The sequence below is a fragment of the Onychostruthus taczanowskii genome, unplaced genomic scaffold (assembly GCF_017590055.1).
Source record: "Onychostruthus taczanowskii isolate IOZ18803 unplaced genomic scaffold, ASM1759005v1 scaffold1, whole genome shotgun sequence".
NCBI lineage: Eukaryota > Metazoa > Chordata > Aves > Passeriformes > Passeridae > Onychostruthus > Onychostruthus taczanowskii.
Window position 1 is genome coordinate 26,593,180 of NW_024496525.1, and position 451,064 is coordinate 27,044,243.

Genomic DNA, 451,064 nt, shown 5'->3' on the forward strand with positions numbered 1-451,064 from the left:
TTATTCTGTCAGGAGTTATTGTTGTCTGATTTCAGACAAAGACCTATCAAAGACCCAAGTTTCATGGTCAACAGTACAGCTGGCCAGCAGGACTCGAGCTATGATGAGCTTTTAAATTAGTTTCTGCCTTTTTGAAGTGCTTGTCCCAAAAGCTTCTTTACTTTTCACTGTTATTTATTGCAAAAAGGCACTTCAGATGGTGTGAATTAGAATAGCTCTGGAGAGACTTAGGCTCAAAAACTCTTGTCTCATGCCTTCATGGCCTCCATGAAATCAACAGCAAAGCTCAAATGTATTTTAGTGAGAGAAGGAGCAAGCCTAACACTTCCCTCACTGTGGAACAGGAAAGTAATCTGAAAGAACTCTAAGTTTTGCTTACTGAAGTAAATTTGACATGAACTACTGAATAAGCAGAGTCCTATGACTAAAGGCATCCTGAAATGTGATAAGGGAGACAGAAGAGAACTTACTGTTTTTCAAAAGAGCACACTGGAACTACACAAGCAGAAAATGTATTGGTTGATAATGGACACGCTTTTTGGCAGGAATATCTCATGAGTCTACAAGGTCGTTTATGTTCTGCGATAGTTGCTTCATAATGAAGAGGGGGAAGAAAAGAGTAATTAGATCCCCGTGCTTCAGGAAGGCAACAGATCCCTCTTTACTGGCAGATTTCAGATTCTTTTATCCTCTTGTGAGTGCCTAATATCCTCACATTTCTTTTATGTTAAGATTCTTCTCATCCTTTCCATGTTTTTTCTTACAGGGCAATGCACACAGAACTTTTATCTGCTTTTGTCTGGGCTAAGCAACTTGATTTCATTTTTTGTACTACTGACAGCTGTGCGTGACACTCCATGGTTTCGGAGTGCATGGAAAATGAGGACTCCATCCCACAGATTATCTGTGACACTCTCAAGAATTAAAGTAAACACTGTTTTGCTTTGCTATTTCAAACAAAGGAAGAAATAGCAGCTGGTTTTGACTGGCTGAAACAGAAGAGGTTTTTCACTATGTAATGGAATTTAAACACAAATGTTGCAGGCTGTGGTACAAAAGGGGCAGAGGAAATGGAGTCTGCCCCTTCCCCTGGGAAGCATGCACAGCCTCATGTGCACACATGTGCCCCAGAAGAGTTTCCCACAGCAACAGTGCAAATTAGAGCTGTAAACTAGGAACTCAGCTGCATCCGAGGTCAGCACATGGGGCCTTCAGAGGGTCCTATCAGACAAGTCCTCCAAACAAAAATACTTCAAAAATCAGATCATCTCTTATTCTGCAGATCACAGTCCACTCCCAGCTGCTCTCATCTGGCAGCCTTTTACTGAGCAATGCCCAGCACTCTGGGATTGCACCTCTCTGGAAGGGATCTGGGCTGCCAGGCAGTGGCCCCAGCACACAGACCTCAGGGACTTCCCTGCTGGAGAACCTGCCCAGCTTCTCTCCCTGCTGCCTGCCTGCCAGGCTCCTCATGGGTGACATCTCACATGGAGGGGTTGAAACCAGAAGTGATCCTTTTTCTGCCAGCTGCTCACTCCTTGAGCAGAGAGCGAGCAGCATGGCATGCATGTCTGGCTGTGATTTCTGTTAGATTTTAGAGACGTTTTAGGTGCCAGAAGGTCAGTTCTGGCTTTCTTCTCTCTCCAACATAAAAAAAATCTGCACAAATGCGAGAGCTGTCTGTGCTCTAACACAACTGGTGTGGTTTTTTATGGAACCCAAGTTTTTCCTCAATATAGGCAAAGAAATCCAGGGCAATGTGACATCCAGACAGCAATAACGTGACACCTGCATTCATGGTAGCTACCTTGAGTTACCAGCTTGATCCAGTACAGCTCTCCAGGATGCTGACTTCCATTTTCCAAGGCTGGGAAGAAAGTGGTACCAAAGAAAACACATTTCTCTTCCTGCTCATCACAAATCTTTTCCTCTCAACCGTGTTTTTGTCAAGATAGATTAAACCCTTTTTTTTGCTGTCCTGGAGGAATCACCCAGCCATGCACACATCAGCCATTCCCCTCCTGCATGGCTCATCTGCCAGCCCACAGGGTCATGCACTCTGCCTTGTGAGGTGAGCACAGGACAGCAGTACCAAACACACCACGAAATACTGCTGCACTGTGTCTGTTTTTTTCTAATTGCTGCATTTAGCTCTTCCCACAGCAAAACCAAGGTGATTGACTAGTGGTTAAATTGCTGTAAAAATAACTCAGACAAGGTGTGGCTTTTGTCAAGGACAAATACAAACCATTTGTCACTGTCTGAAAGGGCACTGCACACAAGAGCAGGAATAGCTCTTCTCAAAATCTGGCCCCAGGAAGACAGCTGTGGCCAAGATTGCTCATTCTGGGATGTAACCTCATGTATTGGGACTGCTCTGAAGCAAAAGGAGATAGCCAGATTCCCCAGCTGCCCTTCCAGCACAGCAGGCAGGCTCTAGCAGTGGTTAACTACTTTGATACAGAAATTTATCCTCACTCTCCATCAGACCTTTCCCTCTGGCTTTCCTGAAGCTTTGCCAGGTGCCCCCAGGAGAGGACTGTGCTGCTGGCAGGCAGCTGTGTTGCCCAGCTCTGTCCAAGGTGGCTGGAGACAGCCCAGGAGGCAGACACAGCCTGTGGGTGCCTGTGGCAATGGGCATGGCCAGAAGCTGATTTTGGTTGGTTTCTGCCTTCAGTACCACACTGTCAGGGGGTTTTGGAGGGAAAATGGGTGTAACTGCTGGTTATAAGGATCTCTGGGTAGGGGTTAGTTCTGCCAAACATCTGATGGAGATCATTCTCACAGGTTCTCTGCCAGCCTGCCTGCACACAGGGCTGGGGACAGCCTCTGGCTCCTCTGCAGGGGATTGGGCATTCCCCTGTGCCAGGAGCACTTTTTCCTTCCCTGCTGCCATAACTAGAGTTGGAGAGCCAAGCACAGCAAGAGAGTGACAACGTGGAAGAAGATCAGTTTGGAATTTCTTACCATAAGGAACGTGACCCTTGATTGGAGGTGTTATTAAAAAGTATCTCCAGATGTGATTATTAGCAGAAGGCACTTGGCTTTTATGGTCAGTGCTGAGGAAACACGCTGAGGTGTGGGCAGCAGATCCCTGGCATGGCTGTGCCCCTCCAGGCTGATGGCTGTGCCAGACTGGATCCTCACTGCCTGAGATGCTGCCTTGCTGCCTCCTCTGCCCTTGGAAACACAGCATGGCTTCAGGGGTTGTGAATTTCATGAGTTCTGGCTGCAGAGCTCTGCTTCTCTCCTCTTTGCAGATCAGCTCCTGGAGGTCTCACCTCAGCTGTACAGGATGGATGGGAGCAGCATTCCCCAGCAGCAGCAGGATGCAGCTCCCATGCCCAGTGGGTCCCATGGCTGCGCCTGGGACTGTGCCTTTACTCCAGCCCTGCTTCTCATGGGTCTCCTGCAAGTCAGGTACTCACAGCTGGCCATGGAAAACATCAAGTTTCCCCCAGTTCCTCTCCACTTATTTAAAGCCACATTCCCATAATGTGAAACTGCCATTGCACTGTGAAATGAAGGAAAGACAAGGGGAGTTCTGGCAGTGACTTCCTGGGGAGAGTGGGATTTGCCCCTGGTTCCCCCTGTGACCAGAAGACACCCATGACCCAGCTGGAAGCAGAAAAGGAATCCCAGCCCCGTCTGGTGCCTGCACAAAGGGCGTGTTGTGTCCTCAGGCTGTCACCTGTGTGCCGCCCTCCCACTGGGGCAGCCCTGTGCTCAGAGCCATGCATTGCCCTTTCCTTCATGCCCACCCCTGCTCCCACTCCTTGCCAGGTCCCTCCTCTTCCTCCTGGAATAGCATTTTCATCTGCAGCTCACCCTGCTTTCCTCTTCTCATTTTTTAGAAAATTGCCACTTCATTTGTCATTTACATTTTTTTGTTTTCTGTACATAAATTATATTATTCTTTGCTTTTAATCTTACTGCTGCATCTTTCCTTTATTTCCATTTTCTCATTTAGCCTTGGAGATTTGGTTTTTGAATGATTTTTGGTTTTTGTTGAATTTGGTTTTAGTTTTCTGGGACCAAATTGCCACCCCGTGTAAATTAAGCAACAATGCCAAAGCAATCAGTCACATTTCTCACCATCATCTCATTTTTTGAACAGTAGTAAGAAGGGCTGAGGCAGAGAGGAGCCTACACTGGTTTTATTTACTAACCTCTTGCCTAGAGTCTGCATTCACCAAGACAAGCTTGGCACTACAAATTTTGCTGATCATGGGTATCATTATATATATATATTTATATATACATGCAGGCATGAAAAAAAAGCCTGTTGCAGAGACATAATTGCACTGATCAAAGCACATTTCTGCCAATGTCTTAGTTCTCCCCTGGAAAAACTGAATTGCTGAAAAGATACAGTTCTGCTGGTGTGTACCAAGCCCTGTCACTGAATGTTTTGCCAGTATTGGATAAAAAAAAAAAGAAACTCAGCATTGTGGGCACTCTGCAAAGTATTTTATCTGCTATAGATGAGAAGGTGTGAGTAAATCATCATTTACTTCATCCCTAGAGAGCTGTGAGGGCCCAGCTGAAGCAGTAAAGCAGCAGTGTTAGCAGTATTTGGCTCACTCGGTCCCAGGCAAGCACAGCTGTGACTCCTGCAGAGGCTGGAGGCTCACTGCTGATGCTCAGCTCTTCCCAGCCCTTGCTCAGTTCAGTCCCCACAGTGACCACATGAGTCAGGCAAGGCGAGTGCGTTTGCCATCCTTTGAAGAAGAAGGAAAATAAAGTGGTTGTGTTTGTCTTCTCCACTTCTGCACTGGCTCAGAAGAAAGATATTTGAGGGCCTGATGCGTTAGGAGGAAGAAGTTGATGCTGGTTCCTCCAAGCACCAGGGGCTGCAGGCTTGATGCAGCACGTTCCACTGATTTCAGACTGATTGCAGGAAAGCTTCTCCTCCAGAGCCTTCCTCCTTCTCTTGCCTTCTTCTCACTTCTCTCTGCTCCAGCAGAGCCCCCTAATTACTGCGTGGAGGAGAACATTTTCCTCCCTCTGCCAGAAATCTCAATCAGATGTCTACAGAAAACAATTTTTAGAAGTTTGCAGCATTTCCTTCTTCTGCACAGTATCACTTTATGAAGAAACACGCGACCTGGTGCAGAACGAAAACCCTTCTGTGAGTACCAGCATGACCTGCAGAGTAAACACAAACCCTGCCAGCTGCCATGGACCAAACTCATTCCTGCTGCAGCTTCAGTGACATCCTTGGAATTACTCAGGGAGGAAATTTGATGCTTACAGCCACACAACCCAATGGCTGTTATGAGGATGTGTTACTAATTACAATTACCGAATGTTAACAGCACTACAGAAATATTGAGAGTGCCCTATATATAAAAATATTTTTGTAGCAGCTAAAGTCGTAAATGAATGGGCTAATTTCAATTTAAAATCAGAAGCCAAGGGTCTGTAAGCCTGCCAAGAGGCCTCTTGTGGTCTAACACAAATGAAGTAGGGGCTGCTGGCACTTGGAAAATAACAGATGAAGAAGAAAGGTAATTGCTAGTCCTGACCTGTCAGAGCTGCTCCTTTGTGCACCAAGTCCAACTTCCCCTTACACTTCCAAGTTATCTGCAGCAAATTTTCTTCCAAACTAAACAAAATCAGAGGCTTTTAGGAACTTAGAAATGTCTGCTTAATTTCAGTGTCGATAAGCCCCTGCTCCAACTCATTCTTAATGTATCAAAATTAAATGTTTTAAACATATTTATCTAGTTGCTATGGCTTTGCCTGGTGTGTCAGACACTTTATCCATCAAATATGACAATTGAATAATATTTTTACTTTTAGATATGGATCACAGATCCTTCTCATCGTACTATTCCCTTCCCCCCTTTCCTGAGTTTTGAACTCACTGGAAAATCTGTTCCATAATACGGTGGGTAAATGAATTACAGTCACAGATGGCCTCTGGAGATTTCATACATGCTGCAATTCATTTATTCAGGAATGGAGGAAAAAAGAGACCCTTGTCTTATGAGGGTATTATCAAAGACAGCAGATCAGACACTGTAATGCTGCCTTGCACTCTGGATTTGACCCATTTCCTAAGCTTTTATGACTCGGCATTTACTGTTCCTGGATTAGAAAATGTTTAAAATGAACGTCAAAATGATAAGGAAATGATGAAATAATAAAATGCAAGGAACTGTGGCCGTTAGAATTTATTTTTACAGTCCTGAGTGAAACCATTGTATGCTGTTGTAGAGAGATGCTCAAGAACGGCAATCTTCAGCCCTGGCAATAGTATTTCAGCTAAAAGAACTTAATGCACAGATGACTGTTGAGAATTAGTCAAACCTTGCAGTGGACCTTGAGATCCTCATAAGGAAAATGCTAGAAGAATAAGAAATATGATATAGAAGCCAGTATATTATGTTACTGCCTGGGTGTCTTGTTCATTGTAAGTCATAAAGCCTATTTGCAGGCAAGCATTAGGGTCAGGCCCCAAGACTCACTTCTGCCTCTGAAATCAGGCCAACAATTATGGGAGAAAGGGATGGGGTGGTTGATGCATCAGCCATCGGGGACAAATTAATCCTGCAATAAATACAAAGAATTTTCCTCAAGAGTGGATCAGACAAACTCATTTCTGTTTGGGCAATGATATAAAAATACTACTATGTGGACAAATGTAGCATGGTGATGTAACCAGCTGCACTGACACACTGCCACTCCATTGCAGGGTCAGGCTGCAACCGGCTGGAAGAAGGGACCATTTACTTTTTTTTCATATTTACTCTGTTCTCGTGAGACCCCACCTGGAATGCTGTGTCCAGGACTGTGTTCTGGAGTGGGCCCAGAGGAGGGGCACAAAGATGGTCTGAGGGCTGGAGCACCTCTCCCATGAAGACAGGCTGACAGAGTTGGGGCTGTTCAGCTGGAGAAGAGAAGGCTCCAGGGAGACCCTTTGACACTTTAAGTACCTAAAGGGGGCTTATGAAAAATAGGGACTTTTTACATGGAGAGATAGCAGTAGAATGAAAGGTAATATTTTTAAACTGAATGAAGGTAGTTTAGATAGAAAGAAAATCTTCACTCTGAGGGTAGTAAGGCATAGGAACAGGTTTCCCAGAGAAGCTGTGTATGCCCCATCCCTGAAAGTATTTAAGGCCAGGCCAGATGGGGTTTTGAGCAGCCTGGTCTAGTGGAAGGTGTGTCTGCTCATGGCAGGAGCGGGGGTTGGATTGAGATGGTCTGTAAAACTCCCTTTCAACCCAAACCATCCTATCATTCCAGGAGAATTTAGCTCTTTCTGGGGGCCATTTCACACTTTCATCTCACCCTGCAATTAGGCCTCACAGCTGACACAGCCCACTGGGTGCTCTAATGAAGATATTTGTCCAAACGCCAGACAAACCAGCCAACACGGCCACTCGAGTGGAACAGCATCGGCCAAGAGGCCTCGCTCTGTGCCTGACAATGCTTTGGGTTGGAAAGAAACCTCTCAAAACCTTCTTCCAGCATGTCCACAGGCCTGAGGGGAGACTGCACATCCCCCTGGAGGACTCCTGACCCCCTCCCCACCTCTGCCCTGGGGATGAAGGGTCCTGTGTAGAGCTGGGTCACCTACATCCATCCCTCTGGGCAGAGACAGCACCTGCTGCTGGAGATGCAGAGTGCCCACAGGAATGCCTTCACCCATCCCCTTCAGTGGGAGTTTAGGGATCCAGGGGGTTAAAATGTCAGATGAATCCTCCCAGGGCTGCCATCCCCCTCCTTGTAAAGAAGCAGCAATTTCACAGACTCCTTGTCCTGAGGTTTAATGGATGGCTCTGGCTGCAGTGCTTGGGGACCCTCTGACAGGGCGCTGTGAAAGGGCAAAGGGGGACTAATAGCTGCTGTGTTTTCCAGCAGCCCCAGCCAGAGATAGCTCTGCATATAGCTGACAAGCAGTCAACGTCTGCTCCCTGTCTCTGTTTGCACTTCATCGAGTTATCTCCTTGCAAGCAAAGAAATCCCAGCTGATTGAACAGCACATTCATCATCTGGATTTCCCCCATATCTTTTCCTGTATCAATGGTGCCATAAAAAGCCCACCAGAAAAGTCGACGGAAATCTGCTCTATCTTCCATTAAAAGCTTTTGCAGAGATCTGAAGTAAAGAAAAAAATCAAAACAAACCCAAAACTTTTTTTCCTCCCTGAAATGTCAATCAACGAACATTAAACAAAAAGATTAGTTCTGCTCTTATTTGTTTGTAAAACAAAAAGCATGAAATATTTAGCAGTATTGTAATGAAAAGCAGATGGGAATAATGCTGCCTTTCAAGGCCGCTGGTAACCACCTCCTTTTCATGCCGTGGCAGCAGCAGGACGAGGCAGGCAGCCCATTAGGACAATTTATGAACTGGACTTCCACAGAGGGAGTTCTAGCAAGAGGTCCACTGCTCGTACAGAGCAACCCTGATAACATCTGTTAGGGTTATTCATTGAAGAGGATTATATTACAATCCCTCTTAATACTACAAGTGCTACAGTAAAACTGGATGAGCCTTCAGTTTCATTTGCTCCAGCAATATGTGTTTATCAGAGCGTTTTTCTGAAGTTGGAAACCTGGGCTGCATTCATGGTATGTCACAGAATTAAGTTTAGAAAGCTTGAAATATTAGCCTAGAAAAAAAACCTCAGTTCCTGCTTTTAATCTCTCATGGCTGTAGTGCTCAGCTTCTATGTGCAGCATCAACACACCATCAGCCTTTTTCCATAGAAAGCCACTCCCCATTAACTCTCCAGGGCTGAGATTGATTTTATTTAAATAGTTCTCACTCGCTAACCTTGCTCCATCCTTTATTTAAGACTTTGCTAATGATGTATTTTTTCCCCCTTAATTTACCTAAGCATATAATGAACGCTCACATCCGAAATGACCTCATTATACCAGCAAGGACTTTGTGTGGATACGATTTAGTGCACAGACATAAGGCAGAGAACTCTCTAAATGGAGAGGTTTTAAACATTCTGTAAAATCCCTGTTGACTACAAGCCAGATTCTTATTGCTGTAAATTGACTTAGTTCCAACAGCTTCAATGAAGCTACACTGATATACTCCACTTGAGGGTTTTACCCTATTATTCTTATTTATTGAACTTACCACCTTTTGCTGCTACAACCTAAACTTCCATCCTCTAGCAGCAGGGTTGCTATCTAAAACAGGTGTTTCTGCAGTAATATATGACTTCAGAGATTTATAACTACCTGGAGTATTTCATTGTCCTCTAAAAGTGTTTATAATAATTCTTGTTGACTGTCCCAGCTCCTACCAATCAGCTGTAATGTTGTTTGCAGGCTGAACCTGATCAACAAAATATTAATTCCCCATACAAGCATGAGCTGTTTTATTTGTTCACAGGCACTTTTCCTCCCTGTTGGACAAAGGCCTTTCCTGGTCTCTGTACAGTGTCTGGGACAAAATGAAGCCCCAAGTTCTTTTTGCTGGTTCCAGAAGAAGAGGCCCAATATACACAAAGCAGGCTACTTTCTGGCTCCGCAAAAAAACAAGCTACAAGATGAAAAAATGCATTGCAAAGGAAAAGCAAAAACTGTAAAACCAGAAATGTCTTTCATGCACCACTTGTAGCCCTAATGGGAATGTGATTGTCCCACAATGACACTCTGCTCTTCCTACAGCTCTGGCCTTGTTTTACCCTGCTCTCTCCTACAGGAATTTGGGCTGCTGCTCCAACCTTGACCCAGCTGTGACCAGCTAAGTATCTGCATTTGTACTTTTGGGGGCTTAGCAGGAGACAGCTCATAGGAAGGCAAAAGATCACATGGTTCAAATGCCTGAGAGAAGTCAAAGACCTGCATAAAGCCCCATGTGTTAATAAAAGCAACAGGGAACCTAACCCACAGGCTCACCGAAAAATTGTAGTGGTTTTCTACTCGTCCAGAAATAACTGCCTGTGGAGCCCTTTGATATCAGGGATACTGGCAGACTTCTTCTCATAAAGACTAAGGAAAGAAACCAGCAATTACCTAGATGCTAATGAGAGTTGTGCCTCCATACACACACGCTGCAGTGATTGCTCTTCAGAGAGATCAGCAGTGCTTTCACTAGCAAACTGTTGGCTCACTACATGTGATTGGTGTTAACTTCAAACCCAAGGTTCACAAAAAACTCCCCTTTGTCTTACCAGGTCTGGGATTGAGGAGAAACCCACAGAGAGTGTCAGGGGCAAATGCCATAAGAAATCACACTGAATCAGAATATGATTTAGCAAATTCAAATTTTCTTCAGGCCCAGTAGAATTCTATTTAAATAACTTACAGAAAAGCTGACATTTTCTGTTAAATCTCAAAGGACTAGAATGAAGTAGCTACATTTAGCACAGTCATCTTCCAGTGATACCTGAGCAGAGAGGCAGGAAGCAGCAAATTTTTTCCTTGCTTCACTTGTTCTGGTTTTTTCTAGGTCAGCCCAAATACTCTGATGGTATGAAAAAAGCACAGCAAAAATGTGTAGCCACCACCCAAAATAACCAAAAAGTCCTTAAAAAGAAATGCACATGTGTTTATTTACTGCGCTATAATTGCAACATCAAATACAACCATCTTTTCATTTCAAAAAAGGACACATGCAATAAAATACTCTGATTTTATAATCCAATTCAACACAGTTCATTGGTAACACTGAAGCGTCACAGAACAGGCAGGGGCTTGGGATGATGAATTTCCAGTCTCTTGATCCTACTTGCAAACAGCAAAGTCACATCATATTTTATTTGTCATCAAGGGATAAACTTTTGGAATAATGTGGCTGGATCACAGAAGGTTCCAGCTGCCCCTTAACTCCCCTATGAGTCTTGAAGAATCAGATTTTTTTTTACTTGGGAAATATGAAGCTTTGACAAGGATGAGGAATAGACAGTATTTTCCAAGCAGAGAGCAGAAATCCTTCCATGTTATACCACAGCTGAGGTACAAAACAAGGGCCTCTGCTTCACAGGTGCAAAGAAGCCAAGGCTGTGAGTTACTTTAACTATTGCTCTGAAGAGTGAAATCAGGCCATTTTCTGCAATATTTCACTGCAGCTTTCTATTATGTTCATCTGCTCATGGGGCTTAAATCAATTTAATCTGGCATTTCAGCTATGGAATAAATCCACAATACACAGGAGGAGTCCACAGCTCAGAAAAGAACATAAGAAGTTGCCCTGGAATACTCAAATCATAGCCTCTTAACTACTTAAAAGGGCCTGTTCTTCATTAGAAAAGGTCCTTATTCTATCATAGCTATTCGCACACCACAGGCTCTTCTTTTTCATATTTCTCATGAAGTTTCATGGGACTAATTTTCAAATAAGGTTTTAAACAGTGTAAAAAAACTACAGACTCAGGGCCCAAAATGGTACTTCTAGCAGAAACTCTCCTGACTTTCATCTGGGACTCTGAGGCAGTGTGACATAACGCTGTCCAGCCTTTCAAAACCATGACCTGATTTCTTTTTGTACATCTTGCGTGGCATAACACTCAGGATGACTTAGCTCCAACAATTTACATAAAACATAAAGTCAGTCTTTTGATGCAGCTGCATTTTTACAGAATTTCACAGAGTCAGTATACAGAAGCTTACAGCTTTTTGAGCTAATTCTAGCAAACAGGAGGATTTATCTATGAAAACAAAGAGTTCCAAAAGTACATGGAAATCTGTAGAGCAAAATATATATCTCTTTATAGTTTCCCAACACAAGCAATAGGCAGTTTAGAAAAATATGATTGTTACAGTCTTTCTGAACCAGAAAAGAAAGGATTTAAAAAATAAGTTCAGCTTTTCACAAAGCCATATTTTTAATAAGAAAATAGAGTGGTCCACATTTCCCTGAATAAGCCTGAAAGGTTAAAGAAAGGTCCAAGCAAAGCAAGGAGATGGATTTGGACTTGATATCAGCTGTGATAACATGCACATGTCCAGAGACAGCTGCTTGGCTCCAGTATTGTTTACCTTAGAAATGAGCCTAATTTATCACAATTTTATTCAAAAATCATAAATAACATGACAAAAGTGGAACTGGTCCCCGCAAGGCAAATAATTATATTCATACAAGCAAAAAGTGACATCAATCCAGTTAGTTTCTTGTGACAGTTAAAAGGTATTTTGTACCCAACTGTTACATTGTACAGCACATGTATAAACACAGATTATTATAGCAGACGTTGCTATCAGCTACTATACATAAACTAGAAGAGATGTTCATGCTGTAATTGCCTCTAAGGTTTTTGTTCTACTTGAATATTAACATTTACAAAAGCTGAAGTGGAGACCTGAATTCAAGCCAGGATTTCAACATGCAAAATGACAGGGTTCACAGGAAGGTTTCGGATCCTCCCCATTACTGACATTTGGAAGTGGATAGGAGCTCTGAAGAATTTTAAAACCATTCATAATATGAGTTTCTCTTGTGAACAGCGTTTGGTTTTCCCTGTGCCTACAGGCAGGTAATCTAACATGGGACATGCTGCTGAAATTTAGATTTTTCACATCAATAAACCTCCTGTTACAGAGAATTCACATTTTAGTTTCAGGTCACTTCTAAAAGAAGGCAGCAAAATGCACCTCACTATTTGCTGATTTTTAAATTAAAAGCGGAGAACAGTTTGATTGCAGAAACTTTGCTCCAGGCTGTTCTTAGTAACTATTTAATTTATCAGTTAGAACTTATTAATTCTGTTCAATGTGAGAGGAAATCCCTTCATTTTGTCATAATTTTTGTGCAATATATGGGATATTTACTCACCCTATATGGGAGTTTTAGCACATTTCTTTAAACTTTCTTCTAGCTTGAAACTAAACAAAAGCACAAATCTCATGGAAGCAAGATTGATGAAGTGTTGGTGAAGGGATCCAAAACTGTTTAAAATCCAGGCTTATGAATTAAATTGGGCCAAGACAGCCCACTGCTCTGAAGAGTGAGGACCTCTGCAGGAGCACTGGACATGGGTTATATTGCCAGTAAACAACAGGGCAGCTTCTGGGTCTCCTACCACTTTTCAGTGTAAATGGAGAGTTATGTCTCACGAAAGGCATTGACAGAAAAATGCAACACCTGCATTATTGCTTGTGTAATTGCTTCACAGTGGTCCAGTGCAGTCAAGTAAACAAATGAGAAGAAGGTATGCTGCTGAAAGGGAAGCTCTGAGGCTGGGCAGGTGGAGCGTGCCCTCCTGGAATCACCCCATAAACTCAGTTAACACAAATTAAAAGGGAAAAAAAGTTGAAAGAGTCACACTGATCACAGGGAAAACATCTACTGAGGCAAAAATTACCATCAGGGTCTTGGGGCAAGACAAAGGTGTGTCTTTTGCCTTCCAGTCAAGCCCATGTACAAAATGGAGGCTGGAGTTTGAGGACAGACACGCACACAGCACATGCCAACACCTTCAGGAGCAGCCAGTGTTCAAGCAATGCCTCCCAGGTTAAATTCTTACAGGGTTTAATCTGGGAATGTGATGGAAAAATCATCTTGGGTGCTTTTCACCCTAAAGACTGAAAGCTTATTAAATGTCATCAAAGCTCATTACAACACGTACATCTAAACTCTTCCAGCTTCCCTTTAAGACATGGTTTCTCTTAAAAGCTGCACTTAAAAGTTACATTGAAGTGGAATGTCACCTTTCTTTAAGTAGAGCAATAATTACGCTCCTCATTACACATATATATATATATATATATCAATATATATCATGGCAATGGAAAGTACTGTACTGAGGCATTCATTCATATCTGTAGTGAAACAAAGGCTGTGGTGTTCAGTGCTTATTAGACTTGACAAAAGAAATCATTTGATTTAGGTGGGAATCACTTCAGGAGAAAGAACAGCTCCTACCCCTGAGTTCCAGCGGGAGGCCTCCCAGCAAAGTGCTGCTGAGGGCGGTGGCACTGCTCTCCAAACTCACCTCTCCCTTTTAACACACAGCTTTTCATGGAGCAAAAAGCAGCTAAAATAAATGGCTTGTTCTAGGGCTTGATAAATGAGTTGCGAGATCAGTTTGTTAAAAGCGATCATTTTCGTTTTCTTTCTTTTTTTTTTTCCTCCCAGGTCAGAAAAAGGGGTCCTGGCTTATTTGGAGTGTATAACAATGACAGTGGAACACCCCTGGTAGCTCAAGGGCACAGACCCTGGCTGAGCAGCACCTGGGAGCTCTTGCCCCAGCAGTGACAACGCGAGGGTAAAAGAGCTGCAGCTGAACCACCAGCCCCCGGTGCTGACTGAGAGGCAATTTTCTGCACACAGAAATTGGGTTACACATCAAAACCTGCTTAGAGAGGAGAAGAGAAAAAGGCTCTGGGCAGGCTGTGAGCAATGCTAATAGTGAGGCTTTCATTATTAATAATAGTTTATTAAGTGACACCCTCACACTCCTGTCTGCAGATGTGACTATTCAGGGCAGTCCCTGAGCCAAAACTGAAGGCAGATGTGAGCAGGACATGGCCAGGAAGAAAGGACTTGGAAGAAATGGCTGGCCAGGACTGGAGTCCCCCCAGATAGTGATGAAGGCTGGTTTGACACAGGGGACAGCAGAAACAGAGCATCTGCAGGAGGAACTGCAATGGGGGAAGAAATGACTGGATTTAAACTTACTGAAACTGGATCAGATTTTTTGCTCTAGGTATTGAGGAAGAACAGCCACTAGAAACACTTAAGGTGATAGGAATGACCTAGGCTGTGGAAGAACTGCAACAGGAAAAGAAAAATAAAACACTGGGATAATTTACTTGGAAAGAAAGCAAAACAAAATCTCCTCTGCTCTCAAGGAAAGACAAAACACGGCCTGGAAAGGGTAGTGCTGGTCTTTCTGCTTCCTTGGATTTAACACAAAGTGGCCAAAAGAAGGAAAATCAAACCATCCCTGCTCCCCAAACAAAAGGTTTCTGATCCAAAACCAGTTCAGGGCAATACCTTTATCACACAACTTGGAATAATGTGGAACTTGCTGGTGTAAATGGTTCTGAAGCCAGAAAGCCACCAGCATTCAGTAAGGCACTGAATAGGCTTGCCCCTAAAATCCAGAAGACTAAAGACAACCTGACATTTACTTGAAGAGGAACAGAAAAAGTCCCACCTCAGTTCCACAATGCTTTTTTGCCTCCTGAGGATTGAGCAGAGACCATCATGACTAGCTTTCCATCTATAATAGCATTTCCTGTATCTTTTCCTGGAGCATCAGCACCCACCACCTACCATTAACCTGTCACTGAGGGGTTTTAATTTAGCAGTTTCTTCTGTATTTAATGAAGAGAAAAAACACTTCCAGGGCTCAAATCTCAGTTCAAGTGAATAACCCTGAGGGGAGCCTCCTTCCACAGTCAGGAACATGAAACTGAACTGTGCTGCCAGCTGCTGTCCAAATTCTGTCTGGCAGAGCAGGATGGCAAAGCGCTTGTGCCTGTGTCATTAGTCCTGAACTGCTCTCATTGTGCCACATTTTTATGAGCTCCTCTTGCATGGAGGTATCAGGCTGCCCTTGGAAGAACTAATGTTCCTGCTGCTTCCACTGGGATGCTGCACCTCGAGCTGCGCAGTTTCACCTCACCCACACTTTACTAGGAGGAGGGTTCCTATCTCACAGGTACAATGAGGTAAAATCTGGCATTTGCTGAAGCAGGTTAGGGAACAGAAATGTCCTTTAGGCTACAGTTTGAACTGGTATATTCCTGATATATATTCCTTTTTTTTTCCAGATCTACTGGTAACTCTCTGGCAGACATATATTCATATTTTAAATTGGATAGAAAAGAGATAGTAAAAAACCCAACTGTGTGACAGATTATTCCCTTCTACTTTGTTTTCGGGGTTTTTCTGGTTTTTTTTGGTTTTTTTTTTTGTTTTTTTTTTTGGTTTTTTTTTTTGTTTTTTTTTTTGGTTTTTTTTTTTTTTTTTTGGTTTTTGTTTGTTTGTTTGGGTTGTTTTTTAATTCAAGAATCTTTGTTTTGTTTTATCATTTAACAAGAGTAACATGATCTCACAATTCTTAAATGGACATGTAAAAAAAAAAAAAAGCTTAATGCCTAAAACATCCTGCAGTTACCCAACACCTACAACTAACCTGTTATATCCAGCATAACCAATATATATATTTTTTTAAATATGGCAAAAGTAATAATATTGATTTCTCAATGAATCATGTTGTCTTCACCAGAAATATTATCTTTAGTATTTTAATAAACTGGTTTCTGAGAGCTGCTAACCTCTGACAGATAAATTAATGCAATAAACTTGCAATGGCTCAGAGCAGGTCAGTGGTCTGGGAGCTGCTAAGAACATCCCCAACAGCCCCCAGTGATTCTGGCAGAAGCTGGTGTAGGTTCTCTGGACAAATGTGTTTTCAGCTGCACCCTAGCAAATGATACTGTCCATGGGGTTGTCAACTCTCCAAAAGCAGCTCTTACATCCAGCTGAGTACATAACCTATGACTTGAAAGACATCTATGATGCCTGGCAAAGACATGTTCATTGCGGGTTTTACAGCAGCATTTCTTGAAAGGCAAACTATTTTTCCATTTTCCTCTGGTGAACAATTTTGTTTCAGTCTGTAATATTCAGTTTGTAATATTCAGTTATTCCAAAAGGCTTTGTTTGGTCTGGGAATCTCTGTCACACAGCAGTTTTGGTTGGTTTTTTCCCTAAAGAAAAGAGGACAATGTACTCTCTTGTGTCGACACAAGTTAAAAGAATTATTGTACATGAACTCGCTCTTCAAATCTCTTTAGTGCTAATGAGATGTGTATGCACACACATCAAAGTAAAACATTCCCTATTTAATAAAGAAAAGTAGATCAGATGTAGCAAACTTCTGAGGTCTAGAGCAACTAAAAAGAAAATACTATTTCTTCTGATGTGCAGAGATCACCATCTGTCTGTCTAGGAATGGCCAATTTTTGGAGACATTTCTTCTCTCCAAGGTCTACAAATACTCCAGCAAAAGGGATTAAGGAGAAGCATTAAGCTATTCTAAAAGCTGTCCAAATTATTCAGTAATCTCTAGGTGGTTTTATTAGTTAGGATAGTAGCTTTATTTACAGCCTCAAATATTTGAGTCTTCTAAGTCTCTTGGTCAGCACAAATAAAGTAACACTGGGTAGAAATCATGACTGCTCTGGAGATCAAGTGCTAGCAGAGGAATACAACATTTTAAATGTATGTGCTTAGAACTGAAGATGTTTTTTCTACCAGTATTTCTGGTGAGGGCATACATAAATAATATTTAATACCATTTAAATTGCTGGCTGGAATCAGAGAAAGAGCTGTTAATAGACATGGGGCACAATAGCAATTTTCTACCTCAGTACCTGGAAAATGCCTCTACCTTGCTGCCATGGAAAATTCTCTGGAAAGCATCAAGCTTCAAAATCAATTACAGTTTACAAATGAGGCTTGCTTTCCCGCCAAAGGTTGGGTTTGGAGTGTGCCTTTGGGTAATGCCTTACTGTAATGCATGGGCAATGGAGTGCAGGATTTTGCCTTCAGCACTGCAGGGTCATTAGCGTGGCCAAGCAGCCCCTGGGTCCAACAGTGCAGGCAGGAGCTGGGACAGAGCTCTGTGAACAGGCTGGGTGTCTGCAGGGAGTGCAGGCCAGGTGTGCACAAACCCTCACAATCTCAAACATGCTCCATCTGTTTCAGAGGGTTTTAGCACCCTTGGACTGTGGCTGCATCTGCTTTGGGGCAAAATAGTGAAAGTCCTCAGCTGCAGACACATCCAGGGTTCTGTGCATCCCATGTTTTGGCAAGGGGAGGCTTAAGGCAGTGGCCCCAGTCTGAACCTGAGCTATAACACATCTCAGTTACATCTGGATGTCAGAGATGTATGAGCTGGGGATTTTATAGGCACAAAAGTGAGCATACAACCACCAAATCATCTGTGAGCAAAGATGAGGAACTCTGCTCAAGATTTTAAGGACTGGTTTGGAAACCAGTCCTTAAAAACTAAATCCTTTGGATTTAGTTTGTATTTTGAGGAATCTGATCTTTGTACAGTTTCCTGGAAGCTGGACTCATTATTCCAATTACTAACTTGATTAATATTTACACACACTTCCAGGAATCAGTATTGCAAACTTTTCAGAAAAAAAAAAAACAAAAAAACAAACAACAAACCACAAGAGAATAAAAAAGACAGTAAATTTTGCATTTACATCTCAAGCTTACTTTTGTGATTTTCTTCTTCCTTTCTTTGCCAGAAAAATCTCACACCTGCCTTGGACAGGTGAGGTAAATGACATTATGGAAGACTTAAATTGTTTTCAGTGATATGAACATTAAAGTCCTGTGCTTTGGATAGTTTTCATTTCAAAGAAGTAGAAATATTCATCACTTCTGTGAGATATTCAGATTATTTAAGTTAATGAGAATGGATTGACTGAGATTTAAAGCAAAACTTTCCAAGATTACAGACAGGGGACTTACAGAAAAAACTGATTGCAAACCCAGAAGCAAAAGTGTGTTTCTAATTTAGTTGTTTGGTTCTTTTTTTTTAAACCTGCCACCACACTGAAACATCAAGGTGATGATGCAGTTGTTCTTGTAAGATCTTCTGTGCAGAATTTTTTTCTCCCTGTTACACACTCCCATGGTGTCAAGTGCATTTGTGAACCCATACAAATCACCCAGATCAGAAAGGTTCGGCAGAAAGAAATCTGATGTGAGATTTTGTGCTTTCATAGAAAAAAACTTTTCTATCTCCCTACTGATTTCCATTTGCAGCTTTATTATTCTTCATTATTTTTACTTTCTCACTGGTATTTTACTTTCATTACCTGGATCAGCTCAGCAAAACCCAGAGAACTGCAATGTAGCTAGATCATAGAAAGGTGTGTGCACACCTACACACATCCACTACCACACAGAGCAGGTTTTGTTACTACCCCTCTTCCCCCACACTTCTTTTCTAAAGGAAGATTTAATTTGACATGGAGATGTGTGTGATGATTAACTCCCTGCTGGGCAGCCACAGGGGTTTCTTCCCCCAGGGCTGGCAGCAATTTTTACAGGAATGTGCAAGGCACTTGCACAGCTAATCAGGAGGGGAGGAGGTATGCCCTCTGCCACCAGAAAGAATGGCTGCAAGGAAGGAATTAATATGCCCCCTTCTCTGACAAATTACAGCTCCCCTCCATGTGGCTCCTCCATGAAAGAAATCACAGGCCTTCCTTCACTTCCTGAAGTGAATGTCTTATTGCTCAGCACACATGGACCCTCCTCACCTTCCTGCTTCCAGTCCCTTCTGCCTGCTCTGAGAGCTCTTCTGCTACCTCCTGACAGCCAGGTTTTTAACCCACGTCAGGCCAGCTCCTGTTTCACGCTCCCCTTGCTCTTTGAGTGGTACCTTCACCATCCCTGCTGTCTCTCCTTTAATTTCCACTCTATACATTTCTAGCAAACTTCTGGCATTTTAATCCAACACTAGCAAACCCAGTAGTCAGAAACATTAGGAACACAGTGACAGTCCTGGTGGTGGAAGAGTCTCCTCAAAACACTGGTAGAAGCCCTGTTACTCACCCCATTTTACACCTTGAAAACTGAAGAAAAGCCATTTAATATGTAATATTACCAACAGTGTAGAAGGGGAGCCAAAAGGATTCTGAGATTTTTTTCCTCCATAGAACCTGTGCTTTTGTGCTTAATTGTGATTCCTTTTCCAAGGCTTTACAAATTGATGGACACCTTTCCTCTCTATGTTTAGCTGCTCCTCTTTCACACTGCCTGCTCTCCAAATCCTGTGCCTAAACTGAGCTCCATGCTGTTATGCCTCCTGATTCTACACAAGTTTGCTTCTTGAACAGAACTTTGATGATTTTGTTACATAAGTGCCTTCTTCCATCAGTCAGCTACAATATTATTTTAGACCTTATGATATATATATGTACATACACTCCATACTGATACACAGAAGAGAAATTCCTTCTGCAACATAGCCAGGAGAGGGAAAGTAACTGTTTCTTCTGTTAATTCTTTTTTCATAATTACTACTGTAGCTAAAACCATGAGACAATAAGGGATAGCACTCAGAAATTGCATACATTTTTTGAAATTACCTTTTCTCTCAGGGGTCAATTAGGTAAAACACCACTAAGAATGGCTTCATCACTCTGAAGTGAGAACAGCTCTTTTACATTACATCATGTATAATGTACCTTCAAAAATTTGATAAATCAGACATAGGGTTAAGTAAATAAATGACAAGTTGTCATAATTTTAGAGTTTAGATTACATAGAAATCTATGCTTGACTGTCTTTGATACAATCAGTTTACACAATTTCAATAAACCATTAATACAAAAGAATCCTAGGTAGGAATCTTCTTTCCAGGGTGGTATTATTAAAGTACTTCCAACTTTTGCTTTACTGACACTGAGCCAGGCTGCATCCCACTGTTCAGGCTTTATAATCCGTTACCAAATGCCTCTTTATAAAGTAAAAAATCCAACAAACCAAACCACAAAACCCCACAAACACAAAAATCTAACAAAAAACCTACTCTTTTTATAGACAAGATTGGTGATACAAGGTTTTGTTCAGTGCTCACAAATTTGTTCAGAAAATTATGACCTGATTTTAAAAGTTCTCCTGCTAGAGAGATGCTAAAAAAATAGATTTTTTTTTTCTAGCTTTATTCCCACTGTATTCCACCTCTCCTGATTCAGGTGGGCTGGAGAATACAGTAATTGGAGAAGAAATCTTGTAAAAAATAAGAACAAGAGGAGGTCCACTCCCACTCCTACTGAAGTCAGTAGAAACATTTCTATGAGCTTCTGCAATCCCTGTATCCAGATACTGAAAAATCAGCTCAAGATTTCAAAGAGAATAGTCCAAATCTTCCTTGGGCTGAATGTCAACCACCCTATTCAAACATGATTCTGCTGTGCCTGCTCTCCAGTTTACACCCTGGTGCATGACCACATGTTCTCATACTTGTGCTGACTTCAGTTGTAAACCAGAATCTGATGTTAAAAATCACCCAGAAAATCCCACAACACCATCCTTCAGTATTCCTTGCTGAAAGATGGCAGAAACATTGCAGAACTGTCTTTAAACAGTGGATGAGTGGATGGTGGTTGTTAGTTTGACCACAGATATGTGTTTATATATATATATATATATATATGTACATACATACACATACACAATATCTATATACATATTATAAATACAATAATAAAAAATTGTAAAAATATTAATTTTGCTCAAATACCTGATTAAAGTGGATTAATCTTATGTTGCATTACGTGATCTATCCCGTTGGCATGGCTGTGTTAGCAGGCCTAACATCTACTAGTTATCTGCAGTTAAAAGCACAGAGTCTGCCCTTCGGCCATCACCTCGTGCCGCGCCAAGGAGTTATGTCGGGGGTGGGCCCTCGTATCTCAGCATCAGCTTGAAGGAGCGAGCGAAGTTGTTGGCCAGCGTGCAGCTGTGGGTCTCCTCTGCCAGGGGCAGCAGGAATGCCAGGAGCAGGAGCAGCAGCAGGAGCAGTTGCAGGGGGAGCGCTGCGCGGCACACACGGTGCAGGTACGAGCACACGCCTCCAGAGCGCTGCTGGAAAACACAAACCAAAGAGCAGCTCAGAAAAAGACATTGCTGGGCAGGTCTACTTCAGATACATCAAACAGCCAGGGAGAAGGTCAGAACAGCCCCTGTTGTCCTTGGCCTAGGATCCAGCCTGGGTGCTGGGCACACTGAAGGTGACTGAAGTTAAATTACGCCTTTTAGGAGATTATCTCAATATTTTCAAGAATTCCCTGCTGGAAACTGTTGTTTTCTAGAAGGAAAACACTTCTGACTTTCTAGAAGAAAATTATTCCTTTTCCAAAGTGGTGGTCACACATGTTCATACCCAAGGTGACAACTGGTCCCCTCACAGCCACCATACAGCACAGGTCTGGGTTTGCTGCTCTCCATCAGCAAAAGGAGAGTGCTGGTGCCTGGAAGAGAGGAACAGCTTCTCTCTGTCAGCACAAAGGAACTTCATTTGCAGCTCATCCATCTAGTCATGGCCCTGCAGGACCATGCACTGGCTTTGGGCTCTATAAGACTGGAGGTCAGAAAAAAGGCCCCAGAGTGCAGCCTGCCTCAGTATATCTTACCAGGCTCAGCTTAAAACTTTGTGATGTGATGCAAAGGAATGAGAGAAACACAACACTGATAGTGAAGGAGACATTAAAGCCACACCTATTTCTGTGCAGCCCTGGGGGACACAAAGGAGTCCTCTTCCACCTTTCTCTATACTGGTGCAAACCTAGAGTAGGTCAGTTAACCTCATAAGTTTGATCTAGTTTAGCATGACCAGGAGAGAATATATCTATGGCTACAGAATTCAGAAAAGATTAATTAAGAAGGGAGATTTCCACTGGCAAGATTCCTGAGTAACTCCTGCCAATGAGCTGAACTGTGTGAGTTTCCAAAAAAAAAAAAAAATCAACTCTCTTGAAAAGAAATCTGATAAAAAGGGCTCAATAACCCACTTATTTCATCAAGCAAAGATTTATACAATGAACATAAATACAGTTCTTAATCAGCTACATTAGGTGCCAGCCTACATCATAAATGTCAGTACAGAACATCCCCAGAAGTGGGGCCCACGTTTTCCACAAAAGGAAATTAATTTATTGTGTTCAAGTCACAGGCAATGTCAGTCCTGCAGCAAAATTAGGGCTTCTGCTCACTATGGGACTTTTAACAGGCAATGTCTTTGTCCCACTATAGCACTGTTGCCTTTTTCCTAACCTGGAAATGAAACTTGAGATAATTTTGGTAAGAAGGTAATATAATGAATATAAACTATCCATGGGAAACATCAGCAGAAAAGATATGGAGGAGATTGATGGTAGAAGAAAGTAATTATGCCTTCTGCTATTTTTAATGATCTCTTCCACTGCTTTCTAAATTACTCAGTCCCTTGTAACTCCATATAAATGCTTACAGAATTAATTACAAAGGTAAATATACAGCTGCAGTTACACATCATGAGACAGTCGTGCTGCAAAATCCTTCTGTTGTAGTTGGTTTGCTTCCTTTATATTGAATGGCTGATAAGATTTAATTATTGTGTCAGGCAGATGTAGAGGCAGCAGAGCAACAGCTGCTTGCTCTATCATTTCTGGCCCACAGTACCTGGCTTGTAATTTGTTCTCTAAGTCCAAGGAAAACTCAGGTCCCTGGACACTGGAACTGTCAGTGGACAAAGTCTACATGCCATGGTGTGAGTGGGACTGAGTTTGAGCACCACTGGGCAAGTTCCCTGGGTACAGTGATTATTTACCCATGAAATCAAAGCTTCACCAACCTGGGTGCCTTGCAGGTGTCACCTGCTCCTACTGTGACCTGTTCTCAAAGTACAAGGCATACATAGCTTGTAATGAGACTTTCCCTTCTCTAGTCTAGACCTGAAATCCTCTCTCTCCGTGGATATCATCTGGCTATGGGCTGAACAAAGCCTGGAGGGTCTCTGTGTTTACAGACAATGCTGAATCTATTATGCACAAGAGCAGAAGCCACAGGTTGGAGCTCTCTGGGCTTGTCTCTGTAATGCCATGAATCAGCCACTTCTTGGTGTGTTCAGTGTAAACCAGCACACTGTCATCCACAGTTCTGTTTCCACTGACAAAGATTTCTCATTCTTAATTCTTCATTGCATCCATAATATGCAGCAATATGACAAATGCATTATGGATGAGAATGAGAAATTAAGATTTCTCATTCTTAATTCTTCATTGCATCCATAATATGCAGCAATATGACAAATGCATTTATCGGAGTGCCCTATCTATAAGGAAAAAGACCCTTGCCAGGTTCCAGAATCCATGAGCAAGTTTGTTTGTAGATATTAACAGCTGTAGTTCTGTCAGTGGAAGATCCAATCTGAGTTAATTCTGCATTGGGGCCATTCAAACCATGCTCTTTGTTGAACCACTAAGGCACAGTAAGTCTTAATGCTGATGTTGTTACAGGGAAGGATCCTGAGAGTGACTGTTCAATAGTTCATTCCAACTGCAATCCTCAAAAATGTTCTCAAATTGGGACTTAGAAATCCACCTCTCATGGGCACAGTTGTGAGGACCACCAGTCTTCCTAGCAACACCTAAAACTTCTGTTTTACTGCTGTCAATCCTTTAGAATTGGTTTTGAAAGCTACTTCAATCTGAAACCATTCTTTCATTGCCAGGCCAGCTGCAACATGTCTCTTCCCTGTTACATCTTTCTGCCTGTGAGCTGGTGGGAAATGTGTTTCCAGTTGTGCCTTGTCTCTGCTCCTGCCACAGCGCAGGCAGCAGGTATCTTATGGTCACTCAGGCCTGTCACTGGTTTCCTGTGATGACCACACTGCCAGTTAGCCACTGTTTTTCCTACTCTGATTCTTCTACCAATCCAGGATTTGACTCAGAGGAGTTCACTGACTCTGCCTTGATTTCTATAGCAAAGACTATTAATAACTCAAATAACATTTCAATCTCATCCCATTTCTCAAAGTGACTTGCTTTTAGATACACTGGAAGGAGCTGTGAAATAGTATTGCTTTTCACAGCTCATCCTCCAGGAAGAATTAATGCAAAATGGATTTATTAACAAGCTCTCATTTGCTCTCCTTTGAGCTTTCTGCAGAGGAGGATACTCAGGTTAACCACAGCAGATCCTAGCATTAGAAAAATCTGTGGAGACAGTTACTTTGGAGAAGGAGAAATATTTTCTCTTTATCTGCTGCTTCTCTCCCACCTGCTTGCTGGGTTTATAGGTATTTGTGTTCAATGAACTTTTGTCTTCGATGCCCAGCTTCTCTGTTTTGTTTGATCACACAGCAAGGTCAGAATGTTGTATTTTAGACTCCATTTGTTGTCATGGGAATGACTCAGCTATAGCAAACATGGTATTATGATGCCTCTGCAGGACTGAAAATGAGGCCCACAGGAGCTGTGAGGGTTTGGTGTTTTCAGCAAATTTGCAATGATAAACCCTTAATAAATGAGGGCCTCAACCTGCACACACTGAAATCCACAGGAGATTTATCATTTATTTCAGTGTCTGCAGTGGGATTATGCACAGGAACAACTAAATAAAGTCAGGATCAGGAACAACTTGTCTGTGGAGGTCAGCAGGTATCTTACAAATGGATTCATTAGTTATATGCCCAAGTTGTTGTGACATGAAACCTACATTAGTTCCATTGCTTTGTGCTTGCTGGAACAATTGCTGATTTTTTTTTGTGTGTTTTTTTGTGTTTTTGGTGGGGTTTTTTTGTTTCTTTTGTGGGTTTTTTTGGTGGTTTTTTTTTTTCTTTGTTTTTTTGTGTAACTATGAGAGGTGTTAAAGGATAAAAAAAATTGAAGGGGACACAGTAAATTTTAATAGGAAAGATGATACATTTGGAAAACACATGGAAAATTTGAGGCACTGACTGCCTTTCTGAGTAGGAAAAAAATAGCGCTTCAATTTTACTAAGTCAAGATATTTTTTTAGATCTGTGATGTGAAAAAGAGATGCTTTCAGGATGTAGTGACCTGAGACCATGGCCCCAATAGGAAATTGAGGAGGCCAAGGTACAAACCTCTGCTCTGCTCAAAGTGATCAGGGTCCTGGAGTCAGGACACTCTTCCAACCCTTTAGTACATCACTCAGGGTTAGAAAAGGACAGCCTAACACAGTTCCACCTTTGCAAGAGACAGTTTTAATATATCATTTCCATATGAGATGGAAGGTTGACAATGAGAAAGATGAGAAGGGTGGAACCACAACCCTTGCTACACAGTGGAATTTCCCTTTCCCAATCACTCCAGCTACTGGCATCAGTACAGCTACCACCCAGCACCCACAGTGCCTGCAGTGCATGTGTCAGATATAGGCTCCACTAAATATTCTGAAATCAAATCTTCCTCTGAGAAAAACTGGCAAAGCTCCAGTGAAGTCAACAGAATTTTAATTTCCACCATCTTAGAATAACAGTTGGAGTACCTGGGTATTGAGCCAAAGTGTCAGAGATATTTTTGAAACACACATGGAAAAGGAATAGGCTGGCATTTAAAAGGAAAATATACTTTTAAAGTTCACCAGCAGGAATAAATGTCCTCCCCCTTCTCCCTCAAAATACCAGGACAAGCAAGGACTGTCAAGGAGTGGACGGCTGTGTTTTGTGTAATGCTAAATGCATGCTTGTTCCAAATGAACTGCACTGGCTGTGAAAATTCACATTTGTACTTGATTCATGTTGGAGCATTTGAATGACAAGCATGGGTTTGGATGGAGGAGTCCTCAGCAGTTCAATCTGTTTGCAGTTAATAACTCCTGACCAAACGCACCGTGGAAAATCACTTGGATGGGAAACAGCAGAAAAGCACTTCAGAACTTGCTACAGAATATTCCTGTGTAAGTTGCTGAAGTGTTTTACTAAAAATCAGTGCCCCCCTGGTTTGCTATTGACCACATTCCAGGATATAAGAAAACACACAGTTAATCTAGCTATTTGAGAGAGCAGAGCAATATAGCATCTCATACCAGCCTCATTAGCAGGGTTTTGCTGCTGCTTGTATGTCACCAGCGTGCCTGACAAAAATCATACCTGCACCACTGAGTCAGTCATCCAGCAGAGAAAAAATATTTAGTCTGGATTTATTCCTCTTACCTCAGAGTATTTCCTGAGAAATGCACTGCTGCCTGAAAACTCCTGCTCTACTTAGGGATGAAGAGACCAGTGCCTTAGTGTCCTACAGACACGACACACAGACACCAGCAGCTATTCCACTTTGTGCCAGGGCTGTACCCAGCCCAAGTATCCTCTATTCTACAGCAGTTGGCACAGATGCATAGGTAGTAAGGCAAGCATAAATAATTTCTCCTTAACATTCTCAGCCTCCAGCTACTTTCAGTTCAGGCAGTTTCCTCAGCCTGATAGGGCTCGTTTTCTTCCAGATACTTGTCCAGTTTCCCCTTAAACCTACACAAACTATACAGTGTCCTCCTCAATGTTCTTTAGCAGGGAGTTCCAGCTGGCATGAAGAACACATCCTTTGTGTTAGCTTTGAACCTGGCTCCTAATTAATTCTACAACAAGAGATGGAGAGTCAACCATCACCTACACTCTCAGCACAATTCACAATGATGTGAAACCCTAAATTAAATGCCTATGCAGGATGAATGCAGGCCTACCTCCACAGTGGGAAGGTCACAACATATTTGGCTTAAACCACAGCAACAGGGACAGAGGAAGAACTTAACAGGAAGAATAGCTAGGCCTTAGAAAGGATCAGCTGCACAGGTAAGGATTCTACCACTTCATTATTCCTCTGAGAATAACCAGAGCTGCCAGGAAGGCTGAAACAACATTCCTTTCATCCTGGAGAGGAGTATGCCTGGACAGGAGTATTAAGCACCTCCACTTGTTTTGGTGAAGCAGCTGTCTTATCAGTGGCATTGTGCCTCTGAGAGACCCGTGCTTCTGCCACTTGAGATCCCACTGGGTACTTCCTCAGCTCTCACGCACAGAGGCAGGTTATTGACAACAAGAAGAGATCAGTTCCAGGGGGATCACAGGCTGCTCTCTCAAACCAAAGCAAAATTGTTTTTTTTACCTCAGTGTGAGATCATTTGGAACTGGGCTTCTCATCAGTTCTCAGCTCAGAGCCATGAATGTCCCCCTCCAAGATAAACAACACATTGCAAATCACAGCTGGCCTTCTCAAGAAGGAAATAATTTAGGGGAGTTGGATACTACTGTCACCACAGAACTGAGCATCCAAAGTGCTCCTGGGCAAAGCACAATCCCATAAATCACATCAGGAACGAAGATCAGCCTCTGTTGATTAGAGGTTATGTGGCCTCTGCAAAAGGACAGTGAGACCCTGAGTTCACAGCTGAATTTTCCTAAAAGCAAACACTGCCCAGGGTAGGAAACCGGCAGTGAGGAATAACTGGGGGGGGGGGGGGGGGGGGGGGGGGGCCCCCTAAACCAGCAGTGAGGAATAACTGGGAGGGGGGGGGGAGGGCTGGGACCCCATTGATCCCTGTGCATTCTCCTTTGCATAAATAGCTACCAGAACGAACCAGAATGCTGAGGAGAGGTTAACTGCAGCCATACAAGCAATTTCAGCTCTGACATTTTCCATCTTCAGGCTGCTTGACTTTGCAGCCTTAATGTTCCTTTCAATTCTGAAGTGCATAAGCGTATGCTTGAAAATAGGTAAGCATAGAGGCAAATTAAAGACTGTTTTCTTCCTTAGGGCAGATTCTGGAGTACCTCACCATGGCTAGGGCATAATCTAGAATCTTCCAGGGAGGCTTCATTTAAAAGAAACAGAAAACAAGCCAGCAGTTCGTATCTGAGGTTTCAGCAGCCACACATGGTGGGTATTTCAGAATTTCTGCTGCAAAGTCACTTAGAACTAAGCACTGTGCCATATGCTACTGTGACACAAATGGATTTATAAAGGTTAGCTTCTATGTGCATATACAGCACGACATGTTTCCAGGAGGAGCATATCACAGGACAAGAGCTACAGCCTGATCTGTTAAAGTAGCACTGATTTCTAGAATTCTCCAGACCTAAGCAAGCAGACAAAGACCTTAGTCTTCTACATTCAGGAAGGCAGGCAAGTGAAACAACTCTTCCCAATTTCCAACTTCCACTCATCCTTGCAAGTTGAAATAAACTAACTAAAATAAGCATAGAAAGAATAAAAACTGAAAGAAAGGCAAATGTTCTGGAACTTGTAGAAGAAGTTACTGATATCAAAATTTGTTTTATCATGTCAACAATGTATGTTTACAGCTGTTTTGCTGGAAACTTCTCTCAAGTGACTTCTCTCAAGTCAAGATCAAACTTTTCTTAAACTTTGGCAGTCACTATACATAATTTAAATATATTTACATTTTATTTAAATACTTTAAAATGTGATGGCTTACTTTTAAATAAATAATAGGTATAAAAATTAGAGGTAATGACTAGGAGAGTTTTTCTTACAGTGCCTTTTACAGTTGTGTTAAAAACCTGTTTTTTCAGGTGTATAATGAAAATTGGTTGCATTTTGCTAATGCTCAACAAATTTTTTTCTCTCTCTCTTAACGTTTCAGTTAGGACATAAAATTATATCTGCTGAGAAAATTATTCTAAGCTATCTCCTTGGTGAAAATCTGCATATACTGCAGCTAAAGGACACATCTCTTCACATGAAGCAGAGAGCACCAACCACCTGCCTAACGAATACCACAGGAGCATGAAAAGAAGGGAAGAACCAGGTGTCCTGGGAAGCAGAATGGCACCTCCTTGCCAAGCACTGCACAGGCAGAGAGCATTGGCAAGGCACAGGTGTGGCAGGTCCAGATAAACAGCAAACCAAGAGCCCCAGACAGCTAACATTTGGGAACACTGTAATGTAAATTGGAAAATGACATGAAACCTACAGAAATAAGAGCACAGAGGCAGGGAGACTCCCAGGTGCAGTAATGTGAAGGGAAGCTTGTGAGCCTGCTGGAAAAGAAAGGGGATGCTGCTGCCTGGCTCAGCATACTTAACACTGAGTCTGAGTTAGGAATGGGCAGTCAAGATTTTTCTGGAGACGGGTTTTTTTGGTTTTTTTTTACTAAGTTTCCTTTCTGAGCAAACATCACTGTAGGGAGAAAATAAGTCTATCCGCTAATTTTTAATGCTAAGATGTCCTTCATCCTGTGTTTGGGTCATGGTATAATTCCCAAAACAGGTAAGCACAGGCTTACAGGCAGAGTGATGAAAAAAAATAATGGAGAGATATTATCTTTACCTATAAAAGAGGTATTGAAAAGTGAGGAAAAGATACCTTTTAATAAGCCTTTTTCATTTTACTAAGACTGTAATTGTACAGAAGATTTCAAGTAGGTAACACCTAGCAGGACCTGAGGAAAACACTTTCAGTAGAGAGGCACAGCTACCACGGGCACTAACACAGAATGCTGTGCTTTTCTGCCACGAGGAACTCCCATCATATCTGCACTTGGGCAGAGCAGACCAGGTACTGTTTTCTTCCTGGCAAGCTGTGGCAGCTCTTGCTTTGCAGTTTCCTGAATGACTGCATTAATTTGATTGGCTCCAGATCAATGGTGTCTCTAAACAAGATTAAATTACATGTTCCTTCTGCCTGTATGTTACAGGAGATTACTCTTAGCAGAATCTCAAAGGAAGCAATTAGCTGACCACTGATGTAATGAATTCTAATTATTTTGTTTGTACAAACAATAAAGCCACATCATTTGTTTAGCAAGGAAGTAATTACTCCGAGAACTTGAGAAAATAAATCAAACAGCGCTACCTAGGCCTGTAAATAATGAGCCTTCAACTTCCTCTTTATGCTAAGAATGCTCATGGAATATTTTCAGGTAGCTGGGAGCCAGCCTTTGAAAGTAACATTTATCATAGTTATTATTGAGCACTTGCTTGATTATGTTCTTGAGTGTGCTAGGTACCCTGCAGAAATATCCATCTGCAATGGCTGTCACTGGCACCTGCTAAAAATTCACTGCAGCCAGTGCAATTTCCTGCAACTGCTTTTTGTTAATCAACAAGAAGTCTCTCACATCACAATCATTAGGCTGTTCTGCTCCTAAGGGCACCAGTGGCAGGGGCATGTCCTCAGCAATGGATGAATGATCAGGAAAAAAAGCATATTATTATAGATGGAGCAGGCTCTATTCTGCCCAGCATTTGACCATGTAGGCTAGAAATGGAATAAAATCAGAAGGCAGTCAAATGAGAATGGTTGCAGCTGGGTCTTCCCCTTCTCCAAGTTGATCTGCTGCTGCTGCAAAAGATCCACAGCTCAAACAGGAGAGACAAGCAGAGTCACTGGGGACCTCGTGCAGCAAAAAAATCAGAGATCAGTCCAAAAATACCTCAACTTCTGCCACTTCTGCTGATTTTGTGTGACTCAGGAGCATGAGGGAGCTGACAAATTAGAGATAACCTGATCCTATTTTATGGAAACTCGCCGATTGTTGCAAGCACAATGATGCAGCCATGTGCACTTCCTGCAGATACTAAATCCTGAGATCAGCCATTCTCTTCAAGGTACTTGGCTTCCTTTACCATAGCTTTGAAAAGACATTCATGCATACAAATATATTTTGCTTAATCTTTCTTTTGTTTCTAGCCACATTTTAGGTGTTAAATTTGAATTTAAAGTAAACTGCATAGCCTAGAATTCTGCAGTTGGCCTGATTTTCCTCTTTTCTTAGGCCAAACAGAGATACACCCAAAAGGGATCAACATTATTTTCTGGCTCTCTTAAGTGGTGCTCAAAAATCTTATGGCAACACTGTCTCACATCCTGATAAAAACTGAATGAAAAAAAAAAAAAACCAGAAAAAAAAACTTCCAGCACTTGGATTCTTGTTGTAGTGTTACTGTTTAAACAGAGAATAAAAGCCCTGAGGTCAGCGAAATCTCACTGAAGTGAGCAGGGTATAAGTTACAGCAACATCTGTACTGGCTGAAGGGAAACTGCAAATCACTTGTTAGTGCAATGGGAGCCATTTCCCTCATGCTTATGAGGTATTTCAGTCCTTTCCACCCTGAGCTGTTTCTCTTTGTGTTCAGTAGCTATTAAAAACTCACAGAGTGAGGGTTTTTTGTGCTCTTACTGTAGGCCTAATTGACAAATGTTTGCTGCCTGCTATTATGTTAAGCCAGTATCTTTGAAATTAACTGAAGGCTTTAGTCTAATTTGGAGAATTTAAGGGTAAATAAATACCATGTACCCCAAGGCAGGCGAGGCAGATGAATTAAAAATGGCATCTAACTGTACTGGAGACATGCTTATGCCTAAAGCTTTTGTTTTGTTTTCCCTACAAACAATTTGACCCAACCAAACAACATGAAATCAGAGAATTCCCTGGTCAGTCTTCTGGAATATCCCTGTGAGCTTCTTCTGGGGAAAAGAAGCACTACTAAATGTTTGGCTGCCTCTCCACCAAGTATTAAAATGTCATACTGTTTCTCCACCCTGAAAAATTCTGGTGACCTTACTGGCTGAAATAATTAATGCTGAGCCAGACAAGCAAGAACAGAAAGTCTTTGGGGGTCTTCAGCAAGGCTGAACTGCAGCCAAAACTATTGAGGAAGGCGTGAAAACTGCCTTAAAACCGGTCAGTGCTTTGCTGGGTAAAAATATTGGAGCTGCTACTCCACATTTGAGAATAAGAGGAATATCTCATCAGAATGAGGAAAGTCTTGATTTCTGGCCATGCTTGAAGTGCACTGTGCTGCACCTGTTAAATATTGGCGTCTTCTACAGAGGTGTTGCACCAGGAGAAATCAAGGGTTTGATTTACCTTAAAATGACTGCGTGATTGTGATCCTGCAAGACATTACTAATTCAATCTCCTTTGTGTTGGGCAAATAAAGCCTTATTCTATTCCTTCTAAACACAAATGGAAAGTGAGATGACAGTACAAAGCAGAACAGCTTCCATAAATAAAGAAAATTGTGACAGAAAAATTTGCTGACTTTATGAAAATGGGATCAGAAGTGCTGCTTGGTTTAATAAGAAACTGGCAGTATTTTGTTTTGTTTTAGCTTCTCCTTATCATCTCCTGTACTGCCTCTATTTTTTATGTCATCACTTCAAAAAGAAAATCCATCACAGGAGGAATTCTGCAGCTTAGAATAAGGATTTAGTCTAATAGCATTAGACAAATCTCTTGACTTTCTCTGACTTTCTGCATTAGAAAAAAGGTGGGCTGGTGATTCAAACCATTTTTTTCAGAAGTGTCTAAAGAATTAGAAGTCCCATTTTCAAAACTATTTTAGGCTGTTAACCACTAAATCCTTTAGAGAGGTTTGGCTCTTCCTTAGTCTCTTTTGAAAAATGAATTAAATTCATATAGCATGTAGATGTATAAAAACTGAGTTTCCCTCCTCTCCCAGCATTTGGATATTTAGCTTCTAGACATATAGTAAGCCTAGTTCAAGAGTAAAAGCTCTGGAATATTTTTCAATTTAAAAATCTGGAGAAAATCATCAAATTCTTTAAGAGTGGCTCTTAATAAGCAAATTGATTTCAGAAATCTTGAGAAAAGTTTAAAATCATTTTCTGCAAAACTGTTTTAGCTTAATAATAGGAAACTGTCTTGCCTTTCTGAATCTGTCTGGTTCCTCCAAAGATCCAGCACTCTGTTTGAAAGAAAGAAAGAAAAAAAAAAAAAAAAAAGAAACATGAAGTTAAGATCCCAGAGGAGCCTGTAAATGAGTATTCACCCACAGGGGATGTTTCTTTCAAATTCATGGTCACCTGGACAGAGTGAACCAGCAGGAGATTTTTTAATGGGCTTTTTAACAACATTAGGCAGAAAGATGACATGTTTTTAGGTTCTTGACTACTTGAATCAGATAAGCAGCTCTCCCAGCAATAGCTTTGACTTTACTGACACCTATTGACGATGTCAATGCTTACAGAAGGTTTTGGTTAACAAAGCATGAGTTATTACAATCAATGGCAAACACAAAAATATGCTCTTTATTAATAAAAGTCATGATTGCCTTCCATGCATTTTAAAGGATTCATGTTCTAAAAAATCTTTGGATTTCAAGAAAAGGTTTCTCAAGGCAGAAAATTTTAAAATGCCTCCAATTTTAGCTGTTCAAGTTCAGATACCTTTGAAAGCACTCGTATACAGAAAGTACCAAATGCAAACCTGTAAATTCTAATCCTTTGATTACAGTATCTTGAAGCTGCTCAGATAATGTGAGTAGTTAAGCTAGAAAAATATTAAGTAATAATTATATATGTTTATGATATGAACATGGCAGTATCTTTAGCATGCCCTGGAATATCTTATATATGATGATGAATTCTGTCACTTTTAGCATGTCTTATATATAACAACTTGGTAACTTCTTTAATAATTTGGTTTTTGCATTAAAATGCCTCCTCTTTATTTCATTCCAAATCATTAACCTATAAGGACATTTTCAAAAGGGACTAGGTCCTTCTGCACAGTTACTTTGAATCAGTTCAGTCAGTGACTATTCTGTCTCACAGCAGGAGACACAAATAATGAACAGTGAATATATTCTTACTGCAGGAACTGTCAAAAAAAAATTCTGTGGAGAATGTTGTGTTGAGAAAGGGCAAAAAATAGAAATCCATGTGCCCAGAACCAGGCACACACCCAGAGTATTCACACACACAAACACCTTTCAGATCCCAGCTGCATGCCTCTTTGCCATTTACTATTCTGGTTTGAAACTTCCATCTCAAGAAATATTTTGAGCATACCACACAAAGAGAAAATGCACCCAACTCTTAAATAAGCAGATTACACACAAATACTGCTGAAGTAAGACTAGCAATGTGAAGGAACCTAAAGAGCAACGGCAGAGCTCAGCAGCTGTGGACTGTGTGCTGTCACCTACCGCTGAGCTCAGGGCCTCTCTCAGCTTGGATTTGTGGAGCATCCATCGGTAGCGCAGGTCTTCCAGGTCTTCAGAACTCCCCACGACAGGATGAAGATGAAGGAGGTCCTCAAAGAGATGCTGACCATGAGGCACACGAGACTGCAGCTCCTAAAGGCAAAGACAAGGCTCAGCAGCAATTCAGGATTCAGGAAGACCCCACTTTTTAAATCAGCATTTGAAAAAACGGTGGTTTACCACACACATTTATTTTTGTTGTTGCTTTTTTGGCCTAAAATTACATGAAACTCACCTGCAGGACTCCTGTAGCCTTGGACATTCCTGTGTTTAGTTTCTAACAATCCAACAAATCTAACAAATTGCCATGGCATTTGGCTATACTCCACAGGAAGACTGAGACCAAACACTGATTTGACACTGACTTTAATCAGCTTCTTTTAATGAACACCTTTGGCATACCACACTGGAAATGTCCAGCCCAACAGCTAAATGCCAGCTGCTCCTTTCCCTTCTACTCTGGTTCTGGCAGACCTTTCCTTGTAGAAAGGATGTAAATTGTCTTAAATTCATGAGCTTCATCTATTCTAGAGTCTCATAAAGCAGCGAGCATAGTGCTTGAATTTTTTGTCTATTTGTTCTTAAGGATTTTTGGGGATTTTTTGAGGGCTGGTGGGTTTTTGGCTGATAGATGGAGTGGTTTTGGGTTTTGTTTTTGTTGTTGTTTGGATTTTTTTAATTCTGGAAGAATTGACACTTACTGCAGTATTTTTCTCTATTCACCCCCTGAAAACTAACCTCAAGTTTACTCTGGTGTGCCTTAATTTCCTCTGCAGAAGATGGAGTCCCAGCAAGAATTTTGGTCAGTTCAGTGTTTTCTCCTCGTAACCACTCTTCAAAGTCATCTAGGAGCTTCAAGTGGCTGCTTGTAGTTTGCCCTTCTCCCATCTTCTCCTGGCATAGAGAACAACAGGAACAAAAAAGCCCTTATTGTTATGTCAGACGTTTCCTCTGAAGGCCTGACTGTGAAACCTTAACCTCCAACTTTGTGACCCACATATCAGATGAAGGCAATGAAACTGTTCCTGTGAAGCTGACATGAAGGCAGACACAGAGTCCCCATCTCACCTGCTCATGGCTGGGATCGACATCAAAAAGATGGAAAGCAGGTCTGGACATCCATCTGCTGTCCACAAATGCTCTTTTCTTCTTCTTGTCAGCCACTGGTCTATTTAACTGCCACTTTTTGAGGAGGCTTGAAAACACAAAACCAGTTATCAGTGCACTGAACATCCACATTTTGACTGGGGCTATGAGAGACAGCTCTGGGGAAACAGCACTATTGTTGTTATTATTATATCATTATTAATACTAATAACACTATTACTATTGAGGTTGTTCCTAACCAGAGTGTCTCACAGCTGCACCAGGACACTAGTTCTAACATTTCCAAGTGTTTTGTTTTCTTTTATTTAGGGGACTAAAAATAATACCTTGGCAATATACCTTTCTTTCTGATTACAGAAGGCAGTACAATCAAGCCTTCCTCAATTTTGTAGTTTAATTTTTGTACCTATTCTGCCAGCATATATGAATACAATCATACATGCAGCACACCATTAAATATTAATACAGACTAGCAAATACAAGCAGCATTTCGGCACTACACAGTGGAGGCAAAATATATTAAGTCTTCATTTCCCAGCTAAAGAGAAGATTTTTAGCTGTGCTTATACTTCTGCATGTTTGCAAAAGGCACAAATCCCATTGCAGATACACCCTCCTTGGAGGCATCTCAAAGAAGAACAGGAAGATGAGACAGAGCAGCACAAGTCACCCAGTCTATGCCAAATTTCCTCTGACACAGACAGGCAGTACAAGAGTGAGCCAGGCATAAGACACTGCCTACTCCGACACGAGGTAAAGGAAGATTCACAGACATTGTGGTTAACTGAGTCTTTGAAAGGTTTTCTTAAAAGTAATGATTTTCAGTTTACAAAAAATTCAATAAAATCCCATCTTGTTTCTAGCATTATGGTATGGCTGTTCACTTTCACAGCACAGATCATAAAGCCTCAAGTGTGTCTGTTCTTACTGCAGTAAAAAGAACCCCACTGAAGGGACATAAGGAAGATCTGCATGAGCACTTACCCAGTTGCCATCTCCTTCAGTGATTTCCACGACTCCTTCAGCTGATCCAGCTCTCCCTGGACATGGGCAGTCTCCTCTGGAGAAGAATTCTCCATGACCAACTGGCCATGAGCTTCCACAAGGTGCAGCTGGATCTCCTTATCTGGAAACTCAGCCAGCAATCTCTGAAATGCAGAGCCCTGACAATTACCCCTAGATATCCTGGGTAAAGTAGAGGCTGTATCAGACTGAAGGCCATGTTCAGTCCAGCACTATGCTGGTTTTGTTGGTACTAGCTAGAACATATCTAGGGGGAAAAAAAATGCTGTGGATGCTTCCAAAGAGCCAACATAGGTCAAAGAGCTGATGGGAGAATTTTGAGGGTGCAAGATGCCAATGCACCTCCTTCTGTAGCCTTCCCATGAAAGATTTTGGTCTCCCATATGAAGGCAACAGCTGCCAGCTAAAGTATCCTTCTAGAGTGAATTTAGCATGTAAAGTACTGCTACACATGGAAAAGCTGGCAGCTTTGGAACAGCTCAGTTCAACAAGCAGAAGGCCAGCTAAAATGGCAGGAATGTTTAATATATTGATGAGTACACACAGGCAAAGGCAGGAATTGTTCAGAGATCACCCTGACAGGAACAGACCACCCATCCTTGGATAATAATTTATCCAACTCAACACTGCTTTCTCATTTTCCCTGCTCTTGTCTGTTACGTGGCCCCACATCCCACAACACAGGGCAAAGCAGAGAGGCAACAGCAGCCAACAGTTATTGCAGGAGAAACACACATCATTACTCTCCTCAAGCAGGAAATCCTCACTACAAACCCCCACTCTTAATGTCTGAATGCTGCAAAGTGAATAATTAACATCTTAAAGTAAGACGCTTTTCTCACCTCCAGGTCTTCCAGCCTGCCCTCGATGTTCTGCTCTCCATCAGCACCCTGGCAGGAGTCAATCTTCTCCCTGGTTACTGAGATCCACTGCTGGAGGTCAGACAGTTTGTCATTATATGCCCAGTGCTTCTGAACGTGGTCTTCACTCTGCTGTATCATCATCTACAAATGATAAAAATATGTCAGCAACCAAAGACAGACCAAAAGCACTTTCTTTACTGGCTCTAACACTATGATGGGCACAGAACCTCACAGGCAAAAAGGAAAAAAACAGCTGTTAATGAGAGACAAAAAACATATCCTTTTAGCATCAGTGGTGGAAACTCCAAGCTCCTGCAGGCCTGAATTCAACCACACGGGGGGGTGTTAAGAACTAGAATAGCTCCCTTCCTTCTCAGCTGAAAGGGAATAGAGAATTTACATGTCTGGGGTTTTTGTACCCCAGTCAATATCAAATACATCTTACACTCCCTGAGTCGGAAATGACTGTACAGACTTGTCTGGCAAAAGTTCAGTCCAGTGATAAATGGGATGATTGAAATTGAAACTAGAATTCCATAGTGCATATTCAGGTAACACTTTAACACACATAATTTTACAGTGAACTGCATAGCTAAGGTAACTTCATGAGCTCTTCTTCTGAGCATCTTCTGAGGTTGCTCTGGAGGTCACTTTATAGGTATGTTTGCAAGCTACAAAATGCCTCAGCACAAAGCAAGTATTTATGCAATCGCAGCACTTTTCTCTCATTAACTTTTAGATCACAAAGCCATAAAAACCCCAAACACTTTTGTACAAACCCCCTCTCCCATAATCTGTGAACTGCAAGCAACACCATGATAATATGAGTTCTTTTGGTCAGGAATCTCATGCCCACTCCAGAAACAGTTTATACAGACACAAAATCTGTGTGGATGGCATCCTATCCCCAAGGGAAATCACATTAGAGATAATCAGAGAATCCTGGAAAAGTTATCAAAGTCTTACGAATTCAGTGCTTTCTTTCCCGTGAAAGTATCTGTAACTCAAAGTATGTAATGTCATATGCTCAAAGATGTTTTAAAATATTTTTAAATAGAGGCAACTGACAATTCCCCAGGCAACTAAAAACTTCCTCATGTTACCTCCAGTGATCTCTTCAGGGCTTGAAAGTCAGATGAAAGTTGGTTCATTTCATGCCTGTGTGTGGTATTTGACTGAACAAGCTTGTCTACCTCCTCCATGTGAATTGCAAGCTCTGCCAGGTCATCTTGGATCATCTGCAGAGGAAAAGACCGATTCCATGTGCGTAGTGTGCTAGGCACGGCATGGACTTTCAAAAACATACACCAAAGGTAGCTTCATTTGACAGTGTGAGGCCAAAAAAACCCAATAAAAACCACTGTCATTAAGAAAATGAACTGTTTCGATGCCTAGGAGTAAATGTTTCTGAAAAAAATAGTTGGATGTCCTTTACATGTTACTGGGAGCTAGCAAAGAAGATAAGTTGCTGAGAAGTGCCAAAGGAGCCATAGGATAGCCAGCAAAGAACTGTGGTGACAACACCCCTGTGGTCACCAAGGATGAAGTGCCACAGTACAGGTGTACAGCTCACCATGGCAGTCATGTTCCCTCTCCCTTCTCCTCCTGCTCCTCTCTCCCCTCTCCCAGGTATGTAATCACACTGTATGCCTTGAACAGGCTCTACTGCATGTTGGACCCTTTGCTGAGCCAGTTCAAAACACTAACCAAAACATTATCATCTTTTCCCATTATTTTTTTTTCTTATCTTGGATAGCTGGATCAGCCATGGAGTAAATCCAGCATGTGTCACAGCTGAGTGACAAGGTAAAGAGCAGAAAGAAGAGGATACAGAAGGAAGTGGAACAGTGGAAACTCTTTTGAGGAAGTTAACCTGAACCAATCTATCTTGTGCAGTTTTACTGCCAGTGGGAAGTGTCAGGATACACTTTCTTTAGCAATTAAACTAGCCCAAGAAGGCATACCACCAACAGCTTACAGCTGCTTCTTCCTTCCCTCAAGCTCAGTTTGCCAGTGCTTCATCTGCACTGCTTTAATTTCATTCACTCATGCTATAAACTGGACCAAATGAAATCATCTAACACACAATCGAGGGGAAAGGTACTGAATTCCCAATGCTAGGAAAATATGAACAAACAGGAACCACAGTCAGCTGAGGATAACATGGCCAAGCAATACTGCAATGTACCTGGAGTCTCTGGAGTTGTGTCTTTTTACCCAACAGGTCAGGCCGTGGTTCCTTCTCCAGATCTAATTTGGCTTTGATGGCAGATAATTTCTTCTGCAATGGTGCAAAACCGGCATCAAAGTTCTTATGCTGCAATATCAAATTCTAGATGGAGAAATAAGAAAACAAGTCCAGCATTTAACATATATACCTTGGCATTATGCTTTGTCAATAACTGCTTCATATTCAGGACAAACACTGAGCTACACTACGCAACAGACCACAAATTTATTTGAATATTTGATTAACCTAGAAAAAGGGATTAGTACTAAATTATAAATTTATATGTATAAAACTGGTTTCGTAAAGACTCCATCTTTGTCTTTATCACAGGCAAAGACAGTATATGGGTTTTGTAGTTCACCTGAAGTTTGCTCTTGCTTTGCAGCAGACTTTTGTGTAGAATTTCTCTCTCCTTTGAAGCTTCAGCTACTTCTTGAAGGAAAGACTCTGCTTTTTCCTCACCAAGGACATTGTTTAGCATATCTTTCTTTACCTGTAATGTCATCAACTTCTCTTTGAACTGGGAGCTTTCAGCTAGAGCAGCCTGAAGGAGAAAAGTTCTTCCAGTGAGATCATACCAAAAAAAAAAAATCATATAACCATATTATTGTCACACAAGTTACACAACCAAAGCAGTACGACAAAGTCAGGTAAAAACAGCATGCTGGGCCAACAAGGGGTAACAGAAGGTACCTCAACAGTGCCCAGTTAAAGGAAAAATCTTCCTGATAATGTTAGAGGCACCAGGGCTGCATCCATTTTGTGAACAGAAAGAGAGGTAAGCTGTACTATGGAAAGAGTTGTCTGTGCAGAGGAGAGGCCTAAACAACCAACAGAAAGGACAGCTTGAATGCTCATCCTGAGGATAAATTCCAACCCTGTTCACAGACACATTTATTCTGGAGATCACAGGGATGACAAAGTAACAAACACACCTTGCTGGGAACACGTGCTAATTGTGCATTTTAATCCCACATCCATATCATCAGATAATTCTTTAACAGAGTCCACAAACTTCCCATCCAGGGAGATCTGGGCTAATGCAAAACAATATTTTCATCGTTGTTAAAGATACCTAGCACTTTCTGCGGCCTACTCAGCTGACAACTCCAAATGGAAGGCAGAAAATAAGACAATGTGCTACAGCTGGAGCCAAGGAAAGAGCTCCATCCCTGCTGTGGGGTTTCCTGCCACACTGGCAGGACCTTCCAGCTGCTGCTGCCTGGCAGCTGTACGCAGCCTTGGTCAAACCCACATTTCTGAACTTAGCAACAGCTCTGCTACCTCAATGTGAGCCAGCTCTGGCGCAGGAGTCTCCAGGAGCATCTGGACCGATGGCTTCCACTGCTCAAAACTTTGCAGGGGATCTTGGATGAGTCTCCACATCTCGGTTTCTGTATCAGTGCTCATTTTAGAAGTCTTGCTTCTAACACTGTAAGGATAAAGTGACAACCAAGAGAAGGATTATGAAGAAATCCAAGCCCAAACATTCTATTCTTCAAGGCATGAATTAACACAATACTGGGGTGTAAGCCATACACAACACAAAAGCCTCAGTCTGTTTTACTGCCTGAGCCTGCTGCTGCTTGCCAGCAGCTGCTCTGTCAGTCAGAGACATCTGACAAAACTTTATTTAGATGTCGCAGGACACATTTGTCTTCTGTGCAACTGTGTATCAGGAGCTACTTTGCTTTTCTCGTAGCCAGCAGTCTTCCCTTGTATGTGAACTTTCTTGGCTGCTGTCACCAGTGTGATTTAACAAATCATATTATCAGAGCAGTCTCACTGACTCACGGGAGGAACAAATCAAGAGTGTCTAGAATGTAACCGCAGTTGCCTGTAAAAAATGGTTTTGTTTCTTAAAAAAATTACATTAAAAAGTCTTTGACAACCTCATGTTAACAAAAAAAAATGAAAAATACATTTTTATTTCAAATACAATTATTTTAAATTTTGCAGAACCACTTGAATTTATATTAGTACATAGAGGTGATTCTGATAAAAAAAGCTTTGTATTTATGTAGATGTATCCACATATACACACCGCTCTATTATTGGAATACTATAAATCAGCAAACCTTCAATGAATACCCAGGCTTCTCTTAAAAAGAACACAGCCCAAACACAGCCAAGTGACAAGGCCCAGCAGTGACACACCCCATGCAGCTGCCTCCTGTTTTTCTCAGCTTGCCTGACCTCCCAGTTTGCAGAATCCTGCATGATTTGCCAAAATGCAGCCCAAACTTTATGCTCACAGGGGAACAGTATCTTGCAAACTCACAAGACAAGCAGGTGAGAGCAATGCCAGTCAGGATCAATGCTGCCTTTCCATACAAACAGAAACAACACTCTTACCTGTGTCACTGGGCCATGACGGGGCTAAACAAAGGCAAGTTTGCAGAGGCCAAAAGCTCTGCAAATAGAAAGTTCTGACTTTCCACGTCCTCGGCCATTTGCTCTGCTGCCCCTGCCAGGCTCAGTGGGAAGCTGCCAGACTTCCCAAAGCAGCTTTGGAGAGAAGCTGGCAAAGAAGCAGCTGCCATTTTCTACTCAGAGGCAAAATGCCTGCCTTCTTTGCTCCTCTTTCAGCTTTGTTTAGTTGCTAGTTTTTAAACTGAAATCCTTTCCCACAATGACCTATAACCCTTCCAGCAGGACAGCATACTGTGCACAGAGGGAAATAAGCTGGGATACAGGAAAAGAACTGACCTTCTTTTTTCCCTTAAAAAATGATCCTTTCTTCTAGTTTGCAAAATTTGCTGCAGCTTCTTTACTTCCTGATTCCAGGCAGCCTGGAAACGGAAACACTGAAGTCTGGGAGAGGCTAAACTTTCAGAGTTTCCAACCCAAGGCAAGTTGAAAACAGGAACATGCATATAAGCTGCCAGGAGAAGGGGAATAAACTCTGCCAAATAATTGCTAAGGCTGGTGAGTCACCGCAACAAACTCAACAAGGGAGGGCCATAATTCTTCTGAACCGTTTACTACCACAGCTCCTGTCCTGATTTTCTAGTTGCTAGCATGAAAGGCAAGAAAAATACATAAATTATTATTATAAAATGCTAATTAGATCAAATTATCTGCCAACAATCTAATTTTCTTCAAACCATACACAACATTAATGATGTAAGATCATTGCTTGAAAATGACCAGGAGCCTCCAGCTCCTAGCAAATGGCTAAAATTACAGCTTGACTGAAACACGGAGGCGGATGTAACTATCAAAAGCTTTTTTTTTCTGCCCATCACTTACAATTAACTTTTTTCTTAGGCCCCTGACAATCCCTGAGAGAAGATTCCCCCCACCTGCCCCCCATAATCAGACTTCCCAGTACCTTTGATACTGCTGTATTGCAGAGACAACACTGTCAATGTGTGGCTGCACATCTTGGGAAAACCGTAGCAGTTCCTTAAGCTGAGCCTTCAGCCTCTCAATCTTTGACTCTTCTGCAGCCAGAGCTGCTCTTGTTGCCTTAATTATAAAAATAATGAACAGATCGTACCTTATGTAGTGTCTTATATGAAATAAGAAGTAAGGCTGTGTCTCAGGGTATGCACAAATCCCCTTTCAGTGGCTTTTTTCCTGGTTATAAGGAATATGGTCTTTGCTAAGACACAAAACATTCTCAGCAACAGTTTTTTTTCCAGCAGGCTCTCTCTCCTCCCCTCACACTGCCCAGCCTCTGCATCTGATCTGCAGGGTTCACTGTTTGAACAGAGTGAATCCCAAGCAGGCCTGGTTTCAGTTCACTGATTGTAGTGCATAACACGAGCTGCATTTTTTGAGCAGTCTAAAAAACATCTGTTTGCCTGAACAGATCTTTCTCAGAGACTCTCATACGGAGAATGTTAATTCTAGGGTGACTCAGGGAAACAACAACTAAAACCCATGCAAATGTAGCTGGATTGAACCAGTCTAAATTTTTTTGATCCTTTTTGCATATACTTCTCCCAGTTAGTCCTGCATAGTTCTAGAAATACAAACAGCAGTGAAAGGCATTTTGAGAGCAGATAATAAATGCAAAGCTGGCCCTCGAGAGAAAATGAGCAGTAAAGATCCTTATCTACTTAACGTGTGACAATTTTTTTGCACTTATTTTTGCAGCAGATTGGTTTTGGTGTAAATATTGGATTGTTACAATCTTAGGACTCCTTAGTACTGATGATGTGTCTGCTAGTAAAGGAAGAGAGGTACCTATCTTACAGAGATGATGGATATGACATAGCAATGGTCTTACCAAATACCTCAGAAATATGTGTACTTGTGTCAGTGTATATATATATATTCAGTGAGGCATTAATTTCCTGCTTCTTTTTAAGTGGAGCAAATTGTGCTGCTTGCTCTGTGTTGTGCTCTTTTTGCATGTGATTCCTTTGAACTCTAGGCACAAACTGCAGCACATCCTCCAACGCTGCTCCTTCTGTGCAGTGTAAGATGAAGGCTGGGGCAGTTGACTCCACTGTTGGCAGTCACATTTTCCTCAGTGTGTTTCACACACACTCATTCTCTTTCCTTATCATCTCTAACCAATGGGACAGGCATCTGTTGGATGTGACTATGCATGTTCATTCTACAGCTCCACTTCCTCCTCCACACAAAGGATAACAACTTACATTGCATTTTTTCCACAGAGTTAGAAACTCATCTTCAGTCTTTTCCCCTTCCCCAGGGTCCAGGTCATTTTCTAGTCTCTGTAGATCTTTCCTCAGCTGCTGGATGTCTGCTTCTAATTGTTTGGCTTGGGACTCATAGGCACTTTCAGACTGTTGGATCTTGAGCAATCTCTCCTCCTCCTGACTACTCAGCAGTTTCAACTTCTCCAAGGCTTTTCTTAGCTCTTCGAGTTCATCCTTCAGTCTTGCAGATCCAAGTGGAGAGGTATTCTGAATCACCTCTGCACACTGATTTTCAAGGTGCTTCCATTTCTTTCCACCACTCCTAATGTCTTTGGCAATTTCCTGCAAAAAGAAGTAAATAAAGATTGTCTACAGGAATAGAAAGCTGGGGGAAAAGATGAAAACAGTAGGAAAAAAGATCACCTCTCCTGGTTGTATGAATTTTGGTTTTCACTTCTTATTTCAAAATATGTCTTTTTTTCAAGTGACCAGGCTTAGTAATCTGACTGCCTTCTGAGTAATATTAATTGCCATTGATTCTGAAAATATTGGTTTTTTTTAATGCTTATAACTTGAAATCCCCAACAAAGAGAACAGGAGCTGCAGGTATTAGACATATATTAGTAGTTGGATCTCAGAGATTTTAAGCTAAGCATTAAAAGCATTGGCACCAAAATAAAGGATACTGTTCTCAAAACTGGTATGTTCCTTACCAGCTCTAAACTCTCAAAACCTGTGAACCTTCAGGGTCTACTTGGATCAGGTTTACCAAATCTGATTTATTTAAACAAGATTCTCGAAGAATCACATAACTGTTGGAGCTCAGGCTTTAAGAAAAACAAACCAGACCAGTTTGTGACTCATACTGGAAGAACCACACATACAAACAGTTTCAGGACCTCGTACAACTCATCTGCCCTAGCCCATGCTAAAATCACCATCTATTTTGTATGTGTAATTCTTTTCTCAAGGACACCCTTGTATGGTTTGAGCAACACATATGGGCATGAAAAACACACAATCCTAGCTCCTTGTTAGAGCTATATTGTTTTAGGACCTTCAGTGCCTTTAGCTTGTCCTCTGCTGAAGACTTGGTTGCTTCTCCAGTGCAGCAGTTTAATCTCTCTGCGACACCACTCAGCCACGATTGAAACTGGCTGACACTGGCGCTGTACTGCTCATGTTCCTTGGTGATCGTTTCAAGCAGTTTCACTCTGTTCTGTAACGAGAGACATCAGAAGTGGTGAGGACTGTGCTTATCTGGCTCTTTTTCCTCTACATTGTAACCCAGAACTTACAAACAAGACTCCCTTTTCGGGAGCCCTGATAACACTAGGCCTCCACAGGAATTCAAAGTTTACCTCGAGAAACAGAACACGAAAGTACACAAAGGCTTGCTCCTGTCTGGATTTTGCTGCAGGCTCTCAATGTCTAAGTCTCCAAGAACACAAGCTGCAGAACACAAAGACCCTGTAAGCTGAATTTCTGGCTTTCTGAGCCTTCCTACCTTCTCATTAGAAAAAGAAAAGAGACAGAAGTTTGTTTCTGGTTTCACTTTGAAGACAAGCAGTTACATTGCTCTTGTGGGTTAAAAATAAAAATGAGCACATCTTCCTTATCTCTCAAAATGAAAATAAAAGAATGCAGTAGAGGCATGAAAATTGTTTTAAATACTTCATCATTTAAACAGACTGCATTGAAAGTTATCATCACCTTCAATTGTGTAGTCCATGCACTTTTGTACTTACTTAGCAGGTCACAAACTATTCTGTGGTGATATCACAGGCTCTGGAAACAAATTCAAGCCAATGGAAAGCAGGTTTCATTTTTCAAGTTACTGCCTGAGCACCCTATAACCAACAATCCCTGAATTTACAAGGGCCTGCACACCATGAGCTGCTGCCTGCTGATCCAGTCTGGCACTCCTCACAAGCGTTTGCTCAGACTGGCCTTGTTTGCCAGCCCAAGTTCAGGCCTTTTTGATTTTGACACAAATCACCTGCTCTGTTGTTTCACTAGTGTAATATTCAACATAACTATTATCTTCTGCAAAATCAGACTGATTTTTCCTTGCCCTTCTCCAGTTGGCATGGAGAGCAATGGAGGTACACTGTGGTTACATTAGATTAAAAAAAAAAAACCAAAAAACAACCACTCCTTGTGCAATCCATTTAGTGCTTGCAGCATGCTTGAAAGCACCCTCTGCTCTCACAGACAATGGGCCAAGTTTCATTTTGTGTAATGCAGGACACAGCACTGGCCTCTGAGCAGGGCAAGCAGGCTGACAGCTGCAATGGTGGGCACAGCTGAAAAGTCCCTTTTGCATTTGCCTTGTTCTTGTGAGGCTCTGGAGAGGTCCTTGTTGCGGCGTGATACCATGGCTTGCCTCAGTTACCCCGTCCTTCCCCAGGTGTCAATCACTCCTTTCCCCACCCTGACTCCTGCTGGGCACTGTCTATCAACCCAGAAATTCCAGAGGAGCAGCGAGTGATTGGGCAGATTCAAAAGATGCCCCCCGCCCTTGGAAAGGCATTAGGGCATCCAGGTGTCCTTTTCCCTGAGGCCTCCTCCCCCTGTACCTGTGCCGGTGGTCCCTGTGTTCCCTCCCCTCTCCCTCTCCCCCGGGTTAAAAGGACAGGCACACCACACGCTGGGGGTGTCCTTGTAGAGCTGTTGTACATTCAGGGGCCATGCAGCCCAGAATAAAAACTCTGGATTAAACCCTACATCGGGACCAACTCTTTCCTCCACCATCGCCTTAAAAGGTTTCTCCAGCACAGGGAGGCCTGAGGCGAGACCCTCTTCTACCAACAAGCTCCAGCCGTAAGCACTGGAGCTCAGGCATGCCTGGGCTTGTCCCCACATGCCCAGCTGTGACCCACAGGTAGCCAAATAGCATCTCTGGGGAGAAAAGACCACAGGTGCTGCTATTTGGTTCAGCAGCAGGGGCCAGACGAGACAAGGCACGTCCCATTCAGTGATATTGGTAAAATCCAGTAGGTGCCCACACCTGCCAACGTGCCTGAGGTGGCAGTGAGCCATCTCCATTCTGTCTCCTGTTCTCCAGCCAGGCCAACAGGATCCCCTTGTGCTGGGGGTGACGGTCCCTCTGGGACTTTGCCCTTCACCTTTGGGACAGGTAAGCCCATGGTGCACTACAAAGCCATCACCCTGCAAGTGGAACACCACCAGCCTGTTTTTCACACTGCCACTTCAGTCTCTGCTGACTTTTGCAAATCCTGAGTGATGCCCCTCAAGTTAGCTGACTTGCTGTGGGAAAAAAGAGGAACAGCTAAGGGACAGTTGTTTCCCATGGAGGATGAAATGCTGCCTATTATTAGAGCATGATCTTTAACAGCACCAGCCATACACAGGTTTGGATGAAACCAAAGGGTAGAATTATGACAGTATATTTCTGTGCCCAGGATGTATCCAGCAGAACACCTCACTTGCTAAATGCCCATGTGTAAATTCTCAAATCTGCAGAGGCTAAACAATTCATGCTTCGACCTCAGGTCAAGGATCTGAAGAAGACAACCATATGGAGGTGTAAAAGGGCCACACACCAAAGTGACGCAATTCAGGCTAAGCTTATTGACTCCAGGAATTAGATTATTTTACTGGCAGAAGCTCCAAAAGGCATAATTATAGCAGTGTAAAAGGGTCACACACCAAAGTGACCCAATTCAGGCTAAGCTTTTTGACTCCAGGGAATTAGATTATTTTACTGGCAGAAGCTCCAAAAGGCATAAATCAGAATAACAAAGCAGAGATGTTATTAAGCTCAAAAATCTTAGGCTGATATACAGGAGGTTCAAAAGGAAGTCAAAACAACCTACCCTTGACCAGATAAAATAAAGGAATAAGCAGGTTGGGTGAACAGCTGGTCTGTGAGGTCAAGGAATAGATGCCATGGATCTGGACAGACTGTGCTAGCTGTCAGACAAAAAGCTTAAAAAGAGTTGGCTGAGCCCTCCCCCCCACAAAAGGTTAAGCAGGAAAACTTTCCAATGATGAAAAATAAGGAATCACCTGCTCCTGTTAGGTTAGCTGTTTGGGGAGCAGCACAGTGTGAAACTCAACATCCACATTCACTAGGCTGAAGTGAGGAGACATGAAGCAAGGACATGGCCCTGCAAAGAGTAAGAGCACAGACAGGAAAGGAATGGGTTTGCCAAGGGCTGCAGGGAAAGGAACGTGTCTGGGCAGCATATGCCCAGCCCTGGCTACTCAAGGAAGGAGGACAGAGGCTTAGGAAGCCCCCTCCCCTTAGCTGCCTTCACAGTCAGGGAAGGCAAATAAGCCTCCTCTGGAAGGCAATCTAGAGCACATAAAGGAAGTTCCTACTTTAAATCCCACTGCAGAGTCTCAAGGAGAGTACAGAAAGCTCCTATAGCCCTTCCTGGTGCTTTTAGTCTTACCCTTGGGGTACCTTAGAAAACTATTCTAAGTATCTAGGTTTCAGTTAACAGAGACAACCTGGACTGAAATTAATCTGATGTGTTCAGAAGTATTTAATATATTTCCTAAATATCAACTTCCCATACATCATAACTTTTCTTACCATCTTGAATCATCATTTATGCTGAAACATACAACCATTTACCTCTGCATATTTTTAATTTCCTAGGCAAGGGAAAGCATGTAGGAAATGGCTGCCACATCTAAAAATATTCCTATCAATGTAATTAAAATATATGCTTTTAAATTTTGGGAATGTTAAAGACACATGTTAGCACTAAGAAAAAAAAACCCCAAAAAAACCTCCCACCATTTGCTCATACCAAAGAAGCAATATCACAGGCAAACCATTTAAGAAACACTGTCCAAGAGCCTGCATTCTGACAGAGCTGGACAACTGCACAGGGTCTAAAAATGCCCTTCAAACACCAGTGTAATCTACAAACACCAGCGAGCCTCCTGTGCTCAGGCATTCAGCTGGCATCTGCAAGTCACATTTAGTCTGGCTTCTCATCATGTGAGGGGCCAGAGCAATCCCCTTACAACTGCTGTGTCTCTTTCATTCATTCATTCATTCATTCATTCATTCATTCATTCATTCATTCCTCCTGCCCACTGGAAGAGGTGGCAGGGTTTCCCTAACAAATGTTATACTTTCCAATGCAATTCCCAAGGTGCCTGTCACCTTGGCATTAGATAATAAACTCCTCATTTACTTCAGTTGCAAAATCCAAGGCTTTCCAACTCCTTTCTTTGTTCCATACCTCCTGAAAGAGGGATTTCTTAGCTGGATTCTCTTACTCCATCGTTCTATGAAATGTGGTATTTATAACCAATGCCAAAGAAAAGCTTTTTCTAGCGTCTCAGTTGGCTGGAAACATAAAGACATATTTACTAACTAGTATGAGCCACTTCCTGATCTCATTTTCACCAGCACATATCCAAGTTGGTTAGAGAAATCACACCATGTAAAATCAGTCTCAGAGAGGTCACATTCTGGGTTTGAGTATTCAAATTACTTGTCTAAAAGAACAGCTTTATTAAAATAACTAATGACCATCTCCGGCTTCAAAACCAAAAACAGTTTTGGTGAGGAGGGAGTGAATGATAATTTTAAATGGCAGTCTAGATAGGCAACACCTGAATTCTCAGAAACCTTCTTATTTGTATATCCAGATGCCTTATAATCAAGGGATCTACCTTTAAAAACAAATAATCAGTATTGAGGCCCAAGTCTGCTGGTGGCTTCTCTCTGGCAGCTGCAGCTACAGAATTTCAAAACATACTCTAGATTTTGGAGAGACATTAGCAGTAGCTGTATATTTATGGCTAGAAAAGTACCTGAACTACGTGCTCACAAAAGATGCCAGCTTAGGGGTTTTTTTGTCACTTTTGGGGCTCGGGGTATTTTACTTCAAAAGATAAAATGTATCTATGGGGTAAGCAGGGCAATAGAACAAGCATCCCAATGTTGTTGTTCTTCCAGTGTGAGCTGAAGTTAACTTGGTACAACAGCATCCAGGGAGGGAAAGCATCCATCACTGTCAGGCTCCAGTTCTGGACTGAAGTGTAGGTGTGAGAATTAATAGAAGGCAGCATTATAACAGAGGCAGACAGAGCAGAACCAATGTAATGAAAATTATTTCTATTTGCACCAGGTACTTCCAGCCTATGAAATTCTGGAAGTCACCATGAGCAAAAACTAGGTTTTAATTTCTATGTTTAGTATAGATGTATCTATATATATATTTAAAGTATCCCTTTGAGTATTTCTATTGATTTGATTAGTAAGAAATTGAATTCTTCTGCCCATCCACAGATGTCTGCCCCTCAGCCATACCACATGGTCTAATCCTGTCTTTATTTGAGTTTTAGAAGTGAAAAGTACAAGCATTTTCTAAAACCTTTATGCAAAAACAGGGTGAAAGGAAATCACTGGTATTAAAAGATGAAGCAGGATGTCTTACACCAGCCTATTTAACAACTGTTCAAGCTGGAAGATTAGTATTGGGCAAGAATTAGTATCTGTGTGCATGAAAATCTTTCAGATAGTGGAAGTGGCCACAGAGCAAAGTGTTGGGCCAGAGCTGACTCCCACCTCTGTGTTTCCCAGTTCTGCAGGCAGGGAGGGCAGCTCTGGGTCTCAGATAACCCTACTTCCTCCAGCAAGGCTGTGTCCATGCAATATTCCCTGGCTCCTGGCATGGGTACTCTGCATCTGGTTATACATGAACCACTAATGTGATGAAAGATGAGGAACAATTCAAACTTTATACAGAGATGATCTAAAGCAATATTCACTAGGTCACAGCAAGCACCCTGCAGTTACTTTACAGCAACACACTATAAAGCACCACGTAAGAGCATCCCAATTAACATCACCCCAGGACAACAGCTCATCTTGGGACTTGACAATTGTTTCAAACAGTCCATTGACTGAAAGAACAGGGGTCCTCAGCTCTGCTTCCTTTTGCAGCCCTGCCAGGTAGGCCCCATCACTCAAGTAGCAAACAACACCGTAGATGGGAGGAATTTGAACACTTCCCACTCTTCATAAGTGTACCTGAGCTTCTTGTCTGATTCCTTCATATTCCACCCTCATTTTCTTCTGAGCATCTTCATCAACACTGGGGTCACCTATCCTGCTGAACAACGAAGCAGCTTCCTCCAGCAGCCTTTCCAGAAGGACTGACTGATTTAGGACATCATTCTGCAAAACCTGAGCATGGCTCAGCTGCCACTGCTTCTCCTTTAAGCCAAGCTGCAACTCAATGTCAGGCTCCAAGGTCACCCTCATGTTGTGGATCCATGTGTAAAACTCATTCTGGGCTTTCAGGTACTCGCTCCAGTGCAGCCAGACCCACTCAATGCGGCTGTTGGGGAGAGCAAGAGAGAGCACTTAGATGAAATGATGATGGGAGCAGTGGAGACCAACAATGCCAAAAGGCCTTCAAAGCAGTGCACAAGGTTCTCAGCAGTTTTAACTTGCTCTGACTTTGCAGGGTTTGGGCTCACTTCCCAGGTTCTCTCTGCTTTGGGGAGCAAATATTCTGTATAAGGTTCTGACCAAACTCATCATTGCAGACCATGGGGTGGATGGACCAGGTTGTGAAGGCAGAGCACTGAGGTCTCACTGATCCTCTCTTCCCACACAGTCCCCAAAATGCTCATGGGATTGGGATTAGCAGGGAATTGCTATCTACAATCCAGGGAGCAGAGAGAAGCAGGAAACACTTGATGAAAGCACTGGAGGAAACAGCTGCCTCAACACAGCCAAGAGTGCGTTTGTCTTACCTGTGACAATGAGTAATGTATATGGCTGTCTCTTCCCACAAGGCTTTAATGTCTTTCAGTTTAGAGAGCACCTCATGCTTCTTATCCTCACTGATGCTGCGAAGAGCAGCATCTGCCTTCACAAGAATCAAGTCCATTTTCAAGCTGCCTTCTGGTTCCAGGGCACGTATTTTCTATGAGAAAAACAAATGATACTGAAAGCATGGAAAGAAAACAAGCATCATTGATGAAATGTAAACTTTGTTTTTACCCAGGAATCATGAACTCATAGAATCATTTAGGTTGGAAAAGACCCTCACAATCATTCAGCCCAGTTGTTAACATGACTACCATGGGATGGAAATGTCTCTCTACAGAACAGACAATTAACCCTTCCCACCTAACTCCCTGCTGCAGTTTCTCCTGAAAGGAAAATATGTTTTTTCAGACATGTTTATTCTTAAACATCCTAAAGGACTGAGTTTAACTGAAAACCACACAGCAGTTGAAAAACGTTTAAGTTGGCTACAAAAAACAGACCATCCTCTATGAAATGCCTGTGGCTGTGTTTCCATTGCTGCTATAAGGTTACAGCACTGTGTTGCCCCAGGCCAGCTGCTCTTCCCACCCTGCCAAAGCACAAGGAGGCAACCTCCACAGGCTACACTGCAGCCTCTCCATTTTAAGCTATACTATAAGAAATCATGAAGCATATTAAAAAGGCTTCCTAGTGCAAACAAAAGTTGGCTTAGAAAAGAAGCCAAGAGAAATTAACTAGTGGAATTTTCTGCCTGCTACCAAATTTTGCTTCAACCCTAAATTGCTAAGTTATGAGTTGGTGAAAATGTGTATCTTACACAAATAGGAATGCCAGGAACTGAAAGTGGAGTCATCTAATTTTAAGTATCCAGAGATGGAAAAATCAGCACAAGTTCTGTACAATTTAACAGATTAATTATCCCCCAATTCAGATGTCAGCTTTCAACATTACTTTATCCAAGTTTCTGATACTATCAAATTAGTTTTTCTTGCTGGTCTTCCATAAACTCCTGGCAAACTGCAGACTTTCCAGTTTGAAGAAAAAGGCTGCTACAATGAAAACACCAAAATTTTAAAAATCAGCGATTACTTTTGGTAAAGTTAGGCCTATGGGATTTGATCATGTCAGTTATTGCAAAGGTGAGACAAGTAAAAGGTCTTTGGATCTCCAGTCCCACATTCTCTTAAAAGCAAAGCCTGTTCTTTTGGCATGTAGGCAGCACACCTGCCTGCGATGTATCAACAGATGTTTGGAGAAATTATTTACTAAGAAAGGTATGATTAATAGAATCCAGAGAAGCAGAGCAGGGCAAAGCAAGAAAATACAAGCCACAGATATCATCTAACAGGTGAAGTGTAAGAGTAAAGCTGTATTCTAAGCCTGTTATTTTTCCAGCAATTAGAAGCAAACAAACAGCTGGAGGGAAAGCAGTGGCTGTACAGTCAATTTTCTTTTTCAAATCTGTTTTTTACATTATTTGTCTCATTGGCTGACATTTTTATTAACAAATTAACAGAAAATAAACCACAGGAAGGAAGCATGAAAAAAAAACCCTGGCAAGCCAGGTGCAAAAAAAGAACTGAAAACTAAACAGTGGATTTGAACACAGCCAATAGGTGAAGCAGTGAGCACATCATGAGGATATCTGAGCTGGAGACAGAAGCCAGGCCCAGAAAGGAGGTACACACAGGAAGAAAGAACTTGTTAATCTTTAGGGTGATTAATCTCCAAAGTCTGAGTTGAAAGAATTTCTTAACATTACTTTTTGCATGTTACAGATCTCCTCTAAAGCCCACAGAAGTAAACAGGCTTCAGCAGCTCAGGCCATATCACATCACCACAAATCTCTAGACCTTATAAGTTATCTCTGCCTTGAATGTTCCCCCTTTGCCAAACTACCACTCTTCTACTCGAGTTCCTGTGCCTCTTGTGTGTTTCTTGAGACTGTACACATCATAGTTTCCCAGACAAAAGAAAAGGTGAAAATAATTTAAGGTCAGAAAAATTAAACTATAGATCAAGATAAAATGCTTCATGTTTTTATGACTGACATGCAAATCTAGCCATCATCCATCACTCCATGAATAGTCTTTATATTATGCCACAGGCAAGATCCATCCTCCAATAAACCACAGTTAAGGAAAAAGGCTGAAGACATTACTGTGAACTACCTCATCATCCATGTAAGCCTGCAGTGTTTTTTGTTAAACTTCAGGAGAGGCAGACCAAATATAAGTAGACACACAAAAGGAGAGACTTTGGGGTAAGTAACAATGGGAAAGATCTTGCCATTTAAATTAAAGAACAGATTACTCGGAATTACAGGTAATAAAAGTATAAAAATAGTTTAAATGTTAGTCATGGAAAGATCACCACTCCCTCCAATGGCACAAATGGGACAAACAGGAGTGTTTCCTTCTCTGAGATTACAAGACCTAGATAACATCTAATGAAACTGAAGTTAATGAATGTGAAGTCACTGTAAGAGAGCAGGCACAATCTGCAACAGGATCTCACTGAGAAGAGTTATAAAACAGATTAAGTAAAACCAGGAAAAAAGAAGAGAACTTTTACCTTTTCATGGAACAGATCATAAAGGGGATCTGTAAACCCTGTTATCATCAGGGTTATGGAACAGGACAAAGGAATTACTTTAAAACAGCCCATTGCCAGGATACTGCAATCTGTTTCTATCAGTGCCAGAGTCCTGGAGGGGGTGGAACACTAACATGATCTGATTCTTTTATACTATATGCTGGTTGTCTGCAAATTACTATGGTAATTGCAAGCAGCAACCAAATTGTTCCAGGCTTGAGGAGAGTGTAAACATTTTAACCTGCCAATCCTGCTGCTAGTGTTCCAAATCCATCTGAAAAGCATGGAAGCCTGTGATAGCAAATTGCCATCCTCTTTTTCTACATCTGTAAACAATTTGCAAATAGAAAATTTAAAATAATACTGATGTGAACCCATCCACACAGGCCCAATGCTCCAACAAGCAGGGGCAGATGAGTTTCCTGATGGAAGAGTCCTGAGCTCACAGCAATAACTGCTGTGACAATGGCAGCACTGAGAGCCACCTCTGAATTCCATCGCTCTTCCCTTACCTCAGTCTCTTTTAGTCTGGCTTCTAGGGCAGATCGAGGTCCTTTGGTGTTGTCATTGATCCTCAGTCTCTCTTGGATGGCCTTCATCCAAGCTTCTGCATTCTCCACGCTGCTGTCAAATTCCTCCTGGAGCTGCTGAGTCATCGCATTTGAAGAAGCTGAAAGGAGAGGAAACAGGGAGGTAAGCAGGTTTGGGGTAAGACCTGAGCAGGAATGAAAGGCAATCCAAAGGAGAAAGGGAGAAAAGCTAATGATGTTGTGGCTTTCCTTTTTGAACAATAATAGCAAAAACTGCAGCAGTATCGTAGGTCAGTTGAGCACAGAGAACATATTCACTCTGCAGCTTTCCCAAATGAAAATACACCAGGAAACAAAAAGAAGGTGGAGAACTGTGGGAGGTTCCTTTACAGTAAACAGACTTAATTCAAAGCTTTTAAATGAGATTAATTTGATGTTTGTGTGTATTCCAGATTAGCTACACTAAAGACAAACACTTGCTGTTTCTTCCCAGAGTCATGTCAGTGTAAAACTCTCCCAATGCCCTTCCAGGCTCATGTACTGAGCACCTGACACCAGACTAACGAAGTACTTTGGCACTTAGAGGTGCACTTAGAGGCACTTTGCTTAACTTAGAGGTGCACAAACTGCTGTTGTAGAGGTGTTAAAGCTGCTGAGAACAGGATCAGGTGCTTAGACACTCAGTTAACTTCTTGCGCTGAGACCATGCAGAGGTTACCTGAATGCACATGCAGTGAGTCTGGGATACACAGGCAATGGGAGCTGGTCAGCAATTTCCAAGACAAACCACAAACAAGACCTCACAGGGGATTATCAACCCTGATGGATGTCTTCTTTTGCCATCTCTTTTACTCCATACCAGGCTCCAAGCTTTTAATTTTGCTCTCCCTCTCTCCTGTTGCCCATTCCCAGTCAGCAGGAATGTATGATGCTTGGTTGCTCTGTTGATGTCTCTGTTTAGAGCACAAGCTCTCCACTGCCCAGACAGCCTCCTTTGTGCTGTACAATAGAGCAGAGCCATCCTAGGCTCACCCCTAGGACTGCTGGACTAAACTCCACTAATAAGGATGAGCTGTAGTCAGCTCCACTGAAGTGAACAGAACGAGAGCCAATGCCATTCAATGGGTTTGGATCGCATCCTGCGACGACTGCCAGCCAAGCAGCCAGTGTCTTGTGGAAAATAAAATATTCTTCCTCTTTGTTGTTCATCACTGAAAGATTTTTTCAGCACAAAGTTTGAGACTTAATTACTGAACCCAAGTTTGCTGTTCAAAATCCAGTTCCACAGAGTCCCTCAGTTTCCATGAAACAATTCATGTGGAAGGAAGTGCTCAGTGTGAGAGGCAGAGCATGGCTCCTGGTGAAGCTGGACCAATGGTGGTTTGCAACCACCATAGCTCTCAGCAGCTCAGTCTTTACAAGGAAGAGCCATGCTTCTGCTCACAAGCAGAAAGCTCCCCACCATCCTGCCAGTGTTCCTCTCCATGAGGTAAAATGATTCATGCAATATTAGAGGTCCCTTCCCTGCAGCACCCAGTCAGTTTTCTTCCACATCAAACCAGAGAAAACAAAATGTCAGCATTCACAACAGTCTGAACTGTTGCTTCCCAGCTGTCAGCAGGCTTTCTACTCAACAGGTCCCAGGACAGAACAAAAGAACTGCAGAGCAGCACTGCACCACCCATGGGGACAGCTGGAGCAGAGGACGGGGTCAGACCTCAGAGAGAGCAGACCAGCAGAGTTGCATTTGCGTGAAAGAGGGAATTCCTCCCTAAGTGAGACCTGTCAGACAGCACAGAATCTAAGGCTGTAGCTCTCAGAACCTGAGAGTAGCTTTAGAGAGAGTGACCTCAGCTTGAATGTTCTTAAAAATAAAACAGGATGTACTGGATTTAGCGAGGGTGGTGTGGCATGGGGCAGCTACTCCCTCTCTCAAATATAAAAAACATGACAGGATATATAATTAAAACTAAAATCATTGACTTACAACAGTAGTAAAGAGGAAGCCAGCTAATGGAGTAATGTTATTTTCAGTGGATTGCTAGATAGCTGTGTCCTTCTCCAACTACGACTGGTTCAGAACTGACATTTCTGAACTACAATAATAGAGCTCTTGGAAAAGAGCACACATCTCATTGCAGTTGAAAAACCAACTCATTTTGACATTAACATTTCTCACTATATCTGGCAGTTGTAGAGGGACTGTACCCTAAAACTCCCCTTGTTACATACATACACACATTTCTAGGCAAACAGTTTCTGAATGTTCAAGTATGAACTGTGGTGGTTCCAAATTATGCTAATGTGAAACAAAAAACTCACAGTGCATTTACTGGATGGACCCTGATGAGAAGTGGCATTCATTTCCTAGGAGAGGTTTCTATTCCTGGCAACATTCATATCATATTTAAAATTGGCTTCAGTACTCCACTCATGGAGTAGCCAATACAGAACATACAGTTATCCTAGTCCTGCTTTTTACAAAAAGTTGAGGGCAATCTTACATGGTTAAGAAGCAGTGGAAAACCTACTGTCATCCAACAGGAAGAAAACCACACTCACACTCTGCCCTCATGCTGCTGCTCTCTGAGCACAAGGAATTTTCTGTCAAAACCTCACAGTAACACAGCCTTCCCCAGCCCACACACAGTCAATCCACGTAAGCAGTCAGCACAGGAAACCACAAAAAAGTTATTTCAATATGAAGAACACCAGCTTGCAAAGGAAGAGAAACACTTTGCTACTCCAGCTATAGACAATAAAACATCATTGACTGATTTTGACCAAGCAATTCCTTATCTAGTACCACGAAGATGATTAAATTTACCATGGACTCAATGCCCAGGTGGATTTCACAGTAGTTAGAACCTGCAATATCTGACATGGATTTGGGCTGCCTTTTGAGACCCCCTGTCCTCCCTCTGTGCAGGGCAGCCAGATGCTGGCTGAAGCAATCAGCTACAGCACCTGACTTTTGTTCTGGAACCCATCCCAAGCACTAACAACATGGTTTATACCTGCAAGGTAAAAGTATGACTTTTCTGACTTACTCTCTACTTGGGAGAAAGAATAACTGCTGTCTATTTGAGATATGGCAAGATCTGTAACTCCTCTGCAAATTCTTCTAAAGTTGGGACTAATGATTAGTGGACAAAAGTTAACCATTCAACAGCATTCACCCCATTTCTGTTGCATCATTGGAACCAGAAGGTTGAGCAATACTTCTGGAGATTAAATTAAGCAATATTTCTGGACCCTGATCAGCACAAAAAGGACAAAGGAGACATAGTGGTTCTGGAACAGATCTAAGCAGTGGAGCTGGGCAAAGCCAACATTCACACACCAACCTGTAACAGCAGCAGACCATTAGGGACACCTGTACAGTGGTGCAACAGCCTCTGTCCCAGGCTCAGTCTCTGTGCCATGGAAAGGCTTCCCTTAATCACCGGTGAGATCCTCTGAGCAATTTGTACAGAATTGTTTTTCTCACAATTATTTTCAAACGCATCCAGCTGTTCAAAACTGCTTTCCATTTAATGCCACTTGAATCAGTGTATTAATTCATACTGTGGAAAGCAGATTCACACTGTAGAAATCACTTGGCATCTCCATACATGTTACTAAACGAGGGAAAAAACTATGTGTAAGAAATTCTGGCATAGATAATGAGATGCTGAGAAAAACCAAATTTTATTTGTCCAGATGCAGTAACAGTTTCTTGGCAGAGGTAATGAAGAAGTGTATTTCAGAGTGTTAAACAGAACTGACCCAGGACAGCTCCTGCAGTATATCCACAGGTTACAAAAAGCACATTTTAGGAACAGTAAAATGTAAGGCAGATTACCTGCAGAAACTAATAGTTGAACTTCTCCCACAACATGACTCTTCCTGCTTTCCCTGAATCACCCCTGTGAGCCCCAGAACACCGCTTGGCAGTGTCTGGGTAGGCACACATGTTTCAGTGCCACAGAGGGACGATGCCTCAGCCCTTGCCCAGCTCTGCCAGACCCACTGCACACCCCCAGCACAACCAGGGCTTGCTCTGGTTTGTCTGAGGCTCAGTTACATGCACGGGATATCTGCACCTTTGGAAGAGGGAAAGGTGAACACCTGACCCAGCCCACCCTTGTCTCAAGCCAGCATCACTCCTCTCCAAGCACAAAACCATTTAGCAAGGAGGGAAGTCAGAGTACTGCAGCCTACCACCTCTTCCCAAAATCCTGGAGAAGGAAGGGGCAGCTGGAAGGATGCTGGGGGGCACACGTGCTGTACCCCCAGCTCACCCTCAGACTGAACATCACAGCATGAATTAATGAGATCCAAACAACAGCAAGCTGGGTTTTGCTTTTAAAATCTGCTCCAGTTGTGCTGGGCTGGGCTGAAGAGATGCAGAGGCAGCTTTGTTTCAGCTGTGGTCTTGGAACCATCTTGCTGAAGGAGCAGATAAATGAATTAGCTGACTGCCCTGCATCATATCTCTGGGAGCCATGGACATCTCTGGGTTTGCACTGCAGACCCCGACACAGACACAGGCAGAGGTCACCCCTCACGAGACCCACGTGGCACTCGCTGGGCCAAACTCCTCCAAGCAGCTCTCCCTTAAGTACAGCCACTGCAGGAGCCTTGCTAGTGCATCTGGGAACTCTTCTGGGACACTGCAAGATTTACTTATTTAATATTTGTAATACACTACTGAGAGCTTTTAAAATTATTTTGCAAGTGCAGTGTTTTTTTCTTAGGATTGTCCTATTATTCTGCAATGTTTCCTAATGTACTATTTTCTCTCTGCCAGTCATACTGGGGGTTCAGGTTTGGTTTTTTTTTTTTTTTTTTTTTTTTTTGTTTTTAAATTTGTATCTCTTAAAACATTTCTTACAACCACTCCCATTTTACACATTCTTTTAAACCCTACATTTATAGAACACAGGCTTTAAAATTGTTTCAATATGTCTTGGATTCTTATATTCATGTACTATTTGACTAGTTTCCAGAACCCAGTTCTTACAAAAATAAAAGTACAAAAATGCTCCAGGAAAATTCAAACCACTTACCATTAGGGAGACTATTTTCCAATTATTGAAATACTTCAAACTTTTCATAACCCCTTTCATTTGGTTCTGGGATTGAATGTGGAAAAAAAAAGATTTAAAAAAGCCCACTCAACTGTATCAAATTTTAGACAAATGCATGAGTGTGGAAGCAATTTTGGTTCTGGGAATTGTATCTGGGATAATTTAGTAACTTTTCAGCTTCCCTAGATACTATAAAGAGAGCTCTGAGGAGGCACAGAGCTGGGAGCTCTGTCTGCTTCAGACTGGAGCAGAGGTCAGGAGCTGGCACAGAGCACTGACCCTGGCCTTTCCAAAGCTGAATGTTCTTGGTCTACTCCAGGAGGAGCTACTGTGAATTTTGGATCCAGCCAGCCTTACCAGCCTTGCTGAAGGCCTCCAGGACAGCAGCTGCACCCATGCAGAGCCCAGCTAACCTGCCTGAGGATGTAAAGAAGCTCTCAAGGTTTCAAATAAAAGGTGTAGTTCTTTCCAGCATAATCTTTCAGAGGCTCAAAACATAATCCTATCACTTTGGCCATCTTCCAACACAGCCCTCTCCTGTGACACTGAATGTTTATGACAGTCAGCAATTGTTTGTCCTAATTAACAAGCTAGACTATGAATAGGGCTTTTTTGGAATAAACACATCTATATCCTCATTACAAGCATCCCCTTCAACAACAAGGAATGCAACACTGAGTACATACAGCACCCATCCCTATCATAGCCTCTTCCCCTCCCTTACAAAACAATCCACAGGAAACCTATGGCTAATGCAAGGCATCCTGCCACAACATGGTCACACCTGACAAATACTCTCTTTGTTACCAAAAACTGAAAAGCAGAGACATGTTCTGACAGGCTAACTGAAAAAAAAGTCTGATTTTTTTTCAGCCATTTGTTTAAAACTAATTTCAGACTTTGGTGAGAGCCAGTACAAGTGGGATATCTTTTTGTTTCCTAAGACTGCTGGGGAAAATACATAACTGCAAGGTCTAAAAACCTATTTCCTTAAAAAAGGGATTGAAATTTAAAAATAGTTTTCTACCTGAATGGAATTGTAGCATACAAGTAAGGCAGAATTGGGTCCTGGGGCCATCTTTCCTTCTAGGGAATGATAATCAATAGATCTGATCACAGCATTTTTATTTTTTACTTCAATCTTCAAGTCATTTGGAAGTAAAAATAGTAAGTGAGGACTCTTAATTACATGTCTTTCCCCATTCCATATATTCCACACACAAATTTCTGCATTTCCAGGTCACTCTAGGAGACAGGTTGGTCTATCATGATTCCATTAGATAAGTAAAATGCAGGGTTTAGTTCTGGTCTACAGCTCTTTTCTTTTTTTTTGCCATTAAGCATTAAGGAGACAGAGTATGTGCATCGTGCATTAGACAGCTGTCTGGTTTAGATTTTGCTTTTCTATCCCTACATTATTGAGGTATAAACAATATTTGGAGCATTTATTTGGTCAGCCCTCCTGAAAGTAAGACTATCCTATCCCTTTTACAGATAACAACTTGGGTTCAAAGACACTTTGTTTCTTGCCTCTGAGCAATAAGGAAATACTTGAAAGGACAAGAACAAAGTCAAAGATTCTGTTAATAAATGCTGCAGAGGGTGTTTTTCAGCCTCTTCTAATCTGTACCACTTCAAGTGTCTCTGCTGAGAAGCAGACATCTTTTTAGTGACTTTAAACTTAATGACAAGAGCCTTCATTTTCCTAGTTACCATTCACAGACACTAGTCTGGGAAATCACAGGTTTAACACCTCTGCTCTACAACTTCAGGAAAGATTCTTCAGGTCCAGGGAATCTGATGGGGCAATTACCCAAAAGATATCTGTGGGTTTCCCAGCAATCTACATCTTGAGCAGCTGGGGACAAGTTCTCAAGTAGGTTTGGTTTCAACTTTTGTCAACTCCCTAAGTTTACCATCAGTCAGCCAACAAAAAAGCCCTGCGAGCCAACAGCATTAGTTTCACAGTCTCTTGAGAATAGAATTTACGTAATTAATTATCTCTCACTTGTCCTCCATGGGACTGTATGATCCCTCAGTACTGGGCGCCAGTCACAGCACTGATACACTGATAATAAACCCCTCTGGTACCTGCCCCTTGGCTAGAGATCAGTGAACAATTCAGAGTGAATAATGTATCTGATAAATCATTCCTCTTCTGCTGATCAAATTATTGTGTACAGACAACCTCATTTTCCCAGAGGTGTGGTTATCCCTATTTGCCAAATATTCTTTGCAAATAAGTTTTTCTCTGCAGACTATTCCCAGGTAACTCTTCCTGGCAATCCTTCTTCCCCCAGCTGTGCTGCTTAGCTTTGATTTGGCATCACAACCCTAATGAGAAATTGCCCATCTTTCCTGGCTAGCTGGGAACAGCTCTCCTTGTTTGAGTGCAGTTTGTCACATGGCAGCTCCCAAGGGCCAGTGGCACAATCGGGGCTCCAGAGTGTTAAACCACGGACAAGGAGTGAGCTGTCACAGCACCCCGGGTGAGCAGAAGTGCCCTACAGTTAAAGGGATAATACCTTGTCCCAAAGAGATTACAGAGGACAAGTTGGAAGGGGTTTGGCAATGAAAGCAAGGCATCAGTGTGTACTTAGGGACACGGAGTGATGGAGGGAAGAAATGCTGTCAGAGCCTTCAGCTGCATTGCCACTGCTCTGTGCAAGCTGCAGTGCTTCCCACATCCCAAGCCCTCCACCCACCCCTCGGAAGCAGAGATACTCAGAAAGAGACCCTCAAGCCCAGCTTGTGGCATCAGCATGGGCTGGATCTCACTCCAGGAAAGGGGATTCACTGCACTGACCCACAGGCTGTGGTGGGACACCCTGGGGTAGGAGCCCTGCGATTCCACAGCGAGTCAGTGCGATAGAGGGGCACTTCCAGGCAAGGAACCATACCAGAGGTGGGATAATTCCCCCTCTTCAGGAATCCTGTGTTCTGAAGCGGCCCACAGCTGTAATATGAGCTACAGAATGTCAATGTGTCTGAAAGTTTGTATTCTTTCCTATTCCACATCACTGTTTCCACATTTGGATCTGGGGTTTTTTTTAAACATGCAGTTTTTTCCCCCTACAAGATCAGTGTTAAAATCTTTTTTGACTATCATTTGACTATTTCACCTCTGAGTGTGTAACTTGGAGCACTAAGCACATGGCTTTTAAACTCATAAATCTTTAGAGTCAAGTATATACCTGAAATATTTCTTAGAAACAAAGTCTCTTGCAAGTACTTTGCAAGTATGCTCTAAGGGCACAGGTCTTTTGTCCCATTTAGAACAGCAGAAGGACTGACTCTCCAAAACAAGATTTCTCAGATACATCTTTCAAAACTTTATCAGTTCAGTTATGCTAATGATATATTTATATACTAAAAGTGAGACTTATGGAATTGAAAAAAAAAAGTAGCAAGTAGGACAATACTAATTTTAGATACTGAAGCTGTTGATTAAGAATTATTTTCCTGGGATCAAAGCATATGGTTATGGAAAAATTAGCAGATTTTAATTTGCATGGAACAGGAAAAATCTGCTTATATAAAGAAAGAGAAAAATTACTCCTGAAAGAAATGAACACTTGAAGTGCTGTCAAGAACATACAGGAGGCTATACTCAAACAGTAAATAACTATACCTAAACAGTCAGCACTCTGTGCATAATTAAAAGTAGTATTTGCATTAATCTGATAATGTCAGGTTTATATTGCAAAACAGCACTGGTTTGTGTTCAGAGAAACCCACAGGCAAACAAGGCCTGCCTGCGTCCCAAACAAAACACACTGTTGGAACCGTCAGCAACCTCATCCCCAAGCTCAGAAACAAAGCATACCACTGCAAAATGCTGGTTATAAATTAATTTTGAGCGCTTGAGAACATTTTTGGAATTGAATTAAACGGGCTGCGTTCTCGTGACTCATTTTTGCCCGAACGGTTGCAGTTTCCAGGTCTTTGCCTCCCTCGCACAGTGAGACTCTGCCCGCCCGGCTCAGCTCTGGCTCGGGCTGGGACCGGCTCCCGCCCGCATCGCTCCGGACCGCACGGCGGGGAGAAGAACACTGCCGTGTCAGCAGTCCTTTAGGCCTGATCGGGACCCAAGTCCTGGAGTCTATAAACCCAGAGGGGATCTGAACCGCCTCCTGCTGAGATTCATCCAGCCTCAAGCGGGGCAAGCAGGACCCAGCAGTGAGCCGCGTGTGCCGGCAGCCGTCCGCAGCCAGCAGGACCCGGGTTAAAGCTGTGATCGCCGGTAGTGACCGCGCTGAGCAAAGCCAGGGCTGCTGCTGCTCACTCGCGTCCTTCACTAGCAACTGCCTTTTAGAAATAGAGCGCAACGAGAGACCAAAGCTCTTTCTTCCCCTGCAAACTCTGAAGAGATGAGGCAGCTCGGCTCCATTCGGACCCCAAGGGGGCCTCAGGGCGTGCTGCTTCTCGGCAAGTTTGAAAATTCCACGCTAAATATCACGGGACATATCCCTGGGGCTGCCAGGGAGCTAACACAGAGATACATTTAGAGCAACAGGGGCCCATATCAGCCAAGGGCTGGTACACACACAGGCAGATATGGCACTACCTCTTCTCAAATACTTGAAAAAAGGAAAAGGTATAAAGCTATAGATTTGTTTAACCGAAGTGATATGGAATTCTTCTACGAGGAGTAACAGACATCATGGCACAAACTCAACTTTGGTCTAAAAGAAATAAAAATATCTCCCCACTAGTCTCCAAAGCTATCTTCTAAAGATAACACAAACACCTGCTGTATTTTAAAGGCATTTCACATCACTGACATTTTTCTCCACTATTTCTCTTTCAATTTACAGATCAGGGCTCAGCAGGTGCCTTGCAAAAGGTTGATTCATAAACAGGAGAAGGCAGATATCATCTTCCTGAAGGAAAATATGTCCAGCTCTGATGAGGACAAGAGCAGATCCTCCAATGACCTTTGTTTGGGTTCAATGAGCACAACACAAGCAACAGTATTTGTGCAAACTATGCTCCCTAGTTAGAAAATAAATCTGAATTTCTTTAGTCCCCTTTTTTTGCATACCCTCAGGTATGCAACATTTCAACAGTTATATATGTGACCTTAAACCCAAACTTCATGGAAGGGATCTCAGTAGTCCCAGCTGGGCAAACATTTTGGGGCTGTAAAAGCTGATATCATGTCTTGAGTGCCAGCCACACTCCCAGCTCCCAACAGTCTCTGTTAACTTCACCGACTGTCCCTTATCTCCAACCCTTCTGCTGCACACACTGTAGGGATATTTTGGCTTCCTTTCTCCTGCCTTACATCAGGGAGCTCCCCATTCTGGCCTGCTGCTCACAAAACAATTTATCAGGCCTTATTTCATTGCACTGGGCCCTCCCCCCTGGGCCCCCACCCTGTCCCCCAGCACGCCGCGGTGCTGGCAGCAGGCAGGAGGGGAGGCGTGGGCTTGCTCTGGAGAAAAGCGCGCCAACGGGCTGATCTTGGCGCCCTTCACCAGCCGGCTGCTGCCAGAACCCTCTGTCGTGGCACTCCTGCAGCAGGACACTGACTTCTATTTCCCCATTCACTAGAATGCAAATCTGTGAAATTTCAAGACATTTGATATCTTTAACACTTCCATATCTGGGAAATGTAATGCAAAGTGGAAAATGAGTGCAAAAGCTATTAGGAGCCAAAAGACACACTGCCTGTCACAACCAGCTCACTACATTATGAAATAAAAGTAACCTTGTAAAAACCTTACCAAAATCCTGGGAAATCTGGCAAAAAGGGTAGGTAAAAGTCTGTGGTGATTCCATCAAAGTTTTCTGATGGCTTCTCAGCATGGCAACCACAATCCAGCCTGGCCTCCACTAGGTGTTAGAACAGCAATTCGGCACCGTTGGCAGCACGAGCAAGTCTGGCACGAAGAGAAACCAGTGGTTTCCTCCTTACTAGTGCAGGAGGAAGCACAGGACTTCCTCTCTGCCTCCTCCCGTGCTGCGGGAGTGAAAGAGGAGATGGCAATCCAAAGATATACCAGTGCAGAAAAAAAAAATAAAAAAAGAGAAAGAAAAGAAACCCAGAGCAGGGCATGCTGCCACTGTTTAAAACGTAGGTGAGATTTAAATAGCAATAATCCCCAGAAACTATCTGGTTCAGGTCATCAACTAACAAGCTGGTTAATTCCTGTAAGGATTAATGCTTGAAATTATTATGCCTGACAGATGTTTGCTGAATGGGAATTGAATACACAGGATGAAGACCAGCAAGAAGTAAAAGTGCCAGACAGGTACGTCAGAGCTGAGATTTTACAAATCATTAACTCATGCTCTAACATAATAATAATTTTCCTTATCTTTTTTACTCTCAAGGTCCCTAGCAGGAAATTCCCTTAACAGACTGACACACTAATCTAGATTCTGCTCTCAGTTACAATCACGCAAGACAAAAAGGAGGTTAGCTGATATTTTCAGGAAATACCTCTGCTGCGCAATTCAGCTGAATGGAATAAACTTCACAGTCCTGTCCCTCATGACAGAGAACATGATGAATTCTCCTCTCCTAATTCCCCAAAACTGTTGGAAAATATAAAGCAGCATTCTCCCTTGATTAATTAAGATCCTGCTGGGTACTCCTGCTTTTAGGCATTCAGTAAAACCCACTAGTTTGGTCTATCTAGCCCACTACCATGTGCATCATCCTGATGGTGTAGGTCTAATACACTCCAGGACCACAACAGGTGCCACTTACTCAAGCTGGTGTAAATCCAAAGCAGGTCCACAAGGCCAACAATCTCTCAACCTTTTTAGTTGCTGTATGCCATACTTTATACTACACTGAGCAGCATTTCTAGAATTACAGCTAATATGCAGGAGAGGTGGAGAAACCTGTGAAAGCAAAACATGGGGGGGGAAAGTTAGTTTGAATTCTACCTCCAAATTAGAAGCTACAGATAAAAACAGGGATAAAACTGTGAGCCTCTCCAGCCATTTTGGAATCAGGCAGCACAAGGGAAGAGCATGGGGAAAAACTGAAGAGAGGAACAAAGATGGATGAAAACCTAGGTGGATGAACAACAGTGGAATAGAAAATGTTTATCAAGCTAATCTGTGAAGTTGCTAATACAGAGAATTAACTGAAGACCTCAGTAGCCTCAGAGAGGCTGTGACCCCCATGTGCAGCGGTGACCTCAGCTCAGCCAACCATCCAGAATTTCAGTAAAAAAACCTCAAGGGACAGAAGAGGAGGAACATCTTAAGAATTAGCAGTGCTGATTGTACCTCTAGAGAGGGAACTGATATATCAGCCATTTTCCAACTGTCTTGTTAGCCTTTTGCTAACATGAATAATCCCTAGAATTATATGAATATCTCAAAACACCTCAGGATAAGAACATCTCAAAACACATGCAGACTAAACTATATGATGCCTAGGAGATGTAAACTAGAGATTGGTCCACTTATCTGAAAGTCAAATCATGGCTGTTTTAGAATTATGTTGTTTGAATGGAGGGTTTTAAATGCCTATAAGTGAACCCCTTTATCACTTTCCCCTTGCTCTCTCTCTCTTGTGGTATATCCACAGTCACTGCAAATTTGCCATAGTCCTGACAACAAAAAAATTAATTAATATTTTTTAAAAAGCACTGGAACTAATAGTACTGAAGAAGCAGCACATACATGGCCGACATCAGCTATGCACAGCAGCTTCTAAAACAAGGTAAGAATCAGCCTCTTTGGATGACCAATCTAGAAGGCAAAGGAGCTCCCCTGGTGAGTACAGACAGCCACAAGCTAGAGACAGCAATGACAGAACCAATGAAAAATGCAGCATTCCCACAAAACTTTCTGTAAGTTAGTATCACAACATATTTAAAATATATAAATAACACATTACCACTTCACTAGAATTCCTTTTATTTTTCCATATTTTTAAACGAAACCAGGTTCAGCAAAATATTCCAAATATCCTCACAACATCTGACCTGCCATCTCTTTTTTCTCATATAAAGAAGTCAATTTTCAGTTTCAGAGTGGGATGAAACTTTTCCCACTCTTCTGGCCAGCTATCATTTCTGTTATGGTAGCAGAAAGCATTTGAATGGCCCCTTCTTTGGGCTGACATGTCCAAGTTCAAACAGGGATTCAGTTACATCTGTAGCTGTGGTAACATCTGCTGTAGCTGTAACTCTTGTAACACATCTGTTGGATGATCTCAGATTACCAGGCAGCCCGTGGGCACTGAGAAGGAAACATTTCTGCAAACCCAGAGCAGCCCACGGAGTTAAATGACTACACTGCCCCACTGCTTAATCTACTGTAAGTGATACTCAGGGCAGGGTGGCCTCATTGCCCGCTAACAGTCTGCATCTTTAAGCAGGCAGTGATGTATTTGTCCTCTAACTGCTCAGGAGACAGACATGGTTTCCCCAGATGGGTTGCAAGGGTTATAAATTATAGTGTTGTCTGAGCTCTGACAAAGAGCTATGAAACTCCTCAGATAGGAAACAGAGCAGCAGTGTAAAAATCTTTCTTCAACCATAGCAACTGTGTTATATATTCTTACTACTCTGCAGAACATATTTCTAACTATGTTTTTGTTGTGAATTAGAATAGCATTGGTACAAAGGGACTGTCAGTGCAAGTGCTTCTCACCGAAGAATCTGGTCTGGAATTGCTGTGAAAGGACTTTTCAGAAAAGAAACACTCACATCAAGCAATCAGGTTGTCCAAACTGCTGGGCTCTGAGGTACTGCCAGGGATAGCACAGACAGGTGTCAAGCTCTTGATCTCTCTTTCTGGTTTTACACAGTTTCACTCTGTGTAAACAATGAATTGTTATGAAGAACCTAATCATTATGCACAGCCTAATAATTCAGGTGTCCCACCTGGCAAGCTGAGCGTCTTAAAGGTCTAGCTTAGGTCATCATTATGCTCTGCTCCATTCAGCAAGGAAAAACAAACAAACAAATGAAAAAAGTATTTTGATTTACCAGTTAGCATTAAAAGAAACAAACAAACAAAAAAATTCAATCCACACTCCAAACCAAGCTCTGAAAAATGTCAAATCTGATCTGAGCAGGACTAAAAGAACCAAGAAGTAGGTTAGCTGCTGATGCAGTTGCTTAACTGAGAAAAACATCTATTTGCAAATCCCCAAACTAAGGTGTAACCTGCTAGTAGCAATAACAGCACTTCACAAAATACCAGTGATAGCTGACACAGGAAGGGCACTATAGGAAACAATAACCTGCAGAGCACTGAAGCACATCCAAGTAGATTCCTCAGCACTGACTAACTACAATAACTAACTAACGATTCAATAATAAAAGGACTTAAAAAAAAAAAAAAGGTGACTGTGACATTTTAAGTATTGGGATTAAACATGCCGACATAATTACTTATAAAAGTGGTTTTAATAAACACCTTCAGGTCTTTCATCAGCCAGCAAATACTACTTCACTCTGCAGACCAGAATGACAGTTCCAGCCCTCCTCCATCATGAGGTATTCACAGAATCATGGAACGGCTGAGCTTGGAAGGGACCATTGGAGCTCATCTAACCCAACCTCCCCGTTCAGTCTGGGTCACCTAGTAAAGAATGTTACTATGGATTGTGTCCAGATGGCTTTTGAGTCTCTATAAGTCTCTTTTGAGTCTCACAATATGCAATAGCTTGACAAGTAAAGACCTGAGGGGAGAAAAAAAGTAACACTGAAGGCAAAAATACCCTTAGGGTTGCTGGTAGCTCCATCCCAAACAGGAATTTCTCTTGTAGAAAAAAAACCAAACAGAACCAAACCAAACAACCAAAAGAACACCTCCCAAAACAAACAAACAAAAAAAAACAACAACAAAAAACCCAAACAAACCAAAAAACCCTAAACAAACAAAAAAAACCCTAACCGAAAGACACTTGAAATATTCTCCTTTTTGTCAGGCTGCAGACATTTTCTGTAGATTGGCATTTCACACCAGCAGCTCAACTAATGGAGTCAGAAGGTTTATAATCTGAGAAGACAAGAGAAAATCCCAGGCTCTGGTAAAGCCAAGGGCAATACTGTCACAGAGCCAAGATTTCTACCCTGACTCCTGTGGACTTAAAAGACAAGGCAACAAGTAAATTTTTCCTTGGGTGCTCTCTTAATCTGGAGATCTAAATGAATGCGCGTCTGCGGTGTTTATTACTGAGCCAGTGTTATTAGCCAGTGTTAAAGTCTTGTACTTCACACAAAGCCTGTGCTTAACCTGCTGCACCTATAGACCAATTCTGCTGACTTACATAAGAAACATCACCTACATTTGCCAGCTGCTGTCATCTGCCATTCATGTAACCAAAGATTTAAGTGCTCATGCAAAGACTCTTGCACTAAGAAAAATCAGTCATCTAAGCTAAAGGAAATGCACAGCCTGGGGAAGAACTGACAGCTTCAGAACTGACAGAAATTATTTCTTTTATTTAGTCACAGAAACTTTAAGGCAGGAGGATATTTTCTCACATGACCCAGTCTCTGCATGTAACTGATTTGAAAATGCAGTGGGTACATCAGTGCTTGTATACTTTCCATCTTCATCTTCCCTGAACTCCTTCAGGCTGCACTGACGATGGGGCACAGAGCCTGGATAAAGACCAGCTGTTACATCTCTCAAACTACTCCTCAGTCAGAACCAACACATGTTCTTATTATACAATTGCCTCATTATAATGGCAGGAAAATAACAAAGCATGTAATGCTTTAAATCACATATCACTTCTATGTGAGATGGAGATAAAACACAGCCAAAAGTAACCCCTACACTTTTTTCACAGTTTGATTTATTATTGTTGTTGTGTCAGTCCAGATGAGTGAGTAGGCGAGTCAGTGTGTGAGATAATCTTTTAGGGTGAAATCTCCAGTGTTGGTTTTTAAATAAAACAGTACCCAGATGCACTGTGGGTGGTTTACTCTGTCACACCTGTGACACCCTCCCACCTGGTACCTACCACACAGCTGCCACACACATCAAGAGTACCCTGTGGGATAAGATGTTAGTGTCCCATTTCACAGATGAAGACATTTATCTTTCAAGTGCAGCCTTTGACAGACCCAGGAACACACAAAGCATCCAACATCACTGGTCCCATTTTAAACCTCTGACTGTATATGTTCCTTCAAGATCACAGAGCAAACTTGTGGCAGGCAAAGCCGCATTAAGGGAGGTTTAGACGGGATGTTAGGAAGCACTTCCTGCCTAACAGGGTGGTCAAACATTGCAATAGGACTCCTAGAGAGGAGGTCAATGCCCCAAGCCTGTCAGGGTTTGAGGCATTCAGTGCCCTTAATAATGTGCTTTAACTTCTGCTCAGCCTCGAAGTGGTCAGGCAGTTGCACCAGGTGATTGTTGTAGGTACTTTTTATTATTATAATAATAATCAACCACAAGGGGAGCAGCAGGTAGCCTTATGTAAAGTGTGTCTAGGATTCCCTGGTGACAGGCACTAGATCTACTACATGTAACAGTAAGTTCCCCAGCACAAGCTGTCCCACGTGGGGCTCTCATTTAGTTTGTGCTCCCAGGTATTACTGTCATGTTTCTCAAAAGGCTTTCTGCATAGCACAACTGTAACAGCAGGTATTTCACCTTTCAATGCCACTAAATAAACATGAATCAAGAGCAAAACAAACAAGCCACAGCTTGATACCTGAATTCTAATCAAATTACAATCTTCTGGTTCTCCTGGTTTCCTGCTATCTCTTAATTTCTTCCAGTATGTTTTTTTTTATCCACCTGTTCAGTGATATCCCAAGGCTGAGACTGCCCTGTAATTCTCAGCCTGTTATAATCAAAGCATTCCCTTGAAATTCCTAGATATGAAGGACTTCATAGGAAGTCCATGTATTTTGTTTAAATGTAACCTAGAAAAGAAGCTTGTAACAGCAGAGACATTAAAAGTCAGTTCTGTCCAAGGAAAAAAAATGTTTCCACGCCCCATTGAAACCAATGCACTTTCCTTGAAATAAAATTAAGCTGTGTGCACAGACAGAGACATCAAAGATTGCTTATTAACCTGATATGGGGTGCCAGTGAGAACCACCACCCCTGTTAGACCTACAATTCTTTCCTCAGCATTGAGGTAGGGCCACTGCAGATACCTACCTGAAGTTAAATACCCCAGAGCTCTGCTCTCCGGGTAGTATTTCTGTAATTCAGGCAGTACCATCCTGTGATGCAATTTATTAGCAATACAGGAACATATGATAAGCAGCAGCTCAAGCTACTTTAAGTCTACAAATCACTGAATCCACAGCAATGTTGAGCATGTTGCTGAATCATCAGTCCTTGTGGAAGGCAAGGACTGACTTGGAGCTCCAGCTCTGCAGAAGGTCTGTAAGGAGCAATCCTTATGAAAGGATCTCCACTTTCAGTTTAAAAGACTCCATTTCCTTAATACTTCAACTGCTATGCCCTTAACAAACACTGGAAAACAAACAAGAAGAGTAAACTTTCAAACTAAAGAACAAGACTGTGTTTAAGTTGATGCTGACAACACTGCAGCTAGTTATGGAAATATTATAAGAAAAGTCTGCATATGCCAATATCAGCCTCAGGCAATAAAACTGTATTTCAGACCAAAATGTAAGCAAAATTTAAGGCTGTGACATTTGGGCCCTATAACTAATCATTATCATGCTGTTTTGAACTTTAAACACTGCATTTGATGGCAACTGATGACACAATGGCACTTTTCAGTTTTTCTCGTGTCATTTCAGACTACTTTAACCAATATTAACTGAAGACACTAAATTCATATCACTCAGTTGTTTGCAGAGCAGACTTGCATGATCAAAAGGGACCTTGACCACCTGTTTTGCATGTTTTAATTTCATGGAATTGCAGCCTGAAGAAGCTGAGACGTTACTGACCATCAGTAAGCATTAAAATATATTTTCCTTCAAGAGTAAGACTGCAGTTACTGCAGTCCAAAGACAGTAAGAAGGCTTTTTCAGCCAGACTCAAAGAGGTATTAAAGGACCTGGTATTTATTCCTGTGGATCTCAGGTGCCTGATACCTTTGTCTTCATATAGAAAATGTGCCAAGCAAAAAAGTCCCTTGCCAGTTACACCCTCTGTTAACATTCCCGGAGCTCAAACATTTTTCCTGCTACAATGTGTTCTTTTCATTTCACATGCCTGAATTAGCAGGATTCACACTTGGCCCACAATCCTTACATGGAGATACATAATCCAGTTATAAGGGGTCCATTCTAAGGACACTATTGAACCTGTCTGTGGTAGAACATGTTTGAGAGGACAGGTCAAAGCTGTGCCACAAAACCCCATCTGCAGCTGACAAGGACTAACAGTTAAAAACCCCAAATCAAAACAGAAATCCAGTATCTTGTCATTGCTACCAATGATCTGGGATTTGTCCTGCCAGAATACATCATTTTTAGTCAGGATGAATGGTCACTGCTTTTGCTTGGTTTTATGGGAATTATGCTTATATGATGGCAGTCTTCAAACTGTTGGCCAATTTTGTCAAAATAAAATCAATCTAAAGACACTACCTGAGATCATAGCCCTTCTGTACTAGTGCAAATGTGTGCCTAGCAAAACAAAGACATGAGTTGTGCCCTGGAGATGCAAGGATATAAAAACAAAGCACTCTGTGACCAGGCCAGTACAGGAAATCGACCTACAGAGCTGTGTTCCTTGGTTGATTAAAAGCATACACTGAATTGTACCAAGACTTTCTGTTCCCATGTTCAAAATGCAATGTATCATATCAGTGTTACTGGTATTCTTTGAAGTTTTAAGGGAGATGCAAGTTCAGGGGCATTTACTCAGAAAATCCTTCTCCCTTTCTCTTTACAGCCTCATTTGCACCAAACATATTATTCCCAAATGGAGGCTGTCAAATATGAATGTATCACTCAGCCACTGATCTAAAAACTTGGGAAAACTAGCAAGTGTCTGATTTTGACTTGCTTTTCCCTGTTGGCCTGTTTCTACAAAATTTGCAGGAGCTTAATTACCTTGGAGCTGTTCTCCTTATGTCATACTTGGCTGAAACTGGGAAACGGCAAAAAAAAATATTACATAAGGGACACACACCAAGACCCATGTGTATACATATATAATGTGAGGGCAAAAACCCTTGTTTCCAACAGATGCCAGTTATCTTTCTGAAGCTGCAATGCAGGTGTGGAGTATCCCCTCAGGCAGTGGAATTGCACTCCAAAGTCATGTGCATGCAAGTACAGCCACATTCTGAAGCCAAGCATCCACAAGTGTGTACAACAGTTTTGAGGATGATTTGTAAGCCACAGATAAGTGGAAGAGCACAAAAACATGGCTTATTCCCAAAGAAAAGCCGATGAGATTAGGGCACAAAGGCCACACAGAGGACATGTGCCAGGAAGGTACAAGTCCTGGCCAAGGTGAGAGGGAAAGGAGGAGCAGTGAAGTATAGCTGAAGGGAACAACTGGAAGTATCAGAAAAAATACAACAAGAGAGGCAAGCACCACAATACCACACCCTGAATAGCAGCTAATTCTGTCTTCCTTGGGAATTTGAGGGGACTCCGGACGTGATGATTCACAAACAACATGGAAACAGCACTGGGTGTAGGGGAAAGCTGCTTTTATAGAGGGACCATCGGCATTGTCAGACTCCATTTCCTGACAACGAGTTTGCAGGGAACAATGTTGCTGTGACTCACCAAAAGATGTTTGTTTCTTGTGGAACAAAGAGTGGCCACAAGACCGATTGCAATAAGTTACATTTCCTTGAGATCCAACTGGCTCACACATTGGGCAGCCACAGACACTGTGCCAAACTGATGTTTGGCATTTCAACAGATTTGAGACCCTTCCAGGAAAAGAAGAAAAACACTTGAAGGCAACCAATCAGCTTTTAAAGTTTTGTGACATTTTTAAAATTCTTTCCCCAGAAAACAAGCACTGTGTACAAAGATTTTCAGATGACATGCACCATGCCAAGGGCTAAAAAGTAACATCTAAAACTAGCAGCAAGGAAGTGGCAAGAGTAGCATAGTGATTTTATTTTTCATTAATGATTCAAGACAGCCAGGCTTAGATTTCAGGCAAAGGGGAAGACAGGAATCCTTGCTCTGATAAACTGACAAAATAAAGCAGGGTCTTGCAACCATAATTTTCACAATTAGTCATCATATACATGCATAATTCCTGCAGTTTTCAGTCTGTTAACCTACTTGAGTATTGAATAAAATTTTCCTGGACAAAGATCTAAACCCATACAAGGCCAAGCCAATAAGGACGTGTGAATAAAAGCGGTGGCAGAGAACAGTGTATGAGAAACCAAAGCCTTAGCATACCTTCGAGTGTGGGGGACCTTTACATACAGAAGTTACACAGAATGATAGTTGCTCTTATAATAGAAAAACTGGGAAACTTTCTGTTGAGGAAGAAAATGTGAGACAAGGTCAGATGCTCTTAAGGGGAATCAGAGCCAAGCTAGGATGTATCAATAGGTTTGAAGAGGAGAGAAGTGGGAAGGGAGAAGAGGAACAAGGACCTTGCAAACCGCAGTAGAGTCCTGGCAGTGGGGACCTACAGATGAAGAAATGCGACAGTAACGCTGAGCAACTGGCTTTGGCAACAGCCTGACATCTGTCTGAAGAAGAAAAGTTGCAGAATGCACGTAAGTGCTGAACCAGACTGGCATTCGTTCGCAGATGCGATTTTCTGAAAGAAGCTAAATAAAAGGCTTTGCCCGTTTAGCGTATATTACTTAGGGAGACATGCTGCAGTTACTGCAGCTACGATATTTCGTGTATCAGGAGCAGACAGGGAGCTCTCGTAGCACCCACGGAGCTGTCCTGGCAAGGACAAGCGCTGCCGGCGCTCCCGCTCCGCGGCCCCGGCGGTGCCCGCTGCCCCCGTTACACGGGCGGCCGGCCCGGGGGCCGAGCGGGACCGGGCTGTCCCGGTGCGCCGAGCAACAGGAGGCGGGTCTGGAGCCGGGCGGGCTGACAGCGAGCCCCGCCGAGCCCGCCCGTCCCGTGCCGTGCCGCGCTCCCGCCCGGCGGCACGGCACGGCACGGCACGGCACGGCACGGCACGGCACGGCACGGCACGGCACGGCACGGCACGGCACGGCACGGCACGGTACGGTACGGCAAGGCACAGCACGGCAAGGCACGGGACAGGACGGTGCAGTCCCAGGCGCCGCCGCCTCGTCGCTTCTCCCTCCCGCAGCCCCCCAGCACCGGCAGCAGGCCCCGAGCAGCGCAGCAGGGCCCGTCCCACTCACCGCCGCGGCACCGCCGCCGCCGCTTCCCCCGCGGGCAGCCCCGGGCCGCGCTGCCGCTCCCCGCCGCGCTGCGGCCGCTCGGGCGCTCGCTCAGCCTCAGATGCAAGGCGGTGTTATGTAAGCCGGGCCGGCCCGCCCTGCGAGCGCCGCCGGCCGCGGAGCCCCCGCCGGGGACAGCGGGGCCGGGCTGTCCTTGCGCGGCGGCAGCGCGGCCGTGGGCGCCAGGTGAGCCCCGCACTCTGCTGTTTTTAGCGGAGTAAAATGCAGCAGAGGAGGAGAAGCTGAATCTCTCACAGTGTCGTGTTCTGGGGACTCGGAGCTCTGGGAGTCACCCAACACTTGGCGACCCGGGCTATCCTTGCATGTGCCGGTAGCTCCGGCGATCCGTGCCAACAAGTGGGGAAGTCTCTTAACGTTGCTTTTGCTTGGCCAGCAAGCAAGCAGGCAGGCAGCCTGCGTCTCAGCAGTTACATGAATACATGAAACAACCCCAGCTCACCACTGGCAGTGCCAACAGGAATTCATTTGGATGCATAAAATGGTATTTTGGGGAAAAAAATCAACAAAAAACTTAGGAAACAAAACCTCTTTCCATTGTAGTACTGATTCAGGCACAAAGTCTACTGCGTGTGCTCGATTATGCAAAAAAAATCAGAAGGAGCAGCAGTGGAGGTGCATTGCCAGCCACAGCATCGATTCTGTAGCCCAGCGAGAGAAGCCAGAGTCATTAACATCTTGTACTCCATCAGCAGCATCAGAAAGTTGTAATCATATGAGAGCCTGTGTGCTGAGCCACTGGGAGGGAAGCCGGAAAGAATGAACAGCTTCTTCATATTTGAACAATAATATAATGTAAACAAACTGAATGAGCCTGTGAAAAGCTTGTATTTCATAAAGCACTAAACCATCCTCTTTGGCAGGGGTTATATTGCTGCCCTCTGCTGCTGGGAAGTTGGGCGGTTCATCTGTCTAACAAGAAGAAAAACGGGCTATTTGCGATAAAAATCTCTGATTACACATAACAGTTCTGTGGCCAAGAGCCTCGAGATACCTCGTTGAAAAGTGAAGGGTGAGCTCCTCAGTTCTGCGAGAGGCAGGGAATGACAGCTCTCTAAGGCCGGGTGGGATGGCTGCTTCATCAGCAATGTTCTCTGGGCTTTCATGGGCTCACTTCTGCCTGCAGCCAGTGAGGTGATCTGCCATCCATGTGCCAACACACTCTTAACTGGAATCACTCTGTACATATATTGCTCCCAAAAAAAAAAAAAAAAAAAAAAAAAAAAAAAAAAAAAAAGCGCATCAGGAATTCCTGTCCCTCACCAACAGTGGAAAAGATCACAGGAAATTTTGTCAGAACTTCATGGTAAGGATTGCACTTTTACAGCTGGTTCTGACCTTGAAGCTTCAACTGCCCACAGTGTATACTGTAGTGGTACAATTTGGGGTGACTATGACCTTTTAAATGTCACTGAGAGGCCACTGAATGCTGCAATCTCCTTGTGTTACTGGGCAAACCTTTCAACTAACTTGGAAAATACTTCATTCGCTAGTTTGGCTTTAACAGACTATTTACTTGGAGAAACTTCATAAAGACAATGTATAAAATTGAATCTATGCCTATGCAACTGCCCTTGCCCATGGTAATTCAGAGCTGACTATCTCTCAATGACCTTTGGAACAGCGTGAGGAAATGTATACAATCCAAAAGGGTTACACTCCAAAGGAATGTGTCTAGAATAGGTAGATGACAGAGAATATAAATTCTTACTTGTGAATTTGCCTTAAGAAAGAGGGTTCAGTTATCATGGTAAGTAGATACTGTTAATGGCAGCGATTAATTCCTCAGGAAACCACCCCTTAGGAAGTTACTTGGCATACCTAGGGCTTTTAAACCCCTTGTATTCAGAAAGCTTGCTGGTGGGGGACAATACATGACTGTATCTAAAAGTTGCTTGAATTAAGCTCCTTTTCTGCATTTCCCCATGTGGAGGTTTTCATGGCTCTGATTCTATTGCCTCAAACAGCTTGTACATGCTGAGTTAGAAAAATCCCTACACACAGGCAAACAGCAGGCATTAAGTAAAGGAGCATTCAGTGCATTACTCAAACAATAAAAAGCTGTCCACAAACCACACCTAAATGACAAAGGAGACGTTAGAATGACTGCAAGCAGTGTGGAATGGTGGAGGGGCTTCTGAAAATGAAAGAACAGCAGCCCTAGCTCTCTTTCTTTGGAAGAAAGGGATATATTTTTAGAAGCAGTTAGCCTGGCCTATAAACCAAACCACAAGTATTTAGTCAGTGAATATATAGCATTTTCAGGCATTTCCTGTGATGAGCAGAATGCCCAAGAGACTGGGTGGAAAGCAGCAAATACTACAAAAGTGTTGGCATGGTGTACTACACAGGATGGCCTGCATGATGTCTGTAGGGTATCAGAGAACCACTTACAATGCTGCAGGGTAGCTGCTCTCTCTTATTAGTGTAACACACCCATTGATTCATGCTCATAACTGATGACAAACTACTATTACAAGATATTAGGATGTTTTCCTTTATGTTTACTTGGGTACAGCAATATACTCAAATAATGAGTCACATGGCAGTCAGGGTGGGAGGGACAGCATTTGTTGGCAAGAGTAACATTTCTGTGCAGCATAGCAGCGACGTGTGAGAGGTTTCAATATTGGAGCTTCTCAGCATTTTTTGTGTGTTGTGTTATAGCTACAAGACATTTCACATTGCTTGACAGAAAGCTTTTGTGGATGGTGGGGAGAGTTGCTACACAAGAACTCTCTCCTCAGTTAGTGAGGAATCAAGAACTCCAAATGCTGATGACAAAGTAACATATCCTCAGGAGCACTAGGCCAAGGACCACGCTGGCAAACCAGACTAACTTCCTGTCTTTTATTCACCCAGAGACCACATGGACTTAAACTCAGCATTTCATATTCTCCCTGCTGCATATGCTGGACTCCACCTTTTGTCTCACTTGACTCTCACACCTGAGCACAGACTACCTCCACAGGAAAGTGCAACTTTGTGATACTGGATCAGTCCTGACACCCTGTCACTTTCAGAGATCAGCCAATATTCTGTTGCATTAAATTTGACAGAAAAATAACACCTTTTTCATCCCAGCTGACCTCAGATATCAAGAGGGGCTGGGGAAAGCTGGGCTAATTCTGAGTGAGAGCAAATTCAACACTAAGGAACAGAAATGCAGGGCAAATGGGCCACTGTAATTCCAATTATGTTCAATAAGAATTAAAACATTTTCAAATTCACAAATGATGTGATACTCTCAAAGTCTGGTCACATCCAATGAACTCTCAATGCTGGCCTAGAAGTCCAGTCCTGATCAACTACTATCACAGCCAGATGCAGCACACCATAGTTTACTGAGCAACACAGGCAGGGTCATAATGGAAGAGAAGGCTCCAGGGAGAACTTACAGCACCTTCCAGTACCCAAAGGGGGCCTCTTCAATGTGCTTTGAAAGTGTGAAGGAAGCAGCAGCAAAATGGAAGGCTGGAGGTTTAGGAAGATGCAGTGCTAACTTTTGTAATTAACAGCAATGCCCCCATTGGAACACGGCGAATGAGCCAAGGGAAGCCAAGACTCCACGAAAATCAGGATTTGAAAGCAAATCGCCTGCATCCAATTTGACTGGATTAGGTTTTCTTCCTTACTACTCTCCACATTTTTTTTTTAATTATAGAAGCTGCCAACAACTAGTTTAAGAAAATATTCTCTGAAGTCCCCTGAAGAGAGAACAAAGATAACTTTTGATACAGTTGACATTACATAATTAAAGTCACTCCTTGCTTCCCTTCCCACCACAAATACAGTTTTGTTACATCAATTTCTCTGAGACTCAGTAGTCTGGAGCTACACTTTCACCAATATTAGTCTCCCTTTTTCTAGATATGATAGGTTTGTAGAACAATTTGTTGTATGCCAGTGTTTAAAGGACTGTCAATCTAGAAAGTCTTTAATTTCCTCCTTCCATGGCACACAGACCTTAAATCATTGACCACAGTAGTCAAGCATGAAACTAAAACAGAGCACAGATCTACTTACTCTGATTGTCTCAAACTAAAGTACTGTGAGAGAAAGCAGCTGTGAGGGTACACTTTTGTCTCCTCCCGTCTCCCAGGACTAGCAAGGATGGAAAAGTAGTATGTGAAAAAAGAGCAAGAGGGCTACTGATAAGAAAGGGAGTGCAAGGATGATTCAGAGTGATCTGAGCATCACTGTGATAAAGAAAGTGATTGTTCTGAAACTCAGAGCTTTTTCTCAGGCTGAAAATGCTTTTGTTTGTCTGTTTAAAATGAAGTCAAGCTGATTATAAAGCAGGCCTTTATTCAAGCCCAAGAACTGCTACAATTAAATGACACACAACCTTCAGGGCCAAGTTCTTTATCCTGCAAGTTGCTAACTATGTCGAGGCTGGGGAGCAATCTCAAGCTGCCATGGATCTTAGGCTATTTTTAGGAAGAAGGCTACCATGAACTTCAGAGGAAACATTTAAAGTATTTCAGGATGGAAACTTCAATCACTGAATTGCAAGAAATTAACTTAAAGGGAAGCATTAGAAAGCATGCAATTGTTTTCAAGGAAATTTAGGAAAGATGCATATGCTTGCATTTGTGGAGAAGCTGCTTGTTCTGTGAAAGAACTGCTTGCCCTCTAAAGCACATAGTTAATAACTGTCCTCCCAAAACCCCTGCTTGTGTGATGCAGTTATAAAACCACTGCATGTGCGCAGTGAGAGTAATGAAAATCACGGTATCTATATGCAGCATTCGGAAGCACTCTTTGAAAAGTCAGATTTTCAAAATATACATATTCATACTTCAAAAACAGAGAATAAAAACATTTTAGAACATCAAAAAAATCCCCCAAACCTCCCTCATGTATATTGTTATTTCTGGTTTTACAAGTTTGGGGTTTTTTTTCATTAACTGCAACAATCTAAAAATTCAAGTTTCTGGGCTCCCCTTTTAGAATTTCCATTTTCACCTCCCACAAGAGATACTTTGACTCTGTTCGTCTTTGAGTCCACAGATTACAAATGCAAGTACACCCAACCCACCCACTCCTCCTCTCCCATTTTAAGTTTCTGCTACATGTTTGTAGCAGGGTCTGATTTTCTTCACATCACATAAAAACTCCGCAGACCAAGTGATAAAATATAGTCCTACTGTACTCATGGACACTTTTAACACACACACGACATCAGTGTCTGTGGTCAGCAGGCAGGGTTTTAAAGCACAGCAAGCTCAAAGCAGCTGTTGATTTCACAAACACACATTCCTAGAAAAAATGAAAGAATAAAGGCTGTGCAGAGAAAGAAAATCTTTATTGAAATATTGTAGTACCAAGCTTAAAAACTCATAAGATCTACAAAAAACCCTTATCATTAAGATTCTTCATACAAATTCCTTCTACTTTACAAATACAGTGATGTGTGCAAAACTCTTGAACTTTTACTTGAGGAAATCATTCACACAGATGCAAACTCACAGTGATAACATGCTTGGTACTATCTGTCTTATGCCACAGAGAAGATCAAATGGCCAGTGCTACTTATTAAAGTTGAGTTTTTATAGCAAGATGCATTTCTCAAAATTACACAGCAAAATGCTGTAATTAAATATAAATATATGAGGTAGGGTTATACAGAAGTGCTGACCAAGAAAGGATGTAACCACTGAGGCACCAAGCTGTGGTCAGTGTGTAACTCCGGGCTCACCCAGATGGAAGCTGCCAGGGCCCCCTCGTGGTCACGACGCGCACGATAATCGCACATGCTCTTGTGCCTCACTGCACCTGCACATTTTTAAAATCAACGGAGCCAATGAAAGCGCCCCTGTCACCACTGCTGTGACAGAGCATGCTGGCAAACCTTAACTGGGGCACAAGAATCCTTCTTACAGGCAATGAGTGCCCTGGGGTTTTCCCAGCCTTACTAAAAGCCAAGACACTTCCAGCACTTTGAGTAAATGACAGTTGTACAAATTATCACAGTAGAGACCAAGACCCTCTGTGACACTGGACAAAAGAGCACACAGGAAGCAAAGAACAGGACATGCACATAGTTCCAGTCCCACTCCCCAGCTGCAGGTACACTTTGGGGTGATTGGGAGTGGGGCTGCAGCTGAGCCTCATCCCAATGGACACAGCTGTGAGAAGCAGGTGAACAGCACTGACAGCAATGAGCCGCGGAGCGCCAGGGGCACTGAACGACCACCAAAGGGAGCAGAGGGCACACAGGGGCAGTCATGGACACGAGGAGTATGAAAGGTTGGGCTAAAGAACACGACGAGACACTTGCAGCCTTCTGAAGTGATACAGTGTTACTCTGCACGGGCAGATGCCTGAAGCCTTCAAAAGTGGCGTTACTCTGTATGGATTGAAGCTTTATGACATTGTATGATGATACTCTGCTGTGGCACGTGCTGCAACACCTACCATTCTATGGCTCAGGACTTGATACCTTAATGGTGTCTTTCTATTTAGCAGATCAGTTTTTTTCTTGAGCTTGCCCAATCTTTTTCTAAGGCCCATCAAAGACTTTAGCACTCCTAATTCCTGGATGAAAAGAGGCCAGAGGTGTTCTCATTACAGGCAGTATTTCTTAGTTCTGCATGGAAATATACATATAAAATTATGCTTCCTCTGTAACACTGAAAGACTCAAGAACCACTACCATCTGCAAATCAGAAACAAGGATCCAACAGATTTTCATGCCAGAACTGTTGCAAGCAGCTTGTTTATCCCAGGGAATAAATCTGCTCCTCTAATACAGGGGTCATACTACCTGTCCTTGCTTCAAGACAGTGTCACAACTCACAAAGCTCAGTGCAAAGAGGCACACAGTGATATCAGTGTCACTAAGAAGTAAATGAAGTCTAAAGAGTGCCTCATTTAAAGGTCCACATTCAGGCCTGACTATGACCTTCCATTCCATTTGTTAAATGTGGGGCTCAGACATTTCTCCTTGGATGATTACCATGACCCCTCTCTGCCAAAGACATCTTTACATAGTTTAAATCAAAGAACTGCCTTAGGTCACATTTATCCCCATCACTCAAATTGATACAGGTCACTTAGTAAATATTCTTCACTGATCTCATTTATGAAATGGAATGTTGTATTTTAAGGCTAACACACTCTCTTAGGAATATGCCATAAAGCCATGGATATTTGTTAGTTAATCCATGAATATAATTTAATTCAGTTCAGAAACAAGCTTGCTTATAGATTTCCAGGTTAGACACAAAACAGGAAGTTAGGTACAGTTCAGATTCCAAAATGTCAATTTCCCTGTAAAACCCCCACAGCATTTCTATGTTTCTGCTGTTTGCTGCACAACTTTTTAAAACTAGCACATTTCCAAAATAACCAGGAACATTTCACAGATGTGTTTTCAGTGTTGATCATTTAGGCAGCCCAGAATTTTAAGAACATTTTAAGTGTTTATAATCCTCTCAAAACTGAGGATATGTTGGTGCTGCCTGAGGTTAGCATGATAGTACACTGAGATTATTTACCTGCCATGCAAAACAGGTGGAGTTCAAGCTACCCCACTTAAAAACTTCAATAAACAAAAAAAACCCCCACGTAAATAGAACTGAATTGTCAGGGCACAACAAGGGACTTTATTTTCAGTCACTATCACAACTCAGAATGACACAGATATCAGACTTGAACATAAGGACATGTACTGTTCTGATAAGCTGAAATTAAACTTTTCTTTCTCACTAGCTAACTTAACCCTCCCCTTTTTAAAAAGAAATAAAAACCTTTTAAAAAGAAATAAAATCTTTTTTGCTGAAAGTATCATTCTTGCATGTCTACCTTCTTGTACACCATGTGAGAACAAACCACAAACTTATAAATCATAACTCTGTTCTGCAGCAGAATGCCTGAAGTTAACCCGTTTATGACCGACTATGAGCATTTAAGCCCTATTAAGTTTGAATACTGGTGCTTTTATCAGTGTTTTCAAAATGAGGTGATAAGTCTTCTAACAGGAGCATCAGCAAAATGTCAGGAGTCTTATGGCAATCCCATTAATATTTCTTCTGAACAGATGATTTAAATCATTATCTGGAAAACACAAGAAGTTTCACTTAGACTAATAGAAGATGGAACCTGGTGACATAATTATCTGTTTCTAGAGTGTACATGGACAAATTGTTTCAAGTCTTATCAGTAGGTAAAAGTGTTTATCCTCTGAGTGCTGCATATTGCATAATCCAAAAGTATTTGACCACACTAAATATTTTATTAAAAAGCATTCTGTTAAGCTTAATATCTCATAGGCCAATCTCATAAAACTACAATAACTACAAATTCAGTACTTCTATTCAACCTAGTACACAAGACTTCTGAGAAGCCCTCCAGCATTTTATAGCAGTTTTTTCAGTGTTCAGCAAACGTTACTCTATTTGCTAAACAATATCAAACTGCAAAATTGCTCTTACTGTTGACAGATCAATAATGACACGGGAAAAGTCATTATCTCCGTGGCAACAGAGTGGCAGCTGTGGGAGGAACATAGCGCGTGCCGCTGCTGCGCTCCGACAGCCATGCCTCGGCTTCCTCCCGTGCTGCTCTCTCTGCAAGCCTGGTATGCCCAGGGTACCACCAGCCAAGGGCACCTCTTAGACCACAGAGGATTAAATACAGCGCTGCTGGCGTGATTGCTGAAAGAAAACATGCTTTCATATATTCATGAATATGGTGTGTTACACTTGAGGCTGATGTCTTTATGGTACTTACTTCTAATGAACCATCCGTTTGTAGGAATAGCTAGGACAAAATTCAGCAAGGCCAATACCACACTATTCTGTTCGTAGCCCAATATTTTGTTGAAAGAAATCACTTAGAAATCACAATAAAAAGATATCTTTCTTGTCAATCAATTTTTATTTAATTCCACTTTGACTCCCCAAAATCTAGAAGTGGCAGGAGTCTTTATACCTCATTAAAATGACAAAAGAGACCCTTTGGGATATTAAATTTAATACTTGTCATGTCTTGGTATATTGAAACAGTCCAACAAATAGGACAACACACTTTTGCTCTGCATAAGTTACTGCAGTTCCATCTAGCACAAACGGAACATTTTTTTTCATACTTCACAACCTTCACCATGTTAATCACAACATATTAACCACAGAAAGCCAAAACTCCTCTGTGTCTTGATCACCATGGCTGAGCCTGGCGTGTGATGTTTTGCTTTCAGCAACTCACCAAACTCACAAAATACATGGTGCTCATCAGTAACACAAGATATGAACTTTGCCTTCAGATGAAACATGGAAAGTATTTCCTCATAAACACATCTACTTTTAAATACTGCAGCAACACTGTATTCATAACCTATTCACATGGGATGACAAAGGGCAAGTTTGCAACAATTCCCTTTGCAATCTGTTCTTAATAAATTTAAATAAAAGGCAACAGAAGCGATCCTGAGGGTGGCTTCAAAAAAATCAAAACGAAGTTGTCACTCAAGCATCAGATGGATTCCACAAAAAACAAGAATTAGGCAAGCACTCTTCTGAATGCTGAAAACAAGCTGGTCTGTAAAACTCTCACAAGAACAGAACCGGATGGTAAAATTTCTTTTCCTTGCAAATATAAACATGAGAAATGGTCATTAATATACCAAAAGTCCAGATGCTACAGCTGCAATATAAATTACCACTCAAAATACACTGTGACTTGTTATTTGTGAGAGACTGTATTTTAGTACAGAGGAAAACTCATCAACATTTTGTTCTACTTACAGGATAGGCCCTGCTGCTTTAGGAGACCGCCACGCTGTGCGCCAAGTTCTTGGAAAGCATACGGCATCTGCCCGGGAGAGCGAGCAAAGCTGGCTGCACGGGCGGCCGTCTGCAGGACACGTTCCAAACGCAGTTCTTCTCTGGATAACACTAGGCAGTTCTGCCCTTGCTGCAGCCCCGACTGAACCATCCTTCTGCGCAGGCAGCCAGCCCAATCTTGTTCCCATTTTTCCATCCCGCTGCCACCCCTGCCACGTGCTCGGGAGAAAAGGCCAAGCTGTACAAAACTACTCGGGTCTCCACCATCAGCACCAAGCCCGAAAAGCACCGCTACTTTCTCAGGGACAAACCGCCCGCTCTATCCCATCAAAAATCATCCGAACTCGGACAAATGAACGCAGTCAAATCGGTGCCCGGACACAGCCAAAGCCAGGAAAGATGCAAGAGTTTGCATCTCCACATGCAGGAGTTTGCCGGCTGCCCACATACAGCCTCCGCCGCCTACGAGGACAGAAGGTGCCGACTGAACGGCGCCGCTCGCCCGAGAGCGGCTTCCCCGCTCTCACTGGCGCACCTGGCCCGCTTCAGCCCCGCGGCTTCACCCCGCCCCGCACAGCCGGCGGCATGCAGCGCAGCCCGGCTCCACCAGCCCCTTCTGCAGCCAGCTGCCTTCACCCTCAGGCAGCCCCGGCCCGAGGGAGCCCCGCCACCGCCTGCACCACCCAAGGGCCGGCGGGGCAAAACCCAGACCCCGCCCGAGGGCCGGCGGCGCGGGCACGGCCCGGGGGTCTTCGAGGGCCTGCAGGCCCGAAGGGGGAGGCTGAGCACAGCAGCGGCCGCCCAGCAACGCCTCCCTGCCGTGCTGCTTGGCGCTCCCCGCGGACACGACGGGGGGTGCGGGAGGAAGCGCGGCCCGTCCATCCCGCGGGAGGAGGAGCGCGGCCCGTCCATCCCGCGGGAGGAGAAGCGCGGCCCGTCCATCCCGGGGAGAGGAAGCGCGGCCCGTCCATCCCGGGCATGGCGCAGGGCCCGGGCGCGCGGACCGGCAGCATCCCCCGCGTGCGGCCGCTACCCGGAAACGGAAGAAGGCTCACGCCGATCGCCCCCCGAGCATCCCGAGCAAAGCCCCGCCCCGGGTCAGTCTGATCAATCGCGTCCAGGGAGGGGCGGGAATAATCGATCCACGTTGGATTGACAGGTCTCTCTCCCAATGCAGCCGCAGCCGCTCTGTTCCCTCCACTAGGAAAGCGGAGCCATCTCTGGGTTGCTGGGCGGGACAAGTTTCGCTGTATTTCAGCGCTATTGGCTGTACAAGCTGATTGGCGGCTGCCTGCGCCTATGCGGAGGAAGCTCGCCGGCGGCCCGTCGCGCCGTGCGCCAATGGGCGGGCGGTGCGGGCGCGGTGCGGCGGTGCCGGAGCGATGAGAGCGGCGGTGCGGGCGGCGTGGCGGATCGGAACCGCCACCGCTCTGCGGGGCCGGGCCGGGCGCCCGCTCAGCCAGGCGGCCGGGGACGGCGGTGCGGCCGAGGGCGGTGGCGGCTCGGGGTCGCGGGAGGCGGTGGAGCGGCTGGTGCGAGAGCACCCGGTGGTGGTGTTCATGAAGGGCAGCCCGGCGCAGCCGCTCTGCGGCTTCAGCAACGCCGTGGTGCAGATCCTGCGGCTGCACGGCGTGGAGGATTACCGCGCCCACGACGTGCTGCAGGATCCCGACCTCCGCCAAGGTCAGCGCCCGGGTCACCTCTGGGTGCCGCCTCCCCGGGGCCTGGTGGGGGACAGAGCCGGGCCGGTTCCCGTGTGGGAAGGGCCCTCGGGAGCTGCCGGAGGGCGAGCTTGTCTTCACGCCCCGACCTCGGGCACTGTGGGAGCGGGCCCTGCCCGCTTGTCCCAGCTGTAACTTGCCTCTTCTGGCTTTGTTGGGTGGGCTGCGTTGGGCTCTGTTATTTTTTAACGAGGCTGGATGGGGGGAGAAGGGCAGCGGAGCTGGGGAAGGGTCTGGGGCTCGTGTCCTGTGAGGAGCGGCTGAGGGAGTTCGGCGGTGTTTGACCTGGAGGAGTGCCGTGGTGCGTGGGACCAGCGGCCTTATTACTCTCCACAACTGCACGTACGGAGGTTGTAGCCAGGTGGGGATCGGCCTCTTCTCCCAGGCAACAAGCGGCAGGACAAGAGAACAGCTGTAAGTTGTGCCAGAGGAGCTTTAGGTTGGATACTAGGAGGAATTTCTTCACAGAAAGGATGATCAGGCATTGGGATGGGCTGCCCAGGGAGGTGTTGGAGTCACCGTCCCTGGAGGTGTTTAAGGAAAGATTGGTCTTGGCACATAGCTAAATGGTCCAGTTGACAAGATGGTGTTCAGTCATGGGTTGCACTCGATGATCTCAGAGGTCTTTTCTAACCTAATTAATTCTGTGGTTCTGTTTGGGTGTTAGTAGAACTGCAAGTGTATCACAGAGATGTGCCATTGAGGTTGCTGTTTTGTGACCCTCGTAGTGTTCGGGAGGTCTCAGTTATCAGCAGAGCGCAGTTGTGTGTGCAGGGTGATGATTGGAGATCGGGCTCTTTGTGCCATGCTGCCTTGCCTGGGTCACAGATAGAGAGCTGCATTAAAGACCCCTGAAATACTTCATTATCAGGTTTTGTCTTCCCTGTGAAGAGTATGGTGAAATTTCACGTATGGTTTGGACTTGCATTACTTGATTCCCAGCTGGTACTGCCTGCTGGGATTCCCTTGACAATGTACAAATTTATGCTAATCATTTGCACAAGAAATACTTAGTAATAGTTTCACCATTACTGCACAAGTGGTAGTAGCTATTCTGTATAAGGGTTTTTTGCCAGTTGTGGAAAGCTTGAAATCTGTTCTGGTAATGCTTTTCATATTTCCCTCTTCAGTGAACATAGCTGATGGTTGAGGTTTTATGTGGTTATTAGAGAAAGTTTTAAAACAAAATAATACCTGCAAGTAATGTGTGTGGCATTAACAGTTCTTGCCCATAATACACTAAAATGTGCTGTAAAGCCATGTGCTGGCATGTGTCAGGTGACTTTGTTCTCCTTTGTATTTGATGTCATCTGACTAACTCAGTTTTTTATTAGCTCTTAGCTAAAAGGCTGATTTTTCCAGTCCTTGTTTACTTTTCAATTCACAGCTATAATAGTTGGTATGGTATAAAATCTTAGATACTGGAATTTCTGTGTAATGACATCTTTTGTTAACGAAGGTTCATTTTGTTCAAGTAGATCTTCCTCTGCCTTTGCAAGTGAACAAATCATGGTAATTTTCTAAACTTTGTTTACATATCTGAATTTATTAGTTATACAGTTTGCTAGTACAACTCTTATCTCTTCCCACAATTCATAAACTAAAAAGGAGGAAACAAAACCCTGAAATCTAACCATCAGCATTTCACTTTTGGTTGAGGGGGCTTTTGTGAGCCTCTGAATGGGCAGTGCCTTTATAAGTTATAGTCCCTGAGCACTTGGCCATGTGAATAGATAGTATTTTCTTTCTGTGTAACTTAAATTTTTCCTCCATATGAACTCAGGCTTGTGCTAGGCAATGAGAGAGGTTATTGCCCTCCTGGCTACTAGAGCTTTTAACTGAAATTAGTGTCTTGATCAAACCCTCCAGTGTCTAAGCTACATAGAATGCAGTTACGGAGTGTACCTTTGCACAATATCCTGCTGGTTCTCAGGTGCTTAAAGGAGTTGTTCTGGTCCTTTCCATGCACCAGCTTTGGCACCTGTCCAACTGTGCAGAGGGCCAGCTCATCTTATTAACTGGATCACTGGGCCTGCAAGTTGAAGCAGCAGTTTGTGCAGTGAGCTGAGTGCCACAGCCAGCATGAAGAGCAGAGCTTTGAAGAGCTGGAGAATGACACAGCCATAGCAGAATTCTTGTACTGCTTCAACTGTATTAACTACTGCACCTTAAAAAGCCAGGATGTGCCTGCTTCTGTGAGTGGCAGTCTCTGACAGAGGAGAGGACAGGGCTGCTCAAAGTTGTCTAAGTTGCCAAGTGTATTTCAGCAGTGACTGCCTGAAGGCCAGGATCTGGCCTCGAGTGCCAAACATTTAGATATGCAGCATGTGAGCCTTTCCTAGGCTCTCTCTGTAAACCTAATCTGCTCTGCATGCATGGGAGCTGGTGAGGGGGTGTGGAACCTTTAGCTGTGGAAGTATCAAGTACATCAGCAAAAGACTGATCTGCAAGGAGATCACTGTATGAGAGCTGGCCACCAGCTTTATGTTCACCTGAACCTAACTTCAGTGTTTGAATGGATGTGTGCTTATACATTTGTAGTAGGTGCAGGCTGTTGGAGAAAGGGTGATTCAGGCATCTGGATTGCTTGTTGGTTTCTTGCCTGTATTTATTGAAACACCTTATTTTTAGCTAGTTATAGCTAAACTATATAGCTTAGCTATAGCTAAACTATAGCTAAACTAAATTTCAATTGGTGAAACACACTGTGCTAAAATATGGCACGCTGTTAAGCTAGAACAACTGCCCTGCTTGCCTCTTTACCTTAAAACTCAGATCTGTGAAACTAAAGTTATTGGTGCTTCATGCACTCTATCTGAACTTGAGCTGAAGATACACTTCCCTGACACAAATCCTTCCTTAGCAAAGCTGGTCTAAGAGACCTTGGCACTCTCTTGAGCTCCATGGCAATTCAGGTTTCTCTAAGTTGGCTCTCAGCTGATGGACAGTGTTAGACTGGTTCCAGTCACTGAGTCAGAGAAGTTTGGGATTACGTACTAGAAAATTAGTGTTTAAACAGTTGGGGTAGTTCACCCTCAGATTATTTTCATTGCTGTCTCTGCATTATCTGCTGCCAGCAGGTATTCTTGATCCTTTCTCCCACCCTTGTAAAGCCTGTGCTAATGGTACTCAGGCTTTGGAGTAGGCTGCACAGGGAAGTGCTGGAATCTCCATCCCTGGAAGTGTTTCAAAGGCATGTGGATATGACACTTGAGGGTATGGTTTACTGGTAAATGATGGTGCTGAATTAACAGTTGGTTTTGATGATCTTAGAGGTCTTTTCCAGCCTTAATGATTCCGTGATATCCATGAAAACATGTTGTTTTTCTGGAGCAATTATGGTAGGAATGAGTGTTGCTTGATTCAGTTCTTTGAAACGGCCCATCTTTCATTAGTGCTAGTGCTGCCAAGAGAGGCTGAGAATTGGAGCTGGGAGAGGGGTGGGAGTGTGCTGGGTACCCGTTTCAGTAGCTCTCTGCACCGATCCTGCTTTCACAGTTACATTAAATGTGTTACCAGAGCTGTCAGACCCAACCCCTGACCTGTGGAGTGTGTTTTTCCAAGGTAAACGGTGGTCCAGGGCAGGAGCTGCAGCTTCTGAAGGAGCAAGGAGCCAGTCTGCAGAGAGGGGGATGGAGATCCCTTGGGATGTCCAAAAGAATCATCACAGACGTGCAGCCCGGGCTAACTTGCTGTAACCCGGGCTAACAAGCAGTGTCAGTAGCTGCTGCCCTGGGGTGAGGCTTGGGGCCCAGTGGAGGGAGGGTTCACTTTGTGACCTGGGAGAGCCCCAGCACTGAGGCATTTAAAGCAGCTTGTCCAGCACGTGGAATGCAGCACACAGAGCAAATGGGCTTCATGGTATACTTATTTTTATCTGAAGCTGGATAGGTCCTTGAGAGCACTATCAGTGCTTGTATGTGTGTGCAGTTGGGTCCTTGGAGAAAATATTTCTGTGAAAGAATTATTGGTGTAAATATTACCTTGGAATGCTCATTAGCAGAAGGTTCATTATGCAGAGCCCTTGGTCCTTAATTCGTGTTTAGCATTGCAGTATCTTAGGCAAAATAAACCCTATTTCATATCTGCAGTGGCTCTTTGACCATCCTAAGGGTCAATTGTGTTCCATGATTATGACACGCCTAAGGGCCATCCTTAGGCGTGTCATAATCATGGAACACAATTTTTTATAGAAACTTTGATGGTTTAAACGATATTTAGGGCAGTTTAAGCAGTTTTGAGTACTCAGAGGCCAAAGAGCATTTAAGAAAAATATTCCTAAGTGCAAGTTGTCATCAAAGCTTAAAAGTTCTGCAAACTAAGGAAGAAATTACAAGTGGTGATGATGGTTATGGGTTCCATTTGGCCTTGACTTATATGCTAAACTTCCTGTTTTGGGCTTACAAAACATTGGTTGTCCATGCACAAAATCTGAAGTCAGAATAAAATGTCTTATGTGACGTATGTAGTGATTTGGAACACTTAGTCACAACGATCTTTTTTTCTAGGTTGCTATTATTTTAGTGGATTTTTTTAAAGCATGTTGTATTCTGCTAAGGAGAATTAATTATTAGCTATATTGCATCTTTTATACATTAAAGTAACAATCCCACTGTATATTTTCTCACTTATACATATTTATTAAAAAAAAAAGTGGTTCAAGTTCCAATAAAGCAAGCATAATTTCCTTACATGTTTTTTTTTTTACCTTGAGTATTTTGGATTTTGCCTTTTTAGTCTCTAAAGACTAAAATGTTTTCTTAGGGAAAAACAAGTTCTCTTGTGCTATCAGCTACTCAGGTCTAATATTTGTTTGTGGTGGGCTGGCTTCCAAGGTGAGTGGGTTCTTATGCTCTGAAAAGATGCCTCTGTAGGCTTAAGTTTGCTGTATGGGCTTTCATGCCTTTGGTGAAAGGAACAACTGAAAAATTCCAGGCACTGCATGTTGAAAATACATTAAAATGTTGAATTCAAAACTTGTCATCTAATCAAATGCTTGTGGTTGTGTTATAAAAATAGGCAGCAGTAGGTTGTAGCTATTTCCTCTGCTACAGAAATAATGGCTTTGTGTGAAGGGTCATTTAAAAAGTGGCAAATTAGATACAAAGATTCTTGTGTAATTTCTTGTGATGTCTAAGTGCAAGCTGGTTTCAGTGTGTATCGGCTGATCAGTTTGTATTTTTGGGTGGTCTTACATTTGCTTTCTGTAAAGTATAGTTGTAAACTTTAGTTCTGTACTTCATAATTGTGTCTTGAGCTGTATTTTGTTAAATGAGCACTTCTGAAAAGACTTCAGCCTTTGTGCCCCTCCCATGTGCTGTAAGGTCTGGCATTGAAAGATAAAGCAATTTGAAATTCATAAGACCTCTACAGGGGCAAATGTATCTTACAGTTGAAATTGCAGGAATAAGTGTAACTGTATGAGTTCAGTAAGAGTATAAAATATTTTAAAGTCACTCTGGGAAATATAAAAGAAAGTAAACAATTTTCAATATTTTTCAATACTTCTCATTTCTGTAATTGATGGAAAGAGTCACGTTTTCTTGTTGGGAGTAAAAAGAGGTGTGGTGTTTTTCCAGTTCCTGCTTGAAGTCAGCATAGGAGCTGACCCCATATCTTTTAACCCACATCTTTGAGTTGGGGTGAGAAACAAACTCAACTTAAGCAGTTGTTTTTTTTCTGATAGTGCTCCTGTTACGTAGATACCTTTTTGCCTTTATGGAAAAGAAATTGGAATGTCAGTGGTAGAGTCAGGTGGAAGCAATGGATTCCTTTTAAAATACCATTATATTAGGAGAGGAGGGGAAACGTCTAATCCTTTTTTTTTTTTTTTTTTTTTCTTATTCAGGAATAAAAAACTACTCCAACTGGCCTACCATCCCACAAGTGTACCTCAATGGTGAATTTGTTGGTGGCTGTGATATACTCCTCCAGATGCATCAGAATGGAGATCTTGTAGAAGAGCTGAAGAAACTAGGAATCCGTTCAGCACTTCTGGATGCAGAAAAAGACCAAGAGAAAAAGTAAAATGAGCAAAAAAAAAAATGCTGTGACAGGAATAAAGCAAATCTTTGATAAGAACTTGTTGCCCATAAAGCCTTACATACTTTATGTCGAGGAAAGCATCTGTTTGAACTGACACTAAGTGAATGTCCCTTAGCTCATGATAAATGTAGTGATCTTGGTATTTTGATGTATGGATATCGTGATAATTTGAGTATAACCACTGCACTGTAAAGCAAACATTTGTGAAAATTTTTATTTTAAAAAAGTTCACTTCTAAAAGCACTCTTTTTCATTGAGGTGGGAGTAAACCAAAAGAACTAATAGTATTTGTATGGGTTTTACATGTGTGATTCTCTGTTGTTTGATACATGAACCTATACAAACAGCATTTGCATTCCCTTGCTTCTCTTGAAAAAGCATTAAGTAATAGTGCATCTGTTTTTCTGTCTGGTGATAAGATTTCCTGAGAGCCTGTAAAACCTGTGTAATCACATACAATATATGAGAAAAACAGTTTTCCAACAATATAGGAGAAAAAAGATTATGTGAGAGTGCATGATATATACTTTTATTCCAAAGGGTAAAAATAAACAGAACTTGTACAAATACATGTATAGTGGTCATTATTATTTTGTAACTTTCTGATGGCTTTTTAAACTGCTAAGAATTGTGCCTAAATATTTTATAAAACCTTTTCTACCTCTTGCAAAACAGCTTTTCCCCATGCTTATATACTTTGTGTATGGGAGTTCTGTGTCAGTGGTAAAATGTGGGAATTATTTAAGGCTTCAGTATTCTAGCTTGAAATAATACAGGAGAATACTTCAGTTATTACTGTAATCTTGTATTATTTGCTTGTTATATTTTTTCTATTTGTTGTGTTTCCAAGTGTTTTCTCCTGACTGATGTGCTCAGGAGAATATAGTCTTCAAGCAGGGAATTTACAGATTAAATGTTCATGTGGGTGAGTGCAGCAGAAAGGTTACTGAATGGATCAATATTTTTTTGTGGAAAGTCTCTGAAGTGTTCAGTACCTACCTAACCACATTTCTCTAAATTAAAACAAATTATATTAACCAGTGTAGCTTCAGCTCTCTAGCAATACTGCTAAGATTAAAAGCTAACCAAGCTATTTTTAAATGCAGTGTAATTAATATAAACCAGTCTGCATGTGAATTAGGCAAATGTTGGAAATAAACTGTGTTTTATGTTGATTGTCTGCAGTAGTTGCTCTTTATTTTAAATGTCTAATGAAACTGATGCTACTTTTGATTTGAAGCCTAAGATGTTTTCCTCTGCATGGGATATAAAATGTGTTCTGGAGAAAGAAGAAATTATAAATGGTCAGTAAAAGACGAGAACAGGACTGGAACCTGTAGACGGTAGAGATTTGATGCAAGTTCTGGTTCTAAATCTCTCCTGCCCACTTGAGCTACCAGTGGTGAAACTATACTAGAACATTCTGCCCAGGATTTGCCAAACTGGTAGCAGGAAGCTCACTGTATAGTTGTAATGCAGTCAGGGTCAGCAGGATCAGATACAGTGTATGTGTTTTGTGTATTCACTGTACCACAGCAGGTCTGTGGAGGTCTCTGTGTGGCCACTGTGTAGGAGGAGGTTCCACTTGGGGCAGTCACTCGTGGCTGTAAGGCACGGAGGTGTGAGCACAGGATTTTTTCTGTTCATGTGCCACATCTCATCATGCAAAGCTGAAGGTATCGATGAAGGTTTGTTCTGAGCATTTGAATTCAGGTTAAATGAATTATGGCTAATCACAAGTAGTTCTTGCCATTCTGAATGTAAAAGAATGTTTTAAAAAAGAAGTAAATTTCAAAAGTCTTTGTTATTTGTGTTGACCTATTGAAATGAATGTACCCAGTAAACAAAAAGGTAATGAAGAAAATTTAATTATTTTCTGCTTCAATAGTTAACTCTTAGTCTGACTACTAAATAAATCTATAAAAAAAAAAGAGTCCCCCAAATTGTCTGTTTCACAGCTCTCTAGTTTTCTGCACAAGCTGAATATTTTTTAGTAATATCTGCCAGCAATTTAACATAAAGGGAACTTCAGCATTGTTAGGTAGTCTTTATTCTCTATGCAGCAAATTTTTTCTCCCAGCATGAGTTCCTGCTTTTAAAAACCATGAAAGTTTTTCTACTTTCTTCCCCTCTTCAGGTTTTAATTACTTGATTAAGCCTTTGCATAACATACATAGTAGTGTTTATAGTCAATCTCTGTGTGACTGGAACATGTTATTGAGCAAGTGACAGCAACAGTGGTTCCATGAAGTGTGTGTGACAAAGCCACAGTGGGGAATGAAATTGGGACTTCTGCCTGCCTTCCTGTGCAAACCGTGCATTTCCAGCCAGTGTGTGCATGAGCAATTGTTCTACATTTATAAAAATGATCATGTTAAACCAGCTGCAGTAAAAATAATTACCATCTTCTTAAATTGTAAACTTCAGATGCTCACAAAGAGCTTTACTTTGTTGTTGACTATTTTCCCCAAGAAACTAGTTCTAGGGGATCATTTTAGAAGATGGGCAGTATTGTGCACTCTGCTCATCATCTTCTGCTGTCCCTCAAACTAGAGGCAAAAGGGCAAATAAACTTCCAATCTCAAAGGGATGCTACAGAGAAACTAATTTTTTTGGGGAAAAAACCCATGCCTCTCTTGAGGAGAGATTTGCACCTGCTTTTCTCCTGCTCTTAGGCAGTGGGACAAGGCAACTGATTATACCTGAGTATGGGGTGACTACCAGTGAGTATGCTGAGCTCCTACTGGGGACCTGGTGCTAGCTGGAAGGATCAATGAGGAATCCTTGGTCAGGAGGATGTGACAGGTTCTGTGGAAGAAAGGGTGACTTTTCTCCCCAGGAGAAGCAGCTTATCACAGGAGGTAAGGGAGGGGATGGGGAAGCTGCTGCAGCTGCTTGCTCATCCTGGATTCCTCTGCCGTGGAGTGAAGACTGAAGAGGTAACAGTGGTCAAGGAGAGTGCCTTGGGCAGGCCAACTGAAGTTGCTGAGGACAGCCAAGAGCAAAACCAGGGACCTGCCATTGCCATCTTTGGTGAAGAGAGAGGCAAAACTGCCTGGTCTCGAGCTGGGTCTGCTGTGGTAAGGATAGGGCAGGTGGCAGGGCTGTGCAGGAGCATTGCCACCTGCAGGACTTCTGTGGATCAAGGTTGGGTGCGTGGAGCTGCCAGTCCCATTCCTGCTCTTTGTGTTCTTGTGTGTTGTGCCATGCAGGAATTCTGGCTGCCTGCTTCTCTGGTGGGATGCTGCTGGATCCATCTTGGTTGGATTGCCCTGCTGAGAGCTTACAGTGAGATACTTGTGAATGCATATAAACTTATGGAGGATTGTTACTCTATTATAGGGTTGCAGTATGAGCGTTTGCCAAACTGGGAACCATTACTGTAATTATTTACATTTTATTCTGAGGATGCCCTTGGTGTTGTTACTGTGCTAAAAGGCTGCACTGAGTGGACCAATTTATCCACCAGATCATACATTAAGACAATCTTTTCTATTTGCTAGCATTTCATACCTCTTTGATATGAAACAAGGTGCTTTGGTTTAAGGAAATGAGATTGTTCATATTCCAAAGCTGATCTACATTGCCATCTTATTGTCAAAGGTTTTGTACCTTCTTGGTGATTTCTCACGGGCAGCTTCTCACAGTACTGACTCCTTCTTGTCAGCACAGCCAACAAAACTCCATCTAACTTCTCAACCAGCCAACCTACTCTTTTACAATACCCATCCTAATTGGATCTAGCTGTGGCCTATTAAGGGCAGGCCTGTTCCTAATTCTTGATAATAAGGAGTTACAGCTGTAACTCCTTAGGGATGAGATTACCTTCATCACTATCTCTATTTTCCTACATTCCACCCGTTCAGAGATCTACTGTCTTAAACCTTCACCAAAGCAGGGTATAAGTTTCTTTGCTCTTCTTGAGCTGTCCTGGTAAGGAGCAGAAGAAAGCAGGTTGCAAACACTTGCTTTTGTGCTGCTAATTTTGTGTTGGGAGCATTAAAATCAATTACCACAAAAGTTGTTTTCCTGAGAAAACAGCTGTTAACAGCTCGGCATATTAATGGGTTACACAGCAAGTGGATTTCTCAGCCCTAATGACTTGCCTTAATTTTGCTACCAAATGTTTGGACAAGGTTATTATTCTTCATTGCTTGTCTGCTCTGAAAAAATAAATTTATACCATCTAAATGCCCTGAAATACTTAAGTTGCTTTATTTTAGGTCTGACATGTAGGCTTATTTTCATGTTGTCACTGAGTTCTCTGGTTCACTTTAAAAAGTAGGCTAGAAATCTTTGGCAGGAGTTTTCTGGGAGTCTGTCAATACTAACAAAGTGCATGGAAAACAACCAAGCTTGAGAACATGAAATCGAAGAATTGTAGCAAAGAAAATCTCTCCTGAGCTGTCACCAAGAATCCCAGTAAGACCCTGGCAGTGCCTGCCTCTAAGGGCAATAATAAAAAGCAGAGCTCGTAGCCTGATCAATAAATCCCTGTCTAATCTGATTTGCATGTTCCTTCTGCAGAAACCAGATCTTCTTACACAGGTTTGTTCAATATCCATATTACAGGACTGTGGAAGAAAAAAACACTCATTAGTTACAAGATACATGTCACCTGTAAGTTAAGGAATCTGTGAGCAAAGGTGGAAAGACAATAAGGAAAGGTAAAGAGAGTGGAAAGGGTTTGGATTGCTAATGGTGCTGGGTGGTAGGTCAAGCTTGCTTTTGGGCTGAAAGAGTTGACATGAACACACTGCTCTGTAAAGGGCGGTGGTTCATTATCCAGTTTTGGATTTTCCTTTGGGATGCTGCTTGTTTCATTTAATAGCTCTGTTAAAACAGTGCTGTCTCTGGTGTGACCTGATCATGGCCTCACTGATTTAACTACTTGAGGCCTTTCCTGGAATCTCCCAGGGAAAGTAAGTTTTAGTAACACAGAAGATAGGACTAAAATGGCTAAGTGGATTCAGGTTTTATTTTCAACAATTTTTTTCCAATCGTCCAAATTCTTGTTGTGCCTTGTTTTTCTGGAAGTAAAGGAGTAGGCCAGGAGCAAAGGGTTTCAGTTAGAAGGACCATGGCACTCCATAAAATCCATGGTAGTCATAGGGTGTAACTGAGATGAATGCACAGTGCTGTATGTAATCAACAAGCATTTGTATCTTCCCAGTTTTGAGGATCTCATCTTAATTGGACCATAGAAATGCTGGCAGAAGAGCAGGCTGCTGGCTTATACTCCCCTTTCAAGAAGAAACAAACCCCTTTAAGGTGCAGGGGGTGATGGTTTATAATTACCTAAGAAGAATCCAAAGGACAAGTTCAACATGAATTTTGAAACAACTTTGCCACTAAAAGATGTTAATTTAGCAAAAACAGGGAATTTTTTTTTCTTTTCATTGTTGCAACAGTTTTATACAAAAAGCCATGAGACTGTTCCTGCACAGGTGCAGGCATGTATGTCTGTATTTATAGTTACATATTGTCCCTCCTAACTTAAAACTTGCATGAGGGACCTACTTAGAATTTTTAAAGGTGAGCTTCTGTAAAATTTTGCCAGGCATTTAACAGTAAATTAAGTTAAAACGGGCTTTAGATGTGTATTGAATTAAAAAAAAAGCATTGACTTAAACTTTTTTGGCTTACATAAGCACAGCCTTCAAAATCTGAAAGATTTTATGTACAATTTAGCCTCAAAACAGTGAAACAAATCTTCACTTTGCAGGCTAAAGGGAATTAAAATACAAAAGTAATTTGTTGCTTGTATGATAATAGCTATAGAGAGAATAAAGTTTTGAGGTATTTAGTCTCAAACCTATGATCTAGTGGGTGAAAACCACATGCTTTTACAGGGTGTAGCTCAACAAGCATTTCAAATACACTACAAGGAGTACCTTTGAAATACTACTTGTCAGACAGGATTTCCCCATTGAATGGTAATACTATGAAATCTATAGTTTCTGTTCTTTTCACTTGTCTAAACTCTAAACAGCTCTTCAAGTAGATTTTTAATGATTTCTTTTTTTTTTTTTTTTTTTTTTTTTTTTTTTTTTTTTTTTTTTTCTGGAAGAAAATATAGGCATTCTCTGAGAGGCAGCACTTTTTGATTACTTCAAAGACGATGTGCTCCATGAAGACTGGATACGTATTTAAACCATCACAGCTCAAGAAAAGAGCAGATTTAGGGCTGGTATTCAAGAATGTTTTGACTGCTGATTAGAAAAAATATATACAGATTCTAGTATTCTTCAGTATTTCATTTATTTACTCATCCGTGATACTTCACGAGAGACAAGCAATAGTATGTGATAGGAAACAATTGCAAAAATATTGATAGCGCCTGAAAGGAAAGCAAATAAAGGACACACGTAGATGGCAGAGGAAAGCTGCGGAGGGTCTTCCCGGGGAGATGCTCCGGGGCGAGCTGCCGGCGGCCGGGCGAGCGGCGGGGCCACCCAGGAGATGGTGCTGTTGGACCGTGGAAGCGGCACAGCCCTGACCCAGAAGCATCTTTCAATGCGGTCCTCCCTGTTTTCCATCTGTGTTGCATTTTACTCTTTGGGGTTTTCTTTTGGGAGAAAAAGGCGTCGGTGTTAAGCAGGCGCGTAGCGCGATGCCGCCCCGCGCCAGCCAGCCCTGCGCCCTCGCTGGAGATGACGGCAGTGCTTGAGGACGATGTTTTCCGCCGGGACCGCGCGGCTGGCGAGATGGTAACGCCGAGGCGGGGAGCAGCTTCACAGCTCACTGCCCTCCCCGGAGCCACCGCCTGAGCAGCGCTGTGCCCCGGCCGGGCGCCCTCGGCCCCGCTGCCTCGCCTGGGGAGCAGCACGCCCGCTCCGGGGGCTCCTCGGGGACCCGCCGGCTTCCCTGCCGGCTTCCCTGCGCCATCCTCGGGCAGCCCGTCCCGCACACGTGCCGTGCCAAGGTAAGCGGCAGGGCGAGGGGCAGCCCCGGCACCCCGGGCCCAGCCCGGCGCACGAGGCACCGGGCACCTGTGGGGCCTGTGGGCGCCCGGGCTGCGGGCGGCTCTGGGGGGAAGATCGGAGGTGGCAAAGGGGAATCTGGGGCTCTTTCCGTCCGGAGTATCTCAGCAGAGCAGGAGGTCAGAGGGTTGCAGTGATATTTTCTGTCAATTTACTGTTTTATTAGCATCCTCTCTCATCTCGTTTGGTTCAGAGGCTTCAAACCTGGCCAGAAAAGATCGGCAGGAGCTGGAACAGGTTAGTGGATGCTCTGGGAGTAGCTGTAGCAACGTGAAGGCACCAGACTGGGTACTTAAGGAATATTTAATGGAAGGGAACATCAAGGGCCTTTCCCCTAGTTGCAGGAGTGCTTCTGTCTCTGAGGATGTCTGCATGTGTAACCAGGCAGTGACCAGGGTTTTAGATGAGATATAAATCTAATTCCCCACTTCTCCAGCCTGAGGTCTTTTTTACCTGAATGGGTATAACTGAAATAAGATCTTTCTACGTGAAGGCAGAGATGCCAAAAGCAAACCTCCTGCAGGCACCTGGGTGGGTTACACGGCCTCCCTAATTGCAGCCACCATGTGAGTGAACCATTTTGAGTTTGTGGCACCCATTTCTCTGTGGCTGAAGTGAGCATGGCCAGTGGTGGAGGTGAAGTGGCTGGTGAGGAAGGAGCCATCAGACAGAGGATGGCCTAAGCTCCTTTGGAGTAGAACCACTGGGGAGACCAGTGGTAGAATGACTTGAGGATTATGTCTGTGGTGCTGCATTTTAGTCCTCTCTTTCTAAATCATTAACAGCAATTCAATAGCCAGTGCTAGGATTCTATTTTTTTTTCCTTAACAATGAATGATTCAAAGCTCAGCTGACATTTTGTGGGGGCTTTTGCTACATGAGTAATACTTTGGCATGAGCTGGGTAGGGAAGAAATCTGCTGTCCAGCCATGTTTAGGTGTGTCAGCAGAAGGAAACCGGAAGAAAATACTAAAGAACAACAATTCAGGAAGGAGTTTAACCAGCCCAAAGCAAGCCTGTTCAAATTCCTTTGCTCTTCATGTGAACTTGAGGTACAGTTCAGCTCACTCTGCCAAACTGTCAAGTTTTCAGGCAGGAGCTGGATGTGCTTTGGATGTGAGGAGTGAGTGCTCTGAGCAGGATATGGCTCTGGGCTCAGCCACAACTTTAACATCATCCCTAACATCTCTGTCTCAAAAAGATAAGCTCTTCCTACATACTGAAGAGGAGTCTCAGCAGGCACCAGACACTAAGTTACACACTTTGTTTTAGGGACCATTTTGCACTGAGCTCACGGATGAAATGAAGTGCTTAGGATCAGCACACTGACTCAAACCTAGGAGACCTCTCTGCTCTGAGACCCCAAACCACCAAACTATAGTGCCAGGCCTCCTTTTGCCCCAGAAGCTCTGCAGCTCTTTCTGAGCCAGGAACCCTGTCCCAACAAGTGGAATGGTGTGCCCTCTTCCCCCGTAGTTCCCTGCCAGGTAGCTGAGTGCTTCATTAGAGATGGGCAATGATGGCTTGACCTCCCTGCCAGGCAGCCTTTCCATGTCTGGAAGAAAATACTCTTATCATTGCACTGTTCCAGACAGGCAGTTTCCAACACCATGTCGCTTCTGATATGGATTACACACCCCAGGTTTGCCAGATGCTATCCAATTACTGCCTTCAGAAAGTGTTAAAAAAGGGGTAGGTGCCTGTTTTTCCAGTTTGGGCCAGAGCCATAAGTCAGTATGAAATTTCAGATCAAAATGCCACCTTATAAAGTGCCTACATCCTATATCCTGATTTTTGGTTCTTAATCAGTATGCAGAAAGGAATTCAAGACAAGATTGCATCTGTAGCTGCTAGCAGACATATTAATGTAATACAGTCCTGCAGCTTAGTGGGAAATAAGTACAAAAAATGTTTGAAATTTCAGAGCATCTGGGTTTTGGTTGTGTTGAGAGGATTTGTCACAAAAGCTCCTGAGGGAAGAGTAGAGGAAGATGCCATGAATTCCACTTAAGAACAATAATAGAGTCTGGAGGGCATGCATGTTGCCAAAAACAGTAATACTGGGCAAACAAAGAGGAAATCAGTACAACTGAGTGTCAGGGAACCCTTCCAAATCTGAAAATCGAACCTTAGCTTTCCAATACATTTGTTTATTAATTAGTGTAAAGACTAGATGAAAGGGAAATAAAAAGGAAGTATGGTGCCCTGCAAAATACTAGAGTTATAGAATAAGTGTGCTTCAGGTGTGTCAGTCAGAAGAGTTAGAATAATTAACTGCTAGTTCAGAAACTGGATCACTGAAAATTAAAGGCAGAAATTAAAGAAGATAAGGACATTGCTGAGAATCTAAGTGATTTGTTTGCAGTGCTCTTCAGCACAGAGAATATCAGATTGATACCTACTGGGACTTGCTCCTTTCTGGTAATCAAGATGTGTCAGAAGGAAAAGCTGGAACAAATCGATAATTTAAAAAGCAGCAAATCATCAGCTCCAGATGGTATATTGAAAAGTTTTGAAGGAGCTTAGTATGAAATAGCTGATCTGCAGCAAAAATATGCCTTCCTTAATTAAAAACAACTATTTTGCCGGAGAAGTGGAAGGTAACAGTTGTACCCAGAGTTGAAAACAGGATTGAGATAATTTGAGAAAGCACACTCTCTATACCCAGATATACACTTCTGTTTTATAAGCTGGTTGAAGAGAGAATATAAAGTAGGGAAAAAAAAAAAGAAAAAGAAAAAGGATAGTCTCTAAAGAGGAAAGTTTCTGCAGGAAAGAGTCATGCCTCATCATGAATCTGTTTTAACTCCAACAGGGACGCGCTCAAATAAGGCAAATAAGAAGGAACCACTGTGATTTAGATAAACCTTAAAGGACCTTTGGCCTAGGCAGGATACTGTGAAACAAAGAGAGGGGATCTTGCTGCAAATCTCTTATCTGATGAGACTGTGCTGGGCTGCATGTCCAAAGGAGCCCTGACCACCCATGACATCTCCATGCTGCATCAGGCCTGTGACTTGTTCCTGCTCTGTAAGAGTGTTATCCCACCCATGTGATGCCAAATCCTGCTCCCAGCTGTCCTGGGAGGTGAGAAACCAATGAAGGGATGAGTGACCCGTTTCCAGCCTCTGAGAAAGCTGAGCAGAGGTTGTTTCTGCGTGTCTGTCAGGCCCACGGGCCTGAAAAGGTGAACACTGGTGAGAAAGGTTACACACTGCTTTTAAATTTTAAGTCCTACAGAGGATGGAGAGGTTGCTGCGGGGAACTGCAGGAGGCAGAAGCTAGGAGCTGAGGAGCATCAGTGGCAGCTGTGGTGGGAGGCTCTTCCTTCCTTGGTGCATAGCACCAAGGTAGCCTCTTTGTGGTGAAGGCATTCATGGGGAAAGAAAAATATGAACAAAAACATTTAAGATCCTCCTAATTGTTAGGTAAAGGCAGAGGCTGGCTGGCTGAATGCTTTTTACTACTGTCACTCCCTAGAGGCAGGTCTAGTACTATTTTTAAAAAATTAAAGAAGGAATTTGGTTATAGCAAAACAGAAAATCAATACGACAAAGCATCTAATTTCAGAAGAAGAAATAAGAGAGAATGTATTAATTTTCCCTTCCAGTGCTGTGTGTGAATTAATTAGATACAATATCAATGTCAACATTGTTTAACAACAACCCTGTATGTTTATAGAGAATACTCTGGATGCACTGAGAGGAAAATCCATACCTTTCCCCTTAGAGGGAATCCATAAGAATCCATACCTTTACCCTTAAAAGCATAGTTTGTTCCTATCTTAATTTTATGCAAATTGGGACCATTTGTGGACTCCTTATTGTGTTCTTTGTTCCTACATCCTGCTTCAAAGGTATTTCCCTGCTTCTGTTCTGTCAGTGGAGTTGACAAACTGACCATGTCACCATGAAAAAGATCTCAGTAGGATTTTGTGCAATAGCTTAAAAAACCCAAACAACCAACCACCAAATCTTTAACAAGTATTTAATGTTCAGAACCTTTGTTAATACAAATGTGCAATTTTCATCAACTTCAACCAGAGGTTCTTTGCTCTTTTAGGCAGACAACAGAACTACTACATCCTTCTTTCTCATCTGTTTTTGCCTGTCAGTCCTTCTCTCTTTCTTCTGATCTTTTCTATTTATTCTTCCCTCAGTCCTAGGGTCTTCCCTTCCTTGCCTTGCTCTCACAGGTGTGTGAGCCTGCTTTGTCTCATCTTCTTCTATACCTGCTCCTGCCTCCTCACAGCCTTGTCAGCTCACAGCTGTACCAGCTCTGGTGCCCAGCCAGAGTCAATTATGCCAGCAGAACTAATTAGAAGGCACAAGATGCTGTGCCTCATTCTTGAGATTTGTACAGCTGACCATTGCAGAGTGCTCTGATGATTAGGAAATACTGATTTATAGTAACAAAAATTATAACAACAAAAAAATCAAGGGTTTCTGGGCTTCTGGAATAACCCTGCTGTTTTTCTCTTTGGTCTGTTCTGTGCAATTATTTTTGTATTAATAACCTCTAGTACACAGCACTTCTAGGATGTCTCTGGGTTTGGTGGGGAACAGCATCAGCCAAGAAAAGCCTGGAGAAGTGCTGTATTTATGGATAATAAACTAGGCTGTAGATTTTAGAAAGGTTGTGTTTTGCCTTTTCCTTTAAATTTTCTTATGCAGTCACATAAGGGAGGAAATGATGGTGCAGAGGTGCCCAGGACACTTTTAAATTAGCTAATTTAGATGCAAAGTCAGTTTTGCCACGGCAGCATGGAGCAGAGCAGCATGGCTGATTCACTCAGTTCCCCAACAGTCCCGAGGGTCCCACTGCTCAGCTTTTTCAATGCTCTTTTCTGCAAGAAAAGTCTCCCCTCTCTGATGCCATGGGATGCTGTGGCTCATGGCATCACACAGTAATTCAGCTGCTTGATGTGACAGTTTGCTGATATACAGGCTTGTGGGCTTTTCCAGATGCAAGATCCACAGTAGAGTTGAATGGCTAACGCTTCAGGGTCAGTAGGTTTGGGTCCTTTATTTCCATTTATGAAAACACCCATAACAGTCAAAGCTCAAGAGAACTGAGACCCTACAAAAAACCTGAGCCACTTGCACATCAATGCCATCAGCAAATGCTTCTTTGAGCTGGTTTTCATGTCTGAGACTTAGACCAACATGTAGTGATCTTGTTATTTCTACATCAGCAGAATAGCAGACAGCTCTGACATTTCTTCCCTTACCCAAAACTACTTTGGACTAGATAAAACAATAAGATCTCAGTGATGGTTGCCCAGAGCAGTTCTCAGAACCGCTTTATTCATCATTAAGGCAAAGAAAATTGTCCTCAGTCACAGGACTATGGAGTAGGAAATAGAGATTATAGATACAGTCTTGGGGAAAAGTTTTGTATTAATTATTGTTAATGTCTTGTGAACTCCTCTAAAATGTCCAAGTTGTAACTGTTCATCTGGGTTCCACTTAGCAGAAAAATACCTACATATTTTCTGATCATCCTACCAGCATAAGGCAAATTGTAACTATACAGTTTGTGGTTACTTTTTATTAACCCCAACCCCTTCCCACAAGGCTAAAGGATCTTCAGTCTGGTGGGCAAGTTGTTTTTAATTTTTTACCCAAAAAAAAGCTGTAATAGGAGAGTTCAAATCTCATGTTGAGGAGAATTTACTATATAGTTTTCTGTTTGGAGAAGCCAAAGTTAAAAGAAAATTAAATCAAATTTTTCTCAGAAGAGTGATACCATTTTGTCTGGTCAGCTATTGTGAGTTTGTTTTGCTGAACTGCTGAGTTCAGCTGGAACTTTAGGTGCTTGGTCTCTTTGAAAATCAGGCCTGGGGCTTCCAAATCCAGGCAAAGGGCCATGGTGGTTTATATAGTAACTGGCACAGAGGATGAAATACAGCCTCTCTCTTTCAAAGGGATCTTCTCACTTCAAGGTCTTCAGGAACTATGAGTACTGAGCCCTGGCTGTTTAAAGTCCTTTCTGCTTTGAGGTATTCCACCAGGGAGTGCAGTCTCCAAGGTCAGCATAAAATGATGCAGTCCCAAACAGGATACTGCATCTGAGCCCCCTCTAGATTATTATTTGACACATATTTTTTCTTGTGGAGATCATAAAGAGTGTACGATGAAGTCCTACAACATATTTTCTAAAGAGTACTGGGAACTGGTATCCTGAGAATATGACAGGGACCTCTCATAGATAAACCTTGAAGTTTATTAGGTAACTAAATCCATGATTCACTGTAGTGTAGTGGGGTTAATACTTCATTCTGTTCACTGTCTTGCTTTGATTGGAATTTCAAGTGCTAAATCTAATCTGACCACTGTAATTTTTAACTCCTGGTTTTTATATGTCTGCTTCTAGTTGACTATGCTGTGTTGCCATCTTGCTTTTTTTTTGATTTGAATGTGTCCATTTAGATCTTCTGGAAACAAGTTTTCTCTATTCTGGCATGCAGAACTTTCCCAGCAAGTCCCAGAGATTGATTCTGGGAGACTTACTTGGCATTGAGATCACATACTGGAGGATGGTGGTATTGAACTATAATTGGTTTCTCAGAGTTGATTTTCTCCTCTTATTAGTTCACAGAGCAGATGAGTGATTCACTCACTTAACTCTAGATTGGTTCATGAGATTGAAGAGCCTGTCCTTGCACTCATATTTTAAACATCTCCTGCCATTTCTTTATAAACAGCCAGTTGAATGATACTGAATCTGAACCCAAAGTATTTCTTTTCTTTACCACATTGAAGCACAACTCAGAGCATCCAAAGTCTGGTGTAGCTGTTAAGAAAATACTCTGCTCCAAACATGCAGCTTTTGTTGATATGCCCCACTGGAGCTCTGCAAATGTGCATTACCTTTATTGCCATGATAACACAAGTCCATATGCTTTCTGATGAAATTCAAAGAGGCATTTACATTTCTCTTCTGCTTGTAATTAGGGCAGAGCAGACAGGAGGAGACCCTGACCTTTTATATCAGTTTGTACAGGGGCTGTGGTCATGATGCCAGAGCAGGAATTGTGAGACTCTTTAAGCTTTGTTAATGACTTTGCTGGAGATGCTTCCTCCAGGGCTCAGGTTCTGCTCCCCTTATATCAATGACTTAACCTAATTTTTTTAAACAATGAGCTAACATTAATTAACCCACAGAGCAGGGTTTGTCCTCGAGACTGTTTCTGCAGTGCCAGTGACAAGTGACCAGAGGCACTAGGGTTTGCTTGTGCTGTGTGTCCTCCTTGGGAAAATGGGGAGCAAGTGGTGGGATGCACATGCTGAGAAGCACTTTGCTGTGGTGCTGCTGTGTCCCAACCAGTGTGTAACACCTGGGTAGGTTTTAACAGGAGTTAGGCAAACACTGACATCTGCATGGAGTTGTCTACATGTGAAATGGCTGTCTGTGCTTGATTTGTAGTCAATGGTGGTCTGTCAGTCCTGCCAGAGTGGCCCAAAGAGATGTTCAAGCATCAGGGATTCCATTCAATTGCTTAAACATGTCTGGTGTCATTTGAGATGCCTTGGAATAAGTGGGATATCCCCAGAGAGCTGAAGATTTAGCACAGGACTTTTGCTGTCCTGGAAGCTGCAGGCCACACCAGACACCTGCACACAGTGAGGTAGGCTGCTTGAGGGTAGGCTGAAATGCTCTCCAGGGTGTGCTCACTGTATCAGCAAACTCTGCCGGAGATTGCAACCTGCACTCAGCACTTACATGTAGACACCTGGATGGAAGCACCTTCACCTCCAGCTGCACCCAGTCCCTTATGGCTGAAGATACAGGTCTGGCTCCCAGAGACATTTACAGTTAAATATGCAGGTAAGCAGCTCCAGAGGGCAAGGTATTCAGCCTATTTTAATGGCTACTATAGGAGCAAAAGAAGTGCCTTCTGAAAATGCCTTTCATCAAACTGGCTGCAGAGGGACGCTAGGCATGCAGCTGTTTAACTTTCAGGTTAAGAAAGTGAAAAGCACCCCACCTTTAGATGAGATGTAATCCTTTTAACTCCACTGACCCAGAACAGTTTTCTCCAGTTACCTGCAGGAAAGGCCATATGGGAGACACAGTAATGATATCCTGAACCGCAGGAGCATCTTGAATATTTCTGAACTTGGCAAAATGATGTTGACTTAGAGATAGTTGAGCTGGAACTGAGCCATGCACAAGCTAAAAACTTACTGTTTTTTCCTTTTTCTAGATAACATTTTGCACCTTTGCAGCCCAAAAGACCTGTGGAAATGAACATATTTTCTCACTCTATTTCCCTGTGCAATTTGAGTCTTCACCACCTGAGTGGTGTTTTCTTACCCCTTTCTCATATTTTCATTCTTTTTGAAAGATGAAAAGACCACAGTTTCACTTGGGTTGTTCTGGGAGGCATACAAACCATGATGGCTGCTGTGGGATTGATTGGAGAAGTTTAGTGTGGGAGTAATGACATTTTCAAATTAAGGCTGGCTGACCCAGATGCTCTTTATAGAGGTATCTCATTTAAAAGCTTAAGTGAATTATTTGGCCAAAGTTTTAAAAGGAGATGTGAGGGGAAAAACTGGGACAACTAAAAAAGTGCAGCAACAGTGAAAGTCTGAGAAGTGCAAAAGGCTGTGAACAAATCCACAATTCATCGCCCTGGGGACATTTGAAAGTGGAAGTAATTGTAGAAAAGTAAAAGGTAAGTCTTCAATAGATGTTGACTAAGTTAATTCCAGTGGGATTAATTTTACTTACATCAAGAATCCAACTCCTAACCAGTGTGGGTTGATGGGTCTGGTGAGAAGGTAATAGTGTCAACTTGCTATATCATTACACAATATTATTTTGTCTCTATGATTGTCCAAAATCTCATACTTTTTGTCTCTTTTGATTAATTTAGCTTTTTGTCTGTATCTAGGTGGTGTGAATGACTGAAATTTTGAACAGAGTCCTCTTATTTATTCTTGATTTCCATATGGAAAAATACACATTTATATATCAAGTAGAGTCCACAGAGGTATTGGGATGAGCAGATCTTGGCAGTGAACAGTTTCCTCAGGATCACTATTCTGTGCTTAGATCCTTGCAGAGGGGCTTGTGTATTTGTTTGGACTTCTAAGGAGATCAAGCAACAAAAGGACACTGACAATTTGTGTGTGTTTCATGTGATGCCTTGTGGATAAAGATCCTAATTGACCTTGTAATGAAGAGAGGGTCAAAACAGTTGTGATGCCAGGAACAGTTCCAGGGTGCTGCAGTTCAGCATGGGCAGGGGATTTGCACAGGAGACCTGTGGCAAAAGCAGGAACAGAATTGAGATCCCTGGGTCTCATCTCTCCACAAAGACAAGGTTCCCTAGGCAGTCACCTACACACTCCAGGTTTCCCTTCCCACACGCTGGCTGTAGCAGTCAGGAGTGCTGCATAAAGCTATTTTTTCCATGTGCAAACAAACTGCAATGCCATCACTACTCGATCAGCTGGGTTTAGGGCACCACTGCAGCATGAGCCCAGAAGGGAACTCCACTCCACTGGGGCCAGCCAATTGCTGCACTCATGTTCGTTTGAGGAATCCTCTCCTGCTGGATGCCATGTGCTCTTGGGAGAGGCTCTGGCACCCTGTGGTCAGCCATACCTAATGAAGGACCCAGGACTGTGTTCCCTGTCTCTCATTGCCATGACCTGGAGCTTGGAACAGAGCAGAGATTATTTTGCTGGATGAATTGTATGCAGTGTTCTTTGGGGAAACACCTGGGAGGGTATCCCATCCTAGAGAAGCTGCAGTAGGCAAGTGCCCAGAGGAAGGTGACAGGGATACTTTTGGCATCCTGAAGTGGGAGATAACTTAAACAGGTTTTGCAACATAATTGAAAGTGTGATACTTCAAGTGAATTCCTCCATCTGTGTGCCTCCCTCAGCTCAGCTCTCTGTACTTTCTTTTTTCGAACCAGCACCAATATCTCTTACTTGCAAATTTTCATAGGCAAAATTTGATTAAAATGACCGTAAATTAAGGACCTCTGCCTTCACATCCAATTCTACTGCTTCTTGTGATTGTTTGAGTTTATTTTTACCCTCCCTTTGCTCCTCCAGATGCTGTCACAGCTTTAATAAGTCAGTACCAAACTTAGGCAACCTCACCAGTCAGTCATCCTGCCTCAGGGCAGCAGGTGCCTCAGCAGGTGTCATTTGCTGGAAGGAGAGATTTCACTTGGGTTAGGCTGATGGGAAGAACAGCTGATGTTGGCAGTGGGACTAGAGGAAAATGGTCCCATGCATATTGGGGTTGGCTAATGCTGTCAGCAGAAAATGTCCATCTTTTGGAATTCATCCTATAAGTGAACCCACCTTCACTATTAGTTTGGATCATGACAGGAAAAGAAACTCCTATATAGAAGACACTTCTTGTCCTTAGCTTATGTAAGTCAGAGCTATGGCTTCTGGGCTCTCACTGAATGCTTCCTTTTCTCTGTACTTTTCCAGCTCATTTGATTCAGTTTTGAATTGTGGGTTGTTGGAGGTTTTTTAAAGTTTTTTTTGTTTTTTTTTTTGTTTTTTTTTTTTTTTTTTTTAAGATATATTAATTACACAAATGCTTGGTGGAGAGCAATGTTCATGTCAAAAGATTTAAGCCTTGGGTTTAATTTGGATGAATGCTGGAAATTTAGCTCTGAACCAGTGACAGTCTTTGAATATATACATAATAATATCCACCTGAGATTCTGGTCCAAAGCAGGAGCAAGACTTTTATTCTGTTCAGGTTCCTCATCTCTGCTTATCACTATAGCAAATTAGGCCTTTTCAGGTAAGCAACAAGTGGTATGACTAACAACCTTGTAGTGCTTATTCTTTCTTCCCAGCAGTTTCAGTGAGAACAGCCAAGGCCTGGCCATTCCAGCCAAGGATTAAAAAAAAAAAAAAAAAGATATTTTTGAGGACTCATGCAAATTTTAATACAAATTATTTTTGTTTGGGAGTTTGTCTGCTCTTGGCTGACCCAGATTAACCAAGTAGAGGGAGCAAGTTCAGGATTCTTCCCATTCCCCAAAACCACAGGATGAGTGAGAGTCTAGACTAGTATTGAACAACAGAAGTCAGTGTCTGGGAACAAAGTGATCAAATAAGATAAACTGAAGTTATAAATCAGCTGAAGGCATGACAATAACATAGGAATAACACTTTAGTTGTGATAAAATTGTAGAAGTTAAAAGGTTTATGCATTTAGAAATTACGAATTTATGTTTTCTTGCTGTCTTGAATAGGATTTAGAAATGACATTGGACAGGTAAGTGAAACCTGGATTTAGGATTTTGTGTATGATAAAATTAGGTAACTCAGCAGGGATTTTTTCTGACTAATTGGTAGGACTGTAGGTAGAAATGTCTGTGGTATTGTGTGCTGTGTAAGCAAGCATGTCTGCTTACTGCACACGCTCTTCCCCAAAATCGTGTTCTGATACATGTTTGCTGATTCCTGTTCCAACACAGATAAAGTCATGCTGCAATCTCTTGGTAACAGGAGGTCTGGGTGAACTTGGGAATTCTCACCTTATGGTAGAGTTGGAAATATAACCAAAGCAGGGCATTTTTTGCTAGTTGAAGGATTCTGTTTCCAGTGAAAAGAAAGACAAGACAGACACAATGTCACCTTGGTGACTCCATCACACTTGGTCTGAGCACAGGGCTGTAGGTGTCCAGCTGTGCCGTAGTCTGCAGAAACTCTACTTTCACCTCCTAAAGGTGAGCAGAATGGGGAGCTTCTTTTCTTAACCACTCATGATTGAGTACTGTTAGTATTTAATACTTGTATTGAATCTCAGATAATTGCTAAAGTGCTGAACTGCTGTCTCAACTTATCCGCACGCAATTAATAATATTGATCACCCTACACTGACCTTGAGAGTTAATAACTGTTTTTTCCCTTAGTTTCCATTGATGAATGGTGTTTTCTACATGCCAAATTATAATTTTGTCAAGGTGTCAGATCACAGGGTCTGATCCTGCAGACACTGAAATGCAAATAGTGCTTTCTGCAATGTTTTTTTCTTTAGGACCAATAAGAATATTTATGTCTAGGCTGAGAAAAATAAGTACTTTTTTATTTTTACAGGATTTTGCCTGGGGGAAGCCTATACAAATGTTTGTGTAATAGCCGAATTACTCAAATCCTTGTAGGATACCTGCACAAAGATATGAGGCTCCAAAAGTCAGGCCTTATTTTCTCCATCAAATAATTGAGTGGTTCTTTTCTTCATCTAATGATAAAGTATTTCTGTTTTTTCCAAAAAATCCTTTCCGAACGTAAACACCCTGGTTACGACACAGAGAAATAATTGAGGCAATTTATTTGTCTCATCTCATTTGGAGAGACCCTTAGAAGTCTTTTTGCTCTAGGTAATCTGAACAACATCTTTTTCCTGATTACCTTGAACAGACTGAAGAATTTATTTATGGTTATCTTTTACTAATAAGCTCCCCTACTTGCCTAATTCTCATCTTACTAGTATGATCTGATAATGAGTCAACAGTACTGCTCCTGTTTTGTATGACAGTTTTTCTTAGGCTCCTCCTGCGCTATATGTCTTTTTGCTTGTGCTTGGACCTCTGCTGAGGTCCTAACAGAGGGATCAGAACAACTGCAGGCCTGGAAACAGAGAATGTAGCAAAAAAGGTTCTGCTAAAATCTCTGAAATATTTTTATTCCCTGCTGCAGAGAAAATCAAACAGATCTGCAATGTGTGAAGTGGCACTCCCAACCCAAAGCTTGGCAACACTGAGGAAAGCTTTGCAGTACTGTATGATCCGAGAGATATGTAGGGAGGGATTTTGGGGAAAGAAATCTGCCTCCACATCAGTTTTCTCACAGCAGCACCAACACTCATTGGTGGAGCAGTATGAGGGAATGGTGTGTGATAATCTCACTGCTACTTCTGCAGAGCAAATGGAGCACATTGTCCCAGAACAGCCACCACTCAGCACTTCAGCACTGATTTACCTTCCCCACAGTCACATATAACTGCCCCCTTCCTTTGGACAACTGGCATCATCTGAAGACACCTTACCTTTGTAAGAAGCATCTTGACAAACTCTTCTAACACTGCCTCTTCCCTACATTTGTACTCATTCACCTCTCCCCTCACATACATCCTCAGCTGAAGCAGATTATTGCAAAATCCATTTAAAAAACACAGCAGTTTTATACTGAAAGATATCTAGAGGGCAGCAAATCCAGAGGGAAATCTCATCCTTCAGTGCAAACAAAACTTCCTATTTTATCTAATTCCTGAAAAATCAAACACAGAGTTACATAAAGTTTTTTTTTTCTTCTCTTCACAAAGCAGCAAGAATAATAAGGTATCTCTATAAGGTTGAGATATAATCATACCTGGGAGCAAATTTTTAATTTGATTAAAGCTTTCAGTACTGGGCAAAGCCTCTAAGTTCAGGCATGAGTTATGAAGAAACTGCTTGGCCATCCATAATCCCTTCTGAAAGCAAGTGTATTTTTAGAGTACTGCTGTGTGACGTGGCGTTATTAGTGTTAACTATGCTTGTGGTGAAGCATATATTTGATTTGGTATTATGATTGTGTTATTGATTGCAATTTCGTTCTCCTTCATGTTTGGTTCAAATTGTAGTTGGCCAAACAGCAGCTGGGTTCCATTTAACTGGAATGGAATGGCAATGGAAATCAAGGCTTCTGTGACATCTTGCTTTATTGCATACAGCCTTCTTCAGCACAATTTGACACCCTTTGAGAAGTGTTTCTGCAATTACCATTCCTAAATTTCATCACCAACTGTTGATGTGTACAGTAATAGGGATGATGGAAACCCCTGTCTCTTGTCCCTAACGTCTTATGTTTAGCACTTGAGGTTTGGAACTTGGACATCAAGAAGTTACCAGAGTGCTTAAAAAAAAGGAGACAGTTGAAAAATAGCCATGCTAATTGTTTGAGGTTTTAATCAATTTTTGAAACTTTTCACCTTAATTGTATATTAAAAATTGGCATCTGCATGTTGAAAGATGCAAGTAGAGGCAAATTAGTCCAGCTTTTTGTGGCTGCTGTCAGTAACCACAGGGAAAACCACAGGTTCCTTTGAGCACATTTGGGAGTAACAGTGTCTAAATGTCAGAAGGGCCATCTCCCATTCCCTACTTTCTGAAGTTGCACAATGGGGTTAATGAACTGACCTCAGTTGGTCTGATGTTTACTTTTACATTTACTGGTGAAAACTGTGGTATGGAAATGGGTGATTCTTGTGGTCAAGGGGCAACATATTTGCATTGAAATAGGATAGGATGTATACAGGAGAGAGGAAGATTGGGACTGTGGATGGCTTCTTTTTACTGGAGACTATGCCTGAAATTAGAAGGATTTATGTAGTACCTGATAGCATTTATGGCAAAGGCCATACAAGAACACAGGCAATTTCCTGCTAATTGCTTTTCTTATGATGTACAACCCCCCTTTCCTGTCTCATACGTGTGGTGATTTTGCACAGCTAGTATTACATTAGCATTGAAATATCAGGGAATTTTTGTCACTAGAATAACCAGTCCTTACTGACTATCCAGAAGGCATCACCTTCCTTACTATCTCTGCTATCTCTGAACACCTCCGTGTTTACTCAGCAGGAAGGGAAGGTTCCCTTTCTTCCTTCATCTTCACTAGAGTGTTCCTTTTGGCTGGGGTAATAACGTGACCACGGGGTGGTTTTCTCAAGCAGCTCATGTTGTGAGGTGCTGGTTCGCAATGATGCACTGCCAGAGCCAGCTGACCTGCTGCTGTTAAGGGTCATAGAATGGGAAGGGTGAGAAGGGAGCTTAAAGGTCATCCAACTCCAACCCCTCTGCCATGGGGGATCCTGCTGGCCTTCATTTAATAGCAACATATTACTGCCTTTGTTTGTTTGTTTGGTATGGTGTGTACCCTGCCCTATGAGTAGTGGCTGTATCTGAGCCATGAGAGGTTAAACTCTTTTGGACTCCTTTGGTTGCTCAGAAAACTCTCATTGCTCTGGGCTTCATAGATGAAATATAAACACCATTTACATCTACTTAAAATCTGAATTGAACTTGAAATTTCTGTTCAGTCCAGTGGTGAATGTAGCTACTGTTAAATTGCTCCATTAAGTATAAAGCAAAGCTGTGTTTTACTTTTGTAAAATGCTTCTAAGCACTGGTAATGTTCCTTTTTATTGTGTTCCTTTGACTTTATAGAAAACTGAAAACTTTGTCCCAATTAAAAAAAAAAAAAAAAAGAAAAAAAAAAAGGATCAAAATACCCATGGAAGAAACACAAAAGTTCAAAACAGAGAGAGGAAAGGAGGGGCATTACCAGGAAGAATTAAGAGAAGCGACACTGGAGCAACTTGCTCTTTTGCCTTATCCTTTCCAAAGGAGAAAGGTGATCAAAGAGCTTGGTCGAAGAGCCCCACTAAGTAGATTACCTCAACTACTTGTAGAAAAGACTACCAATGCAATCCAGAAAGGCAATTACTTTTTTTTTTTTCCTTCATTCAGATAGAATTTTTCAGCTTCTAACATGGAGTTAATTGCCTCTTTTTTTTCCTCCTTTTTTCTTGTAATGGTCCTTTGCATAGGTTTAGTCATCCTTGAGGGCAGCTGCTCCAAGTATACAGCAATTGCCAGATGATTACCTCTTTAATGTTTTCATTGAGTACTTTGCTGGTTAACCTCCTTAACTGGAGAGCTGCTTATTGTTATTTATGTCTTGTCAGCATAGAGGTTCATTAAGCATCGGTAAATGACATGTTTTCATATCTGCTGACAGTAGAAATGCAATATGATCAATTGCAAATTGACTTCAGTGCAGCAATAGAGTGCATTTAACACACATCAGTGGATCATTTGTACAAGCAGAGCTCGAATTTTTATGGCTGTTTATGTCTCTCTAATACCCAAGTATAAATTCTCCCAAGCCAAGTGATTCTTAGTAAAACCAAATGCAAAACTGTGTCCAACAAGTGACCATGTATCCAGGCTGGATCTCAGCACAGGAAGTTTTTGGATGGCAGGAAGCTGAAAGTGGTGGAACAGCCCTGACTGCCTCAGCTATGCCAGGAGGCACAGATGGGCTGGGACATCTCTTGAGAGCCTTCCCTCCCCTGCCTCAGGCTGCTCCAGGAGCAGCTCCCCAGTGCTTTCCCTTTGCTTGCTGGCTTGTACTGGGTCCTGTCCACACCCCAGGGAAGGTCTGGAGATGGCTTTGTGTCTGTGTGATGCCTAAAAGCTGAGCTGATGGCACCTCTGTGTCCAGGTCCTGTGGGGCAGGGGGTGTCAGTGATGGGGATCAAGAGCTCCCAGTCTCCCAGGTGCCAGTGGCCTTTCAGTGCTCTGCCGCTCACACTCCTGGCAAGGGGGCCATGCTCATGGCAGGCTGGTTCCAAACTGCTGCTTTCTGGTGTTGCTGCAGCAGCAGCTCCTGAGGAAGCTGCTCTGGCTCTTAGTGGCTCAAGCCCATTGTTAAACTGAGCCTTGGGGCTGGAGGGCAGGGCCCTGAAATCTGTCCTGCTGCACAGGGTGGTGGAGCATCCACTGCAAAAGCACTGGCAGGCACTGGGGATCTCCTGGGCTTCCGAGGCCTGGGGTAGTGACCTTCCTTATCAGTGCTTGGATCTCCTCTCCAGGATGAGCTATGACCCCGTGCCAAAGGCAACTAAAAAACCAGTGACTGTAACCCTCCAGGTTGTCTTCTGCCCAAAACTGTCCATTCATTTACATTTGGTGCTTGTCCCTCACTGGAGTATGGGCTCTCTGTCTTGTTTCCTTCTGACCAAAATTTCTAGGAACTATTGATATTTCTGTAGTTCTGAGACTGTTCCTGCCTGTACTAGTGTGCTTGAATCGGAGTATGTCATCTTCACAGACATCTCTGAATTTTTATACCTCTATCTTCAGAAATTTGTCTCAATGGCAGAGGTGAAATTTTCAACTCTGCAGATCCAGGCAGATTATGCAGTGAAGATTTGCATTCAGAGCTAGGAAAAGCATATAGTTATCTTTATTTAAAAAAACAACAACAGCAAAAACAAACAAAACACCAAAAAATAAAAATAAAAAACAAAAAACCCAAAACAACAAAACAACCCAAACCAACCAACCAACCAACCAACCAAAAAACAACAATAACCCAAAAAACCCCACCAACCTCCCCCCACCCCCAACAACAAAACAACTCCATAACCCTAGAAGGAAAAAAAAAAAAAAAAGCTTTTTGAGAAAGGGTTTTCATTACAAAGCATCATCTGGTTTCAATTTAACAGAACACTGTAAAATAAAAGAAAACCATGAATACAGGCAGCAGCCTTGGGAGCATTCAGTGCTGATTTACTATGCCAGGACATATCTCCTGTAGAGTTAGATTATTATTTTTCTCTACTGTTCTGTCACACATTGTTTCATGTCTGAGATTCTTCACTAGTAAATGAGCAAAGGCAGAAAGGATTTACTCACATTAGATCCATTATTTTGTGTACTGGGGAAAAAAAAGGCTTGAGTTGAAATCTCTTTGGAAAGAAAGTAAATTCTTACATTGCTTTAATTGGGGAGCTTTGGCAATTTATAATGTATACATAAGTCAAAACATTTTGACATTCATCTGGAGTATCTGATGCTCAGCTTATGCTTTTCTTCTGTTGGAATATTTGCAATATGCTCATGGTTTTATATGCTACAATAACTTTCTTGTTTTGTCTTATGAAAATGAAATTAAACTTCTGATTGTCTTTTCTGTACAGAAAAGATAGGAGCTTCTGATCTAATCTGTTTGATTAGTGACCGTCCTGAAGAAAACTGTCACCTTCCTTGTTATACTTATTCTCACTAAATATCCACAACCATATTTGCTCATGTGCAGCTGAAGTACTGCTTGTGTTTGCTCCCTGTTGATTGGAACATGTGAAACAGCCTTGTTTTAGCACTATGAATAACAGAATGCTGAATTAATATTATGGCCTCCTTAAAAAATTGCTTTGATGTAAGATTCCAATATCCTTATTTTGTTACAGAGCCATAATACTTGTTTAGCATTCTGTTATTCATGTGCTGAGATGATATTGATGATATTATTAGGAGTCCAGTTATGGAGTTCATGCTGGGGTAGAGTCAGACAAATTAAAGCAAATTTCAGTCCAAGTTTAAGACTATAAGCTGGAGCAGATGGCAGAGTTGGTTATTTCAGTCTTTGTTATCAACATGCTGATTGTCCCTGCACCTTTTTCCTGACTTTGTTGGTTTTTATCACAGTGCAAGGCCAGATCCTGCCCTGGGAAATCTGCAGTGTACTAGCAGCACAGGCTGCTGTGTCTTAATAAGGTGTGTTTAAAAAAAAGAAAAAAAAGAGCACCTATTGGTGACAAAATATGAATTTTTGTTTAAGGAAAGCAATGATATATATACTTGACAAGGGATAGAAAGGTGAAGGAAAATGGGCTAAGAGAGGTTTCAGTGTCTAAGCACATTGTAGTGATTCCACTAAAATCTTGATAATTTAACCAAATTCTGCTTGTGCACACAGTAAATATGAACAACAATTGAAAGGAAAGAAGAAAGAAAGAACAACTGCTCTGTGTGTCTTCAGATACCACATACATTCTTTATAAAATTCATGTGGAGCCATAGTATATAAAATATGGTATGCACTAAGCCAGTAATAACCAAACAATTTGATATCATGTGAAGTTTTACCATTTCTCTTTCATTTCTCAAAATAAATAACATGGTTTTATTTCAAGAACATTGAGCTATTATTTATAGAGAACTATAACTCTGGATGCTGATGCCCACTAACAACACAATGCAGGAAAACAAGATCCCAGAGCTCTTCAAAATGATCTCTTAAAATCTGCTGGAGACATGTTGGGGTCAGGCTTTCTTAGAGGCACTGCAGACTCCATTTCTGCCATCTCTGGCTATCCAAATGGCAGTGCTAGGCTGTAAGACATAGAAATGCTTTTCCTCCAGATTGCCTCAAGATCCCAGGTGCTGTGCAGACAGAGGACATCCTCTGACATCCTCTGCAGAGACCATCATGTCCAGCAAAGGGGTGGGGGCAGAGATGTGTCACTGCCCAGCTTCTGTGTGTGTTCAGACACTGCTGTCCATCCCAGAGCTACAGCCAGAACCACTGGCCCAGCCAGGGGTGCAGGAGGACATGGGGCTGGAGCCAAGCAGAAGGCTGTGTCCTGCTCTGCATAGCTCCTCTGGTTTTGATAGACAGGGATCTGAGTATTAATGTTGCAAAGATGAGGACGAAAATTGACCAGCCGTACCAAAAGGACCAGTATTTCATTAAGGAGGATAGATTTATTGACTGTCTAGACCGAAGCTAGTTTTGTATTCACACTTTAAAACTTTTAATTAAGGTTTACACTTACATTGTCTAGCCATTCCCAGGTTAGTTTTATGAAAACATTAACCTTGACATTTTGACAACTTTTTTCCTTTCATTTAATCTCTCATTTAAAATTGTTTTCATTGTATGTGGTTTAGTGATTCCCTTGGTCTGCTTACACAACCAAGCCCTTTGAAGAGTGACAGCTCAGCGTGCCCAGTGGCAGCTCCCAGCACAGCATTTAATTCTCAGCTCAGCTCAGCAGTGGAGCTCTGCCTCTGTGGCACTGCAGCAGCATCACACTGGGTTTTGCAGGCAGAGAAGTGAAGTTTGCCTCCACACCTGCAGACTGCACCTGTGAAAACCACTCTGTGGTGCCTTCACAGCTTGTGGGACCAGGGGCTGGCAGAGGGTGTGGGGCTCTCCCTCACCTTTGTGCCTTGGCAAGAACTCCTGCTGTTCTTTCTGCCATCACATACACACACACACACACAAGTCCTGTACCTCCCAGGGCGCTCTGTTTCTCCAGAAGATGCTTCAGCTGCTGCAGGAGAGGCCCTAAGCATTTCCCAGTAGCTTCTGTCCTATGCTGGGATTAAGCAGTACAGCATGCAAAGATGCCTGACAGTGCCACATGTTGATTTGGAAAGTTCAGTATTGCTGTATCAGGAAATGCCCCAAATAATCTAAGAACTTACTGCAAGTCAAACCTTTCTGCCCCAGCTCTCTGAAGATATTTAGGCAGAAATGTATGCAAACTGTGTATGTTTACAGTGATGCAGGGAGATGCTGTGAAAGTCCTACAGGAATGTTTCCATGCTCACACCAATAAATAAACCCTTAAATTTTGCTGGTGTATTTCTTCTCAGCTGCTTTTCTCTGCAAAGCTGCTGTGGTTATTAACATATTGGAGCTCACAGGGAATGAGGCAAGACATTTGGGTGTTAATGGCAGCACTTTGATAGACAAGTAGAGAGGGAGGGAAGTTGTCTCTCCCCAGGGAGAGAGGAGAACACATCAACTCTTATGAAAGGAATAACCTTCACCTCTGCATCCCTGCATATCTTTCTTTAAGACTGCATTGTGTTGGGAAAATTCCATTCTAATCCCACTGACTGCATGTGAGAAACTGGTCTTTCAATTTTACTGGAAAAAAGGAAAATGAAGGGTTTTGTTGTTTGAAACAACAGAGAAAAACTGGTAAGATGGCGTAATTCAGACTGAGCTCCTATGGAAGGAAGGATATGTTGCTGAAAGAAATTGCCAGAGAACAGAAATGCCTGCAGAAAAGCAGGAATGTAAATAGTGTGGTTGTGCCCAACCTTTCCTGTAAAAGATTCCTGCATGTCCTCCAGGGAGGACAGGTATCAGAAGCAAGTCAATTTGTCCAGCATTTTGACTGGATAAATTGAGTGCACTCTGGTTGCAGTAGGAGTTCAAGATGAGAGTATTGAGTTGCTTGCTCTTACCAAAGTGACTTTCTAACTCGAGCATGGATCAGAAACTAAACGTTTTACAAAGTAGGACTGCCCAAAATGTGAGAGATTCTGCCTCATGTAAGGCCAAGGGGAAAAGAAGGCTGGGGCTGCATTTTTAATACTGTTTGGGAAGCCAGGTTCCCAAGACAGGCAATGCACATCCTTGTGAGCACGAGGGAACAGTGAGGAGAGTGCGTGACCCCGTGTCACCGTTTCCCTGCTGGAAATGGTGACAACATGTTTATAGTAGGAACACAGTCCCTGCTCCCAGGGTGGGGAGAGGCAACAGGGACCTGAGGAACCAAACAAACACCACTTGTACTCCTCAACAGCAAATACATCTCCCTGTTTGCATGAAGTGAGCATGTGAGGATTAACTGGAAAAGGATAAATGTGGGATTTTGGTATTGGAATTAGGGTTTAGAGAAATCTGATGCAGCAAGTAGTGTATAGGGCTTGACATAAAATAGACCTGGTAATGAAACTGATAGGGGAAACACCCTTGGGAATCCTGGAATAGATCTTCTCATTGATCTGTTCTGCCACTGAGAAAGAAAAATGCAGGTCTACAGATGGACAAGCACTATGTGAGGAAAAAAAAATTAGATTACACTCAGGTGATAATCCCAAATCAAAGGAGTTCAGAAGAAAGAGAAGTGTCTAAGCCTTTCGGTTTGTAACTGAACTTTACAATCATGGATGTTATTCCCTGAGGACATGACTGTATTGATAATTTCAAAAATTAAATTTAAAAGGAAAAAAAAAAACCAACCCAGGGGAACATATACACTGAGTTATCAATAAATTGTTTTCTTTGCCATGCAAAAGAAGGAAAAGACTGCCCCAAAACTTTTTGATTAATTCTGTAGCATCCTAATGTAGTGCTCTGTGTCAGAAATGTAAATATTTTTTTAATCACTCCGAAGGAATGAAATAGGAGGAAAATATTTTTTAAATCACTCTAAAGATGAATCAGTGGTACTGATTTCCACTAACAATTTCTTTATTATTTATTAACAGTTTATTAATATTTGAAAAAGCTAATCTGTTTTCTCACAATAGTTTTCTTTACTAACTTCACCTACATTGGATTGCAAAATTTGACCCAACAAACCACCTTTTCAACACATTTGACCCTCACTGATAAGAACATTGATTTTGTTTTAGGGAACCTGGCCTTCCATTTAAGTCTACAGTATCTGATTCCCTTCTCTGACACAAACCTTATGTATCAGTTTGGGGCCCTCATTTTTTGGGTCTCGTTTTCCTTTTTATAAAATATGACTTTTGGGAAGAGAGTTTCCCAGCTTAATCCTCATAATAGCTGGGATTCTTCTTCTAGTTTACAAGATGGATGTGATTGTTTTCATACAATATCTAAATATCTCTATTAAATTAAACAGTTCTTTGTCTCTCATGGCAGTTAGCTCTTGGATGCTGTACAGACTGCAATTTTCTCCTCTTTCAGCCTGTGTTTTACTGGCAAGACAAGATTTCCAGCCTCCTGTCATGAGAAAATTCTCCTCTGATCCCCTCCATAAGCCCCTCCATGCCTCTCTTTTGATGTGAGCTCTTGTGGGCAGTATTCAGATGGGATTTCTCTCTGTTTTGTATAAGAAGTTCCAGTAAGAAATTTTGCAAAAAAAAAAAAAAAAAAAAAAAAAAAAAAAAAAAAAAAAATTCTGAGCCTGTTCATTTTATAAAAATACACAGGACATGGACATGTACTTGTGGTATTCCAACACCATGTCTGTCAGTCTGTCCTTTACTCCCAACACACAAGGAGGGTCCAGCTGAACAGCTGGACCCTCCTTGTGTGTTGGGAGTAAAGGAGCACAGCCTTTCTTGGGGCACAGCCTAAGTAAAATAAAAAAATCAAACAATATGGAAAAAAAACCCAAAAAACCACCAACCAAAACAAATACCAAAACCAAACCAAAAGTGTGTGTGAGTTGCTGTGTAGCTATTATTTAATAAGAGTGTTAAGCATGAAAACGCTTGCAACCATTCTGCGGTTTGAGCATGGGACACCTTTTTTGCGTTGCTCTCCCCTCTGTCCTTGTCCCCCTGTGCATGTTCTGCTCCCCTGTAGCTGCTGCCTGCAGGAACACACTCAGTAGAGGCAAAGCTGGCCTGCCCTAGGGCTGGAGGGGCAGCCCTTCATGATGAAGCCTCCTGGCAGTGACAAGGGCCAACAGAGGAAAGCAGGTGGCTGCAGGCGAGGAGGGGCAGGGAGAAGGTGCAGCTGGTGTGAAGTGCTGCCCTTCTGCAGGCCCAGCTGTGCTGGGTTGCCTTGGCTGTGCGACTCTGCTCTGTGTCAGGGGACACTGAGGGGTGCACTCAATGCAGTTAGCAGGGAAGAATTTGATAGTTCTGGTCTGGAGCAAACTCCAGTCCCTAAGAGACGGGCGTGACCCACCTTGCTGCTGGTGTGATGTGGGGCTGGGATAAAGGGAAAATGTTAGGGACAGAAGTTATCAGATGGGGGCTTCACAGATGGCTGATACTCCTGGGATTTAACTGAGGATATGCAAAATGCAACAGCTGTGAGCAACTGCACTCAGTCTTTGTGCAAAACTGTTTCACTAAAAGACACTGCCTAGTGATTGCTGCTCTGATTTACTTTTTTTCTAAAGTTTATTTTGCACTTACAGTTTGTGAACTGATCTGGCTTAGACTTGAGGATGCTAGCAGTATGTCTCCAGACTGAAGCATTTTGTTGTGTCACTCCTTGTTTCTAGTGCCAAGATCACAGTCAGAAGGGAGTCACCCATGAAGATTTGTTCATGCAGCTAAGCTAACTTTCATGGATAAAGTTCAAAAAGAAAAGGTCAGTTATACATATGTAACTTTGTTTATGTTTAGTTTTCTGAATTATGAGGAGGGGTCTTTGTGAAATAATACAAAAAGAATTTTTGTTTGCTTTTTGTTATTTATGGAAAATACTGTGTAGAAATAAGGCTTTTCCTGAAGTTGTCTAGAAACAAGCTGGATCCAAACACACTTAAACTTGAAAAGAAAGTGAGATGAATGAGGTCAGGTTCTGGCATATAAGCCTTTTGGCTTCCTCCTAACTTTAGAGGTGCACAAAACTTCTTTTTTTTTTTGGGAAAATTTAAAGCAGAGCTCCAAGTTGGCTGCTGGAAGTTTTAGTCTTTTAACATGCCTTTGTGCATCTCATTTCTGTTAGAACTCTCCTCTTTTTTTTTTTTTTTTTTTTTTTTTTTTTTTTTTTTTTTTTTCCTAATTTAAGCAGTGGGTCTCCCTGGCTGGCTTCAGGACTTTGCAGGATCTTGACCTAATAATTTGCTAATGCCTGTGAATATCTTCATTTTTCAGAGGAGCTTGTTGGGTTGGAATTTTGCTTCTTGGAGAGGAAGGCTCAGGTGCATACCAAAAGGTTTCTGCCTTGTGACTGTTTCAGACTCACTGTAGTCTTTCCTTGATATAACTATCTCACAAAAGCAATATTAAGAATATGTGTGGCTTGAATTCTTGCATTTTTTAATATCAAAAATGAATGCATTTTACTTGTCCCTTTTGGTCTGATCCAAAATGTTCCCATGGGGATTAGATCAGGCCTGGTGGTGCTTTAGGACAAACCATGTTCTGACCCATAAAGTTAATGGAATTAACCTGGGAAAGGTTTTAGTCTGCATTAAAGTCTCTGGTTTAAAAATACTTATTTTTAGTAGGGAGGAAATTGGAGTTGCCTGTTTTTTGGGAGTGCTTTATTACTGTTACCCTCATTCCTAATCAGATTGCTCTTCAGTACTTAGCTGCATCTTTGTGCTCACATTAAATAAACACAAAACCCCACTTGGAAACACAGAATAACATTTTGCTTTTTGGATCCTACTCTAGATGAAGTTCCTGGGTACCTTGCACTCCCAGGTATCTAGTGCCAGCAACACTGTACCACAAGATGAATGTACTTGACCCCAGGTAGAATAAAACTGCACTTTGTCCTTGAATATGAAAATTACTCCTCTGTGGCAGGAGCTTATATAAAATATGTTTCTTGGTTCTCTATTCATGCCATCAACTCTTTCTTCTTCTACTAACAGAATAAAGAATAAAGGTCATAAAAAATGGATACTAAACTGCAGTTGTGAATACAAACACGAACTTTATTTGTGTGACTGCCTCTTTTGCACAAACCTCCACCCACAAAGTCAAAATTGAGGGCAAAATGTCTCAGAAAAGAGCAACTATCTTAAGTCTTGGCCCATTGTTTGTTTTTGTTTTTTTTTTCCAGGCCAAGCAATTTTTTGCTACTGAATTATTTACTGAGAAGGAGAATCAACTTTATTCATCAGAGGAGCATTAGAATCCAACAGGACTGTGAATACATATTTAAAATGTTTACTAGTGTGTTTGAGGATATTCATTTAAAGCCTTTAGAGATTAGGTTGTTCATTACAACTTCAAATGAGGTTTACCCTAACTGCTTTTTTTAACTTTCCAGATGCCTATCTTGGCTTTTTGTTCTGCCCTGTGTGCTGGCTTTTTGTTTTGTGCTGAAGGTATCAGAAGCAAGATGTTATCTGAGATATGAGATTACCTTATGCAGATATGTGTGTGGTATTTTAGGCTTGAATTTATCCATGTTGGATGATGGAGGGCAGGGGGAATTCCACTGAATTCCACTGAGGGGGGAAGAAATTCTAATTCTCCTTCTATTTAAGGCTACAGTGTCATGGTTGCAATGGCTTTGGAATATTATCCTACTATGTTTGAGAAGCATATAATAGCACTACACTGGATGTCTTACTCATTAAATCACTCTCGTAGATATTCTGCTCCTGGTGCAATCAGAGATAAACAGTGCTAATGCTTCCTCACAGCTATTAGCATTTCAAAATGTTACACTTCAAACAGTTCCTTCACATTTCCTCAAGATTTTCAGAGTCTTCTTTTGGATTACTTCTCAGAATGGAACACAATGAAATATATATTAAGCTTTCTGAAGAAGCTCTGGAGGCAGGATTTATTAATAGTGAAAATTCATTACTGATGCTGTTCTCAACTAATAAGAGGTTTTATGCCTCTGTATGTTGTATTTTTGCTTTTAAAAGATGACATAGCTTGCAACAGCTTACTATCAAAAACCTTTCTCTGGCTCCTGAACTGGCAGAAGACTGAATCCTCTGTGTTTAGGGTAAACAGCAAAATCTCCTGACCTGTGCCTATAAACTCAGCTCTGTTTCTATCAGCTAAGGCAAAACAATTTATGTAGACTGCTGTTCATATATTTCTCTCAAGGCTGCTTCTGATTGTCCAGATGTGACTTCTCTTTTTATGGTTTGCATCTTAATACCAACACTTCACAGAAGTATCTCCATCCCCTCTGCCTATGCCTCTGCCATTTAGTTCCCTATGTCCTAGTACAGCAGTCCATGATCCAGCACTTCCAGTGGTGCATGATGTGACTGAGATTAGGGGCATTACAATTTTGCTGGGGTGGAAATAGATGGGTTTTGTTATTGCTGTGATGGAGTGGAGAGCTTCTCTTCCAGGAAAACTAGATCCCTTTCTGAACAGCTTACCTTAATTTTACATTCTTACCACACATTTGAAGCACCTGTGGCTAAAGGGACACTTTTAGAGATTAAGTGGTGCAAAGCTTACCCTTCCTGGTGGTCGGAAACTCTGAAGTGTCATTTTAAGGACTCCAGATTGTGGGGCTCAGGGCTCACCATGATGTGGTAGGGATTAAGGCATTTGTGTGAAACATTCTCTGTATAAAAGGATAACAGTCCTCAGACACATTGATGTTAAATCCTTTGTTTTACATTGGCAATCCTAAGTATATAATTGCATTTCAGTACAAATTGCTTGTTGCCTTTAAATACAGTAAGTAAATCCCACATAAAACTCACTGTTCTGAATGCAAAGCATTTTAAGTCAGTGTTTCTAAAACAGCAACTCCCAGTGCTCCATCAGCAGTGTGATCTGGGCAGGCTTCACCTTCCTATGACCTGCAGAGAAATGAGAGAGTGGGCAGAGATCTGATCTTTCTTAAATCCACCTGTCTCAGCTAGAAGACAAAAAACCAGCATAATGTGTAATAATATTACAGGGGTATAAGCCAAAGCCTGCTCTTCCCTTCTGATTTCTCTTCCCACAAGTAACATTAGTTGTCTTCTTGCCCCCAAATTGCCTTCAAAATACACTTTCTTCTAGTGAGAGGCACAAAACCCTTTTAGAAAGCAATGCCAGCAAACCATATGCTGCCTGGTTTTCATTAAAGATACATTCTGATGAAACCCCTCACCTTAAACCAAACTTTTTCTGTCTTGGGTGGACTGGAAGCCTGTACTCAGTGATTGCAGTTGGTAAAACACAGCCCACTGTGACGTGATCAGAGTTCTAGCACATACAACCACCACAACCCCCTGTCTAGTTTGTGATGAGAAACTACTTGCTGAAAGGAAATGTTCTGTTGTGCCCCAAAACGAATGATGGGTTATTGGCAAACCTATAGAAAATTTCTTTGAGAAAGACCTTGTTAGAGTAGCTGAACTGGCAGTATGAGAGTGAGGTTTGTTATCTATATGGACTACTTTTATTCCATGTCCTTGTTCTGTCTTGATGTTTGCTAGTTTGCTACCTGTCTAATATTAAATTATTTTATCTGAGAACAATAGGGTTAGTTGGAATGCAGAGGTCTCTGTGCTCCTCCTCTGCTGTGGAGAGGGGATAAGACATCTCTCAGTAATTATCATTGAAATTGCAAAAGACCAAAGCCTTTACCTCTCATTAATGTCCAGATCTGTTTTGACTTATTTTTCTCACTTTGTCTAGATTTAATTAGAATTTTAAAGAAAACGCAGCTTTATGGCTGCAGTAATCATCCAGGAATAATTTCTGAACCTCGCTATGAGTTTTGCTGCTCCTCATTGAGGAGTACTGCCGCAGTAAGCCTCCTCTTCCTTGGGCAATTATCCCTCGGAATGTTTTCTCGCCGAGTGTGAGCAGCAGCCGGGAGAGAGCCGCGCTGAGAGCACAGCGAGGAGAAATGCCCCGCTTCGGAGCGGCCGAGCAGCGGCGGCGCAGATCGCGGGCTGCGGCGGCGCTGCCTGCCCAGCGGGGCCGGGGCGCTCCGGGAGCGGGAGCCCGCCGGAGACCAGTTATTACCATACAAATGAGATAAGGTCTTAGATAATACAGGCTGCAAGGAAAACCGAGCTGCACTGCTCGTGGCTGGAAATTTTAAGTGTACCCTTCTACCTCAAATTTTAAAGCGTTTTTTTGAACAGTATTTTTTTTTTTTTAATTTTATTCCACCCATTAGCAGAATCTGTGAAATGACATAAAGAGCCCTTATGTTATCCAGTTGTGACTACTTTGGACCTGGAACTTTTCTGGTGCCTTTCCTTTCTCCTCTGCTGGTTATTATGAAACCTGTATGCAGAGGTAATAAAATTGTTTTGAGGAGAATATGAATGTGAATCCCTTTGAACAAAAAAATCTAGTGCAGTCATGTTATTCCTTTTTCTGTAAGAAAAAGTAAAAGAAAATATCTCTGGCTGAGTCCATCTCTGTCCCGGCTTGGTCTGGCCATGCCTGAGGTTGGGTGGCTCATTTTAGAAGATACTTTTGGCTCTGGGTTAATATCTTTGTTTTCTGTTCCCAGGCATCTGACTGCATTGTGGAGTAACTAAGTAAAAAGTGATATTCTGCTACATTAATCTCTGTGTTAACCTTTTCCCTCCTGAGTAGGGCATAAAATCCCAAGGAAAGAAGGAAATACTTTCATGTGTCTCACCAAGGTATGGTACAATCTTAAGAATCCCTTTTAGTAGTCAAAAGTGTTTTTTTCAATTGGCAATCATCAAACAGCCTTTGTTGCAAGGGAGAAACAGCTGGAGAGATGGCCAAGCAAACAGCACCAAATGTCTCCTTTGTTGTGGGGACCAAATTTACAAGGTCAGGCCTTGCACACTTAGTTTGGATAAAATCCAGGTTTTCATAGAAGTCTGGGATGATCATTGTGTTCTTACACCCAGGAAATGTGTCTGGAGCAGGGCACAGGGCTTGTGCTGGATGACTTGGTGGATGCTCAACCAGTGAGCCAAAGGATACTCGCCAGCAGCCCTCAGGAGTGAAGTCTTTGTCTCTGCTAAGCAATGTGACCCTGACAGGTACATAGTACATCCAAAGGGACACAGTCTTCCACCTTCTGTCTCTGCCAGACTAAGCATATTCTGGCTAAAAGCAGGCACAGGAAGGTTTTACTGCTCACCAGGCCTGTGATCCTGCTGCTGGAGGCAACTCCCATTCCTCTTGCCAGAGTGTCTTTGCTTGGAAGTTAATTATTGAAAATGTTTCCTCCCATTCGTGGGAGGAAATTTCTACAATTGTGGGTTTGTTCCCGAACCTGTGTCCTTGGGTGATTTGAAGGCTTCTCATTTCTAGCCTTAAGACATTAATGGGTAGTTTATAACCCTTTGACTAAATCAGGTAGATGACACAAAATCATAGCTACAAAAATGCTTTATGCTATTAACATAAGAAATATCTATGCATTGAATAAATGTATGTTGAAACTAAATACCATTTTAAGCTCAGTCTGAATGCCAGTCCATCTTGAGATATAATGTAAAACTTTTCCAGAAGATTGCCTGAACTGAGTCTTTCTTTAAATACCATCCTTCTTGATTTCTAATGCTACAGGTTCAAAATTGCTGCTTGCTCTTGCTATCCAATTTCACAACATCACTTCAGTCTGATGCCTTTCCTGCACCTCGGGGATTGCTAGGGGACTTTTTTACTTGTTTTGGTGACTTTGCAGAACAGCTAGAGAAATAACAAGCCCAAAGAAAAAAGGCAATTCTACTGTTTGGCCACCTAAGGTATTACAAAGTTTAATACAAATAGATCTATAAACTTGAAGAAGCAATGTTTGAAACAGAGTTGAGATGTTTCAAAGAAAACTGGCTCCATGTGAAGCATAAGGAATGTGTTCCTTTGGAACACAGTGTGGCTTGAAACATACAGCTCTCCCAACATCTGAATCATCCTGTGGATGTGATGATGTCCAGAGGATATTGAAACATAGACGGGAAGAAGAAAAGTCAAACAATAAAGGCAGAATGAAAGAAAAATGAGCACTAAGATTAATATTTCAGCAGTCTATTTAAAACCATGTTATTAAAGTGCTTGAGGCATTAAATTTGCTGGCGTGACTGCTAGTGTGGGAAATAATTTTATTTTAAACATTGTGCAGTCTTGGAGAACTTGCAGAAGTTTTCAACCAAAGCAATGCATTATGTATCTGAATTGGGCAGAAAAAAGTGTAAATCCTACATATAATAAAAATTGATGGAAACATAAAAATGCCTGGAGTTTAAAAATAAATTATGAAGAGCATTCAAGGAGATTAAATCATGTAAGGAATGAACAGTGGATACAAAGCAAACTTTACAAAAAAAGAACAACTGGGAATTTCATCACAAGATTGCTCAAAGATGTTTAGGATACACTTTTCCCACTGGCTAAAGTCAATCCACAAAGTAAAAGCTAAATCACCTACTTGCAGTAAACCAGAAACAGGGCCAATGTCTGGGTAATTCCAGTCCTCACTGCTACTGATAAACAGCAAGGTACATGTTGTGGCTCCCAAAGAGGACTGTGAGTGCTGATGTCCTCCGCACCAGACTGCCTGCTGTGGCAGGGAAGGGCCTGCTGGAGGGCTGAGCTACAGTCTGCCCCACAGCCCAGCTGAAACAGATTTCCCACTTTTCTCATTCCTCATGCGAGGACATAGGAGTGGCAATTATTAAAATGCATGCTGATCCACCTTTTTCAAAACGCTTATTTATAGTACAGTGAGGGTGGGAGCAGAGATCTGATGTATTCATCAAATATGGGAAATAAAAGGTGTTAGAAACACCCTCCTGCAGGTGCTACAAACTGGTTCTTAGTGCTGAACAAAAAGGAGTTTATCTCCATCTTCTTTAAGGTTTGGTATTTGGGAACAGTATGATATCACTTATCTAGGCTCCTTTAGATGTTGTGTGATTAAGTATAGTCCATTATGGTTTATTATGTGACTCCGCAGCAGAAACCCTTCATTCCTTCTCTTTTCCCTCCCTCCTTCTCTTTCCCCAAACTGCCAAGGGAAGCTGTTGCCTGGGTTCTGTGTGTCTGGGCAAGCTTTCTCAAGAAGAGCTGGAAACAGAGTCATAGTCTCAGTTGTGATGTGCTGTAATGAGGTGTTTTCAGGTTTTCCAATTGCCACTTCTGTTCCTTTGCTGGCCAGATGGCCCATTTGAAACCATCTCATCCGAGTTATAGCTCCTTGCTGTCAGCACTTGCTTTCTGCCTGAACTTCCAAAATACAGCCCTACAGTGATATCCAACCTTTAATTTCTGAATACAGTATAGTTATATTCACCTTGCAGTTTGTTCTCTGATGCAGGATTTTTTTTTACAGTGTCTGAGTCTTTTTTGAGCCTTCCTTAAGGAATTCTTCAAAGCATTTTTCTGATCTTTAAAAAGTTTTAAAATTTCTTTCTTTTTCAGGGAACCTTGTTTCACAACTTTCTTAAGATCTGATTGTGGTACAAAACATTAGCAGTCATAACCACTGTGGTACCGAAATCTTTGTAGCCTAATTAAAAGTAAGCTCAAACTGGAGACAGTTTGGGTTGAACACCCTGTGTTCACTTCATTAATGAGTGCCCAAGGTGTCACTCTGAAAAGGACTTCCTTCAGGGCCATGGTGGACTAGGTTGTCCCTTGTTTGATCAGCTCACGTAAAGCCAAAGGGGGTTGCAATCATGATGGGTTTGTTTCTGGCTGGGGCAGCTCTCCTCCCTGATCCCCACTGTCTCCTCTGCCTCAGCCACGGGGGAGCTCCGTCCCTCCCCACGTGCCTGGGTCTCCTCTTGGGAGGAGATGCAGTGATTGCAAGGAGAGGTGACACTATTTCCTCACTTAAGGGTAGGGCATTGAGATGGCATGAACCTGGAGACCAGGATAGTAGGGTAAACCCATCTCATGCTGAAGCTATGGCTTAAGTTCAATAATCAATATTTTCCATGTGCTAATGTCTTTTGTTAGAATAGAACATGCAAATACATTGGTATTTGGATTACACAGGTGCCTAATTGTGGAAACCCAGTCAGTTTGTTCCACTTTGTTCTCTTTGAGATTTTATTTCCTCGCATGAAATGAAATTCTTCATTTCATGCAAGGAAAGGAAATCTTGCGATTTCAATGAGTATTGATTTGTCAAGGTTTGGTCCATTTCACTGCAAAAAAAGAACACCCCACTGCCCAAAGATTGCTCCCTCCACACTTTTCTGCTGAGCACTACCCATGTGCTGGGCACCTCAGCAAAAAGCTGCTTTTACTGCTCTACTTAGGGTTAGGCTTGAAAACGCCACAAAGCCCAGAGCTCCAGGGACACTACAACTACAAAAGGCACACCAAAGGGAAAACGGCACTGCCCCAACATTGCTCCTTACACATCTTTCTGCTTGGCACCACCCATGTGTTTGGCACCTCAGCAAAAGGCTGCAATGTTCTTAGATCTCCCTTTCATGTCTTTGGTCACCATTTTTGTCTAACTTGTGCTATTTGCTTTAACGATCCAAAGACTTGGGACAATGTGTATGTCTGAGACACACCAGCATGTGGCTTTTGACTATTCCTCTGATATACTGTTACCTGCAGAAATTGAAGCAAGGGTTATGACTTCTGAGAACTGTAGAGTGTGAGAGGTTAAAGGTAATCTTGGCACTTGCAAAGAAATCTACATTGCAGTTTAAACTGAGCCAAGAATCACCATTTGCCAGCCCTTATGCAACCTCTGTTTTCACCTGGAAAGCTCCAGATCTAAAAATATCAGAGAGGAGAATGTCAGTGTGGGATTACACAGTGACTTTAATGTTAAAAATATATCCAGGGTGATTTTGAGCATTTCTGAAAATGCCTGACATGTACCATCTTAAATGCCTGTTTACCCTTTTGCAAGTTGGAATTTCTCCTGTGGTAGATCGTTGGGCTGAATACCCAGGAGCCTGGGTTAAAGCTTAAACAGGAAAGACATCAAACAATGAAAATGCCAAAGCAGGTTTGCTGTGTGGAAAGTTGTTATCTCCACATGTATGGGTTGTAAGGTTTTACAGTAGTAGATGGTCCATCTCAAATGCTTATCAATATGTGGTTTTGGTCCACATACATAAAAGCCCATGGGTTTAGTATTTGGAACCCACATCTCTAACCCTACCCTGGGAGGTTTGTTTTGTGACATGGAATATTTTCTGTGCTATCTATGTTCACTTCAATGTTTCAGGGCAGAACATCATCCAGGATACTTTTTCCCTAGGTTATGAATTTTTTTGCCTTCAGGTGTTTATAATTTATAAAAGGAGGTTTGAGGAGAACTTGTGAAAAAACGGCAAATGTTTTGCCAGAGATTGCAGGGCTAGACTGTTCCAAGTCCCAGACACAATTTGTTACAGGGAACAAGTACACATCATGTGTGTTTACAGTAGAATTAAATCTAAAATAAATGCACTGAAATTAGATAACATAAAAGTAATGAAAAGGTCTTCATTCCCAAAATTCTACAAATATATCTGATGTTTATATTGTGGTTATGTATTTTAGCAAATGAGAAAAAGCTTGTGGAATATTTGGATCATGAAAGAGTAAAAAATACTAGGTAGCTATAACTTTATGTATCAATAAATACTTACGATTTTAGAAGGCCTGGAGAGCTATTGTTGATTATGAAAACATCAGTTGCTGTCCAGAAGGACAATACTGGAAACACTGATTCAGTGAAATGTGCAACATAAACCCCTCAGAGTAATAAACAATGTAATAAAAACTGCCAGTGCCATAATTGTTTAAAAGGTGCCTTCAAACCCGAAGCTGTGACCATATAGTTAGAATAATGACTGAAGATGTGAGAAATTTATGCTGGTTCTTCTCCTTGCCTGTGGATTTTCCATGTGACCAATTGTCTGTCTCTGTGAATGCTGGCTCAGAGTTCCTGCTGAACTGCTGCTTCCTGAGTTTACCATCTGTCAACCAAGTATGTGCAGGCTTTTTATTTCACACTTGCACTAGGTTAATAGTATCAGCTTCAATTAAAAAAGATCAGACATTATGTGTTTTTTATTTTGCCTGTGTGACAAATGCATGCAGCTTCACTGGCAAACAGGACTTTGTGAAGCACTGACAGCTTGACTGGGTCCCAAAATGGGGATAATATTCCTTTCTCTCTTTGAAGATAGTAGCCACATTACACTGGAGACAAGTGTTGTTGGGTGGTTCTGGATAAAGGTTTATTTTCCTACTGAAGTGGTACTTAGTCATGCGAGATATTTTCTACTTGAGTTCAGAGTGCCATTAGTCACTTGTCCGTGCAGTTCACTGGGTTTGTGCCTGTGGCCGCGGCTCCCTGACCGGAGGCAAAGCGCGCCGTGGCGGCAGCAGGCAGAGCTCCCCCTCAGCTCTGCCTTTGCAGGGTGTTCCACTGAACGTCCAGCCCTGGCTCTCTGCTGGTTCTGCTGCACATGAGACAGTTGTTAGAAAGTTATTGAAGAGGAATTACTGTGAAGGGGAGACTCAGGATTAAATTTCAGGTGTACCTGCAGGTGCTGCTGGGGAAAAATATTGCCACTGACAGAGATGTAGCTGGGTTTGGTCACAGGAAAAAGCATCCCAGCAACTCAAATGGCCTCTTCTCTTAACTTGTCACAGCTTATTCATTGACTGGCAAAGATGTTTTAAAACATTTGGTATATTCTTTCTCCAGCTGTGGATGATACCTAAAAAAAAAATTGAAATTCTGTTTGTCTCAGCATTTTCCCCAAAGAGTTATTGCCATTAAAATTTCCATGGTATTTGCAATAACTAAAAATAACATAGGTGTTCACTTATATATATTATAAATTAATTTGTGGCCAGTGAGAATCAGCTTAGCAGGTTCTGTTGTGCAAGAATAATAATATGAACAGAAGTTTTTAATTTCTACTTCAGGACCTTGTGGATGTAGATAAAGGCTGTGTTGATTCTTTGACTTTTTTTGTGTATTTCTGACTCATTGTCATTTCAAGCTGTCTGACAGAAATGCAAATCTTGGAACCTGTTAAACATAAGCAGTAGCAAACTGGATTTCCATCAAAATAAACAGTCTAATGACTTACTGATAATCTCTGCTGAGACAGACATGACAGTGGTAAGAAGGCTTCCACCAGTTGTACAAGCATCCCATGAGAGGGAGAAAGCTTAGGCAAAGGTACTGACCTCAGCAACAACAGATTTATTAGGCTCTTGTCATATCATATATGAGAATGAAATAGCAGGTTGCTTTAGGTTTGCCTAGTAGGAGGATGCTTTTTGAGAGCTCGTTCACGAGACACCTTCCAGCTCCTTACTGTGATGTGAGAGTTTTGCTGGTGATCTTCACTGCAGAGGCTGGATTTGTCACTCCCGCCCTCCATTTGGACAGCATGCTGTATGCTGTCTTCTTTTCACATGTGTGGAGGAAAGGTATGAAAGCAACCAGTACAAGGTCTCAGAGCCCTGTTCCAACCTGGTGATTCAGGCTAAAAGCAAGTGCAATATTCCCTCTGTCAGGTCCCCCCATGGAACAGGAGCCTGTGTGGGAGATGGTCTAAGGGATGTGACGGAGAAGGGGCAAGGGAAGAGACAGGGAGTGGAAATGTTCACTTTAAGTATGCTGTTTTATTGTGCTTGGGAAGCAGCTCTGCCTGGCTGAAAGCAGTGAGCTGCAGAGTGAGGGGCTGTGAACATGTGAAGTCCAGACAAGCTGAGCTCACGTGTGTGAGGTCAGTTGTTATTTAAACATGCAGCAGTAGTGGTCTTTATCAGGACAAAATAGTTAGAACCTGAAGGAAGCTGGAGACAGAAGGTTTTCTGCAGAGATCTTGTGTTGTGAAGGCCCTTCAGGAATTTCCTCCATACTTTAGGGTTGTACTGCCTGTGCAAGGACAGAGGCTGCTGGTGAACCAGGAATGGCTCCTGGGGCTGCAGAGGCTCCTCTCACCACACTGGTCGCCATCCACTTCAAGCATCTCCACACTGCAAGACTCAGCAACCTAAAATGATGAGTACAGTGTTATTTTAAGAGGTGTTATGAAATGAAAAATTGAATTAAGTTGGTGGATCTCTTAACTATTGGGATGAAAGGGTTGTGAAATTAATATTATAGTTTGAGAAGGAAATATTGTATGTCATTCTGCTTATCTACACTGCTAGTGTTACTTTTTTAAAAATAGTGATTGGAGAGTTAATTACTTGTCTTTTTAAAGTTTCTGGGGATCTCTGGATAGAGGCTTCAGCCAGTGTTTTAGAATCAAACAGACTTCTGATTTACCTTCAGACAGATCTCAGTGGAAGGACTAGATGTGGCTGAATAAGAGGAATGTAAACAGAGAAACACATATGAATTTGTAGGGCATTTTGCTGCAAGCAAGTTTTTGTTGATGGTGATGTGATTAAAAAGAAGCAATCCTACTTAATTTTGTAAACTAAGAAAAAGAACAGCCAGTAGGGAACTTTATTGTGTTTTGCTGGACATTTCCCTTTCCCTTGAACATTGAAACCAAGAACCCCCCCAACCATTTACAGGTGAGTTTCACTGTCCTTCAGGAAACCCAGCTTTGTGAGCCAAGAAAAAGTGCTCTAATGTTGCTTGTGGTCTCTTTAGCTGGTTACAAATTTCAGCAGGGAGTTAGTGTGGCAGTGGGTCAGCCTGCAGGAAACAGGTCAGGGATGCTCAGTGCTCTGTCTGCAGGACCCTGTTTCAGAGAGAAGTGCACAGAAAGCAAGAGGGATGAGAAGCCTTGCTGGGGACCACTCTGTCACTGGTCCATGCTTGCAGGGTGATGTGTGTGCTTTGGGTGAAATTGGTACTGGGAGAAGCAGGAGGCATCTTCATTCATCCACCTACCAGTGAAGTAAGAGTGGAGCTCTGAAAATGCAGCACACACATATGCAATCTCCTTCATCCCTGCTTGAAGATTACAGATTTATTTTTTAGGAAGAGTCTGTCAAGTTTAAGTACTGTTGTGAATGCAAACACAGGCGCTAATTTAGGATCTTGAATACCGTCTTTAAACGGCAGCAAATTGCCGTAACATTTACTGCACAAACAACAGGGGAGATACAGTAAGATTCAAACATCAGCCTTTAGTCCAGAACACTCCATGTCTTCTTCCAAAACACTTGTAAGGTGTAAAGAACTGGAGAAAGGGGAAGCATCAGTCTTGACCCAATACCCTTTTCTGAAGTTCCACTATTGTCGAAGGCTTTCACAGAAATGAATCATTGCCTCCTTGAGGCTCTTCCACTCCAGTGAACTTGTAGTATTAGGCCTGATATGATGGAAAGGTCCAGGCAATTGGCACTGAGCCAGGGCAGTTCCTCACAAAAGCTGTCATGATCCTGTCTGCTGTCATGGGACACCACTTATTTTCTTTGGATACACTTTTGGGCACGATGAAATGTAAGCAGGTATAGCTTTAGAAGGTTTAAGTTTAAAACTGATTTAAAAACCTACTTTCACTTGTTCTCTTGTAGCCTAATATACTGTTTTTTCCATAAGACAAGCTCTGGGCAAAAACTATCTATGATTGTGACTCAAAATTTGGGGACTAAACAATTACTTCAGTAAAGATTTCAATGTGGCATTTGACACACCACAAATTGCCTGGCATATATAATCCTATTAACTGAAGTGGAGGGATGAGATTCTTTTATGCTTAGAATCAACAAACACTGCACACTAAACACTGCTTATCTCATACACTAAATAGGCACCGAGAACTGAGGCTGGTGGTTGGCTTCCTGACTCACCAGAGCAAATACAGATAATACCACATGTTCTGAAAATACCAGAATGAAATCATGCTGGTTGCTTTTTCCAAAATATCTCTAAAACCTGTTTGTTTGTTTTTCCTTGCATAACTTCTGGCTTGTTTGCTTTTACTTAATTCTCATTAAATTTTCTAAATGATGCTTGTATTCCCAATCCTCTGTTCTGTTTATGCTGGGTATTAAATTGTGCACCTTTAAGGCTGGTTCAGAGAGCGAAGGGGGCAGAAGAAGCGCGCAGTTTGTTTGCAGAAGCTGCACTCCTGCACATTCCTGCTCCCAGACTGTGTTGTCTGCAGCACAGACAGTGGGAGAGAGCTCTCCTCTGCTTTTAGTTAGTTTTTAGTTAGCTGAGGCCAGAAGTTTTTTGGAGTTGTTCAGCTGTTATTTGGTTTGGGCACACCAGGACTATTGTCTGGGGGCTCTCTGAGCTGCTCTGAGGAGGACAGACCCACGGACAGGATGCTCTCACTCTCCAGTCCCCAGAATCTGCCATCTCTTCAGAACAATGGGAGGTCTCATTGTTTAATATTACTAATTTTTTCATGTTTGGGAGTCCTTTGCATGTTAAATAAACAGTTTTCTCCACTTCTCTCAAAGGAGATTTTTCTCCTGGACAGGTGGAGGAAAGGGCCACTGAATTTTGCACTTTAAGGAGTCATCCTTTTGGAAGTTCCCTCCCAAATTTGTCCCAAACCAGGACAATGTTGCAGTACTAGCAACCTTATGTCACTTGCTAAATTCATGCCAAAACTACTTTCATGATTTTCATCTCTTAAGTGAAATGGAGGACCTGCTTAGGGATGAGCTCTGACATGATACTGAAAATAATATTTCTGTAAAAAAATGATGTAGTAAACAAACACCAACACATTTACAACATCAAGCTCACAGGATGTGAGGAATAACAACTGAGAGCATCCTTTGCAATCTTTTCTCAGTGCCACTGTGCACATTTGCTGTGATGCAGTCTTCAATTAATTTTATGTTCACATAGTCCTTTTCTCAAAACATGGTAATATGCATTTAATAAGGATTTTCATGCATAATCTCATAGGGATTTCAAAGTGATAATTTTTTAAACTGCATGTTTATCTTCCATTTTGTCTAAGGACATAACTGGTACCAGTGCAAAGCTGTCTACATCTGGATAGGCCCTAGAAGGAGATGGCATCTCTCTCCCTCAGTTATTGCTTCTGATCTCATCTCACTTTTGTACCAGTGAGATGCTTTTTTTTTTTTGCAATTGTTCCCTGCCTTCATAAAATTTCTTGTCTTGCTGTTTTATAATTGATATTTTCATGTTTCAGAAATTGAAATGAGCCACTGGACTAATTTTTGTCAATGTGCTCCTGTGAAGAGCAAACACTTGTTCAAGTCAATCAGCTAGTGTTGCCTGTTCTACTTTAAGAGAACTCTGAACCCAATAAATCAAAGCAATAAATAAATACTGTAAATAATTTAGGTGATACACATGGTTTTTATATTAGCGGCAAATTGTACCTACATCACTAGGAAATATATTGAGAACCATAAAACCTTAATTCAGTCTGGAAGGGACCTCCAGAGGTCATCCACTCCAATACAACCCTCACTTCAAAAGAGGTCTGACTAGATAAGGCTGTCCAGAGTTATGTCCAATCACCATCCTGAGTGCAGTGAAGCCTAGAGATTGCCTCAGAACATCTGGGGCATCCCAGATTTGCTGCAGTGTTACCAGTGACTGTTTGCTTTAATGGCGTGAAACAGGATGCCTGGATGAACTTCTGAATAGATAGAGGAATAAAACTCAGTTAAATGTAAGAAAAACTACAATGCAGTTTGTTCTTGGCAAAAAAGGCAAGAATAAATGCTGAAGAAATTAAAATCGTGAGGATGCAAAACAAGGGGGTGTTGATAGATGCTCTGAGTTCTCAAGTGCTGAGCTGGCAGAATGTGAAAGTTAACTCCCTAGGTTACAAATTTTTGCCAAGGAATTTCAAATCCTTCCTGGGAAACTTGCCTTTAAGCTGCTGTGAGCTGTGGGCATTTATTCTGGAGAGAACCCACAGTGTTTCTAATGCGTTTTGTTGCATGTGGTGTGCATCTGCCGTGGTGTGATGTAATGTAACATGGCATGTGGTGTTATAAATAGAATGATGAGATCTTGCAAAAACCTGCCTGGCAGGCAAACTCCCTGTCTTTGCTTTTGAAAGGCTTCCTGAGCTCTCCACTACGCCTCCCTCTCTTGTTAAGTACCTTCCAGCCCAGCACCCTCCTGCTCGGGTTCCTGGGGAGAAGTTGGGCTGGAATGGGTTTTTCTCCCAAATTCCTTTTGCTTCTCAGCAACACAGCAAAGACTTCATGGAGGCAGTGTCTTGCTGCTCTCATTTGCTGTCTCTCCTTTCATCTGTGTCTATGCATTTCTAATTTGCTCGGTGCTATGGGCAAGATGCTAATTTTAGCAACCTTGTGTAATTACTCTGAAGTTGCTGGGGTTAATGCATGTGTTCAGTATAGCTCCAACCAGAATCTGGCCTTATGTTGTCTTAATATTTTTAGCTTTTATTTTTTTCCTCCCTGCTGCCAGTAAATTAAATCTCTGTGGCTTTAGTAGTAACACTAATGCTAGAATAATATTCAGACATGATTTAAAATAGGCCAGGGAGTGAGAGTTACCAACAGGACAACATGGGAGCAATTCCCTGATCTTTCTGGCAGGGATGCTGGTCTGCAATTTTATGGTGCCCAGCTTGCTCTCTGGAAGAGTGATGTGTTACTATATTTACACCAATCTGTTAAGAATATTGCTTTACCAGCATTTATTTCTAGAATTGTTTGGGTTTCCAGGCAGGCTTCTCCTCTGACTGCCTAAGCAAGAACAGTTTGTTTTTGCAGCATCTTGTATAAGAGCTGAAGGTCGTATCAGTTGCCTGATAATAGTCATTAGTATAAAGCCTCAGCTGCAAAACTGAACTTATCAGTACACCCTCTTCTTATATGTTTTGTGTTCCAGTGTGTGTGACAAAATACACAGAAAGGGATTCAAATATATTTTTCACTAGTATTTTTTAGGTCTTTTTTCTTCACTTTTTGTATAGACTGAAATGATATTTCTGAAACTCTGTTGATAGAAACATTAGATATTAGGAATTTATTTTTTTTTTCACAGAAAGGATTGTCAAGCATGAGACAGGCAGCCCATGGAAGTGGTGGAGTCACCCTTCCTGGAAGTGTTCAAAAGTATGGATTTGTCACTTGAGCCATGGTTTAATTGTGATTATGGTGGTGACACTGGGTTGGCAGTTGGGCTTGGTGCTCTTAAAGGTCTTTTCCAATGCTAATGATTTATATTCACGCATATAAATACTTTGACATGGTGTGATTTCCTGTTGCAAAGCTTGTTGCTTCTGTTGAGTAAAATCCAAAGATATTGTGATACCACCTCCTGAAGTCTTAAATGGTTTTGAGACGTCAGTTGTCAAGTCCGTACATGAAGACAGCAGTTTGGTGGCATTCACTCTCCTTTGACTGAGCCACATTGGAGAAGTGTGCATGCAGAAATGACTGAGATACTTCACAAGGGAGATGTTGCATCAGACTTGGTGTATTTCCTGAAGGGTGAGGAGAAGCAGTCAAATGTAGCAGATAAATAATTGGTTTTTTAATAATTTCCCATTGATTGTCTGTCCATACATAAGAAAACATAAACCAGGGAAAATGTTAGCACATGAATGCTGCATCGAGTTGAAACTCATTGTGTTTGGCTCAGTAGTCTAGGCAAAAACAAAACAGAATCAGCCTAAAGCATGATAGCTCTTGTTAAATTTCACAACTCATGAAATGTTTGAAATGCTATAGTGTTACAAATTAAAAGCATCTTTATATGCATGATTGGAGGCATTATCAGGAGATAGTTTTTTAGTAAAGGCTCTCTTCTCTTCTCTTCTCTTCTCTTCTCTTCTCTTCTCTTCTCTTCTCTTCTCTTCTCTTCTCTTCTCTTCTCTTCTCTTCTCTTCTCTTCTCTTCTCTTCTCTTCCCTTCCCTTCCCTTCCCTTCCCTTCCCTTCCCTTCCCACTTAATCTATCCAGCTATGCTGAAACATCCTTTCTTAAACCTTGTCTTGGGTGGTATCACCCCCAAGACATCTTGCATCTTGCATCCCCAATTGCATCTGGAGTGTTATTTGCTTTCTAGTTACTTTGAGGGCTGTTCTTTTCATCCAAATTTATTCTCCTACAGCTCCAAAGATTTATTTCTATCTGCAGTACAAAAAAGAAATCAGACTAAGCAATGCAAGAAAATGTTGCTTCCCTTTTCATCACAGAATATTTTTCTTCTAGATCTAAATGTGCACTGCTCATCAGAAACAAATGGATCTTGTGTTGGCTGCAATCCAAAGCATGTACAGTAATTTCTGGACTTTTGCAATTTTTTAATTGATAGACACGAATTGAGATAACTGCAGGGTCCTTTGATACTACTTAAGGAGCAGAACAAAATGCTCCAGTACAGTAGAATGGACTTGAAACACATTTGGTCTCAAATTTCCCTCATTTGAAATGAAAATACATGATAAAAAACAGAACTACTGAAAGAAAATGCGATTGCTTATAAAACCTGTGAAATCTCTTTTAGTCAGCGTGGTATCTTGTCTTTAATTGCTGACGGATAAGCATGAAGGGTGGGCTAAATGAGCTAACTGGATGCTGTGGGATTTTTTGAATCCTCAATGTTTATTTAAATTGCATTTTATGTGTGTAACTGTACTGAAGCTGGGATTCAGCAGTGTGACAGAATCTGAAATCAGGCATTGCTTTAATAACCTCCTGGTCTTAAGGGATACTTTCTCAAGTAATTTGAATAAGTTTTGTGAAATTGCTCAAGGCTTATTTTTGTTAAATGCCTTGTAACAGGGCATACAGATCAGCAGAAACTCTTAATAGAAAGGAGAGGAAAATTTAGTGTCCCCTTAAATCTTCTTCTCTCCTTGGACAGAATGTGCTGGCAGAAGGTGTCTAAAATATCTTCAGGTGTCTCCAGGTCTTCACTCTATGGTTGTGTTTGAGGGTCCCAGAATAAGGGAAGAGATGAGAATCTTGACTCCATGTTTCAGAAGGCTGATTTATTATATTATGATATTATATTATATTAAAATGCTTTACTAAAACTATACTAAAAGACTAGAGAGAAAGGATCCTTCAGAAGGCCAGAAAGGAACAGAAGGGAATGGAATGAGTAACAAAAGCTCATGACTCTGAGAGTCCACACAGCTGGACCATGATTGGTCATTAAGTAGAACAGCTCACATGGACCAGTCACAGATGCACCTGTTGGTAAACAATGTCCAGACCACATTCCACAGCCATCAGATAGATAGTTATTGTTTACATTTCTTTTCTGAGGCTTCTCAGCTAGAATAGGAGAAAAATCCTAGCAAAGGATTTTCATAAAAATATCATGGTGACATTCACTCTACCGCCTCTTAACTGCACAAGAAACTGGTACTGGAAGGAAAAGAAGAAGCATTTCTGGTGCAATGCTTTTATATCAGCTGGTGCCATGCTTTTTTATCAGACAACTATCTAGTGAAATACCGTTTAAAACAAATTGTAATGGAACAGCTTTTGAACCTTTAAAAACAAAACAATTAAACAACAAAAAATAAAAACCAATACCCACCACACAAACTTTTCTAGTGCATTCATAGATTTGTTCTTCCATGACACCCATGAGGGATTCTCTTTTACTGAAAACCTAAGATTAGGAGCTTAACAACACGAGATTTTTTTTTCTGGCATAGAGCAAGCTGTTCCTTGTGCTACATTAGCCAACACTCAACAATGTCTGGCTGCAGCACGAGCCCTCCTTTCCTGCAGTGAAGTGTCTCAGTAACCCTTTCCTAAAGTGCTGAAGAACTGTGGATGAATATAGGGAAGAAATTAAATCAAAACCAAATGGTGTGGCTGTGTTTTCAGACTCTTCAATGCATTTTTTCTGCAGGAAAAACATCTACATAGTCAAGAAAAGTCAACAAGGAAACTTGAGAACACTGATATGTAGCAGCTATTTTACAGCTTTGCCTCTGAGCTGCTGTGATAGTGAAAAGTCCTGATCTGCAAATAAATGCATTATGCAATGTGGGGTAGTAGACCACAAGGCAAGAAATACTTTGTGCTTTGGTCAACATAGTGACAACAACAGTGGTGAGTGCTGCAGGGACTCAGTATAACCACGTTTCAGTGACACTTTCTGAGATGGAAATCCTGCCTGCCTGCCTGTGTCTGTGCTTGTTTGACTATGTAGTCTTCGGCTGTGGCTTTTTTCTTTCTTTATTATTAAAACTTTAAAAAAGAAAGCAAAGGGGGAAAAATACTTATGTGATCATGCAGTGAAAGTTAAGGACATGTAGCTGTCCTCACTGCATCAAAGGTGGCAAGCATCCTTAAAGTAAGTGCTGAAACAAAAGGTTTTCCATTTCCATTATAACACAGAGCACATTGCACTTGTGCAATGAAATTTATTCCTCATGAAGCTTCTTGAGAACTGCGCTCTGGAGTTTGTGTGCAACTCTTTCACAGTTGTCTTTGAGCTTAACAGTCTCCCAGAGCAGCTGAATAAGTGCCCAGTAGACTTTCCTTTGCCCAAATATACCTTAAATATTGGATAAGCTGAGATATGAGCTTATGCATTTTTCTGTCTGTAAGCAGCAAGATGAACTGAAGGGGAGTCTGCCTCTGCTCCAACCTGTTCTGTACTTGCCAAGCTTTTCCCTTGTGGAAGTCAGTCTCCAAATATCTTTGCACAACTTCTGTAACCAGAGAAGCTATGTGCAAAATAACCTTAAAGTCAGAATTATCTCAAGATTATTGTGTGCAATTGAATAAAACATAAATTGCTTTCTATTTTTAATACTCAATTGAATTTCTAAAGGTTGTTGCTAGATGAGAAGTTGGTTTATTATCCTACAGATTCCTGATGGAAATAATTAGCTTCTCTCACCGCCAAGACTCAATCCAATAAGCTATTCTTGAGAGCTATCCTGCCAAGGATACATGTTTAAAAGCATTCTCTCTGTGAGTAATTGTTTTCCTTGTTATCTGAGAGAGAGAAACAGATTTACATAGCAGAAACAATTGCTGTCTGCTAAAATTGCCGCTTTCACAAAAGTCAATTACTTTTCCCCCCTGTTTTCTACCTAAGAGTTCAATTTTGATATGGAAACTATCCTGCATTACAGTGATATGGGGTCAAACTTATCAGAATGTGTTTTCTGGTCATTCATCATTCTGCTGTGAGGGTCTTGACTTCCTGCAGTCCTTCTCAGTCAGAACATGAGCTGCCTACTTATTTTCTTAGGCTTTGGGTTGGTTTTATTGTGGTTTTGTTCAGCTTTGGGGTTTTAGGTTTGTTTAAGTTAAAGTCCTAACACCAATTTTGGATGAAAGATCTTTAATCTTCCATGCTTTCCATTTTTGAATAAGTTCTCATGTGTCTGGAAATTCTCCTTAGGGCTGGTTATTCTGGGATGTTGTGGTACTGGAGGAAGGAGGCTGATCCTCTGGATGATAATGCCTGCTTCTGTTTTTTAAATGGACCAATTCTTGTGCTCATTAGCAGTAGTGTTGGGACTTTGGTCACTGTGGTCTCCTCAACTCCTTTGCTGTTTTTAGCTATGGAAGAATGAAAACAGATCTCTGCTTCCGAGTGAATATCATACATGTTTTGTTCAAAAAGAGATCATATTAACATTAGGCTAAATGCACAGTTTCTTTTGTATGCCTGAGCCCCTAAGATATATAAGGCCTTTGTCTTGGTCTGCACAGATGCTGGCTTTGAATAGAGCGGTTAATGCCCATCCACTGTTTGGAATTACAAACCCAAGGACAGTAGAAGCTCAAAGGGTTTCTTAACAAAAAATCAGAATATCTGGCATTGGGAGGGACCCACAAGAATCATGGAAGCCCAACCCCCTGGCCCTTCAAGAGACCCACAAGGAATCACACCATATGCCTGAGAGTGCTGTCCAAGCACTTCTTGAACTCTGTCAGGCTGGTGCTGTGACCACTGCCCTGGGGAGCCTGTTCAGTGCCTAGCCATCCTCTGGGTGAAAAACCTTTTCCTGATATCCAACCTAAACTGCTCCTGACACAACTTCAGGCCATTTCCTCAGTCCTGCCTGTCACTGGGCACCACAGAGAGGAGATCAGTGTCTGCCCCTCCTCTTCCCCTCACAGGAGAATGTAACTGCAGCGGGGTCTCCCTCAGTCTCCCCCAGGCTGAACAGACCAAGTGACCTCAGCCCCTCCTCACCCGGCTTCCCCTCCAGGCCCTTCACCATCCTTGTGGCCTCCTTTGGACACTCTCTGACAGCTGAATGTCTTTCTCATATTGTGGAACCCAAAACTGCCGCCAGGATTTGAGGTGAGGCTACCGCGGTGCAGAGCAGAGCTGGACAATCTCCTCCCTTACTGGCTGGTGATGCTGGGCCTGCAGCATCCCAGGACACAGTTCTTCATCTATTGTGCATGAGTATGACTCCAAACACAAACAAGTTTCCAGGCTTCACTCACAAGAGACCAAGGAGACCAGGAAAAACAGTAGAGAAGAAGTACACCATTTCATTTATATTCTTAAACTCTAGATGAACCCATCTTGACAATCTCAGCAGAGGAAAAATGAAAAATTAACTTCAAGGATGGGGGTAGGTAGGTGAAGCAAGAGATAAAGTTGTTAAAATAGCTTTATTAAGAACAAGTTAGCCTATTAGGGAAGCCTTCTGCTTCTCTACTTCTAGCTATGTGCTGTTGACAGATGCAATCCTTAAAAAATAAAGAAGACACATAAGCCCATAAATGTAAGTGCCAGATAATGATTTGCAGTTTTTGTGGTCATCTTTTCTGTTCTCAGTAAATATTTTTCTCCTGAAATGTTTGTCATGGCAGTTAATAATTTAAAGTTATTATATAGCTAAGGGCTTCTCTCAAGGCTGATGTTACATTAGGCAATGCAGAAATACAGAACAGACAATGATCTCTACTGAGTTTATTCTCTGAAAAGCCGACACAGACTAATAAAAACAGGCACCAAATAGAAAAATGGTACAAATGGATTTCTGTTTGAAGCATAGCCTGTGCCAGAAAAAGAATAAAGTGTTCTCAAGTATTTATTTCCTTGTTCAATAATCGCGAAGGGAATAACCTTCATACGTGCAACAGCCAGGGGTTTTCTTCTAGCTATAACTCAAGTGAAAATGGCAGGGATCTTTTCCATACCTAAACCACTTCATTTAAGTGTATGTTAAGTGTAGTTAAATGCTGTCTTGCATTCCCACTTAGAAATAGTAGCTAGAGACCTAACTTCTTTTAAAAAGAATATCCTAGAATATCTATGCTCAAGAAGTGGCGTTCAGAGGTCCTAAGTTTGCTCTGCTGATTGAAGGGGGGGATACAGCGCTGACTGCAGTACAAAGGGGAATGACCAAAAAGGCTGGATACATTGGGACAAATTATTACAAAACCAATTATTGACTTAATTTACCACAAATTAAGCAGCACATGTGGACATTAGTGGAATTAATCTGGCAAGGCAGAATCCAGTTGGTCTATTAATTTTTTTTACTTTAATATACATGCTGCATCTGCAAAGACAATGATGAGTCTAACTGAATTTCAGTGGCTGAAGAGAAGTGTTTGCAATCTCAATGCAAATATGAAGTTTATAGTTGTATAAAAGAACCTTCTGAAGGAGCATGTAGTAGAAAAGGTCCAGTAACACTGATGCAGCTTGTTTTGAATGCAACAGGGGAAAAATTCCAGCTTCAGCTGTACAAAGTAGGCAGATTCCAACCCACCAATACTTAATATGGGGTGAGTGGAAATTGAGCTCACTTTTGAATAAATGCAAGTACAGTCAGTATAGCAGAGAGTTTGATGGATCTGTTCTGATGGGATGTGTGTTAATAATAACTGAGCTATATTGGTAAGCTGTATGCTTCTTGTTCAGGCGTGGGCAGAATATTTTTGGTGCCCATTAGAGCCCACTGAGTTAACTTGTGACATGGAGTCCAGTGAAGCATGTGGCATTTGAAGTCTAGGAAATTCTGCGAAAATTTTGTCTAAGAAAGGTTCTTCTAGTGTTCAGTGGAAATATTAAATGATATTCTGGCCAGGCTCTGAGGCATGATGCAATATAATTGGGCAAAAAAATTCCTGGTGTGTCCACAGAATCTCCCACTCCACAAACCTTTGAATCCCATGCTTGCGCTTTCCTGGCTGCAAAATATTTTCTTTGATCCATCATGTGTTCTCATAGAAACTTTCCAGGTAAAACCAAGCAGCCAGTATCCAGCTGACTCAAGTAAGGAAGGATAGAAGCTGCCAGTGTATAGCTGGGAAACTCTCACCTGCAAAGTAGAAACATGGACTTGCAAATTGAGCTCGAGAGCCTTTTTGTCTTCTCCCTGTTCTTACTAAACTACTAAGTTCTAAGGTGTGTGTTGGCCTTGTTCTTGCTCATCTGTTGTGTCCTGTAATAAGATCTACACCTTCTTTTTGAAGACGTACCAGCTAAATAGGTAGGCAAATTCATAGAAAAATCTTTTATTTTTATTTAGTGAGTTAACATTGAATTGCAAAGATAAATCATAACTTATGATCATAACTTCTTCTAGTCACATTAATAAAGGGCTATATTCACTAGTTTGGGGTATGTCAGTGGATGTAGATTGTCCAGGATGCTTTACCTGTGTGTGGTAGGTAACTTCCCTATTACATGGAGTATTCATATATATTGTGAACAAGCAAGACCCTGACAGATACTACATCCTCATTGAACTGTTCTGTGTTATTATACCTTTCTGTATGCTAATCAGTGCACTGAGGTTGGTCTGGGATCTGGGATCTGACAAGAACAAGGTGACTCTTTATCCTTGTAACAGTTTTCTCATCTCCAGCAGAACTCTGCTTCTAACTTTTGTCTTCATGTCCCTCTGAGATTTGCTTAGCAATCAAGTCTCACATCCAGATTTTTTTCATAATTCTTTCTATTTGTTGATGTTCTCTGAGGGCTTTTGTAGAGGAAATGTGGAAATATTTTAGATTTATTTCTAGATAATATTCTAGATATTTGTTTTATACTCCACCTTTCATAAGGATCTATGGTTACTCAGAGGCCTGTTGTTAGTAAGCATGTTGTTATAGCTTGTCTTACACTCCTGAATTTTTCATGAAGTGCAAATTTAACATCCAAATCCTTTTTGTAAGAAGAGACCCAGTGAGTCAAATAAATCTAGTCACCTGTTGAATACAACCAGCTCTTGAGATGACTACCTTGCTGGTGCTGAGCTTGTCATAGCACAAATATACATGGTTAGATTGATACGGTATGTCTGAAACTGCTTTTCTTCTAAAGAATATTGCTCTGGGGTTTTTATGCATGTCTAATCTCATCGGGTCCAGGGGATACGCAAGTATCTCAGCTATTATGCCAGTTATGACAATATATGTTGATTTCTAGTAGAAGTGGAGTATCAAGTTTGAATATATCCAGTGTGGGGGAGGGTTCCAACTTAAATCTATGTTTCAGTGTCCTTCCAAGAATAAAATTCTTTGGAAAAAAATGCCATAAATTTTCTCCTACCTGGAAATGTTGTAGATTAATAGTTTTTTTCCCAAGCATTTTAGTGACTACCAATACATGAATCCTGAGAGATTTAGAGATTGGATAATTATTCATGTTTAGTCCTATCAAGTAATGCATGTGACTTGTAAACCTTTAAATTTAAAATTTTATACCGTCCTTGTCCAGGAAGGAATTTTTTTGATTACTGTTGTATTTTATAAATTGTAAAGGGAAAGCACAGATAGTGTAACTCTTGCTCAGGGTCACAGATGAAGCAACTGCAAGAACTTGAAGTTCTAATTTTTCATTTCTGTGTGCACAGTATGAAGAGATCAACATCAAACAAGCTTTGCATTTGGTTATTTTTTCTTTCAGAACCTTATCCAAGCCCCTCTTTCTTATCTCCTGGTAATTTTTTTTCTCATAGATAAGGGGAATTTGTTCTCAGTGTATAGTTCTTTCCTGCTAATAGGGTATAGATAAGATACTGTCTCTGATATTGCTCCTCCTTTCATGTCCTACACTTTCTTCCACACTGACAAGTCAGAACACACATCAGTTAAATAGGACTTCCATCTCTTGCCTGTTTACCTCTCTGATCAGACTTTGATGGAGAGGTCATTAGAAAATGAGTTCACAGTCTTCACATGTATCTGTACTCTTCCTGACCTATGAATCTAAGACATCTCTGAAATACTTATCTGGCTTCAGTGAGAAATCTTGTGTAGATATCGTTCTTTTAGTTTATCCTGATTGAAACTTTAAAAAAGTCTAGAAAATATGTGGGATAAGCTATGTAATGTTCTCATACAATAAGAACATTTATATGTGAAGGAAAGAGTATTAAAAATAAAAAAAAATTGGTGACAAATTCACGCATTTTGAGATGCATTGTATGCGCTGTATTGACAGTATACTCCAGTAAGTTTGCTCTTATAGACTAGGATAAGTTCAAGAGGCAGAATGCTTGATGTTTACACTGACACTTTTTTTTAAAAGAAATCTTTATGCTACTCTGGATGAGCGGGATTTAGCTGGATTGCTAAAGGTGTTTTTCTAAGGTGAGAATGTCAGCTGATGAAATTGGAATAGGCTAGTTTTCCAAATGTGATGCCTACTGTGAATTTTCCCAGGGTACTAAGAGGAGTTTAATTTACATATATGGTGTGGTGGCAGGTTCAGCTTTTATGTGAGAGAGTAGTGATATTGGCCTCAGGGAACTTGTAAAATGCTGAAGTTGGAACAGGAATTTCAGAGATACTTTCCTCATGATTTGGTACTTTCCCTGCGTTCCATCATGACCATTTGCCAAACCTGAGTGCTGGAGTGCTCCCTGCCAGGCAGCACAATGGTGCATCTGTTAATCCATCAGCTGAAACCTGGTGATGGTCAGGCATGGAGTAATGAATCATGGTGAAAGCCAGACGTGTACACAAACATGAAAAAAAAAAAAAAACCCTGAAAAGTTTTAAAATAATAATTTGATTGATTGCAGTTTAAGTTGTAAAGCTGTAAATGCTTTTGAAGGGAATTAAAGAAATTGGGAAGGGGAAACATATCAAATTGCTAGTATGAAGAATGATGATGTTGATACCTTGCTGAGCTTCCAAGCATACCCTGAGGGAACTGGATGTTTACAGGATTCTGAGCAAGCTCTTTCATCTAGATGATTATGTACAAACACACAACCCCCCGCCCCCCCCCCAAAAAAAATAATCAACACAAGTATCTTCCCTGAGTCAAAACTCCTCAGCACTTGCTGAGCAGCACAGATGGAGAAGTTTCCAGGGGGACTTGAACTGATAAGCCTAAAGGGTAGAGGACAGAAGAGGGAAAGTCTTAAGTGCTTGAGAAATTCAATGCAATATTTTTCTTTTGATTGAAGGTGAGTAAATATTCCTACCTCAGTTTTCCTAAAAAATTCTGCTCATTTTACCCTGTTTCTTTTGTCTGCTTTGGTGAATTTTTCACTATATTCAGATGTGTGTATTACAAGCTACTACTTAGCTGCTCACCCAAAACTTTCTGCAGAGTCCATGGAAACAGACCCTTACCTGTTCTGCTTCCCATTCCTGCCCTCAGGAGGGATATGCTGTGTTCTAGCACTACCTGTTTCCTATCCTTGTCTGTTGAGGGAGTCCACATGTCTGTCATCCCTGTCCCACTCAGATTTTCAGCCTTTATTTGGACAGTCTTTTATTTGGATTCGGCTTAGTAATTTGGCCCAGTTAAAGTAATCCTTTTAAGAAGGTGTTTGTCTGTGTATTAAAACAATGTCATAGGCTAAAGCTATGCCACATTTCCTTTAATTCCTCTTCATTTCCATGTCTATTCTAGGTATAGATTCCTATTTTTGCTATCCAGATGTCATAAAGACCTTGTGGGATGTTAATAAATAGCTCTAATAGCCAGGCACAAACTTGCTTTTTGTGCTTAGCTTTAAAGTCACAGTTGGAGGCATGACAAACAGTGATGTGTCATATTGCCAATTTTTCAGATCAAATACCTTCACTTTTTAGGCAAAAGGCTGCATATTGAATGCCTACAGGATCTTTGCCAGTGTTAGAAGTGACCCTGAGCAGCTGGTGAAAGAGATTTCAGCAGAAGCTTTGCTCAACCTTTGCAGCTCTGGGCTGGAGATGCTCAGTCCAGATGGAATCTGCAAGCCATTCAGCTGCCAAACTCAAATAAGCCTTTAGTGGTCATGTGTAAAACAGGATTTTCTCTGTTCTGAGATTGTGTAAACTTTGGCATATTTTCCTGGAAACAGGAAATTTCAATACCCTTCCAAAACCAAACCAAGCTCCTTCTTAAAAGTGGGAAGCTTTATTTTGAATTTTTTTTAGAGAGCAAAAGTTATGACTGTGTTGCCATGAAAAAATTGGAGGTTTTGGTTGATTTATTTTGTTGATTTTTGGTGTTTTGTTTTGTTGGGGCTTTTTATGGACAATAAAAAAGTCATACGAATTTGTTGGGACTTTTCCAAAATTCACCCTGAGGCAGATGTCCAGCAGGAAATTTCCATGGCCCAAATAGACTCACAAGGCAGGTTCCCCAAAAGGGCATTAGGGATATAGGCAGCACAACAAGCACTGTTTATACTATAGTGATATTGTCTCTGGAGGTGCATGGATCATCTACTACTAAGTTTTCCTAGAGAACCATGAGAGCCATGCTTGAGTTTCATTCTGCAAGATGCAGGTTCACCTCCAGGAAACAGGGCTTTGAGGACTCTCTGCTGTATACCCAGCCATCACTCCGTGCCAGCATGCCCTGTGTAAATACAAGGCTCTCCTGCTGGCATCTCACAAACCAGACCTGATCTTTTAAAAATGTACAAGTTGTAAATGCAGACACACAGGAACACCCCTAAAAGAATGATCTTTAGCAGATTTTGAGGCAGCTGGTGTTTATAAATGTTTTATGTATCTCTGTGCACTGACACAGACTAGACCTTTGCGTGCCACCTGGAGCTGAATGGGAAAGCTGCTCGTGTGATGCAGTCTTGTTGCCATCCTGGGTGAGACGGATGGGCATCCCCGTGCCATGCTGGCAGTCTGGATTGCACCCACGGGTGTGCAGGGCTCAGCAAGGAGCTGCCCTGGGCTTGCAATGGGAGCTGGGCAGCCAGAGGATAAACCTGAGTTTGCTGCTGAGCTTCTTTCTCTTTGTGCATGTATGGGAATGTGACTTTGGATCCAGGGTTCCCCTGCAGACAGCTGGGCCAGTGTGTGAGGATCTGAGTGCTCCTAACAGGGTTCTGGAAATAGGAGGAAACCCTTTTGTTAGGCTGGAGCAAAGTCTTCCCATTGGGATATTGCTTCGAGGACAAGATCTGATCATGCAGTGCAGAATTCCATGTAGTCAAACCCTGAGGTTTCTCAGGGTCTGTTTAAGAGCGTGTGCTTACAAATAAGGAATAGGGAGACATTGTCTCTAGGGCTTGTCTCTTACCCCTTCTCTTCCATAAAACACATTTCTTGAAGCAAAATATATGCATTATAAATGTCTTCTGGCTGTGTTGCTATGCTTTTTTTATCTTTTTCTTCTTTGTGTACAGTTGTACCAGTTTCCTGCACTCAGGGGACAATGATGTGCCTGAAAATTATTTGACTGCTCAGGAGAGACAGTCAGACTGTCTGGTGGGGAAATGATGACAGTGTCTAGAAGGAAGGGTATGTTTTTCTATCTATTCAATTACCAAATCTATTTTTTAGGAGAAATAGGAAGTAAAAGCTTAAGCCATGATCTGCCTTCATGATCACTAAGTGCAAATCCAAGCACTATGTTCACTCTTGGGCATGGGCTGGCCCTGCTGCAGGCAGCTGCTGTGAGCTGACTTACAAACTCTGGGCATTTCTGGTGGTGCTGGCTGTGTCCAGGAGCCCCGCTCCTGCAGTACCCAAGCCTGTGCTGATCACAGATCTGGGGTGTCCAATCTCAGTGTATCAAGGGTCTCCCTTGGCAGTCAGCATAGAGACTTGGTGTGGCTAGTGCTTACTGATTTTGAGAGAAGTGCTCCAAAATAATTGATTTTTCACCCACTCAGTGATTACTTTCAAATTTTGTCAGAATTATTTTATTGATTCAGTTTTGTTTTTTGTATTTTTTTTCTTTTCTTTAGAAAATCAGTCTTTATCTACCATCTATTTGATTGCTGTCAGGGTGGCATTGGCACCTGAATGTAAACAATCTCACATGTCCCAGAGGCAGTTTTGTGGTATATGTCACCCCACTAAACAGTCTACAACAAGACTAGAAATTTTAAAAAGGCAATTGTAACTCGAAGCAAATATCAGCCTAATTATTTGTGATAACTTCTGTCATGTATTTAAGGCAAGCCCCTAGAATAAGACATTCTTTCCCCTCATACTGTTCTTTTGATATTCTTGACTCCTGTGGTAGAATCAATGCATTGAAATCCCACAAAAAACATGGAAAGAAACATGAACTTAACATTTCATTCTATCACTAAGGTTCTCTTGTAGATTGTTCTCAATGTTCTGAAGACATTTTCCTTTAGGCTGATAACACCTAAAAATAGTTCAGGTTTTATAGTAAGTCTCCCCTCTATGGGTTTATATCCATTGCCTCACTGGAGCTTCAGTCTGAAATGGTAGGGTTTTGAAAGCTTTTTATGATGTAAAGGAGGCTGTGCAGTTTTATTGCCACTACGCAGCGAAGCATGATTCCATCAGAGCCTTTTATCAGGAGTTTACAAGTGCAGCGTTACAAATGAGTTCGCTGGCAGGGAGCTGACCCCTCACTGTGGAAGGCAGAGACTGGTTGTATAATTCAAAACATCAATGTCTGGCCTTCTGGGATTTCCACCTGAAAAAAGACTTTGTATGAAAGGGCTCGAGGCAGATAAGGGTGGTACATGCAGAGTGGCAAGCCCTGCCCGGTGAGCAAAGCTCAGTCAGCACTCACTTCATCAGAGCCAGCAGACCTCAACACCACGCTCAGAGGTTTTGCCTCAATAAGCTGTGATTTCCAGTCATCACAGAGCACTTGGCATGCAGGGGTGGGAAATCCTGGGCATCCAGGGTCTGCCTGTGCTGGTAAGCCGTGCTCAAACACAGGACTGGGTAGCTCAGCGGGGCACCATGAGGCTGTGGTGATCAGACCTCTGCTGGCTCAGGAACCTCTGCTGTAGCTCCCCTGGCACTGCTGTCACCCTGCCTGCTTCAGCAGACCCTCTTCCTTAGAGGGTGTTAGTGTGATGGTGCCAAGTCCTGCACAGGATGAACTGATTTTTCAATTCACTAGGAGTTGTGTGAAAGTGTATGTGTGTGTATGAGTGTGTGTGTGTGTGTGTGTGTGTGTGTGTGTGTGTGTATGAGGTGGATGGAACATTTTAATTTGAATGGGAACATGGGAAAAGGGGTTTTAGCATGTTCAAAATGGAAAGACATGCTGAAATGAGCAGTAGCTGTAGCAAGGAAGTTTGAACATGTCAAAATAAACTGTGCTGAGTTTTGAAATTTGTGTAATTTATTTTTATGGAGTTTAAGGAGACAACTTGAAATTAAAGGTTTTATGGATGTGACTAAATTTGTGCTTTTGGTGGGGAAAATATGGACATGAAAAATATCATCCAGTTCTGTTTGGAAATGTAAAAAGAAGGAAAAATATAGGCATGACAAAAGACTGTCATTACAAACAAATGTCGTTCTGGTACATGATACACATATAAGAAGAGGAAAAATTAAGACCAGGAAGCCTGAGTGAAAAACAGTAGTGGCAGGTGTGGGCTAACTGCTAACACTGGAAAATTCAGGCCCAGGGAAACAGTTATTCTATTTTTTCTTTTTTGCCCACTTTGTACTGATGTAAAGGATTACAATTAACTGAAAATTGCAAATCAGACCCTCAAGGGTAGAAGAGCCAACATATCTGTTTATAAGGCAAATATGAGTAATGTACAAGGATATGGAGGATAAATGGTTTATTCCAGAGAAAGTCTTCTAATGCCCTCACAAAGCTGCTTTCTTTGTTTCAAGGTTTTGTCTAAAGAATTCAAACTGAATGAAAATCTCAGCCAGGAATTAGCTAGTGGCTCCCATGTGTCTTCCTGTGTGCTTGGAACCAGCACACAGCGCTGTGGAGGAAGTGGAGGAAGCTTTGCTGTGCCCCCACAGTGTGTGGCTTTTGGGCTCCAGTGCAGCAGCCAGACACTGAGAGCATCAGAGTTCGATCTGCTGCTGCTTTCTCATTAATAATGACCATGTGGATCTGCAGAAAATACAGTAGCATCAAGTGATAATTTCTTTCCAACATGAAGCTGGAACATTCTAACATCCTTGTTCATTCTAACACCAATTTTCTTGTGTAAGTAACTTACCATCTTATATATTTTTTTTCCTCAAAATCTACCCTGAGCCAGTGTCTTTCTTGAGCTTTTAAAGGCAGTATGGGCATCCTAGAAGAGCAGAAATAAAATGGTTTGACAGGGCCACATGAATGTTAAAGAACATAAGGCTTGGTTAAAAATTTTTATTAATTTTTAAAATCTTCTAATGACATCTTTTTAAAACTTTCAGAGATATCTGGGCCCAATGTATTTGTGTGTCTCTACATTTCTATGAGTTGAACAGTATGTGTGAAGCTAGCCTGCATGTGGCATACCACTGACTGAATAGAAATTTCTGTATAATTCTCCTTGTGCATGAGGCAGTGATTTCTCATTTCATACATCACTAAAAACTTGCTGCTGCAAATCTGTGAAAACAGATAACCATATCCTGTTTTTAATCGTCAGTAACACCTAGAATTTACAAAGTTCCTTCCCAAATCAGGCTGTATAAGGAGCAAAGTGTTTCTAGACTTTGTATTCCTGATGGGAACAGTTTAGGATATAACCAAGGTTTTTCGTCAAACCAGCTTTCTTCACATTGTTGTTTACAGACAGACAACAGCCCAAAAAGCCTCTGTGGCAGTTCCACATTCAACAGGGATCCTGGGTTGGGAATTCAACGAGGAATTTTTTTTTTTGTGATTTGCATAAACTAGATCCTCATTAGCAACCCCTGAGATTTACAGAATCTAATCTTGCAGAAAGCAAAAGCAGCTTTCATTCACCATCCATTTTAGCCACAGCACCTGTGGCCAGCACTGGTTGTCTGCTCCTTCCCCAGCTCCCGGAGCCTTGAGTTGCTTTACACCATTATAGTTGCACTGATGTGCATGTGTCTGCCCCAGCCCTGGCACATGTTACTGGCAGGGGCATTTGGCAGATTTTCTGTTCCTTGCAGTAACTGTCTGTTACACGCCTTTTGGTGTTGCCAGGTAAACTGTCCCTGGGCAGGGATTTTGTCTGTTTCTTGAGAAAGGTCCCCAAGATATTTCACTGTTCACTATTTTGCCACTATGTGGGTCAGAAGCAATCTGGTCTTCTAGATGATCTCAGTTTTGAATGAAGTTTTATTTTTGCACAGTGAAAATGTTTGGTTTTGTGTTGATATTTTCAATATTTTTGAGTTAAATGATCAGTCCTAATACTACATTCTTTCAGTTGAGTTCCTCTCTATCAGACTGTCCTCTGCCATTAATTGCAACCAAGGCCTTAATTAATTTTTTTCTAGGTTTCTCTGACTTGTGTGTCTACTGGTCCTGTGACAGTGCAGTTTCATAATTCCCCTGGGGCAGTGACATTTTACAAAACACGGTATTATAGCCAGGCATTTTTTGGAAGCATCCTTTAACTATTTCTCCCTCCTCTGGCAATAGCTTCTACTCTGTGTTCTAGTTCTGAATGAATTTGCCATGCTGGTTTGACTCATTTGAGCTGTCCTATGAAACATTAGCTTGTTTCTCTCCTAACAATCCCATTCTGCATTGGTCACTTCATCTCATACTAACCAAGATTTCAATTGAGGTATTTCTGGCTTATGATAAACAGGGATTAGGGGAGGAGTCAGAAGTGGTTGATTCATGCTCTATGATGTCCAGCTGGCCTCTTCTGGGACAAGTTTAGCAGGAATGCTGGTTGCTGTCTGCCTACTGTGCAGGGAGATCCTTCACCTCGAGGCGTGGAGAAGCCCACTGGCATCCTCTTGCACGGGTCAGCCTTGCAGGTCCCTCAGGCAGGAGCAGGACAGGGGATGCAGCACCTTCCAATCAGAGCCAGTAAATACAATTATGCCCTAAGGACTGCACTACTTTGCTTTTGTGTTTGTTCCTGGGATGTTTTGACTGCTTTGGAGAACTAATATAACTTCTGTTTACTCAGCTGTACATAATTCTGTACTATGCTTTTTCCTTACTCTATGTGGGAGTGCATTGATATTTTTGTCCCAGCTGTACAATCATGAGATTAAATGATAGCTTGATCTTGGAGCTTTTTGCATTTCGAAGGGTCATATAAAAATCCTTAAGAAAAAAGTAGTAGTGCTGTATTTAGTTTCCAAATGAATCTCAACTAATGAAAATGGGTGTTTTAAAACTTTTTTTTTTGCATAACAGTGACAGCACTTCAACTGTTTTTTAAGTGCATTTGAAATTTAAAGTCCAAATTTTTCTCTTACCTCATGAAAATGCATGCTAGGAATCCTTAATCCAATATTTTTAAAAGACTTATTCTTAATTTAAAAGGGCAGACGCCACACCAGGGAGATGTGCAAACAGGAGTCTGCAGAATTACACATTTTTCTAGTGCTCGCATTGATTATGTCATTTCAGATGAGGTATCTTGTGCTTCAGTTCTCCCCATCTATGATCAGAGTTAATATTTACTTTATTAAGAAACCTTGATTTAACTTCAGAATCTCATATCCCTATTATGTTATTGCTTATTATAAATCAAGTAAATGCACTTAAAAGGACTCATATGCATGCAAAAGATTACAAAAGTGCTGCTCACATGGTCCAAATGAAACACATTAGCAATATATATACTTTTCCCAGTAGTGAGGCAGAATGTGGAGGCATTTGCAGGATCAGTACTTTATAATAGAAAAGCACACAGCTTTATATTCTGCCAGGAAAGTTTTCACTCTGCTGTACCTGACATGGCTCAGAAAGACACCGCACACTTTGAAAGTCTGTTGAATGGCTAAAGAGAATGGTAACAAGAGAACACATTATTATTATTTGGAAAACAGCCATCAGCTCACATGATGCCTTGCAATTAGCAAAAAAAGACAAACTTCTGCCCTTGAGAGAATGTGAGATGGGACATCAGTTCACAGTGAGGAGAGATGGCTTCTCTTTGGAAATGGGCAGAGGACTGCCTCACAACTGGAAAGAGCTTTAAAGATTTCAGAAGGCTTTATATATGAGGGATAAAAAAAATGGAATGGGTTTTGATGATGAGATACAATGAGATATTTAAGTTCCTTCTAATTTTGACTACCTTCTAATGTAGGGCAGTGAAGTAGGTGGCTGAATACATCAGAATCTCCATTTCTAGAGAATTTTAGCTACAAGGTAAACAAACTTCTGTTTGTTTTAATATAATTGATAGTTTATATCCCATCCTAGTGCATGCTTAGCTATGTCTGGAGGCCTTTGCCTGCCACTTTTCTATGATTTTATGAAATGTGAATGCCCACTTTGTGCATTCTTCTTTAGGCTATAATTGCCTCTGATTTGGTGAAGACGTTGTGCTGTCTCACACTGCCAGATACAATGTTTTTTATACTTACTAATTTGTATACTTACTAAAATTTTAGTTTACTTAGTGGAGTGTTAAACACAGTATCTGACCACAAAAAAACCACCTCATTTCAGTAAAATTAAGGATATTTTGCTTTAAATACGGAACATAGGGCTGATTTAGTGAAGTTTCATGGTTTTATACCACAAAAAAACCAAAAAAACAAAACCAAAAAACCAATCATTGTGTGTGATGTATTTGCCATGTGAGTGATAGATGCAAGGAGAACACAAACTCTACCCTGGCACAAGCTACTCTTTACTGTCAAAACTTGTTCTATCACAAAGGAGAATTTTCTGTGCAGCAACAGACACAGAAGAATTTCCTTTACACCTGTTGGCAAGTAAAAACATTGCTTGCATCAGCTGCATTCCTGCCTCCCCAGAGATTCAACCATTCACCATTTCACCCATCTGCCATCTCCACTGAACTTCATTAGAGAAAACATGAAGTTTGTTTTTAAGTAAATTACAAGAACACAGTAAAGCAACAAGAAAATAAATCCTTCTGTTTGACTCTGCCCTGGGTACAAATTTCCATCCTAAGACGGTTTCTGCACATAAAGCACCACATTACAATCATTACTCTGACTCTGCCTATCTCCAAGCACCAATTTTGAGAGTTGTTCAACAAATCTTTATTTTGTTTTTATTGTGGCCCCGCTGCATCAAGGAACAGAACTGGGATAATTTAACCCTCTGCTTATTATACACATGAGTCTATTGGAGGGCTCAGTTCAGGCTGATTTGCTGACTTGTGCTGCATGGTGTTAATTGATGGTTTCATCTTTCATTCCTTGCCTTAGCTTTTGTCCTCTTAGGATGTTGGAAAACTAATATTTTTTAAAATGCATTTTCCTAATAATAATGTCACTTTGGGTCTCATGACTTATTTCAGGACTCATTTGGCATTATATTTAGATAAGAACTCCTGCAGAATACTGAGAGGTCATTTTGGAAGAAGCTGCCATAAACAATTGTGATGAGAAAACTGACGTTAATGTGAATTAGCTAAATAAAGTGACTGGAGACAATATTTCCATGAAGCTGTGATTATTTTTTTTTTTTTTTGTCACAGCTATGCTGTTTGCTATTTAAAAGTATTATCTTGTATATTATTACCCAATTGCTTCCATTTGACTACAGATTCTTTCTATTCATATCCTGCTTTATGCTAGGGAAAGACTAAAGCTTCTCTTCCTTACAAATGAGGGTAAAATAGTTGTTTTTATAGATTTGACTAAATCTAACCAATAGTTAGATTTTAGTTCTACAAAATTTACCTCTTGATGCTTTTGTGGGGTGTTCTTTGCTTTCTAAGGAAGTTTTTTTCAGAGTGCATGTCTGTATCTAAGGTTCCATATATTCTGAAATATTCCTGGGTATTCTGGAATGAGACAGGTATGTAGAAAAGCAAATATTCTTAGTTCATTGTTTTTAATAAAGAACAGAAAAAAATGTTCAAGTTCTGTTCACAATGATTGTTAATTTCTTACTTTAGAAGTTTGTCTGAACCATGCAATTAACTGTAGAAGTTGTTGCAGTGTAAATGTATTGAGTGATGGCTATTCTAGAGCAGCTCCCCTGTAAAGGATCTTCCTGTCTTCAGGTAGGAGAGATTCTGCAATAGCTGCTGGTTGTTCCCCTTTATTCTCCCTTAATCTGGATTAATTGTCTCTTATACATGAGTCAAAAATGCAGTTTGTGTATTCAGGCTGAATTGTCCTAGTTTCATTGACTTCAGTGCCAGCTTATGACAACTCAGAAACTTTGAAATATTTCTTCATAGTCTTTAATGTAAGCCAAAACCCTCAGTTGGATAGCTGAGGTCTTCACATGTCTGACTTCTGCAATGTAACTCAGAAACCATGTTTTACAGGTGCTGCTACACTCCTTATGGGTTGAAGCAGAACCCCCAAAGGGGAGTTCTGAGATGGCTTTTGCTATGACCTAGAAAGCTAAATCTTAATGTTGTGTTTTGGACTTTCTCCCAAAACTGCTCTGAGAACAAACTACTTTGGTAATTCTATAATGCAATAGCCCTGAACTAATGAAAGAGGAAAGAGGAATAATCCTGTACCTTTGTGTTCTCTGTCCAGCTGTCAGCTACTTGCTACAGAGAACTCCTGGACTCATTTTTTTTGGCCTTTATGCATTGTGAGCATCTCACAATAGACACATAAAATGTTCAAAGGTGTTTGGTCATGGGAAACCATTTTACATTCAACTCTGACACAAAATAGACACAAAGATACATAATACAGTTATGCAAAGACTCATATACCTTCACTTTTTGTTATGACTTCATTCTGATGAAACATCTTCCCCCCTCTCTCTTTGCCTTCTCCTTGCCCCTGAAATTCAAGCTCAAAAATGTTTCTTTCATAGAATCATAGAATGGTTTGGGTTGGAAGGGACTGTAAAAATAATTTCATTCAGATCTCCTGCCATGCACAGGGACACATTCCACTAGACCGGGTTACTCTGAGCCTCATGCAGTCTGGCCTTGAAAAATTGCAGGGATGGGGCATCCACAATTTCTCAGGGCAACCTGTTCCAGACAGGCTGTTCAGCACCCTCACTGTAAATAATTCCTTCCTAATAGCCAGTCTAAATCTAAATCTAAGCTCTTTCATCATAAAGCTATTCCCCATTGTCCTACCGCTGCTTGCCCTTGCAAGGCCAAGGATTTGGCTTTCCCATTACAAGAGAAGGGGAAAAAAAATTCACCTTATCAAACTGTAAATGTCCCAAATCCTGAATAAAGGACAAAAGATTGTGTTATATATTGGAGAAACATAGCTTCACATACTGGCTGGTTAATGCATGAAGGTGTATGGGGCTTAAGTCAGACTCACCATTATTGACAAGAGCACCAAAGACAGCCTGATTTCAAAACTGACATCTTGATTTAAAGTCAACTTAAGCATGCTTAAAGCCCTTTCTTGATAGTGCTGCCAGGAGGGAGGCAAATCCTGGAGCTATTCTAAATGTCACCCTTGTATACTTGGGTTGTTTCAGCTGACAAAAACTTGATGGCCACTTGGAAAATTGACATGATAGAAAACACAGAAAAGGATACAACCGCAGCTCAATTAAAGCCACCAAATCTTTCCTGACATGATTGCTGTCTTTCTTTGTACTAAAAAGAAGTGGGGGAACAAAAAAAAAAAAAAAAAAAAAAAAAACCCGGCTGTCCTGGCTTTTGTGTTTACAAAACTGTGGGTTCATCTGTAACACTGGAAATAATCCAAGAAGGCATGGCAGCAGGGCTTTTGTGTTCTCAAAACCAAGTTATCCATTAGAAACTTCCAGACTACTTCTCTGCCTGTCCTCCTGCCTGCCTTGTTCCTTTTCCCCTTCTAAATTGCTAAGTTTTTGTCATCTCTCAACTGTCATTGTGTGGAGGTCATTTTAGTGTTGTTTTTTTCATTCTCTTTCCTGTGTTCCCTTCAATTTAGGAAGTTCCTCTGGTACAATTTGTACCTCTCAATTACTTTCAGTCAGAATTAAACACACGGCTTTGTACCTCTAATTTGTCTAGCACAAACACCTCACTCACTTGTCAGAGGGGATTCACTCCTTTGTTAGCTGCATTTATAAAACCAGACTTGACTCATGCTGGAAGGTTTTGCTGGTCCTTTACCCTTCAGCGGGAAATGACATGAAGTCCTGTTTGAATCATTTTCTCTTGAACCACAGGGTTATGCTTATATGTGCATGCTGGAAAACTAGAGTGGTTTCAAATCCTCATCAACAGAAAATTTAAAATTCTGTAAAAGTAAGGCAGAGCGTGTGTCTAAGAATGCTTCTCCCAGTGCTCCCCACTCCCTCCTACACTGGTCTGATCCTTGCTGAGGGGTTGGGTCTGTTCTTAGATTCCACTGCTCCCAAAGCCCCTCTGAGACATGAAGTAAGACAAACTGCAGGAAAATTAACTATAAACCAAAATTATATTTAACTTACAAATGTAATTTTCAGGGAAAACTACAAACATAGTTTCAGGGAAAATCTGAAACTTGCTATAGAAATATTGGAGGAAAATGCCACCACACTAAAGTTAAAGCTTTTGTACCTCTATAATTCCAGAAATGGAAATATTTTTACTGTCCTGTTATGTACTCTCTTGACCACCATCTGATTTTTTCCGCTCTAATACTTATGATGTATTAGTCTGGTTTAGACTTAAGCAGTTAACAGCTTTCATGTCCCTCTTTCCTTGTACAACTACCTGCAGAGTAATGTAAGAAACAGTATTTTGAAGAACTTTTCCTAGATGATCCTAACAACTCAAAAGGCCTTTACTGGGGAGGATCCCTCCAGCTGCATCCTTCTTGTTGCAAGTGGGCAGCTCCCTAACCCCTGGTTAGTTTTATGTAACTCTAGGGTAAATATTATCCCGTGGTGTAAATTCAGTAGTTCAGGTCCTATAATATATGCACATAGTAAATCACTGTTCCTGGAAAGTTGAATTTTTTTTCACTCACTCAATATTCCTGTAGCATACAGAAGATGTAAGATGACCCAGTAAGTGGAACAATGACAGTGCAAAAAGCTAAAGGCAACCACCAGTTCTTATTACTGTTGTGCTAGTTTCTGTGGTAGGATTCTTTCCAAAATGCTTAGTGGGACATGTTAATTCTAGAATGAAATGAATCCCTTATATAGCCCCTTGGTGTGCTTTGTCTTGGGGAAACAAAAAGCAGCATCATCTCCTTGTTTTCCAAAGCCCTTGGAACAAGTCTGACTAGAATACAATGAGTAAGCTTTTGAGCTGACTTAGACTCTCACAATGTTAACATATTCTTGTTTTTATGCAATCTGATACTAGTATGATCATAACCTGTGATTGCTCCATGCATTGCTGGAAGAGGCCTTTCAACCTCTCTGAATTCCTTAGCAGATTGACAGGGTATGGCCAATAGTTACTTTCTACTTCTGCAGAAATTAAACACCAAAATATTCAGAAAGTCACACATAGTTTCAGGTCTGTTTGATCATCTGAAGGTGAATTGGTGGTAGTACTGCAGATGTCCCTTTTAAGCCACACCCTACAGTTTTCCTGAAATATAGTCTTACACAGAGTCATCACTGGAAAAAAAATATGTCACCAATGTCCATTGCCCGTATAAAGTCACAAAATGAGATGTACTGAGATAACCTTGGCAAGAGAACCAAGATGGAAAAGGGGATCTCTTTATCTCAGCAACAGGAATGTTCCTTTGTATCCCCAGCTACGATGGCTGCAGAGACCTAGACCATGCAAGCTGAATATTAAGCCAAGAAACTTGAAAAAAGATCTTTTCTGTTGAAGCAGTTTTCAGATTCAGCCATGTCTATTGGGGAATTGAAAGCTATTGCACTCTGCTTGGCCATCCAGCACAGATTGAGTTAGGCTGTTTCAGGCACTTCAAATAAATCTGTCCATGAAAGTAAGCCATTGCCACAGAGAGCTAGTTATCTCTGCCATTTATCAATTAGACTAAATAGTCTTCTGGCAAGCTCAGGGACCTGTAATACAAGGATGTGGTTCAAGTTATTTGTAACTGAACTGGAGTATTCCTCAACTTCCCTACTTGCATCAAGGGGTGTTTGGGAATTAGTTTCTGAGAGGGTAGGAATAGGGAAAGCTCTTTTGGCTGTCAGAAAAATAGGTATAGGGGGCACACCTAAAAAATGGCTTAAAAACTGGTGTCAATCAGTCTTCAAATGTATTTGCTAGAGTGTGTTAATGCAAATTCACAATTGCAAAAGATGAAGTGCATGCTGATGAAAGACCTTGCAAAGAGTTTATTTTAAAGAGGTAGATGTGTTCCTGTAAGCTATACAAATAAAAATTTATATTTATAGTCTGTAAAGGATTAACAATCATAGTAAAAAGCACATAAAAGAATAATGGAACCTTTTGTAGCAATGATGAGCAAGCTTTGGGGGAAGACCTGGTCATCCTCCATGTAGCCCATCTTCTGCACTTATGGTCTGCTGTCCCCATTGTGTTGTACCTTCCTATGAATTACTGCTTCACCAGGAATCTTGCAGTGTACAGAAATACTGTACAATATATACTCTTCTTATTTACTATATGATGGTTCTAAGATTTTTTGATGGCCTGACTCAAATTTTGCAAAACTGTGAGTCCAGTCGTGTACAAAAGTAACATTTATGACAGTTTAGTTACCAAGAACCACATTTATGGCTGTGAACATGGTCCGCAATATTTTCTCTGCATATGTGATTTAACATGCCAATTACTTTAGCATGAAGAATAAAAAAATAATCATTTGTTCAGCTTAATTCCTGACTTCATTAGCATTATGGTATAGACTAATTTATCCTATCCAGTCTCACTGAATCCTCTGATAATATGGTTGTGCCACTTCCTCATTGTCTTGCCACAGAGCAATAGATGGAGCTAGATCATTTAGTATTGTAAAGTAACTTACAAAGAGTCTTACCTGTGGGATCAAACCCTATTAGTTATTTGTTCCAAATAATTTTTGAGATCATTTTGAGAGGCAGCCTTCTCTCAGTACAATGAGCTGCATAAGCTGTCTTCTGTATTCTTTCTTAAAGTCTAGGAAGACTAGTGGGGCATTAAAAAATCAGAGGGCAGTGAAAAGCAGTGAAGACACTGCTTTTCTTCCCCATGGAAGCCAGGAAAGTCCTTCTAGTCAATGTTAGCGATAGAAGATGATTAATTCGAAAGTCTTTCATCTCTCAGTCAAGAAGATTCTTTCATTGTTTCCTGTCTTCCACTTCTTCAGTGCTACCACTAAAATCCCCCACGGCAGGGTTGTCTCTTCAAATAAGAATCAACCAGTAAAATCTCCTTTTCCAAATGAAATGGGATTAAGCATGAAAGTTTTCAGTAAGAACACTGTTACTGACAGTCTCTCATACTACAACTGCTGCTTCATTCTGGTTTGCCATGAAATGGAAACCTGGTGGCTTCAATGTCCTTATGGCTGGACCGATGCATGGCACTTTCATTCTGCTCCTACCACAGACTGCTGCTTTTTTGAGAATGTAATTTCAAACACACGACCTATCTGGTCTCCCACGTGTTGTAGAGGATGGTAAATATTTGAGACCATAGTGCAGTGTAGGTAAGTTGTGAACCTACAAGTGATCAGCTCTGGACACAACTAGTTTTAAGTGCACTAGTGAGGTGCCTTGGGTGTGGCACCCATAGCCACTCTTCTTTTGGCCAGGCAGGGTATGGACAGGATAAAGTCATCTTTACTTGCAGTGCAAGGGGAGGCAGATCCTTATCCCTGCAGTACTTAGTACTTGCAGTGCAGAACCATCTGTGAAAAATGGAAAGGTACGTCCCCATGTCTTTCAGACATGCAGGATCTCTAAAGTGCCTAGAAACTCCTGCTGATTTACAAAAGAACAAATGAGATGGATTGCAAACTTAAATGAAATAGAATCCAAAAAGTTAAACACCATCTTGTTTTCATGTTTTTTCACCTCTCCACACCTCTCCACCCCTGAAAAAGCCAATCCATTTTTATGCATATAAATGTGGTGCACATTTCAAAGGTAAGCATCAGTGTTAGATCCTAGAGCTATTTATTTCCAAACCCCTTAGCCATTCAATTGAAATGTCCAATTACTCTAACTTACAGTGCACCTTAATAACCTTCATAATGAAGAAGAATTAAAGTAATAATGCATCAATTACACAATTTATTAAGTTAAAGTGAAAGAGCATCGATTATGCTGACATATAACCAGTGACACCATTAAAGCAACAATGTTAAATAGCTGGTGTTTTTTAACAGGGTTATCTCAGGCCACTCAGAAGTTGATGGTCATTAATTGTCTTGTAAGTGTAATTTAAGACTTCCTTCCTGAAAGAAAAAGATTTCCAAGGGCCTGGAAAGAGTTGCTAAGGTAGATCATGCTGGTGGAGCCTGCCTCTGTGTCTTCTTGCCTGGGAAGTCAAGTTCATGATGCTAAACCTGGCTTTTGTGAATGTCCATGGATGTAAATTCAGGCTCCGTCTCAGAGTCTGAGACTGTCTTTTCTCCTTGGGTAACTGCAGTTTGTCTTTTATCGCTGATTTGCCATCTATTTCTGTGCAAATACAAATTGATAATGCTAACTCAAGTTTTTTTTCAGAGATTTTCTGTGAACTAGAATCTCAACTTTTTAAATCCAGCCTTGCTTTTACTTTCTTAATCCCTTAAATGCAGGCAAGAAAATGTATGCTTAATTATGGATTTTAGTCCTCTGCTGTTGTTCTAAAGTGCTACTATTTCTGTTGCCCATTCACATATGACTTTGGTGAATTACATGCTACTAAAACGTTGCCTTGTTTGTTACATTTATAGTTTCTACACTTTTACCCAAAACCTCATGATAATGAATATCTTTTTGCTAATCACTGTTCTTGAATGAAAATTCAAGCATCTCAATGTTCTTACATTAAAGACCATGACTTCAGTATGTAGAGTTTGAGGGGAAAAAGAAAAGAAAATATTTTAGGGGGATTTAGAAAAAAACCCCAAAAGCTAAACAAATCCAGGAGGCAAGTAAGAAAACTCAGAACTTTTTGGCAATATTCTAATTTATTTTGAGCCTGGTCCATGAAATTTGAGCGGATTGTATTGGTAATGCCTCTTACACAACTATTTTCATTTGCACAATTTGAGCTGAAACACAGCTTGAGTATTATATGCAATGGTCTATGTGGAATAAATTATTCTGACAGGGCCTTCATAGACTCTAAAAGTAATGACAGAAATGACTCTGTGTTGCCATTACTTGATGATTTACCCCATATCAGCTGAACTACAGAATCCACCACAGTCCTCACCGTGACCTGATGGAGTCAGAAGATATGTGGTGGGTTAAGGTGATGTGATGATTTGATTTGCAATTAATGTGCACATAAGATCACATGCATAGTCAGAGACCAGCTTGTGTGACAAGCAGTATGCAATTAATCCTTCACAATGCATTTTATTTGCATCTGAGGCAGATGAGAATCACTCAGATGGGCAGTTACCAAGGTTAGCTGATGCATTAAGTGGTTAGGAAGTGGTAAGGTGATTACTTGTGGCCACTGCCCTTAATTTCAAGCAGTAAAATATATCACCGTTGATCCTCTGCAACCCTGATCAGCAAGGGCAGTGGTTTCTTTCTATACCAAAATAAACTTGCACATATTAAAAATTTGGTTGTGATGCAGAGAGTTAAGACATCAAGCAGTATCCTGCTCAGTCATTTCTTTTGTTATTGATGCTCTTATGAACTTTTGATGAGATTTCAAGGAAAAGAGAAGATTACTTTCAAGGACTGCCTTAAAAGTCAATTCAGAAATATGAAACAAATTGTCAGCAGCCTTTGGAAATGTTATGTGGAACTCAGCTCTCATCTTCTTCTCATCTCTAAAAGCATGAGGTAAGTTAGGTGTTTCCCAAGATAATAAATATCTCTTAATTCTCATATACTTGAGCTTGGCAACAGCATGGAAAATACCTGAAAGTCAGTTCAGGAAACAGGACTTAAAACCACAACGTATGCTTTGAAATGCAACAGCAAGCACAAAGTCACTCCAAGCCTCAGCAAAGTGTAGTAAACCTGATGACTCTGGTTTTCTTGTACAGCACTTTTGGAGCTAATTTGAAGCTGTGCATTCCCAATGCAACCAAGGGCTACAAGAACTTAGCCAGCGTATTTTAAATGAGGCCTTTCCAACTGGGATAGTCCCTGTGTTGCATTGAACTGCAATGCATTTGCATCATTAGCTTGGAGAGAGATCAGACAACCAACATAATAAATATAATAATTTTAAAAAACCCATCAAATTCTTGCTACTGATCTGATCACACTATCCCACTGGGGTCATTCCCTATTACTTTAGTTTGCTTAATATGAGTTAGATCAGTATGTGTCCCAAGAACAAAATGGTGTCAGCTCTGGAAATCTTTTTGTCTAGTCTTTTTCTGGTAATTTTCCTCTAGCTGTGCAAACAGTTGAACATAAAGACAGAGTTGATTTTTTTTTTTTTGCTTTGTTTGCCCCTGCATGTGGTCTTTCACACGCAAAGTATTTGACACTGTCCCTCATTATGTCCTTGTCTCTAACACATGGATTTGGTGGAAGGACCACTCAGTAGCTAAAGAACTGGCTGGATGGTCACACACAAAGAGCTGTGGTCAGTGGGTCATTGTCCACATGAAGACCAGTGATGAGTGGTGTCCCTCAGGGGCTGCTGCTGGGGACACTGCTATTCAACATCGTTGTTGGTGACATGGACAGTGGGATCAAGTGCACCCTCAGCAAATGTGCTGACAACACCAGGCTGTGTGGTGCAGCTGACACAGAAGTAAAGCTGGGACTGCTTGCACAGGGAGGTTTTGGATGCCCCAATCCTGGTGGTATTCAAGGCCAGGTTGGATAAATCCTTGAACAACCTGCTCTAGTGGAAGGTCTGCCTGCCCATGGCAGGGGAGGTTGGGTCTAGATGATCTTTAAGGTCCTTTCCAACCCATAACATTCTATGTATCTATATCAAATCTGGATCAAGAGTTTGTGGGAGACACTATGATTAGACACTAATCATAACCATCCCTTTCCAAGAATTGTCATACTACAAGAATAGAAGGTAACCAATGGTAACTAGAAAATTACCATTTATCAGAAAAAAAAAAAGTCCTAAAAAATACCTTCTCATAAAGACCTATTAAGAGCCACTACAAAAGCACAAGGTCTGAAGCTTCTGTGTGGAAGAACAGCTTTTATAAGTGTGCCATGTGTTCAGTGTGGGGAGAAGAATTTTCCCGTGATACAGAGAGGAATGGACATCTGCTGTGCAGTGGGTCTGTGGTCGCTGTTGTGAGACTTGAAGAATGAGTTAATGAAGACAGCTTTCAGAAATCATGGGAGAACTGAGCCTCTGTTTTTTTCTGAGCACTGTGCAAGCATAATGCACAGTCTGCATCCCCCTGCTGTTCCCAGTAATATACACACACACTTCAAAATATCTTTTCACAAGCGTATTTGACAGCTAGAGAGGAGGTGTTGGGTGTGAATGGCACCTGATGCTGTTTGTTCATTATGAATAGCTGCAGTTCCTTCCACAGCAGTTTTCTTTTTGTTCCTTGTTGTTCCAAAATTTCTTCCTTTTTTGAGGAAAGATGGAAAGAAGTGTGTTGGAGGTAATTTTTCTGCAGTTCCTCAGATATTCTGAGGAGTGTCACAGTGTGCCAGAGGCATGTTCCTGTAATTTTAAGACCAAAGTGTATGTTGCCTGCCCTTGGAGGTGGCAGAAAAGTACAGGGGATTCAAAGCCTGGTGGGAAATGACTGAATGACTCTTTAGGATGGAGGGACCCCAGCTGGGCACAGTTTTGCTCCTCCTGCCTGAAGCAACCAGACCCTGGAGTGAAACAATCTCCAAATTATGCTCCAGTTTTGTTGTGGATGGAGGTAGCTGGTTCACATAAAAATAAAGTCCTGGAGTAAATTAATATTATTGCAGCAAGATGATTAGGCAGAGACTTGGGACTGAAGACTGACCTTTTTTATTTGAGAAAGTAGATGCTGTTTAGCAGCATTTATCTACCCCTGTCTAACTTTCCAGCAGTAAGAACTAAGATAAAATGTAAAATACAAGGAGTTATATCAGCTAATAATTTAATGACCAATAACTGGAAATTATATTAGGCTGCATGAAAAAGATCTCCAAATATGAATGTTTTGTGAATGTTCTGATTATTTGGACATAGGATTGTATGAATGATATTTTAAATTGTTTTTTGCTTTTGTTGATCTAACATTGCAACACAATTTGCTTAGTAGATTCTTTGTACTTGCATACTTAGGTATTTTTTTTGGCTTTACATTCCGAGAGATGTAAAACAAAAACCATTGACTCTTGCTTCAACCTGATCTCCACAAATCTCAAAGGAGACTTTATGAATGATTGGTTCTGGTGTCCAGATGCATTAGTAAGAGTAAGATGTCAAATTTAGCATGTCACTGCTACTTCAGCATGTCAGTTTTACTATCACTCTATCTGTTTGCCAGATGCATTCAAAAATGCAGTTACATCTTTATTACTATGAAGTACAAGAAAATTTATCTCTGAAATAAGCCAGTGGGGCTTATTTATTTTCACAACCATCCTCCATTAAAAAGAGTAATCCAAAATAAACACTTTTTCTAGTGAGCAAAATGTTGTTCTGTGTTCTGCAGATATCACATAGTGCATATTTTTCATGAATAGAGCCCTTAGCTTTAGGGCATGTGGTGCCATTTCACTGTTAGGGATGAAAACTGGCATTCTGGTGTCTCAGCCAGTAGTGGAGATGGAAAACCCTAAAGTAAGGGGGATACATGTCAGGGCATAGCACGCTGTATCATCTTTCGTTTTCTAGCAGGGGATAGTGCACATGAACAGCAGCAATTCTGAGTAGGGAAGTCACCTTAAAAGACCCCTCCCCACAATCAGTGACCTTAAGGTTGATTTCTCCTTGGCATTACTTGCAGGAGAAGCAGGAGAAGTGCAGGAAAGGGGAGTGTGAAGAATATGGCTGTAAAAGATGAAGAGCATCAAAAAGAGAGACAAGTGAAAACAAAATGGGAACAAGATCTGGGAGGTGGCTTCTCTGTTAAGCTAAACAAATCTGGGGGCTTTAACAGCCACAAGTTTGTGAGGCTGTAGTTCTGCCCCTGACAGCAAGAGATTGCTCCACATCACTGATGTAAAGAGATACTAGAATAATGTTTATTTAATTGCACAGCCTCAGTAGGTAAGCAGTTTTTGGCTGAGGTAATTTATGCAGAGTGGAATCCCAGTCCTCTATTAATGCAGGTCCTGGTCTCTGTTCCTATGGTTACAGTTGCAAAGAACAGCCCTCTGCTTTTAAGTTGTTTGTAAATATATAAAACTGTCATCTTGGGAACAGAAATTTCCAGAGCTTGGTACCTTTCCTGAGGTAATACTTTCCTTTAAGGACTGTTTTAAAAGCGAGGTAGAGAAAGACAATTCTGCTGTTTAGAAAGAAATGGAGGAAAGTATGATTTTCTTACTAGGTGAGAAGGCTCGTGCAGAGCCCTGGTGCAGACCACCAGGAGGGTGTAACAGGGTGTAATAGGAGGCTTGCTCATTTGCTGAGTACTCAGTATGTCTCCTTTTCCCAGAAGTATTTCTCAGTCATAATCCTCTGGGCCCACTCTTGCTTTCTGTTATTCCCATCCATTTCAAAATGAGATGCCATGGTCTATCTGTGCTGTTCCCTTCCATCCAAGGGATGGTATAGAAACCTGCTTTGTACAGAAGTCTGAAAAATGTTGTTCTCAGATTTTGGTAGAAAAGGAATGGTAAAATGTACACATTAATAGAATCAGTGACAAAGTGATGAAAGGCTCAGTGAACTTCTAGCATGGTCCTACAGTGTTTTAAGAACTACACTTTTTTTTTCTCAAAATAATTACTGTCCTTTAATTTAGATTAATAGGCTTTCCTGTCCTATAACTTTTTCTAAATCAAATTTGTTTCCAAAAGAAAATCTAATTCTTTTGAAAGCCCTTTTCTGAATGTTGACTTAGATGTCAGTCACTGAATTTCTAGCTCTTGGATTAGGCAATTTGCGAACAAGAACATGAGCTGAAACAATATTTTCTCTCTAAACTGAATTTGAGTAGAAAATAGAAAATACAAGCACACTAAGGCAACTCAGTAGTGGGTTCTATGGGGAAAACTTCTGATGGATAAATATATCTTGATCTGCCTCTCCTAGTGTCAGAGGTTATCTCTGCATTGAATCACAGTAATATATTGTCCTGACATGCTCTTTTGTATAGATACCCTGGTTTCATCTAAATAAAACTGGACTTTTATATTGTATTGAGGTAGTTATATTTCTGGAAAATTAGACAAATTATGATAAGGCTTATCTACTGTTACTTTCTTTTCAAATCTAAAGCAGGAATGTAGAAGCTAAATGAAATTTGTCATTAGTAAAACCAGACCTTCTATCTCTCTCTTGACAAAGGTTGTATAGGATATTTATAAATGCTGTAACTTTCTAATTTTTAAATTTAATGCACACACATATATATGCATGATTCCTGCTTAGATGTTTACTGAGTAGTTTCTGTGTTTATAATATATAACTTAATATGAAATGGTATGTAGAAGAATTTATTTGAACTCAGACAAAAAGATCAAAGAAGTCTCAGTCAAAACAAGAAATGGGGGAAGAATCAAGAAAGGGTGCAGAAAAGCTGAGCAGTGGAGGTAGGGGAAAGAGGAAAGGACGAACAATGATCCAAAAGGTGTAATACTTTACAAAGAATGTTAAGATAACTGCCTAAGTGTCAACCCACATTTAAACCATATATTTTTGGAACTTATCATCTGGAGTCCTGCTCTCCCTCAGTAATTCCAGAGGCTTTGAGGAACATCTAAAATTTTAGCTGCATAGAGAGATCACAGGTTCTATGACTGACCCTATCAGAAATCTGTCAGCATAGGTGAGCAGGAGCTTTTGATCCTTACCTGTACAGTTGAGCTCTCTGATGATTCTGCATGTCAGTGCATGGTAAGTGAAGAATGTAATCTGGGATCTTCAACTCTGCTCTGCTTTGTAAAGAAAAGACTGGAGCTCAGTAATTAAAGAAAAAGCCTTCCTAAGAAAAACTTTTTGTTAAATGCACTGAAAAGAATTACAAAGTATTTTAGTGCATGTGGCATTTGCAGCTCAGTTCAGAGAAATTATAAGAGATTCATCCTGGCTGCCAGAGAGACTTTGGGACTCTGATGATGTTTCTTATCTTCCAAGTTTCTTTTTCCATTTTTCATCATCAAATGGGAAAACAAAACCCAACATTTTTTCTTGTCCTTTTCCTGTTTTATTATATATTTTGGAAACTCTTTACATGATGTTCTCTTGTACCAATATCTGTATACAACACATAGCGTGCTATGACTATCACTTATGCACATCTGGAAGTACTTTCCATGAATATAGATTCAGTACTAAGTTCAATAATAGAAAATTGCTATTGCTGACAAATGTCCCCTACACTTGACTTCTGTTTTCTAAAAACTTTCCAAGTTTATTGTAAATAAACTCCAATGAAAACAAACTGAATGATTATAGTCTGGATTCCCTTCAGAGTGGTTTCTGGCATGTAGGAAATAAATTATAGCGTATTCAAAAAACCAGCTGCTTCCATTTGGGTAGAATATGTTATGATTTAATAAAGAAAACCATCTGCTCCTGAGTAAAATCCTAATTAAACAAAATATGACTCAAAACAAAATTAGCAATAAAGCAGTTAATATTTTACAAATGTTGCCTGCAATGTATAGCAGCTAGTGTGTTAAAAGCTTCCTTAAATATGTCTGGCTTTCATAATATTTTAAGAGACTTAGAGAACATGCTTGCTATGTCTGTGGTTGGTACCACCACATCTCCATGGTAGAATTTAGATTTCATAGCACAAGCTAAAGCGTTGTGTTGAGAACTAATATGTCCATCATGTTCTAATTCTTTTTTTAGTTTGTTTTTTTTTTTCCTTTTTGCTTCTTAGCATCACATTTAATGAATTATTCTGAGCAAAAGCTTCTGAAAAAAAGCTGAGGACAAATGGAACAGCCTGCTTGAACACATAATTTCTGTGCCAAAGTCAGATTTTTGAATGGAAACCTCCTCATATAGCTTGTCAGACCTGATTATGCAACTGTGCAAAAGGATACAGAAAGCTGGTTAAAGGAATCTTAAAAGTGGAGTTGAGATCAGTGTAATATATGGACCCCCATTCTCTGAGGAAACAAATGTCATATTTCACACAGCCTAGATGCTGATGCTTAAACTACAGGCAAGCTTAGAGAAATAACTGGTCCTGTGTGGTTAATATCTTTTAAGGGAAAAGTACTTATTTTCTGGTCAAATGTGAAGAATGTGGACCCAGGACTACAGCTGAGGACATGTGCAACCCCAGCTGTATTGTTGGGGTGGGCTGAACTTTGGTTGGATTTTTGTGCCATGGCTTTAACCTCTGGAAGCATGACACATGATGGGAAACAAAGGAAAAGTGAAGTGATAGAACAGGCAGGCAACACTTATGTGCTCTGACTCACTGAGATATAAGCGGTCCTTGTGCATTGCTCAGTGAAAACAAAAACCATTGTAAACAGCACTACTGTGCATAAGCACTACTCCATCCATCCTGTTCATGGCATATTGCCTCCTTTCACATGTATGACCCTATTTTTATTTAAGTGCTTTCAAGAACTAGTAAAAGATATAAGGAAAACCAGAAACTACAGCTTGCTTGACATGGATATAAAATTTAATGACTCTGAGAACTCTCTCTGTCTCTTTTTTAAGCTGAAGTAACTGTCTGGGTCAAACAAAGATGAAGAAGTTATTATATTATTACATGAGTGAAATTAGGTAGTCTGTTCACAAATCAGCTCCTTGCCTTTTTTTTCAAAGTGAATGTAGCTACACTAAAAACATGAAACTCACACTTCCCCTGCTGTTTCCCAGTGTCTGTTGAATGGAAGAGAGATTTTTCTTTGAAATTCAGAGCACTGTTGAAGGGTTTTATCTTGCTCTGATCTGTACAGCTCTGACTTGCTGTGGCATAGCTATCTGTACATGGTGAACCCACCCTGGCACAGCCTCAGGCTGACACACACCAACTGCAGGAGTGGGGCTCCCATCAGCTACCAGCCAAGACTGGGTGTGATAAGGGATCAGGACACACACCCCACACATCTGTCTTTATTATCAAAAGTATTTCATCTATGACTCAAACCAAAAGGAATTTAAAATGTTGTTGCTGTTGTTGTTGTTCCTTGCTAATCTCCAGAAACTCTTCTGGTGTTTTTCCCTAGGCAAGAAATCAGCTTCTTTAGTTTAGTCCTTGAATAAAATGTTCCAGCTGTACTGAACTGGGCTACACTGTGGAGGAATGTTTTTCAAGTCAGACAAAAGCTGTTGTCTTTTCCCCTTATACTCTTCAAATTAAACTTCAGAGAACACTGTGGGTTCTCTCATTTCACACCTAGAATATACAGCAGCAGGTCTTTAAGGTAAAATCCTCTGAAAGAAAAATGGAATAATTTTCTCTTGAGGATGCTATTCTGCTGTCTTTAGGATGAGCAGCAGTTGCAACAAATCTAAAAATTCCTCAGTAACTCAACTAGAGTGGCCCCAATGGATAGACCCCCATCCTCTGTGGTCTGCAGGAATCTGTTCAGCTCTGTGTGGAAATTTTACACTACTTTTATTAGGCATTAAACTGCAGTGCAGAGTTAGCCACATCATGTTTTCCATATAGGTGCTGAATGGAAGCAGCTGCATGTGGGAGAAGAAGTTTTGAGGGCCAGAGACAAAGTTCTGAGATGGTTATGCATGTTGCCTCTTTTCCATTAATGATTGTGTTCTTTTATTGCTTCTACTCAAATTACTTGTTCTGGTGCTGCAGACAACCAAAAGTCCTGTGGGAATATTTATTTTTCCTTTTTTTCTCATCTTCTTTCTCCTTTAAAGTACTCAGAATTAGCATTGTAAATCACTAACTGGATGTAGCCAATACAGCAGCACTCTTCATTTGTGCAATTTAAAGCCCCTGGCTACACCAATGCTAATCTTAGCCTTGAGATCATCTAGTTCCACCCCCCTGCCATGGACATGGACACCTTCCACTAGACCAGGTTGCTCCAAGCCCCATCCAAACTGGCCTTGAACACTTCCAGGAATGGCGCAGCCCCAGCTGCTCTGGTCAGCCTGTGCCAGTGTCTCACCACCCTCACAGAAATGAGTTTCCTCCTATCTGAGCTAAACCTGCCCCTTTCTGGAAGCCATTAGACTTGCTCTGACAGGTCGATGTCTGTGTCAGGCTCCCAGACCTGGATGTAGCACTCCAGGTGGGGTCTTCTTTTAATGCAGTGCAGAATATGCTTGATTTTTCTGGGGAGAAGGAGAAGGTTGTTGGGTCACACTGAGCTATTCAGCCAGCATTCCTTCCCTCTCCTGATGTATTAGATACCTGTCAGTAACTGGCAATGCAGAAGGTGTCTCTCTAGACCTGGCTGTGATTAACTCCACAATAAGGCAGATTGCAGCTTTTGTCTCAATGACAGTGAAAATGAAAGGCAAACCTTACAAACCTATTTGTGTCATGTGGGTACGACAAGGACATACCTGCCATGAGTTAGCAATGATTTTTGACACATACCTACAGATATGTTTATCTAGGAAAACATAAAAGCAAAATGTAGATAGCTATGTTTATCCTGTTCTTGCAGCTGTAGCTTCTGACCTTTTTCCATGACATTCCTAAGCACCTCTACTCCTTTCCTTGGGAATCTCACCATTTACTTGCTCGTATAGTCTTCATTACTGATTTTAGCTCAGTCTTGGCATCTCTGGATAAACTCCTTTGTAATAATTGCCCCATGTTAATATAGAGAAACTGGGTTCATTTCAGATATCACTTTGCAGAAGTGCAGTATGTGGCTGCCTTTTATTTTGAGATTTTCGACTTCATTATGAGAACAGCGTCTTTCTACCCTCCTGTCACAAAGGTCTGACTGAGCAGCTGACTGTCACTCTGTTCTCCTGTCTCCTGGGGAGTTTCAGCACCCAAGGTATTTTTATATGAAGGGGTTCAGATACATCCACAGTAGAGGGGCAGAAGTATGGGAGCACCTGATTTGAACAGACAAGGACCTTTTTTCAGCCTCAGTGCATAGGCCAATGCCCAACAAGCCATCAGGGCATCCTCCTTGACAGGAAGTACCACTGGAGCTTCAGAGACTGCTCAGGGTTGCACCTGCCTCCTTCCAGTGCCTGAAAACACTGCCAGGAAGGATCTGCTGCCTCTCCACCAGACCCCAGGGCATTTGTCCTCAGGTCCAGTTTGAATCTGGACAGGAACCTCATGAATGCCTTCATCCTGGCTCTTTCTTCTCAGAAGAGGTGCTGGGACCATACCTGTGGGGGAGGCCACTGCCTGGTCCCTGTCTCCTCACTGTCTGTCCTGCCAGGCCTCCCTCCTGGTCTGCCTTCCCTCTACTTCCCCCTGCACCTGCCTCCCTCCTTTCTCTGTGTGAATGGCCACCATATTGTACTGGCCAGCTGCAGGCATCTGGTGGCCAAACTTTGCTACAGGAACATCTAGTAGGTCTCTGCATGGAGGGGATAGGGTTTGGATAAGGACACACCTGGAGGACAGTTATAGTTGTGTCCTCACAGCTTGGTGTTGACAAATGCAATTTTATATCCTCTTTCTCAGGCATTGTGGAGGACTTTATATCTTGAGGAGTGTTTCAGTTTCTCAGCCAGCAGGCTGAAGGCTCTGCACCATGGTGAGACCTCTCCCTAGAGTCACATTGAGCTGCTCTGTGGTGGTACTGAGTCACACAAGAACGGGTCAAAATGATGTTTCCCTTGCTGCAGTCATGGGCTTTTTTGTGTTAGCAGTGCAATGGAACAAAAGCAGAACTCCCAATTTGGACAGCCTGCATGGGCATGATAGGAGAGCCAAGCAGTGTCCTAGGCAGAGCACTGACTGGGACCTGATGCTGTCCCGATTGGAGCTCAGCTTGTGCAGCTGGTTCTGGGGCTGGTTCCAGGGGGAATGGTGTGAGGATTCAGGGTGGGTGCTGATATTGGATGGGAGCAAAAACTCGGGCAGGTCTTCGATTCCGGGGAAGAGAAGTAGCAGTGCTAACAAGGGCACAAGATGCTAGCACATGTGGTGGGAACTTGGGGCAGCAGTCAGGGCTATCTGTGAAAGGCATTATGAGAATTTTAAACTGGATGCTTTAAGCATTTCTTCTTCCACTGTCATTCCCCATAATAGCATTTCACTGAGGGTGTGCTCTGCTTTCAGTGGGACTACTGACAGGTATTGCTTCTGGCAAAACTTAACCCTCACAGTTGAGTTTTTGCATCACGAATTTCTGCACTTGAACTTGTACAGACTAGTGATTATTCCAGGAATTAAACTGTTGTGGTTACATACTTCTGCTATGAAGATTATTTTAAAATAACAGGATTTTAAATTGTATCTAGTAGTATCTTTCAGCATGCTTCTTTGGAAGGAGATAGCTGTATATGTGTATGCCTTCTCTTCTTTGCAATTGATGAAAAGCTTTTTGAGGTTTGAAAACCAGTCTAACTTTAAGATCCTTTTTTTGCAGTGCAAAATATGAGGAAATGTATATTTATTGGTCAATATCTTACCTGCCTTCTGCTGGACTGTGCTTGATAATTTCTGCCTCATGTCAGTAGAAAAAGCTTGTAATTATAGTGTCAGTTTGCCTTTGAAAGCAGGCCTGGCTTCAGCACTAAAGACAGAAAGAGTGTGCACATATCACTCCTGGCATTTTCTCAGAGGTATTACTGCCTTGCTAGCTCACCTATCAAGCATGGTGAATTGTGTTTCTACCCATTGATTACTAGCTTTCCTGGGCAACTGAAAGCGTTGCTAGCTATTACCTGACATGATGTAAAATCAGTTGAATACTTTGGCAGGTACATTGTGTTAAGAAACCGTATTTTTAAAATGTCCTTACGAGGATTTTATTTATGTCAGTTTGCTTTTATCTTATCCTTGTACTGGCAATATATGTATTTTAGTATGTATGTATGCATCAATGTGTCTACACCAACCTTTTTCCATGTTGTTATGATATGCTGTTTTGAACAGAGCATTCATAAATTATAATGGAAAGGGTTGATTAAGAGAGTGATTTTATTTATCATAGTCACAAATCTTTAAAATCCACAGGGAAGGCTTCTCAGCCAATGACATTATAATTTTTAATGCCTTTCCTGACCAAGTTTTGGAAATCACACCTTGTCCCCGAATACCCTGAGGATTACATATCCCCTTGTCAAAACCAGCAAGGTTATTATTCACTCATATAGTGCCAGTAATGTTCAGGGGCTGTAATCATCTTGTAGTGATCCATGTTATTAGATTTCAGTGGTCTGACAACGATTTATCAAATGCCACTTACTACATCAAGAAGGGCGAGCAAATAAACCTGTCCTGTCCTGTCAGCCTCAGCACCAGCACACACGCTTGCTTCACCTGAGGCGTGAAATCCACCAGGGCTATTTCTGATACATCTCGCCTTTAAATAAAAACAGGTATTTCTGGAGAAAGTAATTGGTGTGCCCGTTCAGCCGTGCACGGGACACCTGTGCAGGCAGGCCAGAAATGCCCTTCTCCGGCGGCACCGGGGGCGCGGTGCCCGCGGAGTGTCGCGGACCGCGGCCCTCGCCGGCCCGGCCCGCCCGCGGGGCTCGGCCGGGCCGCGGGGAGCGGAGTAGCCGAGGGCCGGCTGCCCTCTCTTGGCCACCTTCACAACGGCAGCCGAAACCGGGGCTGGAAATAGCGGCTGGCACTGAGGCGACCTGACCGCTTCAGAAGCTTCGCGTCGTGTGTCCGGATTTAGAGCAATGTTTATTTCAGTGCAGGCCCAGGAGCTGAAGGCGCTGATGTAAACCTCTGTGCCTCTCTAGCCTGGGTGACACAAGTGACTCCTTGGTCTCTGCTAGTCCATGCCAGCAACCGAGCCAAGGAACACGGCACTGCTCCTTGGGCACTGATAACAGCTACAGATGAGCATCAGGGCTCCTCAGCCTGATCCCACCTGGACTTTCCTCTTTAGCTCTGTCATTTGTCACAGCAGTCTTTTGCCATGGAATTTACATTTTGATGAAACACCACAGCTGTCATTATTTCAGCAGGGTTGCCTTTGAGTGGCAGCTGTGGGGTTAAGGCACACATGTGCCTGCATGGTAATATTAGAACTTTAGTGATGCTTGGTGGGAATGCCATCAAATTTCTAAGGTTATTCACTTCACCAGCATCAAACCTACCAGTTCAGGAAGTATGGTAGATCAATCTTCTAAAAAAGCTTGTTCTGACACTAAATAGTGGTTTCTCTGTGTGTAAAATAGAACCAGGACCAGGAGTCGGACTTGGATGATCCATGTGAGTCCCTTCCACCTCAAAATATTCTGTGATTCTGAAAATAAATGATCATTGAAACAGTATTTAACATATGAATAAAAATAGCATGGTTAAGTGAAAAAAACCATTTGATCAACCTTTTAACAGTCAGATAAGAATGCCTGTTAACTAATAAACTGAGAGTTTAGTGAAAGAGACTTCATCTACATAGAGTCCTTGTCATCCTACTAAAAGAGAGCATTCTACAAAGGGTCTAAATGATATTTATGTGCTTGATAGAAAAATTTAATAATAATCTTTTACTTATGCTGAAGACCAAGCAAGCTACTGTTTGTAATGTAGCTCAGGTGGTTTATCCCTGCTGAGGATCTAGTCCCATCTTTTTTGGTTTTTTGTTTGTTTTTTTGTTTTTTTGTTTTTTTTTTTTTTTGTGCTAGATTTCTCAGCAATTTACTTATAAGAAAAAGGGAACATGGAATATAGCAAAACTGGGTCTATGTGCTGAAATTGCATCCTGATGCTGTTCTAGTCAAGTTCTGGGTGTAAGACAAGTAGCAAACACCATGCCAGGAGTTGAATGTATGCACTCTATTTTCAGCTCTCTTGCTATGGAACTTTAAATATCTCACTTAACCTCTTAACTCATGGAATTGTTATCTGAATATTGATAACTATCATAAGCATGTCTTTGCATCTGTGAATAAGCTGCCATTTATGAAGCCCCCTTAAATGCCTAGTGGAAAGACACTTTTTGAAGGCTTGTTGCTGGTTTGTTGTGTGACATTGATATAGACAGAGCAGCTGCCATTACAAGACAGACAGCCCTTACTGCTGGGACGATGCTGGCACTGGCATGGGTACAACCCATGTTAAATCTGTCTATTTGATGCTCAGAGTTTGGAATAGAGGTAAGCACTTTGTGTCTTTTGAAGAGCTGTGTGAATTTCCATAGAATCACAGAGCAGAATGGTTCAGAACAAGCTTCAAGGCCATATACATACAGAATGTGTATGGATGTAGAGAGGAGAAACACGGGCCTACAGTGATAAAAGAGAAGTTCACAGATTAAATATCTGAAGCGTCCACTGAAGAGTAGACAGCCATGAATCAGAATCAGCTGCAATGTGACGCTGTTAATGTGAGAACTCTTGATATTCTTTGAGCTGCAACAGGCATTTAGATCTTGTTGCAACCAAATTTTGTTCCTCCTAATTAAAACCAGAATGCATTCAATACTCTAGTGCAAAATGCTCATATAAATTACTTGCATTCTTCTACTTGAGTTGACAAGTCAAAACAACCCCACAGGAGAAGGGACTGCAATATGCTCTGACAGCCTATGCACAGTGCTCATTGATAAGACAAACATTTCCTGAGATGCATAATAAAAAACTGATCTTAAAAACCTTAATAGGCAGGACAGAGTGTGCAGGCTGCCTGCTCGAGCTACCTATTCATCTTGCATGGAGCTTATAAACAGTGGGTGACATGGTGCTATATTTTCATGTAGTTTTATTATTAGTTAACAAAGCCAGGAACAATATTTGAATAGCAATTCTGTGTTTGGAAAGGTAGGCACTTTTAAGGCACATAGAGCTGACACGCCCCAAGGCTATACCTCATTAGTTTGCTTATGTTACCTAGCTATATATCTCTGGGAATAGAATAAGTGCTTTACATACAAATAAAAAAAGTGGGCGGAGGAGGAAAGAGGGCTGAATTATTCACTTTTCTGCCCTGCAGCTTGTGAAATCATGCATGCTATGGCAAAGTGAATGTAAAATACCCTAAGCAAGGTTTGAAGCTGGTGTAAGTTAGTACAGACCTGTTGAAGTTGACAAATATCATGTGCAGCTACTGTGAACACTTAGACCTGCATTATATTCACTGCTGTGAATGACTGTAAGGAATCAGGTCTGAGGTCCCAGGTCTTGTTTATACATACTAAATACGCATAGGAAATCAGGGGGGGAATGATCTGAAAGCAAAATATTATTTTGAGTTTTACACGTTTCTAGACATGTGAGCAGGTAACTGGACTCCACCTAGGCAGATAGATGTCAGCTGGCTACTCTTGAAGGGTAGGAAAAATAGATGTCAGAGAAGAATTCCTGTTCCAAGAAAATAATTGACTCCTTTTTTGTTTTTTTTTTTTTTGATATTTCATAAGCAATCTAAATTGGGAATAAAACTCTTAGTCAATGTGACAGTGGCATGGGTTAGTACACAAAACAAATGCCAGGAAAATATATAAAAAACCAAAAGCAGTTACTGAGTTAATTAATTGCTCAGTACTGGTAAAGCAATGTAACCATTTATTAAAATAGACAAGGTTTTATGTGCAAGTCATAGCTGAATTGCCTGCTAATTAATAAAGAGCTAATACTCATTTAGATAATAGTCTTGTCAATAATTGTGGACAAAAGGAAGAAAAATTTTATTAACTGGAAAAAAATGGAATTGATGACTTCTGGATATTGAAATCTGAAAAAAAATTAATGAGCTTGAGAGATATTGACACTAAATGGTACCAGACACTTCCTGTTGAGTGACTATGTTCTGTTAGACACCTGCCAGGACACTTTTCTCTCATCACTCATCATTCTGATTGGCTAGGGTTTTATTGTGTATTTGATAATGTACTTGAGGGAATATTTAAATATACTGTGTGGGAGTAAAGAGCACGGAATAAAAATTTGATTGTAATAATTTCTTTGTTTACCTACTGATAGAAATTCCAAACTTCATAGTGTGTATAAAGATTGCAATTTTGAAAAATCTATAGGCATCTTATTTCCAAAACTCATTGGAGGGATGGTCCAAGCCACAAATGGGTGTTTGGGCTACATCCACAAAAGGTTTTCCATCTCACAGGACATACCTGATGAAGTGAAGGGCTTGCAGATTGTGGCTTTCCTGGGGGGTCATGACAATCCAAAATGAAATACAGAAAGAGGAGCTCCTAGTAGTAATAGTAAGTGCAGGGACATTCTGAAAACTATCCTTTCAGTGGTGATGGCACCATCCTAGTATGTTTCATACACTCATGAGCCAGGACATTGCTTTGGTCTTTCAATAAATCTTGATTCTTTCCATTTACATGACCATGAGTGCTGTCCTTGTCATGACCACCTTAAGGGATTATTTAGAGGTTGTGACTGGTTTGGAAAGTGAGATTTGCCCTTCTCAGCCTTCGAAAAATTTATTTTTCAGATTTATGCCTTACAGGCCAAATACCTGGGCTTTGCAAGAAGTAGATCTCTGTTCTTCAGGTCAAACAGGCAAATTGCACAACATGAGCCAGATGTCACCTTGATTGCAGGCATCAAAAAGAAAACTTCATAGTTCTTTTTCTGACACACTCCTGTCATCTCCTCTGGCAAAGATTTTACTTTCCTCTACACCAGACAAGTTTGTGTGCTTTTCTGTAGACCCTAGGGGTAAGCCTTGGCATATCTAATCTTAGAGATCTCTAGTGTACACTTCAGCTTCTGAGTGAATCATTGAGATTTCCTTTATAGGCAGTAAGGAACAGGACTATCTGAACAAAGTCTTATTGTATTGTAAAGCAGATGTGCAAAATAGGTTGGATGAGTCCTGCCTAAAAATACATATTTCTTTCCTCTAGAGAGCTTCAGGTAACTAGCTGAAGATACACTTCTAGAGAGAAGCCGGCATATCAGTGACATCCATATAAGATAAATCCGGATCTCTCTAGATTTCAAGGTCTCCCACGTCTAAAAGTCATTGAAGGAGGTAATAGAAGGTGAGAAATAGACACTGCTTCCTGTCTTCTTCTACTTCTCTGTGTCAGACTTCTTTAAAATTTACAGAAATTATACTCAACTATTATCAGTTGTCCCATGGTGATAACCAGAAAATGAGTTATATTTTGTTACTGACCTTTTTGTAAGGATCAGTCTGGAAGCCTGCCTGTCTTCTCTTTTGCTTTTCTAAAAGGGCCCAATGAAGAGAATGAATCATTCTAAGTCAGTTGGAGTTAGATCAGCTTTTTGGGAAGATTTTCAGGTATTTTTCCTAGTCCCCTTTTCTGAAGTTAATTCTCATATTGTTTGTGTTTGAAACAGATTCTCCCCTTGTAAATGCTGAGCGTAGTATAATCACAGAGAAACTGATATTCCCGTAATTCTTTCTTTTTTTCCTTCTCCACATCCACTGTTCATCTGCATTCTGAATGTTCTGGGTTTTGGGACTTGTTCCTTGGACCTAGTGAACTCACAGTTAATTGACCTTGAAGTTGATCAGTGAGATGTGACCAGTTAATTTGACTCTAAAGCATATTTGAGCTGGCAGTTTTATTTTTCAGCATTCTTAATGGAAAAATGCAATGATACGTTGCAAGATGCTGGATGTCTTGGAAACCCATAACATTTACAAAATAAGCATCGAATATAAAGAAGTAAACTAGTTGACAAGTTGTGTCAAAGAGGAAGCTTTGAGCTGATCAAGCTTCGCTTCAAATGCTGGAAGATGCTGACTGTGTCATCCAAAAGTTATGAATGTGTGTGCTGATAGAGGGATTTCAGCCCTGCATGCCTATTGCTACCGAGCTTTAGGCTGCTTTTCTTCAGGTCTAGGCCAATTTTCAAGAAACAGAAACTGTTCTGTATCCAGGTAGTTCTGCCAAAAACCCCTCAAACAAAACCAACATAAGTCTTGTGCCTAATTCAATCTTTACAATTTGGACTTTTTGAAAAATGAGTATGTACATCACAATTTTCATTTTCAAGTCCTTTCCGATGAAAACGCATGTCATCACCTGTCAACCATCTCCATGTAACAAAATACATTATTATGGAGATCTATAGATAGCAATCTGTAGATATATCATGGATAGCCTGTTGGTGGGAAGTCATTATTTGTCAAGCTGATTCTAATAAACACTCATTTACTTGGGTTTTGTTTGTGGTGCTCAAGCTGAGAAATGCAATTTAGTGGGATTGTTTATTTTGCAACTTAATGCTAAATCAGGAGGGAGAGGCCTTTCTTGGCAAGGATTTCAAACACTTCTGAATCCAGAGATTAAGTCTGCTTGTCTCTGACTGTACTTAATGATTTTTGATTACTAGTGCTGATAAATATAAGGGCTTAACTAATAGCCACAGAGTGAGGATAAAGGTGATAATTTGCTCAAGGGGCTTAACAGTGACATCTTGAAAAGAGAATCCTTGGAATGAATTCAGCCATATACTCATGTTAGGGTCATCTATTGCTATTTACTATAATTTCAAAACCCCACCTCTTTAAATCACAGAATCATCAGTGTTGAAAGAGACCTTCAAAACTATCTTGCCCAACAGTTGACTCAGCACCACCGTAGCGACCCCTGAACAATATCCCCAAGTGCCACATCCAGATGCTTCTTTGAAAATTTCCAGAGACAGACTCCACCACTTCCCTGGGCAACTAATTTCAGTGCCTGAGCCTTTCTCAGAAAAAAAAATAAAATCTAGTATCTAATGTGAACCTCCCCTAAGCACAATTTAAGTCTGCTTCTTCTTGTCCCTTCACTTGATATGTGTCAGAAGAGACTGACCCCCACCTTGGTACAATGTCTTTTCAGGTGGTTGTAGAGAGAATATGAAGTTCCCCCTGAGCCTCCTCTTCTCCAGGCTAAACACCCCCATCTCCCTCAGCTGCTCCTCCTAGGATTTATGTTCTGGACGCTTCTCCAGCTCTGTTGCCCTCAATGCTCTGTTGCCCTCAATGCTCCAGCCCCTCAATGTCTGGGCCTTTCTTGTCATGAGAGGAACAGAACTGAACACAGGGTTTGAGGTGTGGCCTCACCAGTGCTGACAGTCATGGGGACAATCACTGTCCTGGTCCTGCTGGCCACACTACTGCTGACACAGGCCAGGATGCCATTGGCCTTCTTGGCCACCTGGGCACTGCTGGCTCATGTTCAGCTGCTGTCAGATGGCACCCCCAGGTCCTTTTCCACCAGGCATCTTTCCAGCCATTCTTCCCCCTGTAGAGCAGCAGGGAGTTGTTGTTACCAAATATTTTAATAAGTTTTTTTCTTAAACAGCATAGAGGATCTATGGAAACACTGTTGTTCGTATTTATGTAAAGACATCCAAGACACTGCTAGGGGGAATATATTATCCAAAGATGGGAAGAATTGAATTGGTGATGATGTATTTTTTATTGTAGAGATTATCAGACAAGATTATCAGGTTTACTAAGACTATGGGGACACAGTCCAAGCTCATGAATTGTCCATTGGATTAGAAATCCTAATATTCAGGTCTATTTTGTTTTCCTATATTTGACCACATTTATGTTAAATGTGGAAGTTCTTTCAGTCTTGTTAGCTATTTTTATAGAGCACATGCAATAAAGTCTAGTAAAACTAATGGCCCCATAAAGTCTGTGACCAAACATTCTGAAATTTTCTTTGATTTAGGGACATGAACAAACACCAAACTTACAACAAATATTAGTGCAATTCTCTCACAGTTTATTCAGTGTGAGAGCAAAACTTTACTAAGTGCTTGAGATTCACTTGCTCTCTGTCTCAGCCTTTGTCTCTTATCAGGTTCATCAAAGCTTTCAGGAGATACAGAAGCTTTTTGATGAAAAGCAGATTAGGACTGCAGGATGATACTGAATTTTGATTTTTTTTTTTTTTTTTTTTTTTTAGTGTGATTGTAGACAGTTTAAAGTAGAGCATCTAGACAGGAAAAAGAATATTTCTTTTCATTTCCCCAAGCTCTTAAAAGCATCTGGTAGCTGATGAACCTTTCATTCTACTGGGGAAGTAGAAGTCCAGCGTTAAACTGGAAATGTCATGCGAGTGTCAAGTTTGTTCTCTTCTGAGGTGTCTCACAGCTTTTGCCTACGGTCTGGCCTAGCCGTTTGCATGAGATTGTGATGGCTCTGAAAGACATTAGTGTTTTTATTTTTAGTGTTATCAAGAAACTTTCCCTCCCTTTCACTGCTAATTTAAAAATAAAGACAAAAAAACTAGCCAAGCAATTCTCTCTGCTCCTAAATCACCTTGATGTTTGTTGTTCCAAACAGGCTTATTTTTCAGCTTTACCTGGCTGTTTGGTAGGCTGGTAAAGAGATGAAGGATGTTTAAAAAATTACTTCTGCAGAGTGAGATTCAAGGAGAAAACACTGAAAATTTCTTTTAGGCTATTTAGGCCTCTTGGATTACTGAACTTCTTTCTTTTCAGCACAGGTATTTGGACAGCTCTTTCTTAGAGGCCATTTGACAACAGTTTAGGGATGTCTCTGCCAGGGTCACCTCACTCCATTCTCACATTTGTTCTAGCAGCTTCACCATCCCCCTGCCTCCTACTGCAGCTCGAATCTCCATGTAGACTCCCCATATCTGCCTGTCTCTCACCTTTATCCCTTCAGGTTTGTTCAACAAAGTTCCTCCCTGCTATTTCACTCCTGGCTCTTCCTCTTTTATCTTCTGGTTGTCCAAATCTCTAGACAGTGAATCACAGAGTCCTAAAGGGGAAGTGAAATGCAAAAATAGGGTGCCTGGTTAGTTGATGCTTTTGGGAATGGCTCCAGCCCCATCAGAGACTGTTTCTGTGCATGGAGAATAGGCAGGAGTTGGGTGCTTCCTGTCAGTCCTGTACATTTGATCCACGTCTGAAACCAGAACCTGGCTGGCACTCAACCTCTTCTCTGTCCTCCTCCTCTTCTTGCTGCCAAATGCAGTGTTTTTCTTTCTTGAAAGCTACTGATCATCCTCCTTCAGTCCAATGGCCTTCAGGAAAACAGTGAATTTCAGGCATGTGGTCTGAGAAACTCCTTCATTTTCTCTTCACTTTCTGCACTGACTGCAGGAGGGCAACAAAACCACTGCACTTTTTCAAACAAGACACTTAGCTGGCAGTGCCTTTTAGAGAAAGATGCCTAAAGCATAATAAACAGGCTGAAATTATAAATCCATTGCTGTCACAGAGCTTACAAGTTCTTAGTTTACTTGCCTGTGCATAGCTGGTTGTTTTCTTTCTGCATATCAGCATGTAATTAAAATATTCATATGCAGATTGCAGCCCTTTTAGGGCTGAATACTGCTAGATGCTGAGCAAAATGTGAATAGTGCTGAGAGATTTCAGCTGCCAAGGAAGAGAGAGGACGCTCAAAGTAGTCTGAGTTGGCCAGCATCTGGCAGAATGCCTTAACATTGATTTGTTCTTATGTTAGGATAAAACTGGCAAGGAACAGGAAAGCAGTTTAGGGCTCAATTAACAAACAGCCTTTAAAAAATGTATTTCACTTTCTGCCTTAGGTTTTGCCTTAGGGCTAGCCCTGTTCACAGAGCTAAGACTAAAAGAGAAAAACTGCTTCTATACATAATATCCTGTAAACAGTTATCCCCTCTATAATAAGGATAATTCAAAACATCTCAAAGTCACAGACACTCTGGTATGGGAATCAATCAGGCTGGTATTAGATCAAATTATTCAGTATAGCTACAGCCAATTATTCAGAATTGCTACAATTGATTTGGAAAAGGTTTGTTCATTTGTTTGTTTGTTTGCTTGTTTGTTTTAAGTTTTCATAGTGTTTGAACTGGAAAAAATAAAACAGTATATTTTGAATTTGGGCATAAAGTAGGCTGGGCTAGAGAAGTTATATGGCACAAGGAGGCTGTTGCTTTATCCTGGTCATGGAGAATATTGTGGTGGAAAAAGTAAAGTTGGGACGATGCTGTTGGGACATATTATATTAGATAAATATATTAATTACAGCAGTGGCTACTTGTTTCCTGTTACACTTCACAAAGGTGCAGAGGGTCTATGCTGTAACTGGGGGTAGTTTTGATTAAGTCACTTGTGTGTTCTTACAAAGGCTTATGTTATGGCAAAGAAGAATGGTTTTTTGGAGAAGTGTTTTTGGAAAAGCATTGGAAGTCATCTCTGCAAAATAACTGTGACTGGGGTCATGGTACTGTGATCCTCCTTCCAGGAGCTACTGCCTGGAGAGAAGATGTTCCACTGCTGCTCTCCCTAGCTGCAAATCATGTAGGAGACTGGAGATTTGAAATTCTTCAATGCATTACAATCCTTTTACTCCTTTAATGGGGTCAACAGCCATATCATCCTTGGCTGAAATTTCTGAGGTTTTGCAGGGGTTTTGTGCAAAAATTAAAAGCTAAATAAATAAAATGGCAAAACAAAAATCCATCTACTCTTTCTCATTAAGTTTATTTTTGATTATCTGACTTTCTAAAACCTTTTTGCCTCTCCTTCCATTCAAGGCAAATTAAGGTGGTATCAAGAGAGAATAATTCCTTTAGAGCAAAGCGGTTCACTGTTAGTCTATATTCTGTTTGTCTATACAGTTTCTCTAAATTGCTATGGCAGTACTGATAAAGAGATCTATTTCATCCTTCAATGTATTTGTTTTTCATTCTGGAGAGTAGAGTGTGTCCGATCACACATTTCCTTTGTTCGCTTTAGAGAAAGGTGCAGAGTAATATTTCTAAATTAAGCTGATTCAAGATTTATTAGTGCTGTAAAAAACCTGATTTTGCTGCCCAAAAGATTGAGCTTGGGCTGGCTTATTTCTGGAGAAGAAAGAGATAGCAGAAAGGATATGGGAGAAGATGTTGCACAGTGAGATAATGAGCTTTGGAGAGCCAGGCTTGCTGGTTTTGCTTCTGCAGGAGGAACAGGATGCAGGGCCGACCTTTGGGAAGGAGGCACACCACCTCTTTTCTTTAGCAAGAGAAGCCACAAGAAACAGCCCTCAGGGGTTTATACAGACACCATAATTCTGAGCAACTCAGCCAGCTGGCCTCAAAGAAACACAACAATATCATTGCATTCCCTCTTTCTTAATGGGAGCTTCTGTGCTGAACTTACACGAAAACCACAGCATGGGATGTAGGCAGAGGAGTGGCAGATGCTGCCCTGCTGTTCTGTGTTCACTGTGTTCAAATCTGTAACAAGGAGATGATCCAAGGGTGATGGTAAGAGAAAAAAAAAAACATTAAACTAGCCTATGACAAAATAACATATTGGAATGTTTGGGTTTGGTTTTTTTTTTTTTTTTTTGGTGTGTTTTGTTTTAATTTCATATCAGCTGCAAAAGTTGAGGCTTGAAAATAAAGATGATATGCTATTTTTGTAAGTCTAATGAATCCCTTTGAAAGTTAATTTATAATAGAGTTAATTTATAAGCTTGTAAATGACATGCCTTTTTCATGAAAAGTTGAATAATGGCCATAAACAGGTAGAGGATCTCCTAATTGTATCCAAGTGATAATAACTGATATATGTATATAAAATACTTTAATAAATAACATGAGTAACTAATTCTTAAAACAAACTTCTTTTGCAATCAGACAGTGCTTTTTTATATTCATTTTTGCTAGGGAATTGAAACTACTGGTTTTATCTACATTGTGTAAATTCAGTTTTGCAATGGAGGTTTAATTTTATTTTTGAAGGCATCTGATATGAAAAAATACCAGAGTATTTAAAATTTCCCCTTGAAAAGCCATTCAGATTTTAAAGAGCAGTCACTATTAAATATTACACTTGGTTAAAGATGGATAGTTGTTTTTCAACTTTGCTGAGATTGGATTTTTCCCTGCAGTCCAGAAAACTTGAGTTCTTTGTCTTCTGTGAGGATGAAGTCCTTTATTTCTTACTGTGATATATTTTGATGTGGCACCTGCAGCTGTTCTTGGAAGTCTTGGAAGACTTACTCACAATGTAGTTTTAAACACAGATCAAATAACAGGGGTATTGTCTAATTTTTTTTCTCTCAGATCTGTTTCATTGTTTATTCCTATCATTTCATATCTTAAGACGATAGAGCATTATATTGTTTACCAGTTTGTTTGTGTGGTACCTGGTAGACCTGAATTCAAGTAGAATCCCTCAGTATTATATTCATCAAAATTATCCATTCATGTTGCATCAGCAGGAACAAATCTTCTGAACAACTTTCAAGCACTCCTGTTTCTTGCAGCCCTTTCAGTCATAGACTGACTACCTTATATTTTGTTAATCAGTTAAAGGTGTTGTATATCTTTATCTGTAATGCCTTTTTCAGGTCTGCCTGTACAACCCATTCCTTTAATTTATCTTCTTTTATTTCTGCCTTTCTATTCTGCTCTGCATATCTATTATCCCTTCTCAAATAAATAGTTCACAACTTTTTTGTGGTATATTCCACAGAGTCCCAGCTGACAGTTTGTGTTTGGCATAAACGAGTGGACCTTGTGCAATTGGAAAAAATCCCAGCGGGGTTTAGGTGGAGTTTCTTGTGGTATAGATAAAGACCAAACTGGTTTGTTAAGTGTGTAAAGTCCCCAAAATTCAGTGCAGAATAAGGAAAGGAGTGGATGAAAAGGAAATCTTCTTGGTATTTTGAAACTTCCAGCTAGTTATTTGGTACCTTGATATTTTCAAATACTGTCTAATTTATAAACCAAAACTGCAAAGATGCTTGCAAATGAGTGAGGCTCATAAAGAAAAGAATCATTATACATTTCAGCTCCTCAGGAAATTATGTCTGCTGAGTGTATGGGTAAGGATGAACTCACAGATAGAAAGCAGAGTTTGTAATCATAACCTGTGATTCTTTTCTACCTGTACCCCAAATTGCTTGTAATCCACTTAATTTCTCTCTTTCTCAGTGGCTATAGCAATACAACCTTGAAAATGAAATTATAAAACACAATTTTGTTTCTCCTGAAAAACAGTGTAGCATCCATTTGTTAAGAATCAGTTTAGACTGAAAGTACTTTTTTTCCTCTTCCTTTCTTTTTCTCCTTCCCGTAACAAAATATTGGCACTCCTGACCCTTATTCCATCTTCCTCCTGTTCTAGTTACTTGTCAGTATATAAATTCTTCGGTATGGCAATAGTTCATGCACTATCTTCAGTTTCTCTGCAATTCTGTCCTGTCATTTAAATCCAGTCCTGTGTTCCTAATGTCAAACTAGTTTTGTTCAATATGACCAGCAAGGTAGCATGTATTTCCATGTTGAGTCCCACTGCCAGTTCTGGAGGTATCTCTCATTAATCAAGAATCACTTTGTCATAGTGCAGCTAAAGTTGTCACCAAACTTTAAGTACAAAGTTTGAATAATAATGACTCTTTTGTTAAATGGAGTTAACAGAGCTGAATAGCTTCCCTGATGGTTTATTATATTAGGCTTTCAGAACATTGACTGATTTCTTTTTATTACCATGAAAGCTTTTGTCTTATGAAAATTACTTGGGACCACAGGTCAATGTTTTTCATGTCACATCTCTATAAAAAGTACATTGCTTTATTATACTTTGTATTCTCCACTGCAACCTGTATGTCACTTAAATTTATTTGTCATGATACTACCGCCAGGCTGCCATTAAATTGTTAAAGTATATTCAGGAAATGTTGTTGCAGTAACCTTTAGAGTAAGACATATGGAAATGGACTATATCTGTTAATTAACATTTCAAACTGCAAACCTTCCAAAGTATAAGGCCTGGTATGAATCACTACACATGAGCAGAATACTTAGAGGGGTGATGATCATGTTTTTCCTGAGACAACAGATCCTTCAAGTTCAAATTGCCTGTCTGTCTATTTAAACTAGGAGACTAAACTGTTAAAGAACAAAAATGAAGTCTAGAGAAAGATCAAAATATGTCTCTCTTCTGTCCATCCACAGCAGTACCAAAAATAAAATGCCCTGTGATTCTTTTCTGTCTCGACAACGTTTAAAAATTGCAGCTCACAGAAGGAAAACAGAGAGCATAAAGGATGCATAAGAAAGGAGAGAACCCATGGGAGAAGCTCCTGAGGTGTGTCAGGTTAAGCTGAACCAGGGATCCCAAGTCTTGGATACAACTCTCTCCCCACTGGAGAAGGCACTGACAGAGATGTTGCTCTCTCTGAGCTAACATGCTGTGATGCTTCCAGGGCATGTCCTGGGAATAAAAAATTGGACTGCATGCAGATAAACTGAAGCTGGGGAGGATTGAGCTTTCCTGTTCCAGACACTGTGATCTCTTACAAGATTGCTATGTTAAGGGATATTTAGAGCATTAATTGTTCATACTTCAGGGCTGGTCAGAATTCCTGAAGCTGGAGTTCTTAATGCTGACCCTATAGTAATGTAAGTACCTGAAGGTGACATAATCTAGCACTGTTGAAGAAAGAGGATCACTGCTTTTCTGCTTGATAAAATTTTGTCTACATTGGTTCCCTGACAGGGTTTGGTGTGGGGTTGCATAAATCCCTGTGGCAGCATAAAGTAGCACAGGAACATGCTGGTTTTTTGAAGGTGGCAAAGACATGGAGCTGTGTGCACCAAAACAGGTTTGGAGTTACAGTGGGAGCAGTAATCCCAACAGGCAGGTGCTGACAAGATGGAGCAGGGATAAAAGTAGAGTGAGGTTGAAGCAGGACGTGGTTGTAGACCATGCAAGTATGCTTGGGTGAAAACATACATGAGTAAGTGTGATATGTGTGAAAAACAAAATGATAGACAGTGAAAGGAAATCCACAGGCTAGAGAAGACAGAATTGTTTGCTCTGAAAGGAATGATGTTGTCCATCACATCTGGCAGAAACCCCCAGTTTTGCCAGGTTTGAGCTACCTGACCCCACTGCACATAAATCAAGAGCTACACAACAATCTGAGACTAAAAATTGAAAGGTGTCAATTGAATACAAGTTTTCTTTCCTGTGGACATTAAGGTAACTGGAGGAAATTGAAAATTTGTGGTGAACTCAGACAAAAGACTGATGGCTAAATCAATTTTTTATTGTTCTTTCCCAAGCATTAGATTTCATAGATGGCACTGTGAATTCTGTTAGGTACATGTGGCTAGGCTGTGTGGCATGTGAGTATGCTCACAGCATTTCTCCAAGTATTAGCTTGTTTTTGTTCTTTTGGGTTATTGCCTGGCAAAAACAGTATAAAACAGGTTGCAGAAACTGTATAATCAGGCTTAAAATATTTAGAGAAAGCAGCTATGGAATTAAATATTTGAGAGGAAATACTATTACAAAAGCAGAAATATAGGATGCCAGTATAATTATTGTTTCCATTGTTCCATTGTTCACTGTTGTCTCACTAGGTGAAAACCAAAACAGAGGCTTTGGAAAGAACTGCAGTGTATCTTTCATACAGGTTGCTTCTCACTACAGTGTATTCAGCATCCAAAATGACACTTCTGGAAAGATCCTTCCTACTTAATCTGCTGCTTTCATTAGAGTTATTCTTTTTCATTACTGCTTATAAGCTTAGGGCTAACCAGGAAGTCTCATAATATCTTGCTTTTCTGAATGCAGTTTCTCTATGAAACAAATGTGGATGATGACATTTTTCTTGAATTTTCTTGAAATTTGTTTAAGTATTTGAAGTTTTCACTTGGCTTGGATGAAATAAAACCCAGTGTAATACAGACATAGAAAAAGAGAAATTGCTTTAAGGAATATTCCAATGCAGTTCACTAACCATTAAGTATTGTTCTACTTTTCTGAGCTTAAATCTCTACTGACATGAATCTTTTATGTCCTGCAGTGCAAGCTGTACTACTTGGATAACTAATACAGTTAAAGCAGTGGTTTCATTAGACCTGAGAAAGTTTGGAATTGGTTGTGATTGTTGAGCAACTGAATCCCCACTTTGTGGCAGTGGAAATTTTTTATATTTTAATAAACAAATATTCCTGAATGTGTTCCTGAACTTGATTTTAGCCATTACTGGTTTAAAAAAAAAAAAAAAAAAAGTAATTTGAAATGTGTTTTTGAGATGGCAGTTTGAAGGTATATTTTCTGTGTAGTAGTACACGTTGGTTCCTCTTTTTATCTGTGACATTTAATTTGAGTTTATTAGCATGGAAATTAGAATGAATGATGTTAAATAAGATGAACAGACAATGACAGAAGAATAAAGGGGAGCTGTGACAGTCACCATGGCCAAATGTTTTCTACATATATATAATACTGTGCCAAATTCAGCAACTCTTTAGGGAAATGATGTATACTGACATATGACATGGTTTACCTGGAGTAGGACAAACCAAAACTGTTGAACATGTTATTTATTTAAAAAACATACTTTGGCCTATCCTAAAACAAATCACATTTTTCCCCAAAATGGGTCCAAAATATATGCATTTATTTTGCTTAGAACTCCAAGTTGATACTTTGATGAACTTCATGAGGTTTCTGCTGTCCTACTTCCTGAGTTTATTATGGTCCCTATGTATTGGGTTGTGGCTTGGTATCTGTTGTAGCCATCATTCCCCTACAATGAACATATGTTAGCCTTGTTTCTACCCATTAGGGCCCCCTCTGACTGCTGCAGTTTCTCACAAGTGATAGGCAGGAACCTCAGAGTCATGTTGGACACCTCTGTGGGCAGCCAAAGGAGCCCCTTACACCGAGTGTGTCCCTTCTGCAGGCAGTTCTGAACTACTGCTCCCCTGCTGACGTTTGCCCCTCTGCTTTGCAGAAACACAAAGGTCCAGGAGCAGTTTTTGCCTGTGAAGACAAAGGCAAAAAAGGCATTTAACCTTTTCATTGATAGTTTTTCTCTTCCCTTCAGCACACCTATTTTTTCACTGGTCATCCTTTTACAGGCTCATGGACTTTAAAATACTTCTTTGTGAAATCTTTGAGCATCAGATGATTTTGTCCTTCCTGATTTTGTCGCAAAATATTAAGTTGTAATTGTTTTGCTCCCTTTTCTTGCTTAAATTCCTTGTACATTCACATTTTGAATTTTAGGCATTATCAGTGACATCAGGCTTCCTAAGCCAGCAAACACTTTTCTTTTTATTTGTTTTTGAGTTCATGGTGTTTTGTCTGTTGAAAATATCCTCTAAATAACATATTGTGTAGTATTTTTTTCTCATAAATGGATAGATTGGAAAAGAGGAAACAGTCTGAAAAAGAAAATTGCAGTATAAACAATATGTTTGACAAAGTAATAATAAAATGCAAAAATTCTTAACAGAAATTGTAGGGCTACAGTCTTTAGCAAAAAATATTTTACTGCTGTTGATAAACTGAAGTGTTTTTTCTTGGTCACTTTGTTTGTTTTTAATCTCTTCTCTCCCCACTGTCCATAGGGAATGAATACTGTGTACCCAGACAGCAATAAACCTTCAGCTGCTGACCACTGACAAAAATCTATAGACCACCAGTGTGGGAAACCTCAGCTTTAAACTCTAAATGATTCAACATTTCTGTAAGTCAGACACATTCTGCTATTATATAATGAAATAATTTTATATCCATGTTCATTGTAATGCTAAGAGCTTCAGGTAGTGTATGAACTGTTTACTCTTGCAAATTGTCTCTCTAATAATTAGGTGATAAAATTGAAAGTGCTTGTGAACTCTAGATATGTCCTTAAAATGTGCAGGAAAAGCTATGTGCTGTTTGCAGGCTGTTAAAGAAATCTTTGCTACATTTTGTAATGCTTACATGGTTTGGGTTGGGTTCAGCTTAACTTCAGCTTAAAACATTACCAAACAACTAAGGCACTATTATATTGATATTTGAGGCAAGGCTTGTGTGTTGTTGTTTAATAATGCAAATGACATGTAGAAAGCACAGAGCTGACGCTCAGAGAAGGGTTTCTTTTCCCCTAACCAAAGTTGAGTATTTCAGGCAAAGACAAATATTGGTACTTAAATTTTTACTTCTGCTGTTGCTCTGTCCTTTTACTTTACAACGAGAGACACTGGAAATGCAAAAGTATTACAAGGGGGGACAATTTTGACTAATATAGGTTGAAGTGTTTTATGAATGGAAACTGAAACACAGGCTGTAGAGAAATCACTTAAGTCACTGCTGAGATGCATTCATCTCTGGTAATGCATAAAAGTTAATTAACAGTGCAGTGAACTAGAGGCAATTCAGAGAGAAACATTATTAGATGAGGATGTACAAAGAAAGTGAAATGTCTTTCAGTTTACTGGCTAAGGATAGATGAATATCTACTAATGTCTGTAAGTGACCTTGACAGCAAGGAGGAACAGTCTGGTTGGATATGTTCCTTGGGGTTTTCCCTCTGTGGGAGTGATAGGATAAAAGAACAGGTGATCAGGTTGTGATGTGAAAGACACACACACACAGGCCTTTTCCATCCTAATGTCTGGCAGCTATTGAGGTTGCACCCATATAGCCCCTATATGCAAGAAACTTTTACTCATTGAGCACACTCATACATGGCCACCTAGAGTAAATTGCATTTTTCTGTTGTATATATAGCAACTGAAAGTGGAGAGCAGCATAAGGCACTAAGGAGTGGATACTGAATTCCAAACTTGGATAGATTTGAAGGCAAGGAAGAGCAAAGCCATTGCTTTGTGTATTTAAAGCTAAACTAGAAACTACAGCTTAAAGTATTTTGAGAACAGTTCTGCTCTCACAAGGAGGTGAACTTAAAACTCTAAATCAGTATTTTTAGACTGTACTTCTTGTTATGGGATGATAGAGTTTCCTATTGCCAGCCCTCACATGAGTTATGAACCTCAAACATCTATTTGCATGGACTTTCCTTTTTTTTTTTTTCTGGTCACTCCTTTGTTGGGACAATTGTGCACAGAACACTTGGTGGAAAATATGTGATTAAACTATGTCTGCTCCTGAAAGCTGAATTTTCCTACCCTTAGTTTTCTTACCATTTTCTAGATAGATTTGGGATATGGAGTTTGTGAATAGTACCAGGTTATTACTGATGTGATCAAGGACAACTAGAATTCAAGAGAAACCTCAAATTTTTCTTGATTGCATGTCTTCTGCTGTTGCTTTCTTTTCTCCTAGATTTTTCAGGATTTTCCATTGCTGTAGGTTCTCCATGCATATTATACAAGTTCCTACATCACTGTCAGAATTATGGGACTTTAAAATTTTAGCCCTATTTCTTCTATTCAAATGGTAAAATGAAATGGATTTATCTGCATCTTTATCCAGGTTAAGAATAATTAATATTTTTAAAAAATTATTTCCATTTCATCCATGATCAGTTAACATCCAGAATCTCTCTTTCTCTATTGATATCCAGAATGAAGGTTTACAAGTACTGAATTCTTTTTTGAATATAGCAAAGTTGTAAAGCTATGAGCTTGCTCCTTGCTTGTTTGAGCTGAACCCTTGCTGTTTGCCTCATTGGCTAACCAGGCATTCAGAGAGTTCCCATACAACTTGTTGATGTTTTCATGAGTGACTGAGCTCTGCAGATGAAGGTCCAGGAGAATTCCTGGGAAAGTGAACTCTGTAGCAACTGGAAGCAAAGCTGTGGGAGCTGGATCTTTCCACTTACCCATTTTTCTAGACTCTGTGAGCTGGCAGTCAGTTGGCAAAAGGAGACAGAAATATATTCTTGAAAATATTTCTATTCAAATGAGTAAAAGGCTAGAGTAAAAATAAAACAAGAGTGAGAGACAGGAAGATAGCATGAAAATAGCAATTTGAGTTATTGTCACAAGGGAGCATTACACATGGTATCACATAATGCATGAGTTAATCATCACAACATTCTTTGGAAATGAAGCAGAAAAGTACAGAACATGACAAGAATTATATCCAAATGCAATAAAATCTTATTTGAAAGTTGTTTACATTTTGAAAAGTAGATCAGTAAATTATGGGTAGATGAAACTGGTTTGTGAAAATTTCAGGAAGTTGGCAGAATTCATCCATACAGTGAAATTAATCTTAGGCTGATATATTTTCCTTCATAAGGCTGATTGCAGCAGGCTCCCCCTCCCTGGAGACTGAGTTCTGTGCAGCATTCCTTAAGAAAGCAATGCTGGCAAACCAGGCTGAGACAGAGTGAGTGAACTTAGGTGTCTTTCCACCTTACATGGCTGTGATTTGGAGAAGTGGCAGGGCACAGTGGCTGCACTATTACCTGGACTGCAACAGTGTGACAGGTTATCACCAACCTGTGACACTCAAAATAGACCCCCCCACCAATATTCCCCATTGTTTCTGATAAGAATGCCTTCACTTTGCCAAGGCTGGCAGTTGCACTTAGCAGAAAGGGACCAAGTGGGGCTCCCCATGGGACTTCCATGCTGGTGCTAATCTGGAAGTAACCAGGAAAGAGAGAAAAATGAGGAAAGAAAAGATCAGTAATGGAAATTATTTGAGGAAGAAAATAATGAAAGCAACAGAGGCAAACCAATTAAAACAAAACAAAAGGACAGGAAAGCTAAATTCACTCCCTGGGCCAGATGCATCCCTGGAACCTCAGCAATGCAGCCCTGACCATAATGGATATCCTGGTGGAGTTAAGGCATTCCCTGAAACATGACTTTTGCCATGATGCATGATGACATCTTCTAAAAAGCGATTGTGTGATGTGTGCTCTCCAGCCTTCCCTGAAAAACTGGGACCTTCCAGTTGATATGGGTCATGATGTGGTTATGGGACTTAAGTGCTAAACCTTACATATACCCCTGAAATTAATTTGACTGCTGTGTACCAAAGTCTAATTTATTTCCTTATCATCTTCCAACCATTAAATTGCTAGAGCTGAGTTGTGTAAATGCTTTAAAGAAAGGCGGCTTCTATTCACTAAGGAATATTGCAGAAAATATGCCTTCTGAGCATAGTTATATAACGCCCACTTATTTTAATTAGACTTTAGCTCTCAAAGTCCCACTTTACCTAAGTGGCATGATCACTGAAACACAGTAGAGATCTGTGATAGGAAATGCAATCTATCTGCTCCTTTCAGCAGTGACTTCTCCTTTAATATTATGTCTCTCAGGCATGTGAGCCCCAAGCAGCTACTTGCAGTGCTGTCTATTACTAGTGCTTACTCAGAATGGGTCTTGTTCTCCAGCAGAAGTGCAAGAAATGTCTATGTAAGCATTGCATAGCTTTAATTTTCCTACAGAAGAGTGGTCCTCAGGGAGGAGAGTCAAATAAACAGCAGCCTAAACTGTACTCCAGGTAGCTGAGCACCAGGAACAGGACCAAACCAAATTACTCACAAAGTGATGCTGATGTTAGTCTTTTCTCAGGAAGATATGCCAAGCAGAGACAAGCTGTTTTGTTTTTGGTTTTTGTTTTTTGTTTTTTTTTTAATAAGTAAATTCCAACTAATTAAAGGTTTCCCTTCCTTCCATCCTTGCTTGAAATTTTTGCTGCAATAAAGTCTTTGGCAAGCATGAAAAAGATATTGTGATTACATCCATTAACTCCTCAAACACTGCAGCAAACTGTCTCTTCTTCCTATGTTTTTTTGTGATGTGTTCTATTGCAGAACATGGAGACCTGTTTGGCCAGGCACTGAATGAATACTATTTCATTGTACAAACCCAAAAAGAAAGCCAAATTGTATATTTGCCATTTCCTAAAAGGATAATTTGTGTATATAGGGGGCAACAATCCCTTTCTGGTTTTTGGCTCAGTATTCTTGTGCTTCTAACTGAGCAGATGAAACAATTTGTTTCCATGTAATCATGGCAAGTCTACAGGAAATTCCTGATAATTGTGCTATGCTTTGTTATGATGATGAATTACTGCACATGTTTCTGCCATACCCATTAGTCTTACTTTGCAGTCTTCACCCTGCATGTGCTCTGAGATAAATTGGACATTGAGACTAAAAGGCAGCATCATCGTGAACCAGATTGTTTTAAGGTCAACTTTTTTATCTTACTTTCTGACATCAGCTGCTCTTCCAAATCTGAAAATGGGAGACATCACTTTTTTTTTTCTCTCACTGTCTGATTTAGAGATGGAATACTTTATAGAAATGCCATCCCTTAATAAAAAAAAGCAGGAACTAATTCCAAGAATAAGTACCTTACAAAACCAAACAAAAAAATCCAATCCTACGTGTAGATAAAACAGTCTTGTAGCAAAACGGACGTGTGGGCTTTGCCTGGAGGGAAGAGATATAGCTGATAAAAATTCAATAGTGTATAGATTGGTAGGGGAATTTGAATAAACCTATTTAGGAAAAGAGAATAAGCAAGGCAATAATCAAATGATAGAACACATAGTGAGCATTTGCAGCAGTTTGTTTTACTGAGTGGATTGTTTACTTCTCAGAGCAGTCACTGCAGTCAAGCAGGGAAAGAAATGCAGTCAAGCATCTGCTACATGTCTTCTTTCTCTCAGTGGACACTACAGTTTTTGCCAGACACGACACATACACACAAGAGGCACATTGGGAAGAAGCTCAAAGAACTTGCTCAGTCATCTGGCAATATCTAGTCTAAAAGAATAGCTAACCACCAAATGGATAACTTATATCAGTTTACTTGTGTAAACTGCACCCATAATCACATTTATTATGGTCAATTCCTACAAAAATGCTGCAGTGGAAAAGTTAAAAGGAGACTGAATGCACAGATCCCATGAGTAATAATATTATCTGAACTTTTTTTAAGGAAATTGCTCAGGGAACTGATATTTACAGAACATTAAGCTGTTGGAAAAACTACTAATTTTTGTTTAGATTCTCTTAATAAAAGGCAACTTCTCTTTTGTCAAAAATGGACTGCCAAAAGGTGAATATGTGTTTCTGTATAGATATGCTCTCTCAGTGCTTCATGAGTCTTTTGTTGCCTGATGTTCCAATGTACCAAATTCGTGGTGATCTTGCAGTGAGGGGGTCAGCACCAAAGTGTCTGAGTACACCTAAATACACAAAGGTTGGTATCTGATGCCCTCTCTGCCCAAGATTCTGCAGCACAGGCCAGTTCCAGCTTGGCTCACAGCCCAGTTTGCCATCTACTGAGCCTGCATGAATAAACTGAGAGGTGTGAATTTTTAGTTCATACGTTATCCTGTAATAATGTGTCTAAATGCATTGTGAACCTGAGGTGACATAAAACGTGGAGTTAACTTATGATCTAAATCTGATCATATAGCTATGCCTTAAAATGACCCTTAAGCCCAAAATCACTCTTGTGTAACCCTTGTGAAAGTGATCGCTGGTGATTTCTGCTTGACTGGTTCTGAAGACAGAGTATGCAAGGCATCCTTGTATTCCTGAGGAACACATATGAATGAGCTTGTGCTGTGCTGTCCTCCTGTTAGCCTGTTGAATATGAGGGAAACCATAATAAACTGCTTCTTTTGAATGCTACGTATCCTGTGACAGTGCCATGACCTTTGCAGATAAAGCTGTTCAGATTCCTAAATTCCAGAGATTCAACTGACAACCAAGATACCTAAATTTGTTATGCCTACCTGCAGGAGTCTGTTTGTGGCCTAGAGGCTTGCTTCAGTCACTCTCACACAGGAGCTGCTGGCATTTCAGATGCCCTGAAGTATGCAAGGCACCTTGACAGCTCTGCAAGATGCATTGCCAACAGGACAGGAAGCATGGTTGTGCTGTCCATCTCAAATGTCACTGGCTCTTTCTGTGTGGGCAATGGATTGAGCCCTCAGTACCAAAGCCATTGTTAGAGTCAGTAAAGATCAAGGCTGGAGCCACTGGGGGTGAGCAAGTGATTCAGCTCAGCAGCTGCTGGTTCCCTTGGTTGGGGTGAACTCAGTTGTGCTCTACATTGCATTGGCTGGATTTCTGCTGACTGCAGCAGGCAGATGAACAACTGATGAATGCGTGCATGCCTGGATGTAGATAACTGTGTTTGAATAGCCTAAACACAAAAATTGTTTAAATGGTCAAGAATTAACTTTTGAAATTTGAAAGGGTAGTGGCAGAAGTTTATTTTCCCTATGGAAGTCTATCAGGGGAAACAGTTATTTACGTGGTACACAAAAATTAACACATAAGACAGACCAGCTAACAAATGATCTGTCAGACTGGTTCCCAAAGAAAAGCAGAGCCTCTTGCTTTGTGTTTTTTAAATGTTAGAAGACTCACTAATGATCGGTGGAATGTTTGCAGGAGGTGAACTGGAGCTAGACACATCATCACAGTTTTTGGCTGCTCTGATCCCAACAGCTTTGTGGGGCAAGATTTCCCATTCCTCATTAGTGAAGAGCTAAAAGGGAAAAGGTGGGCTATTTCTTTCAGTAGTCCATTTTTCAGAGAGTGAAAGCTGAGCTTTATGTGCTGTTTCTCTGCTACAGGGCTGGCCTTGTTGTACTGAAGACAGAGGTGCAGTAGCGTTCACATGTGCAAAATTTAATTACTCTGATTTATCAAGCAATTATTTTTCCTACTAGTTTTATTTAACTGTGGGAGATCTCATGCTTTCTTTGAGCATAATGAGTGCATTTGCTTCAGGAGGCAATTTGCCATTCACAGATGAATTCTCTTTAACAGTGACTTTGCCTTTATTCTTCATTTTAAAATGAAAATTACATTCTCAATTTGTTAGTAAATTTGAGTAGTAAATTTCTTAGTATATGGAAACAGTGAATTCTTTATTGCATGATGACAGAACTTCTGCAGGAAAGCAATTCTCATCCAAAGCTTCCTTCTAAAATTGATAAGCTGTGCTGATGGAAGATGGAAATTTTGAGTTTGAACCACCAGGCTGGGGAAGGTCTCATATTCAGAGTTTCTATTTCCTGCATAAGAGCACTTAACTTCTAATCTATAACATAAATTATAATCACCACTTCCATTTTTCAGCCATTTAAGTGAATTAAGAAGTGTTCTGTTTCCAAAGTACTTGGTGTAAGTGCCAGCATCCAGGACATGGTTTGAGTCTCTAATTGTCAGGCTTGCACAAGCTTTAGCTCAGAGTTTCAATGAGGGGACACCATGCCACACTACTACCTCTGGTTAGCATAGAGCTTGCTGTGTTTACTTGTGATTCTCATTCCCATTTAGAAGCATCTATCTGTCCTTTGCATCATGAGAAGGATTTGTTTCCACCATCCGTGTCTGTGGTTTCTGCTGAGCGATCAGATAAATCAAAGGAGGTGAAACTTAATCTGAAAATATGGGCTTAACAGAGAAGTGGGTTAGTTAGGTTCTGCTTCTGCTGTCCTGGGTATAAAGGTAAACCTTCTTTGTGAGCCTTTAAAAAGAACCATTACTGAAAAACTCTAATTCACAGAAGGATTGGGTTTATATCAAAGATGTGACTTGCGTGTGACACAACTCCAGATTTCAGTGGAGAGGGCCTAGAATCAGACAGCAGCCCTCACTGAACTGTGGTAGCTGACTCCTCCTGGTTTTGCCTCCATTCCCTGTCCTTCTTTGCACACTGAACACATTCCAGTATTTTGTCTACTTTTCTTTTAAGCATATTCCATTGAAAACTTACCTTTTTCTCATTTAAAATTTCATATTATCCATTCTAAACTATTGTGCTAAATTGGTCTTTATAATTCCCAATTCATATGGAGCATCTAATCATGTTCTCCATTTTACCAAACCACCTTCTATGTTTTTGTATCGCTGCTTATCACATACATAGAGGGTGGCATCTCACAAAGTCTGTAACTTTCACCAGATTCATTTCCCACACTCGTAACAGCAGAAAACAACCTAATTTTCATTAGAAAAGCAATCCAGTTGGAACAAAAACAATTAGGATACATCAGAAAAAAAAAGCCATGTAGACCATGACAGGAGAGAAAAGGCTCTTCACATTGATTTTTCTTCTTTTCATTCTTGAATGCTTCAGAGTTTTCACTTGATTCATGGTGATAAGATGCACTTAATGTAGTTGCAATCTAGAAATCACAGGATCTCACAGCATCACAAGAGCTGAAGCTGGAAGGGGTCTCTGGAGACTGTGCAGTCCAAACCAGTGCTCAAACCAGGGTCAATTACAGCACATTGCCCAGGGCTGAAGACTCTATAACATCTCTGGGCAATGTGTTGCGGTACTCAATAGTATTCAGTTAATCTATTCATAACATCTAGATAGTAAGGCTAGCAGAAAACATTAGAAGCATGTAATTTAATCTCCTTCAGAAAAAGAATAAGGAAAGACCTTGTCAGTCATTTCTGCATAAGACCACATATACTAAGTGTTGCAAGACAGTGTATTTCATAGGAAGGACTTGTATGTTCAAATGCAACTAGAAGTAACTGAGACTCTACAACATCCATTGGTGATTTGTTCAAGTAGTTATTTGCCTCTGCAAAAACAGATAGAAAAGCAACTAAAAGGCACCAAAAAAAAAAAAAAAAAAAAAAAAAAAAAAAAAGGAAAAGACCCAGGATGGCAACTCCCTTAACATGAAGCTGTGTCATTTATGCCTAAGCCTTTTTTGATAGGTGTTTTTCTATCTTTTCCTAAGTAAACTCCAGTGATGGAGACTGAGCTGCTTTGTGAATAACTTTGATTGTCCGAAAGTTTTTCCAAGACCTGGCTTTGAATTTTCCTTGTTGGTATATACATGACAAACTTCTTGTTTATCTGTAGAGTCATGGAGAATGGCTTAGTCTCTTCCTTACAACTACTTTTTTCACGTCTGAAAACTGTTAAAGTTCCTTTCAAATGTCTCTCATTTAGATTATATGACCCATTCAAACCTTCTTGAAAAATATTTTATTGAATTCTGTCATTCATTCCTCTCTCTTAACTCCTTTCAGATGACCTAGACTATTGTCGAGGAGCAGTGCTTGTAACTGAAAACCTACTCCAGTGGATGCTGCACCAGCTCTTACAGCCAGCCTTTCATTTAGGCAGTATGTTTGCTTTTGGCAATGTTATTGGCACATGCTCTGATCCATTTTAATCCTCAGATCTTTTACAGCAGAGCAGATCTGTCATTCTCTATCCTCTATTTGTGTAGTGTAATCTAAATGCATAACTTTTTTTCTTTTCCCTCTAATATGAATCCTGGTTTTTCAGGAATGTTCTTAAACCTTTTAAGATTACTTGGAGTTTTATTCCTCAATCTTTCAGTTCTTGAAACTTCTTCAATTTCGGTAGGGTCTCTGTATACAACAATTATATTATATTCATAATGTTATATAAGTGATTTTTGAAAATATATCATATTCTGCAATATTTTAATATACTTTAATTTTGAATAGAATATCTCAAAATAGTTATTGATTCAACTTCCAGCTCTGAAAGTCATTAAGTTGCATATTTGTTGAAACCAGCCTACCACATTCTTACCATACTTTTTTCATGTTCTTCCTTGACACCTGCTAGTGGCTTCTGTCAGAGAAAGGATACTCAAATCAATGACATTTAATTTTGACTTCTACAATCAGAGCATCATTTACAATGGAAAAGACTCCTGAGATTATTAAATCCAGTCATCAGCCTAGCACTGCTAAGCCCTCCCCTAAACCATCTCCGTAAGTGCCAGTCTTTGTCTTTTAAATGCTTCCCAGAATGGTGATTACACCACTTCCCTTGGCAGCCTGTCCAGTGCTTTACCACCATTTCAGTGAAGAAGCTTTTCCTAATACCCAATCTAAACCTTCCCTGCTGCAGCTTCAGGACATTTCCTCTTGTCCTGTTGCTTGTTGCTTGGGAGAAGAGACCAGTCCCCACCTGGCTACAGCCTCCTTTCAGCTGATTGTAGAGAGAGACAAGACCCCCCCCTGAGCCTCCTTTTCTTCAGACTAAACAGCTTCAGCCTCTTCTCACAAGACTTGTGCTCCAGAGCCTTCTCCAGCTCTGCTGACCTTCTCTGGATGTGCTCCAGCCCCTCAATGTCTCTCTTGTCATGATGGGCCCAGAACTGAACACAGGATTGATTTAAGGTGTGGCCTCACCAGTGCTGAGTGTGGAGGGACAATCCCTGTCCTGGTCCTGCTGGCCACACTATTGCTGACACAGGCCAGGATGCCATTGGCCTTCTTGGCCACCTGGGCACAGCTGGCTCATGTTCAGCTGCTGTTGACCAGCACCCCCAGGTCCTTTTGCACCAGGCAGCTTTCCAGCCACTCTGTCCTCAGCCTGTGGCACTGCTGGGGTTGTTGTGACCCCAGTGCAGAACTGGCACTTGGTCTTGTTGAGTCTCACACCACTGGCCTTGACCCATGGATCCAGCCCGTCCAGGTCCCTCTCCAGAACCTTCCCACCTTTCTGCAGAACAGCACTCTCACCCAACTTCGTGTTACCTTGTGACCAACAACGCCTCTTGTGACCGGTTATTTTTGTCTTATTTATTTTTCATTGTTACACCTCAGCAAGTCTGATCTCATACAAAAAATTAGATTAATTTACTATGATTTGATATTGAAAGGTCCGTGCAGGCAGTCATGACTTTTCTGTCTTTTAGGTGTTTGTGAATTGTGTGTTTGACTCTTAATTTCAAGATTTTTCTAAAAGTGAAAGTAGGCTGAGTTGTTTTCTTTCCTCTAGCCTGTCTTTTTTTTTTTTTTTTTTTTTTTTCTTTTTTTTTTTTTTTTAATTAGATGTAGGAGTGGTTTTTTTAAATTTTGTGGAGCCTAATTTATTTTTGACTGGTTTTCAAAACATAATGATTTGTCATCCATGGGACAAAAGGCAGGCTTAAGGAAAATACCAATGGAGAATTTCCACTGAGCCTATCTTGGAACTTCTCATTTAACTATTTTCCAATCTGTTGTTCTGGTTTTATTACTCATCTCTATCTCTGCAGCTCATTTTCTTAGCTGTAAGATCAGAATTGACATTTTTACTGAAGAGAGAAGCAAAGATGACATTAACACTGTGACCTTCTCAAGATTCCTGTTGAGGAACAGATCAGCATTTTTCTTAATATTCTAATACTAATAAATTTTCTCCTGTTTTACTTTGTCACAAGTTATCTTTTGCCTTTCTTTTTATTCCTAGACTGTTGACACTCTAGTTCAGGATACTTTGTACAAGTATACTATGAATTGTCCTTTTTTTATTCCTTTTTGTTTTAACAGTACTACCAGCTCTCTCCAGTTCCTACTTCCCTTTGTACTGACATTATGTAAAAATCTAGCACTTCCACCCCCAAGTGTTTATTGCAGTCTGCTGTCCTGAGCTCCATGATTTATGATGTTTGTGTTCTCCCTCCTAACCATCTGAGGCTTGTTAATTCTGTCATCTATTTCGTGGTCACTCTGACAGGTTACTTTGCATCTGCACAATCTCAACCTGTTCTTCCAGGCTGGCTAGAAACACAGTCAGGGGCCTTTTCCTTTAACTGCTTTCTTTAGCTTTTGTAGAAACAGATAAGACTGTTATATCACCAAAGATTTTGTTACCAATATGTTCCTGCTTCCCTGTTTTCCCAGTAGTCTGGATGGTGGAAGAGTCCACCCCAAATCTGACCTGTGCTCTTCATATTTTTGCTGGTTGCCCAGAAAATGCATCATCCACCTTATCTTTGTGACCACAACATGACAATTTGCTTTCACCTTCAACATTTTAGCAGGTCTTTATTCCTACATCACCTGGGATCCAGAATAATATCAGTTATCCTTGATACACAGAGAACATGTCCTTTGTTTTATTTTTCAGTGAGAGCCTAACAAGATATATAGACTTATGTCTGCTAAATAATTAAATTAGTAAGTATGGAAGCATTCAAAGTCTGGTACCTTCTCAGTCAAATAATCTGTTGGTATAAATCCCATAACTTCAATATTGTTTCTTAATAAGAAAATGACCTCTATTTTCCCCTTGAAAATGAACAAAAATTACATGTATGTTCTTAAAATCTAAAGTTCAGTTTTGATTTTAATTTAGGAAATCACAAAACATTTGAACAAATTTTCTGAACCATATAATTATTACTTTAAATATTATATTCAGGGCAGTTCATAGACCAGAAGTAGTATTATTGCAGAGAAAAATAAACAAGATTATGAAAGCAAAGACAAAAAAACCTCACTTTGAGAAAACTCAAAGACAAAGAAACTTACTTTTCAGATCTTGTGGATACTACATTTGCATTATAAGTCAATGAGGATTGCCCTTTTATATGATTAATTCAGATTTTAATAAGTAAATTTTTCTGCAAAACTGCAGTCAATTTTTCATCGTTAATGTAGAAGTTAAAAAAATGTTCTTTTTCAAGATGAATGGAGAAAAAGATGTAATATTATTGACTTTCTTAAACCTATCTCATATGATGGATTTATGAAATGAAAATAATATAGAAATTCCTTAGACTGTGACAGGAAATACAAATCAAGTGAATGGAAAGGCAGTTGCACTGAAATAAAGACATTTCAGAAGATAATGGGTTCACTACAAAAGGGTCTTCTGTTAAGTACTTCCTATAATTCTGTTTTCAGTGGAGTACCTGACAAGAGACAGGCAAAAATGCATATGGATATATCATGGTTTTGTTCACTGGTAGCTGAAGATGTATTAGGGCTGTAGGCAAAGAAAATGCAGTGAGGGTTGGAAGGATGGAAAATTCCTTGTCCAACCTGAAGTGCTGTTTCCTGGTTAGTACAGAACTAAAAGAAACTAAGAAAAACCTCCAGAACTGACTTAGAATGCTTTAGTTCTGATTTAACTCGTTTAGCTAAAGGGGAAAGATTATCAGCCACAGTGATTGAGGCATAATACCTACAAAGATCAATCTGTTGTGTCTTCTGGGTCTCAAATGTCATCAGGAAAGGTCTAATAAGTTGTGCAAAGGTGTGTTTAGTTCTATATTGCCTTTACACCGTTTCAAAAAAATTTTCTGGAAAAGAAAGCGTGGTGCCAGGCAGGAGGTTTCATGGCTTAAGGTGATCTGTTGACTGGAAGTCTGGGAAACACATGGAAAGCATGGCCTAGGAATCAGCCACATCTTACCATGGCTTTGAAAGAGACTTTCACACTCATTGCTGGTGGCCAGGCTTGTGGGTTTGCACAGCATCAGGGGTTTGTGCAAATTATAGATGAAGATTAATTTTTAAAATTCAATGAGCTGATGTCAAAAATGTTTCCCAAGGAATACAAGAGATTCCTTCTTTAGTGGTGGCAAGAGGCTTGAACACACAATTACTCGTGTTCCCTTGTATTCGTCCATGTGGGAATTGCTAATTGCTAAATGTTTCTTCTTGCCGTTAGAAAAGAAAAGAAAAAAAGAAAAAACCCCTTTGTTTTCTTGTAAAAGCTTTCCCTGCCACCACTTTTTTTTTCCTTCTCTTTTTTTTTAAATAAAATTTGGGGCTATAAAAGGAAGGAAAAGGGATGGGCAAAGAATTCTGGCAATACGTTTTTTAGAACTGGGTTTTTTTACTCTTCTCCTCTGAGATAGAAGTTCCCAACACCAAAGAATGAATAATAGGTGAAATTTCTCAAAGGTTATAAACCTGGAGCAAAATTCCCAATGCCTGCAAATTTCTAATGCCTTCCCAGAAAGACAGAAATATATGTCAAATAGGCATTCAGCTTTTTATGTGGAAGTAATTGTTTCATACTATTTAAAACCTATCCTAACATGAGAAAAATGGTAAGTCTCACTTGAACACATGAATTTGATCTCAAAACACATGTTCACAGAGCAGCAGATACCAAAAACTAAAAACATCTTCAAAGTCCATTTTAGAGAACTTGAATAAAGCCCTTCTCTAGGTTAGATCCTCATCACTGTTCTTTATAACTACAGTACGTCTTATGCCTCACGTGCTCTGGAAATCCAATTCAGAAATTACATAATTTGCTACAAGAGTAATGAGTGACTGCCTTAAGGGGTCATCTCCCATTCTGCTACTTCACAATAAATCTGAATGAAATCCTATTTCAATGAAAGTAGTCACTAGAGGGAAATAGAACAGAATTTAATCTCTAAATTTTAATGCTGAAACAGGAAAACTAAAAGTTACCATTCTAAAAGTGCTTTTGGTGCATCTGCCCTACTTTACAATAATTTAGAAGTTGATATATTTCCCCAAATTGAGAAATTATAATTTTTCCTTGTTTTTTTTTTCCTAACCTAAACCTAAAAAGACCTTTATAATCACTTTTGAGAGCATGCGAAATACCAGACTAGAGGAAAAAATATTTATTGCCTATAACTTTCCTCCAGCATACGCCAACAAAACTGCTAAGATGAAATTTTTGTTGCCTTAATCCTTGTAACATACCCTTTTGGTGGAAAACCATACATACGTACAGCTTTACAAACAGTTTTTAAAGCTACAGGATCCATTTCTGAGCAGAAAAAAAACAGATAATGGGGATACTGGAGCATACTTTCACCCCAGGACACTGGGCAAGGCATCTCTGCTGTGTGTTGAATTGGGCTATGCAAAAACTGGGCTCTAAAATTGTTAGATTGAGAGAGGGGATTTTTTTTTTTTTTTTTTTTTTTTTTTGCTACAGGAAAAATAGCAATTTTTTTGATATAGGAAATCCATATCAGCATTTTTAACTCTTCTTTCTTCTGCTCTACTAGGTATTCTCTTATGATTTATTAAAAGGTATAGAACATGTATTCAGTTAAAACTGTAGAGGAATCAAGTTCTGTAACAATGAAATATTGTACAAAAAGATAGAGAAATATTTATGCAGAATCTTGTGGAATTTTTATGTGTTTGCTGCATATAAGTTAGCCCTATATCTTCACAAGGGAGAGACAAGAATAAATAAGTTCTTTGGGAAGAAAATTTGAAGTTTTAAATAACTAGCTGATGGACAAAGCTGCAATTAACAAAAGAGATAAAATAAAAAGCAGAAAAACTATCTATTTTCTTTGGCTTGATTATGAATACCACTCTTCTTCCTGATATTTATGCAGTTGAAAGTGTAAGGTCTATGAGATGAAGAGCATTCTCAGAAACGGGCATATTAGACGAAACATTTCTGTACATTCTGTATGAGTGAGGATTCTCTCCTTGTTCTGGATTTCATCACAAAATATTTGAAAATCCACTAAACAATAATTTAATAAGGAAATTTTGCATAACAATACAAATGAGGAAACAATTTTCTTCATTTTGATCAGCTTGATACAGTTTAAATCAGAACTTTAACTCTTAATAATGATCACCCATGTAATGTTGTTGTACTTTATGAGAACTGGTTGGGAAAAGTTCATACAGTAGATGTTTAGAAAGCAAAATACATTGTCAGAGATGAAATAAATTACAGGACTAAGTATTTGTTCATAGTATGTGTTCATACCTGTTAAATTATTCCTCACTCTATTAAACAAAATACATTTTTGTGAAAATATTCCTAGCTGGTTCTCTTCATCCTCATGAGTTTGTGTATAATACATTAAATTACAAAAGAAAACAAGAGAAAACAGTATTAGAAGACCATTAAAGCTGTGAAGAAATAAAAGAACCCCAAACTTGGATACAGAAGATTATTGAAAGAATGTGTATACATCCTGAGTGTTCCACTTCCCGATAACATCAACGAGCACTGTTGAGCATGCAACTCACTGTGTATCATATTAGGGCTGCAATTACAGGCTGATATTTTCTATTAAATGGCACCTTCCTCATAGATTATCAATCCTCTAAAATAGGATTATTATCCCATGACCCTTCCAGTTCCTCCTTCCTCCCCACACCCCAGCTTCACTTGCACATATTAGAAACTATGCATATATTAGAATCCCATATATTTAATGTATTAAATATATGGGATTTCAAAATCCCATGGGCAAACATTTTTCCATTTCCTGTAATTTATCTGTGAAAATACTACCCGGTCTTCATTTTCTGCTGAGTTTCACATATATTTTTAAGATCCTAAGAAGATGCTATGTTGAGGGAGTAGTATATGCAAATGACATTCAAAACTGCTACACCCGTGGCTGTATTAAGATTGTATATGCAAGTATAATGCTGTTACTGACTGACTTTGAGGATTTTAATCTTCCATTTTAAGACTATTTGGTGGCAGCTGTTTGATAAAATAAGTACTTTATATATCATTTGAAAAACTTAGTTGAGAATAATATGATTATCTAAAACTAACTGCAGAAAAAATATATGCTGTTAGGAGGAAATAAGCCTAAGCAGACGAGAAGAACTTTACAGGCTGTCTTCATAGGAGATAATTTTTCTTCACAGAGTATAAATATATTTTTCATCCAGTATTGGGTGTTATAATACAGAGGAAAACTCACAAAATAAAGTATGGGTATTATGTTTTTACAAAAAGGTATAGCCTTTAAACATACATCCTCTAGAACAAAGTCATTCAACATTTATGGAACTGTTTGTGGTTTCCAATGGGTGTGGAAACCTGTGGAAACAACACGTGTCTACAAAACAAAATCTGTTAAAAGTGATTTAGTATGACACTCCTTGTGCACCCAGACAGCCAACCCCCCTTCACTGGGTGTAAACCTCACCCTGCTCAGGCTGCTAGAACAGAGCCAGCAGAGATCCAGGGCATCCTCACGAGGGTCACTGCCCAGGGGCTGCTCTTGGAGAGAAGCAGAAAATGTTCAGCTGGGAAATTACTGACAGATAATGTTCAGCTGGGAAATTACTGTGGGAGGGCAAGCCTGGATTATGCTCTCTGGTGTCTTTGCTGAGTTGAGTTTTTCCAAAACCTTCAACCATAATATTCACAGAATCTTAGTCCTAATTTTTCCTGTAAATTTCAGGCTCGTAATGGCATTAAAAGCTAATTCAGGGATTCTGCTTACATTTTCAAGCAGCGGAAAATATCTAGCCTTTGACCATTGTCCTTCTCTAACTAGTTCAGCTTTATGGTAAACAACTAAAAACATATTGTCCATTAGATCTGCTATTCTAAAATAAAAGAAACAAGTCTTCTTTCCATATGCTAAGAATTCCCAATCAGCTTCTAACAAGACATCTTATAAAAGAAGGTTTTTTTCCAATATATGTAGGCGAAAAATGAATAAAAATAATCAGAAATTACTAATTTGTGAAGTTAGATACAGACTTAAGGAAAATGCTGTGTTAGCAAAAGAAAATTCTTCAGCATAAAATGGCAATAGAAAAGCTTGAACTTTTATGGTTCTTTTGAAACCAGTTGCTAAAATATTTTGTGAAATTTAACTATTTAGGAGTATTTAGAATTCAAAACAACTCTTGTGTAAAATGTTCATGTTACTGAAGGCTGCCCAAGAACAGGAGCTTAAGATGGAGTGTGGGGAAAAATACATTACTCAACTGAAATTGTAGAAATTATTGTATGTAGTTAGGAGGCAATTTCCTGAGTTGGATTTTGTCCAAGGTTCTGCATTTGTCACCCAAAGCTTATGGGAAAGACCACACGATCTTTCATGAGCACAAGTAACCATGACCTTTGCTTTAATGCCTCAGGACATCAGATTCAGAATAGCTGCTCCTGACAAAGAGCTGGTACAGTACAGATATGGGTAACAGTACTATTTATTCCTTGCTTAAGTCCCTGATTTTGTTGTTCTTGGGTAAATATAAGAGATAATAAAAAATATAATGACTATTAAAAAAAATCTGATCACTAGAGACAAGTAGTGGTACTTTTTGGTGAAGATTATGAGTTTGCAGACTTAAAACCTCCTATTTTGTAATGCATATGGTACTAGCATTTCTATAACTGAAAATTTGCTTCCTGACTTCATAAAATGGTAGGGCTCTTCAAAATTCAGAATGGCAAATGTGCAAAGCACTGTGCCTGAACCCAGTGTTATCTGATTCCAAAGATGAGGATAAAAGTACAAACCAAAGACCAAACAACAGAATAATCTCTAGGAAAAAAGAAAGACCAAAACAAATCAGTGGCTGTCTGTGGGCTGAAAAGCAAAACCTTTCTTATGGGTAGAACTCTTTGACTCTAGACATTGTTTTCCATCTGTGGATTCCAAGGCATTTTATTAATGATAATGAAAACATCACAGTGTCTTTTTGTGGGAAGTAAATGTTGGGTCTTTTTTGCATATGGGTAATGATGATACTGGCCCTCATCTTCCAATACTGCTCTTGACTGCTCCCTTCAAAAGCTGCAAGTTGAAATGGAGTTGTGATGATAGAAAAAATAACTAGGTTTTTGGACTGAAATCCTTTGAACCTTTCCAGATTATTTTTCATAGGACTGTCACAGGAGTGTGCTTACACTGTGAGATTGCTCATTGTGTCTAGTTAAGCCATGTTAATTAGAAATAGGACTACAGACTCATTGTGCTATTATAGTCCTCTTTACATGTAGCTCGATTGATATTTTATGGCTCTGTCGAGTTAATGAGTCACATGGGATGCAAACATTCTTTTTGTTCAAAGTTAAAAAATATCACTGCACATACTCTTTGAAGTGCTCTGGAGAAAGAACTGGTCACAGGTGCTCTATAATGCAAACGTATGAATGGATGACTGGGCTGAATCTTCCATATATGATCTTTACCACCTTAAAAATCTTCCTCATGCAATGCGTGAATCAAGACAGAAACTGATATATCTGTGGTTCATTTATTTTTTGTTTTATGAACTTTACAGTCTAGCATGCAGTGAGAATGATTGTAATACGTTCATAATAAGCACTGTCTTTTCCTGAAGGAATGCAAACAAAGAAAAAAATTGAGAAGAAATAAAAAAGTCTTTCCCCTCTGTTCAAGAGGTGCAAAAGTAAAAATCTTCTCTTACAGCTAAGCTTGGGAGCAAGTTGTGTACTCCTGATAAGCAAGTGAAACTTTCTCAGAGTCAAACATTCACTAGATGACCTCCTGAGGTTCCTTCCCTATAAGCTTATATTTGTAAAATATAACAGTCCCACACTTGTTGCCATTACATCCATGGTGGTGATCCCTTTGGGATTCTAGTTGGGCATCTCTTACACTCACTGAATGAGTAGCACCTCTTGGAAAACAATAGATGTTATTAAAAATGAAGCAGGGAAAAATATAAACTGGTGTTTGGTTTGTTGAGTCAAAAGAACTTAAAAGCTACCACTCTCAATTTTTGCTTACTTTTGAGCTGGAAATTGCCATTCTGGTCAGATGAGACAGCGTAACCATCAGTAAGATCATAGCTAATACTTATCAGTGCAGTGCAGAACTACATAGCTTAAACAGCTCCTCTGGCAGCGTGTTAGTGGTGATTTTTAATTTGAAAATGGCACTGAAAGGGTGAAGCACTATTTTCTGAAATTGCTTCAGCTCAGATTTCAAGAACTTGACCCAGTCCTTGGTAAGAAAGTAATTTGGTTCTAGGTATCCAGATCCCAGGCAACTCTATGGCATGTAGCAAAAATAGAACTGAAAGAATTGCCCTCAGTAAGAAATCTGAATAAAATCTTAGTGCAGAAAGACAGGCTTTAAAAAGATGAGCATTCAAATTAAAATAATTCTCACTTCCCCCCACCCTGCCCTCCAGGCCCCCCCNCCCCCCCCAATTTTTGCCAGGGATTGGGGGGGAAGATAATTCAAATTCAGAAGAGAATTTGACCCAGGCAGTTAACTCCATGACATGATCAAGTTGCACTTTGGGGTATCTTCTGCCTTCTTACCTGAATTCAGGATCCCAGGCTGTTTGCTTCACACCTTTCTCCTTTTAATACGAGTTTCAATGCTGTCATACATTTGCCTCCTCAACCTATGCCTCTAACTCTCTTCCCACAGATCGTTTTTCCCTGACATGTTTAGCCCTGCCCTTAGCCTTTCCACTACTAGTTTTATCCTTGATTTGGCCTTCAATTATCCTCTTTCTGTTTCACCTCCATTTTGTAATTTATCTTTTGTTTTTAGGGTTCTGAGCGCTGATCAAGCAGTTTAGACCTATTTTTTTTCAAGAGCTAATGGACCTGGCTCACTTCAGAGTGGACCCTATAGAGTTACTGAAAGTCTGAGGAAAAAATGGCATTATATCAATGTATCATGGCAGCTTATTATAGTATTCCCCCATTCATCACATGCATGATATCTGAAAGGAATGTGTTGTAACCTTCTCTTAAAGCACCTGAAAGACCAGAATAAATTTCCTTTGATAAAGGGTTTCTGTTTCTGAGCCATGAAGAAAATTCTGCCTCTTTCTCAAGCTTGGCACTTTCTCATATTTGAGCACTTACACTGAGCACAGGGCAATAAATAAAAAGCTAAAAATTTTGTCAGTTTAGATTCATGTTGACACATGTTTTGGCATGATATGGATATGTTTAAATACAGGTTCTACACTTACAGGGAACACCAGATAGCCCAGTGGCAGCCTGTTCAGCTCTGCAGTATTAGAACTGATTTCATATCTGACGTAAAAGAACTGTTTTAGCTTAATCAAAATTAAAAACAATTCTCCAATTTCTTGCTGCTGCAGCTACAAGTAGAAGTGATCACAGATTTTTATTTTAAAATTTGGCTGAATTTATGGCATAATTTTGAGGTGTAGACTCAGCTTCCTCAATCTCATGTACTGGGACTTGTTCTTTAAGCAAAAATAAATTTATTCCAGATATGAATATGGATATGCACAGAGTGCATCAGTATTTATGTTTCTGGCTAGAAATAAAAGTAATGTTATTGTTAAAGACACCAATTTCCACCTCTGTTTATCTGTGTGTTTCTTGTTTATTGCTCTTTCTCGCAAGGCTTTGCACCCTGGACAGTGCTAACTTTTAGTAGTTATGTTTTTTAGTATTCTTTTTGGTCTTGGGACTGTTTCACCATTTGATTATATTTCACCAAGAAAATCATGCTAAGCCAAGGATATACTATTTAATGAAAACAACTTGCCAAGATACAGAGAAACAATTGCTTTGATGAGGATTCTCTGAGCAGGATACAAAGAAAAAGAATATTTGGAGGTCTTTGGTGCTTGGGGAGATGCATGTATTTCATAACATTAATTGATCCCAGTCTGTCCAAGGCTGGAATAATATGTAAGAAAATCTAGACAACACAATACAGCATTATATTATGCTTGTTAGGATGCTGGCTCTTTGAGGAGCTTGTATACACTTACTCAGTTCCTTCTGACCTTCATAAAACACTAAAGATGCTTAGAGTCCTTCCTGGGACAGTCAGGCTCTCCCAGGATGAGAGGGGAATACCCATAAGTCCTCTGCAAGGGTAGTGTCACCTTCCTATGCAAAAACAACCCTTGGAACAAATTCAATTTTTTACAGTCGGTAGCTGAAATGCCATGTCTTATGGAAAACTATAGATCTTCCAGTGTTATTAATATCCTACCTTTGGGACATACACACATTGACCTCTATTCCCAAAATGTATCTTTGAGTGCTGGAAGTATTTTGTACAGAATATAAGGCAAATATTTTTGCACAAAGATTATTGTATCTGATGGAAGAGGGATAATTCAGACATTCAAAATAATTTCCAGAGGCAGGTGCACTTTGTAGTGTCAAAACATTGAAGTTCTTGATGCTTAACAAGATAGTGACAAATTTCATGGCCATTGACCTCTGTTTCTGGAAGAAGCTACTGATATCTTGTACCTGTCTTTCTAATTTTTTTCTTCTCCTATTGCCCACTATTAAAATGCACCAGTCTTTCAAAGGTTCATTCAACATCAGACCTCTTCAATGATTTCTCAGGCTGGTAACCCAAAATAGGAACCCTGGGCATGCTAAAAATACACAATGCATTGCAAGCATATTTAGAAGTCAAATGTGAGTTGAAAAGAGGAGGTGCATTGAGATTTCTGCCATATAACAGCAGGGATTTGATTGCAGTGGCAGTGCTGGAGTAGCCCCTCGTCTGCAGTTCAGTGTATGTTGGTGTGCACAAAGCACTGCCTGCTGCACCTGTGGCAGCTTCTCTGTGGGTAGAAGTGCAATTTTCTTGCATGTGCTGTGTTAGATGATGCAATTCCTGCTTTACTGCCTTTTCACCTCAGGGGTGCTGCATGTGGTGCTCTGGAAAGCAGCCCTGTGCCAGTGGGAAGGCTCAGACACCCAGCCAAATTGCAAAGCTGACAAGAGGAGGGAAACTTTCTTAGGGACACAGCAGGGTCTGAATGGTGTTGGTACAACTCAAGATGTCACTGAAAGTTGCTGGGCTGGGCCGTGGGCTGGGATTTTCTCTTCAATGCTCAAAAAACTCTGTTCTCACCTTCCTATCTGTGGCTCTTCCAGAGTCACAGGGCTTGCTGTGCATCCAGAAAGAGTATGTGCCTTCCACCTGGGCATCAGATACAGAAAGAGAGTCTAATGCTCAGGGACATAAGAGCAAATGCTTCCCCTATAGGATCAGCCCCCAAAGCTCCCTCAAATGGAAGATACTTTTTCATTAATATGTAAGCCTAGAATACTCAGATTGCAGCAAAATGCAGAATTGTGACTATGGAAAAAAAAGAAATACACAAAATAAGTGCTACAGCATTTTGAGGCAAAGCCCTGAGCTATCAGTGATTTGTTCTGTGCTAAGGATGTGGTATTTGCTGTATCTGGCATGTGCAGTTCCTCAGAGCTTAAATATGAAACAGGGCTCTGTTTCTCTTCCTCCATATTTTCAGTGTATAACACAGATGCACTTTGACTCCAACCTCTCTAACAACAAGGTGCAATGGAAAGAGGAGATAATTGGTTTTTTTCAAAAAATGATTTTTTCACTGATTGGAAAGGGCTAGATCAAGCTCTCCTAAGGGGAAAAAATGACCCAAAGTATAGCTGGGTTAATAACTAGAAAGCTTTAAAGTCAAGAACACTGTGTTCTGCAAGATTTGGTGGCACTGCAGGTGGGTAGTATGTGTGGAAAGTATGAAAGGTGACAGCTGGACAGTAAATTCATAAAGCTGAGGAGTTTCTTTGTTTTCTGCTTGAATAGCATTTGCCTCAGTGGCATTTTGGTCTGTGACTGGGCTCATCATACAAATAAATGGACTGTTTTCTTTTTGGCCCTGAAGGGAACAGACATGTGTTTGTGCTGCATATATTATCTGAGCAGATTCAGACCCAGCATCACACTGTCACATCCAGGACAACTTCAGGTCAGAGCAGGGTTTCAACCAGCTCCTTCCAAGTTGTTTTTGGTGATTTTGTGATCTAGCTGTGTTTTGATGCCCAGGGACAAAGGAGCCAGCTGGCAGAGGTCCTCATCCACAGCCTCTCAAAATCTGTTTTAATGGGCTTCAGGGAGATTTGAATTAAGGTTTTTAGGCTGAAGTTCCCATCACTTAGTGCCAGTAATTGGGTCAGTTACTCCAAAGTGTTCAGTACTTATGATTCTTGTTCTTCATATTCGTGTTTTCCAGAGAGCCCAAAGACCTGTTACATTTAAGCTACTGGAAGACCAGTTGCAAATGTGCTGTTTGCATCTAGGGGATGCAGTGCTCTTAATTGTTCATCCTCCACATATGCTCCAGAAAATATTGATAATGATGAAATGTTCTGTGGTACTGATAAATGCTGCTTTCACAATAGGTCTGATACATTTCTCAGGAGAGTGGAAACAATTAGAGAAGTTATGCATACTGAATTTTCTTTCCTCCTTCCTACTTGTTTGCTGTTAGTAAACAGAAAGCTACCATTTTCCTTTGCACTCTGGCATGCTAGAAATTAATGGAATAAATGCACATGCTGTTTTACTTTGCCAGAGACTGGCTTATACAACAGATTTTTACTCTGTAAGACAGATTTTGCTGTATTTGTGCTTTTTTCAACTCCCCCTGAGGAGTATTAACTCAAAGCGATCACAAGACACCCATCCTTGCCTGCTGCTTCTTGAACTGCTGTATCCTCTTTGCTTCTTGCTTTTCTATTTGAAGCTTTTTTTATTCTTTTTTTTCTTGATGAGGGAACAGCAGCAACCAAAAAACATAAAGGGTGTCTTCTTTCCTAAAATAATAACTATTTGATGTGAGAAAACAAACCCACAGAACACTTCTGTTCACACAGGATTTACTTTCAACAACTGTGTTCTCTCTACCCAAATGAAGATAGGTCGAGTGCTCTGTGAAGTACAGTACTGGAAAAGGAAGACGTGCACACGCTTGGAAAATGCTGAGCTGCTTGTGAAGCTGGAGACACTGCATGTTTATGACTTGGTTTTCTAAGCAATCTCTAGAGCTTGAGCAGATTACAGTGATATTTTAACAAGGCTGCTGGCATCCATCACCAGCTTTCACTCACTGAGAAAGCTAAAAGATGGAAGAATGTAATTATTTCCGCAAAAGCTAAGTGCTAGTGGCTGATTGTCATGAGAACTTTGATGCTTTAAACTTCTTCATCCTCTGAAGGCAAACAGGTAAGACTCACAGGCTTCTCTTACAAGGCTCGTTTTGGTGAGGGAGCAGGGGCTTGCAGGGGACCGGAGTCGAAGGGAAACGTGTTTAATATGAAGGAAAGCTGTTTGTCTCTGGATTTTAAACAAGCAGTATAGCACATTGTCATTTTCTGTCTGTCGGGTTACAAATCCGTTACCTAACAATAGCTATTATTCCTTTCCATAGCCAAGATATGATTCTCACTCCAAATTAATCCCTAACTTTTATATATTTAATACTATTAAAAGAGAATGTGTATATCAACCATCTGTGCATACTGAAATATCAATTTCTAAATCTCTTTCAGTTGTCCTGTAATTACTTCCAGATTTATTATTGTGGTTAAAATAATGTTATTTCATATGATAAATGAAATAATATGCATAGGATTATACTTTCTAAAGATGATTTTTGTTGAACAGTTTCTCCCTGAAAGCAGGATTTCCTGATCTGAGATCTTTGGGCAGCTTACTTCTCTGCATTATTGTAGAAATACTGTGGTAAACAAGGGGTTTCCTATCTTGCAAGTGGGAATCTAACAGCATCAAAAATAGATATTTCTTTCCCATTCACCCTTGAAAGAACACTTATTCTCTTTGAGTAATGGCATTGCTGTGCCTCTAGAGGTGAGGCTTCCTATCTGAAGACTTTTAACATAAAAGCCCTTATTACCATTTACGGAAAGAAAAAAGACTCTTTGACCATAAATAGGTTTTGTCTTAATTAAGTTATTTTTTGTCCTCTGAGAACATTTGCTACGTTATGTATTGATAGTATTGAGGGGCAAAAATTTTACACTATTCTCTAAGATTTTTGTTTATAAGAATGACTATCAGAGAAGGAAGAATTTTGAGTTAAAAATAAATATTTATACTTCTTGTTTGCTTGTATTAAAATATGGTTGTTTACAGAAAGAATTCATTTAAGCTCCATTTCCAATCTGGCTATGATAATTGAAACAAATCCTGCTGGCAGACACAATTATAAATAAACTTCTAAGAATAATTAGAAGTGTAATTAAGAGAAGACTGAGTTATTATCACTTTCTCCTCCATACAATAATTCTGCATAAAAACATGAGAAATGGCTCTCATTAAAATCTCACAGCTGAGAAATCCACAGAAGGGAATGAGACATTAAAACAAAGCATTCAAGATGTGCAAATACTGTGATTAATTAATTAAACAGAGACCAGCTCCAAGGAAAAGTCTGAAAGCAATTGGGATATTTAAGAAACAGATATATCATAAAGAGTTAACATGTTCAGGTTGGTTTCAATTTGTCTTGTTTTGCTGATTTTTTGGTTGCTTTTTTTTTTTTTTTTTTTTTTTTTTTTTTTTTTTTTTTTTTTAAAGAGGATGTAGTTCAGAGTACCTTGTGGATCTGTATTTTTGTGTTTTGCTGGTATCATTTAACTCTGTGGATTCCTTCTGAATGCCAGGACCTTATTCATCACTAAAGCCTTTAAAATACAAATCAATGGAGTGACTATTTAGGAAGGACTTAAAAGAGAGTATTGCTGATGGAGATTTTTTCCACACCAGTTAAAGGGCATTCTCTGTTAAACTTGAGAAACTTTCTGAGCTGTTCCAAGTGATTTTCATCAGAAGGATGCTTACAAAGGCACCTCTGGTAATGGTGAAAAAAAACCAAACCATCTGCTGAGTCTTCTATGAAGCAAAGAATGAACAGGCATTTGAGAGTTTTTACCAGTCAGAATGCTGGTATTCTGGAGATCAGCTGTATTCAGAATAGAAATGCCAGCAGCTGCTTAAATCTGGCTTCTGTCACATTCCTCAAGGTACATTTATTCAAATACTGTGCAGTATCTTGACAACACCCATACTGTATACTTTGGAGTACTGAATAACGTTCAGGACTACTTTGGCTGCTATGCAACATTAATTCTAGCAGCATCCTCTGTAGCAATTAAGAGGTTTAGGTGTGAATCATATAAATATTCAGGTTATGTTACTTTTCTTAATGCTTGGAAGTTAACCCAGGAAAGGAAACCTCTACCTCTTTTGCTGAAGGGGGAAAAAAACAAAACCAAACAAACAATAAAGTAAAAAAATGAAATGGAAAAAAAATAGAGGGGAGAGAAATTTTTGTTCTATGGCATTAAATAGTAATGTCATGTAATACACACCCAAAAGCTTAACAGAACTGTAGTAAGACTAATTTAGCCCATGTCTGTCTAATCCTTCATTAGCATACTATTATTTTTTGTGCCCAGTGGGTATATTGCCTGTTGAGAAATAATGTGAATATTTATTAAGCAGTAATAACTGTTGCTGCTTGAGAGCTTTTTTTTGCCACGTGTGAACATGCTTATCTAGAGAAGAATTTCAGGCAGATGATCACCCCTGGGATTCAATGAATTCATGCGTTGCATGCCCTATCTTACTACACCACTCCACAGCAAGATTTCTGTTTTTCTAATGAGATTCCACTTTGAGCACAGACACTGCAAACACATCATCACCTCTCAGAACACAGTGCTTGTCTTCTGGAGTGCTTCAGTGTAAGCACAGAACTAGTCCATTTCAGCAGCTTTAGGGGGGCAAGGCTGCCTCTGTTTGGTGCAACAGGCTAAGCAGTTTCTGGGTGGGACTGGAGTAGTCTCCTGAGAACACAGCTCAGTCATCTTCCCATAGAAATCAGGGAGCGTCTTTCTACCTGTTTCAGAGGATAAGGATAAAACTCTCTATTTTGACATCTAGTTTGTGTTCAATATCAATGATTTCCCCCCAAAAATACAACTGCCACTGCATATTGCATGTACAAAATGGAAGTCTAGCTCAAGATATCACTTTTTTAATGGGTTGAAATCACTCATTTGTATTTCATTTGTATGAAATTAAGAAGTTAATTAAGAAGTTAATTTCAAAGCAGGTTTTCTTTTTCTAAAGAAACAAAGATGCTTAGTGTATATATTTTCTGCAATGAAAATAGTTGTGCTACTAGCCAGGTAGTCACATTTTTTGTGCATACATTTTTGATACAGCAGTATTGAATGTTATTTTTAGAGCTAGGGTGATGTAAGGAAGCAGTGCTACATTACTGGTACATAACAAATTTAAACTGAAGATAACTCTGCATGAACAAAAATTAGTACTGCAATCGATTAGACTTGCTACCCTGATGGAAATTAAGGGTGATTTCATTGAAATCAGTGAATGTAAGAGGTTTACTTTTCCTTAAATGAAATACAAGTCAGATCTACTAATATTTATTTCAGACTAGCTTATGAAAGTATGAACAAACCAAACAATTATCAAACACAAGCTGTAACCTTTTATCATTTCTTTAGTCAGTTGGCAGTTAAGTTGTAGTAAAGCAGCATTTATTTAAAAAGGAAGAGAATAACAAATGATAAATGTTTTTCATTTTACTGGCTTTACTTATAATTTACTTACCACATACCATTTTCTTAGTGTTGTAAGTTTTTGACAGCTATGGTATCCTAGTCTGATTTGCATTGACGGAAAACAGAAAAGAAAGAGACCCATACAGAATGTGGAAAATAATTATCACACTAATAATATAATTAAAATATATTAAATAAATTAAATTTAAATAAAAAATTAAATTTAAAATAGCATTTAGGAATGCTAAATATTCTACAGATAGATGGAACTATGTGTACATCCTCTGTCATGCTTTGGATATTTTTTTTTTAATAAAGGTCTATTTCATATGGTTAGATTTTTCAATTAATTGCTGATGACCTGGAAATACACTCACTGAAGCTCAGACTCTCTTGCATGTATTATGGCATTTAAACTAAAAAGGCAAGAAATCAATTCAGTTGTTTGTGCTGTAATTGACTGAATAGCAAATGTGACACAGGATCTTGAAAGGTCAAAATGAGAAACATGCCCAGAACACTTATTTGTAAATAATTTTCACCAGTTTTTAATCAAAATTTCATTAATAATTGAATTATACTTTTATTTCATATGTTAAATAATCTTCATTATCTGGGCACATCTTTGTGTTTCTGTTAAAGTTACTGTATCTTTTACATACAATACTGCATTTAAAAATCTAATTCACTTCTCAAATCACAGATTCTGGAAAGATGTGGCTTGCAAGGAATAAAATGATGGTCTTCATAGTATTAAGCTATGGTTGTGAGGAAGACAAGCTGTTTCACCTGCTTTCAGTGTCTGGACCATGGCGTGGCAGGCAGCTGGCTCAGCTGGGGAGGAGGTTTCCCGTGTCACTTGGTGGCCTCTGCACTGTGCTGTGGAAGGCACCTGCTGCTGACAGGCACTGCAGAAGCATCCTGAGCGCACAAAGAGCAAGGCTGGTGCACCTCTGCTTCCAGCTCTCTGGTCTTCCCTGCTCCTGGCTTGCAGGGAGAATTCCCCAGAGATTTTTCTGCTTCAAATTCTTAAATGTCTGACAGTCTGTGGCCCCATCTCCTGAGTCTCCATGGCTCTCTGCTGTGATTCAGGGCAGAGGAGAGTAATTGCCCAGCAGAGTAAGGAGCCCATCCACCCTGGGTGCCCTCTGTCCCTCCACACAGGCATCTGCTCACTCAGAGAAAGGCACTGTTTCCCTGGCCTCAGCCACCATGTCGTGCTTGCTGCAGCACTCACTTGCCTTTTTTAAATGCCACCTTTCCACTTGGCCCTTACCTACACTCTGGACTAGAACATATTGACAGAAGTGTCTTTTTTCTTCCCATTTGTCTCCCTGGGGACTTTCTCTCACTATCAGGTCCTGGCAATAGAGTCTAAGATCAGAAATGGGCTCTGCCCAACCAGTGCCATGGCTTGTTTCACCTCCCTGTTACTTTGGTGCCCAAGGTGCTGCAGTAGGGATCCTGTCTGGATCAAGGGCTTTACCATGGAGAGTGCTGCCAGGTTTGGATGGGACACCAGCTGTACCATTCCCTCAGGGAATGAGGGCTGACTCGGTCCTAGCTTGCGCTGGTTCTTAGGCTCACAGGACACCTATTTTCTCAAAGAGGATAATGCTACTATTGAAAGGATATAAAGGTGAAAAGAGAAAAGACGCATAAAAAATGGAATAGGAATAGAACATATGCATTAGTCAGCCTTTTCAATGAATAATAAAAAGCATTTTTATGAGATTAAATTCAAGTCTTGTGTAAGTGAAAGAGGGATACTGTACTTGCTTTCTGTAAGATACTGAATTTTATCTAACCAGCATTGCATTCTGTAAGAAAAAAACACTTAAAAGTTGCAGAAATGTTGACATCTTCAAACCTACCTCTCCTAAATTGTTTTTAATAATCTGATAGTTCCTTCTTACACACTAGTTTGCTTTCATTTTGAAATCACCTGTTGTTGACTTGCTTTCTTTCTATGGTTGTTTTGTTTTATTGTTTTGCCCTTCAAACTGCCCTTCCCTAAAACTTCTAGAGATATTTTCGCCACTACAAAGAACTTCAACACTGTTTGGTATTCTGCCTTGTAAAAATAAAGTACAAAGCAAAGCACATTAAAATATTAATACTTTGTTGTCACACTTTTTAAAGATTGCACTGTTGGGGATAAAAACAGGCACCAGCATGAATGTAAAGGAGTAATAGTGGAAAGATAAAACAACAACAACTTATCATGCTGAAAGAAATCTTTCTTTACTATGTGTTTGCTGAAATCCATTAATATAGACTCAATAATTCCTTTGCAAGAATTTGTGAAATCTCTCCACCTCTCTTTGTTCCCTTAGTCTAAATGTTCCCATATTTCTCTGGATGTGATACTTGGGGGATAAAGAATTCCCAGTATATGTTCATATCAATAAACATATTGGATGAACTGAATATATTCTGTAATCTGCTTCATACAGCAGCTCTGCTAACAGGATCTCATGGTTTCCTGAGCTCTGAAGATATGTGAAGCATCTGTCTTTGCTAAGAAAATGAGGCTAAACTGTAGATCTTTTTTTATAAAGCATGAAAGCAGTGTGGTGCAGCTAAGCTACTGTCAGAAAAGTAACTCTCTTCCTTAAAATAACCTGTCCCTTTTCACAAAGACCTGGTGTTTGCCACTTAGATAGGGCTTACTAGATACAGGTTGGAGTTTTTCAAGGGGAGAATTAGATAATTCTGCTCTGTGACTGCAAGCTAAGGTAGTTCTCAGGGCCTTGCCCTTTAACTTATCCTATCACTATAACTGAATAAAGAGCTGACCTAGCTCAGATCTTTGACAGTAATCGTGTGTGAGCAGTTTGGCCAAGATCTAGTGTTGTACTTTCTGCCAGGTCACAGAGAGAGAAACCTTGAGGTCTTTTCATTTCTTGCATCTTACCTGTGCAACAGCAAGACAGCTTAGTCAGTGCTGAACAAATGCCATGATCTGACTAAGGATTTATACACCACAAGGGAAATGTCCTCTTTCAGACACTGTGATGTTCTGGGGAGTTCTTTCACTCTAGAGCCACAGAAGTCAGTGGAAGCCCTGCCACAAATTTCAGGGTCCATTCCCTTGTCATCAACCTTGCAGAAATCCTCTGTGTTTCTCCTACTGGGCCATCAGTAAAGGCACTCAGGAGAAACCCCTTTGAGCCAGCTTCAGTTACTCAGTTATCCCATCTCTTTTGTGGACCAAAACTAAATGGCCTCTTTGCTGCTTTGCTCTTCCATGGAACTTAAATGTATCAGTTAAAGCAATTATAAGGTTTTGTCAGAGGCATCCCTTTTGTACCAAAAACAGTGTCAAAGATACCTAGGCAATTCCTCTGTGTGGTGGTTCTGGTTTAGAGTGCACCCTTTCAGCCAGACAAATACCTGCTCTGTCTGAAGTTCAACATGATAAAGAGGTCAGGAATAAGCAATAATTACTGTTACTGCAGGGACAGAGCTTAAGTGGCTATGTGTTCAAGTAGAAACTCACATAAGATCGGAGCAAATGACATGAAGCTGTGTCAGAGGAGGTTTAGATTGGATATTAGGAAGAAGTTCTTCACCCAGAGGGTGACTGGGCACTGGAACAGGATCCCCAGAAGACTGGTCATAGCATCAGCCTGACAGAGTTCAAGAAGCATTTGGACAAGGTTCTCAGGCACATGGTAGGATTCTTTTCAGGGCCAGGAGTTGGACTTTGATGATCCCTGTGTGTCCCTTCCTATTCAGGATATTCTATGTTTCTGTGATAACCGTGGGACTTTGTTGTCATTTTAACATCTTGCAGATGATTTTTGCTTTTCAGAAGGTGGCTGCACTACCCTGATTCCCCTACCTGTCGACACAGCTGGTTGGGTTTCTCGTGGCCACCAGCCCCGCTGGCCCAGGCACCCCAAGCAGGGTGGCAGAGGGGGATTGCTGTCACTGTGAGGTCAGGCTGTTCTCCTGAGTCCTGCCAGTGCAGCACAGGCTGGGGGAGCATCCCAGCTCCTCCCTGCTGCCCTGCTGAGGGCTTCTTCCTTGCAAACCTTCCCTGCAGGGCAGCTAAGGACATCCGGATAGGGTGACAGATTCCGGGAGGAGGAGAGGAGAGGCGGGGGAGACCATCCCCTCTCTGCTGCTGCTGCTGCTGCTGCTGGAGCTGTGCTGGAACCGGAGCCGTCGATGTGGCTCCCCAGAGTTAGTTGCTCGGCAACCAGAATCAATTAATATGCTTTGCAGAAAGTGCAGGGAAAGCCCGAGCTGCTGTCAGTGAGCAGGCAGGAGGCTGACGGTGACTCAGGATCCCACTCCTGCCTGACACCCACTTGGTCCCACCCCATCTTCTCCAAACACTCCTTTAGCCACCGTTCTTTTCCCCTTTCTCCTTCCCTAGGGTATTTAATGTGTACGTCCCCAAATTCTTCAGGCAAAGTACCTCATTGTTCAAGAAGCCTCCTGCTTCAAGGCTTTTGCTTTTAGAGTCTGATTTGTATTTTTTGGTTATTTTCAGATTTTCTTCAACACTTTTCTAGAAATTCTAATATTCGTGTTCTTTGGGAAGGGGAAGGGATAGCTGGTTTTTGTCAGATGGTTTTAAAGATGCCTGAGGATGAAAAGGGTTTTTTGGTAGTATACAGTTGAGGAACAGCAATGAAAATGCATCATTGTAAATTGGGAAAGTTTTTGCTTCTTCCTTTGTTACAAATGATCAGCACTGCATATATGAGACCAAAGAGGTAGTATTGATTGTTGTGAAACACCTAGATAATAGAGTAAATGAGGGGGTATTGTGGGATTTTTATATCTTCTCCTTTTCAGTGTAGTAATTTCAGGGCTTTGGTAAGGTATTATTTTCTTTCTTTTTTTCTTTCTTTCTTTCTTTGATTTTCTTTGGAGTCCCTCTGATGACACCGCGAATCTGGGAATGAAGAACTTCTTGGAGCTGATTGGAAATGGCATTGCGGAGCTGAAACTTAACTGGAGGAAATACATCTCCTGAAGAAGAAAATATAATGCACTGTAAGGATCTGTCTTCTGGTGAAAAATTCAAGCCTAGAGAAAACTTGTCCGCTTTGTTAGGAAGAATGGGTTGGACAATTTTCTTCAGTTCCAAAGGATATCTGAATGCCATGCTGAGCTTAATCTCTGCAGCATGCTCTGTGCTTCTCATCTCTTCCTGATGCATTGCATGGTAAGGCCTTTTTCCTTTCTTTTAATAATAACTATCTGATGAGGTGAGAGGTATAAAAAAATAGCAATAGTGAAATTAAAATTGAAAAAAAATGTACAAACATAACAAAAGAATGTCTGCTTCCGTGGTTGTTTTCAGGAGCAAGAGTCCTGATTACTGCAGCAGCTTTGTAAGATCGTTTCTGTCTTTCTCCCTTGCTTTGTGACAGTGTGTATGCGTGTGTGTGCTTGTGCACACCTGTGCTGTCATTTGCACTTGGACTGGAACATCTGCAGCTGCACTGTTCGTGTTTCCATGCTTAAGAGGATGTTTAGGAATTCGCTTTGACATTTCTCTCTTTTTCCCTCCCTCCCTCCCTCCCTCCCTCCATTCCCCTCCTCCTGCCTCCTCCTTCTCTTGCTCTGTCTGTTTCTCTGGGGTTATGGTTCTATACCTTCCCTGCACCTCAGTCGTGCACTGACCACTAGAAGGCAAAAATGGGAGGAAAAGGAAATCGTATATCAATGCAAGAATGAGTAATATTATTTTAGTAAATGAAAGCTACAGAAAGGTTTTGAATGTCTGCGGTACTGGCAGGTACAAAAGATTTATTCTATTTTGTTTCCATGGGAAACAACTACCAGACTTGCAGACTTGGATGCTGTGTTTTAGAAGCAGTGGGAGACAGATCCTCTTACACATGTCAGAAAGCTGAAAATGTGAATTATTATCCAGGTCATAAAATAAACAAATCCCGTATGGGATGTTCTCACATCAAGTAACTTTTTCTGTGTATTAGAGGAGTGCAGAGAATTATTAGAAATACCTTCAGTGGGCATTGCAAGATTTTTTTTGTTAATAGCTGTAATGTGGTTTTGTCTTCCTGGATGAAGGGTGCTAAGGGAGTACAAAGAGATATAACTACCTGACTTACAAATACTTACGGTCATTGTCAAGAAATTGCCTAGGAGATCAGGAATTGCACATAAACTGGGATGGAAGAGCAGATTTCTTTTCCAGGAAGACTGGTTTATTTGGGTCTCTGTTTTAGAAATTACGGTAGAGCTAAAAGATGATATAGCGGTAATGTGAAACATATGCATTTTCTTATGCATCCTGGTTGATCACTGAGTTTGGAAAGTTGAGTGGTTCTTGAGTAAACTGTGGTAAGGGCCTGCCTCCACTCTGAGGGCAACCCCTTGGAAATCTGACTACTTTTGATGGAGCCGGAAAAAGATCAGGAGTAGGTTTGTGTGGCAGCTGTCAAGGACTGTGCAGCTGGCTATGGAGAGGACAGGTTCCTGGCAGCAGGTTTTCAGGATGGGAAGGGTAAATAAAGCCAAATCACAAAAGCCAGGCCACAGCAGGACTCATGAACAAGAATCAGAGCTTAAATACGATTCAAAAGAAGTAATTTTGTCGTAGTTTCCAATAAATCTTCTCCTTGTATGATGGAGGACTCCATAAGGCAATTTTTAAAGAAAGAATGGTAATGCAACTTCTTCAAATCACTGCAGCAGGAGGAAGCACAGATGAAAAAACACATTGTAGTGTGACAATATTTCAACAGGGTTCAGAGGAATCAGCCTTGACTTTAGGAGTAAAGGTTCAAATCACATATACTTGTGCATTGAAGCAGAAATTTTGTGTATTTTGCTATCTAAAATGTGTGACTAGTGTAAGAACCAATAAGCAAAACTAAAGAAGAACACAACCCACAAATGTCATCTTCACTGTCAGAAAGAAGCTCTTACTTGCAGAACTCATCCCCTCAACTCTCTATGTGAACAAGGACTGCATCCTAAATTCAAGTTGCCCATTGCAAACCTCTCTTCACATCAGAAGTTCTATGTCAACCAGGGGAACAACTTGAATGAATATAATTGTATAACCCCAGCTGGAAGCTAAACACTGCAGGACTGCTTGCTCACTCCCTGCTGGTGGGACAGGAAAGAGAACCAGAAAAGTACAAGTGAGAAAACCCATGGGTGAGACAAAGACTGTTTAGTAGGTAAAGCAAAGGCCACACACACTCAAGCAAAGCAAAACAAGGAATTCCTTCACCACTTCCCATGGTTCAGTCATCTCTGGGAGTCCCAGGCTCCATTGTGTGTAATGGCAACTTGGGAAGACAAATGCCATAAATTTGAACATTCCTTCTCCCCTTTTCCTTTGTCTTTCCCCTGTTTTATATGCTGCTTTATGTGTTTTATGACACCATATAGTACAGAATATCCCTTAGGTCAGTTGGGGCCATGTGTGCCTGCTGTGTTCCCTCCCAATTCCTTGTGCAGCCCCAGCCCAGTCTCTGGTGGGGTGAGATGAGAGGCACCAAAGGCCTCGGCACTGTGGAAGCTCAGCAAGAGATAAAACATCTCTATATTGTGAGTATGCTTCTAGCACCAAACATAGCCTCATACTAATTACTAGAAAGACAATCAAGTCTCTTCCAGCTAAACCCAGCATATTATTCCTTATTCTACACCACTTACATCAAGCTCAGCTACCACACTATCCAATACATCCTCATTAACCAACCCCCCTTCCCATTTTTATATATAACATGCAGATATCACTGCCTTAGTCTATGCACCACCCTTGTAAAATATCCAGAAATGTCCACAAAATCTCTATTAATAGAGTTTGTTTAGTCCATGACTTGGGGCTCCATCTCTTACGGTGGTCACTCAGAATGGGAGAGGTCAAAACTAGCACAGTGAGTAAGAACTACTCATGTGGATAAATTGTAAAAGGTTTTGTAAGACCAGGCTCTTTGATTGTCATGGCAACAGATTTATTAGGCTTCAGGCATAATTTGGATTTTCCCTCTAAACAAAATCATTTTTCTTTTTACCTATGCAAATCTTTTGCCTTGTAATTAGAGCAAGAAAAATAGGTTAATTACATTCTTAAAGATCCTGCAGCTGTAGAGATACATTGTTAGAGAAAAATTATCAGAGTATGCAAAAATTTACCTTTATTAGTGGCCTCCAAAATGAACTAAAGTGTATTCTTATTGGAAACATTCATTGCCTTATTATTTTTCTGACAATATTAACATTGCTACTGGGTATTGTCAATTCTTCCAGGAACCCATCCTGGGTTCATTTGAAACATCACTGATATTACAACATACTCTCTGTTATTAGGTTCAAGGATACTTACCCTGCTTTTTACTGCATTAAATATGTTCATTTTTTAGTTAATACATGATGTTTAGCTCTTTAGTTGATCCAGGAACATTTATCTTTCTTTACAGTGTAGAAACACAATATGAAATCATAATTATAGTAAACTTCCTAAAGAATATCGATATATATTGAAATAGGAAGGATAAAATCATCTGGGTTTCATTTCTCTGTGCAATTTTGCATGCTTATAAATGTCTATATTATTAGGATATATATTGCATAACAAGCAATATTTAATTAATTATCATTTGTAAAGAACAGTTCCGTTTTGCATAGGACTTTTACTCCACAAGGTTATGCATTATGGTAGAAAGAAAAATATTTTAAAAACAAGCATAGCAGCTTAATATGTACCCAGTACACTAATGCAGTAATGGGTTCATTTGTTTATTTTATCCTTGTAATATACATCGTGATAATAGTGGGCTCTTTTCTAAAGAGTGTGTATTTTGAGAGAGGAAGGTTTACATCATACAGGGTGCTCATTTTCTTTAGCATACATTACTGCCCATGATTTGCTGTGACGTAAGACACTTCAGTGGCATTTTAAATCATTTTAGAACTTGTACAACAGCTGCATTTGGCTTTCTCTGTCAATTCTAAAGCAAGTACAATTAGTAATTTCCTTTTAAGTTGTTTAAAGGTTCGATGCTGAGAACACCTGTATTTCATTTCAGTCTGTTGGAATATTTCTTTAGATAAATAGTATGAATTAAAGCTTGAACCATCTGCATTGTCAGGGAAGTTATACTGAGCAGTGGAAATATTTTCCACACCTGCAGCAACTATTTCCAGTCAAGAAAAATGTGGCGCATAAGCAGTCCCTCTGTTCCTGAATGTCTTGAACTGTCTTGATTCAAGATCCAGCAGAAACCTGATTTTTGAAAGGCCTGCAAAAAACCCATAACAAATTCCAAATGAAACTTGAAGTTTTGTCGTTTAAGTGTAAATGTCCATAGAAAGAATATTTTTTGGTCAAGTAATTTCTATAGATCAGCATCTGTGTTTTACATAAACCAGAATCAAAAATTGAATTTTTTTTAAAAATGAGAAGTTCTAAAAATCAATATGTTGGGAAATACTGATATCAAAATGACACAAGATTCTTTTTTTTTTTTTTTTAAACAGGAAAGTGTTCTGTTGTGATTTTTTTTCACTAGATCTTTTATATTGTCTCTCACAAGTCATTCCTTTAACTAGAAGCTTTCTGAAGGGTCATCTTTAGCACTACATATTGCCTAGCCCCATATTACTGACACTGAGCAGCAGTTCTCACCAGGCCTATGGTAGAACATCATCTCTGATGGCGATTCCCTCCTTTAATTCTTCTTGTGTCTTCAACAAAAAGCAGGCCTCTATATTTCTGTGTTTTACAGATATCAGAAGTAGTGCTTTTTATTACAAAAGCCTTCAAGAGGCCTTCAAAAGGCATGCAGGAAAAGTAGAATTAATCTAGTATTAATATCCTTATTAAATAGATAAGGAAGGGAGCAACAAAGAAACTGCCCAAAGCAATACTGGCAAGGGAAGAGTTCGGAATTGAACCCAAATGTCCTTATTCTCAGTTCATCACTGTCCCTGCAAGGTTGATCTTCATTTTGTTCATTTCTTTGCTTAATGGCTTATATTTGGACTTTTAAGTTAATACTAGCTGAAGTATCAAATGTGAAAGGGAATTACTGATGCATACTTCCTTTCCAGTCTGACACAGTTGTCCTAAAAATTCTTTTTTCTCTCCTGAGCCATTCTGTTTGAATGTAACCATTAATTATGTAATTGCTTTGCTACACAGGGGAAGTAGATCCTATATTAAACAGAAAGTTGCTAAATATAAATATCCTAAACCTGCCATACAGGTTCTGGGGGATGTACATGTGTACCTGTTTATGCTGTTAGGGTTTAGGGACAGCTGTGGAGCTATGCAATGGTTTTGAAGGTTTTTGGTAAATTAAGCAAATTTCAACACAGAAAAAAAAACCAGTTAAAAAGACTGATGTCTAGAATCCACACAGGTCATTATGAATCCAGCACTTGTGGGAAAAAGATGTGAAAGAAAGAATGTGATACCTAAGAGTGATTATTATTATTATTATTATTATTATTATTATTAACCCTGTATGCCTCCTCTGGTCAAGGTAATCTTTCAGTTTTGTATCCTCTTTATGAGAAATGAAAAGATGGTTTGCATGGAAAGTACTTAGTTGCTAAAATTGCATCTCAAGTTGGGGGAGAAATAATCTGACTTGTCATCTTAATACAATCTCAGAAAAATTTTCTACATGTCAAGAAGGAAAAATAGCTTTTTGCAAATATGCCAGAGTTTTGGAATGAGTTCTGCAGAAGAATATCCCAGAAATCGGCCTCACATCAGTCTATTTGTGCAGCTCCAGGTGTTAAATGCCTCCGGATGCTGACAAGTACAGGACTTGCCCTATTACCAAGTGACATATTAATGTAGAAGAATATGAAAGTCTGATTAAAAACAGTACTTTACTGGAAATCTCATCTCACTTTGTTTTTATTCCTGCAAAACCTTAAGAAGAGAACGTAAAATGGACCTTACTGCACCAAGTATAATCTTTTATTTTTTCTGACATAAACTTTTTACAGGCTTATCATGGAACAATGTTGGAAAGGAATGCTTTTGTCAATACATACTCCACTGTAGTAAGGAATTACATAACTTGCTTCAAAATAATATTCTCCAGTGCACAGACCTCAGCAGCCAGGAGGATCACTTGCACTCTAATTTCATCTACAGTGATGGTGCAGAGGGTCATCTTCAGCCTACCTCAGCCTTCCGTACTAAACTAGACTTAATATTACCTGTAAATATCATAAAAGAAGATCTGAAAGTCTTTTCTAGCTAAGGTGGCAAATTTTGCCATGGAACCTAGGATATTAGAGTACATTGAGGTATTTAAGTTCAAGCACATGCAGGTGCTTAAGAACTTAACATATCACATAGACTGTACTTATTTTTTAAGACAGAGGTAGTAAGGTATTCAAATACCTTTGAGGATCTGACCATGGGGTTTATAATATTTGTTTATTTTCCACAACATTAAGAGTCAGGAAAGTAAATCTAATTATTGTAGTTGGGTAATTACTGACACTTGACAGGTGAAGTGGTTTTTATTTGGCTGAGAAATATTGGAGAACAACTGAAGTCCATCAACATAAATAATGGAAAATAAATAATGAATTTCATTCATTGTAAGAGCCTCAGAGGATATTAATGCAATCCATATTCTTAACTTCTGAATTCTGTAAATTTGTGATTTATCATTTTATGTATATGGCTTTAGATACTGAAAAGCAAGACTCTCTCCTCCACGTGAAACAGTGATACATTTGATGACAAAAATTAGGACTTTATTTTGACACATCCCAAAACTTCGCAATACTGTATGCAAAGTGAGATTTTACTGAACTATTTTAAGAATACCAGAAATTTTCCTTTAAGACAATCCTAATATTTGAAAACAAAACATATAACTTTTTAAATGGTAAATCTTATGACAAGGCTGTCTAAGACCTGTGTGTTGAAATTCCTTTCTTTACCTTGCATCTAAAAAAACATTGGGTAAAAGGTTTTATGTACAGCTGTTCACAGTAAATGAACATATAAAAGTATAACTTTTCACTGAATACAGAAGCACTGCAAAATACTTAGCAGAGGAAGGAGGATTTCAGAAAGGCTTTTAAAAAATTCTTGAAAGTGGCTCTTAATGATGACCACAATGGGCCTTAGGATAGTATTGTTTCTGTGCTGCTGAACACAGTACTTGTTCTCTGTATGTATTAATGAAAGCTAGAAAACAAACCTTTCTGTAAGGAAGATTTTCAGTCATGTCATAACCATTTGGTTTGGGGTCCTGTGACCTCATTCCATAGCAAATGGAAAGTTGCACCAAAATGCTCTGAAGCCTGGCACAGGTGGATGAGTTCTGAAAACACTGCTGTGGAAATGTATGGCAATCTACACTCTACCTGCTCCTCTGGTGCCATTCTGAGGTGTTGTTGGCTCAGCATAAAGGTAACCATTGCATCTTTGACATTATTAATGTCAGCATGTTTTAATGTCTCATTTCACTGGGACCACCCTGACTGAGTAACGTGATGTACCTCATTGCATGGTTTTAGTACATGAGCACTTCAGAGGGGATTGAGGAAGGGCTGGCCATTCCTAATTGTTATGCCACAAATTCTGCCTCTCTCCATGTGCTTTCAAAAGGAATTTTAAGGGATCACTGTTGTCTTTCAGTTTAGTTGATGGCCCCACCCTGAAAACCATGCAATGGATGTTTAATGCTGAAGGGTCCCAAGTATCTGCTCCATTCCTCACTGAATTTTAGTAAGCTAGTAAAAGATGACAAATCACATCTACAGTGTTTCAAAAGGGGAGATAGATCAAAAGCATCACTAAAAAAACCTAAATAACCATAAGCAGACAATGTGTAATGGTGCAGAGAGAATCCTACAATGGTTTTGCTGAATCTATCTCTAAATCCATTTCTGACCTCTCATCTGGCTTTAATGTCAGGAACACTCATGTTCCTTACCTCACAAACTCTTCCAACATACAGTACCTCACATGGAGGTGCAGCATCTCCCTACAGAAGTCAAGTTGCATGTGAAAAGAGAAGCAGCCTTTCTGAATCCCTCCAGGTTAAGCATGTGAATAGCACAGTGTGAATATGATGCAAACAGACAGGATCAATAAGCAATTTCTTTCATAAAACAGAGACCTTCAGTTAAAATCAGTTAAAAATTTTTGCCAAGTTACAGCACATGAATTACTGTATATCTAAAGAATCTGGCATCCTCTTCTCCTTGCCCACGTCTCTAGCAGATGCTTGTACAGATTCATCTTCCCTTGTTGTTTTTTGTGTTTATCCCAGTCCATGTGGACATACATGGTTAAATCCCATGACAGTGCATCTGGGTACATCCATGCATTGCACATGGATACAAACCAGGATTCTCACCCCTTCAGTGCATACGTGCACATGTCCCTCCTGTGAGGGGTCACACCTGTGGGATCTCACCAGGGACCTGATCTCCCAGTCCCCTGTGGCTTACAGACAGCTCCCCAGCCCTCAGTAATACTGTTAAAACCAGATTTCTCATCTGCATAGATGATGTGTGCACAAATCACATCTCTCATGTAATTAAAAAGCCAGCCAGCATGGCCTCATGGGCCATGGCCATGTGCCACTTTGTCTCTAGGTCTATGTGCTCTGTCAGTATGATCTTGTGGGCTATACCCATCACAGACCCTTCCTGCTCCTCAATGCAAAGCCCAAGCTCTGTGCTCAGATTTCAGTTTTCACTCATATGATGACTGCTACTCTGTTATAAAACGATCCCATTGAGATGAGCTGAGATGCTTTGGGTAGCTGTTTGGGTAGGGAAATCACAACCAGGTAGGACTCTTCCACTTCAGCTGCTTGCTTTGCTTTAGGCTTTGGGTGTGAAACACAGTACTTTGAACATGAACATGCCTGTGTCCTCAGTGCTGGGGTGAGAGCTGCCATCCTAGTTGTGATTGTCACAGCTGCTGTGAATTGAACAGGAGCCAGGATAAAGCACTTAAGAAAAGTCCCACAGTCCCAGTTCCCACAAACACAAGAGGTTGGGCCAAAGCTGCTATCTGCTTCACACTTCTTTTTCTCCTGGTCTGGAGGTATAAAGTCCCATCCTCTTTGCTTTTACAAGATGTAAAGATGCTGATCCTCCTGGAAATCAGGTTACCATCACTGTGGGAGGCAGCTTCCAGATCTGTTTGTCAGGACTACTGAACCTTGCTTGTGTGTCCCAAGGTGAGGATTAATCTGTTAATGTTTGTAAAAAGCTATGTAAATGATCTGTATCATGCTGACAGGTCAAGTACTGCATTGCTCACTGGCTGCTCTTCCTGACAGCTTAAGATACATGCCAAACAAAGCCTACTCTTTCAGACCATGTTCGCTGATGTAGTTTGACTGGCTTAACCCTCTCAGGATTTGGACTTAATGCTGCTAGCCTACTGATTGGGTGATAAAGCACAAGTATGCAAAGCTGGTGCTTTTCACATAACCTAGAATTCAATATAGACATTGATTTATGCTCGCACAGGACCACGGGCTCAAAGAACACCTCTTGGATCTGTTACAGTACATGTGCAGTTCAGGTCCTGAAGGACAGTGGAAAGCAGTGAGCCAAGCAGGACTCAGAGCTGTCCTTGGCTGTGGGCAGGAGGCAGCAGCAGAAGCTGCTTTTGTGAGCCACTAGCAGGATTTGGCCCTGCTGCACCTGCAGGAGCTGCAGAAACTCAGAACATCTTCAAGGCTCAGCAAAAGCTCACCTGAGAATGTGAATCCTACCAAGAGGAGGGTGTGCTTGAAATTTGGGAACCTTTTTGTTTTGTGCTTATCATATAGATTGCAGCTAATATCAGTTATTGAGATCAGGGTCTGACAGGGGTAAATATTGAAGAAATGATAAGCGAAACAGCCTCTTCTAGAGAATTAAATTCTAAGTGAATGCAATTCCCATAACTAATGCTGCAAGCACACAGAATGCCAAAGAGATAGTAACTAATTTCACTGTCTGCTTGACTACCTACTTGGTCCCAGTTATTAGAATTACATGTGGAACTTTATGTTGATTTTTGGTATTAATGATTAATACTTTCATTATCTTTAAAGCCTTTTGCAGAGAGGATCACTTGCAAAAGAGGGTTTTTACAGATGTCTCTCTCTGGGTCTAACTGTACTTTTCCTTAACTACCTAAGCTAGAAGGCTGTGCTGCAGCAAGATGCAGGGGCTGTTCTCATTAGAAGCTGTTACTAAACAAGATTAGGATTGACAAAAGATTGGGACTTTCTGTGAAACTTCATGGTTGCATGGTCTTCTTTGAGGTTACTGGAAGTGATAACTTATATTTGGCTCATTTTCAGGGACTAACACAGGGCTGTAGAGTCAATATGTACTCTAGCAATTTGGGTGACTAGGTTACTACAAAGTATATTTTTTTTTTCTCCCACTGTTGCTCATCTGGGAAACTTTTGATTTCAAAGCCTAATCCAGTACCTGATGGTCAGTGAGAATTGTGCCACTGATTTCTTCCACAGCTGGATCAAATCACTAACTTGTTTCATCTTCACCACTGGTGCAAGTTGCTGTGGTAGGAAATACAAATCTACCTTGGCTTTGCACTTTGTTTCTTTATCTGGAACTTACTTTCCATTCCTTTCCTCTTCCTATATTTATCTGCCATATACTTGGTGCTTCAGCAAATGGTCAGGGCATATCTCTGTGTCTCTGCACAATGCCTTTGCACACACACATCTCCACTGGTATGTGAATTGCTGCTCCACAGCTGGGTATCTCCACGATTTAGCACACCTCTTGTTTTGTTTCTCTCAAGCAGCCTGTTTGTCAGCTGCAAAACTCCATGAGAATAATTGATAATGAAAGGAACTGATTTCTTCTTTCTCCTTGTAAAATGATAGCACAACTCCATTTTAGGTCTTTGCTTACACTTGCACTAAGCAATGTGTATCAATGTACCCAGCTGGCATTGATCTAGCTGGATCAAGTAACAGGCAGGGGAGAGGTGGTAGGGCATGGGCTTCAGAGTGCACCTCAAGGGGATAGCAGGACTGTGGCTGTGGTTTCAGGTAGCTGTTCCTCATGGGTGTCCAGGCCTTTTATTTTCTAGGAGACTTCTGTTCCCACCTGGCTAGGTGGCAGTCACCTTGGGCACAGTTGTGTGTGCAGCAGTCCCGTCACTGTAGCAGAGAATTAGCTGATGTCAATTATAAATGACTGCAAGCTGGAAAATTTGGAACAGGATGAATTTATAAGCCTTGTTTGGGAAGTTTTAAATATCTTGTTTACTGTGCTGTTAAAAAAAAAAAAGGTAAAATATTAAAAAACAATGAAGACCAATCATCTTCCCTTGATGTGATGCCTAGTGATATTCTAGTGTTTACAGTTTTGACAGCAAAATGACACAAGAAAAAAAATCAAAATTAGCATTTACAAGAAATCAGGAATGAGAAAACAGAAGGAAGACAGCAGAGATTTGTGCTAACAGAGGGATTATGGCTTTCAAGAAAGGGCAATGTGCCATCTATATAGCACAGTCATTTTTGTAAATCCCTGTTTTCCTTCTTGGCAATTACCACCTGGCAACAGTGAGGAAGAGGCAGCCCATACACTGCTTTGACAAGATGGAAATCATGTTCTTTAATAAAATGTTTAGTAGCTCTGCACAGCATTGTCTCAGCAGCGTATGACTGGGGAGAGAGTGCTAATATGAAAGGAGGGCAAAGACTCAGTTTCTCAGAGCCAGAATTGTTCATGCTGACCAGCTTCCCAACTGCAAAGGGTGTCCCTGTGTTCATGAAGGCACACTTAGAACCCCAGAGGCCCTGACTCCTCAGTCCCCACCTGGTGCTCTGGCCACTAAAACATCCTTCCTGTGACAGGGAACAGCATCCACCAAAACTGTAATTGCAAGTGCGATGTAGAAGAGTTTGTTCTTAACTGGTTGGGCAGTGTACAGAAGGTGGCACGTGTTGGTTAAGCATGGTGTACGTGCAGTACAGAATACCCATGAGAAAGCTATTCTGTTCTTAAATATTAGCAAATATCTGCATGTGGTGAAGTGCTGTGGATTTGTAAGTCATGCACATTTTTTCCTCAGTAATGTTTACTTTAGCCCCAGGGACAATGCAGAGAGTAGTTGTGACCAGAATGGATGACTTCATAAGAGGAGGGAACTCACCCAGCCTCACTGACAGATTTTTATGAAGGGTTTCCCAAAGCCAGCCTGCAGCAGTGCATCACTACAGATATGCTTCTGACATTTGTAGTTCAAGAAGCAGCGGTACTAAAAGTAAAACACTGACAGTGGTTTCCATTAAAAGCCTGATTCCTGGATTATTTCTGGGGGTTTCAGTGTAGCTATGAGCTGTATGACCCTAAGCTTTCTCTTGGAAGGACTCGACCAGCCTGCATCTGTCTTCCTTTCCACCCCTGCCAAACAGTGCTGCAAGCTCCAGAGAAGCAAGGGCTAGAGAAAGGAACCAGAATTTGGGAGCAACTGTAAGAAAGAGACACATGAACTCAAGAAAAAAGACTCAGGAGTCCTTTGAATGTTTACTTTCAGAAATAAGCAAAAAAAATTCTCCTGACAAAACATTAGCTTCCAAAAAAATTGACAAAGTTAATTTATTATCCATAAAATAGATTATCCTTTTGGAAAATTACCTGGAGTCTTTCTTATCCATGCAGAAGAGATATTGCCCAATATTCCTCTGGCTTCTGCCATAGGTCCTAGTTTGATTACAGGCATGAAATGTAGGTAAGTGTAATTATGATACAGGCAGATTTATGTGTCCCCAGGCAGGTTTTAAAATAACAACAAGAGTATAAATATTGGATGCATGGAAAGGAAATGTCCATTATTAAAATCAGTCCACAAGCTGGTACTGTGAAAAGCTTTCTTCTTCAATACTGCTGTCAGCCCCGCTGAGATTTTAAATTGGAGTTTGTCTAGTGTAACTCTCACTTTCTATTTAAAAAGCAAAGCCAGAAACATTAAACTTTTGTCTCAGGTTTTTAAAGTATAGGAAAGCTAATATAATTGCTGCATTAATGTAGAGTTATGAGATTTTAGGCTTCCCAGTTTTTGGCAAAGAAGAGTTGTGTCTCTTGATTCATGGAATAAGATATTTCCCAGTATAAATTTGCCCTATTCTTTCTCTTCAGAAAAAAATCTGCATCCCTTCCACTCCTCTGGACCATTTGGCATGGCTGTGTGGTTTGTAACTGCCTGTGCTTCACTCCAGGGCTGGCTGCACTTCAGTCACCAGTCACTGTGCTGAGTTTCTCTGTGAATTATGGGATTGTGTGCCTGACATCTGGAGTTCTAAGGAATTGAGAAGTAGAGTTCAAATCTCAGAAAGGCTAATAGAGATGCAGAGCCAGGTCTGTGGTCTGGCTGAGGCAATGCCCATGCCAAACTCAACAGAACAAGTCACTGGGTGAAAAGAACTCTCTCCCTTTGGACCCATGGCATGCACAACATGGCTTCTGGCGTCAGCTTAAAAGAGAGTGGTTTAGAGGGTGACATCCCTGCGAGGAGCACAAGGGTTGGATATGCCACCTGTGTCAGTGAAGTTTGGCTGGACTGACAGGGCAAGGAAATTAGGACTTAGCTTGAGTTCTTAAGCTAGACAGGTCTGTGTGAAAGCAATTAACCAGCTGGGAATTCTTTGGAGAAAAATTACTTCAAACAAAGATAAATCTTTGGTAGGTTGTTTTTGTCAGGAGGAAATAGAGAGGATTTTGTTTAAGCATGTTTTTATGAGCTGTGTTAATTTATTTTCATTCGTCATTGGTATTAATCAACACTGGATTGACAACACAATGTCATTATTAAGGTTTTATTAATAATCTTTAGCAAAGTAGTTAGCATATTAACAAAAAGAAACCTGCACATTTTATTTGGTGGTTTTTTGTGCCCCTCCTTGGAGTCTCTAGAGCCACAGATCAATTGCTAGTGTTTAGTGACCTTCTGCCCAAGAGAGTAGGGCCTGTGGGTGGCTCTTTTTCTATGGCTGACACTTGTACAGTGCACAATCTAAGATGACACTGACCCTTTCAGCCTTATAGAAAAAATATTCTCAGCACAATGGATTGTTCTTGAATGTTTTCTGCAGTGTACTGTTTTACATGCCCAAAACTTTTTTTCATCTTGAGTGTATGTCCAACATTTCCTCTCTGCTCTCTTTGTTGCATGGGTTTGATTGTAGCCAACAGCAAAGGTCAAAAGACATTTTACTGTTTCTATTTCTATGTTTCTGTTAAGCTGAATTAAATTGTTGGTGCTGCAAAGTGACTTCTTAAAAAGCTTATGCTGCAACTCTTCAACCAGCATAAACTGAAGATGAGCTGCAGCAGTTTAAACCACAGGGTGTAGAGACAAAATGTGGTCCAAAGAAAAGGGTGCTGATCTGGAAACCATGAAAAAAGGTTTGGTTCTCTGGAGCAGTGGGCAGCTTCATGAACTTAGATAAAATTTTTCTTCTTCCTCTAGCTCAGGTTTTCTGAATGGGTGGTAGAGTGACAGTGTATTTTTAAAACACTTTGCACATTCAATTTTTCAGTCATGTAGTCTTTTTTCTTTCACATCTAACATTCATCAGTATGACTGCCTGATTAATCAACATTACAGATAGGTCTTAAAATCATAATATATGGAAATGCTATGGTATCCTGGAATAGGCTAATTGTGTTTACCAGTGTATGTGAGTATTCATTAGAAGGTGACATTTCTCTGTTCAGCTTTGGAGCAGCACTGACTTTTGTCCAACAAGCAGCCTTCCATTTCTTTCCTACATAGTGAAGAAAATCCAAACATTCTCTTAGACTATGAATTATTTTGATCAGCATTTCCAGGTTAACCTGAATTAATGTTCAGTTCAGCCTTCAAAAAGCCTTCGGAGAAGTTTGGCCGAAGTGGTTGGGTTTTTAAATCTTAGATTTTTTTCTATTTGTTAGAATTTCTTCAAATGTCATGAACTGAAAAGATCTGACTATCTCTGCTATGATTAGTGTTCACTTCCCAGCTGTGTTTCCTGAGGAAAAGTCTTTTTTCTCATCAGAGCCTGAAGAACAGGACTACCATTTTCCATGGGTTTTAGATGGTCTGTGACCATAAGCTTTTTGTTCCACTAGTATGGTCAGTTCTCCAAATCAGCTCATCCCAGCACTCTTTGATGCTGCCTTAGAGCATGATAGGGAAAGAAATGGATCAAAATCTCCCTAGAGGATCACCTGGCTTTAAAAACACAGGTAAAGCCAAATGGATACTTCACAAATGTGAGCAAAGTATATTAATGGAGAAAGCATCAATCCTATGTGCATGGTATGACAGCAGCTAGAATAAAACCCAAGTCTGTGTGAACATACAGAACATCTTGGGCAACAATTCATAACACATAAACACTCTTTTGAAAACAAAGTTTAAAGAAACATTATCCAATGTACTGTTTCCAGGCAATTTGCTATTTATTTACTTGTCACACTGGTTCAGTGGGACTCAATGCTCTCCCTGTGTGTTATAAGGCTTCTGGGACCTACACACAATCATTTCCAACGACCAGTTTTGCATAATTCAGATACTATGAATATTTTATTTATTGTTAGCAGCCTCTTTATTGCAAGCAATATTTTTAATTAATCCATTATATGTTAAAAAAAAAAAAAAAAAATAAAACAACTAAAAAACCAAAACACAACCAGGATTAAACTTGGCTCTCTGTTCTGGGGTCATAAATCCAGATTAGATTTCCTTTTAGCAGAAATTTTACTCGAGGTTTTGTGAATGAAGTTTGACTTGGTGTCCATTGAAAAAAAAGTGGCAAAATACACATTCTTTTCCTGAAATTTTTGTGAAGAATCACCAATATGCTAGTGAATCCTCTAATACAAAAAGTCAGTGAAATTTGTGGCTATGTTCTTGGTCTTACATTTTATATGGTCACTGTTTTAAATTACTAGCACTACATTAGAGTATGTCAAGATGCATCATATAAACAGATACAATTTACCATGACCTTGAGGCAACATGATGTGTATGTTGCATTACATTAGCTATCCTTATATAGTACAGTGCCCACTGCAGACAGAGATTTGGGTTGTTAGCGTTGCATTACATTAGCTATCAAAGTATGTTCCTTATATAGTACAGTGCCCACTGCAGACAGAGATTTGGGTTGTTAGGCATTCTGTACAGTTGGGAGACATATGCAAATAATCTCTCCAGATCTGTGGCCACATAAGTTGTATCTTTTTAAAGAGAATAAGAACAAGTGATAAGAAAAAAGAAAAGAATCCAAGAGGCTGTGCTCCATAGGCAAGGTGAAATCTTTTGGTACCCCATGGAAACCTCTGCACCTCAGGAAGAACATAACCATGAGGGCGACCAAGGAGGGGAACAGGTTGCACAGAGGGGTTGTGGAGTGTCCATCTTTGATTTTGAAAAACTCCCTGGACATGGTCCTGGCCAACTGGCTGTAGGTGATCCTGCCTGACCAGGCGTTGGACCAGGTGATCTGCAGAGGTCCCTTCCAACCTCAGCCTGTGATACCCACAACAGCAAACACTTGCTATAGCAATGTGCCAGTGCACAGGGGTTAGGAAAACCAGCTCTTCCCATGCTATTTTCTTCACTGCCTGTCCCCATGGCCTTGCCAGAGCATTTTGTGAGTTAATTGTGACCTTTTCCCTCCCAAATCCCAGTTCTCTGCTCTGCCATGGAGCTCTACTGCAAGACCTGAAGATGTGTCACCTTGCCCTTGTGTCTTCCTAAATGTGTTCCTCCTGGCACAACCAGCTTGTTTTCCCAGGAGCAGGGGACCTGCACAACTCAAGCCACCATCTCTCTTCCATGCCATGCTCACTCAGAGCACGAGCCAGAGGGGCAGCTGCTCCCATGGATCAAGGCCCTGACTCTCCCAGCTGTGCCAGGTTTGTGAAAATCGACCTTCAGCAACCCACTTCAACCTTCTGTTCTTCCTCCCTCCCTTTCTTATACTTCATACTGTTGTAATTTTGCAAGCTGCTTGGGCTAGGTATCATTCTCACTATCTGTGTCTGGTTTCTAGCCCAGACGTCAGCAGGGGTTGCTGCATGCTGCTGCAATATAAATGACTAATGATGATGATAAAAGGTGTGGGAGTTGGTTGCCTGGAGTGTTACCCTACTTTGACAACTTTGGTTTAGAAACCAGCTTCTTCCTCAAATTATCTGCTATTTTATCTTATTACATCTAATAATTTACAAGTAGCAAGGGATTTTTGGCTGCCTCCATTTTGGAGTGCTCATCCCAGGGCTTTGAAAGAGGCTTTAACATTTTCAGAGTTTGGATGGTGTGGCTGTGACAGTGCCAATAGACTTCAGAGTTGCAGGGTATTGGAACCTTTAAAACTCAGCTGCGAATGCATCCTAAAAGAGGCATTCAATAGGGAAGTGCTCTATTTTTAAATTTGGACTGATACAGGTAATAATTACACACAAAACAGTATGTGAAAAGAACATTATCAAGGTTGCACAGCTCAGCACTTGAAGCTAAGAAATGCTGTAAGCACAATTGTCTCTACTCCATTAATTTTCCACCTTGCACAGGTGCATCAGTCACAGACTATTTTTGCGCAGGATCCGAGTTTCACTTGGTGCCCATAATAAATGACTCAGTTTGTGAGCTCAATACTTGATTTTCTTTTCCAGGCATAGTTCAGACTCTGCTGTGAAGGCTAAATTATTTCCCACTGGGGCATTCCAGGGTGTTCCACCGTGCGGGTCCTTGCCACGTGCGAACACTGACTAATTTCCATTTATAGCATCTTAATAGCAATTCTCAGTATCATTGCTCCCTGGTACAGCTGATAACCTAGGGCTAAAAAAGAGCAAGATTACAAGTATCCATAACTGTGGATGTCTAATGTAAATTTTTCAGAGGACCTGGCAGCACATCCTGCAGCTCCTATTACCTTGCCCTACACTGCTGGCCAGCAGTTGCCACTTTCAAGTATTCCAGCCCCCAGGAACACAGACCAGGGGAACAGGTTTGAAAAGGACTGTGTGAGCAACTTGTCCTGTTCCTCAGAGCAGCATCTCAGACCTACAGACAAAAGACTGCTGTTCTTTTTCTCAGATTCTCCTGACACCTCTAAATTATGACATTTAAAAAAAAAAAGAAATTGAAACATTCTACAAGAAAAAGCTTTCTTTTTCTTCTCTTCTGTGGCAAATATGTGGTGCTCTGAATGAAGCTGTAATTCAGTGCATTCTAAAGCCTACCTGATAATGCATGAACAGATGGAGGCTGAATTCTTTCTGGATCACCTTTAATCGTGGCATTTTTGGGTGGACTTTGTAAATTAATGACAAAAACCCAAAGAATTGATTTTTAAAAGCAAAATGAAAACCTTCTGCTGTTCAGATTTTCTTATGGAAAACTATCAATGTCATTTCAACCTATTGGAGTGCTGCAAGGATGCACTGGGCTAGGAGAGTAATTAAATGGGAAAAGAAATTACAAGATAAGTAATTTCCTTTACAAAACCCATCACTTAAAAATAAACATATTGAAAAACCTTCTTCAGCACTTACATCAAACCATCTCAGTCACAGCAAAGTTGAAAATACAGTCCTTGCTTCAAAGTGAAGATATTTGAGTATTTCACAGAAAGAGTTGTCAGGTTTTTATATGGATTAAAAAATTGGTTTACAAGTATCATTCCTATAAACAGCAAAGTTAGGTGATTTTTTTTCCAAAGAAATATTTTTCCTGAGGGAAATGGCTGGTAAGTATAATTTCAAACCAAACAGTTATAATTTTAAAATTATAAAAAAACCCTGAAGATAGTTCTCCTAAATCAGAAAGTGTCAGTTGGTTAGATTTATTTGTAGTGTCCCTCAAAGTACCTATAATTAGTAATTAATTTTGGAATAAAGATATAGATGGAAGTAACAGTGGAGATTTTAGGCTTTATAGATTGTTGTTGTACCTACACACTAAAAGACCTTTCCTAGAGAAACTCTACTTCTATATCCCTCAGGCTCCTGAATGCTCTTCTGGTGCACATTTGCTTAGTAAGGAGGGGTCACATCTGAGTTAAAGGTACTTTGATCCATTACAGGCCAAATTATCTTCTGGCCTTGGCTGAACTTGGAGATAATATATAGCAACAAATTAATATAAATTTATGTCACTTTTCCTTCTCTTAATATTTCTTAAATGTCTTTGAAGCAGCTCAGTTTCCATTCCAACATGCAGTGGTGAGGGCAGATCTTCAAATTGCTTATGACAGAGGTTATGTGCCTTCTGGCAGATAACGGAGACCTGTCTTTCTCTGAGACTTGGATATTGCATTTTTTCCTTGTACAGGGCTCCAGTGTATTTTTGCTCCTAAAAGAGAAGCCTGGAGATGCCCTTGAAATAGAAAAATAGTGACATTATAGTGATACTTTAGCATCTCATTCTTTCACAAAGCTTTCCCAGCTAATACTACATTTATCTGGGAAAAAATTTGCAAATTTGAGGAGTTGTACAGATTTATTTGTTGGTTTATTTATTTATTTTGTTTATTTATTTCTTATATCTGAATTTTTCAGCATTGAAATGTGCTCATGATAGATTTTTATTGCTCTGCTTTTTTAACCTCAGGAAAGATGGAAGAGAGAGCTCTGGCTTCAAACTTCAAATCTTTATCATAATTTCTGTTGTGTGGTAGGGAGAAGTGTTAGTTTCTTTTTTTCTTTTTTTTTTTTTTTCTTTTTTTCTTTTTTTCTTTTTTTTTTCTTTTTTTCTTTTTTTCTTTTTTTCTTTTTTCTTTTTTCTTTTTTTTTTCTTTTTTTTTCTTTTTTTCTTTTTTTTTCTTTTTTTTTCTTTTTTTCTTTTTTTCTTTTTTTCTTTTTTTCTTTTTTTCTTTTCTTTTTTTCTTTTTTTCTTTTTTCTTTTTTTCTTTTTCTTTATCTTTGAATGAAAAGTGTCCTTTCTGCCAACCTTGATATGTGTGAATGACAAAATCTTTGGAGTAAGCACAGTACAGCTTCAGCTCACAGGCTGGACATTAATACCTGAAGCCCAGAAAGGTTTTGCCATCTGCTGCTTAAAACTTGTTCATATTAACAGAAAAAACAGAGAGGAAGGCAAGAAAAATAACCAAAAGCAGGGAATAGCCTCTGTACGAGGACACCACCAGACAGACTGGGATTTGTCAGTCTTGAAAAAAGATGGCTACAAGCATATGGGAAGAGACTTACAACATTCTAGGTGGCCTGAAGAATAAAAGCCAATTACTCATTTTGTCCCAAATTGCCTAATGAGGAGTGAAAAATAAATTCAAATAATAAGTGGATACTTTTTCAGAAGTCCCTTAATTATCTTTTGACATCATTGCTAGAGGACACTGTAGTGACAAGTTCACTGAAGGTTGCAAAATACCAAAACAGAAAGAAAACAATATTGGGTACCAAAGTCAAAGAATAAGATGCTACTAAAAATAGCTGCATCCATGCACTAATTTAACTACTGACTACTCCTGGGATAAAGTTGTTCCTTGCTTTTCATTTATTCAACCAATTTTTCCATTTATTTTCACCGCTTTTCAGGTTGAACCAGAAAATTGGTAACCTCTGGACTTGTTAAATTTGGACTTTTAATCGTAAATGCTTCCTCCAGTTGTGTTTTATGTAGACTGTTAATTTTGATCTGTAACAATTCATTCTTCATAGTGAATCTCATACCAAAAGGGAAAGGACTGTGGGTTAAAGGGTAATTTGCTCTCCCTTTGGTCAGATTTGTTTCTTCCACAATCCAGGAAACTGGGACTTGTGAAGCCTTAGGAACCCTGACGTGGGAAGCCTTGCTGTAGGTGGAGGAACCAAAGGCTGTCAGTGAGTCTGGGGATGGCACTGCCTGCACAGTACTAACAGCCTGGTGCTGTTAGGACATTATTCTGCTATGAATTATAGCTTTGTTTCTAACATAAGGATATTTGTATGGAAAATATTTGATTTCTTAACAATAGAGCTTAGGTATATGAGTATATCATGGCTGTGAGTAGTCCCAGAGACATAAACGAGGAGAAGGAAAACTGGCTGCAAGTCCTTTTGCTCCCCTGAGTTCCAAGCTGCCTGGGGGACAAAAACTGCTGCCAGAACAAACTGGATCAGACCCAAGGTGAAGAGCAGGATGAGCCCTGTAATACATTACTTATTTAAATTCTGCCCTCTCAGAGTAACCTCTTTGCTGCTGAGTGCTTCCCTTTATTCTGGAGGGGGTCTCACATTGCTGAGACCTTTGGAAATGTCCTGTAGTGCTATAAATAGCAAGTATTTCCCACTGAGTAAAACCTGCAGCATAGCAGCAGTCTGATGTGGGTTTATTTTCCTGCTTGAGGACTACATAAGTGCTTGTGTCCTCTCTCTGCTGAGACATCCCTTCCCTTTAGGCACTGCTCTCTCTGCTCACTGCTGGGGAGTGTTATTGAACCTGGCTCACATTCCTGTGCCTTCTGATCTTCTTTTTTCTAATGAAAGACCTCCCCATGGGCACCTTTCCTAATTTTCCCTCTCCCTTCTCTTATGGCAGGTCTTTGCTTCTCTTGAGTATACTGACTTCTACTGTTTATTAATTTCTGCTCATTCCATTTTGATTCCTCTGTTATTCATATATTCTGTGCAGTGCCTGTGCACACTGCTGTGTCTGGATGAGCTTTTAGTCAAGCTTCTTATAACCTCAGAGCTTTTCTTGGCTTCATCTTGCACTTACATCATGTCTAGTTCCCTGAAATCCAATTCTAAGAAGAAAAGCAAATGTGGTTCCCTGCACCTACCAGTGCTTCTCTGAGGATCTTGACTGATAGCTGTGTTACTGGAGTTTAGGAGAAGACTGTCCAGCAAAAACAGCACAAGGATCAAGTGCAGATACAAAGTCGTCACAGAAGTGAGAATGTGACAATGTAATCCCTAGAAAAAGAACAGCAAACAAGCACAAATGTGTGTGCCAAGCGTGCCTTCCTCCCGTACATCACAAGCAGCAGCACTTAATGCCCTGCTCAGCATCTCGCTTGGGGGCTGTCCAGGATTTAAGCCAAGCACCCAAGTTCCCAAGTTTGCCCTTGGAAGAAAAAGAGGTTTTAAGTACTTACTAGGAGGAAAGGAACAAAACTGCATTTGGCTGTGATGTTCAAGTGAGGTTAAATCCTCGAGGAGCCTCTCCTCCCTGTTTGGTAATTCAAGCACTTGTTTGTGAGATAAGGGAAGGTGTCAGCTCCAGCAGCATCTGCACTCACACTCTGCTGTGTATGATTTCTGTGCCCTCTTCAGTTTGCTAATCAAAACAAGTTTCCGCTGTGTGTTTCTTATCCCCAGAGGGTGGAACTATCCTCAGAAAATTAAAGCTCTCTTATCTCTTAATGTGTCATCACAACTAATAGCCTGGGGACTGTAAACAAGTTTAAATATCAAAACAATTTGGCTGGTGATTGTCTGTGATTATGGATTAAGAATACAAAATTTGTGCTCACTGATATTCAAGGTAGATTTAAAATAAGGAGCCATATCCTCAGCTGATGTAAATGGAGGTGGCTGAGCTGAGCTGGGGGAGGAAGACTGCTTTGTACCAGCTGAGCATCTGACCCTGGGAGGTTTTCAGAAGTTCCCATTCTTGTTTTTCAGGGTGCCAGATAATACATGACAGCACGGGGCTGATCAGGAGGAGCACTGAGGGCCTCCGGGAGAGCCTGGATGATCCTCCCCTTCTCTGAGTTCCCAGGAGCTCAGATTCTGCTTGCTGAGCCCTCCACTTGCAGCCTCTTTGGGGAGCTCATAAATAATGACTTAGAGGAGAAATGATTCAATATTACAAAACTTTTTCAAGATCAAGTCAAGGTGCCAGCACATTCAAAAACTGTCAGATATGTCAGGTCAGGTGCTATGTGAGGGATGTGCTTTGTACCTTTGATGTGACAAACATACTGCAGTAAATTCTCAAACATGCACTTGCTACTGCCTTTTCCAAAGCCCTGTCATCAAGCCATCACCTTTAAATCAGTCATGCTCAGTGAAGAGATGCAAAAAGGTTTTTTTTCTAGAAATGCTTTTCCTGGTTCATTGGATTGTTTTCAATGGCAATGATGTGCAGAATGTTTCCCAGATTTGGGGAGATGGCAGTGGGTGTATTTCATAGCACAGCTGGATATAAAACTTTTCATGTTAGTGTGTTCCTCTTTTGGAACTAATATTTTGTTCCAAAAGAGGGGAAACAAAATATTTGTGAGGCCCCACTTTTGTTATGGACCATTTTCTGCTGCAGGTTGAATAACCCATTCTTCAAAGAATCCCACAGATGAAAAACTGAGGCAGAGAGAGAATAAGTGGATTTCCTGTAGATGTAAGGAATGAAGTCAGCAGAAGTGCAAGGAGATGAGTAGTGCAAGGAGTGTCCTAATCACTGAACTGTCCTTGTCTCCCATGTACACTACAGAATACACAGAATATTTATCTTTTAATGGATAGCTTTTTGGAATACGTATCTGTAAAAGGCTGATGTTGGGTTAATGATGAATCTTACAGAATGAAGTAGGAAAGACATTAATTTTGATGTGGCAGGAAAGTGCTTTCCTAATGAGGTAGTAATTAAATAAGAAGGATAGTTATTAAAAGAAATGGTAAATTTAGTGTTCTCCAGCCCTCCTATCTGAGCAGTTCTAGCTGTGGTTCTGGGTAAGAAAAAGGAATGTTTCTGTCAAGCATGAAGTACCACCAGAAAAATATAAAAGGGAAAATGTGTCATAAGAATCATTATTTAAAAATATTAAATAATGTCAAATAAATGAAATCCATTTCTAGAAGAGAATAATAAAGACTGAGAAAAGGTACCCAGAAAGCTAGATGACTTTTCTATTTTCTTAATTGGGGTAATTATACTAAAACTGACATCAAGTATTTCCCCAGTAGCAAAAAACACCCACAAACCTCAGCCAGCAAAAATGCTGCTCTGAGCATGAGGCCTGTGAAGGTTAAAGGCTTGAGTCTGCCATTAGGAGAGTGCTGCTCTTCTCCCAAGGTCAGTCCTTACATATGGAGAAGTAATTTTCATTCTGGGCTCCTCATTGTACAAAGTCAACGCTTACCTTGATTTCAACAGTGCTATATTTGGCAAAGTACTAATATAATTGTGTTTGGTCCCAGTCATGTCCTGTTTGAATGTTAAACTCCTCTTAAGACCAAGCCATTGTGTGCTGCCTCTTGTAGCTTAGGCAATGTACAAAATAGAGAGCAGTGCAGACCCTCTGGAGCAATCCCTCCAGGGAAACCTGTGCTGCCAGTGTCCACACTGTGTGTTTTCTGGGTGTTTTACTTCCCACCAGCTTTTGTCTAGATCCCTACTGCCACTGGCTAAAAGCACTTTTTTGGGTGTAGTTTCATCCAAAAAGATGCAGTTTATGCAGTCTCAGACTTCACCATAGTGTGATCCAAATACAGCACGTAGCACATAGAGACAACCTCCAAAAAATCACACTGTGCATCAGCCCCTCTGTAAACTCTCAGCTGCTGATGCCCCCTTGTTGTTCATCATGTTCCAGCCACCAGCTTCTCTGTGGACATTTTGTTGCCTCACACTGAGGACTTCTCCCTCAGTTAAGGCCTCTTAGTGGGACAGAAATAACCTGGCAGTCTGTTTCATGTCACCTGAACTGAAACCACCCACTATCTCCTTGCTAATAAGTACAACTTGCAAAGAGGAAAAATGTGATTGTACAGCCTCAGATCAGAGATCGTGCAGCCCAAGGACCTCTACCTTTCTCATTAGCCAGTAATGGTGCCTGGGAGATACTTTAATAATAAGGCAAAGATGTGGTGGTACTTCCCCAAAATAATTTCTTAGCCTACAAAAAATTCACAGCTCAAGGATTTGCTAAGCCAGAGGCTTTGTCATTATATCTAATAGCCTTTGATATGTCTCCTTAGTTTGTGAATTATTTAGCTACTTTTTAGATTGATGTTAATTTTAGGATCTAGCGTTCTGCAGGAGAGAATTTGATATTGACTTCGTGCTGCACAGTTTATTAAGAAAAGAATGGGAATGTTAATAGCAGGAGATCAGACTCTGTCTGAGCCCCCATGCTGCCTCTGTTCACATTAATCTTGGAGTCAGGATTTCCTAGTGCTTGCGGTGCAGGGTCACTGTTCCAAAGTTAGGAGTGCCAGTGGCTGCAGAGCCAAGCTGTCCCTTGAGCTGGGGCTCTGCACCACCCTCTGTGGGTTTTTTGGTGTGAATGGGAAACTGCCCAAAGCATGGGATGCAGAGTCAAATTGTACCTTCTCTGGCTTTTTTCAAGCCAGAAAGGCTTGACCCACAAGATGCTTGGGTATGATCATATTTCTGTGGGAACCAGTGTGCTGAATCAAGAGTGTCCAGCTATTGTGGGAACCAGCCAGAAAGAACTTCACTCTCCCCTCAACTCCTTCCATTCTAGGCCTGGGATTTTATCAGACTTTATTTGTAATCCTACTTGATTTCTCAAATAAACAGTGAAATGCAAACGATTGGCCAGAGGGAAAACCTTCCAGTTACTGAAAGGGAAAAAAGAACACAATATCCAAATGACTCATGGCTCTGTGGGTGACGGAGCATGTCACAGCCTGGGATGTGGGTTTGTGGTCCGAGGTCACACGGAGTGGATGCACTTAGGTTGTGATGTTGGTGTAAATGGCTTTGGTAGGAACTCTCCTGTGACTTACCAGAGACAAGTTGATTGTTAAGATACCACTGACTGCTCGGTGGCAATTAGCAAGATAGGAAGGACATACACCAGGTGCAGCCAAACCTCTGGACACTGGCTGGGGGAAATACAACACAACCCTTCTGCTGCTGGAAGAGGTAGATCCTGAAGGAAGAGCTGGAGATGGCTGTGGCTGAAGGAAGTCTGGGGACACAGTTTCTGAGGGCTGGAGCCATATCCCTGTGAGGAACCTGGTGCTGTGAAGTTTTGCTTTCCTGGGGCGGGTTATCCAAAGACCTTCTGGGTGATCATGCTCTGATGTTTGATGCTCTGATTGTTGATGCCCTTCTCCTTGGTGCCCCTTGCTCCCACTGACTGCTGTCTGCTGTGGGTACTCTCAGGTTAGTAAGAAGGTACTCCCTTCTTATTTTTTCCTCTGATTCACTGGTTACAACAAGACAAAACCTGTAAATGCTAATGCAAGTGTAAGTACAAAGGTCTCTGCAGAGCCCGACTTCTGCCCTACTTGCCACTAATCCCTTGTACCTGCTGGGAATCAATCACTTCTAAGAAGTTGCCAGCAGTTACTCTCTGTCCTATATATGAACAACTTGCAGATGTGATAAAAATACTGGATCCTCAGTTCTTCCTCTCAGTCTCTCCACTGCAGGATTTCCTTACCTCTCCTAGTCCTTTCCATCCTTTTAGTGCTCTGGGTGCTGCTCTGTGGCTGTGCAGTGCAGGAGCAGCTCAGAGGAGCTGCAGGTCAGGAGTTCCCTCTGATGATTCCTGATGGATGGCAGGTGCCCACAGAGTGGTGGGCAGTTTTTGGGGAGCACTCACCCCCCTGAATGTATGCACTGCCTGCGAGGTACTGGTTTTGCTCTGTGAGTGGAGGGAGGAATGAGGGTCCACTAAAGGGCCACATCAAATCCCTCTTTTAGGCAGGAGCTGTTGGTAAACAATTTTTTTTTTCTACATCCTACCGCTGTTTTCTACTGCAGAGATACGATGGGATATGGTTTGTAGCTTGGAAGACAGCAGCAGGGCTTTGCCTGAACACAGATCTTGGCAGATCAGTTGGCATTGGGAGACCAGCCAACCTTTTTCAGTTTTCTGGGACACTCCGGTTTGCCCATGTGATTAAAATTTGATGTGTTAAATAAAAACAGATAAGAATTTCTCCATTTCTAATTTGAACAATCAGATAGTGGGAAGACCAAGGAAGCTTCTTTGTTTGTGGCTTCAGCTGTGCTGGGAGTCAGGGCTCATCCCACATTTGAGGAATGTTCTTTTTTTAGTCTGGGGCTGTTGCTTGGGAAATGGCTGTATTCTCCCTGCAGGCAGATCGATACATTTCAGCTCACTGCACTGCAAGTAACTTTTCATCATACATTAAGAACAAGGAAAATAAAAGCCAAGATGGATGTTATTTTGGTTTTGCTTTTATTTTGAATTATTTATTAAGAAGTCACTGCTGTCTTCCTTCTCATCGGGAGACAAAATGCCTTTCTCTAATGATTTTTTCCTAGTAAAAAAAGAAGCAAGGTCTTCCCAGTTTTATTTCCCTCACTTGCTTCTTGGAACTGAAGTGTAAATATGGGGTCTCCACTGCATGGCAAGATGATCTCCTGTGGTCCCAGTGCAGGCAAAGTCCCCACTGATGCTGGAGGAGTCACACCTCATGGTACATTTCTGATCAGTTTTATAATGTTATAGCAGCTGCTATGGGTGCTAGGAGTGATTGCGATTGCTGGCACATAAGCAGAGGGTTATAAGTAAACCACAGAATAACTGAACTATAATTTTAATTATTTACTGAACAGCTAATAGAAATACTAATTGTGTTATGGAGCAAAAATTCTGCCATTGGCTCTACTATTAATGTGAGTTTCTATACTCCAATTAATAATCCATTTTGATGTTTTTATTCCTAAATCTAGGTTATTCTGAAGGGGAGGATAAAGAAACTGGCCACCAAGATGGTAATCACTAGTGGAAATGAAGAAGATAAAGGCAGTCAAGAAAAGGAAAGCAAAGAAGAAACCATCTTGGCAATGCTTGGAATTATTGGAACAATTCTGAATCTCATTGTGATCATTTTTGTGTATATTTATACAACGTTGTAAACTAGAAGGCATGCATATAGACCAGATAAAACGGCCATTAAGAGTGACAACAAACATTGCTGACTATTGACAAGTTCTTTAATCAGAATTGACTCTGTATTATATTAACACATCATAAAAGCACTGCCTGAAGGCAGCGAAGACTGAAGCACAATTAATTTAACAAGACTTTTTCACACAGTAATAAGCTTAACTCTTCTCTCCTGCCCTCTCCCTTTCGGTTTGGTTTTCAGTTTGGAGGAGAATGACTGCAGTTATGTAAGTTGTAGCTTTGAAGAAATCCACCAGAGATATGTTGTTTTAACACAATTTAAAAAAAAAAAAAAGGAAAAGAAAATAAAAGAAAGGGGAAAAAAAAGAAAAGAAAGAAACTGTAAATTATATATAATTAGAAATGTATGCTGTATACCTGCAAAGATTGAACTCAAAGATAGCTTCATAGCACAGATCACGTGTCTGTTAGGTCAAATGGTTTTTTTCTCTTGGTTTTTGCTTTTACTTACATTGAATCTGACAAGCTTTTTATTTAGAATGAACATATGGTGCAATCATGAAAAAAACAATTCTGTTGAGCAAGGTCTGCCTAAACCTGATAAAATGTTGGGAGAAATACAATACATGGTTATTTTTCCTTTCTCATTTGCTTAACATCTGTGTCTGTTCATACCAATGTTTATAAATATATATTTTTAATAAATGTGCTATATTTTTAGCATGAACCAAATATTTGGAGACACTTGTATTCATGCAGCTAAATTTTGTTTGATTAAGTGCCCCTTTTGACAATGGATGTTATTTTCCTCGGCAATTATACAGCAGTCTTCTTTGCAGCCCTCTCACTGAGGTCTGAAGCAAGCTCACATCATGCTCACATGCATGACTTGAAGTTGGAATGTCAGCTGAAAAGCATTGCTGCTTAATATGGGAAATAGCAAAACATTGTAAGGTGACCTTTGGAGACTGGTTGCAGAAAGAAGGCTCTATTTATAGTTAAAAAAAGAAAAAGCCAATGAAAGGAACACTGAGGCATCTCACAAAATATTGCAAAATTCATAGAATTTATGGCTTTCAGTATCTGGTCACGCTCTCTAAGTACTTGTGCTGAGAGAAGTGAGTAGAGGTTTATACAGTTGAAAAGAGAAATTTATAGAGCCTATAGTGAGGGGCTGAAGTGAAATCCAGATTGTAAATACAGAGTGTATTTTAAATGTGAGGATCATTAACTCTTTACGCTTCTCTGATGTGCTTTAACTGAGTTGGTGCAGTGAAATTCTCTGACTTGTGTTTTTGACAGGAATGTACAATGATGATGATCACCATTTTTCTTCAGAGTTCAGTACCTATAAATATACAAAGCATTAAAAATATGAGACTTCAATTCTGCCTCAAGCTGCCTAAGTACATTGCCTACTAACTCTGATATATCCTCTTAAAAAACAGGTCAATTAATTGTTTACTGACTTGTGGCTTGGATTGTATCCTCAGATGCACAAGAAGGATTGGTATTGAAGTAAGCTAGAGCTTTGAAAATTTTGACCTTAGAATCTTATTAATTTTAGTGATCAGACCTGTCCCTCTGGAATCAATAATGAGTTTTTCACCATTTTCCAGTGTCTAGGAATGATCTTAAAAATACAGAATTTCAGTGCAGGATATAAAAGAAAGGCTGGAAAATCCTGAGGGGTACCTCTTATAAACAGAGGTGTTTAGTCTCTTATGGTATCATGCAGTCAATAACAAAACCATTAAGAGTACAAAAAAGGTCAGTAAATAAATTACAATGAAATCCAATATGAAGACTGAAGGAAAACAAAGCAAAAATAATCTCATGTTAATGCAAACATGACAGGGTGAGAGAGGTGAGAAAATGAGCAGAGATTTGAAGTAGAAAACAGCACAGAAAGCCAGTGCCATGCATGCCAGCATGGCTGAGGAAACATTTGTGTTTGCACAGTGCTGGTAGAGCTGCAGATCTCAGAGAGGACAAGAAATAGTAGTGGGGCAGGACAGTGTAGCTCAGTGAAGGTGATCTTGCTTTTTAATTTATAGCTATTTATTGATAATTCTAAGGAATCAGCAAACTCTACTTTTTGATCATCCTGATGGCTAAAATATATTCCTCCACTAGGCATATTTTCTTCTGTTTAAACTACTGCTGCTCACAGCCTGTGGCTTTGAGCACCTGCACCTGCTGCAGGCACCAGCCTGACTTCAGCCAGCCCCTTGCCTGCCAGAATCTTCTCTGCAGATATTTCTCTTGGACTTCTCCTTTTCCAGCAAACACCACAGCAATCTGCCCAAGGCTCATGCTCATCTTCTAGAGGGACATCTTCTGAGTCAAAAGTCTCATGCCAGATAGTTCTTTGCCTCCCTCTGCCTCAAATGGTAATATCTCTTCTTGAGGGCATGAAGATGCTTAATGAATGAAATTTCATGAGGGTTTCTACTATTTTACAAATTAAAGCTGTGCACTGGAAAACAGCACCGAATCATCCACCGAATCACAGCAGGAGCTTTTGCTGCTCATCCCAGTTGCACTTATTCAGACATGGGCCAGCACCTTCAGCTAGTCAGGTATGGCAAATAGCCCAAAGAGGCTGAAATGGTCACCAAGGGCCTAAGGATTCAGTTTTCTCTGCTGTGCTTTGCCTGTTGGTCCTGATGGAGGCAGTGTGTCCAGCTGCACTATCACCTCACACCAGCAGCAGCTGGGTGCAGTGTGCTCTGCCACAGGACTTCTATTCCTCTGAAAGAGGAAGAAAGGTTTATCCCATTCCATAAAAAGTTTAACATTTAATATTTTAATTTTACAGGTTTCTGTTCACAGATAGTTCTAGAAATATCCCGAGGCAATTTCTTCTTAAGTAGATTCATTAAGTATTCATTTAAATAAAAATGAAGAGTTTCCTTTGAGGGCAATTTCTTTACCTTTTATTTGGTATTCATGAACACTGATAGGGGAAAAGTATGTTTTCAGGAATGACAGTGGAAGAGGAATATTTTATACAAGGATCTGAAGGTGTGCCTACCCCGGCAGCTGTGGGTAGGCCTATTCTTGGCTCAGTGACAGCTGGAGCCAAATTACCCTCATGCTTTTTTTATGTGAGCAGTTTTCAGCATGCACCTATAAGAAATATTCGACTAGGTAATACATATGTCATGGATACCTTATAGTCAGTAACTGCTCTATAAACAGTTGAATAAAACTTCTCATTACAAGAGTTGAATGGTAAATCTGCTTTGGCAAGGAAAAATCCAAGTCTCATTTTTGGCTTGACTTGTATGTAATGCAAGCAGTTTCCAAAGTAAATTTTTAAAAATGAAGTATTAGTCCATTAGTGACAGGAACTTTCATCTTTGCATTTGAGTAGAATGAAATTAATATCCAATATCATAATAAGATATTAAAGCATCACCTTTTGCTTCAGGCAACTAAGAATATGATTACATATCCTATGTAGTTTGATGGTCTGTGTCATGGGAATGAAAAATATTTTCATGAGGTGACAGAAAGATGACACTGTCCCCATTGTTGTCTGTTGTGTTGGCTGGTGGATACAGAAGACTTTCAAGAAGGGAGAAGATAAAACTATTTATTATGCACACAGCAGGATTGGGAGAAAAAAACAGACAGGTTACTGCCCTCCAATCTGGTTCCTACACCTGCATTGAAAACTCAACATCTCAGGAACCACATCTTTATACAGAAATGTATCATCCTGTGTGTTGGCTCTCAGGGCAGTCCTGTATTTCAGTTATGTACCTTCTGCTCCTTCCACCTGCACTCTGCAGCAGCGTGTGTCTCATTGTGCCTGAGGAGAGTTTGAGCATAAACCCAGCCTGGCAGCCTCTGGAAGCAGTTGTTTTGTTTTACTGTGGTGTAGCAATCTACTTTGGCCCTGAGTTTTATTATTTTAAGGGCAATCAATCATCATCATCATCATCATCATGTTACTGTCTGACAATCTAGGGGATACTTCACTCTGTGAATTCCCAGACAAATCCCACCCCTGGCCTACAGGTAAAATTTTGATTCAGTAGACACCAAAATACAAAAGAAAGCTTCAATTACATCACAACCAAACTTCAAGCATTGCTGAAGTCCATGTATCTTGTACTTCCATTTATCTATACACTGGAGCTCACCCCAAATGCCCCAAGATCTCATCTGTGTCAAGAGGTCTCGTCTCTTCTGAGTTGGAATTACCATTTCTGTGTGAATTATGGCATATGCAGAGAACTTGGCCCATAGAAGGAAAGGATAAAAATTAACTGAATTAGAACTCCAGGGAGGCAGCACTGCAGAATTTACTAATTAGTTTGAGGTCTAGCTGGAGTACTTTGTTTCTGGATAGTCAATATTGTGGAGAAAAAAATATTGTTCCTTGGAAAGTTTCTGGAAGAAATATGACTAATTGAAAGAAAGAACCTCAATGAAAATTTTTCAGCAGCAGTCCTCCAAAGAAAACACTGACCAGGACTCTGAGTGTCTTGCCTCCCAGGAGAACTGTTTGGCAGCCCAAGAACAGAGTGCACATAAATGTAAGCACCTCTTGTTTACCGAGAGTCTTTGTCTTCTGTGGAACAGAATGCACAGATTTACAAAGATTTACAAATTTATGAAATAGCGCATAATGCAACATGAACGACAAAAAAACTGTTTACCTTTATTTCCTGCAGATGCGCTGCAGACACCCTGCAGAACCTGCACTGCTTCTGTGCCTGGCTGTGTGCTTTGGAGGCTCATCCCAGAAGATTTTAGAAACTCAGTGTAGCTTTCTTTCCCCACCACTGATCCAAGAGAAACAAAACCTGTTCAGTGTGGAAACCTCCCCACCAGACTGAAATCCCACCTGCTTCCCTATGCATTTTTCTGCATATGAACCATCTGGTGTCCAATAAGACTTTCCTTGTCTCAGGCATTAGGTTTGCTTATTTCACCTGGGGGCTCAGACTGTGAAAGGCAATTTGTAGAGCTGAAAGCACCCAACTGTTTCCAATGATCCAGCCTTACATAATGGAGCTGTCACCTGGAGAGTGCATTCAGTGCATGGCACACCACACACCACCCTCCTTGTGTGCTCTCACACTGACACAGCCTCTGTGACACCCAGGGGTTAAAAAAGTGTGCAAGAAAAAGTGTTCTGTGCAAAAGCCTGAATCCCAAGTCTATCTCTGTAGAGTGAAAGGCCATCCTGCCTCGTTGATAGAAAGGCACTTTGCTATGCCCACTGGGACCCCTTCTTCTGCAACCAGTCCCAGTTCAGCTGAAGGTGACCCATGCACCACCTTGAGCCTCTTGTGGCAGCTGCAGAACTTTCTTCCCCTGAGGGAAATAAACAGCTCTGGACTTTTCTAATCTCCTAGAATAGGAAACCATGCCACTATTGCAGGGCAGAAACAGCAGCAGGAGCATCCATTTCTGGCTGACTATGACAAGACTGCCTGCCCAGGGCACTGATGGGAACCCTTTTCCCACCCTGGCAAATGCAAGTTAATTTTCTGGACTCCAGGTTCTTCTCCACAGACTCAGTCACCATTCAGACTGAGGCAGACTTCTTTTATGATGCTGAGACTTTGTTAAGCTCAAATGGCTCCTGAGGCCAAGTCTTCAGGAACATATTAAATGTCATTATGCTTTAATTTGGCCTTGATATCATGAAGCTGTCACCATAACAAGCCTTGGGTGTTGTCAGTCTCTGCCATCAAGGTGTTAAGGGACAAACATTAGCAAGGAGCACCATGTGGGAGCCATGGGCAGCCACAGGTAATGCACTGTGGCTGCTGTCCCCAACACTTCCCTTCTTGAGGAGCAGTGGTATTATGGTGGATTGATACTGGTGGTGGCTAAATGTAATAAAATGTTTGTGCAGAAGGGCGTGATTTCTCACCTTTATTTCCTGCAAACTTGATGGGAAAGTCTTTATACATAATTCTGGCTTTGTCAATTGAAAATATGGATTAAAATTTACTATATATGTTTTCAAATTTTAATGTGCTGCTTCTTTTTCCCGCCCTACCAAAGAATTCAATTTTAGTTTTGCAGATGCTATTCTTGATTCTGTAATAATGATGGCTAATGCAAAAGCATTGGTACTGGATGCAAAAGAAAGGAATGAAGATTATATTGTCAGTGTTATGTTATTCCATTCTTGTGAGGAGGAAAAGCTAGTCAGTGTGTTTTTTTGCATCCAGTGCACATAGTTAGCAGTATTTTTATAATTTAATACCATTATTTCTGGAATTCTGTGGGACAAAGTTCCATCATTTAGAGCAGTGCATACTCAAACAAATGTCAGCAAACTGAGAAGTATTTGAAATGTTTGCATTAGCTAAAAGAAAACCATGTCAGACATACACATTTTGAGCAGATTCAAATTCAAAGTGAAACCACACAACTATCATTCTTATACCCCTGCTGACATTGTATAAGACACACCAGGACATAATTTAGAAGCTCACTCTGCTGAGACTATTAATGTACATAACTCAGATTAAGGGGCTAAATTCCTTTACAGTTAATATGCATATGAATATGTATTTGCAGGTTTGGGGCATTAGTTGATATTTAGTTGACAAATCAGCTATAGCAAAGATACAGCTAATCAGACAGGGAAAAATAAGAAATTGCCTGTACAATGAGCTATTTCTCTTTGTCTCATTGACCTTATTTTTAGCTGATATTTTTCAGACTGTGTGATTGATGAGAATGATGCTAAAGCCAGCCTAACCAATGAAAGAATAAACACCATAGAGGAATATGAAATCTACATTTTCCATCAGAAACTAAGCATTTCCCTAAATGGCTTTAAAAACATCTCAGTGCTGAATGTTTTACATTTTCCTTTCTGTTTCACCATCAGCCAACACACTATTTCTATTTGATTGTATAATAATATTTATGTACAGTTTCACTGAGCTGTGCAAACACCAGCAAATGGATTTTGCATCCTTTGTTGCTTTTTAAGTTTTATAAGCCTCTTTCCAGTACATACCCGTCTCCTGTTTTAAAGATCACAAGGAGAAATAGATCACATCCAAAAGTACTATTCAATTATTCAAACCTCACTACAAGCTTAGATTGAAAGTATATGACCATTTACACAAAACAGGGGTGTTATTTCTTGAGACTGTTCATATGGCCCAAGAGACCCTGATATAATGCTTTATACAATATTAGATTTTTTTAGTTTTAGAAAAAAAAAAAGAGTCCAGCTGTGAAACTCCTTGAAACAGTGCATTGTAGTGTATTTGCAATTTACAGAGCAAGGCAAAAAATCTGATGAGCACAGACAGTGCTCAGCTCCTGGCTGACCTTCTCCCATGGGGCAGCAGCCCTTGGTGTACCCTGAAAGACGAGTGTTCAGTGCCCTCTACACTTGGTGAAAGGCAATAATAGTCAAGTCATTAACATCCCAAAATTTGAAATATCACCATTTTCTGTCTGGTTTCATTGGTCTAGAGAAAAAAAACCCAAAACACTACCAAACAGTAGGCTAACACAAAACAGAAAAGCAGCCAGTGATTTCTTAAGGTGCTCCTGAATGTCTCTCCTCAGAATACATCTTTTTAGAGAAGTGGCTCTCAGGAGCTGTGAAGGGCCCTTGGCAGCACCTGGTGCCATCCACATCCCCAGAATTCACCAGTGCTTTGACTCAAGTGGCCTGAAAAGACATCTTCCAAAATGGGAATACGCCAATTCCCCAGAGGATGTGTGATGCTGCAAACCCTTACTCCACATTTTCCTGCATGCGCACTTTCCACAAGAATAGAATAGAATAGAATAGAAAAGACTAGAATAGAATACTTTGGTTGGAAGGAACCTACAGCAACCATTTGGACTGTCCAAAAGCTAGAGCACATTACTAAGGGCACTGTCCAAATGCCTCTTAAATACTTAGAGGTTTGGGACATCAACCACCTCTCTAGGAATTCTACTGCAGACCTATTCCAGATCACATTCTTGGTAAAGAAATGTTTCCTAATGCCATCTCTGGATCTCCCCTGATGCAATTTTGGACACTATTCCCAGACCATATATCACTGGATCCCAGGGAGAAATGCTTAGTACCTTCCTCTCTAATTTCCCTCCACAGGAAGCTGCAGAGAACAATTAGATCCTTCCTCAGCTTCCTCTTCTAGAAACTAGACAATCACAAAGCCTTTATCCAGTCCTAATAGGAGCTGCCTCACTTCTTTTCTTTGAAAAGGGAGCAGTTTTCTGCATCTGTATTCCTCAGACTCCTGCCACCTCCATGTGACAGGGTGAGTGGGAGGACCACAAACGAAGGCTGCGTATCCAGCTGAGAATCTTCTTCTCTAAAATTTGACTCTGTTTGGCTTAAAATTCTCAGATTGTTTAAGGATTATTTTGAAGTGTAGCTCAGCTTTTAAGAGTCACTTATATGAGTCTTACTTGAGTTGTGAGCACTCACATAACATGGTGGTGTATGAATTCCAGTAATGGCATCCACTCTTTTCATGCACAGTGCCTGGAGTGCTCGCAAATTCTTATGGAATTGCTGGGATATTATCATCATATCAGTAACTAAATGACATACAAAACTAAAAATCATAATAGAATCATAGAATGGTTTGGGTTGTAAGGAAATTTCATTCCAACTCCCCCTGCCATGGGCAGGGGACACTTTTAACTAGACCAGGTTGCTCAGAGCCCTATCCAGCTTGGCCTTGAGCCCTTACAGGAATGGATCATCCACAGCTTCTCTGGGCAACCTGTTGCAGTTCTTCACTGCTCTCACAGTAAAAAAGTCCTTCCTATCTGATCTAAAACTTGCCCCTTTTCAGTTTTCAGTGGAGGCACTTAGCTCCCCAGTCCCCGCCCTGCTGTCCATCCACTCCAGAGGTGTGGGAAGGGAGGTTGCCATTGAAGATTGGGGGGGAAAAGTTGTTAAGTACCTCAGCCTTCTCCTCATCTGTTACCAGATTTCCAGCATTGCTTATCAGGGGAATGACACCTTGTTTGGCTTTCATTAGTAGAGGTCAATAATTTGAATTGATTCAAACATTGTAGCTTGTCTGAAAACAAAGGGTCCTTACAAAATTTGTGGCAAAAGTAGAATGATGTCATGAAACCTGAGGAGGATAAAGATCTCATGTTATTAAAATACAATTAATACCAGCTGAAACCCACTTTTAGTTCTGAGACATCTCTACCATTGTCAAACGAGCTCAAAAATTTTGTATGAGTTTTTGTCATTTTGCAGAATAAAGTAAAATGTCTGAAAACAGTGATCCTTGTGCTCCAATTCCACTGCCTACAAACTAAATAAAGAAATCAATGCAGAGTGTTCCTCCATTAGTCCATGCTTGGTTTCCAGAAGGATGTACTGAAGTGTGGCTTAACAGTAAAACAGAATCTGACTGGTACTTTCCAATATCCTTTCAGATCAATAAGTTTTTATTTATACTCTTGTCCCCTGTGCAGAGGATGGATACTCTTCTTTCAACCAGATGGTTTCCTCCTTCTGTGTGTCTTTTTACTCATCAAGTCCTGGGTGATAATATTGCTGATGTGTCATTGCTGAGAAGTAGTTTTAACAAATTAAATAGCTCAATTGTAAAAATGAAACATATTCATTTGTATCAATCAATTCAAGCTTCACAGACCAAAATGTATAGAATCCTATAAGAAATAAGTGCTTTTTAGAAGCCATAATTTTCAGAGAAGTGGCTGAAACAGAAGGATATACAGCATATATCCAAAGTCTCTTTGAAAACTACGTTGAAAATGATAACTTTATTATGTAAAAGTTAAATATTTTTGTTCAATTCAGTGTCTTTTCTTTGGTTAGATCATTTTCATTACATTCGCATGCACACAGGGTGGTGTTTCCCAGCTGTCAGTCCAGCCTTTGCTGAAGTTACATGACTGGAGCTGAAGGCAGAATCTAGCTCCAGGTCTGAATCCAGCAGAGCATTTATATTCATAATTCTGTCCAAGAAAGTGCATGGTCCTGTTGGCTTTTTCAGCTGCCCATAAGCTGGAAAGTAAGGATGTGCTAAAGTGCTTCACTGGAGCAGGGCAGTGTCCTGCAGCCGCACTGAAACACTCAGTCCATTTTGCTTTTTAGGGAGGTTATTACTGCTTGAAAGAGGTATTTCTTTGAAATAGAAGGGAACAAATGTCCCAGAGCACTCATTCATTTCCCTCTCAGTCATTTTTCTCCTTTCTGCAACTCCCTTCTTGTTTCCTGGCTCATAACATCAGCCTTGTCCATTCCTTACAAAACATCATAGTGAAACAGTCTTGCTTAAATGGCTAGCTCTCTCTGCTTTATGTGCTTCAGATTTAAATGGAGACCCTCTTCCTTGCCCAAGGCTCTATTTTATCTTCTGATCCCATTTCAACCACCAATGTCACCAGCTGTGCTGAGCATCATCATTTCCCACAGCCAGAACAGCTGTGAGCTCTTCCTGTTGCATACCTGCCATGCTTTGCCTGTTCTACCAGCTCTGCTCCTTCCCTCATTTAAAGCTTGCCAGAAATACATCACCACCACACTGTGATAATACAGCTACCCCTCAGCAGAACTTTTCTGGCTGGGAGCAAAAAAGGCTGGTGAGTGAGACCAGCACCAGGGCAGCTGCAGAGAGGACTCTGCAGGGGGGTATAAGCGACCAGAACTTCTTGGACTGAAGTGCAAACATCAGAGCCTGTGGTGAAGCATTTTGAGCCATAAAAGAAGATCATTATACAGGAATCTGTGACTGAATGCTGCAGTAAGTGCTGCATTGCAAAGGCATCTAAAATTCCTTCCTTACACACTTTGGTTAATAGAGAAAGAGCTGAGGGGTGGAGATGTTAGAGTCTCTTGTAATGAGACCTCTGAGGTTTTTGATAAGGCTGCTTAGAAAAAAAAAATCAGTTTATTGTCTGGTACAATCCTATTCTTCCTGCAGTGCTAGTCTTACAGAACTAGTGATGGTGATCAAGCTGATTTCATGCTCACAAGGTCACAGCTAATCTAACTGAACCTTTGCAGCAGTCTGTAACAAAGCTGAGGTCCTAAAAATCTGCCTGTTTGTGATTCTGTATGTCTTTTGAGCTTTTTCTGCTCCAGGGATTGGAAAAGCCTGGAAGACACAGGCAGATCTGTGGTTGTTGTTGAGATCTCATGTGCTCCATTCCAGGAGATGTGGCTGTGCTGGTGGTGAAGATCAGGCTGTCCATGAAGGCAGCGTGGTTGTGAGAGCAAACACACCCTCCTCAAGATGACTAAGAGCAAGCCTCAAGGAAACGTGGGAAACAAAGCAGGGAAGCATGAATCATCCGTGGAATGTCAGTTTGCATGTGTCCTTCTGCAGAATGTAATTATTTTTATACATATTTAATTAATTTTTCTTCATGTTTCCTCTGATATTTTTTGTCATTCTCCTTGCTGGGTATATCGACACACTCTTCACTGTCAATGACTGCTGTGGCAGAGGGAAACCCTTGAAGTGAGCGTGGCTGCCCCCAAAAGCAGTCTGAGCTGGAGACAACAGCCTGAAGGTACTCTGTGATGAAAATTACCTGTTCTGTCCTACACCTGTGTCTGAGGCCAAAGCTCATGTCAGGGCAGAGGCAGAGATGTTTCAGCTTTGGGACGGGCTGTGCTGGCCCTGGCCCTCCCTGGCTGCAGAGAGACAGAAACCTGTCACAGGAGCACCAGGGCAGCTGGGGAAGGAAGGGCAGCCACATTTGGGGCAGAACTGAGACGCTGAGGAAGCCCCTGTGCTGAGGTAGCAAGGAGTGCTTGGGAAAAGAAAACAAGGTGGATAGAACAAGCTTCTACCAAGGGCAAGCACAGGGAAGTGATCTCAGAGGAGGAGAGCTGGGATTGGGATGTGCCAGATGAAGAAGGAGCAATGGCAAGTTCTCTGCTCCTCCCTGTTCCTTCTCTCCACAGGGATAAACCTGAGGCAAAGGTTTAGGCTAGGAAGAAAGAAAAGTGTTTTGTCCAAAAAGAAAAATACAGTAGATTTACCCTTGCCATGAGGAGAAAGGCTGTATCTTAGGGCATTGGACATTTGTTGATTTTATGGGGCTTTTCTTATTCCTTTACCCATGAGAAAAAGGGCTTTGACTTTTTTGGGGAAGTTGTTAAAGCTGCTTCCTGAAGATTTGATTTGCTCATGCAAGGTGAAAGCAGCCCATGACTGTCTGTGTCACAGAGCCTAGGACAAGAAGGAGAGAGGAAATCTTCCTGTAAACATCAGTGCTTCTTTTACCCATTAATTATTGCTGTTACATATGAGTTTAACTCATGAAAATCTTTAGCTTTTCCCTATTTATATAACTACGTGCCTTTGGAATGCCCTGTGCCAGCTGCCCTCTGGGCATGGGTGGCAAATGGGGGGAAATCTGCTCTGCCAGGCTGGGATGCCACTGAAGCAAAGGCATGAGGGTATCTCTGGCCAAGGTGTGAACCCCCTTATCTCATCTAGACAATACCCAGTGCTGTAAAACCCAGATAACATCTGACAAAACTGGGCAAATTAAGGAGTGCCTTCTGTCAAAGGCATAAAAAGTTTTTGAGAATGCTCCTGCTCTCAGGAGTAAAACTGAAATAACCCTGTTCAGCACAGTAGAGTCTCTCAAGGAATGAAGCTATTTTAAGCAGAATGAAAATCCTGTCTGCCACTTGTTTCTGGCATTTTCCCAGCATGTTTTCTGAGCACAGGATGCTCACTGCTGGCCACGTCCCCTTGTCCTCTCTCTCTACCATCTCATTGATATTATTTTAAGATTTGCATTGCCTTTTTCAACCCTTTTTTGCTGGCTAGTTTAGCCTTTCATTTATAAGAGATGTGAAATTTTGCCATCCTCTTGAGTGTTTTTAATTTTTGTGTGTGTTTAGCCTATGTGCTTTGAAACATAAATTTTTCTTATATATTTTCTTCTTTTGCAGTATTTGGAAATTAAATTTTGATACTGTGCCTTTAAAGAAAGGCATGATGCTTTTATTTCCATTCTTTATGGCTACCTCATAACATGGGTTTGACCCTTTCTGTGCAAAATCCTTGCCAACTTTTTTGCTTTTTCTAGCCTTTTGGAAGCCATAAATAACACTTCTGCATTCTTGCATATTTTCTAAGAGTGAAAATGCATTGGAAAATTTCTTCTGTCCTGTATTAGTCAGGAGATGCAAGGAACAATTCTGTAATTTACTTCAGTATCCCTATACTTACAGCTAGGGATGTGAGTTGGGGGTGCTGCATCAGTGCTGACAGATATGTTCATACTCTTCACAGTAACTTCTGCTGCTCCATGTGTGAGAAATAATGGTGTGCTTTCTTCTCATCTCTTTGTATTTACAGAGTATCACAGGTAATGACTTCACCTTTCCTGGAATAAGCCAACAAGCCTTTGGCAGCCCAAGTGCTGCATGAAAAGATCCCTACTCTCACTCTACATGAAAATTAATCAGGAGTTTCATAACTGCAGGGCCCAGACAAGAAAAACTGGAAATGGCAAAACTAAAATACATTTCTTTTGTCTATATTCACAAGAGAAATGATCAATTTAGTAACAGGAAATCTTCCTGAATTGCCATATATGTTAAGATGCATCTGTGCTTTTCAGCAGGTACTTCTTATCTTTGTCCAAAAAAAGGAAAGATTTCCTGTGTGTAACAGTGTGGTTCGGAGTTTCCACTTCAGAAAGAAATTGTACAATGCAGCAACTATACAATTGTACAATGCACTGTGTACAATTCAGTAGAGACTGAACATTCTTATAGAGCTATGTTTGAGATATAGCTGAAACAGCATGAAGAAGGAAAAGTTAAATCTTTGCAATTTCCCATAAAGATGACTAAAAGCTAGAAGCCACAATCTAAAGCTCATCAATATTTTTAATTGAAACTTTTGAAGAGCATTTTGCATTTGGCTCCATCTTCCATAAATTTAACACAATGGGCAGAAAGTATTTCACATTTCCCAGATCATACTTGACTGTGGAGGAAGCCCACACTGTACAGTGAGTGTATGTTTGAGAAAAGATTTGATTGGTCCTCAAGACTTAGATTGATTTAGCAGTGATTCTTCTGATACAGATGAAGCACATCAGTGGTGTCCTGGAGGGGAATGTTGAGCACTGGTGACACATAAGGTGTTTGAAAATCTTGGATGAGCCTTCGAGACGTGCTGCAGTTCCTGGGATATTGCTCCCTATTGCAATGACACTGATGGCTCCTCCTGAACAGGAGAATATTTGTCAAATTGTAGGTTTAGTCCAAAGGAGAGTTTCCCATTCATTGTGACTCCTGCCTTCACAGCTGGTCAAGATGCCTCCTCTGTGGATATATGGGGAGACACAGGCTGTCCAATGGCTGGCACAGATTCTGCAGTCCAAAAACCAGGGTAATGCTCTGTGTGGTGCATCAAGAGTATTCAAAACTGAACATTACTATTGAGATGGTCCTTTCCCTCTGTTTTGGTTTGAGAGTCTGGGTCTTTTCTGTGAGATATGAAGCCCCGCTCTCCTTAGGCTTGTGTTCCCCTCCCAGCTGTGGAGGAACCCAGCATTCAAGCAGGATCTGTCCCTGCAGAGCTGCTTGTGCAGTAAGTTGCCAGCTAGCTGTAATGTGTGCTCCCCCATGGCTTGAAATATTGTCAGAGGGAGAATCCGTGGAGGATTGCTTGTCATCTGATTGTATTATTTTTCAACCACACAGGCAATAAATATTTAAAGTCTGGTTGTAGGCGACGTAACAACTCTGTAAATACACGCTTCTGAATACAGAAGTAAGAGGCTGATCTTTTCTTTTAAGAGGAAACAAATACATCTCTCTTTGGCATAAAGTGTCCTCCTCCCCATTCTGTAGGGAAGAATATGTTGAGGCAATTTTTCTGCTATCAATGAAGGTGAAAACTAAAGGCAGAAAAGTACTGCTGCATATTTATTGCTACCTCCTGGCGATCCTCTGTTCTTTTCCATTTGTCAGATCGAAGTATTAGATCAAAGCCCAGAAAAGAAAGGCAAAGAGGGAGAGAGGGAACCGAGAGAAATGAGCAGCTTCACTCTTTCTCCTGCTGTATTCTCTCTCTCTACCTGTCCCCACCCTGTTTATTTTCCTGACAGAGAAGCTGTGAACACTAATAGAGATAGGAAGCAGTATGGGAGTTCCTGTGACGTTTTCTGCCTTCTCTGCAGCACCACATGAACTTCCACTATTCCAAGTAATTTGGTTTCACAGGAGTACTTGCAGTTATTTTTTGTAAACTGAAATTAAGTATTGGCATGAGCCTGAAGATGCTGAACCCATATCAGCACCAGTGGAAAAGGGCAGCTGTGGCCAGAGAGGTGAGAAACACCCGTGGATGTGACTCAAAAGTGAGTGCATGATCCTTGTCCTTGGACGTTGACCACAGACTTGGTGGAGTGTGGAAATAAATCCAGGCCTGTTTTGATGTCCTTTGTTATGATTAAATTAGGGGTTTTTGCCTTTAGAATAGTTTTGAAAGGGAAAAAACGTACTCTGGCATTGACTGAAGGGAGATCTAGGGTCTCAGCTGATTTAAGCTGAGCAGCAGAGTTATGGTAGGGGGGAACTAGCTGAATCTGCACATGGCCCTTTATAGCATTTCCATTTTTTCTGTTTCCAAAAGAGCTTCCTTTATTTTTAGAGGGGATTTTATGAAGTGCTTCTGCAATTGAGAAGTAACTTGGTGATTTGACTCATGTGGTTTGTTTCTCCTCTGTGAGGCATAGTTAGTAAAGTTTGTTGAATGTATAAATGATTAGCTAAATGTGATGGTGTGCGAAGAATCTTACACTCCTGCTGTTTCTGAAATCCATTTAATGAACAAATTCCTTAGTGGTCATCTCAGAACAAACCATTATCAAACAACTCTTACCTACTAAGAGAAATTTCTTTCTCAAAAAGCCTAGCTTAGGCATAGTAGAATATTTATTACACGGCTGGCAGTATTCTTCTGCCTGAGGGATGGACTGCAATTACAGCATGGTAAATATTTCATTAGAACAAAGCAAAACTGCATGGGAAGTAGCCTTCCCTTTATTTAAAACATTTATTAAAATACAACGTTAGAATCTACATGGGAATAATTCTTTCTACCTAATCTACCAACTAAGCTACAATTTTAGGAGAGACATTTTGTTATTACAAAACCTTGCATATTAGAGCAATCTATCTTCTCCTCTGAGAAAGATGGACATCTTAGCACAGATTAAACTTACTGTACACTGGTGTTCCTTATGCCATTCTGGCTTGTTCAAAGAAGGAAGAAAGAGCAGGTGCAGAGATTTCAGTGGCCTTACAAAATAATTTCTCTTCAATGACAATGTAAATGTAGTTTAAGTACAAGACCTAAACATAAATGAGTGTTGAATTCTGTGCACAAGAGTGGGAAGTGGTCACTCAATAGTGCATAGTGATGCATGTGCAGTTTTGAAGAGTAGTGTTCTACTTTAAATACTTCCTGAGATCCACTTGTTTTAAAATCGTTCACCTCTCCAGACAGTGAAAAAAGAGACAATGACAATTTTTGAGGGCTCATCCAAGTGCAGCAATTCTCTTAGTGAATTGAAAAGTCATCTGAGAGCACGTATGAGGAATGAGGCCTTACTGAACAGTAATCTGGCTATAACTCCTTTTCATCTTTCTGCTAGAGCACCAGATTATACAACACTGTCCTGGGCAACCCAAAGTGTTATTGTATTCCATATCTACCTGTGCCCAAAAATATTGCTGTTTCTCTAAGATGTGGCAGCTGGACACAGAACCACAGAGGTCAGCGTGCCACCTCCTTTTGAGGTCAGGGTCTCTCAGGGAGAATTCTCTTCCCCTTTCCCTTTCTTTCTTGAGGGGAAGCTGGGACAGAGCAAGGCTGAAGGCTGCTTTTGTTCTCTCTGAGCTCCTTGCCAGCTTGCAAGAAACTACATTTTGCAGTGCTAGACTTCTTCAAGGCAAATTTCACAACACCTGTCTACAGCAGGGTGTGCAGCCAGAGCCATAGGGCTGGGAGGTGCTGATTCCAGTGCTTGGGAACACCACTTGTGGCTACACAGCAATGGATGGCCCAGAAACTGCAGTGCTGACACCAGCCAGGTGCAGCCAGCCAGCAGGAGGCAGAGAAATTGACTCTGAAGGTCTGATGAGTTCTCTGGCTCCGGAACTTCCCTGCCACCAGAGCCTTTCAGCCGTCTCTGTCCATGAAGCTGCCACCGCTGGAGAGATGGAGTGGGCATTGCCTGGGACATGCAGCAACCTTGTATCCACTTATTATTTAATGCTATTTTTCTTGTTACTCTTTTTCTTTTTTTTTTTTTTTTTTTTTTTTTTTTTTTTTTTTTAGTGAACAGCTTCTTTTTCGCTTCTCTCTACTTGCATTTTTGCATTTGTCTTTATAGATGCAAAGGGAGGGGTTAAAACTAAAAAGGGAAGTAAGTAATTTTGGAGTGTCTGCCCACTTGAATTGTCTTAAACCAAGACAATGTTTAGGCAATACTCCACTTTATCTGCTAGAAGTCTATGACAAGGCTCCAAGTCTATAGCCTGGTGCTACACTGGTCCTTCTTGCTTCTTCAAAGGCTAAGAAATTAAAAGTAAAAGATCAACTCACTGTACCAGTCACAGGCAGCCTCAAACCTCAGCTCAAGTTTTGCTCATGATCTTTTCTCTAGTCTCCTAAAAAGTTGCAAAACCACTTGACTGTGCTGCAGAATGTGCAAAATTATTTCTCATGGATCAGCATTACACTCATAGCATGACTTTCCATCTGTCCCAGCTGCTGCCTCTGCTGTGGTCCAGCGACAGGGAACTCCAACTTGTCTCTTGGCAAAATGCTGTGGGAGCTGGTTATAAGTTGTTGTGAGCTGTAAAAATGCAGCATTACTTTACTAGAGAAGAGTCAACCAAGATTTCTGGCTCACATTCGCTAGTCCAGAGAATTTTATTGTCTTATTGGTGTGTTTTGTCCTAACACCCTGAGCTCCATAGTGACTTCTCCAACTACACTGAAAGCTGACACACTGCAAAAGTTAATGGCCAGTGAAAACTGTCTCTAGAGAGCCCTTACCATACTTGATGTTAGAAGCATCCAGATGCTGAAAAGCTGTGTCCCCTTGTTTAAAGCCAAGGCTGTTTCTCACCCAGAGAAAGGGATCAAGCAGTAAATCTGCTCCGGGCCATAAAATCACCATTCATTGCCTATGGCATAAGCTAGCTCCCAAAATGCAGCATCAGCTCCAGAAACTAAAATGAGTTTAGGTTCAATGCTGGTTTCTTTTGGGTGGCCTCCAGACTCTGAGGTGCAAGTGCAAAGCATTCTAGTGAGACTCACAAGAAAATGCAAGTGGAGCACAAGTGAATCTCCAAAGCTGCACCCCCAGGGCTGGCCTGCCATGCAGTGCAAGACAGAAGTCCTGAGCAAACAGAAGCTTAAGCCAGCACATTTTCAGAGGACAGGGCAACTGAGCCACAGGAGCCCACAGAGGTGCTGCTGACTCTTCCCAGCCTGATGGGCTGGGAGTGAGGAGAGGCCATACTCTGCTTCCCAGGGCCTCCTCCTCCAGGGCTGGCAGATACAGGATTATTTCAGAGCTTTTGAAATATCTCTGAGCTACTTAAACTTAGACACTTAAAGATATTTTTCCCTTTTTCCTTTTTTTTTTTCTTTTATTCCTTCTGTCAGAGATGAAAATGAGTTGCTCAGAAACAAGGAGTCTGAATCTACAGAGCTGGCCATTGGGATGCTAGGCAGTGCCTGAGCATGGAAGTTTGAAGATTTCTTGTGATAAAAGCAGCTGAAGTAACACACTAAATGGGTTTTGGGTGCCTAATTTCTTGGAAACCTAATCCTTGCACTCTCCCTTTGTGGGTCACAGGATTAATGCAGCACCCACACAGACATGCTGTCCTTCAGAAAGATAGTGAGGCACTCTGTGCCTGCCTTTATATTCGGCATTAATACATGGAGCACTCCACATGCAAATAACTATGCCAGGATTTCTGTACAGTCCTATACCAGAAGACAAACTGTCCAGCTCCATCCTGATAATTCTGCTTTCCTTCACTAAGAAGTCAGAGCAATAAAATCTCACAGAAATGCACTAAAGCACACTTATTTTGTATAAGCACACTTATATTGTATTCAAAAGCAACAATGGTTAAGTACAAATATGTAATCTTCAACAATGCTCAGCAAAAAAACTGAAAAGGATTTATAGTATTAAGTTAGCAAAACTGAGTAATGGGAAAAAAAGTACGGGTACCTTCTGCCTCCTGTGAGGTTTATGAGGATGTGCCAAAATGAAGGTGGGTGTTTAGAGCTGTACTCCTCCCAGAGAGTGCTCTCTTGGTGGAGGTATTGAATGAAATATTCCAGCAACATTCCTTCAGTTTTTTTCCTCATATGGATAGATTAGATAGATAGATGGATAGATAGACAGATAGATAGATAGATAGATAGATAGATAGATAGATAGATAGACAGACTGATATGCTTTATGTCTTGGTGTGATGCCCTTCACTCACAAGAAAGGAGCTACCATATACTGTATCAATATAAAGTCATGAGTTAATGTTCAATGGTAAATGTGACAGTGATTTAACAAGATTTGTTGGCAAGGTATCCTTGCTTAGTTACTGCATAGAGGACAGGGTCAGATAGAACTGTCAGGAAGACCCTCCCACGGAATCATGAGATTCAGAATAGACTGTCCTGCTTTCTGAGCCCTTCTCAGAGAGCAGTTTAGGCACAGCTGGGTCCACTCCTAGTCCCAGACTTGTTCAACAGTTTAGGTTGAAAGGATTATACATGCACAGTGAATCCTTTTGACTGCTTAGCTAAGAAGTCAAACTTCAGCATGCTGTAACCACTTAGTGAGGATCTGCTGTGGGATGGGATCTCTCAACCTGGAGGAGTAACCTTGAGAGGTGTCCGTGCTCAGGGAGAGATCCTGGCATGCAGCCCGCAGCTGTATAGGAGAGCTCCACGTGCCCTGGGCTGTCTGCTATTTATAGGGAAAGATGAGTGACTTATGGTCATATTTGCATACCAGCAAGACGTCTGGGTCACCATTCCAGACAGCCCTTGGCTACCATGTTGCCATCCACCCCCAAAGTCCAGAGGAAGGTGGAGGGAGCCATCACATCCTCCACTAGTGGTTATTGCTTCAAAGGCATGGGGGAAAGCACACCTCACAGGATGTGAAGAATCCCAAAGATCCACAACACAAACAGTTTGCAGTTATAGTAAATATTTTAAACAGTTATTGAAGGCATGAATATGTTGCTATCAAGTGACAAGGTTCTTCTAAGTCCTATAAACTGAAACCTTTCCTGCAAAACAAAGATTGGGAACAGCCATCTTCTGGAAAGGTGCCTTGTTTTGCCTTTTTGATCATGAATTCTACATCTCTGTGCTTGTCTGGATTTTGTTAGAACAATTTTTACATCCAAACTCATATGTACATCATCTGTCATCCAATTATTGGAGGTTATTCAAAGGTTATGTTTGAAGTACTCACTGGAGATATAAAGCAAGTGTTTCATTCATTGATAGTGCTTGCTGAACAAAGGCTTGGAAATTCTAATGGAACCACCAGAACAGATTTGACCTTCTACACCATGGGAAGAGTGTTGTGAAGTCAGTGTGACTTTGACAGAAACAGCAGGTAGTTGTGCTCACACCTTCTGAAGTATGAGGGACACGTTTGCATAACTGACTGAAGGTGCTTTTCATGTGACTGACAGGTTGACAGCTATTAATTAATATTTGCTTGGGGTTCTGAGCCTGCACCAAGCTATTAAAGCTACTTTTGGAAATTATCGGTTTTGTTTGCACTCCTTCCTCTAATTGTTTGCTAAATAATTTACTATCATTGTGTTTCAAATCTCTGAGTGCTGCAAATAGTATATAAATAGTATGGTTTAATGCAGAGGGAAGTCAATACAAATGTGTAAAGAATGTGTGGAAGAAGGGAGCAAGGGTAGATCTTAACAGGAACATGAGTGTTTTCCTCACCTAAATTTGACATGATCATTTTGAGGTGGCTGGGACCAAAGTTCTGTAATGTTTCAGGCAGACACACAGGGTCTATTTTTATTATGTGGATGTTAAGTGGACTGTTAGGAACTTGAAGACTGTAGCAAATTTTCCAACAGTTTGCATTTCTGAGTGTCAAGTAGAACACCAAATTAGGTCCCTCCAGAAACCAAACTCTCTACCCCTCCCTGCCTGAAACCTCTTTTGCTGCACCCATTGGTTCTCAGCATCCCTCACCTGAAACTCATTGTGCAACTTTCTATGTCCTCTTCTATTTCTTTTAGGTCATAGTGATGCCTGTGGTGTTCAGGCTGTTCTGTAAATTTGGTAGATATCCTTTCAGTATAAATTTCACCTCATCATGCCCTACCAAATGCATGGCTACAGTTTGTAAGCATGTCATGCATTGCTGCTGTATTTTCTACTCAGATTAAATAAAACAAATGATGCAGTAATGTTTTCAAGAAGAAATTGAAATTCTGGGAAAGAGGTAATGAAAAGCTTTGTCTTTTGCAATTTCTGATCTGAATTCAGAGTGATCTGAATTTGTAAGCAACAGGGAAGCTATGAGTCTTTTCCTTTTTGAATCTCATTATCTTGCTTAGATCACTCAAAATTCCACGACTTAGCAATCACAATGCAGTCCATTCTGGTAATTATTAATTAATAATTACCAGAAGGTAAAGGTCAGTCTTATTTGGTTTCCATTGTCACTGCTATGCCTCATCAACAACAGAAACTTTTAGTACTAGGAAAGAATTCTGGCCAGCTCAGACAAGGTGTCGCATGTCAGTCTTGAGGCAACTACTTCCCTTGTGTGTGAGCCAGGATAAGCTTACAAAAACTGATAAAATTGATTATGCAGATATGTGGTAAAACAATCTATGGAAAACATAGATTTCTGCAAAACATTGGCAAGCTTCCCTCCTTCTGTGTGACAATGCAGACCTTCAAATCATTAATATCCTTAGATTATCCCACTGCTACAGTCAGCTAAGGTCAGCATTTACAGCAGCCCGGCATCAGTGGATGCTGAATTGTTGTAATAGAAGCTTTTTGTTAGATTTAATATAAGCAATGGTCAGTATTTCCCCATTTCCATTATAAGCATTGGAAAAAAAGATAAAGCAAAGTATTATGGAAGAAATTATGGGAATCCTCTTATATGTTTATGAAAAAATTATCTGCTTCTACCCTTTGGCATGTCTGGACTGTCCATAGGATGTGCTAAACCTTTGGTAGACTTAGCTTCATTCTGCAGAAATTTTTAGAAAAACAACAACAAAAAAAAGTATAAAGTATAAATATAAGTATAATATAAAGTTTAAAAAAACTTTCATGGGGAAAAAGTAGAAAAATGCCATTTCCAGACCTCAGAGCAATCCTGATTAACTACATTAGTCATTCTTTGCTAGAAAAAAAAAATAAAAGGTAACAAGTGTGGAGTGCATTGTGCCTCATTTTGCCTCATTCCCCTGTTCATGGAGAGAGTCCTTCCCATTCCCAGTGCTTGCATTGGTATTGGTATTGTTCACCCAGCCAACACACTGGCTCTCCATGAACCCACAGTGGCTAATGCTGTACCTGTAGGTGTAGCTGTATTTGGTCTGTTCCTGTAGACCTCTGGCAGTATATCAACCTGTGAAAGACTTTGATGTGCATATAAAAACATATGGACATCAAAGCATGGTATAAACCATGATATTTAAACTTGTTAAACAACCCAAACCATCGCTGCTTTGTGCCAGATTAATGGAGGCAGATCCTTCCAGTTGTTATTTGGCTGTTCTGAGTGCTTGGCTATCTCTTCCTCTCTGCTGTTTGCAGCAGGGCTGACAGCTGGGGACAGGAGTCACAGCTTCACTTATCCAAATTTGGAAGAAGACAGCAATCAGGTTCCAGCCCCCAAAGGCTTTTTATTTCCTGGCTGTTAAAATAGAAAAAGCATTCACATGCAGATAGAAGGGACAACCTTTGGAGAAAGAAAGGCAGGGCAAACTCTCCAACCTGGTTGAAAATCCAGTAACTAACTATCATTCTGCCCCACAAACACACAGAGCTCCTGCTGTGCTCTGCACAGACTCGTGATTGCCAGCCATGGTCTCACCCCTGTTCTGGGCAGAGTGCTCACACACTTGCATGCAGCCCTCCCTTATGCACTGTGTGCGTTCCTCTGGCTCTGTATAGATTCATAATGGTCAGAATATTTCTGACAGACCTGAGGCAGAATTCATTCTTTTCATGCACAGAATATAATTAAGTCCTATTTGGAAGAAAAATGTGTTTTTTTCTTTCATGGATATTTGTTTGTATACTAAATGCAATATTATGAGTTTGTTGAACTGAATTTGCTCGAGGAACTGCACTTATTTGCTTTCTTTCTTTCCTTTGCCTCTAGCTGTCTGTTCCAGAACAGGGACTCCCATTCTTCTCTGTCCACCTATTACAAAAGCACAGTCTACAGGAGAGTATTTATGCAGCAAATGGTACTGCTGCCATCTACTTGTTGAAGAAAGCATTACCATTTCCTTATTAATCAAGACCACAGCTCAGTTTATGTCCCAAATCACCTTTGTTTTCCCTGAGTCTAAATATTTAATCAGATTTTTTATCTCACTTGCGCTATGCATTCCCCGGACAATCCACCCACATGTTCTCTTTTACCCTTAGCCACAGCAGCACAAAACAAGTAGCTGCATGGACATTACAGTTTCCTATTCCTTGATGGGACTAGGAGTAACTAAAAAGATGCCAGTTTGGTCAGAAATGTTTCCTGCAGCTGTGCCATTAACAATGTGTCTCTCTCACATAGATTCTCTTGGCTTCTGTTGTTGCTGAGCTCTTACTACAGTGGAGATCTTCATTTGGCAGATGGTCCTTGCAAAATGTTTCTATATGATTTAATAATACATATAATAATAATAATAATAATAATAATAATAATAATAATAATAATAATATATTGTAAACCTATCTCCTAATTAATTTTTGCATTTTTCTTTGATAGATCTCTGAGTTTCACTGAGGTCCCTAACTGTGATTAAGAGAAAGTTTTGTTCCCATATGTCCAAATCACTGTGACTCAAAATTTAACTAAGATTGAAAGACTACATACAGGGCTGCTGCTTGCTCAGCAGGTCTCTCCAACATCTGGGCTCCCTTTGACATGAGCAGAGGGCTTTTTCTGCTGTCTGATGTGTCTTCATGGTGCTTCTGTGATTAACCTGCAATTATGAGCATTTTGCTATCTGTGCACTTGACAGAGGAATTCCAGAATGAAAAATAATTACTTCAATTAAAAACCCTTGATTTTCCAATTTTCTTTTTGCAATGATTTTTTATTTTGCTGCTTGTCTGATTCCTTTATGAAGTGAGTATTGAGGATGTGCCTAAAATATTTAAGGGGTGTGGTTTCCAAGTATCTCCTTGCTAAGCCTTTCTCTGTCTGGGGATTTGCTACATATAAAAAATAATACTAAACAGCAATGGTATCTTGGAATTAGCCTGTTTGCAGATACTTTGGTTATGGCAATGTTTGTGCAATACATCAATGTAAAGAAAAAATATGACATTTTCTTATTTACAAATGTACTCCTCTTTAGAAAAATGCCTTGATTTCTCCTATTATACTCTTTTCAAATGGCACAGAATCTGGGCTGTGTTTTAAAACACTCTTGCTGAAAGTTTTATACATTGGTGCTTCCTGCTGGCCTCCAGAAATGCCATTACAGCACCCAAAGGAATATTGTGGTCTGGAAGCCCTTCTAAAAGCCTAACGCCAGAAGGAATACATTAAATCCCAAAGAAGTAGGAATTAATGAGTGTCCTACATCTTTCTTTTTTCTCTGTCTTGTTTGTGAGCCCTTTACCACTGGGACACGAGTTCCAGCTGGTTTTTAAACCTGCTTGACTCATTCTTCCCTTGGGACAGTGTAAAGGGCTGCAAACGGAGCAGCTCTGGCTTAGTCCATGGAAGCAACGTTGTGCTTACCATGAGGCCCCTAATTCTCTCAGGGAATTATCATCTGATTAAGCACTGGAGGGGATGGTTGGTAGAAATTTAGATGGTCATGTTTCAGTAAATGCACCAATAGGCTGTGTGCATCTATTTGCTTATTAACTTGCTTGTCAAAGAAAAGAAACTGTGTAACACCAAGTGACGCTTCCAGTTGGTGCTGGTCAGAGCCTCCACAGAACTACAGCTACCCTTTACTATGAAATTCCCAAGCAGAAAATGATAAAGAAATCCAAATGATCATTTCAGAGAAGACAACTTTTTATAATGGTTTGTTTCTAAATATCTCTGCCTCACTTGTGTAGTATTAAATTAAAACCTTGCTTTCCTTTTAAGCCATCACATGAGTAAATTTATTTTTAACTGCCAGATTTAGAGATTTAATGCATCTTTCACATCTAAATTTACTGATTCAGGGTCTATTAATAGCAACTCTGGACCAGGGGTTTTTAACTGTAAATACTTTGATACATACCTTGCAGAAAGCTCCTATAATAAGATAATGATTTCATAGTAATAAGATTTATAGTTGCCATATTTATATTTTTATTTTTTTATTTTATGATGTCCAAAATTATTTCTAAATCCTAAAATGGATCTCAGTTGATTTGTAGGATGTGTGTTACAGTTAGTTTTATTAATAAGATAAAAGATTTATGTATGCCTATCTCCAACTCCAATAAGAGTTGGAGATAGGCATACATAAAAAAAATTAATATGGAAATCAGGAATACAGAAGTGAAGAGTTGAAAGAATTGGCACAATATTCCATGCTTCAGACATCTTAGTGATTCAGGAGTCTTTTCTTCATGATGGAAAAGGCTGATGTTTCTGCTCTATTAATTGGCATGTGGCTGCTTTAACTGTGAGCCCCAGAGTTCCAGCAGGAAGAGGGAGGTGAGCAGGTGGGGTCTGGGCTGGGAGGAAAAATCCACCTCAGCCAGAGAGCTGCTGCTCGATGCAGCAGCTGCCCCAGCTGAGGAAACTCTTGGCTGATTCTGATGTTTTATTTTCATCATTGTCTTGAGGTTTTTGTATGCATACTTCTGTCCAACCACAGAGGAGAGAAAACAGGAGCAGAGCTGAGAACAGGAAAGTTAATAGATTCAATCAGTACTGAATATAGGTTATTTCATTAAATCCATTGGTGCCTATGGTGTGGCACTGTACAGGTCAGTTAAATAGAGTAGTTTCAAATATTTGTTTTGTAATATAAAAATATAAGGCAGAAAGGGCATTTCTGGAGGCATGGGAAGGACTTTTCTGAGAATTGAAGTCTGGGAGGATAGAAAGGACAAAAGATTCTTTTGTATTTCTCTATTATTGTATTTCTTCCTCAGACACTTTCTGATGGAGCCCCTGAGACAGACCACAAGGCTGGAAGGGCCTCTGCAGTGACCCTACATTTCTGGGTTTGAATGCTCATTCCCAGGGTCAAGGACCAAAGAAGATGTGCAGGAACCATGGAAATTCCAAGCAGAGCAGCTACACACACTCAGAGCCACCACTGAAGGTGAGCAGATGAGTACCAGGCTGCTTAGCTTGGCAAAATGTCTCCCAGTCATGTCAGATACGTTCTCATATTCATTTCTGTTCGCAGACACGTGACAACAGCAGAGGCAGTGAGTGTGCTACAGTGCTGCTGGAAAGCTGTGAAGCCTGTAGCCTCATGTATTGTGTTTGCAGGGTGCCCCGTGGCAGGAAGGAATGATGAATCTGGCTCCATGTTCTCAGAAGACTAATTTATTATTTATGATACTATATTATATTAAAGAATATTGAACTATACTAAAGAATACAGAAAGGATAATTACAGAAGGCTAAAAAGACACTAATGAAAACTCATGACTGTTTCCAGGGCCTCGACACAGCTTGGCCCTGACTGGCCAATAAGTCAAAACAATGTACATGAAACCAATGAAAAAATCACCTGCTGGATAAACAATCTCCAACCACATTCCAAAGCAGCAAAACACAGGAGAAGCAAATGAGATAATATTGTTTTCCTTTTCCCTGAGGCTTCTCAGCTTCCCAGGAGAAAAATCCTGGGCGAAGGGATTTTTCTAGAAAATATGACTGTGACACTCATGGACAAAAGTCATCTTGGTTCTGTGGGATGGAGGGAGAGAGCAAGGGAGGCAGGGAGGATGGATGCTGCTTGTATTTTTGCCCATTCTGGAAACACTACTCCTGTTGATTTAAAAGAAGTGTTTTGACTTCTAAGTTAGGCTTTGGATGGTAATTTCTTAAATAGCAGGGACACCTGGTGGTGCTAAAGGAATTCTGCAGAGCATCCAGCTGATCTCAGGGTGCCCTCTGGGTGCAGTGGAGGGCAGGTGAGAACCTGTGCTGCAGGGCAGGAGGGAAGGGGCCAGAATGGCCAGAAGCAGTCATCAGCTCCTCGGTACTCTTTGTTTGCAAAGAGGCATGATAAGAATTTGTTATGGAAACTAATTTAAAATGTTAATTTCTAAAATTTTTAATCATTAAGAAAACTCATTATAATTTGATGACTGTACTAACTTAAGGCATGGACAAAATATAGACCTTAATCTTCCCCAGCTGCAGTGAGTGGTGCTATATGAAAAACACAATTGGTAGACAATTCTTCTGTGACCAGCCAGGATAATAATGCTGTTGTTTCAATGTCAAATCAGCATTCTTCATATTGTTTGTAATAATTTCACACATGAGGAGAAAACATGGAACAAGGTTGTACAAGTAGCTGCTGACATTTCAAGAGGATGACTGCTGGCCACACGTCTAACCCTGAGTTTGCATCCCAGGGCTTCCATGCCCCATTACTTAATGCTCTTAACACAGTCTTCAGCAGTCCTTTAAATCTCCATCTTTCCAGAGGGTTAAGGGATGTAATGTATGCACTCAATACCACGTTGCCCAAGAGTTTATAAGGTTGTTTCTAAAATCAGTCCCCTTCTCTGAATTGATTCTCTCTTGGGTGCAATGTCAGCACAAAATGTGTCTCCCGAGGCCTGAGCTGGTGTTTGGAGCAGTGGCAATAGCTTACAGCCAGCCCGTGCCTCTGCCATGGTGGCTGTGTAGCTCTGGCACACCATGTCCTCTGTGTATCATGACACGCCATGTCCTGGCTCTTGCCACCTCCCCACGTCTTCCCTTGTCCCCCATCATACAGAAATCAAAACAGCATAGAATAACCTTTCAACCCCATCACAACCCCGTCCTAAACCCCAGCAGCCAATCTCTTTATTCTCAGATGAACAGGCAGCCAAGCAGTAGAATGCCCATTCATTATCACCAGACTATTTGCCTCCCTCACTTACTTCATAATCCTCTTAATCCTATGCCTGTTGTTGGAGCTTTAGAAAACAAATTATTTAACCTCTAAAACTACTCTAATGGTTCATAAAAACTTTGGTCTTGTAAACCAAAGATTGAAGATTATACCTCTTCTCAGAGATCTTTCCCTTCAGAAAGAAAACCTTTATCTAAAATTCCCAAAGCTACTATTTTAAATTAAACTACTTTTTGACTCCTCTCTACCCTAAACTACACAAATTGCTCCCTAAGATAGCCCCCACAAAAGTTCTAAGATGACAAAAAGAGTTAGCAACAACTTCAAGCCTGCAACCAAAAGCCACCCTAGTGCCCATGGGTGGAACACAGCTACCCCACTAAAAGCCAGTCCCACAGACAAGACACCCCACTGTCAGCAGTGTCTGCACCCAACCAGCACTCAGAGCTACTCCTAAAATCAGCCAAAGCTCGCCACATGCCACACCCAACAACTCTTCCATCCCCCCATTCTTCTGGAAAGGAGTCCACTGCCAGGGACAGAGTAAACAAAGCCCACTAATATTCTGTCCAAGTACACTAAAAACAGCACCAGCAGCCAAAGGAGGTACCTGGACTCATCAGCCACCCACATGCAGCAACAGATGCCAGTACTAAACCTACCACCGAAGAAGAAGAAGAAGAAGAAGAAGAAGAAGAAGAAGAAGAAGAAGAAGAAGAAGAAGAAGAAGAAGAAGAAGAAGAAGAAGAAGAAGAAGAAGAAGAAAAAGAAGGATTGGACACAACTGCCAATTCTCCTAAAATAAAGCATGCACCCAAAAATATAATAAAATTTCCCATAATAATTTCTACTTGATCTTTCTCCAAGAGTTATGGTTACATTAAGTTGTTCATTATTATAATGCAAAAAACTCCATTTTGTAGCTGGAGAAAAACAAACGTATTAGAAACGTGTTTTATGTGGTGGATTGGCTTTTTTTTTTTTTCTTGTTTGGTCCCCTTTTTTCCTTCTGTAAGTAAAATTACAGGGCCAAAGAGTTCTGCTTTCCTCTGGGCAGAGAGGTCAGGCACGGAGGGGATCTCAGCTTGTGTAGGCACAGCCACCTGCTGGCACAGTGAGAAGGGCTGAGGGTGAACAGGAATAAATGTGATGTATGACGCAGTAAAGAGCTACAGAAAGCATCTCCCCATGGTCACAAGAGGGCAGAAGCATCCCAAGATTAGGTCTGCAGCTCCTAAGTAGCTTTGCCTTCTCTGAATTTCTTTTACATTCAAATTCATAAAATCCTCTGAATAAAAATGTAAGCACATGACTGAAAGCAATTATGACCAGCTCTATTATTAGCTCAGTCCTAAAAAAAAAAAAAAAAACCAAACCAAACAAACAAACAAAAAAACCCCCAAAAACTCTGAGATTATATTTATTATATTTTTTTATGGTCTGATGGAAAAATCAGTTTTCTTGGGATTGAGGGGCTTCAGGGACACCAGGGTCTTAATAGCATCCTTGCTTCCTCTCTCACATTTCTCTTAATATCCAGTTGCAAGTCAAGTTCTGTCACTTGAAAAAAGAGAAAATCAAGAAAATATGTTAATTTTTTCAGGTACAATAATCTTTCAAACACTATCTCCCCTTGCCCCTCTGTTTATTCATCTATTGGTTCTGATACCAAGAGGTTGTTTTTATGTATTTGACTTTAGTTACGCAAGCATCTTTGTTAATACCACCAGAATAGTAAAGCAAAGATACAAGAATTTTTGGGATTATAGCTCTATGGCATAATCTTTTTAATGCACTGATAACATCACTCCTGCAAATCTATCTACGCACAGAAATTAGCTCCAAAATTGTTTCTAATTACTTCAAAGAAGCATGACAAAACTGTTCTCTTTCCATCAAATTATATAAATCTCTGGTTTTAAAGCTTAAATCCAAATGTGAGTCTGCTCCTTCCTGCCAACAGCTCTGGATCTGACAGGCACACAACATAACCCCCTGTGCACTGGCGTGTTCTCCAGAGCCCTGCTCTGCTGGCAGATGGGTTCCAGCAGTGTGCACGAGCCCACGTGGGTAAGCAGAAACCCTGCAGGACTGGGCACAGAATCTGAGCCACTCCAAATGGTTCCAGAACATCTCAGTGAAAAAATAGACCTTTACTTTTGAAGTCTAAACAATGACGGATTTTTTTTTCCATAATGCTCAATAACTAAGCTGAAATATATATTACAAACAAAACTTGTAATAACCATTTTTAGAAACAATTTCATTTGTCATGTAATGAAAAGGACAGACAGAACCCCCAAAGAACTTAGCTGAATTCCTTCTTTAATTAATGCATGCCTACTGAATCAAATCTATCTTTTATCAGTGATATTACTTTGTTGGTGAATTGAATAATAGCAATACTAGTAATGTAGTAATATAATAATGTAAAAAAAAGCCCCATAGACAATAACACAAAGGATGAACAGAATCAGGACTAAACCCTTTTGTTTTGGTGCCATTTGGATGTTCCCCTGGTGTTAAGAGGTAGACCTTTGTACAGGCTAGACCCCTGGGTAGCCTGAGACACCAGAAAATCTGGAGATAAGTAAATAACTTATTCTTTCATCAGACTAAAGTGACTTTGAGTTCACATCTGTGTGACCTCTATTACAATTTAGAGGTGGCATGACATGAAATCTTAATTCTTTTCAAGGATTTCAAACTGTTTCATCTTTCAATGCAATAATGATGATGGTTTCTAGTAATTAATTCTTAAATTAAAATTGCAAATGCCACTAAAGCCAGAAATTCTTTTGATGACAAAAATAGAGTTCAAAAATGTTCCTGGCAAATTTGAAAATGGAATTAAAAATAAGATTAAATTAAAAGGAAGCTAGAATTCAAATTATGCTATATGAGTGGGATGAATCATCCCTATTGGTACAGGATGGGGAGCTCTGGACAAGTATAGACTTTGGTCAACCATGTCATATTACAAAAATGGGAAACATCATCCTAGGTTGCTTGCCAAGGGTAAAACTTGTAAAATACGTGAAATAATTTCTTCCAGTGTACTTCTCATTGGTAAAGATTCAGCTCAGGTACATTATTCACTTTTGAGAGTGGCCATGCAAGAAATAGACCAACAGGACCCACTTGGTTTAAGGAACTGAGGATAAAAAAGAACATTGACTCCTTGCTATCATGTGAGAAGCAGGAGAATTCAAGGAGACCAACCCTCAAAGCTGGACTTTTATGCCTGTGAAATACAAAAAAACCCAGCAACCTTAAGATTCTGATAAGAAACTGCAACACAAAAAAGGGAAGAACAGTATGATACAATAAATTAATTTTTTTTAAAAGGTGTATACATTAAGGTGATAGGAAGTAATTAAAAGAAAGGGGTATATCTGTACTTTAAAAATCACAAAATGATGGTTAGTACTTTGGAGATTAAAATTTCACTAGCTTCCCTGATGCTCAAAAAAAAGCTAAAGCTTCTGAGAAAACTCAATAATTCCTGTGGCCAGCCAGCTGATTATGAACTCAGCCCCAAAGGAGTGCTGTTTCAGAGAGTTCTTCCTGCTTACCACACCAGTCACATAAAATAGTTCAAGCTTATGTAGGATAAGTGGGTCTAATAACATTGTTATTTGCAATTAAGCTCATTTTATGAGCTATGCTTCTAGAAAATTCCAGCTCATGTCTTATTTCTGAAGAGTTTTATCCTGCTCTTCTCTGAGAAGCTTTACTTATGCTAAATAAGGCCAAGGAAAGGCTTAGGTGATCTATAATTCTCATTGCTCTTTGTTTTCTATATTCCTAAAGCTACCTTTAGTTAAAATTCACTACATATAAGATTGAAGAGGATTGATGAGGTACATGTGCTCTATAAAATGACATAATAATGTTCTCTAAATGCTGAAGAGATGGCTGCTAGGAGTTGTGGTGGTTTGACCTTGCCTGTCTGCCAGATGCCACCAAGCACTCTACCTCAGTGAGATGGAGGAGAAGCTATGATGAACGGCCTTGAGAGCTGAGACAGAGACAGAGAGATTGCTTAGCAATTACTGGAATGGGCAAAAGAGTCTTGATTGAGAAGGATTATATCAATTTATTGCTATTTAAAAATATATTAAGGTAGTGAGAGGAAAAGACAAAATTAAAGTCCCCTTAGTGTGCCCCTTCCCACTTGTTCTTCCCAGGTCAAGCTCGGTGCTGGCTCTGCTGGCTCTCCCCTGAGCTGCACAGGGGGCAAGAATTGGGTAAGTGATCAGTTCATAACCTTTCATCTCAGCTGCCCTGCAATCCTCACTTTGTTTCCCTGCTCCATTTCAGGGCTCTTCCCACAGGTACAGTCCTGGCTGGGTCCCTCCCAATTCTCCAGGAACAGCCTGCTCCACTGTGGGCTTTGAACAACATGAGGAATGTGTGATTAAATTGTCAGGAAGATAAGCATTAGCCATCCATGTGGTGAGGCCAGTGAAACAGAAGGATTTCATGGGAAGGATATGGAATTTTAATTACAGAACAAGTTTAGTACAGAGTGAAAAACCTCCTATCAAAATTATTGTATTGCAGAGTAGGGGTAGAAGAGAGAGTCCTTTCAAACCCCTCCTAATTCTGTGATCTTGTCAGGTTGAAAGAACTAGTTAGTAGATGCCACATAAGGTAAATTTGCTCTAGAGGCAAACCCATGATCCTTGACTTTAGTTGACTGATATTTGCATATTTAGTATTTTGTTCTAATTTCTTTGCGTTTCTTTTTTTTGCCCCTTCTTTCTTACTTTAAGCTAGGCTTTTGCCCTTGTGCAGTCTTTTACTTGTAGGCTATTATCTATTTGTCTCTCTGGAAGTTTGGAAGTTTTATAGAGCTGTTCATGTCTATTACCATTCTAGTTTAGTTTTTACTGCATGAAATTTAGAGAAGTAGCTGTTCCTATCAGACTTCATAAAGTGGCTTTCTTTTGCTTTCTGGCTAAAAAATTCTGCTTTGGGGTCTGCCCTTTAAAATGCAGAACATATTCATTTATGTTCAGTTTGTGCCATCAGCATGGCTCTTGTTAACAAGCAGACTGTTTCTGAGAGTGGATATTTTCTGGTTATTGCATTTTTCCTCAGGTGCAGACATCATACAGTCAAATATTGGGTTCTGACCTCTTTCTTTTAGTCTGTCTTCACTGGCAGTTAATGAGCTTGAATATTGCATTAAAGGCTTGATGACAACTCCCCAGAGAAGAATAATCTGTGGATGGTGTAATGGCAAGTAAATATTTAACTCTGCTCCCAAGACGCTCAGGCTGTCAGCTCTGTGAAGCATTGAAGGCGTTTTGCTCTCAGTGCAGTGCTGTGGTGTCAGCAGGGGATTGTTACTGATGCCCATGTTCTGGGGTGCCTCTGTGGGATCCCACACAAACCACCAAGAGGGCACATACCCCACACCACTAGCCACTACCTCTTTCCTTACCCTAGCACCTCTAGGTGCACAGGAAAAAAGTGGGAGGGGGGTGCAGCAGAGAGCCAGGAGTGCTGAGTGTGGTGTGGAAGTGCCAGCCTGGCAGCCCATGCACAGCCTGTGTGAGCCTTGGTGGGTGCAGCAGTGCCCCAGCCCCTCCTAGGGTCTACAGGCACTCTGGTTATACAAGTGAACCAAATATTACAAGGTCTCTCCCTAACTATATTTATCTGAGCATTACATTCACATTAGAAAGAATATCCAAGGCAATTAATTCTACTGCAGTGCTGAATTAGAGTCACTAAATTCCTCAAGGCCAGGAAATTTAGATAAAATATAAACTTCTGAAACACAGACAATTTTACCTCTCATTTCCTGCCCTTTTCATAAACACTCATAAAGGTTTCCCAATACATGATGATGTAATCAAGATAATTTACTTTGGAAAACACTCTGGGTTTTAGAAAGCAAATATTATCATGCTGAAGTTGCACAGGGTAAAACCACAGCTGCTGTATTGGGGTAGAAGATTAATTTGGAACATCTGTAATAAACTAATGACCCCCCCTCAAGCCATGAAGAGAAGGTAGTGCACTTTCCATTTGTGTTAGTATTAGGGAATGAAACCACATTACTGGGAGGGAAGGGAGGAAGATATTCTGGAAAATTGTCCTGGCTCTCTGGCTTTAGGCAGATTGAGAATATCTTTCCTGTCTCAGTTTTAATAATGACCAAACTTTTGGTGTTTGAAAATCTAAAGGCATCTGCCACTTGTTTTTTTCTTTTAGGGGAAGCAGAATGTAACAGAATTTGGCCTATAAAAGATGAGGTATTCCTAGTCTTTAGGCACACCTGCTAGTCCAAGCTTGCTAGGACTGGTGTGTGCAGAAGTACAAGCAAATCAGCATTAAAAATTTTTAGCATATTGGCAGAACCCAACACTGACTTTTGAAAGGCTGCCTAAGACACAAGAATCTGTAGCCATCTGAGAGACAGCTGCTTTAAATCCTGCTACTAATAACCTGCTAGGGCATACTGAGCAGCCTCCAGCTGGATTAATACCACTGGAGGAAGAGGAAGAGTTGAGTTGCTGGGCTGTTTTGGCTTCACTGGGAACACCCAGAGCAAACGCCAGCAATGAGGGCAAGAATGGTGCACGGTGTTGTGAGACTGAGCTTTTGATGGTGCAGAAAACACTTTCTCTACTATTCTCATGCAAAAATAATAAATTTAATCTGATCACATACTGACTACACAGTGAATATTTAGTCATGCTATATATGACAAAAATATACACTCATGCCAATTTTCTTATGTCCACTGCTTTTTCTTCTGGATTAAGTGATTCCACTTAGGACTCAGTAAAGAAGCTACAATAACTACCATTTAAAATTGCAGTTTGTAGGATACTTGAGGGAATGGAGCACAAGATATACTGTCATCTGACACAGCATAAAAGTATTTTATTTGGATGCATAAATGCCTTTAATACTCAGAATTACAATGTTAGATGATGTGACTATAGTCCCTTAATGAGCACTTTGAGGAAAGACAGCAAATGGAACAGGCTCTGACATCCAGTGTACACCTACACAGCTGCTCTACCACATGACATTTCTAAATGGGCTTCCCTACAACAGTATGTGACAAGTGATAAAAGCTGGTTTGTTAAAACTGACAGTACCTCAAGTCTGTATCTCCAGGACACTTTTCTTTAAAAGGCTCCCAACGTTAGGTCTTCTTGAAAAGAACTACTTTAAAAATTGCACTGGCACATTGAAGTCCCCTTGTTTATCATGCCCTATTTTCTAGAAGAAATCAAGGATGTAAAGATATTTTCCTGAGGCACCCAAAATCAGACCCGAATTCTTCAAAGGTGGATGCACAAAATCATTTCTCACCTTCCTAAGAAGCACGTAAACCAATAAATATTATATATATATATATATATATATATATATGTGTGTGTGTGTGTGTGTGTGTGTGTGTGTAGCATATCATAGTAATGTTATATTTTATATAATATACTATCTACAGACACATATTCTTGTTCTTACATTTTGAAAACCATGGATTTAATTTAATTTGCTTTTTCCAGTATAGCTGATTTGGGGGTCTGTATGTCAAAACTGTAATTTTTACATGTGTGACTTTACATGAAGTGCATACAATATCCATTGAATGAATGACTGCCCCCTTCTACCTTTCAAAATACCAACATCCCAGTCACTTTAAAAATGTGTTGGTGATAATCTGTTCTTCAAAGACTCTAAGAACAATAATATCCCGATTTCTGCCTGAAATAGGCGTGTGTAATCATCTACAGTAATACTTGGTCAAGCCATTTAAGGAATGCCTGAGACCCACTGCCCTGAGGCCCTAGTGTCTTGCTCTGAGAGGCTGTCCCATAAAATGTAGCAGCATTCCTTAGTATTACCACAGAAATCATGGCCTGCAAGGCTATGTTCTTGCCATCTGAACATGGTCAAGCACCCCTTTGTGCTCTCCATCTCTCTGTGTTGAGTTCTTTTTACACAGAATTATGGGGTGGTTTGAGTTGGAAGGGATCTTAAAGTTTATCTATCTCCAGCCCCCTTTCCATGGGCAGGGACACTTTCACTAGAATAGATTGTTCAAAGCCCCATGTAACCTGGCCTTGAACACTCCCAGGGAAGGGCATCCACAGTTTCTCTGGGCAACCTGTTCCAGTGCCTCACCACCTTCACAGTAAAGAATTTTTCATAGCTAACCTATATCTAACCTATTTCATATATCATGTTCAAGAGGAAGAGTAGAGAATAACTACACTAAATAATCTAGCTTAGTATTTAGGAGACACTTTAAAAAGACAGGAAAGGATAATCTTGGATAAAGAATTATCTGATGCTATCCTATGCCCAACACTTACACCTTTAAAACCCTGCATAATTTATACAAATGCTTCAATGTCTGCCTTAGCTGTGGGCAGATTCCCTGAATCTCTCATTCTGGAAGGTGAAGACCCACCTTCATTTCGACAGCACGTGCATGTCTGCCCAGTTGCTGTAGAGGCTCACAATCCAGACATTTCTGTGGCCATCTCTTTCAGTGACACAGCTTGAGCTCATAATTTTCTCAGCCCATGCTGCCAGATAAAATACTGTATGAAACAGCAGTAAGCCTTTTCTTCCCTGAAAGCCACCTAAAATACTCATCCTTCCTCTGCTGTCCAAGTGAGCACATACTATGCCTATCCTTGGAGAGCTTCCTGATCATCATGACTGGTTTACTGGGGACCTGACTGTTCCTTCTAGTTCTCATGCAGTCCCTGCACTGCCCTTTAGAGACCAAGTGATGAAGAGTGCATTCAGTATTTAGTAGCTATAGCACCAACTAAGGGGGACAGAGATATATTCCCTAGTTTCTACATCAGTAAATAGTTAAATTTAGGTACTTGACTATTCAGCCTCACAGCCCCTAAAATGTCACAATAAATACCTGACAGACTCTGGGAAATGTGTCCAAAGTTACAGCAAGAAGAAGAAGAATTGATCTATATCTTTTCTTTTAATAAATAATCTGCAAACACGCTCTGACTTCTGCAAAAATGTTTCCTGTGTTTAAGGCAAATTACATGGGTAGCATGAATGAACAGGCTGTGTCAAACCCTTGGATATAAATGAACATGCCTAAACATGTAAGATCTAAACAATTGTTGCAAAAGGGTTTGTGAAAATAGGATGAGCTCACAGTTACAACCCACCCTAGAAGAGGGTAATCCAGGTTCTTAATAGATCCATTGGGGTGGATTAGAGTGAAATAACTCTCAATGACCCATGTTTGTAAATATACATGTGTAGGGTTTATTGTAGTGGAGTACTACACCCAGGCTGGGGCTGCCCAGTGCAAGACAGATGTGAACACAATGGAACAGAGCAAAATCAGCAGAAGGTTTGTAGGATAATTGAGGGAATGGAGCACAAGATATATGAAAATAGACTGTGAGATCTGGAGTTGCTCAGCCTGGAGAAGGTGAAGGGATCTTACTGCTGTCTACAACTCCTCATGGAAAAACACTGTCTTTCTATTACAAACCACACCGTCTTACTTTATGGAAGACTTTTTGAAAAGGAATGAAAAGCATTTTTCATTGTACAAGAGATAAGCAATGGAATTTTTTTTTACCAACCTGATCCTAACGTTGCTAACTTTTCAATAAAGCAAGGGAAGTTTTCTTAATATTAGAACAAATAATAAACCTTGGAGTAAGACACTTGCCACAGCAAAATAATTTCTGTCTCTCTTGAAGTATCTTTATGCTCATTCAGATTCTGACTTCCTTCATAGGTGATTTCTTTCATTATATAGTCATTGTATCTGGTTTTATTAGATTATAGTTTATTTGACTTGATGGGTATTACGTATGGGTCTACAAAAGACGGATCAGTTTGGACAGGTGACATGGCTTGGAGCTCAGCCAAAACCATTGATACTTCTGTGAGATGTTCACTTTGAATGGGATGTGCCATTCCCCTTACCAAGGGGCTGCATGCATTAACAAATACAGGGTGTATTGCCAGTAGGTAACCAAACATGCTTTTCTCAGATTCTGAACTATGAAGACTCAAAGTGTCTTCCTTTGGTTTAGGTTTACTGACAAGTAGAGTATATAGCATCTATTATCAATTATAGTACTGTGTGTCTCTTTTTGGTTATTAATTTTTTTAGTGTTGTTTCTCACCCATGTCACTGTGCCATGTTTGTTTGTGAGCTCTTTAGGAGAAGCTTTCACTTTCTTGGTGCTGTACAGGCTCAGAAAATCTGCTCTCTTTTTCAGTACAAACTTTTTTTCCATTATTTAGAAAGCTAAAGCAAAAAAGTTTTAGGGCGTCACTTGTAAGTCCATCCTTGATGTACAATGTGCCATTCCTTGTTTTTAAGAGTGCAGGAAAATGCAAAGAGGTCAAGAAAAGCCTGTGAGGTCTAGAGAGTGTAAACTGTGTAGAGATACTGAAACATTTGTTGTTGAGCTACAGGAAAGAGGAAAAATAAAGGAAAAATGAGAGCAGTCTTTATATCTCTGAATGTTTGCTATGAAAAGGAAGGCAATAAATTATGCTTCATTTCAGCTGAGGATGAGAGCAAACCAATCACTTTAAAGAGAGAAAAGAAAAACTTAAATTTAGGTGTAAGGAAAGGCTTTCTACCAATTAAAGTAGTTAGCACTGAAATATGTCCCTGGGGAGTTTGCAGATCTCCATCATGTCTTCATCTCAGGACTTTTTAAAAATCCATCTCAGGAGAACATTGAATTCTGTCCGAATGTGAGAAAATTAACAGAATGGTCTCTTCAGGTCCTATTTAATCTTCTGTGTCTCTAATAGCTCCATCAGCTCCATCAGTACAACTTTTGTTCCCCACAGAATATGTTTCTGGGACAATTTTTGCACTGCATTTTTTGCAGCCATCGCAGATGGAGCAGGCTCAAATGCTTGCTAGGAGCAAGCATTTCCTATAGCTTTCCTTGTGAAGTGCAAAAACTTATTTAGTGATACTTGTGAATGTTTTGCATCTCAGACAAGGGAAGGATTTTAAGAACAGTCTTTTCAAGTAGTCTGTTTAAACTGTATAACTAATAGACCAAGAGACCAAGTTGAAAGTAGATTGTCAAAAATAGGATGGGAAATCAGACAAAAGCCTGAGGGGGGACTGCATCCTGCAGGCCAGCCCTCTGTCTGTTAGGTCTGTTGTGTTTTGTTTCTTCTTCATTATATGGTTGTTTGGGTCCAAGCTGTGTAATTCTAAAATAGAGCCTCTTCTTCTCCCAGAAAGCAGAAGAACCTGGGACACCTTAGAACCATCAAAGAGCAGCTCCCTTCTGAATATAAGAGCTCTGAGATGTGAGCATGTGAGATGACATTGGATCACAGTCTCTGGAGCTGACTGCTTGCTCAGTAAACTCACTTTCTCTGTATACCTCAAATGTTACCTGCTGTAACAATGATTGACATTAATCTTGGTGGCAGTTCTGTGTTATTCCTGCTGCAACTAGAGCAGACAGCATTGTTTGTAGATATTTTTCTAGACTGGGTTTATCACTGGACTTCTCAACTACTGGTGGGTACATACTCTTGACAGCAGCATGTGAACTATGAAGAGCCAAGGCCTTTTCTGCTTTCTGTACCACCACACTGGCAAGGAAATTGGGGTAGGATGTGAAGCTGGGAGGAGACACAGCTGGGGTGAGTGAGCCAAACTGACCAAAGGGATATTCCAGACCATGAGGTATCATGCACAGAATATAAAGTGGGGGGAGGAAGGAGAAAGGGGAAGACGTTTAGGGTGATGGATTTCATCTTCCCAAGTAACCATTACCTGAGATGAGGCTCTGCTCTCCTGGAGATGGCTGAACACCTGCCTGCCTGTGGAAAGCAGGGAAATAATTACCTGTTTTGCTTTTGCTTGTGTGTGTGGCTTTTGTTTTCCCTATTAAACTGTCTTTATCTCAGCCCACAAGATTTCCAGCTTTTATCCTTCTGATTCTTTTCCTGGTCCTGCTGGTGCGGGAGTGAGCAAGCAGCTGCCTGGGGCTTAACACCTCAACAAAATATTTGCAATGACTCCACTGGGACCCTTCTGCCAAAACCAATCAAAGAGTCAATTAGGACTTCTGCCAAAACCAGTCCAAGTCTAATTGTTTATGGCAAATTTTGTATATTAATAAAGTAAAACACAATGACAACCAAGAAAAGAGAATAAGTTAATATTGTTATAAAGCAAAAAGCTCAGACATATGCCACCAGAAGAGTTTGCATCCTTTGAAGATGTTGCTCTCTATAGGATCATAGAACAGTTTGGGTTGGGTTGGAAGAGACCTTGTAAGATCATTTGCTTCCAACCCCTCTGCCGGCAGGGATGCCTTCCACTAGACCAGGTTGCTTAAAGCTCCATCCAATCTGGCCTTGAACATTTTCTGGGATGGAACCTCTTAAACTTCTATGGGAACCTGTTCCAGTACCTCATCAGGCACTGATGATCACCAGCTTATTTGTGAAGAATTTCTGTCTCACAAGATCTAATAATGCCTGATGCAGTAGCTCACAGGGACTTCAAAGGTGCAAGAGTGCCATAGCTCTGGCAAGTGGAAGAAGGAAAAGGGAACAATTTTCCCATTTCAAAACCTTTGCTTTCATGTTCCCAAAATAATACATCAATATCTCAATATCTATAATTCCTCTGAATTTTTTTTGCCTTTCTTCATCTGGCATTAATACAGTTGCAATGAATTCTTCTTGGGAAGACAAAAACATTACCTCAGAATCTATCTGAAAGAAGACAGACCCTTTTCTACCAATCTTGCAATGTCAGCTTCTGAAGAAGGTGCAAACCAGGGAAGGTGAACAGCAGTGTCTCTTTGTCCTGACCAGACAGAGAGAAGGGACATGAGACATTCACATGGATTCTGCAACTGGCAGCAACTGGAAAAGTGTGAACTTGGTCAGTTCTCTTTGGTCAGTGCCTTTAGAAAAATTTGGCTTTTCCAGATTCATCCCTGTCCTGTTTTAAGGAGGATTCTTGTTGCTCCACTCCAGGAAAGCATTATTTGTTTTGCTGTCTGTTCAGCATTCATTACTTTACTTCCAAGAGAAGGGAGGAAACAACAAACCAATTTCTTCCATTCATTTTCCACTGATTTTAGCCCTAGGGTCAGCTTTGGCATTCAGGGAGCAATATGCTTTGTGACCTAAAATACTGGGGACAGCAAACAAAGTGTAATCCTTGCTGATCATATTAGTAGCTTTCTTTTTCAACAAGGAAGACTATTAGCTTTGCTTACATAACTGTGAATTCCATCATGGAATCCTGCACTTCTCTATCGTCTCCCTTTAATGACTGCATGGTCTTTTAATTAAAGTTAATGAAGCTGGGCATGACAAGCATTGGCAAGTGGGAGGAAGGAAAAAAACCTGATGTCTTCTCTTGTAAGCAAGTTATTTTGTATTATTTACATACAACACCACTGAAGTGTCTCACTTGTAAAAAGCGGTGGGAGGTATTGATGTGTCAGGAACAGCTATTGGTTCTCCAATAAACTGAGGCATTTGTCACAGTGATATTTGCACATGAGATTGCCTCACTTCTGTTTGTATAATTTCATTTTTAACAAAGAAAAAAAAGTTTCGGTTGTTTCTGAAATCATTACAATTCACAGACCATGGCATCATCTCCACAGATGCAGCACTAGCAGTGACAGAGAAAATTTCTCTTCCTGCCTTTCACTGCTGCCAAGCACCTTCTGTCTGCCAATGGAAGCCTCTGCACATGGGTGCCTGGTTGTTATTTTCCTTTGTGTAGAATGTCTGAGGAAGGAAGGCTGAACAATACCTTAATCATGACAAGTCAGAAGAGGATCAGCATCTGAAAATAGCTGCCACCCAACCCAGAACAATTATTGCTCCTAAATCAGACAGATTTTGCCTTCAGATGGGAAGAACATACTAACCTGTCTCTATCTGCAGATGTTAATCAGAGCTGGATCTTTCCACTGCATTTGCCACTCAGTACCAGACGCACTGATGCTCTCTGTGATGTGGGAAAGTTCCTGATGAGGACTGGACTGGGGTCCCTACATTTGTCTCACAAAGCTCTAAAATTTTCTGCTGTATCCAGGGAATATGGGGCTGCCTTACATTTTGGGAGGGGGAAAACTGCTGGACAAGGTAGGGAAAAGGTAGATAATGCACAGGGGAAAAACATTCTTATGTATTTTCACAGGCTCAAGTTCAAGAATAGCTTCTTGGAAACTAATAGCTTAAGGAATATTGTCTCAAATAAGTGTGATATACATAATAGCATGCTGGACATTGTCCTACAGAGTGATTAATGAGATGATCCTGTCTTCTAGCTTTCAGTGTTACTGTCTTTGTGAAATATTTCAAGATATGTAGAAGAAAAAAACTATGTAGATGCGCTAGAAATGAAAATAATGTTTCACAATATTTAAAACAAAAGTTATTTTAAGACACTTCATGAAAGACATCAGTAGTTAATTTGGCTCCCTAGGTATCTTCTTCTCACCATATGTTTAATTCTTGTTTGCATTATGCCATCTAAAGCTAAAAGAAGCTGAATCTTTGATGTAATATTTTTGTCCTTCAGTGTTTGGAGAACTGAAATCTCATTATTTTTTCCCAATTGTATTTTCTAATGTGGAAGTCCCAGAACCTGTAAATAATTTTCACTCCTTTTGAAGTTTCTTTATCAGCTTCACTTCAGCAAAATTCAAACAGAGATCAGAAGCAAGATGAATCTTCTTGTGATACCCTATGACTGTAAGGTAACACGCTGGAATGTTTCAAATGTGATACAAATGTTTCAATGGCTCCAAACAAAGTTCAATGTCACTATGTTCACATTTCATTCATTATGTTACCTCCTCACATTTAAAAGCTCCTTGCATCTTTTTAAGAAGTGAACTCAATTTCACAAGTGCTGACACATTAAACACATATTACATTGCTCTGAAAGATGTCTTCATTAGCTTTGCATCACTGGTGAGCAAAATTAAATGGCTGATGATGACCCAAATTCAGCTCAGTTTGAATACCATGGAAAAACCCCACACCGTATCAGAAATCTGCCAGGTGACAGAAACACTGAAATTCAATTTGAGAATTTCATGAGCATAGTGCCCCAGGAAAAGAAGGGGGGGAACTACAGATCTTTATGCAATGAACACGGAGCTTTTCCCTATCCTCTCACCTCAATTCTTATTAAAAAAACCAACCAAACTGTCAGAAGGCAATCACACCCAATTTAGTAAGTTTTAAGATTTCACTTCCTGATGGAATTACAACTCTGTACTATACCTTCTACCATTTATGATTGAAAGTGCCTGTTTGTGTTTTTTTATTTTGCAGGGGAGGTGAGGTACCAGGGATTTGAATGGCAGCCCAGCTCTTCCAGGAGATATCCCTGAAGATGAAGGCCTCTTTAGCAAGGAGAAAGAACTGGCCAGGGCTGGTAAATAATAATTCTTCCCCATTCAAGGCAGAGGACTGATGTAAATAGTTTCTTAAAGTCCTGTGCAGTGCTGTCTTCTTCTGGATATTTGATTATCCTAAAAAAAGTCTATACATGTTTACAGTTTTGCAGGCGCATCCCTTTTGCAAATTCTCTTGAGAACTCCAATGGGGACCATAAAATTCTCCTTCTAAAGGCCATATGTCCTTTTTCCTTAATTAGCATCTTGGTAATTATGTCATGGAATATGATTCTTAAATGTATGTTGACATTTCTTACTCAGAATGGAATTCACATTATGGTTGATGAATATATTTTTTCAATGAGTCCAGAATGTGTCAATGTCAAGAAATCAAATATGCTGTGACAGGAAACACACTGCAGAGCTCATTGCTTGCCTTGAACAGATTGGATGACTAAGGACAGATGAAAAGCCTGTTTGAATGGAGTAAAAAAGTAGTGTTTATTTCCACTAGGAATGTTTTATACTGTTAAAACCTTTTTTATAGACATTTAACTCAACGACAAACAGAACTGGTAGAGACAGATTTTCCTTCAGGGTTAGAGGAGGCTACTGCAGGCAAAATCCACCCTGAACTGGGAATTCTAGCCTTGCTGGCAGCAATCTTTTATTCATTCCTTTGTACCAGCTAATGTAAATTTGGGGTGGGAATGAATGTTTTCAAAAGCCAAGACATTTCTCAAGTTTTTAATAATGTATAAGTATGAAGCATTTTCTGTTTTGCCTTCATCTCAAAATAGTTCTCTTAAATTAGTGCCAATTTCCAGATCCATTATGAATCTTTCTGTCATGTAACATGAAATAAAATTATTTGAAGCCATTACCTGAACATGCAATCTCTAAGACAAATGGTTCTGCAGCAAAAATACCTAGAAGACTGTAATTGAGAAGGAAGGCTATATAAGACATACCTTACTCTTATCGACCCACGACTGCCATGAGGGGTCAGCCCCAGGGCTGCAAGAGATGCTTTGATATCTGTCTGTAATAAATGTGTGTCTCCACTGAGGGGAGGTAACTTCCTACTGGTTACTTTCCCACCTCTCTGACACCTTTTCTCTCCCAACTTCTTTCTAGTTGGGAGTGCCTGGTGCAGGCCAGGCTGCAAACACACACAGCAGCCCCAGCCTTCCCATGGAAGAGCCACCCCATGGCTCAGGTCTGGGCCAGGCAGATTCACCTAGATTGAGGAGGCAGATTTTGCTTTTGCTGCCCCTTCTGTTGCATTTTCAGCTCTCATAAATACGAAAAAACAATTACAAATTTTTCAAGACTTGGAGCACCCAAGGAGCTGGCTGGGGCTCTCTGGATAGTGCTGACCCCCAACAGGGAGGAGTGCCCATCCTGCCCTTGGTGGAGACTGGGAGCGAAGTAGAAGGCAATGCTGTTCCCTGTATCTATGCTGGTCCCTGTATCTGTGCTCAAGTACTTCTCTGTTTGTCCCCTGTACCACAGCAATTTGGATTGTCTGCTGTTAAAGCTGCAGTGCCAGCAGTACAAGGAGAGGTTTCTTGAACTTCAGAAGCCTTCTTGCCTGTTAGAATTAAATTCTACATGAAGATAAAGGCCTGAGGTTTTAGGAATTTGAGCACTATTATGACTCATCTATGTGCTACTGCTTTTAGAAGAGTTTTAAGTCTAAATCTCTTTTGTGAGGAATATTTTGCCCACAACTCTTTTGAAAGTAGTACCTGACTATTACTATTGTTGTGTGAGCAGCTGTGAGGATTCAGGAGTCACACAGAAAGTTACAAACTTAATTTGTCTCTGAATTACTTTGCACTAATTAGTTTTATTATGTTATGTGTGAGTGAGCCCTTCAGTATGTAACAGCTGCTGATAGTGGAATTTTATAGCAATCAAAAGGGATGTAATCCACACCAAATTTGCAGGCAGTGTTCCCATCTTGTGATTACTGTGATATATCAGAAGGTCAGCAGGGATGATGCAACTTTGACTTACAAAGATATTTTTGCTTGTCAAGCCGTAGAAATTGGTAGGTATAGATCTGACCTCCAGGCTCCCAGTGCTGATACAGCCAGACCCATTTCCAACCATGGAGGAAGAAAAATTAAAGGAAAAACCCGAGTCACATCCTGACCATTTTGTGATGACGTAAATAGGATGACATAGAAGTTAAAAAGATTACAGTGTAAAAAATGAAATTTTGTTATTGTAATTTCATTTACCACTGTAAAGGAGGAGAAAGTATGAGCTCACATGCACTAGGTGTGGATATCTGGCTGGACAGATAGTATTGCAGTTCCTGTCTTCTCCTGCAGTCATTTCTGTTCTTCTTTGCCCAGCACTACCTAACATAAAAGCCAACTGTCCTGTCAATTCTTTATCAGACTGCTTTGCTTGCACTGGGGTGCCTGGAACACTGGGTACATGTCATTATGATATTTTATGAAAAATCCTTTGCTAGGATTTTCTCCTCCTGAAGAGCTGAGGGCCTCAGGAAAGAAATGTAAACAATTACTATCTGCTGCTGTGGAATGCAACAGGTGCATCTGTGACTGGTGCATGTTGGTTGTTTCTGAGAGCCAACCACAGATGCAGCTGCATCGGCCTCTGAGAGTCACAAGATTTTGTTGTGCATTCTATTCTTGTTCTTTCAAGCCTTCTGATGATCTTTTCTCTCTGTTCTTTTAGTATAGTTTTTATGTAGTATTTTAGTATAATATATATCATAAGATAATAAACCAGCCTTCTGAGAAAAAGGGAGTCAAACCTCATGTCTCCAGAGATGGGGAGTCCTCAACAGGTACAGGCAGAGTCCTCCAAGTTCTTTCTCTCTTCTGCAGTGACTTACATGTCCTCCTACAGAGACATCCAAAGTGGTTTGAGGAGCAGATCTGCTTCCCAATGCCAGACTTTTGTAGAGGATATGCACCCAGGGAATCAGGACCTGCTTGGTTCATCTTGGGGTTGGTTGGCATCTAAGTCATACAACTAAAGTTTCCCTCTTCTGGGTTTATCCCCTTAAACAGTGAGCCCCTTCCAATATATTCTAAAGAGGAATCATACTTGCCCACCTTTGTGGAAGAAAAGATGTGGCTATGTTCATGCAGGAGGGGATGCTGGACCTGGAGCAGGCATCAGTTTGCAATATGGACTCAAGCACTTGTGCTTTGTAAAGGAGTATGTAAGCACACATCTGATTTTACTTGTTATTAATGAGCAGTTCAAACCACCTCCATTCCCAGTTTGACGGTGAGTCCCTGAGTAACTGTCCCAGTACTGCCCAGGGGAAGCAAGATGGGGCATTTGCATTCCATTAAGTGAAATTGGCTGCTTGAAATTTAAGGGCTGTACTGTGTTAATTTGCTGGTGTCAATGTTTTCTGTTGAAAGACCAAATACAAACAAAAATGGAGGGAGGGAGGGAGGGAGGGAAGGAAGGAAGGAAGGAAGGAAGGAAGGAAGGAAGGAAGGAAGGAAGGAAGGAAGGAAGGCTGGCTCTGAGTGAATTCCCTTTTCGTGATTCAGTCCAGCCAGACTTCATGTGCAAAATTCAGCATCCTTTGTCTCCTTTGTGATACACTGAGCAGCAAGAGTCCACCAGAGAGAATGAACCTGTCTTAAGAATGGATACCACATGTCACTGTGGCTGATTCTTCATTAAGGGAATTAATTACCTTGTGTAATTGCAACCTGCTGCAATGAGGCAACAGTAGGTTTAAAATGGGACTCAGAGGAAATAGCTTAAAAGTATACTAAAATGCAGCAAGAAGCCAATATTATCTTCTCTCCTTAAAATGGGAACTTAGTCTCCCTTTGCATAGATGAAAGATTTAAATGTGATATCAGGATGCAAAGCTAAAAATTGGTACTGCATTGCCTAGGGTATCTAAATACAACATATGGTAAGTGGGGCTGTAGAGATACAAACTCATTTAAAATCCTTTTTGGCAGCAAGACTCAATTGTCATATTTTGTTAGGTCTGTTTTGTGAAGCAAAGGCAGAGCTTCTGTGCACATGCAGTGCAAGAAAGGATTTCCTACTATGCCCCAGGAAAAATGACAAACCAAACTATTCTCTAATTGAGTTGTGTTCCACTGTACTGAAAAATGTGGCCTTTTTAGCAAACAGCTTTAAATCTAATTAAAGAGCATCTTTGCTTGTTTTTAAGAATAATGTTATACAATCATGTCTTCATTTTTAGCTGGGTGCTACAATGTCTGTCCACAGAAATAGCAAATTGTGACATAATCTTTTTAAGTGGTCTAGATATTTTGATGATAAAACTGGACACAAGGTGGGCAGGACAGCTGGCAGATCTCATTCAAGCTCTGCATTATCACTACTGAAAGACAGAAGCACATTCCAAACATTTGTTTTACAGAAGAACTTACAGAGCTATGATAAAGCAATTTATATCCAAAATTTATATCCACACACATTTATATCCCACAAAAATGTATTTTGGGGGAAGATGAAGAAACAAACCTTTGTATTTTGTACTATCATAGTTAAAGGCTTGAAAAGTGGTGGCAAATGGAGTTACATCCAGCTGGTGGCTGGTCACCAGTGATGTTCCCCAGGGCTCAGTGTTGGGGCCAGTCCTGTTAACAATCTTTATTGATGATCTGATGAGGGGGTTGATGGCACCCTCAGTCAGTTTGCAGATGACACCAAGCCAGGTGGGATCTACTGGCGAGTGGTTAAATTCTTCAGATGGGTCTGGGCAGGCTGGATTGATGGGCTGAGGCCAATTGTATGAGGTTCAGTACGACCAAGTGCTGGGTCCTGCCCTTGGGCCACAAACAACCTCCTGCTAGGCTGGGGACAGAGTGTCTGCAAAACTGCACCGTGGAAAAGGACCTGGGGGTGCTGGTCAACAGCTGCTGAACATGAGCCAGCTGTGCCCAGGTGGCCAAGAAGGCCAATGGCATCCTGGCCTGTGTCAGCAATAGTGTGGCCAGCAGGACCAGGACAGTGATTGTCCCCCTGTACCCAGCACTGGTGAGGCCACCCTTCAAATTCAGTGGAGTGAGTCTGGAGAAGGGCCACAGAGCTGGAAAAGGGTCTGGAGCTCCTAATGAGGAGCAGCTGAGGGAGCTGGGCTTGTTTTCCTGGAGAAAAGGAGGCTCAGGGAGGACCTCATTGTACGCTACAACTGCCTGAAAGGAGGTTTTAATGGGCTGAGGGTCAGTCTCTTCTCCCAAGTAACAAGACAAGAGGAAATGGCCTCATGCTGCAATACAGAGGTTTTGATTGCATATTAGGAAAATTTTTTTCACTGAAAGGGTGGTCAGGCAGTGGAACAGTCTGCCCAGGGAATTGGTGAAATCACCATCCCTGGAATCAAAAGGCATCTGGATGTGGCACAAGGAGACATGATTTAGTGGTGAACAGGGCAATGTCAGGTTAACAACTGGAGCTGATGTTCTTAGAAGTCTTTTGAACCTTAATGGTTTATGATTCTAGAAACACAAATAATTTGGTGTTCCTCAGAAATTATTTGCATCTTAAACAGTACAAACCATGCTATTTCACAAACACGGCAGTAAACCAGAGGAAAATCAAAAGTGAAAACTGAACAGTGATTTTTTTTTTCCTTTGTCAGGCTTCAGAATAATGAATTAGTGTTAATTTCTTAAACTTGCTGAACATCACAATAAAATATTTGGAAACCTGACTGGCAAATCTTGGTACCATTAGAAATCCTCCTTGAGGACTTTGAGGGAAAGGTCAAAATACCATAAGGTGGGTAAAAGAAAAAGACAAAGAGCAGTTCTCAGAAGGCAAGTTGTTTTTCCAAGGAAAATAATTTATTCATGTCCCTGTTTGACACAACCTTAGAGAATGGTCAGTGGAATAAATCTGTGCACTGCTTGGTAGGGAATAGAGCATTCCTCATTAGACACTTTAAAGAAGAGATTGGGTAAAGACAAACACCCTGTTTGGAGGGTCACTGGTTGCATTTTATGCAGATGCATGGACTAGGTTATTTCCTGAGGTTCTTTCCAGCTCTGTTGCTCTACAGTTCTCATCCTCCATAGAATTAAATGAGTGCAGAAGTCACTGTGATTTTGAAACTTTAACTATGATTTTATTCTCATGAACTATTTTATTATTCTCTGTTGCTGCAGATGCTGTGACTGACCAGGCCACGTTTGCTATGAGGAAATGTTTACCCAGCACATTTAAAATTTATCTGGATGATGAAAAATTAACACTGTTTTGAAGTTAATTTATGGCTTCTGACACACACATCAATATCCTTTCAAAACTTTGGAGAGACTCTACAAAGAGACAATTCCATTATTTACACAACTGAATTAAAAAATCTTAAAATTACATTGCCTCTTTGAGATTTTACTTGTTTACTTAATGGGCCTCTTGACATAAAAGCATTTTTGGCAGACACATTAATAGTCACTGAAGTAAAGGACTGATTTAAAACAGCTGATTTTCTTTCCATCACCTCCTGCTGCAGCAGTGCAACAGTAGGCAACACAGCACAGAGCTCACAGCACACACATGGTGAAGCACAGTCTGTTTTTTCCTCCAGACTTTAAAATCCCAGTGCAAAGCTGATTTTCCATGTACTTTTGATGGTGGCATACTCTCGTATTCTCATCGGCCCTGGTTCAGACCCTAGCAACAGGCTGAAGTAGTAAAAACATGGTCAAAGACTTGAGCCTAGGAGATGAAACTAACATGTAGAGTTAAAAAACAAACAAACAAACAAAACAAAAAAAACAAAACAAAAACAAAAAAACCACCAAACCCACACACACCAAAAAAGCTTTTAATGCATTAGGATGCACATTTTAATTATCCTGCTTTTTGTATTGGTGTCAAAGGTTTTTCAGAACCAACCTGTGAAGGAATATACTAAATTTTTCATGCTAAAAATGATAACAGTATCTGTGAGGAACAGGGAAGAGCATAAGAAAAGGGACAAAATGTATTGTGTATTGTTGAACAGTAAATTCTGGGAACAAGGAGGAGGAGGGAAGCTGAAAATAAAGTTCCAACAGCTCAGCCATGAAAAGATGTAACATTCAGCCGTCGGGATCACTTTTCAGCCGTGGTGAGAGAAGGAACCGAGTATTTTAAAGCCAGGCCGATGGCTCGGCACACTGGGCAGGATTAGCTGGATGGATTAGCAGTGTGGCCGCCAGGTGTGCATCTCCAGAGGCGCGGCGTGTGATGCAGAGGATCCGCACACGCCGCGAGAGCCGAGCCGAGCCGAGCCGCATCTGGCTCAAGACGCTGCTTTAACCACCCATCGCTTCTCTCCGCAGCACTCGCCCGTCACCGGCTCCGACCGGCGGGACCCAGCCCGAGGGCTCCGCCGTTCCGCCGCCGCGGCGCCCCGGCCGTGCCCGCGCACCCCGGCTCGGGGCCGCGGAGCCGTTCCGCGTAGGCAAACAGCCCCGAGGGCTGAGGGGTTCCTGCCGGCCCGGCCTGGCACCCCGCGGCAGTCCCAGGCCGCCGTGCCCGCTGCAGGGGGAGCGGCGCCGTGAGGGGCAGCGGTGCCGGGGCGGGGCCGCCCCACAGGTGCCCGGGAGGGCGGAGCGGAGCCGTCCCGGCCTCCCTGCCGCGGCCGCGCCCGCCGCTGCTGGGGGAGGCGGTGCCCGCGCCGCGCCCCCGCGCCCCGCCCGCCCCCGGCAGCAGCAGCAGCGGCAGCGGCAGCCTCAGCACCTCCGCCAGCTCCGCCAGCAGCTCCAGCGGCAGCACCATGGACCTCTCCTTCATGGCCGCGCAGGTGGTGCGCGACGGTGGGACGGGACGGGACGGGAGCCCGGGCGGGGCCGGCGGGGCGCGCATCCCCTTCTCTGCTTTCCGCTCCGGTCCTCTACTCCAAAGTTGCGTCGGCGCGGGTGTAAACCTGAGCGGTCCCGCACCTTGGGGAAGGGGCGAGGAGGAGGATAAAAAGGGAAAAAATGAGGCGGCTTGGCGCTGCTAAGGAGAAGTTGGCGGCGCAGCTCGGGGCGCAGCACCTGTTAGCGCCCGGAGCGGGCCCAGCGCGGCGCTGCCGCTCCCCTCTGCCGCCGGGGCGCTGCCAGCGGCCTCGGGCTGGGCCAGGCGGGGAATCATCTCCCCATCCTCCGAGACCGGCTGTACATGGAAATCGGAGATGTGAATTTTCGGTTCTTTTTCCCCATTCCGTACTGTGATTGTATGTGCAGCTGTGATTTGGGGGGTTTTAAAGTTGTTTTCTACACATACAGAATCCAGCTTGGCATGTATAGAAATACTCCTCTGTTCGCATGAACAAATGTTTTAAATTGCAGCTTAGTTCTGATTCCAGCTCGAGGCATGATTGTGGGTGTTGGTGTTCAATGTACTCATGCTTAATATACTGAGAAGTATGTACTGACTACAAGCCACCCAAAGCCAAACATCATCATGGTGAATCCAGGTGAATTGGATTTTTAACAGACAGAAAGTGCTGTGCTTGAGAAAAAGCCACACTCACCATCCATTACCTTTTCCAGGATATATTCTTCTATTCATGTGGGTATCTAAGCGTAATTGGACTTTTTCAAGAATAATTTGGATCCAAGTTTGTGATTTTGCCCAGAAACATCACCCACCATTCAGAGGTGGAGTAGGGGCCAGGAAAGCCTTTCTGTACTGTTGCTGCCTGAGTGCTGACTTCAGCTGGAGGTGTTTGTTGGAAGCCAAATCTGATCCCTGAGATGTTTTTCTGTTTCATTAATGCAGTGGCTGTTTTGTCTTGTTGACTTCCTAAAGTCCACTTCTGAGGGGGTGTCAGGCTCTGCCTTTCTGAAGGTAGCAGTTGGCTGTCCAAGCATCTCTTCCCTTTGGATGTATTTCTAAGAATTTTTAAAGGAAAACCACAGTGGGGAGGAAAGCATAATTTCTATTGATATGAGATCTTCCTGGTAACTGGAGTATTCAAAAGAAATTTTGCAGGTGTCAGATCATTTTCCTATGGTCCTTCTCAACACAATCAGTGAGCTCCCTGTGTCCATCTTTTGTTCCCTAAGCACTGAGCCCCCACAGCACAGAAGCAGAGGTGCAGCACAGCAGCAGGTTTTACCCGTGGAGTGGAGTGTGCCAAAGCTGGGACTAGTGCTGCCCATTCTCTTTTTGTACTCTCCCTTATTCTTGTTGTCCCATATTCTACGTAACTTCTACGCCAATTCTGTGTCTTCAAAGAGTCACAAAGCACTGTTGCTTTGCTTCTTTCAACAGTTCCCAGTGCAAATGTGTCTTACACTTACTAAGGTTATTAATGCAAATAGTGAAAAGTGCTTTTCTCCCTGATCCTTTGGGGTTAATTTGTTGTTTTCCTTTGTCACAAGAAGTGTCAATTGATAATTTTTGTTTCAGTGGGAGGTGAAGGCAAGGCAGTACACCTCAGGAAGAAAGGCTGGAATACCTTGGAGCTGTATGCCACAAAGCCCTTTGGGTGGTGAGGATGGTGGGAAGCAGTCAGGGCTGTCAGATCTCTCCCAGTGGGGCCACAGGGCTCACTGGGTCTGCACAGCACAGGGCATATGGGGAATTCCTCCAGGGGGTATTTGTGTAATTAACCTTTGATGAGCTGTAGGAGAGGATTTCCTGGGCTCTTTTTCTACTGAAGGAAGTGAATCCAGTTCTTAGGTCCCTGTGTACAGCAGAGGCTGCACTAACCTCTTTTACTCCTTATCACAGGCCTCTTGTACCTTTCTGAACTGTCAGCCCTTTCCATTCCTGCCACCATAGTGACTCCTTTAATTTAGGTATTGCTTTTCTTCAACTTTCTTTTTCACTGCTATATCTTTTTGTCTTTTTTTGTTTGAATAATTTCTTTTGCATCTCTCGTGGTGTGGTCCATTGAGATATCTTCAGAAACAAATGAGTGAGAACACAAGAGAAATATTGGCATGTGCTTCCTGCTGATAATAATTTTTAAAGATACTCTGCTATCACTCTCATGATCATCCACCTGCAGCAGGTATTACATTTTACCTGATGAATACCCGACACATTAATATTTTGTAGAAAAGTAGGTAATACCTAAACTGAGATGCTTAAAGGCATACAAGCAATGGTTACCTCTCAAGTTAGTTTATTTTTACAGGATACTGAAGACTATTTATGTTCCTATAAGTTGCTTTTGTGTGTCTTCACACCTTTGCACTGCTCATTGTGGACCCAAGTTGGCTTTGCTAGATGTCTTGTGAGACGGCACACATGACCTGTATGTTAGAGCCCCTCTGATGTAAACACAGAAGCAGAGTGTAAGTTTGGTCACCACTTGCAGCCTCAGTGATTCTACAGTGTGTTATGAACAGTTAAAATCTGGCCTCCTCCTAAGTGCAGCTTGAGCAAGCACCTGAACCCCTCAGCTGTCTTGTGTTTATTAGCTGGGCCACAAAGAACAGCTTTTGACTGTGACTATTAAATGTTGTTAAAATGAGCCCTTTTGCATCAGTGTGTTCATCTCCAATCAGTAGTTGATTGAGCAGGCTTGGGTGTCTGTTCTGCTGGTGCTTTAATTGGCTTTCGTTTAAGGTCCCTTGTGCTAATGAGCAGGACTCATATTAGCAGCTAGTCACTAGGTTTCCATTTTAGATCCCTGTTTTAGTTAAAGTAATGCTGTACATCTCAAGATGCTGTGGCAAAGATGTTCAGCCACTGCTAAGCTGTATGACAGCCTCATTTCTGTATGTTGTTCAGTGATTTGAGAGTGCTCTTGTAGTCTAGGTAACCTCAGAAATAGCCACTTCTCATAGGTAGAGACTTTTGCTTGCAGCATAAAAGCCTGATTTGGGGAGGTGCACAGTGCTGCAGGCTAAGAGCACTCCCTGCTTTTGTCAGGGGTTAGGGGGTTGCTGCCAGATGCCCAGGGGTGAGTTGCCCCCCTCCCTGCTTCTGACAGACTAAAATTAATACTGATTTAACAGCCAGCTGAGGAAAAAATGTTAATGGGAGCAGGGTTGAAATGTCTTCAACCTGAAAAAAACCCAGAAGCTTTTAGTGGGAAAAAAATGGGAAGACAGAGAAATAAAAAATGATGTCATGGTCTTCAGTAGGATCCAAATTGATATGAGCTGGGCAGCATCTGCAGTCATCATAATGTTACTGATACGGTTTTCAAGATTTATGTTTGCAATTTAATTTTCTTGAAGTGTTTCCTGTATTTTCTATTTCATATTGAAAATGAAGACTGGATTTCCTTAATTTGCAGTGTTTTTATGGTTGGGTATGTCTCCCTACAGTAAAAATAAAAATTTAATTGTCAGATAAATGGTCTTTTGTTCTTTTACGTTTAGAACAGGGAAAAGGTAGCAAGAGCCTTGGGAGTATGGCTGTTTCTGTGGATTTTTTTTTAATAAGTCATATATAGTTGATGATTCTCCATGTTCAAAACCTCTTTGTAAACAGATTCTGGGGATTTGAAGTACAAGAAGTTGAATTCTTTGTGTATAGTTTAATAATGAAAAGTTGTATTTTTAAAATTATTAATTTCAATTGGAGTAATAGGGGTTTGTTTTAAACATGAAAAGTGACATGCTTCAGGAGCTAGAGAAACAAATGAGCAAGTTTGATACAGAAAGCAAAACCATTGTAAAATAAAGATTATTTCATTGCCTTTTGTTCTTTATTACTCTTCTAGGATTTCAGGTCTGGTCAGTGATCATTCAAGTGACTTGAAGCCTTTCATTGCATTGGCAGTAATCCAGGTCACCTTCCCCACAACAGGGAGGTGGTCATTCTTGCATCTTGAAGAAACTTTATAGTTCCCTATTACCATGTCAGAATAACAATCCCTGTTTCCACATGAAACATACATTACTAAGAGCTATATAACTTCTGGAAAGCCCTGAAATACACTGGATGAACTGAGTTCATTTAGGGTCAATAATGTCATGCAAGTTATTTATGAGAAAATGCTATAATAGCAGATTCTGCAAACTTTGATTTTAAATATCCTTTCATTTTGACTTGTGGAATTATAACATCATTGTCATTCTGTCTCTTGAAGATTGGAAAACACTTTTAAGATCTATTTCAGCCATTAATGTAGCACTGCCAAGTCCACCACCAAACTGTGTCCTTAGCTGCCACATCTACACATGTATTAACTACCTCCAGGGGTGGTGACTCAGCCACTTCCCTGGGTAGCTTGTTCCAACATGTAGCAACACTGTGCATGAAGAAATGTTTCCTAATATTCAATCTAAACCTCTCCTGGCCTAACCTGAGGCTGTTTTAAATTTGCCATGTCACTTGTTGCTTGGAGGAAGAGACCAACCTCCACCTGGCTATAATCTTCCAGGTGGATGTAGAGACCAGTGAGGTTCCCCCGAGCCTCCTTTTTCTTGAGGCTCAACATCCCCAGCTCTCTCAGCCACTCCTTATCAGACTTGTGCTCCAGACCCTTCACCAGCTCTATGCTCACATTTTCCAGCTGACGTGGACAGCCCATGTGCGTGCTGCAAGGCCAGTGTGTGCACAGAGGGTGTGCTTGGCATTCTTGGACACCCAGCCACCTGAACAGAGCTGCTGCATTTCCAGAAATCCCAGACATAGGTCCAGTATCCTTTAATTCCTTTCTAATGAGATTTCTGGATGTTAGAGGATGCACAATTAGGATCTGCTGTACTCTGCTGTATCAGCACAGAGGAACCAGAGTGCAGGATAATAACTGCATTTGTTTTCCCACTATTCTATTTATCTATTCTCCCTCTCAGGGGTCAAGAGGGATTCAAAGCCTTTATTAGCTATGTGCTCTTTCTTACAGCAAGGTAATCTGGAGGTATTAAAAAAGAGAGAGTTTAGATTTGTGGTTTGAGTAGGTTATTCCCACCAGCTCAAAACAGAATCCAGGCTTCTTGCTCAACGTGATCTGCATGTGTCTGTGTGTCCATTCTTCACTGCCAAGAAAGATCCAGAGAAAGACAGACAGACCTTTCAGTCATGCTTGCACTTGGGGAGTCTGTCTTTGACAGTGCTAAATGGTGGCCATTTGGAAGCTTTGACATTACTGGTTTGGGACATTTGCTTAGGACTATTTTCTTCTGTAAAAAGTGGGATCACCAAAAAGCAAGCTCTTTGCCAAACCAGTGGAGAGTTGGATTAAAAGATGCATGAACAACTCCTTGTCAAAAGCTGCCCTGATTATAATCTTAAGACCTAAGACAAAACCTCTTTGATCTATATCATTAAACATTAATAATGTTAGCTAGGAGCTTATAGTCATTCTTTTATATAACCAGTTCAGTGCTCACTTATCTGCATAATAGGGCACTGACCATTACGCTACGAGCTCCACTTTCTTCCAAAAGTTAAAGTAATTTTCTCTGGCATTCTTTGATTCCTCCAGAATGTCTTGACTTAAAATAAATAGAATCAAAGCAGCAGATGTGAGTTTAACTACGGAGTTCCCAGAAGCTTTGGTTCAATCTTAAGTCCCAATGTCTTGCTGTGGTATAGCACAGCCAGAGTGTCCAGCTGTATGATCCAGATGTTGCTGAAATCCTGTTTTGTGCGCAGAAATCAGTGCCCTCATCCAGGGTGTTGCCAAGAGTTGAAGTGAGAATCATTTTCTTTCTGCTGGCTGCTTGGCACAATTACATTAGATTTTTATTAGTGTGGGGAGCAAGAGGAATCCCTTCACTTTTCTTATCACTGCAGTAACACTGCAGACTACATTTCCAAGTCTTGTGTAGTAGAAATTTCTGTTCCAGCAAAGCTTTTGAAAATTCATTGGAGATTTGGGTGTACTGTTTTTATAAAGTGTTGATACTGCACTTTGGAGGAGGCTGTTGTTCCAGGATTGTGCTTGTAATTGCTGTCAAAAGATGTTAAAAGCAGTGATTCCAATCCAGCAAAACACTTCAGCATTTACTGCACTTGGAACACATGTATATAGTTCCAGTAACATCAGCAGGACTGTCCACTTGCTTAAAATGAGGTGTCTTAAAGCCTGGCACCGATGGAGAGAGAATGCTTTGCAATTCATAGAAAAATATCCTAGGAGGGCAAGAGAAAACCTATTGTTGGTCATGTTATTAATTCAGGGAAGCCTAAGTGTTTTGGGAGTGACTGTGCTTTCATCAATTACTAGCATGATGAATTTCTCACAGGAGCTCTTACGTGTTGGAAGAGGAGGATGTGGTAGGAGGTGGGTGGTGGAGAAGGGAAAGGAGGACATAGCTCATGTGGCACAGGTGTTTGTGCTCCTTTGCACAACAAGAGTTACAAGAAACTGGAAATAATTTATTTGTGTTTCATGTGCGCCGTAACTGTGAGACTAATTCTGTGACACATTTAATATTTTTTTGAAATAATTTACATGGTTTTCAGCAGTTACATGCTAAAAAATTCACAAACAGAGCAGATGTCGCATATTTCTGTCTTTGTTGAGTGTGGAAAGGAGGGTTGTAATATAATAGTAAATAGACATTCACATGTTTTACAGACATAAAGCATTTCCCAACACAGTTGATTGCTGTAGTAGCTGGGGTCCTGTTGTACAAAGAATGGCTAGAGATGGCAGGTAAGAGGAAGGAAGACTGAAGCAGCACTGCATTCATGCCAATTGCTTGTTGAGTTGCCTGTTTTTTCTTGAACAGTAAGAGCCCAACCCTGTCCTACACTGAGCAATGATTCTCTTGGCAGACTCAATGAGAATGGAGTTTCTTGGTAGCAGCTAAATAGCCCAACTGGGTCCTCAGAATCCATAGGCTGGAAAATCTTAACTGGTTACAGATTGGGGTGGTGGTGGTGGTGTTGTTATCTTGATTTTGGCTAATTTCGGATTAATTTCTCAATTCATTGATGAGCTGCAAACACAAGGGTGGAGATCCTGGTTTAAATTTTGTTGAAAATAGAATGGATGCTGGCCATTAGGAAGCTAGTTTTACCATCTTCCTAACTTCATTCCCATAACAAACAAAATCAAAAATCTCCAAATTATTCAAAGGGTTATATAGGATTAAGTATAGCAGTGTTATCCTTTGGTGACCATACACCATCAAATTAAATCATTGATAAAAGATTAGACCATTAAAATGGAGTGCAGTGATATGGAAAGCAGAAAATTACAGCAGCGACTCAAAAATTCAAAGTAAATAGCAAAGTAAATTCAGCAGTGACCAGCTCTTTTAGTTTCCTGTGTCTCTCTGCTGGACTTTAGTTTCTTTGGAAGTGTTTTTGGTCATGAATTGCATTTTCTACCTGAGCTAATGAGGTCTGTTGTAGTCCTCTGTCTGTTGTTTCAGCAGACATCTTGGTTTGATGAGTATAGTATCCTATACAGAATTACTATTAACCCCATCCTCTGCTCAAAGGGATGATGCTTTTTAAAGGTATCTTTTGAAAAACTGATGGCTCTCTGTGATTGTTATAAACAATTTTTTTCCACCAGATACTTGCTGAAGTATGAAAGGAAGATCCTTGAAAATTGGTTGCAAACTGATGATAGTTGTGTGGCTTGATCTTGTGCTGGTTAACATGTTGGGATTGTTCCATTTCCATGGAATGGAAGTGTTTGCCAAACAGGATCCTGACATTTCATATGCAAGTTATGAGCACTTAGGAACAAAAAAGTGTCAGAATGAAGTGTGTGAACTCCTTGACATCTTTTTTGAAGGTGCTGTGTGGTCAGGGTGTGCAGTCCTGTTGGCTCTGGTGCTGCAGTGAGGAATGCCTGTCCTTACACTGGGCACTGAATAGGCACAGAAGACATGGCCAGCTGTGACACAAAGACCAGGAGTGCTGAGCACTTGCTGACTGTGTGCTCTGCAGTGCTGGCAGGATTACAGGGAGCAGAGACAGTACAGGCTGGAAATCTCTCCCTGTGAGTACAACCATGAGCACACAGCAGCCAGCACTGGAGCTGTGAGCAGTGCTCGCTGCCGCCCGTTCCCCCGCTGGCTCACACACCCACACAGTGCTCTCAGTCCGTCTCACAGCACCAGCTTTTTGAAATGACACCTACTCTGACACTGAATCTTTAGTTAGACACTGAATTCCACAGTCCCGGTAGCTGCCAGAGCCCAAACCTGCCAAGCAGCAGCTAATTAGAAATCATTACTATTATGGCCACTTCAGAAAAGCTCAGCACCTCTATGAAGCAAGCTGCTGGATGCAGGGCCATTTCCTTTTGTTTTACAAAGTGATTGTCTCTAGTGTGGAAATGTTTTTAAAAAAATAATATTAAAAGCTGTTAACCTCAGCTGGTTCTGTTTGTTGTAATTTTGTTTGTAAGTCTTTCAAATGTTACAAAAGGCAGAACACCTTAGGAATGAGCCTGCATAACTAAAACAAAACCAAACTTCCACTGTGTTGGGTTTTTTTTGTTTTTTTTTTTTCCTGCCAAAACAGCTGGAAGAGCGTTTGCAAAATGTGGGATGTTGTGCTGTGTTGTGTGATTGATAAAAAAGATCAATACCAGAGTTGCTGTATGGAAGGGAAAAAGATAGCTGTGTCTCTTCAACTGATGTGTAGAGGTTTTCAGGTGTATGTTCAGAGAGAAAAAGTAACAATAGGACTGATGCAGAAACAAAAATATTAAAATTTAAAGTTTTAAAGGATTTTTGAGATATCAGCTGAACCTAAGGACATGGAGCAGCTGATCTCCTTTAAATATCTAGACCCTACTTAAGTGTATGCCTGAAGTATGTAATTCTCTGAACTTCCCTTCTGCTTAAATGAAGTATATAATTAAATTTCTTGATAGTCTGCAATAAGTGCCAAAGCATTTTGAGGTGTTATAATAGATCTTCTTTAAAAGTGAGCTCCACTTGAAATATGTTCGGTTTCTCCTTTTGTCTTTCTGCCTTACCCTCCTTGATGCACCACATAAGATTTTGTGGATCTTTCTCAGGGGTTTCCTCACAACTTTTCTCTTGTTTGACTGTGTAGAATGTCTTCCTTTGAACTCAGGTATGCTCTCCTCTTTGGGTACCTTCTTTCTTCATCTCTCATACCTTCAATCCTTACCTTCTATAAATTATTTCAGATGCTGTAGTTGCACCAGGTCCAGTCCAAGTCCTACAGAAATCTGAGTTTAGTTCTGGAAGATGGGGCTGAAAGAGTAAACAATTTTCTTGCTCAGGGACAAGAGATCCAAATGCATCAGAAGAGCAAATAAAAATGCTGCAATCACTGAAACTGTAAGCAACAGGGCAGAAACTTTCCCAGTTGACTTACTAAAGACAGAGCCTGTTAGTATGTCTTTTCTGGACTGCAGGTTAGTCAAAATTGATGGTACTTGATGTAGAATCTATATATCAGGAATGGAAATGTCACCTCCTTTGCTCTGTTTTATATTTTGGTTGTTCTTCAGCTAGAGCAGAGTAGCTTACAATCTCAGTCTGAAAAGTTCTGAATTCTTCTCTAGATGCTGAGCCGAGCAGTCACTTGTGAGAAAGATACTGAAAATTCATTCACAAACACTCTTCTTTCTTTGCCTATTATGTCTTTCCCCTCACAGACCTAGAGGTCACCTTCATTAAATATGTGGTTATTAACATAAAGGCATGCCAAATGGTTATTCTGTGATATTATCCAGGCTGTGAAATGGTTCATTCTGTGTTGGTCTCTGAGACATTGGACTGAGCATGTGGTGAAACCATGCAGATGAGCAAGGCAGTGAAATTTGTTGTCAGGGTGGCAGATGTTTTATTCTCCTGGTGTGTTCTCTGGCATTTCTCAAGGATGTGAAACAGAAGCAGAAGAAATTGAATTGCTGTGCTTGCTCTCTCCCTTGTTCTCCAAGGTAGTTTTGCAACTCATTTCTCCTGTAATCTTATCAAGTGTGAGAAGAGACATGCATCTCCTAACTTCTCTTACAACTGTCCTTTACACTTTCACAGGTAACCTTCTTTACCCAGCCAGCTGTAGTTTTCAGCATGGGTGGTTTTCATGGTACATATCTTGCTTATCACTTTAGTGTACATAATACCCTTAACAGCACTTTAAAGATGGGTATTTGGATGACTAAATAAACATTGCTGCCTTTAAAACATTTGTCTCCCGACCTCTGCTCTGCACAGTGCATGTCTGGAAAAGGGAGGGCATGAGAAGGCAGAAGACAATGTGCTGATGTCAGCTGCAGCCTGGGCTGCCATGGTAATGATCCCTTGCTGTGCCTTAAAGCCCTCAGGTGCCACTAAATGCCATGGGTCATGCTGACAAGTGAGGGGAAATGGGAAGAGGAAGCAAAGGTGGGTTTGGCTAAACTCTGCTGTCTTCCTTGAGGACACAGCATGGTCTGATGTGAACTGGTGTACAGAATGCTGGACAGCTCCCAGGAGCCAGCTCATTATTTTTCTGTAGCTGTTGGCTTTGGAAATTGCAAAGTCAACTGTTACTAAAAATCTTAAAACTCAGTTCTAGAGAGCAATAAACAGGAGAGTCTCTTCTGTAATGACAGTTGGTCTTGTTTTGACACCTGATCTTTCCTGCTAGAAAGCTAATCACATAGCTTTACACGCTAGCCTTGCCTAATCAAGGATATAAGTTCATTAATGCAAACATTCAATAACTTTTTAGTGTTAGATTTTTTAATTATTAAAAAATTAATACCTTTTACTGCCCATAGATTATGATGGTAATTCAATTGGACTCCATCACATCCATAATATCTTTTTTTACAGAAATGTGTAACATTTAGGGTATGGATGCATCTCCACACTTACTCTGGAGATCTCAGGGGCACTACAATATAAGCAGCCATCAGGCATATACTGTAAATTTGTGTGAGACATGACTGGGACCTTGCATCCCAACACTCTGATGATCTGTGGTGCCTCTGCTCTGTCCCACAGGAACGTGGCATGACCAGGGAAGTGAGGGACAGTAGGCTGGGCCAGCATGGGCAAGCACACATAAGGTGGCAACCAGAGACAGACAATACAGCTGAGTCTGTTGCTCAGTGTATTTCAGGGTTGTTGTCCAACTGCTGCATCCAGCAGTGACCTACAACTTAGAGAGTTCAACCTCTAATGTGATTTTCACTCTCAGAAACATCAAAACTTTTCATGAAGAGTGCAAAGTTTCACCTGAAATTAAAGGATACCAAGAGGAAGGCTGGACTGTCCCACAAGGCCACAGAGGAGATAAGGGTCTCTCAAGTAAGCACTTATTCCCAGTTTCGTGCTCTTTAGTGTGGAAGCTTAAACTGGTCATTGGCTGCAAAGACAAAGCAGCAAATCCTTCTTATGCCACAAGTGCAGTCAGGTGGCCCAGCAGGTAATGCTCAGAGCATCCCTCGAGTTCTTCCAGACGTTAATGAAGTTACGGCTTGAAGCCTATAGCCCTGTCTTTTGGTACTGGGTTCATGACTATCAAGCTCTGATTTTTATGTTGTTTTCTTTTGTTGTTTGGTTTTTTTAAACTATGGTGTCATTTCCTTCAAAATGAATCTGGCAGGTGATCTTACAGAAGTTTAGATAACTGGGACTTTCAGACTCTAGACCATTTCAGTAAAGCTTGGCCAACAAGCTGAACAGGGTGTGCTCTTCCCCAAAATAAGCATCTTTTTGCGTGCTGATTTTGACAGAAACCCTGACATCAGTTTAGGAGTAATAGAGCTCATGTACAACTCTTTGCCTCAGGATCATACTATGCTCCTGTCAGTCCTAGTAGTCATCCTGTTCACTGCCTGTCTCACAGGAGCAGCAGAGTGGTGACAACAGAGGAGATGCAGCAGCTGTCACACCTATTTACAGTTTCTCAGTCAATGATGTGAGAATAAACAAACATGATATTCCTGCAGTTGCATTGTTAGCAATTTATTTTTAAAATCAGTCACTTGAAAAATATTGAGGCACAGGTAAAATAGCTCTGTGAGCACTTTCTGTGTGGTTTGCAACCTACTGCTTGACCTGAGAATTTCACTCTGTTTCTGTTAACTTAAAAGAAGAGCTAAGGTCAAGGCCATATACTTACCTGGTGAAAGCACACATTTCTCTTCTGAGTGAAGTTGTATCAAGAAGGGATGTGGCTCACCAAATGCAGGAACATGCTGATTCCTGTCTGCTGTTGCCATTGTATTCCCTGATTTTATTACCTGCTCAGCAGTGATGAGTAATTCTCACATGTAACCAAGTGATATTTACTGTAAGAAAGGCCATGTAAATTCATAGTTGAGCAAACATTTAAAGAAATAACAATTAGAGATTGCTTTCCTATTTTGTTTGAAAATGTGGAGGGGGAAAGAATTTGAAAATATAAACATTTTCTCTTGTATATCCAAGAAACAAATGCAGAAGTTCATATTTTCCATCACTGCATCCCCAGAAATGTGGGCGTGAAACTTGTTGTATTTAGTCAGTAAATCTTTATTCAAGTCAAACAGTGGCTGACAATAGATATATAAAAAAGTTGATAGGATTAAAATCTCTGATCTGTTTTGGGGGCTGAAGTGGAACAATTGCAGATAAACAGAAGGAAGGTGAGTCCATAATATCCCATGAAGATATAGCATTTAGGGACATGGATGTTGTGCTCTGTTTTTCCTTTTGTCTCTGCTTTCCTCCTCCTCAAAGCTGTGGAGGGGACCACTCAGAAAAAGCCTCTCATGGCAGGATCTGTATGTTTGGCTTGGAGTTGAGAGCCATCATCCCTTGAGTGCACCAGATTGGTTACATGGTCTGATCTTTGGTAACTGCCCCTCAGCAGCTGTCTCTTGGAGAGACACCCCAGCACAGTGGCAGCTACAGGGCCTTTGTAATCAGGCTGGCTGCTGTCAGTGTTCCTAGCTGGGACTTACCCATCCCTCTGTTTTTGAAGTGTGTGGGAAACTGTGGCTGTGTATGCTTAAAAGCTCGACATGGATGGTGCTTTCAGGGGAGTGACTTCAGAGCTGTGATGAAACATTTTACCCTTTGTTCTTTGTTCATCTCTCTTGCTGCCACCCTGCTTTAACGGGCTACTGCAGCCTTGCACTTAAGTCACAGCAACATGTGGCAGAGTTTGAGTATCTCTGCTGCCATCTGACCCTCCTTTGCTATGGTTCTGTGTGATGGCACTGTTCCTTTTCTGCCTAGTATAAAATAATTACCTCTGAGTGTATTGTGTGTATTTATTTATTCTGTAACTTATATTCTCTGTAGGATCTCATACCTGGATGTGTATGTCGGTGATGTTGGTCTCACTGCTTCATCATTAGGAGAGCTCTGCCTTTCCCTGGAGGCACCTGATTGTAGCTTCCAAAGCATAACAGTCAGCAGTCAGCATATTTGGCCTTTTTTTTCCCCCTCACACTTAACTTTTTTTTCCTTCTGTTTTTCTAATTAATCAGAAAGTAGAGTTGCTTTTGTGATCCCTGTAATTACTGGAACCAGTGCTTCAAGCAGCACAATTCCGAGTCATCTTTCAAATGTGATGTGAACTGTTTTTGCTATAGGACTATTTATTTCATATACAGTCTGGGCTACATTTATTTTTGTAGGTCACATTTAGCTGTGGCCTGTGCTGCCCAAACGATGCACTGGATTTATGTTGTGGGAACCATCAGCAAAAACCTGAATCCTCCAGAACTGGATTTTTTTTTTCCTTTACTCTATTTTCTATTATTCTATTTTCTACTTATTCTATCTTTATTCTATTTATTCTAGAAGCCACTAGGTAGCATCCACATGTATTTTTTGAAAAATCTGATACATTCTCAAAGAGAGAGGCTGATGGTAACAGTTGCTGTTAAAAAGCAGGAAGCAAAGCAGCAGTGAGGACATATGTGCATTCACGTCATAGAAACCTGATGCTGACCAGAGGGAGCCAGCCCTCACCTTCCTCCCTGCCCAGGAAAGCCCCGCAGGGACAGGATGCCACCTGACCCTATTGCCACGTAAGGACAGGGTGAGCCCTGGCCAGGTTGCCAGCGTGCAGGAGCAGGTGGCCCCTGTTTGTGAGCCTTGGCAGAGCGGTGGTCCCTGCATCCCGAGGAGCACGTGGGCAAGCAGGAGTGGGGGCTGGCACTGCTCTTCTGCTGCCCATCTGCCACTGCCCACCAGCATGGATGCCCCTGTCTGCCAGAGCAGAAGCGCCTTTCACTGAAGAGCAAAAGGGGAATCCAGGAGAAGGGTGTTTGTGACACATTTGCTCCCAGGGCCATGACTCTGTGCACTGAGTGCTCCATGCTGAGAGCAGCCGTAAATCATCGGTGGGAATAAACACAGGCTTTGCCTGCATGATACAGGCATGATCCAGAGAAAGCAATGCTGGAAACACTGTGTTAAAACTGTCACATGTGGGACACATAGAGTAGAACTGAAAAAAAACACACCGGAGTCACAAGCAGTGTCAGGGGTGTTTTGGTGATAGCTGCTTCTGCAGCAGAGCAGGCAGCATGAATGCAGTGCCCACAAACTGCTCAGAATCTGTAAGTAAAAGGCAATTATCTTTGCACAGACCTGTGGAAAGAAAAATATATGCTGAGTAAATAACAAGTGAGTGATGTGCACTCTGCACTTCACTGAATGCAGAACAAACTGGAAGTGCTATTGGGAGATTTGGAAACTTGAAATTGTTAACCAAAAAAACAAACAATTGTTTTGTTAGGTCATGTTTGACCTTTTCTTCATCTGTCTCAAATGAGGAGCATTTATATAATAAAAGAACACTTGTGTCAACCATCTCATTCATTCTTCTGTATTTCCCTTCAAAATCTCATCTAATTCCAGCTGCCATAATCTCATCCATTAAACACTTTTTATATTTCAGGGCTGCCTTTATGTCATCAACCTTGCATTAATTTTCACACAAACAGCAAAGCTGCTTTATGGTTTCTTTCCACAATACCTGCTGAAAACTGTCCTTTTTTAAAGTTGGTAAAATACTGGGCCATGGCTGTACTGCTGATATGTGTAACCTTCCTGCTGGACTTCTGTCTCATTGCCATCTTTGCTATTCCTTTATTTTTGGGTTTTTATCAAGACTTTTTTCTTTATTTTCACAGGTCCTATGAGATCCTTATATTTAACTAGAATTGTTACTACCTAGATAGAGTAAAAAATTTAATTTAAAATCACAGGTGTTTGAATATTCAGCCCACTGAACAACATTTTGAAGGATTTTTGTCTTTTTCTCCACATCTGTGGAGAAAACAAGCATAATTCTATTCCCATATATGAATATATGTCTGAAGGTGTCAGTCTGACAGTGATCCTCCCAAGAAATGCTCCATAGTCACGGGCTGTGTATCATCCAACTACTGCATTCCAGGTAGCAGTGCCCTTTTCTGCCCAGCAATGAACTGAGTTACAGAGGAGCCTAACAGCAGCCTGTGTGTATCTCATTTTGGCCAGCCTTCTTCAATGTCTTTCATATCAGGGATTTAGTGAAACAAGTAAAAGAACAATCAATTAAAATGACAATCAATAAAGAGATTGTCATTAGTTTATTAATTAGTTTAAATAACAGAGATAACTAGAGAACAATTCTGAAAGCTTCTTACAGTGTAAGGTAACAGGTAAATCCTGTTAGCCCTTCAGTTTTAATGCTCTCACCTGAGCAGCAATGCAGTGAAGCTGACAGAAAGGAATCATTGCTTTGTGGATATCCTTATTTGTGCAAATTTCCTTTCTCTGAAGCAGTCTGAGTTCCCCTGCTTCTTCGTTAGCTGGTTGGGCAGTCCTTCTGAGCACCCTGTGATTGGGAAAGGGCAGCTTGTTCACATCTGTTTGCAGCTGTCTGCCAGCATGCCCCTCCTCTTCCCTCAGTGCAGCATTTTTAGTAATTGAGATAAAAACATTCTTGTGCCATCACACATGCATCTGCTTTCAGATCTGGATTTCCAAAGCACACATTCAGATCCAGTTTTCATGCATCACTGCATTACAAGGACTCCATTTGCATAGTCCATTTCAGGTTAATCTGGTTAGATTTTTCACCCTGTCACTGAAATTGTGTCTTTATAAGCATATGTCAAGGTGAACTGAAAATGTATTTTCCCCTTTCCAGGCCTTCCATGATCAAATGATAATTGGTTGTAGCTTTCCTGCACCCCCTCATTCCATCTTTTTAACCAAGTCCTTTGAGCAACAAGTTCGAGTTACCCAGAAGGAGTTTGTGGTTGGCTGTGTAAAAGATGAGGTTGTCTTGTATCATTTCAAGAAATGCATGAGTTCTGAAGACAAGAATTTAATTCTATGCTGCTTCCATGTCTTTGGAGAGGGTAGAAAAAGCTCATGTGTGGGGTATGAATGAGGATGTCTAGAAAGAGGGGGTTATCACCTTGAAGGCAGCGCCTCTGTATTTTATGTCAGATGGGCTAAGAGTGGTTTGGGTCCAGTTAGCAGTTGTCTGGTTTAGAATAATTTCTTTTCACTTTCAGTATCTTTATGGGAAAATGAGGCAGATTCATCATGATTCTACCATTCATCATTTTGTGTCATGATATAATCATCTGAAATCATGATATAAAATAGCAGTTCATTTTTTATTAAAAATACATTTAGTCTCCCTGGTAGTTTCTTTTCCTTCATATCTTTTTCACTTGAAAGAACAAGGTGGCCAGCAGATGTAAAGGCTATCACCTGGAAAAAGCTTTCTTACATATGCCTTTTAATGCTGGATTTCTGAACTGTGAAGAATAGTGCATCAGTGTTGCTTAAATTAAGCATTTACATTTCTACTGTAATGCAAAGCAAAATCATTAAGGTCACAGACTTCATTCTTTGACATGAGAAGTAACCTTTCCTTATGTTGTCCAGGACTTTGTTTAAAAATGTTTGATGTGTCACTGGGAGATGTTGTTAATAGCAACTGAAGCATTTATCTTAGTGACATCATGACTCTTAATCAACAAAAGATCACAGTAACCTTTTGAGAAATCAGAGTACATCAATATCCCTATAATTCACTCTGCTAATGTCAAACTTTTCACGTGCAAAATATCTAATGTCAAACTTACCATGTCAAACTTTTCATGTCTGTGTTTCTGCAAAGGAAAGAAGCATGTCATCATCTAAATTTCAGGTTTAAATGAAGGCCTAAGATGAAAATAATATGGATCATATACATATTTTAAGGCTGTCATCTCATATTGGTTCATCTTGATCTGTCTGTGGATGGCCAAGTACAGTTGGCAGATGCCAATGCTGCATTTTTTTTTTCTTTTCTGCTGTCATAACAAGAGATCAGCAGGGGTCAGTTGTGCACTTTTCAGCCCCAGAATGCCAAGAAGCCTTTGACCAAAGCCACTGTGTTTTCTGAAAAGAAGAATGAGCATGCCCCTGTATTTTAGCCTCTTGGTAAAGTGTTCAAAATCAGCCTTTGACTTTACTTTTATTCTTCCATCAGGAGAATTGCTTGCTGTATTTTGAGTTTGTTCAGTGTTGTGAAGCCATTGGTTCATTAGGATTAGTAAAACAAGCTGTACATGAGAATGATTAAAAATTCACATCAGAATATCACTAGTCCATTAAGGATTAAGGCAGTTTTGAAATTGGAAGTGAGATGAACCCTAGCAGTGTTTTAAAGACTCATTAGCTGATCCTGTGGTGGACACTGCAAATGTGCAGAAAGCCCTGAAGAGGTTACAATCAAAGCAGACAAGATAAGGCAAGAAGGAACTTTAAATATGAATGAAAGGGGAAAATTAATGTCCATAAGGAAAATTAGTTCCACTTTTTCTTCCTCCTTCATTGTGCAAATAATCAGATTTGTAACACAGATCTTGTTGTGACACAAATCCTGACTGGCTATTTTTGCTGATGTTTCTCTGCATGTGAACAGATTGTGGCTCAGAGTCCATCTTTTTTGGAGCCTTCATAGGTCACAATCAATTGGCAGCCAGGGCTTGGTTCCAAGTAATAGATAAGGGTTTTCTCAGTACAATATGGGCTATACTTTTTACTGAAAGGTAATGGTTTATTCTAAAGGCCAGAGTGACCCAATGATATTTCCTCAGTAATGAGTTGTGCGCTCTAATGCTTTCTAGAAATTTTATTTCTTCTTTTTCTCCATCAGATCATCAAGAATTTGATGAATTGTTAATTTTACTTCTTGTTTTCTTTTTTTATGGTACAACTCTAAGAAGCTTGAAATAGAAAGGATGGGTATTGGTGAGATTTACAGAGAGCATGTACAAGGGGTACTTGTGGTGTTCTCAAAACCTCCGTTTTACTACATTCCTCAAAGAGCAAGCACCTTCCCTTTGGGGAAACAGATGGTGCCTGCACAACAGGATTACAGAAGGAAATGGGTTATGATGGAAGGTGAGAGGTGGAAGCTTACTCTTCTGCACAATCCAGGCTCTGCTTTCACCTTGGAGATGGTGGCACTGGTTTTGTTACCTCAGTGCTGGAGTAATTTAGTGCCTTGTGGGAGAAGAAGTGCTGCTGTGGGCAGAGCTGGGATACACAGGTGGGATCTGATCTCTACCTGGTATTTGAAGAACGTGTTTAAACCCAATGGTGACCCTAATGTGTATATAGGAATTGGTGTGTAGTCGCACTAGGGCTCTGTCCACCCCCATAACAGAAGGAGTGGGACAGAAGTGTTTGTTTCTGTTTCCTCTTACTTCACCATTTTAATCTACAAGAAAATCAAGCTGATTTTAATAAAAATGAGTGAAATGAGCTCCAGAACAGCAGTGCTGCATAGCACCAGACTCAAGCTCCACACTCGAACTCCGCTTTAATGGGTTCTCGTCTGCGCTGGTAAGACCCAAGTTTGAGAGACACAGCCTCAAACTGGGAATGAGTGCTTCCATTTCCCATCACATTCTTTGTAGATCTTGCAACAGAAAGCTGAAGTTGACCAAGGCCCACTCTAAATCTTATGGGGGTCATATCTGAAGTAATCAGAAAAACAGATTTCTTGGGAGGAGGTTTGCTCTGGGACAACGGGAAATACCCAAGGCATATATGACTTCCCAACAGCTTGCCTTCCCCTGCAGATATTTGTGATGCACATCTTCCTTCTGACCCCCTGCCTACCTGTGTTTGTTTTTTCGTATCACTACTGTGTTATCCTTTTGCCAGTATGTGATGATCCAGGAGCCCAGACCAGAGGGTGAGCAGGAGCAGCACACTGCTGCCTCCCAAACACAGTCAGGAGGGCCACTGCTCTTGCAGGCAGAGGTTCTAACAGACAACCCTTCCTGAAAAAGCATGGCACAGTCTGGTCCTCTTACCTCTGTTGCAGTGGCTGAATATCCCTGTTGGATGAAGCAGGGTGTTGGATTTTGTGAATATTCTTTAGCTGTGTCTCGTTGGTTTTGCCTGCAAGCGTGCAAACCCTGCAGCCCTCTGAAATCAGTGACATGATTGTGTATGACAGTCATTAGTGGGTGAAACAGAAATCTGTCTGGGAGCATCTGTTTTGAGGGAGCCAAATATAATTAAAGTTTAACCATGCTGCATTTGCTCTTTTATTTACTAGGACCAAGTCCTTCTTAGGGATCACAGGGACATTTCTTGAGGTCCTTCTGAGGGGCTTGACTTTGCTGAATTTTGTCATTGTATGTGTGTTTCATATAAGTGTGTTTTGTATTACAGGCTGGATCTAACAGGTTTGTTCAGATTCCCTTCAGGATAACGAAACTCTACTTTCTTGAATATGTTCAGGTTCTTTCCAAGGGGAATACTTTCTGGTTTCAGGTTGTTCTGACTCTGGACATCTTGCACTGATGTGTTGCATTTTATCAGTTATATTTCCTTGATGCTCTTTGAGCAACGGATGGATTAAATGTGGTTCTATTCTGTAATTAATTCTATACACTTGACAATAAATATGTAATGTCTTAACTTAGTAAGTGGTACTTGGTAGGATATAATGCAGGGATCAATGATGTAGCCTTCGTAGTCAGGAAGTGTCTCACAGCAGGGTTTCCAGTTTATTTTCAAGGGACAATTGATCAGGTATTGAATCAAGTGTTAAGAAGAAAACACTCAAAGCAGCATCCATGTTGCAAAGATCTTACTCAGGCCTTGGAAAAACTCTGTAAAAGCTTGTCTTGAGTTCAGCCCTAGCAACAAATACATAGAAAACTTTGGCTTTTTCAAATGTTTTGAACTTTCTAACTTGATTTCATTTGATCTTGAGTGAATGTGGTCATCTGTTTATTATGGTCACCTATATGTTAAAAATAAATACACCTAATGTGTCTTTATCCATCTGACTATGCTTTCCAAGTACAGTCACTCATATTACACTCATGACTTGCAGGACGTTGCTAAATGCAGAACTGCTTTAAAAAAAAAAGTAGAATTACTTTTGAAATATACTTTCATTTTTCTCTTCTATTCCTTTTACTACTAGTTTATTGATTTAGTTACATTTAAAATGGGTCTGTGTAGTTAATTTTAGATGTATGTTTCAACTGTACCACAACTCTGAAAATTCAAATGAGTAGGAAATAAGTAAGGAAATGCCCTTAAATAGGAGTAGGTAAAAGTTCCTATTCCAGCACCGAATGAGATAAATTTTTGAGGTTTTGTACAGATTTTCAAATAAGCGCTGTGTGCACTGCCTTAAGGATTAGCTATTTACCTTCCCATATATTGCCAATGGAGAGCAATAGCTGTCTTCCCAAGGGATCTCTTCATGTCCAATTTAAATCCCTAAATTTACCTCCTTTTGACTGGATGGTGATTTTGAGAATATTTTTGAAGAGGCATCTCTGAGGGGGAAAACCAGGTGGAATTAAGCCCTCTCTGTGGGTTTTTTTTTTTTTTTTGCTGATGGCTTTAATTATTTCTTGTGGCATCCATTGTAATAATTTTTCTTTGTGAATTTTCTTCCTGAGCTCTCAGTGCCTCATTGTGTTATGGATTTATTAATGCAAGACATAGAATGGTGGTGTGGGATGCACAAGTCTCTTGGAGATATTTTTGAAATTAAGATCTTCAATCCAGCATTTCAAAACAGAAATGATTAAAGATGAGAGGAACGCTTCCATTTTTGCAAGTACTACATATTTGCACTGTTTTACTGAACTGCTTCCATACTGCTTTTTAATATTTCTGTGCTGGATTTTTGATGAGTGATGCTCAGCTTGAAAAAGGCTTGAGCTGCAATTCAGGTTTCCTGTGGCTGGGGAAGGTCCCTCTATGGCAGATGGGTTCCTGTCAGGCCACTGGGTGAGGGAGAGCCCTCTTTCTCCCCAGAGTGCAGAAACCTTCAGAGTGTTATAGGGCTATGTCCAATGAAATTTCCTTTGCCTGTTACTTTTCTTTAAAAAGTCTCCCTTATTAGGTGCTGCATTAAGCTCTAAGGCTGCACTGAATGATGCAGGGATACCAAACTCTGTTGTTAACTGAGCTGCATCTGTCTGAGAGCCAGTGGCTCCTTGGTGAAAATCTATGTGGATGCTCCAATTTTTGTCTCCTCCATCATTTAATCTTTTTATGGTACACTCAATTGCTGCCTTGATAAAAGGAGATTGTGATATTTTAATTAAGCTGAGTTCAGAGGGATCATAAATAAAACCTCAGCATGGGTAAGAGTATTGCAATCTAGATCAGGGAGTTCATTATCTGAATATATAAGATTGGACTGAAGAACCCAGCCAAGGGCTGGGAACTGCACTGCCATGCATGTGCACATCTCCTGGGGCTGAGAGTGTGGTGCTTCTGCCAGGCTTTATTTTTGTTGTCCCCAACTGTTTTTGTAGGTCTTGTACTAAGGGTTTAAAAAAGCAAGAGTTTTGGATTTTGGTGCAGTTCACTTGCTTGATACTTCACCTTACTTTTTGTGTTCCCATAGCTGATAATTATTCTCAGTCTTAGACTGCTTTTGGCCAGATGGGCTATTTTAAAATTGCGTCTGCAGGTGAAATTTTACACAAAATTGCTTGTGTAAATGTCTAAAGTTGCGTGGGTGTATGTATCTTGCTTCAGTGTGAACCTGTCTCTTAAAGCACCAAGGTATCCTGTCGCTGCTTTGCTGCTTTGACCCTCTGAAGTTCAGAAGGCTCTGACCTTCAGCTTGCAGAGGAGTCTGTGCATTTACTCTGGCTCTCAGGCTGTGGAGGAAGCCCTCCTGACCTTGGAGCCAGCCCATTTCCTGATTACTTTTAAAAACCTTTTACCTGAAAGATTTTCAACTGGTGCACTCTTCTGGTGTGGGTATTTCTTCAGTACCTAAACTGCAGCATACTCAGGAAGAGCTGTCCAGGGACAATAACATCTCTCTTCTGTTTATGTATTTTCAAAACATTTCTCCAAACATCCTGAGATCCTACGACACCAGGGGAGTGTGAACTTGCATCTTCCATCAGGCATGTGAGAATACCAAATCACTTCTCTCTCAACTGTTTCAGTTCTCCAGACCAGCAGTGATTCCATAATTCATATTCCACTGAGTGAAATGAGAAGAAAATGCAAATACAATACATTTTGACTTTATTTTCTTTGTTGCCTGCTCAGCCTTCCATAACAAAAGAACAAGCTTTTACAGAAATCACTTTTGGGTAGGAAAACATTACTTCCTGAGGAAAACTGTTACATATCTACCGCTTTAATTATCCTGAGCAGCCCCAAGAGTTCAAAGCACAAGTATTGAATTACAAATAGAAGTATAATAAATTAAACATTGATTTGTACCCATCCTATGTGTGTCAGGAACTAAGGAGTGCTATTTTGCCTATACATATATAGACAAGCTTATCTAGAGAGAATCAATGCAAAATTTATTATATTTTTCTGTAATGTGCTCTGAACTGTTTGAACAATCTCAAACATAAGAGCACAAACACAGATGGCTTGGCTGTTCTGTGTTTGTTTGGCGTGATAAAGCTGTCATCAGCTGCTGTCTAGTTCAGCCACACTTAATCATCCCTTGATGGTCCTAGTACACAAGCAAAACCTGGGTTGCGAGTATCTGGGTTTGTAAGAACATATGGAATATTTGGCTCTGATGCTGGCTGTTCTCACACAGATGAAGGTTTCTGCCCCCACAAAGAGACAGTGAAATGTCCCATATGGATGCTTCTCTTTTGCTTCAAAGCAAAGTGAGCCAGGCTTGTTTTAAGTCATTGTGAGTTCTGTTCATGTCATGCCTGCTGATCTCGCGCCAAAGGGGAAGACAAATGCATGTTGCTTCTCGTCTTCAGGCTCTGCTGTAGGAACAGTAAATCCTAGAAGATGATTGAAATATTTGCTTGGTGGCAGTGAGTTCCTAAGCACTCAAGACTGACATGTGACTGAGCTTTTATTTCTTCATGATATTCAACAAGTAGTTAATGTTGGATGGAACTTCTCTTAGGCCAGTGAATACTGCTCTTCAAATACTAGAAATTAGGAAGTCATCAACATTATTTCACCTTCCAATTTTTATAATCTTGTGTAATATGCGATTGGCTCACTCATGAGACAAAAAGGGAAGGGAATAGGATTAATTTTTAAGCAAATTGTTCCTCTTTAGTTATAAAATGCTACTTACAGATGAGTTGAGAGGAATGTGTAGTCTGTAGGTTGCTCAAGCCATATGCTGAGGCTGATGTGCCTGATGGGATCATGATGGATGCCAGCCTGACACATGTTGGTATTCCATCAAATGAAGTGTATGCAGCAGGGGCATTTGGCAGTCCTCCTTTCTTCCTGGAAGCAGCTCTCTATTTTGCTTGTTCTTTATGCTGGCTGCTACCGTTAGCATCTCCAGACATGAAGAGGACTAGCATTGTGTCAGATTTTTCTCCATTTTTTATCCATCTCAACTGGAATACCTTGTTTTTGTTGCCTCTCAGCCTTGTTGTGTGTCCTGAACTAGGTGCCAAGTACACAAGCAAAAATGTTTACAAAAATAGCCTTACATAAGGCATTAGAGAGATACCTCAAACATTATCTCAGCGTACCTCAGCCCTCCCCACTCTTTTGTTTGTGAAGATGTAATGTAACATGAGAATGAAAGGGAAAGAAAAAGATAAATATGAAAAAATGTTGGATAAAAATGCTGCGTAGCCAAAATAATATTGCACACATCATTACCAGTTTTCTCTCTCTCTGCTGTTTTTTCAGAGACTGATAGAATATATAGGCTTAAGGGAAATAATATTTATGGAATAAGTTGATTCTCTTAAATTGTTTTAATTTCCATTCTGAGGCTTTTTATTGGATGCCTGCAAATATTTCCCATGAGAGAATTAATCTCTGGAAGTCATCATAAAATAATATTCTTCCCAGTGTGTTTGCATTATTATAGTGACCTAACTCTTATCATATTTGAAGATAGGTTCAAGGTGGCTACCCCAAAGATGCTGAAAATGAGGAATTTATATCACATCATTAGGTACAGCAGAGCTGCAGTGGTAGTAATTACTTCTCTCAATAGATAAATGTATCCCAGCTTGTCTTTGCAGTACAGCCATCACCATGTAACATAAGATACATGAGATTTATAGTTTGGAAGGTTTGAAAGCTTTTGAGTCTACATGGAATAGTAAGTAATTTCTCTGATGAAATAGAGCTAAGCCTGTTAGCATGGCTTAGTTAAATCTCAGCCAATTAATTTTTCATGGGCTGTGTAGCAGGGATTGGAGGAACATGCAGGATTTTTTTATTGCTCCTGGGGTTTGGTTTGAGCAGTGGTCAGCATATGCAACATAGAGGAATTACTGTACAGTTATTTTTTTCTTCTAGAGGAATGAGATGATGTCCAAAATGCTGCATCCTCCTAGCTCCAGCTCCTAACACCTGCCACTTAAAATTATTTTTAGTGTTTATGAAAAGCATCCTGATTACGAAATACCGAAGGATACAGCAAATTACAAAATTGTTACCTTTGCCCATGCCTGAAGTCTAATAGTTTAAACAATTTTTCATCTCAAAGTAGTTCTACTTTTGAAATTGTTGAAATTGTCATTGCTTCCCTTTTTGTGAATGGCTGCCAATTCCCATCTCTCCACACATCCCCCCACACCCCCCTGGAGAATAGCCTAAGCATCTTGTTAGGCTAAGGGTGAGGGAGCAGAAGGAAAATCGAAATAATATGAAGCTCAGTCTCTTTCTTTGCTTCCCAGAATCTTGGCCACATCACCAAATTGATAATGAGGCATCACCATTTTCTCAGAGATGAACAGGGCTGCAAGGATTACAGTCGAGGAAGGATCTAAGCAGCCCTTTTTCACTTTGAGAAATGGGATTAGGATTTGTTCAATTATTTTTCAATACATTTTTTCTTGAGTTCTGCTCTTTGGTTTTCCATTTACACCCCATAATGTGGCTTTCTGTTTATGGTGGGAATGCCTTTTTCTCAGCAGATACAAAGTGCCATTACCATCAGCTTGTGTTACTCTTGTTTTCGTCTTTACCCTCTGGAACATGGAAAGCCACTTACTCTCTGCATAAGAACTGAAACTGCCACTGATGCTGTGCAGCCATGTGCTTGCTTCCTGTCAATGATACAGCCTTCTGTCCTTAGAGAAAAGCTGTTGCTGGGGACATCAAAACATTATGCAAAGGTACTGTTCCTTTTCTCCCCCCAAGATTTTTTTTTTTTTTTTTGGTTGGTTGGTTGCTTGCTTGATTACTTAATTCAGGGTGGTTTTTGTAATGGAGAAACTTGACACCAGAAAGAAATTGCCAGCCTGGATCAAAACAGGAGACAATTGAGTCCAGTTAAATCCTGTAGCTTGGGTTTGAAGTCACCAATGCCAAAAATTTTGGAAGCAGTAAGTGAGATAATCAGTACCTCTTTCTTTTCACGTATTAGTAGAGTTTAAATGCAGAGGCTTGTTGTTTGAAGCTCTTCCAAAATGATGTTCTGCATTAAACTGTTCCAGCTCTGCAAATTGCTCTTATCTCTAAAGGAATTCCTGTTCTCCCCGAGTTTCCCAGTATGACTACACATGGTGTGAAGTGTTCTCTGTTTTTCCATTTTGGGAATTTGTAAACAGATTTTAATAGCTCCTACTGATGATAACATTGATGGTCAGTTTTATACCCTCCCACTGAGGTTCTCCATTTTGATAAATGCTTGCCTTTCTGGGTCCCTGTTAATATTTTTCTTTTATGTTCACATTCTCCTGGAAGCATGAAAGTTGTAACTGTACATGGGGCCCAGACATCTTCTCCCCCACTGTGGTGTCCACAATAGGACATTGACATCAGTTGGATTAGATATAGAAGGTCAGGTAGTGCTGCTTTTTTTAGTTGTTCCACTGACATTCAGATAGTTTAAAGCAGTCTCCTTCGCTGCCCTGCACTCTTTCATTATATTCACCATTCCCTCCAATTTAATGTATACAGATTCACAATATAAATTATGTGTGACTTAGAGTTGTGGCTTCTTCATAGGAATTTGAATTCCTGTTCAATGCTGACAAAACTTGCTCTTTTCCTTGATGCATCATTGCTGGCATTGGCTGGAGAGAGAAGGAACTTTTGGGACCAGGGGTGGTATGAAAAACTTCTCTGTATCCTTTTGAGACTTGTCAGCTACTGTCAGCTTTATTATTAAAAAGGCTTTTATTTGTTCTCAGTCTTATGCACTTGGAAGATGAAATCCAACAGCAGTTGGTCGAGAATAATAGTTTAAAAGCAGTAGGGTTCTTTGAAATAAAAAGGCTATTTCAACAAGGCACTAGGCAGATGTAAATTGCAGGAGTGGAATCACAGCATGTTTATCATTAGGATATCTTGGATGCTACCTATGCAGAAATATGAGAGTGAAAATTTCACTTATCTTCACACCAGTTGTCTCCACTGCTTTTTGCAGCTGATTCAGCAGGGGAACTTTCCAGAGAGGTGCTGCAGCCTGCACAGGATCTGTGCTCATAAAAGCAGTAGCTTAGGGCTAGCTGACCTAGCTGAGCTCAGTTCCTTGTGGGAATACCTCAGTTAAGGGAAACCAGTTTCTACAGCCAGAAGCAAACTCAAAGTGTCTGCTGCAGCATCTTGGGACACCTTGGGTTGTTCCTTCCTAAACATCTAGACATCTGTTGATCAAGGCAGCTCTTAGTGTGTGATTCAACAGCAAGACTCAAACCTCTAACATCTGAGATACTGCTGGTATGGAACGACTTAGAACAGTGCTATCATCTAAAAGGACAAAGACTTTGTATCTAGCCTAGCATGGATCAGAAAGCAGTGGAGGAAGTAATGCACAGGTCCTAGGAATAGAATGGACTGGAAGAAAAGCAGATGAAAATGGAAAGATTTTAACAAGATTACAATAACAGGTGAAATCCTGATGCCTCATGTAAAAATTTTCCATTGCCACTGGTAGGGTGAACATTTTGACAACTATATTTTGAAAATAAGCAGCTGTTTCTTCTAAGCATGTCAACCTAAGACTGTGATTTCAGGGTGGAGCAGGAATCTAAATCAATTAAAATGAGAAATTGAAACTAACTGCATAAAACATTTTCATGGATCCTCCTCTTCAGAATTAGACATATTTAATTAAATTAAAGAGGATTGCCGTAGGTGGTGGTTAATTTTTGTGTGGGTTTAACGTGTTCAAAAGAATCCACTTGCAGTGAACATAGAACAAGTCCTGATTGTCACTGTGCACCCAGTCTTCATTCTAAACAGTAGGGTGATATTCCGGCAAACAGTGAACAGAAGAACTTGGTTCTCCACATATTACCTGTAAATAATTAATAGCCAATAGGACATCTTCATTTACAGTGCATGCTTTAGATAAGAAGACTATATATGCATTTTTCTGTGAGACACAAGAGAATTACTGTGGGCAGAATACTGGTCATGTGGGGTATCTCTTTAGTAAAAAAACATTCATTTAAAAAGAGCTTAAGAATTAAGATGTTGTTGTGGTGAATTTGCGAACCCATACATTGCTACTGCCTTTGGCAACTGTGTTAGATTAATTGATGACTGCAGGTGGAATGTTTTCAGACACAAATATGTACTGCAGTGATCATATGCTACCAGGGCAGAAGGAAATAATAATTTCACTTTATGTATTCAAATCATACCATCTTGTAAAAATATCTAAAATTTAACAAAAAAGAAACACTGGAAAGTTAGACATTCTGAAGTAGCAACATGGATTTTACAAAACACCTGAGCTGTGGTGATATTTCATCTGTTAGCATCCCACTCCTGGAGTGATGCTTGGGTAGACCAGAGCAAGGATACAGCAGAGCTGTGAAAGCTGCTGCTGAGGTTTCTTAGTTTCTCATTAGAAGATTCAGCTATGCTTTCAAATATCTATGCTAAACTTGGGTTCCCAACAAGGTAGCAGCACCCAAATGTCACAATTGTCTAGCTGACTACGAAAAAATGTCAGACACCTGATTCTCAAAGAAATGGAGCTATGTTATTGCTAAGGGGGTGGATTTTATATGATGCTGCTTAAGAATGCTGTCATACTTACAGTATCAGTGACTGGTACCTGACATGCTGGTTTTCATTCCTGTGGATCACTTTGGTTATAAAATAGGATTTTTCTGCTAACTAGAAAGTGCATTACAGAACTGTTCAAGGGTCTGCTCTCCTCGTGACCCCAGAGCATGCCAGTGGGAGGTATTCGGCACAGTGGGTGTTCTCATTACCACTTGACATTTTGCTGTTTGGTTTTCTGCCTGTTGCTATTTAATGATTTCAATTCTTTCTTTGCCAGTCCCAGAAGCCATTTAGCAAGCGATGTACTATTGGTGCTACTTAACAATGTCAACACAGTCTCTAGGAAAGGAGTTTCATTTCCAAACAGTGTTTCGTTTCCAAACAGCGTTACCCCTCGCCTGCTCCTGTCCTGTCCCTCACTGTCTGTTTCCCAGTTAACCCTTTGCCCTGGCCTCCTCATCCAGTGCTCTTGGGGAGGGTGGCAGCCTTGCCTGAATACCCTCGTGGGCTAAACAGACTGCAGGTCACTGTAATGGCTGTAACATGGGTGAAGGTTTTGGATGATGTAAACTGGCATATTTGCTTTGCAGAGGCACAGGCAGAAAAATAGAGCAGTCACAGAGAGCATTGCAGGTTTCTGTCCTTGGTCTACTGTTAATCACAAGCACTTCACAACTCCCATTAGTGTCAGGTCTGGAGGTCTCAAATAAGTAAAATCTCAAATAAGACTACAGAGGGAAGATACTGTATCTTATGAGAGAATGAAGACATCGAGACTGGGGATGAGATTCATTTCACTGAATTTAATCTACCAAAAAGACAGATTGCCATTGATACTAATCATCCCTCTCTCCCATGGAGAGATGGCATATCTCCCAAGGATGATTTACATTACTCTAATCACTGAGCAACCCTGACTGTTAAGTGGCACCAAGAGACCAGATTGAGAAGGATGCTCAACTTCAGATGAGCTCAGATAGAGTCTAGACAAGTTCATGGTAGCAAAATTCTTTGCAAGTTATTAAATCCATAGCAATAGTGTCTGGCTTATGAACTTCCTAAGCTGAAAACAGTCAAAGGCTGTGAGTTATTAAGGGATAGCATCAGATATGTTTCTCCTGTTGTGCTGTTACTCTCCTAAGCATCTATTTATGGCCACTGTTGGAGCTAACACCTAAGGGAGATGGCCTTTCTCTCGGACACCATATGGTCATTCCTCATGTGAGGCTGCTGGAGCAGTGAGAAGGGGGAATGCACATTTAGCAAGAGATGATTTTTGCAAATGGGAAATTGGCAGGAAGGTTTATTTCCATATCTGTGGTGAAGTGCTACTGACCTACAAACAGAAAAACTGGAAGTCAGTCTTACAGAAAGAGCCTGTGCCAGGTGCTGAATGTCAGTGCTTTACCACCAGGTCACCTCAAGTCTTTCAGAGATTCAGATGAGCTGTTTCACCATGTGCTCCCCTCAGATGGTGCAGACAGCTTGTTTGAGCCTTAGACAGTACAAGGAGATTCAGATTTGACATAATTTACAGCGTGCTGGGTAGCTGTGCTGCTACACGGATGCTTCCTGCCTTTGTGACAGCAGCAGGGAACTAACAGGGTGGAAGCTTGTCATTTCAAATAACTCATTGAGAGCACAGAATGTGTGGCCCAAAACCCAGGTATCAATCAGATAGCACCAGAACAGTGCTTATGACCTCCCACCATATTGGGCACATGCATATGTGTGTGTACCTCTATACTTGGGATGATTCAGTTGAAAGATTTTGCAGAACTGACTGTCCTAGATGCTGATAGCCTTAGAGTGATTTGCTAAGGAGGCAAGCACCTCTGCTTGAGCATTTTGCTGCCAGTATGGCAAATGTATTCTTGTCACTTGAAGCAGAGATCTTTAATTAGAGTCTCTGTAGCTGTTTCATGGCATCATTGCTGCATAAACACACTTCTGTTTGAAGTCAGAGCTGCCTTTTATGGCAATCTCTGCATAAAAAGAAATTTTGATAAAACTGAGAAATGCTTTCCTTATCAAATCCCAAGACATAAAAAAGGCCAGTGGAATTGGATTCAAAAGATCAAGCTAGGCTTTTGAAATGGAAGCTTTTGCTCTCTTTTAAACCACACTGTGTTGAAATTGCCAGCAAAAATCTTTGATGCAGGGAGAACATAACAGACTTTGCTTTTGCAATTTCCTGCTTGGTTTCTTGTAAACTGCATTTGTCTAATCATATCTGATATCAAAGATAATTTCATTTAATGTGGATTAGGTAGCCTGACATATCCACTGTGGTCTTTCATCATTCTCTGTTTAATTTTGAATGTGACATGATATTTTCTAGTACAGATGAAATTTGTTCAGCAGTCAGCTTTAAAAAGGAGCCTGTCTTTTATGTCTCTCTAAAACATTATGCATGGCAAGCAAAAAAAATTACTTCATTCTCAGACTTTTCAAAGTCTTTGGTGTTATCTATAGATTACAGCCAGTGTAGAGAGGAGAGATGGTTTATCCTCACATGCTGTCCATTTCAGCACCTCCATAGCACAGCTGCACACAGTCGGAATGGGTTTGTTTGGTTCCAAAGGGAGAGGTTACTGAGACAATCAAAATGTGATGCAGGGTGCTAAAAGAGATGACTTTTCAGCCCAGTGAGTATTTGACAGGGCAGTTTAGGGCTGAAGGTATAGCAGCATTCTGTGGTATGGCTGAATGAAGGCAAGGCTTGTTCCTCTGTTATTCACAGGTGTGGTACATTCAGCAGTAGAGCTGAAGTTAGAGTAGAAGAGAGCCCTGTTGAGAAAGGTGAAAAATAATACCAAAACCCCAAAGGCATTTAAGAATAGGGTGTAAAATAGGAGATTGTGTCTAAAGGTTGGAGGACGACAGCAGCAGTGTGGAAACCACTGCTCGTGGTTTTTTACAGGAGATTCAGAAACGTGTGTCCTGAGCATTTATAGATATGTGAAAGAGATGTTCTGCAGCTTTTTCTGAAACATTGTCCTCTACTTACATGAGACTAGGAGCCTGCACTGAGTGAGTCAGGGGAGACTGTTACAGCTCTGCAATCTGAAACATACAAGGGACAAGGATGGAAGCAAAGAGCTTTTGTGTGAACCTTTTTTAGTTGTACATGGTCTTTGTACTGCAGTAGATATCCTTCTCTTGTCTGAATGAGGAATCCATTCATTTGCAGAAGGATATTTTATACCACTATGTAGAAGTAAAATAGTTCTTGAACCCTGAAGAATAGGTTTTGTGATCTAGAATGAAGTTATTGTGATGGAGCCTTTCAAAATCCATTTTGAAGTTTTCCCTTGTATCGATTTATAAATCCTGGATTGTTGCACTGGTGTGTTTTACAAGTGAAGTTAGTGCACTGAGTACACTCCACATCTTTTACAGTAAGAACTTTTTACATGATCTCTACATAAACCAGGAGTTTGCTTCTGAGTGATACATAAGAGAACAAATTCTCTGCATCAGATCCTTGCTGTGCTTGTGCAATGTCTTGCAGTGACACCATACCTTTGCTGGTAGTCACAAAACAATCCTGTTGCTATCAACTCAAATTCTGGTATGTGAGTGCTTTGTGTATATGGGTATCTCTGCTAAATGCATATGATTACTTAGGCTGACTTGAAGCCTGCATGCCAGCTCTTCTGTATATTGCATGTATTATATGCAGGTTTTCATCAATAATATTGATTCCAACAGAAATTGGAGAAATATTATAGTTTGTGATATTCCTGACAGGTTAGCACCATGTACATGAAATCTCAGTAATTTTGCAAGTTAGCTAATGGTTATTCTTTAATAGTGTCTTGGAGACAATGCAAAAGCAGATACTAGCTTTCAGTCTGATTCTGCCATGTTTTTCTTCACAGCTTCCTGTTATGGGAGGAGCCTTTATGGACTCACCCAACGAGGACTTTAGTACAGAGTACTCCCTGTTTAACTCATCAGCCAACGTCCATGCAGCTTCTTCCATGCAGAATCCACCAGAAGAGACATCCCGTTCTTCAAATGATGCCATTTTGTTATGGATTGCAATAATAGCAACAATTGGAAATATTGTGGTTGTGGGAGTGGTGTATGCCTTCACCTTCTAGGATGACTGTCACTACAAACACTGGAAGAAAGGAAATCTTCAACAGTATTTGTCATGTGTATGTATGTATGTGTGTATATATACATGTATATCTATATAAATACATATAACTAGAGACTTTGTTGATGATTAAGTGCTGCCACAGTCATGGAAATGAAATGCAAGTTAATCATCTTAAGTCTTGATGGCAGAAAGTTTGGATGCAAATTGCGTGGAGGTGAGAGCTTTATTTGAGAACTGAGCCAATACCAGTTTTGTATAGAAATGTAATAAAAGAGAGATCAACTTGGGTATAGTAAATACAGAGAGATATTTATATAGAAAGTGCTTATTTTTTACTGTAGATTTTTCTAGCAGCTCTTCTGCAGTTTTTCAGCTTTTTTTTTTTTTTTTTTTTTTTCATTTTTTATATTGGTATAACGTTATATGGAATTGTTCCAGGTCACGTTTTGTGGACATCTTAATTTCCTTGATGGACCATGTGGTTGGCATTGGCTCGGTTCTGATGAAGTCCAAGTTCATCATGTGTGGGTGGGTCTTCAGCATGGCTGTAGACTCCTGGGCTGTATTCAAAGTCATCAGTCTCACAGCCATGACAGGCAGATGCAGGCTGTCTATTACTTGCCTTCCAGTTTCAGTAACTGGACCTGGTAATCAATAAATTTATGCTGAACCTGCCTGCTGCTCAGGAGGAGGCACAGCTATTGCTGCTCTTCAGACCCTCTGAATTTCAGAGGAGAAAATGATAAACAGAGTAGCAGCACAAGTTCCCATTTCTGTCTAGAGGTACTGGATTGCAGTGGTTTGTATATGCATTCCTTCCAGGAAACAAAAGCCTAATACCACACTTCTCATCTCATTGGATTGCAATCCAGATTTCTTACAGCAACTGTGTGCTTTCATAAGGTTATTAATGTACTGAATGATGGAAAAATTGTATAGCCTAAGTAATAGTGAATATGTCTATGAGAAAGATAAAATTGAAAGAAAGGTTGGTCACTTCTGTACTTACGCAGGGGTGAATTCAAGAGTCAGGTATGTCCTGGGGTAGAAACAACACAAGAAAAGTAATAAGTGTCAGATGTGCAAGTGCTTGTATCTCAGTATTAATATATCTCTGGGTTCTGGTGAAGGTCTTGGAAGAGATTTTTTTTTAATAGCTGGCTTTAGGAAATGACTCTGATTATCCTTTGGATTTGTTCCACTGCAAGGCAACATTTTTACTGCATTTTTTCCACGGGCAGTTCATTTTCAAGAGCTGTATCTTTTCAAGACAAGCTGTAGCTTTCCTTGTTTGAGAGATTGTAAAGTCTTGAGAGAAGAAAAAAAAAATCACCACTGTTGGAAATCGTCTTTCACCCCATAAAAATTAAACAACAGTACATAAAGTGTATGCACTTTGAGAGCAGCAGACAAATTCTTCTTCTATGTCTGAATGTACTGTCTAGGTTTTCTGTCTCATATAGCTAATACTCAGTTCCAGAAAGCCTTGTCTGCAGGAACAGAGACTATTTTTGACACTTGCCTGCTACTGAGCTTGAGGCTGGGCTATGAGCTGCTGAATGTATAGAGAGGTTCGGATTTTCCACTTTTCTCTTTAAAGCCATTTTCCTGCAGGCCTGTGGACAGTTACTTGAATCAAAGCAGCATGCCCCAAATCAGAATTTATAACCACTCAGCAGTCACTGTGTATAATTTTTCCCTCTCTATGAACTGTCCTTTAAAGCTAGAAAAGATGCAAACAAAGCTAGCAGTGGGGAGAAAACAAATTAGGTTATTTTGAGGCTGAGAAAAGCAATTATGAACTTCTGTGTATGTTATTATTTCCCTATTTGGAGGCAGGATTTTGTGAAGATGGTTGAGGACAGACAAGACCTTTACTGGGAAAAAGTCTGAGAAGTCCAGTTCTGGAAGATCAGAGGGAAAGAAAGCAAATACTGTCCAATAAAATAATTGTAGTCTTAAGGATGATAGAAAAATTGTGATTTTCATTTCCTAAAATAGCTATTAATTCTTTCATAGCCACAGTACAACAAAAAGCAGAGGAGCTGCATAAATGATCTACCTTGTTTGTTTTTGCATCCCTCCTTATTCTTGCTGAGCAGAAAGGAAGCTGTTGGAAAGCTGCAGAGAAGTTTCCAATGAAGAATTGAGCAGGACAAGGTCTGGTTTGTAAACATGTAGGATCTGTGAAAATGTTGCTTAATGTAATGTACTGTCCCCAACCATTTTCTGATATTCTGTTGCCTTTGTAATTGTATCAGTTACTCATGGACTTGTCTCCATTGTTCCTGCAGGCTGTCTAGTTAGGTCAGATTCTGCAAGCATTTTGGCATAAAGAGCAAAACATTTCCACCATGACTAAAACCAGTTTGACACGATGGTACTTGCCCAGTGGGATTATTCTGCTGCCTAATGAATTTGCCAGTGGAGTGCTTTGCTTAAATTTCCTAGAATATTAATCTTAGTGCAATTAGCAGTGTTTGCATCTCTCTCCCAGAGCACTGGACTAAACTCTTCAAGCACGAAGAAAAGCATTAGAGTGGGAACAGCAAAAAAACCCACTATTTTAGTGAAACCAAGTGACACTTTTGTGTTGCTTTTCCCAAAGAAAATGCCCTACTTTCATGTGAAACTGATAGTAATAGCAGGAGCGTTGGAAAACAATGAGTTCCACCTCCTGCATCCAGATCATCATCATACATATTTTCATTGTTAGAGGCTGTGTTGTCAAGAAGGGCCAGACAAAACTTTAATTTAAGTAATTGGCTTGACAGGGTGACATGGCAAGCTGGGTGCAAGCAGCAAGTGCAGGCATTTCCTGCCTCACAGTTAAACTGCACAATAACTGTACAGCTTCTCTGTTGAGAGAAGAAGTCAGTTCTAGGATGCAGGTACAAGGATACTGCACGTGAGTGTCGGTGTGGAATATTGTCAGGTGTATTGAAGATCCCTAAATTGCAGTGGCCAGAGCTGGTTCAAGCTCTGCTCTACTTAGATAGTGACAATATGCACACTGTATTTCTGGATGTTGTGTTCTGGCTTCCTCCACTACAACCTCTTCTCTCTTCTGGGAGGTTAGTGAAGGTTTAAATGAAACCATTGAAAAAGGGGACTAATTCATCATTAAGTTCAGAGAAGGTGCAGAGGGGAATGGGGCAGTGGCTGAGTGGGGAATGTTTCACAGGTATGGTCCTGTGAAATATGTTGCCTCTTGAACTCGGCACAGCTTCACTTGGAGCAGTGTAGTTTCTCTGTTCCTTGGAGCCAGGCAGCTGGATAATTGATGTCACTCACTGAGGAGTGATGAGGAAGCCAAGCCCAAACATATTCCCCAGAGCTGTTTTCTGAAGCCTTTCTTTAAAAGAACAGGGTTCTGTTCTTTGCTGAGCACTTTGTGTATGAGTCTGAGAAAAGGATTCCACTTGATCTGTGCTTCAATTAAAAATGTCTAGCACAGATAGCAGTTAGAAAATCCTGACTGCAGTTCATTCTGTGGGAGATGAAGCAAACCACTTTCTATATGCTCTACCTATAGAGGTGTTTTACCTCCAGCTCTGTTGTGCAACCTCATTATACAAACACAAGAAGCAACTTTGCCCTGCAAAGTTATCAATGAGCCAAGAGAGACAAACTAGGGTGCCCTAATAATTCCTTTTTAGCCATGGCCTCGAGGGATCTATGGCAACATACCAAATCATCAAACTCCCTCTAAAGAATTTTTTTTTTTTATCAAAGCAGCCAACTTCTCAACAGAGCAGCTGTGCAGCCACCACAGCAAAGAGACTAAAGGCTGAACAATTATTCAGGTGGGTGCAATGTCACATTAGAAAGGAGAACTGAGTGGGCAAACCCACTAGAGCTATTCCTGTCATATTTTTATCTGCAAGTAGGAGTCTGTGTTTGCCCACAGCATTAACAACCTGTATTTCTGTGTCACCACACTTGCAAAGCTGAAAAACCGATTTTGAAATGGATGCAACAATAGTAGCAGGGAGACTCATCTGCTACAAATAATGTATTTAGCCTTTTCAGTGGGCAGATAAGATTATAGCTATCTCAGAAGTAATGAGATCCCTGCTCCAAAATCCTCATTTGCAATAGGACTTGAGAGCAGTCAGCATCCCACCCAGCTGCTGAGCAGACTGTAATAATCAGCCCCAAATCAAGAGTGAATAGAAGCATCCAGCCATTATTGTCTTGCCATGTACACCCATTTGAAAATTAAAACCTTTGTGTCTGGGACCAAATGAAAACAGGAGCCTCTAGTCTATGGGTTGTTATGTATTTTGTCTATTATTAAAAGCTTTTATTTTGCTATACTCAAGCAATTCCAGTTGTTAATATCCTTTTCACATTTCTCTGCAGGCTGCTGAGAGTTATTAATTTCATGTAGCACTGTCCATTTATCCAAGGTAATTTGACTGAGTTTCCTGTGGCTAATCACAGAGTAGAATCTGGAAATTTGCTCTTTCTAAGGGTGATTTCCATTTGAGGTAAATGGACTAAAGATCAGAATCCCAGATCAAAATACATCTGTGCCTTTGGAACATTTGGAGCTCTGGAGAATTGGATTTCATGTGATTAATGCTCAGGAAGGAAGGGGCAGTGAGGTCCCTGGTGATAATGTCAGCCATGAGGGTTCTGACAGGCAGAGCTGAGTGGTTCATTAGCTGCTGCTGTGTCCTCTGAGCCCTGCTGGCTTCCTGGACACACAGCCAGGGCTGAGTGGGAGCTAAACCACCAGGTACAGCACATCCCTCCTCCCCTCACAGCCTGCTAATCCTCATGGAAACAAGCACATTGGTTCTATTCACAGAAGAGCCAGAGATCAATATTCTGTTAGCTGTCTTGTCCCTGGTACATTGTCAGTCACCATAAGGCCAAGATAGGGGTGGTTTAACATGCATTTAGCCCTTTACCCCTTGTCTGAGAACATCCTAAAGCAGTCAAGGCATTCTGAGCCTTAAAGTCTCCTACTGCCCTTAATCTGACACTAACTTTTTGTGTTTCCTCATACAACCCATCTTTGCCCTTTACCTCATCTTTTCAGCCCAAAACAGGGAAAATGAAGTCACCACTATGCTCTTCTCTGGACATGTAGGGAAAACTCCTCACAGCTATGGACCAGCCATATCCCATTTTAGTTTGTGGTTCTTTGGGCACAAAGAAGTGTCCAATTACCTACATGAGTAGTTCCAGGTAAATACTTGCCTTTGCAGAACAAAAATGCATGACAATTTTATCTCATTCTGGCCTGTCCCAGAGCATTTACACTGAAATAACATGGCCAGAGCTACTTTTGCTGGTTTGGAAATTGCACCAACACAGCCATGAACTGGAAAAGAAAACCCTGATAAGACAAACGTCACAATCATCTCAAGCACATGTATCTGAAGGCAGTTTTTCCTGAGTGACATAGGCAGACTTGAGCTGTTGGTAGCAAGGCAAGTGCCCTTTTATGTGAGCACAAATAATCTCCCCCTCTTTGGCAATTCTTGGGAGCATTGTGCCACTCATTCTATCTTTCCCAGGCTACTATTTTCAGTTATAGAAAATACTCTAAAACGTTCCTGTGTTGGAAGAGTACATATAGGATTTACCTCCCAAAGCTCTGCTTAGTCTTCTTGCAAAAGCAAAACCAGCCCTGTTTTCTTAAGAATGGAATGTTAATGAGTCAATGCATCTGTACAGTAGCATTGTCTCATTTTAATCTTCAGTCTTCTGCCAGTAGGTCTCAAAGGAGATCTTACTATTATCCAGACTTTAAAGGTGCTGAGAAAAGAAACAAGCAAGAGAGTCACAGGATGTCTCCAACGTCACTGCCCAATTCTTTAGGGTCTATCATTCCTCATTCCTCCCCATATTATCCTTGAACTCAAGTCCATCTCTTTAAACTCATTGTCACCATCACATAGTCTCCATGCCTTCATTTTATTTCTCCCCTTATCTTTGTTGTATTCTTTTCATTCCTTGGTATCAGAGCATGTGAGCATTTGGAAGCCAGCAGTGTTCTTCAGGCCTTTTTAGCCAGCTCCTTGGCTAACCTCTGAGAGTAAGGTTAGTGAGCAGAAAGGACATTGCACAGTGAGGGCAAAGAACAGTAACACAAGACCTCTTCTCGGGAGAAAATCTTAATCACTGTCTTCCTTAGCAAACCACAAAGTGTTTCCCCTAAGCAGAAGAGCAAGATGTGACCGTGAAGCTTGGTAATTCTGTTGTCAGTATCCATACAATGCAAAGTTACCTTTCAAAAATTCAGACTTCATAGGCACACTGCACTGTTCTGCAGCCAGCACTTACCGAGCTTTTCCCAGCGCAAAGACCTTTGTTTTTTTAGCAGATCAGAATCAGTGGTAATGCTCTTGGGGTAAGGTGAGGGCAGTGGGAGTGGGCCCTAAGGAGAACAGAAAAGCTCCCTGTGATTTACTGTGGGGTCAGGGCCATTAAAGAGCAGCCTATTCAGTGAAGAAAAACAGCCACAATGTGCTAAGCTATTTCAAATCTAATCACACCTGCAGGTCTCAGACACACAGCCAAACTGCTACAGCCAGATTGAGCATTTAGAAATCCCATTGTACCCAAAGGAAAGCACATTCTCCTGCCAGAACTGAGGGAGATATGCAGCCTTGTGTTCTGGGAGCTTCCTGAGCTGCAGCCATTACGGATATCGCATTTCCTGAGGAGTTCACTCCCACCAATGAACAAATAAGATTGAACTGTTTCAAGTCTAGGCCTAAAACCTGTCTCAGCTGCTGCCTTCATAAGGATGATTGAAGTTCCTGAGCCTGCACACTGCTCCATCCAGAGGGACCTTTGCCTCCACCTGGAGTCAACTGCATTAATAACACTTCTTGTGTGCTTCTGACATCTGCTTCACCGGATCAGTTTGCAGGACTAGCTGTGTTGCTGGGGTTTTATTTTAAATGTAAAGATGTCTGTAATTTCCTAATCAAAAGCAAGAAAGAAAGCAGAATGCTGTATTTTTTTAAATGAGAAGGTAATAAAATCGAGTCTGAATATTTTGATAGATATGCTGGAAGGGTATATAATGTAGCAAATGGTTGCACTATTTTTTCCTAGTATGAGTACCCAACCTGAGAAATACTTGTTCTTTCTCTAACTAAGTCCTGTTGCAGTTCTGAAGTTTGGAAGTTTAGAAGGAGTGGAGTACAAAGTCTCAGTGAAATGTGAAGCTTATGTAAATAAATCTGGTAGTTAGCTTTGTGAGGTAGCCTATTATGTTTCTTTTTCAGTTATCTCAAATACTGCCTAATTATTTGGGGCTTTTTTCTCCCAAAAAAGCTAAATAGCGACAGTTCTGAAAGCATCTGTGCTTCCCACAAAATCACAGTCAAATGGAAATTATATTCTTCAGTTGATGTAAAGCAGCTTTACAGGAGCCCTTTAGTATGCACTGTTACTTTTTCTTAATAATCCTGAACAATTTAATTCTCTTGTGCTTTCTCTCTGCTACCCTGTTTTGTACACTATCAGGTTTGCAGGGATTCTCTATATTGTTTTTGTAATACATGGGTTGGTTTCTAGAAAAACCTTTACTGTTGTAATCATTGTTCTTGGATCGTGAAGCTCTATCTGTAAAGGCAAAAACAACTTTTAAAATGCCCTCTGCTTTCTCCAAGTTTACTGTAATTAGCAAGTTTAGTTAAGAGAAATGTATTCTTTTAAGCTCCTGTTATGTTCTTTTCCAGTTATTGACTGCTTTCACTGTATGTGTACTTAGTACTGGTTCATTCCTTTACTATGGTGAAAATGACAAGTTTTGTTAATATCAGATGGAAATTGTGGTTTTGGATAAAGTTCTTCAAATTGATAATGGTGTGTGATTTTTCATTTAGTTCTCAGTTCACTTGAGAGTAGTTCTAAGCCTGGAATTGCAGTTATTAATTATTACCTCCAGTGATACTTTGATACTCATTGTTTCTTGCAATTTACAAATCTGCATGATATGGTAGCCTTGGGAAACTGTCTCTATTGAATGTATGGCATGGAATAGCACTGTGGCTATTTCTACAGAAGTGCATTTACCATCTCTCAAAGTCCAAGAAGTGCCACAACACACCTGGGAGCCCAGAAAAAGTCTCATTTTCCTCACGCATTAGCTCAGAAGCCCTTGCACCACGAGCCCTCGTGTCCCTGCTCTCTGCCAGTTCTCTCCCAGCTGAGCTTGGCCATCCTGGCCCCCAGAGCTGTGCAGGTGCCTTTGTGTCTGTGGGCCCAAAATCCTGAGCAAAGTCTTCTGGGGAATTAACGGGGGATCAGACCTTGCTGCAGGATATCCAGCAAGCTTTGCCAAGGCAGATGGTGGCAACAGGAAGAAAGGAAAGCATTTAACTTTGCTAATGCACTACAGCATACAGATTATTATGGGGCTTTCCTTATGATTCTCCTAAAGGGATTCAGTGAGGCAAGCTGAGTCTAAATCTGATGAAAGAATGCAAAAGGACATGCTAATGGACCTCTTAAGCACAATTTAAAATAAAAAAAAATTATTTACCTTTGAATGTAGCAAACTCAGTTCATGAAGATGCATGAGCCAATCCTGACAGCAAGTCTGACAAAAATTCATTTAAAAAATAAAAATAAAAAGCATGTTTTATCTAGTGCCAGTCTTTATCAATCTAGCAACATTACATATTCCAGAATTTACCCATCAGAATGTAAGGCAGTGCAATTGCTACACTACAGCGATATCTAATTATAATTCATTTTTCCATTGCAACTATGGAATCATGCAGATCACATTTCTGTTCATTTCCAAATTCTGCACAATATTAAGAAATGAGTATAATCTAGAAATTTAATAGAATATTCTGTTCAATAGTCATTTTAAAATTTAGCTATGTGTGTTCAGACTGATAAAACCAATTGAAATTGTCAGCACTGTTTTTTGCACAGCATTTTCAATATAAACAAGCTGTCTGCTAATGTAAATTGCTCTGCACTGAGACTAACAGAGAATATCTTTCTTTTAGCCCAAGACTGCCTGTCCATTATAGCATTTCAGCTGACATATTTTGCTGTGTCTAATGCTACATTACATTTTTCTTTAGGATAAAAATAATTAATTCAAATATAATCAAATGACGTCACTGCTTTAACTGCAGCAGACGTATCTTACATGGGTGTAGATGAAGTTCTTCTATAAACAACCTGCTATTTATTTCACTGCCTCCTGTCTTAACAGAAACATTGGACTCAAACAGGAGCTTGCCTTTTGCTATTGCTTGCAAAGGCGTTATTCTGAGCTAAGCAAATCACCCACAAAATTTGTATTACATTTTGTAAAGACAGATTATGATTCTGAATACATGAGATCAACTAACTCCTGTATTTCCCTTACATATTCAGACAATCCTTGCCCATTAGAGGCAAGAAAGACACTCCTTTTCTGAAGATATTTTTGTAATTTCTATGTTGAATTACAAAGATTTTATGCCTACAGATGTTAGTTGGGTATAGAAAAAAAAAGGTTTACTGCTCTCTGAATTTCCCTAGTGACTCCTTAAAGGATAGGTAAAGTGATTTATGATTCCCAGGGCCTTCAGTGTAGCAAACAATTTTAAACAGAATTCTATTTTTTTAGCAGCTCAGCTCTTCTTCCAAGCACCTGGTGCTTTTAATTTATTTTTTTAATCTCTCTACTCTTTCATTTCTTACCTAGTGTGAATACCCAAACTCTTTTGATCTTTATCAATATTTATTACTTTAAAATACTTTGAGTAAATATACCTCAAAGTATGGAAACAAAATACTTACCAAGTATTTATTTCTTTCACCTTTTGGTAAATCTAAGCACCCATTCATTCCTTTGAAAGTCACATGCTTCTGTGTTTTTTAAAAAATTTTTGTGACCATACCAGCTTCTCTTAGCCAAACTCATTTCTATCCTCTGTGCAACCTTCCCTAATAATTCCTGCTTACTATTTACTTGATTGTGTTTCAGGTAGGTCCTATCTTTTGAAGTACATCTTGGCAGGACTTTCCTAAAATCAAACTCAATCTTTGACCTTGTAAGAATTTTCCTTATCTTCCTATTTCTTTTATAGTCTAAGGATATGTAGGACTTAATTCTTAAAGTTGTCCCCCTTGCTTCGCTTCTGATTTTAGGATACTCTTGATGAAACCTTGATTTTTCCATCTTCGAATCACAATCTAGATTTTCTGTTCTTCAGGCAATTTTTGGGAAAAATACATTCTAAATGTGAAAAAGCAAAATAAACAAACATAAAACTTAACATTTTGTCCTATTTCAGAATAGTTTTGTTTAGCTTTGATTTTATCTATAAGATGTTGAGACCTCTGATATTACAAGAATCAGAGCATGTTTAGTGTAGTACAATGGGACAGCATAGCTGCAAATAGCTTTAGATGTTCACATGCTAAAATTTTCAATATAATCTTGCCACTGGAGCAATTTTTAAATATATCAGTATATGAACGGCATACTGTGTCAAATTATGTTCCATATTTTGTAATCTGTTACCTGTTTTGTGATAAAAACAGCTCATGAGATGTGTTTTCTAATGTCCAGTTAAGAATGTTTTCCACAGTGAGGCTGTTTAAGTTAGATGAGAACCATCCATACTTTATATCTCGATGGCAATCCTCTGCTTCCCTCAGTGCTTCTGGACTTCCTGAGCTTCAATTCTTGCTAAGTGGGGAAGAGCTGGCTCAGAAACCTGATGCATCATGAACAAATTACTTAGGGATCTACAAAGTTCTGCTTCTAAACTGACTGATGATCTGATCAGCACAGGAAATTGTCGCAAGTGCTCACAGAAACCACAGCAGGGCTGCTCTGATGGGGAGCTGCTGTGGGTTTGTGTGCAGCGTGGGGCTGGGAATGGGGGCTCTGTGCTGGCTCCTGGCTGGGGGGGTGCAAGGGCAGACCCTGGGCAGGCTCACACAGCTGACCTGGGATGTTGGTTGGAGGTTATCCCATCTTCCCTGTTCAGATAAACCCCATGACTCATGCCAGGGAAATAGGAAGTGCCTCCTCCAAAGCTGCATGGTAAGAGACTTCCATTGTAGCACATCAATTTTAACAGGAAAGGACCACGGGAAAAGAATAGCTGTTAAATCAAGTGGTGAAACAATGTTTTATATTAAAATAAAGCAGCACCAAAAATCCCCATTAAAACAAAAACAACAAAGCAAATTTGGCATAGAAATGAGGATAATGTCTCTCAAACCACTTGACTATTTCCTCTATGCTATAATACAAGCCACTATCACATCATATAACCAGAACTAGAATGCAGGACCATTCCACAACTGGAAATTAAAGATCCAAACATCAGGAGTTTTTTTCCTGTACTGCAGCTGTCAATTGCCTATTCCATGCATATCCCAGAGACAAAATAATAGCACAATAGCAAGATTTAATAAGGAAAAAAATAAACAAGCAAGCCAGCTCAAAACACAAAACAAAAGAAATACAATCAGGAAAAAAAAAACTAAACACAAAATCACTAAGAAACCCTAGACAGCTTCTGAGCACAGAAAGGCAATTTTTGCCTGAAAGCTTTATTCTGAGTGTCCCCTTGAAGGATAGACTGTACTTTTTGCAGCCTGCTGGAAGGGCAACTCTGGCAAGTCCAGGAGCAATCCTGTGACTGACACTTCAATGGCAAGAGTGACTTGGCCATGACTTTGACTTACCCTCTGGACACCACCAATGGACTTCACTTTCCAAGGGACTTCACTTCCCGTTCCTCATGCATCTCCCACATAATGTTGCAAGTTTTTCACAAAGATAGTAAAATAAGATTGTATTTTCATAACCAGTTAAGTATCATATCATTGCACACATTTCTCCCACTTTATTTAGCACACCTACAACCATGCTAGTTTATCCTGATGAATTTGGCTCACATCAGTGTTAAGGTTTCACTGGAAAACTGCCAGAATTGATATCTCAAGTCTCCACTCTGAAAACTGATGCAGCCTAAAGGTCGATTATTACTTGTCCACCTTGAAATTTTTGCAGCTGAAGGTTTTGGTAGCATAGATCCCAAGGTTCAACTAATGATAGGACCCACATGGCTAACAGCTCAGGTTAAATGAAAAACGTAGTAATTTCTGAAGCAGGTCTTGAAACTTGAGGCCGAGTCAGCTGAAGAGTTCTACATACCTTAGCTGGTCTTACTGGTTACTACAGCACCATTTTGAGATTTCTCCTCTCCTAGCCATCTTGAAAATTGTAATCACTTGGCTGGGGATATTTGAAGGCAGTAAGTTTTTTTCATGCAAAATAGGTCTAACCTTCTCTGCTTCTGATTTCGATCCTTACTTCATCTCAGGGAAGGTATTTAAGAGTTAGCATCCATCCCACTTACCACTACAGAAAGAAACTGGCTAAGAGAAGACATGAAAACCTTTAAATAATTTCAGTTGTCTACTCATTAGCTGGAAATCTGCACAGCATTTTCTAGGAAATTTGAAATGATCACAGACATTAATAAACTCTGTCTGCAAAACTGCATATAGGTGCTTTTTGTCTTATCCCTCTCAAAATATGCAATTGGAGAAATAGTTTAAGACTTGTCTACTCCCAGCTGAGTTTCCTAACCACAAAAACACTTGTATTTGCTCTCTTGTCCAATTAATCTCTCTTTGGGGCCTAAGCACTAGAATGGGAGTATAGCAAACAGTATTCTGCAACTCAGTGAGTGCAGCCTTGACCTCAGAAACATGAGTTTGCCTCCCCATGTGCAGCAGGGGAATCTGAGCTCTCTCCTCCACGTTCAGGTAAGTGCTCACTCTGACCAATGAGTGCCAGATATTGCTGGGGTAGAGAAGGAAGGAGAAAGAATATAATATCTTAGTCTTTCATAGTTAATTAGTTCTAGTGGTGCACTGAATCTCACAGATGAAATCTGTCATTCATGGAACACAAGCTGCACACTTGGGATCATCAGAAGAGCTTTCCCCTGGGTGGTGTCCCAAAGCAAGCTTTAAAAACCCACGGATACTTGGGGAGTTCCCAGGTTAGACAGCATCCAGGAGAGATTTAAAAGTTTTAAGTTTTGAAGTTTTGGGGAATTTGGAGCTTTTGGGTTCTTTTTGGTTGGTTGGTTGTGATTTTTTAAGATGGAAACACTGATGACAGAATTCAGAAACTTGGCTTTATTATGGAACTCTTTTTAAGCCACTTGGATGCCTAAGTGTTATCTATTGATAGATTTATACTTGAAATTCATTAAAAATCAATACAACTTCACAACTGGTTTGATTTCTATCACTGTTAGGATATTCAACTGTATTGCTTTTTCCAGTAAACTATATTATTTATAACCATGTTACCTCTTTAGGACAGAAATCTTTCTAATAATAAGATTTAAGACAATATGTTTTTGGAGTAACAGATTTTAGTGTCTGTGCAAAGGTTTTGTTTCATTTAATTGGCTTAGTGCAATCTGTCAGGCTGTCAGAGGATGGCATCATGGTTTCTGTAAGTGGAATTTAAAAAAAACTGAAGGAGATTTCTGAAAGGAAACTGTAAAAAATGTCTTGTTCTAATGAGAACTGAAGTAATTCTTCTGATTCTTGGGTTTTCATTGGCAAAATGCCATTCCATGTAAACTTTGCAGTGTCTGCATCTCCAGTTCTTTAGTCTTAGAAACAAGTTAGCTTGGCTATGAGGTACTGATATAAATTAGAAATGGTATTTCTTCTTTGCTATGAAACCAGAAGCAAAATCCTTATCTGCTTCCAAGAAAAAAGAGCCTCTAAGCCTCTATTGCTTAATTTTCCAGATGCAAGGCTATCCATGTTCCTTTTTTCCCTTGATCTACAAAATTACCTCAACACATTAAAATTTATAAAAATTATTTTTATTCTATAATGATATTTACTTACCTTCTTTTTTCTCTCGCCTTATTTAAGTTATGTTACTGCATGCACTACAAATGCCTTCCGTTCTTCAAAAATAATTTGACCCTAGAAAAGTACATGGGTGTCCCTGGGCAGCTGCAAAGCTGAGACATGAGTTTGAAGTGTTATTCCTAATGAAAACCATCTAAGACTGCACAATCTAAATCTAAAGTGATATTTTTCCTATCTTGTTTGAGAGATCGGTAGCTTTGAGATAATCATAACCAAAGTATCTCCCTTCTGTCACATCTGTAACAAATAGTGTGTAATGTAATATTTTAGCCTTGAGACAGCATTAGAACACTCTCCTGGAATGCTACATTATCTACCATGAACTAATCCTTATATCACATCACAGTTGCAGTGACTGATGAGTCTTTTTCTTTATAGGCTATGAAAACATGATTTATATCCCATCTGTTCATCACTACATGAGGAATTCACAGAAGGCACTCGCCACCCCCCTCACTGCTTGCTTTATCCTAAGTCACCTAGGATACAGTCATGTTAGTTATGTAGAGATGAATCACTAACTTGAAATAGATATTGAGACAAAAATATACTGCATTTCTTCTCCTAGATTAATTTTCCAACAAAGTGTTGCTTTGAAAAACTATTCCCGCTCAACAAATGTCACTCACTTACGGAAAAGATTCGGCACTGTTTGGAAATTCGTGGCCTATTTATATACAAGATCCAGTAAAATAATCAAATTGTCCTCTGGCTTTGGAATCCTTTTAAGGATTCATCTGAAGTATTGTTGAATGTCTATAACACTGCCTTGAAGCTTTCCTCTCTTGCGCAGTTTAGAAACACAGAAAAATTGTTTTCAGTGGCTTCCTCTGTAGTTTGCTGAGAATCATTGAAAGCAAGAAAACAAGGATTTGGTTTCCGCTATTCAAATTAGCATCATAATTTACTGATTGGAGCAAATTAAGCAATATTTTCAGCAGATGCCCAAAAGATAATTTACTCATCTTCTCCATACACATTTCAAATGATTGTAGCCAGTGCAATGCTGGCTTCAGCAGGGTCCTTCTTGATTAGGGCCACTAATAGTAAGCTCAAAGTCAGCCTTTATTTCACATACCACTCAGAAAATTTCTAAGTGCATGACTGAGAGGAAAAGAATTCTCCCAAGTTATCATTCTTTAGCAAGCTCAAAACCCAGGGGAATTTGAAAATTCTCCTTTTTTGCATTGCCATGATACCTGTCAATGTTTCTATTTGCAGAATAGTGACAGCTTTCCCCTTTTGAATCAACATATTAAAAGAGTGAATCTGTTTCTCACATCCTACTTTTCCTCCTTTGGTATGGAAACCTGCATCCCTGAAGGCAATGAGAGGAAAATTCTCTGCATAAGGATATGAGAACTGCAGCTTGGCTCACAAATAGATTCCTATTGTCCTTCAGTCTCTTCATATTTTTAAAACAACCCACCCCAAGACCAGTGGGCTTTAAAAGAAATTTGCTGATGTTATGTTTCCTGTCGCCACCATTTGACACTGCTTTCCCACTTTTCCATGAGTGATATCCTGTCTTACTAAGGCAAGAATTAAAAATAAAACTTTCCTCTTTCTGGTGTTTCACATCAAAAGAAATGGCAACTTAGTGGACATTATATCTCTGATCAAAATTTTTCCTTGCTTTTTAAATTTTCTTTAAAAAATATATTTAGTGCATTTTCTGTGTTGCCACTACATTTGTTTTGTTTTGCTTTGTTTTCTGGGTTTTTTTGGGGGGGAATGGGGGGAGGGTGCTGTTTGCAAAGGAGTTTTTGTCACCTTCTTACATGATGCTTGCTTTGAATTTTGGTCCCTTTCTATCTATGAGGCTTCATTCTACAGTTTGGTAGTCACCATCCAGGAAACCTCAGAATCTTAATGAATCTTAATGCTCTTATCTTAAATTTTATAGTGATCATTGTAGATGTTGAGAGCCACTTTGAGGCATTTGGGGTTATTTTTTTTTAATTTGCTTTTCCTTAAATATACAGCATCCACAACAAACCTTCAAGTTTTAGATCCCTTCCAAATTAAATACTCTATTCTAACATCTTGAAAAGAGTAAGAAGACTGTATGCTTTGGAATCTCTTGTTTATTGATTCAGGCTTGGTTTTTGTTTTCATCCTCATTCTTTTAATTTCTATCACCTCTCCTATGAAGACAGATTGAGAGAGTTGGGGTTGCTCAGCCTGGAGAAGGCTCCAGAGAGACCTCAGAGCACTTTCCACTCCCTAAAGAGGGACCTCCAAGAAAGCAGGAAAGGGACTTCTTACAAGGGCAGATAGGGGATGAGAGGTAATGGCTCCAAACTGAAGGAGTGTAGGTTTAGATTAGATTAGATACTAGGAAAAAATTCTTTCCTGTGAGGATGGTGAGGCACCGGCAGAGGTTGCTCAACATTTTGGATGCCAGGTCTCTGGAAATTCAGGTCCAAGCTGAATGGAGCTTTGAGCAAACTGATCTAGTGGAAGGTGCCCCTGCTTATGGCAGGAAGGTTGGAAATCAATACTCTTTAATATCCCTTTCAAACCTAAACAATTCTATGATTCTCTGATTAAATATGTTGGGCATAAAAAAATGAAATAAAAAAATTGTGATTTCAGAATCAGCAAGATTGCCATTTCTACCCTCAATGAGAAATTTGAGACTTTTTGCTTATTCTCAAGTGTAACTGAAGTGAAATGGGAGACAAGCTTCTTCAGAGAGATATTTACTGTAAGGAACCTGACTGTGCAGAAACATCATGGTAAATTATCATGAAACAGGCAAAACAGTGCTGGGCAACAAAGCCACATGCTGCAGCTCAAAATTAGCTAAAGTTTTTTTCTGCAACACAACAAATTATCAGCAAGACAGATGGCCAAAAAGAGGAAAATCAGAATTGTTTCCTCTGGGGCTGGATTTCTGAAAATAAACACTCGGTCTTGTCTCAACTTTGTGACAGAAAATAGAATTCAATAGCATGGAGGAAACTGGAGAATCACACAATAGCAATGCAGTATTTCAGAGTGTGGCAATATGAGGGAGGGGAGCAATAATGACAATTGTTCTTTGAGGCTGTGCTGAAAGCAGACTGAGGAAGTTTGGTCTGCCAGAGGCGCAGAGGCAGTCTGGGTGCTGGGAGGCCTTGGCCTTGCTGGCTGTCCTGTTTACTCCTCGTAGCTGAACCAGACACTGAATCCCCCTGTTTATACATGGCTTCCCAAGCCATGCCTCTGCCTGGGAGGAAAAAGTCATCAAGATTTTCATCATATTTTAAACAAGAAGAGAGCTGGCAAAAAGTTTTTCAAAGCCTGCATAGTGATGTAATGAATAGCACCTAGAGAACACTCTGTGGTGATGGTGGAGGTCACAGCTATCAAAGAACAAGGAACACCTGTCACTTTCATTTTAAATGCTTATTTTTAGCTTATTTTTAAAGAATTCTATAATTTTTAAAAGGCTTTGACTTGTTTTGTCACCAGATTTCCCAGAAAATCTCTGCTTAAGTTCCCCATGCTTATACAGTGAAACTTTGACATGTTGAATGAGGGTCTCTCCAAATGAAAAGAACACTTTGCTAGCATAGATGAAATGACTGTTCTGGGAAAGTCTTCAGCCCAAGGAATTTTGAGCATGCCTAATTATATGGATGGAACTGTCCAAAAGACTACTTAAGTCCCCACGTATTTTGGAGAAGTTTCTAGGCATTTCCATGTAGGAACAAGTTCATCTGTGAAAGTTGAGATGAAAATATTTATTAGGAACAGAGTTTAGACATGTATGGGTACCTGAAACTCTGAGCCCAGAGAGAAAAATCTGGCTACAAAATTCTAGTGCATACTGAGGCTTCTTCATTGTTACCAACACAAATTCTGATGCTAATAAAAGCTATTTAGCTTTGTTGAGGAATTATTTAGCTCCTTAATAAAATGCTTGTCAAAAGAAGTGATTTGGCTGGAGTACCATTTAGCCTTACACACCTTACAGCTGGGGACAAAACCTGCAGACAGAATTGCTCACGATGGGCCACATGCTGCAGTGCAACCTGGTCTGATCCTCCATGCTAAACCTGCATGAGGAAAAATCAAAGGAGCTGAATACCACAGCTGCATATTATCCAAAAAGGTGTCCTCTAGCAGGGAAATTCTTCACTGAGCTGGAGCTCAGTGGAGGGGTAAGTGGGACAGGACTGCCCAGCCACGCTGCCACCCAAATCTCACAGCCAGGGGCAGATGTACTGGCCTACACTGAGAAAAGGGATGGTCAGCCCTTCTGGTGTGTGAGCTAAAATAATCAGTGAGCATCAATTTGTGCAAGTTTCAGACATCACTGAGCCTCCACAACATAAGTACATCGTGAAAATGAAAAATAAATTACCAGCTGTTTGGTTCTTCCTTTACAAATTACAGTTAGACAAATTCATGAAAAATAATGTCATTTGCAGTGCTATTCACTTACTTCAAATATTGTGGACAGGAAGTTGGGTTTGCAGTGCTTTTATTTCACATGTAAAGGATGACCTTCAGCTCACCTCCCTGTGGGGGTGAGGAGAAGGCCATCGTCTCCCTGGTGCTTGGCTTCTGCGTCCAACCTGCTACTGCATATTATCACTGGCAGATGGTCACACTGCTGTGTCTGCCCTGCCACACTCACACAAATCACCTCACCTGCCTTAGGCCACAGCCCTGCGCTGCCAGAGAGAGTGACAAACACCCCTCTCCTGTTACAATATCTCCTTCCCCAGAGGAAGGGCCCTGGGGCCATGCCAGAGCTTGGGGAAAGCAGAGGTGGGGTCAGTTGTTTCCTCTGCTCCCTGTGTGCTACAATTTAACCAAGTACCCCTGTTTCCTGGCAGCACAGAGAGGTCTGGACTGCATCATGATAAAAAAAAAACTTGATTCTTCAATTTAGTGATTAATAACACTTAGAATACTTAAAAATATGAGTTGGTGAAATAATACATCAAAATCTGAGCTGGTGGAATATTAGAACTCATTTAAATCCCAAGCCACTTTGGGAAACAAGTTCTGTACACTTGCTTGTAGTTGCTATAAACACCTCAAGGCTCCCCAGGTCCTGGGCAAGGCGAGGGGAAGCATATGCCTTTCTCACAAATGTACATGCCTCTGTTCACCCTGCAGTGAAACACCCTTCCTGCCAAAGCGTGTTTTCAGCACTGCTTGGAATTTATCCCATGCTTTTAATCTGACCATAAACAACGGCATTGCATTTGTCTCTCTCATCTCTGAATGTTGTTTATACTGACTTGGATGTAGTGAAGGCTGGCTAGTCCAACTGGATTTCTGCCCCCGCTGCTTTTCCATGGTAATTAATAAACTCTATCCTGTTTACTGATCCCAGTATGAACCCCCAGAAACAGGGAGTTGTGGTGATTCACAGTAGTTGTTTTGAATTCAGTGAGGCTGAAAAAAAAATGTTACCTGCACTGCCAGTGTTTTCAAAGAGGTATGAAATGACAGTGGCTCTCAAGAGGAGTCAGGACCCTGTCTCTCCTAATTCAGCGAGGCCAAACTAGCAGAAAGATGTACCCATGGCATTTAATAGTATGTATGATACTGAAGAGAGCTTGGATCACATCTGGGCATTTCCAACCATTGTTCAAAGCTCTCAGCAATCCAACAGAAGTATTTTCATCTAAATATTTGAAAAGTCTCTGCATCTAGTGAGCTAAGCAGTTGTAAAAATCAGGGCACTTGTCTTGGAGCGCTTTGTAAAAGTATGCAAGGGCCTTTTCTAATAAGAAGCCTGTATGAATACCTGTGTACATATAAATATATGTGCCAGCAATTGCTGCAGACAAAAATTATGATATTTCTGAGTTTTATTTAGAACTTTGTATATAGAAGCAGAAATCAGAGCATGAACCACTGTATTAGGCTAAAAATCTGTCACACATCAGAGTGGTTTTTGTGAGGCACACCTATCTCTACTTACTTGTATAGAAAAGCTGCCCTGAGAAGTGCTTTTCTTGGCTAGACTCTATGAAAAATTAAATTTAGTTTTCTAAGCAAGAGGAGGCAGGACAGTGGGCTGGTTACTCTCTAAATTTCCTGGGGAAAATTCCTAGGCAGAGTTCTTTGTCCAGTTTTAGTGAGAATGGCCAGACCACTGGGTATTTTTACATGTCAGAAACTAATCCTAACACAGTTTATACATACTAAAGGACTGTCAAACAGCACTACAAGCTAATTCATTCCAGCAGTCCCTCTAAAAGAAACTGCCACGATACATCCAGACCCTGCAGTCACATCTGTGCTGCACATTGCAGGGATGATGTCAGGTACAAGCCACATAATTCCAGAAACACCCTTTGGAAATTTATCTATAATATCCCTCAATCCAGTATAGCAGCACAACATTTATTAAATCAAATTATTATTGTCAAAGAAACCTGAAAGATCATGGTGGGGATATGTGCTTTCCCACCCACTGTCCTTTGGAGAGGACCAGATGGAAGCCACGTTGCTTCCTGAAGAGTGGGATGGAAACTGCAGCCCTTCCTGGGCTATTCTCCACTAGACCACCAGCATCCAGTGAGAGCACCACAGCTTTATACTCCTGGTTCTATATCAATTAAGGCAAAAGGAGAAACCTCAGATGAAGATTTGGTGGCCCATTGGGACACAATCTAGCTAGGAGTCTGCTCCGGGGTCAGCAACATGGGGCTTCATGACAAGCCCCTTCTTTAGAGCCAATTATCTGGTAACTCTTCTGCAAACAACAGGGGAGCAAAAACCACCTTGCATCCAGACAAACACAGACACTGCTTCTTTTTCTCATTTGAAATGGAAATTTAAACACAGATGTTTAGATAGACACTCCTCTAGCAGCTTCTTGCTTGCTGCTCACTTTCACATAAGCCTTTTATAATTTAAAACAAATTTGAGGCTTCTAATTACTCAGGAATTCTTTCCATTACAGCTGTCCTGAAGCTCTGTCCCTCAGAATGTCCTCAGTAACCCTGTGTGGGCTGTGGTTCTTATCTCTCCTGTTCTCCTCCTCTGTCACAGGCTTTTCTTCCCAGTCTGAATATGCACACTGCAGAAATGATCTTTTGCTTTCCAAAATGCACTGTAATGTAGCACAGGACAACTGACCTGAGCAGAGATCTCAGACCTTGAGAATCATGATTGCAGGGTGCTTTATCCTTAGCCCAGGCAGACTCCTCTCAGTGTCAAAATGCTCAGCACAAAATGTCCACATTGTGTGAAAATAAGTAATAAAGGATAGAGTTTGGATGGAATATTTTTAGATTTGTCCACAAAGACAATAAAGCATATAGTACTTTTTTTTAAGTGTATGGTTTAATATTGATTGCTGGAATTAGAAATAACATGAAAAAACAACACCAAAACAATTTTTAGAAATAGATTGAAGTAAAAAAAATTTACATGACTTGGGTATAGTTACTTTCCACCAGTACCTATAGCAGATACCTTCATGGGCACAGATTTATTTAGAGGTATTTAGTAAGGTTATAGAGATACAGAGATCAGTTTAAGAAATCCTAAAATTGCTTAAGTTGAGAAGAATTTTCCACACATTGACTGTTCTTATTTTATTCTGTAAGTTCAGACCATCAGCCAGTGCTGTGGACAGAGTAAAGGCCTAGATTGACTTTTGATTTGAAGATGCACACCACTGTTGCTGCTCCTGTGTGCACCCCCTGCTCTGGCTGCTCCCCAGTGCTTATGAGATACACCAGCTCCATCCCTTTCTCACAGATGCAGAGCAGCTTACATGGGAGGATATCAAAGTATTTTGAAAAACTCACGAGTGCCGAGTTGGCCAAGAACCATCTCAATTGCAGAATATCAAATCTGCCCTTATGACCAGCCCTATCTGAAATAAAACAAGATTAAGCTGCAACTAAATCTTTGTTTTGTTCCAACAGCCCTAGGGAAAAGTATTCTGCTTGGATGGAAACCCTAAGTGTGGGAGCATGGATCAGTAAAACAAACTGGGCAAGGGAGCAGGCAGAAGATAATGCTTGGAAAGGGGAATGGTAAAAAACCAGAGACTTTTCTGTATTTTGTAGGCATTTTCTTCTCTCCTGGGCAGGGCACCCCCTAGCTTGATGCAAGGTGGTGCTGAAGCTGGGAGCACCATTTCCCTGGATTTCTCATTTTGTCAGGGTGGGAGATAGATAAGGTTGATGCAGAATCTCAGTAAGCAGCAACACTGAGGCAATGCTCTGAACTTACAGGAAACATGAAGGGGCCTGCAGTCAGAGGCATTCATCCCTGCCATCAAGAGCTGTGACTCTTCAAAGGAAGGTAGCAATAAGTATATGACATGTGCACAGGCACTACTTGTGTACTTAACACAAATAAAAGTACACCTCAGCTTGCTGGGCAAACAAACACAAAGACAAAAGGAAGGCAAAATTTTATATATATATATAATGTTAAAGCAGGAAAGTCTAATCAGAAAATTTGGGGGGAATACTTGGCAAAATGAAAGACATATTTCTATTCTGACTATCCTTACTTAAGAATATCCTTAAGACAGGAACAGTTCTGTAGAAAGGTGATTTTCATGATCAGCAAAGGCACATGTGGAGATGCAGGTATAGTGGTAAAAATGTTTTTTCTATAAGAACTTAATTTATTCAGCTAAAGTGGTATTAAGAAAAATAATCAGTCTAACATGCTCTTTTGCTTCTGTGAAGCAATGTCACAGTAAGAGGGATTGCTAGCACACACACACCAACCAGCTTTTTTTTCTGTATCAGGCACACGGTTGTGGATATATAACACACATTTCCTTTTAGCTGCAAAGCATTTACAGTTTGCTCTTAATCAGATTTTCCTTCAAAAAAGAAATGAGTAAGTAAGAGACAAAAGTTCATGAACTCAAATCAGTGGTGCAAATCCCCTAGTTAAAAATCATTTGAACTTTTCTGAGCTTCCAGATTTGAAGTGTAATTTGATTTACACTGCATGATTTATAGTGCTGCTGAGTGCAGCTGTGACACTGACACAGACCAGAGCCACACAAAGTGCTATTTGGGGGAGCAGAAATAGTTTTATAGGAAGTGTGATAAATAAAGCTTTGTTTTAAGTTTTTCATTTGAAGATCATTTACTGTCTATTCAAGACATTTTCCCATTCAGATGATTAAATGCTTATTGGTCAGATCCCAACAGAGAGAGAATCATTGCCTTGGCTAGTTCTACACTGGAGTTGACCTCAGTGCTGCAAGCTATACAAGCAGTTCTGAAAGGAGTCTGAAATTTGCACGTCAAAGTCCTTCACCTTGCCCTCCACATGCAGAAAAAGCCATGCATGTGTCCAGCCCAAATGCACCAGATTTAATACTAGTATCAGACAGGAAACAACCTCTTTCAAAGAGAGTTGTAACAACCTTAGTTATTAGTGCATGACATTTACCTCATACTGAAATTTCTGAAAATCTGTATTTTAAGAAAAAGGATAGATTGAAAATAGAAGAATTAGCTCAGCTATGCAGAAAGAATATTCTTGTCCTCAGGCTCAGCTCCAGCATATCAACTATTATCAACTTTAAATTTCTTTTCCATGTTTCTGATGGAAATATTAAAAGATTAATTATTTCTTAGCTGTTATTTGCTTGTAGCATGATAAATTATTTCAATGGAATTCTGTGTCAGTCTTCCACTTTGATACATGCAAATTGATTTTATTTTAAGTTAAATTATGCAGTGGAAATCCATTCTTCTCGTTGCTTATGAGGGTGGAAAGGAAGAGGAGATTTGTTCAAGTGATCTTTAGAAGGAGTGTCAGCACCTACCCTTCCCATGACATGAGTGCAAGGGACTGCTCTGGCAGATTATCCTTAGCATTGCTTTTCAAGCAAACTGCTGCACAATTCAAGTGGGTCACCTTGTGAGAACAAAGCAGAGAAGCCTTTGAATGCTGCCTCAGACTGAGCCATGGCAAAACACCACTCTACCCTTCCGTGCACTGTTGTTGCTTCCTTTTTAAAATAGTTACTGAGATCGTTCTGCAGAATGGATACAGCTGCATCCGCAGCAAAGAGCAGAGCTCAGTTGTAGCACACTAAGGCTCAGCCCCCCGTGACACAGCCCAAACAAAAGTCATCTCAGAAGGAGAAATCACTTTCAATAGAAAAGCAACTGAAAGGAGTAAAAATCCCGTATTTTACCAAGTAGCCAGGATGTAACATACCACACCCATCACAAAATATTTCACTGATAATCTACAACAACAAAAAGGTAACACTATGGAGTGAGCCAAAATTATATCAATTCATAAGACTTCACTCTCTGCTTTTGCACAGGTTTGGCATGGAAGACACAGAAGGAACATACTGATGTTTTACTGTAGGTTTTTACAATACACTCAAGGAATATGGAGGGCACTGAGGAAAGCTCCAGACACAATTTGCTACCAACAACAGATGATGTACATTGCCAGGGTCAAATGGCAGAAAACTGAAAGACATTTGCAAGCCTTGCACATTCCTTTTAGGACATGCCAGCTGTCCAGATAATCTAATTATTCCCTATGGTTATACTATATTTGCTTGAAAATGCTTGCCCAAAGTACATGGGTTAATTACTGAATCTATACATGTATTAAAGCTTGTAGAGGAAGTGACAAGTAAGACTGAAATAATCTCACCAAAATCTCAGGACAAATTTAAACAAGATAGTATGACCAATTCTCCATGGCTGGTGCCAAGATTTGGACTACATTTTCTTAGATTAAATCAAGTATCACAAATTCAAGCCTTGGAATATAGAAATTCTGTTATTACAATGCTGAACTGATGGAAAACACAATGCAGCAACAAGTACAATCTGTGGGTTTAGAAGCTAACAAAGCTACAAGCACTGAAAATACACCTAATGGGTAAAGAATGTTTCTGATTTAACTTTTGTTGATATGAGTAACTATGCCCTGCAGACCAACTCCCAAGTGCAAGGCACAAAGTAATCTTTAGCAATTAAATTTAAATCTAACAATAAATCATTTTAGAAACATTCTCCTTGTTCACTTGGGAAAATGTTGCCTGAAAAATCTTGGTCATAAAGACTGCGTGTTTGCAAATTGATACTGAGCTGAGGGAAATAATGAGGCAGTCAGTGGGGAGGTGTTCTATAGGGTTTAGTTTAACAGAAAGCACAGTGGACAACCAGAGCTAGTTTTGCAGTTAGCATAATGAACAAGGGCTACACCAGTCTGGATGAGATGATTCTTATATTCATCTTGTCTTCATCACCTGTTTATGCTGTACAAAAAATTGACACTAAATGTTAAAGAAATAAATAAGTTTTATAAATTATCCATTTCATAGTCTTTAACATTTATCAGTTGAGATAATTTTTTCTCATCAGGAGCACTAGAACAGCTTCTAAACAAAATACTTTGGCAGCTTGAAAAACACAAATCAAACAAAACCTGAAGACGGGATCCATTTTAATTTAAAACAGTAAGGAAATAAAATTTGGAGAAAAAGGGGAAAATTTTTTTTTTCTCCAGTAAGTAGTGAGAGGCAGTGAGACACAAATTGCAACTCTTTATAATGTTGACTTCCCAGCTGTAACTACTCCAACTATTTTCTGACACCATAAATTACACACAAGGTATGAATACTTTGGCATTAAAATGGCTGCTCCAGATCAGACAGAATGATAGAATCATAGGATGATTTGTGTTGGACCTTAAAGCACATCTGATTCATTTTCATTTCTCAGGTTCTTCACTGAAAGATATTCCAACTTGTTGATCCTTTAAAAACTTCTCCCTTAGAGAGGACTTTCAAGAACCAATTTTATATTACAAAACCTCACTCAAAATAAAGCCTGGCAGTGTTTTGAATTTCAAAAGTGGAGATGAAAGTTTATTATTAAATGTGGATGTACTTTCATGCAGCTGGATATCCTGCCTGGTGTCCTGTGTACCCTGAAGCACTTGTAGGAACCCAGAAAAAAGAAAAAAAATCCATGTGAAGAAAATCAGCTGACCATTTAGTTTAACTTTCAGTGTCAGAAGTACTTTGCACACATATTTACAGATGGAGGACTGGGCAGATTTCTCATGTAATTAATTTGGAACCTATTCCTTTAAGCATTCCCATTTTGCAACAAAAACTACAACATAAAGACTCTTTCATTTAACTTGAAAACAAAATGAATAAGGCATGCACATGAAAATGCAGCCTGACATTTATTTACAATAAACAGAAAAAATTTTAAAGACCACCAGTAATCCTTAGCTTCTTCAGGAGTCACACAGAGGTTTTTGTCTCTTGCTGTCCCCCACTTATTGCAGAAAAGCCAGCAAACACCACTGTGAACACAGCAAGGAGTACTGCTGCACCAAATCACCTGGCAGCTGATTTTCCAGGACTGAAATTTCACATGGAAGTGCTCTCCTTAACAATCCAAAAGTAGAATCCTGAAACCCAGGTCATATTTCATAACAAGGTATGAAACCAGTTAGGCACCAGTTATCCCAGTTTGGTGAGAAATCAGAAATTTTACCTGTGACCAAAACTGTCAATAGTTCCCTGTTCTTCGGGTTCTATGAGAAAATACAAACAGATTAATTAGGAGAGGAACCCCTTTGGTTTTTTAAACTTTTAGGACTAAAATATTTTTGTTTAATTTTTCTTTCCCTCCTTAAATGGAAACTAAATGTCATGTTAGGATTATTGAGGCATAGAGGCCACACACAAAATAAGAGTAGACTGCCATTCAGTCTCAGTGATGTTTGGATTCTGAGAAGGCAGGACAGCCCCCACCCCTCAGAGTCATCACCTACCTGCTTCTTGTCACTGGGCAAGCAGAGCTGGGGACAGCTCTTCTTCCCTTGTCCCATTCCCAGCACTCTCCTTCGCAAGAGAGAGTTCTCCTTTGTATTTTGCATGTAACATAAGGCTAAAATTATTTGAGAGATGAACAACAAACAAAAGCCTATTTTTCTCCTCCACATCAACACACATACTCTCTCTTGCTTTTTTTCCTTTCACACACCTTTCACATCTAATAGCCATAAATATTTAATATTGACAGTGTGCTACAGAAAAATCTTTTCATGGGGTTGTTAGCCATCACTTAAATGCCATTCTGAAAAATAAGCTTGATTTAGAACTGTGTATTTTCTGAAAATCTATCTTTTATGAGCCTTCCTCACCAAACAGATCTGCTTATTAAGAGTTATGGTTCTTCAATGAGTTTTATTTTCTGTATAGCATTAAAGTATGGGGAAGGGTATAGGCTTCCATTATTCACTGAAAAAGCAACAGTGACTTAAAAGCCAACACACAAAACCTTAATGGAAAATACCCTCAAGTCCTAATACACCAGTGGGTTTGAAAGCTTCAGCACTTTTCTTATCTCAGACACAAAAAGTTGTTGCAGCCTGGGGCAGGTCAGGGAACTGGAAGTCCAGGGCTATGCTCAGTCCTGTACCAGTGCTTGGCTGATCTCCCTCCTCCTAAAACATCTCAGGACAGCATACACATGAGCAAAGGCACAAGGAGGAGGTTTGAGCACTCAGACTCTCTGATCCATTGCATCCTTCCTTCCTCACCCCTGCAGCCAGCAGGGCAGCGATGCCCCGGAGGGCAGAGGGTGAGATTCTGATCACAGGGACCCCGAGCACAGGGCCAGGCTCTCACCCACGTTAAACTGCTCCTGAAGAGTTTCATTGTTACAGCTTTCCTAGCCAGCTCCCAAGGTTACATACTGGCAGAAGAAGGCAGGGAATTGGAGAGGCCTTGTGACTAAGCTTCATTTTTTTAAATGTTAGGTATTAAACACTCCTAATTTTCCTTCTATTTGCCCTTGCTGGAAGACATCCTTCCCTTTCCCCCCAGCTGCAGACTCCTTTGAGCTATTTCAATTGTCACATAGGACAGGTGAGGACAGAGGAGGAGTGTGTGAGAGGATGGGTATAGAAGAAGAACCAAAAGGTAGAAGAGTGGAAGCTAGAGGACTGGTGGAGTTTCAACAGAAGAATCACAGGAAATAGGATGAGGGAGGGAGAAGAGAGCTAGAGGACATGGGATGTGAGCAGGTCAGAAAAGGAGTGGGGTACAGAGAAGAAAATCAAGACTGGCAGGAAAAGGAAGGGAAGCAGCCTCTTTGCATGATGAGTTTTTGTGTGTGAGTTTTCCCCCTTGATTCTTGCACTAAGGAATGCCAAGCAATACCAAGAAGACAGAGTTAAGCTGGTTGGTAATTCTGGCTATGACTGAGTCTCTCTGTTCATATCCTCCTTTCCATCCCTTTCCTTCCCAGTGGGCTGTGCAGGCAAATGCTGACAAACAATCCTGTCAAGGCCAACTCCATCTTCACATCAGCCCTTCTGCTTCATTACCTCTCAGCCTTCTTGTCCCTCCAGAAGTATCACGTCACCAACTGCTGAGGACTGATGTTCCCAAGGTGTCATCTTGCCTTTACTCAGCTGACATTCAGTAAAAACTCCTTGAGTACTTAGAGTTGATGCTTATTTGGCAAGAAATTAGAATAAAAATCTATTATCACACTAATAGAGATTTCTTTGCTGAAGTGAATGGTGCTGATTGCAGCTGCTTACCACTCACACTGTTGTGGGCTTCAGGCATTGTAAAGCACACAGAAAACAGGCTGGGTTTGTTTCTGCTTTAGAAACAAATACACCTAATGCTATTTCCTCTGAGGTCAGAACACTTCCATAACAGCACCACAGACAACAATGGGAATTTTGCTGGAAGTTTTGCCCTCACCCTTATCGGCTTCAAAATATTTTGATATGTTTTGTGAGTCTTATGATACACTACTAAAAATGTTCAGGTTTAAATGTCTGTGCAGTTGTGCTGGAGGTGCAGATGTATGCATGGAAACTTAGGAATTTGATCAAGTTCATGGTCCCCCCCATAAAGGAAAAAGCCCAGCAGCAAAACTTTATGCTGTGGCCAATGGGGCTTTGGAGGTGTGCGCCATAAGGAGCATTACTGATTTTAATATCTTGAGGGAAAGCAGGGGACAGCTTCATAGCAAAATTCATAATTGTAATTTAGTATCCTTAATTTATTTCCCCATTAATACTGAGACAATTTTTTATGTACAGCTTTTTAAATGTGCTTGCAAATATGGAAAAGATCCTAGATAATGTTAAGCCTTTTGTCAGAGCATTCTAGATGCACTTTCAGAAATGATTTGCCATGGTCATATGTTATTAAATAAAAACCTGTGCTTAACCTTTAAATTTCATCAGCATGGATCAGTTTGTTACTGGCATATGGCATCGCTCCCCCTTTGCTAATCTGGTGATTAGTTTTAACTGTCTTTAGTGCTAAATGAGTTATTTCTGAGCAAGATGCAACAGTGCAGGCAAACCTCTTACAACACACCACCATCAGTGGAATCATCAGTGAATCCTTCATATGGCTTCCCGCATGGTCCCTTCTCTTTTGCTAAGAGCAGCTGACAAACTGCAGTGGGATTTTCCATGAAAGTTTGACCAAAATTTGTGAATAAAAAATTATTTTTAAGAATATTCAGTATCACTTCCATCCCATTTACACTTACTCCCTACTTTGTATTTCCACTTCAAATCATTCCCATCTTTCTGAAAGTTACCATATGGTAAAACTGTAAAGATTTTTTCTAATTCCATTCCAATTTTTTCCAGTAATGAGGAAGCACTGGAAAATGAGGCAGTTAGAGTAAAAGGCTGGCATGAAACGTGTTTGATTTTACTGGACTGTAAGACTTCAGGGTTAATGGTCTCCACTGACCTCTGGGAAACCACAGATGTGGATGTGCAGAGGTAGAGTAGCAGTCAGATGTGGGAATTGCATGGTACTATGCCAGCAGGTGCCAGACCTTCTAATGGGAAACCCCAATTTGAAACAAAAAAAAAAAAAAAAGGATTGTCAGTCTCTGCCAATGGTGTTGCCACGGTAAGAGGGGAAAGCCTCATCAGTTCAATGCATGCAAATTACATTCATCCACCAGAACCATGCAAAAGCAGAGAAAGAAACTGGATGTATTCTTTACTGTAAATAGTAAATTGAAGCCAAATTAATGACAGTGTGGTTTGCTCCTTTATCATCTTGAACTATGATGTGCCAAGACACAGAGTCTTTGGGAATAATAATCAAGCAGCAACACTAAAGCCTTAGCAATTTGCTCCTTACCACCTGTTCTTCAATGTAATGGAGAATCACTACCCAACATGGAAAGGGCTGAAGAGTCTAACATATTGTGGAAATTGAATTTACCAGTTGCTCTATATTTTTCTCTGGTGCTGCTGATGTTTATGATGTTCCTCCTAGGCTTGCAGTCACACTATAAGTCTGCTGTACTACTAGCTCACTCCTCACCTCCTTCTCAGCATCATTTCTGCTATGGAAAAACTCAAGTACAGCAAAAAGAAGGAAAATGAATCTTATACACACCTCCTAGGGACACAGACAGCCCTCATCTGAACTCACAAATACACAGCCACACTCCAGTTGAAGTTTGCAGCCTTATCTCTAGCCCTGAGATGAAACACCCTCACAGCACATGCCATTGAAGGAGAAACTGGTCTGCATCATCCCTTCTTATTCACCTCTGATCAGAGCAAGGCCAGCTCTGTACACAGGCAAAGTAAGCAGTCACTTCAGGCAGTGGAGCAGCAATGCTGCTGATGTGCATTTGCCTCCATCTGAATTGCAAAAAGGCTGGATGTGCCTTCAGCAGTTCCAAGATCCAGAAGCATAAGAAGAAGGATACTGCTAGTAGACCCAGTTGCTCCTATAAAAATCAGCAGCTGCCACCCTCTTCTGTCCTGACCATAGTTTTGGTGTAGTGACACTCAGTCCTGCCTACCCTGCTGAGACAGTTCTGGGGTCTGGGGCGCTGAGACAAATAATAATAATAATAATAATTATTCACCCAATGGCAGAGCCTGGTCAGCAATGCCTGTTACACACATCCTGTGTTTGCTGTGGAGATGGAGAATGGTGTAGCCAAATCTCTGAAAGTTCCAGAACCGGGGCACGATTTCTAGTCTTGCTGCAAAAAATAACGCTGTAAGAAGAGAGGGGATTCAGCTTTCATACTGAAAATGTAAATGTCTGCTTTAAAACAAAATAAAACAGTAAAACCTAGGATGATTAAATAAAAAATACCAAAACCCAGCTGTAACGTTACTGTTGGATCTCTTTCAACTTCCCTCAATTACCCCATTCTTTCTGGCTTCTCTGCAATTCACAGAAGCTGCACTCTCTTCCCAGCCTCAGAGCCACAGCCACCTGGGCTGCTGGCATCCAAGGGTGACAGAGTTTGCAAGGAAACAGGACCCTGAAGCATCATAATTTATTCATGTGTGAGACAGAGACAACACTTAACCACCTCACACATAAATGAAGAGATTAAATGAAAATTTATTTGCAGAACTCCCTGGAGTGAAAGGTGAGAGACTGCATACAAATTAAATTTTAGATATAATTTGTTATTACTTGTACACTCTACTAATTCCTTTTATGCATATTTCAAAAGCACTCCCTCAAAGCCCACCAAGACAATAAAAGAATTGCCACCCCATCCAGTCTCACAGTTTCTATATTCTGCTCTTTGTGGCTGTGAAGCTTTTTTCCTTTCTGCTTACTGAGAATGTTTTTGTTTGGATATTCACATTTAGTCAAGAAACATTTGGAATAAGCACTGCTGCTGCTTATTCCTCACTTGCTGCAATCACTATTTTCCCCCTGCAGTACAGAAACCTGTCCTATTTTACTACAAGGACAGTGGGAGCAATAAAAACAGGGAAAGGCAGACAAGCTCTCTACAGGAAAGAGACCACTCATCAGGAATGGCAGATGCAGACAGAGAATAGCCAACAGACTGAAAATTCATTGACTTAAACACTGAGCAGCAATCCTCAGCCCTTTCTTTGCTATCACACACCAGGAACTGTTTTCAACGCCTGTGTCTAAGATCTTGCCATGCAGCCACCAGGAGGGACAAACTCTTTCCCCAGCCCCAGACCTTCAACATATTTACAAACCATTTTTTCATTTTTCCATGCAGATAGACAAGAAGAAATTACAAACAGAATATGACAGTACACAGGGATTCTGATTTTCTTTTCAGCAGCCACAACACATTGCCTTGTAGGAAGTTGAGCCCTGAGAGTCAATTGCCCTGTATTCAACAGGTGCCTGCAGAGCACACCCAGTGCCAGAGCTACTCCAGCTCACCTTCAATGGGAAAAAAAGTGTTTTGTCTTGTAACTCACTTATCACTTCACCCTCTTCAGGACTTTCTGGCCTGAAGAATTCTGTTTGTCTCATTTGAAGCTCCAATATCCCAGTAAGCTGGAAGACTACCAAAGACAGATATTACCATCAGTAGAAGATGTGTCTGATTTATTCCTATGAAACTCCCATTCTTTTCTCAGAAGTTTAATAATCTGATGCTGCCCACAGCTGACCCAGTTATCAGCTGGAAACCTGGCACAGAGCAGAACCCCTCACTAATCCAAACCTTGCATAGTCACAAGCAGCAAAAGCAGCTCCTGCCCTGAGGGTGCAGAAGTCTCCAGTGAGAAGACCAGAGATCCTAGAGCAGTCCTTTTCCAGCACCCAGCTGTGTGCAACGTAGGGGTTAAAAATTCCCAGATGTTGCTGTTTCAGTCCTGAGACGCATGTGGCCAAACATTATCTTGACTGCAGCAAAAGGACTCCAGGTCAGGCAGCTGCCATTCCCAGATGCTAGCAACAAGATGTATGTGATTAAGAACAGCTCTGACAAGTGGACACTTGGCTGCTTTCTGTGCACTGCCTTCACTTTCTCATAGCTTCCCTTTCCATAGCTTTCCCTTGGCACTCCAAGTCTTCTAATCCTCCAGTCTCATCAGCACTTTTCCCTATAAACCCATAAATTTAAATGTTTTTGAATAAAAGCGCCTTGTTCAAACACTGAACACAACACCTCCCAGAATTCTACAATCTGTATGGCTGAAGAGCATTTTTCATCTTCCAGTTTTTCATTCCCTTGGGAACACATCTCCAAAACCAGACATAAGCATTTCATCAAGCCCTATTAGGCAGCTTGAAGGAATCCCACATCAAGATTTCCATCTGAACCACAAATTTATACTTTTGGTATAGCCATTTGGTAAAACTTTATAGAAACTGGGCTCTCACCCTGGTACTCAGTAGACTCTCCCCACAGATGGGCCAACTCCACACAAGCTCCTCCGTGCCAGGAGTACTCTCAATTTCATCTTACAAATCCCTGTTAAGTACATGTGTGTGCACTCCTGGAGGTCTGGCAGTCTGAGCACACAGGTATGAGGGCAGGGGGTGCTGTGCTGGAAACCAGCTCAGATTTCTGCTGCCTGTGCCCCAGTGCCATTCCCTGGCCTGCCCAGAGGGAAGGGATGCACAGCAAGTCATCATCACTTCACTGACTTTTGTTTGAGCTACTGCCTGGATGGGCTTGAAATTTTGGAAATCCAGTTGTGGTTTTTTTGGTTTATATTTTAGGGTTTTTTTGATACTACTTGATGCCTTCCAACAGCTACACAGTTTTAAGTATAAGAAAGGTCTGGTGAGAAAGAAATAAACAAAAAAACCCACCCCTCTGAACTTGCAGATAGCTTGTGGGTGAAACATATGCTGATGCTGCCCCAAGATCAGCCTTACTCATTAATTTGTAGACCTCATAATAAAACTGAGACATGAAGGGATTTCCAATGTTTAGAAATACCCCAATTCTTGTGCCAAAACAAGGACAAAAAGAAAGGAACACAATGTCTAAAATGTGTAATAAGCCTTAACTTTGCCACGATCCATTATTTGACAAGAGAATCCTGACAAGAAGATGAGCAAGTCATAGATCAGGCTTTTCTAAGGAAAATGGAAATATTTATTTAGATCAGAACAGGGCACTGGAATTTGAAGATGAACTGGACCATTTCCAGGATGTAAGGGAACAGACTGTTCCAGTGGTTGCTTCATCTCAGCAGATATGACTTGGGAAATAGAAGTTGGAATCCAAACTTCAAGCTGCTTCCAATAAATGATTTATTGAACCAGACTAATAGGATCATTAGCATTCCCAGATTTATGCTGAGAGTTATGGCAATTGGCATCACTTCCAGATATTGCTTCCTGCACTTAGTTACCTTGCTAGTTAAAAAGATGTCTGATGATAATTTAAAGTGGCCTGGTAGTTCATCACAACTTCTTCATGGACTAGTTTGCATAAATGTAAACCAAACTGGGGAATAAAATAAAATACACACCTAGAAAAGGTCCCATTTAACATTGCATCATGTTAAATCATTAGCAGTATGCCAGAAACACTAGTTATGCACACACACACACATATATATGTGTGTGCATTTATATATTTGAGGTATATTTGTATATGGATTTACATGTATACGTGCATAGATGTGCATACAATTAAAAGGGTGAATAGCTAATTTATTCGGTAATATGTTTGCATTTGGGCATCAGAAGACATAATATGACATCCAAAAATTTTAACATTTCAATTAATTTCTTTGTAATTTCTAAGGCTCCTTTTCTACAGACCAGGACACTCACTCATCTCCACCTATCATCCTCCCCATGAAGTATCCTAAAATTATGTTCTCAGGACAGCTGCTCTTCTCTAAGAGCTTTTGTCTTGTCTTTACATGGCATCAAGCCAAAAGCTCTGATTTTTTATCTTGGAGATCATTTTAGCTAGTCTCTCCCAGTTTCCTTAAAATGAATAAAACCTTAATCCTATTTCTTCTACCTCACCATTTATTGTAAACATTTTGAACAACAGAGTATATAAAAAATATCCTGTTTATCTGTGTTGCATCAGTCATAGACTTATATAATAAATCATCTTCAAACTCATGTCTAGGGATCATCTTACTCTATCACATTGCTCAGGGCTTTGTCCAGCTTACTTTTTTAATTTATCATCATCATCTTGTGCTCCAGCCCCCTAACCATCTTATTGGCACCCCATTAAGCTCTCTCAAGTGTGTGAACATCTTTGTAACAGCACAGGAATCAAACCAACACTCCAGAGGCAGCTCCCAAGTGCTGGGATAAAGAGAATATCCCTGCAGCTGGTGACTGTGCTGCACACACCCAGAGTCTGCTTTGTTACATCCTCCCTTTCCAGTTTCTCCCAATTGTTTGGTACAATCACTCAAGACTTACTGTTTTACAGGAAATGCTTATTAAATAAGAAAAAAAAATCTGATTTTATCTATCTGATCTGGACCCCCGAGACAGGAAGAGAAGGATGCTAAAAATAAAACCCCGTGAATTAGAAAATAATAGGCAGACCTAACCTACAGTTAATGAAAGCAGATTAAATTAACAGAGAATTGTGGGTATATTTCCATTTAACTCTGCACTAGAGATCACCCTCCTATTAACAAAACAGGAATTATTTTCTATTTATCACATTCTACTTGAATTAAAAACTGGCAACAAAAAAAATCCAAACTAAGCCATAAAGCAGGGGAGAATAAGATGTTAAAGCCATTCAGTATAATTTCAGAACTCTCAAGAGAGATTCTGTGCCTGAAGAAATTAAATTTTCTTTCAGAACAGCAAAGCATCTCCAGCCCTTCCATGACACTTCATGTGTTACCCATATTCAACTGTTCCATAAATAAACAGGTGGAGCGAAGGAGAAGAAAAAGAAAGTGAATACAGGAATCTAAATTCCTCCTGAGACCTTTTGCTCAGTCACTAGTAGTTCCATCGTGTAATAGTTTTCCTATATCAAGCTCATCAGACACAACAGCCAGACAGATATGGTCCTCCTTATAAAAATTCTGATTATGAGAAGAAATTAGTATAGGACTATCAGTAACTTATATTACGTCAGCTAAAACCCAGTTCTATTTGGGTTCCCAGTTCCTTTGTTTTCACAGAAATCTGAACAATTTTCTCCTGAGTATCTGTGCTTTGCTTCAGCATTTGATGAACTGCCAGTGGCTTGTACTGGAGATAAAAATTTCCCAGCTTTTCGTAGAATCAAGGGACAATTTGGGTTGGAAGGGACCTTTAAAAAACAGCTGATCCAACCCCACATCAAGGAGCAGGGGCATCTTCAACCAGAGCAAGGTTCTCCAAGCCCTATTCACAGACCTTGTGCATGTCACTTCTTTTTCTCTTATGGGCTTTTAGGTCACCTAGCTCAGCCCAAGGCAAGGATGATAGAGAGGGAAAAACAGAAACCAAGCAGCCCAAGCAGGTACATTTCCATCCAGCAACATAAAGGCACAGTATTCTATCCTCTAGAAGATTTGACCAGTTACCCATATTTTAATATTTACTTGTGGTAACAGGATCAGAAATGCTCCATCAGAAATGATGGAGCCAGTCAACCTCAGATTTGCACAGCAGAGGAGAAGGTTGTGTCTGCACTGATTTGGAAATGACCATGCCCCTGATTTAAGTGCACAAGTAACACTCTTGACTCTGATTAACTCCTTGTGTCAGAAAAGTAAAGAAAGGGGGCTCGTGAACAAAGAGTAGGTGACATTCCAGATGCTTCCTGAACAGAGTTTTATTTTTACTACTGCTATTAATTTCCTGAGTTCTATTAAGTGGCACTTGGAAAATATCACAGACAATTTTAATTTGTTAAAGTAGGTATATTCAGCTGTTATTTATTTATGCACCTTCTTCAGACAGTATTAAAATAGCTGAGAAATCAGTCTGCTAATTTATCACTTGTTCTGAAATTTGTTATATTCAGAGCACTTACTTGTTTTGCTCACTAACCACAAGTGTTTCTAGGTCCTGTGGTTGTCCAAATGGGTACAAGAAGCTTTTAGAAACTTACAGAACTGTGAGGCAGAGGTTAACCCATTCTCACCAAAATAAGATCAATCTTTTAAAAGCAGGGATTAATAAAATGCCAAAAATTAGCATAACCCTCGAGTTGCTTTACAGCACATGGATGTGCCTGTGTACATTCAGAGACAGCACATGAGCACAGGAAGCCTTGCCCAACCTTCTTTTCCGTGGTGGCTGTAGGATCATGTTTACAACCTGGGCAGTTTTATGTTTTCACAGTGAGCAGAGACCTGACTGGGATTAACACCCCAGGTACCAATACAGGGGATAGGCTAAATGCAAATGCATGATTTTTCCAAAACATGAGGACTTGGCACAATTTTTGTTTTCTCAGTACGCTACAGTCTTCAAGAGAGAAGATAATTTCTTAATCAAAATCTTTCCATGGGTAAGTTTACAGCATGCAACTATTTGCTTAAGACATTTTTGTTTGCAAGATCCATTTTTTCTGCAATATCCTTTGCTCCATAGTGGACCTTTTCTAAACAGAGCTTTCAACAAGGCCTGTCAATTTTTTTTTCATAAGAACTATGTTCCCTGTTCGGGGTTCAAATGGGAAGGAATGATTCCACCTTTTTCACTTCCTCCCTGCACATTAAAGATATGCTCCATCACCACTACCCCACCCCACCCAGGGCAGTTTCCTCATTTGCTGTTCTATGCAAGAAGTCAGGAAAAAACAGGCTGCATCCTGTAAAACCACACTTCTCCCCATAACCAAAGGTGAGAGCTGATTTGCCTTCCACCAACAGGAACTGTTGCATTACACCTTAGGGATTAATTTGCCATTACTCCTCTGGTATATATCAAATCTGATGCTCTCTGCCAAAGTACTAATATGCCCATTACAGTGGTTTGAACAAATAAGAAAAGAAATTAACTATTAAAAAAACCTAAGGAAATTCATTTATACCAATCCCTTTTTTTTTTCCTTTCTGTTCTCTAGAGCATTTTCAGACCACTCTGTCTTTTTGCTGTACAACAGCATTGGGAAAATGTGTTCTCTTTCACATTGGCTGAAAAATGAAAAGCTTGTGATTTTTTCTCCTATTTATATGGCAGATGGATTTCAATTTTTCTTCCAGCAAACAACTTGTTCTAATAGAAATAAGCAAATATTTGGTTTTATTTTGAATAAGTTTGGAAAGAGTTCATTATATATATGTTTTTAGACAAAAGTTAGTGGAAGTAAAATGCATTTGCTATTTCTGTCTGTAGCAGGCTTCATGTTTCTGGGTAGACAATCTGAAATCTCTTCTAATTCACCTCCAAGAATTAAACTTTCATATTTCTCAAAGCCTTGTGCTCAGTAACAGAAGTGAAGTTTTGCAGTAGATCTTCATAATCCATGGAAACCATCCTAAGTGGTTTAGATGCAAGCAGTGAGAGACTGAATTGCAGATCAGTTTTCTGAGCCTCAGAACACATCAGTGGATACTTGTACCTGGAGAGGGGAATTGGACCCTCCCACCTGCCTTCCAGACCTCCCATGTGAACCCCCAGCCCCTGAGGGTACCAGGTGGTGCTCCTGGCTCGTAGGGTCACTTAAATTAGCAATGACTTAAAACCAAAAATGACTTAAAATCAAAACAACAGCCCTTTATTTTAATCAGGCCCTGCATCTTTGCGCCATCTGTGCGTAATGGCAAGGTTACGAAGAGCCTGTAGCAATATTTCATGTTGTTAGTAAAGTGACCAGTCCATGTGCCACCTTTCTCATCAAGTCAGCAATAATAACACCCACTTCTTGCTATGCCTGCAAGTGTCAAGTATTTCCACTGCCTCCAGAGATACAATGTTTAGATGCTGCTTGGAATTAGTGCTACTCACAGAACTTACATTTTCTAAGTTAAAAAGTTAAACAAAAAATGTCCTTTTTTTTTTTTTTGCCTAAACTGAGCTGAACCAGGGCACCATCATATAAATACACATAAATAAACAATACCTCCACTTCTATTCCATTTACTTTAGAAGAATAAAAAAGAAAGGAAAAAAAACCCCATAACAAAATAAATAAAAAAACCTAAAAGCACACACACGAAAAAAAACCCCAACAAACCACCCAAATAAAAGGACCACAAACCAGACAGTAAGCTGAAAGCATTTGCACTGCAGTGCTGGGATATATACAATTTACTTGCAGTTTATACCAAAAAATAAGAGATAAAATACAATCCTTTCAGCCTTTAGAAGCAATTCTCAGTCCAAAATAAAACCTCAAAAAGAAAATAAGTAAATGCTTCTTGAGGGTATGGGCTATTTGGATGTCAGGTCATCCTGACTTCTTAAAGTAAGGTTCTGCACAGCACTGAACATTACTACTTTTCTGTTTCACTCAAAGGCAAAGCCAAGCAAGGTGATGGCAATCATCCAACCTTCAACTCTAGACAACCTCAGCACCCTTGATTTCTGGTTATGATCTACCATATGTAGCTGTCATATCTTTACTTCCACCACCCTACAGACAACATCTTATCTAAAGGTTTGATTGCACCCTAATGCAGCCTAAATGAAAATTTAATTTCCAAGTTCTACCACTGTAGATTGCTTCATCTCAATTACTCATGACCCAGGTGCTTCCTCTACTAAATTTACTGGCCTGAAATGTGGAGGATAAACTTAAACAGACATATATTTACTGCTTGGCTCCAAATCAGGACTTTTCCTTGTATTACACCACACTATGAGTATTTTGCTCAGTATCATGCACCACCAGAGCAGTGCTGTTTGCAGGCTCTCCCATGCCATGTGCACACACCAGGAAAGCAAGCCCTGCCATGGAACAGGAGCAATTGCTGTGGCAGTGTGTGAAAATGTTTTGGCTTCACTTTAGGAGTGAATACACTCTTCAGTGAGCTACTCAAGGTGCAGATTCCTTGGAGGCCAAACTGCTGAGCAAACTGTGCTGTAACAAACAGGACACTAATAGGTCTTACTAAGGCTTTCCAGCAGAAAATCCTTCTTTTACACAATGGACCAGAGAACAGCTAAACAGCAAGACTAAACTAAGGAATAGCAAACAATATTTATCAGACTGTCTGCAAGTCAAATCACCAGTTATGTACTTCTTTGAATTACAGTCATGCTGTAATGCATGTAGTCTATTGTGACAACACACTCATGAACAGGTTTCATCAACTAATGAACCCTCCTTCAAAGACCTTGTTAGCTGGAGTTCAGTTGTTGCATAAGGGAAGAGAGCAATAAAATAATCAAGACTTTGAAATGCATCTTTTTATCAATATTTAGAATGTCTGCAAAGCCAGACAAGTATCTTTCTTTCAGGTAAAATACAGTATTAACTCATTTCCCGTCCTTCCCAATGAGTTCAACATCAATGACTTAAACTGATTCCATTTTTCTAGAAGGAACTATTCTATATTTTGTGTCTGAACAGAGAATTAACACCAGAAGAGAACTTAAGAACATGTTTTGTTCAAAGTCTGAAATCAGTTTTCCCACTGTGTTTTGTTTGCCTTATACTCTTCAAAAGAGAAAGCAGAGAAATGCCTTATAGTAAATCTTCACACACACACACACCGTGTAACTCCAGCTCTGTATGTAAACAAATGTGAATTTCTACTACATGCACATGTGATTTCAGCTCCTAATTACAGGAACTTTAAACTCAAGTCCAGAAATAGAGACACAAAGAGCAGCTTTTAAATTACTCACTGCAATAAAAGCCCAAGTCAAGGAAGCACATGTCTGAGTCAGAACTCCCACATGCAGACTCTTAAAACATCATTACAAATATTAGCATCCTTGAGCAATCCTGGGTAAGTGGAAATTTTGGATTTATTTGATAAATTTGTTACAAAGTGGTTTCACCTCATGTTTCTATCAAGTGATCTAGTATGACAGACCCAAAATCAGAAAAATGTATCTTGAAAAAAAAGTAGAAAAAAATCAAACAAGGAAATACCCACCTATTCCCCAACACATTTACACAAACACACACATTTCCCAGTCTCACAGACTTTCCTCCCATGTCTTGACTTCTAACACCAGTTTCAAGAAAGGCAGTCCTTCACCTTCCTCCCCACCTTGCACTCATAACCTCCCAAATTATTTCAGTGGGGTACACTCTAGATCCACTCCCAATCCTGAAAGTATGTACAACAAAAGTGAAATTTATGGCTACTTCAGCCTGCACCTCTTCTTGCCCAGTACTTTGCTCATCTCTAGTCCTTGAGCTCTATGGAGTGGGAGCTGTGGTAGTCCCCACTCATATTAGATCACTCACACAGGTGTCCTGCTCATAATCCTCTTTGGCAGGCCTGTGATTAATGAGGTTGTTTTCCCACAAAGTAGTGTGATACACATAGACGTCAGAATATTTTCCCCTTGCAAAGCTGTTTATTCTGTAAGGATCTATTCATCTGCCTTCTACCACCTGGTTGTTCTCAATAACTGCTGGTTTAATGGTCGTGGCTTCATTCCACTTGAGGAGAGAAATTCACCTTCCCTCTCCCTCTTCCCCTTAACAAAAGAATAGCAAAAGTCCAAGACACTATGTAAAAATTTAGTCACTCATTTCCAGTACTAGGTCTTATGTTCAAAGGAATGTGAAGTAAAATTGAGCAGTTAGCTGGTCTAATTAAATTCACTTTGGTCTGATTAAATGCAATTATATTTCACAGTTGCTTTGTGCTCCCTGTTAACCTCTGTTTTCCATCCTATATCTCTGCTCAGTGTGATGGGAATTTCACTCCACTGATTTCCATTAGGAGCAGCTTTCTTTTCCCCTCTAGGCTTAATACTATTCACTGACCTTTCAAATCTGACTATATTCAACTGCAATCATCTTTCTTGCTTTTCCCCAAGTAAAGATAACCTCTCATTGTTTGCCCATTGCAGCATCTTCAAGTGCAGCACTTGTGATGTGATAAGACATCTGAAGCTCCCTTCTTTATCAGCCAGTTATCACACACAGAGAAAAACAGGCAAACAAAGAGAGGCAAGAATTTACCCTCACACTTCAGCAGGCTCTCCCTGGGCACAGAAACTGTCCAGTGGCTTTTCTCTTCAGAGGGACCTGAGCACAAGAATCAGGGCAGCCTTTCAGGTTTAAACCTTATGACCTTACCATTTGTGACTGCTGAGGGTCCATCCAGAAGCCCTGTGAGGGACCATGTGCTCTTGATATTAGAAACAATTAAGTGGGTACAGAATCTTAAAGCAGCACTGAAGTGGTGTTAATGAGTATTTAATACCTACAGTTAGGAGATCTTAGAAAGGTAAATACAGAATATTTGGTTTGATTCTATATTTAATATAAGTCACCCTAGTCTGGATAAAATTAATAGGCTCATGAACAAAGCCTCTGAGTGGCCACAATGAGAATGTCCTCATTTGACACAAAAACAGATTTCTGTTCTTACCATTGCTAAGGCACTGTCAATTTTAATGGAAGTAACTTGGTCCCTTGGTCCACTGAAAACCCAGCAAACTCATCTGAAAGTAATTTGGTTACAGGCTGCAAAAGGGACTCTAGATCAGATGTGGATGGTCAGCACAGCCTGGCACAAAAGGCAGCTCAGCCAGGTTGGAGTATGAAGATGAAATCTTGCTGTTCTGCTCTGCATAGCTGGAAGAAGGAGGCAAAGTCCGGCCAACTGTATCAAATACTTGCCAGCTGAAACCAAGTACATGGATCATCTTTCTCTTGCCATGAGAAGACTGTTCACCAATACAACAAATCTCAGGTTTGGTGCTTCTACAGTGTATATGCAAAATACCTGTGTCATTCCATTACTTCAAAGTTGTTTGGGGTCATCTTAAACTTCTCTTTCTTCTTGCTGTTCATGTCTTTTGAATAAATTGCCTGGAATTGTTTTGTATTTGGCTGCTGTATAACTAAATAACTAGTTAGTTTTTCTTCCAGACTAACAAGTCTCTCCAGGCCCCACATCTCTTTACCAGGACTCCCTGTAACTTTATTCACAGAGCACGTTGTCACAGTGCATTGTCACATTGTCACAGGGCAGTGAGCCATCATTCCTCTCTGACCTGGAATACTGGCAGGTGGTGGGATAAATCAAATGAAAACTGCTGTGAAGGAGATGTATACCAGTTGCTCTAGTCATACATGAGGCCAATTAATTATAATAACAGATTAGCTGATTTCTCTTTTCCTTTCTAGTCCCTATTATTTGGCATAAAACCTCAAATTTTCAGTCTTTTTTCTTTACTTCGTATCTTCTTTCACTGCCCTCTTTCATGTATGCCTTGAAAAGTAAGGCAGTAGCACAAAAGGAGGGGGTGAGACAAATGAAGGTAATGAAAATTGCTGTTCTAAGTCTACAGCTGCTAATGAGCAATTCTGTATCCTCAATTCATTGATTACCTTCCACGAGTTTCTAGGAGCTGAGATCCTGCTTTTCCAATGCTTAATCAGAAATGGTTTGCCTTGAAAACCAGCCCATTTCTTTGAAACACCATTTAGAGAGGAAGAGAAACTTCTAAATTATCTGATCAGAATTGCAACAGAAGTAAAATATGCAACTTTTCTGCTCTAATTTCAGAAGGCAGAGAGTGCTTTCAGCCCCCACGTTTCCTGGCATCAGCCAGCTCAGGCTTTTCAAGTAAAATCCTGTACAATCTCCCTGGAAGAGAGGAGGTATCCTCTTTTCATACCCAGGAGTTCAGATTTTCATTTACTTCTTTTGCTGAAGTACACTGGATTAGTTCTGTGGGGAAAGTCCCTAGCTTGAAAAAACAAATCACCATTCTACAGGTCCTGAAACTACTGTCCAAACAGTGAGAGAAAGGACATTTCTTCTTTCTGCTTTTGCTAGTAACTATGCCCTTGAGATCCCCCTTACCTGAAGCTCAGGTACCATGGAAATGAGAAATAACAGGCTACACTATTAAAAACTTCAGCTAATGCAGCTTGTATCAGCCTCTCAAAAGCAATTTGCTCATTCCCTAGGTCTGCTTTTCCCAGAGGTCTTTAAACAATATTATGGTGGCATTAGGAACCTGGTTTATGTGCCCACTCCTAGCTCTTAAAACATTCCACCAATACAATTTCACTGCCCATGAAACAATGCACAGATTTAAGAATTCACAATCTGTCTCTTACTCATTTTAACAATCCTTTTAACCACTTCTTTCTCCCACTTCTTTCTCCTTTTTGTGTGAGAGGAGGGGGAGTTGTTTTTCATTTGGTTGTGAGTTTTTTTTTTTTCTAGTTTGCACAGACTGTTGTCTCAACTACAACCATCTTGGGTTCTGGGCAGCTCAGCAAACTAATAAATAAAAGAAGCCTAAATAAGGAAACATGTGTGGTTCACCAATATGACTGCAAACAAATCCAATGTGAGAGGGAAAAAAAGTAATAAAAATCAACGGGCCTGTTTACGGACCCTAAACTTAGTAGGGGATTCCACCTCCCCCTCCCTAAGGGCTCTGTGTGACTCATCCTGAGCAACTTACCATGAAGTGGGCTGATATTTTATATCATTTTAGGTTAACTTTTATTCCAGTTCAAAAATTTCTCTGTTGCTTTGCATGAATATAAGAATAGCTTTGCACTTCCTTGGCATGCTGAGCTCTTTTTGCCTTGGTATCCTGATCTTCAAAGCTGCTGTGGTACTTACTCACTTTATCAAGATTTATTTGAAAGAGTTACTGCACTAAATGTATAACACCAAGGAATTCATTCATGTGACTTAGAACCATGAGCTTACGTTAGCCTGTTCTGACTGTTGCTGAAGGCAGTGAGAAGAGGGAACACATCCAAAATGAAGGCAGAGTCAATCCCCATGTAAAATGGACCTCCTCCCTCCCCACAGGCCATGTATCTATGGTGGCTTGTCCTCACACAGAAATGGTACTGTCAAATACAACTGTCACAGATCTGGATTAAAACAATTAGTTACATCTTTTCTGTTTGCTGCCAGGTTTTTCACTTATGAACTTTACATCATAAAATCTGATCTAGATGTGGTCTGTCTCCAGGGGAGTTAGAAGAATTTTTCCTTAAGAAATTTCAAGTTTTTGTATATTTTCCTCTTATTTCCAAGACCCAAGGCTTTCAGGCAAATGCTAGTAATCATGAAACCAGAGCAAGTTGTCAACACCACATGAGTTTTAAGTTTCACATTTCTGCTTCTATCCCAGATTAATTACATCCTCATACGTCCTTGTAAAACTGCTCTGTGTTCTTCCACACTTTAAATTTGCAGGAAAATGGGAAAAAAGCTAATTTGCCTTTACTAAACCTGCTTTTATTCAGGTGTTTGAACTAAGTGTAAGCAACAGGCCTTTTGTCAAAGTAAAAGAATGAAGAAATGCCTGAGGTCCTTTGGGTTGGAGAGACGAGTGTGCCAGGTGCTGTGGCACTCACCTGTCCCTCAGGAGCAAGGCATCGCACAGTTCCATTGTAAGGATAAGTGCCAAGTGACTGAAGCTTCTTAATCTCCATCCTGAGAGGCCAGTGAAAAGAATTTGCAAGGAGGAAGATAGCACTACCAACTGCTAAACAGGACACAAGCCTACTCTCACTTGCAGAGAGACTTCAGAGTGTGTCTTATTTCTGAAGTGATGACAGAATCTTGCCATGAAAAACTTGATGACCAGGATGACAGTGTGTCCCAACACTGAAAACAGCAAGAACTAAGTTTTATGCTAATACTAGAAAAAATTCTTCTTTTTAAGTGTACCATCAGGCAGATTTTAAAATGGATAATATTTTTTTAAATGTTGATAAAATTTTAGCTTGTGTAAGACACTTGCCTCCTGACTCAATTGAAAAATAGGCACAATCTGAAAGTGTCACTAAAAGTTCTGGTTTAGTGTCTTTATATCTTTGAGGAAGTTTAAAACACATTTGTTCTTCTTTCTCCTGGCTGAAACAGAGCCTGTGGGAAGTAGTGGTAATCTGGACACGCCATAAAACACAAATGCACATTTATACAAAGTAACTATTTTCCCACTTTTCAGTCTTACTTCTTGACACAAATCCTCCTCAGCTGTTTCCCCACCCACCTTCCACCTTCCATGCAGCACGGAGAGCCCTGCATGGAAAGGCAAAACAAACAGGAGCCCCTGCAGAAGCTGCCAAGTTTAAAAGGAGGGGTTACTGAGAAACTGATCTTTTCTGTATAACCACTGATGAGTTAAAAATTCCCTGCCCTGCAAAGTACCAAAAAACTAGCTGTAGACAGGGAGAAAACTGGAGCAGTGAAAACTGCGGCCAGAGAGCACTCCTGAGTTTAAATGCAGTTCTCCCTTCTCCTTGGCTTGCTGAGCAGTTTCCTCAAGGTCTTGCCTGAGAAGAGGCATCAGTCAGTTCAGAGACAAGGCCAAGAAACTGAGGCAGCCCCAGACACAGCCCTGAGCTGGCACTGGCATTGCCTGTGCATGGCCTCAGCATGGATGTTGCTGTCCCAAGAAGGTGCTCATGTCCAGCTGCTGCTGCTTTATCACAAGTCTCACTTCTGATATGTGAGCATTAATGTTAGTGAAACTGTCTCTTAAACTCATATGTACTTTTTCTATAGCAACCTATAGATTTAACCTATAGAACTTTTTCTATAGCAACATTTTCTGTACTTTTTCTATAGCAACCATTATTCTATGCATTGGAAATCCAAGGTGAGCTTTGGTACCTACCTACAGGCATTCCATTACTTTACAGTGACAATATGTATCTGAGGAATATTTACATTACTATTTTTAATGATATCCAGGTGTGTAACCAAATATGCACTTCCAGCTGTGAGTTAGTACTAAGCACACAAACATTGTTTCAGCCTCAAAGGAGCAAATTATGTCCCCTTAGAAAATCTACATTTTGTTTATCCAGTGATACACCAGTAATAATTTCTGAGATAAATGTTTTGCTACAATTGAGTGCCTCAGAGTTTTAGCCTGAGAAACAAGAGCTATAGGACAGAATTTACAGCTTTGCCTTGTTCCAGTTTGTAACTACTTGCATGGAGGTCGAATAGAAGAGGCAAAACAATGCAAAACAAGTCCCTGACATGTTTGGGTAGCACAGGACACAAACAACTAGCATAGGCACTAATGTAGATTTCAATTGAGATTAGATTTCAATGAAGAACACATCACATTTCAGCCGGTGTTACAGGGAGATGACCACCCTTTGGCTTCCCTTAATCCCTTGCATTTTCTTCAGTGGAGCACCCCAGTGTTTTACCACATGAGAAAATGTCAGGTGCAGCTGGCTCTTCAGCTGATGAAGTGTATGGTGGAAATTTTAAATGGGGCCCAGGTATCAAACACCATATCTTAAAAAAAAACCAAAAGGAGATGCAAAAATTTAATGGAGTTCTGATAATCAGCTGCCTTTTGTGATGGGAGAGAAGCAAGAGAATCAATAAAAGGTCCCTTTCCTACCAATACTATTCATAACCTTGTTAACCTAAAAACTACTTTAGCAGAGCTCTCTAAGCAGTGACATCATTGCTTTACTGATATTCAGTTTCTCAACTGGAACCGGGAAAAACCCTGGCACTTCTGCCAAGAACTTCTTACAGAAGTCATTACCTGTTTTCTCTTAGATATGCTCATCAGTGGTGATAGACAGCTCCTGCCTGCCTCTGTCTTTAAAACTGGAGGAACAAAGGTTAAAATAACAGCTGACCACAATTAAATAAACAGTAGTCAGTCTATTATTAACCCAATTTTTTTCTCAACCTCTGGAGTTGATATGAGCTGCAGCAGTTCCAACTGTGACTCACGAGGCCCTCTGATACCCCCACAGGCTGGCAGGACACGGCTGATGCACAGCATGCTCATCACTCACACTAATATACTTCTTCTCAGATATTGCAGATGAAAAAATACCAGATTTTTCTTTTCCTTAACCCCATCTGTGGGTAAATAAAATGTATTTTGATTCATTGTTGAATTTGTTCCCTTTGCAATGGTACCATTTTAAAATAGAATCCACGAAGAATAATTATCTATTTGTCAATACTACAAAACAAAAAAAAAATTTCCCAGTACAAGAAGATCTCATTAATTAAACACAAGAAATTAAACCAAAAAATGGCAATAACATTCTTGCTTGCTTTCACTTCGAAATTTGCAAACTCATGCTGAAGGATGTTTGAGTAACTGCCCCTGCCAAAAGGCAAGGACAAGTTCTGACTGCAACTCAGTGTCTCTGAGAGAAAAAAATGGTGTGGATCTTTGCTCATACAGAGGCTGCTTAGAAAGCTACTCTCTCACATTCAGAACTTGAACTTTTAGTGACCTATTACTGCTTGATGGGGCAAGGACACCAGCTCCTGTTGCCTGCAAACCTCAACTTTCCATTATCTCAGAACATCAGTACTGAATTTCTGTTTGGAGGTAGCTGAAAACACTTGTACACATACACAAATTGCAGTAATGCTTTCTTTGAATTTCAAAAGGAGGTTATGTCATCTGTATAAACATGAGCAATATAAACAAAAACAAAAGAAATCCCTCTCAGTCCTCATTCAAACATTCATCTTCACCCACCTCTGACCTCCATGTCCAGAAAGTTACACGGAAGCCTGTGGATGACACTACTCTCAAAAAAAGCTGTGGCAAAAACTTCTGCCTAAATTATCTCAGACCTACTGAAACCACAGTGTTCAATGAAGACACCTGCAGGCAAACCAGGAGCTCAGATGCAGTTCCCACCTTAGCAGGACTCAGCAATTCAGCAGTAGATCTTTATAACCAGTATGAGCAATTTAGTTGGCTAAGAGCTGGGTTAGATTCAGCTGCAGATTCTGCAGCTGTGTTCTAAGAGTTGTCACCAGAACAAGCTGTGGGCAGAAGTATCACTTTCCATGCAGACTCAGAGTCTGAAGTTTGATCTAGTTCTTAAAGATGTTCAGGATGTTTTTCTAGATTTTGTGCATCAAGTCCAATTAGAAGAGGACAGGAATAAGATCAGATTAATGGTAAAAGCAAAGTGATAGGAGCAAAAGAGTCAGAGCATGCATATATTTCTTTCATAAAATCAGAAAGTTTTATAGCAGCCTATAGCTAATGTTATATTTTTGCTTATGAAGATATACAAACACATGCAGATATACATGTACATGCAGATTTGTCTGCATATGTGAGCATGTTCTTGATTTTAAGAAGATTCAGAAGTAAAAATCCCTGTTACCCATGAATTTGGTATTTCAACAATTCGCATACAGCAGCAACTTGGAGATTTAGGCTGTCAAATTTTCAGACTAACACTTGCTGTGTGAAAAAGTAGCCCTTGTAATTTGAGATTGTAATTTGAGAGCCAGTACTTCTGTGAGGTGAATAAATTCCATCTGGGTTTGATTCAAAGTAGTATTTACAGGTTGTCATGGTGTTGTTGTTTAATACTCTTGTCTCAACCATCAGAAGAGCATTAAGGAAAACTCCTGGGCTACCTGACAGCTCTTTGCAACAGAGGAGTCAGTAGCAGCAGTGGTTACAGGTGAGTCAGTGGTTTATTTCAATGTCTTGTAGGCAGCATTCATATAGCTTTTTACAAGCCTGATCTACACTCCTAATAATCTTACATCCCTCCAAGACATTTGCAATAACTAAACTTGCTAACTGGAGGAAAGGGCAGAGTCTCCATGTTGCCCTGCACTCTTGCACTGAGGCAGCCAAGGGGATGGCAAATGCTGTTGGGTCATTCATGCTGCAGTGTGGACTTGGAATTGAAATAATGTATCCATGTATGGGTTTTGTAGCCCTTTGACCAGACCAGTTCTCCAAATATTTCAGTCATACTTGCTGCAAACAGCTGTTCCTGAATAATGGAAAGCAGCACTGTCTGTTACGAGAGCAGGAATAAGCACAGAGAGGTTTGAAGGAGTTGATAAGCTGTAAGGGGCAGGATGTCAGACCTCAGCCTTGGGGCAGACACGTCCCAGCCAGCCAGGTCCAGGATCTGGTCATCATGAGGCTTGGATTAGGATTCAGTTTCACAGAGGTATAGAATATATTTTGTTAGAAGGGATTTTTGAAGAACACCTAGTCCAACAAATGTCACCCCTGCACACCCCCATGCTTCCTTCCTTGATAAGGGATTTTTCTTTGAAATGGGTTTCATTCCCAAAACCCATGGGGGCTCAGGCATAAAACAATAACCTGAAACATCCAAAATTTCGTTACCTTCATTAACACATGGCTAAAATTATGATAATATAGGACAGGGCACTTTAAACCTCACATATTCCTTACTAAGCCAATGAAACAGATAGCATTTAAAGGATGCTGGATAGTTATTATACACTGGAAAATTAAATCCATCTCCAAATACCATTCAATCTATCACTGTTATTTGTTTGTCATTAGTTTACCTCATACCCTTTTCCTGAGCACATGCCCATGAAGTGAGAAGGATAGATTTGCATGCACAACTAGAAGAAAAATAAATAAAATTGATCTTGTTTTGCCTTAATATCTTAAGGCAAAACATCTTAATATTTTTGGAGGTTTGTTTAAACCCTTTTTTTATTAGAGGCTGAAATCTGTTCTACCAGGTTCTGCCTTCAGCTTAGATGGAGATTGCTATACTGCTATATCTCTACCCGCAGCACCATTACAGTCATTATAAATCATTCAGCCTCAGAAATGTGAACCAGTTTAATACTGACATCAGCAGAAGCCAAGAAAACTTCTTTTTTTTTTTTTTTTTTTTTTTTTTTTTTAGGAGGGAAGGTTTCAAGTATCCCACACATACTCTATAATTTGTGTTAAGAGTGACTTGGTGCCCCAGATTCAGGTAACTGCTCTTATTTGTCCTAGATTCAAACTGCTTTTATTTATAACAAGAACTGACTGCTTATAACTTTCAAATTCATCACAGCTTTGCATGATGAAGAATTTAAAACCTATTGTAAAGATCTGGAAGAACAAATGATTTAGTCAAAATCATCTAGGGGAATGAGGAAGCCAAGATGACTAGTGTGTAAATTCATTCAGTCTCACCTGGTGAACTACCATGTCCTAAAATGACTTCTTCCCGCAAGATTCAAAAAGCATCTGTGCACAATGAGAAAGGCACACTTTTCAGTCTCCTGAGAATGGTACAGGCAGAGAAAGCAGCATGAGCACCATGTGCTGAATGGAAACACAAATCTGTTCAGCCCTGTGTGTGTGTGCTAGCAGTGCTTTCTTTCATACCTCAGATTGCTGGGGCGGTAGAGGAAGGATGCAAACATCCTTCTGAAGCACTCATACACTGACCTGTATTTTATTTGCCCTTTAACAGATGTTATTTTTTTCAGGCATTATTTGTCTCCCACTAATTAGTATCCAATAGGAGGAAGGTAAGTTAACTATGCCTGAACTGGTGCTACTACTACAGTCAAACATCTTCACTTGAAATGCAGCCACTTTTTTGAACATCTCAGTCATAGCAGATGTCTATTTGAAATATGAATGTTTCAGACCAGTTGGCTGTAGCCTACAGCCAATCCATCCTTGTGAACTTGCTTTCTGTCCATTATTAATTATGCCTCCAATGGTAATTGGCAGATACTGCATATTCAGATTTTTTTTTTTTGCCCTTGCCAAATGGTGCAAGGCCAAGCCTGCAGCTTCTCAGTCACAAGTGTTTACATGTTTAGGAGACATCTCTAAACTATTTCACAACCTTTTGTCAGTGTTAAATTCACAGTCTCTCTGCAAAATACAGCATCATCCAGAATGTTGCAACAGGGAGGAAAATACAAAGACTAAGAGAATGAATGACTGTCTCATAGGACCTATAGTAGACAGGGTCCAGATTATCAGTGCAGTGCTTTAGCTACAAAGGGCCTTCTTTGGTGGGTACTGTCATTTTTACTTGAATAGCAGTACTGTGGGCATAGGAAACAAGGGAGGAGTAAGGCCATTTCCCCCACATTTGTGGGATGTCCATGCACTTGAATATCTGCTGAAACATGAGTTAGCCCTGCTGGGCATCCTCAGCTCAGTCTGGCCTAGAGATCATCAGTGACACAGCTCTTTCATGCCTGGCAGGAAGAGACAACCTCAGAGAGGATTACTATAGTTTGTCATGGTTGCTTAAGTGACCTGGCTGTTCTGGAGCTCAAGTGAATGCAGAGAGAGGGTAATAATGGTGTTCAAATATAGCTTCACCTAGGAAACAAGCTGTTCTGCACTGTATTTTCAGAACAATCTCCCCTGCTGCTTAGTTCCACCTGCTTCCACAGCAAAAGCTACAGAAGCTATCAGTGACAAATCCTGTATTACAAAATAGGTGCATGATTATAACCATTGTGGGGAAAAGCCCACAAAATATCATAGATATCACAGCAGTGGGTGCAACTTGAGAAAATAGTACTGTCCCCAATGATAAAACTACTTTCCTTTAGCAGTATTCTCCTAGCAGCAGTGCCACCTCCCAAAACTGACTTTTACTTGATTTGGTAGTTTATTTCTCCACAGGGATTATTACATCTTCAGAGAATATGAATGACTGATGGAAAAATAAAGTAAGGTCTCCAATTTTAATAGAAAAGATCCCTTATCTCTTAAATAAGTGAAAAAAAACATCTGGAAAAATTACACCAGTGCCAGAAAGGACGGCAACACTTTAAAACATTACTTCTACAGGCTTTCTTTACCCCTATTAAAATGGTGACAATCTGGTTAACACCTACCACTCACATCCAGGTCCATTCCATGCCTTACAGAAGGGCTTCCAGATGCCCCCATGTGCACTGTCATCTAAATATTTGTGTTTCCCTCAATAGCTGGTATGACAGGGTATATTTTATTTTTGCCTTACAAAGAAGTCATTGTGCAAGATGACAATATTTGTCTAGTTAGAGGAGATGCTCATATTTTAACAATACTGAAAGATACTTGAAAAAGAGTGTATTGCAGCCCTAGCAATTGTCAGACCACATCTCTCAGTCAGAGCTTCAGCCCTGCTAGAACAGACAGGAGCTAAAGTGGGAAATGCAGTATCTCAGAATAAACTTATTTGCTACTTGAAAGAGGGTGCTGAAAAATTCACTTACAATGTCATTTAGTCCCTAAATTTTAATATGACTAGTGGAGTTTTTAATTTTTTAAAACTATTTTTAAGGATTTAAAAAAAGAAACAAACATGTTTTCTTACCATTGCTCTTAATTTCAGATTTATAAGCTAAAAGAGGCATAAGACTCTAGAATCAGCTGAAAGTGTTTAAAAGATTGTTCTGATTTTAGGTCAAGTTCTCTTTGTTGCTATAAAACAGGAAACTAATCAAGTGTCTGAATTACTGTGTCAGGGGACTGGAGGGGACCTCCAGAGACCACCTAGAAAATCCTCTTTCCTCACAGCCAATCAGACACAGCTATTCCTGAAAGGATGAAAGCTTCCTATGAAAAACATGTCAGTGTTTCATTGTCTTTACTACCAGAAGAATTTTTCTGACATTTGGCCTGGATGTTTCTTGCTACAATTTCCATCCATGATTTATTGATAGCCTCAAATTGGGAGAATCTCCTGTGCCTTTTTGCAACACCATTTACTCACCTGAGAGGTCAGACTTCTCTTCCTAAAACTGAAGAACCCAAATTAATTTAGTTTTTCTGTACAGGTCGTTTTTTCAGATCTCTGAATTTAGGCTTTTTATCAGACCCCCAAAACTTGACACTACTCTGCTTCAAACTTTACCACTGCCTATGCAGTGAATGATTATTTTGTGCTTGTCTTGCTAGAGATGGTTTCCTTAATAAACCCCAGTATAGTCACATATTTTCAAGCAATCTGATTCTTATGTTTCTTGTGTAAACCCCTTATAGGGTCTGCCTTCCATTTTTTCTCATGAAACTGCTGGTTAGATGGGAACAGTTGGCTGAGCAGCTGTAGATTCCTTTTCTTTACCTAGCTGAATTGAGAAGGTGGTCTGCAAATCAGTTTTAATAAGGTGTCTTTCTCCCATTATGCTGAGGAGTCTTTCCCTGTTCTGCCTTGCCTCTTTTTCCTTTTTTACATATGTGCACACATACATAGTGCCTTTGTAGCAGGATGCCTTGTCTAATTGGAGGTAAAATAGCTGGAACTATACAATATTTGCAGAAGTTACTGCTGGATGAAGGGAGGTCATGCTGCTTCAGCACTGAAAAATGCTGAGACCAGTCTGGCTCATCAGTCTGAAAGTTAAATGCTCTGAGGAAGAAGAACATATCCTGAAACTGGCACCAGTGAGCACGTGGCAGAGAAAGTTCCTGATAAAGCAACCAACAAGTGGTAACACTGATAATTTATCTAAAGCTGCTGAGCTGACACGGGACTGCCAACCACTTCATATTCTGAAACCCTGTCCCACTTTTTAACCATATCACCCCTTGAAGTGTGTGTGGAGATTCCTCCCTTGAGTGGAAACCCCTCTCCAGGTTAGTCCTTGAGGCTGGTCAAAAGAGATTTGCTCATGGTCATTGGTGTGGGTGTGTAACATAAATCTCTGCATAATTACTTTGCTGACTTTGATATCATGGCTTGGATACTGCTTCAATAACACTGTATTAGTAGCTATAGCTATCTATACTGTGTAGTAAATCATACTGATTAATATAGTCTAGTCTAATCATTATCATCATCTATTTAAATAAATAATTAATTTTATTCACATGAATATATATGATTTGTCATCCTTAATTCTATGTGATAAAGGCAAGCAAAGGCTCACTTATGCCTATAAAGTTCTTTAGACATGAACCGTTGACTAAGTCTGGGTCTAAGGTTGGATCATTGGAATTATCCTGACTTAAACTCATTAAGAAAAAGATGCAACTCAGCCAATATTTCCCAGATACAGTATAAAATATTTTGATTTCCTCCCATCCCTCCTGCTAAATTGCACTTCCACACACAATTCATGCACAAGAGCACCCCATAGTCTTCAACAAACCCAGTATTCTCACTGTTTTCTGTAAAAGTTTTTGATGGGTCAGAGAAGGTTACTGTGGAAATCATTAAAAACTTTTATTTGACAGAATTATTCAAATGCTAAAACATGGATGCAATAAACAGATGAGAACCTAAAAAAGTTAATGGAAATAATTAGGGAAACTAAACACAAGCAAAGGCTGAACTGGAGATGGCATCATGCTGGGCCAAAGAGAAATAAAACTTTAGAGAGAAGGTTGGAGAAGAACTGCAACCCTGGTAAAATCAGAATAATACAGAGACACTGCAATATTTAGTGATGAGAAATCAAGGGAGATATGATATGCTAGCAATTAATAACACCTTTATGCTTGTGAAGAATCAGCTAAGGTTTCTGTAGACATGCACAGACAGACAGACACACAGGGGCACACTAGATATTCTAGTATTTGACATGAGGCACTCAAGCTACTTGTAAAAAGCAAAAAGCACAAGGGAAACATTAAAAACACTTTCCCATAGATAAAAGCTTTTTAGAGTCTCCACACTTGGAGTGAGAATATCTGAGACATTTCTCTGGATCTTCTAGAGGTTTGTTGAGTGGGTTATTAAAGCTCTCAAACATCACAGAATTAGGATGATACCGCTGCCTTTTTATGATGGCTATAAAATCTAAAGGGCAGAAATGGGCGGGGGGGGGGGGTTTATTTATGTTTTTTTAAGGAAAATTCCATCCTCCTCTGAGGTACCAAGGATCATTCCACTCACTGCTCTAGTAACAGTTAGGTGTAGTATTCCTCTATCTGCTGTCCAGCACATCCTTTTGGAGCTGAAGTCCCCTCGCTCTCAGAGGAAAGAATGGGATTGTTCCTTCTCCTGCCCTTGCACAGCCAGAAGGCAAAGCAGGGAAGGTGTTTACACACATCAGCACCCAGCAGGACTGAGCAGATAGACTGCAGCCAGCATATTTGTTCCTTCTAAGGGTACATCTCATACCACGGTCAGAAGACTCCTGCACACTCTGAGCTCTGTAAAAATCTAAGAACAAGCAATAGTAAAACAATTCAAGCAGCTTTTGTTCCAATTAGAGTTGTAAAGGGAACATATAAAAGGATGAACTCATATTTTCATCTTTAGCCTTCAGACTATCCTTTCTACAGTTCAGTTGTAATTTGTCTTGCATGTTTATTATGGTTGTACATATTTTTGTCATTCCAACTGATTGCAAAGATGATAAATCATTCATGTTTCATTAAGAAAGAGGGGAATGATCAGAAAGAAACTGGTGAAAGTGCTAGAAAATCAGCTTTTAAAAAGTGAAAAAATAGTGAGTTTGATTTTTTAAAATGCCCAAATTTGCTACTCATACAGATTAAATAATGAAAAAAGGAGAGGTTTATTCTTAAACACAAGTACATGAAGAGATAGGACAAGCGGGAGTGGCTTTATATTGAAAAAGTGGAGGTTTAGATTAGATATGAGGAAGAAATTCTTTATTGTAAAAACGGGAGGCACTGGAACAGGTTGCCCACAGAAGTTTCAGATGTTCCATCCCTGGAAGTGATCAAGGCCAAGCTGGATGGGGCTTTGAGCAACCTGGTCGAGTCACAGGTGTCCCTGCTCATGGCAAGGAGGTTAGAACTAGATGGCCTTTAAGGTCGTTTCCCAACCATCCTATGACTCTGATTCCATGTCTTCCAAAGGTTTGTATTTCTTCTTCAAGTGCATTTCCACTTAGAAATTTAATTCGGCAGAAAGTATGTATCATTTCAGTTTATAATAAATAAATGCTGCTGAGTATTGAATTTATTGTTGAATATTGAATTTCCTGCAGAGATGCAGTGTTCAATAATAAAATCAGAATTCTTGCAGCAGCTCTCTAAAACTGCTCCTTGATTCTAAATCAAGCTTCTCCTAGAGCTAAGCTGAGAAAAAGGGAAATGTTAGGACAGGACAGAAAAAGAAGCTGTGGTAATTTTTATGCTGACCTTTAGAAACTTCTCCCTGTTCTGACTTGTGTCAACATTCTCAAAAAGTGTAGAGTGACCTATTCCTCTAAAGTTAGCCTCTGAAAGAAAATGACTGCTTTTACTAAGGGAAGAGTCTGTCTGAAAATAATGGAATAGCTCATCAGAGAAGATTTAGAAAAGAGTTATTAAATAGTGGGAAATCTGCTTCATAGCTCTGTCTTTATAACTTCTCAAAGAAAAGGTGCAGAAATAGTTGCATCACAGAATACAGCCACCTACATGGAGAACTAAACTTCAGTGAAGGTTTCTACAGCACGGCAGACAAAGGTGTAAAAATTTCCAATGCTTGGAAGACATGCACATAGACACCAGGTCTGCAAAGAAGCAGACATAAAAACTTTTCACATATTCATAGGATATTAATCTCTGGAACTGCCAAAATTTCACAGAATGACAGAATTTTTTTAAAAATAGTCTGAATGTCAGCTAGCCCAACCCTCTGCTCAAAGCAGGACAACTTCAAAGTCATATCAGACCATTCAGAGCTCTATCTAGATGAGTTTTGAATATTTTCAAGTTCAGAAATTTCACAATCTCTCTGTGTGACACAATTCACTGTTCAACAATCTGTAAAGAGAATTTCTTGTCCCAATAGGAAATAGAAACTTTCCATAATGCATTTCTCATCCCTTCATTCTTGTCCTTTAGCATTAACACCTGATAAGAGTCTGGATTTCTATTTTCTAGCAACCACCCGCTACACTGTTTAATGTATCAAGTATTTCCCTTCAAACTCCTCTTCTGGATTAGGAAAACCACTTCCGTCAGCTTCCTTTTAGAATGTCACATATTTCTATTCCTGTGTCATCTCAGTGGTCCTTCTTTGGATTCCTTCTAGCTTCCAGTTGGTAAATCTCTCTTGTGGGTAGGAGTGGGTGGAGATGGAGACATGACTCTAGAGGCAGCCTCAAAACTGCGGGGCAGAGGAGAATAATTGCATCAACCTGCTGCTTGTGCTCTTACTAACTGAGCAGTGTGCTGCAAGGCTTCATTGTTAAAGCACACACTGCTGATTCATGTTGGACCTGGTGCTCACTAGGACTCTCCAGATCTTCTCCTGCAGGACTCTTACCTGCTTAGCTCACCTACAGGCTGTACTGAGCATGGGGCTGCTCAGCCCAGATGCTCATGTCTTTGTTGAACTGGACAAGTTTCCCATCAGCCAGCTCCTCTAGCTTTTTGAGGTCTCTCTGTCCTTTATCAGATTCCTGCCCCTCCATGCCCTCCCCCAGCTTGGTGTCAATCCTCAGCTCTTTTCTGTCATTCAGGTTGTTGATGAACACATTAAGCACTGGCAGAACACCGATGCTGAAGTACTGCCCATTACTGCCCAGTGGCCCTGAAGATAATGGGCACTACTTCAGTACTTCCAGCTTTTCATACTCGGTAGGTCCCTCAAGAAATCTGCATCTACCCAGTTCATCTATAAGAATATAGTTCATGGAATTAGGATCAAATAATCTAATAAAGTCAAGATAAACTACATCCACTACTTTTCGTTTTTCACCCAGCCATCTGCGTTTACTTCAGAGAATGCAATCCAGATCAGCAGGCGTCATTTGCCCTTGGTATGCCTGTGTTGAGTAATCCCAGCCACTTTCTTATTAGTGTACTTGGAAACAATTGAATTTTCTCCACAGTTCTCAGAACTAAGGTGAAGATAAGCAGCATGCAATTTATCTGATCCTGTCTTTCCCTTAGGTTCTTCAGCTATGCTTAATGTGGATTGTCCACCCAATAAGCATTTAGCTACAAACATTAAAAAAGAATGTTGAATCAATAAACAATTTAAATCCATTCTTGTGACCTCACTTAAAATCAAGGTGGATAAGAATAAATTCTATCCTTAATTTTCCTTGTCTGCTCATGCTGGGTAGCAGTGAAAAAGGAAATAGACAATACGTGACTTTGAGCAAATTTTATCTGCACTGCTGTGAAATCCAGACTGTGGTTAGATTGGGCAAGAGTAACACAATGGTGTGAAGGTGAATTTGCTCATTTTCTCTTGCTCCTACAATCCCTTTAATCTCAGTACTACACTGTTTCTTCCAGCACTCTTCTTTTCTGTCCTATCTGTTATTACTACCAACCACTTGGTGTGGAAAAATACACACAAGCAACTATTTGGTTTCTGTATCAATTAATTCTCATAAATAAATATACAAGCAAGCCCCATGGTATTATAGTAAGGAGTGGAAACACGTTTTTTTCCTACAATTGTTTACAAAGAATATTTAGTAAATCACTTTTCTGCTGGAGTTAGGGCATGCACCTTCAGGACATAGGACTATCTTATCTCATTTCAGTCAAATGTGAATGTCCACTCTATTGGTTCAGTCTTATGTTAATTTAGCCCTGGAGAGGGTTGCAACAGCACTGTTAATGTTGGGATGAAATAAATATAAATGCAAAGATATGTTTGTAAACTGAGAAAAAGGAACAACAGAGCAGGGATTGAGCATGACATGCAAAAATAGACAGGGCAAAATTAACACTGGTAAAACTGGTAAACCCTGAAGAATGTGCTGCTCATACCAAGATCGTGGCAGGGATGACTCACTAGCTGTAGGCTTGTGCTCTGGTAGAGGAGGGGGGTTAATGGCCCAGTGCCATTCCTCTTCCTGTTATTCAAACAAGAATATACTCTGTAGCCAGAAGATGCCCAAACCAAGAAAACAACACAGCATTCCTCATTCTCAATGTCACACACAAGCCATCCCCATCAGGCTACTTGGACACAGGTATCTAGGAGCTTATGAATAGGAAAACAAAAAATCCCTTTATCCAGAAACAAAAATAACCTCTCCCTTCTCCAGTCTCACACAGTTTTCTTGCAATCCAATGGTCTTGTGTCCCTTTCCCCACCCTCCTCCAGAAGACAATAAATTCTTAGAATGAAATCAAGCATGCTATTACAGGGGCTATTACTGGACACTGAGAAAAAGCTGAAAATGATTCACACATGTCACAATTTGTAGCAGAAATTAGTTCCTGACAGGAAATTGTCACTATAAGAAGTTCACAAAGATTAAAATTTTCATTTTGAAGATCCAGGACTACTTAGAGCTACTCCTCTTTAGGATTTTGCTACTATGATCATCAAATCCTTGCCCTTGATATCTTTAGAAAGAGAATTTTGATATTGCAGAATTATAATGGCTACACCTGTTTAATTTTTATTGCATACTGACATAGAAAAGGTTCAACCCACTAATTTCTCTGTTTCCTGTGTACAGTGCTTGGGTCAGCCTGTGGCTCAAGCCCTTGAGCAGCTCATGATCACCCTACTGCCAAGAGCAAAATCCCCTGTCACTCTTCTGGCTCAACAAAGTGCCCAGTTGAAACTTCCATTTTCCACACTTGATTTTAGCACTAATTGGTTACATACTTCCAGCAAAACACCTTTGGATCAATTTCAAAATTCTCTACTAAACAAACTGCTTTGGAAGTGTTAAAAAAGTCAGACCCATCCCTTCCCCTATAATAAGTGATTTGTATTAACTCTTGGTAGATGTGTGGATAAACTCAATGCTAACAGCTCCTGAGTATAGTCATCTTCTCTGGAGCTGTAGTATATCTTAGAATTTCAGCTTGAGCCTGCACCATGTAAATGCAGATCCTAAGAAAGAGAAAACAAGAGGAGCTGTGTCCTTTCACCACCTGAAGGATCAGTGTGTGACGCTTCAAAGTTCAGTAGATTGCATCAATCAGCATTGCAGTGTCCCCTGTCAGCAAAACAATGCCATGAGGAGGCAACAGTACCTACATCAGAATAAAACTAGCTGTGGAAAGTTACAAAAGTAAGTTGCAAATAAAATAAGCCATTTTATGGTGTATACTGCAAAAACATCAACTGCCTTCAAAGTGCAAATAAACTTGCATTAAAATATTTGTACCTAAATGTTAATTTCCCTTAGGTTCAGCCTGTATGGACCTAAATGTCTATAAAGACTGCCTTGGGCATCCACATTATCCTGCCAGGCTGCACCACACCAAATCTGGGAAGTCAGGAGAGTTTTCATATAAACAATACAAGACCCAGACATAAACAGAATGTATTGTTCCCTGAGGTACAGGGCTGCTTTTGACTGAAAATCCATTAGCTTTTCAAAATAAAAATAATAAATAAAATATAACAGTCCAATCACCACAGCATCCCAACTGCAATCCCAGCAGTCTTTGTTTAGGCAGATTTTCACAGAAAACACAGGTTATTTGAGTTTGTGCAGAAATGCTCCATTCTGCCATTTAAGCATAGGAGAACAAGACTTTTTCATCCACCCATCACCACCTGCAGGGAAGGCAGGCTACAAAGAACCAGGGGACATGATTTTTGCCCTACCAAATTGCCAAATTCTGACAGTCCCTTCTGTGCCACACTGCTTCACTGCTATCCCTTCTGCTAGTAAAGGGCAGCTCATACAGCTACCCTCATATCTGGACATTCATAATCACTGCTATTCCCACAGCCGTTGTCACAGATAAAATTTTCATCAGCTAAGTTAAATGGTTATTGCTGTACCTCATACTCATGCACCAAGCAGGCTTTGGTTCCTGTGTTTTCATTATGTCTCTCTTCGTGGAACTTAATGGACTAGCACAAAAGGGCTAAGAAATGAACCAACTGGTAAAATTTTGCCTGAGAAAATCAGGAAGGGAACAATGTGCACTGGCAATTTTAACAAAGGCCAGTGCAACTGAGGAGACACACAAAAAGTAAATCTCCTTAATCTCTAGCTGAAAGTTGTACAGTGTAGAGTCAAGCTACCGCAGTTAATTTGGGCATGTTCAGTCCAAGGATATTTTAGAAACAGGATGTTTGCTTAGCTCATCCAACATATATTAACAATATACATTAACTTCTATCTAGGGTTAGATACAGACAGCAGCATGCTTCCTTTGCACAGTTCTCTCAGGACACAGAGGAACTCAGCAATTTTCCAATAAGAGTGAAAAGGAATCTGATTTTAACAAGGAGAATCAGCAAATTTCCTTCCTGAATGAGGGAACTTAATTTGAAGTACATCTGTAAAGCTGTTTACAGGATTTCGGTAATTGTGAGGATGGGTGCACAATCCAGGACTTGAGTTGGGGGGGGGGTTGTTGTTTATTCCTAGGGGGGATGTTGAATCTTTTTCCTGGTTGCAATTAATCCCACCCAATGTCTACAAAGGAAAAAGGGAAAAACACTTGATGCAAAACAGCAGAAAAGCAATAACCTAAACTGTAACACCCTGTGGCACTGTATGTCAGAGCTAATCTCATACATCAGCATGCAGTGGCGCCCTTAGGAGAAGCTTGCTGAGATAAAGCTGTTCAGGAAGCAAGAAAGAGAGGCAATTCTGGTGCTGTTTGTTTGTACATTTGATGAAGAGCTATAGAGTTACCACTCAGTAGCAGAGCTATGCCTGACATTGCTGTGAGGGTGAGTGCACATAACACTGGACTGCCAGCTCCTTGTGTAGGTAATCACCCCTTTCCTTGGAAGTGCAGCCAGCCTGTGATTAATGCTAGAGAAGAAACTAAATGTTGTGGTTATAATTATATTCCTTCCAATACTTCTGGATGTACTGATAAAAATCATTCTCATCCCAGCAACATTTCCTGCTGCAGCCTGTGCAGACCTACAAAAGGTACAAAAAAGCCTTCTCTGCTTATTCCAGTGTCATTTCCTTCATCTCTTCCAGCACAGATTCAGCTTCTGGCCACTCATCTGCATTTTACTGCTAAAAGAGCACCACAACATTAATTGCTTCTTGTGGGTTTCTGTATATGCTTGTGAAGGGATAGTGTGAGATCCACTTGGCTACTTCCAAAGATGAATGCACAGAACTTGCACAGAACCAAAGAAGTTTAATTCTGGCTGTGTACCTCTACAATACAATGTATAGAAGATCCAGTTTTTGAGCAAAGGGGTTTTCTCCTGGTAAGTAAGCTGCAAGTATTTCCATTAGAATTGTCTTTGCTTCTCTGTTGATATTCTGCACATCTGTAGTCAAACTTTATCTCCTTAGAGTTCTTTTAGCACTGAACTGATTGTACAGTTCTTCAGTAGCTCAGACACATTCTAGATCCTGATTAATTCAAGCTCCCTTACAATAAAAAAGTACCATAATTCTGAATTGTAGAAAGGGAAAAAAAGTGTATTTACACAGTACTGAAAAGAGGTTTTAAATAAACACAGCACATTGAAGGACCAGAAACAAATAGAAGACAAAAAAGCTGTTCCCATTCCAGAAAAATGTAACTGGTCAAAATGAATGGTTGTTTAAACCAGAAGACATCCCAAGAAGCCAAGGCTCAGTGATGACACAAAATCCTTACAAATGCTATAAAACTGTCCTGCTACAATTCATTTAGGAGAATCAGATCAGTTCAGGAGAAGGAAAAGGAAATTAATCAGCATCCTCTTTAGAGAAAGTTACCCAAATATCTTCTGTTGCTAATTTTAATTAGTGAGTCTTGGAAAAACACTGAGTTTGTAGGAGAAGTAATACACAGACTTAGCTGCAAAAATAGCTTCTTCTAGGAGACTGATCAGTGTGTACAGACACACAGAGAAATTAAAAAGCTGCACTTATCTGAATGTAGCTTCTATCACTTTCATGGCCAGTAGTGCAAGTCACCAGTCCACAATGGGTCTGGGGACTCCTGCTCAAACACCAACAACCAAAGTTCCAAGACCCTGTTAAAAAGCCAAGGACTGCCTCCCCTTCTTCCAGACCTGCAGACTTGGTAGGCCAAAAAGAGCAAAACATACCTGGAAAAAGTCAGAAACCAGTAAGTAAAATTATGTGGTAAGATTTTTCTCCCCTAAAAAGTGCTTGGAACAGTCCTGAACCTAAGCAACCAATTCTCTCCTTATATTACTCTTTATTCACTGTTTGTTGTCTTGAGTTAACAGAGCCAAATATTTGCATACATTCCCTCTCAGTTCCTTGAATAAATGCTAACTGAGCAGCAATGTTCCCACATAACCCAGTTCAGAGTGTATGCCTGGTGGCAGCAAGGTCAGGTGACACAGAGGAACACAGAGACGCTGCTCGCCACTGCAGGGAGAAAATTCATGTGGCCAAACCTCAGCTGGAGTTGAAGCTTCCAGAAATATGGGGGACAATAAAAAGTTTTTCCAAATATATTCATGGCAATAGTCAGTGTAAAAACAACATCAGCCCATTCCAGGATGAGGATGGTCACTTCACAAACAGGGACAGAAACAAGGCAGAGGTGTTTAATGCGTTCTTTACCTCTGTCTTCAGCACCGGTGGTGAATCAAGTGGTTCTTGGAGCCCTGAGCTGGAGGACAATGACTGTGAAAATGATCAGTATACTCTGAAATTTTGTGGTATCTGCTGCTCCAGCTGGATCCCTATAAATCTATGGAACCTCTTGGGATTAATCTGAGAATCCCCAAAGAGTTAGCTGATGCAATTGCAAAGTATCTCTCAATCATTTTCAAGTGATCTTGGGAATTTGGAGCTGACTGGAAGTCGGTGAAGATTGTCCTGATTTTCATGAAGGGTGAGAAGGAGGATTTCAGAAACTTCAGGCCTGTCAGTCTCATTTCAGTGATTTCAGTGTCTGGACAAGTTATGGAGAAGATTACTTAGGGAAGTATTAAAAAACACCTGAAAGACAATAAAGTCCTTGGTCACAGCCAGCATGCCTTCATGGGAGGAACGTCCTGCTTATCAAACCTGATTTCCTTTTACAACAGGTTAACCCACCTGCTTGGTCTAGAAAAGCCAGTAGGCATAATCTTTTCGGACTTCAGCAAAGTTTTTGCTACGACATTCTTCTGAACAAAGTGTCCATCCCACAGCTGGATAATCCTGGTACACATTGGGTGAGCAGCTGGTCCACAGGTCAGGTCCAAAGGGTTACAGTGACATCAGCTGGGATGACATCAGACTGGTGACCTGTCACTAGTGGGGTTCCACAGGGCTCCAACCTCAGCCCTGTGCTCTTCAACATCTTCATTAATGACTTGAACACAGGACTGGAAGGGATTGTAAGTTTGCCAAAAGCACTAAACTGGGATGAGCTACCAACTCCCTCAAGGGCAGAGAGACCCTGCAGAGAGACCTGGACAAATTAGAGAGATTGGGAATCACCAATTGTATGAAGTTCAACAAGGGAAAATGCTGGATTCTGCATCTGGGATGAGGCAGCCCTGGTTGTATGTATAGACAGCTCCTGCCTTGCAAAGCTTTGCCTTTCTGAAGCTTTTGAGATGACTGCCTACATTCATTTCACCATTCAGCAAGCCTCCATAGCAGACTGGCTGCTGGCAACACCAGTCTCAGCCTCCTGAAAAAGCTGTAGAGTAGTCCTCAGCTCTTCCAGAAGTTATCCACAGTCCTCAGGTGCAGCTGAGTAGATCTGGCCGTAGCTGGGTTTTCTTACATCATTACAACTGAGCCAGTAGAGTCCCTCCTATGAACACATAAAATTTGTCTTAAAATCAAAGCAGAATTCTGAGGCACTGTGTTTGCAAAATTATGTTAATATTTAATATTAAATACATGACCAGCCAAAAACCCCAAATCTAGAGGTAGTTGTGAAATTTTTATTCAAGTGCATAATGAGATTAAAAAAAAAAAAAAAAAAAAACTTAAAAAAAAAGTGGAATCAAGATCTTGGAGATTGTGAGTCTCAAGATGACACAACCAAACTGGAACTGGTGCAGGGAAATCAGGGACAGACCAGGGGGAGGTATTGCTGATAGAGCATGACTCAACTAGTTCCAATAAAGACATAAAATGTACCAAGCATCCATTATGAGAAGAGAAAGAAAAGGGACAGTACTGAAAAGTAAAGCAGCAATTCCTGCTTTACAGAATACACACCAAGGAAGTGTATTGCACTAGAACTGTAAATAACAAACCAGTGGAGGGTGGGAGGCAGATATGTTCACTGGTAGATACCACCAGTCACAATACAGACCAGCGTTTTTCCTGAATTGTTCACTTGCAGAATTAGAATTTTGTGGCAAAAAAAGGAGTGGATTGTTCTTTTCTTTGATCAATTCTTCTTTGAATGAAGATATGCCCTTTGTGTGGAATTCTGCTACCATGGTTGCTATTTCAGATTTCAGTTTGATTGTGTAAATATTACAGGAAAACCAGCTATGCCTCTAATAAACAGTCTAAAATGAGTTCTCTGTTAATTATCTGACATCCAGAATAAAAGTCAATGTAGTAAGTAAAAGGGTATGCTCTAGTGTCTGGCTATAATTCTGATTCATATAGGGATTTCATCCACAGCCTTGAAGAAATTTTGGTCCAATAAATCTTTAAGTGGTATTTGGATTCTGTACTTGTTCTCAGCAGACTGAGCAGTCAGAGAGAAAGAGCAGTGTCTTCCAGAACACAAACAGTAAGTTTTTTCCCATGGAAAAAAGATATCTTAGACTTTAAATGAGATAGTTGATCTTTTCTGGTTTAAAGATCCAAGTCCTCCAGAAAGCTGGCTTGTTTAGCTCTAACACCAGTAAAATAAAAAATGTGCTCGTCATTACCCCAAATCGGGACAAGAGCCGTGTGTTTGTGCGTGCATGCTCAGGCACAACTCTGGAAGCTGTTGTACAAACACATGGCTGTTTTATACACATACTGGGGAAAATCAGTGTCTTAGCTCTGTTTGTGTTGTTTGCCACCCATATTAAAATATCAGTGGTCTCATAATGGATACAGTAGATAAACACTTTTTTTAAAATATAGTATGGGAGAAAATCCAGGAATATGATGTCATCAACAGAGCGATGAGTCTCTGTGTTCAGGGAGGGGCAGTAAAACCATAAGTTAGACTCATTCATACTAGAGAAGGAGCTGTTCTCAGAGACGTGTTGCACTTCACTCATTTGTATCTGCTCAGTGGTGAATTTTCAGTCAAGGTATGTTTTTTCACTTCTCTTTCATATTCAGTGTGGTTTGTTGCTTCTTGGAAACCACTTATTGAATTCTTAATATGTTTCTGGTTCAGTGACAAAAAAGCTGATATTATTGTTCCAGAAAAATGGAGGAGAAAAATAATTTTTGCTAATATGATTTTGTAACTTGCTGGGTTTTGCAGAGCTATAATATTTACAGAAAAAATGTTTTATTTCAAAGTACTCAGTGTATCAAAGCCACAGAGTACTTCACTTGCCAAAAATACTGTCCTGTGTACTGGAGGGTAAGGATTTCTCCTATCCCAATGACTCTTCATGTCTGTAATCATACCATGGGCACTATTTCTTTCATCTCACAAAAATAATCAGAAAGTACAAGCAGAGAACTTTGGTTTTGGCTGAGAATTTACCTACAAAGCAGTAGGGAAAAACCAGAGCCAATTCTTTTCTGTACATACTGATAATTTTTTCTCTGTTTATTATTTTGATTGTAAACTTTGTTGGGCAGGATGTAGAAGTGCATGTGTGTACCTTACACTGCTAATCTGCACTGATTGAATGGCAAAGGCTAAACCTTTGAAACTTTTACTCATAATACAATGAATTACTTATTTTGGATGACATTTAAGCTACCTTATTTGTTTCTTTTAAAAATCTGTATGCAAATAAAAAAAAGTTCAGTAGGACCTTGACTTTTAAGGTGCTGATCAAAACAGAGAACTTAGTAGTGATATTGTAATTAGAATAACAAAAAAAAAAAAAAAAAAAAAAAAAAAAAAAAAAGAAAACAAAAAACCCCCAACAAATGCTGAAATATATGTTATACTTTTAGCTACTAATTTTCCATTACTGAGTATCCTAAGCAGCCTTCTTAGTGTAATAATAGCAAATAACCATAAAGCCAAAAGTGTTCAAATAGTTAACCATTAGAAGTCTTGTTTTAATATTTTGTTTGTAATCTTAGAGATGCCATCTCCAAAGATAGGGGTACGCTTTTATCTTGAACAGCTGTACATATTTTCTTAGAAACTAGAAGACAGTTATCTAGGTAAAAGAAATATCTGTTTTCACATATGAGTCTCTAAGATAGAAGTATCAGCATATTGAGTAACATCAGTCATATAACTTCTATCTGGTAATGTGCAATCATTAAGAAAAAAATTAAGAGAAGCACCTTAGCACTCCAGGTTCATTTATAGACTTCCAAATATATTTGTCTTGGTTTCAGTGTAAATAGTGAAAACACAAACAGAAGGGATAAATACACCCAAGTTAATAAAGACCTTGGAATAGCAGACCAGAGACACCTCCAGAAAATCTTTGCCAGTTTTTCCATTGGGCCCCTGAGTACATGTGAGAACAAGATTAATTGAGTTACTCAGTGTTACCTGAACATTTTGTACCGACAATCTAACAAAAGAGCTGCCTTTCCTACTGAGTTAGAGCTTCCTGAAATAAGCATCCCATCCTTGCACAGGAAAACAGCTTTAAAAATTACTGTAGCTATTTAATATTTCAAGCATTTTCACAGGCAGAAAACAACAGGAATTAGGGTAAATTTTAGGATATTCATTAGGAAGACCCTAAAATTTATTGTTTAAGAATGGCCAGTGTTTTATAATCTGTTTCTCATTAAAAGAAGGGTGTAAAAATCTTTTAGGCACTGCAACTCCACTGTTTTTAAAGTCACAGTAAGCAAAAAAAAATCATATGACAAGTCTAATGTGGAGACCTTATCAGAGAACAGAGCTTTGCTTTCAAAACAAATCCCCTCTCAGTAAGTAAATCAACTGCAAAAGTACACCTGAACCCATTAGCAATGCTAATCAAGGTAAAGTTAAAAAAAAAAAAAATTAATAAAAAAAATAAATTAAAAAACAGAGAAAAATGCCATTTAGCTAAAACATCCACTTTTCTTTAAAATTGTTCTCTTGTCACTCATGGCTTTTTAAACCTGCCTCTCAAGTACTCCGTAGAGATGAGTTTCCCCCTACCTTATCAAAAGGCTTATCTTCCTTCTTGCATTTAGCACACTACATACATGGAGATGGAAAGTTCTGCCTCTGCCTGGCTGATAGCCAGCTGTAAAGGAACAGGGCACTTTAAAGTGGAGGCAAGAGCTGTCCTTTGCCAGCCATTTCTGGGCTTTAGTAAGGTGTAGCTGCTCAGGAATCACAGCCTGGAGCAGCCCCTGGGTGCTGACTCACGAATGGGTGGCAGGCACATGGCTGGAGCAGCTTGTCCCCTGGCTGGGTGCCCTGAGCAGGGACAGAGGGAGGAGAGGGCATCCTGCCCCATCCAGCCAAGGGGAAAGCACAGAGTGAGAGCATTACTTGAAATTTGGGCCCTGCAGGTTGGCTTCACACAGATGGAGCTGTAACTGCTTGTGATCACCACAGTGGTGGCACCTCGTTTACCTAGAAATAAAGCTAATGAGCTAGGACTGAGGGACCCTGGTCATGGACCAACACCCCATGTAGGAGTTAAATGTTGGATAACAGCCACAAATGGGACACAGACCAGAGAAACACAAGGAGCAAAGTTGCCAGCTGAAATCACTTATCTTCAGTCTGATGATAGGCAAGCCCAAAGCGTGCAGACACTGTGGTAATGCTGCTATATAAAACTTCACCAAGATACCTCAGGACTTTTTATGTTCTCTGAAAGGGTGGATTTGACTTGCTTTTGCTGCTGTGCTATATTTAAGTCCCCTGCATGTTAACTCCTCAACTTGATTCAGCAAGGTTGGGTTGGTTTGTGTGATCCCTGCAAACAAATCTGATCGTCCAGGTTTGCAGATTCAGTAGCTTTGCACACTAAGGTATCCCAGAATGGTGACAGTATTGCAAAGACACTGTTCAGACTATGGTTAATTTGCAGAGAAGGGAGCTGTCAAAATGCAGAAATCCATTTTTCCCATTCATTTTATCTGAGATTACAGTTAAATGCCACAAAAAGTGAGTGATCCATGGTAGAGAGCCAGGTCTTTTTAACAGGATTTATGCATGCATGCCTGGAGGCAGAACTGGTCATAGATGCTTTTCCTCCTGCTGAATTCCTGCCTTGGCAGAAAGGAATAAGCCCTTTGGGACCGCACCCCAGTGTGGAGGTGTTCTGTCCCTTTGTCATGGTTGTAAGGTTTCCCATCAGCTGCCTGACTGAAGGGCTGCTGCTCTGCAGTGTCCTGGGTTACCAAAGAAGGACAGCAGATCCCTCTACCCACACACATGGGGCACAGCAACGTGCTCCTTTCCTGATGTGATGGACAAACTCCCTACAAGTAATGGGCAGGCCAACAAACTGGAAGCATTTCTTCAGGTGTCCTGAGCATTTTTACAAAAAGCAGCTGTTAAGCTGTCATAATTCAAAGTTGGGACCCAATCCTTAAACAAGTAAGTAGGACAACAGAAATATTGCAGTACTTGTTGCTAGATTTTGGCTCAGCTCTGCATACACCTCTCACCTCATTCTGCAGCAGTCTTTCCCTAGAATAAGTCATATTCTACACTCTGCATTATATTTGGATTCTGCTTAGATTAGAAGCTCCTTGAGGCACAGCCTGTCCCTGTGCTTGCAAGACTTTTGCACAGTGATTATCCCCACAGCCTCTGGCCATCAGTGTAACACAGACAGTATGGCAGTGTCCCCAGAGCTGTGCTCCTGCTCCTCCTTGCTAGACAGCACAAACTGCTCACCAAGAAAACAATCAGATGGAGGCAGAGAAAAAAGAGATACAAGTAACTACAGAGGCTAGATCCTCAGCTGGATGGAATGCTTGCAGTGCCCTCCAAATCAGCATCAGCAGAGTAATGACAGATTATAGAAGATAAGGTCTTAAGGATATATCAGCAGATCTGAGCAAGTTGCTCACTGGTAGGCTGCTTAACAAACATCACTGACACTTCCTCTTGTCCTGGCCTCCATCTTCAGAGGGAAAGGTCTGTGAAAGGCTGATTGTCCTAGCTGTGAAATTAAAGAAATGTATGCCATATGTGTTTCTTTACCCATCACAACAGATAAACCCAGCTCTGGGACACATGATATGCTCCAAGTCACATTCTAGCCTTTGTAACTGTACAGCTTCAGTTCAACGCTGAATTCAGACAATGGATCTTACAATCAGCCTAATGTCATCAGGATGTTTATCATAACAGTGTCTTCTCTGTCTGATACCTGAGCTCAAGGATGAATTTTTATTTCATTATTTCTTCAGATCAAGTCATCTAACACAAACCCACCTGACACTGTTTGTGCTCTGGGGAGCCCTCGACGTGCTCCTCATGCAGAATACTGTAGAATCCTGTTTGATCTGTTCAAGACCAGCTTGCAGATGGCTGTTCACCTTGGCATCACCTAGAAAAGTTTCCTGTGCCTGGTCCTGCTAGTGCTGGGGGTGCACACAAGCAACTTTCTCCCTGAGTAAACAGCAAAAGACCAGGCAAAAGGTGTGAGGCACTGAAGGTGACCAAGAAGTGTCTTCTTTGTGGAAATTCTCTCTCCATACACAGACATACATAAACACATATTTAGAATTATGAGAATCTTGCCAGGGAAGTAAAATACGTGTTCCTTTGCATATCCATGCAGACCTGTCCTACCCATTGCTAGGGGATGATCCTACATGGATGGAACCTCCATAACCTTCCTCCCAGATTTTTATCATTGCACAAAACAACCATTAAATATTTTCATCAGACAGTTCTGATGTGTGCATCTATTAGGATCAAGACACCAGTTGCATTTTTAAATTTATTTTCCTTTGCCTGGGCAAGGATCTTTATTTCTTCTCTCAGTTAATGCCAGACTTTCCAAGTCATGAGGGACTGGGACAATCACTCATGGGCAGATAAGTAACCAAAAGCAGTTATCTGCTTCCAAGCCTGTAATCTGTGTAGAGATTTGCAGTAAAAAGCAAATTCAAATAATTTCAAAGAATTTGGAATCGTTATTTACCAGAACAAGTGAACCACTTTAAAACTTAAGAACTTTCTCCATACCTGTATTTTTTTTCTTCTCCTCTGCAAGTTGCAAGTTCATTTTCAAAATTATATTAGTACAATCTGACCAAAGCAATCATAATGAATCAGACATGAATGCAGTTCATTCATGAATGGCTGTGATATTGGCATCAGAAGTTTTAATTTATAACACACACATTTTTTAAAAAACAGCATGTGGAGGCAGGTCACATAAGACAACTCACCTTCTGATTACATCTTGCCTATGAAGAACTTTTCTTTTTTTTCTTTAGAATAGTCACCTTATAGCTCATAAATTCCAGTCAGCTGGGTCAGCAAAAGGGACATTTCCCAGAAGTAGAAGGAAGTAGAAGTAACAAAGAGAAGTCAGTTTTGTGTGAGTGTTTCCTGCAATGCTTTGAGAACAGTCTCTTTTGGGAATGTAACAACAATTCATTTTCTTCTACAATAGACGTAGTCTACAAATTGGCATTTAAATCATGCTACAGCTCATAACTGTACAGTACGAGAGATCTGGAGTTTCAGTCTTCTACTCTTTGCCCCATGTATTTCTATAGACAGGTTAAGTAGTTTCCACTGTACACTTGTCTCTGGTTTTTAAAAAAGGGTTCAATGTAATGTATCAATAAAGTTTGCCTTAGAATAAATGTACTCTGGTTAAATAACTTTTAAAAATCAAAGAAAAATTTGGCTTTAAATACAAGAATGAAACAATTTCAGATTTTGCACTATTCTGAAGCTGGGTAAAATATGGATCCAAACTGTGTAAACTACCTAAGTTTTCTAACATTTTAAATGAAAATCCCAGATGAAGGCCCTGTAAGCCTGGCATATACCCAATTTAGGCAAGAATACTTATTCATTGTTTGGTTTGGAACTCTCTACCCTCTTGGGAAATTAAACCCCTCTTTCCCCCTTCTTTCCTTTCTTCCATTTCAAAGTTTCTATTTCTCCTTTTTCATCCTTCCTTCCTTCCCAACACAGCACTTCTCCTTTGCTTCCTTTAGCAGCATTGTGCTCCCTTCCAGAACTCACATCCACTCATCTCCCCTTCGCTTGTTCCTGCCCTGACATCCTGCCGTGAGCCTTTGCTGGCTGCTGCACAAAACTGTCACTCACAATTCCACAAAGAGCTTTCTCTTCTACAGTGGTGACAAAAAATGATGGGTCACAAGGTCAACGGTGACGTGGTTAACTTAAATCAGGATATTTTTTAAAATTAACAAAGCTGGTCAGAAGACATTTCTGTTCCAGAGAAAAATTGGTGAAGGTTCTTGACATTTTTAACAAAAGCAAGAAAACAAACCACAAAAGAAATGCACACACAGAGGATAAATCTGCCTGGGAATGGGGAGCACTGATAAGGGATTTTGAAAGAAGCATCTTCCTTCTTAAGCAAGTGCCTGAAGGACAAACTGTAGTGAATTGCACTCTTGCAGTCTCTGTTCTTTTTTTGGAACTACTCCACTTTGTAAAGATATTAAACTCCTAGTTGGCCAGAGAGAGCAAGAGTGGATCTGGGTCACCTGCTAAACTGTGAGCAGTCAGTACATCTTCTCCTTTTTTCAAGACAAGAAATGACATCTTTAAAACATTTTCTGTTATATTACCCAAATCTTTTGTGAAAAATCTTTCTTTTAAAATCAGTTTCTTCAGAAATTTTCTGTTTTGATAGACATTTTAATAGGAGAAGAAAATTCTCTTCCTCCAACACTTTGAAAAGTATCTCCTACATAGCTAGGAGTAGTAATATGTGAGTTTAAGGTAGCAGAAAATATGATCCAGCAACTGTAGCAGAGCAGAGGGACAGAACCCCTCCCTCACCCTGCTGGCCACTCTGCTTTGGATGCAGAACACAATTGGGTTTCTGGGCTGCAGGAGAACATTAATGACTCAAGTCCAGCCTCTCATCCACCAGAACCCCAAGTCCTCCTTGGCAGGGCTGCTCTCCATCCCAGCCTGTGCTGATATCAGGGGTTGCCCCAACCCAGGGGCAGCAGCTTGCTCTTGGCTTGTTGAACCTCCTGAAGTTTGCATAGGCTCACTCACCTCTCAAGCATCCCTTCCCTCTGAGTGAATTCCTTCCCTCTGGATGGCATCCCTTCCCCCCAGTGTGTCAGTCACCTGCATCACACAACTTGAGTCATTGGCAAACTTGCTGAGGGTGCATCTGATCTCACTGTCTGTGTCCAAGACAAAGATATTAAACTATCTTTTTGTTAGCTTTGGCTTTGGGTACAATAGCTCTTTGAAGGAGCTGTGGCATATACTAAGGGAATCTGTCTCTCTAACTAAATTGTTGCCCTATATTTTTTGTTGTGTCTGACATTCTGGAAAGAGCAGATAGGATGTATCTTCTTTGTAAACACCAGCGCTCAGAACCCGTATATGCAGAGAGAAAAACAAACTGTCTGCACCAGGTTCCAGCAGGGCTCTGTCATCTGTTGCTAACAAAGGGATAATAATAAATTAATACACAATGTAATTTCAACACTGGCAAAGCATAAAAAGGCAAAATTAAAATTGCAATCCAGACATTGATGGTTGTAAATCAGCATTGTAAATTATACTACTTTTTAGCTGGACAAGTGTCCTGAACCTTCTAGATCTCTCAGCGTTGAAAGTTATATCCATGTTTGTACAGTTCAATCACCAAATCCCTATTAGCATGCATTTGAACACTTGAGTTCTAATAGAGATAGGGTGTATTCCCACTAAAGAACTGTTGTCATTAGAGTTCCCCTGGGTTTTCAGTAGAAAAATAGGCTCCATTTGGATTATATCTAATTTTTATCTGCTGTTAGTAGCAAAATAATTGCAATAGAGTTTGAAGTTCACTATAGTGTGAATGAATTACACACAATTTTTAACAGGTACATCTGGTTTTGAGCTTTTCTTTACAATATATAGAGTATGGGGATTTCTAACTAAGCTATCTGAAAACTGACCTCTTTTTCTTTGCAAATACTTAATGTACTGGCAAAGTGAGGAGCAGATACAGGAAAATAATATGAAATGACTGTCCCAGCTGCTCAAGAAACAACAACATAGGAGGTTGTGTTTGACCTAGGAAGGACAAGGCAAAATGGTTTTCTGAATTTTATCGTTGAAGTGAAGCACATTACAGACTAGGCTTCTCCTTGAGAAGGGAACTCACTGTTGCTTGCACTGCCACATTCTGATTCTAATTTTTAAAAGAATATGAAATTCAAAATAAACAAACAGAACCCTAAAATTCTTTAATAAAGACAACCTGTCATTTAGACAATGAGTATCATGTCACATTTATATTGCTTCCATGACACAAATCAGCAATGCTAGGGACCATTCCCTGTGATGATCCATGAGAAAACCTATTCAGGAGGCTGAAATCTGAATTTATAGTTTAGTGAAGCTGTTGTCAGAAGCTCTAAATTAAACTAGGACCACCTTCAGAAACACATGAATTAGAGGTGCTAACCTGAACAAACTGGGTAAATATCATCTCTTCTGAATTTCACCTGTTCAAAATTAAAGCTGTAATTTCACCTAAGCATTATATAGTTATAGTGAGATACCTTCTAGCCTGTTCTGTTGTCAGAGCCTGAAGTGCTTTTTGGAAACTGAGCCATTACTCAGTGAAGCCATCCATATATCCCTGTGGTGAAAGGCATCAAGAAAACACAAGGCATTATTACTGATTTACAGGGAGGACAGATTCTGCCTGGGGTGCCTTCTGTGCTAAGGGCTCCACTGCTTGCACAGAGCCATCAGTGTGTGGCTCAGCAATGGAAAGTTGTGACTGAACCTGTCCAGCTGCAGGTAGGGATGACTGTGTAGTTGCAAATGTGGTTTTCAGATATAATGTGACAAGTTAAAATGTCTTTTATGTTTTGCTAATTACAGCAGAGTGAAATTATCAGTTACCTGTAGGATAAGAAATGAGGAAAGCAGTAGTTGTCAAAGAAATAGTTATTAGACTTTGTGACAACACCCATTCAGTCACACATGCTGTGAGCTTCTTTGGGAGTTCTTTGCTGTGGGAGACACTTGGGCTTTCCTCAAAGGCCACACCTGTGAGAGACAGTGGTGAAAATTTGCAGGAAAAGCTGCACTATTGAAAATACATGACAATAGCGTAAATATCATAGTGGCTGGAGGCACTCAAGATAGCAAATCTCTTCTTTTTTCCTAAATGGCTGCCAAAATGTCCTCAAGGTGCTAGAAGTAAAGTGCTTTCAGGGCACAGAGCCAATTCATATGAAAGGCAAATCTCTCCATTAAATATTTAATGCTCAGTGGGACCAATACTGAAAAATACTATTAGGCCATTAGACCTTCACACTTTACATAGTCATGAGAACCTAATGCTGTTACCCAGGGAAAAGAGCAGTATTTCAATTGCTAAGAAAAAGGTGTGGCTAAACTGAGCTGAAGAGGTCTGGTGGGAGTAATGCATCAAAGAGCAAAAGCTTTAAAGGACATCCACGTGCACGTCAGGGAGGGAGCCTTGAGTGGAGGTTTGTGCACTGCTGAACAGCTTTTCTGTGCCTCCACTACAGCAAGGCAAATAAAAGAGCATCACTAACTAATATTCCTGAGGAACTGATATGCTTCGGGACTTACAGCCTTTTATTCTTACCATTGTACCTCTGAGACTTTATTAATGTCATCTACTTCTCTCTGTAGGATATTCCTATCCTTCTCTGTAATGAAGAGATCAAGAAATTTATGTCACTGGCATGGTTCATCAGTGCTCTCCTGTCTTTCATACTGAGATCAAGACTGTAACTAAACTACATGAACCCCAAGACCAGTTTTGAGAACCCACACTAGCAACAGCTCAGCTCCTGCAGCCCATGTCCCAAAAGCTGTCGTCAGCCAGGTGAAAATTCTCCTTTTTCTTTTCCAGTTTAGCTGGTTTTGGCCTGGTTCTTGCAATAGGTTTGAGCTATCTAGTTTTCATAAAAGACTGCTTTCTAAAGCAGGAAATTCTCACTTTAAGAATGAAATATAATCTAAGTGCACAACCTACTCTTGATACGATCACTAGCATTTCATTTCTTTATTACTGGATACCTTAGCTATTCACTGGGCTCAGGGTATTGTCTGCCATTTGAGAGGCACATTTGATACCATCAGACCTGCCATTTCACATGGTATCAGACTCCTGCAATGGATATTAAATTGGTCTCACAATGCTAGTGTGCTAAGCACTTAATTTTGTAGTGGTGATGGGGCACAGCAATCCCTTGTCTACAGCAGAGAATTCTTGTGGTACCTGCAGAGCTCAGGGGAGTAGATACAACCACCTTTGACACTGTTCAACTTGGTAAATCTACATGTCATATTATAAAACTCAGGAAGTTTATAGTCCCGTATTTGTCTTCATACTTCACTTAATTTGTGCAAGCTTTGTAGTCAGACACCCTGAGTGCAGGAGAGTTAAGGGACATGAAAGATTTCTGCCCCAGGACAAAATAGGATTTCCCAGCAGTTACTGACACCCAACAGGGAGCCCTGTGAGGTTCCTAGGGCCAAGGTATGTTGCTTTCACTCCAAGCACTGCTTTGGCTGCTTCTCTCACTGTACAAATGTGCAGTTTGGCTTGCAAGACAGTTCAGTTCAGGGAGATATTATCAAGCTAGGCAGTGAACCAACTAGGAACAAGAATAAATTATATTAATATATATGTCATCTTCTCAGCAACAGAACCAATGTCAAGCATAAACTCTGTAAATCTCAAAAATGTAAGCACATGACAATCTGATTGTAGCTCCTGTTCACAGCTAACAATAGAAAATACAAAACATCACTTTGACCAAATATGAAAATCAAGTAAAGAAAACCCAAAAGACCACAAGTCAGACATGGCTGCAGACCTGAAGCTCAGTGTTATGCTCAGAACTTTCTGAAAGCAAATGTTAACTACAAATTTCAAGACAGCAGTATGCAAAAGTAGGCTGATCCTCTATCACATACATGGGAAAACACAGAGAACTGACAAGACTCAGTGCCAGCAGTGTGACAAACTCATACATGGGCCTGACAGGGCTCAGCCTACCTCTGAAAGAGCCGACATAGCCTGCCACCCCCCTAGCCCTAACCTGAACTCTAGTGTGGCCTGAATCTTTCCCCATGCGTGGTTCCCATGAAAGTGTTCTCAAGGATGAGTTTGTGTGGATGACTGCGCTTCATTCCTGCGGTGCCTTTGCAGTCCCACTCCTACAGCAGCTCCTAGATTTCTCACTCTCCTGAAACTAACCTAAATTCTAGCTGTTGGCTGAGCTCTGGACAATGAGCACTCATGGTTAACCTTACCTGTTCTCATATGGGAAATGCCAAAAGAAACAAGCAAAAATAACCTTCCAGCCTTGCAGAGCGAGCTTGTGGTCAGTTTTCTCCTGTTTGTTTGAATATTTTCCTTCTCAGTTGTCAAAATATTTTGAGCAAACACACTACAATACACACAGAAAAGTGTAGATCCGGCTGTGACTTGTGTTGTGTAAGATTTATGTGCTTTGCTGCTAGATTCAGAAAGTTATCTTCTTGGTTCAGGAACACCAGGCCATGGAGTAGAGTCACATTAAGTCTAAGGCGGGTCCAAGAAGATCAAATCCTGAAGAATTAAAGAGAAGAGCAGCAAGTATTCACAAGGAGGGGGAGAAGGAGTTGTGAGATTGACATTGTAGACCTCAAAACTGATGATATTTCCAAAGATGGAGGATTCAGATTCAATGTTTATCTATACTAACTGAAAATAGCTTTATAAAGATACTCTCAAACAACATTAATCAAAAAGTTCGTGGCCTCCTGGTATACAGACATGTAAATCATCCAATCTCCAGCTAAACAGCATAGAGATTTGGAAATAGATCTTTCATCTGCCCAGTGACTACAAAGAGAGGAACAAACTGACTTATATTTGTTTAACACTCAGATTTAAGACCATCATATACTTAATTTCTTCACAGACATATACAGTCTTGAGAAAGCTAGAGATAGAGGAGAAAATAGCTCTGTACATCAGAACAGCTTAAACTTACTGAGCTGTTTGAACAGCAGAAATTGAAATGTGTACTGGGAGGATATGAAAGGCAGTGATACCTATTTTCAGAGCCGTTAGTTTTGCAATTAAACTTCTTTCTCTGCTCATGTACTACAATTATAAAAGTGGCTGAGAAGCATAGGAAGTTCTGCTTCAGGGTAGTTCTACTGTGTTTACTAATCCATCATGTACAAAAGGGAAGGGAAAAGCTGCACAGCATTAGCACAATAGAAATCTTCAGGAAAACTAAATGCTAAACCAGATATCCAGGTCTAAATTTAACTTATGGAATTGTTGCTGTGAGAACATCACCATGAACATGTTTTGTACGTATCACATTTTCAGTTCATGCTGGCCCCACAGTTGCAGACCCCCTTAATTTTATTGATAAACCCTCTCTAATATTAGCCAAATGTTTATTATTTATCCTCATATTCATTCCTTCATCCAAGCTGTGCCTTGCTATGATATGTTTCACAACAACTCTAGAGAACTTTTCAATGAATTTGGCATTTCCTATTACTTATTTGCTTATACCCTTTCCTTTTTAATTTAATGATGCTTCGATGCAGCCTTTCTCTGCAACAGGAACGTCCTTGCTCAGTGTATCACCAACAGCAATGTTTTCATAGATATATTCTACAGGCTGGGATCTGTGAAAGATTTCCAAACTTTACAGAGTTACATAGCTCCAAAGAACAGCCCTGTGAGTTAACACCTGGAACAAAAGTGCAACGAAACATTTATGGCAAGAGTGCTTCATCCAGTCCTTATGCTCACCACTGACTGGATGTGCCCATGTAGCCTTGTAACAGGCCAGCTGAGAAATGTTCACAGGAGACACTGAATCCATTCACTTTTGTAAAATAATCTTCGTAAAATTACTGCTTACTTATAACAATAACACATGGCATTTATGAATATTACAATGGGAATGATAGGTGATCAGAGCTGTCCATGGCAGGGGGGCTGGAACTGGATGATCTTTAAGGTCCCTTATGACCCAAGACATTCTATGATTCTATGATTTTGTTGTTGCTGTTGGCCTTAATGCAATTGGAATTTTCATTTATTAGCACAAGAAGCGTAAATTCAGGAATTTAGGATAATGTGGGTTGGAAGGTCTGTAGGCCAACCTCTTGCTGGGTTGGCTGGGTCATCTACAAAATGAAACTATACTACTCTGGGCTTTTTCTGGGCTTTTCCAGCTGGGTCTTTGAAACTTCTGAGGATTATAAGACTGAAATTTAATATTTAGTGTCTGGAGATACTTGCAGATTCTGTGTTTTGACCTGAAACAGCCTCTAATGTTGAAAGTATTATTTCTCACTTCAGATTAAATAGAATTATTGTAATAAATGTGCTCTTTCAGAATAACAGCAAAATCCAGCATTGGTGACATTTGCAATGTTTTGGAGGCCACCTTAACTGAAAAATTTCTAAAATACTGTTGGCAGCAAGTCAGAGGTCAAACATGGACTAATTCAAACATCATCACCAAATCTGAACAAAATCAAAGCTTTATAATGAGATGAGCCCTTTCCCTTATACAAAGGTCCTGAGATCAGAACACTAGTTCTCTCTGAACTGGTTCATATTTTTCCTCTCCTTCCAGTTCTCACCACAGTCCAGCCATGCTGTTCTTCTCCATTTCAGTTATAACTACTTTACACAGAGATAATATATTTTGTCAGAGTCATCACAGTTATTGACTGGGTTGTATAAAGAGCATTGAATAAAAACATACCATGTTTCTAAAGCTAAAAAGTATAGGATTCTTTTTTTAGGAAATTGTAACCCTGGAGAATTTAAAATAAGAATATTCAAGATTTCCACTTGGCAAAAATATATTATGCAAGGTGCTTTGCATGAAAGTTATATATAAAAAAATATCTTATGCATTGCACTTGATTAGATTTCTGCTCTTTCCAGACCTTTCTTTGGCTGGAATTGAGTGGCTTCATCTCCCACACAGGGAGAAAAATTAGTAGCCTCTTCTCACCTCAGTTTCATTGTTATTGAAATAACTACTTTACCAGAACAACTTTTTTCCCCCATCTTTCCTAACATAGTTGATGTACATACCTTTAATGGTAACTGCAGAGCCATAGTTTCTTTCCATGGTGTGCTTCAAGCTTATACAACAAATAATATCTAAAAATTACACTTTTAAGAGGTAGCTCCTCTGTATATTTTTTTTACTGCCTTAATTTTCTGGCAAACTATGGAGCTGATTTGTTTTAAAAACAATTTTTTTCTTTTACAAGGTTATTTTTGTCCTAGGCAAGTTCCTGAATCTGGTTCAACATGAAGCTTCACGAACTGCAAAGGCAGCCATAGAGGTAAAAGGGACAGTAGAGAGTAAATGAAAAGCAGGAAACCTTTAAGTTAACACTGCCACAGAAAGTGTCCCCTGATCTACAACCCCAAATGTAGTAAAGCCCATTAGAGATTCATTACACAAAGACTGGAAATTAAAAATTAATGTTGTGGGATCTGAACATTTTAGGAATGTTTCCCACATTTCCTCTACCTCTCCAAAATAAGTAATGCCTCCACAGAAAGAATTAAAAGAACATTCAGAGAATGTTTCAGAGAAGCTACAAGAGTGATATAATTTTACTTTCCAATATTCATCCAGGTAAAGATACAAACCCAACCCATTCTGAAGCCAAAGAGGGGGGTAGGAGCAGTCCCCCTGGTCTTGGATTAGGTGGAAACAAGAGTCTCTGTGAACTGGGGATGAGATGGCAAAGGTGATTTTTTTTTTCAGGAGAAAAGTTTGCAAGAAGACCGGGTTGAAATAGAGGCTTTCAAAATAAACCTTATGGAGAAGGTATAGAATTTATAAACAGGGTGGGTTGCCTGTATTTTTGTTGATGCTAAATTCTGAATGTAAGAGTCCACCACTGAAGCTCAATCTTCCAGCACACCTTTTGCTAGCAGTGCCTCTGCTTATGCCATCCCATCACACGTGAGGCCTGCCAGACCTGTCAGTATGGCTGGAGGAGAAATTATGCATTGAGATTGTTTTGTTATAATCTATTACTAAACAAAAACCTCCTTTTCCTCACAAATAGACATTGTCCAGGAACAAAATCCTCCAAAGCTGTTAAAATTAAACTTCTCTCCCCTTGGCCAGCAAACACCTGTCTGATGGTCACAAATGAGGCAGTTTAGGGGACATTACTCCAGCCTCCTGACAGCCTGCTGAGTCTGTCAGGTTTACACTCCAAGCTCCTAGGGGCAGCAGTGGTACTTGCTATTTCCCATTTCAGTGGCAGCAGATCTGTCAGGTAAATACCCTTTTCCCCCTCATGGCTCCCCCAGCTCCTATGTTACACTGACTCTAGCTTTTATATTACCACGAGGAAGCAAGGCTGGCTGGCAAATAGGCAGCACCAGGGACACTTGGCTGCCCAAGCTGTGCTCAGAGATGTTCAGGAGAACAAACTCACACAAAAAGTACAAAGTGTCAAAGCAGGCTGGGCTCTGCAGAGAAACAGAGTCAGAGGAGAGGCTGGGGCAGCCCTTGCTATTTCTTTCTGCAGCTAATACATCTTCTAAAATATCACCATGTCAGAAGTCAGCCAATGCCTCTCAGTTTGCAGCCATTCATTCAAACCCGTATTTCTGCTCCCAGCTTTTCCTCTCCTCTGTGCCACTGACCCCCAGCTGTACATAGAGCTGTATGTATGTGTGACAAGCCAACTGTATGTCTCTGAAAACACTTTTGGCTACTGACAGCACTCAAAGCAAACCAGGTAATTGTAAAATTCTGCTAGGGATGCTACAGTCTGGGTGCCATACCTATTCCTCATATGGTCTTGCTAAGAAATCCCTGAAATAAATGGAAAATAAGGCTGCTTTCTAGGCAACCTTCATCATGGATGATCATCCATCAGAGAAATTCCTCATTTGGAGAAGACTGGTGAGACCTTGAGCCCACTCTATTCTTTGTCCTTGCAAATTAGACTGTGTAGGAAAACATCAGGACTGTGTACCTATGCATTTCAATATTCTCTTGTTCCAGCAAACAACATTATAGCAGTTAACATCATAACAGCATTTATCTGTTTTAGGCTCCACCTCTTCTCTCTGAGGACTAAATTAGCAAGGTTGATATTATGACAATCTCAGAATATACTAATTACAAATTTCACACCTTGTTTCTGCAAAACACGTAATCAGCAGTCACAAGAGCTGTAAAATATGTTAGAGTCTGTCTCTTACTCCCACTGAGTAAATTAGTGCAGGTGATATTGAAATAACCTGAACTCACTACACATTTCAGAACTCATCCTTGCATAAGACATGACTAAGACCATCATGAGACATTTAGTTATTCACTGTATGAAAATGTTTAGCATAATACAAGGAAATATTAACACCAGCAGCAATACTAACAGCCATGAGTTCAGTAGCTGTAGGGCTTCATCCAGACCCAAAAGAGATGGTGAAAAACATTCACCTGAAGCAGCATATCCCATCTGGGGAGTAAAGCTGTGTCAGAGCTTGCATTAACCCAGCAGCAGCATTAACTGAGCTCTGACCCTGTTTCTCCTGTCCTTCCATTCCTTAGCTTGTACCTCTTGATCCTTAGAGAACTTTTTGTTCCAATTCAACATATTCCCCTCCTTTTCTTTTAAGAGCTTCCATAGCCCCAGCACGTATTGCTGTAGCATGGAGATTTTCCCTCCACATTCTAGGATTAACCACTCTGCGGCACTCGAGGTGTTCTCCTTGGCTTGCTGATTAACTCCTGCCTGTCTTCTGGCATGCTCCCTCCAGTGCTGGTTGTGTGGGTCAGTCCTTGGACAGCAGGACACCCCAGGAGTTTGGCAGGAGACACCAAGGTGCCCTGGTGACTGCCCAGCCCTCAGAGTTTCAGGCTATGGCACTGGTGACCACAACCTTTTTGGAGTCCTCCTCCACCTGCCTGTAATGACAACCCAGCAATTGATCAACCCCTTCTTCCCAGTCCCTCTGCAAGGGTTTCTCATTTGCAGCATTGTCAGGATCTAGCCAGCACCCAAAGAACACCCATGAGCCAGACCCCAAAGCCCTGCTGCCTTGCTGAGGGCGGTGTCTGCAAGAGGGACAGGGCTGGTTGCCATCAGCCCTTCCAGGCCATGACTGCTTCTCACACAGGGCACCTGAAACACCCTCCATCAAAACCTTGTCATTTGTTCCAATGCTGTTAAAAAAAATACTCCAGAATATGAGATAATGACTGACAGTGGGTATTACAGACTGCCAAGGAGGAGGTAACTCACAACAGGATGGGAACTCCATCAGGTTCAAATTTAGCCCCCACAGGGGTCCCTCAGAACCAGTAATGATAGATTAGTTCAGCTGGGCACTATTTCAATCAAGACTGCCACATGAAATCTTGTTGAAAGTCCCTACTGAGATATTAGGCTTGTCTTGCATTGCACAGAAAGTATTTGTAGAGAATGTATGAAAGGATCACATTTATTTTCACCAAAACATGACAAGAAAACAGCAAATCACTGCCTTCTGTAAGCTGTGGCTTTGTCAATCATAATTTATTCAGCAATCACATACTTTAAACGAGACTCCTGTGCAATATAGAAGAGCATCAAGCACATAATTTTAACCCTAAACATTAGGGTTTGTAAATTGATAATTAGCACATTTTACCTTGTTCTCTCCCCTATCCCTAGCAATGCATTATGGAAGGACTTGAGCTAAGGACCAAGGAGGTAGGTTGCCAGAAGCCCCATATCATGGACTCGGTGACATCCTAACTAGTCCCTGCACACTGTTCCTAGACGACAGTAACATGATATAACTAACTTATTTTAAAGTATTCTAGGTCTTTCCCTTCTAAAACCAAAATCTGAAAGAGATTAATTGCAGAGAAAATACAGATAAATCAATATGCAGTTTGGGAGCTGCTATTTGCTGTAAATTAAATTCTGTAAATTACTGTAACGAGGGAAAATCCCAGAAAAAGCCAACATGACCTTTATGACCACTCTCTGAATTACTAATGCTCATTAAATACGTGCATACATCCAACCTCAAAGTGTAAAACAATGCACTTAAATTTTTTTCTGCTGGTTCACAGCCTACAACCAGCAAAAGAAACAGTTTCTGTTAATTGCATCAGGCAACAGAACTTCTCTATTCACAGATAACCTCTTGCTGCCCATCCATTAGTGTTTCACTTCCTATGTGTTTTTACAGTGAAAAGTGCCAGCACAGAAAGAAAGGGAGACTTGAAACTGCTGTTTGCAATTCGTTAGTGATGGCTCTCACATCCACACAAGCTGGGCTTTGAGATGTTTAAGTGCTACAGTTTTATTAACACAAAGTACACAAAATATGACAATCATTTTTCATCAATTCTGCAACCAATAGCTGAATTTCTGTATGCATATTAAGCACTGATACCAGCCAACAATTCCAGCAACCAGAAAACAAGTGAGAACCCTCACTCTTTCAGGAATTGCAAGTGCATCCCTTTTCACTGCCAAGTTACCAGATGAATAGGACAAATGTCTTAATTAAAAATACATTTGAAAAGCTTCCAATCAAATGATAATATAAACAGTGGTTATTATAAACACCTTAAAAAAAGACAAGCAGTGTTTCTGTCACTCAGTCCAGAGAATTATATGTACAGATCTGGGAAGCCAATCTTACATTTGAATAATATCTCAGCGTTCATTGTCCAAGAACACAACAACAAGAAAACACAGTTGGCATTTTATCAGTAGTGAGTGATGCTGCACACTCAACTTCTGTTTGGTTCTAGTAACATTTAAGTACACATCTAACATTTCTGTCTGTCACTAGCTCCCTGTACGATCGCAGGCTGTTCTGATCTGTAGAATGTTTACAGTATTCTGGTTTTCAGACTGTGCTCTTGCACCCAAGCTGGCTGACTGCAGACATGTCCTGGCTTGTAGGATGGCCACTGTCTCTACCAGATTGCCAACCCACCCACTGCACACCTCTTAAAACTGAGCTCCCTCAGGAAGGTTGCACCATTTATGTCTACTGAGACTTGGCACAGAAAGAGACTGCAACACAGAGACAGAAATACACATACAATTTCAGTGAAAAGCTGAGAAAGGCTCACTGCTGGCAAACACTGATCCCTCGGTGTTCTCAGTGCAAACTAGAGCTGCAAACTGTCTCTTTATTGTACAGTCATAACATTTGAGAAAATATATGGATTTCTTTGGGGAGGATGCATCACTGAATTCCACTCAATTCCTGTTCTACAGGGGAGGGTGTAAAATGTTGCAGGATGTGACACAGAACTAGCAGCTTTACCATGAGAAACCTGAGACACAAGGTACACTTGTCCTTTAGGAGGTCATGGCTAATGAAATAAAAAGATAAGAAGACAAACTAATGGTGAACATCCTCAAAGAATTAACAAGGACTTGCTGCAGCTCAGTTCTAGTGAACAAAGGCTTCTAAATATTCTCTTCAGTTAACCCATTCATAACAATAACTGTTGTTGCTACATCCCCTCTGTTTCACTTGCCTAAAATTGGTCCAGTCAGTCCATAGCAACGCAGTCTGTAAAACATTCTACAGACACACCCAGTGTCTGTGAGAAGCAGCCCAGGGAACTGCAAGCCTGTTCAAAAGCTATGCTTTGAGGACATTAGGAAAAGCAAAAGACAGCTTTTCTTATTGTGTCTTTTGCAGCAATGAGCTAGATCTAGCAATCTCATGTCATCTATTTTTCTCTTCACAGAAATGGTTTCCATCACAGCTGAAAATGTTACGCAGCTGTACAACATGACCACCCAGGAACTTACAGTCAGTCCAGAATATTTCCACAATAATTCAGGAGTGCACCACATAGATCAATATGAATGTGTTAGTGCAGATGTGTGGAAATGGCTACAGGATTTTCAGCCTGGATTTCTCTGGTTTATATTTATTCTGGGATCAATAGAAAATTCCTTTGTACTCACTGTCCTGTGTTTCCACAAGAGTAGCTGCACAGTGGCTGAAATTTACCTAGCAAACATGGCATTTGCTGACCTAATGTTGGTATGTACTTTACCTTTCTGGGCCATTAATATTTCTAATAATTTTCATTGGCCTTTTGGACAGTTTCTCTGCAAAGCCATCAACATTATGAGTTACATGAACTTATATTCTAGCATTTATTTCCTGACACTAGTGAGCATTGATCGCTACCTGGCCTTGGTGAAAACCATGTCCCTTGGACGGATGAGACGAACCGTCTGTGCCAAATGGAATTGTTTTGTAATTTGGACATGTGCACTGCTCATGTGTTCACCTACAATGGTGTTTCGAAATTTACATTATTTTAAAGAGTACAACATCACAGCCTGTGCTCTTCTTTACCCAGCTAGCTACTGGGAGCCCACTAACAACTGCTTGCTGAATATTGTGGGGTTCGTGATCCCATTCTGTGTAATTACTTATTGCACTGTGCAAATCATCAAAGCCTTACGAAGCAGTGAGCTACGAAAAATGAAGGTAGTCCAGACAGAGAGGAGAGCCACCATGCTGGTCTTTGCTGTGCTCCTGCTGTTCATCATTTGCTGGCTTCCATTCCAGATCAGCACAGCCATCGACACCATCCGTTACTTCTCACCCACTCTCAAATGCCTGGAGGACATCAATGACATACTGACCCAGATAGCCACATACTGCTCCTTTAGCAACAGCTGCCTGAACCCAGTCTTGTATGTGATTGTTGGGAAAAACTTCCAGAAGAAGGCTGTGGAATTCTACAAGGACTTGTTCACAAAGAGGTGCAGAAAATCACAGTCTGTGCAGATGGAAAACTCCCTGGACACTTTAAGAACTTCCATTTCAAGTGAATACCCAAGGAAAAAGTCTGTTTTGTCATTACCCCAATAACATAATTTTAGGAAATCCTTAAAGGAAGAAAGCTTTCTAACGGGTCAGTCTCCACTCATATCCATCTCTTATAGGTCCACAGAGTAAACCTGTGGCAGTGTTCACTACGTGAGGGAAAAGAGTTGTTTGATCTTAGTGGAAAGTCCATAAAGAAACCTGCTTCTAGTGTTATTGGATGTTTTTCGTGATTGAATCCTATTTTGTAGCTTACTTACATTTTCATGGCTGAATGATACTTGGCACATGCATCATTTGGAATGTTTTCTAAGGTGTACATACAATTCTCCAAAAGAGCCTCAGTACAGAGGCAATTGTCAGGATTATGCCGCTACATATGGTACCCATAATAGTGTGTTAAGATAAGGTTTTTGATCTGGGAGGGGCTTGCATTTGAGTAAGTTCTGTTAAATGAATCCTCTAGGATGCATTTTTAGATGTATCCATCTTTTGGGCTTTTAACTTCTCTCTTCAGTCATCTAAAACTATCTGATTTTTTCATTGACAAGCAGTGTCTTTTTGCAGCTGCTCCAGTTAGTTACAGATTTACTTGAGCAAACAGGTATCAAAAGTAGCTGAAAAAAGGTAAAGCAGTAGTGGAAGGGAACCTGCACCCACCTGCATGAAGTTAGCTGAGTTTTCTTCGTAGAAGAAGATTCTTTACCCCTTGTACCTTGGAGTGAAAGCATTCACTTACTCCTTTTGAGTGAGCGAATGCTGTTTATATTCATGCTTACACTTCAGCTCAGAGACACGGGTTTTTAATATTCACAAAGTATAATTAATGCTATTGAATGGATATATAAAATCTCAGCACAACTGGTATAATTTCACAAACAGAAGAAACTGAGAATACAAAGGAGAGCGTCACCTAACTACATTAGAAATCTAACCGAAATAACAGGGGCCTTGAAAGCTCAGAGTATTCAAGAATGGCCTTTTCAGATTCTAGTAATACCTACATTTTATTTGTAGAGTTAATCTGTGAGATTTTAATACAAGATAGCTTTTTCTCCAGTTGGACTGTATTTTTAAGCTAAGTTGATTATACACATAAAGAGACTCATAGTGTACTGAATTGTCTGTATGCACTTTAACCTCTAGGAACTTTGACCAAAACTGAGTAGAAGATGATTTAAGATATGCTGAAACATCTTTATTCTTTTCAAAGCACTTAAGGTTACAGCGTCTAAAGTTACCAAGGGAAATGGAGTTTGGTGACATGAGTAAGCTTAGATGGCTACTACATGGTCTTTATCCATCAGTGCTTGAATTGAGCAATAAAGTTCATTTAGGATGGGAAATTTGTATTAAACCTTCAAATAGCTAAACCACAAAATATAAGTGTGCAGATGTGATTTAAAGACTAAGGGATTTAGATCACTGTATATGATTTATAGGCAATTTCCATGTTGTTTCTTTGATAAGCCAGTGTAATCTTATGTCATAAATACTTCTGTTGCTCATCCTTTTTATTGTCTGAAGCAATGGGGGCAACTATGATGAAACATTGCAAGGCTTTCTGTTATATACAGTCTTATCATACTGTCTCATCCATGAGCATGCGGTTCATGCAACCCTTACACAAAAGGAACTCCATACAGAGGTTATTGAGACAACAGAAGTTATTTTTGAGTATTTGGTACTGAGAAGTAAAATATAAAAATGTTATTATGTTAATATCACATTAATTTAAATAATGTAAATATATAGGCGCAATTTTTTTTGCTATACAGTAAGCATGTACAAAAGAAAATAAAGTACTTTGAGAAATAAAATTTCCTGGAATTTTCTTCTCTATCCTGTATCCTGTTACTAAGGAATGATTTGTCAGAAGTTCAACTGCTCCAGATGCTTACTTGGCTTCCCAGTACACCAAAGGAAAGTGAGCTGAAACAACAGAATTTTAGTTGCTTTGAGATCTTTCTTTTCAGGGCCCATTTCTGAGTGCTGTTGACCACCCTCAGTCCCTTTGGAAGTTTAAATCAGAATTAAGGCAGCTAAGGGTACTGAAATATTTCTGGTAGCTTTTCTCTGCCTGCTGATGTCTCAAGGTCCTATGCAGACACCAGCAACAATGGAAAGCCCCTGCAGCAGCTTCTGCCCATCACAGAACAGACAGTGGCAGCTCACAAACTGTTTCATTCCCATTTTCCTGACTCTTCAGTGTGATGACATGTTTGTGGTATTCACATGCACCATTTACACATGCAAGAAAAAACCCCAATAAATAAAGTGTAACATCCAACCTACATCTGACCTACTGATAGTTTCCAGTCACACTTGGCTCAGTTCTGTTCTTACAGAAATATGAGAAGGATTTTTTGTAATATGAGGTCAGACTCTGTCCAGAGAATTTCAGAGTTGTAGATGGCAAACAATAATCATATCTTTTTACTCTTCTTTATCCTGTCCCCCTCTTACCTCTGCTCCCACCTTCTCATTTACTGAGGCTGCCGCAACTAATATCAAGATTTTGGGCATGCAAAGAGCTGACTCCCCATTCAATCTGACAGAGGTGGGGACCATGGCCAGAGGAATGGCAAGGATATCAACAGCCAGATGATATTTCTGGCCTTCAGCATTTACAGGCAGGAATTATTTCTCCACGCTCTCATTTTTCATGTGGATTATTGTCTTCACTTGAAAATTAAGAGTTTAAGAGCTGCAGGTGCTCGCTGCAGACAGGAGAATGTTGCTCCTTTTTAGACAGGGTTTCAGTGGAGGAGTTAGGATCTTGGTTCAGTTCTTCCAAATCCCTAAGCAGTCTTTAGCCATTGAATCATCTTTCCATTCCATTCAACCTATATCATCTCCTTCATATTTTGCTGTTTCAAGCTCTGTAAACTGTAATTAGTAGGGCTTGAATATTACCAGACTGTGATAGTACCAGCATCATTCTTTGGGAATTGTAAATATCTGCACCAGAGTTTAAGCTCTCCTTAGCAAACTCTAGAGTATATATGAAGAAATCCAAGAAAGCTGAACACAGAGTTTTACCTCAAAAGGTCATATCAAAAACCTTCTCTGGTGTTACAGAACAGATGAACAGTTACAGCAGATAATTAGGCTGATTTGCCAAACATTTCAATAAAGAAACAAAATCATTAAAACATACTGATCAAAAAAGATATTTTGTCCCAATCATTAAAGGCTCCAGCCATCTTAAAAGGAAAAATTTTAATGGCTGATCTGTTGGACCAAGAGCCAGAACTCTGGACACCTTTGGGTTTTTAGACATTTGTCTGCCTTGCAATGTGTGTGATAATTAAACAAAGAGTCTTACCTCTAAGTTCAACATGTTTGTTTAATCGTTCTGTTCAGAGAGGATCAGTGAATTCTTACACAGCTCTAAAATGTTTACTTTCTACAGGAAAGTCTGCCTAGATGGTGTGACTGAAGATTATTCTACCTTAAAACATTAACCAACAAACTGTGAGCATCCTGAGCTGAAGGTGCCAATAGACAGATATGCTTTTTACAGTAAAAAAACCTTAAGTAGTGACTCTTACAAATATTTTTAAACTAACCCTTCACATTCCTTCAATTCATAGTCCATTATATCTGTGCAAACTGTGAAATGTTACCAGATCTTTATTTACTTTCTATAGATTGAAGTGAGGAATTAAGTTGTAAAGACACAATAAATTAAATCCCCTTTCTATATAAAGTTACAGCTTCTTCTTTAGACTTGTTCTAAGATCTTTAAATGCTGGAGCTACTGCAGTGCCCACTCACTTTTTCTACTAAATGCATAGACTTCCAATTTTGAATCTCTCTCCACTACTGAAAAGTGTTCCAATTATAGCAACGAAAAAAACCCAGAAAATAAGAAACTAGATTTGCAAAGAGGAGTTGGATTTGCAAAACCAGTATTTTGATCTCATTTTAATGTGACAAGTTTTGTAAGACTTGTTATTTATAAATAAAAATAACATATAAATTGTCATATAAATTTTAGACACAGCTGCAGTTTTTTATTCAGTCTGTGAGTAAATGTGGAACTTGGCAGATCCTAGAGATTCATGTCCAAGCAAGGACAAATTCCAAACTTCTTGTTATTGCTCAGATGTTCTTCATTATGGAAAAAATAACAAACACGGAAATGCAGTAGTGTAAGCAAAGTGGAGACTTTGGAAAGTCTGTGACGAAGATCTCCTGTCATATTGCACTTACCTTTATGAGTCAGTGTGAGATGGGTTGTTTCAAGATTTTCCTTCTGTTATTTGTTAGGATTCCTTACATAATGTGTAATTCACAAATTACATGTTGTTTTTAAGTCTTTGCCAAAATTAAAATTTTATAAGATATTAGAAAAAGCAAACCAACATTAAATCTTGAGCCATTTAGAGTTTTCTCCATTGTGATGGTGTTAACTGGAACATGTTTTGTTTATCAATTTTAGCACTGTTTGCATAACTGTCTTACTATCCTTTAATGAATAAAAATTTGGAATAAAAGTATTTTTCATGATAGGGAAGTCCATAATAAGATATCACCATTCAGCCTCCCCTACCTTTTCATTTTAACTTTCTTATCAAACAAAAATGGACACAATTGAATAAGAATTGAGATATATGGTGCATGTGTTGGTTAAGCAGCCAATGAGAGGAATATTTTCCTATAAGTAAATAGCATTCCAGTAACTTGATAATTTCTTATTGGTTTTTTTTTTTTTTTAATTGAAAACCTACATTGTTTACGTGGTTATGCTTAAGACATATTTGCATGTAAAGTCTGAGATGCAAGATATTACATTTTTAAAATATTGCTCTAATCAGTGGACAATCAGAATGAAAAAGATAAAAAAAATTTATAAACCACCACTCTCAGGCTACTTGGTCCCAGAAAGTAATCAGAAAAATAAGAAGCTTATTTGGGTACAAGCCTGAGAAAATCCAGCAGTCATCATGAATATTACTGAGAAGTAATATTCACAGAGATTAATGCCCTGGACACCTATAGGGGGGTGCAAAAAACAGTTCTTTTCAGAAAGAGTGTTAGTGGAGTTTGCCAAGGTTCTTGTTTCAGCAGCCATTCCCACCTTTCTGTGCTGCTTTCCCCCAGCTCCTTGGGGAAAAGGATGTCATGTCTAGCAGGTAAAGGAGCTCCCAACACAACAAAAGCCTAATTCTAATTTCTCCCTGTGTGCATTGGTACAGAGAAGGCAATTCAGAGCTGTTAATTAAGTTCTTATTTTTACAGACATTCAAACAATGGAACTTTTAATTGCCAAGGACAATTTGAGAGCTTTAATTAGCGGTCAAAAGATGACAAGAGCCACGACACTTGGCTTGTATTATTTCACAATGAGAATGAAATATCTTACATGTCTTGAAAATTACTTCAGCTGACGTTTGGGAAAGTTAAAAAAAAAAAAAAAAGTCCTGGGGCTTTCTTCCAAAATGTAACATCATACACATGGTGTATGGCCAGAAAAACACTCAGGACAGCCCTCAGTCACTCAGTTGTGCCTCAGGATGCATCCTTGAATTCTCTCAGTAACCTCTGTACTGCTGTTTATCAACTGTTTCCGAATTTGAAACTTTGCCTGGATTGCCAGGAAGGACAAAGAGTAGGTATGCCTTTTTAAATTTATTATCTTTATTGAAATAATTTCTATATTTTATCTTAAAAAATAATTATTTTTTTTTGCTCTCAGTTCTGATCTACGAAGTCTAGTAAGACTTTCCCTTTCTTTTTCACCACAAAAGTAATTCTGAAGGTCAGTATAAGTTTATGTGTAAAGCCATGATCCATTTTACCTAACTGCTCTAACTGGCAAATTAGTATTAATAGTAAAAGGGGTGATAGATGCAATGTGCATGGAAATTCATCAGAAATCAGTTCAAAGTAAGAAAAATATGTCATTATTTGTATAAAAGATGACTGGAATGTGTTAAGGACAGAAATTGAAAACCATTCATGCGGCTAATTTTCCATTAGCACTAACTACTTCAAAATACTTACAGGAATTACTGAAAATAAAATGCATTTTCTGTCAAAAGAACATTTGGAATTTTAAATTTATAAAAGGCTTGTGGCTTGTGTAGTGCTCAGACACTGATTAGTAGACTCTGAAGAAATTTTTGCAAAAAAACCCCTACAGAATCCGCAGGTACTATTGCTAGCTGAACAAGAATTCAGATTTAGCTGTGAACAAAATCTAAGTTGCAATGAAAAATAAAACTTCCAGGTGTTTTTAGCTGAGCCCATCATGAATGAATTTGTGGCTCCAGCTGAGAGATTGTGTCTGAAGTGTGCGGAGTGGCTGGCTTACGCTGGTAGCAAGAAGTGTCAGGAAAAGGGCAGGCAAGGACAAAAAGCATTTCTTTTTATTCTATATTTATTAAAAGAAATAATTCTGTTTAGGTTTAATTGTTGTCTTTCTTCTACATTATTTTTGAAATATAAAATTACAGATTTTCTGCCATTGTTCTCTCGTGCCCTAACCAGCCTCCTGCTATAAAAGCATTAGATTTCTGCTGTCTTATAAAAAGTCTCTCTGATGTTAATCAGCCATTCATTTGCTACATGTGTTTTACCTGTAGTTTCAGATCCTCTCAAGTATCTTTGTTTATGTGAGAGGTCTGTGAACTAGGTAAGATTCAGACTGTTGTGAGGGAAATCCAGGGAGCTGTGTTAACTTGAGTTGTAGCTCAATTCCCCACCATGGCTGCCAGCTTGAGTGAGTTTATGAACTCAGACACAACTTTGCTGCTCACCTAATTCTGCAGTGATGAAAAATGTTCTGTGCATTAGTACCAGATAGCCTGATGTGGAATATTAATACTTAACTTATTCCTAGAGGCATCCCAAAATTAGTACTGCGAGGTGCTCATATACAGAAATCACTGAGGCTGGACATGGATGTAAAAGAGATGAAAGATGGTCTAAACTGTCTCTTCAGAAATTCCATCATTAGGTGGAAAAATAGGTGCAAAATACAGAAGCTGAAAGGGCAGAGTTAAATAGCTACAGCAGAAAGTCAACATTTAGAATGATTGATTGCAAAATATTCATTTTTTTCAAATACATTATTTTCTGTGATTGACATGCTCTACTTGCATATGAAATACTGAAATGTTAGATGGCAGAACAGGCTCAACAATAACTTGCCTTCCATAACGTTCTGAGACCAAATGCCTGTAAAAACCAGGATCCAGGCACTATCATCAAGCATGGCAGCACCAGAAGAAAGAAGCAGGGGACAGCTCTAAGAGTGGATTTGTGACAAAAAGTCCAGTGGATTTTCATAGGAGGATAAGGTTTTACCCATGTCCTTAGTCCTGCACAATCTCACATGGAACTACCAGAAAAAAACAAAGATATTGCCAATGCTATGATGAGCTAAACACTTTGGAGCCTGGGACAGCCAAACTCAAAATTTTTGAGCTGGAGAAAAGGGCTGTATATTTAGAGCTGCAGAGGCCTTTCCTCCAGGCACGATTTTTAGTGTAATATTTTGGAGAAGTCTGTGTTTTATTATTCCAACCACTGACATTTGAAGGCAATAAGCTGTCTAATCTAACAGCAATTTTGAATCCAAAGTTCAGGGTGTCAGGAACTGAGAAGGAACAAAAGAATGCAAAGTTCAGTCAGCAAGTGGCACATACAGAGCGTGGGCAGCTTTCTCAATTCAGGGAAACAGGAATGATCCTGCTTCAGCAGGACAATAGAATATTATAATATATTAATGTATATATAATATAGTATATAATACAGTAACATAATAATGTACATATCATGGTAAATAAGAGTAAGAGAAAGGGCAGGGAAGGATGCAAACTGGCTTTGTGTCGCCAGCATGACTCCCACTACTCCCAGGGAGATGGAATTCTCCCATATCTGTGTCTGCCATCAGTCTCGAGGAGATGTACAGAACTATTTACACTAATTTGTCACTTTCCTTCCTCTGTGCCACTTCAAACAATGGAAGCATGGAGAGGAAACTTAATGGGATGTAGAGGAAGTTCTATCCTTGCTAATACTGGGAACATTTCCCACTGCTGCACATATCAAGAATGGATTGATCTAGCCTGTAATAATCAGTAAGGACTAATAAAGAATTTGCAGCAGTTAAATGTTCGTTACACCACTCATGGGAGGCAACTTTTGCTCTTTTATGCTTCTTTTTTTGCAGTAATTTTCTCTCATTTCGAAGACGTCTCCTGTTCACTTCAGAATTTTTTAAAAAATGACTGAAACTCCTCTACTGAATATTCCCACCTCAAACCAGAGTGAAAATCAGAGTAACTCAACTGTTTGCCCAGAACTGGATGACTGGTGGGACATCGTGTACTACATAGGACCCAAGTACATCAACACTGTCTGCGTTATTGGTATGCTTGGAAATGTGTTTGTTCTCTTCATTTATTCACTGCACAAGGGCCCCCTGAAGATAGCTGAAATCTACCTTATGAACCTTGCTGTTGCTGACCTGATCTTCCTCACATGCCTCCCTTTCTGGGCAGAGAACATCAATAATGAGTTTAACTGGCCCTTTGGCAGTTTCCTGTGCCGCAGCATCAGCGCCTCCATCACCCTGAACATGTACACCAGCATCTACCTGCTCGTGGCCGTCAGCGTGGACCGCTATTTGACTTTTGTCCACACCTTGAACCACAGAGAGATATGGAGCAAATCTATGACCAAAGGGATCTGCTTGCTCATCTGGTTCTTTTGCATCCTTCTCAGCGTCCCAGCTTTCATGTTCCGGACTGTGAAAGACTTTCCCCAGTGGAATATTTCAGCTTGCACTTTGGAGTTCCCCAGCCCATCGTGGGAAGTAGCTGAAAGCCTGGTAGGCAATGTGGTGGGGTTCCTGCTGCCGTCCACAGCAATCATCTTCCTCAATTTCTCCACCATTAGGTCCCTACAAAAAACAGCGAAAGAACGAAAAGCACTCAGAGCAAAGGGTTGCAAGAGGCACAGAGGCACAAAGGCAACCAGGCTGATCTTCACTGTGGTACTGATGTTTCTTTTCTGCTGGACTCCTCACCATTTTTTTGTATTCCTTGATATATTATACCATACAGAAGTGATAAAAGGCTGCTTCTGGGGGGAACTGATCAACTTTGGGGAGCAGTTTTCTTATATGCTGGCTATCACCAACAGCTGCATTAACCCCGTGATTTATGTCTTTGTTGGGAAATACTTCAGGCAAAAGGCTTTAGAAGTTTTTTCACAGTTTATTCCCTGTGGATTTCCTTCGAGATGGGTATCTTTCAAAGAAATGTCTTCAAATTTCAACATGTTTCCAGTCAAGAGTAGTTTAACATAATGATTCTCAGTTCCTCTTCATCTTGATATTATAACTTATTTTATGCTGCTGTAAATGACATTAAAACTTAACATGAAACACTCCGATCTGGCCTTCACAGACCAAGATAATTATCTATAAAAGTAAATCACTTGATTGATTGCTTACTTTTTCCTCAGGCTTGCTTTTCTAGTTCTGTGTTATCCATCCAAATGTATAACGTGTGATGCCAGAATTTTTTACCAAATTATCTAACCTGTCTTACCTATTAACAGTGGCTTAAAAACTTTTTGACAAAATACCAGAAATCTGGTTTCTTTGCAGAAAGCCATAAGCCAGCTGAATATTTTGCTGAATTGTATCTGTGATGACAGCTACTATACCACCTTTAACACTATTCATAAAATTACAACAGGTATTACAGAGCAAATATGAGCTTCATCTTTAGCTGATAAATGCATTTAAGCAGGTATGGGATAACTTTGGTCATTTTGAACAAAATTTTCACTGATTTGCATTTTTACAGTAAGATCTAGAGAATTTTTTTGTGCACTTTAATTACGTGCAGTTCATAACTATTGCACAAGAGGATGTAACACAAAGAAAGTGTACAGAAATTGTGAAAAAAGCAAGGTAACACAGTTGCCTCTTCAAAACTTGATTTTTGCTGATCCAGTAAAGTATTACAAAATTGCTCATAAAGTACTGTAAAGATCCTTTTTATTTTTTATATGTGAATATATCTATGATGGCCACTGATACAGTATTAATTAGAGGCAAATCCTTAGATACATATTTATGGTTTTATGAATCAAAATTAATAAACTATGTAACATCTTATTTTGCTTCATAGTCTTGTTCTTTCTTATATTTATTTTTTATATTTTGTCTCTTTCCCCTTAATCCTTTGGGAAAGAGCAAATATATAGTTCTGTCATTAAAAATCCTTGTTGCTACCAGAACACAAACTCTCATAGTTAAAAAAAAAAAACAAAACAACTTTTCCATCACAGCCAAAATGGCAGAGTAGATGTAAAGCAACTGAGATCAAATTATGTGTAAGTACAGACATGGAAAAAGATAGAAAAGATAGTGCAGCCTGTTCAGCCGGAGGATGTTGGTGCAGAAGGGAGCATCCAGACACACCATTTGTATAACAATTCATTTAACTCCTCACTGTAAAGCCTGTTCCGTTCAGCCTTTACAGTTATTCACTGTAACAGCACCACATTTTCTGTGGCTCTTTTTTGTGTTTCCATTTTGAATATGTAATTAATCTCTTATTTGCTTATAGAAATCTGCCTATTCAACTTCATTGCAATAAGATTAGTGTTAATTTTTAATGGTTCTTTCAAACTTTTTGAATCTGAACAGTGGAAGCCTTTTGAAGACTCAAAAGTCTATCTTCCTGCAATGATGGTTTAAGAATTAGGGGTGGATTAAGGGATCAGGGAGGAAGAATCTGTCATAGGTTTACTACTTCCACTGCTTCTATGACAGATGTTTTTAAAATAAATATCAGGCTTAAACACCAGTAATAACAACAGCATGTGAAGTCCCCTGACTCATCTGAAATCAAATTCCTAATTCCCGTCTATTGTAAACTTTTGAACACTGCATCTATTTAATACATCCCCAGCTGAATCTTTAATTCAAAAAACTTCCAAGCAGAGATATTTTCTTGGGAAAGGAAAGGGGAGGAAAGGAAGGGAAAAGGAAAAAAAAGGAAAAGGAAAAGGAAAGAAAGTCTGAAATAGTGAAAAAGGTGCAGAAAAAGAAGTTCCATTTTCTCACTACAGATAAGGACCTTTAAAGGGAAAAATATTTTGTCTCATCTGACTAACACTTGTTTGTGTTATTCAATGTACAAATAAATGGAAAAAACACTTCTTGAGTGCGGTGGCATATTTGGGTTATGACATAATAGATTGAAAATGAGTTTGAAATCTGAATTTAATGGAAAACCTCCTGTTTCCATCCATGAGCAAGTGACAAGGGCTTTCATGAAAGCACTGCTTCTTTTACATATGCTCAACTGTCAGGAAAAACATGTGTAGTTTAAATACTGCTTTAAACCACTTAACAGAGTCTTGCAAATCAATGGATTTACTGTCCAGCATAAATGTCTGTAAATGTATGCATTTCTGACTGTGTGTTAGGGTCTGGTGCTCGTTAGTGGCTACTTTTTGCTGCAGTGCTGTGCTGCACTCACCTCACTGAGCTGTGCCCAGGAAGGCTCTGGTGACAGCCACGGTGATGCTGCTGGGCTGGCAGGTGGCCAGGGCATTGCTGCTGTGCTGGACAGGCTGGAATCAGTGTGACCTTGAGCTGAAGGGATGTGGATGAGCCCGTGACGGAGCAGAGATTCACCTGCAGCCCTTGGGGAATCCGGGGCTGGAGCAGGTGGATGCCTGAAGGAGAATGTGGTGTGACCCTGCAAGAAGCCTCTGCTGGGGTAGGTTTTATGGCAGGACCTGTGAGCTCATGGGGCACCCGCACTGGAGCAGTTCATGAAAAACTGCAGCCCTTGAGAAGAACCCACAGTAGAGAAGTTCAAAGAGGACTGTCTCATGTGGGTGGGAACCTCTGCTGGAGCAGGGAAAGCAGAGATTCTCTTCCAGCCCATGGTGAAGCACTGTGCCCTGCAGCCCATGGAGGAGGACAATGTAGACTTGTCACTGTTGAGTAAGAAATTACACAAACTCACCAGAAAGCTGATTAGCATCACACACCATTTCTTTCGACTGCTCCTTTTTACAAGTGGTTCTGATCCAGGTGGACTTGATTGGTAATTTGGTTAATACATTTCACCTGACTGGCTAATTAACAAGACACCCTTCTTATAAACAATCTTTGAGAAAAACAAGAAAACAGAGAGTAGAAAAACAACACCTGCAGGTTGTTTATGATAATAAGCTATCATTGTTTACCTTCAACTCCCTAAAGCCTCTCAGGCCAATTCTGGGAAAACTTATCTAGTTTTCTCTCTCTCTCTGACCCAGCTGTCACATCCACGTAGACTACATAAGTGATGGATGGACTTCAGGGAGAACCCTTGTTGCAGCCAGGCTGGAGACAAGAGGAGGAGTTCAATGCAATGTTAAACCAGATAGCCTGGTCCAAAAAGGGGCCAAGGGTGGACATCGTAATGGATGTGCCTTTAAATTGCTGTAAGCCATGATTTGAGTTCATGTTACAGGAATTAGTACAGCAGAAATCCATATCATTGGAGGAGAGGCCTTACAAGAAGACCCTTAAGCGCATCAGTGGCCAGACCTGAGCTGGCTTTGGTGCCCAGTAACTCCAAGAAACACAACACCACACCACTCCTGAACTGAGTGACTGCCAGAACAGATGGAGCCTGAAGTCATGGACTAAATGAACTCAAAGGATCTTTTGTAAACATTTGTGGACATTTTATGAGTATTTTCTAGGGGTGGTCCATTGACTCAAGAAATTACTTCTGTGTATTATGTCAAAGGATGGGAAAAAGGGTCGTGGTTAATGAAGTTGTATCAAATAGTGTGGGACCTGGGCATGATGCAAATGGTATGGAATAAGTGATGGAATGTGCTGATTTGGGCTGGGGTATAATTAATTTTCTTCACAGCGGCTAGTATGGAGCTGTGTTTTGGATTGTGCTGAATACAGTGTTAATAATATAGAGATGTTTTTCTTATTGCTGAGCAAGGTTTACACAGAACCAAGTCCTTTTCTGCTTTCCACGCTGCCACACTGGAGAGAAGACTGGAAATTGGAAGGAGACACAGCCAGAATAGGTGACCCAAACTGACCAAAGGGATATTCCAGACCAGATGATATCATGATCAGTATATAAAATGGGAGGAAGAAGAAACCAAAAGAAGGAAGGAGGAGGGGATATTTGGAGTGATGCCATTTGTCTTTCCAAGTATCTGTCACAGGTGATGGGACCCTGCTGTCCTAAAAGTGGCTGAACACCTGCCTGCCCATGGGAAGTAGTGAATTTATTGTTTATTTTGCTTTGTTAATTTGTGTGGCTTTTGTTTTCCCTATTAAATTGTCTTTCTCTCAACACATCAGTTTTGCAGTTTTGACCCTTTTGATTCTTTCCCAGATCCCTCTGGTGGGGGGATGAGCAAGTGCATGGGGCTTGGCAGCTGGCTGGGGTTAAACCTCAACAAACCTGAGCCAGGAGTGCTGTGTTGTTTGTGCCTTGAAGGTGCATATGAAAATAGAGAATGAACTTGAATTGCAGCAAGGAAATCTCAGGATAAGCATTAATAAAAAAGCTCCTGGTGGAGCCAGTGACAGGCTGCCCAGGAGAGAACCCAGAACAGCAACAACAGGACCCTCGGAGCCCGATTTAGACAGCAATTTTTGGGGAAAATATCAACATAGCTGGTTCTGCCCCAGCACAAGGGAGTGTATACCCCTCCACTGATCCCTTCTCTTGTGGTCAATAAATAAAGTTTCCTTGTTTGCCCTTTCAGGTTCTTCACTGATCACCTCTCAATCAGTACTGAAATGTCAGCTCTGTAGGACTAATGTTGCCAGACTCCGCTGCCCATGGCTTGTACTTTTCAATAAGCATCATTTTTACCTTCTCTCATGTTACTTCTCACACTCCTCATAAACATTGTCAAGCATTAGTCGTTAAAAAGTTCCTCTGCTGCACCTTAAGAGCTTACAAGTATGATTTAACCTGTTCTCATCTGTCTATATAGAATATATATTTTACTATTAGTTTCTCTAGGACAAGGACTATCTTTGCACTGTCTGTTCAGGCCTTGCTTAATGCCCAGCCTGGTCTTAGTTGATCATACAGGGCTCCTAGCACTAGTGTAATAAAGTGACATTTAGGATTCACTGAAACACATCTCAAGGAATAATACAGCCTGGACTTACATTTGTAACATCAAAACATTTTGACAAGCCATTTCAATATTAAAATCTCTACCTGTAAATACAGATAGTTATATCAGAGAATCTTTGCCTTTAACAACAACAACAGCAAAGACACCACCAAACCCAGCTGACTGATTTCTAAAACCGAAAATTGAAGAAAGTACATTGATCCCTAAAAGTAAAGACTTGAGCATTTTCAGAGATCTATAGCCACATGGATTTCTAACCTGCCAGCAGTCATCTTCCTGGGAAGAGATCTGTTTGTCATCCCTGTCAAATCGTACCACATTGAGTAAATATGTTGACTCTTGGATAGAAAAAAAGCACTTTGCTCACAGGTCAGATGTACTGCAGCTTTCAGCAGTCAAATCCTCACAGAGATGCTTACACCTCTGCAGCTGCCTGTGACAGGGTGTCACAGCAGACTTGGTCACAGAGCAACAGGACCCACTTTACTGCCCATGGGTCAGGGGTGGAGGGTGTCACAAAATCTGTTCATTGTCCCAGTGAGCTCTTGGTGCACTGCCAGCAACAGGACAGGAACGAGTGACAAAAGCTGCACCAAGGTGGCAGGACAAAAATCATACTGGGGAAATGGGTGGAGTTTAATGGAGAGCAGAGAAATATCTGATTGGAGATTGGGAGTCAAGAAACAGAGGAAAAGGGTGAGGCAAGAGAAGAAATAACCCACCAGTGCCTCTGTCAGCATCTTCCCAATGCCAGAGTGTGGGGACGAGCAGGGAGGTCACAGTGACCAAAAGAAAACATTGAGGGAGCAGGAGACAGCCACTGGCTGGACCAAGGGACAACAATGTGGAAGGGAAATGACTTTGACAATGAACTGCAACAGAGTTGGGACCTGATGGTGAAGAGGTCAGAGCAAATTGTGAAAAGGGGAAGAAGAAATAGATATCTCAGGATGGGACTTGGAGTATTGCATTCCCTTATAAAACCCTGTCAGGACTGAAAACACTAAAAATCAAACATCCAAGGGCCAGGAAATATTTGACCTAAGACTGTCCCTGGAATTTCAGTTTGGTCTCCTTCAGGGTATGAGTTATTATATGGTCTTACAGTCTTATGACTAAGCTTTGAATTTCCAACATTGCAACTTATCCACTTCTGATAAACCTTGTGTCACCCTGCCTTGTGTAGGAGAGGAACACTTGCGTAAACCAAATAATACCCCAAAGAAATTAAATCATCCATCCTGCATATTAAATAAAATCAATGGTATTGATAACACACATGCTGCCTTGAATTTTACCCTGAGAAATCTTTGAGACAACATATAATTAAACTCAAAAATTAATTTCAGTAAGGTTTTCTAGAAGGAAATTAGTCTAATAATCATGTTTGATCACAACTGAAAATATTAGAAGACATTGTAAAATAAGAGAAGATAGGAAGAATATTGTGATCAGCAAAAATGCAGGAAGAAACATTTCCCTTTCCGTGTAGAACAGTAGGACTCCTGACAAAGAGTAGACACCCCTTTTGGTCACTGGAAAGGATTTGTCAAAACACCTTCATCACAGAACAACAGGCCAGGACTTTGGGTCTGTCAGGAGGACAGATGAAGAGAAAAACTGGGATTTCAAAAGAAATCCTCCTCTGGCAGCTCAAGGAACAGATGGAAATACACATCCTGGGACTGGACCATACAACAGCAGTTTGGCTTGGTTTGTTGTTTTTTTTTTCGTAAGGGAATTTGAAACTCTCATGCAAAACAAATCCCTCTGAATTACACAGTTTATTTAAGTATTTTAGCTGTTTTCCCCTTTGAGTTTTCAGTAGTTGCTGTTTATTGCCAAGACTTCTATTTCACGCATGACTCAGAGTAAATCCTGGGTATCTTTCGCAGCCTGCTGGGCTAGATAAGGAACCTGTCCCCTCTTTCCTCAGCTCCAAACCACAGGAAGCCCTTGCAACTGATATGTTTATCCCTGGTGGAGAATGGCCATGGACCCATTTGGTCACAATTGCCTGTCCTATCTGAATTTTCCAGAGGACACTGCACCACGAATAACCATCATGGTGAGCAAGAGAAAATGTTAGCAAAGCCTATTCTTGAGTTTCAGCTTGGTCAGTAAGCATGGCTTGAACAGATCCATCTCCCTCTCAGGCTTAATCCATGAGCAGCAATGCATCTGTCCAGATTTTGGCTGGGCTAGGGTTAGTTTTCTTCTTAGCAGCTGGCACAGCACTGTGTTTAGCTTTAAGATTTATTTAACATTGATATTGATATCAAATTGGTTTCAGCCAGGAGACAGGTTGGGCATTAGTTGTGAGCAACTTATTGTGCATAATTTGTTTTTCTTGGGGTTTATTTCTCTCTCTCACCTTTTCATTATTGTTATAATTGTAGTTACTATTATAATTTGTATTATTATATTTTACTTTACTTCAATTATCACTGTTGTTATCTCAACCCATGAGTTTTATCTTTTCTTTTCTGATTCTCCTCCCCCTCACACTGTCAGTAGGGTGTCTAGTTGCCTACTGGAACTACAACTACATCATACTACCTTGTGTGAAGAGTAAGAGGGGAGAAGCCTGCTTTAGCAGTGCTCCTCAACTTCTGGCAGAAGAACTTTGTCCACACAACCAACTTTGGCCGCGTTGTTGCCACAAACTCAATAAGTCCCTTGTGCTATCAAGTACTGCTCATGGAGGGTTATTAAATGACATGACACAGAATAAAGAATCCATGAATTCAAAGCTTCCTAGTTTTATGCATATGTGTGGCTGGTTGCAGTGCATTCTACAGGGAAAAAAAACATTAGGAAGGAAACATGAAGCAACTGCTCTAGAAAACCCTCCGCTGCCATCTTAATATTGTGCACTTCACGTTTGTTCCAGCAAAATCTTCACTGTCTGCTAGTGATATTTTCTTTCAGGAGTGAGACTTATTTTCCATTATTGCTCCAATATACAGCTACAGCTGGAAAAGATGTTCTCCTCTGGGAAGTAATTCACACATAGTAAAGTTCACATTTGGCTTTCAGCTCCTGTACAGAAAATCTCCAGGCACGCACTAGAAATGAAACCAGCTGCCACCATTTCCCACAGGAAGAGCTGGAATAAATCTCACATCCATCACACAAGACTAACTTACTAAATAAACTGCAAGGTCCAAATCCTGAAAAAACTTTTCAAATTGTCCCATTTTTGGTGTATGGATAAATGCATGTGATATGTAGCCCTGGAATATCATGGAGTGAGAAATGCTCTTCAGCACTGAAAGGAGGATAAATAGAAATAAGTAATGCTCCAAGCATTCCTTACCTGAGTGACAGAACTGTGCTGTGAATAACAGGTTAGAGGCCTCACTTAATGTACATCACAGTAGTAGAAAGTAGTACATATAGTACTATTATATAGTAGTATATGTACTACTATAAAGTAGTAGAAAGCTGTACATATTTGTAGCAGACAAAGGGCTAGTCCTGAACAGAGATAGTGAACCTGACTGTTGATCATTATATCATAATGAAGTTACAATAATTTTTTGAGACAAAGAAATTGCATCATCTTATAGTTAGCATAATAAGCACTAGTCTCTAATTTTTTTTCTTCTATGCTCTTTAGCTATTAATTTTCTAAGAAAAATATTTTTCATGTGACAAAACTGCTGGTGCACACTTTAGAAGTTATTGGGGGTGATGAGGAGGATCTCATGACGAGAAAGTTCAGCCTCCAGTGATAAAGTGAGACACTTGGTAAGCTCAGATTGGAAAAAGATAAGCAAATTTTTAAAAAAAAAAAATTAACAAATTAAAAAGCAGCTAAGACATTTTCAAAAAATGAGAAACCCATGAAAATTTAAAGGTGAGACTGCCTATTCTGCAAAACTTTAGTCAGTCTCTTATGAATCAGAGGAAGCACTGAGCCCCTGAGTGAGGTCTCTTGCCAGCATTGCTCAACTCTTATCTGCTGGTTGCATGCCAGCTCCCCAGCAAGGATGCCAGTAATTCATAAGGCAAATCACCCACAACCAGAGCACTGAATGTCTCTGATGTGGCAAGTGGTAGTCAGAGAATGGATGATGGTACATCTGATGGGGCTTAACACCCTACAGATATCCCTCTAAGGCAGACATTTATTGCAGATAAATAGTAATCTACTAAAATAACCAAAATTATTTGTAAGAAGGTGTTATGAGGTCAGGCACAGTTTTGTCTCCTTCCTTGCCTCAGACTTTTGGATGTGAAGGGCTGAAAAGCACCATTGAGTCAGTTAAATACAGTTTAAAGCTGTCCAAAAACTGTCAGCATACTTTCTTCTTCCCATGGTGTGGGAGAAAAGAACTGCTCTGATAAACCATCACTATCAGGATATAATGGAGTTAAGAGAACAGGGAGCTAATGATGGCAGAAGATGAATGCAGCAAACTGACTTGCAGGTATATGGAACATCAGGAACATTCCATTCCATTCCATTTCATGGTATTAAAATCCCTACAGTCAGCCCTGGTATGGCCTTCATGACTGGATCATAAAGGAGGAAGAGAAATAAATGCAGGCTAACAGGAAAATACTTAACAGAAGACAGTTCCAGAAAAGAAGAAGTGTTACTTTTCTAAAAGAACTCCTAGGTGTGCAGACTACTGAGACTTCACACATCCTGAGCTTCAAAGCAATTCCTTGCTAAACTGTCATTGCAGATCAAGAGCAGCATTCAGGTGCTCGGTGATGCATTAAAGACACACTTTCCTCCACACATGGTCCCGTTCAAACCAAGACTTGCTATCTTTCTTAGGCCAATACACACACTTGGTAGCCCAAGGAGGAAAGACAGTGGTCTAACTAGCAATTGTGCTAAGTTCCCTAAAACCACTGTGCACCAGCTCTGGTGCCAGCTATACCCACTCAACCCTTTGGCATTCTGCAGCAGCTGTATTAGTTCTTCTCAGCTGTCCTTGAGGGCTGGCTTTCAGCAGCAAGATTTGGTCAAAAGTATTTCAGTGTTTAAGGCACAAAGGGGGCTTCTGAGCGACAGTTTCAGCTCTCCCCCCTTCTGTAGCCTTTTTTTTTTTTTAATCACAAGATGAGGTAAGATGTGGCTCTAATTGCAGCCTTGCAGGCTGCTCTAAGCTCTGTGTGCACACCGGATTTGCCCCTAAATGTACCAGCAGTCACCCCAGAGGTGAGCCCTGGACCAAACAGTGTAGCCAAAAGGGCACTTTTGTTTTGAGGCTGCTGTGATCTGCCCTACACATAGCAGGATCACTGCCACCAACATATGTCAGGTAACCACCAATACAATGAGGCTTCCAAATCTCACAGATGTCTTGATCTCTTGAGGTGGCACCTCAAAATAAAATAGGTATATGATCATAGAATCACGCAATGGGCTGAGTTGGAAGGGACCCATCAAGACCATGGAGTCCAACTCTGACTTGTGCAGGACACTCCAAGAATCACACCCTGTGCCTGAGAGCATTGTCAGATATCAGATACTGTAACAACAGAGATTACCAAGTGCTTCATCAAGACAATGAAAGGTATTCCACCCACTGTCTGTGAGTATATGGCACTTACTTTAAATGCAGAACACTTGTCCAAAATTTTCCCACAATAGCTGTCTTGCTGGTTGTTTTATCCACAGAGGTGGCTGCATCACTGTTGTTTTCCTACCTATGTTCTACGTAAAGGTATAGGTTTGTATTTGCTAGTAAAATATTATCTATAAAAGAAGTATTCATATGTTTTACTATGAGATAACCATTTACTTGGAGCAGCAGGAAGAAAATGAGCTTTGTTAGGATTATTCATATTCCATCTTTCATGCTCTGCCAAAAATCAAATATCCTACATGTTGTCAAAGCAAAAGAAATCCTCTAAATAGCACTTGATGTCCCTGAGAAACTGCACAAAATACCACTGGTGGATCACATTGTAAGGAGTAGTCCACAGAGAAAACATGTAAAGCAAGGGCACAGCTTCAGC

The 451,064-nt window shown here is 40.6% G+C and overlaps 6 protein-coding genes, 1 long non-coding RNA gene and 1 other non-coding gene across 17 annotated transcripts; 6 read left to right on the plus strand and 2 right to left on the minus strand.

Moving 5' to 3' along the window:
* Positions 1–5,092: 5,092 nt before the first annotated feature.
* Positions 5,093–76,583, minus strand: SYNE3 (spectrin repeat containing nuclear envelope family member 3). Of its 8 annotated transcripts, none has more exons than XM_041401326.1 (19): positions 65,975–66,117; positions 55,156–55,313; positions 52,030–52,202; positions 51,299–51,608; positions 45,332–45,493; positions 44,272–44,616; positions 42,993–43,129; positions 40,943–41,090; positions 40,020–40,202; positions 39,617–39,760; positions 38,532–38,666; positions 37,408–37,569; positions 36,527–36,690; positions 35,504–35,630; positions 35,174–35,329; positions 34,379–34,528; positions 33,098–33,136; positions 21,333–21,549; positions 5,093–5,107 (listed from the first exon to the last, which is right to left on the minus strand). In XM_041401326.1, the coding sequence occupies exons 1-18, from the start codon at positions 66,054–66,056 to the stop codon at positions 21,352–21,354; spliced, it is 2,973 nt and encodes a 990-aa protein (XP_041257260.1). In that variant the 5' UTR covers positions 66,057–66,117; the 3' UTR covers positions 5,093–5,107; positions 21,333–21,351. The 8 variants fall into 8 exon arrangements, with proteins under 8 accessions (XP_041257260.1, XP_041257698.1, XP_041257611.1 ...); XM_041401764.1 differs by lacking the exons at positions 5,093–5,107; positions 65,975–66,117 and adding exons at positions 66,964–67,100; positions 76,492–76,530 and having other exon boundaries at positions 21,096–21,549; XM_041401677.1 differs by lacking the exons at positions 5,093–5,107; positions 65,975–66,117 and adding exons at positions 66,964–67,100; positions 68,924–69,024 and having other exon boundaries at positions 21,096–21,549.
* Positions 76,584–84,625: 8,042 nt separating this feature from the next.
* Positions 84,626–87,654, plus strand: LOC121348233 (basic salivary proline-rich protein 2-like). Its single transcript, XM_041427548.1, has 2 exons — positions 84,626–87,252; positions 87,283–87,654. The coding sequence occupies exons 1-2, from the start codon at positions 86,689–86,691 to the stop codon at positions 87,490–87,492; spliced, it is 774 nt and encodes a 257-aa protein (XP_041283482.1). The 5' UTR covers positions 84,626–86,688; the 3' UTR covers positions 87,493–87,654.
* Positions 84,909–85,180, minus strand: LOC121335305. The gene has a single exon (XR_005952543.1).
* Positions 87,655–87,665: 11 nt separating the features above from the next.
* Positions 87,666–95,277, plus strand: GLRX5 (glutaredoxin 5). Its single transcript, XM_041427560.1, has 2 exons — positions 87,666–88,019; positions 93,906–95,277. Exons 1-2 carry the CDS (start codon positions 87,719–87,721, stop codon positions 94,082–94,084), a joined length of 480 nt encoding a protein of 159 aa, XP_041283494.1. The 5' UTR covers positions 87,666–87,718; the 3' UTR covers positions 94,085–95,277.
* A 5,474-nt stretch (positions 95,278–100,751) lies between these two features.
* Positions 100,752–259,875, plus strand: LOC121333709. Its single transcript, XR_005952351.1, has 3 exons — positions 100,752–101,027; positions 231,647–231,941; positions 259,353–259,875. It is a non-coding gene; the product is annotated as an uncharacterized LOC121333709 (long non-coding RNA).
* A 51,057-nt stretch (positions 259,876–310,932) lies between these two features.
* On the plus strand, positions 310,933–343,977 carry CUNH14orf132 (chromosome unknown C14orf132 homolog). Its single transcript, XM_041400667.1, has 2 exons — positions 310,933–311,032; positions 343,376–343,977. The coding sequence occupies exons 1-2, from the start codon at positions 311,006–311,008 to the stop codon at positions 343,598–343,600; spliced, it is 252 nt and encodes an 83-aa protein (XP_041256601.1). The 5' UTR covers positions 310,933–311,005; the 3' UTR covers positions 343,601–343,977.
* A 66,028-nt stretch (positions 343,978–410,005) lies between these two features.
* Positions 410,006–432,729, plus strand: BDKRB2 (bradykinin receptor B2). 2 transcript variants are annotated; one of them, XM_041399217.1, is made up of 3 exons: positions 410,006–410,078; positions 419,723–419,918; positions 429,823–432,729. In XM_041399217.1, the coding sequence occupies exon 3, from the start codon at positions 429,825–429,827 to the stop codon at positions 430,965–430,967; it is 1,143 nt and encodes a 380-aa protein (XP_041255151.1). In that variant the 5' UTR covers positions 410,006–410,078; positions 419,723–419,918; positions 429,823–429,824; the 3' UTR covers positions 430,968–432,729. The 2 variants fall into 2 exon arrangements, with proteins under 2 accessions (XP_041255151.1, XP_041255158.1); XM_041399224.1 differs by lacking the exon at positions 419,723–419,918 and having other exon boundaries at positions 410,011–410,078.
* Positions 432,730–436,447: 3,718 nt separating this feature from the next.
* Positions 436,448–444,260, plus strand: BDKRB1 (bradykinin receptor B1). Of its 2 annotated transcripts, XM_041399245.1 has the most exons (3): positions 436,448–436,543; positions 439,108–439,932; positions 443,229–444,260. In XM_041399245.1, the coding sequence occupies exons 2-3, from the start codon at positions 439,162–439,164 to the stop codon at positions 443,256–443,258; spliced, it is 801 nt and encodes a 266-aa protein (XP_041255179.1). In that variant the 5' UTR covers positions 436,448–436,543; positions 439,108–439,161; the 3' UTR covers positions 443,259–444,260. The 2 variants fall into 2 exon arrangements, with proteins under 2 accessions (XP_041255179.1, XP_041255170.1); XM_041399236.1 differs by lacking the exon at positions 443,229–444,260 and having other exon boundaries at positions 439,108–442,114.
* The last annotated feature ends 6,804 nt before the right edge of the window (positions 444,261–451,064 follow it).

Coding starts and splice junctions, on each gene's coding strand:
- BDKRB1 (XM_041399236.1), top strand. CDS start 439,162: ATGACTGAAACTCCTCTACTGAATATTCCCACCTCAAACCAGAGTGAA.
- SYNE3 (XM_041401326.1), bottom strand. CDS start 66,056: ATGCTGAGAAGCCATCAGAAAACTTTGATGGAATCACCACAGACTTTT. Junction 35,631..36,526: donor CTGAAGGAGATGGCAACTGG/GTAAGTGCTCAT, acceptor TGTGTTTTCAAG/CCTCCTCAAAAAGTGGCAGT. Junction 33,137..34,378: donor GAGAGGCCCTGAGCTCAGCG/GTAGGTGACAGC, acceptor TCTTTCAAACAG/AGTGCTGGATCTTTGGAGGA.
- LOC121348233 (XM_041427548.1), top strand. CDS start 86,689: ATGAACGCAGTCAAATCGGTGCCCGGACACAGCCAAAGCCAGGAAAGA. Junction 87,253..87,282: donor AGCGCGGCCCGTCCATCCCG/CGGGAGGAGAAG, acceptor CCGTCCATCCCG/GGGAGAGGAAGCGCGGCCCG.
- BDKRB2 (XM_041399217.1), top strand. CDS start 429,825: ATGGTTTCCATCACAGCTGAAAATGTTACGCAGCTGTACAACATGACC.
- CUNH14orf132 (XM_041400667.1), top strand. CDS start 311,006: ATGGACCTCTCCTTCATGGCCGCGCAG. Junction 311,033..343,375: donor TCTCCTTCATGGCCGCGCAG/GTGGTGCGCGAC, acceptor TTTTCTTCACAG/CTTCCTGTTATGGGAGGAGC.
- GLRX5 (XM_041427560.1), top strand. CDS start 87,719: ATGAGAGCGGCGGTGCGGGCGGCGTGGCGGATCGGAACCGCCACCGCT. Junction 88,020..93,905: donor GGATCCCGACCTCCGCCAAG/GTCAGCGCCCGG, acceptor TTTCTTATTCAG/GAATAAAAAACTACTCCAAC.